General features: G+C 39.5%; 3 protein-coding genes across 11 annotated transcripts; 2 read left to right on the top strand and 1 right to left on the bottom strand.

Annotated features, from left to right (window-relative positions):
• Positions 1–3,737: 3,737 nt before the first annotated feature.
• LOC120518883 (zinc finger and BTB domain-containing protein 18.2-like) lies at positions 3,738–8,686 on the top strand. Of its 5 annotated transcripts, none has more exons than XM_039741888.1 (3): positions 3,738–3,927; positions 5,128–5,329; positions 7,142–8,686. In XM_039741888.1, exons 2-3 carry the CDS (start codon positions 5,327–5,329, stop codon positions 8,633–8,635), a joined length of 1,497 nt encoding a protein of 498 aa, XP_039597822.1. In that variant the 5' UTR covers positions 3,738–3,927; positions 5,128–5,326; the 3' UTR covers positions 8,636–8,686. The 5 variants fall into 5 exon arrangements, with proteins under 5 accessions (XP_039597822.1, XP_039597823.1, XP_039597824.1 ...); XM_039741889.1 differs by having other exon boundaries at positions 5,128–5,159; positions 5,369–8,686; XM_039741890.1 differs by having other exon boundaries at positions 5,128–5,159.
• A 47,166-nt stretch (positions 8,687–55,852) lies between these two features.
• On the top strand, positions 55,853–238,054 carry dpf3 (D4, zinc and double PHD fingers, family 3). Of its 3 annotated transcripts, none has more exons than XM_039741840.1 (10): positions 55,853–55,941; positions 136,572–136,768; positions 144,306–144,413; positions 160,402–160,529; positions 173,068–173,163; positions 190,324–190,396; positions 193,619–193,765; positions 204,646–204,774; positions 209,001–209,625; positions 237,544–238,054. In XM_039741840.1, the coding sequence occupies exons 1-9, from the start codon at positions 55,910–55,912 to the stop codon at positions 209,165–209,167; spliced, it is 1,077 nt and encodes a 358-aa protein (XP_039597774.1). In that variant the 5' UTR covers positions 55,853–55,909; the 3' UTR covers positions 209,168–209,625; positions 237,544–238,054. The 3 variants fall into 3 exon arrangements, with proteins under 3 accessions (XP_039597774.1, XP_039597775.1, XP_039597776.1); XM_039741841.1 differs by having other exon boundaries at positions 136,572–136,732; XM_039741842.1 differs by lacking the exon at positions 209,001–209,625.
• An 8,676-nt stretch (positions 238,055–246,730) lies between these two features.
• Positions 246,731–400,985, bottom strand: rgs6 (regulator of G protein signaling 6). Of its 3 annotated transcripts, none has more exons than XM_039741164.1 (18): positions 400,668–400,985; positions 373,172–373,275; positions 317,784–317,883; positions 312,221–312,271; positions 310,394–310,500; positions 308,555–308,606; positions 299,837–299,901; positions 292,270–292,346; positions 290,916–290,997; positions 287,275–287,349; positions 283,386–283,484; positions 278,100–278,161; positions 276,028–276,138; positions 272,709–272,834; positions 267,992–268,178; positions 266,789–266,878; positions 256,504–256,557; positions 246,731–247,358 (listed from the first exon to the last, which is right to left on the bottom strand). In XM_039741164.1, the coding sequence occupies exons 2-18, from the start codon at positions 373,256–373,258 to the stop codon at positions 247,308–247,310; spliced, it is 1,476 nt and encodes a 491-aa protein (XP_039597098.1). In that variant the 5' UTR covers positions 373,259–373,275; positions 400,668–400,985; the 3' UTR covers positions 246,731–247,307. The 3 variants fall into 3 exon arrangements, with proteins under 3 accessions (XP_039597098.1, XP_039597101.1, XP_039597100.1); XM_039741167.1 differs by lacking the exon at positions 400,668–400,985 and adding an exon at positions 400,431–400,630; XM_039741166.1 differs by lacking the exon at positions 256,504–256,557 and having other exon boundaries at positions 400,668–400,984.
• Between the last annotated feature and the right edge of the window lie 45,459 nt (positions 400,986–446,444).

The following is a 446,444-nucleotide window of genomic DNA, read 5'->3' on the forward strand; positions in this document are numbered from 1 at the left end:
AGTCCACCTGTGGTAAATTCAGTTGATTGGACATGATTTGGAAAGGCACACACCTGTCTATATAAGGTCCCACAGTTGACAGTTCATGTCAGAGCACAAACCAAGCATGAAGTCAAAGGAATTGTCTGTAGACCTCCAAGACAGGATTGTCTCGAGGCACAAATCTGGGGAAGGTTACAGAAAAATCTCTGCTGCTTTGAAGGTCCCAATGAGCACAGTGGCCTCCATCATCCATAAGTAGAAAAAGTTCGAAACCACCAGGACTCTTCCTAGAGCTGGCCGGCCATCTAAACTGAGCGATCAGGGGAGAAGGGCCTTAGTCAGGAAGGTGACCAAGAACCCATGGTCACTCTGTCAGAGCTCCAGAGGTCCTCTGTGGAGAGAGGAGAACCTTCCAGAAGGACAACCATCTCTGCAGCAATCCACCAATCAGGCCTGTATGGTAGAGTGGCCAGACGGAAGCCACTCCTTAGTAAAAGGCACATGGCAGCCCACCTGGAGTTTGCCAAAAGGCACCTGAAGGACTCTCAGACCATGAGAAACAAACTTCTCAGATTGAACTCTTTGGTGTGAATGCCAGGCGTCACGTTTGGAGGAAACCAGGCACCGCTCATTACCAGGCCAATACCATCCCTACAGTGAAGCATGGTGGTGGCAGCTTCATGCTGTGGGGATGATTTTCAGCGGCAGGAACTGGGAGACTAGTCAGGATAAAGGGAAAGATGACTGCAGCAATGTACAGAGACATCCTGGATGAAAACCTGCTCCAGAGCGCTCTTGACCTCAGACTGGGGCAACGGTTCATCTTTCAGCAGGACAACGACCCTAAGAACACAGCCAAGATATCAAAGGAGTGGCTTCAGGACAACTCTGTGAATGTCCTTGAGTGGCCCAGCCAGAGCCCAGACTTGAATCCGATTGAACATCTCTGGAGAGATCTTAAAATGGCTGTGCACCGACGCTTCCCATCCAACCTGATGGAGCTTGAGAGGTGCTGCAAAGAGGAATGAGCGAAACTGGCCAAGGATAGGTGTGCCAAGCTTGTGGCATCATATTCAAAAAGACTTGAGGCTGTAATTGCTGGCAAAGGTGCATCAACAAAGTATTGAGCCAAAGCTGTGAATACTTATGTACATGTGATTTCTCAGTTTTTTATTTTTAATAAATTTGCAAAAACCTCAAGTAAACTTTTTTCACGTTGTCATTATGGGGTGTTGTGTGTAGAAATCTGAGGGAAAAAATGAATTTAATCCATTTTGGAATAAGGCTGTAACATAACAAAATGTGGAAAAAGTGATGCGCTGTGAATACTTTCCGGCTGTATGTGCCATGCTATTTCATGTTTTGAAAATTCAGACAAAATTGTGCCTTAGCAGCCCCTTTAGAAATTACTTACTAAATATCATGTATGTTTATTTACAGTTGATTTGCTGTTGTGTGATGAATCATATACACATTTGATTTTACAATGGCTAATAAACCTGAATGGTAGCAATTGATTTTTCTTTTTTTTTTTTGGTTTAGTATTGTATATGCAATGTCTCCCTCTAGTGGAAGAGGCTCTGGACTTCAAACCTCATTTTTGCTGGTTCAGTTTCAGCTTTCCTTGTTTGACCCTTGTAAATCAATGAAGCTGCCTGTGCTCTGAATGTACTAAAAGCTTGTGGGTGGCATATTGTTTTATGTGCAGCCTCCTACTGTAGGTTACCCCATCACAGCGTGATCTAGCCCTTATATTAACAGTATCATCTCCAGACAGAGGAGCAGCCTCAGCGACAGACTGCTGTCACCGTCCTGCTCCACTCACAGACTGAGGAGATCGTTCCTCCTCCACACTATGCGACACTTCAATTCCACCCGTAAACGTTAATATTATACAAAATTATTATCTGTCTGTTATACCTTCATTGTTATCACTCTTTAATTTAATATTGTTCTTTATCAGTATGCTGCTGCTGGAGTATGTGAATTTCCCCTTGGGATTAATAAAGTATCTATCTATCTATCTATCTATCTATCTATCTATCTATCTATCTATCTATCTATCTATCTATCTATCTATCTATCTATCTATCTATCTTAGGAACAGAGTTGCCCTATATGAGTTTTATGGAAATGTTCTGATCCTATATGAGTTTTATGGAAATGTTCTGATCCTGACGGCATTTCAAGACTAAGAACCCAAAATAATTCCAGCAGGGAATTTGAAAGCTCCTTCTGAATTGCAAACAACGGTGTTTGGAGTTGGGAGTAGGATGGTGGTAGTCTCACCTGGCAGGGACCAAGAGAGGTCATTCAGAATGTAAGCATTTAGCAAGGGCTTGATTGACAGTGGGGAAAGAAGGAAGACCATGGTGTGAAGAAGGTGTTTGTTCTTGTGTGGGATTTTGTACAAGGTGTTTGTGGAGAGTGAGCCAGCCATCTGTAGATCTTACTGTTTGTATCGTAATAAAATAGGCTCTATCAGAAATTTGGGATTTTGGCAGAATGCAAATAAACTCAAGCAAGGTCATGTAATTAAATGTCACTTTACCAGCACAAAATGGGTTTTAATTAAGAAAATAGGGAAAAACACAACCTGCCTTGGATACCCTACTGCTAAGATAGCCTTTCACTGTGCTAGTACCAGCTAGGGCTGATTAACAGCCTTGGTCTGATATAACAGCCATTGGGTTTATTTGAGACCTTTTTGTTTACCACCGTCACCTCTGCTACAATCATACGTCATCCAGACAATCATTAGAAAGTAAAAAATCTAATTAACATATTTGAACATGTAGTATTATGTCCCTCAAAAGACATTTGCCTATTTTAACTTATTTCTTATATACCAAACACATAAAAAAAAAGATGCACCACCCTCAGTTTCCTGCACCAGTCTCCTTAATCATTCCTGCATTTAAGACATGCAGTGTTATCTGTCCAATATCAAAGAAATGTCTGATTTAATGGCACTGTCCCTCAGCTCGAATCCTGTGCTACCACATGACCTTACTTCAGAACTGTCAATTACCAGTATTCCACAGGCATAGTTTATAATAGTTTATAATCTCTTCACCAGTCGAGGACCCATTCGTAAGCAGCAGTGTTGTAGGTAAGGCACAGCCATGCACCACAGAGTTGATAATGCCTTAAACGAAATTGAAATTTTCCTATGTCTGTCACACTTTTTGTTCCTTTATATCTGCTGGCATAAGATCCTATAATCCTTGCAATAATGTGCCAGTTGAGCCTCTCATTTTACTTGATCAGGTTCCTGGCAGCCTTCAGTTGAATGGTATGATTCTCCAACAACTCCCCTACATGAATACAAAAATCCAGAGGAGGGGTTCAGGAAATTAATGAACGGTGTGACCCAAAAACAACAATTACAGTAGTTATCCTGTATGAGCCTGGGACCTCTACCTTAAGTTCTCTTTGCGTATTTGGTTGGGTATTTCTCAGATCTCTACCATCATATTTATTATTCTTCTGTAGTGCATTTGTATCAGTTCTAATCATCAAACATACAAACATTCCATCCCAAATCCCTCAGGGTATTCTGTATATACAATTCTTGAGCATGGTCTATTGCTGAAGCATTTAGCATATTTTAGTATTTATTTTTTTAGATTCCACCCTTTAAGGATGTAACCAGACTAATGAAAGCTACTTGATTAGTAAGAGTGAACAGAAAGAAAGGCGCCGAGGCCATGCCCTGTGACTCCTTACCCCCCTTCTTCCCCTCGCCAACTTACCTTCACTGCCATGGGCACTATCGCGAGACTGCCCGTTGCCACCTGCATAACAAACACAGAGGGCTGGCAAGCTAAAGGACGCACACCCTGATCAATCGAGACTCGGCTGCTTCGTCCACGGGGACCTCTGCCGCTTGCAGGACGTCAAGTCTTCAGCTTTTTTCTTCTGCTCAGTCTTCGCTTATTCCACGTAAGTATGTTACAGCAGTAAAAGACGCGCGGGCGGAACTTCCTTGAAGTTTATCCGGTTTTCTTTCACTGCACTTATTACTAAACAGATTTCCAGCGGATTCATTCCACTTTGCCCGTCCGTTCTTCTTTATGACGGGCCAGTGGGTAAGTTGAAAAGGGCAGCGCACATCCCGGAGACGCCCTACAAAGACCAGTGCCATTTAACAGAGGCGCGTCACTTTTTTAGGGAACCTGTGAGAAGTTGGCAACGATGAGTGACCTAAGGAAAAGAAAAGTGCACTGTTGGCAAGTGTAGTACGTCTGAGAGATGCAGGAGCGAAATGGAGCAAGCTGTGCACATTTATTTTGAAGACCTGCTGTAATTATAGTGGCACTCCCAGGACCTCCTTCAGTTCCAGCACGGTCTTGGTACCAAAAAGGAATGCCAGGGTATCCAATTGGATACCCAAAAGAAAACGTGAACCACTGTTGGATGCAGCAAAAAAAAAAAAGTTTTTACAATTTTTTTGTTAAGCGTTACACTTTTTAAATAGTTTGCAAAATGTTTCTGAATAAACACCGCCTGAGTGTGTGTGAGTTACACGTTCTGCACTGTTTAAGCTTTTAGAACGTTCTGTGGTTCAACCCTGGACAGCAAGCCAGCACTGTGAGTTTATATACCGATCTAATTTTTCACGTATATAGGTAGTCAAATATCAGAAAGGGGTAGACATTGGGTAGCCTTTTAGAGGGACGGGAAAAGTGGATCAGTGTAGGTTGGTTGCTTTTTTGGGCTGCTGGAATGGCAAAGAAAAACAACTTGATTAGTTTTTTATATGTTCGTGAGCACCTCGGGTGCAAGAACAAGGGCTAACCCTGGACAGGTCAACAATTTTCTGAAAGAGAGTGGAGTAAGTAATAATCAGATAAACAAAAAAGGCGCCTGTGTCCACTTGAGGCAATAATGTCCAATTTTATATTTGATTAATCAATATTCGCAAAATTTTCCAAAGTGGCGAAAATCTGGGTATGCGTGGCATAGTGTGCGCTTCCCCGGAAGCTCCGCAGTTTTCTTGTTTTAGATATTATATATTCTAGACATTAAATTGGAATGAGCGAGTCTGAGAATTATTAATCTCTTAATCATATGTGTTAAATTATTTAAAACAATTAGCACCTGTTTAATCAGTTTTCATTTTTCACTGTTGTTATTTCCTAGATATGTGACGGTGTAAACTTTCCCTTTTTAAGGTACGTTGGTGCTGAAGTATATTATTATGCATGGCTAACACTGGGATATATTCTGTTTCTTATGTTTGAGGATGCTCCAATATTATTGTTTAAATTTCTATGATGTGCAGCTGGCACTGATATAATCTCAGGTGTGGAAATCACATCTTCGTTTTTGCCCGCGACTCATGGTGAGAAACCTATCACTTATTCTTTTTTTTTTTTTTAAGGTACTTCCAAATGTGCGTCCTTTTATATAGTACCATCCTAATGCACTTTCCAAACAGAAACACACCAGCAAAGTCTATATGTATAATCTGAGCACAAGCAAGTTAAGTGTTCAGGTTCACACTGAAAATCAGCGATGGAACTGATTCAGCAGCCTCCTTTTACATTTCAATGTCTTGACCAGAATGCTTGACAAGCAAAAATCATTTGTTACCTGAAAAGAATAACAATGCTGAAAAATGTTACAATGTTTCAAAACCTATTTTAACTCTGAGACAGGAATTGTGAATGTAAAAAGTTGAACCAAGAAAGCTAATTCAATATGAAATTCACAAACAGGCTGTGTTAAATATCTGTAATCCTCCAGCTCACAAACCTTGCTTTAATGAATGGTGTGGAGCTGTGTAAAAATGGTATAGTTTCTGCGCAGTTCACCAAAGCAGTGCATCATGTAACCATGAAGTGTCCATCAATCCATGATTTTACTCATTCACTTTCTTTTCCACTTTTTACAAGACAAGGTTGCAATGAGCCAGAGCCTATTGCAATAGCGGTGGTTGCAAGACGGAAACCAAGCCTGGATAAGATGTCAGGCATTTATAAAGGTGTCGCCATTCATCCAAAGCATTTCTGCTTTTTCAATGTATGATTGCAGTAACTCATAGTTTATTCCCATATTGTAGTTCTAATGTGAGCCTGGATGGAATGGCAGCTCATCACACCAGTATTACCATTCATCTATCTTCACATTTTCTTACCCTGCATTTCCTGTAACAGGTTCATGGAAAACCTGTTTTGGCTCTAATGGATGAGAGGCTGGAGGCAGTCCTGGATAGGGTACCAGCCCATAACACATGCCATCATCCATGCTTTCATTCATCCACTTTCTCTTTTTACATTTTTAATACTCAGTTGTACAAAGTCAGAATCTATTTCAGTAGCAGTGGTGGTAAGGTAGGAACCAACCCTAAAAGGGTTGCTAGGACCATTACATGTGTATTTATCCAATTTGCGATTCGTCTTTTTCCATAATATGGTCATGGAGAGCCTGTACCAGGTGTAATGAACATAAGGAGAGAAGCAAAACCAGATAGGACACCAGTCCATTATAAATATGTTACTGTTCATCCATTCTTACATTTATTTAGTCACTTTCTGTTCCTGCTTTTTACTCAATTGAAACAAGTCAGGATCTATCCCGGGGCAGTATTTGTGTGGTATGAACCAATCTGGAAGGAATGCCAGCCATTACACATGAATCTATTCATTTTCTGATCCTGTTTTTTCATAACAGGGTGATGGAGAGCCTATCCTGTTATAAGAGGCTTATACATTTACAGGGAAATTTTTTTTTGTCATAATGGATGAAAGGCAATAACCAAACACTGATGAGGCTTTAGACCATTACACATGTGTTACTGTCCATCCATCCATCAATACATTTTCTGTACCTGTTTTTTCCAGTAAAGTTTCACAGGAAATTTAGGCTTATCCTGGTAGAAAGGCTGGAAAGTGCCCTGCATGGGACACACACGTTTACCCCATTAGACCAGCTTAGAATGGCCAATCCATCTATTGTATATTTTTTAAATATCATCTAAGTGGCCTTTTGAATTTTGACTTAATGAACACAGATGCTCTCCTTTGTCCTATGATGAGTAATCTGTTATGCTCTGTTGATGCTAACTGGCAGCATGTTCCTACTTTACTGTAATTCCTCTTCAGAATAGCTTTCTTTTCTTTGTTTCATATCCGGTTCTTCCTGTTTTGATTAGGTTATGGAGTTCCCAGAGCACAGCCGGCACTTGCTGCGCTGTCTGAGTGAGCAGCGTCACCAGGGTTTCCTGTGCGACTGCACTGTTCTTGTTGGAGATACACGGTTTCAAGCCCATCGGGCAGTTCTGGCCTCTTGCAGCGTCTATTTTCACCTCTTCTACAAAGAACAGCTGGACAAGAGAGACGTTGTTTATCTGAACAGTGACATTGTCACGGCACCAGCTTTTAGCCTGCTACTAGAATTTATGTATGAAGGGAGGTTGGAAGTCCACAATCTCCCCACAGAAGATGTCTTGGCTGCCGCCAGCTACCTGCACATGTATGACATTGTGAAAGTTTGCAAAGGTAAACTGAAGGACAAGGAGATGAATATGTTACGGGATGTCAGTAAGGAAATTGGCCCAAATGGCCACTTGGAGGAGGCTTGCAATTTAGAGTTATATAAGCACCAACAGAAACTGTACTGGAGTTTGCCCTGGCAGCAGCGCCAGTTATATTCTGATGCAAAGAGTCTCAAGTTTGATCTGAGTGGCACAGATTGTGAACGGGCTGCGCAGAGCAGACAGGAGGCTAACGGTCACCCTGGTGCATCGCAGGGCCATGTATGTGTCAATTATGTGTCAGCGGAGGCCAAGTCCTATGGCCGAACAGCTGGAAAAAAAAAAGCTGATGTCGCTGGTTCAATGGGATCGGTGTCCCAGAGGTCCAAGTCCTCCAATCAGGTTGAGTCGGCTCTGGATTTGTCTGTGAAGTCACTGTCAAGCAGCAATTTCCTACTTACCTCCTGTGTCTCAGGACAGCTGGCTGCAGACAACCAGCAGCAGGGCACCAAGTCACTTGTTAAAGAAGAACATGATTTCCTGTCAGAGCAAGAGGACAGTGATCTGATAATCCCTGAAAACCGTCCCTTTGGGGATTTGCCCAGGAAGGCAGTGGTGACAGGGTTCATGGCCCTGCTCAAATGCAGACATGGCTCCTTAAATGTACTTGGGCACCAGCGCGGTGTGTTAACGGAGCCAGGCACAGGGCCAAGCAGTGAAGAGGATGATGATTGGAACCCCTCAGCCATGTCCACCTCAAGTGAGGCACTTTCGCAGATCTATGTTTGCCCCATTTGTAAAAAAGTCTTTTGGCATGCTCAGATGCTGCAGCTTCATCGTGATTCACACTTGAAGGAAACAGAAGAAGCACAACTCAGATTACCTTCAAATGGCACTGTGCCAACGTGCCAGCAATGTGGAAAGACCTTCTCTTGCTTGTACACTCTGAAGCGGCACGAGCGCACCCACTCAGGGGAAAAGCCATACACATGCGGGCAGTGCGGCAAAAGCTTCCAATACTCTCACAACCTCAGCCGCCATGCTGTGGTGCATACGCGGGAGAAGCCACATGCCTGCAAGTGGTGTGAGAGGCGCTTCACTCAGTCAGGGGACCTTTACAGGCACATCCGCAAGTTCCATTGTGGCCTTGTGAAGTCCTTAATGTTGGACTGACTATACTATATATATATATATATATATATATATATATATATATATATATATATATATATATATATATATATATATATATATATATATATATATATAAAATATGTTGTGTGTGTGTGTGTGCAGGAATGGACATAGGGAGGCATTGAGACAAGATGGATCTGTTGTTTTATATATGGCGACAGCACCAGATCATGACAGAGAGAAGCTTAATCAGGGTACCTCTAGGTCTTCATCTCTATTTTTTAAGAAACTCAACAAGAAAAAGCTTATTAAAGCTGCAAATTGAAGTTTAGTCTTATTTTAAATTATGCTTCTCCAAATAAGAACGGTAGAAATCTGAGCAAGGATGTGTTTGTGTTTAGTTGGTATATGATATACTGTATATTTATCAATCACCTTTCTGAAACCACTGTTTCTGCACTACAGAGCCACAAAGCAGGAACAAACCCAAAATGAAGTGCTTGTCTATCACAGGATGCATTCAGTCAAGCAACTTCTGTGCATCTTCAGAACATGAGTAGAAATTAGAATAGTGCCAGGCACAAATGGCAAACATTCAGACTCCATAAAAACCTGCCACAGGGGCACTAGGCAATTGCAAAGGGCAATTTAAGGATCCTTGTCAGGGTTTTTTATAGGACATTCAAACTGACTGTGGAAAAGTTAGCACTCACCTCCAGCCTATGTTGGTCAGGTGTTACCATGTTTGCATGTAATTTAATAAAAAGCTGCCTCCTTATCTAATCCTTGCTTTGCCGAAAGGCTACATTTATCCAGACAGCAAAAAATATACTTTCATTTTTTAAAAGGGTCAATTACCCACATAACATACTGGCTTCACAATAATAATGCCATGGCCTTCAGTTGTATCTCATAGAATATTAATTGAAGTGACATATAGAAACATCAATATCTGTGAATAGTATTCTTACCACATTGCTGCTGAAGAACGGTTCAGTATTTTTGAGGTGCCCCTATACATTCTAAATTGCTTATATTTAAGTGGAATCTTATTTTTTACTTAATAAGGAAAATTGAATGAAATTCAAATTCAAGTATAAGTCCATGCAGAAATGTATTGCTATGTTCAAAAATATTATGCTAATGAGAGGTGAATGTGTGAGAACTACAGAAAGAATCAAGGCAAGAAATATGATGGCTGGGGGAGGCAATAGATTGAAACTGTTTAGTATATAATTAAGATGAACATTGTCATATAAAACACAGTGATAGGAAGACCGTATATGGCTGCAGCCTTTGTGTTCACACAGTGAAAAGGCTGGGTGCTTAGTGTATGTAGTGAAATACAAGCAGACCTAGTAGAACAGTTGCAAAAGTACACTCTTTACTTTGTGTCACTGTATACTTACATGGCCATGATTAGGAGCTGTAGGAATCTAGAAGAGTGCAAGAACTCTGAAAAATAACCAGGGTCTATAATCTAATATAGTATCGCGAGTCCCTTCTGGGGTTTCTTTTTGCCTTGTACATATTGCTGCCAGGATATAGTCGACCAGTTTGTAAACATGTATTGGAATAACGAGTAATCAATTTTCAAGTTTCAAGTTTGAAAAAACGTATCTATCTATCTATCTATCTATCTATCTATCTATCTATCTATCTATCTATCTATCTATCTATCTATCTATCATAGCTCATCTTTTTTTAACTATCTGTTTATTGTGTGCATGGTGGCACCAAAGTTAGCACCGATTTTTCACAGCCTGTCACTGTCTGTATGCAGGTACTCTGGTTTACCTTCCACATCCTACTGATGTGGGTTTGTGATTAATTGACAGCTTTAAATTGGCACAGTATGAGTAAATTTGCTCATGCCTATACGAGTGCCCGATCCAGGGTTGATTCTTGCCTTGTGTCTAATGCTATTGGAGAAGGCTCTGGACCTCTGCAAGCTTAAACTAAAGACGTCAGTTTGAAATGGACAGTGGGAACAAAGCCAGCACCCATTTGTATATATCCATGTGTATCTGTATTGTATGTATTTGAATGTATTTAATATTTTTGTTTTAACAGTATTGTAATGGTGAATGTACATAGTGTTCTGTGGTGTTCTAAGTGTAAGTTTGTTTTATAAGAAAAATAAATTGAATTAAAACATTTACCACTTGATAATCTGTAAATGCTATCTATGTGGCTTGAACTGGTGGCTTTGATCAATAGAGCAATGACACAATCGTCCATTTTGAAGCCTGTCAGCTAGACCTGAAAGCTAAGGCCATATCCCTGCTCCTTTGGGTGTACTTTGAGTGGGCGAGTTAACTGGTCTTGGCTGTGCATTACTTATTGTACTACTGATATATATATGATAGGTACTAAATAATAAAATACATTATACTGAATTCAATCACCAGTTCCTAAACACTATTTCTTACCAGTATTTTGTAGATTTGAAATTACTACCATTACTACTACTACTTCCCTGGTAATTTCATTGTGGTGTGCTAATATCAATATTGTTTAGCAGAGGAGATCTTTGTGTTTTATGTGTACTGTATATTGGACATATGGACTGTATGTTGTACTGAAGTAAAGAACGTCATTTACTAATTTTCCACCAACACACTATTCCAAGCACCCTAGCACAATCATTTCACACCTCTGTGATCAAACAGGGAGTATCACTTCTTCAAAGCTGGCTGTGCCAAAACATCAATAAATATGGGAAATGGGTGACCAAAGTGAACAGCTTTATTTTGTCTTACCATACAAGTGTCTTTAACTTTGTTGAATTGATGCGCCACCATTTTTCTAAGAGAAAATCAATCATCTCATCTTGATGTACATAGCCTCAGGTGCAACTCCAGTTTTTCAGAAAAGTTGTCTCAGATCTGGTCATAGGGTCAGCCATAGTCTTCAAAGCATTAATCAGGCAATTGTGCCCTGTGGTTGGGGTCATTGTCATCTATCGCCACAGGATGAATTCATTTACTTATTGACAGTACCTTGTGTTGTGTTCATATTAGAAATTTATGAGGTTCCAATACCATAGAGAGTTTTTAGGAGTGATTTGAGGTGGTACACTAAGAGATTTTCTAAAGATTAGTCTGGGATATTAGCAATGATCGGAACATAATAGTTATAACGTCTCTTGTAAATTCAAAACCAAAACATAACATAAGTCATACCCAAAATCTTTTTTTTTTGTAAACAGCAAGTGCACTACTTTAGCTAAGTCATTCTTTTAAACTGTCAAAGTTTGGATGCTCCTTGTTGTGTGCAGACATCCATTATAAAGCAGTCACGATGGCATCATGTACATATCACACACCTGGCAATGCATCTTTAGTTTAAGAATGGCCATGTCCAGAAAAATCAACATAAAGTAATAACAATAAAATCAAAAATAAATCATCTGCTTATTCCTAAAACTTTTTGGGAATCAAAACCCATTAGAACACTTGTGTACCTTGTGGGCAACAAACATTAGGGCTTTTGAGGAGTGTGCCATATGTATTTGTTGTCTGTTCAAAATAAGATATAGAATAACTCATACATATATACTATATGGGCAGCACGGTGGCGTAGTGAGTAGCGCTGCTGCCTTGCAGTTAGGAGACCCGGGTTCGCTCCCTGCGTGGAGTTTGCATGTCCTCCCAGTGTCTGCATGGGTTTCCTCCCACAGTTTAAATTGTCCCTAGAGTTTAAATTGTCCCTAGTGTATGCTTGGTGTGTGTGTGTGTGTGCCCTGCAGGGGGCTGTTGCCCTGCCCGGGGTTTGTTTCCTGCTTTGCACCCTGTGTTGGCTGGGATTGGCTCTTGCAGACCCCCATAACCCTGTAGTTAGGATATAGCAGGTTGGATAATGGATGGATGGATGTATATATACTATACAGTATGTCCTTCAACTCACTTAATCCATTTCAGATTGATTTGGTATCCAACGTTCATCAGATAATGAAACATCCTGCTCTTACCATAGTTATCTCATTTCTCATATGATTCAGACTTAACCCGTTTTTACTTGGATTTTAAATCAATGCATTGAGTTCATGGTCAGAGAGTTTCTCCAAATGTCCACTTTGACTTCCCTGGCTGATGATTTTGTTTCTACCAACTTCTATCCCAACATCTCATTATCCACTGTGTCTTGCAAAATGAAAGTGAGAAGTCTTTGCCAATGAAGCTCCATTGTCCAGATTTCTACTTGTAAACAAGAAAACCAACATCACTGCTAATGTGACAGAAGTAATGTAGGTAAAAATAAATAATAAATAGGTATCACCAAGCTGAAGTATCAGGTCTTCCTGTTTGTAATTTAATGATTCTTTGATCAAATCAATTTAATTAAAAAAAAGTTGTTTTAAAAGTTTCAAATACAGTCTTCATTTTTATTCTCAACCATTTATCTTGAAGAACTGTATAAAAAAAACAACAAAGTGACATTGTCATTTTACCATATATATATATATACAGTGAAATGATGACAAATCATCAGGAAAATTGTTGAGCATATCGGAACATTTCTCAAAATTGATGAACATTTTTGTTTTCTATCCCTTGTTTGATGGCTAATTGAAAACTTTTAGGACTATTGTTGCACATCTAAAGACTTATAATTTGTTCAGGTACATTCGTTCTTACTGTACACTTCACAGAGACATACAGCAACACATTTTTTTACGTAGCCTTTAAGGCAAACACCATAGGATTTTTCATGTCTTCATCAAATAAATATTTCTCTACTGTACAATTTTGTTGGGGTTATGAAATGCCGGCACCTGAATGCTATTGCCCTGCTTATTGTTCGACAGTCTCCATTCAACATTTGACAAGTCCACTTTTCACAAACATTTCACAAAATTAAATGCACATAAAGACTTGCATAGAAGCTGATCTTGTTCTGGCTGTTCGGTCACAAGGCACTGACCTTGACTGTCCCACTACGATGTGGCTGCAGCGGACACAGAATGAATGCACTTAATTTAGTCTCCAAACCTTTCAATCAACCCATCCATCCATCCATCCATCCTCTTCCGCTTATCCAAGGTCGGGTCGCGGGGGCAGCAGCTTAAGCAGAGAGGCCCAGACTTCCCTCTCCCCGGCCACTTCTTCCAGCTCTTCCGGGAGAATCCCAAGGCGTTCCCAGGCCAACCGGGAGACATAGTCCCTCCAGCGTGTCCTGGGTCTTCCCAGGGGCCTCCTCCCGGTTGGACGTGCCCGGAACATCTCACCAGAGAGGCGTCCAGGAGGCATCCTGATCAGATGCCGAGCCACCTCATCTGACTCCTCTCGATGCGGAGGAGTGGCGGCTCTACTCTGAGCCCCTCCCGGATGACTGAGCTTCTCACCCTATCTTTAAGGGAAAGCCCAGACACCCTGCGGAGGAAACTCATTTCAGCGATCTCGTTCTTTCGGTCACTACCCATAGCTCATGACCATAGGTGAGGGTAGGAGCGTGATCGACTGGTAAATTGAGAGCTTTGCCTTACGGCTCAGCTCCTTTTTCACCACGACAGACCGATGCAGAGCCCGCATCACTGCGGACGCCGCACCGATCGCCTGTCGATCTCACGCTCCATTCTTCCCTCACTCGTGAACAAGACCCCGAGATACTTGAACTCCTCCACTTGGGACAGGATCTCTCCCCCAACCCTGAGAGGGCACCCCACCCTTTTCCAGCTGAGGACCATGCTCGGATTTGGAGGTGCTGATTCTCATCCCAGCCGCTTCACACTCAGCTGCGAACCGATCCAGAGAGAGCTGAAGATCACGGCCTGATGAAGCAAACAGGACAACATCATCTGCAAAAAGCAGTGTCCCAATCCTGAGTCCACCAAACCGGACCCCTTCAACACCCTGGCTGCGCCTAGAAATTCTGTCCATAAAAGTTATGAACAGAATCGGTGACAAAGGGCAGCCCTGGCGGAGTCCAACTCTCACTGGAAACGGGCTCGACTTACTGCCGGCAATGCGGACCAAGCTCTGACACCGGTTGTACAGAGACCGAACAGCTCTTATCAGGGGCCCAGTACCCCATACTCCCGAGCACCCCCACAGAATTCCCCGAGGGACACGGTCGAATGCCTTTTCCAAGTCCACAAAACACATGTAGACCGGTCGGGCAAACTCCCATGCACCCTCCAGGACTCTGCTAAGGGTGAAGAGCTGGTCCACTGTTCCGCGACCAGGACGGAAACCACACTGTTCCTCCTGAATCCGAGGTTCATATATCCGACGGACCCTCCTCTCCAGAACCCCGAATAGACTTTTCCAGGGAGGCTGAGGAGTGTGATCCCTCTATAGTTGGAACACACCCTCCGGTCCCCCTTTTTAAAGAGGGGGACCACCACCCCGGTCTGCCAATCCAGAGGCACTGTCCCCGATGTCCATGCGATGTTGCAGAGACGTGTCAACCAAGACAGTCCTACAACATCCATGTAGGACTGTCTTTCAATCAACCCTTGCATTTGAAATTTATTTTCAGAAAATTTAAATTTGACATCACTTCTGGTGTGAAAACTAACATTGTATTCATTAAAACAGAAATTCCTGTGGGGTTTCATGATTATAATAAGTTTGCCAAATCTAATCACAGTTGATTTATCTATGATTGTGCCCACAATCAAGAAAATAAGCAAGATTTAAACAGAGCAAAATAAAAATAAAACATTGTTTAAAATGCATTCTTTGAAGAGGAAAATGCCTGAATGTTCATAATCATTAATCTACAGATAATGAATAAAAATATAACAAAAACTGCCTGTCATGATTTATACTACATAGGGGGAAGCTGATGATTCATTCCTGAACTAATTTCTCCATAGGGAGGTCTGATGGCAGTAAAATATGGCTACATTTGAACATTATAAAAGAAAATTACTGGAGGAATTAAGGGAGATTGAAAGTGTATGAGAAGATAACAGAGGTATAGGCCAAGGAAGGCAGAGGTAAGAGGCTTACTGTAAAAGTGATAATCTCTTGTTAAAAATTAGTCATACTTCTTCAATCACAAAGGTGTACATGCCAATTCATTCAATAAATTGACTTCCATCGCCAGGGTTGTATTTTTTGGATAGTACAGTAATATTTATGTTTCATGTAGAGGAATAATTGCCAGGACAAAGACCAGAAAATAAAGCCACCAAGTGTTGTTTAATAATGAGAGGGCGATCAAGAACTACAAGTCAAACCAAACCAAAGTATCAAAATAAAGTAGTAGATCAAAAGTCAAGGTGGAAAATTCCTAATTTATTAATGTCTTAAATCACCTGCTATAATCACAGTAAGGATTTTTTTAAGCCAGAAACTTACATGATATTTTCAACTGGGTTTTATTTATTTTTTTCTTCAGCTTAACTTTTCTTCATTGTTTTCTTCCTGTGTTGGGCTTCGTATCATGGTGAATTAATCTGTTTGGTCGTTTTATGGAAATAATGCTGTTTTAAAGGTCTTAAAAATATTTCCTGTCATGATGCACCACCATTTTCTCGTTTTGGGCATTGTTTTGGAAACTATTGCTGGCCTCAGTGATAATCTTTGAATTCCAGAAATTACTATGCATCATGTCAATATTGTGACAGAATAAGGTCAGCGTTGCTTGCTACTTGGTTGGTCAAAATTCTGGATAATTAGGAGAATGAGTTTTGATTCAGAGATTAAAAAATTATTGTTCTGTTTTTAGACATGATTTAAAAATATGATTTATTTATTTATTTGCTGCTGGGTATTTACATACTTTTGTTTTTGACCTCAGCCTGTTTTTGACAACCATTGTAGTGTTGTCCATATCCTTTACCATTTGTTTCATCCGCTAGCTCCAGCTAGGAAGAGCAGACAAAGTTTGTAATGTGCTCCAAACTTAAGTGGTACAAGGCCATGACGTCATGCATTGCTACTTCTGGAATCAGATCTATAAATGCAAATTCTCCCACCAAGGTTTCTTTATAAATCATGTTTTTTGGCATGGAAAGTTGCTTATACACATTGTGGTCTCTTTTTGTTTGTTAACAAGTTTTCACATATACAACATTTCAGAGAAAGTGGGAAATGTTGACACCCTTGATAAAACAGGGAATTGCAGGGGCTGCATTCAGTTTCTGTATGGTGCTGGTGTACAAGCCAACAATTTTCAGCAGTGCCTGGTTTTCCATGATTGAGACAGAATGAAGCTGCTTTTTTTAATCAGCTGTGATGTCAAGATGAGACTGACAGACATCGTGGCTCGGTGGCCTGGGTTATGTAAATTAAAACCAATACAAATATATGATGGAAAAATCTGTAGTCGGCATGAATCAGTTTCTTTACTCATTTTGGTACCTTTGGAGCATCAGTAGTTTTTCGAAATGGGGAGAAAGGAGCAAGAAAAAAGAATATAGAACAGCTATTCTGAAAATCAAGAACACAAGGTAGGACTTTCATCTTGACTTTTTGTGCTCTGCAATACATTATTACTGCAGCTAATTTAGCCAGCTTCTATGGGTTGTAAAGTGTCAAGGAAACCATTATCTAACATCTGATAATATTTTTCTAGTTAACATCAACTCGCTGCTTCTGAAACTTTGTCAGTTGGTAATATTTTGTTGTTTACCCCTCACAATTCAGTGAAAAGTCAAACAAAATGGCACCTTTTATTGGCTAAGTAAAAAGATTACAATACAGAAAGAACATTGATTACATCTTACCTGAAGAAGGGGCCTGAGTTGCCTTGAAAGCTGGCATATTGTAATCTTTTTAGTTAGCCAATAAAAGGTGTCATTTTGCTGGTCTTCTCACTACATCCACAATGGCTAACACGGTACAACACCATTACAGAAAGAACATTGAAATACTAGAATCAGGTGTACTAAATTAGAATAGTAATCCTGATTGGCAAGAGCATATGGAGTGCCATGTGTGCCAAAATAAAATAAAAGGTAATTATGAAATAAATAATCACATGAAAATATCTAAATAAGTCATTACATTTTGAAAAACTGCAATATAATAGATTGAATGATTAATAGATGATATAAACAGGTTAAAAAAGATCTTTTGAAATAATCAAGTATTTTGAAATGTGCCACGTAGAAAAGTTCCACTATGGAATATAAAAAATACCTTTAAAAGTAGGGTAGTTTTTACATAAAACCTACAAATGTCAAATTAAAAGTACATTATTTAAACTGAATAAAATGCTGATGTAGCTTTTAAGGATGACTAAAAGTATTTGACATGACTATTAGTATATAGTGTTATCAAATACTATGTTCCATTTTACAGTTATTTTATTAGATTTATTTAGGTAGTTCAGTTATAAACAAAATCATTGTCTGCATTTTACTTTGACATTAACAGAAATACGATAAAATTTACTTAAAAACGTAAAAATTAGAATGAGAGACAAAGCCTTGCACTGAAAAATCAATGTCACTGTTTCAGTAGGTCAGCCTCGTTTCTCTGTTTATTCAAACCTTTTAACAAGAAATCCTTAGGCCAGGGAAACATAACATATATTGAAAATTAGTAAAAAGGTAAGCTAATTTAAAAAAATATATATATTTTTTTGGATAAAAGATCCATCCCACCCAAGAGATTAGCAACATCCTTGGATTCATTTATTCTAAGGTAAAGTAGCATTGACAGACAACTTGCTGATGGTGTTGTATGCTATGGCTTACTTGTTGGTAAAATAACTTGCTGAACCCTCGGTGTTTCATATAGCATACATTATGACAACAATCATGTCATTACATGTGCCAGGTGATAGTGGCTACCTGCTCAGACACTGGCTCCCTGACCTCCGCAGTGCGGAGGAGAGAAGCTACAATGCTGCACATGTTCTTGGCGCACTCAATTGCTGCGTGAACCATAAGACTGCGCAAATGTAGGTGACGGTGTCTGGATGCATCAGGAGGGAGGCTGCTGTAATAGCCAACAAAGGTGTACAACATCGTGACTTCATATGTGTGAGGTTAATTAGCATAGTCCAAGTATGGTTTGAGTTCCACCAGGGCGCGTACAGCTACTCTAACCCGACACAGACAAGCAGAGACACAAGTGCAGCACACAACACACTTTTATTTACAGAGGGGAGGTGCTTTCCTTCTCCCCAGAGCACAGCACAGTACAATGCACCAAAGTACAAGTCACAGTCCTTTTCTTTTCTTCCCTCTCTCTATCTTTCCACCTCCTCCTGACCCTGGCGGCCCCCATGGAACACAACAGGCTTTCACCAAACTCCAACTCCCAGCGTGCCCTACGGGACTCTGTGATGCCACAGCCGCCAAGGATGGCTTCCCTCTAGCATCCCAGGGGAGGCAGTGCCTCACAGATGCTCTCTCCCCTGGCTCTTCCATCCAACTGGCATCCTCGCTGGTTAATGGCCATGCATGCCCGTCATACTGCCCCTCCCTCAGCTGAGGCCTGTGGGGCGAAGTGCCTTGTCCCACAAGTGTTGTTCTCCAGGATGAGGACTCAATGTTCTCGGAACCACAGCTCCATCCTGCAACAAAAGGACAAGAAAGGGACGGGAAGACCCTGCGCCAATGCCCTCTCCAGGCATATATTGATACCCTATTAGGACAGCACCTCCACCAGTGGCCCACATGGTGACACTCATAGCAGTGTCGCTCCCCTCCTCATATCTGCACCCTGTGGACATGGAAGCAGTGCAGGAATGAGGTCAGCCTGTCTGTCTGCCCCTGTGGAGAGAAGCCCTCCATCAGACGTGAGCAAATGGGTCTTATTTCTATTCTGGGGTACAGGGACAGTCTGGGACTTCCTATGGCAAGAAGAGGGACCCTTTGCTGTCTGCACTGCTTTAGATTTGTGTGTGACCACCACTGATTTGCTGGGGTGTTGAAGGATAAGGACGCCGGCTCAAATATGCCACTTCAGCTTCTCCTACACCTACACCTGTTGACGGACTTCGAGCTACTCGCCTCCCTTCAGATGTCACATTCGGGGACAATTCACACAAAGTTCCTGTATTTTGTACAGCACAGGATACACCTACCTGTACCGCTGAATCAATCAGGGTGGAGATTCCGACCCCATACCTCTTCAGGTATGCATCAACTGTCTTCATTGGCTCTGCGGCCGTCCTTTCCAGTCCCTCAACAAGGCTCCTTAAATAAGCGAGCACCTGTAACAGAGAATGTACGGGTTGGAGAAGCCTCTTCTGCTCCTGTACATCAAATGCAGTAGTGCATATATCAACTGGAAGAGGACTCACTCTTCACTCTTCCTTCCCTGCCAGCCAAAAGCCAGGTGACATGGACCTCTCCGGCAGACGCTCAATCGAGTCATCTGGAGGGTCAGGGTAGCCCCCAAAAAGGCCTGCCAACTCTGCCTTTTCTATTTCACCAGTGGAGCCTTGGCACATAAATTCCAACTCCTTACCTTCTTTGGGGAGTGTGGTTTGGCTGCTCACCATACCCTCCACTTTCTGCAAAGTCCTGTCTATTGGGCATGGCAACAGGCAGTTCGAAGGCCACCCTCTACTTTGGACTTCCCCCAGGTCATTGGGGCAGGTCCCCCAGCTCTCTCTGGCAAACAGTGGGGCAAGATCACTGTTACGTGACCCTTCCGAGCCTACAGTGTCACTGTCTTCTTCCAGAGTGCTCTTCAGCCAAAGATGGGTGTCAGGACTTTCTCCAGCTAGGGGATAATTGGAAGCAAAAGATGTGAAACATTCACAAGATGCTCTGGTCTTACGTTCAGCACTTATCCCCATCTGGATTCCTTCTCCCAGTGCTTCACTCAGCCGTCTGGCCTCCTTCCCCCGGCGGCTTCCTTGCCTCCAGGGGCACAGTGCGTCTGGCCCCTGTCCATCTTAAGACCCGGCCAGTGCCATCTTCTTTCCATTGTGGGCAGGTGGGTGGTGCTCTCAGTGGTTTCAGTGCGGTCCACTGCGCCGCTGCCTTGTGTGTGTGTGTGTGCGCTCGCGCTGCTGTGTCAGGTTGGCCACAAGAAATGATTTAATACATGCCTCCGGCCTACTGATGGCCAGGAAGTCCCACCTGGGTCACCACTTGTGGAAGCCAGAGGCACGTACGGCCGCCCCCACCCCAGCACAGAGAGGCAGAGACACAAGTGTTGCACAGCAGCACAATACAAATAAGCAAAGCACAACACACAGTCCTTTTCCTTTCTTCTCTTTCTCTCTTTTCTCTGCCTCCACTCCTCTCCCTGCAAGCTTTGTCCATCTCTTCCTGACTCTGCCTCCCTGACTGGAGTGAGGTAGCCCCTTTTATGTTGCCCTAGGGAGTGCTCTGGGTGGCTCATTAGTGTTACCAAGAATCACTTCCAGGTGTGATGGAAGTTCAAGGTACGGCTCTGCAACTCCCCCTGGCGGCCCCCACAGAACCCAACAGGGCTGCACCAAACTCTAGCTCCCAGCATGCCCTGCAGGAATCCATGGTGCTACAGTGAGCCCAGGGGCTGTCTTCTAGCATCCCGGCAAAGGTAGTGCTTTGTAGATACTCTCTACCCCGATGTCCTTCCATCCAGCTGGTTTCCTAGCCAGGTAATGGCTGTGGTTGTTTCACAGGTTGTTGCAGGGAGGCAACCAAGCAGGGTTTGTAGCACATTCACATACTCACATTTACAAGACATCTGTGAGTTATAAAGGGTAAAATGGATATACTGTATATATATATATATATATATATATATATATACTGTATATATATATATATATATATATATATATATATATATATATATATATATATATATATAGTATATAAAATACAGTAATGTGCTAAATATTCAAATGTAATAGTTTACCATAATTTATTTGAATTGATGCATTTTGTTTGTTTTGTAATCTGTGTTTACTACACTTTATTTTAGTAGTGTATACTGTATTCTTGTTGCATTTTATGTTTATGTTTTAGTGGGACAAGTAATAAATAATTATTGATCTGTAATACTGGGGTGTTGTACCATGTTAGCTATTATGGATGTAATAAGATGTCAAGCAAAATGACACCTTTTATTGGTTGACTAACAAGATTACAATATGTAAGCTTTCAAGGCAACTCAGGCCCATTCTTCAGGCAAGATGTTATTGAGCTGCAAGTAAGGGAGATTTGAAAAGATTCAGGGTGTCATCCATAAATCCATCAATTGATTCTACTTGATCCCATTTTAGGGTTTGCAAGGACCTAGAGCGTATCCTTTCAGTTCTGGGTACAGAGAAGAGTAGCTGTGCTTTACTCACAGATAGCCATCTTGCAATATCTCACTAACTTGGAATTAATTGGCGATATTACCAAACTGAGCCTTCTTTAATTTCTCCACGTAACAGAGTTAACTTCCCAGTAGGTTATCCACTAGGTGGCACCAGACATACATTTTTAAAACTTAATGCAGTGCAGTTGCCGCGTTCCAGTTCCAGGTGGGATTTTTGTGAGATGATGGGTGTCATTTTTTCATTTTTAAGTGATTATTATATGCCCATGCTCACCAAGATCAGTCTTTATTGGGGCTGTTGCATATCTTGTTGCTACCAGAAGAAACAATTAGAGATGTCAGTGTCTCTTTTAGTGTGAAAACATAAGGAAACATTCCTTCTGTGATCCATGAGGCAGCAGTGCTAACCCTTATATACCTGATAAATGCTGGGTTTCATAATGTTTTTATCTGGATTCCTGCAAAGACTTATGAGTATGAATATTTTCTTACCTCTGAAAACATAAGAACACTTTACAATATATTGTGTGAATCTCGGGGGCATACACGAACAATCCCCAAAACCAGGTAGACATTACTAAGACCTTGGTAATGAGGCTGTCTTTTATTGTTACAAAATTACATAAGGAGGTAAGGTAACACATCGGGACCAATATCACAACACAATACAATTAAAGAGCAAATCTACAACCACTCTGGGCCTACTGTACACATACAGTAAGGTCCTTGTCAAGTCCTTGTGGGGTGGCTGATCACTTTCCCACCCATTACATTTATAAATGCACCACTTTACCTCTCTCTTCCTTCTCTACTAGCAAACTGGCCTTCCTTTCTCCCTGTTGGGTCAGCCATTGCCTCAACTCCACACTTGCCTCCAAGCTCATCCACTTCCAACTTAGACCCTCAAAAGAAAAGCCATTGTAAGCCAGCCAGGATGTCACTTCCTGTATTGAGCCCCTGTGTCTCTGTTCCTACTTAATGAATTACTGACCAGGGCTCTGTCTTTTAAGCAGAGAATGGAACTCACCTTAAGCATTTGGTCATTTTCTGACTGAGCCCCTCAACTCCAAATGAACAAACTCTTATTTTTCACTGTGTACAACCCACCCATTCTTCGAAAAGGATCTGGAAACTGGGTGCAAGGCAGGAGCCATACCAAGACTCACATTTCCACAAAGCATATGGCAGGTCCCAGAAGTAGTTTGCCCACTTAATGGAGGTGTATCAACTTTACAGATTTTACAAGAAAAAAATGAACAAATAAATAGAAATCTGTTACCATTTAATTCAACATCAATTAATTCTCAATGGTACCTTTCAAAATCTAATACTATTTAATGACCTTTCCATTGACTGTATGACTCACTTAATCCTAATCAAGGTTCAGATGGCTCTGTTTTGACCTGTTGGTAGTGAATGTATGTGTGTAAGTCGGGGTTTCCTGCAGTGGACTGCTGTCTCATTCGGGATTGGCACCCACCTTGCAAGTGTTCAAGTTTTTATTCTTTTATGCACTTTAAGAACATGATCAGTTATTTTACATAACTGGTATAATTGAATCCCACAGGGTCCAATTTTTTAACTACTAAATGTTACACTTATTTTTCCTTTCTTAATACACCCTTAAATCTCAACCACAAGAGGGCAGTACAACTGCACAAAGATTAATAGGCAAAACAAGAAATGAGACAAATGAGAACACACACCAGAATAATATCACAAAAAAGCTACAGATTCAAGATTCAAACTAATAAAAAATGAAAAATGCTCTAGTATAGAGCTTCAAATAACAGTTTATTTCCTAATATCTTAACCCAACAGTTCACTACAAAGATAGAGCAGAAAAAAGGAAGTCGGTCCCATATACTCCTAGAATCATTTACATCCTGCTCATGGCTTTTTCTAATCTTCTGCCCAGTACTTTTCTCACTTTATTTTTCTGTGGTTTCAGTCTATTGGAAAATTTCCTTAGCATACTTTCTGATCCTCTAGGTCTCCTCTGATCTTCCTTTTCATTACTTCCCTTACCAAAACCTTACCCAATAATTCTTTCTTAAGATCTGCCTTTAAATACTTCTCTGATTATTCCTTTTCCATGCTCTTGGTCTCCACAAACACTTGTTAAAGTATTTTACTTCTCTTGCCACATTTCATCCTATGCTGAGCCTTGTGTAATCAGCCTTTACTTATTTTTTGTATTATTATTTTGCCCTTAGGCAGTCACTTTCCTTACAATTTGGTACACTTAATCTCCACTAGTATTTAATTTAGAACCATGTGTCATTTATTAGACTTTCTGTTCACCTTAGTCTCTTCTAATCTGCTGTTAAACACTCTCTCAACTAACCTTATTCTGCTCCTGCTTTCTAATAATCTTCTCTTAATGTACTTCTTTTGCCATGGTTAGTCCTGATCTTTCTTTCTTCTATTCTGCTTTTAAATTCTTCTCATATACTTCTGTTCTTGGTGAAACCGTGGCAAAATACTAACTTCTGCTGATTGATCATCATTTCTTCTAATGTATTTTAGCACTTCCCTTACAAGAGTTTATTCATCTTGTAATCTGTCAGTAAGTACTCTATTTTATTATCATTATTTTGGTTTCCTCTAATTTTTGTTTAATTACTGCACATCAGTAATTATCCTCTTGTTTATGTGGTACTCTTTTTAACCAGTAACTTGCTCTTACGTACTTCTCTTACCAAGGTGTCTACTAACTCTTCTCTCTTCTTATCTTATCCTAAAGATCTATTACTGTAAATATGTATTCTCATGGCCTCTTCTAATCTTTCTTTGAATGCTTCTCCTTCCAGAGTTTCTCCTAATCCTTCTTTCTTTGAATCTATCATTAAATATTTCTCTTATAATATTTACTGCCAGTCCTTTTCTCCTTAAATCTTTCTTAGAGTATTTTTCTTCTCTTATAAGACTTTCTCTTGAATATATTTTCTTCATATCTGCCATTGCATACTTCTCAAATTATACCAATCTTGATTTTCTCATACGTTTCTTAAACTGTTCATGGTTTATCAGATTTTCTGCTACCTTGTACCCTGTGTTGGCTGGGATTGGCTCCAGCAGACCCCCGTGACCCTGTGTTTGGATTCAGCGGGTTGGAAAATGGATGGATGGATGATTTTTTGTTCTATCTTGCCGTAAGCACTTTGCCTGATCTTTCTTGCATGGAATCTGCATTGTTGTACTTTTTCATATGTTTGTCTCTTAAGTTTTTTCTTTATATAATCCACTTCTCTGATCAGATTTTCACATGCTCTTGGTCTACATATTCTGCCTTTAAGTACTACTCTTACCCAACTGATTCCTCTTAGAATGTGCCAGAGTCATTTTCTTTTTACGGTCTAGAATGATGTTTAGAAGCTTTGTGCTTTCACTTACAGCTAACAACTTTCATTCAACTTCTAATATTCCCACTGGAGTCCCTCCATATCTCTGTGTGCTTCTTCACACTTCAGTCTCTTTAGACTTTCCTCTTTCCCCCTCCTCTTTGTCCATTTTATATAATTATACTTTGCTGTCTGCATTTTTCTTCTCTTGGTAAGCTTATTTTTCTCTGTCATGATGGTTGCCTGTATTTCAACTTGCACCTCCTCTTAACCTTCACCTACTTCACCTTCTCTCCCCAAACTGGTTGTTATGGAGAAGAGTGGGTGAATTCTAGTGTGTGGGTTTGGGATATGTAAGACTTGTGATTTGGGGTAGTAAGTATGGTTTAAAAATATTAATTTCATCAAGGGAAGATGGATAATGTTACCTTAAGCAATGAAACTTAAGCAGTATAGTCATTGTGTACTGTTCATGTCCTTTAGTTATGTCAATTGACACTCATCACGAAGCAAAGCCTTTGAGCTTTCAGCTAGCATCCCTTGTGGTACAAGGAAGAATGAACACTTCCTAGTGATAACTATCAACGAAGATTCCCCAGTGGGTCCCTTAAGCAAAATTATCTCCCTGCTCCTCTGATAGATAAATTGGAAAATGGCATAGACAAAGTGTACCTCAGATATAACTTCTGGGCTTCTGAAGCAATTCTCGTCTCATTGTGGTCATGGTCACATGTACAAATGCTTACCATGCTTCATTGCTTGTACATGCAGTGGAGTTAGAAAGTATTCAGATCCAGGCACTTTACTATGTTGTAGATTATACTTTAAATGGATAAATTTGCCATTTTTGCCTTTAAATCTACATTCAATAAGTCATGATGACAAAGCGAAAACATGTCTCGCTATTATAAAAAAAAATCCTGAGACGAGACAAGACTATTTCCAAGAGATTTTTTCAAGTCCCACAAGACAAGATTTTTGCCATGAAATTTTTTCAAGTTCTGCTCTCCTCTCAACTATTTTCAACCACACACGCGGTCCTCTCACCTCTCATTCGTCTGAATGCTTTTGACAGACACAGTTCCTGCTCTCTCAGCTCTTGTACAGTTTTTTACGTTTTGCTCACTTTAAGATCCCAAATAAAAAGGACTTATTATGTCCAAATCTCATTGAAGAATTTCATCCTGAAGGGTTATCAACCGAAGAAATGAGTACACTTGCAATCCTATCAGAATTAACGTGGAAATTGTTGATTGGTTTCACGGCAAAGTGGTTAAATGCGTATCAATAGACTATGCTGAAACAGTTGCTGGTGATTGTGTGGAAGATGAAAACATCAACTTACAATATCCCGAAGAATATCTACAAACGTTAACACCGTTCAATCTTCCACCACCCAAATTACTGTTGAAAGAAGGATGTATCCAAGAAAGGTAATGTAGTACATCTTCTGCGGATAACATTAGACACCATTTGTATTAAAACATTAACAATTTCCTGTTAGAATAGCTTTTGAAAAGACAATTATCAAATCACAAAGACAAACATTCAAAAAAGTTGGTTCATTTATTAGAGAGGAAGAAACAAAATTCACTCACGGGCAGTTATACGTTGCGTTGTCATAATGTAAGTTCAAACACAAAATCATAATTCAATGCGATATTGACTAAAATTTAATTCAAAAAATAGTTTTTACTGAATTTTTACAGTAAAAGTGTAAATTTAAAAAGTATTTGTGTATTAATTTCAAAGCCAAACAGAACAAAATTGTATAATGCAACGAATATCTCTAATGCAACATGAAACATAATTTACTTTCAAATTATTACGTTTTACTATATTTTAATATGGTGTAAAAGACTCAGAACTAGGCAGCAAAAAGGTTTGGGGTTTTCCGGCCCCGTATATTGTCAACAATCCACAATTCAGTAAACAATTCGGGGCAAACAGAGAAAAACAAAACACATTCATCTGCACGACGCCATATTAGGCGCCAGCGCCATTTTATAAAGGAGGAGCCGGAAGTGGAGGAATGCTGGGAAGGAGGCGTGAGGGATGACGGACTGCTGACGAAAGGGAAGACGGTGGAGGAAAGGCGGAAGTGGACGTACTGCGGAAAGGTCCTATGGCGGAGCGCCTTTAGTTCTGGAAAACAAAAGAGAAAGGTTAGTACCCGCCACTCCCTGCCGCGACGTCTTTCAATGTGTTTTAAGCTCCACGCCTTCAATGTGTTTTAAGCTCCATCCGCGTGAATAAGTGACCGTGACCGTGAACTTATAGGGCTGTAAATCCAGAAACCACCTGGTGACCCGCGGTTCAACTCTTTATGAAGGGACATCCACTGCAGCGCAGCGTGATCAGTCACTAGAGTGAATTCAGCGCCCCAACAGGTAGTACCGAGATAAGTCACGCCCACTTAATGGCCAGGGCTTCCTTCTCCACCGCCGCACCGGTCTCCCGTCCAGCAGTTTTCAGCTCAGGTACATCACGGGGTGTTCGACACCATCGATGCTTTGGCTCAACACGGCACCCAGGCCTGTGTCCGAAGCATCGGTCTGGAGGATAAATGGTAACCCAAAATCAGGGGTCCTTAATACAGGTGCCGACGTTAGGGCCTTTTTTAAGTCATTGAATGCGTGTTCCGCCTTGTCGTTCCATACCATATGAAGGGGAGCGCCTTTCTTTGTTAAGTCAGTCAAGGGTGCTGCCCTCTCGGAGAAACGGGGTACAAACCGTCGGTAGTACCCGGCCAGCCCCAAGAAAGCCTGCACCTGTCTCTTGGTACCGGACGGGACCATTCCAGGATGTCTTTGACTTTGGAACATTGGGGTCTCACCTGTCCTCGTCCCACAAGGTAGCCTAAATACTTGGCCTCCTTTAAGCCAAAGAAACACTTACGGGGTTGATACGGAGGCCGGCCTTAGCCAGTGTCGCGAGGACAGCTGAGACCTGCAATAGATGTTCCTCCCAGGTGCCGGAATAGATGACGACGTCATCCAGGTAGGCGGCACTATAGGACTGGTGGGGCTTCAGCACTCTATCCACCAGACGTTGAAAGGTCGCTGGGGCCCCGTGCAGCCCAAATGGGAGGACCTTGTACTGCCAATGTCCGCTAGGGGTGCTAAAGGCCGTTTTCTCTTTCGCGGATGCCGTTAAAGGAATTTGCCAATACCCTTTCGTCATGTCAAGGGTAGTCAAGTATCGGGCCGCACCCAGCCGCTCGAGTAGGTCGTCAATGCGGAGCATCGGGTAGGCATTGAACTTGGAGACCTGGTTTAGACGTCTAAAGTTATTGCAAAACCTCCAGGAGCTGTCCGGCTTGGAAACGAGGACGATAGGACTGGACCAGGGGCTATGACTTTCCTCAATGATGTCCATATCAACATTCGCTGCACCTCCAGTTCCACTTCGGCGCGTTTGCCCGGAGTCTATAGGGCCCTCCCGGACGATTACTCCGGGTCCGTGACTATATCATGCGCAATCAGGGCGGTCCGGCCTGGTGACTCGCTCACCACTTCAGGGATGGTGTGGATGGCCTGGGTTATCTCACGCCGCTGTAAGGGTGTCAGCTCGTTCCCCGAGGTTAAGGGCAGATGTGCCGGCGAATAGAGAGAGGGACCTACGGGTGTCGGGAGACTCTTACCTGTCCTTCCAAGGTTTTAGCAAGTTGACGTGGTAGATCCTCTCGCTCGGTCGACGATTAGGCTGGAGAACCAAATAGTCGACGAGCCCCTTTCTTTCTTTAACCTCGTATGGCCCCTGCCAATGAGCTAGCAGCTTAGAGTGGGAGGTGGGAACGAGCACCATCACTCGATCCCCCGGGCGGAACTCTCGGAGGACGGAGTTGCGGTTGTAACACTGGGCCTGCGCTGCCTGCGCATGAGTCACGTGGTCTTTTAGGATAGGCCTGATTTTAGCGAGCCTGTCGCACAGTTGCGCGACATACTCCAGTATATTGGAGGAGGGAAGGGCCTCTGCCTCCCAGCCCTCTTTTAGTATGTCTAAAAGTCCCCGGGGTTGTCGCCCATACAATAATTCAAAGGGGGAGAAACCCGTAGAGGCCTGGGGCACCTCCTGGTAGGCAAAGAGCACGAGCGGTAGAAGCTGGTCCCAGTTCCTGCCATCGGCACTGACTACCTTGCGAAGCATCTGTTTAAGCGTCTGGTTAAAACGTTCTACCAGCCCGTCTGTTTGAGGGTGGTAGACAGACGTCTTTAGGTGCTTTATCCGGAGTAATTTGGCAACCTCCCTGAACGTATCCGAGGTGAAGGGAGTACCCTCGTCCGTGAGGACTTCTTTGGGGATACCCACTCTTGAAAATATGTTGACTAATTCCCGTGCGATATTTTTTGCATTAGCGGAGCGCAGGGGAACCGCTTCTGGGTATCGGGTTGCATAATCAACCATATGTACTTGTAGCCACGGTTTGAGGGTTCGAGGGGTCCTACTAGGTCGACCCCTATTCTGTCAAATGGAATGTCTATAAGGGAAATAGAGACGAGAGGAGCACGGTCCCTCCTGGGAATCTGGTGAATCTGACACTCCGGGCAGGACTGACAGAAGCGCCGGACCTCCTCGTTGATCCCGGGCCAGTAAAAGCGGAGTTTGATTCTCTCCAGTGTCTTCTTGGCCCCGAGGTGGGCGCCTAGGAGGTGAGCGTGTGCTAGTTCACACACCTCCCGCCGGAAGGTACGCGGCACTAGCAGCAATTTCCGCACCTCACCCTTGTGGGTTGCTACCCAATACAACAGATCATTCTCCAGTACAAAGAAGGGCTCGCTTGGCATGGAACCGTCAGCTTGTGAGCTGCCTGGAAGAACAACCGCATTCCGAGCAAACCGCAGGGAATCGTCATTCCACTGCTCCCTTTTAAACAAGGCAGGCGTGGACCGAAATTGATGGTCCAAATTGCTCATTGGGTCTTGTGAGCGGCTCTGCGGGAGTGTTCCCTGGCTTGTCCCTTCCCCGGCGGATACTTCCGGGTCAGAGTTCGTTGCCCGAGAAACGTCCCCCGACGTGCCTGCGCCATCTTGGCTTGCCCCCGAGCATGGCGTGGAGACCGCGGGAAGGGTGCCTCGTCCCCTCATAGCTAGACCTAGGGAGGCTTTGGGAGCGGTGTTCGTCTTACCGCAGTTTGTTTGCGACCAATCTTGTCCCAAGATTACCGGATAGGGGGGTTCGGGCAATACCGCGACCATCAAATTGGAAACCTGCCCCTTCCATGTAATGAAGCACCGGGTGGAACGGTAAGACTTGGTCTCCCCATGCACACATGTGACTTGTAAATGCTGCGTAAGCCACTGTCGCGGTAATAGTAACGGCAAGCAACAATGGAGATGTTGCTGCCAGAGTCAAACAAAGCCACCACCGAGTGCCCATTCAACAACACCACTCCCGTGTCTGGAGTTGCCAGCGGTTGCGACGGAGTACAGTACCTTTCCTTGGAGGCCCAGGTGCAGTCCATCGGCTCCGTTGCAGTGTTGAGGGGAAAGGTCAGCAGTAGGTAACCGGTCTTCCCGCACTTGTAACAGCGCGGAGAGGCCGGTTTCTCTTTGGGTTTCAGCGGCGCTTCCGCAGCGCGTCGAGAGGGCTCGGGGTGGGCCACCCGTCCCTGTCGGTTCCCACGCGCTTGCCTTTCGGACCCCCGGCTTGGTAGGCCACGAGCTGACGCTCCAGGACTTCCAGGAGTCCTGACATGTCCTTGTATGGGTGGCGCCGGACCTGCTGAGCGAGGGAGCTAGGTAGGGCGTTAACCAGGCCCTCACAGGCCACCTGCTCCACGACCTTCCTGGCTTGGGGACCCTCGGGCCGTAGCCACCGCCCCATTTTTCCCCAAAAGTCGAAGGCCTGCGCTCGGGCTGGCTTCTCTGGGTCAAACTGCCAGGATCTCCATTCAGCCGCCTGCTGGCCCGGCGTTATGCCATAGCGTGCCAGGATCTCCTGTTTCAGGAGGTCATAATTCGCGGTTTCCTCCTCGGGGAGGTCGTAATAAGCACGCTGCATGGGTCCCTTCAGGTAGGGCGCTAGAATGGACGCCCACTTGGACTGCTGCCACTCGTTCCGGGTGGCCGTCCATTCAAAAATGCCGAGGTACGACTCTACATCGTCGGCCTCGGTCATAGGCACCAGAGGCGGGGGGATAGGACGAGGTGGATCAGGTCTTACTCTCCGGGCCTCGGCCAACTGGGATTTTTAATACATTTACAAACCTTTCTGAAAACATGTCTTTACATTGTCATTATAGGTTATTGAGAATAGACTGATGGGCAAAGTTTGTGCATTTATCTTTTAAAAATGAAATCTACCACACAATAAAATGTGCAGTTAATGAAGGAGTCTAAATACTTTTTAAATCCATCATATAGTGAGTGGTAGCTTTGATAGATAACATGGAGCTTCGGGGACACAAGCATTCAGAACTTTCCATAGAACTGACATAATCTCTAATGAAGACTGTTTATTTGTGAATAGTAGATATTTCTTAAAGGAAACATATTTGAGCTGGTTAGGTTATAAATGATAAATCCTAATTAACTGTTAAGTATTTTATGACTTGAAAATATGTTTTTTTAAGGGAAACCTTGAGACTAGTCATTGAGAAAGTTGGTGTGAATAGTATGTGCATGTAACTAGAAAACCAAATTACTAAAGCCAAAATATTCAAACTTCTCAAAAATGAATGAAGGTCATTTTCTGAAGCCCTTCCTTTTTTGACTAATTCTAATTTGTTTTTAAAGCAGGCAATGAAGTCCAGGCTCAGGACTTACAATATGGGATGTGAACATGGTACACATTGCATTGTGGTTGGCTCATGTACTGTAGTAGCAATGAATACTGCTATTAACAACAATATGGCAACATCTGTGAAAATCTATGTACTAAATGGCATCGCCTGCTGAAAAAACACATATTAAAATGGTGACATGATAACATAACAAAGAAATAAAAAAGAGATAAGAAGAAATAACAGTAAAATAACAACAGTGAGTTTTAAAAATAACACAAACCGAATTAGGAAGCTCTCTTGACCAGTAATCAATGAAGAGACTTGGTTCAGCACACAAAGTGAACAAACTCTAATGAATTTGTGGCTTTATTTGCTGTTTCATTTGTAAACCTTCTTGTATCAATTTGGATCACTGTTATGTTGTAATTTTTTGTTGCTATTTTTGTTTACAATTTTCGCTGACATTTTGTTTCTTGCGTGTGCTGTCATTTTGTGGATTTGTGGCAATATTGTTGTTGGCAATTCTTGCCATTCCTATAATGTGATGCCCAGAAAGGATGTGCCATGGTAAAATCACATGGAGTCTTATTCATAAAACTTTCATGGATTCGAGTGTGGAAATATGTGTATGCCAAAAAACTGGAAAATGCATATGCCAAAAAAATCTGACTTATAAAACCAGATGTATGCAGATTTCTATACAATTTACCATTTACAATATAAATCACAGTTATCTTGTAATTGTAATATGCATTTTCCACCCTGAAACAACCATACAGTCATATGAAAAAGTTTGGAAACCCCTCTTAGCCTGCATAATATTTTACTCTTCTTTCAACAAAAAAGATACCAGTGGTATGTCTTTCATTTCCTAGGAACATCCGAGTACTGGGGTGTTTTCTGAACAAAGATTTTTAGTGAAGCAGTATTTAGTTGTATGAAATTAAATCAAATGTGAAAAACTGGCTGTGCAAAATGTGGGTCCTCTTGTAATTTTGCTGATTTGAATGCATGTAACTGCTCAATACTGATTACTTGCAACACCAAATTGGTTGGATTAGCTTGTTAAGCCTTGAACTTCATAGACAGGTGTGTCCAATCATGAGTGGTTAAAAGGTATTTAAGGTGGTCAATTGCAAGTTGTGTGTCCCTTTGACTTTCCTCTGAAGAGAGACAGCATGGGATCCTCAAAGCAACTCTCAAAAGATCTGAAAACAAAGATTGTTCAGTATCATGGTTTAGGGAAGGCTACAAAAGCTATCTCAGAGGTTTAAACTGTCAGTTTCAACTGTAAGGAATGGAATCAGGAAATGGAAGGCCACAGGCACAGTTGCTGTTAAACCCAGCAGGTCTGGCAGGCCAAGAAAAATACAGGAGCAGCATATGCACAGGATTGTGAGAATGGTTACAGACAATCAACAGATCACCTCCAAAGTCCTGCAAGAACATCTTACTGCAGATGGTGTATCTGTACATCGTCCTACAATTCAGCACAATTTGCACAAAGAACATCTGTATGGCAGGGTGATGAGAAAGAAGCCCTTTCTGCACTCACTCCACAAACAGAGTTGCTTGTTGTATGCAAATGCTCATTTAGACGAGCCAGATTCATTTTGGAACAAAGTGCTTTGGACTGATGAGACATAAATTGAGTTATTTGGTCATAACAAAACGTGCGTTGCATTTTGGAAGAAGAACACTCAATTCCAAGAAAGACACCTGCTACCTTCTGTCAAATTTGGTGGAGGTTCCGTCATGCTGTACGGCTGAGTGGCTGGTTCAGGGACTGTGGCCCTTGTTAAAGTCAAGGGTTGGAAGAATTCAACCCATTATCAACAAATTCATCAGGATAATGTTCAAGCATCAGTTACAAATTTGAAGTTATGCAGGAGTTGGATATTCAAACAAGACGATGACCCAAAACAGTTTGAAATCTACAAAGGCATTTATGCAGAGGGAGAAGTACAATGTTCTGGAATGGCCCTCACAGTCCCCTGACTTGAATATCATTGAAAATCTGTGGGATGATTTGAAGCAAGCTGTCCATGCTTGGCAGCCATCAAATTTAACTGAACTGGAGAGATTTTGTATAGAAGAATAGTCAAAAATACCTCCATCCAGAATCCAGACACTCATCAAAGGCTATAGGGGGTGTCTAGAGGCTGTTATATTTATAAAAGGAGGCTCAACTAAGTATTGATATAATATCTTTGTTGGGGTGCCCAGATTTATGAATACTGTCTAATTTTGTTATGATGAATATTTCATATTTTCTGTTAATCCAATAAACTTAATGTCACTGCTGAAATACTACTGTTTCCATAAGGCATGTCATATATTAAAAGGAAGTTGCAACTTTGAATGCTCATCCATCCATCCATCCATTATACAACCTGCTATATCCTAACTACAGGGTCATGGGGGTCTGCTTGAGCCAACACAGGGTGCAAGGCAGGAAACAAACCCTGGGCAGGGTGCCAGCCCACCGCAGTGAAAGCTCAGCCAATGATAAACAAAAATTCAAAGAATTAAGAGGGGTTCCAAAACTTTTTCATATGACTGTTGTCACAAAGATGAGACAAACTCAAGAAAAAGGTTTGGGGCAGCCACCCATATAATCTCGTATTCCGGCTGCAAAGTCGTTCTTTTTATAAAGATACAGCACTGAAGTGCATACAACGAGTCCAAGACAAGACTGAGGGAAAAGGGAAAAGGGGCAGGCTTTTAAAGGGGAAGACAGGAAGTGAGGTCCTAAGGATCGGGCACGTGGTCTTCGATCATTGGATCACACCCGGACGTGACATCAGAGGGGCCGGAGCTGGTAAGGTCTACCTCCATTGGCTCGGTCACGGAAGTGACGTCAAGAGAGCCAGGTGGAATCCCCCGGGAATGGTCTACAGGCAAGAGAGAAAAAGAGTCAGTGCACTCTACCACATCCCGGCATGTCTCCGAACTGTGTTCACTCAAGCCCTTTAGCTGCCTCCCATGCCCACGTGTGTGACACTGTATATGGACTATGTTATCATCCTCCTGCATATGTAATCACAATGCAGCAAACCTACATTGGCTGGTGGAGCAGCCTCCCTCTTGACACATTCAGACACTACCAGTTACATGGGGGTTTGGGGAAAAGCGTAAGGCACCAGCATTTGGGCAGACAGACACTATCACCTGGAAAATGTAATGACATAATTGTTGTTAAAATGAATGGTACACACCATATGAAACACTAAAGGCTCCTTCAGTTACCTTACCACCAAGCCAGCCATCACATCAGCAAGTCGTCTGCCAAAGCTACTTTGCCTCAAAATAAATGACATTTGGGCTGATCTAGACCACCGAGCTGCAATGTTTGTCAGTCTCATCTTGGCATCACAGATGCCTTGTGTGTTATTGGAATGTCACTGCTTAGAGCTAACAAAAGCAGCTTCATTTTCTCCTTTAAAGGTGCCTTTATTACAATATGCATCTATCCATCCATTATCCAACCCGCTATATTCTAACTACAGGGTCACAGGGTATTACAATATGAGTGCAGTAAATTACTCCGATGACCTTAGGAAAACCAGTCACTGCTGCAAATTGCCTTTTTATGTTGGCAAAAATGTGATGTTTTATACATATAAACCCACACCATATGAAAACCATAACTGTTGGTTAATAGCTTCCAGCACAGTAGACATGATGGAGTGAAGCTTGGCTGAGGTATTCCTGACCTGTCAGCCAGTTCCCTGAGAAGTGACAATAGGAACTGATAAAAAACAAAAACAATCTTTAGTGCAAATTTGTAGCATTGGTCCTCTTCAAAGGGAACTAAAATACAGTTTGTACATCATATTCATCACTTTTGACGTGTAATATGTTTTGTTATGTCAATGCACATTAGAATGTTGGCTCTCTGATATGAATTATTGTAAGCGTGAGTCGTCATTTAGCTGGTTTTCCTGCACTTCCCTACGTGATTAAGGGTACCATCACTTCCCAAGCTTCTTTGAAATATGGCATAGGCTTGGGTCAGAGTTTCTGTATATGTCAGTTAAATCTGACACCTTTAGAGTATTTAAGATGGCTGTACACTTGTTCTGGTGCCCAAAATTGTATATAGTGCTTTCCTGGGCTTTCTCAATGTTAGATTTTCATTTAAAGGATGAATGACTGTAGTGGGTTGGCACCCTGCCCAGGATTGGTTCCTGCCTTGTGCCCTGTGTTGGCTGGGATTGGCTCCGGCAGACCCCCGTGACCCTGTGTTCGGATTCAGCGGGTTGGACAATGGATGGATGGATTGATGAATGATATGTGGCCTATGGGCTGTAGTTTGTATTTGGCCTGTGACATGGGTGGAAGTAGCCTGCAAGCTTCAAGTAATATTCTGGCCCATGTGAATTGGTCTTAGCAAAATGATTCTGGAGTTGGCTGGTGTAAATGTAGTAAGTTGAAATGTGGTATCATTAAAAAAAAAATTAAATTACCCAAACCTTTACCATTCAGTTAGGGAGATTATATAGAGCAGACACATACAGAAGATGGTAATGATGTATGGTTTTAGCTTCTTTCTTGCATTATATGCAGGTTTTTAAAGGTATGAGTTTGTGTGTTGCAGTATTTTCAGTGGAATCCCAGAAAGCAGAACTTTGGGAGTGACTCCAGGTCTGTGCACAAATCTTTAATTTACAAAAGTTAAAGAAGACATTAGAAGGAGTAGAGTTTTCTTGTAGAAAAATAGATATGTTATGCACTTTAGCACATGTTTTTGGTGAGGCAAAGAGTAAGATGCATGTAGCAGCAGCAATATCCCAGCCATGCCTTCAGGCAGTTTGTGTGTTTTTCGAATACATCATTGCCGAGTTAGAAGAAGAGCATGGTTACTGTTTTCAAGTGAGCCCATTTCAGTTGTGGTATAGTGCTGTTAATTTCTCTTATTCTCCCATTTCAGTTGTGGTATAGTGCTGTTAATTTCTCTTATTCTCTATTTGTCATACTTTGTGATAATGGTGTCATGCAAATCCTGGTCAGTTTATCAATTTTACATAACCATGTTATGACAGAAATTTGATCTTTGCCAGGCATACTGCTCAGGTTGCCCTCCTTTGTGGTAGATGTGAATCTTGCTTTCAGAGTTTTAGGTGTCACAAGACAGATTTTGTAATTTTTAAATCTCCTTTCGCTGTTAATATGGACAATGTTCCAGATGTCTTGTGGCTAGAAGTACACGAACTGAACCCTAGAGCAACAGTGAATTTAAAGATAAGTTTACCAAAGCTTGATTTCTACAGACTGTACATAACTTAGGACATTTGTAAGGCTTTGCAAGCTTGTTGAGCGCATGGCATCATTATTTGGTAGCACATAACAACTGTGAGCAGGTCTTTTAACAAATGAAAATTCCTACAAGCAAGTACAGAAATCTACTAAAAGATACCAGTTTTTCCAGTTAATTCATTATTGGGACATCCAGCATTGCACTTGGCATTAACAGTTTTTGCTAGCAGTTTTATAGTAAGTTCATAATGGGAACAGTGTCATAACAAAATCACTGTGCTTTAAAATTACTCTCTTACTATTGTTTGAGCTTGAAGACCCCATTCAGCAGCTCTGCCCTAATACAGTATCTTCTCAGTATTATAGATTGATTCCTTGTAATCATCGTGGATTGAAACCCTCACCCAGGCTGTCTTGTTATCATTATAGACTGACGTTCCCCATTCCTGTTTTTGTGCCGTCATCAGATTTAATCATTGCCCTTTACATTCTTGGCATCATCATGTTGAAGCCACACCCCTTACTCTCTGACATCATATGTTTCAGGCACACCCCTTACGGTATCCACATCATCATATATTCAAGCCACCCCCAGTCTTTATATCATATGTTTAAACCACGCCCCTTACTGTCTTGAGATCAGATGTCGTTACCAACATAAGTGACTGAAGCCACACCCCTTGCTATACTGTCAGCATTGTAGACTGAACTGTCTGCTTCCTGCAGTCTTTTCACTTTTGTACATTGATGCACATACTCCCTGCTGCCTTGTCACTCTCCTAGATTGAAGCCTGGCCCCTTGCTGTCTTGTCACCATCATACTTTGAGGATTTACCCCCTGCCGCCTTGTTGCCATTGAAGATTACAATCTCTGAACCCTGCTGGCGTGATATATCTTATTTTATATTATTGCTAAAAGTGCAATCTGATTTCGAAAATAAACAGAGAGTCCGAGTAGACGCATGGAGGTATAGCTCTTATCCACAAGGGACACGATTTTTTCATTAGTAGGTTCAGCAGAGATAGAGTGAAATTAGAAAGACTGGATATGTCAGCTGATATCGCACGTTACGGAACGGTAAAACCTCTACTCTTCTAATAACTGGCACTACTGCGGACATCTTAAATGAAATCGCCACCTAGTAGATAAATAAATTTTACAATGCGGGCGGTACTAACTTTGGAGTCTGAATTACACATTCCATTTAAATCTGAAATGCCGTCATATTGAGTGAGTAAACGTTTTTGCACATAACTGAAAAACATATCTGAAGAAATAATATGCAATTTCGTGAGGAGATTAGATCACAAGGGGACAAGACACGAACCCATCATAATGCGATGCCATTCCGAGACACAAACACTCAAACATGCAGAATTAATTTAGAGCAGAAATAAGACATCCTCGGAATATTAGTATTCAACTGGAGTATATCATTCGAAAACAGTCAAATGTCACCTCCGCATCCTCGGAGGCCGCACTTGTCTTCTAAAAGCATCTTGTGAGCCAAAAGAACGCAGCAACAGCTTCGGAAATGCGTTTGTTATGCTTAATACCGCCTCTGCTATTTGTAAAGATGCATATATATTAGTGTTCAGCAACATTGTTCAGAGTTGATCTTTAAGGCTCACACTAATTAGAAAATCCCACGGTCGCGGCTGGCCGGCTGTCATTACAGCGCAAGGCGATTCATCAACATCGATTCGTCAAAAGTGACCAGGCAAGGATTTGACGGAACAAGGAATCGCTACGGGCAACAAGGGAGAAAGGAAAAGCATCTGGTGCCAAAGTAGCTGCGAGCGACTGTACATTATGACTCAAAGATCTGATTTTGTAATTATTCGTAAAACAGACTAGCTGTTTAAATCTGAGTGAGCCATCCGTGTTAATTTTTACATGCTAACGAGCAATATTTGAAATGCATTAAAATTACAAAAATTTTTGTACGAGTCGGGATGGCACGTCTATGGAACTATGAGTTCATAATCAGATTTTTATTTATAAACTCTTTAGCGACGCGCAAAACTGTCGACCCTTAAGCTTTCCGTGACACTTTATTGTATTTTTGCACTAATGCTAAAACCATAAATAACATCCCAAGTGCGTGGGAGGTTAAATGGCGATCTTATTTTTAATGAGAATTAGCGCGAATGTTTGGAGGATTGTGCTCTGCGATAGACTGACATCTCTAGCAGGATTACTTGTTTTCTGGGACCGACAGATTTCAATCCCCGTGCCCCCATTTAGGCCTATTTCGGACAAAGAAGCCTATCCATTCATCCATCCATTATCCAACCTGCTATATCCTAACTACAGGGTCACGGGGGTCTGCTGGAGCCAATCGCAGCCAACACAGGGCGCAAGGCAGGAAACAAACCCTGGGCAGGGCGCCAGCCCACCGCAGAACGAAGCCTAACGTACACTTATTAGATTCTGTAGTGCTGTCATTTATGTTTCACTATATCGTTTGGCATGTTCTGTCCAAACTATTCTTTTGTGACTGATACAAATACACAAAATAATTTTCTATTTCCAGGAAACATTAAGTAATATTAGTGTACATATACTGGTAAATGAAGTGAATTTGGGGTTGGCTATTTAACGAAACTCTGCGCTGAACCGAGTACTAAATTACCCGGAAAGCTACTCACGGCCACTTTGATTTTTTACTTTTTGCGCACAACACTTTTGGTCTTGGAATCAAGCTAGCGGCTTGTCCCGGACATTTTTAAGACTGTGTATTTTAATTTTTCTTGTGATAGCGTAGCCCATATTTTAATTCCGAATGAATAAAAGACACCATAGATCAGAGGGGAAGACAGTGACGTGAATGTTGCGAATTGCCAATTGCGTTTAATACACTGCTCTACCAGGAATTGGCAGTGGTAGCCTGACAGCAAATCTATGCGGCTCTCAGTTAAGTGTGCTTCGTTTGCGGAATTTGGAGCATGCGTACAAGTCTTCATTGGAAAGCGCCTCCACGCTACGCTGAAGCATATCGTAATGAAGTGGTCAGCGAGCTCCTGCCGATGACGGATAACTCATTCCACTGAGTATTTAACAGTAGCGAGTGATAATAATTGTGGTAATGTTCGTCGTCGTTATTATTATCAAAGAGCCCAAAAGGACAAAGGCACATCAAACAACTATGAAGATGGATGTATATGTAGACATTACACGTACATCATCTTAAGGTTGAGGCGCAACTCAAGAACCATAACTCTCAGGATCACATTTAATTAAGGCTAGCAGATACGACTAGTTTGGAGCTTCTGTTCAAACTCCTCCCAGGCTGTCACCGACACTTGAATCGAACCAAGGTCGCTAACTACTTTGACACCGTGCTGCTTCATTTCTCTCTCCTAACAAAACAGAAACACATTTACTCAGGCGTCTGTTACATCGAACGATGGAGCGAGATTTGTTATTCAATTTTAAAGAATCACTAAAGCAACATAAAGATTGTGTAACAGTCACTAAGTACGACACTATACACTGTACCATGATGACTATATAACGAAACATGCGCGGCAGGCGATTTACTGTCTTTTGCAAAAATGGTAAAGGCTGTCTTTGTGTTGATATAGTGCCTTACACAACAGCCGCCATCACTAGGTAAATTAAAATTCTACGAGGATAATAAGACAGAGTAATTAAGCAGCGGAAAAATGGCTGTCTGAAAATAAGTCACAAAAAATGCTGAAATGCGTAAAGCTCATAGAGTTATGTCATCAAATTAAAGTAAACACATATTGCAGGGACAGAAAAGTGAGGAAAATATAGAACACAATCGAATAGTTTCTTTCTTGTGTGTTGTATCTCATGTTTATTAAATGTCGCAATAGTCTGTTTATTGAATAGTGCTTACTGTAAATATTTCGTTAATTATAGAACTATTAAACCCAAGGTGGCGTAGTGGATCGAAACGCCCGGTGGTGTTTTCACGTTCTCGTTTTGTGTGCCTGCGGTTCTTCCACAGCCTCAAAGGCGAGCAAAGATTAAGCTAACTGCTGGCTACAAATCGGAAGACCAATGAGAACAAAAAATAAACTTCTGTTCCAAGTTGACGTAAGTACGCCTTCTGATATTATACACGTTGTTTAAAGGTGTTCGTACTTTACTGGGTTGAGCGATTCCTCGTAGAACATTTGATCGACAAAGAGCCATTGCGTTCTGGAATGAGTACTTTCCATCTTATTTCAATGCGTTTTTTCGGCTTTAAAAAGTTCCTTGTGAAGAAAACAGTCATTTTCCAACCCGCTACATCCTAACACAGGGTCACGGGGGTCTGCTGGAGCCAGTCCCAGCTAACACAGGGCGCAAGGCTGGAACAAATCCCGGCCAGGGTGCCAGCCCACCGCAGGGCATACACACACACCCTCACACTAGGGACAATTTAGGATCGCCAATGTACCTAACCTGCACGTCTTTTGACGGTGAGAGGAAACCGGAGCAAATCCACGCAGACACAGGGAGAACATGTAAACTCCACGCAGGGAGGACCCGGGAAGCGAACCCAGTTCTCCTAACTGCGAGGCAGTAGCGCTACCCACCGCGCCACCTGTGAAGAAATGATACAACCGATCAAGAAAACCTGAACTTGACGGAGTCATTTGAAAATCATGAACCCAGGCAATTCTTAAACCTCTTAACATCTGTTTATAATTATTTATGGAGCCTGTTACGGATCAAATAAAGATCTTTCTTGGACCTTCATGAAGATGGTTCTTTTAGCATCCTAAATGGTCAACTTATAGCTTCGCTCTGAAGAACCATCGTGAAACCTTCATGTTTAAGTGTATTATGAGTAAGATCCAGGATCCCTTTTCGAAGCCGGCGCACAGACTTTGTCAGTGTGAATTCTGCATGTGTAAACTGTGTTACGTAGGTTGGAGAATATCTGTATAAATATATAATTCAAATAGCATACAATTATTATAAAATAATTATCATATTCATCTACGATTCGGGAGTCTTTTTAACCCGAATAAAATATGTTGGTCACACTTCAATGTATTCGTTATAAACCAACTATTAACAGTTTCTAAATATTTTATTGGCAATATTAAAAAATAATTCAACTTATAAAAGTACTGAACTGTTACTCTATTTTTTTTCATCTTGCAGGTCCTCCAGCTCACAGGGAAACTTGGGAGTTGGTGGTAGGATTGGCACTCCAGCCATCGTAAAAAACATCACACTGTTTCAGATTGGTGCTAAGGTATCGCCCGGTGCATTAGGGTCCCAATCATGGCCAGATTAAGGTGGGTGCTATTGATGCTGCAGCATTAGGCCCATTCCTGAAATAGGCCCAGATGAAAACAGACGAGAATTTTCCGGAAGCTGAACAGTTTTCCTTTGCTATATTAACCTCAAAATAATTCTTAGAATGAAATTTGGAGTCCGACTTTAGGACTAGGTCGTTATTATTATTCATGTTCAATAAAGGCTGACTGGTTGCGTCGCAAACAATTAAGGCTCTTTGGTCGGTCTGAGTGCACATGCACGGTGAGTGTCGAATGCACCAATACCGATAAAAAATACGCCTTTTTTGCGCTGCAGCATCAGGCCCAATTTCGTCTTAATTCGGCCCTGGTCCCAATCCAAGTGGTTCGTCGTCTGGTAGGTATCAGCGTATGCTAGGTACCGGCCTAAAAAGTTGAAAGCGCTTTGAAGCTGTTGAACGGGTGGGGATAACTTTATTGATCCTTTGTTATTCATTATTGATATTACATGTTCTAGGCTGTAATAAAGTGCAACTATAAGATAATAATTAAATTCTATCCAAGAATTCCTAGGGTAACTATGTTTAACTAACAGATGCTGGACAAAATCACACCAAAATGTTAGATCATCTGATTGGGACATGTATGGTCAGCAATTTAACTGAATTTGTATACATTTACTTCCGTGGGGAAGCATTAGCACAGAAGAGTATATGTCTTTTACTTTGGGGCTTGTGAACAATTAAACATCAGGAGAAAGACTGAAAAATAATAATGGGTAAAATGTTAAATGGTAAACGCTAAATTGGTCCCGATGGGGTCTCGTCCTAGCATTGGTTCCATGTGTGGTGCCTGATTCTGCAAACAATTCTCTGTGCGACCCTCAATGAGACGATCAAAAAAATTGAATGGCGGATACTGAGTAGAAACTTGAAAGCAGCGACTGTCTGATACGGTAGAGCGGTGGTAGTGCAGCGTGGCAATGTGAAATCCAACAGGAAGCTAATTAGTGGCCATAACGTCATCAAATCCGCTCATTTCTCACTGTCTTGGCTACCATCACGTTGCACATGAATGACATCTTTCATAACATCAGTCTTTATCTTTTGTTTCATTTATTTTTATAACACTGTACGCTGGGTAGCATAGGTCTTTGATATATACTGCTCAAAAAAATTAAAAGGCACAATTTTTAATGAGAGTATAGCATCAAGTCAGTGAAACTTATGGGATATTAATCTGGTCAGTTAAGTAGCAGAGGGGGTTGTTAATCAGTTTCAGCTGCTGTGGTGTTAATGAAATTAACAACAGATGCACTAGAGGGGCAACAATGAGATGACCCCCAAAACAGGAATGGTTTAACAGGTGGAGGCCATGACATTTTCCCCTCTTCATCTTTTCTGGCTGTTTTTCCACTAGTTTTGCATTTGGCTACAGTCAGTGTCACTACTGATAGCATGAGGCGACACCTGGACCCTACAGAGGTGGCACAGGTAGTCCAACTTCTTCAGGACAGCACATCAATACATGCCATTGCCAGAAGGTTTGCTGTGTCTCCCAGCACAGTCTCAATGGCATCAAGGAGATTTCATGAGACAGGCAGTTACTCTAGGAGAGCTGAACAGGACCTTAGAAGGTCCTTAACCTATCAGCAGGACCAGTATCTGCTCCTTTGGGTAAGGAGGAACAGGATGAGCACTGCCAGAGCCTACAAAATGACCTCCAGCAGGCCACTGGTGTTAATGTCTCTGACCAAACAATCAGAAACAGACTTCATGAGGGTGGCCTTAGTGGGCCTCCTCTAGTGGGCCCTGTGCTCACTGCCTGGCACTGTGGAGCTCAATTGGCATTTGCAATAGAATACCAGAATTGGCAGGTCCACCACTGGCACCCTGTGCTTTTCACAGATGAGAGCAGGTTCACCCTGAGCACATGACAGATGTGAAAGAGTCTGGAGAAGCCGTGGAGAACGTTATGCTGTTTGTAATATTGTTCAACATGACCGGTTTGGTTGGGGGGTCAGTGATGGTCTGGGCAGGCATATCCATGGAGGGACGCACAGACCTCTACAGGCCAGACAACGGCACCTTGACTGCCATTAGGTATTGAGATTAAATCCTTGGACCCCTTGTCAGACCCTATGCTGGTGCAGTGGGCCCTGTGTTCCTCCTGGTGCACAACAATGCCTGGCCTCATGTGATGAGAGTATGCAGGCAGTTCCTGGAGGATCAAGGAATTGATACCATTGACTGGCCCCTATGCTCGCCTGACCTAAATCCAATAGAACACCTCTGGGTGTGACATTATGTTTTGGTCCATCCGACGATGCCAGGTTGCACCTCAGACTGTCCAGGAGCTCAGTGATGCTCTGGTCCAGATCTGGCAGGAGATCCACCAGGACACCATCCATCGGCTCATTAGGAGCAAACTTCTTCCAGCCCCAATCAACCCCCACGCACATCATTTTTGCACTTTGATTTTCAGGATGTCTTTTAATTCAGCCCTCTGTAGGTTGATAATTTTCATTTCCATCAACCAATATGGCATCCTGTCGTTCTTCACACATTACCCAGTCCATATCAGTATAGCTATCCAGCAGGATTTTTTTCCCATTGAGATCTGATGTGTTTTCAATGTGTTTTATTTTTTGAGCAATTTAGTTACTTATTATTTATCTGGTACTTTTATCCAACATTTATGATAAAACTGGTAAAAATTATTTTCTTTTTCCAATTTGAGCTCAGGCAAGAGAAGTGATTTGCTCACGCTGGCACAGTGTTAGTAGCAGGATTTGAACCCGCCACCTCAAGGACTGAAGTCCCTTAACCACTAGCTCAGGAGATCTGTGTTCTAATCATTGCACACATCCAGCTTGGACATTTTCTTTGAGCAATGCAGTTTACTGCCGCATTCAACGCAGGTTCGTTATGATTAGCAGCTCTAAATTTGCCCTTTTAACTCCTCGTGAATGTCGTGTTATTATTTTCACAATTCTTTAACTACATTTATGCCGAGATTTCTGTGGTCGTAATTTATTGCTGACGTTATTTAAGGTATTTAATATGTCTGCATGCAGTAACGTAACCGGTTATGAACAGTTTCCTAAATAATTGTTTTAAAAATTAGCCCTTGATTTGGTTTTATTACTAAGACCCATTCCTGAGGCAACATGGTGGCGCAGTTGTTAGTGCTGTTAATACTTAAGTTTATGTTTACGCCAAAAGATCTCCACCATCCCAAACCTTTCACACGTTTGCTTGGATTTTACAGTATCGTTCTGTTTTCTAAATGAGATCTAAACGCGTGACTCCTCATATATATTTGTACGCACTTTTGAGAGCAGGCCGTCTGCTACTGCAGACGTTTACTGGTTTTTGTCTTAAGCTCCGGCTACCCTAATTTACTTCAGAAAACGAATGGAAGGTCCAGAGTTTTACTAGATGTGGCGGCGTATTTCCAGTTTTAACCTTTTCCTATTGCCCATTCATGATCCCACAACAAACAAGTATCTGAGCGAAACTACTATGAATTACTAGGCGCAGACGCCAATGACTGGGAATCTGCTTCAATCTAACCTGACGTCTGTGGAAGGGAATAAAGTCCATCAGATCGCATCCGAATCGGGAACGGACCCGTAACGTCTGCGCTGCCGGCCAGCTTAATCTTGGGGTGGACAAGAGCTGCAGAATCATGCTGTGCTTACAATGAGTTCGTAGTCAGCAGTCCAAAAGTGAAATGATTAAATGTGAAACCGTTTAAATAGATTGTGAACCACTAACAAAGGAATTCCACTGACCAGGGTTACGATGCAGGATTCTAGTCAAGCTATATAACCCTTATGATTGTTATGCAAAATGACATGCTTTGGTGTTTAATCATTCCACTTGCTGTTGTGTAATATACGATTAAAAAAAATCACTAACAGGAGTGAGAGGTTTGAGGACATGTACGAAAATATGGGGAATAATTGTTAGAAAGGATCTCAATTCTGCCATCTAGTGGCTATTCGTGGAGGCACAACAAAATACATCTACAACTTTTTGTATTTTTCACCAGGGGAAATTGGACTTTTTAAAGAAGCTCTTAAAAGCAAATAAGTAAACAGATAAATTTAATATATATATATATATATATATATATATATATATATATATATATATATATATATATATATATATATATATACATACGTCATACAGTCTGAACACACACGATAAAAGGAAGAAAAATTAAAGAAAGAAAGTCTTATTCGGCAGTCACAGTTCCAGTGAAGCAGTATGCAGGCATATTTTTGTTGGTGTAGCGGGGCTCCATATAGCTATTTATGATCAAAAATAACTTGCCTAATTTCTATTTTCCCCCTATAGCTAGACATAGTTTATATACGGCAGTGTCCAGCACTTGATGGAACACCACTCCCACAAAAGATATACATTCATTTTGGAAGGAATCTTAGGCAAGTTACCTTACGTGAATTAAAGAAACGAAACGTTTCAATGTCCTCAGACTCTGATTAATGGGTTTATTAGAAGGAAAAGCAGCAAGTACAGTCTTAAAAATAAAGGTACCTGGTTCTTCAGACAGATTCCATAGGGGAACGTTTTTGGTCCCAAAAAGAACCATTCATGTGAAGATTTCAGAAAGAATATTTACCTTTTTAGATCCATAGCAGGCAACATAATGAACAGATGATAACAGATTTGTAAAATACCATTGGGTTGATGGTTGTAAAGGATCGAATACATAAAATAACATATACGTTCGGGATTTCTTAACCTGTTAATAACCTATACATCAAGTATTTCTGTTTTCTCTACATATTAGGCACCATTTTAAAGCCCAAAGAACCAACTACAAATGCAAGGAGCCCATTACAGATTTAAATGGTTCTTTGTCAAGCAATGGTTCTACGAGGAGTCCTATTGTCCAGTAAAAAGGAGCTGTAAAGGAACCTTTATTAAGGGTGTTTCGGGTCCCCATTGACTAGACGGGGCATTCTTTCGAACGATTGGGGAAAGGCATTTGTGCAGTCAGATTTGACTTGCTGAGTGATGTTGTTAAAGTTTATACAGTAAGTACTATTAACGACCTTCTCGTCAAACTTTTTGCATCACTTGAGGCGATATATAGTACCACGATATATAGCACCATTGACGGTTAACTTACGATTTACGGAAAACGTGGGAAAAAGGCAATGTAATAAAAATGTCGTTGTCTGATGGGAATGGTCGATCCGACACACATTATTTACATAACATAGAATGGACAACATCAGGTGTTTCACCTTCATCATGTCCAAAAGTCCCTTAATACAAACTGTGTGTGGCGGTCCTACCACGTATGGCATGCACACACCCACAAGTACCGATTTACAATTATTTGTTCACCTAATCTCCGCGTTTTTGGGATCATGGGAGGAAACCCCATGTACACACTGCAACGGTCGGAACAGAGTTCATTTTTTGGGGGTATATGTTATTCCCGCATTGTTGACGGATTGGTTCCACTTTTATGTATGCATGTAAGCCACTATATTCTCCTAACCAGCACAATATACATAATTATTAAAACGGCCTGAGTTGGGGGTTGTTGGACGAAAAAAGCGACTCGCGGGAGCAGTCACACAGTGACAGACAACCGCGTCTACACGCACATTTAGACTCTTAGTTCACACTCCCATGTCAGACGTGTATACACGTTCACAAAAAGTATTTTGCACAGAAACTAGTAAATGAAATACAATTTAATTTATCATGCAATAACATTCCAAGGCACAGCACACTCCCACAGCATCTCACAGTCTCTCGGACACACACATTTTCACGTACACAGACCTATATATACACACACAGTTACTAAGAAATATCCAGAATCAGACTGTCACGCACACTTTCTCAGTGTCATAGGCCTTCTGCTGGCCTCACGCGCGCGCGCACACACACACACACACACACGACAATGTCTGAGGCGCACACAAACCCCTAGGAACGCACACCCAACCCCCCTTCACGCACACACACTCTCCCCCTCTCAGACACACGTACACAGGGCTTCACACCGACTCTGACATCCCTGACAGCTCCGCAGGATCCGATCAATTTATTCTGAAGCGCAGTCGCTTCTCTCATTCCCCCAGAAGGAGCGGCGTGCTCATCCGTGGCTTTTATACGAGTGACAGCGAGACAATGAGAAACGCAAGTGTGCAGACGAGAAAGTCGCAGCTCGCGTTCAATTAGCGGTCAGCAGTCAAGAGCACCCTGCACGTGACGGCCAAACTGGGATTTGGGCATCAGGTCACGTTTCTGCAACGGCTTGCTTAAAAAGCAATAGCGAGCGAACTCGTCTCCAAGAGCGCAGCGTGCGCCCCCGCCGAGTAGCCCGTCAATCTGCCTTTATTGCGTAAGCCTCGTTTTTAGAGAACATCGCACTGCCCTTAATCACAATGCTTGGATGTTGTTGAAAGCACGTTAAGGACACCAATGAGTTCAGCTGTCGTTTTACTCAGCAGAAAGATTAAAACTTTTAATTTTTCAGTCTTTATTTGAAAAGTAAAATCATAAGATTTATTTACTTAGAAGCCAAACTTTCCTACTGTCTGAAATTTAAACTACTGGTTCCGGTCAGTTGTACATTATTTTGTATACTACCACGGGGAACGTCCAACGTAGTGTAAAGTGCTTTATGGTCATATTTACGACGAAAAGGATGTACAGTTGCTACATATCGCAAATTAAGTGATTTATAATCATATTTACGAGGGCTGGCGATATATGAAAGATAATAAGCGTTGATTATGTTATGTGCAAATTTTGGTATCGATTTTTTTAATGCATTTTGTGTTCCATATAAACTGATCTGTGGTCAGATTTATGATGAAAGGCGCTATATTAAAGACTCGCAGCTGCTCCCGAAGACTATGACTTTATTTCTTTGAAGTTTTGTGCTTAACTGTTGCAGATCGCAGGTTAGGTTACGATTTTTGTTGCAACAGTGGCTAATACCCATCTGTTTTCTAAGCCTCCTATATCCAGAGCGGATTCGAGGTAAAGCTGGTGCCTGGCCCTACGAGCATAGTGCGCAAGGCAGGAACAATCCTTGGGCACGGAGCCCGTGCATCGCAATGTGAATGCAACACACACATATTTAGTACTTTAGGGTCAAGCTAACATCGCCAATCCACTTAAACTGCAGGTCTTTGGACTCTGGGAGGAAACCGGAGCACTGAAACCCACACGTATACGGGACAAGAACATGCCAGTTACACGCAGACATGACTCGTGGCTTGAACACCGGCCTCCCTGATGTAAGACGGTTGAACTGCTACTGAGTAATTTCCAGCGGTTATATCTAATGTGCAGAATTCATTTTCATGTTTAGCCAATGCCATTTAAATTTTCGTTCTTCTGCCCGACGGACTGACGATTCGACATCTTGCATTACAGTGTTGCGCCCAGTCATTTTATACGTGAACCTTGCATGTTCTTCCAGTGTTTCCGTTTGGTTTCTTTCGGATACATTGCTTTTCCTCCCACAAATCCTCAGACATGTAGATACATTAACTGGTGAGTGGGTCCAGTGATGGTCTGACACCCCTACCATGGCTGTTTCTTGCTTTGTGCTTAGTGCTGGAAAATTTTGACCTTAGCTTTATACATGGGTTGGCGGAGTGGTTATGTGTGGAGCTTTCAATGGATTGGCACCTTGACCAGGGCTGCTCCTTTTATTTAGCGCTAGTAGGATAGGTTCTGACCCCTACGCGATCCTGAATTTAGATTAAAAATATACCACTTAAAGAGCATGCAATCGAACGTTGTGACTTATAGATTCTTTCCTTTTCGGCTTGGAAATAATAAGAATTTTCCTTTAAAAAGTGTATATATTTATAGTTGAATACGTTACCTGTATAATGCAGTATCAAAGCTTGAGTGGAAGCGCAACATAAAATGAAGGTTTATATTTATTTGTAGCCCTACAGGACCACCACGACTAGCACACAAGAATCGATTCTCGTTTATTTTCACGTATGGGCAACACTCATCTGGAAAAAAGACAAATAAATTAGCACCCCCGATCGCCCCCGCTGGAAAGAAGCGAAGGCGCTGATAAGCGTCTTGTCGTACCCAGCCTAGGGCTGCCAACCCACACGCTTGTTCTTATTTTCTTTCGCTGTCTCCACCGCACACTGTACTCCCTACTGCTTTAGCAGATGACGGTTTGCCCACACCCAGCCAGTTTCGGTCTCCTGGTACCTGCAGTCACAGCTCAGCCTGTATCCCCGGAGGAGCAGAGCGAGATGAGCACTTCTGAAGAATTACTACCGGTGGCAGAACAAAAGAAGAGAGAAAGGCCGAGGCGAACCTTTGTTCTGATCAGCTTACATCATGCTAGCTACTAAATTCCAGCTATAGCTCATTTCGTGGACTCCTCAAGTCTTTTTTATCCTGTTAATGAAAGGCACAAATACACGTCAAAAAGAGTTTCCTCGGTACCGGTAATAAAAATAAAGTAGACAATCGAACCAAACACTCGCTTTAAAACAAAATCCATCCATCCGTCCATCCATTATCCAACCCGCTACATCCAAACTACAGAGTCACGGGGGTCTGCTGGAGCCAATCCCAGCCAACACAGGGCGCAAGGCAGGAAATAAACCCTGGGCAGGGCGCCAGCCCACCGCATTTAAACAAAATAAATATATAAAAATGCAAACGCTTATTTTGATTTGGGCAGCACCAGTAGTTGTCTCAAGTATCCTACATCCTGTGTTCAAATTCACTTCCTATGCGGAGTTCGCATGTTCGTCCCGTACTCACCAAGGTCCAAGTGAGACAAAAAGTAGCAGTTCTTAATCGGCCCAGTCTGAACGTATGACTGATACCCTAACAGGGTGTTATCCCTTTTACACTACCAGGCAGACCCCAGCCCAACCTAAACTGAATTGTGGCAAGTTTTAATTAGATTTTTTACCTACAATCGCTGTAGCGCATGCTCACAACCTCCACTAAAAACAATTATCCCGTTGTCTTCAGACCGCTCGTTTCACTTACTTTGAAGTGCAGGGCGATTTCTAACTGAAGTTTCCTTTAACGTCCTCTAATCGCCCACATATTTTGGTAACACTTCGGGGATTGCAGTATTGCATCAGTCATTACTTACTGCAATGTAACACAAATCAGACAATGTCAAGTTGGGGTTAAGGCTTCAGACTGAGGTTCATATCTTGCTGCTGACACTGTATGGCCCTGAGTAAGTCACTTCACCTGTCTGTGCTCCCACTGTAAAAGCAAAATAAATTATAACCAATTTTACCTCTCAAATGTTGTACCTTGGATAAAAGGTGTCAGCCAAGTAACCCAAGTTTCATTGCATGGTCACTCTTTGACCACCTAAAGGCTAGTGTTTGCTGAATGCACTGGTGCGGGAATGGTTGTCGTCACTTCATGCAGGTGGATGCTACACACTGTTGGTGGTTGAAGCGCTTCCCCACTGTCTATGTGAAGTGCTTTGATTGTCCAGAAAAGCACTATGTAATATCATGTAATTTACCAGCTTAATCCAGCCCAGGGTTGCAGGAGCCTAACCAAGCTAGCATAGGGTGCAAGGCAGGAAGAAACCCTGGACAGGGTACCAGTCCATCACAGGGGGAACACCCACTCACCAGACACCCACTAGGCCCAATTTAGCATCCCCAACTCCTCTAACCTGTATGTCTTTGGACAGCAGGAGACAATCAGAGCACCCAGAGGAAACCCACGCAGACACCTGGAGACCATGCAAACTCCATACAGGGAGCGCCTGGGATGTGAACCCTGGTCTTCTTACTGTGAGGAATCTGCACTACCACTGCACCACCATGATGCCCTGCTATATGTAATTTATTATTCTGTAACAATAGGGTCATAAAAAACATAACCAATGGTAAGATCTTGTTACATATTAAGTAATTCATGGGTTCATTATTGTTAGTCTGTAGCCTTAAGTGTTGCTGGTGCTTCTTAATTCCTATTAATACCATATAATGTGTTCATTAGGGACATATTATATAGCCACAATTGACTAATCCATGTGCTATAGCAGCATTTCTCAACCTTTAAGTATTTGGGATCCAAGTTTTCATAACAGTTTTAATCGCGCCCCCCCTAACATTTTTTTTTTGAAAGAAGCCCACTAATACCAATCTTTTCTTTTTTAATTAATGATATATCATAGATGCATATTTTATTATACCTACTTAACTTTTATTGACATTTATCTAACTCTATAGTAATATCATTTTTCTAGTATCAGAATGTAGTTTTAGTTAATTTGTTTTGGTTTCAATAGATGTATTTTTCATATTCTTGCTTTCTTTTTTTCACATCTTCATGCCCCCCTTTTTGTTACATCGTGCCCCCCATGGGGCCCGCCCCACGGTTTGAGAACCACTGTGCTATAGCAAACCTGTAGATACAGTAACCCTTTAAAAGAGAAGGTGTAAGGGTTTTCTATTAGTTACTTATTGATAGGTAACACAAATTAAGCCTTTGTTAAGGTATTGTTACATAGCTGTAACTGACTAATAAATACATTTTAGGTATCCCCATTCTGAAGTGTTGTTATTGATGCTTTGTGTACCTTATAAAGCAAAACATTCTTTATTGTCTTATTACATAGGCTTTAACTGACTAATAGAGGCACTTGGGGATCTCTTATTCCAAAATGTTAAGTCAAGCAAAATGACACCTTTTATTGGCTAACTAAAAAGATTACAATACGCAAGCTTACGAGGCAACTCAGGCCTTGACCTCTTGCCTGAAGAAGGGGCCTGAGTTGCCTCGAAAGCTTGCATATTGTAATCTTTTTAGTTAGCCAATAAAAGGTTTCATTTTGCTTGACTTCTCACTACATCCATAATGGCTAACATGGTACAACACCCTAGTATTCCAAAGTGTTACTGATATACACAGTGGTTTCTTTAAAGCATCCAGGATTATTAGTTAACCTTAACCTTAACCCCAACGCTTGGCTCCCTCGCTGATCTAAGTAAATCATTTCACATGCTTGGGAGTATGAATAATGTATTTTAATGTACAGTGGAATTAATAAGTCTGAATTTTTGTAATGTTAATTGTATTGCTTGCTATGAAAAGATACTCGGTGTGCAATAAATCTTGGTCGCTTTTGCACAGGACTCATTAATCAAGGCACTATATAAAGTTTAAGCTTCATTTACTCCTTTATAAAGCACTTTATAACTGCCATGGTTTTACATTTTGTTGCGTAAAATAGGGTAGCTCTATAAAGCACCATGTAACACTAAATAAAGTAAAGCTTAATTTCTTTTTGAAATGCTTTGTGACAGTCATCCCTTTTCAAAGCTCTAAAGTAAAGATGCCATTTTTCAAATGGATACTATGTTTGACCACACTCTTAAAAATCCTGGTTCTTCAACGGCACTTCACGATTGTTTACTGTGTTGCATAGTTTCTCATAGAACTATAGCTTGACAAAGCACCATTTTATTCTGGGAAGAAAAAAATCTGAAATCTTTAACATAGTGTATGGCAGGCTAGATAGAAGGACACGAACAGATTAAGAAACCCTGAACTTAGCCATGTGTTATTTCACAAACCTGTTACAATCTAGTCATGGTTATTTACTGTTTGGAGCCTGTCACAGATCTCAATACATAAAGGTTCCTCCTGGAACCTCCACGTGGATCTGTCTTTTAAAAAACAAAAATGGTTCCGCTATGTCATCATTTTGAAGAACCAGCCTGGCACCTTGATTGTTCAGAGTGCAGACTGCTGCTATACAGCACTGTTAAAGTTGAAAAAAAAAATTCATACCTTGCTAGCGATTTTCCTGCTCAGAATGCTTTAGAGACGGCAATATATGCGAAAAAGGATACTATAGAAAATAAATTATGAAATAAAACAGTACATGTCCAAGGTGAGACTCCACCTTGTGCCCAGTGCAGTCGGGAGACATCGACTTTTCATGTCCCAAAACCAGATGGTTAAATAGATGAAAGGGTATAAAATGTTGCATGGCATTTATTTTTCAAACTATACGGAAGATCTTCAGATGATTTAAAGTCAAGTCTAAATATTTTCAACACTATCAGTTGAAACTGAGAGGACAGGCTGTGCTTTGTTTTACTTTCCACATTCAAAGTTCCGATATAAACCAATCCTAATAGGGTTGTAAAGTGATTCCTAACAGTTTTGATATAAACAAGGCACTATATGAGACAGTAGCTTTTTTACGGTCCGTATGACAGCACCGCCACCTACGTTAAACACATATTGTAGAATTCATTATGGAGGTAATGGCTCGCCTATAAAGATGGACGGCGTTTCCAATCCTATTTGTGACTCTGCTGAGGCGCTATATACAGATAGGTTCTTTTTGATAATACTAGCTATATAGGGCACTGTATAAAACAGAGAAAAATACTTTATAGACGATGCAAGGTGTTATATAAATGAAACTTGACAGCTTTCTGTACTACCCTTTGACTGCGCTGGCTATATAAGGGACAATATAAAATTAGGCTTGAAAGCTATTTTTGGCGTGGCGATCACAGAAGGTTATTTTGAAAACGATGTAATTGCTGACTTTATAAGGCACTATATAAAGCACAGCTTCGGAGATTTAAAATCATTTTTGAAAGTACTTATAATCGAAGATACAATAAGATTTAGTAAAGTGCAATTTCACCGTTCACTAAAACGATTATTCTATATTACTTAGACGTTTTCTAACACAGACACACATACGGTAATATATATATATATATATATATATATATATATATATATATATATATATATATATATATATGCAGTATATGATGAAGACTGAATAGATGTAATGTTGTGTGTTTAGCCGTCTTTCCTTTCAGCGTAAATAACATTTAACCCCTTTTCCTATAAATATTTATTATATCTTTTATATACATATATAAGAAATTTTACATGTATTTGAGATTTTATGTGACCTTTACATTGTATGAGATCTGCGTTATTTAGCAGATTGCATAAAAAGTCAAAATATTGTCTAACTCTATACTGAAAGGAGCCACCACTTCAGGCAGGTACATTGTGCTTTTCGAAACATGAATTTTAAAATGTTCAGATGAAGTACAGAAAAAAAAGTTTTGTCTTTTTTTTTTTTATATACTGTTGCTTATTCTTCAAGAACACGGCCAGCAAATTTCGATAAGAGTGAGAACAAGTGTAAAGTTTTTAGAAGTGTGTCAGTGCAACCCTGTACTTTGAGAATGAAATAAATAAATAAAAACCCTCCGCGCCGATTTAATGACTTAATCTCCGTGGCCCTTTAAGAGCTGTACGTCTCCTGCTGTCCAGTTCCACAAAAGGGAGCGACTCTTTCAAAGGCTTTGACAGTTCTGGCTGTACTGCCCGCCCCCTCTCCGCTTTGATCGGCCCGATTGGCTGGAGGTTGGCACTTCCGTTTGCTGATTGGCCTGTCTCCCGGTCGGACCCCTCAGGACTCTAATGCACACACACACACACACACACACACGCACACACACTCACACACACACACTCGCTATATTGGGTTACACTGTAGCAAAATGGCGACTGTCATTCAGAATCCCCTGAAAGCGTAAGTAATCTCTTAAATTATTACTATGATATCGGTTAACTTTTTTTGTTTTGTTTCAACGGGTATATGCTGCTGGGAATGAGCTCTGAAGCTCGGGTGTCTTGGGAGGATTTGCTCACTGATGTTTCCCCCCTAGTTATTTATATCTTGGAATGCATTTGCGATGCATCTTGTGAAACGGAGAGAATATGTGCGATATAGTTGGATCGTTTTGAGTGCTCTAAACGTGATCGGCATCCCCAGGTGCGCACGGAGAAATATTGGCACTGATTTCAGTTCATATTCCAGCTTTGAATAGAAAATGTCAACATGTTTAATTAGTAAAACTAGCGTGAGAAGGAGACGGAAGAATTAAATGCGTTGTTGTTTTAAGAAGCCTTTACAAATCCGTCGAAGTTTGGCTCTTGTCGTAGTTTGGTGGCTCTTGCGCTTATTTGTGAAGCTGTTAACGGTATTCTGTAGTCTGTGGGCTAGAAAGTAGGCGCTGTGCGACTGTGTTATTAACTGTGAGCGCTCCGCAAGTGATTCCTTTCTGTATATTTAGATATTTTAATTATATCTGACCTTTACGTGTCTAAACTATGGGTGCTTTACTGGGAAATTTTATTATCAGCTGCTCAACTGACCCATTAAGGCGATGTTGGGTATGAGAGTAATAATAAAATGCAGCGCATGGAAGTGGAAGTGCACCTGCGCCGGAATTAGTGATAGATGCGGGAACACTTGAAATGTATCGAGCACCTTTGACCCGCATGTGCATTTTCATTTATTTCTTTTTTTTTTCTTAATTTTTCTTAATGCAATCGGACACACAAGCAAAACACATTTGATCTGAGCAGAGTAGCTTTGGGGGGCAGTGTTGGAGTGACACGGACGTTGGAAAAATGCGCATGAATAACTGAACTTTTTTGCACATAATCTGCTCTGCCAACAACTCGCTTTTAATTGGAGTTATGAATTTAACCCTCTGTTTTACATCTAGTCGATTTTCACACAGAGTAGACGTTCCTTTTTACAATGTCAGCGTGGCCATTCTTCTGATTCGTAGGGATGACCCTGAAGGTATTTTGTTATTAGCCGGTTATTCTTCTAACGCGAAATCTTCTTATGGTTTAGTAATGGTGCTAAAAAGGAGCGATCGGCAGCGGTGCTGGATGAAACGGTGCATGAAGGTTTTTTTTTTACCTGTTCGAAACGAGGCAACATCTGCTGTGTCTTCCTTGGGTGTTTGTGACATTCCTTAGATAATTATCCACATTTGAAATTCAGCACCGTGTCTCCCTAATCGGCTCATTTATCCCGGTAGTCAACCGCTCGTTTTTTTCTCCTCACTTTTTCGCCTAAGCGTTTTATTGACTTACTTTTGCATGTATTTTCTGACGCATATGCATAAAGCATCGTGCGTTAAGAGTGCACTTTTATTAAATAAAAAAGACATCTGCCGTTTAAACCTGCGGCGACGGTTTAAACGGACGAGTTGCTTCTTTACACGGTGCCTGGGCATCAGATAACTCGCTGATTTTTATTAGTTGCACTTGGGGTATGATTCGGGAGTCTTTTCGCTTGGTTAATTTACGCAGCCCTGTGAAACTGATGGCTGAAGCGCTTGCGCTGCCAGAGTCCCAGATGCACATTATTTCTCCAGACGGTGCCAATAAAGTGTGCCCTCGACGAACCCTTCAGCCCATGCCAACACATTTTTAATTAGGCACGGTCTCGCCAGCGACTCATAGACTGACTTCATTTATTTTTTAATTACCTGCTTGTTTTATTATATAGCGCCTTTCACAGTGTGTGGGATTTCAAAGCTTTCAGTTTTCGATCAACGTACAGGAATATTTGTTACGCGGCCGTGTGTTGCTCAGTTTTAGTGGGTTTATTATTAACTGTGTAATAACTGATAACAATATTCATGCTGATTAACAGCGGGAAATTTAACTGCCAAAACGTGTATATGCCACAGCGCTTTTTTCACAGCACAAGCCTGAGTGAATGTCCCTTTGACAGTAATCTATGCTTCAAGTTAAACTGTGTGCCACGAATCCCATATCTTTGTGTAGTTAATATAAAAGTATCATCTCTAAATCTACAACTTACCGCGTACGCAATGCTAATGTATTTTTACTACCGATCACATTTAAAACGACTAACCCATAACAAAGATGATAAAAACGTTATACTGCTGTCTTTTATTGCTCCTTAACTCATTATCCGTGGCTAGCGTAGCAGTAAACTGTTGCCTCGCTGGTCTAGCGTGGTCTTCGATTTGATTCTGGTGCTACACCATTTCTGATTAGTTTGCTTACCAAAGCCCTTTGGGTTAGGCTGGTGGGTGAGTTAAACCGACCAAATATGCATACAATGGACTGGTGTCCCGTCCAGTAAGCGTAAGATAAGTTGAGGCCACATTAAATTGGTTTTAAAGTCATTCAGAAATGTTGTTATCCATCACCCAACAGCATATTAAGAACTTGCGTTAACAGGATCAGTTAAGTGCCCACTGGCCCGTTCGAAAATGCACCTTTTCTCGGTTTAAAAAATTGAAGAAACAGCTGAAAGTGGATTTACATAGCAGCCAGTGGCATATTTAAACATAGACTATATCCTTTCTGTGCTGTCCCCCTCGAACCTTCCTGTCTTGACTGCTGATCTATTTGAAGGTCACATTCGACTTTAGTAATAACAGACTTTGATGTCGAGAGTTAAGATCATTTTATCAGACAGATTAACTTAATATAGCTTCTTTCCCGAAGAAGATCATCGCCCCGCAAAAAGGGAGTTAATGTCGACAGAGAGACTTTTTATGTCCCGATCAGAGAGGACAGGGACGGCCTGATATATTATAGCGATCTATTTTAACCACATCGTAGAACAAACGAGGATGAAGAAAACGCTTACGCATGAGTGTCCCTGAACAGCAGATCTGCCCTCGCCTTTAAATCATCCAGCTTGCGACACCGCGTCGGATCAATTGCAGTTGCCTGGAGTTCGTTCCGACTAGGAACCGCCGCCAGGGTTTCATTTGTGTCATATGAGCAGAGCCTCTTTTTGCTCCAACGCCACGGTCACCTTTACTGCCACGGGCACGGGCACTGGGCAAATCACCGGCACTAGAAGCTTTTTCACTAAGGTTTTACACGCGTCTTTTTAGTATGTGCAGTATAAACCCTTTGTCACAACCTGCTGTACTAATTACACGGACATGTAAGAGCCATCTGTATAGACTCCAGGGGGAGCCTTCCCTGGACGGGATGTCATACTGTACATGGACACTAATATTCACCCTTACTCCACTTTGTGGTGAAAAATAATTACTGCAGACCACGCAAATTCAAACTTTTAAACTTATACACACTACACACGTGTTCAGTAAATAAATGTAGCAGAATATTCCCAAAATTGCCTCTTCCAGTTAGGGTTCACAGGGGTCAACAGAGGACACAAGGCAGCAACCTGCCACAGAGAGGACCACAGGCCACTCACAGATATATGCAAACCGTTGCTCCTTGATGGGAGGCCAAGCACACTCACACGTTTACTCCAAAATGAGTGAAAAATATAATATAATATAATATAATATAATATAATATAATATAATATCCTCCCCGTGTCTGCGTAGGTTTCCTCCCACAGTCCAAAGACATGCAGGTTAGGTGCAATGGCGATTCTAAATTGTCCCTAGTCTGTGCTTGGTGTGTGTGTGTGTGTGCCCTGTGGTGGACTGGCGCCCTGCCTGGGGTTTTTTTCCTGCCTTGTGCCCTGTGTTGGCTGGGATTGGCTCCAGCAGACCCCCGTGACACTGTAGTTAGGATATAGCGGGTTGGATAATGGATGGATGGATAATACTATTCCATGTTGTGGAGCCTATTCCAGTGGCACTGGGTGTAAGGTAGGAAACATTCACTGACAAGAGCATCAGTCGAGGAAACTAAATTGTCAATTCAGAGTCTGTGAAATCCAAGAGACTGTGCAGCCCATCTGGCTCATCCCTTTAGCTGATAGGCGAATGGCAGACAGCAGTATCTTCTCCTGTCACTTCTTAAAAGATGGATGAGCCTCTGTTTCTGTCGCACAACCGGGCACTTCGTTCCAGATTTTTTCCACCATCTGTGTAAAGAAGTGAGTCCGTCAGTCTCAACTCATTGCTGACAACATGTGTGAATTTATGGCATGTCCAAAAAGGAAAATTCTCAATTTCAAATGTGATTTATTCAGAAAGAAAACTGGTATATTTAGGAATGAGTACTCCCTGTGGTTCATCCGCAGCTGCTGCTCCCCCACAAATGTTGAAGGTCTCTGCCCTCCCTTATTGCTGCCCCTGCACACTTCACAAGTGCAAATGAATGAAGCTTTAACTTGAGTATGTCAGCATGCCCTTTAGTGGGAACAGAAATAGAATTCTAGTTAAATATCCTTCAAATCGTTAAATGTTTGTGGCACACCAGGTACATTTTCTACTCCTTCTGCAGGACGTCTCTCTCTATGCAGGTTGTGTTGTGGTTTCAGAGCACAAGATCCAAAATAAAAAAACCTGTGTACTTGTCCTAGGGTCTGGCAGGGTGACCAGGTTGGGACAGAAATTCCACAAGCCTCTGAAAACATACAACAAACATTTTGCTGAGTGGATGAAATATTAGGCACTTAACCCTCAACTGAATGCTGGGAAAACAAATCAGAAAAAGTTAAGAATTAGCATGAAACAAACTGACCATGTCCTCACTTTCCTTGATGCAGATTGGTCTGCTACCATAAACTTATGTGCCCAGCGCACATTGGTATGTGACATTCTCACTGCATGGGCTAGAGCGCAAATGAGAACACTACATGTCTACCTTACACACCAGTGCAGTAAAGACACTGTAACACGTAGGCAAATAAACTTTAAAATCTTCACACAAGTTTGGCTTTTGTTGTAGTTTGGTGGCTCTTGTGCTTATTTGTGAAGCTGTTAACGGTATTCTGTAGTCTGTGGGCTAGAAAGCAGGCGCTGTGCGACTGTGTTATTAACTGTGAGCGCTCCGCAAGTGATTCCTTTCTGTATATTTAGATATTTTAATTATATCTGACCTTTACGTGTCTAAACTATGGGTGCTTTACTGGGAAATTTTATTATCAGCTGCTCAACTGACCCATTAAGGCGATGTTGGGTATGAGAGTAATAATAAAATGCAGCGCATGGAAGTGGAAGTGCACCTGCGCCGGAATTAGTGATAGATGCAGGAACACTTGAAATGCATCGAGCACCTTTGACCCGCATGTGCATTTTCATTTATTTCTTTTTTTTTTTCTTAATTTTTCTTAATGCAATCGGACACACAAGCAAAACACATTTGATCCGAGCAGAGTAGCTTTGGGGGGCAGTGTTGGAGTTACACGGACGTTGGAAAAATGCGCATGAATAACTGAACTTTTTTTCCACATAATCTGCTCTGCCAACAACTCGCTTTTAATTGGAGTTATGAATTTAACCCTCTGTTTTACATCTAGTCGATTTTCACACAGAGTAGACGTTCCTTTTCACAATGTCAGCGTGGCCATTCTTCTGATTCATAGGGATGACCCCGTAATGATGGTATTTTGTTATTAACAATTAATTAACAGTTTATAGAATGTTAAGTACTGACATTTTCTGGCAATAAACTAGTATTTAAGTGATGGTATTAACTTGGCGGCGGCACGGTGGCGCAGCGGTAGCGCTGCTGCCTCACAGTTAGGAGACCCGGGTTCGCTTCCCGGGTCCTCCCTGCGTGGAGTTTGCATGTTCTCCCGTGTCTGTGTGGGTTTCCTCCGGGCGCTCCGGTTTCCTCCCACAATCCAAAGACATGCAAGTTAGGTGGATTGGCGATTCTAAATTGGCCCGGGTGTGTGTGTCCTGTGGTGGGTTGGCACCCTGCCAGGGGTTGGTTCCTGCCCTGTGTTGGCTGGGATTGGCTCCTGTGTTTGGATTCAGCGGGTTAGAAAATGGATGGATGGATGGATTAATTTGGCAAAACATATTATGAAAATGGTGTACATGAAATGCACGGTAACAGTTAAAAGTTGATTCTCAGAAAGGTTTTATATTTAAATATCTGACAGTGTATGTTGTTACCATTATTGTGTCTGATCTTAAATGTAGTGGTTTTCCAACCTCTTCCACCGCATTTTAAAGCAAATATAGCCAATAAGAATAATTGTATTATAGTGACTACTTAAATATTTAATTTTCAGTTCATTGCCTGAGGCAGCAAAAATGGTGATAAAACAGGATTCTGTCCACTAGAGGACAAATGCACAATACAACCATAAACACAGTGCCTGCACTACAACACAAAGTCCCAGTCCACATGATGCTGTGTCTCTGGACTGGGTCAACAAACTCTACATTATACTCTTAAAAATATATTTTGCGAATTGGTTCTTTAGAGCAATGTCATAGGGGCCAAATGTTTAAATTAACCATCCATATGATGGTTCCAGAAAGAACATTTATTTATTTAGATTTGCAAGAGGTTCCATAAATATGGATAGTAACAATGGATGATAATACATTTTATGAAATGCCAATGGGTGCATGCTTTTAAAAGGACTCTTGCTGCACACAATAACACAAGCTAAATTCAGATTTTCCAGATGTTGTATTATTCTGCTAGTTAGCTTGCTATACATTAAAATTTCTGTTTTGTCCACATTGTGGAGACCTTTACAAAGCTCAAAGAGACAATTTAATGTGCAAATAACCCTTCCCTGAGTTAACAAGGAACCATATAACCCAGTAAAATACTACTAAAAAACATTTATTTTTAAGAGTGTAGTCACTAGTCAAAATCTACTTTTACATGAGGTGAGCACACAGATCACATGCACAATGCTAACCAGTGAGACTTTTATCCCTCCATCCATTCATCTAACTCAGGCCAGTACAGAGTTGCAGGCAGCTGTCGTGTATTCTGACGGTATGTGGGGCAAGTCAAGAACCAATTCCGGATGGGCTTCCATTATATTATATTATATTATATTATATTATATTATATTATATTATATTATATTATATTATATTATATTCTAAGCCCACTTAATCATGAGCGAAGTCATGGGGGACAGGAGCCCAACACAGCAGCCATAGGGCACAAGGTAGGAACAATCCTCTACACAGATGCCAGTCCGTCGCAGTAGAACACATACAGTATACACATACACTAGGGTTAATTTAGCATTGACAATCCACCTAACCTGCGTGTCTCTGGACTGTGGGAGAAAACAAGAGTATCTGGAGGAAACTCATTCAGACACACGGAGACAATACAAATTCCATGCAACGAGGATCCAGGATGCAAACCCTGGTCTCCTTACTGCAAGGCAGCACAGCTACCAGTGTGCCACCCATATTATATTATATTATATTATATTATATTATATTATATTATATTATATTATATTATATTATATTATATTATATCTTTGGTGGGTTGGCACCCTGCCCAGGATTGGTTCCTGCCTTGTGCCCTGTGTTGGCAGGGATTGGCTCCAGCAGACCCCCGTGACCCTGTATTCGGATTCAGTGGGTTAGAAAATGGATAAATGGATTATATTATATTATATTATCCATCCATTATCCAACCTGCTATATCCAACTACAGGGTCACGGGGTCTGCTGGAGCCAATCCCAGCCAACACAGGGAGCAAGGCAGGAAGCAAACCCCGGGCAGGGCGCCAGCCCACCATATTATATTATATTATATTATATTATATTATATTATATTATATTATATTATGGATTTGCATCTTGTCACCCTTTCAATATAATAAGTGAACTAAATTGAATTTGAAGATGTCACACTGTGAGGAGAATGAGGGACTAGAGACATTTGAGGAGAAAGCAGTCATGCTGTTAGAAAAAATAAATCACAAAATCAGAATACAGTGTGCAGTAAGACTTACTAAGAATAAAAAAGCTCTTCAGATGTTACTTTGGATTTTAATTGAAGAAGTAGAGTTGGAAGTATAGAGATGATTGAAAATAAAATCGCAATATTTATAATAGGTAACGTTTTTACTCCCATTGAACAGTTTACAGAGAAACAACAAAACTGGATGCCTTTTTGGCAGCCTCAATGGCTCCAGAGCTACCAGTTTCTTGCTAAAAATAAATGAATTAATCAATCACAGCTGTTCTAGAGGCAGAAACACAGAACCATTGTCTTGTAAGTATGCTCATGTCTGCTCAATATGTTGGCTTTGCTGTGACTTCTGAGAGATTTTCATATCTGGCATAGACCTACCCTTTGAACCATTCAAGGACTGAGAAATAAAAGAGGCTTAAGTTATGGGTTTGATGAAAACACAAAGCAATCACCTATCAACCATGCACAGGCCCACCTAAACAGGTGAGAAATTCTTATCTGAATGAGAGTGAAGCTACTCTGCTTGCCCCTTACACTCCCAATCTCCTTACCTCCTTTTTCCCTTCAATCTTCAGGTTTAGCTCCAGTGTTTGTCCATTCTTTCTCTTTGTTAGACAGATGCCACCATCTTCCTCCTAACTTTGAGTTGAATTAACTCTTGGAAGAAATCCTAATTTGAAACCCATTCTGGATTTTAGTGTCAGAGTAACCCTTCAAAGCAAAGCGATGTCTCTACATTGATGGTTTAAAGGCGAGAAGTCCACATGACTGTCATCATCAAGTTCTTCCATGAGAACCCTGAATACAATGAGGACGGATCATTTATGTTAGTTAGAATGCCTAGAGGAGGCTGGGTGGTCTCATGGCCTGGAACCCCTGCAGATTTAATTTTTTCTCCAGCCATCTGGAGTTTTTTTTTTTGTTTTTTCTGTCCTCCCTGGCCATCGGACCTTACTTTTATTCTATGTTAATTAGTGTTCTCTCATTTTAATTCTTACTTTGTCTTTTTTTCCTCTTTCATCATCATGTAGAGCACTATGTGCTATATAAATAAATGGTGTTGTTGTTGTTTTTCAAAGTTATAGAGTTGCAAACTGACAGCACCTTTTGGTGGCCACTAGTCTTTCTGAGCCCAGATAATTTGATAGTCTGATTCTGGGCAGCCTATCTTTGCCACCCTGCTTTTGGCCCCAATAAGTTCCAGTTATGGCTTACTTTTAATGTCTTTCAATGTAGGAAACACGACTGGGCTTCTCATGGAGCACCCTAACATGCATTCCAGTCAGCATTGCAGGCCAAGCCTCAAGGATTGGGGTTCAGAGTAAAAGTGTTTTTTTTTAATAAAGCTATGAAACAGTTTTCATTTTATAAAGTTAACAATTTTAAAACTAAATATATTTTGTGGTGATCAGATTTGTAGACATTTGCACGGCTAATTTTTGTTCAAATTTAATTTAGATGTCTTAGGGGGCGTGGGTCACCAGTACCATATTCTGCCTCAGACTTAATTAGTCTGCATATACATCCATCCATCCATTATCCAACCCGCTATATCCTAACTACAGGGTCACGGGGGTCTGCTGGAGCCAATCCCAGCCAACACAGGGCACAAGGCAGGAAACAAACCACGGGTAGGGCACCAGCCCACCACAGGTCTGCATATACATTTGGACATAATTACTATGAAAGTGAGGCCTTGGAAAGCTTTTCCAGTCCTTTCATCCCCTCCACTAAGCCTTTTCTGGTGAAATGTACTTCTCTGTACTCTGAATTCATTCAACCTTTACATTTACACATTCATTTTTAGAAATGGCAAGTGCTTAGTAAGATGCTGCTTTATTACAAGTGGCTTCACATTCCTGACAGTTCTGTTTTAACTGTTAAAGGGTTTCAACTTGGGTGGAGCAAATTTCGAGATCAAGTGCCCTGGCTTCAGATGTGGAATCTGTAGGTTAGATCCCCAAAGTTATGCAGATTAGGTTAATCGTAAATTTAAAACTGGTTCTGTTTTTGTGTTACTTTGATACACTGGTGCCCCATCCAAGGCTGGTGCTCATTGCTGCTGAAAAAGGCTTTGGTTCCCCAAGGTCCTGTATTGGATTAATGAGTTTGAGAATCTTTTGGTATGAATTTTACTGAAGTCTGTGAAATGTTATGTCTTGATGTAGTCCTAGTTTGAAACCTGCACAAGCACACCCCCCAAATCCTCTTTTCACCCCCACCAGCTAGTAGAGTTGCGTTCAGCTATTAGATAACAGTCATGAGGCCGAGGTATCTTGCTAATTATGGATGTCCATTTGCTTATATAGGCCATTAATGAGAACAAAGTGAAGCAGAGCAAGACATTTTTTCCATAACTAACCCATGCAATGTTGGAGCCCTGTAGTTGTCAATCTAGCACACCACTTCTTAGCCTTTGTCTAACTGAATGTGTCAGGAGACTTTACACTTGCCAGGAGCCAGAAGGATGCCATGGTCCTCTATTGACATTTTTGTCTGTAAATATCCATCCATCCATATCCCAATCTGCTTTGTTTGATTAATGGTTGTAGGTAGCATCGGGTGAAGAGTAGGAACAATGTATAAATGGATTGCCTGTGTGTTGAGTTAACAGCCCAAAGCCTAATGTTTCCACCTAAAGGTGTAACAACTGTCTTCAGAAGGAAAGGAAGCAGAGAGTTCTGAAAATGTCATAATTTGTCCCAAATGGAGCGGCCAAATCCACCAAGAAACCCTCCCAAAACTCAATGAATCCAGTTGGTTACTTTTAACAAGTAAATAATGTTAAATAATTAAGTTTAATAAAAGAATGAGCAGCAATAAAGCAATGAAATAAGATAATAAAGGAAACCCTCAAACAATTACAAAGTAGTTAAACACAAGAAAAAAACAAACAGTAATAAACTGAAAGAGTAGTGCTAAAGAAATGAAAAAATATCCAAAGGCAAAATGTAAACCTTACAGAAACAGAATAAAGTTTATGCTTGCCAAGGGACCATCCAAAAGTGATATCCTAGAACCAACTAGATAAATATAAACCAACAGTCATCTGTTTGGGCGAAATTACAAATACAAAACAAAATGTAAATAGGACAATAGTAATGGATCGAAGTTGATGAAAAATGCAAAGAAAACTGTAAACATTGGCAAGGAACTGTCAACTTCTTTCACGTTTATTTTTATGTTTTGCAACATTTGTCATTTTCTATGATAGTGTGAGCGTATAATGAATGTGGTCACATGTATGTGTGACATTAGGATGGCTGTCTTATATAATACTAGCGGTGTTATCTGCAGTTCCCAGGATATTAATTCAAAACATCATTATAGATTTAATGAGGAAAATAATGTATTGTGTTTAGACTAAATATGAACTATGATCTCAATTCTTTATGACATTTGACTCAGGTTTGGGTGGTTTTAGGGTTACAACTGCTTTAAGTGGTTATCATAGTACAGCTTCAGGTATGACACAGAAACAAAGCCAGAATGTTTGTGATGGTGGTCTAATGGTGTGAGTTTATACTTATGACCCCCAATTGCAATAGATAATTCTGGAGACAAAAAAACCCTGTGCCTTCATGGTGAGGAACATTTTTGATTAAAGAAAAAGTTAAGTATAATTTGCAGAGACTGAACTTGGATCATCTGCTTTTAAGGCAAGTATAGTAACTAGTACCTGTCGGCAGTTCTTCTCTGCCAATAGATCACACTGTAGTTTTTCATGTAGGACATCATACGGCCCATATTTTAAGTTGATCTATAGCATGAAAATCTATTCATCTGTTTTTGTGTGATGTCAGAACAAAGATACAAACATCTATACTGTACATTCATACAAACAGATGCCAACTGAGCTTTATTTCTATAGATAACAGCGTGTTCACAATAACTGTTTGCTCTTTGCTAAAAAATATACCTCAGCCTTATTAGATAAGATTTGAAAGCAATTTCTTTTTGTTTTTTTAGTGTTTGATTTTGGGTTTGCTTTTCTTACTCTGCTGAGTTTGTCAAGTCCTCTTTGCTTTAGTTGCTTATATTGAATCTTGCTGTATTTTGACTTCTCATTCAGTCTTGCCCCAGTTAATTCTTTACCTCAGTAAAGTATGAGTTGATGTCTTGCTTTTATAGAACGGTGCTTGTGACAGAAAGTGGACATGTATTTCAGTGTGGAAACCCCCCAACCCAAGAGCTTTACCATTTCTACAAAAAGACAGTAATGGCCACTGCAACCCCTGCTGTAGAAAATGTAAAAAATAGTAGCAATATTACAAAGTAGACAACTGATAGAGCATGTGCTTTTAGAAAGTAAATCAATGACAGTCTTCTATTTGACAAGGTTTATTTATTTTTGTACTGCTCTGTTATGGTCAGAGTGTCCAATGGTGGAATGAATAGGGAAGAAGACCAAGAAATGCAGATGTAATCATCCAGGATTTTTAAAATCTAAGTCTAGAAACAGGCTGAGATCAGAAACCAGACGAGTCAAAATAAATCCTCAAAACCAAAATGAAAGGCCAAAAGTCATGGTCAAAAGTTTAGAAAGTGTTCCAAATAATGCTTAGAAATCCTTAACGCTTAATTAGTGCATATTTTAAGTAGTATTTTTAAAGAATGAATCCAGATGATTTCATTAAATAGGCAGGACATAGAGAAAAATATGTCACGTGACTGGCAATAGGAGTAAAAACCATAAAAAACACGACTGTGGCTGTTATGGTGTAGCCAAGGCCTCATTTTTCGCTTGTTCTTTTTATTTTATCGTTATACGTGTATTATGTATTATTTTGTAATTTATGTTTTAAAACTGTTTTTTTTCTATTATATTTTTCTTTATTATGTACTTTGCATATTTATATGTATAGTATATATTTTTAAACATTTCCATTTAGCTGATATTATTTATTATATTCCTTGTCCTTTGTATGTTGAGTCAAGTGGAATGGGGCCTTCTGACACTGCAGCTTTGGGTCATGTCGCAGATCTTCATAGGTTTGGGGAAACCTAAGTATGTGTGCCACGGCATTGGCATATGCTCATGATGGCTTGACTCTCTCCATCCAGAGGAGCTGATTGAGGTAGTTCTGGTATCTTATACAGATACCTCATGAACGCCTCCCTGTGGAGGTTTTACAGGTACAACCAGCTGGGAGGAGAACCCAAGAAAGACCCAGGGCTCTCAAGGAAGATTATAGAGTTGGTCTGGGAAAGTCTTGTATGAGCTGGCAGGTGGCAAATGTGGTTGGCAAGGATGTATGATCCTCATTGCTAAAACTGTTGCCCCCACGACCCGGGTTCAGATAAACAGTGAAAATTTAATTAATGAATGTTTATCTCTCTCTCTTGTTTTTGAATTTATGGGTTACAATTTTTTTATTGCAATTACCTTTTTGATTTTCTTGTTTTTAGAACTCTGCTTTTACTTTGGATTTTGGTTCTAATTTAATTTTTCAGCTTGCCTTTCTGGCTAATATTTTTAACTTTCTTGTTCTTGGTATGCTTTTCAAAACTTTTTTGCAATATATTCTTTAAATATACTGAAGGAATTATTTTATAGGCCAGAGTCTTTACAGTTCCCCTCTCCCATTATTGTGAGAATTTATCAGTCTCAATTCCTTTGGCCTTGAGGTCAGCTTCTAGTGTTTCAGGCTAAACTGATTTTAAAGTCTTGATGCCTAATTTTTGTACTGAAGACCTTTTTAAGTTTTGTGAGCTGGGAAAAAAAATGACACTGGCTATTCAAAAATTGTTACAAAGTGGCAACAACCACAGAAAAATGCAAAAACTGTACTGCCTGAAGGGGACAGAAGGATTTTTAAAAAAGGACCATAAGAGAAAGTGTAGTCAAAGACTATAATCCTATCTTTGCAAAAACAAAAAGGAAAACAATAAAATCATCATCAAAATTAGAAAGAAATATGTCTTTTTATGCTAGAAAATTCAAAGAAACAATCAGTTAAAGAGTGTGTAGGTTTTTATCTAATTCCAAATAATTCAGAAGTAAAAAGAGTGATCTTTAAATAGTTGTGTCGATGATGTCATCATTACACCATACTGGTAAATTATAAGAAACATTTTCCTGAGTAACAAACGATGCAACATTCACAAAGTAGCAGTGCCCATTGCCCAATTAAACAATTAAATAAGAACTAATTAACTTTTTAATAAAACCTACAGGTAAAAAACAAGCTGCAGAAATTGATCTGAATGGTCTGGAAAATCCTAAAAAGACACCCAGAATGCCACGATTATTTTACAAAATAGCAGAAACAATTTAAGAAAAATCAAATCTAGAATAATGATAAAAAATAACAACAAAAAAAGAATAAACTTAATTTCAAAGAAAATGATAGTGGCGGGCGGCACGGTGGCGCTGCTGCCTCGCAGTTAGGAGACCTGGGTTCGCTTCCCAGGTCCTCCCTTTGTGGAGTTTGCATGTTCTCCCCGTGTCTGCGTGGGTTTCCCGGCGCCGGTTTCCTCCCACAATCCAAAGACATGCAGGTTAGGTGGATTGGCGATTCTAAATTGGCCCTAGTGGGTGTGTTTGTGTGTGTCCTGCGGTGGGTTGGCACCCTGCCCTGGATTGGTTCCTGTGTTGGCTGGAATTGGCTCCAGCGGACCCCCGTGACCCTGTATTCGGATTCAGTGGGTTAGAAAATGGATGGATGGATGGATGATAGTGGCAAAAAGCATTTTCATACCACCAGTGGAACACAGATCTGATTTTAAAACATATGCAAAATAAAAGATAAAATATGTGGTGGCAAAGTAGTATGGCTGTTTTACTGCTGTGAACTCCAGGGGTAAATCCCATACTGATCACAGTGCTATAAATTACAGGTTCCTCCAAAACATTTGCTTTCAAAGTGGATTGGCTGCTTTAAACTGGGCAGGTAAGAGTGATAGTGGGTGTACCCTGCATATTATGCACAATGTTGCTTCGGTAGGCTTACCTCCTGTGGCTACCTGGGTAAGCTTGCCTCCTATAACCCTTTATGTGCTTCAAAATTGGATATATTTGTTTAATTTCTAAACTAGAATGATATTGCTGTGAAAAAAAAAAAGTTTTTCTATGATTTTTAACCCACAAATAGCTTTTTGGTCTCTTGATTTGGTCTATTACCACGAGTGACAAGATTTTAAAAATGTAAACATGAACGTATAAGTACACTAATGGACATAAACGTGCAGCTAGGGTACTGATGCCTAAGTTGACTTTGACATTTTTTTTTTGAATTTTCTTAAGTTGTGGTCATGACTTAATGATGGCAAAATAATTTAATTTTGATCTGTTATATCTCCTGTGGCTACATGAGGATGGATGCTGGGTAGTTTTGGACACATTTTTCAAATTTATTCCAAAGGGAACAACGTGTCATCCCAGGGCTATCACTGTAATCTGTTGTTTCTCTTAATTTATAATAACTGTTTAGGCAATGTGATTAAATTATGTAATGTTACATAACATTCAGAAACCCATTTAATCAATTTCAGGAGTCCATCCTTGAACTTTTAGGCATAAAACAAGAAAAACAAATGACATGAGGATGTCTCTTATGGCCCATCAGAGTGTGTCAATAGCTTTAGCTTTAGCTATGAGTGTCTGATTGCTTTACTTGAGTCTCTTTAGTCATGGTGCATGTACTTGTTTTCAGACTAACCTAGTCCTTTTCAAAAATTCTATTTAGATGTTGAAAACTTTCTACTCCCTCTCGAAAATGAGTGATTGGTTTGGCTGGTGCAGTGTTGTGAGATTTATCATGATGCCAAAAGTAGAAGGCAAAACTTCTTAATTTAAACTTTCTTCTTCCTACTGTTTATGTTAGGTTCCAAGATAGCTTTGAACATCTAGCAATGGGTTGAGAAAATGGATGGATGGATTTTAACATAACTATCTCAAACCTGTTTAATCCACTGGTCAAAAGGCAGTGACCAGACCTGGATGGAGCACCAGTGTGTTAGGGTGCTCATTCACACATTAGAAGTGAGTTAAAATATGCCAAGTAATCTAACCAACATGCCTTCGGGGATATGGGAGTTAAACTCACATTGGGAGAATGTGCAAACTGCATATAGACAATGACTTAACAGGCAGAATTCTAAAACTAGTTTCCACGAGCCATTAGACAGTGGTGTTGATCTCTGTGCCACAGTGTTACCTTACATATACACTGTGGAACCTGAAAAACAGATAAGACATGTGCTACCCTGTTTAATGATGTTTCCTTCTGAACACTAAATACACCAAATTAGTTTAGGTAAGATCAACACAGTTGCATTTCATTCTTTCAATGGTTTTTTCTGACACTGTCTTGCCGCTGATGCACTGTTCATATACTAGAAAGACAGGAACAGCCGGGCAAGGAGGCAGGGTTTGAGTGATATCATAGTACTTTTTTGGTACTTTCAGGATATTCCTGGCTGGAGGTGGACATAAAGCCTGCTGTGTGACTCTAACCTCATTCACTGTGTACTTTTTAGGTTATACCCTGAAAGAGACAGGCATTTGTCTCATGTGTGAGAACATACACATTGAATATAAATACTATAGACTGTCCACAAATCCAAAAGATAGGCACTGGAGACATTAAAGCACCACAGTCCATAGTACCAAATGAAAAGTAGTTTGTTATGCACTCAGATGATAACACTAGTGAAAGACAAAGTGCAAACAAATGATGAAAATAACAGACACCTCTTCCCAGATGGCCTTCCTAAACAGTAGTAAACCATGACTACTCTGTTACCAGTGCTCTCCCACTCACCTTCCCAATACACACTCCTTCTAACCTTTATTCTTATTCCTCTCTCTTGCCCATTGAGCCAGATAACTCACAACTCTAAGCTCAATGGACAAAGGTAAAGAAGGTTTTTTTTTTGAGCTGTGTCCCTGCAGTAAGCACTTCTGGGATTCTGGGTGACATCATCAATCCTTGGTGTTGCATGATCTGAACTTCTCCTAACAACACCTGGTGCTCCTTACCACAGAGGTGCACTAAAATGGACCAGACTGGCTCTGCCCACTACCTCAAACATATCAACAGGATTTCATTTTAAACAGAGGATCTTAAGTGAACGCTTGTTGTTATGTTACTGCCTCCTGTTAACCATTAAGGGTGTCACCACACAGGTTAGTTTTAAAAAGTTCATATATAAATCTATATTGTGGAATACGACCCAGACAGACACAGACAGGTGGACACCGATGGCTGAACACCCAACACATGTTTATTCATTATTTCACAGTGAAAACCCACTTTCACCCCCAAAGCCCAGGCCTCACAATGCCTTTCTCTGTGTAGGTCCGGCTCCTCTCCTCTTCTCTCCTCCAAGCTCTGTCTCTCTCTGCTCCCGACTCCAGCCATCGAGTGGAGGGAGGCTGCCCCTTTAAGCTCACCCGGATGTGCTCCAGGTGCCTCCCGATTAGCTTCCGCTAGCCCTTCCTGGTGTGGCGGAAGTACTGGCTGTGCACCCGGAAGCACTCCGGGTGTCCCTGATCTTCTTCCCCCAAGCACTTCTCGGTGTGGAGGAAGTGCTGAGAGCCAGGGCTCCACAGGCATTGGGGCGCCTCCTGCCGGTGATCACAGGCCCCTATAGGGTTGAGCTTCTAAGCTCTGTTCCCATGATCCCCAAAGCCAGGTGTAAGCCCTCCTCCGGTCCTCCTGGGCGTCCCGGCTGGGTACCATCCCAAGCTGCTTGGCACAATATATAATTTCCATTCAATTTACTGTAAATAAATAAACATCCACTTATGAGCCCAGTGTACTATACAATATTACAGTATGAAGACCGAGAGATGCAGCATAGATGCAAAAGTACTATGTGCTTTATCCGCTATATAAACTATATACTAAATACACAATAATATATGCAGACAATACTATACACTATGCAGTATGTTGTTAGCATTCTGATTACTATTGTCAGTGCTTAGCTTGTTCTCATTAATGAGCTAATGCTAAGATTGAGTTTGGAAAAATTGTAACAGCTAGAAAAATGTCGTTATCCGGTATGGCACTGTTGTGTGGTGGTAACTTATTGCCCACGTTGTTTTCCCTCCACTGAAATAAACATTTGGTATATCATTTAGTATGCTTATGCTATGACAAATGAGTTTTGAGATTTTTCAGGTAAGGAAGACAGAAGCTTTGAGTTAAGGATTTTCTACTCTCTAATCGTGGCACCATGTTGATTAGCACATGTGCTCAAACTGATTCAGCTAAATTCTTTCAATTAACTGGCAAATCACATAGGCAAGGATACCAGTAGAAAGTAAGGGGAAGTGTGAGCAGTGTGTAAGGCAGTACCACAAAGCAATTATTTACTGAAAGAGTTGTGGGAATCTGGAACAAACTACTGAGATATGTAGTTGAAGCAGAAACCTTGACGACCTTTAAGAAGTACCTGGATGAGATACTGGGACAGCTTAGCTATCTACATTGATAGACTCTTTTGCCACATTTCTTATGTTCTTATGCAACTCTCAATTTCACTGCACATGTACATGTGACAATAATGACCGCATAAACCTATAAACATTATATACAAAAAACATTATGTACAGTCTTTAGCTTTTCAGCCCTCTTCAGCTACTAGGCCTCAATGTCAGTCATTAGACAGTGTAGTGTATGTATTTAAAAAGTTTCTGTATTTATATCAGTTTGAAACTTTTCTTGTCTTGGTATCTTGTCCTGAATCGTCAGTATCCGCTGCTTAGAGATGCAGTATGATTTTTAAAAAAATGCTCTGGTTTTCGATTTTACTGATTTCTTTCTAAAGTACCTATATAATGAACTTTCAGGTGAAGAGTTTTGTGAAAAAAAATATTAATGTACTATATTATTATTGGCCTTAAAATGTAAGAAACATTTGAAAATTTAAATGAAGGCTTTGAGGGAACTAAAAATGAGTGACGTTAGGGGTTTTATTATGGTTTGCCAAGTTTAGAAGTTCTGCTTTGATTTATGGCAGACATGGAGCCTGTACATTCTTTGTACAAATGTGGCAAAGGGCAGCCTAGATACGTCTGGCATCTTTCTCACTTTTCTCACTTTTTCAAGTGTACCAAGCTATATCCAAAGTAATGGCAGCTATCTAGAAAACGGTCTTAAAGGGAGCAGCCACTACAGGGCAGCAAGGGTAATTATTTCCATATTGTCCAGTGTGTATGTACAGTATGTAAGATAAGAGTAAGCTTTCAGGAATAAGAGATGTAATACATGCTGGTGCTCCCAGGGGGCAGTGTTAATGGAAGGCATACACATCAATGTTTATACAAATGTTTAGACAAGAAGAAACATGGTGGTAAGAGTAAGATGAAGTGAACTAATTTTTCCAACTCTGAAAATGAAAATCCTGTAAAAGTGACCCTTGAATGAGGTAGTCAGGTGATTTCCTGCTGAAGAAGCTTCTTTTGTGCTATACATTTAACATGGAGCCCCTTTTTCATAATTGTGGTATCTTAGGTTTCATCTTGAGAGACCTTAGGGGCATCAAGACAGCTTCCTTTAGCCCAGAGTTACAGAAAGTTTGGCAATATTGTGTCTAAAATAGCATGGTTTATCAACAAGCATTTTAATTCTGCTAGAGCACTGTTTTTACTTTTGTAGCCTTTTTTATTAATTATCTTATTAATTTTGTATTCATTAATTAATGAAATCTTTCACTGTTGCTCTGTATTCATAAACTGTATTCTCGAGTGCTTGCTGAAGCTCCTTGCTATGGTATCTGCTGTGAAAGATGATATATTCTACACGTATTGATTGATGTATGGATGGCACAGTAGTTAATGCTGTTGTCTTAGAGCTCAAGGCTCCTTGGTTAGACTCCTTAGCTGGTTCAGTGTCTGGGTGCAGTTTTCATTTTCTTCCTATGCCCCTGTTCCACATCAGCTCTCTCCAATTTTCTCACACATAACCCGAACATGTGCAGCTCAGATTAATGGGCACTGTACAGGTGTGTGTGAACAAGGGTGCTGCATAAATAAACTGGCATCTCATCCAGGTATTGTCTGAAATCCAATACTTCTAGTGAAGTGAAGTGAACAAAGCAGGTTCAGAATATGGATAGATAGGCGATCACATTATTGAAGCTTAATTTTCAGTGTTCTGAGCTTCTTGTGTTTAGAAACTGCAACACTTTAGTTGAGATTATCCATTTAGCTCATGGTCAGGCTTTAAATGTGCCTTTACACTTTTGTCTATTTTTGCCCCTTTGTGGCAATCCCCTAATTCCTGATTACTCACCCTCTTGAATTGTCCTATAAACAATGCCAAGAATGTCTTATATCTTTCTGTCCTGAGGCATAATCCTCAAGTCTTGTCAATCCTGATCACCAGTGTGAAGCTGAATGAGTGAAAGTGACGGTCAAGTTCAGGATGGTGATGCAAGAGTGGCAGCAACACTGAAACCTTTCCTGACAGCAAAAGGTTCATTAAACAGCAGTACAAATATCCATCCATCTACAGGCTCAAGTTCATTTCTAACAGGGATGTTGAGGGATTTGAGCCTATCCTGGCAGTACTTCATACAAGGTCATTGTAGGGTACACCGGACTGGTCAAGTTAACCTGTGACCTGTAATCTGCCAGTTTATATGCTAACCTTAGTGACAAAACCCACAGAAAATAAACGCCATATCATTTTTGCACTTGTATTTAACCATTTCTACTGTAAGAAAGAAAAATATGAAATCTTATAATATGCAGCCTGGATTGTCGGTTTATCCTTTTCCAAACTGATCCTCACTTGTTTTCTCTGTAGAGATAGCAAAGCGTGTTCTGCTTGGAGATTCATCCCACACAATGAAAGCACTGTAGGAGATCATTGCTGAGTGTTGTTCCAGCCCTGACAGAGCTTCAACAATCCAAAAAAATTGTGTTTTGTTTAATCCAAAGATACAAAGCAGAGATGATCAGGGGAATAAAACAAAATTCGGAAGCCACAAACAGGGTAAATAAAATGGCCTGACATATCACATTTATTTGACCTTTTCTTTCCTTTACACAGACTCATCTCAATGTTACCACTTCTCCCTCAACCTCTATCTCGCTGCTAGTGAATCTTTGCCTGACTTACCTTCTGACTCTAGACTCATTTATTTACAGTCAAAGCCTTTTAAACCCAATATTGCAATAACATTCAACATTTTAGAGATGCCAGGTCAGGATGCCTGTACCTGCTCCTTTGGCCTCCTACCTAAATGCACCATTTCCATCCTCTGTATTTATTGATCTCTGCAGCATCCTCTCCCCTCTTACTAGAATTTTCAACTGCTTTGCCACATAAGCCTCTGCCTTTCACTCCATCTCTTTCCTTACACCAGCAGCAACCATGCATTTCCATTTGGATAGACCTCCCTACTACATACAACCTGCCCAAACCACATCATCCTCCCTTCCATGACTTTTTCTACAATACGCCTGTCACTGTGATTCTGTGGAACTACTCATTTATTCTTACTTTCTGTGAAAGTGACCCCCAGCAGCCATTTCAATATATCTACGTATTTCTCTTCTGATGAACAAGTCCTACTTCTTCTTTCATTTCTTTATCTGATTCTTTTACAATGGAACCCAAAAGCCTTGTTTTTAATGTAAACGTTCAAACAACAATTGGATGCCTTTTGGAAATCCTGTCCTGAACTGTTAGTGACCCTTGCCAGGCTCACCTGTTGCCATCTGACTTCTTCAGAAGATAGTACTTCCTCACTTTCCATCTCCAGTAGCACCTATATTGAGCCACTATGTTTTGAGAATTCATTTCTGTGTTGCTGTCACCGATGAGAAACCACTCAGGGGCCCATTCATTTTACTACTTTTACACAGAGAGGCTCATCTCTGAGTCAGTAAGGAGCAACTTACACACATGAACTGAAGGGGATTTCTTCCATCCAGTGTGCAAGTGGGCCTCTGACTTCCATTGCACCTACTAGTGTATTATATTATGCAGTGACATGCTCTCACTCTCTCTTTCTCTCTTACAGCCTCTTACAACAGGTACGTTCTGAATTAGTACATTATAACACTCTAGACGAAAACAGGCCATTCAGCCCAACAAAGCTCACCAGTCCTATCCACTTATTTCTTCCAATAAAACATTGAGTCGAGCTTTACAAGTCCCTAATGTCTTACTGTCTACCACACTACTTGGTAGCTTATTCCAAGTGTCTATTGTTCTTTGTGTAAAGAAAAACTTCCTAATGTTTGTGCAAAATTTACCCTTAACAAGTTTCCAACTGTGTCCCCGTGTTCTTGATGAGCTCATTTTAAAATACCAGTCTCGATCCACTGTACTAATTCCCTTCATAATTTTAAACACTTCAATCATGTCACCTCTTAATCTTCTTTTGTTTAAACTGTAAAGGCTCAGCTCCTTTAATCTTTCCTCATAATTCATCCCCTGTAGCTCTAAATCAGCCTAGTCACTCTTCTCTGGACCTTTTCTAGTGCTGCTATGTCCTTTTTGTAGCCTGGAGACCAAAACTGCACGCATGTACTCAAGATGAGGCCTCACCGGTGTGTTATAAAGCCTGAGCAGAACCTCCTTGGACTTGTACTCCACACATCGTGCTATATAACCTAACATTCTGTTAGCCTTCTTAATGGCTTCTGAACACTGTCGGGAAGTCAATAGCTTAGTCCAATATGACTCCTAAATCCTTCTTATAAAGCGTACTCTTGATTTTCAGACGTCCCATTGTGTATTCAAACCTAACATTTTTACTTCCTATGTGTAATACTTTACATTTACTGGCATTAAATTTCATCTGCCCAAGCCTGTATGCTATCCAAGTCCTTCTGTCCATTCATAGTACTTATAACTGATTGTGGTCCTGGTTTATCCTGGACAGGTTTTAGAGGTGCATACTATTAGGCAGTGTATTTTTCTCTCATTTATGTGATATGGCCTACTGTACTAGAAAACCTGTTGTTGCCAAGCGTGCCCGTGGTTCTTTTTTTTACATTGCAAAGGAATTACGTATAGAATTCTCATTCCTGCTTAGCTCATTTATGGAGGTCATGTGATGCTGGTACTTATTCTAGCAGTACTGGGTGTAAAGTGGAAGCCAAGCCTGAAGAGGGTGCCTGTCATGTGCAGTGCTCACTCAGCCAGACAGGGCCAGTTTCTAATCACCAGTTAACATACATGTACTTGGGAATAGGGAGGGCAACCCACACAGACATGAGGAAAATTAAATGTGCATAAACTTTTGTTTTATTTATAATGGTCCAAACTCATTTCTGTTCATTTCCAGTTCATGAAAAACACAGGAAAGCAAATACTGGTGTTTACTTGGAGAGGCCCATGAAGGGGGTAGGATGGCATGAGGAACAAAAGGCATTGCTTGCTCAGAGCTTAAGGCAGATTTAGGGCTTCATTATGAGACTGATGGCAGAGTGAGATTAGGGGAACCACATATACACTATTAATAGTGGTCACTAACCTCCTGTGTTATAAGAATTAGATTAGATTAGATAAACTTTATTAATGCCACCAGCCTAGAGTTCAGGTACCTTTTTAAGTGTACCACCAGAGGGCAGTACAGTATATAAGGTCCCAGGAAATTGTGTGCCCTCGTCTCTTTAATTTGGTATGCTATTTAGAAGGACCAAAAAGTGACAACCTGTACTGGACTCGGGTGTTTAACAATGTCCTCAAATCTTCACATTATTGAGATTGCTTTACTGTGACAGCAGGGGTCACATGGAAGGCGTTGGGATGACTGCTCATTTTATTTTTAGATTCCGCCATTGTGTTATCTCATTTACTTTTGCACTTGTTCCAGACCACTAAAATCTGGCCAGTGCAATGCGTGTTGCACAGAGGTGTAATTATGGCTGGTGCTGTCTACCAACTTATTGGTCATGTGATATCTCAGTCAGAGTAAGAGGGACATGCTCCAGTGAAGTCCAGACAAGATCTCTGAATGTCCCAGCTAATGGGGGAAGGGAACACGGGGGCAGTGGAGTGATTTGAGAATAGCCTGCTGACATTTGGCCAGTGGGTTGGTCTCACCACATTTCAGAGACAGACATGTGTCTGATGTAGCCTGACCCTGAGTGGCAGATAGGATTTTGATCATTCAGTACAACTGCCACTAGGGTAACTTTGTTAATTCTTAATAAGCTGGAGGGCAAGAGAAGATATAGTAGTTCAAAATGGTGGGAGAAATGCTTTGCTTGCTTGATTAAGCCTCTTAAGAAAAGAAACAATGAGAAACTGCTGGCGCTTATTGGCTTTTCCATGTGGGATATTAATCACGATAAAAATAATGATGGTTGCTGCTTGTATGAAGGTAAATGGTCTTGTTTTAACAAATGACTGGGAAGTGCTGGCATCGAGAGCTGGTGATGGCTAGCTGGCCGGCAGGCAGTCCGGCTTCCTGCTGCTTATCTCAGACTTCTGGACTGTGGATCATTCATTGTCCTTGAACACGAGATCTGACTCTCAAGGGCTTTCCAGCCGAGTGTGCGAGTCAGTTTATTAGTGAGCCACATCTGCCGTGACTGCCACCCGAGGAAGCAGAGCTGCCAGCGACGTCATATCGCTGCCCTGCTAAAGGACAGCTTGTGGCCAAGCGCATGTTTTGTTTCGGCTCTGGCCTTAGCAGTACTGCTCTTCATCAAACCCAACAGCAGGGACCATGGTGTGCCAACCTTGGCGCTGTGCTTGAAGCTGAGCACCCCCACTTGGCTAATCTGTTATATGAGACATTGGAGCTAATGGTGGTGTCCCTGAAATACTGACCCTCCCACACTTCATTTCATGTGGTCTGCGGCATTGGCAGCTTACCCAGAAGCGCTCGCTCTCATGCTTGCCGTGTTTTTTCTTCTTGATCCAGGTTTGCACTGCAACATTTCTAGAGCCGAGGGCATTGTATTGCTTGTATTGCCATGGATGGCTCACTGTGAGCTTTGCAGACCTGACACAGGCTCAGTGACATCAGCTGAATTTTTATCATTCTTCATCTGCTGTGACGTGAAATGCTTATACACATGGGATAAGAGCATAAGACAGAGGGCAGAAACAGTAGGCTGCGAACGGTAACAGTGAATAGTTACCAGTCATCTTTGGATAGTAAAGGTTGGCATGATGCAGAATAAATCTTGTTTTATTGTTATTTTATTGATACTACTTTAAACACCAGTACATTTTGACATCTCCTCCCATTTCCAGTCTTAATCCTGTGGTGGCTTGCTGCTGCCTAGATGAAGTGAATTTGGTGTCTTGACTACATTTTCTTTGTCTGTTTTCATGAATTCTCATCTTCTTTGCAGTTCGTGGTGGTTTGTTCAATGTGAAGACACCTTGAAAAACACTGTTGTGTATTCACCATATGTCCATTTTCTTAACCTGCGTATAGATTAGAAGGTTGACTGGTACTGGAGTGTAGCCTGTCAGGATTGCATGGCCTGGAGTATAAACCACAAGGTTGCTGGTTCAACCCACATGTGTGAATTATTCTGTCACCCTTAGCAAATCACGTAACCTGGCAGTGCTCACATCAAAAAAATTGTGCCATTGCTCTGTGCTTTTGTTTTTTTTTACACTGTATGTAAAGCGACCTTGGGATTGTGAAAGGCACTCTATAAATACAACTTATTATTATTATTAAAGCTCACCTCAGAGAGGCACTATATAAAATTCCATCATTTAGTACATATATTTCATTACTCCATTACTGGGTGCACATGTTAGTCGATCAAACTTACAATCAGGATTTATATTTGGCTCTAGGTTCAAGTGTTTCTCGTTTTTAGACCAATGGAAAGTGCTGGAACGCATTTAGGATTTGATCTGTTAACTGAGCAGATTTTTCATTTGACCTTCCTGATTTGAAAACTGTATTAAGGTTTTTCCCTTGTATATTGTGGTGTTACTGCTATTATAGAACCTTAGCTTCTTTAATGATTTTATAGGGGTGGCATGGTGGCGCAGTGGTAGCGCTGCTGCCTCACAGTTAGGAGACCTGAGTTCACTTCCCAGGTCCTCCCTGTGTGGAGTTTCCATGTTCTCCCCATGTCTGCATGGGCTTCTTCCGGGTGCTCCGGTTTTCTCTCAAAGTCCAAAGACATGCAGGTTAAGTGCATTGGTGATTCTAAATTGTCCCTAGTGTGTGCCCTGTAGTGGGCTGGCACCCTGCCTGGGGTTTGTTCCTGCCTTGTGCCCTGTGCTGGCTGGGATTGGCTCCAGCAGACCCCTGTGTTAGGATACAGCGGGTTGGAAAATGACAGACTGTGATCTGTAGATCCATATCTTGGTTCTGCTGGGAATTAAGGATGATACTAACAATTTCAAAGACATAACAGCACCCCATGGCTGCTGTAAATCAGACTATGATTTATAACCTAATATCATTTTTTCTGCCAAGTTGGATACAAGGTTTTTAAATTCTCTACCTCTTATCAAAATAGTACTGGCTTACTTGAAAATTGTTAATTTGGCACATTCATATTCTTCAGTGGTATAGCTCTGGCAGTCATTTATAACATCCCTTTGATGGGATGGTTGAATGATAGAAGACCACCATTCCATTGGTATTTCTTCTTTCTGTCACACTTCCTTCAGTAGAGTGTTTTTTTCAGTACATAGTTCTTGTCCTTCTTTATATTTCGCTCCACTGTAATGATGTCTTCTCTAGGGACCTTGATGCTCTTAAGTTCTTTAATAACTTTCACTACTTCCTCATAGCTTGGTTCTTCCACTAGTATTTCTGGAGCTTCTAACTCTTTTCTGCCTCACTTGTAATGGGCTTCATCACATCCTGGTGACTTTAATTGTTGTTCAAAATACTCTACTCAGGTTTTCAGAATCTCCTCCTTTTTACCACTTTTTGCCATTGTTCTTCTTACAGAGTATTATTCTAGGCCCAAGGTAGTGTACAACCTCTTCAAAGTAGATCACTTTGTCTCTTTATTCTTCTATTCCCTACAAGTGATTAATCCTGTTGAGTTAGGCAACCCAATTCACTGTGGAGGAAAACAACCTCTTTAGAAAACTGAAACAAGAAAAGGGGGTCCTGGCTTAGCCATTTGGGGGCAACCTGAGACCAGGTGTGTTAGGATGGATGGATGGATTACAAGCAGCAGGCCATGCATCAAGGGTTCATGGTGGATGAAACCCATCAGCAGGTCAATGTCAGCAACCATAGGTTGAGATATAAGATTAAGTGTGGCTCTGTAGCTAAATTGAAAGTGGCACATCTAGGGCTAAACCATCCCAAAATAAACCCCTAAAATGATATGGGGTTGGGCACAGAGGTTACTGCCCTACCTAGAAAATGCTATTTATAGGTTTATTGGGTCATTGTTGTCACAGACACAGATTACAGTAAAACTCTTACTTGCATGTGCTAGTTAACATGTGACACGTCTCCACACTTTGCTACCTTAACAAAAACCATGTCTTCCTCATCTGAAATATCTCAGAAAATATTTGTTATTAACAGACAAACAGAATAAGGAAATAATGGATATTTTTGTTATTGACTAATACATAAGCTACAGTGAAATGGAGCACTGAACTGTTGAGGGAATTTTATCAGAAATTGGTCCAAAATATAATTTACAAAAAAAATGACAAGTCCAAATTAATGGTTGAATAGCAGCATCCTTATCAATGGCTTATTTTATAATTGGAATAAAACTTGAAGGGAAATATTAGTAATATCTGGCCATTATACAATGCATCAGTAATGGGTACTGTTTAAGCGGTACCACCTAAATATAGTTCTAGTTGCCATATGTAGCCTAGTTGTAAAATGTAATGAGGTAAATGAAGTGTAATGAGATACATTTTATATATTGCCTTTCATTCAGTCATTAATTTATTTTCAGCAGCGTACTGGGCTATAGGATTATAACAAGGTTGGCGAATTAAGGGTTACTATTTGAACAATCTGCATTTCTCTGAACCATTTGAGTAATTGGAATAATTCAGGCTTTCATGCAATGTAAGGCAGCCTTGCTAATCCCCTGACCAATCCTTCATTTAGTCGATCTTTATTTTATATAGAACCTATAAATCAATATTAATGCTGCATGGACTAAGAAAGTACAGTACATGAGCGTTAAATACAAGTAGCAGGTTGCCCCCTGGTGATATGTATTTGCAGCGCAGCAACATGTTTAAGTGGTTAAGCAGCCCCTACAGAACAGCAGGGGTGGGATTTCTACCCCTGACCTTGAGGTCTCCTCTTCCACTCCCTGGTCAAAAAGCACCTTGCTATCAAAATAGACACCTTGATGAGAATGTTTAAGAGTTCTTTATAATTCATATTCTTTTCTTTAAAAGTTTAGAAATACGGTCTCAGGATTAACATTAATTCCATTAGAAATGTTAAGAAGCAAGACATGGAATGAGGATAACGGATTCCATGAAAAGCAGCAGTGACAGAGTGACCCAGGACGGAGCAGGGCAGCCATGTCCTGCATTTCACATCTGTGCTTAGAATTTCCTGTTGCTTTAATATTCTGTCAGATGCCGCGGCCCAGCAAGAAGTGCACATCTCTTGTCAGCTTGCCTTCCTTACAGGCGCTGTCACTTTAAGCCAAACGCGAGGCAGATTAGCTGCACCCCATGATCTCCAGCCCATCTGCCCAGGGAGACAGTGAAGTGAGAGAGGTGCTGGGCATTAGCATTTCTGCCATCTGTTGTGTACAAGAGGAGTGTTTGCGTTTGCTGACAAAAATACACTTTTAGTCAAAAGTGAGCCACCAAGCCTTTTGGACAGAATGTCAAATCTTGCTGCAAATAAAAAAAAAAAAAACCACAGGCTTCTGCAGGGAGTGCTTTTTAAAAGGCAACCCAGATTGTGAAATGAATGTGAAATGGTGAGCACAGCACCAGAGCTGTCTGCCGTTTAATATGTCTCAGGCTGGGAGAGGCGGGCTTCATCTCTTGCAGGTATTATGGAAGTATGCTGCTGCAACCCTTCCCCGATGTGAAAATTGTCTGTCCACCCCCGTTTAAATTTAAATTGGATCTTTCACTTGCCTCCTTTTTTGAAGGCACGGCTTATGTTCTAGGCTGGTGAGACTCCGGAATTATCCCTGGGGCAATTGAGAATGGCTGCCATATTCACTCAAACAGTGGCTTTGTAGCAATGGCAGGTGAGCTATGTTGCACCTAGCTTGTTGTGATGCCCTGAGTGTTGTGAAGACCGGCCTCGACCACGAACAGACGCCAAGACAGCTATGTCCAAAACACACAGGTCTATTGTGCTTTCTCTACACAGCACAATGCACAAATCACTCACAGTCCTTATTGTTTTCTTCTCCTGCCGCCTCCACTCCTCTCTCGTCAAGCTCCATCACACTACCTCCCAACTCCGGCTCCCGGAATGGAGTGAGGCGGCCCCTTTTATCCAATACCCAGATGTGCTCCAGGTGCTTCCTGACAACCTTCCTGCAGCACTTCCGGGTGTGGCGGAAGTGCTGCAGTCCATGTTGCCTGGAACGTTTCGGCATCCCCAGGCAGTGGCCACGTGCCCCAACAGGGTGGAGCCTCCCAGCTCTGATCTTGTGGCTCCCCTGCACCCTCCACCCCAGTAGCCCTCTCGTATCCCAGAGGAGGTATTGGTGCTCTCCCACATCCCAGCCATCCCAACTGTGCAGCCGTCTATCACAGTATATTAGTGGCACTATATAAATAAGACACATTGGACCAGTATGAAACTACGTTAAATAATTCTGCTGGGTGATATCTATAAATGGTGAGACATAGAAGCCAGGCGGGAAATTTAAACAAATTATCAAGGGACATACTCAAAGTATGGGTGTCTAATGTCCATGACTTCATTTAGCTTTCTGTCCTACAGAATGGTGGCTGCATTGGAGTGTAAGTATCCAGCTTCTGGTCAAGAAGAATAGAGTTGCCACTGCTTTCTACAGCAATCTGATGTTTCAAATGCTACATTTACCCTACTACTTTAAGTTGATATGATTCCTGTTTTTTCTCATTTTTGACACAGATTAAATTTTGGTGTAAACTCCCAAAACCACATGGTGTCCAGTTTTTTGAGACACAGGCTGCTTTTTTATATGGTACTGAATTCTAATGAATTTTTGAATACCTGTGTCCACTCTGAGTTTAAACAGTTCGATTTGATTTTTGTTTAATAATGTGGCATGATTTGTTTGTGTATCCTGTTACCCACTAAAACAATCAAGGTGAATGAGGTGAACATTCAGTGGTGCAACGAGAAAACAATATTTATTGTCAATTCCAGCACTGCACTGCCTCACAGGAACTCAAATGCATAAAACTGTAGAGCAGCACCAGAAAGTCACATTGTGTACACAGCACATACTGTACCTTCCACACAAGCTGAACGCGTATGTAGATGTTCAGGCCACATTTACACAATGTAATGTGAACACCACAGACATCAGATCACATTTCTTCACCAATTTGGCCTTCTACACCTGACAGCGTAAATGTGGCCATATGGATAAAGTCCAGGCCCAGATTTATTGGTTGATTGAAGTAATGCAGAAAGGTGTGGCCACAATTCTACAGATGTAACTCCCAGAAAAGGGCCTTCATAGTACAAATGGAAATCATATAAACTCAGATGAGATCAAAAAGCTTCTTTAGGAATGTGGTCTTGGGTCACTTTGTGGTTCCTGTTGCTGTGAAAGTATGGGATTTTTTGTTAACTTTTTCCACAAAAAAAAAAAACTGAAATGTCACTATTAAACTTACTAAAATGTTTGATTAACCTATGCTGAGGTGTTCTTAGAGGGCTGTCACCGCAGTGCAATGCAAGCAACCACAGGATATGGTGATGCATCCCATTCCGATGACCACTTCAATGGTGAGCATGTATAGCCATCTAGTGCTGACTGTTAGAACGCAAACATAATTTTTATTATATTTTGTCATACTGACCTTTCACGCTGGGTTTACATTTAAGCTCAAACCACTGCAACTACAATTTGGCCTTAGTGTTTATTTTAACAGCTGTCCTTTTTGGTGATGCTCATATCTAAGAATGAAAAGTTACCATGTCGCTAAAATGTACATTTAAAGGGGAAGGACGGCTTTTATTTAAGAAAATACAGAATGGCTAATTAATGTAGCAGAGTACGTACAAACAAAAAATGAACACCAAAAAGCCCCACCTTCACAGTTACTGAGAACGTAACTAGTATTGGGGCAGTTACCCGGTGTTTACACAACTACTTATTTTGTGATTTCCTTTGCCGCCTTCTTCCTCCCTGGGAACTCTTGTTTCTGTGCTTCATTTACTCCATAAACTCTTGCAGTCAACAGCCACAGGGCTCTTCTTCTCCTACAATTCCCTGTTCTTCCTTTTGTAAATGAAAATTCCAGGTCTTTAGGTTTTGTCAGCAAATATACATATTCTTCAATAGTCCCTTCCAGAAATTCCTCAGACAGCTACCTGATTGCACTGGTGGAGCTGCTAACATTGTGTGACAGCTTGGACATCTAGCAAGCACAAAGGTTAGGGAGACTGAGCTGCAAAGCAATTTAGGAACTGAATGTAAAGCTAGTATAAGACTGAAGGTGAAATCCTGAATCAAACCATAACAAAATAATTGCTAAAAAGAAGGAAGATTTCAAAAACACAGAGGACACAAGAAACCAGGGAAGCAGTTATAGAGAAGAACTTGCTAGTCTCCATGTGTCTTTTTAAAACAGGTGAGTGATGTGCCAGTAGAGGCAGTGAGAGAACTGTGATGGTTGTTGCCAAGCAACAGGAGAAGAATTGTGGTCAGGGGCAAAAGGCATCAACACTCCACTGCCCTCCATTAGCTATGGGGGACAGACTTGTCTCCTGTGAGTGCCTTCACTTTGTGCTCCCTAGAATACAAGCCCCATGGCAGTGCCTGTACAAAATGAAAGCAGTGTCCTTAACAGGCCAGATACTAGCACCAGCCTTCCCCATTTTAGCAGAGGCATGACAGCACTGTGGCTAATGCACTGGACTGTAAACCACAACACTGCCAGGTCAATATCTGCCTCCAATTCATTACACGAAGTTGAGCAAGTCAGTCTGCCTGCTCACGTTCCAGCTTATTAGTTGTATATGTACCCAGAAATAATGATCACTACAGAAAGGCACTTTATAAAACGATTGTCACACTATAATGCAATATTTCTCCTGTAGGGATATTCTCAGGTGGAAACTCTTTTATGCAAATCTTCCTGTCCTGCAATAACCATCTTTTCTCTAGGTATGGGTCATTTTGCAAGAAACTCTTTTTTCTGGGTCCAGTAGTGACCAGTGACATTGTACCCAATGTTTCAGAGAGACAGATAGGAGAGTGTTGCAGAATCTTTGTGTATTTCAACTGTTCATACAATATCAAGTCAAGTCAAGTTGGGGAGCATACACTGGTACTGTACGTTGCTGCACCCACTACACGACGAAACAACTCGGGATCCCGGTTGGCAACCCCCCAAGCAGACATGTGGTCCAGTCCCACCCTCTGGAAATGTTACGTGGGTGACCCCTTGGCCTAGTCCAGCCACTCGGGTCCCCAACAACGTGTATCTTATGAGTTAGATCACCCTCGGGGAAACGCGCCACATAGCCGTAGTGCTGTAACTGACACTCCCTTCACAATGCAGGTAATGTGCCTCATTCAGGGCTCCATGAGCAACCGCTTATTCAACACAAAGTCAAACCAATGATACCCAAGGATTTTCCAGAGAGTCACAGTACCAAAGCAGTCCAGTCTTCGTCTCAGGTCACTGGAGAGCGTCCATGTCTGACAATCATATAGCAAGACAGGAAGCACCAGGACTCTAAAGACTTGGACCTTTGTCCTTTTCCATAGATAGTGCTACACATCCCTTTCCAGCGACCTCATGACCCCCATGCTCTCCCAATCTGTCTACTGACTTCACAGGAAAAGTCACCAGAGACATGAATGTCACTGCCGAGGTAAGTAAACCTCTCGATGAGGTCGACACTCTCTCTGCAAACAGACACACTGCTGATGGCTGTGCCCAAGAGGTCATTAAAGGCCTGGATCTTGGTTTTTATCCAGGACACTCGCAAGCCCAGACACTCAGACTCCTCACTCAGTCTCTCGAGCGCCCCGCTCAGAGCCTCCATTGATTCCGTGAAGATCACAGCAATATCCTTGGTCTTTAAATGAAGAAGGGTAATAACCTGCACAGGTATGCTTGTCAGGAGCCAGTAGTATCACCAATGTCCTTACTCTGAGTTCCAGATTGGGGCCTTTCATAATTAATGGTGCTGTGCACTACACTGTTTTTTTTTAACATATAAGAAGGTAGTTGTTTGCATCTTTATTTACTGGCCTACCTTAATGAACACAGGCGTTTCTTCTTTGAACATCTACTGTATGCTGTGGCCTCTAAAGCTGTTTCTAACTACAATCTTACCTTGCTTTGTGAAGCTAATCAGTTTCTAAAAATACATTTGTAAGATGATTTTTCATTACCATTCATGTAAATGGAAAAATGTTAAGTATTTCCTGGCTACAAGAAACTTTCTTTAGGGCTGCACGAACACCATAATACACATGAAAATTGACTAAAGCTGCAGCTATTGATGATGTATTGTTAGTCTTTGTTTTTAAATATATTTTACTTTTAGTTACATTTAAGTTACAACTTTATCCATGGGATTGATTACAATCAAATTTCTATTATTGAACAGAATTGTTTGCTTTACTTAATTAATTACTGGGTGTGACAGGGGTCATCACTGAACCCCAAAGCCTGGAGACAACTGACATGAACACCGTCATAGGTTCAAATGCAATGGTTTTTATATCTCCCAAACACCTTTATAGGTCCTTTAGAAATGTTTTCCACAGCAAAATATACAAAGGGACAGCGAATTCTTGTCTGTCTTCTTCATCCATGATCCTGTTCTTCCACTCAAATGTTGTTCTGTGCTTCCTGATTTCAGCTTTCCAAGGAGAGGCAGAGGGCTCCTTTTTAAGCCATATCCTGGAAATGCTTCCAGTGTTTAAGCAAGGTCCAGAGGAGGTACTTCCAGATTAGGCAGAAGTTTCTACAAAGTAGGAACAGTTCATCCCTATAGCATCCCCACTGGCACCCATGGAATGCACCAGAGCTGTCACCCAGGACTGCAGTTCTTAGCATGCCGTACAGGGCAGGTAAATGGGAGCAGTGACATAGGAGTACTGACCTCTAGCACATTGCGGGGGTATATACTCTGAAAAGGTTAACTTCCTCAGTCCCTCCATGATTCTGGTCTCCCTTTTTGGCAAGGGATCGATTCTTAACCCGATCGGAATGCAGTCCACTCTTGTCCTTCCACTCCAGCATCCTTTCCTGGCAAGGAACCACCTTTCCTCTTGGACAGGATGTTAGATGATCCTGGTTGGCACTTACATTACCTTACATATAAAAAAATCTAATCAAATTTAATTTGTCACATACAGTTTTATACACAGTACAATATGTAATGAAATGCTTAGTTACTAAACTCTAAGACTGTGCATTAAGTGGAATGTAAAAGAACGATTAAAAGTAATACACAACTTCATAAATATCAATAAAGGTAATGAATGTTAAGAATGCAGCAATAAAATGAATTATGTTAAATTGTGAAATATGTAATTAAAGAAATAAAAATAAACTAATAATAAATAACCAATAATGTAAACTTAAATAACTTAATATAATAAATCATTTTATGCAGCTCTAGACACTGTCCTCATTTGAATTGCAGATGGCCGGTGGACAAAAGCTCTTTGTCAGTCTCTCTGGTCTTCAGGTATCTGTAGTGTTTCTCTGACCACAGAGCAGAGAAGAGGCCATTGTTGGAGTGGCTGGTATCTTGGATCATTTTCTTTGCTCTGGTCCAGCATTGCTTGGTATAGAAAGCCTGGAAGTTATACATTCAGCTGACCACACCACTTTCTGCAGAGCCTTGCAGTCTTGCTGCATGCTGTTTTCTAACCAGGCAGTTTCTATTATCAATATGTAGAAGTTTTTTAGTAACTGAGAGGAAATACTACAATACCTGAGGCGTCTGAGGTGGTATAGATGTTTCTGTGCCTTCTTCACTGCTCCTGGGACCAGGTCATATCCCCTGTGATGTGTGTCTGAAACTGTCCAGTCTCTCCACCACACTGCTGTTATTCTGAGGGGGTGGTAATGCCTTTGCTGTTTTCTCCCAACGTTCACAATCATCTCTTTTGTCTTGCTGACATTCAGGAGTAGACTTTTGTCCTGACAGCAGTGTGACAGACTCTGCCTTTCATCTAGATAAGCCAGCACATTTTTGTTACAGATCAGGTCCACCACAGCTATACCATTTGCAATCTTTACAGTGAGTCAAGTAACAATAATATAATATTATAACTGTACTCTTCTAGTATAATGTTAGCAGCAGTAGTAACATTGTCAAGCATACAGAGTGCAATTAAATTCTTACTTGCATGCCTAACCAACATACAACATAGCAGCACTACTATGATGTGGGTCATCAGTGATTGTTACTGTAAGAGTTATGAAACTTCTAGGCCTACTCTTGACTTGATTTGTTACTTTCTGGAGAGGTCTCATCTGCCACTAACACTTTACCGGACAAGTGGGTTTTGAAAATGGATTAGTGGATGAACAGATGAATGGATCAGGCACCAAAAGAGCCTCTATATCTGGTCACTGTTCAAGGAGTGCATGTAGAAGTACTTGGGGGTCCACATTAATGACAGGTTGAACTGGTCTCGGAACTCAAAGGAACTATATAAGAAAGGGCAGAGCAGGCTCTTTCCTTAGGAGATTGCATTCCTTTAATATGGGAAGTGACATCCTTCACATCTTCTATAACTTTGTGATAGCCAGTGTGATTTTGTATGCTGCGGTGTGCTGGGTTGGTAAGATCACTTCAAGATCGGCCCACCAAATCAGCAAACTAATTAAAAGGGCAGACTCAGTTATAGGACACACTCTGGAACCCATGGAGGTCACAGCAAAGAAGAGAATTAAAACAAAACTGAGTGCCATTGTGATCAATGTTGCACATCCTTTCTCTGATACACTAACACTGAGGACTTTAAGCCAACAAATTATTCAGGTAGAATGAAAATAACAATGGACATCATTGGTGCTGGATATAAGTATCTGAAAAAGTAATTGGTGTTGAGACTGGCATTGTGCTCTAAATTGTCATTAAATAGTCAGTAATATAAATTAAAGGTCTTAAGAAAATTAATTAATTCTCCTGAAATAATTTAATAATAATAATAATAATAATAAATAAATTAATAATAAAAGGCAAAAAATGCATTTGTATATTTCAATTGCATTTTTCTTAATATCACAAGGTTGATAATTTCAAGAGTCTATATATGCATTATTTTAAGAAAAAAGGTACAGGTTATTTCCAGGGAAAGGTTGCATGAAGATATTAAACAACATATTTTCATAATTGTTAAATATAAGGAACAAATTGGTCCCTAAATCCCTAAAACATGGTAAGATTGTCTGTGTACATTTCATCTTCAATGAGATGCAAAATGAAGTTCTACTATTAAGCAGTGCAGGGGGAGCTCAGGGGAGCTCAGCTTTTCCTAAACCTGATCCTAACCCTTACTCAAATCCTGATGCAGTCCTTCACTGATAATTGCAGTCTCAGAGACAGAATATTAGAACGCAGTTTAAGAGCTATGTAACCAAAACAAGTAAATAATTAAGGAGCAGAAACTAAGTATGGGAACATGCTGGAGTCAGTTTAAATACATAAAGGCAAAAAGAAACTAAAAAACCAAACCAAGCACGTCAAACAAAATGTCTAGTCAACAATGAACAAAGACAAAAGTCCTAAAACTAACTTGGTAGATCAGCACTGACTAACCATCCATCATCCAACCCGCTATATGTTTTCATGTTTTTTATATAAAGGGTAATTAACTATATGAATATAGTAAATAACCAGTAGAACACCCATCAACAAATATCAGGCCATAAGTCCAGTAAAAGGTAAATTTCTTGGGTTTTTATAATGAGCTTTGGTGATGTGGATATAAACCGCTTCATGCTTTCTGTCTCTCCTGAAAAAAGCACATTTGGACCTATTTGGGACATCTTGCATGTTCATTACCACACACAAGTAAGAATTTCACTGTACTCTGTTCATGTGACAATAATGACCATATAAACCAACTACTTCAGGTGTCTGACTAATGCTCAGTGATTGGCAATGTGCCATCTGCATTTTGTAAGCAATGCTCTTCTGATTTTTCTACCGTTTTATTTGTTTGTTTTTGCTGGTGCAATTCTCTCACTTTAGAGCTTTGTATATTTGAAATGATTGGCCAAGATGTCTTGCGGTACTTGTTTTGAATAACCCTAATCCTCAGGTGCAATAAGGTATTCCTTTGATGTCAGTATTACAGCTGTCCTTTAATTTTTTCCCTTCAGCAACACCTTCCATCTGAAATGAAAAATATGGATAAGTCACGGGTATAATGAAAAAAGTAAATATTGTATATTAATTGAAATGCGTTTGTATATTATTTCTTTATATAAATACATTTCATTTTTGCTTCAAGCCATGCACATTTACTTGCTCTTTGGATTTAGATATTTTATCATATTTAAGTGATATTCAGTCTTATACCGGAGACTTGGCCCACACTGAATTATGGTTTTCAGAAGAAGATCAAAATAATGAATCTGTGAATAGAAGTTAAAGAGAAGCAGCAGACAGTCAAATACGAGAAAAGCAATGGTGCAAGTTGAAGCCTTGACTTAAAAAAAATACATTTTGATTTATGGAAAGGCTTTGGTGTGGTTAGACAGCATATTAATTTTGGGAGTCAAATCTGTGTAGAAGGCAAAAGTGGGCTGAAACAAGGGAATAGCAAGTAACAAATACGGCAATGACTGACCTAGTCATACAACCTAAGTTTCTAACCTGAACCAGAGATTAAACATGACAATTCACTGCACAGCATCAACATATTTTTCCAAACATTTTAGTATTATTGTCGCTTAGTGAGGAAAATACTCTAAATAAATTAGTCATTTTAGCATATCTGTCATTATCAAAACATTTGTCAATAAGTATTCTTGACATGATTTTTTCCTTATTGAACAAAACATTTTGAGATCATCTATGGTCATTAGTGTGGAGCAGGTCTACTGAGGTGACAAGGGCTGAATAGGAATCAGGAATCTATGCCTAATTCATCTTACAGGCTGTTTACTGTGGCTAAGAGATCTTAGTAAGTGTCTAGATACTGTATGTGTATTTGGAATATTGGGAGTCATTTTCACTATTGAAGATAAACTGTTTTTCAACCCTTGGATGGCTCTTTACTCCCCAAATCTGCAGTGGATTCTAGATATTTAGTAATTTACTAGATTTCAGTTCAGATGAGAGATTTCTTCTGAAATAAAAAGGGTTGTGTAATTTTTTTGCATTTTCAGAGTTTTAGTGTGTTTCCATAGCTTAGGCATATTCTTACCCGCTGCTTCCATTAAGGTGAACAAACTTCTCTTTCTTCATAACTGATCAGAGTGATTCCCATGAATGAACTTTACACCTTGCTATCACTTTACTATTCTGAAGGCTGTCAAGATGACTAAATAACCTTAACATTATGCTTAAAAATGTATTAAGCTTTGACATCATGTCTTAAGAAACCATTGGCTTGGCTACAGAGACCCTCCTGTCACCACTAAACTTTCCTCAACTACAACCAATTTTGTCTTATGATGGAATTATTTGGCACTCCTAATAATTGACAGCCACTTCTGTAAGAGTGAAATTCTTCACAATAACGGAACGTGTTTTCTTCAATTTGAAGACAATGAGGTTTCTGCTACTCATAGGGTAATAGCCATAGATGCAAGCTTTCTAGGGAAATAGCAAGTGACTTTCTAAAGTTTTTGCTGAGAAGCCTTCGCAAGAAGAGTCATTTGTTTCTCGGTCAGCCGAGGCTGACTTTGCTAAATTATTTAGCATCTGAAGAGCTAATGAGCCTATAATGAGGTGGAGCAGCAAAGGACGCAGTTTCAGCAGAAGACGACGCATTTCAATCCCCCATCCAAAACAGACCCTGGCAAAGATGAATTCTTTAATGATTCTGCCTGCTGGAATTTTTTTCATTATCTTCTGGGATTTTTGCTTTTAATACAGCTCAAGACTAAGCATTTCTATTTGTATTAAATGCTCTGTGTGCATTTTTTGGACATTGTCTAATTGGTCACCAATTTATTGAACTTGCTTTGTTTATATTGTTATATTAACCTGTTCAGATGTAGCCTTTTTATACCTTAAGGAGTTAGACATAGAACATAATCCTAAGGTTTTTTTTAGCACAGCTCTAGAATATACTGTTTAGTTATCTCCAGCAAAAAATAGAAGAGCTGAGTCCCTGCAGGACTAGAATATCTAAGAATTACTTTAATATCTATGCCAGTGAGACAGTAAAACAGAAATGATCTGGCCTTCCTTAACACTTGATATTAATGTGTGCTTTTGGTGATTCGATCTTTATTGGATAGCAATCACCAAATTAAAAAACAGGTACAAATACAATTGGGATCAAATAATGACCAGATCACTCAGAATACCTTTGGAGGTGGTCAGAAATGGAGAGAAACTATATTTAATATACGTGGAAATGCAAACGTGTTTACTGTGTGCATACAACAATTATTTAAATGGAAGCTGATTTGAATTTTATGTGAGGAACTTGACATTGGATCTCCATTTGGACGTGATGCAGACACTGGAGACACAATTTAATGCCAGGTGTAATTGTAATCTGGGTAAAGTATAGATATATTAGTGCCAGATATTTCACTGTTACCATCAGTTTGTAATGATTTTGTTCATTTGGTTTGACATACTTTTCACATACGACAATGATTATCAGAAGGAGGAGTGGGTAGGATGTTCTGTTTCTTTGTTCTTTGATAGGTGGGTTGAAACAGATTTCTGTCTTGGAATTTCCCAACAGCATAATAGGTTTGTAGGGTTATTATTGTCACATGCACAGCGTACAGTGAAATATATTCTTGAATGTGCTTATCAGCATGCAACATGTCACCTCTGTACTGTACCATGGCTTTAGCAGTTTATTTTTGTTGAAAATTAAAAAAAAAACATATATGTTAATGAATAGGTAGACATTTTCCTTGTCTAGAAAGAAAAATAAGCATCAATACCTGTTCATTGGTTCTGGATAGTTTGTGGGTATAGTCCCACAGATAGCCTGAGTAAACTCCTTTAAAAAATGTCCCAACCACTAGAGCTGTCTCCGCTAAAGCTTGGCCGATTCCATACATATGTTGGCCTTATTCAGGGGTTTAACCAGCATCCCTAAAATCCTGACTTTTTAAATTAGCTTAATGTTTTATTCATTTTTCAGTGTTTGTGTTATATATATATTTCCATGGCCTAAGAATTTCTTGTGATAAGGTTAAAATCAATATAAATACAAGAAATACTGAAGCAGTGGCATTTACAGAATTCTGGTATTATAGCTTTGTCTCTCATTCTAATTTTTAAAACATTATCAAATTAGCATTCATTTCAAAAGCAAAAATGCAGTAATTTTTTTTTATAACTGAACTAAATAAATAAATACATCCTCGTAGATAACAATATTTGATAATATTTAAACATAATAGTTACAAGTAAAGCAGCAGCAGCAACAACAAAACAACTGAACAGTCTTTTAAGTAATTAACAGTAAGTGACAGTTTTTCAAATGACTGGACAAAAGCATTGGTTCTTGTGAATGCAGCTTAATGATAAAGTTTGCAGTCGTGTTTGCCTATAACTTCAGACATTTGATGCCACTTTAGTAAAGGAGAATTGATTAATACTCACATGTGCATCCTGTTACTTTCACTTGTAAAGAGAACACAGCAGACACAAAAGGCACCATCACATTTTGTGCTGTACACTAACCAGGAGCCATATTTTTCTACCATTACGGCCAACAATCTGAGCGCCTAGTTGTATCCATATTCTTGGGAATATATACTTTTTTGTTTGTTTGATATCATTTCTGACCATCTGACATATATTGCACTCTTCGGTTGAAGTCCAGTGGCGCCTTTCTGGTCTGGATTTAAAATCCTAAATCCTTGACCATTTCCTCACTTTCATATGGTTTGGATAGCTGAGGTTGCACACATGAATGCGTGTGCAAATTCTCATTAGTAGAGTTGCCTATATTAGATGAGTTGGTAAGTGCATAGTTTGTGCTAACTGCTAAATATGTAGCGATATCATATATAAGGTGAACTAACTATCAGTAGCTTATTTTAGAACATTACCTGAATAAACCCACCTGACAGTAATTCTGAGTCTGACAACATGATTAAACTTCAAGTTCATATTTTACCTTAATAACAATCACCTGATGCACTTGTTTATTCAATATTCAAAAATACAAATGCAGCAACATTTTTGCAGTATGTAATAAATAGCTGTGATACCCTTCTAAGACAGGTTAAATCTGTTAATCAACGTAGATCTCAGCGTTAATGTTTGCAGTGCACCATGCAATGCATATGTTTCTGTTATAAGTCATTTGGTATGGGGTCTGTAAAAACAGTACATGTTTGTGATGCACCATCTGTTGGAATGAAGTTGGCAACTGGATAGACACAAACAGACACACATATATGTATCCTTTTACTAAGCTCAAATAATAACTTATAATGAACTTGATTGTTCAGTGGTGTCCATGGCATTTTGCCTTTCAATCCATGTGAGTTGCCTATAGTGCAGCTACCCAACCCTTCTCCTATGGAATGCCATTTGTGCCACAATGAAATAAAAAATAAATTATTAAGTAAATAATCACATGCAAAAGTACAGTGATATATGCAAATTTATCATCAACTTTAGAAAAACTGAAATATTATAAATAAAAGATTTATTAAATTGTAAAAAAATGCATGATTAAATAAACATTTCCTAGTTATCACGAAATGTTACATCAACATTTTATTCAATTTCAGTATTATACTTACTTTTAATTTCACTTTTGGAGATTTTGTTTCAAAAATGGGTAACTCAACTGATTCAAAGCAATGACACATTTTTCCAGAATTCCTGTATGCAAAACGGTTTTAATTTATGTATTTAATTTGTTTGTTTAGTATTTTTTAATGAAATTTCCAGGGTGTTGTATAAACGCTATGCGCTTATTATTTTTTGGACCACTAACAGGTCTTGGGTGGGTCAAATGACCTAACTGAAACAATTCCTAGACTCCTGCTATTACAGCTACTGGCACTGTGTGACAAAGAAAGGTGGACCCATCAAGTCTGTGAAAAAGGAATCCGGTGCAGGGGAAAAGAGTGAATATAATTGTGCTAGATGGCTTAGGAGAGAGGCAAGGAAAGTGGCAGTGAAGTGCCAGTTTCACATATAGTGTGTATGTATGTGAATTTCCCCTTAGGATTAATAAAGTATCTATCTATCTATCTATCTATCTATCTATCTATCTATCTATCTATCTATCTTTAGCCCTGTCTGGCAAGGGCATTCCTGAGGAATCTGTGTTTTCACATTAGCCATCCTAATTGAGAAACACTAGTAGAAACGGGGTTCTTAGTTTCATTCATTTTCCCCAAATAATGTAGACTATTTTTTGTGGTGTTATACATTTAGTTTGAGAATTTAACGAAAAAAATGGTTCTTTCCCCTTCATGAATTTCCTGTCTATTGTACAGTTTATCATTTGTTAAGGGCATGGAATCGGTGGCAGATTACCAAATTCCCTTCCTTTTTTCAGGATCAGTGTCATCTGTATCTTCTTCTTCTTTTTCTTCTTTCAGCTGCTCCCAGTTAGTGGTCAGCACAGTGGATCATCCGTCTCCAGCTATCCCCTGTCTTTTACATTATTTTCTGCCACACCAACTGCCTTCATGTCCTCCCTTCCTCTATTCCTTTTCCCTGGCGGGTTCCCGATGTACCCCTCATCTTTCCTCTGCACATACCCAAACCATCTCAATCTAGCCTCTCTCACATGGTCACCAAACAGGATCAGTGTGTAATCTGTATAACAGTCAAATAATAGGCAATAAAGTTTTTTTGCTCTTACTAAAAAAATGCTTCCTTCAGATGAAATGTAAGGCAATAGTAAATACTTTGTTTTTTGTTAGTGTATAGGTTCTCGTGATTCCAATTTAAGCAGTAGATTTTATTTTAATTTGATTCACTTATTTTCAGGTTCCTCATTTCATGCTCACTTGAACAAAGAAGCACGTCTGAATCAAATTACCATGAAGATCCGCCATATCAAAGAGGTGAAACTAAGTGAGCAACAGAGTGTCGTTGATAAAATGTAATCTAGAAATGAGGCTTAATTACTTAGAATGCTTGCTACAAAAATAAGACATAAATTAGGTTGCCCAGTTTAATTTATTTTTTTTTCAAAAACACATATGATATATAGTATGAGGAAAACAAAATCAATAAATTAAATGGCATTGAAGTGTGTTGTGTAATGCATTAGGTATAAACCTTGTTTAAGAAACATTATGGGTAGAGCCTGGGAAGAAACAATACACCTTGGGAGACGACAGAAAAAGAATGAGCTTGGAGGAGCAGCACGTCAGTTAGTGTATTACAAATTTAATTCAGTAAAGGAAAGTTGTAAATGTTTGTTTTCCTAACACAGAAAATTACTCACAACACCTCAAAGTGCACCATGTGAGATGGGTCTTTCCATGAGATACTTTACATTTTTGAAAGTACGGTTTATGTAAGAATGGACTGTACCAGGCTGGCATCCCATCCAGTTGCACATATTGTAAAGTTCACCCAGTACATCAGGGATTGCCTTCTGGTCCCCACAGCCCAGGTTGGGCTAAGTGGTTCAGGAAATGAATGAATGGATAAGTTATTCCAAGATGGCTGTGTTTTGCTCACATGGGAAACCAACTCAATAGTTCCTTTCTAAGGACGGTGGTTTCAGGGACATGATGCAATTGCTCTGTTTCACTTCCCATCATTGCCTCACTTTGTGAACTAGAGTAAGTTACTTATAACGCTTTTCCACTGCATAGTACAGCACAGCACGGTTCAGTACAGCTCACCTTGGTTCGGCTCAGTTCGGCTCGGTTTGCATTTCGACTGCAGTTTAGTACTGCTTTAGAGTGGGCGGGATTATTCATGTGTCGTTATAGTTGCGCCGCCTCTACTGCCGTGACACCGTGGAACTTTTACAACAACACGCAGACAACGACAACACTTTAGCTCGACGACGCGCAAGGGTAAGCATCTAAAAAAAGCACATCACTAGCTAACTTTTATCACTGTTGCAAAGCATAAAATGAACTTAACTGCGAGTGTAACATTAAAATGCTGATTCTGTATATTACAGATCTTCCACATTTTGCAAAAAAGTCGCCGCAACAGACCATCTGTTTGGACATTTAACTGTGCTTCAGAGTGGTGGGATGTGATTGTTCCCGGTTTTACAAACACTCAGTGGCTGGAGAACTTTCGAATGTCTGAAGAAACATTCATCCACTTATGCAAAAAACTGCGTCCAGCGATGGAGAGACGGGGCACAAACTTCCGCGTGTGTGTACCTTTAAAGAAAAGAATAGCCAGTGACGCAGTAATGACGATTTTCTCCGCCAATCAGTGACCAGCAGAGTTTACACGCCACGTTTTGGTAACGGTTTGGCGCGCTTGGAACCTCGGCTGAGGTGGTACGAAAAAAAGGACCAGGTACCAGGTACTGTTCCCAGTGGAAAACCCCCCAAAAGTGACCTGAACTGAACCGTGTCGTGCCGTACTATGCAGTGGAAAAGCGCCATTAATGTACTGGTGTCCACACTACAGAGATATGGAAATAATTATACCATGGCAGTAACTTACTCTGGTGCGGATTTTAATATAAGAAGGCACTATATGAACTCATAGTTACTATGATTTATTCCATGTTATTGCTTTAGTGTGTGTAAAGACACAATATAAAATGAAATTTGCTCAAGTTCAGTATCACTACTGAGTGACTCAGAACAATGTGATTTATCAGCTAGAGCTCACATTGCATAAATATTGAAACAACTGCCCATTTGCAGGGTTCAGTATGGAAGGCAAAGTGGCACGAAAAAAAATTAAAATCACTCCAATTCAGTCCAAACCACTGTGTGACCTTGAGAGTGAGTCACCTAATTTACCAGCACACACACAATGTGAAAGTAATTTTATTGTATCTGTAATCACCATGGCATAGAGGCTACCACAGAAATGTACTATATAGAATCACATGTGCTCAATTCAGTGTCCACCACTGCTTAAGCGTTAATCAGTTTATAAAATCACACTTTCTGATGTTCAATGTGTCACTGTGTCTTCTAAGTGAGTCACACAGGCTACGACTATTCACATTTAAGAAATATGTAAACAGCCATGGTGTTGAGCTGTCTGTGTAGAGACCAAAGGCACCATAGAAAATCACCCTGAATATCTCACTTAATCCAGCCGCGATCACACTCAAGAAATATGGAAGTCGTTATAGTTCACCTATCTTGGTATAGAAGTCAGTTACAGTATATAACATATCAATTCACTTGAAACTCTTGTAGTCACAGTTTAAAATAAAGCTTACTTGTTTTATTCACATTGTGTCACTATAGTATGCCAACCTACATGGCCCCCCTGTTTAGCTATTTCAAAGGAAGCCTGACTTCATTATGTGGATGTCCCGATTTTATAATGATCTCACACAACCACCAATGTGCAGACATGATAGTCTGAGAAACTCTATGATCCTGAAAGTCCTCACCAGAGAGTAGATTCACTACTACTTTGGATCAAGTTGAGTCATTTGAGATGGTCTGTACATATTTTAAATATGCCACCTGGGTGGGCATGTCCTACTTGAATTTAGAGAAACTTGTCCATCAAGTTGAAAACCTTGGAGTAGAAGGAATGGAGGTATTACCTATGTCATAAATGGCTCTGTAAAACCTGGGAATCCTACAGTGGGAACAGGAGACTTCTGGTTGGGGAAAGAAAACCCTGCCCAACCCATTATTGCCACAATCCTTTTCTGGATGGTATGACTTTTCATTGAGCCTGTTATGTTCTCTTTTGGGAGTGTTGCTGATGCTAAAGTAGATTGTCTTTTAATGCTTTATACTCCATGCTGCCATTATAGGTTCCTTTTTCCTATAACTAAATACTGGAAGAGAAGTTTGACAAGGTATACATTAAAAATTAAGTTTTTATATGAAAGTGCCAACGTTTTTGGTGTGCGGCATGCTTGGATAAAAACTTAATTTTCATTATGCTGTCAGCTCAATACACATTTTGCTTTGTATATTTAAAATGTTATTACTTGGATGCATTTGGACAGAATTTGCTTTCGTAACACTTGTTCCCCCACCCCCTTCTTCACCTGTGTGAGTATTGGGTGCCTGCCGCATCATCGGCAGAAACAAAGCAACCCTTTGTGTTCAAGCCTGCTTTCCATTTTTTTTTATCTCGTGTGACATTCCAATCATTGCTGTGCATCTGGACGCAGAGGCAGCCAGGACTTGTCGGTCAGACAGAGTAACGGGACGCCTCTCTTCATTTGCCCTTTTATGACAAATGCAATCAGGCAGAAAGCTTCTCAGAGATTTAGCCACTTGATCAAAGTGCATTATGGGAACTTGGCAGCTTCTTGTGGTGTTCAAGTGCTTGTGTCAGTGTGTGTGTGTGTGTGCTTGTCCTCAACCTGAAGTGCAATTGGTGCATTACTGCTTTATTGATGTACAATATGCAGTACACGTTGATTCATGCTGTTAGCAAGATCAGGTTTGCATTTAATGCCTTCTGTAGCTCCTACTCCACCCTGGATTGAACCCAGAACCTTATATTTACAGCCTGCTGTAGACTGAACACACTTTAGATTTAATCAGGTGTGTTGAAGATCTCTATCCTTGATGGTTAACATCACTGTGCTGATGCCTTTAAATATTCTGTTACAAGTATAAATAACAACAAATTATTTTTCTGGTTAATGTTAACAATGAATGCATTGTCCATTATTATAATGCAGACATGTTTTAGTTTCTTCTGACCGCTGTATATGTTTTCCATTGTTGTTTCTAGCCATTCTGTATTTTCAAATACCCAGATTCTAATTCTGAGGTTAGTTTTTTTATTAACATAGTTAAATTATGTTTTCATCTTTTCATGGATTCCACCATTTTGTGATTTTTGCCACGGTTCAATAAACTTGTAGCCAGAGGGCATGTCTGTCAAAATTCAAAATCTGTGCAATTCACTTTCTGGTAGTGGCAGCTGCTGATAAAAAAATTGGACAGGGGCACAGTTTTTAGGAGGACAAAGTGAAGCAACATTTATCTATTATATAGTGCCTTTCACATTTATCTATTTATTACATACTGCCTTTCATATATAGAGTTCATGTCTATCTAATGATCTATCTATCCTGGTTCTCATCATAGTGTCAATGCACATCTTGACCTGTCCATCACCAGACCCATAGGACAAATCCTGGGTAATAATAATACATTTTATTTATATAGCACCTTTCCCATGCTCAAGGCACTTCACAGAATTTAAGATAAAATGTATTATACCCTTTCCACCATGCTGTCCAGTCTGATGCCAGCTTTCCCATTTCTACAGTGCTCTAAACCTTCAGTTTGTGACATCCACAGTCCCTTTATTCTTCCCGTAACTTGCCTTATAGACATGAAAAGGAACAGATGCACCTGCCACCCAAATATAATGCTACACCTGTCTCTAAATCTCCCGATCCACTGCCAACTTGCCCAGTTCCCCATTCTACAAAAACCCACACCGTGATGTCAGTACGCCACCTCAGTAATCCTTTAATAACACTGCACAACAAAGTTTTTGCTTCTTGAAAACTGTTGGGTGTTTCTTATAGATTTTTGGGTGCTGATCACGAATGTCACATCAAAATTTACCCATCATGTGCCGTTTCAGTTTTGTCATGATTTTTTCTTATATTTGTATCCAAACATTTTCACTCCCGTAAGTGACTTATCAACAACTGTTTGTGCATCAGGCCAGGTTGGAAGCTGTTCTGTGGAAGCTGACATCCTGGGCATGCCTGGGCCGGTCTGAACGAGCTTGATGCTGTCTCAGCATGCTATAAAGATGGCTTGCATACACCAATCCTGCTCATTTGGTTAATATAGATAGTCAGTGTGTATGTGTAGTATCAATATAGTAAAGTATAGTATCTGTAGCAATATAACAGTAAGTAAGCTTGATGCTATAGACGTTTTGGTGTCTTGTCAATGTTGTAACAACTGCGATACATTCTGCAATGTCTGTGGCGAATATACACTTGCATCTCAGAGACGTTGGATGACTGCTCTTGTGAAGAAAACTTATCATCTGTATTTCGGCTGCCGAATTGGTGATCAAGACAAGGAATGGGCGCCTCACATTTGCTGTGCTACATGTGCTGTCAGTCTGAGAGCCTGACTCAGTGGCACTCGAAAGACGATGCCGTTTGCTGTTCCGATGATATGGCGAGAACAGAAAGACCATGTGATGGACTGTGACTTCTGTTTGACTAATGTGTCTGGTTTCTCTGCCAAATACAAGAAGTCAATTGAATATCCTAATCTGACTTCAGCAATAAGACCCGTGCCACATGACGACAGTTTTCCAATTCCAAAACCATGATTGCACAATAAAATTGACCCGGATTTTGAACCGTGCTCATCAGGCAATCCACATCTGATAACACATCCGAATTAAATGATTTGGTCAGCGATTTGGGTCTGTCAAATGCAAAAGCCAAGCTGCTGGTTTCGAGACTGCAGGAATGGTGTTTGCTGTAATTTCAGGTATGAAAATTTCTGTGTTTCAAGGCCGACATCATGATATAACCAAATTTTTTGCACAAGTCGACAGTCTCTGTTTCTTTTGTGATATTGAAGGATTGTTCTCTGCCTTGGGTTGTGATCACAACCTGGAAAAGTGGTGTGTCTTCATTGATTCGTCAGTGTTAAGCCTGAAAACTGTTCTGGTACACAATGGCAACGTTTATCCTTTAGCACCTGTTGGCTATGCAGCACACATGAAAGAAATGTATGAGAATATGGAACTGTTGCTGAAGCACATCCAGGAAAGCAGGTACAACTGGAATATCTGTGGAGATCTTAAAGTTTTTGCTTTGTTACTAGGACTGCAGCTCGGCTGTACAAAGTACTGTTGATTTAATTGTGAATGTGACAGCCGTGCCAAAGAGTTGCACTATTCTCGACAGAACTGGCCACTCCGTAAAAAGTTAATTCCAGGACATAAAAATGTGGCACATGAATTGCTTGTCAACCCAGCAAAGATATTTTTGCCTCCTCTTCACTTAAAACTGGGACTCATAAAGAATTTCATGAAAGCACTGAACAAGGAAGGCAAAGGTTTTCGTTATTTAAGACAGATGTTCCCAAGAATAACTGACACCAACATCAAAGAGGGCATGGCATTTTTGTTGGCCCCCAGATCAGACATGGTATGAATGACAAGCGGTTTGAAGATCTGTTAGTTGGGCCAGAAAAAATTGCCTGGAAAGCCTTCAAAGACGTTGTTGACATTCAACTGGTAGACAAACTTCTCAAAGCATACAAGACAATGAAGTGCAACATGTCACTCAAGATTCATTTCCTCCACTCACACTTGGACTTCTCCGCAAATCTTGGTGCTGTCGGTGATGAACACAGTGAAAGGTTTCACCAGGACATTGCTATGATGGAGAAATGATACCAGGGCAACTGGAATCCGTCAATGCTTGCTGACTACTGTTGGACACTGCAATGTGATGCACCAGACATTGAATACAAAAGACAATCAGGAGCAAAACACTTTTAATTCTGTTGAATTTAATAGCTTATGCAAAACATAAACATGACTAAATATGTTATTGTCTGTAAACATATAAATGTCTATTTCTCAGAGTTCCAACATGACGCAGTAAAACCAAAACCATATTTGTGCATACCCAGCAGGTACCTTTTACAATCAACAAAAACTCAGAAAACAAGACATTTCAAAAAAATTGTTGTGCAATGTAACATGCACTTCCGCCTGTCCTGTAACACATCCATAGCGTAAGTCCAAATCTTATTCTGCCTCTGCTTATAGAGTGCCCAGTCCTTCCATCAATCCACATCATATACTCACTAGACCTCTCATTTTTCTGAAGTCTTGCACATATGTAGTTACATTAATGACAGATGTGAACTGTGAACCATTGATGTGAACTTGAAATAGTGTGTCAACAACTGTCCAACAACATTAGATTCAAATAATATTAATTAGCTGCCAATAAATGTAGGAGTGTATGGGGTGCAGAGAGCTGTGTCACCGGAAAAATCTGAAAGCAACCAATTAAAGGACAGCCTCAGGTCACCTGCTTGACAAAAGATCAAGGATTCACATAGACTGTCATTTGGCCAGGGTCCTTCGCCCAGAAAATACAGATATTCACACAGAAATTAAAATAATTCAAGCTGGAACCAATATTTAATGTATGTTGACCTGCACTGAAACCAGGCATGTTGTGCAAATAAACACATTTATTTCATGATTATTTTGCATTACCTGATTAATTTAAGTAGAGTTTTTAAAATATTTGGAGGGGGAATGGCGCCCCAGAACCCCACATTACAAAACACAACGGGTATCCAAAGATTGTGGATAAACTCCTTCAATACTTACTATGCTATACTATTTTTGTTTAGTGTTTTCTGGTGTAAGAACTTTAGCTTTGTCTGTTGATTCTGATTTTGGATTTTTGTTTGGCCTTGATGATAGTATGTTTTGACCATCTGGTTTTGACACTTGCCTGTTTTACTATGGACACTTTAATGTGTCTGAGAGGTGTTTTTAAGAGGGAAAGAACCAGGAGATGGTAACCTCTGGGCCAGATGTAATCAAAGACAGCCAAAGGTTGCACAGAGAAGTGAAAACTAGGCCAGGCAATCACAAGTCAAAGAGCTGGGCACAAAATATGTGAGTTGTAATAAAGCTAACTATCCACTAAGAGAGCATAATGAAGAACTGTTTATTCACCATGGTATAAGAGACAATAAGCACGCACCCAAACTTTTAGTTCCAGTGATGTGTCAACATCTACACTACAGGCACATGACTTAAAAAAACCAATACAATAACTAAAACCAACTTTGTTAGTTCTTATTTAAAACAAAAATAAGCAAAGGGAATCAATTTCTGGAGCAAAGAAATTGTGAATTCCTCATTCGGCATATTTGTGAGCTTGTACATGATTTACTCAGGCGTGGAGAGGTGGATGTAGCAAGGATGAAACAGAGATAGCTCACTGTGAAATTGAGCCCAATTGGTAACTAGACAATGAGAGGTCTGCTGTAGCTCAACTGGCTAAAACAGTAGCATACTAGCTCTGAGTCCAGTGGCCCAGATTTTAGTCCAGCAGTTCTGAGGAAGGGTGCTAAAATCGACATATGTAGGAACTGCCATCACTGAATGATTACAAGGAGGCATAAAGGACACTCTTGCTGACATATTTTTTTCTAATTATAATATGGATCCCTCTTCATATACCCAAGTAATGAAAAGCAGATTAACCCTTACTACCTAATGTGGCTCAGCCCAACTATCAAGCTGAACAGTGCCTTTAATTCTCATAGCCATGCCTCCAGACTAGATGCATAAGTTGGTCTACCTGACTGAAGTAGAATCTTCTGGATGACTACCATTCTTCTTATTTATACTGTAAGTATGTCGTTATTAATGACACCACAATAAGCTTACATAATATCTCTTACACATTCTTCCCCCACTTTATTCCCCAATTACTGATGAAAGGCATACTACAGCTAACACCATTATAGCCTAGGTGACTTTCCTTAATTATATTTGCTGTCCATTGCAGTAGACATCCAATTTCATATACCAACATAAACAAGTCAGTTTCATTCTTATTCCATATTGTGCCTCATCTTGATCTTGGACTGAATCTTGACCCTCATTCTTAGTTGTACAACAGACTGGATGCACAATGTTGGTTTAACTGGCTAAGAAGAGATCTTCTCTATTGGTGGGGGTCTACTACTGTATCTATATCCAAGGATTTCACAATCAAAACACCACAATCCTGCATGACAACTATGATATACTCTTCCACTACTTAAGTCCCTAATCATTTATGATGGGCATCCAACTGCTGACACCACTGAAGCATTAAAAGTTCTCATACACTATAATTGGTGAAAAGCATCCCACTAATGTACTTATATCATTGTAACCCTACTGATGACCAAATAAGTTGGACAAATGAGTAACCTAACCAGGTACATTAAAGAAAAGCCTTTCTGAAGCCTTTCTACAGGGGCACCAAAACTCCAATCATTGGTGAAGTGCATGCCACCACTGACAGTACTGTAGGCCGCAGCAACTTTTCCCCTACTTGAGTTCCAATAAGCTGGACACATGAGTGACCTAACCAGCTGAGTTAAAGAAGGTTTTCTGAAGCTCGGCTTCAGGTGGACAGTATTGCTCAGTGATAGCCATAGGAATAGTTCTTCTTTAAGTGACCATGCTAGATTTTGTAATTAGTCATTCATTTCCACACCTAGATATTACTAACACCATGACATTTCCGTGTAATATAGTCTGCTATTAAAAGTAATGCTTTTGATAAGGAGTGACAGCCATCTGATTACCTTAAGAAATTATTCCTCTACTTTGTCTTAAAGAATATCCATTTAAAAGTTCTGACATCCTGTCATCACATGTCTCTCTGTATTCTTATGAATTCTGAAATGTGGTTTGACTTGTGGGAAATTAAAGGAGAGTTCAGCTAGATTCTGACCTAAAGTCATTTTGCAGGTTTGCATTTTTCTGGTCTCATGCATATTATGACTAGGTGTTATTTGAAGGTCATTTTAAACCATGAAATTGTAAAGCATATATTAAAAAACACTGTGCACGGACTGTTGTCCTAAGGGGATTGTCGTCATTGCTATGACATACGTATGTCATGGGATATTCCCTAGACCAGTGGTCCCCAACCTTTTTGACACCAAGGGCCACTTTTCTAGAAGCAAACTTTTCAGGGACCCATGGGGGTTTCTGGAGGGTTGGGGTTTGTGGGGGTGATTAAGGGCAGGTTCGTAGGGCAGTTTTATACACAATTTACATGACATTTCTATTATTATTAAGTTATAATTTAGTAATAGAAATTATACATCTTATCATAATGCAGAATCAGTGAGAACCCTGAGCTTGTTTTCCTGCAACCAGACGATCCCATCTGAGGACGATGGAAGACAGTGATACGCGAAGTGTGTTGCTTATGTTCAGTCTACTCCGTAATCTTGTTTTGGTTGCTGTCACTGCAGAAAACGCTGCCTCACAAAGATAGGATGTTAGAAATGGAAGCAGCTTCATTAGCTTCTTTTGCGTTATTTTAATCTTCTCCTGTCTACATGTTATGCTGACGAGAATTTTTCTCAGCATTTCCTTTTGATAATGCACTTTCAGGGTGCGAATGATGCCCAAACCCAATGGCTGAAGCACTGCCGTGCAATTGGGCGGGAGGAATTCAACGTGAACATTATCTGAATGTGGAAGTATGTTGTGGGCAGCACAGTTATCAATCAGAAGTCAAATCATCCTTTTCTTCTTCTTCATATTGTGAGGTTTCTGAACTATTTTGGAATCCCCCACCCAACGGGAACGTCACAATGAAGTGTGTCCCGAAGTGCAATTGCCGCGTCTATGTAAGATTGTTTGTCCGTTACCGCGGCAGGGAAACAGCAGGCTCACAGTGTGTTGTCCCGTTGACAGAGGTCCCAAGAGAGTTCAAAAACCTTTTATTTTCTTGAATGAGTGCCACATTAATAGGAATGTTTCTTGAACGAGCATCACTGAACCACATAAAAATGGCTTTTTTGGCGTCTTCAAATGCAGCAGTTCGCATACGTTTGCAACCCAAGATTTTTCTTCTTTTTTGCATATAACAAAGACATATGCATTACATTTGTCATTCCAACAGGTTGCCCATCACAAACATTAACACTGTCATCGTTTTTTCCTGTCTGCCTTTTCTATAGGAGGGTGACAATGAGCTAAATTCCAATGGATGTTTTTCAAATGTTGACGAGCAATAAGCAAAAGGTATCACTGAAAACCACAGAAAACAATAACAGCAAAAAAACAGTATGAGGAAAGTTTGAAGAAAGAACATTTTTTTACAGTGTTTCTGTTTGGGGATTGTTATGCAAATGTGCACAACTGAGCTGCGACCACAGAACTAACTGCTCTGTGGATGATTCATTCAAGCATTTCAAGATCACTTCGTTGTAATGGAAGTATCTGCTGCTGAATGTACTTCGTAGTAACGAGATTTCTATAGACTCATGTCATATGGGGAAACTGTCAGAAGCATAAAATACTTCGTTGTAATACTCTCTCACCTCGGTCACTCTCCTCTCTCTGCACTGCTGCAAAGCCCCGCCCACCTAGCATTCTGAAAAGTGTCCTCAGTGAAGGGGGCAGCCTTTTTGCTTTAGCCCTTCACCGAGCGAGTCTTCGTTGCCGGCAGTTCTCTTGCGGCCCTGGTGTCAGACGCCTGCAGCCCGGGGGTTGGGGACCCCTGCCCTAGACGACCCAGTGACACCCACAGATCTAAGGTAAAGCTATTTCCTTTTTCTAAACTCTTTCTCTCTTTTAAGGTGCCAGGCACACAGGACCGCTCCAGGCTGTCCACAGTAGTGTCCCAATGTATCTGTACAGCAGGAAATTCAAACTGCTCACCTTCCAAGAAGCAATCTGATTTTCCCAAAGTCTGGTAAACATCCATTAAGTTTTTGTATACAATTTCTCCAAAACCATAGATACCAGTATATTCCATAATCTATTTTAGAATGCCCTGAAAGGGTGGCAGCCACCGTGTTTCTTTAATAACCAAAAATGAGAAATACTGTCACAATCAAATAATTCAGAAGTGAGTCAAGTCTGATCAATCCACTTAAATGAGATACTAAATGTTGAAACATACCCTCACTGAGCAAAATTAGGTACACTATATTAATACATGGTAGGGTCTACTTTTGCTCTTAAACCTGACACAATTCTTCATGGGATGGATTTTACAAAATGTTGTAAATATTCCTTTGAAATTGTGGTCCATGGTGACATGATTGCATCACATGATTTCTGCTGTGCATTCATGCTGTGAATCTCCTATTCTACCACATTCCAAAGGTGTTCTATTGGATTCAGATCCAGAAAGGCTACTGAAGAACACTGAACTCTTTGTTATGTTCATGAAACCAATATGAGATGACTCATACTTTATGTCATGGTGCTGAAAGTTATCATAAGAAGATGGACAAATTGATTGATGGGGTACACATGGTCAGCAGCAATACTCAAATAGGCTGTTACATTCTGGTGATGATTGAGAGGCCAAAGTGTGCTCAAAAACACTCCCTATACCATTACTCCACCACCACCAGTCTGGACTTTTGAGACAAGGCAGGTTGGGTGCATGAATTCATGTTGTTGGCGCCAACTTTTGACCATACCATTTGTGTGCATCAGTAGAAATCAAGATTACTCAGACCAGGTTACGTTTTGTTTTCAGTCAGCTAGATTAATGTAATGTACTCCTCTCAGGACCACCCAAAAAAGAAATGAATCGATTGCAACTAGTGTAGAATGCAGCTGCTAGAATCTTAACTAGGAAAAGAAAATCCAAACACATCTTTCCAGTTTTGATGTCACTACATTACTCGTGCCATTTAGAATTGACTTTAAAATACTAATTATGGTTTACAAAGCCTTAAATAATCTCGCTCCATTGTATATCTCAGAATGTCTTTCACCTTACACTCCAAATTGTACCCTAAAACTTGAAATGAGGGTCTGCTTAGAATTCTAAGAGCTAAACTTAAAAGAAGCGGTGAGGCGGCCTTCTGCTGTTATGCGCCTAAAATCTGGAATAGCTTGCCAATAAGACAGTGGTTCTCAATCTGTTGGGCGGACCCCCTAGGGGGGCACAAAGATGTGAAAAAAAGAAAACAAGAATCGAAAATATGAAAATACATCTATTGAAACCAAAACAAATTACCATAACTTAAACTACATTCTGATACTAGAAAAATAAATATAGAGTTAGATAAATGTCGTTAAAAGTTAAGTAGGTATAATAAAATATACATCTATGATATATCATTAATTAAAAAAGAACAAATTGGTATTAGTGGGCTGCTTTCAAAAAAACGTTAGGGGGGCACGATTAAAACTGTTATGAAAGCTTTAAAGATTGAGAAATGCTGCAATAGGAATTCACTCGGATAATACATTGGTGCACTTTAAAAAACTGCTGAAAACTCATTATTTTAACATGGTTTTCTCATAGCTACATTTTAGTTTAACCCTCATATTCTGTATATGCATTTAATTATCTTTTTTTTTTGTGGCTCCGAAATCCGTTCTAACCCTACTTTCTCTGCTGTTCGTTTTGCGGTTTTCATCACCCGATCAAAGCACCGTGCAGTCCCTACATTGATGGATTGCAGGCCAGAGGTCCACATGACAATCATCATCAAATTCTTCCTTGTGAAGCCTGAAAACCATGAGGACTGATTGCAATCATTTATGTTAGGAAGAATGTCTAGAGGGGGCTGGGTGGTCTCGTGGCCTCGGAACCCCTGCAGATTTTTTTTTTTTTGTTTTTTCTGTCCTCCCTGGCCATCAGACATTACTTTTATTCTGTGACGCACTTTGAGCTACATCATTTATATGAAAATGTACTATATAAATAAATTTTGCTGTTGTTATACACAATTCGGGCGGCACGGTGGCGCAGTGGTAGCGCTGCTGCCTCGCAGTTAGGAGACCCGGGTTCGCTTCCCGGGTCCTCCCTGCGTGGAGTTTGCATGTTCTCCCGTGTCTGCGTGGGTTTCCTCCGGCGCCCGTTTCCTCCCACAGTCCAAAGACATGCAGGTTAGGTGGATTGGCAATTCTAAATTGGCCCTAGTGTGTGCTTGGTGTGTGGGTGTGTTTGTGTGTGTCCTGTGGTGGGTTGGCACCCTGCCCAGGATTGGGCCCTGTGTTGGCTGGGATTGGCTCCAGCAGACCCCCGTGACCCTGTATTCGGATTCAGCGGGTTAGAAAATGGTTGGTTGGTTATACACAATTCCTGATAATGTGAACATATTATGATTGTCCCAACTCACTGATTGTGTTAAGATATTAATAATAATTCTTTGCATTTATATAGCGCTTTTCTCACTACTCAAAGTGCTCAGCAATTGCAGGTTAATGGCCTTGCTCAAGGGCCCAACAGAGCAGAGTCCCTTTTGGCACTTACGGGATTCAAACCGGCAACCTTCCGATTGCCAGTGCAGATCCATAGCCTCAGAGCCACCACTCCACCTAAATGATGAAAAGATGAAATTAATAAAGGCTGTGACTGAAAATTGTAAGTAAAGTCAAGCAGTGTGACACTGGCATAAGTACCATCTGATTTTCTGAATTGCATCACCTCTGGGTTACTCCTTCAGTGAGCTTTTTGCTCTTAGACACACAGACTTTGATTACCTTCCCGGTGTCATTAATCCATCATCACATTATATCACAATGGTGCATTTGAGTAACAGTGCTCTGAGCTTCAGTCTTGTCTCACACTCCTCAGTGTCTGTTGAGCCTTTTAGTTTTTGCATATGCTGTTGTGTTTAGTCACTCTGGTGCTGACCATTGCATTTGCTTTCCGACTATGTACTTTAGATTTTGACATTGCTTGTCTTCTTCTTTAGAATTTCTAGCCTTGTCTTACAGTTTTGACTTTAGATCCACATTCAGTGGCTGTCAGAATCACATCAGCCATCACTTGCTTTCATCTTCTAAAGCACTGCAAAGTCCTCTGTGTTCACAAATGCCTCATCAAAGTACAGTTAGCTAACTGCGCTGAAGAAAAAATGAAGTGCAGTAGGAATGGGGATATGAATGGGCAGCAATGTGATAGTAGCAGGCCAGAACTGGCCAGCAGTATGGTAACTCTTACTGACCAGTCGCATACCATGTATTCTGTTAAAATGGATACAGCACATGGCCAAAGGGCAGTTAATGGTTAATTGTAAAAAATCTATACATGAGATTAGTTATTATTAATGAATTACCGTAACACTGATACAAAGAAAATGTAGACAGTGCTTGAGTAAAAAAGTTATAACCAAATATCAGCTAGCCACTGAGTTAGAATAAAACTGTAATTCATGGTACACAGTGTGGTGTTGGCATCTCACAATGCTTCGCCCATGCCTACGTTTCTGGCTATGTGGAATCTACACACTCTCCCTGTGTCCCCATGGGTTTTTTAAATGTAACCTGATTTGTTCAATATCCTAAATATCGAGAGTTTGGGTAATTCATGCCTTTAAACTGCCCTGGTCTGCCTTTTGTGTAGCTAGCTGTGATCCTATCGCAGAAATATTGAGGCTCAGAAATTGAGTGAATGGGAGGCCTCAGAGCCTGTCAACATGTTTTCTTGCTTCATCTGATGTCAGCTTCTAGTGAGTCTCAGCTGATACTCTTGTTTTCTTGTTTTTGCACTTTCTAACACTCACAGAACAAGTGACTGGTCCTAAACAGCCTTGGTCACTAAAACCAGGTATATCACCCTCTTTCATATTTACACAGCTCTGCTTGTGTTCACGTGATGGCAATGCATGCAGTTAAGCTTTTTTCCCAGTTCATCTTGAAATATTTTTCACATATGATAAGTAGTGGTCTGCAGACGTTTCTATATATAAGGAGGTGTTAGCCTTGTATAATGCCTCTCAAGCTTTTGATGTTCTTGGGAACATGATTGCAACTATTGTGCTTTTTTGAAATCAGCTGCTGGAAAACTCTAATTAAGGGATCTCTTTATTCCCAAACCATCAATTAACACGTTGGTGTGCATTTCTCTAAATCAGGTCGTTACTGAGCTAGAAGGCCAGGGTGCCCTTGTTTCAGAGGAGTGTCTAATTCAACATAGACATTATAGTATAGAAATGTAGCATAGATGATATGCTTGGAGAAAATGCTGTTGTGCAATGGGGTGAGTATTTTCTTTGACTATACTGTTAGATGGTATTTATATAGCACATTTTCATACAAAAAAAATGTAGCTCAAAGTGCTTTACAAAATGAAGAATAGAAAAATAGAAGACACAATAAAAAATAAACATAAGTCAACATTAATCAACATAGAATAAGTAATGTTTGTAAGAAAACCGGTAATCTTGCAAAATACTGTCAACCAATAATAGACCCACAATGTTTAGCTATTTTAAATGGCAAAATTCCTGTACATTACATCCAAAAAACCAGGCTGAACAATGAAAGGTAAATTATAGATAGATAAATCACTATATAATAGATAGGAGGTACAGTTGTAAGACAGGTGCTAGCAGAGAGGCTCAGGATCATATGTGTAGCCTCCTAGTATTTTCAGTGGTGGACAGGTGACCTAGAGTTTTCTTTGCCTTTTAGGAGGAACCAGAATTTCAGCAACACCTTGCGTTACTAGAGAAAATGCTAGCAGGATAGTCTCAAGAGTTTCCTGAGAAGTATTGGCCTTAAAAGAGATACTCAGAATCTAACTCAGAAGTCATTTGTGGTTGTGACTTGAAATGCCCTTCCAATAAAAAGATGGTGTGATACAGAGGGCCTGCAGCTTAGTACCTGGTGGTCAGTTTTTAAATAAATAACTAAAGAAATAGCCGGCTCAATCTCCGTGGGTGTGCGTGCTCGTGGAGTGATTGAGGTGGGGCGCACCTCCATGTGATGGTGTGGTCTGTCTTGATTACTTCGTTAGTTTCCTGCAGTTCGCGATTGTGACGCAGTGTCCATGGGGGTATATAAGGAGGAACCGAAAGAAAGAGGGAATCCTGAAAAGTAAACAAGCCGAATAGTGAGAGAAAAAAACGATCAAGAGGTGAAGGTAGTTTCTAGTTAGGCATTACAGAGAAGTGGAGGCAAGTGGTCAGGGCCCTGTTCAGGAACGAGTGATCGGCATTCTACAAGGGCAAATGGTTCCCCACTGAACAGCTGAGGGGTATTGGGGAACAACAGAGGTCTGTTCCAGAAGGCACAAGTTTATGTGTATTAGGAAGATGGGAGAGGCGCCTTATGGCGTCACAGCAGACCTGAGAAGGATGAGCCAGGGAGATGATGTGATATGTGCTGGGCTGAAAGAGAGGAGAGGAAAAGAGAGAGGATGGAGGTAAAACAGGGTAACAGGCAGGACAGCAGCAGGCAAGAGGATGGATACTGTAGCACAGCAAAGGATGAGGGGTGCATCATGGATGCCTTGTGTTTGGGGATTTTAAAAAGGATTTTGTTTTTACCTTCAATTTTTAAACTATATTTTGAACTATTTATTTGCTTTAAACCTTCACCACAGACACTGGTTTGTTAATATATGGGCTTATTTATTTGTTTATTGGATTATTTATTTATTGAGGGAAGAAGCATTGTACTTTTTGACTGTATTTTAAGGAACACTCCACTTTTACTCCCAGTCATTGCTGATGTTATGTGTCCTTACTTGCTATGGCCCATCTACTTGGTTATGATTATTAATGGGTGCAGGTTCAAGATGTTCCCAAAAACAGTTTCCAGGAGTGTGGCACTAATCTGCTTCATTACAGAGGGGTGAGCTTAGAATTTGAAGGATTGCTATAAGAAAAAAATCACCTGGAATGAAGAAGAGTGGCCAGAAGAAGAATAGAGGGCAGAAATTTGGATTTTTACAGAAGCTCTTTAAATAAATAAATACATAAATAGATAAGTACAGTAAGTAAATAGATAAATATACACACACATTGATCATCAACAAGCACCGGAAATGTTAAAAGAAAACAGCAACAGAAAATCAAAACAAAAAGTTAAAAAATTTGATACATTTAATACACCTACCCCATTCTGGGTTTCATTTATCAGAAATGCACTGGGGTTTCTAGTCTATCCCCATGGTTATCTTCTCTCATCCCTGTCTGTTACTATGATTGAGAGGTGGGGAGCATAAATTAGGGAGCTTAAGCATAATAGTTCAGACCTCTTCAGAACCGCATCTAGATATCTTCTTACTTAGCAATTTTGTTTTTTAAGTTCTTTAAAGTTTTGAGCTTTGTTATCTTCTATGTCATGTTTTTTGGATAAAAAGTTTGCATAATCTTTTGGTTCTTGTTTCAGTTCCATGTAATGACTTCTTCCTGTTTTTTGGCATATTTTTTCTGAATTTAACTTAATCAGAACTTAAAAAAGAACAAGCCATTGAGCATAAAAAGCTCACCAATACTGTTCACTTAATTTCTCTGAAATTACATCAGATGTAGTTTTGAAGGTCCCCAGAGTAGTATTCTCTACCACATTACGTGATCACTTCATTCTCTGTGTGAAGAAAAATCTTCTGATTTTTTACACATTTACCTTTAACTAGTTTTTTGTGTTCTTTTTGTACAGATGTGTATAATTTAACTTGAATAAATCAGATCATCTACATTTTGGCTACTGTCATTAAAACAAGGAGTGTCTCAGAGCAAGAGCTTGTGAAGATGTAGAAGTAAAACTGGATCTCTGCATTGTAAACAGGGATCTCAGCTTCATCATAATCCACAAAAACACCAACCATATGAAGCTTCATGTCATTTAAAATCAACATTTGCAGTGAGCTCTGCTTTACAAAGCAAAATGTATTTTCCTAGCTGGCTTTTACCAGTGAGAAAACTAGGTGCCAATGGGCTATGCTATTCTGTTGTGGCAGTGATAATATATAAACCTGACACCAGTCTTTCACATGGCATTAAAACAAATAAATTAACACAAAAATAAAATAATGTAATATAATAAAATTTTAAAATACTCTAACAGTACATTTTCTCCAGTCTATTTCTATGAATATTATAAAAATGTACATGTTACATCTATCTGTGGCTCTTAATTGACTTGGCGTGAGTGTGTTTGTAAATGAGTCCTATTATATTATATTATATTATATTATATTATATTATATTATATTATATTATATTATATTATATTATATTAGAGGCTGCAGATGTTCTATCAGACAGTTGTGGCGAGTGCTCTCTTCTACACGTTGGTGTGCTGGGGAGGCAGCATAAAGAAGAGGGACGCCTCACACCTGGACAAACTGATGAGGAAGGCAGGCTCTATTGTAGGCATGGAGCTGAACAGTTTGACATTAGTGGTGGAGCGACGGGCGCTGAGCAGGCTCCTGTCAATCATGGAGAATCCACTGCATCCACTGAACAGGATCATCTCCAGACAGAGGAGCAGCTTTATACAAAGTTATTGTCTGTTATACCTGCATTGTTATCACTCTTTAATTTAATATTGTTTTTTATCAGTATGCTGCTGCTGGAGTATGTGAATTAATAAAGTATCTATCTAATCTATCTATCTATCTATCTATCTATCTATCTATCTATCTATCTATCTATCATATAGTGCCCTTCTATCTATCTATCTATCTATCTATCTATCTATCTATCTATCTATCTATCTATCTATCTATCTATCATATATCTATCTATCTATCTATCTATCTATCTATCTATCTATCTATCTATCTATCATATATCTATCTATCTATCTATCTATCTATCTATCTATCTATCTATCTATCTATCTATCTATCTATCTATCTATCTATCTATCTATCTATCTACAGTGCATCCGGAAAGTATTCACAGCGCATCACTTTTTCACATTTTGTTATGTTACAGTCTTATTCCTAAATGGATTAAATTCATTTTTTTCCTCAGAATTCTTCACACAACACCCCATAATGACAACATGAAAAAAGTTTACTTGAGGTTTATGCAAATTTATTAAAAATAAAAAAACTGAGAAATCACACGTACATAAGTATTCACAGCCTTTGCTCAATACGTTGTCGATGCACCTTTGCCCCCAATTACAGCCTTAAGTCTTTTTGAATATGATGCCACAAGCTTGGCACACCTATCCTTGCCAGTTTCACCCATTCATCTTTGCAGCACCTCTCAATAGAGATTTATAGAGGTGATTAAGAGCTGTGTGCATTGTGTGGTGTTCAAGACTTAAATCCTGTGTTTATTTGGGAGAAATAAACGTTTGTCTTCTTATAAAGATGTAGTCTCCGACTGGTGGTGTCCGGGCAAGTATCTATCTATCTATCTATCTATCTATCTATCTATCTATCTATCTATCTATCTATCTATCTATCTATCTATCTATCTATCTATCTATCTTTATATATCTGCATCTATCTATCTATCTATCTATCTATCTATCTATCTATCTATCTATCTATCTATCTATCTATCTATCTATCTATCTATCTATTATAGGCTTGTGTCCATTCCAGCCTGGTCCCTGCCTTGCATCTGATGGTGTTGGGATAGGTTCTGACTCCTAATGTTCATGAAACATTAAGCAAGTTCAGGTAAAGAATGAAAGGTAAGAAAGCAGCAATGATAACCAGCACACTAGCGGCCTACAGTGAAAAGGGCAACTACAATATTTTTTTTAAAGCTGGAATTCTGGTAAATATACATGTGCCTGCCACTGTAATATAATTATGTATAAAGACATGATACAAGCAGTTCTCTTCCTGTTTCTTCCTTTGTTTCCCTCTTGTATCTTTCTTCACTCAGGTGTTACTCAGTTTACTCCCAAGTGTGTTACATTCACCTGACTCCTACTTGTCAGCCCATAATTACCCCTGCATAATATCTGTAAACACACTCCAACAGTGCACGACTCAGTTGAAAACCACAGTATGCATTAAAGCATTTCAAGTGCATAAAAAATAATTCAACTCTGCTCAGTATAACTTCCTACATGCAAATGTAGAAAATAAATTTAATATAAATAAAAGAAGTGTAATCAATTGTATCTATCAAATGTTGTAAGTCGCCTTGCATAAACATGTCAGTCAAATAACAAGTAATACTAACAGTAATAATTAATATATAGGTAGGCATGTCTACAGTATGAAAAGGATGCTCAAACTATGTTTAAAGAAACTCATTTCAAATGGTCTTGAGACATGCCTGGTGTCTATAATAATTTGTAACGACTATAGTTACTTAGCAGTGTGGCTGCTAAGAGCATGTTTGGGCCTTGTAGATCCTATCTAAGCTTTTTTGCAATAAAAGGTGTCATTTTGCTTGACTTTTTTCTGCACATGGCAGGTAAATCAAACTAGATAAGCTATGCTGGATTCTATAGCTTGTATATTTTTATTCTTCTTATATCATATACTATATTGTATATCACACCATTGCCTATGCGTAGCCAGAGATCTGATAATATAATACAAATATCCATTAAGCAAATGTGACCACTGATAAAACATCAGGCAGGTAGGCAAAACAGACAATGTTAAACAAAACACAGTAGGCAGAAGTGATAATCCAAACAGGCAAATAAACATTGTTAAATTAAAACAAGATAATTAGCAATAAATATCATTGTACTTCCTCATAAAGTTCAGACAGACTGTGATCAGGACATGAAAGGACAAAATGAAAGCCAGAAACATCCAGTGGCCAGAAGCCATCAGGATAAGCTAAATCAAAGCACCAAACCACGAGACCCTAACCAAAGCAGAACCCAAAATTTGGTGTCCTTTTAACGTTTAGCCTAACTTACACTGACATTTGATTTTTAGCACAACCCACAATATTGGACACCACGTGTACCACATTATTATCTTAAATGCCTATACAGCAGTGATGGCACTCCATGCCATTTCTGGACATCACGTAATTGCAACAGGAATACGGCACGGGCAGCAACAAAGACACTTGATTACAATATGTTGGTGCCTGCAATATATAAAATACTAGTGACACTGTAATATAAAAAACATTAAAAATGATCATATCATAGAAATTTTTACATCTAAATGTTCATAAATCAAAGAGTACACAAAACCCCAAAACCATAATAGCCATAACTTGTCCCAAAAGCAGCACTGCATTTTGTGCCTCCTTCTTATTTCTCTACTTGTGTCTCTGATGTCACTACAATATACCTAGTGCTTCCTAGCAGAAGAACAAGAGGGAATGTAAAAGGAGACTTGAGAGGCATCTAAGGCAATAATCGAAACTTTATCCTGTCTGAATATGTCCTTCTTGTATTGTTTTTTATTGACCCCAGTTGACCCTTTAATGGGTTTTTTTATCTGACTTTTAGCTTTTACTTTTTTTTTCCTGCCCATCCCTTTCTTGTTACGTCTGCTATCTGCCCTTTTGCATTCATAGATTGTCTTGTCTGCCCTTTGGCTTATCTTCTTTGACACTTGGTGTGTTGATTCTGTATAATATCTGTTATCTGCCTTTTTGTCTTCATCTGTTTATCTGGGAATTGGCACTTTATGTCATCTGCCCTTTAAGTATTACTTCTCTTTTTGGTCTGCCCTTTGTCAGTTGACTTTTGTCTTCCTTTTGTTTTATAATTTCTTGTCTTATCTGCCTTTTGGTTTTGTCTTATTTTGGTTTGGTTTTTTTTTATCACCATCCTTTTGGGCATTGAGTATTTTGTTCTATGTGCTTCTTCAATCCTTGCTGTTTATTCTGGCTTTTCTTTGGGCTTTAGGCCTTACGCATGCATGCCCTTTCAACCTTCACCTTTTACACACATTGATTTTATATCCTGTCTAAAATCGTTGTCTATGTCCACTTTAAATAAAATGTATTAGTATTATTATTATTATGATTGTTACTGTAAACCTTGTTCTTGTGATGTCTTGGACCTATTTATTATTGCACATTAACTGTTTATTGTGTCTGCCCTTTAGCCATTTGTCTGTCTGTCTGATCTTTTCATGATTATTTGCCATGTGCATACCTAAGTTTTCAGCTCTTTGCCCTGTTCACCCTTTGATTGTCCTGACTACCCTTAGGGCATTTGCCCTATATCCTGTGTGCCTTTTTGTGTTAATGCATCCTGTCTGCCCTATTTTGGAATTGGATCTTTTATAATATATTTTAGTTTATAGCCCTGTGTCTTCTCTGCACTTTTGTTTTTAAACTTTCAAAGGGTGTTTGCTTTTGTGTCCTTTTTCCCCTCGGTTGTTCACTGTGCTTTTTAGTAAAATCCACCTTATTTCTTATTTAAAAAACTAACCAATGTACAGTTGTAAACTCAGCTCTTCTTTCAAAGACTGCTGCTAGATGCAATTTTCTGAGAGGCTGCATATCCCATGTTGCCAGCTTGCTGACATTGCCTTGAACTGCACTTGCTGAAATCTCCTGGGAGAGAAGTTGACAATTCCTGCTTGTGTAACTTCAAAGCCTACTATGCCCTGTTGTTCTCTGGGGTGTCTTGCAATCCCAAGAGCTTGCTTAGTAAGCACTGGGCTGAGGAAAACAAAACTCTGTAGTGTATGTCAGACCCCTCCAGACAAATTAAAAAAAAAAACAAGCAACAGGAAAGGGCATTAGCAGTGGACAGAAAATAGAAACCAAGCTTGCCTTGTGGTTGCAGCTTTCGAAGCTGGCGACTGAAACCAGTGGCCCATATAAGTTTAAGAATAGGTTGTACATTATGCATAAAGGAGGTATTATGACAAAATCCCAAAATGGATTTGGATACTTCAATGTGAAGTATGGTTTTTCCATTCTCCATGTGTGTTTTTCTTTTCTTTGCATTTCTTTTTGAAATTCTTTACTGCTACCTGGAACAGTGCTAGTCTCTACATTAAACACTTTGATTCACTAGGGAGATGCCTTTCTACCTCTCTTACTGTCAGAGAAGTACACGTCCTGGTTAACACTTGTATTTTTTACTAGCCGACGCCCGCCGTAGCATACGGTGGTGTAAGAATAGGAACGGAAAACGGTGACAAAGGAATTCCGAAATCAAGAAGAAAGAAATACTTCTTGAAAGACGCAGTTGTGAATAGGTGTTTTTCTGGAGACGACAGATAATGAGTCGAAAGATCTAATCCTAGAAAAAGCCACGTACAACTGACCGTGGCTGAAGACTGGTTGTTGTAGATTAACGCAAATCTTTGCAAACGTAATGCAAGGTGGGATGTTGGGGTTATGTTTGAAGTAAATGACAATGGTAGCATGGAGAATCTCGGAAAGAGCTTGAATTTCAGCTTCACCACCATAAACTCCAGATGTTGCCATGTATTGAGAGTACTCATCACTTGTTGTGATAACTCGACTTATGTTGGAAAGAACAACAGGAAGAACGTCTCCAAATCTGTCCCAATGTGATGCAACAAAATCTACTGTCCTATTTCGTAGTGAGAGTGCATTGCCTTCGTCAACCATTTGTATCAAGAAATAACCCACTGATAGGAACAGAGATGACGTTGTACAAAATCCGTCGACAGAGAAGATGCTGTCGTTCATCTTATAACAAAGGCTTATAACGAAAATAGCAAGGAGCGAAACCAATGCCAATGGTTGAGAGAGTACCTTCCTGTAGCAGTCTACGGAAAAGACTCCCAGGCACACACATGGCCGAAGTGAAAGGTCATGCTGGCAGGCTAGATATAGGGTGGTGACGTGATACCAATCGGGTCATGAGAGAGGAGCAGGGAACACGGTAGTCCGAAGGAGGAATAGGAATCGAGAAAAGCGGTTTGGGGTGTATGGGAGGCCGCAGGCAGCGTGGGGAAGGGTTTGGAAGAAGAGGAATAGGAATCGAGTAATGCCGTGTGGGCTGCATGTTGGGGGACTGGTTTTGAAGAGGAAGCAGGACGAACCAGAAGAGAAATATATATATATATATAAGAGATAACAGTCTTGTGTCTCATCCTAAGGGTTGTTGATACAACCTTAAGATGTTGCAAAGTAAGCCCTGCAAGAAAGAGTTGTCAGGTCAGAAAGTAGAGAATTGACAGTCAAAGTCTTATGCTGTGGGTGCAATACATGTTGGCAGGTCTCAGATAAGAATATGTGGCTTGCATTGTCATGCCTGAGCAGGGTATCGCTGAGGGTGTGAAGTGAGGTTTTCACAGCAACTGAGAAACTGAGTACAATGCTTATCGACCAAGCATATGTAGTATCGCTGTTGGAGAGTCATTTTATTTGTCAACATATCCCTTCTCAAAGTCAGGCTTAATTGACCCCTGTACAGCATGGCAGCCAGGATGTCCAAAGATGAGTTAAGACACTCAGCATTACCAACATAAGGGCTGACAGACTTGGCCAAATAGTCCTTAAATTGGGAGAAGTAGGGAAAAGGGGTTAAATATACCCAGTATTCTGTTAACAGTATTAGAATGACTGATTATAAGGAACAGGAGAGGAGTATAAACAAGAATCTGTCATCAAAACCAAAATGCAAGTAAGAAATTGTAGTTGTAAAACCTAGCCAGAAGTCAAATACCAAGAATACTTTAGAAACCAAGCACACACCAAAGTGTTTTAGAACTTATCCACAATCTTGGACAATGATGCTAGTGTGATGCTGGCTTAAATAGCATTGTGCTAATGATGGAAAATGAAGTAAATTCTGATGAATGTGGCCTAGCAACCATGACCTGTGTCTTATGTAGGACAGATTGGTGTTTACCATTTCACTATGCTTTAGGGTATAAGACTTTGCTAAAAGGCTGACTATCAGCCACTCTTAATTCCAGCTTAAGTGTCAGTTTTTCCCACCGATAAAACCCTCACACTGTTCCAGTGTGGTGCTGAGGTGTCACCTGCTGCACTTGGGTCCCAATCCAGGTGGTTTGTCATGTAGTGGGTGTAACAACTTGCTATCAGCGCATGTTCCCAACCTCACCTCACCTTTTCTCACAAGGCCTCTTTGGAAAGAAGCATATGGGCCTTATCTGATGAACTTGTCAGTCAAAAAGTGACCTCCCAAAGGTGTCTTCTCGATGCACCATTTAAACACAAAGCTGCCATATCTCAATGATGGGCAATGCTGGTGGACAAAACTCTGCACCAATTATCAACTAAAAGGTTGGATTTAAGTGTACCTAAGAAACCAGTGACAACCAGAAGGTGCAACCAAGTCAGAGAAAGAGAACAGTTTCTGAACAAAAAAAAAAAAAGCGTCCTGAACATCGTTCCATGAGAAAGCCAACTCAAAGATTGGAACAAAGCATTACCTACGCCAAACCATGAATATACTTACTTTGGTTATGTGAACTATTCATTTAATCTTAGTAGTTAGATTAAAGCCGGCTAATGTATTATGGTGCTAAGGTCACTGTAACTAAAAAGTAATAACTTATAGGAAGGCTATGTATTTCGCTGTTATAGGTTTCTCTTCCTAAATTAAGTAGGAATGTTTAGAGCAGCATCTCTCTCACACACACAGACTTTGTGTGTGGTGAGGGGGCATAAACCAGCGTAGATTAGCTTTGAATAAATGAATGCCACAATATAGATGCTAGACAATAACTGGCCCAAATAGGGGGTTAAACGTTTGACTGAGCTAATGTAAATGTATGTTTTGTATTGTTTGCTATTGCCCTTCTTCTATATATCTATACTGTATATCCATCTTACTAAAAGAATAGGTCTCTCTGTGTGTCCTACTGGTTGCTATATCTGTCATTCCAAAAGATAGTGCATCAGAAGCAATTTTAGTAATACGATGAAGTACTAATGTTATTCAAATACCTGTAGATGGCACATCACAAACATTTTAACACTGCTTTTATGAATCCCATACCAAATGGCATATAACAGATATTAGTTATTGCTTGATGCAACACTGAGGTGTACGTTCATTACTTAGATTTCAAACAGTCCCAGACTGGTTGCATAGCTCTGTTCTACATATGCATGTATATATCCTTCTTTTATTATCTTATTTTATGAATAAATTGTATTCTCCTCTTTATTGCAATAAGCTTCTCTGGGTTACTTGTTGAAAAATATGACCATGTCCAAACCACAACAGAGAAAGTGATACATATTTAATGTAGACTTTTGCTGATTTATGAATTTTTTCATAAATTGTTTAGATTTCTTCATATTTCTGGAAAGTAACATCAAGACCCCCACACATTCTACACTTACCATCAGTGACTCAAAACAGCAGAATCCATAGAAAAAACAAACTGTTGTCGTAAAACATACAAAGCATAACATTAATAAAAGTAAATATTCCCTTAGAAGTGAATAATAATAAAACTAAACCAAAAATCAGAATTTATAATATCAAAAACTATGAGATAGGTAACTCTGTACTTTAGAAAATACTGTAGTTATCATTGTAGAAATGCATTTTTAATGTTTCTTAAATCGTAATACCCAGCAGCCACAATGTGGCCTTGTGTAAATTGTTGTAACGAGTTATGCCCAAAACCTGTTATGAGATTAGGACAAAGGAAAAATTTTAGTGTATTACTTTCATTTTAAAGAATTCATTTTTGCTGTTATTGTTTTTTGTCGTTTTGTTAGTTATGTAATTGTGGTGCCACTCTAATTTAATTCCTTCCTGAAGTTGTTTTAAGGAAGAAACAGTCCTCATTGCTGGTCACATGACAGCAGCATTGTGCGTGACATCATATTTACATTGGCTGTGTCATATATGTTATCACAGTAATCCCAGTATCAAACGTTCTGGATGTTTAAAAAGCCTTTGAGAAATGTCTTTACAATTTTGAAAGATGAACTGTAAGTTGTTTTTTGACCAGTGAGTTTAACTTGTGTATTGGATTTAGGGCTGAAGTATTTACAATTTTATTGTTGACCATTGTTTGTCTTATCCTTTTGGTGCTTTCATTTCTAAAGTCCTTGCCACAAAATAATTGGCAAACCATTCATTATTGCAGAATTAAGACGTTAAAATAACCAAAAATCACATGCTTTGGTCATTTAGTGCTAGTTACATTTTACGTTTTTATGCTTTGATATTTATGCTTTGCTCGCCCAACCCCTCTTTCCGGGGGTGTGCTTCACGCTCTCCACTTCGCATCTCTGCCGCTCGCATTGTGAAGGGGGTGTGCTGAACCCACGCTAAGAAGATGTGGACGAATCAGCTGCGTGATCTGCATGTTGCACTGCGCGACGATCATTTAAAAGCCTGTACAGCAGCTGTCCTTTTGTCTCACTTCCTTGTCTCCTGGGACGTTAAAGTGTCTCAGAGAAATTGTTTGTAAGTAGGGCGTGACGTGCAAGTAGTCTCGCGGGACTTCAAAGTGTCTCCCCGAGATGATCGTGTCTCGATTCAAAATTATTTTATATAATAGATCATTTTTTATTATTGATATTTTATCTGATGTGTGTGTGTGTGTGTGATAAAACAAATTGAAAAAGCAAAGTCATGTTTTAGTGTTATTGCATGCTTTTCTGTGATTGTGGGCATAAACTACGTACAGCAGGGGTCCCCAACCTGGGTTTCCTGCATCTCTAAGGGGTGCGAGATGGAATTTTGTGGGGTAAGACAAAGAGGAAGCCTGTCTGGCAGTTCGCCAGAACTGAGTGAGGTGCGTTGTTCAACTTTATCATAGTGCAAATAGTGTACTGCAGTGTTCCGTCATTTGCTGGTCATTTATTAGTCGGTGCTCCTGTTCTATGACATGAAAAGAATCAAGTATTATACTTGTAATTGTCAGCTGTAAATGAGCCTCAGAAATGAATGTTCTTGAGTGTTCCTTGCTGTGGATGGAGCATTTATAAAAGCAAATAACCTTTTTTAAGAGAATGGAATTTGGACCTTGCAATGATCGTAGAGAAGGGTTAGGTCTATTATTGATATCTGTGCAAGCCCTGATCATGAAATGTCACAGAATTCAATTCAGTTTGATGTAAATTTTGGCCAGTGTTTTTTTTCTCAAAGGGGTCTGAATTGGATGCAGTACCAGCTTGTTTACACTCAGCCCATCTCTCCTGCTGGTGGTCTTGGCAAAAGCGCATCAGTTTTAACTGTGAGGCGCATCCGTTTTTGATCTGCAGTGCAGGGGTTATTGGGGGACAAAGCTTATCAACTGTGTTTCACTGCTTAGTGGTGTGCCGGCAGCCATTGCTTCACAGGGTCTCCAATCCTCCAAACCCCTTAATCGCTGATCGTGTGTCATTTCTTCACAGCACTTGATGCTTTGTGGGATACCTCAACCTGCAGATCAATGATTGAGTGTCTAAGCTTCACTAGGGAAACATTTGCAAGATTATTAAAATAAAGGTAAATTGCTTAGTTTATATATAAATTTTATGCACTAAGCTGAAAGCTCATTTTTCTGAGTTCAGTTTGTTCATACGCAGTACATTATGCGGTTCAATTGATGGTTCAAAAATGAGAAATTTGATTTTTTCATCTTCAAATGTAATGTTACTTTTCTAGGGGGATGTGAACATAAAACAAACATATTCTAAGGGTGAAAACTTACAGTATACACATTAACAACTATAATCTGATGACACACACACTGAAAATGCTTTATTAACAGCATTGTGGCATCATAGTTAGTTCTGATGCCTCACAGCTCTACAGATATTATTTTAGGATGTAATAATGTTTTTCCATGTTTTTTCAGTTTTTCCCATTTAGTTTGTTTTGTACCTTTATTTTTTGTTAAAAAGTGTTTCAGTGTAGAGTAGTAGTATTATTGTCCAAAATAATATTGTACATAATACTCAAAATACTTGCTGATATGTCTGACCAATAAAGCACATGACACCATTCTCCAATGCTGCTATAAACAAGAATGTATGACTCCATTAATACAAAACACAATTGATAGATAGATAGATAGATAGATAGATAGATAGATAGATAGATAGATAGATAGATACTTTATTAATCCCAAGGGGAAATTCACATAATCCAGCAGCAGTATACTGATACAAAAAACAATATTAAATTAAATAGTAATAAAAATGAAAAATGAAAAAAAAAAATAAAAACAAAAAAGCAGACAATAACGTTGAGTAATGTTGGCATTTACTCCCCCCGGGTGCAATTGAAGAGTCGCATAGTGTGGGGGAGGAACGATCTCCTCAGTCTGACTCTGAAGCTACTCCTCTGTCCAGAGATGACTGTTCAGTGGATGCAGTGGATTCTTCATGATTGACAGGAGTTTGCTTAGTGCCCGTCCCTCTGCCACAGATGTTAAACTGTCCAACTTTACTCCTACAATAGAGCCTGCCTTCTTAACAAGTTTGTCAAGGCGTGAGACGTCTTTCATCTTTATGCTGCCTCCCCAGCACACCACCGCGTAGAAGAGGGTACTTGCAACAACCGTCTGGTAGAACATCTGCAGCATCTTATTGCAGATGTTGAAGGACGCCAACCTTCTAAGAAAGTATAGTCTGCTCTGACCTTTCTTACATAGAGCATCAGTATTGGCAGTCCAGTCCAATTTGTCATCCACCTGCACTCCCAGATATTTATAGGTCTGCACCCTCTGCACACAGTCACCTCTGATGATCACAGGGTCCATGAGGGGCCTGGTCCTCCTAAAATCCACCACCAGTTCCTTGGTCTTGCTGGTGTTCAGGTGTAAGTGGTTTGAGTCGCACCATTTAACAAAGTCTTTGATTAGCTTCCTGTACTCCTCCTCCTGCCCACTCCTGATGCAGCCCACAATAGCAGTGTCATCAGCGAACTTTTGCATGTGGCAGGACTCCGAGTCATATTGGAAGTCTGATGTATATAGATTGAACAGGACCGGAGAAAGTACAGTCCCCTGTGGCGTCCCTGTATTGCTGGACACAGTGTCAGACCTGCAGTTCCCAAGACGCACATACTGAAGTCTGTCTGTAAGATAGTCCACGATCCATGCCACCAGGTGTGAGTCTACTCCCATCTCAGTCAGCTTGTCTCTAAGGAGCAGAGGTTGGATGGTGTTGAAGGCGCTAGAGAAGTCCAAAAACATAATTCTTACAGCACCACTGCCTCTGTCCAAGTGGGAGAGGGATCGGTGTAGCATATAGATGATGGCATCCTCCGCTCCCACCTTCTCATGGTATGCGAACTGCAGAGGGTCGAGGGCGTGACGGACCTGTGGCCTCAGGTGGTGAAGCAGCAGCCGCTCCATGGTCTTCATCACATGTGACGTCAGAGCAACAGGCAGACAACAATTGAGCTTACCCAAACTACTCATTTCCCCACACAATATATCATAAACAATTTAAAAAAAATTGAGCAGCTCCATAAAATACAGTCTAGTTTCAATCAACATCATAAAGACACAAATATTAACAACAGTTATATATTTATACAGAAATGAGAAAATGGGTAGCATTTAGTAGTGACGGGGCCATCAGGCACACCATAGATCACGATTCCATCATATCCTGTCAAAAGGATTACCACTGACTCATCTCACACTGGTCATCTCTTCAGTCAATTGAAGCCAAAACGAACAGAACTAAGCCTAAACAGTTTCTTTCCCAGAACCAGTGATTAAGCCTGTCTTCCTTGCTTATGTGTGTGTTCTTTCATATACTGTATGAATCTGTAGATGTATGTCACACACACTTTCATTTGCACATCTTCAGTGTTCTGCATCTGTTTGTAATGCATGTTGCTTAACTTGTGTTATTTGGATGTGATGTTGTGTTCTGTTTTAAGTAGCTCCAAAGATATCCATCCATCCATTATCCAACCCGCTATATCCTAACTACAAGGTCATGGGGGTCTGCTGGAGCCAATCCCAGCCAACACAGGGCGCAAGGCAGAAAAACAAACCACAGGCAGGGCACCAGCCCACTGCAGGGCGCACACACACTAAGGACAATTTAGGATCGCCAATGCACCTAACCAGCATGTCTTTGGACTGTGGGAGGAAACCGGAATACTTGGAGGAAACCCACACAGACACGGGGAGAACATGCAAACTCAATGCAGGGAGGGCCCGGGAAGCGAACCAAGGTCTCCTAACTGCAAGGCAGCAGCGATACCCACTGCGCCACCGAGCCGCCCACTCCAAAGATACTAGATCTGAAATTTTGCATGATTTATCAACACTGGTTATTTAATGCAAAAAGTTAAGATGTACACCTGAAATTTGTCAATTTAGAAAAAAGGTGGTACTTTTCCTGTAGCACAGTTGCTCCATGGTTTGGGAGTTAAGTGTGGATTTGCACATTTCTGATATTGGAATGGTTCTGTCTCTGTTTAACACTACTTTTTTTGCTTTGTTGATTTTGCAGTGTTTTGAATTTCAGTTACAACTTTGCTTAGTGAAGGAGTAGCTAATTACCTATGTAACAACCTTAAAGAAAAATCATTATCATTATTTTTCTGGTTCACTGAATCATGTAACATGGCTGCAGCTCCTGTTTTAGCCACTGTCTATATGTCTGCTATACCTTTTTCCACTTTGTCATGTGTGTACCGCAGTTTCCTGCCATGATTTTGCATTGGTCGTATGTGAGTCAGTGTACATTAGAACATTAGAACTCATTAGAACACTCTAGACGAGAACAGGCCATTCAGCCCAACAAAGCTCACCAGTCCTATCCACTTGTTTCCTCCAAGAAAACATCAAGTTGAGTTTTGAAAGTCCCTAACGTCTTACTGTCTACCACACTACTTGGTAGCTCATTCTAAGTGTCTATCATTCTTTGTGTAAAGAAAAACTTCCTAATGTTTGTGCGAAATTTACCCTTAACAAGTTTCCAACTGTGTCCCCGTGTTCTTGATGAACTCATTTTAAAATACAAGTCTCGATCCACTGTACTAATTCCCTTCATAATTTTAAACACTTCAATCATGTCACCTCTTAATCTTCTTTTGCTTAAACTGTAAAGGCTCAGCTCTTTTAATCTTTCCTCATAACTCAACCCCTGTAGCCCTGAATCAGCCTAGTCGCTCTTCTCTGGACCTTTTCTAGCGCTGCTATGTCCTTTTTGTAGCCTGGAGACCAAAACTACACACAGTACTCAAGATGAGGCCTCACCAGTGCATTATAAAGGTTGAGCAGAACCTCCTTGGACTTGTACTCCACAGATCGTGCTATATAACCTGACATTCTGTTAGCCTTCTTAATGGCTTCTGAACACTGTTGGGAAGTTGATAGCTTAGAGTCCACTATGACTCCTAAATCCTTCTCATAAGGTGTACTCTCGATTTTCCGACCTCCCATTGTGTATTCAAACCTAACATTTTTACTTCCTATGTGTAATACTTTACATTTACTGACATTAAATTTCATCTGCCACAAATCTGCCCAAGCCTGTATGCTATCCAAGTCCTTCTGTAATGATATAACGGATTCCAAATTATCTGCTCATCTTGGTATTATCTGCAAACTTAACTAGCTTGTTACTTATATTCCTATCTAACTCATTTATATATATTAAAAATAGCAGCGGCCCTAGCACTGACCCCTGTGGAACACCACTCTTAACATCGGCCAGTTCTGATGAGGTTCCTCGCACCATCACCCTCTGCTTCCTGTGTCTGAGCCAATTCTGCACCCATCTAAAAACATCACCCTGAACTCCCACTTCTTTTAACTTGATGCCCAACCTCTCATGTGGCACCTTATCAAATGCTTTCTGAAAGTCCAGATAAATAATATCATAAGCTCCACTTTGATCGTATGCTTTTGTTGCAACCTCATAGAATTCCAACATGTTAGTAAAACACGACCTCCCTCTTCTGAACCCATGCTGACTGTTCAGAATAACTCCTGTCCTTGTTATGTGTTGCTCAATCTTATCCTTAATAATTCCTTCTATTAATTATCCTGTGATGCATGTTAAGCTTACTGGCCTATAGTTGCTTGGATCTGCCCTGTCACCCATTTGATATAATAGGATGATATTTGCCATTTTCCAGTCCTTCGGAATCTCTCCAGTGCTCAGTGACTTCCTAAAAATATGTGTCAAGGGTTTATATCTGTACTCACTAGCCTCCTTAAGAACATGAGGATAAATATTATCTGGGCCTGGTGATTTGTTTGATTTCATCTTATTTAATCTGAGCAGCACTTCTCCCTCTACAATTTCCAAATTCCTCAGTACCTCCTTAGTAGTTGCATTTACCTCTGGGAGGTTATCCACTTGCTCACTTGTAAACACCTTAGAAAAATGTAAGTTTAGGGCATCCGCTATTTCATTGTCTGTATATGTAGTGTAGGTGTGTGTGAGTGAGTAAATCCTGTGCTGGACTAATCCACCATCAATAGTTGGCTCCTGCTTATGCTATATTCTGCCTGAATTAACCCAGGCCTATGGACCCTACTGTTGTGTTACCGCCAGGATTTTTTAGCTGGCTTATAGCTTGTATATTTTTTCTCTTTTATAATTGCTTTTTGTTATCCTTATACTACTATTTTTCACATTTTGATTTTATTTCTGTTAGTTTTGTTATAATTAGTTACTCTAATTCCATGCACTTTGTGGATGGAACCCCACTAGTGTTGGTTCCTCCTTCTGGCTTTTTAAGTCAGCCAGAAAGAGAACCTGGTAGTGGCACATTGAATTTGCATTGGAGCTTGTACTGTATGTATTGATTACTTTCTTTGGATTTACAGTTTTTTTGGTCTTAGATTCTTCAATTATTGTTTTTGGGTTATAGATTGGACTCTGATTACCTTTTAGGCATTTCCTTTGAGCATTTTATTGTATTTTTATTAATTTTCCTAATAATCTCTTAGTTTGTAAATATTACTGCTTCAGTGTTTCTCTCCCTTGTAGAACATTTTTTGTAAAGTTTGCGGCTTTCTTTTGTAAAAATAAACAGAAAAAGTCAGGGTTTTGATGCACCTTGCCACTAACCCCATATAATTTTAGACAAGAAAATGCAAAGAAAACATGTGTATAATTCAAAAAGTGAGTCATCCCGACTTCTGTCTCAGGTAGACTGCCCAAGATGGCAGCTCCTCCAAATTTCAGGAATTGTGGGAGGAAGAGGCAGGTCCAAATGGGCAAAACCCAAAAGTGATGTCAGAGATAGAGCAGTGCCAATCTTCTTTTCTGCAGAGGGAGGAGAAGAGAGACTGTTACCATACAGCACCACCTTCTCTCTTGGTGGAGAATTACCAGCACCTAAGCCTTTAACATGTTCCCTATGGGCATACGCATGACACTTTAAATTTTTGAACTTTACATGCAAGTGACCTGTTAGGCCTGCAATTAGCAGTTTGGGGACTTAGAGCATTTGGGTGGGTCTTGTCTGATCTTTTTGGTGGACTCAAATCACTTTCTTCATGTTCTTGACTCCATGGTGTGACACCTTTACTTTAAGAAATAGGATTGAGAAAGTGAGTGAATGGATGTATAAAATGTTTTTAAAAATGTCTCTGTGCAGTAAAAAGTGTTCATACCTTCTTGTCCTTTGCCATCCCTACATTATCCAAAACTGAAATCTATAATAGATAAAGGTGAGAAATTAATAAATTATTTGTATATTTTATTTGATCTTAAAGGCAAAACATAACCCACATTACCATGCATAATAAATGCATCTGCATAGCTACTCTCGGCACCATCATGTATTTTTGGCATTGCAGTCCTGTCAGTCTTTAAAAAGATTGTCCCATGTTGTCTGCTAATATGTGATGAAATATTAATTAAATTAAAAATCAATACAGATTCATTAGGGAAGCATCATTCTATTTCATTGAAAAAAGATGTGTAGCTTCCTTTGTGAAATATTTACAAGGGGTCAGTAAGAATGATTGTACTTCAGTGGCTTTGATCTCGCCTGTCTGCAAGAATACATATTGGCACTCATCCATGAGATGCCATAGGTCACCTTGGGCTTGATGTGTGGTCGGTAAGGTTTTGATCTCCAAGGGTTACATATGAAATGCTTATTTAGGACAGCGGGAAATCCAAGCTGGCAAACAGATGAAATGATTTTCTTTAGCACCATTCCCGGTTCTGCTTGTTAGGCATCAGAGTTATTTTGGAATAAGCCCTGTTTCCACAAGGGCAGTCTACCAGGCTGTGGGGTGAGAGGGGCAGACGGCAGTCCTGTAGCTACAAGGGTTTGAAAAGTTACCAGGGGGAAGGTGAGAGGAGAATTTGGGAAGTAGCTGCATATGCCTCTGTGGTGAACTGAGCCTTGTGAATTTCTTCTGCTATTGTGCTCTTTCTTTCTCTCTTGTTCATACATGTATGGCAGAAAAGTCGATGAATAATTATTTTCTATAGTCTGTTATTTCTGAGTCCAAGCAGGAATCATACCAACCATATAACTCTTCCCACCACTATATAAAAAATGTTGTACTGCAGATATAAAGGGTGAAAAGAAAACAAGGCTAAACACTTTTAAAATAGATCAGAGCAATGTGCTTTGACAGCCAGGATTACTATTCTCTTTTTTCACATTTGGCTGTCTTGTGTATTTCAGGATTTCTGTTTTGCCATTTGATTGCACAAGGGGTGCTTTCAATCTTTTTTTATAAATGAAAAATGTCCATGATTCTTGTTTCACATCTCCTAGAAAGATAGGATTGGACACAAAAAGACGCTGAGCAGGCGGGTCTCTACTGAGAGCAACAAGCACATCAGTACGTGAGGGAAGCCCATTGTTAGGATTTATTTCCTGTTCAGATTCCATTTTCAAGACTTACTTTTGGCTTATGTCATTGTATATGTGGTCATTTTTTATTGTTATATTTTTTTTACAAACCATTCTAAGACGATTTGAAATCTAAATAATCAATGTAGACCTCAGTGTTAACATTTGCAGTGCATCACCTATTGCGATGTACTTTGTAAAGCATTACTACACATGCTTGTGGTGCTCCACCTGTTGGAATGACAAATGCAATGCATTTTATTACTAGAAATTTTTGTAATGCGCCACCCTTCGGAGTGACAGAGACATACCTACCAGACAGACTCACGGACAATTATCCTTTTATTAAGGCAGATGTTTTCAGGACTTCATTTTGTGGATTTTTGTAGCACAGATGCCACCATGTTGTTGTGCTGCATTTGCTATCCAGTGACAACCAGAAGTCATTATACATTTCATTATCACAGTGTAAAAGGAGGTGAAGTGATAGTCTCCATATTTGGGTTTCTGGATAAGAAATAAAAATCTTCAAGGTGTGTTTAGTTGTTCAGACCGCCTCAGGGCATTAGGATCTTTTGCATTTGTTTTGCCCAATGGAATTTATATTAGTAGTGCAAAGATGAAATGGCAATTATCATAGTCTCATAATCAATTTTCTGTTTACAAGACCTCACTAAAAAGTTTTAAACACATTGGAAAATTTGTACAGTATGACAATACAAGACCAGTTAACTGAAAGCCATTGACTATTTTACGCTTTCCAAGATAATGCTATCCTGAACATGCTTATAAATGTAATATTTCAAATCAATAATGAAAATTAATCTGTAATCGCAAATCAAGGTGAGATTGAATTGGCAGCATGTAATTTATGTCCCACTTAAACTATTTCATTATTAGGCTTTCTCAGTTTAGAATTGGTGTAAATCATTTTTTCAGTTACACCAAAATTATGGCCAATGTATTCCTTAAAATGTATCCAACTAAAATTCCTGATTTAAAAACTTCAGTTTATGTAATTATAAATGGAATCTTCCATTTAGCTGATGTAGAAATGTTTATGTAAATATGACTATTTGACTGATATTAAAAAAGGATTATCCCTGATCACAGTCAAGGATTCTCAGCAACTCCTCAGTTATTCGTTTTTCCATTAGGGATGTCTGAACGTACAAAGCAAAGTGTTTGCTTAAGAGATGACTTAAACCCACATTTTTCAGCATGCCATTAAACAGGTACGCAAAATATTTAAGCCAAGTTAAACAAGTTGGACTCAGCACAAAACTATTTGGAATATTGTCATGAGGTCTATTTTAATTTTCTTTTTTTTTCCTACAGCCTGGGGGACCAATTCTATCAGGAGGCTATTGAGCACTGCCGAAGTTACAATGCTCGTCTTTGTGCCGAACGCAGTGTTCGTCTGCCTTTCCTCGACTCACAGACCGGTGTGGCACAGAACAACTGCTACATCTGGATGGAGAGGCGCCACCGGGGGCCAGGTGAACAGCATTGGGTCCACTTAGGGGTGGGACGGGGTAGGACATTTATATTTTTTTGGATTAACTTAGTTTTTACTCACATTCCTTTTCAAGTTGTGTAGAGACATTAATAAATCTTGTTAAAGTAATAGTAAATAACAATTTGGTTTGTCACATCAGTAATCCAATCATTATTCTACTCATTTTCTTCAGGATGCAGGAGTTATGATGTAAAGAGACAGTTGTAAAAATAAACACAAAGGGCAATGTTTGGTTATGTTTTAAATGGAGTTGCTCTCCAGTTTATTCAATTTATCAAATGTCATTTGTTTTGTTCAGCATTTAATGGTCCAAGCTTTTTACTGACCATTTTCACTTACAAGTGCTAATGGAATGCTATCAATAAAACATTTCATTTATACATAGGTTAAGAGAATGTCGGTTTGACAAATAGTTTCCATGGGCAAAATAAGTAATAAAATGTTACTGACAGAAGAACAGAAGATACTGGAAAAGAGAAACCCTCACTTGAAAACCCACCCAAAAGTTAGAGTGGTTAAGGAGAGGAGGTGGGCCATCTCCATGAAGTACAGTAGGTGTCCCAAAAGAACATCCTTTTGGTTAACAGAATGAAAGAGGTACCACCGTAGGATACCAGTGGGTTTTCCAATATGACCACAGACCAGGGTACACGTCAGGTCGTTAGTTTAATGAAGCAACAGCTGACAGTTTTGCTAATGTTTCAAATGAGATGCCTGTTGTCCCTGAAACACTAACTATCGATAAAAAGGTCATTCATTTTAACAGTTGCCTAAGTTTGTGCAAGATGTAGTCACTCCGGATGTAATTAGGAGGAAATCTATCAAAATGTACCATAGAGAAATGAGCATGTGCGACACCTTTAAAGAGACTGCCATAAAGCTGAACGGAAATCTAAATGAACAGTTCATCATGATGCTCTTAAACAATCCATTGATATTTATAATAAAGTAGTATGCAGTGAGAGACAAAAGTATTTCACAACTGTCATTAATAGTAATGACCCTAGAATACTCTTTCATACAATTAATCAGCTCTTCCTATATTTGAAAAATTCACTCATTTTTTTAATAGTAAAATTACTGATATTTGATTGAATAGGTACAATACCGGATCCTGCATCTTTTGGCCCAGGGGTGTCGAACTCCAGTCCTGGAGGGCCGCAGTGGCTGCAGGTTTTCATCCTAACCATCTTCTTAATTAGTGACCAGTTTTTGATGCTAATTAACTTCTTTAGCCTTAGCTTTAATTAGCTTGACTCAGGCCCCTTAGTTGGTTTTTCCTTAATTAGCAGCCGGACAATAATGAGACATAAAACAAGCAGGACATGACCAGCTCACCCGTATCCATCAAATAAAATCTTAAAATAAAGATGAAAGTCTCAGTAAGGTTGATCCCTCAGGTTACCAAAACATTTTAGGAGTTCTTAGAAAAAACAGAATATCAACAATATTGGAAATGTCTGCTGTGGCAAAAAGAGAGCAGCAACAAGCCATGGAATTGAATAACGGGTTTAATTAAAAGCAAGAATCAGCTTCTTATTAAGGGACTGGTTGGAGTTTGAAGCCCCAATTTAGCTGGTCATATGTTGGCTCGTTTCATGTCTCATTTCTGTTTGGCTGTCATTTAATAAAAAAAAAAGAATCAATTCAGGAGACTTAATCCTTAAAAACAGGGATATTAAAATAGAGGGAAAAGAAGTTAATTAGCAGTGAAAACTGGACACTGATTAGGAAAAAGGGTGAGAATGAAAACCTGCAGCCCTCCAGGCATGGAGTTTGACACCTGTGGCATAGGGAACTCCATCCATCCATCCATCCATCCATTATCCAACCCGCTATATCCTAACTACAGGGTCACGGGGGTCTGCTGGAGCCAATTCCAGCCAACACAGGGTGCAAGGCAGGAAACAAACCCTGGGCAGGGCGCCAGTCCACTGCAGGGCACACACACACACACTAGGGACAATTTAGAATTGCCAATGCACCTAAACTGCATGTCTTTGCACTGTCGGAGGAAACCTGGAGTACCTGGAGGAAACCCACGCAGACACAGGGAGAACATGCAAACTCCACACAGGTAGGAAGCGATCCCGGGTCACCTAACTGCGAGGCAGCAGCGACACCATGCCGCCCCATAGGGAACTCATTCTGCAAAATTAATGAAGCTGAGTTTTATAAAATATTTAATTGTTTAAGTAATTCCATCTGTTTCTGTGATCCCATTCCTACGTCTTTCTATAAAGAAGTTATTGACTATAATTTTAACAGTACTAGATATCACAAACTGCTCATTAGAAACAGGCATTTTTCCAGAAACACTTAAAACAGCAATTGTTAAGCCTAAACTTATGAAACATAACAATTCTGCACTTAGTAACTATAGACCCATTTCCCACTTCTCTTCCATGAGAAAAATTTTAGAAAAAGTGGTTTTTAAACAGATCAATGACTTTCTTTCTAGAAATAATATTTATGAGAGTCTCCAGTCTGGTTTTAAACAAGGGCACATCACTCTTTAAGGATATATTTCTATTCTTATAGTCCTTGACTTAAGTGCTGCTTTTGATACAGTTGATCACAATATACTTTTAAATCATCTTAAGGAATGGATTGGTTTATCTGGGACTGTTTTAAATTGGGTTAGGACATATATTTAAATGGAAAGCAGGATTTTATTAGCTTAGGGGATCCTGTATCAAAAATATATGACATTCATTATGGTGTTCTTTGTGCTGGATCTCCTCCTGTTTTTCCTGTATATGCTGCCATTGGGTAAAATTATTGCAGAGCATGGAGTCACCTTCCATAGCTATACTCAGTTATACATATCTGTAGTTCCAGAAGATCCCAGTGCTGTAAATAAACTGCTGAGTTGTCTATTGAGTATCATGAGTTAACTCTTTCAGGGCAGATGTTGACTTTTGTTAAAAGGAGGGGTTGACGGTGGTACTCAACTGTAAACGGTGACCATACCCACCGTTATGTTATAATTGGATTCTCTTTGCTAGAAAGAAAGTTAGCTTCATTGGTTTGACCGAGTCTCCCTGTACTCGTGTGAGTAGAGAAGGGCAAACAACTGCAAAAATGGCATCGACATCTGTCGAGAGATTGAAGCGAATACATAAAGCAAAATACTCCATGGACAACGTTTTGCGTATTATTACTGAATTGGCCTCTGACTTGTCGGACTCTGATTTTTATACAAGTAATCTAAAACGAACATAAGGTACCACATCAGGTGATCAGTCCCCAGCTGATTGTGGTGATGAACACTGTTGTGTAGCTACATTCGTCTGGGAAGACCTCCATTTATGACAAGAGGTACAAACCAGATTGTGAGGCACTTGGACTGCGACCTCTGCTACCACCCTCAACCCTGTGAAGACAGCCCGGCAGCCAGCCTCCCATGCATTCGTGCCAGCTATCTTGCCGTCCGTGAGTGGCTTGAGCCATTGAAGACTGCGAACTGGTGGCCATGGCACACAGCAACTGATGTTTTGTTTTAATACCTGTGTAAAACCATTGCTTTGTGTGTTTTTCAGAAAACTGAGTTTTTTGGAAAAATAGTCAGCCCTCAAAGAGTTAAATGAAGACAAGAGTGAAATTCTCCTTATTGACAAAGAAATGCAGAGGGAATAGCTTTTAAACAGTCTACAGACGAAAACAGGTTAAAAATCCAGGCATTATTCTTGACTCTGAGCTAACATTTAAACCACACATTAAGAATGTCGTGAAGACTTCTTTCTTCCATCTCAGAAACAAGTAAGACCATTCCTTAACTTGGAAGATGCTAAGAAGCTGACTCGTGCTTTTGTTTTCTCACACCTAGACTATGGTAATGCACTTCTCACAGGACTTTCTACAAAGACAACTGAAAGATGACAACTTGTTCAAAATGCAGAAGCAAGAGTACCTACTCACACTAGAATATCTAAACATATTACCTCTGTTTTAGCGAGACTATACTGGTTACCTGTTTCTTTTAGAATTGATTTTAAAATACTTATAATAGTATTTAAAGCTCTAAATGGACAAGTACCTTCATATATTTCAGAGTGTCCGTTTGAATTTGTCCCAAATAGGTTCTTAAGAGGGGCGGCATGGTGGTGCAGTGGAGACCCAGGTTCACCTCCCGGGTCCTCCCTGCATGGAGCTTGCATGTTCTCCCCGTGTCTGCGTAGGTTTCCTCCGGGCACTCCAGTTTCCTCCAACAGTTCAAAGACATGCAGGTTAGGTGGATTAGCGATTCTAAATTGGCCCTAGTGTGTGGGTGTGTTTGTGTGTTTCCTGCGGTGGGTTGGCACCCTGCCCGGGATTGGTTCCTGCCTTGTGCCCTGTGTTGGCTGGGATTGGGTCCAGCAGACCCCCATGACCCTGTGTTCGGATTCAGTGGGTTGGAAAATGGATGGGTGGAGGTTCTTAAGATCATCAAGTGCTTGCTTGCTAAACATTCCTAAAGTAAAATACAAGAAATATGGAGAAGGAGCTTTCTGTTTTTATGCACAAAAGATCTGAAACAACCTGCCCTTAGATGTTGATCAGGCCTAAAAAGCAGCTGAAAACATACTTTTTTGTGCTTTAGGTTAGCTCTCACTGTATTATAATCATGTATTTTAATTGTCACCTTTGCCTCTCTTTTATCTTAGTATGATGTCTGAATGTTTGATCGTGTTCTTGTTTTATGATTATCCTTATTGATTCCACTTTGTTTTTATTTTGTCTCTATTCTTTTTTTTTTGCACCCTCTGTAAAGCACTTTGAGCTGCATTCAGATGTATGAAATGTGTTATTACATTATTATTATTATTGCTTACTTACTCAGTGTTTGACTTTGACTTAAAGGACACTCTTGTACACATACATTATTTTTTCTTTCATACTATAAATGAGCATTGGAATGATGTTGCCTGCATTAAGTTTTTGTATAAAAGATTTTTGAAAGGATTAACCAAACACTTAGTGTTGAATTAAGAGAAAGAGTTGGTGTGGAAACAAGAGGTGATAAGTGTTGTGCTAAGGAGAAACAGGGAGGTGAAAGACCGAATATGATTGGGTGAAGAGGTGGACCAAGGTAGTGATGGAGGGATAAGGCTCAGGGGGAGAGCAAGGAGGATATGGTTGGAAGTGGTGTCTGATTATAGATAGAGGATGCCAAGCACCACGGCAAGTGGAGGAAAAATATTTGGGGGCGCAACCACGTAACCTTGATAAACCTGTAAAATGGCCTTTAAATCAATGAAGATGATTACGATTTCAAATTAAGTTACGTAACTATATGATGTAGGTCCACCATACAGGGAGAAGCAGTTTACATTCTGTTTTATTAGGTCAGGATTATGTCTTGCCTGTCGTATTAAAAAACACACTGATCAAGTAGTAAATAGCCATCTTGCACAATGTACTGTACTTAAAAGCAGAATAATCTTTTTAAATGGGTCATGCACCCCTAAATGTGTTACTGTATGTTCAAGAATTTTACTAATCTCATTACGTGTATCATACTGTGGTTGTAGTGATTTCATTATGAATATTGATTTTTGGATGTATTCTTTCATTTCTGATTTATTTTGCACAACTATTCTTGATTTTTCAGATCGGTAAAATATTTTACAATTTCTCTCAATTTTGCACTTTATTTTTATTGCAAGCACTGCTGTTTTACTCTCGATTTTGATGATATCTGTCATATTGCATTTGACTGTCATTGGTAAGCAATTGAGCTGCCAGTTCCAAGTTGCTGTTGTGGAACATGGCCCGGACACAGACAGGTAGACATGATTTAATCACCCAACACACCTAATATATACAAATGTGCCACACACAACCCCAAAACTCCCCCAAAGTCCAGGCTTGTACCAAAATGCCTCTTTCTTCAGGCCACCTCCTTTCCTCTCCTCCCGAGCTCCTGATTAACCTCTGCCGGCACTCCCCAGTGTGGCGGAAGTACCGGCCGTGCACCTGGAAGCACTCCGGGTGTCCCTGGTCGTCTTCACCCCAGCACTTCCGGGTGTGGCGGAAGTGCTGAGGACCAGGGTTCTCCAGGCATCAGGGCACCCTCCTGGCGGTGACCAGGGTTGAGCTTCCAAGCTCAGTTCCAGTGGTCCCCAAACCCACCAGGCGGTCGCCCCCTCGTGGTCTGGAGGAGGCGTAATCCCTCCTCTGGCCTTTCCGGGCATCCCGGCTGGGTGCCACCCCCAGCCGCTTGCCACACTGTTTAAAATTCTAAGCTCCAAGACAAGTGGAGTATGGTCACAAGTAAAATTGGTTTCATAATAGTAAGATGTAGCAGAGAGAAGCAGATTGTCAATTAATTAAAAATTAATTTCTGCAAGGTGAATGTTGAGGCCAGGAAAAAGCCAAGTGCTTGGGGTACCATTCTGGCAAAACCCCATTTAATTGCAAGAAGAATAAGAAAAATAATGAAAAATATGTGTTCACAGGCACTATTTGTTAGGGACAATTCCCTTCAATCAGTGCTCTCTTTGGGTGACACTTTCTTTATCTTTTTCTTTTGAGCGTTTGCTATTGTGGTGAGGTCTGAAATGAGACACTACTTTCCAAGTGTGTCTCCCTTTTATATCAGGAAGGACAGGGCTTCTTGGCTTCATTGGCCTCAAGAGGTGGTTTCTTGAGGCTGTGAGGGTAAAAGGAGACAAGACTGCCCCCTCTTGTTCTATGGTGGTACCACATGCCTTGGTGAGCGTGTTTCACACGAGTGACAATGTAAGATTCAATGAAGAAAAATAAGAATACTGTCTGAAAGGCAGGTAAAGAACTCTTTATCAAGCAGAAATGGAATGAACCTTGATAAAATGTGAAAATTTGGAGGCTATCATAGACAGTGCAGTTACAGTTGGAGATGATTGACAATTAAATAAAGAACTTTGTGAATTCCTTATTGTCCCAGTTTAATGTTTATTATCCAAAATTAAATTATTTATATATCTATATACATCTATAATGCAACACCACTCCAAATTAGAGATTTCTTCAGTAGCTGCAAACAAGAATGAAATAAAAATCAATATTCCTGCTCCCCTGCTCATCTTGTTATAGATAGACTGAACAGACTGAATACTAAAAGTCGTCTCCTAGGGGAAAAATTCAGTAACGTTTTATTACTGTCCACTTCATTTAAAAGCATAATTGTAGACATGGAACATTGCAAAGTAAAAAAAAGTCTTGTGACCTCTTCATTTATTTTTTATTTTCTATTGTGTTTAATATAGATAATTAAAATCAAACTATTCTATTTGTGCTATATGTACAGTTTTCAGGGTATAATAAAAATGCGCTGTTTTGTAATTTACTTCATTATCTACAGATAATTCTAGTTCTATTTTCAAAGCTTTGCAATACAACTTTTTGATAACTGATGGTTTCTGAAATGATTGAGGTTTTACATTACAATGTTGTTTTAAATGTTGTTCTCAAAGTGCCAGGCACATTGCTTATTTCTTGTAACAAGGGTTCAATAATAGGATAGCAATACATTAAAAAAAGGTCACATTTTTGTAATGAAAGTCAAACATGATTGTCCCTTCTTAATGTAGGTTTGACCTCTGGACAGATGTACACTTACCCTGCACGGTGCTGGAGAAAAAAGAGGAGACTGCAGCCACCTGGAGACCCTCAGCTCCATCTGTGTGAGTTTAAATTGGGTGAGTTCCTCTCCTCTTAATTTTATTTTATGTATAATTTTAAATAGGAATTCTACTATTAACTTAGTTTGGGATAAGACTTGCAAATTGGGGACAATTTTCAAAGTTATAATATGAATGGGATATATAGAAACAATGGTTCCAAAGAAAGAGCATCCCAAAATCAATCATTTATTTTGTTATCAGAAATTTAAACCTGAAACTGAGGAATCATTTCTTATATTTGTTTAAACTTCTTATGTTCTCTCTGTTAGCCTGTGAACACATTGTGATCTGTATACACTTACACTTGTGGCTGATCTGACTATCTTGATCAGTCCACACTTTGTAGTTAAAAGTGTGTTCTGCCACATTAAATATTTATGTTTACATGTCAGAAATGATACCCTAATATCGAAAACCAAAATATTTGTAGGTACAATTTGGACAACTGTTGTATTGCAATTTTTTTTATACTCTAACTAATTTAACCTGTCTATTGGTTTAAAAAATGCAAATGTTCAGAAATGATAATTCATTGCTGACTTTTATTAATTGGTGATTTCAATTTAATTCATTTTCATAGAGAGCCCTTCTCATTGTCAAACTAAGAGATCTGTACTCAATAACAAAAATGGTTAAAATAAAACTTTAAAGGACTGTGCAATTTGTGAAATACAATTTTTACATCTCTCTATTACAGGGGTGTCGAACTCCAGTCCTGGAGGGCCGCAGTGGCTGCAGGTTTTCATTCTAAACATCTTCTTAATTAGTGACCAGTTTTTGATGCTAATTAACTTCTTTAGCCTTAGCTTTAATTAGCTTGACTCAGGCCCCTCAGTTGTTTTTTCCTTAATTAGCAGCCGGACAATAATGAGACATAAAACAAGCAGGACATGACCAGCTCACCCGTATCCATCAAATAAAATCTTAAAATAAAGATGAAAGTCTCAGTAAGGTTGTAAAGTAAAGTCCCTCAGGTTACCAAAACATTTTAGGAGTTCTTAGAAAAAAACAGAATATCAACAATATTGGAAATGTCTGCTGTGGCAAAAAGAGAGCAGCAACAAGCCATGGAATTGAATAACGGGTTTAATTAAAAGCAAGAATCAGCTTCTCATTAAGGGACTGGTTGGAGTTTGAAGCCCCAATTTAGCTGGTCATCTGTTGGCTCGTTTCATGTCTCATTTCTGTTTGGCTGTCATTTAATGAAAAAAAAAGAATCAATTCAGGAGACGTAATCCTTAAAAACAGGGATATTAAAATAGAGGGAAAAGAAGTTAATTAGCAGTGAAAACTGGACACTGATTAGGAAAAAGGGTTAGAATGAAAACCTGCAGCCCTCCAGGCCTGGAGTTTGACACCTGTGGCATAGGGAACTCCATCCATCCATCCATCCATTATCCAACCCGCTATATCCTAACTACAAGGTCATGGGGGTCTGCTGGAGCCAATCCCAGCCAACACAGGGCGCAAGGCAGGAAACAAACCCTAGGCAGGGCGCCAGTCCACTGTAGGGCGTGCACACACACACACACTAGGGACAATTTAGAATTGCCAGTGCACCTAACCTGCGTGTATTTGCACTATCGGAGGAAACCTGGAGTACCTGGAGGAAACCCACGCAGACACAGGGAGAACATGCAAACTCCACACAGGTAGGAAGCGATCCCGGGTCACCTAACTGCGAGGCAGCAGCGACACCATGCCGCCCCATAGGGAACTCATTCTGCAAAATTAATGAAGCTGAGTTTTGTAAAATATTTAATTGTTTAAGTAATTCCATCTGTTTCTGTGATCCCATTCCTACGTCTTTCTATAAAGAAGTTATTGACTGTATCATTTTAACAGTACTAGATATCACAAACTGCTCATTAGAAACAGGCATTTTTCCAGAAACACTTAAAACAGCAATTGTTAAGCCTAAACTTATGAAACATAACAATTCTGCACTTAGTAACTATAGACCCTTTTCCCACTTCTCTTCTCAATGGATTGGTTTATCTGGGACTGTTTTAAATTGGGTTAGGACATATATTTAAATGGAAAGCAGGATTTTATTAGCTTAGGGGATCCTGTATCAAAAATATATGACATTCATTATGGTGTTCTTTGTGCTGGATCTCCTCCTGTTTTTCCTGTATATGCTGCCATTGGGTAAAATTATTGCAGAGCATGGAGTCACCTTCCATAGCTATACTCAGTTATACATATCTGTAGTTCCAGAAGATCCCAGTGCTGTAAATAAACTGCTGAGTTGTCTATTGAGTATCATGAGTTAACTCTTTCAGGGCAGATGTTGACTTTTTTTAAAAGGAGGGGTTGACGGTGGTACTCAACTGTAAACGGTGACCATACCCACCGTTATGTTATAATTGGATTCTCTTTGCTAGAAAAGCCAAGCAAAATGACACCTTTTATTGGCTAACTAAAAAGATTACAATATGCAAGCTTTCGAGGCAACTCAGGCCCCTTCTTCAGGCAAGATGTAATACAGATTACATCTTGCCTGAAGAAGGGGCCTGAGTTGCCTCGAAAGCTTGCATATTGTAATCTTTTTAGTTAGCCAATAAAAGGTGTCATTTTGCTTGGCTTTTCTCTACATTCATAATGGCTAACACGGTACAACAACCTAGTACTACTTTGCTAGAAAGAAAGTCAGCTTCTCATTAAGGAACTGGTTGGAGTTTGAAGCCCCAATTTAGCTGGTCATATGTTGGCTCGTTTCATGTCTCATTTCTGTTTGGCTGTCATTTAATGAAGGAAAGAATCAATTCAGAAGACTTAATCCTTAAAACAGAGCTATTAAAATAGAGGGAAAAGAAGTTAATTAGCAGTGAAAACTGGACACTGATTAGGAAAAGGGTTAGAAAGAAAACCTGCACCCACTGCGGCCCTCCAGGCCTGGAGTTTGACACCCGTGCTCTATTATAATAAAAATCCTGGGAGGAAGACTAGGGACATGAGACGTGATCTTCTTGGAAGACAATTTGATGTCCCACAAGAGAGACTTTAACGTTACGCGAGACAAGGCAGTGAGACAACATTTAAAACAAATCCACGAAAATCTAACCTAGCAGTTGTTGGAATGCTTTCGGCAGACACGCTTCATGTGCTCCCAGCTCTTAAAACAACTACAAGCGACAAGCAGAACATGCAGCTTGCCAGCAGCAGAAAGCCAGCAGATGATCTGACCGTTTCTCCTTAGCGTGCTTTCAGCCACCCTAACCCCCCTCATACTAAACCCGGCACAAAGCGAGCTGCAAAGACACAAGATGGCAAAAGGACAGCTGCTGTACAGGCTTTGAAATGATGGGGCAGCGAGACAAGCAGAACAGTCAGCTCACCAGCAGCAGAAAGACAGCAGATGATCCGACGGCATCACCTTAGCTTGCATTCAGCCGCACCCCCTTCATAACGCGAGCAGCGTCATACGTCCTGCGAGAAAGAGCTGCAACCCTGTCTGGGGCCAGAAATAAAGGACAAGTATTGTTTTTACAAAAGTTTTAAAGTAAAAGTGAAAATAATGCATATGTAACAATACCCATGAAAATAACAATCTCTTTAAATTGTATATCCGGTAAACCAAACCCAAGGGTGGGCAAGCAAAGCGAGCAGGGGGCAGAGCCCTTGTGTATATACAAGGGTAAATTGAAAAGTAAAGCCAATTTTAACGTTTTATTTAATTTTGAAATTATGCAGTAATTGCAGTGGATAGGAGTTGACAAAATAGAACATGTTTGGGATGGCTTATGGGTAGTTTGAATGTACAACATGCAGCAATCTGTCATTAGTCTAGTTAACATCAAGATCCAATGAACATGGTCACTCTACTGTGGGATTGCACCATTGTTGAACACCACACCATAGGGAGATTTCTTTGGTTTGTTTGTCACATGATTACTCATAAACTACTGGGGCCAGTACCTTGATCTCGGTCTTGATTGAAAGCTTATCACCTTATATATACTGGTATTTTCAAAAAATGTGAATCCTGGCAAACTCAGCAAACTAATCTGTGCTCATAGATTTCTTATATGAAAGTGATACACAAAGTGACATGGAAGAAAGAAAGGCAGCAACATCTGCTGAGTGTCTTACTGGTGGGTAGAAAAGTTTATTGTAATAAGCATGTTACATGTACAATAAAACGGAGACCCAGACCACTAAGAAAAATACTCCAATTCCACCAAATGACTACCAACTGGCGCTTACCTGTTTTCTGGCCATTCAGCGTAGCACTAAGGTGCAGTTCAATGTATGTGCTACTTACATCTACCATCTATTAAGCAGCCCTGCTATCAGTCCTTGAGGATTAACTTGATCAGAGGGGCAGCAAAGCCAAGTACTGCTTCAGGACACTTAGAACAGATGGCTAAGACTTATCTGAGTGATTAATGAGAAATGCGAACAGCATCCTCAGCAGCTATAATGAGTATTTTGAGTGCTATGGGGTCTCCAAAATATTAATACCTGGATCAATGAAGAGTTTGGGGCTATTATTGTATAGCTAAATAACAGGAATTTAAAAAAGACCTGCAACTTGAGATCAAAGGGTATTTGGCATGTACACTTTAGTGCATGTAATAATAATTGGTATGAATTAAGGTGATGTGAGCTAGGATATCAATGACATAGTATGTCAAAAGGAGGTTTAGCGTGAAGCAAATTAGCCTGTTCACAGGCAATTTTGATTGATATTAACTAATATATGGACTTTTGTAAATAGATAAAAATTAATCAACTAATAGATAGATAGATAGATGTTGTTTTCTTCTCCTCCATTGTCAAGTGACCATAGCTCAAGGATAATGGTTATTGGACATACTGCATATCATAAGGTCAGTCAGTCATTCTCCAACCTGCTATATCCTAACACAGGGTCACGGGGGTCTGCTGGAGCCAATTTCAGCCAACAAAGGACGCAAGGCAGGAACAAACCCAGGGCAGGGCACCAGCCCACCGCAGATATTATAAGGTTCCATATCTATATCTTTATGTGTATACAAATATGTGACTCAGAATTTGTGCAGATGAAATTTCATTTTAGTTGTAAATTTGTTACAGCGCTCTGAATCTGCACTCAGCGAAGAGCACAACGCATAAATAATCCGAATTAGATAGATAGAGGGCGGCACGGTGGCGCAGTGGGTAGGGCTGCTGCCTCGCAGTTAGGGGACCTGGGTTTGCTTCCCAGGTCCTCCCTGCGTAGAGTTTGCATGTTCACCCCGTGTCTGTGTGGGTTTCCTCCGGGTGCTTCAGTTTCCTCCCACAGTCCAAAGACATGCAGGTTCGGTGCATTGGCGATCCTAAATTGTCCCTAGTATGTGCTTGGTGTGTGTGTGTGTGTCTGTGCGTGCCCTGTGGTGGGCTGATGCCCTGCCCGGGGTTTGTTTCCTGCCTGTAGTTGGGATATAGCGGGTTGGATAATGGATAGATAGATAGATAGATAGATAGATAGATAGACAGATATGAAAGACTCTGTCTATCTATCTATCTATCTATCTATCTATCTATCTATCTATCTATCTATCTATCTATCTATCTATCTATCTATCTATCTAGAACAAATTACCTTTCATCGTTCAGCCTGATGTAATTGGATAGAATGTGGAGGAATTTTGCAGTGTAAGATAGATAAACCTTAATTCTAGTTAGAATTGGCTGAGGAGAAATGCTTCTTTGCCATTCTATCCTCCTTGCTGTCCTGGACTACAGACCTAGGGTTCTTGTGGATCCAGATTTTCACTTCTTGTCTTTTCCCCTTGCACATAGATTTCCCAGGGGAGAACTGTCTAGTCACTGACAGCTCAATGTCAGAGAACACAGACACAATGGGTTGTGCATTGACAGAGGGCGTTTATTAAAAGATCTTTAATAACTGTTTGTTCTGCTTCTCTTCAGGGTCCATTTCAATTATCATTGTTTGTCATTTATTTGTAACTAATTTAATGAAATTATATGACATACAGTTGAATGGGCTGCTTTTCAGGGGTCGGCTGTGTGGACAAAACTGTGATGAAACCAAAGTTCAGACCATAAAAGAGGCTGTGAGGATAAATGATGCAACAGTTCATGTAATTAAACACATTTAAATGTATGAGCATTTCTGAGGAGCAGAATATCCACTCCATATAGGAAAAATAACACAAACAATAAACTTGTTAAATTATCCCTTCTATTACAGTGTTGCAGTCTCTTGTTGATTACATTTTTTACTCAGCTCAAATTGTGTAGCTTGCTGATAAGTAGTGTTCTCTGTCATCACCACTGCAAATTTTTTGTTGGCTTAGTAAATCCTCCCTTCATCTGTCTGAAGCCTTCAGCCAGAGCTTTGCCTCCTCCTCCTCCTCCTCCTCTGCAGGTGCCGTCTGTGAGGCTGACACTGAGCCTCAAGGCTGCTGCCATTAATAAATAAGTCGGCTCTGAGTGGGATGTGAATATAAATCTACTGATGGTTGGTGTGACTGCAGTACTGTTGTTATCCCTTCCAGAGTGAGACAAATGGGTGCGGTACAGTTTCTTGGTACGGGTAGACAGGCATCATCATGTCTCAGATTCATTGATGCACAGTTTTAGGGTGTATGCTAGGTTATGCTAGATGACTGTGAATAACCATCACAATTGAGAATCCTTATTTGGATCAACTGCTGTCTCCAATTTAATAGGCTTGTCTGTTTCATAAGGTTGGGTCAGTCTGCTTGGAGGCCATGAGACTTTGAAGGCTAAGTTTTTGTAAAAGAATATTCACCTCCAAGAGCATTGGACACATCAGGAATAATGCGACGTGATGTTAAGAACAGCAGCAGTTCAGTGTTATTTTTCCATTAAGAGACGCTTAACAAAATCAATAAGATGTGAAGTAGCAGAATATAAACGGATGAAAGCTCTATAAATTGAATTCTAAATAGAAAGGTGGCCTTATCTTAGGTTCCTAATTTAAATAGGAGGGGAGTGAACCATGCCTTGCCCGGCAGCACATCCCCGGCATTCACATCATCTCTAGCCACACCCTACATATGTCCAGTTTATGTAAGAACTTAGCCCAGTGAAGGTTATATTGTATATTTTGATAATTTGCTCTTTTATTTTTATGTTTTGTTTATTTTTCAGCATTATTAATCTACTTTGTCCTCTGCCTGTACTGACTAAAAAAGGTAGTCAGTTAAAAAATTTTTAAGCAATGGCCAGGTGAAAAGGGCGTGGTCAATTAACAAACAAAGATCAATATCGGAAGTCAGAAAGAGAGTTCACAAAGCCAAAATCGTGACCCAAAAGTCAGAGTCAAAAATTGCAGAGCTAGTTTCTATTGCCAGGATTCACAAAAATAAATTGCAAGTATCACTAGTATTATCCAGTCTCAGATATTGTGGGAAGGCAAATGGTGGCCTTTATATGGTCAAATCAATTACATTAACCGTCATATAATTCTCTTTGCATCATGGGATACATTGCCATAGCAGTGGCCACTTTAACCTCCCAAAATACCAGTGCCCACTGCCAAAGCAAAATAGTGGTGAAATCAACATTAAAAATTATTAACTTTTCAGGGAAGAGTCAAACTGTAAAGTAAAGTGCAACATTGAATTCCTTGGGTCATAAAATCACCAGCAGGATGTCCGTAAGAATTTTACCCCATTAGTAGATAAACAAAAAATGAATAAAAGGTGCCATTTATAATGCTGCCTGTGCATCAATGACATCAGGTCCACCTTATATGTCTCACCTGGGCTCAGCGGTAACACCATCTGACACACTTTCCCTAGCTTTGTGAGCCGATCCAAGCCAGGATCCTACAAGGCTCACCGGCAGCCACACACCCAGGCGGATGGACTTTAGCTCTGGAGAAGATCTTGCTTTCCAGCAGCCCACAATACAAGCCACATCACTCAGGCCAGATTTGTACTCAACTGCTGCAGTGTTTCTGACAACCCACAGACGCCCAAGCAGCATTTCTTTCTCGGATCCAGACCACGGGCATTAAAGTATTATTAGTTTTCTTTAAGTAATGGTGAATTGGTCTAATTGTTTTACAGATATTTACTAGTTTTATCAGATAACTTTATATTTGTAAAGCTGGCAAAGCCAAAAATCATTAAGTTGTTATTGTCAGTTATATTCAGTGGCTTTATTTGTTTTAATGTGCTTTTATAAACATTTTTTTTATAAATTTGTTTTTCTGTAACACCTTGCATGTTTTTATATAAATGTTGCAATTTTTGTTATAAGGTTGTTGCTTGGCTTAATGCTTAGAAATGTGATTATTCAGATTACTTCTGAACACTTGGCATTCAGCTTATTACATTAGTTTGATCGCTTGGTTTTGACTTGTTTTGGTTTCCTGACTTTGATTCTCATCTTTTGCATTGGCTAATAAATATCAGTCAACTTCCTAAGCTCCCAACCCTCTTGCTATGTCCCTTTTCCCTCTATGACTGCTACTTTCTGTGCAGTCATTACATTTTGTCCTCATCTATGGGTTGCATTGGTTAAATTCTATATGTCATCTTCTGTGTTTTTTTTTTTTGTTTTCACCATCTAATCTTCTGGGTGTTGTGCTAAGTAATATAAATCCATCCTTTATTAATTTCATTAGCTTTCTTCGGCCTCTCATGCAAGATTTAGTTCCCCATTCACACAAAGAACATTGTGATAAAATGGGGGATGATCACTGAAGAGGAGGTGAAGATCTTTTTAAGACAGGGCTGAGTTTGATGTTATTGTCAGGCAACTCATACTGCCTGACTGGCAGGTGCAACCTAATCATGGGCCTGTACTAAAGCAGCTCTTTTATTGGCCCTGTCCTTAGACTGCATTTGAGGCTGAGTATGTAAAGTGTGAATAGCCTTTAACTACCAGGTTTATCTGAGGCTGAAGCTAGCAGGTGAGTTGGGACGACATCTAATTTATATCATGATCATTACAAGATATACAGTCATTTTTTGAGTATTATTTTCATGTATTCAATTTATTGTTTTGGATTAAATCACAATGCCATTTTACCTTCCACAGTTTTCATAATTTTTTTGTATCTGGAACGTTGGCACCACCATATTGTTTACAGTTGCTGTACCTTTTGCTCAGCATGTGACTCAAGTTATGCAATGCATGCCATTGTCGTTACAGCGGATAAGAGCTGCATAGCTGGATTCATAATTTTGGGATATTATGAACCTACTTTTTGTTCATGCCTATTTTCAAATTAGGGACACTTCTGGTTAGCTTTGCCCGTGACTCTCGTTTAGATCTTATTGATTATGATTTCGCTCTAAAGTTTTTGGTTTTGATTATCATTTAGTCTTTCTGACTGCCGAGTAGTGAATCCCTGTTTGTCTTTTTGACCACAATTTTACTTTTGGCCTATTGCTTTGTTCATCTGCTGGACATTCCAAAAGGTGTTGCACTACATTCAGACAAGATGCAGCACTTAACAGTACCTCCTCCTGGAAGTGCTGAACAAACTTCAGAATCACCTCATCCTCAGGATGTAGCATAAGAATATAGGAAATTTGATAAACGAGATGAGATCATTCAGTTCTTCAAGCTTGTTTGTTTAGCTAATAGCTAAGCTTCCTCAATATCTCATCCAAATCTTTCTTAAAGGTTGTCAAAATTTCTCCTTAAACTCCAAGTCTCAGTAATTTGCTCCAGATTCCCACAACTCTTTGAGTAAAGGAGTGCTTCCTGGCTTCAGTCCAAAATGCACTTCACCTTAATCTCCACTGAAGACTTAGATTAGGTCCCCACACAGTCTTTTCTGCTTGAGTTTAAACAGGTTTAATTCGAGTCTGTCAGAGTTGTTAAGGCTCTGGGACACTTAAGGCTCTGGGACACATCTTTCTGGTGGTGTGAAACAGGACTCATGAACACATTTTCATAGTGATGGTAGAACAGGATTATAAGAGAATGGCTGTAATGCTTCCTAACTGAACCATAACATGTCACCTTAGAAGCAACTCCTCCAGCGATTGGTGAGAGCAGCTCAGGATTAACTACTCTTCAGAAACCTTTAGAAGAGGGAGATAACTCTAGAAATCCCTGTACATCTACATACTCAATTCTATACACTGTGACTATTGTGGACTTTCCAGCCGAACAAGTCAGACAATCGTGGAGTAAATGTTCCATTTTTTAAAACAAGATCAGATTTATTACAATAAAAATAGATCGGTCCAATGTGTAGTAAAAAGTCTATTGGAATACCCTGGGGTTAACAAAATCCAATTCTCTGTTTGCCAGATCAGTATTTTAGTCTTTTAATCAGCCACTTTGGGCTTTCAGAAAAATGTTTTATAAACCCACTGTGGCTACTTCAAGAAATAATTACTTGCTGTAGGAAATTCTTAGTTTACAGGACTAGAGTCTTGCTTTTCACAAAAGCACCTCGTACTAGGTAGAACTCATTCTCTTCTCCATTTCCTCACTCTCTGCCTGACTTCTCATTTTGTCCAGATTTCAAGGATGCCTTGACCTTTTTGGGCTATTGTTGCTGCCAGGTACCTATGGCATCAATGCTGACGGTGTCCTCCGTAGAAAAGAGAAGCTATCACTGAAGTTAATAGGTTTCTCTTTCCTGTGGTACCAGAGTTTCTCACTTGTTTCCACTTGTGCATCAAAATGAGGGAGCAGGCAGTCATGGCAATGCATTTAGTAAAAGGGTTTCAAAAAGCGATAGCCCAGAATAATACAAAAGCAAAATAATCACTTAAAGTTCCCAGAAGTAGAAACACTTGATACAAAATTATACAACATCTACAGTAGAATCTGTAAGGGAGCTAGACTGTCTTGTGGGTGCAGCATGTTGGTGTCATGATATCCATGGCAAGTCACACTTGCCTGTTTCCTTTTTCTCAAAATTTCATAAGTCTTGAAAGAAAGTTGACATATATCAACCTTTTAGATGGGAATATCCTTGGAATTATGGTCTTTTTAGGGTCAGAAAACCCTCTTGTACTTCTAAAGAATTCTTCTAGGCATATTTGCCCATATGTTCCATGGCTGTCCTAGGCTGTTTATTGCTTGAGCTAGGCAGCAGAATCCTAGAATCTTCTTACTCCTGTTTACCATATTCCTTTCAGCAGTTCTGGAGGCACCCCCTAATGTGATATTCCCTTATGCAACTGCTGATGTACAGTGCCCCTTACTTTAATTCTGGTGGGCTGACTGCATATAAAGGCCATTATTTAATTCTGTACCTTTCCCATGGCATTATGTTTCTACTTCTGCCCCTAAAAAATATGGTCACAGGAACCAGTACATGTCCCAGTGATATCAGAAGCTAGTCCAGAACGAACATCGTATAGGGTGCCCCTCCATTGAAGGACATATTTTTTGACCAATAATATATTGCTACCTTGTCTTCTTCTTCTTCTTTCAGCTGCTTCCGTTAGGGGTCGCCACAGCGGATCATCTTTGTAATTCCAGTTATATTTCTTTTTGCCATTTTTAATTAACTGTATAGTGTGATGGTTGGCATTACGGGCATGAGATACTGCATCCAAGATACTGTCTCAATAGATGGAAAAGACTGCAACAATAATAGGAAATGTCATACTGCGATTAATGTTGGGGTTTCAATTTAAGGTCCACATTTGATGACTAATATGTGCAGATAATGGCTACCCTTTCCATGTTCTTTAAATGTATAAGAATTTCACTGTACTCCTTACATGCACCAATACATTGAATGTTAACTTGAAATAGTCACCAGCAGGCAATGGTATGGGCTATGTGAGGGTTAAGTGTACCAGAACTTTTTATTTATGTGTACATGTTGTGACGTGTGAGTCCCTGTCTTACACCCCAAAACACGAGGCTGAGTCTCAGTACTTTAGCAAAACCAACTTTATTCAGCTTGAAACAGGAACAGCACGGTTATTTATTTTAACAGAATCTACCGCTCTCCTACACACAGACACAGCAACCAGGCAGGGTCGTGGTCATGTTAGTGGCCAAGTAATACTGTTCCCTGCATTTACAATGTTCCTTGCATCACCCATCGATGGCAGGTGGTCATAATGTGACTGCGATCTTTTCGGATTTGTTTTCGCGGCGAGCTGCTCCAGAGCTGGGAGCCTGCAGTTCCCCCAGAATCTGATAGGCTGTCTTTCATAGACACGGTGGTCACACTTTGGGACACTTTTTGCTGTGTTGTCAAATTGGGTGGAGAGCCCCAAGAGAGTTTAGAAACCTTACAATGTTCAAAATCATGTATTGTATTAACAACATTACTTCATTAAGTACCTGTAAGGTTTGTCCCTATAACTGTTTTGCCCAATAATGCTGAAATACATTCTAACCAACCCTTTGCAAAACCCTAGGCAATCTTGTAGTGGAAAAGGTGGACTTAAAAATAATACATGAACAGTCACCAGGAATCCTAGAAGTGAAACTCAGTACATTGGAAGGTGTTACGGTGGTGTCTTGGTGAGACTTTGATAAAATCAGGGCAAGCAGATCAGAAGGTGATGTTATAATAAAAGAAAGATTTATTAAACACCTTCAAAGTTAGCAATCCCAGTGAAGAGAGGGACAGAAATATTTTTGTAGCAATATCCTGTCTGCTTTCAAGGAAGAAAGAAATAACATTGGTTAGCAATCTAGCATTTGATTTTTATCTCCCTCAAGTTTCTTGCAAGAGCTGAAATATTAAAATGTCAACTACAAGGATTCAGTTTACACCATACAAATGGGTACACAACTGGCCTAAACATGCAGTACAAGTGCTTATACTCAGAGGATCCTTCAGGATCTCACAACGATCTGTGGTTTCTTAACTTTTAGTAAACATGTTGCCTCAGTCAAAGGAGGTTGCTGAATTTCACTGAATAGCATATCTGCCCCAGAAACAAGGATTTGGCATTAGTTAACATATAGCTATTCATCCATCCATTATCCACAGGGTCACAGGGATCTGCTGGAGCCAATCCCAGTCAACAGGGCGCAAGGCAGGAAACCGACCCCGGGCAGGGTGCCAGCCCACCGCAGGGCCCGCACACACACACACACACACACACAACACAAGGGACAATGTAGGATCACCAAGGCACCTAACCTGCATGTCTTTGGACTGTGGGAGGAAACTGGAGCACCCGGAGGAAACCCACGCAGACTCTGGGAGAACATGCAAACTCCACGCAGGTATAATTTAGTTTCACATAAATATTTGCTTAAAGTGGAAAACCATTTTGGTTGTTTTTTGTTTAAAGGGTAGTATACAGAGGGGACTGGGCGGTCTCTTTGTCTGGAACCCCTACAGATTTTATTTTTTTTTTCCAGCCTCCAGTTTTTTTTTTGTTTGTTTTTTCTGCCCACCCTGGCCATCGGACCTTACTTATTCTATGTTAATTAATATTGACTTATGTTTATTTTTTATTGTGTCTTCTATTTTTCTATTCTTCATTTTGTAAAGCACTTTGAGCTACATTTTTTTGTATGAAAATGTGCTATATAAATACATGTTGTTGTATATGCAGAAAAGTGAAATGACAGAATTGCATTCCGACGGAGTTGTGTTCCAAAGAATTAAAAAGTCTTCCTCAGTCTTGTTTATTCTTTGCAGATTGTTTAAAGCATTTTTTTTGGTTAGTAGTATGCATTATATAATAATAGATATTGTGACATCTTTGAAAGTCTGGAAGGTGGTATAGTGGAAGAAATGTGCATTACTGTGTGTGCTTTGTGATTTAGTGCATTTATGTGTGTTTTTTATATATATTAACAGAAATAAGTGTATCATTGAAGTCATTTCCTGTCATGTGTAGACATTTTATGTCTATGGTGCCCAGTTTGCCAATTATCATGGCAATCAAGGCGATTGCATTTTTAAGAATGTATCGAGACAGAGCCAATACAACAGCAGGGAATGTGCATACATTTCACCACTTATGGTCACAAAAATGAATTTTTCACCAGTGGTTTATAGAAGTCCACTTATTCAAAGAGCATATGCACAAATTTTCACGCAGGAGCACAGATTAATACTCTGCCTAATCTGTATCAGTGATCTGTATCATTGTCAAGAACTGGAAGTCCCAAAACATGTAATGCCAAAGACACTTCCAAAAAATGCCCACCAAAGGGCGATATTACCATCAAACCTCAGCTTGTAGGAAGGGAAACACCGACTCTTTATATAATAAAAAAGATTTACTCTACACAAAGCACATTCAAAATGATCAACCATACTTTCTTTTCCTCTAAAGGAAAGTTGAAACATCTTGATTAATAGGACTCATTCAGTTCAACTCGAACATAACAGAGAGGCATGATTTCTGGTGCCATTTTCTGGGATTGCCAAGAGGCTGTTAGGTTGGAGAAAAAAATGGGTTTATTATACACCAATCTGCAACAACATTAAATTCACTTACCTAATATTGAGTAGGTCCCCCTCGTGCCACCAAAACAGCTCTGACACAACAAAGCATGGACTCCACACGACGTCTGAAGGTGTTTTGTGGTTTCTGGCACCAAGACATTAGCAACAGATCCTTTTGAGTCCTGTAAGTTGCTTGTTTTTCCAGCACATCCCACAGATACTCAAACAGATTGAGATCTGGGGAATGTGAAGGCCCAGACGCTCTGATCCATTTGTCTAGCCGTCACCATTTGGCCCTTGTCAAAGTTGTTGTGATCCTTATGCTTGCTCATTTTTCTGCTTCCAGCACATTACCTTGGAGAACTGAATGTTCACTTGCTGTGCAGTATATCCCAGCCTTTGACAGTTGCCATTGTAATGAGATGTGTTTTTGTTGCAGAACCTTTTACTGTTTGAACTACTTTGTGTGCATTGTCACCTAATGTCATCCTTATGGGTAATTTTAACATACACTTTGATGCCTCAACTGGTGCACTCACACATGATTTTAATGAAATGCTTAACTGTTTTAATTTAACTAAATATGTGAACTTCTTATCTCATAACAAAGGTCATATTTTTGACTTAGTTTGTTTCTCTGGCATCATACACCGCAATCTTACTTCAACTGAATTACCCATCTTGGATCACAAAATGATTACATTTGATGTTAGCTTACCTCTCCATAAACTAAAGGGTTCAGTGTGTGATTTCATTTCATAATATGAAGCATGTAAACCCAGAGAGCCTTATTAGCAAATACAGCCTGCTTCTCCTTTTACTACCACACCATCAGTGCCAGGGCATTCTCTCATAGTGCCCCTTAACTCTGGAATTACCTTCTCTCTCATATCTGTTAGCTAGACTCAATAACACAATTTAAAACTACCCTCAAAACATATCTCTTCAAACTGGCATACCAATTATGTGTTTATCACTGTGATAGCCAGTTACCTTTGATGTTTGTTAGTACTTTGGTACCTTTATTGCTATTTGGCTTTATTGTCCTATTTGTTTTTATCTTTAATACTGTTGTTTAATTCATTGTAAGGTGACCTTGATTGCTAAGAAATCCATCCATCCATCTATTATCCAACTCGCTATATCCTAACTACAGGGTCACGGGGGTCTGCTGGAGCCAGTCCCAGGCAACACAGGGCGCAAGGCAGGAAACAAACCCCGGACAGGGTGCCAGCCCACTGCATGGCAGTGCTAAGAAATGCACCTATTAATTAAAATGTATTATTATTATTATTATTATTATTATTATTATTATTATTATTATTATTATTATTATCATCCATGTTTTTCTCTTCACCAATCAGTGATCTTAATGTTGTGGCTGATCAGTATAAGTAGTTAATATTTCTTCAGAAGTGGACATCTATCTACTTTCCAAACATACATATTCCTGTACACTGTAGTGTGCTAGAGCTTATTCCAGCAGAGAGGTGCTGAATTTGAATGTTGCGTTTTAGGTGTGCACTGATACATTGCAAGAAAATTCAAGCCATAGGACCACATTTCCAGGATTTTTAACATAGTTTCCACCACCAACAGGGTTTGAATCAGGCTGTCCATGAAAGCTCTGCAGACAGCATACATCTCTTGTTCTTTGTAACACATCATGTTTGTTTTTTTCTCTCTTTTTAGAGGCAGACCTGTTGGAAAGAAAAGATGGATCAGCAAGTGAGGGAACAGCCCTGGAGGCTTTGCTGCGCAGTGATGGCTTGGAGAAAAAAAACATTTCTAAAGATGAAGAAAGTCTTCTAGAGATACAGGTCAGAGTCCCACTGATATTTGACATTGGGGAAGATGCACATGTTGTTAAGAGAATGTTTTTTAAGCCACAAGCTAGAATTTCGATCTCCTGTAAGCATGAACGTTTCCAACCGAATCATACGTATACTGTGAACAGTTGTATTCAACAGGACAAACAGTAGTGTGGAAGAGATCCAAGGCAGTTATTTAAAATCGGAAAAACAAAAGAATTGTTGTTATTGTGAGCTAAGGTCTTGACGTAGAAATTTGTTAAATCAAAGTCAAAACCAGACATTTTTGCTAAATGTATTTTTCTTAATATCCTTAGCACCATGTTTATCCCTGGAAAAAACAAGCTAAAGACTTGAGAATTTTTTTCAACAAGAAAAGATGTTGTTATGTGAAACATGTAAATACCAAAGCATCAGCATGAATACAGTAGGAAAAGTATGCCGATTCAGTGTACGTCCTTTGTGTAATACGTATATTTTAAAACAAACACCAATATACAGTATAGAAGAGTGTGTCTTTGTGCACTTTCTTGCCTGACTCATCACGTTTTGAGCAAAAATAAAACACACATTTGTTTGTGATTCTGTTTCTTTGTTCTTGGTGGGCGGTAATTGATGTAATGATGACCAATCAGGCATTCAGGATTCACACATGTTGTCTGTCCAGTGGTGACCCACTTATTTCAGATAAAGTCAATGTCCTTAGTAGTTCTTTAGAATGCTTTTCTCCACCTTCCACATTAAGTCTTTGTAACTTATAGTTTTGTCAGCGTTATTTTTGTATAGGACAACTGCGTTCCGTAGGCACTTTTTGAGCAGATGCTGAAAATTTTTCTTGTGATATTTCTTCTGTTGTTTGCGCATGACAGTGTAGAATGTCAGTGCTTGATCCACGTGATATACACTGTCCATTGTATTGTTGTAGGCTATTTTTCCTTTTTGCCCCACAGCTACTGCACTACATTGCATCTTCACATGACAGAAGTTACCAGGTATATCATGGTGGTTCGGTCATACAGTGCCATATGCAGCAGTTTTACATTGCAGTTGTAGCGGTCCGGTGCCGCTAAGATTAACACCGTCAAGATGATTTCTTTTTTATAGAGGATCCCAGGGTCTTGGCCTGCCCGCACACACTCACAAACAGAGACAAAATAAAGCACAGTGGGGAATAACAACAATTAAAGAATATAATGAAATTAAATAATATAAATGAAAACCCCTGTACCCCTACGGCGATATTACATTAAACACTAAAACACAAGTCCACACAGCAAGTCCACACTTGATGTAATGAGAGATGACGAGAGTAAATCCAGAGATCTGTATGTTGCTATGTTGTAAAAGAATGAAAAAACACTCCTACCGGTAGACACTGTAAGGGTGAAAATAGATGGATAGTTCAGGAGCGCTCCTATACTTGCAAGAAAGCCGTGAATCCACAATCAGTCCTCAGCACACAGGTAGACAGACGATCCAGACCCGAACAACGATTACAATCCGGGACACCGCAATTAAATATGGCTTAATTAACAGAAGGCAGTCCGACAAGTAAACGACACACAAAATACACTTTTTTCTCCCTTGGACACCTGCCCTCCTTTTAAACCCCTCTGACCACCTTTGACCCCAAAAGCTCCTGCAGGGACTGCTGGGAGATGCAGTTTTAACTCATAGTAGCACCGCTACACAGTAATATTTGTAACATTTCAGGTGAGGTGTAGAAATTGTCTATTGTGAAGCAGTAACCTTGATCAAGAAAAGGGTCCACAAGTAACCTTACAGATGAGGTATTAATACATTATTAACTGTATTTTCCATCCAACTTGTGCCCTTCACTGGTAAAAACTGTCAAGTGACAGATGTACCCTGAGCTTGTTTCGCACAGCATGTAGAACTTGACACCAAATTGTGTTCATTTGAATGTTATGTACTGTATTCACAACTGTCTTCCCTTGTTATCCATGAAACTTTCATCAATACTTATTTCATGATCAGGAACATACACTTTCTGCATATTTTTGATGATCAACCGATGAACATCACAGGATTTGTACAGTTTTGGTGCTAGGTGATTGGCTTCATTATAGTCTTCATTATCAGTGAAGTACAGGTATTTTACAATGAGTAGAAAACAACACTCATTCATTATTTTACCAAAAATGGGTATCTGCAAAATCTGGTTTGTAGACTAGTAACATCCCTGCACTGGTTTACCAACCATACCCTGCAGTATCAGGAGAATGCAAAATATCTGCAAGTTACTGCTCAGCACAATAGTTAGATACTGTATTTTCTATACCAGGTAATCATTAGCAAACAGTCGAAAGTAGTCCAGATAATCATGACCTAAATACAACTTTAACCCCTTGTTGCCTACATTTATTTACAGTTATTTTAAAAAAAGAAATTATTTGTGTTTTTGGTGTCATGTGGATGCTAAATTAAGTGGAGATTGTTAATTTGAATATAACACACAAGCAAACAATAAGCTGGCACGTGTTTTTATCTTAGTACAACTTACCTCAAATTTGGACGATTTCTCGAAATTATCAGCCAAAATCCACGTGCACAGCTACGCCAATACTTCGCTTCTATCAGGCAGATGTAGTTTCCACTATGACTGCTAGACGGCATGACTGGTGCTTCCAAAATGATCCTTGGTATGTATTGAATATGCATTCACTGGTATTGGCGGGATATACATGCCACCTCAGCGCTGCATTCAAGCCAGAAGCAGTTTGATGCAATTTCACGACAATTGTCTATAAGGGGTTAAACAGGAAGCTCTTCATTACATCAGGCGAAAAAGTCTATTTTAAGCACAAATCAGTGCCATGATAACAAAATCATTTCAAGGACTTAAAAAAAACAAATAATTCTTTGAAGAGAAAGTATGGATTTCACAAACGTAGAATTTGTAGCCTGATTCGATCAGGCTCCCAGTCGCTAGTTTCTAATATTTTGATACCCAAGGAATTATAAAACAGCATTTGTTTTTGTTTCCAGTCAGTATAAACGTTGACACAGTGCATTTCCTGGTTATCTGAGATTATAGTTAAGCCAAAGAATTACAGAGTGTGTTTCTTTGTTTGACTTTAATGTACTGATTTTGGACTTTGGCTTTTGTCAAAGCATTTTGATTTCTGTTTTGGCTTAGGTGAAAAATAGGACAGATCTCTGGTTTGTACTTTTGGTCCTGTAACATTTGCACCTGTCTCCTGTTTCTTTCTAGGCAGGATACATTATTCAAAAAATATTTACAATATCCATCCATCCATTTTCTAACCCGCTGAATCCGAATACAGGGTCACGGGGGTCCGCTGGAGCCAATCCCAGCCAACACAGGGCACAAGGCAGGAACCAATCCTGGGCAGGGTGCCAACCCACCGCAGGACACACACAAACACACCCACACACCAAGCACACACTAGGGCCAATTTAGAATCGCCAATCCACCTAACCTGCATGTCTTTGGATTGTGGGAGGAAACCGGAGCGCCCAGAGGAAACCCACGAGACACGGGAGAACATGCAAACTCCACGCAGGGAGGACCCGGGAAGCGAACCCGGGTCTCCTAACTGCGAGGCAGCAGCGCTACCACTGCGCCACCGTGCCGCCCTATTTACAATATCAAGAAGTGAATTCAAAATAAAAAATATGCAAATACAAAATGCTGCCTCAAATAGCCCATCCAAAAGAGAGAACAAATATCAAATCCTAAATCCTGTGCAAATATTAATAAATAAAGCAGAGAATCAGAAAACAAGAACTTACAATGAACAATCCAATAAAGTTTAGCCAAACAACATGATCTGGTAAGCTAATGTCTCAGCACAGGATTGAGGCTTATACAGAGCTAAAGGTAACTCCTTAGCTGCAGCTTCAGGGCACCTTGAAGATTAACCTAAGATTAACATACAGAGACAAGGAAGACCAATCAAAGAATGAATATAAGAAGACAAAACAACACTAATAAACAAAGAAATACAAGCCATACAAGAGATGGGAAAATGAAGTATTAATATGGACAAGGGTTACTTATCTTGAAAAGAAAAAAAACATGCACTTGTGTTAGACTGTTGCTTACAGGGATAGTAAGAGAAACTGTGATGTAAATTTTGGTAGAAGACCTGAACAAAGATGAAGCTATGCCTATTTTGATAGAAAGGCTTAATACTGTGTTTTTAAAGGAGGAAAAGGATCATATCTACGAGGCATATTCAGATTTTGACAGAGTTAATAGGGCAAGTAAAGTTTCAATGGCGGATCATATTATTGATTTTGAACAGAGATTCTGCCACATGCGTAAACGTAACATGGCACTCCCAGATTTTGTGCTAGCTTTTAAGCTGTTAAATACTGCATGTTCAGATACAAATAAAAGGTCGATGGCATTAACGGAATGTACAGAGCTTACTTTTGCTTTGATGACATTATCGCCTAAGAGAATTTTTGGAGGGAAGGCATGTATGGTAACAACGGGCATTGCTGCCACACAAGAAACTGTGTATCTCACCAGTGAAAAACAAAGCAACAGGTTGCATTTGCAAAGTAGCCAGATGAGGTCAGCATTGCCAGGCACTAATCTGATGAACAAATATGGAAGGAGATCAAAATGCATTATTTGTCAGAACACTTACCACTGGGCTAAAGACTGTCCGAATGAAAATGAACAGGTAAATATAACAGAAGGATATGAAAAAACATTGAGCTGTGAAGAATGCGACATTGTGTTGTTTAGAAAGGAAACAAACTCAGGTACTCATATTTTTTTGGTAGAATCTTTAGCATTAACTGTAATTGATACTGCTTGCACACACACAGCCAGTAGTGAGAAATGGTTAAACAATTACATTGTCAACATTGTCATAGCAGTGATATTTCAGTTCTGATATTAATTGTAGTCTTAGTTTTAATTTTATTTTTATAAAATTAATTTTTATTTTCATTTCTTTCTAGTTTTCAATGGAGTCAACAATTTTTATTTTTATTTAGTTCTGTGTTTCAAATTTTATTTTTTATTTTATTTAGTTCTGGTCTTGGTCATAATATTAGTACAATTTTAGTTTTTTTTTTTTCTGTTGCAAAACCACAAATGCTGGCCTACACATATTTCAATGCCAGTTATGTTTCAGTCAACAAAATAAACTCACTGGTCATAATGCCGTTAAACACAGCTTGACTATCAATGATCAAACATGAAGTGGCCTAATGAGCACATTCAGCAAGATCAAATGTTTCAAACCAAGAAACCAGTCTGTACAAGCACGTTACTGTTAAGCTTTAAATAGGCATTTCGAGAGATTTGTTAATGTTGCAACAACCCCTGTTGTACAGATAGCCACACAGTGAAAATATTCGCATGACAAATGCCTGTAATGCAGGTGCACAGACAAGGTCCTCAGCCACTGGCGCCAGCAGACTGTATGTTGACGATTTCTGCTGCCAGTACTGAAGTGCAGTGACGTGCGGTGAGGTTCATGGCTGGTGAGGCGCTGACTTCAGAGACAGAGTTAGGTGAAATAGGTGAACCCAAAAGAGTAGCTTATTCACTATTCAATTGGCAGCATGTAAATTGACTGCTGGTTATGTTTTATATCTCATCAGCATTCTTTACACACACATAGGTAAGGTACATATTTGGCTAAGAAAGAACGATACATTGATAACAGCGGGAGAAAGCGGAGAGAGCGTGCATTTGCTCTGCACCCTCTATGTGTTCTAAATTTCCCGTTGCAATTCCTCAATTCATACTCATTCAATACAAATGAGAGTATAGAACGCTGAACAAAAAACACGACTTTCAATTTTGACCTTAACTGAAATTTTTAGTTGTTTTTAAAAGCTTTTAATTCTGATGCTTTAATCAATTTTAACACAGACTGTTCAACAAAAGGATAACAAGAAAAACAAAAGAGTATTTTATTTAGGGTGAAAATTTTGTTTTTAAATATTGGATTTTTTTTCTTAGTCTGATCCCACTTCTTATAAAATTTACCTTTATTTGTAAATGAAGTCCATGCGCCTCCACTTTCTTGTAAAAGTCCTCCTTATTTTCCTTTAGTTTTAAACGTGTTAATCTTCCATTTTGGCAGTCAATCGGAATAAAAAATAAAAATAAACGGACCGCAGCAGTTTTACTTGACTTTCTGATATCGTCAACTTATTCATGCCTAGAGCCTCTTCGTAGAGGAACAGCAGCAACGAGCACCTGTTGGGCTCACATGTGTCCCCCTTGGTGCGGCTCGGTACTGTCAGCCTCACTTTGTGCCATTTCACTATGGTTTTATGTCTGTTCAGCAAGACTAGATATGTCACACACATTCATTAAAGATATTGGCCAGACTGTGGAAAGTCAGGGTGTATAATAAACGTTTCTGCAAACATTATATTGGCGACATACAGAGAGACAACAACAGGCACACGCCAATCGCATGCATCAACCAAGTGTGTGAGGGAGAGCACAGTCTGAGGTGAGGTGAGGCTCGTTGCTGCCACACCTCACATTTCTCCCCTGTATTTGAACAGGAAATGTGCCAATTCAGCGATTTAGACTATAAATATGATCAAAATTATTGGAATCATACAGTAAACAAATTTATAGCACAGACCAGTGGACAAATTGATTTTATTTTATAATTATTAGTCTTTTCTACTTTTCATGATGGCCCCTGGCCAAACGTCTCTGAAATGCAGTCATTGTGCCAGAGAAGTGCTGCAATTCTACAAGTACTGATCCAGCTGGCCCTGCACTGAAACTCCAAGACTCTTTTGTTCTTCTCACATGCTACATTTGCTTTTATTATCATCTGCGCTGTAATTAAAGTATTTCCACAAATTACTTTCTTGCTTTCTACCTGCAAACATCTGTCCAAAACTCGCTTGAAAGAGCTTTCAAATTAGGACATGGCAAAATTATTCATTCCACCAAACTAGTGAAATTCCTGCAAAGAGTGGATAGTCACAATGCAGTATTGAAACAGAAGTGGTTCCTGCTGATATCCCATTGTTGTTAAGTAAAACACCCTTAAACCTGTGTAGGTTTCATGCTGTATATGTATTGCTCCATTGAGACATACTGTATTAATTCCAGTCCCATATAGTCAAACTGACCATACCCTTCATGACCACTCTAGAAAGCTGATCTAAGATATGAAATGACTGAGACAGAAAAGTTATGTGTACCTGCCCATATAAAATCATTAACATGACACACAAGTATTCCAGTCACAGTACTGTCTTGAGTCAGTTAAAAACTGCAGGATCCATTTTTTCATCTGTCTTCAGCGCGATCTGTGATGCATCTGTGAGACCATACACACATTTTCTGAGACTTAATAGTTTTCCTACACTTTTAGCCTGCGTAGGTGAATTGATATAAATATTCCAAGCCAGTGTCATACCTTTTAGAAAAACACATTTGATGTCCATTGAATGATTTTTCTATTGTATATGATAAATAACAACTAAAAGAAGAAGGAGAGATGTTGGTGAATCAATTTTGAGCCCATTCCTATGTCATTCCTCAAACCCTTTTGGCAGTAGGCATGTTTTAGGTACTATTCCTTTTGAAGACTTTTCTGACCAGCTTTTTCATCCTCCTCAAATACACCACTACTTTTCCAGCAACTTATCTCATCCTGCTTTGCTGACTCAAATAATATATCTTTGATTTGAGACGCATAATTTTCCACACACAAGTCACATAATTGCAGCTGATTAGCTACTGGTTCAACTTGCAGACTATTCACACTTGACATGTCAACAGACCCTTCTGTGTTAGCAATACTGTCAGGATCATAAACTCTAAATGATACCAGTTTCTGTTTTTTCCTGATACTATGCTAGCCCAACCTAATACTTCAGCTGTATGCTGTATGCCAATATCTCTGTCCACATATCTCATAGTTGGCCGCCTTTTTAGACTAACACAATGACTGTGTGTTAACCCATGAGTTTCCTCAACTTCGACATTGGCATCTTCTATGGGAACTGAAGAGTGTAGAGTCTCCTTTTTGGCTTCAGTGTCTTCATTAACTGATATGGTGTTAGATAGATCTCTTTCTTCATCTCTTTCACTGGTGTTAGTATGTTGAATGTCATCTTTATTAATGACTTTACATAGTGTAGAGTGGTGTACCCCAGAAAGAGTACCGCCATGTCTGACAAATATCATAACTCCATCTTGTCCAATGACAACTGCAGGTCCCTTCCATTCTGCACAGTCAACTCTTTTGTAGTGCACTTTGTCTCCTTTCTCAGATGTATCATTTATAGCATTAACCTGTTCAAAGTACTCACTGTATTCTGTCTGAACTTTCGGTTTCAGTAACTGCTCATCTTGAAGCATGCAACACTGAAATATGTTCTCTCACTGAGACACTTTTAGAGGTGGCTTCTAGGACAGGTGATCTATCTATGAGAACAGAAGGAAATTTGGATTTCAGCCAAGCACTAGTTGATATGGGCTGTACCCATAACTATTCTACAATGTATTTTTTTACCATTAGTGCCCAACCCAATGCTGTTTAACAGTCAGATCCAGTATTCTTTCTCACTTTAAGTATAATTTCTGTGAGTATCTGATTATGTCTCTCTAGTAGTCCATTACTCCAGGCACTTTATACTGCTGTGGTCGTTGGTTCAATGTTAAAACTCTCCTCCATATCACTCATGTCATCGTTATTAAATCTCCCACCATTATAACTATTTAGTTTCTTAGGAGCTCCATTTACACTTATCCAAGAATGAATGAATTATTTCACAATTTGCGATGGTCTCTTTGTCTTTGCAGTACTTCCTGCACTGAAATATGTGAAAGTATCAATGATGTGAACATACCATACTCTTGTTTCAAGTTCATGTAAGTCTTTAGCCACAGTTTCACTGTATTCATAGTCTAGCGGCAAACCAACAGCTGGTCTGGGTTTGGGTGTGCCATATTTCAAGAATGTCTCACAATTTTTAACAATTTTCTTAAGTAAGGAAGCACACTCAGCATCGTTGTTTCCTTAGCAATGAAGCAGTTTTTGTAACCTGTTCACTGAAGCATGTCCAAATTGCAGGTGAAGTTTTAACAAGGCCTTATGCTTCTCTTCTGTACTCATGTTTTCTGAGACTGTCCGAATCTCACTTCTGAAATAACCATCAATTTTTTCTTTATCTAAGATGTTCCCACAGTAGTGACCAGAGCTGGTTAATTCCAGGGTCGCTAGCTGATTAAATATCACTGCTTAATCATTGTCCATGTCTCTTCAACCCATTACCATAGAACCTTTTAGAGCCATGAAAAGGAACGATCCCATCAGCACACCTGAACCAGAACAACTAATGTCAAAAATAGTCCAAATTCTCTGGGTTTCCAGACATAGCAGACCTGATGTAATGTTTGATGCTGCACCTTAGCATCCAGCACAAAACATGCTACTGTTCAAACAGTACATGAAGCCAACAAGGTCATTTGCAGAATTTATTCTGCGAAAGTGATCTTGAAGTTTCAACACCTAGGAAGAGAGAAGTTATTGAGATAAGCTGTTTTCAGTGACTTTCTGATGGTAGCACACAAGGAGGACACTTCATTATTTTGACAGTCAAGGAATTATTGTTCTCACCCCTTTCTTTGTAGTTGAAAAGAATTAAAAGAGTAGTATGTAGTACTTTGGCAGAAGAAATCCAGGCAATGCCTGTTGGCATTTATAATGCAGTCTTTCTTCCTACACTTTTTTCAGAGTTTACAAAAAAAAATACTCTTCAGGTTATTTGTGTTACAGACAACTACTCTTGGGTAGAAGCAATTCAATCCACCAAGCCTGTAATAGAGAAAAGACTTTGTCTTGAGTTAAGTGGGATAAAAGAACTTATTCAGGATCAAAACATCCAATGAGTTTTATAGTCACCTACTAAGGAGAAGCTTTCTGACTATCTTTTGTACTTTTTAAAAGTGCTTAAAGAAGTAATATGGCATATTAAGTGACTAGTGTAAGCACTTTGTTGGAGTTTGGAGAGGGTAATTATTAGTTCTACTGTGCATACAAGTTGAAGTTAATGCATATTTTGCAGTTTACTTTTTTTGCTTAAAAAAAGGAAACAGATGAGACTGTTAAGTTAAGTTCTATATCTTATATATGCACTCCTATTTTTACTGCATCCATATTGAGGGCAATATAACCAGGGTTTTTTTGGAGAGCGGGCTTTTGGTTATCTGTGGGTGTGCTTGGGTGCGAATAAAAAAAGTTTGGAGTTAACGTCTAGAATGTCGTATCATTGTTTAGCAAGAGGCAGACCACAAGGACAATTAATTAAAGGTTAGAACAAAGTGTCATGCTTGGGTCACAGAATTGCACAGAAAACTCAGGATATTGTAGAGACAGGAACTTTATTCAAACACTTCAAACAAAACATGTCTCTTTCAGAAGTAAAACGAGCTCAGTATGCAGTTATCTCTCAATTAAAGAATAGACATCAGAGGGGAGCACAATGGGAGCGGGACCATCAACAGGAGCAGAGGATGACCGGGGAAGGAGAGAGAAAAAACAAAGCAATCAGCCAAAAAACTGACCGACAGGTGCTGTTCAGGCCTTTAAGTATGCAGAGTACCATGTGGAAAGCATATCGCGCGACAAAGCAGCCGCAAGTAAGCCCAGCAAATAAAGGAGTAATGTGAAGGTAGTCTGTCAGCGTTTTTAGGAGGGGTGTTTTGAGAAGAGTCCGTGACTTTTAGGGGTGCGTTCAGCCCCCCTGCTCACAAAAGAAATAACAACAAGAACACAGTTATGTCAAAAACCAGAGAAATCAACAATATCTTTTGTTTACACCAGAGTGCAAACCAAAGCAATAGTTAGAAAATACAGTCTTGAAATTGTAGCTTTAATTTGATACCTGATACATTTAGAAAATTGGTTAGAGAAAGAACACTTCCACAGCACCATGCAACATGCCTAACAACGGAAACATAAAATGACTGAACTATTTGCAAAATAAATGTAAATAATTTTCATAGCAACATTGCCATAATGCATAACAAAATGAAACACATATTGTGAATCTGCATGTTAATAATGCAGGAAACTAACCAGGATAACACTGAAAAAAATGCAATTATATAAAAAAAATGTCAAAAGAACTCAATCATAACACTACATAAGGCATGTCCCATAGTATACTTCCATTTTAACTGACTGCTGGGGTTATACTAGGTAGGCAGCACACTACCTACTCATAGAGACTCAGCCAACTCTTGAAAAATGTGCCTACTGCCCTGTGGTGCCACAAGGAATCACTCCACCTTCTCAGTAGTATCCTGCATAATTATAATGAATAACAGTGGGCAGTAGCAGCCCAGTTTCGTCAGCATGGCTTTATGTGTTGCTTTCTGCCAAGACAGTTTAGAACATTAGAAAAGTTGTGACAAGAACAGACATTCTGCCCAACAAGCTCACCCATTCTATATATCTTGATGGTCCAAAATAACAGCAAGTTGAGATTTAAAGGTCCTGCTCTCCACTACACGACATGGTAATTTATTCTATATGTCTATGATTCTTTGCGTGAAGAAAAAATAAACATCTGTTTGAAATCTTCTCTTAACAAGTTTACAACTGAGTCCCTGTGTTTTTTAAAATGAATTGCAGAATTAATTTTAAAGTAACATCTGGGATCTGCTGTACTAATTCCTGTTAAAATGTTAAGCATTTCAATCATGACCACTCTTTTGTTTTATGGGTTGTTCCCTTTTCTGAACAATGTTAGACTACTATCAACCCGACACATGAATTTTCCTTAGACATATTAATAGAGTGGAACTGTTGAAAATAATTAAATGTTATCTGTTCACATAATAATTTATTGGACCTAGTTAATCCAACTTTAGTGTTCCAGGGAGCTGGCTCCTATCCTGGCCAGCACTGGAGGCACACACCCACATTCAGTCACATCATAAAAGTACTTTTCGGATTGCACCAGAAAGTGGATTATCCTGTTATTGTCCATATTATGAAATCCTGATGCCTGTCTTCAAAAGATAACAATCACAAAGTTAAAAGTACTCAGACAGCACCTCCCCAGTGAAAGTGGATTTGGGGCTCCTTCATTAAGTTTGCATGACATGCATATTGTTAATTTTTTTCTGTAAAAAAAAAAGTAAAAGTATTATGCTAAGTCCACATCAACATTTAGAAGGTTTATGTATTGGAGGTGGATGGTTGTGTTTTAAAATCAGTTGAATCAATTCTTTTACTCAGGTACAAGATATACCCCCAAAAATAAGTAAACGTATTTATGTGTAAGCATCTACACTGTATAAATTTTAGTCCTGTAAAAACATCTTACAATCCCTCCAAACGATTTATATTGCTTGTTTTAGCACTTTGATTATGTGGAAACATAAAGAAGAATTCTAATGAAAGTTTGTTCAAGTTGGGAGAAAACACCTTTATACCTTTGCAGCCTGTAGATGCGAACATTAGCATTTTTACTTTTTTTTTTTTGCAGTTCCTCGGTTACATTGCACGTAATATTTTAATGTTTCTCTTTGTTTTCCTTACAGAAAGTTCTAGAATCTGAAGAAAATGGGGAAGGTTACCATGATGATGAAGATTTTGAACTTGAAACACCAAAACGCAAATACAGGGGAAGGGGACGAGTAAGTGCATAATTTGTACATTTTTTTTTTGGTTTATGCAAAAGGTAGAAAGAAACATACATTTTACATTTTGGGTGTATCACTCAGATTTTTTTTTATTGTAGAAAAATAAAATTCTTTGCAGTGAAGTCAAACTTATATAACGAAAAGACAAATATTTCATATGATCAAATGAAAGTTAACAAAACAGAATTGAACCCCTGCCCGCGAGCAAGAGAGGACAGCCAAAAGCATGGACAAAAATAGAAAAAAAAAAAAAACAGAGAAGGGAGACTGTCCTTTTCCCCAACATAAATGCTTCTTCTAAAAAATGTATTAGCTAGATCTTACTATATTTTCAAAACAGTTTTGAACAGATCCAGTTTCAAATAGTATAGAACATGAGTTATCTGATAAATTATAAAAGGTGGACTGTGGTATAAAATATTACAAACAAGTTTTCCTTCTCCACTTTAAACCCATCTGGGAGTACACCAAAAACAGCTATTAGTGGATTAGGAGTGATTGCGACACCAAGGCTGTCTGATAGGCATTTAAAAATTTTTGTCCAAGATGATGTTAATTTGGTACAGGCCCAAAATATGTGGCATAGTGAGGCTGGAGCTTGATCGCAATGTTCACAGGTTAGATCTTACCCTGGAAACATTTTAGAAAATTTTAAATGAGATAGATGTGCTCGATAAAAAAAATTAAGTTGAATAACTGAATGATTTGCACATATGAAACTATAGTGAATTCTCTGCATGGCTACCTTCCCCTCCTTTTCTGAAATGTTGTGTTAGAGATCCTTTTCCCACTGTACTGTGGGATCTTTAGAAGGATGTGACTTTAAAATGGTTTTATGTATTATGAAAATTGTGAGTGTGGGTCCGAACACCATCAGACAAACACCAGCACTTTATAAAACACACGTTTATTTACACAAAACGTCACACAGCAGACAGTGCTCCCAGCACCAATCACCCTTAGCACGGGCCTTTCTCTCAATGTCCGTGGGCCACCTTTCCTCTGCTCACGGGAGCGTTGTCCTGCTCCCGACTCTAGCTCATTGATTGTAGTGAGGTGGCCCCTTTTATTTCCACCCGAATGTGCTCCAGGTGCCTGATGACACTCTTCCGGCAGCACTTCTTGGTGTGGCGGAAGTTTTGCCCTTGCACCCAGAAGCACTCCTGGTGTCGCTGGCGGAAGTGCAGAGCTCCCGGGCATTAGGAGATTTGGGCCCCCCCCCGGCGGAAGCCACGGGCCCCCATGGGTTTGTGCCTCCTTGCTCCATCCCCATGGTCCCCTGCTTATCCAGAGCGGTTGCCCCCTCGCCGCCGGGGGATGTACTGACTGCCTCCCTGTCCTTCCAGGCATCCTGGATGGGTCTGGCCCCCAGCCTCCTGTGACAAATTGCTGTCTGAATCTTCAAGACTGATCAATATGTCTTTTGGAATAGAAATACAGTAGGTGGGAGGTGAGGAAAATTGGCCAGATTTCGTTTAGATTTTTCGTAAGTTTCTAAATTGGAGATAGTGGATTAATTGTGTTGATTGGAAGCTAAATTTGGAGTGTAATTTTTCACAGGATGACATTATTTATATACAAATCTCTAAATGATTTAATCCCATACATTTTCCAAACATTAAAACTGTGTAAGTTTGTAGTGATGCCACACATAAAATATTCTCTAACTTAAAGTGCTTCCTGCATTGGTTCCATATTCTGAGTGAATGAAGGACAATTGGGTTGTTAGTATATTAATAGTGTACAAAGCAGGGAATATAAAGAAGTACTATGAGATTTCATTTCTATTGTAAACCAAGCTGGTGTGTGTATATCTATTTGTGTCAATGTTCAGGATTTTATAACTTGCATATTTGCCGCCCAGTAATAAAATTAAAAATTAGGTAGAACCATGCCACCTTCTGATTTAAATCATTATAGGGTCGCCATTTGGATGTATGGATATTTCAAATTCCAAATAAATAAAGTTATGATTGAATCTAATTTCTTAAAAAAAGATTTGTTAATGTATATGGGGATTTTTTCAAATAGAAACAGAAGCTTAGGGAGGATATTCATCTTCATAGTATTAAATCTCCCTGCTAAAGTAAGATGGAGGGTATCAACATCTATGCATGTGTTGTTTAAGTTTTTCCAAGCAGACAGCAAAATTCTGTTGAAAAAGAGCTTTATATTTACTTGTGATGTTTACCCCAAGGTATTTAAATTGATCTGCAATGATAAAAGGGATGGTGTCCAATTTAATGTTTGCTAGAGAATTCACTGGAATTTGCATGTTCTCTCTGTGTCTGCGTGGGTTTCCTCCAGGTGCTCCAGTTTCCTCCCACAGTCCAAAGACATGCAGCTTAGGAGCATTGGTGATCCTAAATTGTCGTGTCTTGGCTGGGATTGGATCCAGCAGACTGACTGTCTGACTGATTTTATCTCTGTCCATGTTGGTGATTACCGATATTGCATTGCGAATTTCCTGCTTGTGGATTTGTTGAGCTAAGATCTTATTAGCCTTCTCTCTGTTTTCATAGTAGTGTTGTCGTGATTTAAATATGAGTTGTTCTGTTTCTTTTGTTGTCAAGAGGTTGCGTTCTGATTGCAAAGTCTGTCTTTTCCTAAAAATTGCCTCATTTGGAGACCTAGCGTGTTCTTGATGTTTTCTGGTAATTTCACTGATTAACTCAGAGGCCTTCATGGTTTCTGATTTATTTTTGTGGGAGAGATATGAGATAACCTGTCCATTTTAAAAATACCTTCAGAGTTTCCCAGAGTATCATGCAGAAACCTCTGGGGATGCATTTGTCTCTAAAAAAGAATCAATCTGCTTGGATATAAATTCTATACAGTTCTTGTCAGCTAATAACAAGGGGTTAAGATGCCAGCTGCGAGATGAATATGTGGGGCATAATGATTTGAGCTCCATGATCAGAGGAGCATGGTTGGAGATAACAATAACATCATAATGTACTTACAAGATTTGATCATGGGCCAGAAATTGTTATTCATGAAGAAATAATTATTTCTTGAGTAGCAATGATATACTAGTGAGAAGAAGGAATATGCTCTTAAGCATGGTTTTAGAAATCTCCATGGGTCTATGATCAGTTAAAAACTGTGTGATTATTTTTGCATTATTAGATGTTATTGTCCTTGTAATTGAAGACCTATCCAGGTCTGAATTTAAAACACAATTAAAGTCTCTGGCCATTATAATTTTATAAGTATTCAATTTAGGAATGGAGGCAAACATGTTTTAGGTGGAGGCTCATCCACATTGGGTGAGTAGATATTTATCAAAATCACTTTACAATTAAATAAATTACCCATCACCATCATATATCGCCCTTTAGGATCAGATACTACATCTGATACTGCAAATGAAATTGTTATGTACATTAAGATTCCCACACCTCTAGTTTTCTTTGTATAGCTGGGGTGGAATATTTGGCCAGTCCAGTCTCTGTTCATCCAGAACTGATCCTTGCCGATTAAGTGAGTCTCCTGTAAATCTATCTTGGTGTTTAGACCTGTTATATGAGAGAATACTTTATTCCTCTTTAATTCATGATTGAGAAATTTGACATTCCAGCTCACAAAGTTCACTGTTTGGTCATAGAGAGATTGCTTCTGAACTTTTGTTATCATTTTATAGTCTTAAATTAAGGTAGTACATTATTACATATCATAGCTTTAACCTTAAGTTCCAGTACTGCCAGGAGTTGTGGCTATGAAGCCTATTGTTTAGCTGGCACTTAACAATTGTGGGGATAAAAAGGACATATCAGAAATACGTAGCTTTCCCTCCTCCCCCAGAATTTTGCCTCCTGAAGTGAGGCTAGACCACACTTCATGAATGTCCCAGTCCTCTGACATGCCTAGTGACAGACCATATGCAGAAGATATCTAATGTACTGTACTATAAACCTAGTATATACAGGTGCTGGTCATAAAATTAGAATATCATGACAAAGTTGATTTATTTCAGTAATTCCATTCAAAAAGTGAAACTTGTATATTAGATTCATTCATTACACACAGACTGATGTATTTCAAATGTTTATTTCTTTTAATTTTGATGATTATAACTGACAACTAATCAAAGTCCCAAATTCAGTATCTCAGAAAATTAGAGTATCAATTAAGACCAATGCAAAAAAAGGATTTTTAGAAATGTTGGCCAACTGAAAGGTATGAACATGAAAAGTATGAGCATGTACAGCACTCAATATTTAGTTGGGGCTCCTTTGGCCTGGATTACTGCAGCAATGTGGCGTGGCATGGAGTCGATCAGTCTGTGGCACTGCTCAGGTGTTATGAGAGCCCATGTTGCTCTGATAGTGGCCTTCAGCTCTTCTGAATTGTTGGGTCTGGCATATTGCATCTTCCTCTTCACAATACCCCATAGATTTTCTATGGGGTTAAGGTCAGGCGAGTTTGCTGGCCAATCAAGAACAGGGATACCATGGTCCTTAAACCAGGTACTGGTAGCTTTGGCACTGTGTGCAGGTGCCAGGTCCTGTTGGAAAATGAAATCTGCATCTCCATAAAGTTCGTCAGCAGCAGGAAGCATGAAGTGCTCTAAAACTTCCTGGTAGACGGCTGCATTGACCTTGGACCTCAGAAAACACAATGGACCAACACCAGCAGATGACATGGCACCCCAAACCATCACTGACTGTGGAAACTTTACACTGGACCTCAAGCAACGTGGATTCTGTGCCTCTCCTCTCTTCCTCCAGACTCTGGGACCTTGATTTCCAAAGGAAATGCAAAATTTACTTTCATCAGAGAACATAACTCAGAAAAGTCCAGTCATTTTTGTCTTTAGACCAAGCGAGACGCTTCTGACGCTGTCTCTTGTTCAAGAGTAGCTTGACACATGGAATGCGACAGCTGAAACCCATGTCTTGCATACGTCTGTGCGTGGTGGTTCTTGAAGCACTGACTCCAGCTGCAGTCCACTCTTTGTGAATCTCCCCCACAGTTTTGAATGGGTTTTGTTTCACAATCATCTCCAGGGTGCGGTTATCCCTATTGCTTGTACACTTTTTTCTACCACATCTTGTCCTTCCCTTCGCCTCTCTATTAATGTGCTTGGACACAGAGCTCTGTGAACAGCCAGCCTCTTTAGCAATGACCTTTTGTGTCTTGCCCTCCTTGTGCAAGGTGTCAATGGTCGTCTTTTGGACAACTGTCAAGTCAGCAGTCTTCCCCATGATTGTGTAGCCTACAGAACTAGACTGAGAGACCATTTAAAGGCTTTTGCAGGTGTTTTGAGTTAATTAGCTGATTAGAGTGTGGCACCAGGTGTCTTCAATATTGAACCTTTTCACAATATTCTAATTTTCCGAGATACTGAATTTGGGACTTTGATTAGTTGTCAGTTATAATCATCAAAATTAAAAGAAATAAACATTTGCAATACATCAGTCTGTGTGTAATGAATGAATCTAATATACAAGTTTCACTTTTTGAATGGAATTACTGAAATAAATCAACTTTGTCATGATATTCTAATTTTATGACCAGCACCTGTAATCTTGAACAGGCCTGAAAGAATAAACCCAGGGTATGATGTTAAACAATACCCATGGAGAAGCATTTAACGTATGATAGTGCAGTCTTAATACAATAAATCAAGGGTATGATTTTAAACAGTCCCATTTAGGGAGAAAATAAAAGTATACTGATTAGATAGATAGATAGATAGATAGATAGATAGATAGATAGATAGATAGATAGATAGATAGATAGATAGATAGATAGATAGATAGATAGATAGATAGTTTATTAATCCCAAGGGGAAATTCACATGTACATACATACATACTGTGACAGGTGGCCATGGACATTAGCTGGCCGGGACACCAGCTGGATGGAAGGACCTGGGGAGAGAGTATAAGCAGAGCAGTACCTTTCCTGAGACTCCAGAGGGCAGCCCTCCTGGGCTCCTGTGGGACCATGGATTCCCACAGGGCACACTGGAAATTGGAGTTTGGTGCAGTCCTGTTGGGTGCAGGGGGCTTTTATTAAACCTGGGGGTGATTCCAGGTCTAATTAATGAGCCACCTGGAACACTGCCAGTGTTGGCTTAAAAGAAACCACCTCACTCCATTCGGAGAGACAGAGTTGGGTAGAAGAGGGATAAAGCTTGCCAAGAGGAGGAGTGGAGGCGGATGACAAGGAGAGAAGAAGAAGGGACTGTGGTATTTTGATGTTTTTACTGTGCTGCTGAGGCGAGCGAGGGAGAAGCACTTCCCATTTGAATAAACATGTGTTGTGTGGCAAACCTGTGTCTCTGCCTATCTGTGTTGGGGCTGGGACAGCTGGAGTGCCACATACACATATATACATCTGAAAGTATTCACAGCGCATCATTTTTTCCACATTTTGTTATGTCACAGCCTTATTCCAAAATGGATTGAATTCATTTTTTTCCTCAGAATTGTACACACAACACCCCATAATGACAACATGAAAAAATTTTGATTTTGCAAATTTATTACAAATAAAAAAAATGAGAAATCACACGTATATAAGTATTCACAGCCTTTGCCATGAAGCTCAAAATTGAGCTGAGGTGCATCCTGTTTCCTCTGATCATCCTTGAGATGTTTCTGCAGCTTAATTGGAGTCCACCTGTGGTAAATTCAGTTGATTGGACATGATTTGGAAAGGCACACACCTGTCTATATAAGGTCCCACAGTTGACAGTTCATGTCAGAGCACAAACCAAGCATGAAGTCAAAGGAACTGTCTGTAGACCTCCGAGACAGGATTGAAAAAATTCTGCTGCTTTTAAGGTCCCAATGAGCACAGTGGCCTCCATCATCCGTAAGTGGAAGAAGTTCGAAACCACCAGGACTCTTCCTAGAGCTGGCCAGCCATCTAAACTGAGCGATCGGGGGAGAAGGGCCTTAGTCAGGAAGATGACCAAAAACCCGATGGTCAAAATTAAGCAAGAGGCTGTGGCGTACTCCCTTGTCTCCCCTTGAATACAGGTTTTACTGGTCTTTTCCTCCACCCATTGTTGCAACAACAGAACTCTGTGAGCAACAATTGAAATGTTACTGCCATAGTCAAATAAAGCTTCACTTTGACATTAGCCACTCCTGTTTGGGAAAGAGACAGGGGGTTAACGATTTGCATCTGCAGTCCATTTCCTCACTCAGGATCGGTCATGCTGTCACACTGTGTCTGGGCTCCCAACACTTGAAACATTGGGGAAGCACTGGAACTCTTCTTCTTGGGTGTAGAGGCAGGCTCGGAGAGGTGTCTATTGGGGTCTGAAAGGGATAGCCACAACCTGTCAAGCTTGACACTCCGGACGCACAGACCTGTCGATCTGGGATGCTGCCCTATGCCACTCAATAACTTTGATGATGGCCTCCACGTTCTTATACAGCTGCCGCCTGAGCGGCTGGGTGAAGGATTCAGGTAAGCCATTTATTAAAGCGTCACAGGTGAGCTGTTCAACTATTTTCCAGGGCTGTTTATTTCTGGCTTTAACCAGCACCTGGTCTTGCCCCAGATGTTGAACGCCTGCAGGTTTCTCTTCAGGTGATCTGCAGAACAGGAAGAAGACAAGTTAAGGCACTTCGTCAGTCCCTTCCCTTGTTTTCCGACCTTGGTTAAGCCTTTAGCCTGCTTCCTAAGTGCAAGTACAATAGAGTACAATACAATTTATTTTTGTATAGCCCAAAATCACACAAGAAGTGCCGCAATGGGCATTAACAGGCCCTGCCTATTGACAGCCCTCCAGCCTTGACTCCCTAAGAAGACAAGGAAAACTCCCAAAAAAAACCCTTGTAGGGAAAAAATGGAAGAAACCTTTGGAAAGGCAGTTCAAAAAGAGACCCCTTTCCAGGTGGGTTAGGCATGCAGTGGGTGTCAAAAAGAAGGGGGTCAATCCAATACAATACACATAACAGAACAAATTCTCAATACAGTATAAAAATAAATAATTTTACAAGTATGGAGCAGAATTTAACAGTAGATTATATCCCATAATATGATTTGGATTTGTTTATTGTCCTGAAGACCTCAGCCATCAAGCTGCCTCTCTCAATTGGCCATTTCATAGCTGAGTCAGCGTTGGACCAGTCAATCCGATGAAAAGACCCCATTTTTCCCACGATTCCTGCAGTCCTCCATCAGGGATGAATTTACCTTAGGCAGGCAAAACAACTTGGCAGGTGGGCCGTGGCACCAAGTGTCACATTTGAGTACCAAGAAGAGAAACAGAATAGTTGAGGGTTAGTAACAAATTATAACTATCATGTTACTTATGTTTTAGTGTTAATGACTAACAACAGAGATGCAGTCTGTACAGTTAATCAACAGCTCTAGTCAGGATATGCTAAATTGAAGTAGTGAGTCTTCAGCCGGGATTTAAAAGCTGAGACCAAAGGGGCATCTCTTATAGTAGCAGGCAGACCATTCCACAGTTTAGGGGCCTTGTAACTAAAAGCTCGACCTCACACTGTTATTTTATTAATTCTTGGAATCATAAGCAGACTGGCATCTTGAGATCTTAATGTGCGCTCTGGTTTGTAAGTCATGATAAGCTCAGACAAGTAAGCCGGACCTTGGCCATTTAATGCTTTGTATGTTAAAAGGAGTATTTTGAAATCTGCCCTAAACTTAACCAGGAGCCAGTGTAAGGATTTAAGAACTGGAGTTATGTGTTTGTATTTTCTTGTTCTTGTAATAATTCTTGCAGCAGCATTTTGGATTAACTGGAGGCTGTATAAAGAACAGTTTGAACATCCAGTGAACACCGCATTGCAGTAGTCAATCCTACCAGAAATAAATGCATGAATTAATTTCCCAGAATCCTGCTTATTTAGAAAATGCCTTAATTCCCCAACATTTTTAAGATGGAAGAAACATGATTTGGACAACTTTGTAATGCTAGAGTCAAAGATAACTCCTAAATTGTGGGCTGGTTCTGTAAAATTAATGGTGCTTCCAACTGACTTAAATGATGACAAAATATTGTTGTGATCAGCATCATTCCCTCCAACATTTAACATCTCTTATTTGTGTTTAAAGACAAGTAGTTCTCATCCATCCACTCTTTTAATTCACTAACACAACTAGCTGCGTGCAGAAGGAACTCCGAGTCCAGCTCAGGGTGGCGAAGGAGCAGTACAGGAGAAAGCTGGAGCAGAAATTGCAGAATAACAGCATGAAGGAAGTGTGGGATGGGATGAAGATCATCACGGGCTGCAGCTTGAAGCACGGTGCCACCATCGAGAGAGACGTGGAGAGAGCAAACCAAATGAACAACTTCTTTAACAGGTTTGACCACCCTAACCCACGCTCACCTTGGAGTACTTCATCCTCCAACCATCCTTCTGCTGATACCAGCATAGGTGAGACATCCCCACCCACAATTACAGCAGCACAGGTGAGCAGAGAGCTGAGGAGACTTCGTGCCAGCAAAGCAGCGGGTCCAGATGGTGTATCGCCACGACTGCTGAAGACCTGTGCATTGGAACTGGGGAGTCCTCTACAGCGCATCTTCAACCTGAGCCTGGAACAGGGGAGAGTCCCGAGGCTTTGGAAAACATCTTGTATCACCCCAGTCCCAAAGGTATCACGTCCTAGTGAGCTGAATGACTTCCGGCCTGTTGCTCTAACGTCACATGTGATGAAGACCATTGAGCGGCTGCTGCTTCACCACCTGAGGCCACAGGTCCGCCCGCCCTCGACCCTCTGCAGTTCGCATACCAGGAGAAGGTGGGAGCGGAGGATGCCATCATCTATATGCTACACTGATCTCTCTCCCACCTGGACAGAGGCAGTGGTGCTGCAAGAATTATGTTTTTGGACTTCTCTAGTGCCTTCAACACCATCCAACCTCTGCTCCTTAGAGACAAGCTGACTGAGATGGGAGTAGAATCATACCTGGTGGTATGGATCGTGGACTATCTTACAGACAGACCTCAGTATGTGCGTCTTGGGAACTGCAGGTCTGACATTGTGGTCAGCAACACAGGGGCGCCGCAGGGGACTGCACTTTCTCCGGTCCTGTTCAATCTATATACATCAGACTTCCAATATGACTCGGAGTCCTGCCACGTGCAAAAGTTCGCTGATGACACTGCTATTGTGGGCTGCATCAGGAGTGGGCAGGAGGAGGAGTACAGGAAGCTAATCAAAGACTTTGTTAAATGGTGTGACTCAAACCACTTACACCTGAACACCAGCAAAACCAAGGAGCTGGTGGTGGATTTTAGGAGGCCCCGGCCCCTCATGGACCCCGTGATCATCAGAGGTGACTGTGTGCAGAGGGTACAGACCTATAAATACCTGAGAGTGCAGGTGGATGACAAATTGGACTGGACTGCCAATACTGATGCTCTGTGTAAGAAAGGTCAGAGCCAACTATATTTTCTTAGAAGGTTGGCGTCCTTCAACATCTGCAATAAGATGCTGCAGATGTTCTACCAGATGGTTGTGGCAAGTGCCCTCTTCTACGCGGTGGTGTGCTGGGGAGGCAGCATAAAGAAGGACGTCTCACCCCTGGACAAACTTGTTAAGAAGGCAGGCTCTATTGTAGGAATATGTTTGACAGTTTAACATCTGTAGCAGAGCGACGGGCATTAAGCAAACTCCTGTCAATCATGAAGAATCCACTGCATCCACTTAACAGTGTCATCTCCAGGCAGAGGAGTAGCTCCACTAACAAACTGAGGAGATCGTTCCTCCCCCCAGCTATGTGACTCTTCAATTCCACCCGGGGGAGTAAATACTAACATTACTCAAAGTTATTGTCTGCTTTTACATGCATTTTTATTACTCTTTAATATTGTTTTTTGTATCAGTATACTGCTGCTGGATTATGTGAATTTCCCCTTGGGATTAATAAAGTATCTATCTATCTATCTATCTATCTATCTATCTATCTATCTATCTATCTATCTATCTATCTATCTATCTATCTATCTATCTATCTATATTGGAATCGATTTGATAAATAAGAACTTAAACAAGTGAGTCTACAAACATAATTGCAGAGGAGTTTCCTTCATCAGAGGATAGCAGAATGTCATTTACAACCTGCGTTAGTGCCGTTTCTATACTGTGACCAGTGCAGAAACTACTCTGGAATTTCTCAAATAAATTGTAATGCGTAAGGTGTGACTGAAGATGATTGGCGACTACTTTTTCTAGTATTTTAGAGAGAAAGGGTAAATTTCAAATAGGTCTATAATTATTAAGTATCTGTGGATCTAGGTCTGACTTTTAAGTAATGGTTTAATGACTGACACTTTTAGCGCATCAGGTACTGTGCCAAGAAATAATGAACTATTGATAATGTTTAGAATAGGCACTGCAAGAACATCCATTGCACTTTTCACTAGTTTTGGTGGCACTGGATCTAGGGAACAAGTGGTGGGTTTCATTTTAGAAATTAAAGTTAAGACTTCCTGCTCAGTTACAGGATTAAAATTACTAAAGTGCTGAATGCAATGTACGGTAGGGTCTGCTAAGCTAGTATGCAGTTTGTACTTTGATGCTGAGATCTTGTATTTTTAATTTTCTCATTGAAGAAGATCATAAAGTCTGTACTGCTAATATCTGTTGGTATTTTGCACTGTAGATCTGAATTCCCATTTGTTAATTTAGCCACTGTCCTAAACAAGTGTGTGACACTATCTTCAAATGCAGTTAATTTAGCACAGAGCACTTTGCATTCGGATTCTACAGAAGTGGCTTTTTTGTTGATGGCAGATGACAGTTGCTCTGCTTCTTCAATACGAGTCGTAAAAGCTTGCTTAAATTCTTCTAGGTGAACACCAGTAATCTGATTTATTACTCAATTTTGTTCATATTTTCCTGTGTTTTTTAATTAGTTTTTGCTAGATTTTGTTTAGGTTTACGTCAAAGTTATTGCTTAAACATACCTCCTGGTCTTTTGTATCCTGAAACAGCTTGTCTGTTCTGTTGTCTATTCTGTTGTATATACATGCTATATCCTTCTTTATACACTCCTATGTATCCTCTTTTAAATCATTTATTTTTACCTTGAGTGCGATGATCAATACCTTCATATCAGACAACTCGTTTCCATCTTCTTTGTGTACCGAAGGCAGAGTTTCGTATACTGTTGTATTTGATGCTATTGACTCACAAGTTATGTTGGTAGTACAACCCCAATTCCAATGAAGTTGGGACATTGTGTAAAGTGTAAATAAAAACAGAATACAATTATTTGCAAGCCCTTTTCAACCTACTGTATATTCAATTGAATAGACTACGAAGACAAGATATCTAATGTTCAAACTGATAAACTTTATTGTTGTTTTGTAAATCTTCACTCATTTTGAATTTGATGCCTGCAACACGTTCCAATAAAGCTGGGACAGGGGCAGCAAAAGACTGGGAAAGTTGAGGAATGTTCAAAGAACACCTGTTTTGAACATTCCACAGGTGAACAGGTTAATTGGAAACAGGTGTTTGTCATGATTGGGTATAAAGGGAGCATCCCCAAAAGGCTCAGTCGTTCACAAGCAAGGATGGGGCGAGGTTCACCACTTTGTGAACAACTGCTTGGGCAAATAGTCCAGCAGTTTAAGAACAATGTTTCTCAACATACAATTGCAAGGAATCTAGGGATTTCATCATCTACTGTCCATAATATCATAAAAAGATTCAGAGAATCTGGAGAAATCTCTGCACGTAAGCGGCAAGGTCGAATACCAACACTGGATGCCCGTGACCTTTAATCCCTCAGGCAGCACTGCATTAAAAACCAACATCATTCTGTAAAAGATATTACCACGTGGGCTCAGGAATACTTCAGAAAACCATTGTCAGTTAACACAGTTCATCACTACATCTACAAGTGCAAGTTAAAACTCTACCATGCAAAGCAAAAGCCATATACAGTGGAACCTCGGTTCATGACCATAATTCGTTCCAAAACCGATTTGGTTGAGAACAGAAGCAATTTCCCCCATAGGATTGTATGTAAATACAATTAATCCGTTTTTAGTTTTTAAGCACAAACATAGTTAATTATACCATAGAATGTACAGCGTAACAGTAAACTAAATGTAAAAACACTGAATAACACTGAGAAAACCTTGAACAACAGAGAAAACTAACAACTGCAATAGTTCGCAAGAGTTTTAAGCACAGGGAAAAAAATTAACATTTGAAAAAATCCGTAATTTAATGAACCACCAAGAAAAATAACATTGCAACAATGCACGCTACAAACCAATCGCTGGAAACAGAAGTGAAAATAAAATCAAGCCCAGTGCATTCTTTAACTGCTTTCCTACCTTAATGGTCGCGCTCTCTCTCGCTGCCTGTGTGTGTGTTGCGCTCTCTCTCGTGCTGCCTTGTGTGTGCTTGCGCTTACTGTGTGTGTGCATCTGTCTCTCTCTCGCACTGCCTGTGTGTGTGTGTGTGTGGTGCTCTCTCGCTCCCTCTCTCTTGCTCACTGCACAGGAAATGCACAGGGAGAGACTGAACATGTACAAACCGAAAGGGAAACTGGCTTGTTCGTATACCGAGTGTGTGGTCGTGAACCGAGGCAAAAGTTTGGCAAACTTTTTGGTCGTAAACCGAGTTGTACATGTACCGAGACATTCGTGAACCGAGGTTCCATTGTATCAACAACACCCAGAAATGCCGCAGGCTTCTCTGGGCCTGAGCTCATCTGAGATGGACTGACGCAAAGTGGAAAAGCGTGCTGTGTTCTGACGAGTCCACATTTCAAATTGTTTTTGGAAATCATGGACATCGTATCCTCCGGGCCAAAGAGGAAAAGGACCATCCGAATTGTTATCAGCGCAAAGTTCAAAAGCCAGCATATATGATGGTATGGGGGTGTGTTAGTGCCCATGGCATGGGTAGCTTGCACATCTGTGAAGGCACCTTTAATGCTGAAAGGTACATACAGGTTTTGGAGCAACATATGCTGCCATCCAAGCGACGTCTTTTTCAGGGACGTCCCTGCTTATTTCAGCAGGACAATGTGAAGCCACATTCTGCATGTGTTACAACAGCGTGGCTTCGTAGTAAAAGAGTGCGGGTACTAGACTGGCCTGCCTGCAGTCCAGACCTGTCTCCCATTGAAAATGTGTGGCGCATTATGAAGCGCAAAATACGACAACGGAGACCTCGGACTGTTGAGCAACTGAAGTTATACGTCAAGCAAGAATGGGAAAGAATTCCACCTACACAGCTTCAACAATTCGTGTCCTCAGTTCCCAAACGCTTATTGAGTGTTGTTAAAAGTAAAGGTGATATAACACAGTGGTAAACGTGCCCCTGTCCCAGCTTTTTTGGAACGTGTTGCAGGAATCAAATTCAAAATGAGTGAACATTTGCAAAACAACAATAAAGTTTATCAGTTTGAACATTCGATATCTTGTCTTTGTAGTGTATTCAATTGAATATAGGTTGAAAAGGATTTGCAAATCATTGTATTCTGTTTTATTTACGTTTTACACAACGTCCCAACTTCATTGGAATTGGGGTTGTAGTTGATAGCAGGGATAAAGAGGCCATGCTTGGTTCCAATATGCTGTCTGAGATCAGTGAGTGCTCATTGCCCCCCTCACTTGCAGTTTTGCTCCCACATTCACTGTCAGCCAGAGCAGATGCTGCATTGTAAGGTCCCGGATGATCTATTCCTTCACCTGTCTCTCCCACCTCAGTCTATGGCAGGCCATATCGTGAATTCGAGACCGGCTTAGACTTTGCTGAAACTTTAGCTACCTTTTCCTTCGCTTTTTGGTCTCCTGTTCATGTTTTTAATATGCTTGTAATTGATTTCTCTCAGGTTGATTAAATACAAGATATCTTGGATAGATAATGAAAAAGCCAAATAACATTGCTGCCAATGGAGCATCATCTCAGACGTCCATCTCTTGCAACAGACGAGATGAATATTTCATACATCATTCAGAATTTAGTACATTTTATATATCACTAGCCAAAGTACCCCATGTTTCCCGGACATACTGTATTTGTAAAATGGGTTAAGGAAAGAAAGCAAAGATTTCTGTGTTTTTTCTGTCATCCACACTGCCACTCTATCAATGTTTCTGTTCTCTTGAATAGACAATTTGTTCCTTTTGTGTCCAATTGGATTGCAGAATTGTGGTAACTCCTTGCAAGGTTGTAACCATAAATGTTGTCATATCTGACTCATTCTCTTAGACAAAGCAGAAGTAAAGCAGCAACTGTTGGATTTTTTTTTGTGTTGCACAGCACTTCCATTCTTGAACAAGCCTTACCCAACACTCCCCTGCAAAAGTCTATGATACTGCTTTATATAATACAATATATTGAATCAGCAGGTGGCATTTTGTTGGGTTAGTAATGTTAAACTCTGGTCATTTTGTCTGCTAGTTTGACTTATGTCTGTTTGGGTGTTTCGTTTGCCCTAAGTCAGCAGGTGGCACTGGTGTATAAACTGTAGGACACAGAACAAAAAACATTGGGACCACCATGGTCCAAATGTTGGGTTCCAAATTAGTCTACCCTGTCCTTTTGGTCCTAGTCACCAACTATACAAAATTTTGTCTAGACTGGCAAAAGGGTGTAGGATTGTATTGGGTGTTGGGGACATACAGACAGACAGGCAGACACTTTATTTTACATTTATACAGTAGATTTGCAGCTTTAGCATATGGAGTTAAGGAAGTTTGATAATGTCATGTTATGATAAACGTTGATTTTTAGCAGCCTTATACCATGCTGACGCTGCATGATTTTAGCCTCAGTTTTCTAGTTTTCAGTGAGAAGGTACAGTCAAGTACAGAAAATGAATCTCTGATTGTATGCAATAGCAGAACTTCAGTTATTTGCTCTAAGTCTTCTCCGTGCTCCTGTAAATGCGTGATATTAATATATGAAAGCAATCAGATAAGCACCCCAAATAAATTCATATATATGATCTTCACTAGGTCCACCATCCCCATACTACTCAAATAAACCTTTTCAGAAAACTTGACTATATAGTTATGTTCAAAAATAAGCAGAAGTCTGTGTCAGGCTCACCAAGCCCAGTTAACAAAACATTCCACTCATCCCCAACTATATTTTACACTGATAGCGAGACCAGAAATGGAGAAGGAAAAGGTAAAAAAAGAGATGGACATGTGGACAAGCCAACAAACCAAATAGTTAACTTTGGGCTCAGGAGTGCCAGTGGGAGTACAACAATTAAATTTTCTTTCCAAACTTTGATATTTTGTGTTGATTCACTCCTTGTTTTTGCTTTCCTTATATATCAATTAACAAATGTACAGTATTATTTTAAAAACAAATACTTTTGGCACTATTACATCCATGTCTCCACAAGGCAGTAATGTGTTGCAGAATGTAATGTCTAAAGTTTGGTTATGAAGAGATTAAAAATAAAAAGTCATGAATAGTATTCATTAGTGAAAATCCTTTTGAAATTACGGTTCTTTGGCAGGAACATATTGACCTTGTAGCTGTCTGCAAAGCACCATCTAGAGATACTTTCACATTCACAACTGTTCAGGAGTCATTGTTTTTTTCAGGAGTTGTTTTTTCATTAAAATGAATCCCTCTACATGCACTACACCAATGAAATAACTGACTAAAGACCTCCATTCCTTACTTGATTGCAGAGATTGTTATCTCATGCCCACTCTGACAAGGAACCTGACAAAAAATGATAATGTCACTTAGTAATATTCATCAGATTTCCTTGCATATGGTAACACATGAAAAACAGGAGACAAAGAAAAATTGAATGCTTTTGGAATTATAGGTCATAAGTATCAGGCACTGTGGTGGGCTGGCACCCTGCCCGGGGTTTGTTTCCTGCCTTGCACCCTGTGTTGGCTCCAGCAGACTCCCGTGACCCTGTAGTTAGGATATAGCGGGTTAAATAATGGTTGGATGGAAGTATCAGGCAAAAATACTGTGACTGATGCATATAATGAAAAAAGCCCTCAGTGAGAGACCAGGCATCAAGCAAGAACTCCTCCAGAGAGGCCATAGTAAGCATCTCTAATTGTCCCATTCATGGGACACTGCTGAGATCATATACTGTAGATGTTCTCCAGATATGACAACTATGTGTATTTGGACAATGTGAAACATTTGCTATATATAAAAGGCATGATTCAGACCTTAATGATTGTATTTATTTATTTAAAGGGGCGCGGCCCTGGGAGGAGAAGAGCAGATGCATCAACAATGGATGACCAGGAGAAACCCTACGTGTGTGAAAGTAAGTAACTAAAGACCGTTACATCCATCTTAGACGTCAGATGAGAGATTGATACAGGCTTATCTAGATTTGTAAAATACAATAATGGATGAAGTGGGGGTGAGCAGACCAAAAAATATGAATCATATGCATTCGGTGCTGCCTCTTTTAGGAATTCACACCAATAATGAAGTCCATTCAAAGAACTGGGAATTTAAGACACAAGAAACAGCCAGTGGTGGGGCTGTTACTAGCCTCTCTGTGGGCTTAAGTGATATACCGATTTTGGGGCCTTTAATTCCACTTCACCCTTCTTCTCTGTGGATTGGGGGCCCATAACTAAGTGGCACAAAGAGGTCTGTTAACGTTATTAGTAGCCTTACTTATATGGCTGATTTAACTTTGTACAGATTCTAATGCCACATGTTGGCCCACACTTTCTGATTTCTCTAAAAACATATATGTTGACATTTACATTGGATCCCTTCATCCATCCATTTGAAAAACTTCTTTTTTCCAGAAAAGGGTACAAGGCAGTCAGCTATTTTGAGGCAGCATCAGGCACAAAACAATCATGGATGGAATGCCAATCTGTCATAGTGCAAGTGTTTGTAATCTAATGTAAGAGACATGTGGCAGAAAACTCCTTATTTTTGAAACTACCTGCTTATGTAAAACTACCCTCTGTGTATATTTGAACAGATCACTTTGGCATTACCTGAACAGTATATGCCAGGATATGGTACATTAACGAGTGTTTTCTTACTTTTTTCCATTCACTTTATCATCTTTTTTCATAGTTTTCCTTTGTTTTGTATGTGTTTTGATGCTTGTGGCATCTAATAATGACAGAATCAGGAGTACCTGGATTGAGTGTTTGTCAGAACTGCCTTTGTGCCTAATTCCAGTCTTCATTTTGTTTGGTACCTGGTCAGTTATTTCAATTGTGTTCTGCACCAGCAGACATGTGGCCTAATGCTCAGTTAGGAAGCTTGGGTTCTGAAGGTGTTAGGGCTTTAATTGTCATGGTTTTGCTGGGGCACTGTCCTTGACCTTATTTCTAGCTATTTATTTTCTTGTTTTCTGCCTATTGTTGCGTTGTTAAATGTCTTTGTTTGTATTTATTTATTTGTTTTTCCTTTTTTGGTAATAATTTTGTGAATTACTTTAATTTCTCTAACTTTGATTGTTGTTTCACTTGAGCCTGGTCTATTTAAGGGTTTAGTGGGCCACAGGCTAACTGCTGGGGCATTTAGTTTCTCCTTTCTCTGTGACTTCTATTTCTCTATTAGTGGATGATTTAGCTAGACTTAATCCCAGTCTCTAGGTTTAATCTTCACTTTTGAGTCTTTTCCTGGCCTTTTTTATTTTGAGTTTTTGTAATTCTGTGCGTTGGTAATTTGGTGACTTTCTTGTTTATTTATTTCATATATATATATATTTATATAGGGGTGGGCAAAAGTAGGTTTACAGCTGTGAGTACACAAGACATATATATCTTTTAAGTTTTAAGTAATCTGAGCATTTATAACATTTTACCTAAGTGCACTGTGCCATTGCAGTATTCAGCATTCTATTCTCTCTCTCTCTCTTTATATATATATATATATATATATATATATATATATATATATATATATATATATATATATATATATATATATATATATATATATATAAGATTAAGAGGTGACATGATTGAAGTGTTTAAAATTATGAAGGGAATTAGTACAGTGGATCGAGACTTGTATCTTAAAATGAGTTCATCAAGAACACGGGGACACAGTTGGAAACTTGTTAAGGGTAAATTTTGCACAAACATTAGGAAGTTTTTCTTTACACAAAGAACGATAGACACTTGGAATAAGCTACCAAGTAGTGTGGTAGACAGTAAGACGTTAGGGACTTTCAAAACTCGACTTGATGTTTTCTTGAAGGAAACAAGTGGATAGGACTGGCGAGCTTTGTTGGGCTGAATGGCCTGTTCTCGTCTAGAGTGTTCTAATGAAATATACTGTATATACTGTATGTGTATATATATATATATATACACAGTATATATAATGACCACAGAGGGGCGTATGACACCTCAGACACCCAAACACAACAGCCACAGGCACAAGTGTTACAGTAAACAAGACTTTTATTTTTGTCCTTTTTGGGGACACACTTCCAAAAAAGAGTTTCCCACAGCACCAAACACATTCCCAAGCACAATATAACACCCTGCACCCTTGGGTTTCACTTGTCTCTTGTCCTATTTCCTCCGCTCCTCCACTGGCTAGCTTTGTCCCTTTTCCTCCCAACTCTGGCTCCTGGAGTGAAGTGACACAGCTCCTTTTATGCAGCTCCTGGGTGGGCCCCAGGTGGCTCATTAGCCTTATCTGGAATCACTTCCAGGTGTGGTGGAAGCCCAATGTAGGGCTCTGCAGTTCCCTCTGGCAGCCTCCAAGGAGCCCAACAGGGCTGTTACAAACTCCAATTCCCATGAAACCGTGCGGGAATTCGTGGAGCCACAACAACCCAGGGGGACTGCCCTCTAGTGCCTCTGGGGTATGCAGTATCCTGCACACATCTGCTCCCCCAGTCCTTCCAGTATATTGGCCTCCCATCTGTCACAACATACACTAGGTGTGCTACGCATCTAAGACAGATTGAAATCTAAATAATCAACATGCACCTCAGCATTAACATTTGCAGTGCAGCATATATTGGAAAGTATTTTGTAATGCATGTAGTAGGAGCAGAAGGGTGCATGACACATTTGTGGTAATAAAATACATTACTACAATGGTTTGTGATGCACCATCTGCTGGGATGACAAATTCATTACATCTGTCTCTGTTATATACCATTTGGTATAGGCTTCCTTAAAGCAGTTTTCATTTTTGTGAGGCACCTTCTTTTGGAATGACAATGGCCTAGCAACTGAATAGACATGCAAATACATAGACACATAGACACTTATCCTGTATATATACTAAAAAGTGTATAATTGAAACAAATAATACAGTATAGCACAGTTACTAACAGAAAACCAGTCATGCAATCCATAACTGAAACAGATTAAATAATGTGTATTGCAGGAAAGCTTGCATCGAATGTTTAGTGAGATATTGAAATTATGCCAGCATAAGGACATTATTGCATAGGTGTGGAATCCAGAAATAACCCAAGAATGCCTAAAAAATAACTCCAAGATTTGTCACTATATATACTGTATATTTTTTTTTTACCTTGCAGTCTGTGGAAAGCGGTATAAGAACCGCCCTGGTCTCAGCTATCACTATGCTCATTCTCACCTAGAGGAGGAGGAAGAAGAACCAGAGGAAGAGTGGGTCTCAGAGCCAGCTAATTCCCCTCACCTGGCTGACTCTGACAACCATAAATGTACGTACATATTTTTTCCTCTATCTGACAACTAGCAGTTATACTTTGGATCATACTTATTTACGTTACAGCTGCAGAATTCAATCATCTTGTCATTTTGAAAACATTTTTTGACTTTGTTTTCCACTGAGGAAGACTGGCCTGCAGAATTCCTTTGTGCAATGAATAGCTGATTCCTGTAGCAAAGTAAAAATATACAATGGAGAGATGATCAAAGTAAAAACACATAGTATCTAACAACGCTTTCAAAATCTAGCTGTCCCAGTGAAACCGACTACAGAAGGATTGGTTCCTTGATTATCACATGGGTTGGTTTACCAATTTTCCCATTTCACAGTTACTAGAATTCTAAACAAATGGTAGAGAGCAACCTTTAAATCCCAACCAGAGGTACTTGATACCTTTGTATTTCCAAGTCCCATTATGTGATCAAGGGATTAGACACCCTTGGTAGTTCCCAGGATATGTGCCTTTAATTATATCAAGTAGAGCCCCTTCCGTATCACTTAACAGTTCTATGCTGCCACTTATTGGTTAGCAGGAATATTTAATTTCACCCCAGACCTCACTGTGGTGCTTTAATTGTTTTCAAGGCACTTTTTAAACAAGACAAGAAAGCCATCCACTCATGGACCCTTTTTTCCTTTCAGTATGGCCTCAATTTGGACTGCTCCCTGTCTTAACACACTGCCTCTTGAACCTGGCACCACATGGCCACCTATGTACAGTGGACTCAGAAAGTATTCAGACCCTTTCACACTCTTCACACTTTATTGTCTTGTAGATTTAATTTTAAATGGATACGTTTGCCCAGCAATTTATACTTAATAACCCACATTGACAAAGTGAAAAAATATTTTCAGAAAGGTTTGCAAAATTATTAAAAATCAAAAACTGAAATTTCTCATTCATAGAAGTATTCAGACCCTTTGCTGTGGCACTCCAAATTGTGATTAGGTGCATCCTGTTTGCTTTAATTCTCCTTCATTCTCCACCTGAATGACTTGATTGGGAGTCCAACTGAATTGACTGGACATCATTTAGAAAGGTGCACGTGTACCTGTGTATATAAGTTTCTACAATTCACATTGCATGTCAGGACAAAAACCAACTCATAAAGTCCAAGGAACTCTTTGTAGACCTCCAAAGTGAAATTGTGCTAAGGCATAGATCTGTGCAAGACCATAAAACCATTTCTAAAGCTTTGAGTGTTCCCAGAAGCACAGTAGCTACAATCATTGTGAAATGGAAGAAGTCTGGAACAAGCAGGACTCTTTGTAGAGCTTGCTGTCCTGCCAAACTGAATAACAGGCAAGAGAGCCTAGTTCAAGGAAGTGACTGCAAACCCAGTGCTCACTTTAACTGAGCTTCAAAAGACCTCTGAGATGAGAGAATCCATATGACTGCTGACCATCTCAACAGCGCTCCATCAGTCAATGGCAATGTGGAAAAATATAACCTTCTTGGAGTTTGCCAAATGAAGTTTGCAGGACTCTGAGAGCAAGAAGCAAAAAAATCTCTGGTCTGATAAGACAGGAGTTGAACTCTTTTGGCACCATTAGCTGTCTAATACCAACCCTACAATGAAGCATGATGGTAGCAGCATCACACTGTGGGGTGCAGGAACAGAGAGTCAGAATTGAGGGAAGGATGAATGCAGCCAAATACACTGAGGTTGTTGAAGAAAATCTGCTCTGGAGTGCACACCACTTCATCCTGGGATGATAGTTCACCTTTCAGTGCCAATTTATTGGCAAACTGAAAATGTACTTTTTAATAAAGTGTGCATAATGTAAAAAGGTCTGAAAACTTTCTGAATCCATTCTATCTATCTATCTATCTATCTATCTATCTATCTATCTATCTATCTATCTATCTATCTATCTATCTATCTATCTATTAAATGTAGTCTACTTCTTGTCTATCTATGAGCTAAAAATTTACCCACATTTACAGGTTTCTTTTGCTAATAAAACTGTTCTTATCCTCCTGACTTCATTCAAGCATTCTACTTTGAAACCTCCTATTATCAATCCTTATCATATGATTTTCCTGCCAGTGTACTAAAAGAACTCCCCATCCCCCAATTCTTGGCCAACACATTACAGTTTATACTCTATAAAGGGTGTCCCAAAATTCATGCAAGAAGTAATTTTGATAGAGAACACAGGTTTTTAATTAAAAATTGTAAATTTTTAATTGATTCATAAAGTATACAGTATAGGGTTATGTATGGAATAGCATATCGAGTAAATGGCCTCTACGACTTTGCTGGCACATACGCACGCTTTTGTCGAAATTTTCCATGACCGTTTTGCATAAATGTGGCTGAATTTTGTTGATACAGCACTCATTTTCCTCCTTCAAGGCGTGGGTGGTCGTGGGCTTGATGACATAAACCTTAGACTTCAAAAAACCCAAAAGAAAAAAGTCCAACGGCGTTAAATCGCATGATCTGGGCGGCCAATTCTGATCACCAAAACGGGAAATTACACGACCAGGAAATGACTCATGCAGTAATTGAATTGTTTCTCGGGCTGTATGGCATGTGGCACCGTCTTATTGAAACCACATGTCGTCCACATCCATATCTTTCAATTTAGGCACAAAAAGCTGGATTATCATGTCACGATAGCGAGCACCATTAACTGTTATTGCCTGACCAGCCGCATTTTCGAAGAAGAATGGCCCGATGATGCCTCCAGCCCAAAATCCGCACCAAACAGTGACACATTGTGGATGCATTTGTTTCTCAACAATCACTCGTGGATTTTCTGAACCCCAAATGCGACAATTTTGACGATTAATGAAGCCATCAAGATGAAAATGAGCCTAATCGCTGAAAATGATTTTGTTCGAAAAAGTTGAAATTAAATCACTATTTCGACCATATTTTGTACAAAAATTGCGAACTGTAGCTGCCAAACCTTCATTATTTTTAAAATATTGCTCAATAATGAAAACGCATTGTTCTTTCGTGTAGCGCTCCATTTTTAATAACCCTGAACTGTGAGCTGTCACGCTGTCTTTTTTTTTCGTTGGCAACACTTTACCTCACAAATGGCGCCAAATTCAAATCTTGCATGAATTTTGGGACACCCTATATAATGTGTATTGTCATGGTGTGGACCTATCCTCCTCACTGCTTCTGCCTCACTGAAGATTATTTATAATACTTTAATGGAAAAAAAGGTTCAAAATTGTTGGACAAAATGATTGTTTCTCTTGGCATATTAAGGTGCAATGTTCATTTAGAGACAGCAACTGCCTTGGACTGTCACTTTACAACTCTTTGAAGAACACAGCCGATTCAAAAATAAATGGTTAAATAATTTATATGTGTTTGGGTTTCAAGGTAAAGAACATTGAAAAAAGGAACATTTATAAAAAAACTAAATGCAGGTGATGATATTTGTTTTTTGCTTAAGTAACTTGCACTGACTCTGATTTTAATAGGTTTTGTAAGAACTATCAAGTCCTTTTTTTGCTCGGTGATACCAGCTGTTCTTCCTGCCGTCACAGACTTACTGCTCTCAAACTGCTTAAGGTGATCCAGCTGGCACTCTGTAGTCCCGATTCTCATTTCCAAGTTACCAGCTGGAGCCTTGCTGGCCTATTTGCCCATTTTGGTAATTTTGTGTGAAACAGCACCTCTTCTGTTGATGAGGCAGGACCAGAAAGTGCAAGTTGTTAAAGAGTAACACAGAGTTTGGACTAATTCTGTTTTTGTTGAATTTGAAGATGTCTCTTTAGAAGTGCAACAGATACTGTATTGAATTTCTGGTTTTGCATTCCAGTCCATTTTTTAAATCTCCCAGGCCCTTCTGGACTTTTTCAAATCATATAGTTTCCTCCCCAAGGCAGCATTGCAGTAGGCAAACAAATGTTTTCTTTGTGATTGTTAGGTAAGTAACTAAACAGTGAAGAAATCTGAAAATATATAAACAAAAATTAAAGGATTAAAATGTGATCAAAATGTCATCAGATGAGAGAGAACTGTTTTTGAGAACAACAGAAAATTTGATGTTCATCATTTGTGTTCTGAGTAAAATGAATGGAGATTGCATTACTAAAATCTAATTTAAATATATGTGTATATATGTACACACTTAGCAGCCCCAGTATAAGGTCCACCTGCTCATTAACTCATATAGCGTGCTTTTCCAAATAGCCAATCGAGTGGCTGTAACTCAGTATACTAAGCATGCAGACATCGAGAAGACTTTTAGTTGTTGGGCACAGTGTGTTACTTATGTTACTTTAGCTGTTGGCACCAGAAGTGGTAATTCTAGATGGCGTGAGATGTTTATATTCTACAGAGTTTATAGAGAATGAGGTGACATTAAGAAGCTTAAAGTAAGCTGCAGGTTTGTTAATGAAAAAGTCATTGGAAAAATGGCTAGATTCAGTCAAACCAACAGAAAGGCTGCATCATGCTCCAATCACTACCATTACTAACAGTCATGTGTGGATGAGCATATCTGAACACACAGAAGACCACTCTGAGTCCACCTCTGTCAGAGGGCACATGACCACAAAAACTGGATGACTGAAGATTGGGTAAATGTTACCTGGTCTGAAGGATCTTGGTTTCTGCTGTGTCAGAATTGGCATAAACCATATGAGTGCAATGGATTAATTCTACCTTGTGCCCATGATATAGGCAGGTGGTGGTAGTATAATGCTTTTTTGACATTGATACTATCAATCAATTAATTTATGGTGTTGCCCACAAAAAATGCCTAAGTTGCCATGACTGGGGTGAAAACTCAAGACCTTGGAATTAAACAGCAGCTTTGTCTTATGTTTTGCTAAACGAATAGCTCTATTTATCTTGGCTGGCTGACAAGCTTGCTATGTAATCCCAAGTTCCTGTGTTTGTGTCTCATGGAAGACATCAGATGAGAGAAGGAGCAACACACCAAATTAATTCCTTGCCAGTGGAAATTGTGGGTTTATCCAAGATTTCTACATGGAGAGAGCAAGTGTCAGTGGAAGAGTGCATGCTTTACACAGCAGTCTTGTCAGAAGATGATTAAATGGAGTTTTACCTTTACTGAATCAGAAAATATGCTGTTGTTCAATCCCAAGGCCCCTGAGTTCACATTCCAGCACTACCATTGCAAGGGGAATAGCCACTCGGTGTAGGACTGACACCCTGAGCTAATATCCACTTGGTGTAGGACTGACGCTCTGAGCTAATAGCCACTCGGTGTAGGACTGACACCCTGAGCTAATATCCACTTGGTGTAGGACTGACGCCCTGAGCTAATATCCACTTGGTGTAGGACTGACACCCTGAGCTAATAGCCACTTGGTGTAGGACTGACGCCCTGAGCTAATATCCACTCGGTGTAGGACTGACGCCCTGAGCTAATATCCACTCGGTGTAGGACTGACGCCCTGAGCTAATAGCCACTTGGTGTAGGACTGACGCCCTGAGCTAATAGCCACTTGGTGTAGGACTGACACCCTGAACTAATAGCCACTTGGTGTAGGACTGACACCCTGAACTAATAGCCACTTGATGTAGGACTGACACCCTGAGCTAATATCCACTCGGTGTAGGACTGACACCCTGAGCTAATTCCTGAGCAAACACACACACATTAGACATTTTAATACCAACTGAACAGAATAAGAATTTCTCCTGGCCATGTGAATGCCTTTATGGCCACAGTCTGTCCTTTTCCAAGCAGATAATATGCTATGAACAATGTTTCACATCCATTGTATAGTGCCTTACTGTGACTATGACTGCCAATTCAGTAGTTTTCTTTCTTTTTATGTTTTGTTTTTAGACCTTTTGATGTGTTTTATACAATTTTGTGTGTGTATATATATTTATTTATCTAAATATTTTAAGTATTTATTATTTAAATTGCTTCTGTGAAGATTTTCATCATGTCGGAGAAAGAAGACATTCCACATGCCTTCCTGGATGGGCTGCCTCAAATTGGGACCTGAGTGCTGCCATGCAGCGGGCAACACTTTAGCACCATGCCAGTTATGAACCTAGACAGCCATGACCCTTTTGGCTGTCCGATGGTTTTGACTCTTCTGGGTTTGGGGCTCCCGAGAGCAACTCCTGGGTAGAGCAGAAAGGAGTCCTGCCTGTCATCTCAGAGCTGTGAGAAGTTTTATTAAGGTGGCTGGACTGCCAATCCTGCCACCATCCCCCATGATTTCCAAGCAAGTTGGAAGCAGTTTAACATCATACTTAGGACTCCAATTACCTCCAATTATCTGTGAACCACCCAATCCCTCTGAGATTGCACAGGTGGTGAACCAGCTGAGGTGGGGAAAGGCTGCAGGGATCTGTGGTATCCGGGGTGAACTTCTCCAGGCTGTCCTCCTGGCATGGCAAGCAAAATTTGCTTCCATTTGGGAGACTAGGCATCATCCCATATGACTGGAAAACAGGACTTGTCGTCCCTTTTTCGGAAAGGAGAAGGGTGATTGCCTGGATTGTGGCAACTACAGGGGGATAACACTGCTCTCGGTGCCAGGTAAGGTCCTTGCTAAAGTCTTCCTCAATAGGATCTGTGATAACTTACTCACCTACCAGCGACCGGAGCAGTCTGGTTTTACACCTAAGAAGTTTACTATCGACCACATCATAGCACTGAGGGTTCTCGTGGAGCGCAAATGCGAATATCGGCAGAGTTTCTTTGCAGCCTTTGTCGATTTTCACGAAGCGTTCACCTCGGTTGATCGAGCTGCCCTGTGGAACATCCTGAGGGTTCACGGGATCCCCTCGAGGTTGCTGGATATCATGGCCAGCCTATACACTGGTACTGTGAGTGCTGTGCAGAGTAGAGACAGAACCTCTGTGTTTTTCCCAGTTGATTCTGGGCTTTGTCAGAAATGTGTTCTTGTTCCTAGTCTGTTCAATGCTTGCATGGACTGGGTGTTGGGCAAGGTTGTGGATCCCAGTGGCTGTGGGGCATCTGTTGGTGAAGAAAGACTCGATGATCTTGACATTGCTGATGGTGCTGTGATCTTCTTAGAGTCAATGGAGGCTCTGATCGAGGCGCTCGAGAGACTGAGTATCTGGACTTGCGAGTGTCCTGGATAAAAACCAAGAACCAGGCCTTTAATAACCTCTTGGGCACAGCCATCAGCAGTGTGTCTGTCTGTAGAAAGAGTGTCAGCCTTGTTATGAGGTTTACTTACCTCGGCAGTGACATTCATGTCTCTGGTGACTCTTCCCATGAAGTTAACAGACGGATTGGGAGAGCATGGGGGGGTCTTGAGGTCACTGGAAAGGGGTGGGGGATGTTCCTGATATCTATGCAAAAGGATGAAGGTCCAAGTCTTTAGAGTCCTGGTGCTTCCTGTCTTTCTATATGGTTATAAGACATAAATGCTATCCAGTGACCTGAGACAAAGACTGGAGTCCTTTGTTACTGTGTCTCTTTGGAGAATCCTTGCGTGCCGTTGGTTTGACTTTGTTTTGAATGAGTGGTTGCTCATGGAGTCCCGAATGAGGCACATTACTTGCGTTTTGAGGGAACGTCAGTTGCGGCATTACGGCCATTTGGCGCTATTCACCAGGGGCGATCTGGCTTGCAGGATCCTCATTGTTACAGGACCAGCCCAAGGGGATGCCCATGTAACATCTGACTGTGGCAGATAGAGGGTCATTTCCAGAGGGTGGGACAAGCTGTTTCATTGTGTGGTGGGTGCGGCAACACACGGTACCAGAACATGCTCCCAAACCTGACCTGATCTAACCTCTGTGAAAAGCCAAATTTCCCCCTGGAACAAATAAAGTTCCATCTATCATTCTGTAGTGATAGGTGGCCTCGGCTATTTCCCGGCAGGGACACCACCTGGATGGAAGGACCAAAGTAGAAAGCCTCTGTGGGGCACTACCTCCCCTGGGATGCTAGAGGACAGCTCTCCTGGGCGGCTGTGGTACCACGGATTCCCACAGGGCACACCAGGACTTGGAGTTTGGTACAGCCTTTTTGTGTTCTGTAGGTACCACCGGAGGAGCGGCAGAACCATTCAATAGACTTCCACCACAATTAGGAGCGATTCCAGGTAATTCTGATGAACCACCCAGAGTACTTCCAGGTGCTGAATAAAAGGAGCCACCTCACTCCATTCTGGGAGCCAGAGTCAGGAGGAGGTGGACAAAGCTTGCTTGGCTAGGTGTGGAGGTGGCAGAGAAGGAGAGAAAGAAGAAAGAAGGGACTGAGCATTGTATGCTTTATGCTTGTCTGTATTGAGATGGGGAACGAGGGAAAAGCACTGCCTCACATGAAATAAATGTGTGTTACTTTGGACTTGTGCCTCTGTGCTTGTCTGTGTCTGGGTTTGGGGAGCTCCCGGTATTCCACAATTAGCATCCCAGATGGGACTACTGGCCATCTGCTGGCAGGAGACCCTAAATATACTGTATAATTATTGTGGCCCAACCCGACACAGCAGAGTGAGGCACAAACACACTGTAGCACTGCAGTATGTGCCTGTCTTTGCATGTGCACAGCCACGGGTGGAGGCGCTGTCTGGATAGAATCTCCATAGATGCCTGGAGAGGGCATCAACATGGCGCCTCCCCGTCCCCCTTTTGTCTTTGTTTTGCAGGAAGGAACTGTGGTCCAGACAAGATCAACTCCCCATCTGGCAAAACGACAGCCCTTGCTGGACAGTACGCTTTGCCCCACAAGGCTCAGCTGTGGATGGGGCAGTGTGACAGGCGGCCTTGGCCATTACCTGGCCAGGACACCACCTGGATGGAAGCACCAGGGGAGAGAGCATCTGCAGGGCACTACCTCCCTTGGGACGCTGGGCATGTGTTGCTTTGTACTTGTGCCTCTGTGCCTATCTTTGTGCAGATTTGGGGAACTGTATAGCCCCGGTATCCCACACTATCAATCTATGAACAACTTAAGAAAGTTCCTCAAACATAACAATGACTCCAGCTTACTCCAATGGCCTGCACAGTCCAAGGATTTCAATTCAGCTAAGAGCCTTTGACATGAATTGAAAGGCTGGATCTTCTGCAGGAACAGTGTGATACTACTGAGTCAGAATGGAGTAAAATCCTAAAGGAATGTTTCCAGCATGTTATTCAAGCCATGCCTTTTAAGAATCCAGAATGTTTCTGGAAGCAAAATAGGCGAACCTGATAAATTAGACATTTGCTGTATATTTTGTTTATATATTTATTGTGTTCATACTTAAACATAAGATATGCTGTTTGGCATGTCTTGATGTCTAGTTACACAAGACATCACCTTATATCAGGTTTTCCTCCTATTTTTGGCCCTCTAGACCTGAAAACACATTTTCTTAGACCACTTTTGACCATGATTTGTGCAGAAAATTAAACCTATATCATAAAGAGTAAACCAGTTGATGTCTTCAGCAAAAATGAAGTAATGTTGCTCCTTTTCATAGAACTTTAAAAAATGGGGATTGGTAATGTAAGTATGTGGTGTGTATTTTTTGCTGTATGGATTTTAATGCAATTTCAAGGTTGCTGATCATGAATATGATATTATTTTTGATAATTGATTTTTTTACCGATGGTCCTAGCCCTCTAAGAACCATTCCCAGAAGGTTAAACATGACAAATTTTAAACATATAAATCTATGGGGTATTGTTTTAGAATAATTCTTGAACAGTGATTATGAAAATGATGTCATTTTTGATCTTAGATAATTTTGTAGGGTTCTGGCCCTCTATAGACTCAATCAGAGGTTGGAAAATAACAAATTTCTGTTACAATCAACTATATTTAAACATTTAACATTTAAATTAACACACCCATTTTAATATTTCAAATATATAATACACTTATTTATGTTTGTTATGTGCTTCTACCTCATGAAATAAATCATTATATTTCTTATGAACACCCCAAATTAATGCAGCCTATGCTAATTTAGACTTCTTTACTCTTTAGTTGAATCTGGACATTGGACTAAGATTAATACAAAAATTTGGATAGAAGCAATACTACTAATGTAGCATAATAACTAAGTTTTTCCAGCTATCTGCAAAGTCTTGATCTTTGATTTTACTGTGTTATTTTGTAAATCCTGAATTTGGAAACATAAAATGTGAAGGTGAAGCATTGGGTTTCATGTTACCTGTCTCTTGTAAACTGCGATCAGACTCAATGTGATTTTGCTCAGTTCTATGCTGGTTGCAGCCCTGACTGTCTGGCTTGGTGGAAGTAACCTAAGTGTGGGCTCTAGATGATCCTCTCCAAATACATCTGTGTAAATGACTAGCTTATTGATAATTTAATTTCCATGATGAGACAGCAATTATCTGGGGTCTGTTCTATCCACACACTGCTATGCAGTCACCAGCACTGGCATCACCTTCCCAGCTGCTCCTTTGCTTTCTGGGCCGTGTGCCCACTGTGTTTTCTACTCAGCTGCTGTAAGCTGAGAGGTCCGCTCTGTGAGCCTCATTCAAAGCTATTTTGAGAGTCAGGGTGCCTCCATTTCACCATTTTAAGGTAATAATTCACCCTGAGGCAACATTACAGTTAGCATATCCTGGCGGAGATGTACTATACTCCATATGCAGACGACAAAATGTCTAAACCAAGAAAATGTCTGCTTAGCAAAATATCTAGAGGAGAATTAGCCTTACTGGGGGTGCAATAAGTTAGTAACAGCTACTAGAATTATTAACATCAAGGGGTCCTTCATATATTGGTATTATATGTTTCCATAATGCTAATGTAAAGGTGTTCTTCTACTCATGATCTAGTCCAATTCAAAGCAGGATGCCCTGATCCACTTTACTTCACAAAGTTCTTCTAAATGAGCTCACTTAACATTTCACTCTTCCATGTCTTCTCTGAGATGCCATAGTGATGTCTCCATTTATTATTTCTTTTCTACACTAGCTCACAAGGGACCTCATGGGACCATTGTTTCCAACAACTGCTGTAATTTCTGCTTGCGAGACTGTGCCTCAAACAGGAAGATGGGTCATGCAGAAGACTTGGTGCCCTGCCCTGACTGTGGGCGTTCCGGTGAGTCTATTCACTCTTGATAGCTTAACCATTACAAAAATGAAATATATTTTAAATATACACGAATATATTTTACAATATGTTACAGTATGCTTCAGTACATTGCAGTACAGTATACTGAAATGTATTGTAAATTATGACCCTTTTTGCATATTGCTAAATATTTTTCAAAATCTAAAAATACACTTCTTGAAATATTTTTTTAAATAGTAGAAATATGTTTTTTATGCAATATATATTACAGTATATTGTAAATATACTATAAATGATAGCTATAATATCCATCCATCCATTTTCTAACCCGCTGAATCCAAATACAGGGTCACGGGGGTCTGCTGGAGCCAATCCCAGCCAACACAGGGCACAAGGCAGGAACCAATCCTGGGCAGGGTGCCAACCTACCGCAGGACACACACAAACACACCCACACACCAAGCACACACTAGGGCCAATTTAGAATCGCCAATCCACCTAACCTGCATGTCTTTGGACTGTGGGAGGAAACCCACGCAGACATGGGGAGAACATGCAAACTCCACGCAGGGAGGACCCGGGAAGCGAACCCGGGTCTCCTAACTGCGAGGCAGCAGCGCTACCACTGCGCCACCATGCCGCCCTAGCTATAATATATTTTTCAATATATTTTAGAGTATATAGAAATTGTAATATATTTTAATATACGTTTGTCTTTGTTGTATATTAACTTTCCACTGAAAGAAAACCTACTTAAGAACAGATGCTCTAATATTCCACATGCATTTATAGGTAAACTTGTTAGCCTGACAGTACATTTACTCATCTCTATAAACTACTATTGAAGAGATATAAGTTTAACAAATTGCTAACAGTGTAACTTTTTTTTTTAACAATTTTTCTTGGAAAATAAAGAAAAGCATTAAGCTCATCAGTTCATACTTCATTGTGGAATATATCACATCCAACATGTTCTGACACCAATAAATTGTTGGGACGGCTGTGTTTAATACTTTCCATGTAAAAACATAAGCAATGAGTGATTGCGCATAGTATTGAACACAAAATATATTGCTTAATATATTTAAAAATACATTTGTAACAATATATTAAAGAAAATGTATGTTACATTATTTTTAAAATGTAATCCTAAAAATATGCAGTATATTTAAACTTCATACATTTTACATTATATTGCAAGATATGCCCACATGTTTTTCAGGTATATTGCAAAATATTTCATTTTTGTAAGGAAAGGCAAACTATAAAATTTGATTTAGTGGCAACTTCCATATCTTCTTTCTGAACTCACTGTCTTTTCACGAATGGTGGATAATCATTCATAAGTTGATAGATGCCAACCAATTTGAACACTATTTCAACTGAGGGATAATTTTCCCACTTGTTATGCACACCATCTTTATTTTTGATCTGGAATCAGTTTCCAACAATTTATCAAAGAGAATCAGAGGGCTACAAATTGATTTGCATTACCACAATAGCTCAATTTGCAGAAACAACTTGTGTGTATGATTCATGGAAGGATGTGTTTATGGGGATCTCCAAATTTCAACCTGATATTATATTCTAAACTGGAGAAAAAGACTTGAGTAAACAGGTTCATTAATACATTCATGAATGGCTAAGTGAAGAAATGCCCTGAACAAATTGTCCTTATTGATTCATTTCTTTGGATACAGTGTTTTTCAAACCTCAGTAAGCCGTGACAGCTATTCTCTTCATAAAACACCATTCTATATTCAAAACGTTAAATGCACGAAGCCTAGAAATTAACTACTGATACAGACATCAACAAATCCATGAGAAAAGTATAACTGTCTCTGAAATAACTTGAAACTGAGAAACAAAAATGGCAACCATCATTGACTATTCCATATTTTACAAAAATCAGACTTTGCTTTAAAGTTGTGATTCAACAGAATATTTCAAATAATAACACAAATCAAAATGGGATGGACAAAAGTGATCAGACCTTAATATTTTGTTGCACAGCCTTTAGAGTTTCCAATCAGTGCACACAAGCAATTCCTGGAGCTCTCCATGAGACTTCTGTACCTGTCCACAGATTGTTTGGCCCACTCTTCCTGAGCAGACATCTCCAAGTGGGTCAGGTTTGAAAGGGGCTTTCTCCAGACTGCATGTTTCAGTTCTTTTCATAGAGGTCTGATAGGATTCAAATCAGGGCTCATAGAGGACCACTTCAGAATAGTCCAATGTTTTGTTCTTAGCCCTTCTCAGGTGCTTCTAGCTATGTGTGTTGGCTCATTATTCTGTTGGAGGATCCATGACCTATGAATAAGACAAAGCTTTCTGACACTGGGCAGTTCATTTTGCTCCAGAATGTACTGATAGTCTTAAGGTTTCATTGTTCTCTGCACAGACTCGAGCCACACCATGCCAGATACAGCAAAGCAACCCCCAAACATAACTCAGCCTCCTTCATGTTTCACAGTAGGCCTGGTGTTCTTTTCTTTGAAAGCTTCATTTTTTTCGGCTTATGTGACTTGCCAAATAGCTCCAGTTTTGTCTCATCTGGCCAAAAGACATTCTCCCAGAAGCACTGTGGCTTGTCAATAAGCAGATTCCCTCCTGGCTTTTTATTGTTTTCATTCAACAGTGGAGTCCTCTTGGGTCATCTTTCATTGAGCCCACTATTACTCAAAATGCAACAGATGGAGCGATCAGATACTGATGTATTTTGACCTTGTAGTTCAGCTTGTATCTGTTTGGAAGTTGTCCTTGGCTTTTTGTGTGTCATTCTCACTATCCTTGTACCCATTCTGGAGTTGATCTTCCTCTTGTGGCCACATCCATAGAGTTTGACTACAGTCCCATGGACAGTAAACATCTTAATAATAGTTACAGCTGTTGACACAGGAACATCAAGCTCCTTGGAGATGGTATTCTAGCCTTTGCCTTTAACATACTTGTCTATCATTTTCTTTCTTTTCCAAAAGGTTTATAACACTTGAACTATACAACTTTATTCTTTTTCATTTTCCTTTTGAACTATACCACTTTATTCTTTTTTATTCTATATTTGAACTATACCTCTTTATTCTTTTTATTCTCTAATGTTTCTTTAAGCAAAGTCAATATGCTGTTTTAAATTGCAGTCAAAAAGATCTTATCCCGTCAACACCCCAACTAAACTTTATTGTGCTGTTTGAGTTGACTTAGTGCTAGATTTTATTAGTTGATCCAGACATTAGGACACTGGTAAGTTCATGCCACAGTCCTTAAATGGGGAGGTGTAACCATTTGACGTTTTGCAATGCTGTTGGTTCTTAAGGAACCTTAGTAATGAACAACATTACATTGCAAATTGTGAAATAATGCTAAAAATTCATAGCAATGAAAATAACAGCAGAAATAATTCCAAACATTAAATCAAACTAAACAAAAGATCCCCCAAAAAGATCATACCATTAATGAAGATGGCTGACTCAGTCAATGATTATGGGTTTATGGGTCATTATTGTTACGTGTACACAGTGCGGTGAAATAGGTCAGCAGATGGCACTTAATTAAACAATCTGATTTATGGTAACAAAATAAAGTATATGATCATTTAATATACTGCATGAAAATTTACAAGAAAACAGTCTTGTTTCAGTAGTCAAAGAATTAAAGTAAATTTGGAGTTTATTACTATCATATTTGCTCACTCAATGTCTCAACCTTTGCAGTGGAATTCTTTTCTTAGTTAAAAATTAGAAAAAAATTATATTTGCAAAATTAAGATCAAGTGAAAGATGCATCTGTGACATGCCAACCATTTTCAGTGTTACTTTTTTCTTGGATATGTTTAGGTAAGGTACATTGAGATTGAGGATGAAAGATAAAATAAATGTTTAAGAATGAACTCAATCCTCACTGAAGGCCAACCCTTTCACCACTCTTAACTTCTCTGTCTATGTGGAGTGGTCATGTTCCCTGTCTGTGTGGCTTTTCTACCAGAACTGCAGGATTAACTTTGTGAAGCTCAATGGTTTCAATGTTTCACAGTTTCTAATGCCATTTTGTCAATTTTTTTATAAAACAAATGGTGTTCTGTATACACATTTCTTTCTCACCAAACTGCCATAGGTTTCATGTATTTAAACATATGAAAGATGCAGCAAAGTAGAAAGGAAAGACAGACAGATAGCTGAGCCTGTTAGTTGACGTTCTTGTCAACCAAGCTCTGTTAAATTATTTATTATATTAATGATATGTTTTTTATGTGTCAGCTGAACATGGCCACGTTGGGGAGGAGAGGAAGATGGGTGCCTTTGGTGCAGAGGACTTGTTTGGTGCCTCATCAGAGAGTGACACGTCAACTTTTCATGGATTTGACGATGACGATTTTGACGAACCACTGTCGAATGGCAGCATGGAGTCTTCCAGGTGCAGATAGAACTTCTATAAACACAGAAGTCCACTGCTACTTTGATTTTTTTCTTTTTTTTTATGAAAAGCACAATGATACTGGAAAAATGTTATGATTTTTGACTTTTTTATGGACATCTCCTTGAAAATAAAGTGTTTTTTTGTTTACCAAATTATACAAAACTCAAATTGCTGAGAAATATAACTCTTTTTTCAAATGTCTTAATAGAGAAGAAACTGTATTGCATATTTTTGCATCAAATAAAAAGAAAAAGATCAAACCAGAATGGCAGATTTGCTCAGCGTTACCGTTCGTGTCCCATTTGAACAGTGAAAGAGTGGGAGAAGAAAGTATTGCCGGGCATGCTGCTGTTTCCTTCATTATTTGGAAGAAAAGAAACCAGAAATAAACTGTAGTTGTGAACATGTGTGCACAGTGCCGACATCCAAGAGATGGGGAAATAATGAAGAAAGATCGGGAGAAAGGTAGGAATCCCCTTTTGTTTTCTCTCTAAAATCTACAAAGTAGAGTAAGTAGAACAAAGAGAAGCTACTTATATTAATAATAAAAAAAAAAAACCCACAGGACCAGGATACAGTCATCACACTGCATTAACTGGGGCCACAAATCTAGGGTCCGGAGTCTAATTCTTAGTTATTGGAGTATTTTAGAAAAGGGAGGAAGTCTACCCAACTTCTCACACTGACTTATATTGACATTGCAAGTGTATGCTGCTCTCTCACTGTTAAGATCTTGTACAGCTCTGCTCATGTCCTGTGCAGCTTTTAGGCTTGCACCCTAAATCTCACCTGAGATCCCTGCAACTATATATGTATGGTTGTGTGTGTATATATTTTTTTTGTGTTAGCGTTGAAAAAATGCAAAAAAACAAGAAATCATAAGAAGTGTTGGTGTACCAATGGTAACCAATTTGATTGACTGTGATAGGGCAAAAACAAAGTATAGGGCCATAGTTGTCCTTTAAAATTGGTCCCTGTAAGAGGTGCACAATACTTGCAAATTTCACAATATGTATTTTTACTTACACTACATACCATCCTGCTTAGATAAGTGCAGTGTAAGAGGCAACCCATAAAGAAATATATGTATATTACAGCTCTACCCATTCATGAGACTCTCTCTTCCTATATATAGCTATATCTACTGTATATATATATATATATATCTGTATCTACATCTACAGTGGATTTAGAAACTATTCAGATCCTTTCAGTTTTTCTTATTTTGTTATGTTTGAACCCTGTACTAAACTCATTTAAATACATTTTCATAATACAGTATTCAGTAATGAAGAATGACAAAGTGAAAACAGGATATTACATATTTTCGCAAATCTCTCTATTATAAAAAAAAATCCTGGAAAGGAAAAGCAGGGCGACGATACATGATCTTCTCGGAAGTTCTCGGAAGACATTTAAAAGACCCATGAGACGCAAACAATATCAAATACACTCAGTCGTGTAAAGGCACGTAGCACACACAGATCCTGTGCTCTCAGCACATATAAAGCGTATAAGGACAATGCGTTCTAAATGAAACGTCAAGAACTAAGGAAAGAAGAAAGAGCAGCGTGGAGAAAAGAGACCCAAAAGCGCTGGAGAGAAAAAAAGGCAGATAAGAGATTATGAAAGCAGTGGAATTCAAAAGGCTCAAACAAATGATGGTGTGATACACATGCAGAGCAAAGTAAAGAATATGAAAGCAGTAAAATTCGAAAGTATTGTAGCGTCGCAGCCAGGTTGAAGCCTTTTTTGTTTTAAGTGACTGTTAAGTCCGATTGAGGGAGGGCGGAGTACAGCACAGAAGACTGATAGCAGCGCGTCAGCAGCAGAAAGAGAGCAGATGACCTGATGGCACCTCCTTAGTATGCATTCAGCCACCCCCCCTAACAATGCGAGCAGCATTATATGTCCTGAGAAAGAGATTTAACCACGCCCGAGGCTGGAAATAAAGGACAAGTATTGTTTTTACAACGTCACGTCAGACAAGACATTGAGACATCATTTAACACAAGTACCCACGGACATCTAACGTGGCAGTTGTTGGATTGCTGTTGGCAGACACGCTTCATGTGCTCCCAGCTCTTAAAACAATGACAAGAGACAAGCAAAACATGCAGCTAGCCAGCAGCAAGAAGCCTGCAGATGATCATAATGCTTCTCCTTAGCATGCGCTCAGGCAAACTAAAAAACCCCACCCCCTTCACAACGCGAGTGACAGAGATGCGAAGTGGCAAAAGGACAGCTGCTGTACAGGCTTTGAAATAAACGTGCAGCGAGACAAGCAAAACAGGAAACTCGCCAGCATTAGAAAGACAGCAGATGATCCAACGGCATCTCCTTAGCTTGCGTTCAGCCGCCACCCCCTTCACAACCTGAGCAGTGTTATACGTCCTGCGAGAAAGAGATGTAACCACGCCCAGGGCTGGAAATAAATTATTGTTTTTACAAAAGTTTTAAAATAAAAGTGAAAATAATGCATATGTAGCAATTCCCATGAAACCAACAATCTCTTTAAATTGTTTATCCGGTAAACCAAACCCAGGGGTGGGCGAGCAAAGCGAGAAGGGGCAAAGCCCCCAGTTTATTAAAAATTTAAACTGAAATATCACATTGGCATTAGTATTCAGACTCTTAGCTGTGACACTTGAATACCATTCTATTGATCCTTACTGAGATGTTTCTACACTTTGTTCAGAGTACATCTGTGGTCAATTCAGTACAGAGATATCTGTAATGAAAACCTGCTCCAGAGTACTTTGGACCTCAGACTAGGCCAAAAGTTCACCAGGCCAACAGGACAATGGGCCTAAGTACAAAGGAAGGACAACACAGGAGTATCTTTGGGACAACTCTGGGAATATCAAGCCAAAGCCTGGACTTGAACCTAGGTGAACTTCTCTGCAGAGACCAAAAAATAGCTATCCATTGACTCTCTTCATCCAGTCAGCTCCATCCAGAGCTTGAAAGGATCTGCAGAGAAGTATGGCAGAAAATCCAAGTGTGTCAAGCTTGTCACATTAAACCTAAGAAGACTCCAGAGTGTAATCACTGCCAAAGGGGCTCAAACTATATAAATGGTCTGAATACTTGCATCAGATGTGACATTTCAGTTCCTAATTTAAAAGAAATTTTTTCAAAAATTCCTAAATTCCACTTTTCGCTCTGTCATTGTTAGGTATTGAGTGTTAGTTGATGGAGAAAAATGAATTGAAATAATTTTAGAAAAAGGCTACAGCATAACAAAATGTGAAAAAGTGAAGGGGTGTCAATACTTTCTGGATCCATTGTATATATACACTTGATGTAAAAGGCCTCATGATGATTACATATCTAAATCTATCTCTAAACCTAAAATATTCATATTTGTAAAAATAGACTGTAGATGCTGCGGTGGGCTGGCGCCCTGCCCGGGGTTTGTTCCTGCCTTGCGCTCTGTGCTGGCTGGGATTGGCTCCAGCAGACCCCCGTGTCCCTGTGTTAGGATATAGCGGGTTGACTGACTGACTACAGATGTGAAATGCATTACTATACTGAAAAAAATTCATAGACGTTTAGAACCTCAGCATTTTAACTGATGAATTTGAGTGCCATAAGATGTGAACATTTACAGGTAAGAGAGTTGTAGGAAATTGGTTTGGGGGACAAGGCCTAGAAGAGATGAAAAGGATATCAAGTACTAAAGACAGCTATGTGAAAGTGCAGCCATCTGAAGAGAGCAGATAAAAGGTTAGTTGATCATTCAGAGCTGGTGTAATATGTGCAAGTGAGTTTGCCTTTTTCAGTTTCTCTTTGAAAAGCATCTTTTAATCCTCCTGATAGAGCTCAAGCACACAGATCAGGTCTGCTATAATCAAGGGAGGTGTAAAGAGGTAGAGACCTCAATATAGTTCTCTAGTGTGGATGTATAAACCAGCAGGAGATTTTCTCAATCATTTCTCTTTCCATTAACAAAAAAGAATTTTCCCATAATGTCATTCTCCTTATCTTAAAATTCCACTTCATTCTTCTCAATGCCATTGCTTGTTTTGGTCCTCATTTCAGGTAGAAGAAAATTGTGTTGGAAAGCTTACAAGTGTTTGGGTGCCAGGTTTTTCACCTTCACCATGGGCACCATTTCTTTATGCACTCTTACTCTGCATTATATAGGTTCGTTCACATTCTGATATGCCCTTTAATAAAGTAACTTATGTGACTCTGTCATAACGGTCTTAACAGACTTGCAGTTTGGCACTAATGCTCAATTCTTGCTTTTTTAATGGCAGTGTTTTCACCAAATCAACAGAGTCATCAGGAATATCCAGTTGGGATACAGCTATCTCATCATCATAGTTGGATGGATGAAATCTCTTACTTGAGCTTTGTACCTGGCTTGTGTAAGAGATGAAATAGGATGGATAAATGTTCTCAACTAATCATGATGTTGGAGAGTGGTGATGTGTCCCGTGTCGATCAGTATATGCAAGAAAGAATTTCAGTGTACTTAGTACATGACAGTAATGACCTAATAAGCCTATATTATTAATATTTTTTTAGTTGCAGTATCTTGTCTCACTTCATGCTGCCTGTGCTACTTACAGAGTGATGTATGCAGGATGTAAACCAGGAGTGCGTAGTGCCACCATAACCCAGTACAGACAGGCAGAGACACAGGATTTCACCACACAGCACGCGATTTTATCACTCTTCCTTGTGGGAACTGCTCTATTTCACTTCCCACAGTTACAACACCGATCTAAATTACAGTCTAACATTATATATTGTCACGCTTGGGTCACAACCCCACTCCTGGTACCATTTGTCACGTTTAGGTCACAAAATTGCACAGAAACACAGGAGACTGTAGAGACAGGAACTTTATTCAAACACTTCAACCAAACATGTCTCTTTCAGAAGTAAAACGAGCTCCGTATGCAGTTAGTTCTTGTTTAAAAGAATAGACAAACATCATAGGGGAGCACAACATGAGTGGGACCCGCAACAGGAGCAGAGGATGTCTGTGGGAGGAGAGAGAAGCAAAGCAATCAGCCAAAAGGACTTTTAAGTATGCGTACCGCCGCATGAGAAACATATCACACGACAGAGCAGCCACAAGTAACCCCAACAAGTAAGGGAGCAATGTGAAGGTTTTATCAGGAGTGTCTGTGTCTTCTAGGGGTGTGTTCAGCCCCCCTGCTCACAATATATATCCAATATATCCAATATATATACAGTATATATGTGTGTATATATATATATATATATATATATATATATATATATATATATATATATATATATATATATATATATATATATGCACACACTGTACACACGCATTCAAAAAATTGAACTATTGGGAATATTCCTTTATGTATGTAATTTAAGTTGCTTTAACTTTGATGTCAGGCTGAAACAATTAATTTATGTTGAAACAAAGCAATCGAATTACAGTATTACTGTTTTCATTCCTCACTCATTTTATGTTAATTTTACTAAATATTAATACTTTTCTAATCCTCAAAAACATAGTTTTCCCACTTTATCCTATAAACAGTTAAATGAATTCATTTTAACTTAAACGTTTTGTGTACATGACTATACTGTAGTTGAATACAGTGATATTTTTCACCTTTTTTTGGCAACACATTCTAAGGGATCCTCAAACATTTCTGCAGTTGGAAAGAAAATTAAGGACTTTTAGTAAATACATTTTTTCCCAATTTTGTGAATTTTGTGAGTTTGTAGAAGGTTGTAGAGACTTTATTTTGGTACACATTGTCCACTGTACAACAGAAATGCATCTTTTACTTTGTTTCTAAATCAGCAATTTAATAAATGTTAAGATTACATGAAAAATGCAATCAACCAAAATATAACTTGATTACCTTATAGAGCAATAAGCAAATTACTACACACTTAATAAGTTGAACAGTATTAATATGGTTTGAATATTTATTACACAAGATGCAATCCATTTGTATCATTTGTACTGCTGTCTGTAGCAAAGTAAAGACAAAATGTTGTGATGTATCTTTTATGTAAGTCTATTCAATTATATGTATTGGAGTCAGTAATTCCAGTAAAGTAAAACAATGTTGGAGTTGTGTTAGTTACAGTAGTTTAGTTTGTTGAACTACATAACACAGTTCAGTAAATCCAAAAAATCTTTTTTTGAGTATATGAATTCTATGGCCTCCCAAAACTACATAAAACTCCTCTAAAATTCAGACCGGTTGTCAGCCTAAAAGGTGGTCCAACTTATAACTTATCTAAAGAACTTTTTGAAATGCTCAAACATTTAACATATTATTCATAATATTCTATTAAAACTGCCAAGATGACATTACAGTGTCTAAAAATGTGTTCATTGCTGAGAATGAGATCATGGTCTTATTAGATATCATGTCACTGTACACTGTGATTCCAATTCATTTGGCCACAGAAACTCCACAAACAAAGCTAAATAATGACCCCACCATAATGACACGAAAAACGCTGACCACAAATAAAATAATGCACCTACAGTTGTGCTTGAAAGTTTGTGAACCCTTTAGAATTTTCTATATTTCTGTATAAATATGACCTAAAACATCAACAGATTTTCACTCAAGTCCTAAAAGTAGATAAAGAGAAACCAGATAAACAAATGAGACAAAAATATTATACTTGGTCATTTATTTATTGAGGAAAATGATCGAATATTACATATTTGTGAGTGTCTAAAGTATGTGAACCTTTGCTTTCAGTATCTGGTGTGACCCAGCCAATACCACCCCACCCCCACCCCTTTGCAGCAATAACTGCAACTAAACGTTTCGGTAACTTCTGATCATTCCATCACAATGGCTTGGAGGAATTTTATCCCACTCCTCTGTACAGAACAGCTTCAACTCTGGGATGTTGGTGGGTTTCCTCACATTAACTGCTCGCTTCAGGTCCTTCCACAACATTTCGATTGGATTAAGGTCAGGACTTTGACTTGGCCATCCCAAAACATTAACTTTATTCTTCTTTAACCATTCTTTGGTTGAGCGACTTGTGTGCTTAGGGTCGTTGTCTCACGCATTACCCACCTTCTCTTGAGATTCAGTTCATGGACAGATGTCCTGACATTTTCCTTTAGAATTCTATCTGTTTTGTTTTAAATACAGTTTTACATGTTTATGTATGTAAGTGTGGAAGAAATTAAATTAGTAACCCTTATTTTATTATTATTATTATTCTAAAGGAGACTGTTAAACATCATATCCTTGGTTTATTGTTGTTGTTATTATTGTACTATGGTTTACAATGCTTAATCAGGACCATTATTTAACACCATTACCTGGGTTTACTATCTTAACATTTCAAGAATGTTGAAGATTTTCTTTTCTTTTTTTTCTCTTTTTTTGTTTTTTGTTATGCTTATAGTATTTAGACTGTCTCGCAACAGATATCTCAATTTTAACTCACATACACCACTGCTGGGGGCTTGTTTTGTTTTGGACGTGCTCTGTCTCTAGGTATGTCAGAGGACGGACTTTTGAAGCGGGGTTCAGCCTCAAGTGGGGAGGCAAAGTGGGGGGAACTAGGGAGGGGAAGACAGGGAGCAACCTATTTCTAATCTATCTTTTAATCCTTATAAGTAAAATTACCAACGTAACAATAGGAATGCATGGCAAGAACCCTTGGGAAAATTTGGAAATTAAGGTCAAAGCTGTCTCACTTTCAGTTAAGACTACAAAATAACATCAAAATTCAGAATCAATGTCTACAAGACGGACAGTTAATTTTGTGAGCTGGAATGTTAAAGGCCTGAATCACAATTAAAAGCGAAAGAAAGTACTTTCTCACCTAACAAGTCTAAATGCTAAAATAGTGATGGCACCAGCACAGCTGGGAACCTTCGATGCAAGTACACCGAGTGGCTCACGTGAACTGGCGCAGTGCACAGATAAAAGCAACAGTTCCAAAGAGCCGTGAACAAAACCCGAATTACACAATGGAAAGGCAGCAAAAAATATGAAGCGTCTGATAAGCATATTCATAAATGCAGCTACTGTGGAAACAAAGCACACGGTGGAAAAAGTCAATGTCCGCTAAAGGAAGACAGTGTAAAAAAACCCGTGCATGCAGTGTGTCAGGTCTCAGATAAAGAAGAAGACGAGCTGTTTATTGATGCAGTAAGAAACGAATCGATGAATGAAACCTGTCATCTTTACAACGATTGACAAACACGGAATGTAACTTGAACACAACACATCCTACAAATACGAACCTGATTGAAAGAAATAATGATAATCAAATCCTTGATGACAGCAACACTCAGTAACACTCACAAAACAAATACTGTATATTGACAGTCATGTTCGTTATTTTTAAAATGTTCCTTTTCTTTTTCTACCTTTTTAACACACTACTTCTCCGCTCGATAGGTATATATATATGTATATATATATATCCCGCTCTACATACTCGAATAATGGATACTTTATTCGCCATCAATGATTGTTTTGGTAAAGCCATACTCAGTGTATTCATTAGATGAACGGTAAAAAGTAAGAGCGAGGGAGGATGACTCATTGAGGCATGCAGGCTGTAGTCGCGCGTCAACTCTATCTGAATTGCGCGATCACATTTGAAAAAATATATCTTTTCAAGTTCTATTTAGTCCATATGTGTCAAACTCAAGGGCATGCAGGGCCACATCCGACCGGCGTGTAATTATATCCGACCCCGAGATCATTTTATATACTGTATTATTGTTATTAAAGCCCGGTATATGAAGCGCTGGTAACACAATAAACTACAGATCCCATAATGCAGCGCTTCAGCTGCCTTGCTTTAACACTTACCGCTTACTAGAGTTATTGCGCACTGAGTTTGCACGGCGCTTTGGTGACTTTGAAGAACAAAAAAAGTCCGTCTACATGCGTCTTGAAGCTTGTGCATGTTTGGTAGCACATATCTGTGTGAGAAGCTCTTTCCAGTGATAAAGAATAACAAAACAGCACACAGGAGTCGCCTCACTGATGAGCATCTGCAATCCATCCTGAGAATCTCCACAACACAGAACCTCACACCAAACAGAAACGAACTTGTGGCCAAAAAAAGATGCCAGGCGTCCAGCTCTAATATGACATATGAGCAAAGACAACTGAATGATTTGATTTTTTATTGCACGTAAGAGCGGGAGTCAACCGTTTTAACAAACAGCGTATTGCACTGATCACGAAATAGCTGTGTGTGTATATATGTAGATATGTATGTATATGTATATATATGTTTATATATGTGTGTGTGTATATATGTAGATATATATGTATGTATATATGTGTATATGTATAGATATGTATATATATATGTTTATGTGTGTGTGTGTAAATATATATATATATATATATATATATATATATATATATATATATATATGACAACAACACTCATCACTCACAACAGTGACAAAACAATTACATTGACAATCAGGTTACGTTATTTTCAAAATGTTTCCTTTTCTTTTCATTGCTTCTTTAACACACTACTTCTCCGCTGCGAAGCGCGGGTATTTTGCTAGTTTCTGTATAAATATGACCTAAAACATCAACAGATTTTCACTCAAGTCCTAAAAGTAGGTAAAGTGAAAACCAGTTAAACAAATGAGACAAAAATATTATACTTGGTCATTTATTTATTGAGGAAAATGATCGAATATTACATATTTGTGAGTGTCAAAAGTATGTGAACCTTTGCTTTCAGTATCTGCTGTGACCCCCCTTTGCAGCAATAACTGCAACTAAACGTTTCCGGTAATTTCTGATCATTCCATCACAATGGCTTGGAGGAATTTTATCCCATTCCTCCGTACAGAACAGCTTCAACTCTGGGATGTTGGTGGGTTTCCTCACATTAACTGCCCGCTTCAGGTCCTTCCACAACATGTCGATTGGATTAAGGTCAGGACTTTGACTTGGCCATTCCAAAACATTAACTTTATTCTTCTTTAACCTTTCTTTGGTAGAACGACGTGTGTGCTTAGGGTCGTTGTCTTGCTGCCTGACCCACCTTCTCTTGAGATTCAGTTCATGGACAGATGTCCTGACATTTTCCTTTAGAATTCTCTGATATAATTCAGAATTCATTGTTCCATCAATAAAGGCACGCCGTCCTGGCCCAGATGCAGCCAAACATGCCCAAACCATGATACTACCACCACCATGTTTCACAGATGGGATAAGGTTCTTATGCTGGAATGCAGTGTTTTCCTTTCTCCAAACATAACGCTTTTCATTTAAACCAAAAAGTTCTATTTCGGTCTCATCCATCCACAAAACATTCTTCCAATAGCCTTCTGGTTTGTCCACGTGATCTTTAGCAAACTGCAGACGAGCAGCAATGTTTTTTTTTTAGAGAGCAGTGGTTTTCTCCTTGCAACTCTGCCATGCACACCATTGTTGTTCAGTGTTCTCCTGATGGTGGACTCATGAACATGAACATTAGCCAATGTGAGAGAGGCCTTCAGTTGCTTAGAAGTTACCCTGGGGTCCTTTGTGACCTCGTCGACTATTACACACCTTGCTCTTGGAGTGATCTTTGTTGGTTGCCCACTCCTGGGGAGTGAAAATCTGATGATGTTTTAGGTCATATTTACGCAGAAATATAGAAAATTCTAAAGGGTTCACAAACTTTCAAGCACAACTTTAGTTTCACTTTGCCAGAAAACTCACTTTCATTTTAATAAGAAACTAGCAAAATACCCGCGCTTCGCAGCGGAGAAGTAGTGTGTTAAAGAAGCAATGAAAAGAAAAGGAAACATTTTGAAAATAACGTAACCTGATTGTCAATGTAATTGTTTTGTCACTGTTGTGAGTGATGAGTGTTGTTGTCATATATATATATATATATATATATATATATATATATATATATATATATATATATATATTTACACACACACACATAAACATATATATATATACATATCTATACATATACACATATATACATACATATATATCTACATATATACACACACACACATATATATACATATACATACATATCTACATATATACACACACAGCTATTTCGTATCAGTGCAATACGCTGTTTGTTAAAACGGTTGACTCCCGCTCTTACGTGCAATAAAAATCAAATCATTCAGTTGTCTTTGCTCATATGTCATTTTAGAGCTGGACGCCTGGCATCTTTTTTGGCCACAAGTTCGTTTCTGTTTGGTGTGAGGTTCTGTGTTGTGGAGATTCTCAGGATGGATTGCAGGTGCTCATCAGTGAGGCGACTCCTGTGTGCTGTTTTGTTATTCTTTATCACTGAAAGAGCTTCTCACACAGATATGTGCTACCAAACATGCACAAGGTTCGAGCATGTAGACGGACTTTTTGTTCTTCAAAGTCACCAAAGCGCCGTGCAAACTCAGTGCAATAACTCTAGTAAGCGGTAAGTGTTGGCAAGGCAGCTGAAGCGCTGCATTATGGGATCTGTAGTTTATTGTGTTACCAGCGCTTCATATACCCGGCTTTAATAACAATAATACAGTATATAAAATGATCTCGGGGCGGATATAATTACGCCGGTCGGATGTGGCCCGCTGCCCTTGAGTTTGACACATATGGACTAAATAGAACTTGAAAAGATATATTTTTTCAAATGTGATCGCGCAATTCAGATAGAGTTGACGCGCACTACAGCCTGCATGCCTCAATGAGTCATCCTCCCCTCGCTCTTACTTTTTTACCGCTCATCTAATGAATACACTGAGTATGGCTTTACCAAAACAATCATTGATGGCGAATAAAGTATCCATTATTCGAGTATGTAGAGCGGATATATATATATACATATATATATACCCGCGTATCGCAGCGGAGAAGTAGTGTGTTAAAAAAGGTAGAAAAAGAAAAGGGAACATTTTAAAAATAACGTAACATGACTGTCAATATACAGTATTTGTTTTGTGAGTGTTACTGAGTGTTGCTGTCATCAAGGATTTGATTATCATTATTTCTTTCAATCAGGTTCGATTTGTAGGATGTGTTGTGTTCAAGTTACATTCCGTGTTTGTCAATCGCTGTAAAGATGACAGGTTTCATTCATCGATTCGTTTCTTACTGCATCAATAAACAGCTCGCCTTCTTCTTTATCTGAGACCTGACACACTGCATGCACGGGTTTTTTTTACACTGTCTTCCTTTAGCGGGACATTGACTTTTTCCACCGTGTGCTTTGTTTCCACAGTAGCTGCATTTATGAATATGCTTATCAGACGCTTCATATTTTTTGCTGCCTTTTCAATTGTGTAATTCGGTTTTTGTTCAGCGCTCTTTGGAACTGTTGCTTTTTATCTGTGCACTGCGTCAGTTCACGTGAGCCACTCGGTGTACTTGCATCGAAGGTTCCCAGCTGTGCTGGTGCCATCTCGTGCTATGTCCATAGCTTTATTTAATGTTACCTTAGTCCTGGCACTTAAAACTTTCTCTCGCAGTTTCGCTGAGTTTGTGTCAAACACCACCCTGACCATCTCATCTTCCTCTCCATAAGCACAGTCCTTAACCCATGAATATTTACCCGTGGCAGTTTGCTATTGGATTGCCGCTGACGGACGGCCTTATATGGGCAGGCACTAAATTACAAACGCCGCGGCAGCCTGTCTATGAACTTAATTTAAAGTGTAGGTTTACATCGTGCTTTGTTTCCGAGTAGCAGAACTCATGAATATGGTTGTATATGTCACTCGCTCGCTTCTTATTGTTTCGCTGCCTTCTCAATTATATAATGCATGTTTTCTTCAGCGCTTTTTTGAGGTCTTCCTGATTTTCTATGTGCTGCGTGATTACGTGGGAGGCGTGATGATGTCACACGAAACTCCGCCCCCACGGCGTTGAAGCTCATCTCCATTACAGTAAATGGAGAAAAACTGCTTCAAGTTATGACCATTACGCGTAGAATTTCGATATAAAACCTGCCCAACTTTTGTAAGGAAGCTGTAAGGAATGAACCTGCCAAATTTCAGCCTTCCACCCACACGGGAAGTTGGAGAATTAGTGATGAGTCAGTGAGTGAGTCAGTGAGTGAGTCAGTGAGTGAGTGAGGGCTTTGCCTTTTATTAGTATAGATAATACAGACAAAAAAAAAGGCATGCGAAAGAGATCACAATTATCAGGACTCTTAGCAATTTTAAAACGTGGCTCTAACTCACTACACACAGAAACTTTGGATACACTACATTGATGAAGTGACCGGCTGAGTGATTTCCATAACCACATCAACGCAATATTCCCTGTGATCCAGTTTACTATGGGAAAAGAAATAAAACAACGTATCAATTTCTTGGGCATATCTATTGAAAGAGGTAATGATGCCACCCTGATTACAGGTGTTTATCGTAAGAAATGTTATGCAGATAAAATATTCAATTTTTCTAGCAATCACATAAACAGAGCTGTGTTAAGACACTATTCAGAAATACGACCGTGAGTCGCATCTTGTCATGGCATCTTAAAGAAGGTATCACCGGCTGTCTGATCCGCTTGCAATGACAACTGGTACCATAATTATACATACTTTTCCATTCTCGGTCACTATCTGTTTTTGTTTTAAATACAGTTTTACATGTTTATGTATGTAAGTGTGGAAGAAATTAAATTAGTAACCCTTTTTTTATTATTATTGTTATTCTAAAGGAGACTGTTAAACATCATATCCTTGGTTTATTGTTGTTGTTATTATTGCACTAGGGTTTACTATGCTTATTCAGGACCATTATTTGACACCATTCCCTGGGTTTACTATCTTAACATTTCAAGAATGTTGAAGATTTTCTTTTCTTTTTTTTCTCTTTTTTTTGTTTTTTTTGGTATGCTTATAGTATTTAGACTGTATCGGCAACAGATATCTCAGTTTTAATTCACATACACCGCTGCTGGGGGCTTGTTTTGTTTTGTACGTGCTCTGTCTCTAGGTATGTCAGAGGACCAGGACTTTGTGAAGCGGGGTTCAGCCTCAAGTGGGGAGGCAAAGTCACTAGGGAGGGGAAGAAAGAGAGCAAGCTATCTCTAATCTATCTTTTTAATCCTTATAATTATAATTACCAATGTAACAATAGCCTGCATGGCAATAACCCCTGGGAAAATTGGAAATTAAGGTCAAAGCTGTCTCACTTTCAGTTAAGACTACAAAATGACATCAAAAATTCAGAATCAATGTCTACAAGACGGGACAGTTAATTTTGTGAGCTGGAATGTTAAAGGCCTGAATCACGAATTAAAACGAAAGAAAGTACTCTTTCACCTAACAAGTCTAAATGCTAAAATAGTATTTTTACAGGAGACCCACTTATTAAGCAAGGATCAGTTCTGGCTGCAAAAAGGCTGGACTGGCCAAATGTTCCATTCCAGCTTTAAAAAACATACTAGAGGTGTGGGAATTCTCATACATAGAACAGTCTCATTTGTAGTATCAGATGTAGTATCTGATCCTGAAGGGAGATATGTGATTGTTATGGGTAATTTATTTAATTGTAAAGTGATTTTGATAAATGATTATGCACCCAATGTGGATGATGGGGAATTCATCCAAAATGCATTTGTATCCATTCCCAATGTGAACACTCTTAAAATTATAATGGCTGGGGACTTGAATTGTGTTTTAAATCCAGACCTAGATAGGTCTCCTGTCACAGGGGCGATGACATCTAACACTGCAAAGACAATTACACAGTTTGTAACTGACCACAACTTATTAGACCCCTGGAGATTTCTAAACCCAAACTCAAGAACATATTCCTTTTACTCACCAGTGAATCATTGCTACTCAAGAATTGATTATTTCTTTATAGATAATAATTTCTTGCCTACGATTAAATCTTGCAAGTACAACCCTATTGTTATTTCCGGCTATGCCCCTCTGATCTTGGAGCTGAAGCTATTATGTCCCACATACTCATCTCGCAGATGACATCTTAACCCATTTTTATTAGCAGACGAGAACATTACAGAATTTATATCAAAACAAATCAGTTTTTTCTATAGACAAATATATCCTGAGAGGTCTCTGCAGGAATACTCTGGGAAACCCTGAAGGCCTTCTTAAGAGGACAGATTATCTCATATCTTTCCCACAGAAATAAATTGGAAACCAAGCAGGTATCAAAGCTAACCAATGAAATTACTAGAATAGATCAAGAACATGCCAGGTGTCCAAGTGAGGCTCTTCATAGGGAAAGGCAGGCTCTGCATTCAGAACTCAACCTCTTGACAACTAAAGGAACTGAACAACTAATTTTTAAATCAAGATATCATTACTATGAACATGGACAGAAAGCTAATAAGCTCTTAGCTCAACAAATCCACAAGCAAGAAGTTCGCAATGCCAGCAATTACCAACACAAACGGAGACAAAATCATTGACCATAAAAATATAATGCACACATTTAGAGACTACTATAAATCCTTATATTCTACTGATTTTAAAGAAGACAAGACACAATCTAATGCATTTCTGGATGCATTAGAGATACCAAAAATAGATACTCTTAGTGCAGAAATCATTGACACTATCAGAATTATTAGATGCTATAAAGTTACTTCAGAGTGGGAAAGCAGCAGGCCCCGATGACTACCCTTTCGAATTTTATAAGAAATTCTCCACTCAGCTAGCTCCCCTCCTATTAGTAACACTCACAAAAGATAGAGACAATAAAATTCTACCTCAAACTTTTCGTCAAGCATTAATTACCGTCTTTCCTAAACAAAATAAGGGTGTATTACAATGTGCAGTATACAGACCAATTTCACTTCTGAATAACGATGTTAAGATACTCTCCAAAGTCTTAGCTGGAAGGATGGAGAAAGTACTGCCTTCAGTAATATCACAAGATCATACTGGATTTATTAAAGGCAGACACTTAGCGTCCAATCTTCGACGCCTGTTTAATGTAATATAATCACCTGCAAAGTCAAACATCCCAGAGATTTTATTATTCTTGGATGCAGAAAAAGCATTTGATATGATTGAATGGAACTACCTTTTCACCACATTGGGGAAATTTGGGTTTGGCACGAACATTTGTGCATGGATCAAACTACTGTATACTAATCCAGAAGCTTCAGTTTGTATTAACAGCATTAATTCAGACTACTTTAAACTAGAATGTAGTACCAGACAAGGATGCCCCTTGTCACCACTACTTTTTGCAATTGCCATTGAGCCACTGGCAGTTCATTGTTGAAATGCTTATGAGATAAAGGGGATTATCAGAGAACAACTAGAACAGAAAATTTTTCTATATGCAGATGATATGGTATTGTATATATCAGACCCACAAAATACTGTGCCTGCCAGAATTTCAAAAGATCTCTGATCTCAGAATTAATTTGAATAAAAGTGTGCTCTTTCCGGTGAATTCCCAAGCATATAATATTAGATTGCACACCTTCCCTTTTATCATTGCAGATCAGTTTAAATACCTAGGGGTTAACATCACAAGTAAACATAAAGCTCTTTATTAACAAAATTTCGCTGTCTGTATGGAAAAAAATCAAGCAAGACCTGTATAGATGGTCAACCCTTCATCTCACTTTAGCTGGAAGAATTAACATTGTTAAGATGAATATCCTCCCCAAGCTTCTCTTTTTATTTCAAAATATTCTAATATATATCAATAAATCGTTCTTTAAGAAATTAGATTTAACCATAATCACATTTATTTGGAATTCAAAACATCCACGTATCCAAAGAGTGACCATACAAAGGCCAAAGGCAGAAGGTGGCATGGCCCTACCTAACTTTCAATTTTACTACTGGGTAGCAAACATACAACATATAAAAACCTGGACATGGACACAAATAGATGAACATACACAGGCTTGGTCTACAATAGAAATAAAATCCTGCAGTTCCACTTTATATTCCTTGCTTTGCGCCCCAATAAATGCAAATCATCTGCAATATACTAACAACCTAATTGTGCGTCACTCACTCAGAATATGGAACCAGTGTAGGAAGGATTTTAAGATAGAGAATCTTTTATCGGTAGCACCTCTGCACGAGAACCACCTTTTTCAACCCTTGCAAACATATGCAGTTTTTAATGTCTGGAAAACATTTGGGATTAAATCACTTATAGATCTGTACATAGACAATATCTTTGCAACCTAAGAACAATTATATTCTAAATTTAACACATAACATAGCAACACATTTCTTTCACTATCTTCAAATTAGAAACTTTATAAACAGAACCTGCCTAATTTTCTTCACCTCCCACCTCCCTCTATGCTAGAAAAAATATTGATCAGTTTCGAGGACTCAGACAGCATCTCTGTAATGTATAAAACCATTTTACAGCCCCTTCCTTTCAAAGATCCAAGAGGACCATGGGAAAAGGATCTCTCACTCAACATATCAGAAAAGGAGTGGAAGGTGGCAATTCAGAGAATTCATTCGAGTTCCATATGCGCAAAGCATACAATTATTCAACTCAAAATTATATATCGAACACATCTGTCTTGTTTAAAATTGTCAAAAATGTTTCCAGGGTAAAAACCTGCAAACTCTGCAATCAAGTCCTAGCCTCACTGGGTCACATGTTTTGGGCCTGCACCAAATTAACATCATTCTGGACCAAAATATTTAAATGCCTTTTAGACAGCCTTGGTGTCACAATGCCTTCTAACCCACTAACAGCTGTGTTTGGTGTTCTTCCAGATGGTTTTAAAGCGGAGAAGGACAAACAAACTGTGATTGACTTTACTACACTATTGGCACGTAGACTTTTTTTGCTAAACTGGAAGAATCCTAACTCTCCCCTTTTAAGTTATTGGGTAACTGATGTTATATACTATTTGAAATTGGAAAAAATCTAATTCTCATTTAGAGGATCTGTGCAGAAAGTTTTCAAAACCTGGCAGGATCAAATCAATAACAATTTAGAATAAGCTTTTAAAGCACTGAGGAAGCAGATTCTCTCCTTATTCCTTTTTTTCTTTCCTTTTCTTCTCTATTCATCTATATTCAATTATTAATTTATCTATTTACTTATTTTTACTAGGTTTAAGTTTTATTCTGCTGCCCATGCTCCCTTTCTCAGGGGTGGGGTTGATTTGTTTTCAATCCTATTCTTGTAAAATTGATCTATTTGTATGGAATGTTGTGTGATTTCAATAAAATCAATTAAAAAATAATAAAAAAAGAAGAGTTCATAGACATTATAATACCAAGAAGACTAAAAAGAATAAAAGGCGCTATCTTTACCAACTGTTCACATCAAATGGCTACCCAAAGACATTCATCAGACAATGCTTACATAAGAGACGCCAGAGATCCCAGCAAACAACCAATGCCAACCTAATCCACCATCACACCTGGCACACACTTCCTTATCATCACGGGGTATCACAAGGTACAGCACGTATCCTATGTAGATCAGGTATCAAAGTAGCGCACAAGCCTACAAAAACTCTGAGCACAGTCCTTTTTAATGCTAAATGCAAGAAATCAGCAGCAGAGACACAGAACATGGCTTACAGCATAACATGTAATGGCTGTCCAATGGTATACGTGGGGCAAACATCAAAAACACTCGCAACACAAATACAGGAACATCGCAATGCGGTCAGAAGAAAGGACCTATGGTCTGTGATTTACACTCATGCAAGTTCAACCAGACACATATTTAAATGATTCTCAGTACAAGTAAAATTCAAGGCTAATACTAACAGTGCCAGAGAACGGGCTGAAACGTGGCTATCCAATGAAAACACCATTAACAGACATTTGGACACAAACCCTGCATATGCAGGCTTGAAAAGGAGAAAATGCAAATAATAAATACAATTTTTATGACCAACACCCTCCAAACCCCACCTCATCAATTTCATCCCCCCACCACATCCACTTACCCTCCTCTCCTTATTTGCAATATATTGTCTTGGATTCCTGTAAGTCTAATCATGTTTCTCTGATGATGATTCCTGGTAAGAGTCGAAAGTTTAGAAATAAAAAAAAATTTTAAGATACGTGATTCATTTTCTCCCTTTGTGGATTTCTACCTACAGATGTGCAAACAGTGTCACAGACCTTCGCTTCCATATATTTATATTTATACATATATATATTTCAAATTTAATCAGCTCAAATGCAATGACAGTCATAGGTTTAAATTTAAAGTTTGGGTTAACAAAAACTGTAAAACAAATGGGCCTTCTTCAGGGTACAACTAGTATGTTACAACCTATAGATGTCCTGCAGCAATGAAAGTAAATGAAGCCTTGCAAGGTGAAGCAAACAATTGGCACAGGTGTCTCAACTTCTGTTGATTCCTTAAAATCCCTCTGTCTGTCTTAAAGCAGAGTTGGACAATATTCCAGTGATAATGGCAACAAAATGGCAATTAACAAATGAAATGAGACAAACCATTATTACCCTTAGAAGTGTAAGCCTTTCATTTAGAAAAATTGCAAAAAAATCAAAGTGTCAGTGAGTGCAGTGGTGTCCTACACAACCCAAAGGCAACGGCAAACTGGAAGATACTCTGATAGCAAGAGATCTGGCAGACCGAAAGTCACATCCCAATCTGAAGAAAAGTTCCTAAGGGTCACCATCTTGCGTGATAGACACTTCACAGCACAACAGCTTTAACACAGCTTAACAGTGCAGGTCAAAAAAGCAAGTGTCAGTTTCTACTGTGAAGAGGAGGCTTTGCGCTGCAGGTTTGACAGGGTGAGTGGCAGTAAGAAGGCCATTCCTTAACAGACAAAATAGGGCCTTGAAATACTGCCTGTGGACTACTGCAGACTGGAAGAAAGTCTTATGGACTGATGAATCAAAATGTGAAAGCTTTGGTTCATCACACATCGAGTTAATGAAAGGATGGTTTCTCAGTGTGTGACACCAGCTGTCAAACATGGAGGAGGAAGTGTGATGGTCTGGGGTTCTTATGCTGGAAAGCAGAGTTGGTGACTTGCACAGAGTGACTGGCATTAAGAATCAAGTGGTTTGTCACAGCAGTTTTTAGCACATCACAATATGTTCTGGTCTGCATCTAGTAGGTCAGGGGTTCATTTTACAACGAGACAGTGACCCAAAACATACCTCCAGGCTATGTCAGAACTACATTAAAAGAAAAGAACAAGTAGGTACACTTCAAAACATGGACTGACCAGCACAGTCTCACAACTTAAACCCCATTAAGTTAGTTTGGGATGATCTGTACAGAAGGGTGAAAGGAAAGCAACCTAAAAGTTCAACTCATTTGTGGGAGCTTCTGCAGAAGTGTTAGGAAGATGTTTCTGACTAATATTTGATTTTCCACATAAAAAGAATGGCATGTGTGTATGGTTGTTATATCATTTTGTAGACATTGTTTCCTTGACTTATTTTTTATTTACCATTGTTTATTTATTCTATGCCTTGATTTCATTAAAACTTTAAGACATTAAACTGAAAGCATTTCCATAAAAACTGAAAAAGCTTTTGACCAGTAAGGTAATTAAAAGCTCTATTGCCATCTCACCTTAACATCTTGATGCCTTCACTAGGATATCAACTACTTTTCCACTTTTCTTCCTATTCATAGCTTCCTTCACTTCAGCATTGCTGATCCATGGTACTTAGTGATTTACTGTCTCCACTTCATCCAACCTATACTCTCATTTTATGTATTCCTAGGTCCTTCAAAGTACTCTTTCCATTTTTTCTCCCCACTTTCTAGTAAATTTCCATCTGCATCCTTTATCACCCTTACCTGCAGCATGTCCTTCCCTCTGTCTGGCCAATCTGTACAAGTGCTTTTCTACCTTTTTTGTATCAGCTTCTCATATAGCTTGGCATACGCTTTTTCCTTAACCTTCACCATCTCTCTCTTCACTTTTCACCGCATCTCTTTGTACACCAGTCTGCTTTCATCATCTCTCTGATTATTGTTTGTAGCCTGGGCCTCGACTGATACAATATGAACGTTCTATTTCTCATCCACATGTTTGATTTGGCACAGGCTTTATGCCTGATGCCCTTCCTGAAGCCACCCTCCCCAATTTACCTGGTCTTGGGACTGGCACTAAGACCATACTGGATTCTGTGACCCCAGTCACTAAATTAATAAACATGCTAAACGCTTTTTATATTCATTTTTTCTAGATTGTTGTATTTTTCTGGTTTCACAGGTTCAGGTTTATAACCTTAGGGGTTTCATTGAAGGGCTAAGCAGGGTTAGGGATGTTATATACAGGTATGTGACACAATGGCCTGCAACAGATAATCAACAACAGGTGCTAGGACCAGAGATCTGGAACTGCAGGGTGAACCTTAAAGGGCCCTAAGATTACCATTACCTCCCCATCTCACATCCCTTAACCTAGGAAATAGAACTGAATAACTGAATCTAGACAACAGTGCAGTGCTGTGCCATTAGTCTAGTTGAATACAAGGTCAGATGAACATGGTAGCTCCGCTGCGGGATTGCAGCATTGTTGAACAATGCACCATAGTGAGATGTCTTTAGGACAGAGGGAAAGGATGTTGGCTCATGCAGATTAGTAAGCTGTTTGGGTACCCATCTTATGTAAATTTTATGGCACATGCAGACCCATAGCTGATATCCAAGTGTGCAGAAATAGTGGACAACATAGCCTGTCAGTCTTTTCTGATGAAAGCATTTGCCATGTCGATGTGGGCTTGTGTGCACGATGTTGATGGTCCCTCTTTAAACCTTTCTACCCCTTCATAAATTTTTCTTTGAGTCATGCTGTTTTCATTTCCATACTGATCTAACATCCTTTGGTGAATTGCAACAGGTTTCACTCCCTCTGCCCAAAGAAATCTCACTACTGTGTGATATTCAACAAAGGTGCAATCTATTTTCATTTGACCTTAGATTCAACTAGACTAACGGCACAGCCTTACACTGTGCATGTTCAAACTACGCATAAGCCATCACAAACACGCGGTATTGCATGAGTGTCTATTTGTTACCACATCATTTTCAATTTTTTTTACTTTTTGATTTACCCTCATAGACATAAATTTGTACATGATTGCAAATACCTTTCGTTATCTGAATGCCACCCTGCCCTCATGGGACAGAATTGGACAAAGGAAGACTGAATTTTCTTCTGGGTAGTAAAGCCCAAAAACAATTTTTAAATGCATTTTACTGTGAGACATTAGTGTTGCTTCTTAACATCATTCGAGTATTTTCAGAAAGGCATATATTGACACATTATTGCACAAGTGAACAATTGTAGAGTGTGAACCCTTTCTCTTTATCTCAAAATATTGTGAAAGGCACTATATAGGTGCCCAACCCGACACAGACTGGACACGGAGGCACACGTAAAATAAAATCACTATTTATTTTTCTTCACTTGTGAGCGCACATCTTCCTCGTGTCCCACAGGCAGTACACAGTCCCAAGAACAGCGCACACCAAAACCCCAATAAAGATGTAAAATATCATCCACTCCTCCTAGGCAGCTTCATCTTCTCCCTTCCCCTCCTGAGTGGTGGTTGCTGGCTCCTTTTATTAGGCACCCGGAAGTGCTCCAGGTGCTTGATTGCCAACACCCGGCTGCACTTCCGGTATGGCGAAACTACTGCCCACAAGGGCCCAGTGGTTCCCCAGCACCCCCTGGTGGCGCCTGTGCAACCCAACAGGGTTACACCATACTCCAACTCTCATGAAGCCCTCCGGGAGTCTGAGGCACCGCTGCAACCCAGGGAAGCTGCCAACTAGTATCAAGGAGGAGGAATTGGGTCTCCCATGCTTGCTCTCACAGAACATATGCTGCAGGAGCATCCTGGCCAGGCATGGGCCCCAGCCTTCTGCCACAATATGTAACTGTACATTGTGACCAGCTGTTCACTTGTAATGGTTAGTTTTGTACCCTTGTCCTAAACTGTGCCACAGACTGATATTTTCCTCAATTGTTTACCAGTTTTGTAATTCACTTTGGCTAAAGCATCAGCTAAGCAAATAAATGTAAATGTAAATGTTGATGGGGTGAGCTGGAGAATACCCAGAAAAACACACATAAAGTCCCCAAAATTAGGAAGTATATTTGCTAACAAAAATCAAAAGGGATGAACACAATACAAAAAAACAGAAACAGAACAATAATGGTTATGCCCTAAGAGCTTTCATGATGTCTTCTTGGTGAAATGCCCAACTACAATACCCAAGCCCCTTCTTACATTCCAACCTTTCTTTTACTCAGTACCCTGGACTCCCTTTCTTCTTCCTCCTCCTCCTCCTCCTCACCAGGTGAACCCTCTGCCAACTACAAGCTATTCTGACTGATGAGATAGATGTCCTAATGATACTATTCACTATTATGTAACTTCTGACACCTACTAGTAGGCACTTTTGGGCTACATCAGAGACTCATGCAAACACTACAACAACCAATTGCCTCTGTGGGAACATGAACCACTGCAACAAAGAAATGTGATATCTGTAGAAGTACTGCTCATTCATAGTTTATACCAAACCGAGGGCCTATTGACTTTGCATCCTGCCTGACATATGTTCTGGCTTGCAGCTCTTTCTGACCTACAGCTCTACAATATACAGTATACAGCATGCACTTTAATTGCAATAATTATATTTTGCAATATTGTGTATTAATAATGGTGATGAAACAGAGTATAGGAGTTTTTTTCTTGTTGTGAAGAGAATTGTCTGCAACGCTAATATCAGCAAAACCAAGGAAAAGGTTTCTGACTGTTGCCGACTCAAGGAACTTCTATACCTGGCAAACTATTAAGGGAGTGGGCATAGAGGTACTTGGGGACCCACATCAAAGACAGACTAGACTGGTCTCATAACATTGAGGAACTATATAGTGTGATAGATAGCCAGGAACCCTGCCCCGCCGGGATGCCTGGAGGAAGGAGGAACCAGGAAAGCGATGCTTCTTTTCCCTGGGCACTTGGCCGGTCCTTGCTCCCTGGGGGACAGCACTTCCGGGACACCAGGAAGTGCTGACAGACCAGGGATGGTTTATACCCGGAGTGCTTCCGGGTGCAAGAGCAGCACGTCCGCCACACTGGGGAGTGCTGCCGGAAGTACATCGTCAGCCACCTGGAGCACATCCGGGACGAGATAAAAGGGGCCACCTCACTCCAATCAGAGAGCCGGAGTCGGGTGGAAGAAGGACGGAGCTTGCGTGTCAGGAGTGGAGGCAGCCAAGAGAACCAAGGACTGCATATTTGTAAATCTATACTAATAAAAGGCAAAGCCCTCACTGACTGACTGACTGACTGACTGACTCACTCTCTCACTCACTCACTAACTCATCGCTAATTCTCCAACTTCCCGTGTAAGTGGAAGGCTGACATTTGGCAGGCTCATTCCTTACAGCTTACTTACAAAAGTTAGGCAGGTTTCATCTCAAAATTCTACGCGTAATGGTCATAACTGGAACCTACTTTCGACCATATATACGGCCATAGCCTGCTGCTCGGTCACCGTGTGAGGCGGAGTTGCGTTCCGCATCATCACACCTCTCACGTAATTGAGTGCCTACCCATATAAGGTAAATATTCGCAGGTGAAGGACTGTGCTTATGTAAACGAAGATGAGATGGTCTAGTGTTTGGCACAAACTCAGCGAAAGTGCAAGAGAAACTTTTAAGTGCCGAGTCTTAGCTAAACTATACTAATAAAAGGCAAAGCCCTCACTCACTCACTCACTCACTCACTCACTGACTCACTCACTCACTGACTCATCACTAATTCTCCAACTTCCCGTGTGGGTGGAAGGCTGAAATTTGGCAGGTTCATTCCTTACAGCTTCCTTACAAAAGTTGGGCAGGTTTTATATCGAAATTCTACGCGTAATGGTCATAACTGGAAGCAGTTTTTCTCCATTTACTGTAATGGAGATGAGCTTCAACGCCGTGGGGCGGAGTTTCGTGTGACATCATCACGCCTCCCACGTAATCACGCAGTACATAGAAAACCAGGAAGACCTCGAAAAAGCGCTGAAGAAAACATGCATTATATAATTGAGAAGGCAGCGAAACAATAAGAAGCGAGCGAGTGACATATACAACCATATTCATGAGTTCTGCTACTTCGGAAACAAAGCACGATGTAAACCTACACTTTAAATTAAGTTCATAGACAGGCTGCCGCTGGCGTTTGTAATTTAGTGCCTGCCCATATAAGGCCGTCCGTCAGCGGCAATCAATAGCAAACTGCCACGGGTAAATATTCACGGGTGAAGGACTGTGCTTATGGAGAGGAAGATGAGATGGTCAGGGTGGTGTTTGACACAAACTCAGCGAAACTGCGAGAGAAAGTTTTAAGTGCCAGGACTAAGGTAACATTAAATAAAGCTATGGACATAGCACGAGATGGCACCAGCACAGCTGGGAACCTTGATGCAAGTACACGAGTGGCTCACGTGAACTGGCGCAGTGCACAGATAAAAGCAACAGTTCCAAAAGGCTGAACAAAACCGAATTACACAATTGAAAAGGCAGCAAAAAGTATGAAGCGTCTGATAAGCATATTCATAAATGCAGCTACTGTGGAAACAAAGCACACGGTGGAAAAAGTCAATGTCCGCTAAAGGAAGACAGTGTAAAAAACCCGTGCATGCAGTGTGTCAGGTCTCAGATAAAGAAGAAGGCGAGCTGTTTATTGATGCAGTAAGAAGCGAATCGATGAATGAAACCTGTCATCTTTACAGCGATTGACAAACACGGAATGTAACTTGAACACAACACATCCTACAAATACGAACCTGATTGAAAGAAATAATGATAATCAAATCCTTGATGACAGCAACACTCAGTAACACTCACAAAACAAATACTGTATATTGACAGTCATGTTACGTTATTTTTAAAATGTTCCCTTTTCTTTTTCTACCTTTTTAACACACTACTTCTCGCTGCAATCGCGGGTATATATATATGTATATATATATATCCCGATCTACATACTCGAATAATGGATACTTTATTAGCCATCAATGATTGTTTTGGTAAAGCCATACTCAGTGTATTCATTAGATGAACGGTAAAAAGTAAGAGCGAGGGAGGATGACTCATTGAGGCATGCAGGCTGTAGTCTTGCGTCAACTCTATCTGAATTGCGCGATCACATTTGAAAAAAATATATCTTTTCAAGTTCTATTTAGTCCATATGTGTCAAACTCAAGGGCCGCGGGCCACATCCGGCCCGGCGTGTAATTATATCCGCCCGAGATCATTTTATATACTGTATTATTGTTATTAAAGCCGGGTATATGAAGCGCTGGTAACACAATAAACTACAGATCCCATAATGCAGCGCTTCAGCTGCCTTGCCAACACTTACCGCTTACTACAGTTATTGCGCACTGAGTTTGCGGCGCTTTGGTGACTTTGAAGAACAAAAAGTCCGTCTACATGCGGCTCGAACCTTGTGCATGTTTGGTAGCACATATCTGTGTGAGAAGCTCTTCTCAGTGATAAAGACTAACAAAACAGCACACAGGAGTCGCCTCACTGATGAGCACCTGCAATCCATCCTGAGAATCTCCACAACACAGAACCTCACACCAAACAGAAACGAACTTGTGGCCAAAAAAGATGCCAGGCGTCCAGCTCTAAAATGACATATGAGCAAAGACAACTGAATGATTTGATTTGTTATTGCGTAAGGCGGAGTCAACCGTTTTAACAAACAGCGTATTGCACTGATCTGAAATAGCTGTGTGTGTATATATGTAGATATGTATGTATATGTATATATATGTTTATATATGTGTGTGTGTATGTATGTATATATATATATATGTATTTGTGTGTATATATGTGTGTGTATGTATGTATATGTGTGTATATATGTAGATATATATGTATGTATATATGTGTATATGTATAGATATGTATATATATATATATGACAACAACACTCATCACTCACAACAGTGACAAAACAATTACATTGACAATCAGGTTACGTTATTTTCAAAATGTTTCCTTTTCTTTTCATTGCTTCTTTAACACACTACTTCTCCGCTGCGAAGCCCGGGTATTTTGCTAGTATTAAATAAAGCTGTGGACATTGCAAGATCACACAAGAGAGCGGCTCACATGAACTGACTGTGAACGCAGTACGTAGAGAACAAGGAAGAGCTCCAAAGAGCGCTGAACAAAAAACGCATTACGCAATTGAGAAGGCAGCAAAAGAATATGAAGCGAGTGACGTATACAAGCATATTCATAAGTGCAGCTACTGCGGAAACAAAGCACGGTGTAAACCGTAAGTTTAAATTAAGTTTATAGACACGCTGCCGCTGGAGTTTTTAAAATTGCTGGTGAAGAACTGTGCTTAAGCAAACGAAAATGAGATGGTCAGGGATAGAATAGTGTTTGGCACAAACTCAGCAAAAGTGCAACAGAAAATTTGAAGTGCCGGGTCTGAGCTAACATTAAATAATTGCTGGTGACAGACTGTGCTTATGCAAACGAATAGAAAGCAAATGTTACACTATTTTTAAAATGTTTCCTTTTCTTTTTCATAATTTCTTAACACACTTCTTCTCTGCTGCGAAGCGCGGGTATTTTGTTAGTATTGTATATAGTGGATGTTAAATAAACGTGTGTGTGGTGGACACTGTGTTGTCATGTCTGTCTGTGGCCGGGCAATCCTTTACAATAGGAAAAATCAAAGGAGACTATTTTCTTAGAAGACTGTGCTCCTTTAATGTAGGTAGTGACACCCTTTACAAATTCCACAACTATGTGATGGCCAGAGCATATTTCTACACTATGTCTTGCTAGGTGCTGTTGAAAGTTGCTCTTCTCATCACTAGTGGCACAGACAGACAGGGGTGCTGTTGGTAGTACACAGTTGCTGTGCTTTATATCCATACGCTTTCAAAAGAAGAAAATATGTGCCATGGTTTGACTGAAGTGTTTGTGTGGCATGTCAGTGACAATAAAAAACATATCATTGGTGTGTATCTGTAGTGTATGTCAGGTTTTATTAGGAATTATCATACTCGAACAGGACAGCCGGCATGTTGTTGTCATCTCTCAAGACATCCCTTCATTTCTTCAATTAAAAACTGAAACTGATAGGCTAGAGTCCTCAGAGCCTGTGGCAGTGCACACACCTGCTGTACAAACACTCAAGTGGGGAGCAGATGTTTCTTTACTGTGCAATAGTAGATGCAAAAGTTTATTAAAATTTTTCTAAGGGTACATATTCCTCAGGTATTTTAATCAGTTTTGTACCCCTTTCCCTAATAAATAAGTACTACTTCATTTTGCAAGAAATATGTGACATGTAGAGATTTAAAGAAGTAAAACGTTAAGCATGTTGCTTTGTGGGAGTTAGATGGTGCATCACCTAGAAATGCTGCACTGTTGTGCGTGTGCACTCATCTATCTTGTGCTCTCCTTCTCTTCGCAGGATCCAAGCAGCTCTGAGTTCTGAGCCAGCTGGCAGGTGTGGCTCCTTTCTCCTCTCCCCTTTAAACCTGAGGACCTCCTGAAGCCACAGCACGCATGAAGCTGAGCACATGCAATACCAATATCTTGTATGCACTATGTCTGCTCCAGAATGGAAAACCCCCAGTTGAACTGGGCTGCTAATTTCAGGACTTGGTCAGAATTATAATATAATCACAAAAATAACAAATAATAATTAGCATTAATTATGACCTGTGTAACTTTTAATATTTTAGCTATTTAAAATTTATTTTTTGAAATGTGCATCAGCCAGCACGAGAACAGCTTGACGTATCTTTTATTTTGTGATTTTTTTCTTTGAAGTACATTTTATGTAACTTTTTTTTAATAATTATTTTTAAGGAAAAAAGTTCTTATAAAAACTATTTTGTAATGTTCATAAATGACTGTTCAATAGCACTAGACTGTTTCATTGTTCCAGACTGTGAAAGTAAAGATAATTTTTGCCTCCCTCTCAGTAATACAAGTCCAATTTGTGCCCTGTGGTCAATAAAAGAGTCAAGGAACCATTCAAGGGAGTGTCCTGAAGTGAAGGAGTAGCTCCCTGATGCCTGCAGGTGACTAAAAAGTTAAAAAGTTTGAAGGCAGTTTGTTCCTGTTGCCTGTTCTATTTATTTGAATTAAAAATGTCTAATGTAAGGTGCCAATGATGCATATCAAAATATCATTATGGTTTTGTTCATAGCAGGCCCTTCAGCCCAACATATTTTGTCAATTCCATTTCAAACATAGTGTGAATTCAAGATTTAAAAGCCTCCGGCATACTAATTTCAGGTATGTGACTTAGTAACTTGTACAGTTCTCTTTATGAAGAACCATTTAATAAAATGGGTGCAGAATTTAACCTTAACCTCCTTTCACCCTTAAGAGTAGGTTACACTAATCTATGGCCTTTCACCTCCTCTTGCATCTCATGCATAACAAAGATTTACTTTTTAGGTTCACTTTAAACAGAATGGTTAATGTAATAGATGGATAGAATTGTTTTGCAGCATCACTTTCTTAATGGGGCAGGCCAGGGAATGGTCAGTAAGTGAGTAGGGGTCAACTAACCATTCATCAAAACCAAAAAAATATATTTAATTCAAATAAAAAAATAGATTCAAAATCAGATGGTCTTCCTAAATTAGCCTTTGTTTTGTGGTCATTCTGGACCCATTCTTTCATTAGTCCAATTTGAAAAGGCGTAATGATCCAATTGAAAAAAACATTTATTTTAGGGTGGAAGAGATTAAATTCTATATTTCTTAGTGGAACAGGTAAAGGAGTAGTTAGTAAACAAGCAGATACTGTATCTGTTACTGGTGTAGTCAAAACAAGCTTTTGTCAAAATCAAAACTGTAACCATTAATCAATGTAAGAAAAGCAAAATGAGAGGTCCTTAAATTATTGTGTATTTTGAAATGCAAGTCATTCCAATAAGATGGTCTTATGGGTTGGTTGTTTCCTCTAGCTTTCGTAATGGACCCATTGTGATGTCACTTGCCAAGAAACATGTCAATATTTTTGTACTTGCTGAATATATTTCTGCCGTAACGTTTTGCATTCTTTTTTAATTTTTATCATTTTTTATTGATGTTTCCATGTCACTTCTCTGTTTCATGGGCATCAAATTTTTTACTGTTTTGTTGATAGCAATGGTGAGCTGTTGCTACCTTGTGAACACTGGAAATTGTTTTGCATGAAATAAATTATAGGTCAGTATTTAAATTGGTTACATGCTGATAGTCATGTCCAAGTCTTTGGGTAAATAAAATCTTTGCAAAAGAGTTAGTTTATGAATCTTCTGGTAGAAAGATAAGTTGAGTATTTCCCTCGACTTCAAGATTTTTGGTTACATACAGTATTGGGAAACATAAGAAATATCATAAATGAGAGGAGACTTTTCAGTCCATCAAGCTTGTCTTTTTAGCTAATAGCTAAGCTGTCCCACTATGTGATCCTTTTTGAAGGTTTTCAAGGTTTCTGCTCAAATGACAAATCTCTGTAGTTTGTTTCAGATTCCCACCACTTTTTGTGTAAAGAGGTGCTTCCGAGCATCAGTCTTAAATGCACAGTTCCTGGCAGTTCATTTCAAACGTTTTAGGGAGTCAGTGGGTTTATTTGTGTTTTGCTATGCTTTTTCATATTACTGCATATTTTTGACAATTTTGCTCTGTTTTTTGATTTTGCCATTGGATTGTATCTTGGGACTTTTGTGCCAATTCTTTTTTGCCTTGTGTGTTCTACAAAGCTTCATGTACTTACAGGACATTTTTGTGATAATCAAGTCAAGTGAAGTTGGGGAGCATGCACTGGTACAATGCGTTGCCGCACCCACTACACGTCGAAATAGCTTGGGTTCCCAGTTGGCAACCCCCTAGGCAGACACGCGGCCCAGTCCTACTCTCCGGAAATGACCCTCTATCTTCCGCAGCCAGGTGTTACGTGGGCGACCCCTTGGCCTGGTCCAGCCACTTGGGTCCCCAACAATGAAGATCTTATGAACCGGATCACCGTCAGGGAAACGTGCCACATGGCCGTAGTGCCGTAACTGACGCTCCTTCACAATGCAGGTAATGTGCCTCATTCGGGACTCCACGAGCAACCGCTCATTCGACACAAAATCAAACCAACGGTACCCAAGAATTTTCTGGAGAGACATAGTACCAAAGGAGTCCAGTCTTTGTCTCAGGTCACTGGATAGCGTCCATGTCTCACAACCATATAGCAAGACAGGAAGCACCAGGACTCTAGCAACTTGGACCTTCGTCCTTTTGCATAGACAGCGCCACACACCCCTCTCCCGCGACCTCATGACTCCCCATGCTCTCCCAATCCGTCTACTGACTTCACAGGAAGAGTCACCAGAGACATGAATGTCACTCCAAAGGTAAGTAAACCTCTCAACAAGGTCAACACACTCTCTCCGCAAACAGACACACTGCTAATGGCTGTGCCCAAGAGGTCATTAAAGGCCTGGATCTTGGTTTTTATCACAAGCCCAGACACTCAGACTCCTTACTCAGTCTCTCAAGCGCCCCGATCAGAGCCTCCATTGACTCCATGAAGATCACAGCTTCATCAGCAAAGTCAAGATCCGTGAATCTTTCTTCACCAACAGATGCCCCACAGCTGATGTACCCCATGACCTTGCTCAACACCCAGTTCATCCAAGCATTGAACAGAGCAGGAGCAAGAACACACCTCTGACGAACCCCCAGAACCAACTGGGAAAAATGCAGACATCCTGCCTCCATTCTGCACAGCACTCAGAGTACCAGTGTACAGGCCGTTTGTGATAATATTTTTTTTATTTTATAAAGATTCTATATGGCCCATTTTGTAACTAGCCAGGATTTTTGACAGGATTTCCCCTCTAGTGGGCATTTTGGAAGTTGTTTTGTTACTTAAATGCTTTGGAACTCGTAATCATAACAATTGCTGCAAAAGTTTCAAAAAAAGCTTTTTCCAGAACAAGTAAGAACATTTGTCTTTTCTCACATCGATCAGATGTAAGGTTGTGTGCACCACTATCATCTACAGCGGCGTGCTACCATTAGTCTTCAGGTTTGTTGGTTCTCATGGCTGTTACAGTCAACAATATGTCAATATTAATGAAACGTAATGATAAAAACTTATTATAAAAGGACTATAGTAATAATTGCTCAAATTAAATTGAATTAATCTGGGTGTGCTGAAATGTCAGCTGGTAGCATCAAAAACAACTGAAGTGAAAGTATAAAATAAATTACACATCACAGACCCATACATACAGTATGTGATCTTGACAAGCAGACACACTGCTGGATTGCTTGTTCCATGGACAAATCTGCATGAGCACAACATCAGTGAGAAGAGGCTTTATAAATCTGCCATAGTTATCACAGGTTACTGTGGTTTGATTGCCATTGCCTGGAATCACCATATGTAACTATTAATGGGAGACATCATGATTGAAAAATGTTTCTGTTGTAGACTTGCTTCCAACACCAATTTAATGAAAGTTCTTGTGGGAGAAACAATGTATGAGATCAGTAACACAGAGCCCGTAGTTTCCTGTTTGGAGTGGCTAGCTTTCCATCAAAACACACCATGCAACAAAGGCTACATTCACACTGAGACAAGCAACAAAAAAAGTAATTGAATCTGCCAGTGATGCAATGCTTTAGAATAAAAGAAAATGTACAAAGACAGTAAGAACATGGTGTTACCTTTTGTTTCAGCAAAGGAGGAGCAACAGAGGACAACTATAGAGAACATACAAGGTGCAAATTTGTGAATCTAATTACTGAAAATAATGTTAATATATATGTGATAGGCTAAAAAACAAAAAGAACAGCTTGGACAGCAACTGTGAAACACGATAAAGTCATAGGGTATATACAAGAAGAAAATGAATTATGTTTATACTTCACAAAGGAACATAATAAAATGTGGCAGTAGAAAGGGAGTTTGAGACTAAGCCAGAACAATGTGAAAATTTAGGACAAAGAAGAAACTTCCAGTAGGAAGTAAACAGAGGGACAGGAGGAAGCAAGAAAGAACAGATGGGAAAAGGGCAGTATTAATGAAAATAAAAGGTCATGTAACTGATCTGGGAAAAATCCAGTTTTATGAAGAAAGCAGGATGAATAAGCATCACTAAAACTACAGTCATGTGCTTCTGCCACAGCATCAGGGTAATGGAAATTGATTTTGGAGGATTTTCCAAAGCAAGGCAGGTTGTTTCTAATGATCCTACTACAGTTATTTCAGACACTTTTTACAGAATGGGTCTTCTGTTCGAACTTGGTTTTTTTTTTTGTTTGTGTTGGTGGTCCAGAATGTACATTACGACACATTGCATTTGGTTTCTCAAGACAAATATCATGTGCAAAGACCTTAAATCTCACACTTCTTGTGGACATTGAAAATATTAGTCTGAATCTTCTGTGTGTTAAATTTATTTTTGTTTCTTTTGAAAAAAAAGTCACACATTTTGTTTTTTTTAATTAATTTTATTATTGTTTATGTTCTTTACAGTTACTTTGTTGATTTCGTCAACACAACAACTTTTAAATTTTGGTTTTAAGAATTTCAGGTTACTAATTAAACAATCTTGCTATAATATCTAGTTCACTCTTATAGAAAAGTTCACCCAATTGAATGACCCCCGACTTATCACATGGTTACACATTTTGTTTAGTGTGTTCTAATCTCTGACACCTTTTAAAAGACAAAAATAATATTTATTATGAACTGCCTACGTTACCTGTCAAATTTACAAATATTTGATATCCCTTGCTTTACGTGTTCCCTCAGTGTTCTTCATATGCTTTTCCTCAGTGTGTCTCAGCCTCTCTTGTTCGACGCTCCTTCTCTTTATTGCCTGCTTTTCAGCCATTTTGAGGCACCTTGCTTGCCTACTGTCCTTCTGTACACTTTGTGACTACCACCAATAGTAGATGGGCCCCCATTACCTTCTGTGAAAATTTAAATTTTACAAACAAGGGACCATACAAAGTATCAAGCTAGTTTAGTTAACTAAGAGATAAATTGTCTCAGTGGTTCATCTTTTTGTTTTTAAAAAAAGTTTTCAATTTCACAAATAGTTGAAGAACCCCACAAAAATATGGGCTTTCTGGCTTCTATTAGTCTTCATTAGGTAGCTTCAAGTACATGATTCACTATTTAACTGAAATAGTTCTTCTGGGTCAGCTTTGTTGATAACTTTCCTAAGTTTTAATTGAAATCATAGTAATTCTCAGAATTTGTTTCAGGTATGGAAGACAGAGAGTTTGAGGTAAGGTAGGTCTATTTACTAAGTATGGTGCCGGAGAGTGGTGACGTGTTGCATGTTGATTAGCACATGCAAGTAAGAATTTCACTGCACTCTGAACACATGCAGTAGTAATCTATAAATCTATCTTTACACTCTGTAATTTTGAAGATCTGAAACAGGTTTCCATGTTGAGTAATATAGATACTTAATTCTCTTAAGCTGTCAGAGTAGGACATGCTATTCACTCTAAGAGTACTGTAACTGATAAATAATATTTATACATTTTTTAATTAACTCAAAAATATTAAACATCAGACACCAATACAATTTTTCCCAGTGTTTCTGTAAATGTCTACCTGTACAGCTAAGACCATATATTTTTGATTTCTGCATAACATCAGTGAGAATTTAAGAATTTGATTGATCCTGGTACAAAATCTAAGTGGTATTTTGATGCTGAACTTATCTTCATGGGAGATGGGTGATCACTTGATGATTTTTATAATGGAAAGTGTATGAACTTATTCAAAGTCTGTTTCATTACAGAGAGGAGGTCCCTTATCAAGTCTTATTACAGTAAATATAGTCAAATAGGCATGTTACTTCATTGGGATAGCGGCTCCCAAATACATTGTTGGCTGTATTAAAATTAATTTTAGGCTCATAGTTGAAACAGAATTTTGCAAAATGTTTAGGTTTACATCTACAGCATGCATAATTTCACATTACATTAATACATTTCTTGTGCCTATCCATCAGTCATTTGGTAGGAATGCATCAGACATCTGAGTGATTCTTTTACTTTTGTTTTTGAACATCATTTATTTTTCACAATATTTTATCACTGTGGTGGTGACATAATCAAATTGCTGTTTTGCTTTCTGATGGACATAACCATGGCATTCATTGGGGTGGTGTTTGTTGCTTATTTTCTTTGTTGCACATAATCATATTATGTTTTCATTATAAAAGATATTTGTGTGTTAGGTGGACCATCTGCACATTAAGAACAACTCAGTTATGAGAACAACGAAGCAATGAGGGTACTGTTAAGGTTTTGAAGAGTTTGTATTCTAATTAATCGTTTGTGAAGATGATTGAATTCACCTATTACTAACTGCTGCCTGTTCCCAAATGATTCCTTAAAAAGATGTGCGCTTATCTCTGCAACACTTTGATTAAATCCAGTTCGACTGAAATGCTCTTCCAGTCAAATTGATGATATTACCAGTAAATTAGCCCTTTTTCAATGAAGGATGAGATGAAGTATGTCCCAGCAGCCCAAGACACAAAGAAGAATGGCAGTCATTCTCATGGCACATTCTTGCATGTACGTCCACCTTCATTCACACTGAGAGTCACCAGTTTGCCCAGCAAGTGCTTATTTGAAAGTGCAGCACTCGAACATTTATGCCTTTCTTTCCCTTTTATTCCTACTATTTCCTAGTCACTCTCTTTAAACTCCTCTTTAAACTTGTTGATCATAATAGAATCAAGCATACTGTATTATAACGGGTTGTTTGATGACATCATGTGTTCAGTTTCCATCATTAGGTGTTGTTTCCAACAACCAGTGTTGGAACACATTACTTTTAAAGGTAACTTAGTTACATTACTCATTACTTACACAAAAAAATATGTTATATAGTTACTTATTATATGTAACGCCTTACAAATGGTGTGTTACTTTTTCTTCTTTTATATGGAAAACTAGCCAGCATTTGTTATTAAATCCTAAGCGCCAACAGATCACACTGTTTCAACATTTCAATAGCAAATAACTGGATTCAATTTAAACTGATACTTTAATTATACAATAGGCTGTATGTCTGCAACAGGATTGCTCACAGCCTTCTCTTTTTGGAATTACTGTGTGATTGAACCCTGCAAAGGACCTGCATACCACATTTGCTTCTTGCCTTGCCATGACAATCACCAGTTCCCTCTGACCCTAAACTAGTCCCCTCAGCATATGCAGGATTAAAAGTATGCGTATAACTTTTATTCAGTTCTTGTCATTTGATTGCACACTGTGCATGTGCTTAACCTCTTTCTCGCCAGCCATCACCAGACCTCTGGAACACATGCATGCATGATGTTACACCAACAAAAGCAGACAGCGTCTTTGTAAAAAACCACAATACCACAAAATGAAACTTTTTTTTTTTTTTGAGTGGAAGGAATAAGCTCCCATAGTAACGTATGTAATAACGTGTATCTGTTTTTTTAGTAACACTGGCATTGTTGCTTTAATAAAGTAAGTATTGTGTTACACTATTCTTTATTTTAAAAAGTAATGACTATGTAACACACATTACTTTTCACACTTTACCCCCAACTCTGCCTTTAACAATATAGTGGTGCCAATGTAAAAGAATGAACAAGAGAATGTTATGATTTCACAAAAATGAACAACTAACACAACACTAATAAAAATAAAGTCATACAAGAAAATGAAACTGGTTCCTGACGCTCTCTAGGCAGACCACATAAAATTGAATTGTGTTGGTTTCTTGCTATAGGCTGACACTGGAATATTAAATACATTTTTTAGCATTTTATTAAACATGGAAGCAGTTTTCTAGTGTTCTTGTCTTACCCAGCAGTGCCAATAAATATCACAAAAAAGGTAACAAATGTACAATGATGGGCAACATTCCTTTCCCCACATATTCTGTCTTTTCCCGTGTCCTTGCCAAATGGACCATGATGCACAAATCTCATGGCTAGCTAGGCAGCTAGCATAGGTATGGTGGCTGGCACAGATTTAATTGTCTTCAAGCTTGCCGGAGAGGCCAGGCATTGAATTAATGCACATTCTGCACAAAATATACATGTAGCATAGCTCTGTGCTTGAGCTGGTGTTCAGTGTATAAATATTCTAAATTAAACAAGATTCTATGTCTAAACTCTGTAAGAAATTCAAGATTATGCATTTAATTTTGATGTAATCTGCCAGAGTGAAGAAAGAACAATGAATGGCATCAATGAAAGCTAATTTTGCCCACTCAAATCATGCTGCACCTTCATGTAGCACCTTTCACAGGAGCAAGCAGCAGGGTGAAAGTCATGTTCTGCACCTTGAAGAGTAAACCAACAATGAGACTCTGTAAGGCAAGTTCCTTTACCAAGTGCTATGAGTGTCCTTACACATCATGGCTGATGACTGCATGTGCAAGAATCTTTACAAGATTCCTGAGCAATTTTAGAGAATCAGCCTTAAAATGTGAAGTGTGCCCATCAGCTGTGAATGCAAGTTCTTCCTTCCCCTACTTGAGAAAGTCAAGCACTCTAGACATAATAAGGCTAAGCAGCTGTGAGGCAAAAAAGTTTTGTGCATTTCATTTCACTTTTGAGACAGTCAAGTGTCTAACAGAGACAGATGCAGTTGTGTGTATTTTTATTTTTATTTTTGATTGCACTACACTCTTCTGCAGTGCTCAGAACAGTCCTCGAGATCTGTATAAAATGTTTGTTTTAGAAAAACTCCAGCGACACCGGTGTGCCCCTGTGCTTCACCTCACACCTTTTATTTGTTTTCTCTGCAGGTATATAAGAAGCAGTCCATTTGGAAGCATTATGAAACTGCCTAAGAGCAACAGGGGCATTTGTGTCCGTTCAACTTCAAGTTTTACCAGTCACATGCTTTTTTAAATTTTATTTTTAAGTATATTTGGGACTATAAACACTATGATATTTTGCTAGGATTTCAGCTACGTGCAGCTAAAATAGTATTGCGTGGAAAGGGCCGCCTGGGATAAACCTTCTAGTTTGTGGCCCTGTTCCTTAACATTCTCCAGGGATCATATGAAGTCTGTACGGGAGGCCGGCAGATTCAATGCAAACTGGTCCTCTTGCACAAGTTCAGCTCATCCACGGGCCTGGCTTGATGACACGGACTCTCTCTGAAGGGGAACGTTCTAGGCAGGACCTCTCTGTAGACGTGTGGCATGACTGCTTTCTCAGGATGACTGCATCAGTCCTGTCAAGCGCTTGCTTGTCAAGGATTTGCCCTGCAAGAAAAGGAGAAACAGCTGTTAGAACCCAAACCTTCAATCACATATTTATATACAACCTTTTCAAAAATATGAAGGCAGTTTTTATGAGACTTCATACTGTGAGTAAGCTGTGTGGGGTTCTGTTTATACAGATGCATCAAGAGTAACAAAATTTGGTAACAAAACAGCTCACAAAACAATAAACACCTGTCTCTGCTCAGGAATTCATTTAGGGTGATGCCCCCTCTCTTTGGCTTATCCTTCCTGAGATGACATTTTCTGGACTCCAACTTGGGACCTTTGGATTGAAGAACATCACATTCAACCACCAATGGAGGTAAAGGACAACTCCTGTTAGTACAGTAGCAGATCAGGGCCCAAGAGTCTCAGAATAGGAAAAGGGTCCTAACTGACTTACAAATCTCAGAGTGATGCAACTCTGGTCCTACTCTTGGGAGTAGGAGTAGTAGCATTTTATTAATGTTCCTAGTTTAGGAAACTACTCCTGATTTCATCAGTATTTAGATGATCTCATATGCTTTCCTAACTCACTAGGTGCTGCCAGAGGATGACATTCAGGCAGTGATCCCAGAAAAGGCTGAATCTTTTTCAAATGCTGGACAACAATGAACTCCTAAAAAGATATTGACAGAAATGGAATGATATTAATGACAAATCTTACATGTTATACACAGTAATTGACCCATCTACGTGGAGATATAATAATAATACATTTATATAGTGCCTTTCCCATACTTGAGGCACTTAAGCCACATGCTGTCAGCTGTAATGAAAGTGTTGGTAACATTACATAGAAAAAGCAGCTTTGCAATAGCAATGATTTGGGTCTGTCGCAACCAAGCATTTCACAAAATTTGCACCCACTTTGAATGCCCTTAAGTAAAATGCATTTTTATACTTTTTCACCATGAGTCTATGTGAAGTAATGTTAAAGCAAGCTACATATATCCATATGTGAATTTCAAGTGATATCACAGTATCAACACACCAGTGGTTGTGAATATAAACTGTATCGTATAGCCAGCATAATAACCTGAAGATAAGCGTGGCTGGATGGGTGATTGACAGAGAAATGCCACCCCGGTACAGTATGCTGAGCTCTGAAGTCCATGAGCTCCCAGAGGCGTAGCTAGGGTTTTCAACGCCCGGGGACAACTGAAGATTTTACGCCCCCTCCTGTTTGCCAAAATGCAATGGGGAAGGGAAAGAAAATTTTAAAAAATGTATTTAAGAAAACAGTATTTTAATAAAAAAAAGTCATATTTTTTATTTTAAATAGTTTTACATTTTTAAATATTTAAATTTTTTAAAGCACTTTTATGTGTATATTTTCAAGGTTTCGCTAAATTTATAAAGATAGAACAAAGTAAAATAATTAAGACAACAATGGTAGTTTGAAAATATAATTATTTTAAAATATTATTCAAATATAACATTGCAAAAACTTAAACATTACATTGGATATAATAACTTGAAAATGAAGTTAGTATAAAGTAAAAAAAAATAGTTTGATTACATTGGATATAATAACTTGAAAATGAAGTTAGTATAAAGTAAAAAAAAATAGTTTGATGTATAATGCTTTAAATGTAATTATTAACTTCAAAGAGAAATTTTCCTAGCCTTTGCTGCTGCAAATTTATCGATTACTAATCTCAGATCCTGATTATTTTATTGCAATTAAAAAGTCAAATGTTTGTACGTGTTTGTATAATTTAATACTGTAAATAAAAAGTCTCCGAAAATGATAACGGCGCCTCGTGTTCTTTAAAATCTAAATCCGTCATTAGTTTTTGTAAGAGAAAATTCGTTTTCTGCATTTAAAAATGATTTGAAAGAAAGTATATAGCAAATTATAAAGCAAAATAATTATATATTTATAAAAACTGCATTACTTACAATTCATTCATACGAAAATATGATGGGGAAACATCTAGACTTTTGCAGCCATCTACTAGAATACTTCACCACAGCCCAATCAATTTTCTATCAGACACATAAACACAAATCACTTGGCACACAGAAATGGCGTTTGTAACAACTTAGACAATGATACACTAATGGCTCATGTCAGTCGCGCGACCTGTTTAATAACGTCAAAAATGTTTCTGGGTGGGAGTCAAGCATGTTAGAGTAGTGGAGGGGATAAATTATTGTCTGTTGGGTATATAGAACTAATACGTGCTTCGAAATCAGAAAGAGACAAAAAACATAAGAAAAAGGTATTCTCATACTGATGGAGTGATGGACTGAGTATGCAAATGTTTTTTATTAGCTTTTTAGTGCATTTAAGAATGGAAAATATTTCATTCTAAAATTTCGTAACATCAATTTGGCGCCCACTGGGTGCTTTGCCCAGGGACAGATGTCCCTCCTCGTCCCCGCCAGTTATGCCACTGTGAGCCCCTGGAGCACTTTACAGAATTGGGAATGTTCAGGAAGGCAGGTGAAGACTCCTGGGGCATTAGATAAATAGTGTCATGCACAAAGATGGAAAATAATTTGAGACACTGAGCAAATGCGACTTATAGCTGTAGTTAGTTTCAGTAACTTACTTTACGAGGTGTTTCCTGTGTCTATAACAGTAGGAAGATGATTCTTCTGAAAGTACGGCTGTGGCTCATTCACTTTTAAATAAATATGCACATCATTGGGCTTTACTCTCATTCGGTGTGTCTCAGTCTTTCCATTTTCCATTTCATGATGTTGTTGTGAATTGCCAACAATTATATTGTACTACTTTGAATATTATTATCATGATTTTTATTAATGTGATGAAGCTTTAGTGTTAGTATCAGAAAACAACAAAATATCATCATGAGTAAAAGTTTGCGGCAAGGGGTGCCATAAATTTATGAGCATCTGAAAATTATGAGCTGCCTGAAGGCACTGGTGCTTTACAAAGGTTTAATGTATGGTGAGTTCAGCCATAATATATATGCTCGTTTACCTTTTCCCTTTCTATAGTGGTATGTAAAACATTATGTAGATATTACACAAATGAGCTTCTCTTTTGTTTGTGAGGTCCAAAACACTCATATTCCTAATTCTTTGTTGCTGCATTACATGCATTGTACTTCCAGATGAGCATTCTTTGATTGTTATGTGCATAGAGCCCGTCTGTAGGACTAAAGACAAAATAAGAATTGTTAGATTTTGTTGAAATCGGTCTTGGATTAGTTGGAGTGATTTGCTGGTCATATCACGTTATGTGACTGCCTCCATCTTGCTAAGCTTATGCAAGTGAAGGGTACGACTAACAATTGCTTGAAACGTTGTGTTACATGTTACATAGCTTTTACTTACTACTTCAGCTAGCTTTTATTGACTAAGACATGATGGGTTGTTATACTCAGAGGATCAACTGATAAAGGGGTTGGGGGGTCTGAAGCAGCAAACAAAACATCTAGAGGTGAATTGCTGGACTGTAAGCATCACAGGTTTCAAGATGAAAGAGTCAAGAGAACCTGGAAAATTCACATTCCCCAGGCTAAAAAACACAGTGCAATTTAAATAACCTTCGAAGGGGATTGTTAAAAGAAATGTAACAGAGCCAGATAAAGAGATAATTGGCCACAGCTGTTATGAATTTCAGGACTTTAATATTTGGTAAAATCTTTACTGCATTTGTTTTTGCATTTTGAGATGTCTTTTTTTAGTCTTCTTCTTCCTCTTCACCTTTTCCAGCTTCTATGTGGGGTTGAAGTGCTTGATCAACCTTCTTCAAACAGCAGAATCTTTACCATTATTTTGTTTATTTTTCACATTTATGTGTCAATTTTTTACTAGTAACAGCTCCAGGTGTTAGTCAGCATGAACCAGATATAACACAATGGACGTTTTTGACAAAACGTCAAAACTATTTAGATCCAGATGCACTAGACCTCTTTGTGAAAGATTCTATATTCCAAACAAATCATTTGTCATTGTGTTTTTTCTTTGTCTGTTTGGAGTTTAAACTCAACTTTCATTTGACTATGACTAGCTGGCATTTTAGCTTTGGTGTTAGCTGATTTCCTGGTGTCAGACCATTGTCTGTATAATGCTGTGATTCTATTTTGTTTTTAGATTTATAATTCAAAAGATTCTACCATTTTCTTTGGTAGACCAATAACACTTGGCATTTTAGAATCATTTAGTGCCTCGTAAAACTGTCTGGTGAATAAATAAATGAGAAGAAAACTACTTACTCTGATTAAGTTTAATAAAGAAAGACAGTGTGTAATACTATATGTTAACAAAGGCCAATTCAGATTCTAAAGGTTAAACTATAGGTGAATTGTTGGAGTCAAACTTCTAAGTGATGTACATTTGATGCTGCTTAAAAAAGTGGATGAGTGTAGTTGGCAGTAGGCACAATTTAAAAGGAAAAAAGCAAATTAATTCACTTGGAAAGGAGAGTATAAAACAACCTTGTCTGTGCCATCATTGCCTTTAAAATATTTGAAACAATGCATAAGTTGTCAAGGTACATAATGCAGAATTTCCCAAATGACACAAAGGTAAAGTGTACACATGGAGCATGAGTTCATTGTACTGTACTTAAAAGGCTGCTGTTAAAGGAATTATCTGCCAAAAAAGTGTGCTTTTTATGAGTTATATACCCCATGAATGTTTTAGTGATGGATGAGAAAATACTTGTATTTTTTTGGGGCTGTAGTGCAGAATGAAAGTAAAATGTTTATGATTTAATAGAAGCAAATAGCAACCAATGCTGCACAGCGAGAAACAATGTGAAAAAGTACAAGGAAAAAATAAAAATGAAAATAAGAAATGTGTTCCCATAATACTGCAGTTTTGAACTGAAGATCCCCAAATCCCCTTCATTCATTGGTCAGCATTCCTGTCTTTAATTCAGAAGGGCAGTATTATTATTATTTCCTCTTTATGATGTGCACCATAATTTCCAGAAGTATGTATTTTCAAATATTTTAGTAAAAAAAATGCATGTGCTTTGCATGATTTGAACATACGACTGGATAATGGACATGTTGATAATAGGAAACTAGTAATGTGAGATTTTATTTATTTAATTTTTTTTTTCAATGGACATTTTTCACATCTTTTGTCATTGTACAGTATTGGTCACCATGGAATTTACGTGGGGTTTGCCTTTCGGGTTGCTTTGGGGGCCACGGGTCAAGGGCATGGAAGCCTTTCCCTGTAGGGGCCCGTGGTCACCGCCAGGAGGCGCCCCAGTGCCTTGGGGACCTGTTACCCCAGCACTTCCGCCACACCAGAAAGTGCTGGGGGGAAGATTTATGACGGCGCCCGGAGAGCAGCCGGAGGACAGCCGGCACTTCCGCCACGCTAGGGCGTGGCCAGAAGATTGCCGGGAACACCTGGGGCTCATCCGGGTCCTCTATAAAAGGGGCCGTCTCCATTCATTCGAGGCTAGAGTCGGGTGGAAGGAGGACGAGGCAAGAGGAGCTGTGGAGGCGGCCCGAAGACAAGGCATTGTGGCCAGGACTGTGATTGGTTTGGGGTTTGTGCACGTGATTAAGGTCTGTGTGACCATTGGACTGGGTCTTTGTGACCATTGTATTAATTGTAAATAGTGTAAATAAACGTGTGGTGGTTTGAAACAAGATGTCCGCCTGTCTGTGTCCGGGCAAAGTTCACAATATATATATATATATATATATATGTGTATGTATGTATGTATGTATGTATGTGTATATGTATATATATATATATATATATATATATATATATATATATATATATATATGTATGTGTATATATATATATATATATGTATATATATATGTGTGTATGTATATATATATATATGTGTATGTATATATATGTATATATATATATATATATATATATATATATATATATATATATATATAAAATGTTTCCATTCTACATGAAAATTTGAGATTAACAGTTTTTCTTGGCCATCACTACAAGCTACCTGGGGTAAGTAACATTTAAAAAATATTTTGGGTACAGTATTCCTTTAAGAAGAGCAAGACGATAAAGAGCATCACAGTCAGTAGAATAGAAGGAAAAGAAAGAGAAAATTGCTAGAAGGTAATGAAGAGGAAGGAACATATCCAGTTGTAGAAGCTTATGGTTAGATAAACGATTTCTTCAATCAAATCCATAAATTATTACCACCATTTACAACCTTTACAGCGTTGATTTTAAGGCTGAACTGTGGTAGATCAATGCCTGCACTGAGCAAAGCTCACTTACGTTCTAAAACCAGACCAAGATACATTTGTATCATTTACTAATGATGTTGAACAAGTCAAATTTTTCATTAAGCTCAGTTTTAAATATAAGAGAAGGAAATAAATAAAAAGACAGTGGGTGGAATATATTGTATTTACATGGTAGCCCAGCTGTCTCATACATAAAACATCCTGTTTTTAAATCCAGCATTTATATGAAGTTTGCATTTTGTTCCTGCATCTATTTGGATTTTTCTGCAGGTATTCTGTTTTTCTTCACATATCCTCATACAGTATATGTGGATGTTAGCTAATTGGTCATTGCAATCTGTTCCTGCGAGGATGTGTACAGCCATACTGGGCTCTACTGTGATTGGGCTTCTCAACCAGGACTGGTTCCTGCCTTGTCCTCAAAGCTGCTGAGATAGATTGCAGCCCCACTCCCCCAGTACCATGAGTTATATTAAAGAGGTTTGAGAATATTAAGTTATATAACTTTGTATTTACTATATGTACTGGACTGCACTGGATGTCAGCAGTTAAAAAATAATCTGAAATAGGGATACAGATTGTAGTAGTGGTTAACTAGCCAAAATTGTAACCAAGTGATTAAAGAGTAAATAAATAAAGCCAGGGATGTGAGACAGAAAACACTGTAAGAAATGGAGCAACAGGGACAATAACTAGAAATTCATGCAACCAGAACCAAAGACAAAAATTGTAGTCAAAACAAGCAAAATTTGTAACCAGAGAACCTTTTAACAAGCAGTAATAACACTAGGTCTTTTGATAGAATCCATAAACTTAGACAACTTGGAAGTGCATGATACTGACCTATTATACCTTTGACCCAGTGATGTCATACGCCATATACTTCAAATTGAGCTTACCTAGCAATGGCTTAGCAACAATAGACAAAAATTGTCTCAAAATGAAGTTGTGTTTGACAAACACTGTAAAGCATACAATAGTCATTTTTGCAGAATACATCCTGTGACCTTAAAAGATGAATATAGGAAAATGTTTGTTAGTACTGTAGTAAAGGTATGTGTACCATCATTTCAGTGAAAAAGTATGTGTGTGTGTCATATATACATTTGTTTTATATACAGTATATGCCCTTCATATATACAGGATCTATGTATATAGGACATACACATACAGTATGTAGATGTCCATAACCTATGTATATTTCTATTTCCATTTATATTTATGCCAGGAAAGGCTCCAGCTCTCAGCCCCCAGAATTAGATTACATGGTTTGGTATTATTGTGTTATGATATGTTACAAATGTCCACCAGATGGCACCTTTCAGCCCAGTAAGCTATAATCAACGTCCATGAACAAATCTTGCAGAAGAAACAGTCCAGAATATGCAGGAGAAATTTGCTATATTTATGTTTAGTAGGTATACTAATAGTCTGAATATAAAACTATGTAATCAATTGAATGATGAGACTGATATTGATATTAAAATTGTTGCTTACAACATCTAAATGAAAATAACCCAATACAGTTGATCTATCTGGACAGTTTCTGCTGCAGTTTCTGCTGCTAGTGCCTATGTGCTCTCAGAGTCTGAATGGATTTTTCTCCACATCATAAAGGCTCAAACGTTCAGATGCTTAAAGGTTAATTTGTGACTGAAGGTTGTCATAAATTTATATAGTTCCTTCAATGCAATGTACTGACTGTCACAACAGACTTTCTAAAATTAAAGATAAAGGATTATGAGAAGCAATATTCAAATCGGCTCATGCAGTAAAGACAAACAGAGTGGCACTGTGATGTGATCCAGTGTCCTAATTTCAAATCTGTCACCTCTCTGTGTCTGCACAGGAGCTCTGTTTTTCATCCTAAAAACTTGAATAACACAAATTAACATTCTCAAATCTGCTTAATTCAATTAAGGGTTGTGGAGGTGGCCAGGGCCTGTGATGGCATCATTGGGCACAAGGCAGAAAGCAGCTGAAGACAGAACTGAAGTTCATCCCAAGGCCCATTCAGAAACACCCAGACACACACTCATATCTATATTCAGAATCCCACAAGGGCTAGTTTGGAATCACAAATTAAACTAACTGGCACATCTTTCGGGATGTGGTAGGAAAACCTCTATGGACACATGGCGAACATAAAATTTCAACACAAATAATGTCTAAAAAAAGAAACTGTTAAAAATGTCTTGAAATGCATTTGCAATATCTTCCAAATGGCACATTTTTGAGACAAAGAGTAGCTCAATTGAGCTGAAAATAAATTCTCCAGACATGTTGCTTCCAACACCAGGGTTTGAAGGACCACTTGTTTTCCCATCCTCTGATCTGTAATGATTTTTTTATGCTGCTATATCTTTTTTTGCAGAATTTCAGTCCATCACTAACCTGGTGACGTTTGACACCAGCTTTGTTAAGCAAAAAGTAAACTTCAGCAATCTTCAACAAATTTGGGTCCACTTCCGCTTTGTGTGCACAGCGTCATGCACAAAAACACAGCTGCAAACGTGTCCATATGCACAAACTTGCATGCATGTAAACGCAAGCAAGCACATAAACTGCAAGCACATCCGCACGTCATGCACAGCCAAGCACACAAACATATGGACACCTACATGCCTGAAGATACTGACTCATGCACACACACACACACACACACACACACTTCTACATGCTAGGCACACCTTTTTTCTGTTCTGGATTTATATTTATTTTAATTTGATTCCGAACATAATGAAAAAAATACGACTATAGTTCTGTTTTAAATGGACCAAAAAAGTATATCAAAAAGCGGGCAACACAAATCAAGCCCAAGAATAATCTAGACTTCCATGGCTCATAAGACAATGGTGAAGCTGAGCACATGTGCTAAGCAGTAAAATTAGAGGCTGCCCTGCCGTCACTCCACATGGGACCCTGGCTTTAATCAGGAAGGCTCACAAGGAAAGAGTACTCACCACACTGCGGGTGAACTTCTCTAATGATGTACGCCGTCCCTGTTCATTCTCAGGCTTCAGAGAGGTGGAATTAAGGGAGAGACAACAAATGGAGGGTCAAGTTGGTGAGAAGGTCAAGGCGCTGCTAAGTCGACATGAACCGACTTTGCTGTTGATTCAGTCAGCAAGCAGATAAGGCTGAAATTAGGGGATGAGTCAGAAGCTATGGATAGGAGGGAGTCTTATTGGAAAAAGGAAGTGCAGTTCATCAAAGGGGAGATTTGGAATAATATGTTTATTCTACAGTTGCGACAAATGCACATGCACTGAAAATTATTTCATCTAAGAACAATCAATAAAACTAAAAAGAAAAATGAGAATTCAAATAAGCATAATATCTCAAAAGGTAACTGCTGGATTATTAAAAGTTTGTTATTGTTGAAAGGAAATGTATATTATCATTAAGGTTCTGCTTGCTTTATTGCTTTCAAGCATGTCAAAATTTGTTTAGTTTGTCCTTTGAACTTTGTTGAAAGCCTAAAAACTCACTTTCATGCCTGATTATTCTTTTCGAAAATCCCTAGAAAAAAAAAAGAGACCTTAAAGGAACAATACACCCAAAAGAGATTGTGACGTTGTGGGTTCTGGCTCCACACTCCCATTGCTATTGGAAGCACTCGAACCCAACACCGTCGATAATGTAACTGAGTGAGCTAGTCAATGGAGGCAAATGATTCCAGCAAGGGGAAGGTATACAAAAAGTGCAACAGTGCTTTTATTAAAAATTGTCCATCAAAACAAGTGTTCCATAAATAGTGCAGTACTCCAAGTTCTTCAATAAATAAATAAATAATCCATTAAATGAAAACGAGGAGGTTAAAATCAATAGAAAAACAATCCTTTAAAACCAGAGGTTAAAATGATCAGGAAGCAGTCTTAAAAACCATCAAACAAATCCGGTGCTCTTCTGTTAGTGTCACACCTGCTAATCCCGTTTGGGCATCGCAGCAGGCAAGACGCTCTCTGCAGCTGCCCTCCTGAAACACACGCACGAGACTGGAGACCTCCCGATCCCTGGCTTCGGTATGGCACTAATCCCAGTCCCGGAGAACTTGGTTTCCCACAACGGCCAGGTCGCTCACGTTGGGGATTCCCACCACCAAGTCTCCCGACTTCCGCTGCCTTTCCATGGCCTCTCCGCGGCCAGTCGCCTTCCCTGGTCACTCCCGCTACCTGATCGCTCAGCGGGAGCGACATCAACACCAACACGTGGGTGTCGGCCTAACACCCAGCTTCCATGCAGCTGTCCACGAGCGCTCGATCGCGCGCTCACCACACTCACGCACCGTCTGCTTCCTCTCCTGCTCCCGGTAACCTCCGTCCTCTCCTTTCCTTTCCTTTCCTTTCTCTCTCCGATCGTTTCTTTCTCTCCCTCCACACCGACTCGCGCTTCTTTTTAAAACGTGAGGGGCCATTACAGCTGTAGCATTAGCCACGGGAGCAATCACGAATGTGGGCAGTTCCTCACCTGTGCACACGGTGAGAAACGCCCACATCGACGACTGCCCCGCGGCTCGCTACAACAACGCCCCCCCTCACGAAGCCGCCTCGGGTGCGGTGGTTATCTATTTAAAATGAATGGCCTTTTGCTCAACGAGCTGTGGACCCATAACACCACAGAGATATATATATATTTTTAAATGTTACACACCAAAAGAAGCTCACAACCCACAGGGGGTCATGTTTTTGAACTGAACACCTGCATCTGTCCTTGATACATTAGCCAAGTCTTGCCTTCAATTCAAAAGCACAACCTGTGTGAAAGGGCTGCGGGTTGTGGGTTGCTTTCATTTTACTGGAAGAATCAATTTAAAAATACTTTAGCAAAAATGCATGTTTTTTGCATATTTTAAGGGCAGTAAAAGACAAGATGATTTGACATGGATTATTTGACAAAAGTAACATTTTGATATTATTTGCTGTTGTCCAGCATTAGCCATTGTCCACTTCCATTAAAGCATAAACTTTGTTAACTCTGTTCTACATAAAACCATGAGGCTATTTTTTCTCAGCCATCACTACAAACTACATGAGATACCTAACATTTAAAACAAATATGATTTGTGGGTTTGCTTCAAACAAACTGACAATTAGGACATTGTATCTGTCCTAAAAGAACACCTTAGAAGACATGTGTCAGAAGGAAGCTGTCTGGCACCCAACAAAACTAGGAAATCAAAACGCAAAACATTGCACCTTCATTATTTTGTTACAGTAATGAGCTCAACTTCTAGCCTCTTTCATCTTCTCTGGGTCTTATCACAGTATAAATAAATAACAAATATGTCTTAAATATGAAAGAATACAAATGACATGATGGCCATGCATGTTCTTCCTCCGGTTTTTGTTAGTAAATAGTTATGGTGTACCAGCAACTCCCCCAGTCACCATGTTAGTGAACAGAGGTATCTAAGTCACCTGCATTACATGACAAACCAGTTTCTTTGAAGATTAAAATATTCCTTTTTAATAATGTCTTTCAAAATATGGCTGCATTTTGTGTTTTAATACATAAAGTTCCCCACTAACTCGTAAAACTGTACTGAAGTGATGTTGCAAATTACACAGGCAAAATGAAGGTAAGGTTTGCAGGTCAATTTAGGGAACATATAAGATCCATCAGGATGAAGGCCCTCTCCATTCTTAATGTAACACATTTTGGTTCACGCTTTGCCACACAATTTCTTGTTATTTTTAGTTTGAAAGTCATGTTCTTTTTCTATAATTTTATTATAATTTTAATTACGTCACTTCGGCACCAGTTTGTTGGCAGTTTTCCTTCTGGGTGCTCTACACTTTGGAGCATGTTGATTTTGACAGAGTTTTGATGGAAACAAGAATTACCTCCACTAAACAAAAGGAATAGCTCAGAAGCAGTAATAAGCATAAACTGAAGTTGGGGAAGATGCAAAAAGTCTGAAAACCAGTAGGAAATTTGAAATGCAAATACAAAAAATATTCATCAGAAATCTTACACAGAAAACAAAGAAAGAAGTTCACAAACCAAAACCACCCAGAAAAATAACACAATTTCTAGACACACACTTCTCAGTTTAGAGTTCAACCGCCTTGCTGCTAATCCTGAGCCTCTCTCAGCTCGGAATTCTATGTAAAAATGATTAACCCTGAGTGTTGCTCTGGATAAGCGATAATCATCCAATAGCATTCTGCTGCCATCTAGTGGATAAAATAACCTTATGCTGTAAAAGAATCTCATATATATTTCTCTTCTGGTTTGTCCTTCTTCTTCAAAACTGGTCCCCCCCACATGCAACGCACACAGCATTTCTCGATTCCTATTCCTCCTCTTCCAAACCCTTCCCCACGCTGCCTGCAGCCTCCCCTACACCCCCATGCCGCATTTCTCAAATCTTATTCCTCCTTCGGAATACCACGTTCACCGCTTCTCTCTCATGACCCCATTGGTGTCATGTCACCGCTCTATATCTAGCCTGACTGCGTGACCTTTCACTTTGGCCATGTGTGCGTCTGGGAGTCTTTTCCATAGCCTGCTACAGGAAGATACTCTCTTGACCATTGGCATTGGTTTTGCTCCTTGCTATTTTTGTTATACTGCATCGGTTGTTTCCTAAGCCTTTGTTATAAAATGAACAACAGTATCTTCTCTGTCGAGGGGTTTTTGTACAACGTCATCTCTATTCCAGGATTCAGCAACTGCCTGTTCCTATCAGTGGAATATTTCTTGACACAAATCGTCTCCAGCAAAACACCTATTCACAACTGCATCTTTCAAGAAGTATTTCTTTCTTCTTGGTTTCCTATTCTTACACCGCCATATGCTATGGTGGGCGTTGGCTAGTAATGAATATTTCTATATGTTTTGTTACCCAATGGTAACTAATCAATATACCACTGAGTGGGGCCTAGCATTTGGTTAAAAAATATAATGGCATGTAAATGAACAGCTGTAAAGCAAGTTGAAACTGAATTTAGTTTATTCAGTTGAATCAAATATTAGTGGCGACAATGTAAATTAATCATCAGATGTTGACACAGAGAGTGACTGATGGGGCTGTACACCAAAATGCCCTGATATGTCTGGTGAATTTGGTCTATGCTTGGTTCACTGTGGTGCAAGTAGGTTTGTGGCAAAAAGGCAAAATGATTACCATCAAGTGAAAGGAAAAGAGAGATGTTAGCCCCCTAAACACTGTTCGCAATGTGGCAACAGTCATTTGTATCAGCGGAAATATAGAAGTTACTATGCCTTTGTGCTATGGCAGCCTACAATACCAAAATGGACATGTTCATCTTACAGATCAAACACTGACGTTCTACCATCTCATGCACAAGAAAAGTGTGCAAAGAAAATGCATGTACAGTCTATATTGCGACATTAAACTGCATGTTGGTGACCGTCTCAAAACATGTCACGTGATGGATGTGTACTAAATCCATGTCACAATTTGGTATGATTTTGGGTCAAGGGTGTTTATTTCCATTGTTAGGTCCACTTTCAGCATTGCTAGGGGTGAGTCCTCTGAGGATGGGACAGATGTGTAATCAATGTGATGGGATAAAAAGATGGCTATGAGTGCAAACCTTTATCTGTGTTTATCTTTATCTGTAGATCCCAAATCTCTGAAGTATTCAAAGTTTATCTTTGAGCTCTTTTCTCACATGTACTTTTGGTTTTGACCCTCTTATTCTCTCGACCATGGTTATTGTCTCTTGTACTGGGCTTCAGTTTTGTTTCTCTTTATATCCTTTTTTGTTTTGTTTTGTTTTTTTATGTTCATCTCCTGGTTTCTGTTTAAAAGTTTATCAGCAATTTTCCGCATAGCAATCTGCAAAAGTACAGCAGTGGACACTAGGCATACCTTTCCTACCGTGATTATGTTGATGTTTTGGTATCTGTTACACATAATAACATTTTTTCTTGTTGCAATGTTTTTGGCTTGTTTTCCACGGGTAAACATAACGCTAAAGGAGGCTAAATCCCAAAACTAGGGCACCACACATTTCACAGCACCATCTTATATACCGTATCAGTGTTGCAGTAGTATAACACACAACAAAGATGGTTAATAAATAAGAAGGCTGCGAGCCGGCTGCAATTCAACAAAATGATGATGACCAGAAGAAAATCAAATAATTCAAAAGCATTGTGATCACACCATTGTAACAATAATACATATTAATCATATGTATAAAAATAGAAATGGTGTATGTCAAAACTCTGTGCAACAGTGATAATGACACTCTTAAACTAGGTTCACCAAAGTCTACATCACCAGTTGCCCCACTGGGCCTGACCTTTCTTTTGGTTCACCTGTCAAGCAACCCCAACAGCTTTTCTTTTATATGGTTGTTACAAGCTCTACTTTGCAGACGACTCCTTAGTAGCCCCTAATGGGAGCTCACATGATAGGGCATAGAGACATTGAAACCTGCAGACAGCGCTGCTCCATCACTCACACCAATGCACAAACTCATGAAATATTCAGCTTATCTGTTCTATTCACCATTGAGATCTGAAATGTTCCCTGGCTAGATGTTTCCACTATTGTCTGTTACAAAGTTCAAAAAAAGTAAAAATCACTTAACTGTAATAATTATTTGGCAATGAACACATACAGTGGCTGAACTTTAGCACCTCTGTTGAAAGTAACTGACTCCTTTACTATGATCCAGTCAGTCAGTCTTCCACCAAAGCTGTTTGATCTGGAAACTGGGGTCAATGCAAACTGAATAATAATAATACATTTTATTTATATAATGCCTTTGGATCGAGTACTCTGACCTGCAGGGCATTCATTAAGTCTGTAATATTTGCACCTTCAGTCAAAGCCACTTAGTGGACCTCTGCCACATGACATGTTTATATCCTGCTCATTGCATGTGTGATGGTTTTCACTTTTTCCCAGTACAGGTATCTGTGGTAGATTGGCATTCTAGCCACGATATTAGAAAAATTTTGAATTATTATTTTTATCACCATTTAAAGTATTTCCTGGGATAGTCCCACTGCTACTCTTTATATCTGGCCAAGGAAAAGATACCGGGCAGTTTTATGTGGTGTGTGCACATGCAGATGTATTAGGAGATTGTGTTTATGTTAAGGAATTTCTCACTATATGACATGTATTTAAAATGGCTGCTTTCTGTCATTTTATGTGTGTGTATTTGTTTATGTGTAATGTCTGCAGGCTTTTGTGTAGTTGATGTGGGATAACACCAATGGCCAACACAACACACAATGATCACCTTGTCTACTCTCCACAAGTGTTCTTAATTTTATTTGTGTGTATATTTTGTAAGCTATGTGTGTATGGTTTGGCCATGTCAATAATATCTGTTATTTTATTTTGTTTGTCATCTGTCAAGGTCTGTCAGTGTAGATCTGTTCCAGTCTAGTTTATACATGCCATTTTCTAGTATTTCTAATGTGTCAAATAGTTTGTACACTGTAGTGCCAGTTCTTGATGTCTAATGTTTGCCACTTGATTGTGTCTTACATGTCATCAGTCTGCCTGTCTGTGGTTTACAGCCTGATGGGATGTGTTGGATTGTGTCTTGTGGCCATATCTGGCTGTACTCTCTGTAATGTTAGTGTCCCTAATAATCAATTCTCTGTCTTGTGTTTCTAACTTTTGCATAACTATTGTATGGCTGGCATAAGCCCTTCTGTATTGCCAAAGATATCAATACAGCTTAGCCAGCTATTTGACACAGTCGTATCCACACAAGGCTAGTCAAGTTCATGAGGATGTCTACCATTCAATGTTTTAAGTTGTATGCTTGTTATGTCCTCTGTGATGTCACCTGTGGTATGGCGGTTAAGTGGTGTGTAGTATGTGTCTGCATGAACTAATACTTTGTGTATTGGTGATGTATGCTGTTTTTTATGTAAGAGTTTTTCTTAAAGTATTAATCTGTGTGTTGTGTACATTAATTGCATCAATGAGATCACTTCCTCCCTCAGAATGTGGAAGAGTATGTCAATGTATGGCTGGATCCTGCAATGAACTAGCAACTTGTCCTTGGGGTGTTTCCTGCCTGTCACCCACTGCAGCCACACTAGGCCCACTGTGACCCTGAACTGGGTTAAGCTAGCTTCAGAATGATTAACTGACAACTAGAACAAGTCTATTTTTATTTCTATTTTAGTGTGTTAAATTGTAAGAATTCTAACTTCATTGTATTATTATTAGTTATATTATTATTACTATAGCAAGAACAATATTTTAATTAATATATTTTGAGTGCATTATTTTTACTATTATTATTATTATTATTAATGTAATATAATGTACCCAAAGGTCAAGCAAAGAGACAGTTTCACTGTCAAGGATTAACAAGGTATATCAAAATTAAAAATCAAATCATTATGACACCCACTAAGTCTGTTTGGTGGATGCAGGTGATTGAAGCCTGTCCAGCAGAGGATGCAAGACAAGAATCATTACTGTATTAATATTATCATATTATTATTACAGCAGATATAAACTTAGAATAATATAAGCTGAATGTTATTACTTTATTATTAGGAGAGACACAAAATTTTACCAATTATTCTTGTATCTATCTAATGAACTATTATTATTATTATTATTATTATTATTAAAGGGTCTATATGATTTGTCATTTGAGTGACACAAAATTTGAATTATCTCAGTACATTATTATAATTATTAGGGCAGACATACATATTAATTTATTTAATTTAAACATATTATTAAGATAGTCAAAATGTGAATGATCCCATTTAAATGCATTGTTATTAACAAGGCAAGGGGAGTATTTTAAATGATCTTATTAAAGTGAACTAATATTATTAACATTATCATCATCATCTATATGCTTCATCGATCCCTCTCCCACCTGGACAGAGGCAGTGGTGCTGTAAGAATTATGTTTTTGGACTTCTCTAGCGCCTTCAACACCATCCAACCTTTGCTCCTTAGGGATAAGCTGACTGAGATGGGAGTAGATTCACACCTTGTGGCATGGATTGTGGACTATCTTACAGACAGACCTCAATATGTGCGTCTTGGGAACTGCAGGTCTGACATCGTGTGCAGCAATACAGGGGCGCTGCAGGGGACTGTACTTTCTCCGGTCCTGTTCAATCTACATACATCAGACTTCCAATATGACTCGGAGTCCTGCCACGTGCAAAAGTTCGCTGATGACACTGCTATTGTGGGCTGCATCAGCAGTAGGCAGGAGGAGGAGTACAGAAAGTTAATCAAAGACTTTGTTAAATGGTGCGACTCAAACCACTTACACCTTAACACCAGCAAGACCAAGGAGCTGGTGGTGGATTTTAGGAGGCCCAGGCCCCTCATGGACCCTGTGATCATCAGAGGTGACTGTGCAGAGGGTGCAGACCTTTAAATATCTGGGAGTGCAGCTGGATGACAAATTGGACTGGACTGCCAATACTGATACTCTATGTAAGAAAGCTCAGAGCAGAATATACTTTCTGAGAAGGTTGGCATCCTTCAACATCTGCAGTAAGATGCTGCAGATGTTCTACCAGACGGTTGTGGCGAGTGCCCTCTTCTACGGTGGTGTGCTGGGGTGGCAGCATAAAGATGAAAGACGCCTCACGCCTGGACAAACTTGTTAAGAAGGCAGGCTCCATTGTAGGATTAAAGTTGGACAGTTTAACATCTGTGGCAGAGCGACGGGCACTAAGCAAACTCCTGTCAATCATGGAGAATCCACTGCATCCACTTAACAGTGTCATCTCCAGACAGAGGAGTAGCTTCAGAGACAGACTTTTGTCACCGTCCTGCTCCACTGACAGACTGAGGAGATCGTTTCTCCCCACACTATGCGACTCTTCAATTCCACCCGGGGGAGTAAATGCTAACATTAATTTTATTTTAATTCTTTTCATTTTTATTACTATTTAATTTAATATTGTTTTTTGTATCAGTATACTGCTGCTGGATTATGTGAATTTCCCCTTGGGATTAATAAAGTATCTATCTATCTATCTATCTATCTATCTATCTATCTATCTATCTATCTATCTATCTATCTATCTATCTATCTATAACATGTACAATATTTTGCTTATTTAATTTCAATGCATGGTTATTATTACAGAAGCAACAAAACTGTGGCTTTCCTAGGTTAAAAGTAACTATTTTTATTTTTATTACTGGAAAAGACAAAAAAGACAAAAACATTATTAATCTGAGTGTATTATTATAATAATTATTAATGTAGTCACACATGTTAATGATCTAATTTTAAATTATTGTCTTTATTATTATTAGAACAGGAACAAAATTTTATTTAAGTTATATAATTTAAATACCTTATTTTATTATTATTATTATGATTACAATATTTGAATGTACCTAATGTTATAGCACTATTATTATTATTATCATTTCCTTTGGACACAAGGGCACAAAATGTGAGTTATGACTGCACTATAACTATTATTATAGGAATGTTTGAATAATTAAATATGGATGTATTATTATAATTACTGGTATTAATATTATAAATAATAATAATAATCATATATATTTTAATTAGACAAATAGAGGATTTGTGCAATTTTACTTATCTAATTTAAATGTTAGGTTAAACTAATTTAAAAGTATTTATTATTATTATTATTATTATTATCATTATTAAGACAGCAAAAATTTTGATTGATTTCATTTAAATTTACTGATATCATTGTTATAATTATCATGGGAACACAAAATGTGAATTAGTATTATTATTATTATTATTATTATTGTTCAATCAGGGATAACATTTGAATGATCTGTTTTGAATGTCTTCTTCTTATTACTGCTATTATTACAGAAAGGAGGAACCAAGAATGAATGAATGTGAACGGCTCTTTCTGTTTTTTCTTTGATCCCAGTTTCCAGTCGTATAATTCTGTAATTGAGCACTCTAATTCCTGCTGAACAGAGTAGGCCTCAGTCCCTGCCACCTTCATTCACCTTCATTCACCTTCATTCACCGGTTGTCAAATGGCCAGGTAGTGTGTTCGGCTCCTTCTTGATTTCACTGCTTTCATGTTTCTGTTCCACACTCTACTGTTTTTCAAAATTCTTGCATGTGATGACTTTTTCAGCCCTTTCCATCACAGTACTTGCATCAGAACGTGTTACACTGATTACCAGGCAGCCCCCTTCTATTTTGTGTGTATACTGGTAATTTAAGGAAGGGTTAAATCAAACACCTTGGCCTTTATTGAATCTATTGGAGACAAACACACTAGAGGTACTGTAAAAACAATCACCTTCTTTTTTAACAGCAGTAAATCCTGGTAGACATTTGAGCGCAGGAAGCGGGTATAGCTATCACTTTTCATCAGCTTGTAGATGTGCTCCTGCAAGAGAAAGAAAGAATTGTGTTTCTCAGTCCGCAACAAGAGACTGACTCCATTTGCCTCAATGTAAGAGATCTGATTTCTTGTAATTACCATAATGGCCCTGTTACAAATAAAAAGCCAAAAGAATTATACAATTTATATACCAAACATCTTTGACTTTCTTCAGATATTTACTGATATTTCTCCTTTCATTTTCTGACAAACAGTATGATAACAATGTAAGCCATCACTTACAACGGCTGTAACAGTGTTAATAAAACTGTATCCTTTGTACCAGTGTTATCTCTGTATAAAGCTCATAAGAAGTTTTCAAGAAAAGTTTCAGCCACAGAAACTCAAATAATCAACATTACAGCCCTTGATTTGCTGTAAAACAGAGGCTCTTTAATGCTACTAATACCTGGACAAAAATGATCATTGTGTGCAAGGCTCTGTCTCCCTCTGTATTGTTGTGAGTTTTACACCAAATCCTACTGCAGATAAATGATTGGGCTTTTTATTTAGGAATATAATATCCCTGTGATGGAGTGGCATCTTGTTTAGATTTGGTTTCCACCTTCTGCCCAGAGCTGCCAGGTGTCATGATTCATGTTATTAAAATATTTTTTGAAGAATGTAGTACGTTTTTCTCTCATTTACACATATGAAATACACCTTTTCATTGTATCTATGGATTGCATCACCCAATATATTGTGGATAGCACCTGGCAGAGGTTAAAAAATCATTCTGTTGACCGCAGTTCTTGTTTTCCTCCATTTCAAAAGTTCACCTGACCAGTCAACCAGAATTCTGGTTTGCATTTTTGGCCTGCGCCACTCAAAAAATTAAGGATAAATCAATGGCAGGCTCTTTTCTTTTTGTAGGGATTTTCATAAAGGCATCGGCTTTGGCCACCACAACCCTGATTTAGGTTAGGTGGGTTTAAGGATTTGATGCTAAGTTAATTCAGTATTTACTTCTTTTCTTTATCCACGCTGTTCCTTAAGGCCAGGCCAGGTCAGAACTGAGTTAAGAAAGAAGGTATTTGGTGTAACTGAAAACTGGCACATTTTCTTACTCAACATTTCATTTAAAGTGCTGCCTTATCACATTCCGAAGAAGCCACTTACCTGTGCATCCTCAAAGGTATATCTTCCTGGGTCTTTTACATTTTGACTTGTTTTTTCAAATGTATGAGAGTCCAAATTAATAGAACTGGGAGCACCTGGAGCCAAAAACTCTTGCCAGATTTCTAAGACTCGATCTGGGACAGCCTGCAAAGGACGCTGCTTCAAATCTTGTACAGCCAGCCAAAACCTGTTTAAAAATGCAACAAAATCAGATGAATTAAGTATATAAAAAAGTTATAAGGCATCTGAAGGTACCACATTGATGTACCAATTCAGTAAAATTTCAAAGGTCAGCTAGAGCTGAGAAAGTAAGTTTAAGGTAAAATAAGGTTATTTATTATTGGGCTGACGCATCTATCAAGTGCGACTTATAACACCCCAGTAAAGTCCAAAGTTTTAACCACGTAGCCACACTGCCTGCCTGTCATTACATTAAATCATTAAAGCATGTTAGGTTATGGTTTAACCAATCAAAAAACATAAAGAACAATTTTTTACTATAATGTTCTACTTATACACCTAAAAAATAATATTTTAAATACTTTGCATGTAACATTAGCTTTTGCAGATTAGTAAGCTGTTTAGGTATGCATCTTGCACAAACTTTATGGTACTACAAGTCATTCTGCACTTTAGTACATACAGACCCACGACTGATATCCAAATGGGCAGCAACAGCAGATAATGCAATCTCTTCGCTTTCTCTGATGAAGGCATTTATCATGTCGATGTGGGCTTGTGTGAGCGATGTTGATGGTCGACCAGATCAGACTTCAAGAGTTAACTTCTTCTTCCCTCTTTAAAACTTTCTACCTATTCATAAACATTTCCTTGAGTCATGCTGTTTTCACTTCCGTAACATCCTTTGGTGAATCTCAGCAGGTTTACACTCTGTCTGCTTAAAGAAATCTCAGTATGGCGTGTTATTCAACAATGGTGCAATCCCACAGCAGAGCGTCTTTGTTCATTTGACCTTGGTTTCAACTAGACCAGGAGTTTCCAATGTTGGTCCTTGAGGGCCGCAGTGGTTGTAATTTTTCTTTCTAACCCAATTGCTAAATTAGAAACCAGTGATTGCCAATCTCAGGCCTTATTTAATTTTATGGTTTGTTAGTCTGCGATGTTATGTTCTTATATCGTACATTTTTTCCTTTCCAAGAATATAATCCAAATGATTTGAAACCTAAACGGATTATCAGTCTGTCAACGTTTTTCTCTTAAGTGTCTTATTAAACCAAATAGTGCATAATGAATCCATCCATCCATTCATTATCCAACCTGCTATATCCTAACTACAGGGTCATGGGGGTCTGCTGGAGCCAATCCCAGCCAACACAGGGTGCAATGCAGTAAACAAATCCCGGGCAGGGCGCCAGCCCACCACAGATGATAAATCCACACAGGTGTAAATGGAAACAACTTAGATGGAGAACTGCTGGCTCCTTTGTCATTTGCATGTTATTGCTAAGGAGCCATTAAAAACAGTGAAAGTACTGTAGCTGTTTAAGACAAAAATAAGCAATTAAGGGTGGGGGACCTTGACAAGTAAGATCACTAAAATGAATAAATGATGAATCAAAACCCATCGTGAATATGTTGTAATGCATCAGCTTCTATAAGTTGTAGCTACAACTTAACTTTCAGATTTTATTTATTTACTCTTGCACTCTACAGGGGACTCTTCCTAGATATATATATATATACTGGATATATATATATATATATATATATATATATATATATATATATATATATATATACTGGATATATATATATATACTGCTCAAAAAAATTAAAGGAACACTTTTTAATTAGAATATAGCATCAAGTCAATGAAACTTCTGGGCTATTGATCTGGTCAGTTAAGTAGCAGAAAGGGTTGTTAATCAGTTTCAGCTGCTTTGGTGTTAATGATGCACAACAGATGCACCAGAGGGGCAACAATGAGATGACCCCCAAAACAGGAATGGTTTAACAGGTGAAAGCCACTGACATTTTTCCCTCCTCATCTGTTCTGACTGTTTTTTCACTAGTTTTGCATATGGCTATAGTCAGTGTCACTACTGGTAGCATGAGGAGATACCTGGACCCTACAGATGTTGCACAGGTAGTCCAACTTCTCCAGGATAGCACATCAATACGTGCTATTACCAGAAGGTTTGCTGTGTCGCTCAGTACTATCTTAAGGGCATGGAGGAGATTCCAGGAGACAGGCAGTTACTCTAGTTGAGTTGGACAAAGCTATAGAAGGTCCATAATCCATCAGCAGGACCCGTATCTGTACCTTTGGGCAAGGAGGAACAAGATGAGGATTGCCAGAGCCCCACAGAATTACCTCCAGCAGGCCACTGGTGTGAATGTCTCTGACCAAACATTCAGAAACAGACTTCATGAGGGTGGCCTGAGGGCCCGACATCATCTAGTGGGCCCGATGCTAACTGTCTGTCACCGTGGGGCTTGATTGGCATTTGCCATAGAATATCAGAATTGGCAGGTCCACCACTGGTGCCCTGTGTTTTTCACAGATGAAAGCAGGTTCAACCTGAGCACATGTGACAGACATGAAAGGGTCTGGAAAAGCCATGGAGAATGTTATACTGCCTGTAACATCGTTCAGCATGACCGGTTTTGTGGTGTGTCAGTGATGGTCTGGGGAGGCATATCCATGGAGGGAGACACAGATCTCTACAGGCTGACAATGGCACCTTGGCTGCCATTAGGTATTGGAATGAAATCATGGGACCCATTGTCAGACCCTATGCTGGTGCAGTGGGTCCTGGGTTCCTCCTGGTACATAACAATGCCCGGCCTCATGTGGCGAGAGTATGCAGGCAGTTCCTGGAGGATGAAGGAATTGATATCATTGACTGGCCCCCATGCTCCCCTTGACCTAAATCCAATTGACACTGGGACATTATGTTTTTGGTCCAGTCGACCCCGCCAGGTTGCACCTCAGACTGTCCAGGAGCTCAGTGATGCCCTGGTCCAGATCTGGGAGGAGATCCCCCAGGGCACCATCTGTCGTCTCATTAGAAGTGACGTTGTCAGGCATGCATACAAGCATGTGGGGGCCATACAAACTACTGAGTACGATTTTGAGTTGCTGCAATGAAATTTCGGCAAAATGGACTCGCCTGCCGCATCATTTTTTCACTTTGATTTTCAGGGTGTCTTTGAATTCAGCCCTCTGTAGGTTGACAAGTTCCATTTCCATCAAACGATGTGGAATCCTTTCATTCCTAACACATTACCCAGTATCATATCAGTAGAGATATCCAGCATGATTTTTTCCCATTGAGATCTGATGTGTTTTCAAAGTGTTCCTTTAATTTTTTTGAGCAGTTTATATACAGTATATATATATATATATATATATATATATATATATATATATATATATATAGTATATATAATATATTATATATATATATATATATATATATATATATATATATAAGAGCCCACACAAAGACCATGATGCCTGCTAGTTCTGGAAATGCTCCTGCTCTCTTCAGTGAAGAAGTAATTAACCAGGAATAAGATCTGCGCCAATGGCTATACTTCACCCAACAACTTAATTTAAAAAATAAAATAGCCATTCATTTTAAATGTTGTTAGTATTAATCTCAATTATTCAAAAAGGAAGAACATGTTTCAAGTTTAAATTACTAAGTTTACAGTCTGATCTGATTTTCAATGTATCTTAAATATAAAGGTATTCCTATGAATACCTGGCCTCTCAGTGGAACAGTACAAAAAATGATAAATGTGTGCAGTCATCATATGCTCTGGGTGTTGCTGTGATGGTGTGGGTTGGCTCCTTGCTCCCTCTTTATTTTCTTTAGGGAGCCTCTTCAACCCGACACCATCAATAACATAATTGGATAACCATGGCTGATAAGGACAAAACACACATGAAGCAAGGAGAAGGTGCAAAGTGCTCAGTGCTTTTATTAAAAACAAATCAAAATGTTCCAAAAGTGTGAACCCTGCTGCCTTCCCAATCTTCCGCAGTGAGTCATCTAATCTCCCAGTCTCTCCCACTCCTCATTGCAGCTCAGCCGGAGTGACCTTTTCCAACCAATATCCCTCATCCCCCAAGTGTCGGCCACACACTCCTCTTCGGGGCTCACTTCCCAGCTGCCTGATTTCTGTCCCTCGAGCCTACTCTCTTCAGCTCGCTCCTTCCACCTCCTGCCGTCTTCTCTCTTTAACCTCCATTCATTCTCTCCTTGTTTTCCTTTCTCGATTCTCCCCTTCTTGCACTACCCTTTTAAACTGGGGATGTGGCACAGCTGTGGTAAAGAGCAGCTGCCAGCATCAGTTAGGGTCATAGGTTATCCTACACCTGTGCACAACCGTCCGCTCCGATATCACACACGGGAAACGCTCGCCATGCTGTCATGCACAAACACACATACAAAAATGCAAGTGCGGCAATTATTTACTTAAAAATTCCAAACAGCCATGGACCTCACTTTACCACAGTTGGGGTGGCAGATGTAGTACAAACAATCTGAGGGTAGATTTAATGTTTCTCACTTAGTATGTGAGGTCATCACACAAGTAAGGCAGCAAGTTTGGCTTCATCAATATATCAATACCTGTGAAACTCCCCTCTTTTGGGTAGTCATGCCACAGGTGGGCTAATGAGTCTCAACACCATGTTTGCAGTAGTGCTGACTGAACCAAGTAGCATGTCAGAGTCTGTACTTACCTGAGGTTTTCTGAACTGAACTCCGACTCTAGGAACTTGAGAAAGAGGTCTCGTCCCATGGAATCCATAAGAACTTCATTGAAGGAAAAGCTCCACCTCTTCACTCGCTGCTGGCTTGGATCCTTGCTTTACAAAACAGAAGGAAGAAGTGTGAGTTGCAGGGGAACACTTTAGTAGCAAAGAAGAGCTTAAAGAATAAACCTGCATAAAAATGGATAGACAAATGCAGGCTCCCAACTCTTTACATAGTGATGCACTTCTGAAACACTGTGGGGCATCTGAAAACAGAGACGATTTACTATTTGGTATTTAAAACATTTTATAAAGACTGAATTCCTCCAGGTCTATTTTATAAACTTTTACAGTATATGTTAGTCTGTGAATCACAGTACGGAAAAGTTCAAGCACCATCACAGCCCCGCTGGGTAATCTGTAATGAGTCACTTGGCCTTTCAGGAAAATATGGAAAGAGTTGCAGTGTGCCTTAAAAGCACCTTGAGATTATCTTGTTTATGTAAAGGTGCTGCAACATATAAAGTATATTTTGATATTCTAGAGTCTGAGAAAATCAGTCAGTCAATTCATTATAATATTGTAGAGCACCTTTTACAGAGCACCATTACAAAACGCTTTATAAACTGAGTTTTATCTATTAGTTTTAAATCTTAGAAAGTTCACAAGAAGCCTGTGTAATTCATTTATAATGTAAAATAAAAAACTTTATAGACTGCTTTACAATACTTAAAGGACCTGCTTTACACCTTTCAAGAAAAGAGAAGCATCAACAATAAGGGACAAACTTGGTCAGACATACAAATATGAATTTCATTGTACCCTGTTCATGTGACAATAGACTTGAACTCAAACTTAAAATAGTAGAAGGAGGGCTAAATAGTTAACCTTTTCTATTTTTTAATAGTGAAAAGTACTCTGTTACGGGACAATGTCTCCAAGGAATCAGAAGACAAGGAAAGACCGGGAGACAATATTGCAAGACAAGAATCATAGTTAGGGCCAAGCTAGGTAGAAACTGGAAAATTAAAAAGAAACATGAGTGAGCACATCACAGGGGCAAACCAAAAATCAAATTCAAAGTCGGAAAAGTGATCAAAAACCATAATGAAACCTAACACGTTGGCTACTTGTGTGACAAGCTAATTGTTGCTAACGATTATGGAAGATCTTCCAACCAAGGGATAACAAAACATGGAACCACCACCATATTTATAGCTTAACAACTGCTTATGTCACAAATCGCAGTCAAGTGACATGTCTCCTGTATTGCATAAATAAAAGAACATTTTGAAAAACTTTGTGAAAATAGGCAAACAAAAATGGTTAAATACCCCCAAAAATCAGTTTTTCACCTGATATAAAACTACATACTGTTTCATGTGGGGCGGCACTGTGGTGCAGTGGTAGCGCTGCTGCCTCGCAGTTAGGAGACCTAGGTTCGCTTCCCAGGTCCACCCTGCGTGGAGTTTGCATGTTCTCCCTGTGTCTGCGTGGGTTTCCTCCCACAATCCAAAGACATGCAGGTTAGGTGGATTGGCGATTCTAAATTGGCCCGGGTGTGTTTGTGTGTGTCCTGCGGTGGGTTGGCACCCTGCCCAGGATTGGTTCCTGCCTTGTGCCCTGTGTTGGCTGGGATTGGCTCCAGCAGACCCCCGTGACCCTGTATTTGGATTCAGCGGGTTAGAGAATGGATGGATGGATGTTTCATGTGGGAGTTTTTTAAAAAAAATGATAGCATGAAACAATGCATGAGCGGACCAGTGATGTCATTGGCCAAGTATTGAAGTGGAGGAAGAATTCAAAGACCTAAGAATCAATGAGGTAGTTAGGAGTGGGCTGACTATGCACATTACTCTTCATCTTTAATACTTTTGAACTCTGAATATTTGAATGTTCTTTTAGAAATACCACATGTTGTAAAGAGTAAAAAGGGGGTGGCAGATGGATGAAAAGCATGGTAAACATTCATGGAGGGGGTTGAAAATAGCCCAAAATAATGTATTGTTTTTAAAAAATCTGCTGAAAAAATGCACCAAGCAAAAACCAATTGTTTCCTGCAGAAGATTATCAATAATAATGAATAAACCACAGACCTGACAACACAATGGCAGGGCACAATTACACAAACCTGTGACCAATGAGAATGACCCTCATGAAAATGCAAATATTGCAAAGTCCAAGCTGACTCCTTAAGACTAGAGGGAGTTTGATTGATCAGGCAGACTTTTGAAATAAGAATCACAGTCAACCATGTGCTTTAATTGCACATTTGAAATTCTTAACAAAGTGAAACTTTTAATTTGTTCACGATAAAGAGAGAGAAAGAGAGAAAAACAGCAGTCTTTTTATTTAGGTGAAGTGTCAACAAGAGGTTACTGGAGCTAAGCACTCATGAGTGACATGGTGTCTAGTACATGACCAAATTGATGTATGCACTGCTGGCGCTTCTCCTTGGACAGTCTACAATGCTCCAAATAGATTATAAAATGTAAATAAAAGCAATATTTAAAAAAAAAAAACAGATGATGAAAAAATATTCCACTCAATCAAAACATCATCCAAAAACACTGAAGGTCATGAAAATACCAAACCAATTTAGAGTCACCAATTAACCTAACATGCATATCTTTAAGATATGGGAGGATTCTGGAGCTGTGAGGCAGCAGTGGTAGCCACTGAGTCCCTGTACCCTCTTCTCTGCTTCTCAAGTGACATTTAAAAATGAATCTCTTATGTGCAGGTAGGCTTTACACTACAAGACTCGATGTGACTTCTTGTCTTAAAGGATGTCAGATTTTCTGACCGCAATTGTTGAATCCTGTAGCCTTTGAGGGTGTTAAATTATATGACCTGTAATTACAAGGGATGACTGATTACACAATCCCCTCACGATTTTCCATCACTATTCCAAAATCATCTATTGTGTCCAGAAAGCACTGCATGGGTCTAACCTCTTGCAGACGTAAGTGCTAACTCCACTGATTTGATTTTCTTGTTGTAAATCAGGGAGATCTGTAGTGGCTGTTTAGAGCACTTGGAGTGGACCACAATACAAAAAGATGGTAAATGATGGATGCTATGACTGTCTAGCAATTACTGTAATTTCTATTAAGACTTTGTAAAGAAGGGTTACTACTGAAGACTGTCAGTTATGTCGTGTAGAGTGATGTCAGCCTACAACAATTTGTTTTGCTATTCCCTGTGCATCAATAAATATTTTTATTTCTTTTCTAATCTTGTTTAATGATTGGTGGCACATGAGGTTTTGAGCATCTCTATGGGGAACAAATAGTAAAACAGATACCTGGAATCCAGGTCCCAGAATGTGGTGTCGTCAGAAATCCATGGATTGGAGGGTTCGGGTACAGTCACAAAGGGGTCATATTCTAGGAACTGTTCTGTGTAGCTCATCAAACTGTAAAATGTTTTAAACAAAAGAAAACTTTTTTTACAAAGTGCATTGGTTGTTAATGAAAGCACAAGAAAGCAGCACTTTCAACATTTGGAGTCTAACTCTACCTTTAGCTAGATAGATAGACAGATAGATAGATAGATAGATAGATAGATAGATAGATAGATAGATAGATAGATAGATAGATAGATAGATACTTTATTAATCCCAAGGGAAAATTCACATAATGGCGGAAAGGTCACATTCTCATTATACCAACACAAGTTTCAGAGCTAATTTAAAAATGTGAAATAGCTTTCCCCTGAATGTTTATTAACATTATATAATCATTGTGACAATTTACTGGAAAGATTGGTGACTCTTACCAATTGCTTAAAGACCCCTATCCTTAGTTCTTTCCAATCCCTAATTTGCCTATGAACAATTCTCTCACTAGACATAAAATCAAAACCATTTTCACCAAAATGACTATCTGAGTACAATAGAGGCCATTGTAGAGGAAAAAAAAATAGCATTTTCCAACAGCCTCTCCTATTCCAAAATCCAGTGTCTAACGTCTTCTACTCTCTCGATACATATTTCACAAGATTGTATTAGACCAATTTCTCTACTCTGTTTGCTTACTGTAAAATGTTAGCATGGGCTGAGCTCTAAACTTAGACTCTACTTTCATGGGCTGTGATCCCCTGGCTCTTCCGATCTCAGTCTGAGGTATGTTGCAGTCATATGATTGGTAGAGTCATCTGTAAGCAGCACACAAATCAGGGATCAAGTTTGAGGCCACTCTCCATGAGCACTGACTCAAGAGTCACCTCTTTTAACTTCACAATACATTTTGGATATCTGCTGAATTTTTCAGATCTTTTCTGCTCAGGTTTGTCAGTTGTTTCTTTCCCATGTAATCTGTATCTAACATATATTATATAGTGTTTTTCAAATCTATGTATCAATAAAATTGTGCATTCCAAATATATTTATCCTTTATATAGTCCCTTTCAAAAAACCTTTTTATTTAAACATACTGTATGTGGTTATACTTCTGTCTTTACTGGGAACAATTTTAATAGAGAAAACTAGTGAAAGGCAGCTTTTTTACTTGTCTTTTTTTACCAATAACCAGGAAGCTCATGACTCAGAATGAGATCCATAGCACCACTAGAACTTCATCCTATGGGCTGCCCCTTCTAAGACTACCACTGACACAGCCCTGTCTTTTCATTTGACACGATCACTGCTGATAGGAGTACATGTGTTATGTACATGCCACCACTTTACATTTATGCTCTAAAGGCACTAAATTGGTCTTCCCACTGGGGTCCAATCCTTTTCTTATCTATCTATCTATCTATCTATCTATCTATCTATCTATCTATCTATCTATCTATCTATCTATCTATCTATCTATCTATCTATCTATCTATCTATCAAATACGAATAAATAATCAAATCTACTAAATAATTGTAAGCCATAGGTGACTTGCCTTTGCCATTCTGTACCCATCCTTCAACCTCTTTAGATTTTGGCAGTTCATATCCTTTAACGCCTCTAACAGTGTTCAATTACCATAAATGAAACCATTTTTACTACATACTGACAGGTTCATAGGACACAATCCCAGTCTTCCTGGGGTATGCCTTGGCTTTTTCATGCCTCTGTTCCTAAACATACAATTATTAGTAGGCCAGCATCTTTATCCAAAGTGGCCTTTCAACACTTGAGGGATACAATTGGTTCCAGTTTTTTTTCCAATTGGAACACAGGTAAGATAAATGACTTGCTCGTGGTCACACAGTTAGTAGTGGGAATTGAATCCACAACCTCATGGTTTGAAGTCAAAAGCCTTAACCACTAACCACACTGTACATTTAACACTGGCTTTATATTAATCAGAGGTCTTTTCAATTACTAAGCAGCACAGCAGCAAAGTAATAATGAAATGATTGTCAAACACAGAGTGTCTTACCTTTCTGCTACCTTAGACATTTTCATGCAGTGTCTGTCAAGCTGGATGTTTAGGAAAGTGATCTAAAGGTTGAGAGACACAACATATAATTAGTCAAAGAGGAAAATGTGACTGACAAGGACATTATGGTAATGACTGTTCCTTAAATTGGTAGTGTTCAGTGTTTATAGGAAATACTGTAAAACTTTGTCCCTCAGCCTTTTATCGTCTGGGGATGAAACAAATGTCTCATTATTTTTTGTGGCATAGTCTAATTTCAATTAGTAGGAAATAGTCCCAGTCAGCAAAGGTGTAAAAATGCAATCCTTCATTGTGAGGGTTAAATTTCCTATCATTATAATGTTTGTGTGGATTTTGCATGTTCTAATTGTTTCTTCATGGATTTTCTCCTTTTATTTTAGTTTACTTCCTCATCACAAGCACATGCAAGTTATTTCAGCTGATGTCTGAATTAGACAGTATGTATGTATGCATGCTCTGCATTATTCTGACATTTCATCCAGGACTGGATCCTGTCTAGAACCCAGTGTTACTGGAATAAATACTGGTGTCCCATGACGCAAAACTGCAAATCAGATAGTCATTAAACGTATGAACAGAAAGATGAACAAGCTGAATTAGAAAGGCTTACTTCTGCTTAAACTATAATACAATGAAAATGTTACTTGAATGTCTCCCACAGCCTCCCAAACCGGCCATGAGTACAAGTTCAGTGAAAATAATAACATATATATTGTATATAGTGACCACTAGGGGACACTGCAGAGTTCCCAAACCCGAGATGCAACTACACAAACACAGACACAAGTGCAAATAAGGTTGTTTTATTCTTAACAATACCTTAATAGGCTTCCAATTCCTCAGTCCATGATACTGTAGCACAATATACAGTAATATAACCTCTTACCCTTTCCTTCCACACTTCCCAGGTAAGACTCCAATGTCAGGTTGAGGTGAGGTAGCTCCTATTAAACTGGACCCGAAGTACTTCTGCTGCTACAGTATTGAACCAGGGGAGCACTTTTTGGTCATGTGGAAGATCCTCAAAGGGATCCTCAAAGGACGGTCTTCTCACAGCAGTGCCCCCTGACTACCCCTGTTAAACCCAACAGGGCTGCATACCTGAACTACACTTCCCATGTGGCCCTTTGGGTATCCAAACTGGAGGTACACCCTAAAGGACTGCCCATTTGATGTTGACACCTCCAGTCCATTCATTATATTTTCTCCATGACCTGGAAAGTAAAAGGGCACCACCCTGGCCAGACTGCACATCCACCTTGTATTGTCGGTCTATAAAGGCATCCCAGCTGGGTAAGGGACCATAATCCATATCAGTGATGATGTCAGTACATCTAGTATGACCTTTACTATATATAGTTATATTAAATATATACAGTATGTATTATATATATATATATATATATATATATATATATATATATATATATACAGTGGTACCTCGGTATACATCTGCTTTGGAATAAGTCCAACTTGGTATACGTCCTGTTTAGAGGCGAAATATTTTGCTTGGTATATGACCTTTGTTTGGAATACGACTTGTGTGTTAGAACAACACGTGTGGTATACCGGGCACGCGTCTTCAAAAAAAAGGGCCAAGTTTTAACCTGTACAGTAATCCCTCGCTATATCGCGCTTCGACTTTCGCAGCTTCACTCTATCGTGGATTTTATATTAAAGCATAACTAAATATACTGTATAACACGGATTTTTCGCTTCTTCGCGGGTTCTGCGGACAATGTGTCTTTTTTACTTCCTGTACATGCTTCCTCAGTTGGTTTGCCCAGTTGATTTCATACAAGGGATGCTATTGGAGGATGACTGAGAAGCTAACCAATCAGAGCACGCAGTTAAGTTCTCCTGACTGAGAAAGTAACCAATCAGAGCACGCAGTTAAGTTCCTGCGTGCTGAATGCAGTGTTAACGAGGAAGTCTCGTCTCGCTCATTCAGCATCAACGTGTTTCTCTGTGTAAAGAGTTGTGCTCTTTTGTGTTTATCTTTGTGCATAGTCAAGCCCTTCATTATGGCTCCAAAACGATCTGCTACTGCTTCAGGGGCCGTGCCCAAGCGCAAACGGAAGATGTTAACGACTGCCGAAAAGGTAAACGTTTTGGATTTGTTGAAGGCTACGATTCTTTTTATTTAAAAAGTAGGAAAGGAATATAAGATCTATGGCCGCAGTGTCCTTTTAACCAGGGTGCAAAACGAGTTGTAAGTGGATGTAATAAGGCAGTAGTCTGGATGGAATCTGCTTTAGGGATTTGGATTGAAGACTGCCAGAAGAAGAACAACGGCAGTGCTACACAATCGCCTGAAGAGGCTCCTTTGTAAGAGCTGTAACGCTCTCCTTTGTTGTGCAGTAAAATTAAACTCATTGTTATCGGACAAGTCATTTTTATTTATTTCATCTAATTGCTTTTGTATTTATGTATTTTAGTATTAAGCAGTGTTTAAATTATTTTATACAACCCCATCAATGTATAATATGCCAATAACAATAGGATTTTTTTCATGGGAACAAATTAATCATTTTCCCATTATTTCTTATGGGAAAAATTTGTTTGGTATAAGTCCTGTTTGGTATAAGTCCAAGGATCTGGAACGGATTAAGGATGTATACCAAGGTACCATATATATATATATATATATATATATATATATATATATATATATATATATATATATATATATACCTTTTGGGGGTGTACCAGCACCGGGATGCCAGCTAACCCTTGTCCCCTATGACACCATATACAGTATACAAATGAGTCATGTATCTTAAAATAGTTTTTTATTCCTAAGCTTTTGACAACATGCCAGGTGTCATCATCACAGGAAAATGATTATACATTGGAATCAAAGGCAAAATATAGTGGGTGATGGTGGGGGTGAAGTGGGGATTGTAAGGGGGGGGGATTAATAAGGTGGGGTTGGGAAGGTGTTTGTCATAAAGTCTTTTTATTATATGGATGCTATTCTTTTTTTGTGGCCAAAAGCTTAGGAAAAAAACTATTATAACATGTGACTCGTTTCCTCCTTTTGTGGATCTCAAGCTACAAATATGCAGACCGTATCACAGACCTTCACTTCCACATAGGAGACACGCATATTATATGTATGTGGAACCCTCATACAATTAATGTTCCTGAATAGAGAAGAGAGAAAAATGACCATGCTGTATGGCTGAGGTCTTTATTAATAATAATATTAGCCTTCCTAAGGTAGTGTGAGTTTTAAATGTCCTGGACAGATGGCAGCTGTCCTCATCCCCTTATTTTGTGCTTGAGGTCCTGAGCTGAGTAGGTGCTGTAATAGGGTGTTGTGCTGCCAGTGACAACAATCATCCATTACAATGTTTACAGGAGAGTCAAAATGGGAGTCATTCTAGTCATCCTGTTCTACTTTTACACCTTGTTTGAACAAAACCCTTTTGCAATATGTCTGTCAAGTTTTAATTTATTATATCTTTCCTGCCTTTAGTGTGACTCTTTGCAGAAGCAGGCAGCAATAAGTAATTCAATACATTACATAAAATAAATATTTCCATGGAAAATCAAGGCTTCAATACATCCTCTTTCATTCAGTTCATTCCACTTTCAATCCACTGTTCATGGTGACCAAAGGATGAGCAGGTCAAACTGGCACATTTCTTCAGCAACGGCCTCTCTCTAGAACTTCTTTGGGGATTTCAATGTGGTCTCACACAAGATATTATCCCTAGAGCATGTTTTGGGTTTGCTCTGAGTCCTAGCTACCTGTCCAAACCGTCCTAAGTGGCTCCCTCTTTTTTTGATCTGTACAATCAGTAGTTCTACTCTGAAGTCCTCCTGTATTGCTGAGCTCCTTATCCTATCATTGAGAAAGAGCCCAGCAAAGCTGGGCAGGAAGCTTGTTTATTCACAATTGTATTACTTGGTCATTATCCAGATCTCATAAACATATGTGTAGATTGAAATATTCTTCTCCTGAGGGCTTAGTTACTTACACCTTAACACCAGCAAGACCAAGGAGCTGGTGGTGGATTTTAGGAGGCCCAGGCCCCTCATGGACCCCGTGATCATCAGAGGTGACTGTGTGCAGAGGGTGCAGACCTATAAATATCTGGGAGTGGAGCTGGATGACAAATTGGACTGGACTGCCAATACTGATGCTCTGTGTAAGAAAGCAGAGCAGACTATACTTTCTTAGAAGGTTGGCGTCCTTCAACATCTGCAATAAGATGCTGCAGATGTTCTACCAGACGGTTATTGCAAGTGCCCTCTATTTACGCGGTGGTGTGCTGGGGTGGCAGCATAAAGATGAAAGACGCCTCACACCTGGACAAACTTGTTAAAAAGGCAGGCTCTATTGAAGGAATAAAGTTGGACAGTTTAACATCTGTGGCAGAGCAACGGGCATTAAGCAAACTCCTGTCAATCATGAATAATCCACTGCATCCACTGAACAGTGTCATCTCCAGACAGAGGAGTAGCTTCAGTGACAGACTGAGGAGATCGTTCCTTCCCCACATTATGCGACTCTTCAGTTCCATCCGGGAGAGTAAATGCTAACATTACTCAAAGTTATTGTCTGTTTTACATGCATTTTTATTACTCTTTAATTTAATATTGTTTTTTGTATCAGTATACTGCTGCTGGATTATGTGAATTTCCCCTTGGTATTAATAAAGTATCTATCTATCTATCTATCTATCTATCTATCTATCTATCTATCTATCTATCTATCTATCTATCTATCTATCTATCTATCTATCTATCATTTTAGTAACATGGCTGAGCACAGCGTTTACAAATCCTCCACTGCTGCATCAGTTCACCCATTAATCTCATGATCATCTCTACCCTTATTTGTGACACCATGTGGTTCTTGAACTCCTCCAATTGAATCCAATAGCATTTAATTTGACTTGTCATGACATCGCGCAAGACTCTTGTGTCTACCATAAAATACATATCATTAGAGGCAATCAACTAAAGTAATTTGAATTGCACTCAGAATCAGACAGTTTTCTAATTTTAACAAGAGTAGCTCCTGTATCACCAAGAGGAATTTAATAGTTGTCTTGGCTGGCGTCTACTGTTTCCATAGGAGAAAATATAAACTGTTGTTAGAGAAAGGGAGATCTAATATATCCCACTATATGTGAAAACAACATGACCTTCAACAAGAGATGGGTGGATCATCATTCACTGTACATTTTTCATATTTTGTGAGTATCCAACTACTTATTCATCATTGTCTGACTCAACATTCAAAGGTTTTACCTGTTTTCGAACATCGTCTTTGGTTGTCTTCCGAATGGGCTGGGCCGGTGTGTGCACTGGACTGTGAGACTGTGATTCATCTGTCACTCCATACACTGACTATGCACAGAGAGAAAGAGATTAGTTTTATTCTACCCTTTGACAAGAGAAACCACATGAACCCTCTGTTAATTTAACTTAAATAGTAATATAGTATGAGTGTTTCAGAGTAGAAAAAGGAAGGGTGTATGTGAATGAAATTCTGGGTTAAGTAGAGTTGATATAAATGTTTGGTTTTTTTTGTTTTATGACCTGCATTTGAAAGAACAAGAAAGTGTGAAAAATATTCTTTAATAGAATTAGGCTGTGAAACTTGAGGATGAAAAAGCATAGTGACCTTTCTTTGTATGAGAACACAAGACCTTTGACAATCGAGAGGAGAACATTCAGTCCATCAAGCTCCTCGGTTTAGCTGATATCATCTAAACTGTCCACTATCCCATTCAGATACTTCTTAAAAGTTGTCAAGGTTTCTGCTCCAACTAGTTGAATAGTTGAAGTTTGATCCAGATTCTTGCAATTCTTTGTGTGATAAAGAGGCTCCTGGCTTCAGTCTTAAATGTACTTTCCCTAAATTTCCACTGGTGTCCTCAAGTATACAATTTGCAATGTACTCAAAAGAATTCTGTTAGATCTACTTTGTTGATGTCTTTGAGAATTTTGAAGACCTGGATTAGGTTCCCACATGGTCTTTACCATCGAGACTAAACAGGTTTAATTCTGAGGCTGTCAGAGTAAGACATGTCCTTTAGACCTAGGATGTACTTGGCTGATACTTGCTGCCTATCTTCTAATGCTGTTATGTCTTTTTATAACATGGTGATCAGAACTGCACACAGTACTCCAGATGTGGTCTCTGTAGTGCATTTTATAATATAACATAATGTCCCTCGATTTATATTCAACAGATTTTACTGTATAACCTTTCATTTTATTGTCCTTAGTTATCATGTCAGAGTTACAGTAAGCCTGAAATCCTTTTCAGAGTTGCCTCCTGTAGGATAGTGTCTTCCATCTTGTATTTATAACTGATGTTTCTGTCGCACACATGTAAACATTGTACTTTTGTCTGTTAACTGAATTTTCCTGGTATTGGTGCAGTTCTAAAGACTGTCCAAGTGTTTTGGAATTGTTTTTGCTGTCTTCTCAGTATCTGTTAACCCTCCAATTTTAGTATCATCTGTGAATTTCATATTTTTACGTTCAACACTGGAATCTATGTCATTAATATAAATTAGAAAAAAGTAGTGGACCAAGGACCGACCTCTGAAGGACTCCACTGATGACCCTCACCCCACATGGAGCATTCACCTCATATCTTCCAGTTAACCAAACTTAGATCTAATTTATCAAGTTACCTCTCTATATAAATGTAATGAATTATTATTATTATTATCTCTGATGCCAACAGCTTCTGTTTTTAAAATTAATCTTCAGAGTGGGACTGCATTAAAGACTTTTTGAATTTCTATGTTAATCATTTATGCTTTCATCCATCCATCCACTATCCAACCCACTATATCCTAACTACAAGGTCATGGGGGTCTGCTGGAGCCAATCCCAGCCAACACAGGGCGCAAGGCAGGAAACAAACCCCTGGCAGGGCGCCAGCCCACCACACGGCAGACACACACATCAAGCACAATTTAGGAATGCCATTGCACCTAACCTGCATGTCTTTGGACTGTGGGAGGAAACCAGAGCACCCAGAACTTGCAAACTCCATGCAGGGAGGACCCTGAAGTGAACCCAGGTCTCCTTACTGCGAGGCAGCAATGCTACCACTGTGCCACCTTCATTTATGCTTTAACTTCTACCTATTCCAGTTGTGTACTCAAAAAATCTAATAGACTGGTTTGGAATGCTTTTCCTTTCATAAATGTATGCTGGCTTTTATTTAGTGTACTTTTCTTAGTATACTTTTCTAGTTTATCTCTTATTATGTTTTAAATAATTTTATGTTGTAGTCCTTGGCATTGGTCTGTAATTACTAGGATCCATTTTATCTCCCTTCTTGTAGACTGGAGTCACATTTGCAACTTACCAGTCATCAAGTACTTCTCCCTTCTGAAGTGACTGCTCCAATATGCCTAATAGAGGTTAATAAATGAAGCTCTTCATTTCTTTCAGTACAAGTGGTTTAATCGCATCAAGTCTGGATGGATTTATTAGTATTGACAATATTATGGGCACATCTGACTCTTCTATTTTAAAATTTACAAACTCAGAGTTTGATTTTACTTTTGCCTGAGGCATTACATTTGTTTCTTCATTGACAAATACTTGAATTAAATAATTATCTATTTATTCTTTATTTTCTGCTCATTTTGCAAGAATTTCTCCTTGTGCATCTCTTAAATTCTGTTTTACTGTCTTTTTACTAGAGTAATACTCAAAAAATACTTGCTGTTTATTTTGGCTTTACTGCCTTTTCATTTTCTCTTTTGACCTTTTGAATGCTTCATTTGTTCTCTGGATGCAGTGTTTTCTGTTCCTCTATGTCAGAATTATTTGGCTGTTTTTTGATTTTCTTAAGCAGTGACCTTTTCTGTTTTACATTTTATTGTGACCATATTTATCCATTTTGAACAATGTTCTAATCTTTTTGCTTTATTGGTTTTTGGAAGATATTTATTTTAGTCTTGATGAGAATGTCTGTGAACTGACACCACATTTCATTTATAGATCCTGAGTTTTTACTTTCCCATTTTGTGTTTTCTAGCATTCCCATAAAGTCTGCTGGTCACATCTCAGCCAGGGCTGCTCTCCTGACTGGACTTCAAATTCATGTTTTTCGTCTCTTCTGTTCATTTTTGATTCTTTTTATGCTCTTTGTGCGTTTTATTTTTATTTTTGGTTTTGTATATAAGCTGCCTTTGCTATGTTTCATGTGCTGTGTGGATGGCAGGACTTAAAGCAAACTAGGTGAGGAAACAACCATATGCACCTTTTTGGTTTCCACTTTTGTTTTTCTGATAGAGGGATGGTACCAAAGAGAACAGGCAATAATCAAAGACTAGCAGACAAAATCCAGTCTTGGAACACTAGATGACTATCAAAAAACACAAACCAAAGTATTAATAAATAAAGAAGGTTAAGGTCCTATTGCTGAAGTCAACTTGGATTCACCTTTCAGCTTTGTCTAGCACTTGGGGAGGTACCAAAAGACAGACCATAGCAGACATGAGGTCAGGAACAGTCAAAAGAGTCAGAATAACTAAGAGAAGTCAAAAGTAATAATCATCAAAAATCCAATATAAAGAACAAAACAAAAAGTCAAAAAGCAAGAAGCACCTCTCATCATCCTGATTTGCGTTTATCCTAATTAAACTTCAAAAAGCTTTTGCTTTAATTTCTCAGATTTCATACAATAAATACTGTAGATGTCCATGTTACCATGCTGGCATCTTTTAAAGGTAACATGTTTGAGAATGGATGTCATTCTCATAAACAATGTAGCTGTGATAATGAAAAATAAGCACATATACAGTGGATCAATGGCATCACCATAATAACAATAAAAATTAAATAGTACCAGAAAATAAATAAGCATAATAAAAAATGCAAAATAGAATCCCAGAGAGAAAAAACACTCTATCTATTCCTAGCAAAAAGCAATCCTAATTCAGGAGTTACTTGCAGGTCAAAGCCTCAGCTTCAGCTTCACTCTAAAACCATTATCCCAAAGTACTTGTACTTGGCCAGAATCTCTACATGTCTTACTGATATTGCAGTTTGGAAAAAGAAGCACCATCTCCAGCTCAGTCTGGCAGTGACAGACCTTCTTGTTATCCCAGCTTGTCTGAGAGGAAAACAAATCAATGATATCTGGCCATCATTAAACTTGTACCTTCTTGACCATCTGTGGATTCTTCATCCTTCGGCACTTGCGGATGTCCATTTCTGTTGTATTTACACATCCAGGCTGTAAGCAGAACAATGCATTTTGTCAGAACATCAGACAAGATAACTTATCTTTTCTTTAACTTGTACTTTTGGACGTCATCTTATACATATCCTGCGGAATTAAGGCACACTATTAACTCAAATATTAAGATCACAAATAATAAAAATAATGATTTTGCCTATGTAGAAAATGTGAGTAGGCTGTCCATCACATCTTCGGGGTTTGTGAAACACTGGCCAATGCTCCCTATCTATGGCGTCACTTATTGACACTTGACAAGTGGTATGTTAATGCTGGAGATGGAGCTTTGAGGAGCATAACATTTTGGAAAATATTTCATCCAAGATAATCTGGGAACTTTCTATGTCATGGTTAATGCCAACCAACCAACCAGACATCATCTATTTGAACTTGTCTACCATTAAATTTGACTTAATACATACTGTATCTCAGTGCCATCAGGCTATACCGTCAGTCCAAAAGAACAGCATACATTAGAGCACTATCATTAGCCTTAGAATGAGACTTTGGAAAAAAAATGCTGAAGTCACTCTTATCATCATAGGTACTACTGGGAGTATCACTAAATCCATCAGACAATATACTGAAAAGCCCTCACCTAATGTTACCATCTACAAAAACAAGCAGCAATATGCACAGTTAGCAGTGTCCTTGGCATGGTTAGCAGAAATACCAGACATTTTCCTTTGAGCTGGCATGAACAACCTGAAATTCATTTCTACCCAACTCTTTAGCTATGTTCTCTCTCAAGAGGCTTCTTGAGCTGAAATAGTTTTAATACCAACTAAAAAAAGAGTTGTGAAACACAAAGAACTGGAAATAATAATATTAATAAAAACATTGGTTTATGGCGGCTGGCTTCTTTTTTTGTGGTTTGGTAGAGGTATTGTGGCTTGCTCACTTCTCCATTTATTTGATGTGTTTAGTATATCTTGTGCTCTTTTTTACTGTAGATAGCTATAAATCTTTATATTCTTAACAACATGTGTTGTACTCTGATGTTTTCTGTTGGTGACCTGGCTTTTACTTTGTTTTTTTATCTGTTACTTGTCTAACCTGTGCCCTATCTCATACCTCGCCCTCACTACTTTGGTCTCTGTGTAAACCCACCTATTCAGTGACACATCCTTAAACTCTTGCAGTCAGTTCTTACTCACATGCCTCTTGGCTCTGTTGCATCTGCTCCTCAAATATATTTTCATAGGCACTACCCTTTTAAATAGCTCCTCAACTACCTGATCATAGTTCTAACTCTAAAGATAGAATTTTTAGTCAGAGAGCTTGTTAAATTTATCAGATGCAGTTACTTGGTGCCTCAGATTGTGTCAAACTATACAACTAAGAATCATAAGGGGTGACTGACTACTTGATTCTCTCACAACCTTTTATCATGATTCCATGTCATGTCATGGCAGTAGTCAATGTGAACTTCCATAATTAACTTAGTGCGCTTACTAGTTCGTTTAAATTCAAATGCAGTTCCCAATGGGATTAATAACATTTATCTAGACTAATCTAATCTAATCTAATCTAATCTAATCTAATCTAATCTAATCTAATCTAATCTAATCTAATCTAATCTTTCAGCCTATTTGTTCTCATATAAATAGATGTATGTGCTGACTCTAAGGTTCAATGAGACTCTTCTATTTTTGCACAGTCTAAACACTTCTTTGTATTCTTGTAGTCATTTAAGTGTTCTCGATTTGTAAGCATTGCTGTATATGCTGTTTCCCCTCCAATTAAGTGCTCATTCCCTGTCAACTCTCACATACACAATAGTCCACACCCGCAACCACTTTATACTACACTAGGACTTTAGATTGGCACCACATGACCCAGAAGTGCTTAGTATATGTTTCACATAAAAATGATAGTGGGCCTGGGCTTAAACCAGGGGTGGGCAAAGCCAGTCTTGGAGGGCCGCAGTGGCCCCAGGTTTTTGCTCCAACCCAGTTGCTTAATTAGAAAACAATCCTCGTCAATAATTCAATTTCATGGCTTGTTAGTGCTTTAACGCTGCCATATCAGGCCATTCTTGTATCCTAGATTTTATTTCCTTTCTAATGATATCATCGAAATTATATGAAGTCTAAAATGTATGAATAATACTCAATCTTTCACTTTTTTCTCTTCACTTTCTTCCCAAGTATTTAATTAAACCAAATAGTGCACGGTAAATACACACAGGTGTAAATGGAAACAAGCAAAATGAAGAAATGCTGCTTTCTTTTGTCATTTGAATCTTATTGCTAATAAAAAGCCATTAAAAACCAAGAGAACAGTTGTTTAAGACTACAATAAGCAATAAGGGTTCAAACTCCTAATGAGCGAGACAACTAAAATGAAGCAGAAGAGTTACTTGATCAATGAATGCTTTTAGATAGATAGATAGATAGATAGACAGATAGATAGACAGATAGATAGATAGATAGATAGATAGATAGATAGATAGATAGATAGATAGATACTTTATTAATCCCGAGGGGAATAAGGTGCTTCTTATTAAGCAACTGGGTTGGAACAAAAACCTGCAGCTGCTGCGGCCCCTAAGGAATGACAATTCCTTTTGGACAACAAGTTTAGAGCGGGGGGTTTGGGGGGGTAGTAGTAGGCACGGGCTCAACTGACGGATGGAAGAAAGGCCAGAGGTGAGATGAGACTAATCTGAAGGAAGCAGTGGGTAACTAGACTAGTCACACCATGTAGTAGTTAGGCTCCTTCATTTTTAGGTAGACCATGAGGTTTTGGTTTATGTTGTCATACTCTCCTTCGTATAAACCTTTCTTTCCTGTAATAATGTCTTTGTGCATTAATACATCCCTTTTATTTAGTCACATTGGGCTTCTGTGTTGTTCTTTCGGTTTAAGATCTTCTCTTGGGCATTCCCCAAAGTTTTGTAGGAAAATCAAGTATGAACAAATTAACAAATAATCTGACACTATATCCTAAAATGAAATTGATTGGATTGATCAGTTAATTAATCAGGATCAAAACAAATTCATATTTGTTCCCTTAAGTTAGCTGCCATCCTCTCACAAATCAACATTAAAAAACAACCTTTGCTTAAAATCTTGATTGTAATTAAACTCTTCTCCATTACAAATATGCCTGGAAAACTTCACTTCCCAGTGTACACAGACAGAGCTATCCCAAACATAATCTCATTAGAAAACCGTTCAAGTTCCAGCATAGCTTTTTCCGATTATATTCAGTATGATAGAAAGGGAGCTGGCTAGAAGCCCAATGGGACAAGTTTTGTAAGTGGGGAATCCCTTGGAGCAAAGAACTCATCAGCATGACCTAAAAACACCAGTTATAAATTTGACCCCCTTAATATCCTTTAACTTCTTACCCTAAACCACAGATCTGTACCTCTATTTAAAAAGTTGGAAAGTCACACATATTTTCTCTGCAAACTCTTGAAAGAAGAATATTCTAACTACCCCATATCAACAGGAATAGATACAAAAATGTCAAGATCAGCATATAAACTAAGGCATTCTCATTTCTAAACTATTTTTCAATTGCTAGATGGGACCATTATGCCTGTGAACACTTACAACAGGCCGATGTACATCCCAGAATGCTCTTTCTTGGCTATCCAGGATTTTTCTCTCTGTTTTGTCCTTCTTTCTGTCAATCCTGTGCAAAAAGAAATATAAGAATTATTTTTTACTGATTACTTTTAAACAAGAATCTACAGTAGATGTTTAAAAAAATAAAATTCACTGAGCATCCCCTTTATTAGACACACTGGCCCTTCCTTTGATACTAGCTGCTTAATAAGTGACTGCATCAGATATACAGAGAATACTATTTAAGACATTCAATGTCAAGGGTGACTAAACCGGACTATTGATTTAAGTGACTTTGAGCATGGTATCGTAGTGGAGGCCAGGCACATCAACTTAAGTATATCAGCAGCAATCCTAGGATTAGCTAGAATATAGAACATTTGAAAAAGTTGGCCAACACCCAAAACAATTTCAGTAGCTGTCATTTTTATGGTTTTTATGGAAATATTTGAAATATATATATATATATATATATATATATATATATATATATATATATATATATATATATATATATATATATATATATATATATGAAAAGGTCTGACAGAATGACACATAAAGGATTTGTAATGGTGTATACTGGTGGTAGAGCAGCACAACTCAGGAAAGGCAGACCCGAGGATATGATGGGCAAGGTAATTGCTCCCCAGGCGCAGTAAATTGGCATCAATAGAGATGTCTTGTCACTCTCTTCTACTCCAGCTGATGGGTTCATTGATGTGACTTCTTCGAAGGTGATTTGCCTCCAAATCAGGTGTCTCGAGCTGCCTATGTGAATGCTACAAGTGGTCCTACCAGTGTTTGTTTGAGCCACCCAAAGGTCAGGATCCTTTGGTTAATTTACCATATAGGATCATCCACGGAAACTGAGACTAATCCTTTCAGGTAATGTGCCTGGTCCAACAGAAGATACCACTGAGCCGCATGGCCTCAGTGCTGCTGGATGAGCCAGCAGTGTTCCAGAATTTGAATGTTTGGGATCTGGTTCTGCCAGTGATGCCCAGGATCTCCTGGAGGCAGTAGATATGGAACACTTCTAGAATGCAGCTTTGCTTAGAGTAGAGAGTCCAGGACTCGCATCCTTAAAGAAGTATTGATATACAAACCATGCGATTAATCCTATTATTGGTGGCCATTTGGAGATCCTGATTGGAGAAGACACATTTGCGGAGTTGACTGGATGCAGAGTCAGTTCACAATCAGAGGTAGTTCACAATCTCTTCAACAATTGTCCAACCCATACGAATAATGTTATATCTGAAGACATTTGGAATTCTATGTTATACATTTTAATGAATACATAAAGGAAAATGACTTTCCTTCTGCCAATACTCACTTGACCTGCGCCTCTGCCTGCATGAAGATAAATTCCCATTTTCGTGCAAAGGCCCTTTGGAGTCTTGCAAGATTTTCCTACAAATAGATATATAAATAGAGTAATGATAGTAAGCACTGCTCATTCAAATTTTTGAACAAATATAATGCAACAAAAACATTCAGAACGTTAGAAGTTCTTTTGAAAATTATTGTCAGTATTTTAATAAACATCTCAAGTTTGACAAATTGCCTTCACCATGAAAATAATACTGGGAATGGCTGTGGCAATAGAAAACACTCATTACAAAATGTTACAGAACTGATACCATCAAAACAACATTCAGATTTTACACAGATAAAAACAGCAACAAATAAAAATGATTTCTGAGATTACCAAATGTGTTCGCGACACTCCCTCTCATGAAACAAAAATAATTATTTAAGAATTTCAGGTTCCCGATTATCACTCTCTTGATTGCAAGTCTTGCTTTGTGTCCTAACAAAAGCTGAACAACTGACCCCTGCTTATTTTTCTGCCACTTGGAAGCTAAAAGCTGTGATATGTTTCTTTATGGAAATTTGTACTTGTTGGTTCTTGGTTAATGCACAGAAAAAACTCTCAAACGATTTTGCATATAATATTTACAACACAACCATTTCCATATTTTGTGATGGGCCCTTATCCTTTTAGCCATTATGAATTTAGCCTTGTCTGCCTTTCCACATAAGGCGTGCTTCAGGCAACTTAATGAACAATGAGGATGAATACATATGTTTTGTTTTTACATGCTTAGATTTCCAAGTACAATTGTCAAAATTCCATGTTTTTCCACTACACATCAGTTTTCACACAAAAGAATAAATTCATTTAAAGCATCTCAGATATATTAGTATTTTAAAAAGTTGAGCATGGTGTCTAGGAATATAAGGATATATATCCTGCAGAATGGCTACAATATATACCTGCATACTCCCATCTCTAAAGAAAATATTTCATGTTTATTTAGTTGTAATCAACTTTATTATTACTTTTTTTTATATACCATTCTTTGCTTTATTGTTTCAAATGATAAGGTGGCATAAATGCCATGGGACTGAACAAGCATGCAGGACTCTGATTTTCATTGACTGGCGTTTCTTCATATCCCATCTGACAATTCATTTATCCTGATCGTGCACGTAAGTGGCACCATCGATCATTCACTATTTGTTGCTCCAACTTATTGCAGAGTTACTGGATTTCTCCAAATGGTGAATTAGATCTAAATTCAAAATGACCAGAAAATATTCTGGTGGTAGTGGATGCCATTGTGTAGCAGAAAACTTCATGAAGCATAGCAGCATGTGGAACATGGGTTTGAACGAAGAAAAGATAATGATAGATAAAAAAAGCAACCCTAGAAAAAATGTGCCTTAGTATTTCTTAAAGTGTGCTCTTCATTGTGTTCATGTCACTACGTTTTTCTGAGTGTCAGGGGCGTAGCATTGCAGGTTGGTCCCGGCTTTATAAAGCTAATCTATTCCTAAAATCCATTTCGTAAGGTAGATTTTTGTATCATGAACAAATAATCTAATTTTAATTTATAAAGTAAAAAAGATTTAAGAATTCCTTGGCCCCAAAAATGATTCCCATTTTTGTTTAAATAACCCCAATATACATGATAAATAAATAATAACTTTAGTCATCAAACCAACAGTTGATAACACCAGACACAACTGCCAAAGACACAGTCCTGAGTTTAAACAAAGGTTGTGTTACTTTATAGAGTACCTTTGCAGGCTTTGTTTCGTCAGGCCAGTACAGCATAATATTAAACAATAACATATAACCCTTTCCTTTTAATTCATTTCTCCTTCCACTCCACTCTGACAAGTCTTGTCCACCTCCTCCCGAGTCCGACTTCTCAAATGAGGTTTCTTTTATGCTGGACCCATTTGTACTTCCAGTGCCATAGCATTGCTCTCCAGAAGCACTTCCCAGATCAGGCAGGGCCATCATAAAGTAATTGAGACCTCCCTTGGCAGAGCCTCCTGGTGGTTCTTGGGAGCACCCAACAGGGCTGTCCTTTTGGACTACAGCTCCCATGAAACTCTGTTGGAGCCCAAATTGGGGCAATGCCAGCAGAGCAACACCAGCAAGTCCACTGAGGGAATCTTTGTGCCCATGGAGCAGTCTGCTAATTCTTCTTCCTCTGTACTGGCCTTTCTGCCAGGTAAGGTTTTTCCGACCGAGATGCTAATCCACACCTGCCATCAGTCACAGTGCACAATTATTAGGTAACTAAATTACAATCTTTTTCCCTCATTCACTTGTTTATTATGAAGTTTTACAGTAAGTATAACAAATAAGGAACAAAAAATGGCATATAAGAATGAACAAATAACATTTTTAGCCTTTCAAAAATATTTAGTGTCTTTTCTGTTCAATAACTGCCATGAGCCTCTCATTCATTGAGACGATCAGTTTCTTGATCTTTTCGCGATGAGCTTTCACTGAAGCAGCAACCACACTCTCATTACAGCTGTATTTATTCTTACATCTTCATGTTTGAGAAGGGTCCACAAGTTCTCAATAGGATATAAGTCTGGTGAAGAAGGTAGCCAGGTCATTGTTCAGTCATCTTTGAGGTCTTTTCCGGCCAGGCAAGCAGTGGAGTGCATGGATTCATGCAATGAAGCATTGTCCTGGATAAAAATCATGGCTTTTTAGAGTGCTGCTGGTTTCTTTCTCTGCTAATACTTAAAGAAAGTATCTAACTGGTAACAGGTTTAGGAGTTGATTTTAAGTTCATCTTCAACTCCAAAAGGTCCAACTAGCTCATCCTTAATGATACCCACTGGCAGTAGTACCCTTCCTGCTACTGGTGCTCTTTGTCAATTAATGATGCAGCAACGGGTCCACCTGTCTGGTCCGTTAAGAGTTACTCTGTCCATAAAACACCATAACTTGTGAATCCTGTTCAGTGGTGGCCACATTTCAGCCTTCTTTACCTTAGCAATGTCTCTGAACACTTGACACTTTGTGCTTCTGGACACTCCAGGTATGTTGTAGTCAGGGCCAGCTCTAGGCTAAGGCAGGGTAGACACTACCGAAGGGGCACCATAGCTTGGTGAGTACCAAGGCATTTCCTGCACTTTCTGTCTAAAGTCACTATAGGGTGTCACTTGAAAACATATACAAAAATGGCACATTGCGCTCTCACCTGTACAGGCCTTAGGGCGGACTATACCCTTGAGCCTGTATTAATCAGATTACTAGGACAGGTAAAGTTAGACCTCTTATATCATTGCAAGATGCTGGGAAACTAGTTCTCGCTTTTGTTTTCAGTTGACTAGATTACTTTAACGCTCTCCTCTCAGGACCACCCAAAAAGACATAAATCGATTGCAACTCATGCAGAATGCAGCTGCTATAATCGTAACTAGGAAAAGAAAATCCGAGCACATCATCCCAGTTTTGATGTCACTACACTGGTTACCTGTGCCATTTAGAATTGACTTTGAAGTACTTCTTATGGTTTACAAAGCCTTAAATAATCTCACTGTATCTTATATTTAAGAATTTATTACACCTTACATTCCAAATCATAACCTTAGATCTTCAAATGAGTGTCTGCTTAGAATTCCAAGAGCAAAACTTAAAAGAAGTGGTGAGGCGGCCTTCTGCTGTTATGCACCTAAAATCTGGAATAGCCTGCCAATAGGAATTCACCAGGCTAATACAGTGGAGCACTTTAAAACACTGCTGAAAACACATTACTATAACATGGTTTTCTCATAGCTTCATCTTAGTTTAATCCTGATGCTCTGTATATTCAATTAATTATCATTATTATCCATGGTGGCTCCGTAATCCGTACTGACCCCTACTTTCTGTTCTGTTCTTTTCCGGTCTTCTGTGGTGGCGATCTGCGCCACCACCACCTGATCAAAGCACCCTGATGTCCCTACATTGATGGATTAAAGGCCAGAAGTCCACATGACCGTCATCATCAAGTTCTTCCATTGAACCCTGAATACCATGAGGACTGATTGAGGTAGAATGCGTAGAGGGGGCTGGGTGGTCTCGTGGCCTCGGAACCCCTGCAGATGTTTATTTTTTCTGGAGTTTTTTTTTTGTTTTTAGCATTGCCTAATTTTATTTTTTATATATTTTGTCTTTTTTCTCTTTCTTTATCCTGTAAAGAATTTTGAGCTACATCATTTGTATGAAAATGTACTATACAAATAAATGTTGTCGTTCTTGTTGTTGCTGTTCTGTAATGTGATGGAATGGGAGGCTACTGCATGTTTGGTGGCATCCTGTTCATTTCTTCTGAGGTCTATTGCAGTTAATTTGTTGCTTCTCTTCTGCTCTTCATTTTCTGCATCTCTGGTTACAATTCACAAAAAAATATTTAATTGGCCAATGTTTACTTCTCAATAGTTTAGCAATTACAATTTTTCCTCTTTCAGTATCAGCTAAATCTCTTTCTTGACTCTTTTTTTCCTAAGGTAATGAAGTTGCCTAATAATTCTATACATCTTAACATAAGGTGTTAATCACTTTACGCCATACCCTCTCTCATTAAACAATTACATATTACCTGAAAAATGACTGCATCCAGTGAGCATTCAGGTTGAAAAATGTGCATGCAAATAATCATAAGATCAGAATTGTGCCTTGCATAACAATTAAACATGCAATGTATTTGATACTGAATATACTGTACATATTGTATCTTAACTTGTGTAATAATATGTCTTATTTTTATAAAAATTTGTTATTCTGGCTGTATTCTAGGTTGATGGCTCTCACGAGCAACCCTTTAAAGTCACATTTAAAATTTGGTTGTTGTTTTTTTGCATTGTTTCAATTACCTTGACTTTTACTCTTTGCTGGCTATCCAAGTACACTGAACAAGATATTCTTTTTTTAAACCTACTGTCGGAGGTGACTGGGGTGGTGACCCGGTTGGGACGCCTAGGAAGACCAGAAGAGGGCTTATGTCCTCCCCAGACCATGTGGGGGCCACGGGTACAGATCTTTGAAGCTCTACCCTGTAGGGGCCCGTAGTCACTGCCAGGGGCCCCCCTGTGCCTAAAGAGCCCTGGACCCCACTTCCGGGTGGAAAACAAGTAGGGACATCCGGAGTGCTTCCAGGTAGGCAGCCGGCACTTCCGCCACACTGGGGAATGCCGGTGGAAAATTGCCGGAGAGCACCTGCAGCACATCCGGGTGCATATAAAAGGGGCTGCCTCCCTCCATATGATGCCTGGAGTTGGGAGGAGAAGGAGACAAGGTCTGGGAGGAGACGAGGAGGTGGCCTGAAGAGAGAGAAAGGCATTGGTGTTGTGGCCAGGACTTTGGGGGACTTTGGGGGTTTTGAGGTGCACTGACACTTGTAAATATGTTCAATAAACGTTTGTTGGGTGACATCAACGTGTCCGCCTGTCTGTGTCCGGGCTGGCTTCCACACTACCCTCTTTCATCCATCTGTCAAAGCCAATTCTATAATGCAGGAACCAGAGCAGCTTTGGGAGGAAACAAACCCCAGATGGGGCACCAGTCCATCACAGGACACACATAAGGGAAAATGTATACATATCCATACTTTATACTTATATACAATACACAAACTTGAGTAATCACAAAAAAGACCATGCTGATACAAGACCAATATGCACACTCCACACAGTGATCCGGATTTGATAAAGGCTTCACTTTTTACCAAAAAAAAATCAATAAAAAGTATTTTTTGGTAGTCCAGTGTTGTACATTTTCAGTCTAGTTACAATGTGAATTAGTGCGCCTTTTCCTTGCATCCATGCTGGCTTTCTCCTGGCCTTATGGCTTTCCCCAAAATCCTAAAGGTGCCTTCTAAAGTGACTTGGTATGCGTGAGTGTGGGTTTTGAGGGAATGACTTCCCATCTATGGTTGAATTCTTGACAAAAGCTTCCATGGCCACATGATGGACAAAGCAAGTTAAGAAGAAATGATGGAAGTGATCATTTTGATCCTCATTCACAGTGGTGGCAGGCTTTCTTGTTTAATATTATAGTGTTATTGAGTTGTGTTGTTCTGCAAAATTTGCTAAATTTTTGCTTACAGAAAATATGCTGTGTTTACCAGCCGCATGTTTGCCAAATAATTTCCTAGATATTCACCATACAGTCAGATTAAGCAAACATTTTTTGCAAGGGCCTCGGGATACTTTGTGAGGCCAGTGTGACATCACAGACTGTAGCAGCCATGCCCAGAACTTTCACACATGCTTACTGTAAGATCATTGTCAATGTGGTTGTCGCTGGGTCACAGTTACATGAGGGGAAAATAAAAATCCATTTCATCAACTAAGATGCACTGAAACCACCGCTCTTCACTGTCTAGCAAAGCGCTGGACACTGCTGAGCAATATTTTTCCCATGTCTTACCACATTCCTTTCACCAAGGGGAAACCCATCTCTTCCACTTGCAGCTCTTGTTGTATGTGGGTCATCAGTGAACTTGAAAGTTAAAAAAGGGTCCTGAAGCCTTAAAGGTTGAAAAGCAGTGCCAGATTTCCTTCCCATATGCTTTTAAAAAATAAAAACTAGCAGTATTTTCATTTGAGGAGTACATTAGCTGACCATAATGTACTGCAAATGGACATATAAGACTGAAGCCTGTGCGCTGGAAGCATAGCACCACATGGCAAATTATGCTTGGAAATTAACCAAGAGTCCAGCTGTGATCCCAAAGCAAGTCTGAAAGGAACCCTCCCACTACCCCGTGGCTTCAAACATTGAAATGAGCCAGTCCCACATCACCACTTCCTGGCACTGCCAATGTGTGCCCCAAGAATGGAAGTCTGTGAGTGTAATTATCTATATTTTATTTTATTATTGCTAGTCTGTGGCTGTTTGTTGTATTTAATTTGTGGTATTTGTTCAGTCGCCATCTTTTCTTGTTTGAGGTATGGGTGGCACAGTGGTTAGCACTACTGCCAGACTGGTCAGATCACCTATTTGGCAACCTTAATAGGTCTAGCATAGCATAGCATTATACTCCACCTAAAATTAGTTCAGTTCCTCCTTCCTCATTGACTTCAATGCATTTTGCGTTGTTTGTCAAAGTTCACATACCTAACCACATGATTTCAGCGAACTTGCAGCAAAGCAAACTCCATGGGGTTCACTCATCACTATTGTAGAGGTAGCCATCAATATCAGATTATGAATAAGACAAGTGTGCATTGTTTGTGAAAAGAATTAATTAATTACTAATTTGCAAACAAATGCTGGAAATGTCATGTCTTTTAAGAAGAAGGAAAGCAAAATCAAGTGTACTGTTATTAAGACCATTTGGTTAAAATAGTCAATGTTCTGCTGTGGACTAAATGAAAAAAAAAATGACAGAGCAGGCCAGTTGGTGGCTGCACTTGAGCTAACAGATATAGGCAGTACTCAGGTAAGCCATTATTCAAAAGTGTGTAAGGACGTTAAGGGAAGTAGACACCGAAAACCTATTTATGAACACTAAAACTCACAAGCAGCTCAGACAGAATTAGTACATTCAATCAACGGTGAATTGCTCATATGTTTTTTTAATTTGGTGAACACTTACAGCTTCATAATCTGCAAGTTCAAGCCTGGCTTTGTTCTGCATAGTCCGCTTACAGAGATAGATCGCTAGAAAGAAAAAGAAGAGAAAGACAGAAAGACAGTTAGCAATGAACGTCAGAAAAATATGAAATAGTTGGGGTAGGCAAAAGCTCATTAAAACACACGATAGACATTTTGATTCAGTGGCCTAACAACGATGAGTACCAATCAGTCCACATCTGTACTGTGAATAACATTGATGTTTATTGAGATTAGCTTTAATTCTATAAGTAATTCATTAAAGTCTGGAACCATCTAGCATATGTTACTGCTGGGACAGGATCTGCTCTCTCATGATTTAAAAACATTAACTGAATGTGAAAATTAAAAAAGGGCAAAAGTTGTAAATTATGAGGTTTACATTTTTTTCAGCTCTGAATTTGGTTTTAGCTAGAACCTGCCCTAGCTGTAATAGAGGGTTCCTCATCATCCTCATCACCATCATCATCTGTGAGGTCATCATTGTCATGTTTACAGCTTACAGTAAAATGTTTACTTGCATGTGCTAATCAACATGCCACCAGTCTCCTCTGTCTTGTTTATTTAGTATAACTCTCCTACTTTGGAACGTCTGCCTTGCCTATTATATTATATACAGTGAAGTCAGAAAATCCTCAGACCACTTTCCTTTTTGTCACATTTTGCTATGTTGCAGCCTTGTGCTAAAATCATTTAAAGTTATTTTTCTTCCTATCAAACAACACTCAGTACCCAAGAATGACAAAGTGAAAACAGGATTTTAAAAATATTTTGAAATTAATTAAAAATCAAAAAGTGAAATATCACATTGACATGAGTGCTCAGACCCTTTACTCAGTACTTCACTGAAGCTTCTTTGGCAGTGATTCCAACATGGAGTCTCCTTGGGTCTGATGTGACAAGCTTCACCTGGAGTTGGGGATTTTGTGCCATGTTTTTTGTACAGATCCTCTCAGGCTCTGTCTGGTTGTATGGAGCCCAATGGTAGACAGATATTTTCAGTTCTCTCCATGGGTATTCAGTGGGGTTCAAGTTCAGACTGAAGGACATTCCCAGAGTTGTCCCTAAGCTACTCCTACTTTGTCTTTACTTTCAGCTCAGTCTGAGGTCCAGAGTGCTCTGGGGCAGGTTTTCATTAAGGATGTATGTGTACTTTTCTCCATTCAGCTTTCCCGTAATTTTAATTAGTCTCATAATCCCTGCCACTGAAAAAACAACCTCACAGCTTGATGCTGCCACCACCATGCTTCACCATAAGAATGGTATTGCAGAGGCAATGAGCGGTGCCTGGCTTCCTCTAGATATGACATTAATCTTGGTTTCATCAGACTAGAGAATAATTTTTCACAGTCTGAGCATCTTTTAGGTTCAAATGGGCACCCATGCGTCATTTTACTGAGAAGAGGCTTCTGTGTGGCCACTTTACCATAAAGTCCAGATTGGTGGAGTGTTGCAGTGGTGATTGTCCTTCCTGAAATTTCTCCTATTTCCACACAGGTTCCCAGATGCTCAGCCAGAGTGACTATTGGATTCTTGGTCACCTCTCTTAACACATCCCTTCTCCTCTGATTGCTCAGTTTGGCCATGCAGCCAGATCTAGGAAGAGTCATGGCAGTTCCAAACAACTTCCATTTAAGAATTATGGAGGCCACTGTGCTCTTGAGAACCTTCAGTGCTGCAATTTTTTGTAGCCTTCCCCAGATCTGTGCCTCAACAATCCTGTCTCTAAGCTCTGCAGGAAATTCCTTCAACCTTATGGCTTTGTTTTTATTCAGCTTTGCGACTTTCTATAGACGGGTGTATATGTCTTTTCTTATAATGTCCAATTAATTGAATTAACCACAGGTAGACATGAAACAAGCTATTGAAACATCTCAATGATGATCAATGGAATGGGATGCAATTTAGCCAGATTTCAAGTATCATAGAAAAGAGTTTGAATACTTGTGTCAGTATTTCCTTTAAATAACAAAATGTGAAAAAGTGAAGGGTCTGAATACTTTCTGAAGGCACCATACCAATAATTACCATATTTACTCGTGTACCACGCCCCCTCGTGTAAGACGCGCACCCTAATTTTTACAAAGAAAATCGTGAATAAAGTTTTGCCCCGTGTACAACGCGCGTTGTGATTGTTTAGGAAGCGTTTAGAGAGAGTGAGCGCTGTCAAGCAAAAGCGAGAACAAGCGAGCGAGAGAGAGCGCGAGTGCGCAAGCATGCAAGCGAGAGAGAGAGAGTGCGAGTGCACAAGCAAGCAAGTGAGAGAGTGAGCGAGTGAGCCCAAGCAGAAGAAGTAAACATTACAGAATTACATTTCCTTGTGTATGACGCGCACCTGGTTTTCTAATGCTAATTTTTGGGAAAAAATGTGCGCATGGTACACGCGTAAATACGGTAATACAAATGTATATTCTCCATCCAAAGATTAATATCTGAAAACTTTTTTTTCAGTTCTCAGTCATGGGGAGCCATAACCTTCTCCAGGAGTAAACCTAGAACATCTATAAAAAGGGGAAACACGCACTCACATTCCAGCAATTCAGAGGCACCTACCTCCCTGACCAGGGCACCATAAAGGTGTCAAGAGAAGGCCACAGAAGCCAAACATTTCCCACTGTTTCACTGTTTTGGTGAAGATAACAGTTCATTTAAAGAGCACAAACTGTGGATTGTTTTTATAATCAGTAGTAACCTGCTTTAAATCTGCCCATTTTCTATTTTTTTAGCCTGAAACAGTGAATGAGACCTTGAATTACTGGCAATCACCTCCTTATCAAGAACCAGGAGAACATAATGGATTTGTGCTTTACACATGGTAAGTACCTGCTCGCATATACTAGCAGTCCTTAGGTTACAGTGGTCTCAAATTACAGCAATCTGTTAATGCAAACGAGCACATAAAACTTAATCATTTTTACTTAATTTTGATAAATTTTTAACCAGCAACTTTATTTATTACTTATGAACTAAACAAAGCAGTTTTGACACCAATCAAAATTTATTATCCATCACTAAGACCGTCATGTAGCATAACATGTACTTAGTCACCATTTTCAATCATTTTGTGGTTTCATTAGCATGTGTCACAATCACCAGTTAGTGGGGGATATTCTTGCCATCAGTTTGCATCCAAAACATGAATGCAGTGGAAGTAAAAGTGTTGGTGTTGTTAAGAAAGTAATACATCTGGAGGACAAAATGGACAACATAAAACATGCAGACAGTAAAGGCCACATTGAATCATACTTCAGTATAGCAAAGAAATAGGCAGGATCTGCTTTTCCAGTTTTAGGACATACTGTATCATTAACAACATCGTACCACCTGCACTTCAGTACAGGTCATCCACCAGAAGCTAAGCATGTTTGGGCCTTGCCAGTACTTGGATGGAAGACCATATAGGAAAATCTTGGGTTGCTGCTGTAAGAAGTGATGACGAAGCCATCAGGGGGCACATACCCTGTGGTTTGCGTGTGGATCCCAATGCCACAGTGCAATGACGGGGACACTGTGCTGTAAAAATGGTGCCCTCCTTTGAATGAGACATAAAACTGAAGTCTTGGCTATCTGTGGTAATTAAAGATCCCTGGGTATATTTTGAAAAGAGATGGGTTTATCCTGATACCCAATCTAAATTGGTCCTGGCGTGTTCATTCTGGCCCCCTAATCATCCCATGTCTCTCACCCCTTCACCACCTTACAGCTAATGTGTGGTGAGCATAATGGTGCAATAATGGCTGCTGTCACATCATCCAGGTGGGTACTACACATTAGTGGTGGTTGAAATGGTTCCCCTCTGTCTATGTAAAGCATTTTTGAGTTACAAGAAAACTGTTATATAAACATAGTTTATTATTATTATTGCAGTATAATACACTGAATAATATTAAAGCATAAGATCACCATACAGTACATACCTGAGGATCCCTTAAAATATTTTGTGATTTAAAGTACATTATCAATTTCATTGATAAGTTTTGAAAAGTTTTCTGTTAAATAATCAATAAAGTATTATGTATTTTTTGCTGATTTTCCATTAATGGAAATTTTTCAGTGCATTCATAACCTGAGGCCCACCTGTACTAAGAGAGAATATCTGTTGAGTCAAAGGCATAGAATCTGCACAGGAGACAGCAGGTTGTGTATAAGCATATTAATATAATGATATAGTTATCAGATGTAACAGCTGGCATTGCAATGGTGTCATAATATAATCTTCAAAGTGGTTTTATTGATTTCCTGCAACATTTTTTCTGACCTTTTTCTCTACAAACCATCACGTATCAAGGAGACTCAAGGTGTCTTCAAATCCTTGAAACTTAAGACTGACCACTTAATAACTGTATTTAACATTTCATCATAATCCAAAGGACATCTCCTGTATGGGGAGTGTCATGTCACTGGACAGCAAATTTGTATAACTCACTCTGGTCATTGCTTCTAATTTTTAAAAAGCCAGTTGTGAGGATGGCACAAGTCAGACAGAAGAGATTACCAACAAGGAGAGAGAGAAATTCTCACTATATGTGATGAGTCTCTATATTCTACCATGTATAAACTGGGGGTATGCAGTCCACTCTTCCAACAAATCCAGACAATCCTATCCTCCTAATGTCTGCAAAATAAGATCAAATTCTGATTTTAAGGTCCCTTAAGTTCTACTGTCTACCACACTACTTGATAATTTATTCCATGTGTCAGAGCTGTCTGCATGAAGACAAACTTTATTATGTTTGTGTGAAATTTACTCTTAAAAAGATTTTCTTTCTCCCTGTATTGTCGCTAAAGAACTTTAACCTATAAAGAAGTTTAAGTTTAACTTAAATCTGCTATTTAAGCCATTTCCTTTCACAATTTTAAAAAATTAAATCACGTCAAATCTAAGTCAATAGTGTTCAAATTACCTTGTCTGGTATGGAGTAGGGATGCTGAATTGTGCACAAATAATCTACAACCACTTGCAACACAACTGTATTTTACTAAAAGAAATACGTTAGGTTAGCACCAACAAGGGAGGAAGCCTGTCTAGATTTAATGTTATTGATATATAGATTTAAAACAGTTACATTTAATTTTAGTAGAGCAGATTTTAAGAAGATGCAACATAGCCAAAGCAAGATAAAATGGGATAAGCTTACAAGCGTGTAAATAGTTGACAAGGTGTGGGGCACGTTTAAGTGTTCAACATATTATGTAGGATACGTGTATTCTAAAATTTAGAAGCAGTGATAAATTAAGGGAAACAGTGGAAAAAACAGCTGTATGAAGTGCATAAAACTATTAAGTCCATTGCTAACCATAAAACATATTAAAGCATGAGAGCACAGGTTAAAAAAGATGTTAGGAAGGCTAAAAAGGCAGATGGAGAGAAATATTTTCAAAAAAGGTGAAAGATGATCCAAAGAATTTTTTTCAGTAATTCAGTTGTAAAAGAATTGTCATGGATTAGGAGAAGAGAATTAAAGGTGAGCTAAATACAGATCGTGAAACAGCAAACTCTTTGACCTTTTATTTTATTGAGGTTTATAAGTGTGAAGACATCGATAACCATCTAAAATTTAGAGGGACTGCTAACTAGGTGACTGAGTGACTGAAATGTAACAAATTTCCAGGACTAGATAACATTTACCCCTGAGTGCCTAAAGAGGTCAGTGAGTACATATCTAAACTTGGTAAATATTTTTTAGAAAATCTTCGTATACTGAAGAAATTTCTGAAGCCTGGAGACTAGCAAATATCATTCCATTGTATAAAAGGCTTAATGTGTATCACAGCTGGGAAGATTTGTGGAAGATGAAATTCAATGTCAGTAAATCACAGCACTTGAGAAAATCCAAAGAAGAGCGACTAGGGTGATTCATGGGCTGAGAGGTATGAGCAATGAGGAGAGCTTGAAGTTTTCAGTTTAAACGACTAGAGATTAATAGGTGACATGATTGAAGTGTTTAAAATTATGAAAGGAATTAGTACAGTGGTTTCCATTGGTTACTTTAAAATAAATTCTGCATCAAGAACATGGAGAAACGTGTTAAACTTCAGTTTTTGGGGTCATGTAAATCAGGGTGATTCAGGGTTTTTTATTATTCATTGCCAAAGACCAGCACAGGATGAATAACTCCATCAGGGCTGCTGAAACAGAGACGGAAGGTTGTCCTGCGGTTGATCTGTTCTTTCTCACAGAACATACAATTGTAACTTTTCATAAAGTGGCAGTTAAACATGACAGTTAAAATCTCTGTTGAAGGTGGACTATTAAAAATATTGTGTAAAAAGTATACACATTTCTGCACTGAACACTGTTATAGGGTGGAATTTAAGACAGCACCTGCTTGGAGGGAGCTATATAAGTCCCCAAATAAGAAAAGTACAGTCAACCTGCAGTGGAGAATTTTGCAAGGAATTGCCATTACTAATTCCTTTATAAGCATAATTAATCATAAAAATAATGATAAATGTATTTTTATGGGCAAAAAGAAACAATGTTCCTTTTGTTCTTGCAGTGTATTAGACTTGGATTTTGTTCTCCTTTTTAGTGATATATGTAGAAAATTATTGGGAAATTTAACATTATCATATTCATGATATTGTTTAACTTTTTATCAGGTGAGGCAAAATTAGTCACTCTAAAAAGTTGAAATAATAAACATTTTTAAGATGACTGTGCACTTCACAATAATGATGGAATATACTTATTATAAACTGATGAATATATTAGAGGTGTTCAAAAATGTGGAGGGATAAAATTGGCGAAATAGAACTGAAAATTAATGTATGAGTCAATGTTAATTTTTTTTTTTGAAAATAAGAGAGTTGCCAAAGCCATTGAATAGTATTATTATTTTCTATTGTCTTGGATGATACAAAAATATTTGTCCTAAAAAGAGTGGTGTAGCATCATAATAATTTTTAATAATAAGTTTTGATTTGGAAAATTCATGCGCTTGTTTGATATGGTTTATGATGTATTTGAATTGTTGAGTATCTATCTATCTATCTATCTATCTATCTATCTATCTATCTATCTATCTATCTATCTATCTATCATTAATACACACATGTAAAGGTCAGAATTTCCACTGTATCCAAGTTTATTGCGATTCTACAACACTCAGACTTTTCTGTCCTTTTGACTTTGAATTTTTGATAAGTATTTTGGCATGAAAAAGAATGGGTTTTGATTACCAGTTTATGAACTTTAGCTAATCCTACTACTGGTCCTTTCACTAAAAATACCTTACTCGCTTATTAAGATAGTACAAACTAAGCAAACAAGTGAATCCAAAAACCGGCAAGTCGTGTGAACATGATAGCATCCTGTTCCCATCTGTAAGACACCACATGCTATGCCCATACAACTGGCAATGGGCATCTTAACTATAAACAATACAGCCACACCTCTACAATAACACTGCAAAATGGGCATTACTCAAGATAACAAAATGGCTGTATGAAAAGTAATAAAATAAATACTAAATGATAATAAAAATATTCCAAAAACAAAAATTGATTCAATAAAAAAGTAATAATCTTGAAATCAGGCATGTGCTTATGACACAGAGGACTGTTTCCTGTGCAAAGAAAGCCCAGGTACTCCCATAACCATGCTCTTCCATGAGTTTGGATTGCCTCCATTAATGCAGTTATAAGATTACACTGCACAGACTCCACCAAATTTTTAAAGGCTTGTCCTAATGTAAGTATTAGAAGCAATTAAAGATAATCAAGTTGCAAGTGCAATTCAGATCATTCAAACCAATTTTAAACAAGGTGTCTTCTAATTTGCACAACAATAAGGTTGTGTTTGGTGTCATGAAGGCATAATAATAACTTAGCAAATTATTGTCATGGGAAGCCATAGCATATCCCTATTACTTAATTGTATTAAGAAATACAGAACTAATATATCAGTTTATGATAGCAGTATAAGATTTGAAGCTTGACTCTGGCTAGGATTCCAACCCAGGCATGCCGCAGTGTTTTATATGTGTAGCGTCTTATATCAGTTGCAGCAGATGTTGACCACCAGACTGACAATGGTCATCAACAAAAGCTCAAGATGGCAGTACAATAACATTACCAATATTATTAGTTATTATTTGGTCAACACCTTTATCCAAGGAAGGAGACATGACTTGGTCATGGTCACACAGTATCAGCAGCGGGATTTGAACCCACAACTTCAGCGTTCATAATCCAAGCCCTTAACCACTATACAACCAAAAAAAGAAAAACATTCAATGACAATAAATACCAAAGTAGCATGTACAAAATTCTGAAAAATAAAATCTTAATGATAGAAAACAAAGAATCCTGATAGGGTTAGGCATGGAGATCTACTGTAGTTCTATCAAAGCACATGGAAACCCATTTTCTTCATAACTTAAAGCAAGGCAAAACGATCACAGACACTGGCTAAGAAATGAATGAGTAAGGCATATGTTTGAGAAATTGAAAAAATAAACATTAAATACAAATCAAAGCAGGAGTGAACAGTACTGTGAATGCAAGGATGAAGAGTCACTATTTTAATTTGGTGCCATCTTTTCTGGATTAATGTAAAAATGCATTTACATACTGGTCATTCTGCTAATAAAGGCATGATGTCTTTTAATTATTTTGCATTAAAACAAAGTCAGTAATTGTCCCCTTTAAACAAAGTGAATCTTTGCTAAACAGAGCAAAAGCATGAAGGAGCACTTACCATAGTCTGTGTTCTCAGGATCCCAGCAATTTGAAGCCCAAAAATAGGGAGCCTGTGAAGAGATAGACTGAATTTGATACTGGACTACCATAAATGAATATTAGACTAAGTGGTTTGATTTTATATGGAATATTTGAAAAGAAAATACTGTAAAACCATGTCCATATTATGCATGATAAGCAATCTAAATGTTTGTACGAGCTACCATGATTAGTTATATTGTTTATTGATATTACTATTGGATTTGCCTGTTTAATACATTGTAAGAAACTTAATATTTTATAAATTATGTATTCAATTAAATTAATTACATAATCAGCATTGTTCATATTCACAGAAGTCTAAGGCTGTAACGTTACGGATAGCAGCGGATAAACCATGTCTCTTTGGTAAATGAATTGTGCTTTACACTAAACTACTGCCACACTGTCCTCAACAGCTGCACAGTTTACGAAAACAGCTTCTGCCGCGCACTCCCCTCTCATGCCCTTTGATGCTGATTTGGCTTTGGTGTCTTGCAATCCTAATACAGATAATTGGGTTGAAATATGAAGAGGTGTATGAAGAAAGAGCGGAGGTAATGGATTGCCTGTCTACATTTAACCTTTGGGGTTTTCCAGTGAGTGGAATACAAAAACTAATGTCCTATAATAATAATTAATTGTGAAATTCTTCCAAAGGTGGCATGTTGGAGAAGTGCCTTGTTTCCATAGAGTTCTGCGGTCTAAAATTCCACTCCTGGCTCTGTGAATGTCTTTGTTTGGTTTCTCTTGTTATTCTGGTATTTTCTTTGATTTAAGAAACAATCTTAGTGAAATCAAAATGATTTAATATAAATGAGTTTGGGTAAGCGGGCGGGCCCAGTAACAGACTATTTAATCAGCCAGAGATGGTACCCATCTTCCACAGGATGCCACCAAGTTAGGCTTCACAAGTGGATTTAAAAAATGAATGCCACTCAGCACTATGTGTAGGGGTTTCCATCTCTGGTCCTATCAATGAAAGTGAAGGCAAAATAGTTAATTAGCAGAAAAAACTTGTCACTAATTAAAAAAAGGGTTAGAATGAAAACCTGCAGGACCAGAATGGGAGATCCCTGCCTTAGGGTGATTGAAGGAGGTTTGTATCCAGAGACTCTTTGCTGTGTCATTAGCTCATTGTACAGTAAATGTGTTCTTTGGCCACAGTAGCACTCCAGGACTGGAGATGCAGATTGATTTGTCTTTGCTATTAGTTAACTTTTTTGCTCCAACCCCCTTTTTACTTTTCTTTTATGCAATGAATTATTCATTACTTATTTAATTGTTTAGTGGTTACGTCTTCGTTTAATTCATTATTATTTAACTTCTTATTTTTTAATTGAATAAATTGCCATTTTTGAAATAATACATTATTTAAAAAAAACTCAATTTCTGAGGATTTTTCTGCTTTGGCCTTCCACGACGGGTTAAATCATAACAATATGGTGGACATATCAGGAGATGTCATAAACTATTATTTTAACACACTTGAAAATGTGAATCTGTGAGGTGCACCGAGCTTCTCAGATTTCACTTACTGCAACAAGTTTTAATCTCCATTGTCCTTTTCACGCTCCTTGTAGAAAGAATGAAAGCCTCACTGGCATAGATATCTACAGATGTTGCTGGGAATTGGTAAGTGGTATGGTTACTCCATTTTCCTTTTGAAAATATTAAGATGCCATATATTCTATATTTGCAGAAGTAACTAATTCAAAATACATTGCAGTTTGTGACCCCTCCACCCCTAAACTTATTCAACTGACCCTCTCAGTCCCACTGTATCCCAGTGAGGAAGCCAGAGGGTCAGATGGCTGACCTGGAAGCGGTAAAAAGTTCCATCATCCTTCAGCATCAGCACGTGGTCAGATATTGGGAAGAGATAGCCGTGAGCTGCAATGAGGCTACCTAAATGGACTGCTTCACCTGAAATAGCAGAATGAATGTCTGTTAGCACATTGGACATGAGGCAGACATTTTATACCACTGAAAAATAGATAATTGCTGCTTAGCTTGGGTCATTCATTTTTTTAAAAAGTGGAGATGATGAATTCCTTAAGAAAGAATCAAATATGTGACCATAACATAAAATAACAATCTAAAACCTGTTTAACTCAATTCAAGGGTGCAAATCCACCGCAGAATGTGGTCACACATGCAGGGCCAGTTTGTACTTACCAATACCCTATCCTGCACATCTTAGGTGACATGGGGGAAAACTAAAATTTCCAAAACAAAACTCATCTAGACAGAGGAAGAATGTATCAGTTTTACACACACAACATCCAGGCATGTGATCTGAACCCAGGATGCAGGGTCATCTGAATAGTGTTAAGTTCAATCACTTCATGAATACTTTAAGATAAAAAAATTGCAGCACTGGAACATCTATTACATGCTCTTTAGGTGTAATCTTACTGGTGAGAAAGTGTATTGTGGACTTTGTTCCCTTTCCTTCAATGTATTTTCCTGAAGGTAGCATGCATATGTTGTATACTGTGTATATTTGATAAAAAAGGCTAATAAAAGAATATAATAATATTTAAAGGAAGCTTTCTACTTCCAATGTCACCTGCAGCTTTCTGCATAATTTACATAGTGTATGCAGTGGATTCAGAAAGAGCTTCTGCAGACTTTACTGTGTTGTAGATTTCTTTTTAAATTGATACATTTGCTGTTTTTAGCCATCAGTCTACAAACAATGACCCATAATGACAAAGAGAAAACATGTCTTCAGAAACGTTTCAAAATTTCTTAAAAATCAAAACCTGAACCTTCATATAAGTATTAAGACCATTAATTCAGTACTTTGTAGAAGCCCCTTTGGCAGCAATTCCAGCTTTCTGTATAATAGGGTAAGTCCCTACACGCTGTGCACACCAGGATTGGGGCAGTTTATCCCATTCTTTCTGACGGATTCTGTCAAGCTCCATTAGGTTGGATGGGCAGTGTCTGTAAACTGCCACCTTCAGGTCTCTCCACACATGCTCTGTGGGGTATAAATCTGTGGCACTCTTGTATTGAAGCCACTCCAGTGTTGTCTTGGCTGTATGCTTCTGGTCATTGTCACACTGAAAACTAAACCATTGTCTCAGTCTAAAGTGGTGTACACTCTGGAGCAGGTTTTCTTCAAGGACCTATCTGTATTTGACTGCATTCATCCTTAAATTCTATAGACAAGTACATGTGTGCTTTTCTAAACAATGTCCAATCATTTCAGTTTGCCACAGGTGCGCTCCAATCAAGTTTTAGAAACATCTCAGTAGTCTCACCTGAGTTGCTAGGTAACTTGTTTTCTGAGTATGATTCTGCTTTTTGATTATTAAAGTGCATTTCTTTCTTTTGATTCTTTGGCTTCCGTGTCATTGTTTGATTATTGCGCACATACAGCTGTGCAATATTTCAGTCTACTTAGTCCATTGATGTGTAATAGCATTTTTGGCAATATAGACTGTTAGGCAGGAACTAGCCCTGCCTGAGGCACTAATCCAAACAGTGCCAGGTAAGACACTAATCCAGACAAGGCTAGTTAATAGTCACCAATTACTGTAAGCTTTACCTCTTTAATGTATCGGAAAAGAAAATCTGTATAGTTCATTGTACTAATATGTATGCACATGTGCCTCAAATCCCGTTATTTGCTTACCTGGATCTTCAATGTTTAAATTTTTCATCAGCCACTGAATAATCTCTGCACCTAAAAGTGAAGGAAATGGGTAATCATTTACTTTTTGTCACTTTCTGCACAGGGTAACCTCAGATTTCCAGTCAGCTTTACATTTTCCTATCTAGTCATATCCTACTGAAGAACTATGCAGTTCATTTTTATTGAAATTAAACCAAAGTAGTGATCTTCCATTTAGGATGTGAGTGCTGATGGTGACAAACCAAGTTGTTTATTTGGAAACAGTGGACAGGTGAACATGGCTCACCTAAAAGGCTTACTTTATTGGTGTCACGACTATGTAAATCATGCTCTGCTTTTTGTTTTAGTTCTTTGATTACACTTTTACCACATCTTCAGTGATATAACATTTTGTGTTTTTATTACTCATGGGCCCTTTCATTTTGTGAGTTCTGGTCATGATGACTAGGCAACAAGCTGTGCAGCATTTGACATGATGACAGTCATTTAAAGGATGGCTGCACAGTTTTTAACATGTTCTTACTTGGTTGTAAAATTTACGGAAACAATTTTCTTGACCAGTCTTTTGATTTGTAATGTTTTGATGGTATCTGTCTTCCCTTTAGAATCGTTTTTTAAATCATAAAATTGACCTGAATGGACTTTAATAGATCTTGTTTGCTTTGCCCTTTGATGTACAGCAAGCTAAAGTTTTCAAATTTAAGGAACAGTAAAGAGAGGGAAAGTGAGAGAGGAAAAGTCAAAAACCAGCTGGGGTCAAAGAGAACATAACCGAAGATGTCCATTTAGTTATTGACCAGTTTCACAAGGTTAGTTTATATTAATGAACAGAGACACCTTGCATTCTATGTGATCTTTCCTATAGGAAGAAAAGTTGGCATGGAAATGATAGGTAGAATTTATGGAACCCTTTTTCCCCTTCCAGGGGGAAAGTATGGACTGGAACTGGGGTTGAATCTCCCTAAGCTGATGTCATTAAAAACTACACTCTACCAGGTGTGCAAGAGTTGTGTCAAGGACCATTACAATTGGATAAATGAGGATTGCAGAAGCGTCTCTCTCACTCTCTCTCTCGCTGCCATTTTTCCACCTTCAGGATGGTCCATCTCTCAGTTCTCTGTTACATCTGTGCAGGCAGCATTTGGATCAAAGGCCATTACAGTCCATATTGGATCAGAGACGAATCAACATAAAAAGTCATAGAGTCACCTGGTAGCATATTATCAGGTTGTATTATTTTATCAAAACTCATTGTAACCTGCTTATATTTTGGGCATAGTTTGTATAATACATAAACAACCTTGTAACATTCTCTCCTGCCTTTTATGGAGCGCGATATAATTCCCTGGAGTTTCACATGTAAAAGAATTGGGAATATGTTGAACTACAGTTGCAGACAGCTCTGACAGTATGGTAAGAGAATGGGATTTGGGACATTCTGATATGGTCTCTGTAATAAAGAGTTTGAAAGGGTAAATAGGGTCACCTTAGGACCCTACCACAACAAACAGTGAATGTTGCAACTTTGTGTGGTTTTTCATGGCTGATATATGTTGTTTGTGGTTAATTTGCTTGTTGCCAGTCACATAACGAGGAAGTAATGTGATACTTTGTGTCAATACTTCCCCCTATAGAAGACTAGTTGTCCCCAGTGGCTCTGCCCACGTAGTAGTGAAACAGGACAGTGAGGAGGGCCCTGCCTGGCTCCCTACTCCTGACGTCACGCTTCCCTCTCCCCTCGGCCCGCAGCCTCTGTCTCAGATTAGGATGAATATATTGCTCCTGCAAGCGAACTATGATTCTTAACTCAATGAGAGAAGTCGCAAATTAACCGGAATGTTCAAGCAAATTATGGAAAAAAACCTAATCTAAATCCATTAAGTAGTTCTCTTGTTTGTTAGCTAAGCGGAGGTAAGGAACACTCCCCGAGGCTGGTGCGCGAGTGAGGAGGTAAACGAACAGCTGCATGTATCTTGGATTTGCATAAATAAATTGGTACCGCAAGCGAACTTTGATACTTAGCATGATGAGAGAAGTTGCAAAATCAACCGGAATGTTCAAGCAAATTATAGAAAAAAACCTGTTCTAAATTCATTAAGTAGTTCTCTCATGAAAAGTGGACAGACAGACTGACAGACAGGTGTATAATACTAGCCGGAGCCCCGTAGCATACGGCGGTGTAAGAATAGGAACGGAAAACGGTGAGCAAGGAATTCAGAAATCAAGAAGAAATAAATACTTCTTTTAAGATGCAGTTGTGAATAGGTGTTTTGGTGGTGACGACAGATAATGAGTCGAAAGATCTAACCCAAGAAAAAGCCACGTACAACTAACCAAGGCTGAAGACTGGTTGTTAGAATTATTGTGAAGAATAAACAGCATGTGGGTATGAGAAAGGCCGCGCTTCTGAAATTCGATTACGTAAATATAATCAATAACAACCTGAAAAAGATGTTGTTGTAGAATGTCTCTAAGTAATTCCTGCAGCTTAATCCAAAAGATTTGTACTACAATATCAGGTCTGTGCTCCAGTCTTTGGGTATCCGACAGTGCATGTAGAATTTCCGGCCAAGCAGGATTACACGTGAACGTGATAAATAAATGAGGCTGTCCGAATTTAAGTATTGTACTATGGCCATAGCATCCTGCTAGTTTTGTTGCATGTATCTTGGACTTTCTGGAAATGTGGACAGTAATATGATCATTTTGCCTACACGTACATTGTTATGTTCAGCGTTTGCTTGCAGTGCGTCTGACAGTCCTTGTATTGTATCACACAATATCGCACATATTGTATTGTTCCACGCGCAAATCTTGTTGATCTAATCTGAGATAGTTGAGACGCGCGCACTATGTTTTAACATGCGCATCTATGATGTACTGTTGGAATAGTTTGCTGCTGAAGCGCAAAATACTAAATGTATTCCTCATTGCTAATCTGTACGCGTAAAATTGGCATTGAGTAAGCCTTATTTAAATACAAAGAGGACTGTTTCATTTATGTTAGGTAGAATGCCCAAAGGGGACTGGGCGGTCTCATAGTCTGAAATCCCTGCAGATTTTATTTTTTTATCTCTGGCCGTCTGGAGTTTTTTTTTTTTGTTTTTTCTGTCCTCCCTGGCCATCGGACCTTACTCTTATTCTATGTTAATTAATGTTGACTTATTTTATTTTCTTACTGTGTCTTTTATTTTTCTATTCTTCATTATGTAAAACACTTTGAGCTACATTTTTTTGTATGGAAATGTGCTATATAAATAAATGTGGTTGTTGTTGTTATTCACTTGGCGGTTCTTTTATCGGGAACATGTTGTAAATCTTTGTGCCAACCAATGTTTCTGTAAGGGAATAAAAGTGGGTAAACCATAGGATCGCAATTCATATTGAGCGTGGAAATCTATTTACAGGAGTTGCCTATATGGGACAGATGCAAATGTCCCTTTCGGCAGGCGGTTCGCCATCTTCTCCGACGAAAACATTCGTGTGACATGTCGGGGCATTGTATCGTCATAAATCCTGCCTTGGGTTTTCTTTGAAAAGCATTCGTACAGATGCTGTTGGATTGAACTGAGCGATTTCATGCATGTGTTTGTATGATTTAGCAAAGGGTTTGATGGTGCTGAGCATGGAATCTAGCTGGAGAAGTAAATTTTCGCTGCATGGGGTGTTTGCTTCATTTTATAAGTGTACTTCAGAAGCTTGGCAAGAAATACCGTGTCGGCCGCGTGTGGGCGGGACCGGTTTTGAAGAGGAGCCGCCGGCAGCATGGGGAGGGGTTTGGAAAAGGACAAATAGGAATCAAGAAATGCCGTATAGGTTGTGTGTGGGCGGGACCGGTTTTGAGGTGGAAGCAGGACGAACCCGAAAAGAAATATATATGAGATATTTATAGAGATGTAGGCACACGTCTCCCTAGTTTCTGGATTTTCTATAACTAACTCCTGTGCATTTCGTTATTTCAAAATCTTTTAACGAGTCAGGCCTTCTCATTTTCTTAATATTCACCTTTGTTTCTTGTACACATATAGGACTGTGACAATTGGTATTCTTTTGCCTGACTGTATTATGACCCTTGCTTTTTTAACTTCATTCTTTCTCACATCTCCCTGTCCTTGTGAAACTTTAACCTTATTTTTCACCTACCTTACAGTTTCAAAACCTGATTGTTCTGTGAAGATTTGCTTCTTGACCAGCTTCATTTTTTTTCCGATTTTCTTTATAATTTTGATCTCTTGCATGTTTAAAAATGTACATTTTTTTCTTATCTCTTTTAATTGGACTTGCTTCAGTGAATTTAACATTTAACGACCTATTAGATTACCCCTTGAAGTTTCTCACCCCTTCAAATGCTCCACTCCTTGTCATAATCATGGCATAGGATTGTCTGCTCAATCAAGACGCACAGGATATCTTTGCATTATGTACCCATCTAGCAATGGGGTTTTTCAGGACGAAAATTGTTACATGACATAAGATTATCAAAGTCCTGGAATGGCTTAGGAACTTACTAAGGAATTCAGCCTAGACCTGTGGCCTCCCCAATTATTATCTTTAAATCAACTTGAGCATCACTGGGTTAAGATGGAGAAAAGCATCCTGCATTGAAATCCACCACCAGCAACCACAGGACACAATGTAGCTAAAATTATCCAGTTTCACACTGCCATCTACTTAGAACCTTTTTAACTGAGTGTCAAGACACATTCAGTGAGATCTAACGGCAAATGGGGGGCTGTCATGACTATTTGGACATTTTTTTTATTTTGTTAATTTATTTTATTGTATCTTTTTCTTTAACCTCTAAAAATAATTCAGTTAGCGTTTTAGGTGTTTTAGAGGTCACAGAATGGAATGGTCCAGTCTACCTTTTGATTTAGGACTTTTTGAAGCTGTTAATTTTGAAATATGTCTTCCCAAGGCACCATTTTGTTTTCAGTATCGGTGCCATCATTGTTTGCTGTTTGCATAACAAGATTACCAGGATTTTGAAGGGCAAAGCTTCAGAAAGTGTGTGATGTGTCACATAATTGCAAAGTTTTATAAGTCAGCATCATATGCTCCAATACTGTCTGAATTTCTGACTAATTCAAAACCTGAAACTTTAGCATCGTCATTGTTAAAGATCTCCCTGGCTATGAATTGGTGTTTGTTCATTGACTTTGATTTTCATCTTGTGTTTTGTCTTAAGCTAAGTGAAATATTCTCTTTTATGACTCTCTTGCTACATCTCTAGATTTGTGCTTTTATCTCAAATCCTGAACATTGTTTGTTTGAATATTGCCCCCCTTGGCTCATTATTACTGTTAGGTCTTGTCTCCTGATTCTACTCTACTTAATACTGCTGCCACCCTGTGCAGTCATCCCTGAGTCCAGCTTTCCACTATGTGTCAAGTGCCATACATTGCATATTGTATTTTGTACTCCACAGATTTTTGTTTTATGTAATGCTTAGCTTGAGAAAAAGGAATCTTGAAAAATAATTTCATGACCTGTGAAAAATAAATTCAAAACACAATGGTGAAGTTAAATTCCGTAAGTATGCAAAGTTTAGCTGTATTTTCACCTGTGACTACACTGGGAATCTTGGAGAGAAAACTCTTCACTGTGCGGATAGGAACTCCTCCTGTCTTCTCATCCTGTAGGCGGTAAATTATGTCTTCAATCTAAATGGAAAGAAAAGCGGAAGGGTAGCAATCCAATGATAAAATCAATTAACAGTGATGCATGAATACAATTAAACTTTTACCCCTTTTTCTTGTGAAATGTATCCATGCATGTAAACAACACATAATAAAATTAGCATTTCAAATGAGTTCATTTCTGTTATTCCAGTCTTACCTTTCCATTTGATTACATTCATTTATTTAGAAGATACTCTCTTTCAAATTTGCTTGCACATTGTCAGAACACAACATTAATTTGTTTTTTGAATGTTGCTGTTGTTTTTGTGTGATATTAATTTTTATGTCCTTTTGTTATAACATGATGGATGTTTGAAAGAGACTGAGCATTATTACTGCACTCCAGGGCTCAGGTGTTAGGAGTGAATATGAACAAAGCTAATGCCCCGAATCCATTTCTAAACAGATTTTGCCTCTTTCCACTACCTCCACCTTCTCTGAATGACCAGCCAACAACCCCACCTCCCTTCTACATCAACAACTCCTACTGCTTCAGATGGTATGCCAGGGATAAATCCGTCCCTGACAATTAGTATGGGCTGCCCATAACAGGTGACAAAGTGAGGAGACAACAAAGGAGGGTGGAGGGTGGAGGGTGGAGGGTGGAGAACATGCTGAATTGTTTGAGAAGAAGGCAGGCACCTTTTCACACCTAATTATGACAGACCAGCGGCACTTACATCTCACATCATTAAGACCTGTAATTTAAGTAAACCAATAATGAGTTGTGAAGCAGCAAGAAGACAGATATTAAAGGCATTCTTGCACATGTATGCCTGAGGGACCACTTCAGAGTTTGTAAACTTATAATTTCACCATAAGCCAAGGGTTGGCGCTGCATTACAATGGTCCTCCTCTCCTTGCCCCTCCAGATCCAGAAATTGACATTTTGACAGCACAGGACATCAGTTCCAGATCCGGGACCTCTGGACTTGCCCCTTCAGTTTCAGCAACTTGATAACCGGCACCACCACCATCATCTTTCTCAAAGTGTAATGATAGTCTTGTATCTGTGAAGATGCTATGCACAATACATGTTAACTTGTGTTTATTATTTTGCTCTTTAATACATAAGGGTTTGCCTGAGGGTGCCCCAACCCTTTATTTTTGTCCCATGTTTCATTTACAACAGAAAAAGGATCCAAACTGACAGATCAAATATATGTATACTAGACATTAAGCCTGTTACAATAACGAGCGCTAGAACAGTAGTGCATAAACATTAGTAGGAACAGTCTATATTAAATGGCAAGGGACCTTGTATGTGGCTGTAATATGCGTCACTGTATTGTGTGCCTTTAATTTTCTCTCGCAGTAATACTGGTTTGTATTTCCGTAAAATGCCTGTAATTTTGTCTGACAGTAATACAGTGGAACCTCGGTTCACAACCATAATTTGTTCCAAAACTCTGGTTGTAACCCGATTTGGTCATGAACCAAAGTAATTTCCCCCATAGGATTATTTGTAAATACCATTAATCCGTTCCAGACCGTACAAACTGTATGTAAATATATATTTTTTTACGTTTTTAAGCACAAATATAGTTAATTATACCACTGAATGCACAGCGTAATAGTAAACTAAATGTAAAAACATTGAATACCACTAAGAAAACCTTGAACAACAAAGATAACTAACACTGCAAGAGTTCGCGCTATAGCCTTACGACCCGCTCGCTAAAAACACTTTTTTTAAATGACTTTTAAGCACAGGGAAAAAAATGAACATTTGAAAATTTAATAAACAACCAAGAAAAGTAACATTGCAACAATGCATACGCACACCTGTGTGTGTGTGTGCATCCCGTGCGCGCCTGTGTGTGTGCGTCCCGCTCGCGCCAGTGTTTGTGTGTGTGCGTCCCGCACGCGCCTGTGTGTTTGTGTGCGTCCCGTGCACGCCTGTGTGTGTGTGCGTCCCGCGCATGCCTGTGTGTGTGTGCGTGTGTGCGTCCCGTGCGCGCCTGTGTGTGTGTGCGTCCCGCGCACGCCTGTGTGTGTGTGTGTGTCTCTCATGCACCTGTGTGTGTGTGTCTGCACAGGGAATGCACAGGAAGAGACTGAACACGTGCCGTGTGACCCTGCGCATGCGCACTTCACCAGAAGACACACACAGACACCTGGACCGCACACAGGGGTTTTATTAAAGAGGATTAGCAAAATACTCGCGTTTCTCAGCAGAGAAGTAGTGTGTTAAAGAAGTTATGAAAAAGAAAAGGAAACATTTTAAAAATAACGTAACCTGATTGTCAATGTAATTGTTTTGTGACTGTTATAAGAGTTGCTGTTATCAAGGATTTGATTATCATTATTTCTTTCAATCAGGTTTGTATTTGGAGGATATGTTGTGTTCAAGTTACATTCCGTGTTTGTCTAGTCTATCCCTGACCATCTCATCTTTGTTGTCAACTATTGTAAAGATAACAGGTTTCATTCGTCGAAGTGTTCACTACCCAAATCGGTACTCGTGAATCTAAGATATTCAACAGGCATTCCTGGTATTAAGTTGTGGATTTGCCTGCGAATATTTAGTGGCAGCGTGTCTATGAACGTAAAAAAGTTTCTCTCGCACTTTTGCAGAGTTTGTGCCAAACACTATTCTATCCCTGACCATCTCATCTTCGTTTGCATAAGCACAGTCCTTCACCATCAATTTTAACTCCGTTACAAAGTAATCAAAAGTCTCATTTATACCCTGAGTCCTCTCAGTAAACTTGTATCTCGTGAATATCGTATTTGTCTTAGGCACGCCAGCGGCAGCGTGTCTATGAACTTAATTTAAACTTAAGGTTTACACCATGCTTTGTTTCCACAGTAGCTGCACTTATGAATATGCTTGTATGTGTCACTCGCTTCATATTCTTTTGCTGCTTTCTCAATTGTGTAATGCGTTTTTTGTTCAGTGCTCTTTGGAGCTCTTCCTTGTTCTCTGCGTACTGTGTTTACAGTCAGTTCACGTCAGCCGCTTGGAGTACATGCATCGAAGGTTCTCAGCTGTGCTTGTGCTATCTCGTGCGATCTTGTGATGTCCACGGCTTTATTTAATGTTAGCTACTTTCGCTGAGTTTGTGCCAAACACTAGTCTATCCCTGACCATCTCATCTTTGTTTGCATTAGCACAGTCCTTCACCCGCGAATATTTAGTGGCAGCGTGTCTATTGGATTGCTGCTGACGAACGTCCTTATATGGGCAGGCACTCAATTACGTGGGAGGCGTGACGATGAGGGACACAACTCCACCTCTTACGGCGACCGAGCTGCAGGCTATGGCCGTATATATGTACGTAAGTAGGTTCCAGTTATGACCGTTATGCATAGAATTTCGAAATGAAACCTGCGTAACTTTTGTAAGTAAGCTGTAAGGAATGAGCATGCCAAATTTCAGCCTTCTACCTACACGGGAAGTTGGAGAATTAGTGATGAGTGAGTGAGTCAGTCAGTCAGTGAAGGGTTTGCCTTTTATTACTATAGACTAATGGCAAAATGAGAGAAAAAAAGTCAGGTGAAAAAGAGTAGGTGCTAAAATTAAAACCAGAAAAATGTTTTAAATCAAACAAAAACTGTAGTAAGTGCTTTGAAATAGATTTGTTATCTGCAGGTCAGACAAGGTATTGAACTCCTGACAAACCTTTAAACCCATCACTTCATTACTTAAAGTGCCACAACCTCTGAGGACACATGCATCATTTAGACGAAATGTATCAAAGTAATCAACACAATTTAAAGTAAGTAAAGTAAGGCAATTCACAAATACAAATACAGTTATAATTTATGATCCCCAAAGCCCCCAAAATGAATGTCAGATCACCAAAATTGTTCCAGAAAACACAGTACAAATAAAAATAAAATAATAAAAAACAATTCACAAGACCTTTGAGAAGGTTGGTCCTGGACTTTATGACTTCTCTTGTGAAGAAACCCTTGCATCACTTATTCTATTCTTTTCATCACTTATCATTCTCAAGCTCAGCCCTGAGGTGAAGGCGTAGACATTCAGCTACTCACTTGAGCCGTTAATAGTTTGTGTGACCCTAACAGCAAATAAGAGACACAACAAGGGTTCAAGGTGAACAACTGAGTGTCGAGTGTATGTCCCAGTCAGTGGCAGTGGCTGGATGAACCAGTGGCAGTGGGGGACAAAGATAGAAGGACAACAATAGGAAGATGATGATGCCAAACTTGGAACCCACATTCCCAAGCCTGGAGGAAGGTGAGTTAATAATTTGTATATTTATTAATGTTTTTAGCATGTTTTAAAAACTCTATTCTTTTTATGGGGTTGGCTTTTGGACAGGAGGACGCCTGAGTGTGTGAGGGTTTGTGAGGTCCATGTCTCCAACCTTGGCTTCCAGCCTTGTTATGTGAAGAGAGCTTGAGGGATGGGGTGTGGGGGGTGACACTACTTTTAAAGATGGTCACCTCCGTAAAGGTAGGCATTGCTGATAAAGATGGGTTGACGAAGAGCAGCTGATGGGGGCTAATCAGCTAGTTAATATGCACGTGCAATCAGTGTAGTCAGCCCCTCATTAGCTTCACCAGGGATTCCAGAGCAGGAGGATGAGAGAGGTCAGTTTTTGGTGATCGTGGAATGAGATGCTGAGACACCAGTCTGAGTGATCTCTGTGCACCATGGAGTTTCTGTTGTTGATTAAATGCATCTAACCTGCAACAGGATTGTGGAGGTGGGGGAGATGGAAGATCCAGTTAAAACACTGTGATTACCAATTTGAAGTGTCAGTGATGGAGCCAGAAGTGGAAATAGGATGAATGGCATCAGGGCTGCTGATTTTTGAGAGAGCAGCGAAGACGAGTGAGTTTTGCCTGAGTGAGGGGTTGCAGTCAGCAGGACCAATGCAGATTTGACAAATGGATGGAGTAATCAAGGTGAATAATTCATTGCTTGCATTGCCATGTGGTTTCTGCTTATTGGCTGACTGTGAAAAAAGAGGAACAAAAGAACACAGAGATTCTGCTTGGAATTTTTAACAGGTTTAATTATTTATGACATTTCCTTTTTATGCATTGCTATTAATGTTTATTTATTGAATATTTAATGTACATTGGACACTTTTGTAATAAATATGCACTTTGCACTTTTGGATTCAGTGAACCCTTGTTGTTGTCTCTCACTTGCTGCTGGTCTATCTTCGGTACATGAACTGTTAGGGAGTCAAGTGAACAATTGAATGTCAAGTATAACCACAGCATAGTGACCTATGATGGTGAGGCTGTCACTTTTTTTTTTACAGTGTTTAAATTTTGCGAGATTGTGACAGTATTGGAGAGGATCACAATGATCTGATGTCAAATGAGACAGACCAGACACCAGTATCCCATTGATTGATTTTTTTGTGGCCTGAAAGGTGTGTGAATTTGTATGGTATGTTAGCCATTAGCAAAACAGTGACAGATGTTATTAATTTGGCAAGTTAATGTTTACATTATAGAAGTCTTTATACATATAAGAACATTGTGGTATGGCCCCACCAGACATCTTATTTAAAAAATGCCACTGTGTGCAAGCCTAACATTTTGTGTCCTTTTGAAGGAAACCTGTTGATGTCTTATTGAGCAACTCCCTTAGCCTTTGGATCACTAAAGACATGGCCTTTGGTTTAAACAAAAGGTAATAATTGCTGGTATATGGCAACTCATTGCATATTATTACAATATTGGTTGCATTATTATTAGGACCTCTTGCAGGTAAGGCTGGGTTACAAATTAAGAGGTGGAGTGGTGGCTCTGAGGCTAAAGATCTGCGCTGGTATCCCGAAGGTTGCTGGTTTGAATCCCCATCACTGCCAAAAGAGATCCTACTCTGCTGGGCCCTTGAGCAAGACCCTTAACCTGCAATTGCTCCAGTGGCTCTGTACAATGGCTGACCCTGCACACTGACCCCAAGGGATATGTGAAAACAAATCCCTAATACTAGAAATTGTATAAGGCGAACAAAAAAAAAATTGAGTGTTGGTGGGGACTGAATAGAGAACAATTTTTGGTGCTGCAATTGTACAATGTGAGCACTGGCAAAAGACTGGTGGACAAGGGGACAAGTACTTTGAGGGAAAGGGTATTTGGGTAAGAGGCATCTTGGGCATATTTTGGTATCCAGTAGTTTGTGTTCAGTCACTCTGTAGCCTTTCCCTGGGTATGATGCTCTTTTAAAGCCTCTTTAACATCTTGTCAATCTGATTAAAGCTCCCCAAAGGTGTACAGAAATATCTTAACAATGGGATTTTATTTTGCTTTTTCTGTTAGAGTTTATTTGATGCACTCTCTGTGCCAAGGGATAATAGCAGAGTGACGTTTTCAAAGCAGGCCCTTATCGGTCTCTGGATATGATATGTGACTTGTCATGAGGTGAGGGCATGAACTCAGTGTGCTGTGTTCTTCTTCTCCGTTAACTAAATGACTATGTTAGGAAATGTAGAAATGCTACTGATAAGGCAGCAGAGCAGGATTGCCCCCTCCTGGGTGCCATCTTTCTGAGTACTTGTTGAATATGAAACACTTCTCCTTTACACATGGCACTTACGTGTTCTTGCTTTTCAATAGCATTAACACTAACTACACTTCCTTGTACCAAATGTGTTTTTCTTTCTGTTGTTCTGCTCAGAGAGGATTGTGGCAGACATTTGTTCTTGTACCCACCACTTATTGACTCTGGACAAATATTAAAAGAAATCATCATATATAGCCACTTACTTTGTGAACAGAGCCAAGAAAGCACAAGTAAAGGTACAAGCAAGTAAAATGGAAGTGGGTGAGTTATGGCTAGTAGAGTCTGCCTGCAGACCACCTGTGGCAGGCCCCTGTGTGGCTGCTGCTGCTGCTGCTGGAGGTGTGAAGGTCTATATCTGCCTTTACATGCATGCATACATTTATCCACTAAGCCAATGTTTTATTCATGAACCCACTAAATGGCACATTTTAAGATATGCCAGTGCCAAGATTTTCTAGTTTACACCACCATCCATTGGCTCCTGCGGCTACAAAGGGGTCTGTCCACTAGAGTTCTGACCTGTGGTCAAACCCTGGCCTGGCCACTGTGCATATTTGGTGATTCAATCACAGTCTGATAGCACGTAACCACATTTCAAACATGGTGTAATTGCACTTGGGTTCAAATCTCTCAGACCACAGAGGTGGTCAGAAATAAATAACACAAGTAACACAAGTGTAAATGAAATGTGTTTTCTATCCACATATGTCAACTGCAGGAGCTGATTTGCATTTTGCACAGGAAAGGCCATATCAGATTTTTGTACAGGGAGGGTGTTGATATTAGAAACATATTAATGACAGATGTAATGTAATCCAGCTAAATTTTATCTGGTGTAAATGAGACACACAAAAAAGAGTTTAGGTTCCCAACTAAGAAGAATACTTGACTGCCCTGGAACGTCATTTATAAAACTTTGTATGGGTTAAAGTGTAAAAATATGTGAATGCCCAAAAACAGGAAAATGTGTACAACATAAAAAAAGATTTATAAAATCTCTCATACACACATTTATACACAATTTACCTTTTATAAATCACAATTACCTTGTAAATATGTGTATGTGAGTGTGCTCAAACGTCTCCCTGAAGTATCTATATATCGAGCATGCTAATCACGATGCTGCACAACCATCATTGGATCTTAGAGCAGCCTTATATCCCTGACACGCCAAGACCCCATAAGCATCTGGCTGTGCTCTGAGAGCACACTGTTATATGTGCCATTATAGCACCTCTCCTCTGCGCTCTGTGTAAGGTGCCTTCATCTAAGTGGGTAGCCACTATCACCTGACACATGTAATAACGTGATGTCACAATGAATGGTACAGGCCATATGAAACACCGAGGGTTCAGCCAGTTACCTTTCGAACACACCAGCCACCATGTACAGCACCACCACATCTGCCCAAGCTACCTTGCCTCAAAATAAATGAATCATGAGTGTCCCTGGACACTTAGCCACATTGTTTGCCACTCACATCTTAGATGACTTGTGTGTTATTGGAATGTCACTACTTATCGTTAACAAAAGCAGTGCCATTCTCACTAAGTGCCCTTATTGCAATATGAGTGCAGTAAAGTGATCTGATTACGTTAGGAGAACTGGACACTGCTGCAAATTGCCTTGCTGTATGCACGCCCACACCATACAAAAACTGGATGTAGTGCCTCACTAGTTAATGGTTTCCAGCACAGCTGGGATGATGGAGTGAAGCTTACCTGAGATATTCCTGACCTGTCGGCCAGTTCCCTGACAGGAGGTAGCCGATAGAAAATGATGAAAAACCAAAGAAGTTCTTCAGAGCAAATAAGCAGCATTGTTCTTTTGAAAGCGAACTAAAATACAGCCTGCACATCATATTCCTTGTTTTTGAGGTCTCCTATGTTTGTCATGTCAATGTAACGACTCAGTGATATGAATTATTAAACATGCAAGTCACCATTTAGCTGGTTTGGCTTCCCTACTTATTTAAGGGTGTCATCATTTCCCAGTTTCTGTGAAATGTTGTGTATGCATGGGTCAGAGTTGCCGTAAATATACATACATTCCTCCATCAAGTTTTCTTTCATAAATCTCAATGTCTGTGTGGGAAGGTGCATTTTATCTGTGCACAACCTTTATAAATAAGGCTCCTGGCCTTGAAGCAATCAGAGACAAAAATAGTGTGGTGGCAAATGTTGCTTTGTCCTTTAGAAAACAGTCGCAGAAAGATGTTTCAGTTCTCTCAATGGAACTTTGGTCAGATGATGACCTTTTCCTGTGACAAATTCCATTTATTTTTCCTTGGTGGAAGGGGAGGATCTGAACTCAAAACTGACACCATTCTTCTTCTTCCGGCTGGTGTTTCTCCATTCTCTGGAGTAGGGAATGGAAACTGCATGATCAACTGTTCTGTTTTTCTAGCCTCCCTTTGGTGTGCCCTCAAATTAACGTCTGTAACAGATTTACCATGCTTCCAATTTAGTTATTGAATACAATGTGCATACAAGATGAATGTTATTGCCAGGAGTAAAGGAGGCATTTGGTGAATGTGCCATGTTAATGGTCTATGTTTTGAGTTCACTAGAAGTAGAAAGAGTAGTATATGAAAATGTTATTTCATGACTTTCTGATTTCCAGGAATAAATGCCACCTTAATGGGCTGAAGGGAGAAAGGTGTTTTTGTTGCTCTCACAAGCATGAGTGGTACAAAGTGGACAGAAACATTTAATTTCATGTGTTCTCTCATTTTTAAAAGTTCTTTTGTTCTGTTCTCAAGATAAGACGAGTGTCTCTGTTGTGTTCCTGGTGCTTTTATTAAAATATTTTAGTTTAAAGAGGTGATGCCATGAGGATTTACAGAAGTGCTCTGTCTGGGAAGTGCAGGAATATTCTGTCTGTTAAATGTGGAGGAGTACAGGGAGATCTTGACAACTACTGAATGCACTTCTAGGGAGCAAATTGAATAAGGAAAATTACTAATTAAATATTGTAAAAGGGACGCTATATAGCGTCCGACCCAGCACAGACTGAGGCACGTGTAAAACACAAGAGGACTTTTATTTTTCTTCAGATGGAGGGCACGTCTTCCCCGTGAACCCCCCAGCCACAACACAGTCCCAAAGCACTTAAAACCAACAACACAACACAATCCAATCCTTTCTCTGGCACCACATTCCTCCTTGGCAACCTCATCCTATTCCTCCCGATTCTGGCTCCTGAGTGGTGGATGCTGGCCCTTGTTATAGCCCACCCGGAAGTGCTCCAGGTGCTTGATCACCTGTTGCTAATTGCACTTCCGGGCCAGGCTGTAGAGGTGTCCATGTTGGTTCCATGCAGCACCCCCTGGCGGCCACGCCAGATCCCCACAGATCCCCACAGGGTTGTAAAGAACTCCATCTCCCATGGAACTCTGCGGGAAACTGAGGCACCATTGTTAATCAGGGAAGCGTCCCGGGGGAGGTACTGAGGAGCCCATGGCTGCTCCCCTGGAACATATGCAGCAGGGGCATCCCGGCCGGGCATGGGACCCAGCTGCCAGTCACAATATCTTGAATTATCCTCCTGCTGTCACTGTTTATTTTTTCCATTGGGACACAGATTTTCAGACCACAGTGGCGTATGGACTTTCTCCCTCCGCCTTAGTTTCACCACCCTATTCCTCTCTACAATGTAACTTCAGTGCTTTGTTGAGCTCTTTTTGGTAACAAGTAGGCCTAGGTCAGCTAAATTTGTTCTTTCATCAGGAGACCATACAGTAGTTTACATTCTACATTACAGACCATTTTTTTCCCCTCACCACCTCACTTTACTTGATTAGGAATCTAGAAGCATGATGAGAGTAGAAGTTTCAATTGATTAAGCCATTAATGTTATGAGATGTATACTTTAAAAATTCATTACTCTTAGAGTACATTTTTCTAGGCAAAAGTATACAAGAGATTATGGCTTTCGTTATTTCAGGAAGATTTCTCTGCAGTTATTTTTGCATTATAATGTTTCCTGATTAGATTGGTACAAAATGTTTCATTTTCATGTTTTCTGGTTTTGACTACATTTCATCTCCTGGTCCTGTTTTAGCCTTTGGGCAGAATAATTAACGCTTTGAGGGCTAACTGTTTTTTTTTTCTGTTTTGGCTAAAGGCTCAATATTTTATCCAACAAACTCATTTTTCTGAAAAGCACACAAAATAATGGATTCACAGTAAATAAACATAAAATATTTATTTATGACAAATGTCATTGAGTTTCATGTTCCATGAACCTCTACACTATATGAATTCACATAGTTATTACATAGCATAGTCCTGCAAGGTATGCTAATGCTATGGCCACATCTCACTGCTTGCACTGGTGCCACTGTTGCAGGCATCTGTTGCTACATACAACGCAATCTGGTTTATACAGCTTGTCATCATAAATGGCAGTCCTCCCAGGTGAACGTAACCATAGGCACATGAGCTACATAAATGTGTTCATCACTATGATCAGATGGGAAGCAATCAGCTGATGCAAGCATCTCACTCTTATTTTTGATTTCCAGGTCACTTGCATCAAAATCAGAGTCTGATAAGTCAGAGTCCGATTCAGCAATAATACGCAAAACATTGTCAACATGGTATTTTGCTATTCACATTTTCTGCGGTCAATCACCGGATGTTGATGCCATTTTAGACGTTGTTTTACACCACTCAGGCACACGCACAGATTCGAGGTCAAGTCAACAAAGTTAACTTTCCTTCTAGCAAAGAGAGTCAAACTATAATGTAACAGTAAGTTTTGTTGACATTTACAGCTGATTAACATCCTCTACCCATCGCTGTCGACTAGTTGACATCCACCTTCACCCGTAATTGTCTGCATAAGTTAACTCACAGTTCCAAAGTGTTAATGTCCATGGATATGGATGATTTTCAATTTAATTTTCACAATAGAATTGTGAATATGAAAGATGTTTGTGTGTGGGTTTACTCTTGAATGTACCATATTATAGACTAGACTATAGACTGCAAGAGGCTTGCGAGTGTCCTGGGTAAAAACCAAGATCCAGGCCTTTAATGACCTCTTGGGCACAGCCATCAGTGTCGACCTTGTCGAGAGGTTTACTTACCTTGGCAGTGACCTGAGATGAAGGCTGGATTCCTTTGGTACTGTGTCTCTTCAGAAAATCCTTGGGTACCGTTGGTTTGACTTTGTGTCAAATGAGCGGTTGCTCATGGAGTCTCGAATGAGGCGCATTACCTGCATTGTGAGGGAGCATCAGTTACGGCACTACAGCCATGTGGCGCATTTCCCCGATGGTGATCCGGCTTCTAAGATCCTCATTGTTGGGCACCCGAGTGGCTGCACCAGGCCAAGGGGTCGCCCACATAACACCTGGCTGTGGCAGATAGAGTGTCATTTCTGGAGGCCGGGACTGGACCACGTGTCTGCCTGGGGGGTTGCAAAACAGGATCCCGAGTTGTTTCGCCGTGTAGTGGGTGCGGCAATGCACTGTACCAGTGCATGCTCCCCAACTTGACTTGACTTGACTCAGTGCAAGGCTTGTTCCCACCTGGCATGTTAAACTACATGAATAGGCTCTGATTTGTGTTGGTAATCTATACTAATAAAAGGCAAAGCCCTCACTGACTGACTGACTGACTCACTCATCACTCATCAAATACTTGATTTAAAACATTTTTCTGGTTTTAATTTTAGCACCTACTCTTTTTCACCTGACTTTTTTTCTCTCATTTTGCCATTAATCTATAGTAATAAAAGGCAAAGCCTTCACTGACTGACTGACTGACTCACTCATCACTAATTCTCCAACTTCCCGTGTAGGTAGAAGGCTGAAATTTGGCAGACTCATTCCTTACAGCTTACTTACAAAAGTTACGCAGATTTCATTTCGAAATTCTACGCATAACTGGAACCTACTTACGTACATATATACGGCCATAGCCTGCAGCTCGGTCGGCGGAGTTGGAGTTGTGTCCCTCATCGTCACGCCTCCCACGTAATTGAGTGCCTGACCATATAAGGCCGTCTGTCAGCAGTAATCCAATAGACACGCTGCCGCTAAATATTCGCTCATGCAAACGAAGATGCTGCCCCTGGCGTTTGTCATGCCTACGACGAATATGATATTCGCAAAATACATGTTTAATGAGAAGACGCAGAGTATAAACGAGACTTTTGATCACTTTGTAACTAAGTTAAAATTGCTGTTACAGAGTTAAAATTGCTGGTGAAGGACTGTGCTTATGCAAACGACTAGGAAAGCAGGGTGTAAAGCTTAACTTTAAATTAAGTTCATAGACACACTGCCGCTGGCGTTTGTCATACCGAGAGACTGCGTTTGTGGAGGGATGGACAGTTAAGGCGGGTGGAGGAGTCACGTCATCATCTCCCCTCCCATTCACGTCATTTCATTCACTTCATTTTGTTCTGAGCGCAACTCCGCAGCTGACGCGGTCTTGCCTTTCTTTTTCCTTAGTGTTTAGTCCTCTCTCCTTTACCGATTTATATAAAGGAGAGTTGAGATCCGAGAGACTGTGTTTGTGTGTTTGTGGAGGAATTGACAGTTAAGGCGGGTGGGGGAGTCACATCATCATCTCCCCTCCCATTCACCTCATTTCATTCTTCATTTTGCTCTGAGCTGAGCTTTGCAGCTAACTTCGTGACGCTGCCGTAAAATACTCACAGAAAAATCTACAAGTTAATAGACACGCTGTCACTAGAGTTTCTCCACACTCTGAATTTTCCAGGCACTCCTGAGCATTATCTAATTTTGAGGTTTGGGACACCAATAATGTTACTGAAAAACTTACAACCACCGAAACTTTGTAACGGCTCGAGACTTCAGGTCACGTGTCTGCAAAAGAACCCAATTGAGGCAACTATTTTTACTGGCAGTTGCTCAGGGGAGAGAGTTTTTATTCCTTGTATCCCCGTTATACCCTCTGATCTCCCATTTCAATTCAAATGCCTCCAATTTCCAGTAAGGCTCTGCTTCGCAATGACAATTAATAAGTCTCAGGGACAGACCCTACAAAAGGTTGCTTTGATTTGATTTGAGGCAAGATTACTGTTCACATGGCCAACTATACGTTGCATGCTCAAGAGTAAGCTCAGTGCACAGCTTGGTAATATTACAACCGGAGTACTGAACTCACAATGAGGTATACAAAGAGATCTTTAACAAATAATTATTGGTATATTTTCCCTCAGTTTAAAAAGGTTTACTTTTCTTCTTAATAAAAATTTAAAAGCAGTACTTTGCCACTGCGAAGTGCGAGTATTTTGCTAGTGTTACTATAAAATGAATCAAAGCCAAAGACACAAATGTTAATACATTAAAAGGGATGTTAGACTCCCGCGGCCGATAAAAATTGTTCTCTTTTGCTAAATTGTTCAAAATACACTTTTCTGAATAGAATTATTTATAACAAAATATAATTTCTGCACTTTTCATAACACAGTAACTATGAAATAGTCTATAAAATTCAGTACACAAAATACAATTTATAAGCCTTAGATCTGGATTTTCCAACTTAGAGGAAGAGGCAAGTTGGCAACAGCAGCCATTCAACAACAGATTCTCTTGTCTGGTGTTCCTGACAGTTTTCATCTTTGTCGCAGATTCTTCTAGGTCTTATAGTAAATCATTTTTCAGTAGAAGGAAAAGAAGCCTGGCCAGGCTGATAAAAATAGAGTTTCAGAATTCAAGACAATTACAGGTTTATTCATAACTTCACCATCTTCCTCTGCTGTTTTATGCATTAAATCATTTCACTTCGGACAGTCATACTATTCATATTACATCCATCACATTTGTCTAATGTCATAATTGTGTAGCAAATTTTTGTATAGTTTAGTGGTGAATGTTTGGGAGGTGTAATAAAAAGACAAAAGAGATCATTAAGGGTTGGGGCACCAGTGGTGATGCCCTTATAATTGTTACTAAAAATGAAAAAACACAAGGACTTCTTTCCAGACACAAGTCTAAGATGAGACTAAAGAAGGATGGTGGTGGTGATGGTTATGCGGGTGAAGAAGAAGAAGGGACAAACTCAATGGCCATCAGTAGCGGAAGTGATGTTATAAGCCGCTGAGATGTTGGTTTCCACATCTGCAGGGGGAAGAAGAGGAGAAGTGCTATAAGGCAGCACTGACTCTTTACTTATGGTAGAATTAAATGTCAACAAGCCCTGATGTGGTCTCTCAAGCACACATGTGTGACAGAGTCTATGCTGTAAAGAGGGGTTTTGTACTTTAAATATTATTGCTTTGTGCTTTACTACATTCTTGCCATACATATCACCTTAGCTGAAGTCTGACTGTTGGTTTTACTTGTGTGTGTGGGTAAAAGTAAGTTAATTGGGCCACGGTTCTCAAATGAATTGAGTCAAGCACATCATCTGTGGGGATGCTAGGGGTTTGTTACACAACAGTATTCATTTACACAGAATATCTGCATACAGAGAGTGTAGCTTAAAGTGCTTCACAAGAGATAAAAGAAAGAACTTCAAAAACAATGTAATCAGTTTATAATAAATACATAAAATTAATGAAATACATACATGCATATACAATAAAAATTAACAAGTAAGTAATAGAAAAGGAAGAGTTCCTAAAGATGGCTTAAATCATAATTAACTAACACAAGATTTCTGACTATCAGGAATTTGAATACTAATGTATGCACAGATTTGTTTTTGAACATCCCCAGATGTGGTAATCACCTCACGACTTCTGGCCACCACAGGGTACTAGCAAGTCCCCATTGCTATCAACAAAACACTCAAAATGGCCCACTAAACAAATTGGCTGTGCAGAAACAATAACAGAATAATGATAAAACTAAACAAAAGTTCAAAGCCAAAATGAATACCAAAACTAAGTGCAGAAATGCAGGTATCAAATAAGGAAAGAAGAGAATAAGTCTAAAAAACAAAGACACGAATTTAACACAAACTGCCAGTAGAATATTAAGTGGAATTACACCGATTGGGTTTTTATCGGCTGATTTGTTTAATGAATATCAGCCAGTCCAAGTCTGATGTTAGTTCTCTGTTTGCCCATTCTTTGTGCCACGTGGTCTGTTCAGTTGCAACTCATAAGGACTGGGCTGGTATAATTCAGGTTGATGAGCAATTATTTAAACACATTTCAACACCTATGAGCACTTCTTAATTAACAGCTGAACTTTAAAGCGCAATGCTATTCGCAAAAGACTTGTTGCATGTTGCTAGAGATACTGTACATTTTTTTGTATTATTAATATCCACTGAATAGGATTCAGTGTAGTATTTCACTTTATAATCCTGCCTTCATGCAACAATGTACACCAGAAAATGAAATTAAACTGCATAAAAATGACTTAGCTATTAGAAGTGGCTTCAGATAGCTTTCCCTAAACTCAACAAAATGAAAAGGTTTTCCAATTCTGCACATCATCAGACAGGATCACAGCAAGGCACTTATCATGGACTAAGAGTCTCAAAGCACAGAAGTCCCAATAGGTTCCAAATGCACTTCCAAAAATGCCCACTAGAGAGGAATATCACCATGGAACCTCAGGTAGTAATAAGGGCAGCACTGAATCTTCATAAAAAGAAAAGATTTATTCTTCACAAAAAGTATTCCAACCATTGTGAAGCTTTTTTGGTGCAAAAAGACAAAATAGAATCGCATGAAACACAAGGCAATCCGAGCACACAAAGTCCCAATACAGATTGCAAAGATGTAATCAAAATGAATCACAAATAGTACATTCAAGCACAAATAAACTCTCCACTTCCAGGCATGCTTGAAATTAACTACAAGAAAGTGTGGGACACCCTCTGGATTTGTAGGTCAGGGGGCATTTCCTAGTGGGATCCAGACACAAAAACATGGAACATAGCCAAGGCAGATATAAACCAAAGGGACATTAACATAACCAAATTATTTGAAAATTAACAAAAGGACTTAAGACAAAGATTTGAACCACAGCCAAGGAAGAAACCCAGGCAGAAATATAACACAGACATAATCATCTGGAATGGCTCACTTTAGTGTGCTATAATGATGGCACATCACCTAATGAGATGGGGCTCCCATAGCAGAGTGAAAAGAGCCAGGTGGACAGCCAAGAAGTTAATAAGTGTGGTACTTTAAAATTAAATGTGTGAGATTGTGACTTGAAGTGCTGGCCTGGCAATGAAGGCTTTAATGTAAAGAATGAATACAACTTCGTAAAGGGCTGAGGTCAGTGCTCTTCAGGAGAAGAATGCGGTTCGTGCATCTCTCTGGTATTACCTTTGACTATTACTCAACTACAGATGCCTCTTGTAAACACCATAAACATTACCATCAACTAAACAGTCAGTCATCATCTAACCCGCTATATCCTAACACAGGGTCATGGGGGTCTGCTGGAGCCAATCCCAGCCAGCACAGGGCGCAAGGCAGGAACAAATCCTGGGCAGGGCGCCAGCCCTCTGCAGCACACTCGGACACACACACCAAGCACAGTTTAGGATCGCCAATGCACCTAACCTGCATGTCTTTGGATTGTGGGAGGAAACCCACACAGACACGGGGAGAACAAGCAAACTCCACACAGGGAGGACCTGGGAAGCGAACCCAGGTCTCCTTACTGCGAGGCAGCAGCGCTACCACTGCACCACCATGCCACCCATCAACTAGACAGGTACTTTTAAATAAAAAAGAAAAACATAGCTTTACCTATTTGAGAGACAGGACAGGGCAGTGAGATTAGAGTAAATAGCTTCCTGTTGTTTAAATCCAAATATTAAAATACTGGAAAAAGAAGTTAGAACTAGTTTTTGTGAATATGTCTCTTAAAACAAAATATACCATCCATCCATTATCCAACCCGCTATATCCTAACTACAGGGTCATGGGGATCTGCTGGAGCCAATCCCAGACAACACAGGGCGCAAGGCAGGAAACAAACCCCAGGCAGCCCACCGCAACAAAATATACCTTTAAAGAGAATTCAAAGCAAAGAGTACTTGTTTGTTCCTGTAAGAAATACAGAAAAATGATTTGTAGACTAGCAAGAGGCCTGTTGTTTAATGTTGAATTTACACGAGGCACCAGATACAAGGGTATCGTTGGTAACAACACAGCAACTCCTACTACAGTTTAAAGTACCTGGTTGAGAATGTGGCACTTATCTGTGAAGTGAGCTATGGTACCCATTCTGGTAACATTGGGTAGTGAGTATGTGGGTTGCACTTAGTGAGGGGGTACCCACCTGGCATTGGGCTGTAATTAACAAGGGCACAGAACTTCTTTATAAGAAACCTCCACACGAGAGAGAAAGAGACCAGCACAATCAAAGACAGAGCACTTCTGCTAGATGGTGAGGACCCCTAGATGGAAAAAGACCCTGTAATTTGTGATGTCTTCCAAGGATGCTTTATGTCCTATAAGTAATACATCCTGGGAGGATTATTATACTGGTTACCTAAGATGCTGGAGGACAAACATCCAGGCTAGCAGTAGGCAGAAGAGGGCTTACAGCTAGAAAGTTACCCCGAGTCACAAACTGTCTGGTGCTGTGTGACAAAGGATTACCAGGAGTAATCTAGTAATCTGGAAGGAGCACTGTCTTGGTTTATTTGTGGCCAAAGAGGCCATGCCTGTGCTTAGAGGTGACTCTGATATGCGGATGAAAGTTACCTCCGATAAGAGGGAGGAAAAGTCTGAAGTTGAAATGAGAGCAGTGACGAAAGTTCAATGGTGGGTGGAAGAGGGAGGCTAAGAAATGGGAATTTGGTAATCCTTGAGAGGTTAAGAATATGGTGATCTACTACACTAGACAGATGAGGAGCTATCTACAGTATATCTGTTATTATTGCCTTCTGTAGTACCAATTACTACAAATAAAATCAAGACACCATTTTTGATAGTATTGCGCTCTGTTTCACTATTTATAGTATGACAGACAATGCAAGGATGCAAGATGAGAAAGGTCGAGCTGCACAACTCCATGATTGGGTTCCATTGGGAGTGTTCATCATTGTCCACGTGGCACAATGAAACGGATTCAAAGAATAAGACCCAGATGAAGACCACAGGTGCTGAGTGGTGTTATTTTCACCTCGATTTTTCATCCAAGCCTAAATGTTAGGTATAGTGGCTGGGGGGGTTAAAAAAGGTGCTGTCCTGTTTTTATATCTATAAAGATTGCTAGAAATGGCCCCCCTTACAATAGGCACTATTTTTGTAGCTTTATTGTTTGGAACTCATTTGGGAATGTTTTGAATTTAGTTTTTATTTTTCCCGCAACATAAATAACAGGTCACGTGACAGTGATTGCTGCACTTGTGTTGTAACTGGAATTTCTGGTATAAATATGGCCTCAGCACAAGTCGAGATTATCCTTCAGTTAGATAAAAAATCAAAAACAATATTTAGTGCCAGCTAGTTTCTATTTGTAGTAAGCCAAGTGCCAGGTTCATTTCAGTTTCCATTTATTCTTTGCTTTTGACTTTGATTTTTGGTTTGCCAAAGCACTTTGGTTGCTCAATATATTTTTTGATCTGATTTTGACACTGCCTACAAATTTGATTCACATTATTATTTCCTTGTCGTTTCACCATTCATAGTAAACCCAAAGAGTCTGTCTCACCACAGCCCCACTTCCTTCATTATCAATTCCCAGGTACAGGTAGTCCCCAAGTAACGGACATCCGACCTACGACTTACGAATGGGGCCACAGCTGCGACGCATGTGCCTCAGTAACTACCGGTCCATCATCTTTGGCCTGGGGACACTGCAAGCGGTGGCCAGACGGAGCCTGGAGAGGGGAGATTTCAGTGCTCGCGCAGTGTAGTGTCTCTCGGGTGGCTCCTGGTGACAAGCGGTGACCCGTGGTCCATAGTCACTGGGGCCACAGCTATTGCTCGTGTGCAGGACAGAGGCTTGATCGGGTGGTTCGCTGCCTGCCCACCATGGCGCCGCAGCTGCTGCTCCTGACTTAACACAGGCTGGATGGAGCGGATGGGGCGTTTCACTGCCTGCCCACCACACACGGCTGTCCCATACGTTCTCGGTGGGCGGCTGGTGATGCTGCAAGCGGTAAGCCAGTTGTGGCTAAACAGAGGCCATTGAGAGTGAATGGGGTGGTTGGGGGTAGCATTGTAGTGTACCTCAGATGGCTGCCTGTTGAATGGGGATGGTGGTGGGCGATTCACTACTCGCCTTTGGCTGAACCGCGTTTGTTCTTGTTGGGCGGATGCTGCAGGCAGCATACTTTAGTGGAGGTAACTGTGTGGTGGACGGATGGTGATCTGCCCCTTGCTGCTCCCATTCATTCTCAATAGCAAGCCTGCTTGTACTGTTAAGCACATAGCAGGAAGTTGTCTCTTGTCAGTACATTAGACGTGTTGACGACGGGTGCCTTCCTGCTGTGATAGCATGTACAGTGCTGTGCAGAAGAGCTCATCTTAACCTTTTGTCTTCACCTTTCAAGAATGTCTCTGGAACACAAATCTGATGCAAGCGCTGGTGATACAGTAAAGAAGAGAAAAACCATCACCATTGAAAATAAAGTAGAAATAATAAAAAGGTCAGAGAGAGGTGAAACTCCATCATTCATTGGCAGAGCACTTGGTTACAGTCGGTGAACAATAGCATTCATTATAATAATGTCTTACATTACAAATTCAACTTAAGTACAAACCTACAATCCCTATCTCGTACGTAACCTGGGGACTGCCTGTACCTTCCAATGTTGTGCACAGTTTGGAGATGTACACTTGGAGTATTAAACATTTGATATTTCACTGGGAGATGAGGTATTTAAGGAGAGCAAGCAAATCATTGTCACTGGTCAGGAAACAGTCATTTAAACCAGAAAAGGTTGAAGTAACCAAAAGGAAATTAAAAATATTTAGTGTCCAAAAAACAAGTGCAAGATCAAAGCCGAAACTAACAAGAATTGACCCTTACCAAAAAGATAACCAAGTACTAACCGTGAGAGATAATAATAATTCAAAAACTTTGGAAATGCTGCATCACCACCTTACATAGGGATTGAGTGATGATGCCACATTTCACAGTGATAATGATCACATACCTTGTCACTGCTCTTATTGTTATAAACAACATGTCTGCAGAAAATGGAGGCACCCTCAATGAAGACTAATCTAAATTTGTGGTGAAATAACGTCAAACTCATTATTATAAAAATAAATAAATGATCAAAAACATAAATATTTGCATGCCAAATTTATCAAAAATGACTGACAGTGGAAAAAATCAAGTATGGAAACACAAAGGGGCTTCTTTGTCTTTTGTCAGTAAAGTGAACTGGAAGATAGTGAAGGCTCTACCCAGACTGACATTGTGCCATCTCCCTTTCCTCTAGAGAAAGATGCAGACATCTCTCCAGTTCTGAAAGGGTAGGGACCCTATTTCATACAGGAAGGGATCCAGACCTGAGGTCTTTCATGAAAGCATACTCAGTTATCTCCAAAGAGCCAACCAAGTGGGGTCAGTTGAGAAGATGGGGATCAACAGCCTCTTACATGCCTTTGTTTCCCTAATAATCAGGTAAAATTCATACTGGTAACTGGCTCTAGTCTCCTGTAAAGTATGCTAAAAGGATCAATTATACAGTCTCTTTTAATTAGAAGCTATAAAGTCTTTAAAAGCAATGTACTTTGCTATCTATGATTGTATTGAGAGCCCAAACCTCCCCAAACCCACCCTGTTACCCTATGTATATATAAATAGACTTAAAGGTTAATGGACAGCATGAATTCAAATTGCAGAAAATACATCACAGAAGCAATTGGGGCAGTGATATAAATAAATAAGCACAAGTGAATAAATTAACATTGATAAATGAACAGCCTGACAAGGTTTCACGCAGACCTGAACAAAACTGGAATGGCTCCAGAGAGCCTGGGCAAAGGCAGTGCAGGTATAAATGAGCACAGCTGAGTCTTGCAGGCCTTGGCTAATTCAGATGCAGTGGCCTCTGTTACCCTGAGCGTCTGGCAAGAGCTGATAGACAATCTTTGGGGGGGCAGGGACAGCTGAGTGCAAAGTCAAACCCAAAGAACCAAATTATTTCCCTAGTATATAAACACTTTTCACTGAAAAGCTATAGGAGCAGGAGCTACACAGAGACGAAAGGAACAGCAGGTATTGCAGGTGCAAAGGAAGATACTTTACAACATACAAGGCACAGTCTGTTTACCAAAACGGATGGGTTGAATAATTTAGCATAAATAGTAATGTTTATCATAGACGAGAAAAAAGATTGAATGAATAAATAATACAGCTAGGCTTTAGTTAGCCAATTTTAACTCTTTGAACCTGGCAGGCCATTTTTTGGGCCAGGCTAATTGTATAACAGCCCACCTATCTATTGTCATAACCCTGGCCTGAATAATAGCCTGCACAAATCTGTTATGCCATGTTACTGTTATGCTACTCCACGCTCTAAATTTTGCAGTCCACTTCCATAGTGACATATTCTCAAAAGGCCGCTGCACCTCTCTGCCATCACAACTCAGCAGGCTGGCATACTGGGCTTTGCTGTATTAGATCATGCACATAATACACCACTGCCTAACTACACTCTTATGCAAGTCATACTGCTGTATTTTAGCTGCAGGCCATTTTGTTTTTTTCTTGTAGGTTTCTAGGAGGAATTGAAAAGGTTTTTAGTTGCTTGAAACAACCGATGCACAGCGTACACAGAGAAGTACAATCAGGCAAAGAGAGCTTTTTGCCCTTCTGCTCCTTGAGCTCGCCTTAGGTGTGACAGGTGTACTGTCCCTATCAAACTCCCCACCTGCCACTGTCCCTGGAGTGGGTTGCACGGCGCCCAAGGGAGTTCAGGTGCTTGACACAAGAAGCAAGAGTCCTACGGGAAAGTGGAGACGCAGAGCAACTGATTGGAAGAAAAAATCATGTGAAGTGTTCCTGTGCATTGCTTCTAACACTAAAAGCCGTTCTGAAGCATATCACTCAAAGGTATAGTTAGGTCCTTATAATGGATGGTAGAAAATGAGAGACTGTGAAACTGATACAGCTTGTTCTATAATATCAATCTATTGTTATGATATTGTGGTTTATCATAATATTGTCATAAGGTTATACACCCATCCATCCATTATACAACCTGCTGTATCCTAACTACAGGGTCACGGGGTTCTGCTGGAGTCAATCCCAGCCAACACAGGGTGCAAGGCAGGAAACAAACCCTGGGCAGGACGTCAACCCACTGCAGGACACACACACCCACACCCACACACCAAACACACACTAGGGACAATTTAGAATCGCCAATCCACCTAACCTGCATGTCTTTGGACCGTGGGAGGAAACCAGAGCACCCGGAAGAAACCCACGCAGACATGGGGAGAACATGCAAACTCCACGCAGGGAGGACACAGGACACGAACCCAGGTCTCCTAACTGCGAGGCAGCAGCGCTACCCACTGCACCATTATGCCACATTTTAATGTAATACAATTTTACTTTTATAAATCAAAATATTTGGTTTTCAAATTAGAAAACTGCAGTGGAGGCTGGGGTTATGGAGTCAAAATGCTGGTGAGGGCAGGGTTCAAAAGGTTAAAATGCAACAATTGGGAGTGAAATAGAAAGCTTGTCTAAAAAGACAGACGCTTTAATTGCATGCCAGGTGTACTGACTCAGAAAGACATACTTTAGTGAAGAGAATCGGGAGATGAGAAGTAAGTGATGTCATTAGCTAAGTCTAACTGATTTCTTGTCAAGGTCAAAATGATAAGCACAAGCCAAAGGCATTAACATCAAGGGAAGTTTGTTAGCCAGAAGGTTTGTAGCAAGAATTATATACCAACACTTTTTTTATCTTAATACCTCTAACATGCAAGAACCTACCTTTATACTTTCACTTTGATTACATCACATGTCACATATAGGGTGGTCCAGATCTAATTATGCAACTTTTAATGCAATGCAGGAAAACAATACAACACAAAAGAATTGTTCGAAATATCTTGTAATAAACGAAAATGGACTTACATTGAATTAATTCACTGATTTTCCATGTAATGTCCCACCATTCAGTTGGATACAGGCTCGGAGTAACAAACTTAATAAGTTACAGCGTAATGAAAATTGCATAATTAGATCTGGACCACCCTGTATTACTGGAAAATTTTGTGTAGATTGCCATAGCAACCGATAATACTAACATCTTAAAATGGCATCACCTATTAGTAAACAAAATGGTAATGCAGCATAATGGTAAAATTATTCAACTTCTTCAGGAACCCTTCAAGAAAAGCACAAATGCTAAAATTTAATTCTTCAGGTAGAAAAAACAACAACACAATAGATGCCTACTTTACTTAAAACACTTCTGAAAATCCCATAAAATTTTATGGAAAACACCTAATAATAGCACTGGAGTTGAAGTCGTAGTACAGTATGAATCAAAATTTCCTAATTACCTAATATCCCTTCCCTAAATAACTACAAGCCACATGAACATTTTTGATTCACATTTTCAATTGTTAACTGGACATCAGTATTACCCTGCCACCATTTCCAATACACTAACGTAGGAAAGTCACAAGCAACAATGTAGCTTAAACACTTGGCTGACAACAGACACCCTTATTAAGTACAACATGTCACAGAACAGAAGTGTGGCCTTGACAGGAAGCTGGAACTTTGTGCTCTCCCAGGAGGTCCGGAGTAACCAATTGTTTGGTCATGGTAGGGTCCTATTCTTCCCTTTATACTCTTTATTATGTAGACCTTAAAAGAATTCCTCAATCCCCATATTCTTATCAGACTGTCAGGTTCTGTAGTTCAGCACATCCCCCTTTCTTTTACATCTGTAACCCCAAGCAAGTACCAGAACAGCCCAAAGAGTAAGTTACACATTTATTTATGTATTGTAAGTAATGTTTAAATATTCAAATATTACAACTAGTGCCATAAACAAAAGCAAATAGAATGTTGTTTTGTATACCATACAACCTGATGGTGCTAATTGTGCAGTTTTAGGCAGCACATAATGTTGCAGTTACACATGATTCTCTCCTTAGTTCGCTCAATGTCTGCATAGGGCCAAGCAGGCATATGGCCACTGACTGATATTTGGTCTTGTTCGTTGATGGAAAAATGGTAGAAAGACAGCATCTTCATTACCTCTGTCATTATCTTCCTTGGACCAATATGATAAACTGACTCCCTACCTCTTTTCAATCCTGTTTAGGCACAATTGAGTTGTCCCATGACCAATGGGATGAGCCAGCTATCTTCATACCAGTTCTTGTTTGAGCAAGACTCCAATTCCATCCCCAGCTTGACTATCCTTTCAGCCTGTATTCCCCCAGGCTAGCTGACCAATCAGTTTCTGAGATTTTTATCATATCATTACTAGTTTTAACTTTTAGTAATTTTTCTAAGTACATACAGTGCATCCGTAAAGGATTCACAGCGCATCACTTTTTCCACATTTTGTTATGTTACAGCCTTATTCCAAAATGGATTAAATTCATTTTTCTCTTTAGAATTCTACACACAACACCCAATAATGACAACGTGAAAAAAGTTTGCTTGATGTTTTTACAGATTTATTAAAAACTAGCAAAATACCCGCGCTTCGCAGCGGAGAAGTAGTGTGTTAAAGAAGTTATGAAAAAGAAAAGGAAACATTTTAAAAATAACATAACCTGATTGTCAATGATTGTTTTGTGACTGTTATGAGTGTTGCTGTCATCAATGATTTGATTATCATTATTTCTTTCAATCAGGTTCGTATTTGGGGGACGTGTTGTTTTGAAGTTACATTCCGTGTTTGTCAACCATTGTAAAGATAACAGGTTTCATTCATCGAAGTGTTCACTACGCAAATCGCTACTCGTGAATGTAAGATGTTTAACAGGCATTCCCGGTATTAACTTTTGCTAAACGTACCATGGTGTGACGTAAGGGGAGCTGACTGTAAAAAGGCAAGGAGGCGCGTATTTTGAATGAAAAGGGAGAAGACAGCGAAGGAGCAGAAAAGTGAGAAGGAAAACTGTTTAAATTAAGAGCCAGGCAGTAAAGCAAGGAAGACTTCGTAATAAGGACGGTTTGGTGCATGTAGAAGGTGTAACAATAAGACTGTTAAGACTTATGATAATGTTCCCACACGAAAGATTTAGAGAGACGCACTGGGAGAAGTATAATCTGAACCTCTCTACAGTTTTGTTTATTTTCGGGTTGTAATGTTCATCAAATTTACGTATCATCCCAGTGGCGGACCGTGCATTTCACACCTAGGCCTTCAGTAGTGCTCCGTCTGAATCAACCCGCCCCTCAAAAACTAATTTATGGTTATGAAAACCATCTTAATATGCAGAAATACAGTATAAAGAGCCACTGCATCACAGATAGATAACTCCTGTAGCCACAATAAATGCCTTTATTGAATAGACAAACCAGGGGTGAACAAGTTCCTTTCTACTGCAGCCACAGCCGCGACACACATAAAAAACATCAATAATAAAACTCATAAACTTGCAATATTATTTAGGAAAATCGCAACATTTTACTCAACAAAAATTTGGATTATTTGTAAACAAAATCCATCCTCCTCTCTATCCTCAAAAACAGTTCAATTACTCTGTCATACAGATTATCCATGCACTTCAGTTTCATCAAAAAGTCCCTTTCTATCGCCATCGAAGCTAATTCTGAAAGTCGAACCTGCCCTGTCGTATTTCTGGCATAAGTTTTAATTCGCTTTAGGGCTGAAAATGTCCACTCGACAGAAGCAGTGTACACGGGAATGGTCACCGCCAAATATACCAATGTGTACAACTGCCCCATGCTCTCATTCAGATTTTTCTGATGAAGGAAGTCAAGGAGATCAGTAGGAGATTTTCCTGCAAAATCATCCAAGGCATACATCACAGTCAGTTCTGTTTTTAACCGAGACAGATCAAAAACTGCTCCGTGGTTCTTGTGTTAAACTGGAGAAGGCTGCATGCGGGAAATTTTTTGTTGTATTCCTGAAACTTCTGGGGGTCAAGGAGCGTTACAAACATCAGTTTTTCATGGTCTTGAAATCTGGTCTGTGTCTGGCAAATAATATTGTCCAGAATCCTACCATGGAGTTGGCACTAGTGCGCACGAGGATCTTGCACTCGGAGCGCCTGCGGTGTGTTCAGTGGCCTCGTAGAGTTCCTCATATCGGCTTCTATCCAATCAATGGGTCTAAATACGGTGACGTTGCCATACGCCTGCTAGAGGGCCCTACTGACACCAACTCAAAATCTGATTGGTTGAAGCAACAGTTTAATCGACATTTATTCTGTGTTAGAGGGCCTGCAGAACAGATTGTGAAGGCCTCTCTGCCTGGCAGCAAATGATGGCTGAAATGTGATTGGTTAAATGCTTTAATATGAAAATACATGGCTGGAAGCAGCACAACCATCGGAAAAGCTATGAAAGGAAGCGGACAGACTATTTGGAATTATTTAATAATATTCATGGACAAAATATAATTAACATCAGTTTGTGATTCAGATATTTTTTTAGGTCAGCAGAGAAGGCCTTGCAGGCCCTGACGGCCCACCACTCAAGCTCATGGTTAACTCATCAGGTCTTACATCACCGGTCTGCGCCTGACACAATTCTCTGCCGCTCCCTCCAATAAGATAATCTGACCTTAGTGTTTTCCTCTGCCTCCAGCATTGCAAGTTTTGTGTATAATGTGAACTCGTCCTTCTATGTACTCCATGACTTCGCCAGGTCTTTAGCATCGAGGCTTTATACCCTGCGTCTTCTCATTAAACTTGTATCTCGTGAATATCTTGTGCGATATTGCGATGTCCACGGCTTTATTTAATTTTAGCTCAGACCCGGCACTTAAAACTTTCTCTCGCACTTTCGCTGAGGGAGGGTTTCCACAGTAGCTGCACTTATGAATTTGCTAAGCACAGTCCTTCACCCGCAAATATTTACCTTATATGGGCAGGCACTCAATTACGGGGAAGTATGATGATACGAGACGCAACTCCGCCTCATACAACCGAGCTGCAGGCTATGGGTGTATACAGTATATGGACGAAAGTAGGTTTCAGTTATGACCGTTACGCATAGAATTTCAAAATGATACCTCCCTAACTTTTATAAGTAAGCTGTAAGGAATGAGCCTGCCAAATTTCAGCCTTCCACCTACACGGGAAGTTGGAGAATTAGTGATGAGTGAGTGAGTGAGTCAGTCAGTCAGTCAGTGAGGGCTTTGCCTTTTATTAGTATAGATAAAAAAAATTGAGAAATCACATGTACATAAGTATTCACAGCCTTTGCTCAATACTTTGTCGATACACCTTTGGAAGCAATTACAGCCTTAAGTCTTTGAGTGGTGCTTGGTTTCCTCCAAACGTGACGCCTGGCATTCACACCAAAGAGGTCAATCTTTGTCTCATCAGACCAGAGAATTTTTTTTCTCATGTTCTGTGAGTCCTTCAAGTGCCTTTTGGCAAACTCCAGGTGGGCTGCCATTTGCCTTTTACTAAGGAGTGGATTCCGTCTGGCCACTCTACCATACAGGCCTGATTGGTGGATTGCTGCAGAGATGGTTGTCCTTCTGGAAGGTTCTCCTCTCTCCACAGAGGACCTCTGGAGCTCTGACAGAGTGACCTTCAGGTTCTTGGTCACTTCCCTGACTAAGGCCCTTCTCCTCCGATCGCTCAGTTTAGATGGCCGGCCAGCTCTAGGAAGAGTCCTGGTGGTTTCAAACGTCTTCCACTTATGGATGATGGAGGCCACTATGCTCATTGGGACCTTCAAAGCAGCAGACTTTTTTCTGTAACCTTCCCCAGATTTGTGCCTCGAGACAATCCTGTCTCAGAGGTCTACAGACAATTCCTTTGACTTCATGCTTGGTTTGGGCTCTGACATGAACTGTCACTGTGGGACCTTATATAGACAGGTGTGTGCCTTTCCAAATCATGTCCAATCAACTGAATTTACCACAGGTGGACTCCAATTAAACTGCAGAAACATCTCAAGGATGATCAGAGGAAACAGGATGCACCTGAGTTCAATTTGGAGCTTCATGGCAAAGACTGTGAATACTTATGTACATGTGCTTTCTTTTTTATTTTTAATAAATTTGCAAAAATCTCAAGTAAACTTTTTTCACGTTGTCATTATAGGGTGTTGTGTGTAGAATTCTGAGGAAAAAAATTAATTTAATCCATTTTGAAATAAGGCTGTAACAGAACTAAATGTGGAAAAAGTGATGCACTGTGAATACTTTCCGGATGCACTGTATATTTGTCATAAGATTATTACAGCATCCTCATGACACAATGAATCAAGTAAACAAGACAAGGGGCATATTTCAAGGCCTAGTCTTTAAAGTAGGACATACACTGTGATTTTGGCAAGATTTTAAGCCTAATTTGAAATTGCCAACTGATTTTCTGAGTCAGACCTAAATTTCATCTTCATCAGCAGATGTTTTACATGCAGGATGAAAGGAGTTGCAATGCCCAATTGCATCTTATGACTGGGCTGTCATGTCAGAACTTTCAGTTAGCTGATTTGCAGTGTGAACAGTCTTAAATGCCAATTTTCTGATGTTGTCATCCAATTTCCCAAAATTAATTTTGCAGAGACTGTAGTGAGTGTGTGTGTTGCAAAAGTAATAACAATAGACATGGAGACAACAGTATAGTGGCTGGACATTGTACACTAGGTATTGCTGTTGTCATATTAATTTTCCAAATTTCATATAGCAACACACATACAACTAAATGGCCAAAGACAGAAGTATCTTGGGCATCCCACTCTAAAATAGACAGATCATATTGTCTGACCTTTCCAACCACCCTCATGTCTAGTTACCCCTTTCTCTTTGCTTTGCATTTTCAGGGCAAAGTGCAGCAAGAGTCAACAACACAGCTCTTTTCTTTTTTGCTGTCGTGAGAAGCCTGTAGCCAAATAGTTTTTTTGAAAGGGTAAAGCTTTATTGCAAAATGTCAATGGGAAAAACTATCTGTCAGAGCCAGGAACACATAAAGTCTGAGCCCCCGCATCATAGGTTGACTAATTTTCTGAATCGGCTTGAATTTCTCACAATTCGCTCTGACATGACTGGAAGAATTTCTGTCATGTCAGAAATTTCATTCAGCTGTCTTGTACTGTGAGTAGTCTCACAAGACAATTTTTTGATATTGCCATTAAATTTGCTAGAATTCATTTTGCAGCAACTACAGTAAGTGTGCATTGTAAGCATAAAGTCGGAGCACCCATATTGTTGTATGTCAATCAGATCAAACGTGCTCATACAATCTGAGTGTATATATATGATTGGCGATTCTATCGTGCAACGTGAGTAATTGTTTGGTCACAAGTTCTTAAAATCACTCAGTTTATGCCCATTCTAAGGCCCATTGAAGGATCAGGATTTCAGGAGCACCAGATGCTGTTAGATGAAACTCTAGCCTGGCATCCCTGTTACAACTATGGAGTCACCTTCTATAGCGTATTTCTCAGCCACTGAGTCATGGCCTGCTGCCAGTAGGTAACGAGTTGCTATTGCTTATATTGGTAGTAAGTCACAGTGGGTCACTGCTCCAATGATTGCACTTCATTGCCGACCACTCTGACGATCATGCCTGATTCCACCCATCAGTCTTGACGATCATTTCTAATTCACCACTGGGGTCCCCATCCCCTCTTACTGGATCACGAACACTCTTACGTGAAAAAACACTGGGCACTGTGAAATGGGATGTAAAGCTGTCTTTTAGCCTGAGCTGAACTGAATCTGAAGTCAGGAGGTCAGTAAAGGATAAACACTGATATAGTGAGATGAGAAAGACAGAAACAGAAGGTAAAGGGTTTGTTTAAGGGTATATTTAGCAAAGGTGGGTCAGCACTCCAACCTATAGTCAGAGAGTTATCAACAGCATTGGAAGAGCTGTTTAGTTTGTTGTTTCTGTCATTATATTCACATTCATTTGGTTTACCCTTAGAACATTGCTGTCTGAATTTTTTTTTAGAAAGATCTTTATTATAAGTCATTGTTAACAGTTATTTCTTATTAATTTAGGTTGGAGCCATTGATCATTTCCATTCAGTACATAAAACAATTTCAGAAAAATCAGAACACCTATGTTGGAGGCTGAGCTATAAGCAAAAACTGCTTCTTCCAACAGTCTACATACTAATCTACCTGTCTGGTCCTTCTCTATGCACAAGTGCAACTGAAGTTCACATTTACATTGTGTAAACTATGCCTTACCTTTCTTACTGAACAACTAACATGCTACATGTACTGTAGAAATTGAGTGTTCAAGATTTTACAGGATGGGCATAATTTCCAGTGTTTGGTCACTGAAGGGGCTGCTTTCGAAGTTTAGGCTATTGAGCATTGTCCACCATCTTTTCAAAATTAATGACAATGGGAATTTGACAAGGCATGTCAATCCATGTACAGCATTTCACCTTAATGACTTAAAACACCAGCTAAGGTCATGGCTGCACAACATCATTCATTAACACTCATTCTTTTGCTGTAGCTGTAATTTAGATGACGGAGAATACATTTCCTTGTCAGCTCAGCAAAACACATAGAATACAATGAATCTGGGACAGCTCCTAAAAATGATAATTTAGAGACGTGTTAATGGCCACAGAAACGATGTGGCCATTACAGATGATTACATGAAACTGGTGAGCAGGTGAAAAGATTTTTATTTTTGCTGCTCTACTTCTAATTCAACATGGCATCTACATTTTTTATTATTAATGAAAATCAATGATCACAAACTAAACCCTGTGGTTCCTTAGCAGCGTTGCCCTTTGCATCTGCAGAGTTTCAACTCTAACCTGGCAGGGCTGTTTGAAAACGGCAGGAAGCAACACATGGGGAGCTCATGAATTAATCAAAATTCATACCTCATGATTTATTTATTATCCAGGCTACTTAATCTGACTTAACTTTCCTTTTTTTATTTTCCCAAAGTGAGGCTCTTCCCAAATATACAACTCAGCCACCTTTGCACTGCTATCACTGGGGGTCAAAATAAGAACCCTACTGCACCTGCAGACCAATGGTGGTAATTAGGAGCCTGGCGTTGGTAAAGGTGATTTTTAATTTAAAATGTGTCATTCTAAGACATATTGGTATCCACGGGGATTCAGTAAAAGAGACAATAGCAGCACCGTCAGGTCATACTAACTGAGGGTTCAACACACATACATGGTAATAACTCAGACAGGCTGCTGCAGATTTCTTTCAGTATTAACTTCCTACCCTAGGGAGCATTTTAATGTCAGTAATTAATGAAGACAGGGCTGCCTTTCACATTCCACCGTGTAAATGTCATGGGATCAGCAGTACTGTCCAAGGATATTGAGCAAGACTTGATCATCAATATGACATCAAGAATATGGTCACTAATTTTAGGAAAATAAAGACAGAGGTCCAACGCACAAAAATAAATGGTGAGCTAGTAGAATGAGTCACATCATAGAAGTATTTAGGGTGGGTACGATTCCAGTTATGATTCAATTTAAGTGTCTTAGATACAGCTAAAAGATTCCATAAAAGTCTCCATATGTTCTACTTATTTGGTCTGAAAAGCGTTCTTTCTTTTGGCTTAATCTGTGTCTTTGGCAACAAGACAAAATCAAACTCCAGTGCCTGATTAAAGCAGCGAGTCGGGTCATTGGGGTGGAACAAAACTCAGTGCAACAGTTTTATGAGGACCTGGTTTTCAAAACACTCCATCAAACCCTCAACGATTCCACACACCCACTACATTGTAAATTTTAGTTTTATCTCTGCTGCACTAAACAAATTCATACGATGTTGAATAGAAACGTGAGATATAAGAGATCATTTGTACATTTAGCAATTAGGCTATTTAATGACAATCAGTAACCAGAAAACACATTCATCGCTGAGATGGCAGATTCGTAAGCACCAATGTATAGACAGACATAAGGTTATTTAGTTTAGGTATTTGTATATGCATGCATGTTAGTGTTCATATATATGCGGTTTCTTATACTGTATTTTCTCCTTGCTTGTTGTTTTATATTTAGAACCTATATCTATTTAAGTTTATTGTTGATGGATAACCCAAATTGATTTCCCGATATTGAATAATAAAGTTAAAGCTGAGTTAATCTGAGGTTGAGTTGAGTTGAGAAGAGAAGCGACAGCTTGACAAGTACCAGCTTATTCTACATATAGAATATTATTCAAAAATGGGTCCATTATGATGACAATATGTCCAGATTTCCTCATTTTAGTGCAGCCCACTATTGGGGTTAATTGAAAAAGATTTAACAGGGTGTTTTTCTTCTTTTAATTGTGAATAGTTTTTCTATTGTAAATTATAACTATGAAAGTACAAAGATTACAAAAAACATGGCGGAAAATAATGAATCCAGAATTCAACACTTCAAATCACTGCAAAAAGATTTTAAGGCACACACCCATCCCAGCTTTAACCTGGGAAGTACATGAACAGCTTAAAATGTCCAGCCATTAATAAAAAAGAGAAATATAGCCTAACAAAACATGTATTGACACATAGCCGCCCTACCTTTATGTAGAGTAGTCTCAAAAAGCGGGACTTAACATGCTTTGAAGCCCTGAAACAGCCTTCCTCAAGTGATCTATGGCCTTACTGGTCCTAGTTACTGAGTGCTCCAGGTGCATGGACTTGTACAGAGTTTGTTAAGAGAATGTTCTGGAACCACTGTAACAGTATCACTAGCAGTCAGGTAACACATCCGCTCAATTTAAATACAGACTTTGTGTAACTTGAATAAGAAACAGAAAGTATTCAGACTCCTTCACTTTTTCACATTTTGTTATGCTCCAGCCTTCTGCTAAAAATTCATTTTTCCCAACATCAAGCAATGCTCAATACCCCAGATTGACAAAGTGAAAGCAGGATATTTAAGAATTTTTTCCAATTTATTCAAAATAATATTTATACATAGACATATATTGTGAATTTCCCCTTGAGATTATCTATCTATCTATCTATCTATCTATCTATCTATCTATCTATCTATCTATCGGAAAGGTGCCTCACACACGTGACCTTGAAGACTAAAAGCAAAAGTCTGACTGTATATATGTATAACAGGGACACAAATATTCACATCCTTTGCTGTTGCTCTTTATTACTTATCATTGAGATATTTCTATAATTACCACATGTGCTCAATTCAGTTGATTGAACTTGATTAGGAGAGGAACACAACTGCCTGTAGGATGTCCCGCAGCTAAGCAAAAACCAAGCTAATGAGGTCGAAGAAATTGCCTGCAGTGTTTAGAGACAGGATTGTGTTAAGATGCAGATCTGCGGAGGCCTATGAAAAAAGTCCTGCAACACTGAAGGTTCCCAAGAGCACAGTGGCCTCCTTAATTTTTAAATGGACGAAGTCTGGAACAACCAAGACTCTGCCTAGTGCTGGCTGCATGGCCAAACTGAGCAATCGGGGAAGAAGGGCCACAGTAAGACCCTCATGGTTACTCCAAAGAACCTGAATGGAGATGGGAGAAATTTCCAGATGGACAACCACCACTGCAACAGTCCAATAATCTGGGCTTTATGTAAGAATGACCAGGCCAAAGCCTCTCCTTAATAAAAGATACAGTACTTGGAACCCTACTTGAAATTTGCAAAACAACACTTAAATGACCATCAAACTATGAGAAATAAGATACTCTGGTCTGATGAAACCAAAATTGGCATCATGTCTGGAGGAAACCAGGCATTGCTCATCACCTGTACAATATGATGCCAATGGGGAAGCATGGCGGTGGCAGCATTATGCTGACAGGTTGTTTTTCGCAGCAGGAACTGGGGGATCAGACAGGCTTTACAGAAAACTGATTGGACTAAAGTGCAGCGATATCTTTCATAAAAACATCAGACTGAGCCAAAGATTTACCCTCCAGCACAGCAATGACCCTGAGCACAAAGCCGAGAAAACACAGGAATGGTTAAGGGAGAATTCTGGGAATGTTCGTAAGTGTTCCAGTCAGAGCCTGGACTTGAATCGAACATCTCTGGAGAGACCTGAAAACAGCTGTCCACTAACTGCTTCCATCCAACTTGACAGAGCTTGAGAGGAATTGCAGAGAAGAATGTTAGAAAAATCCTCAAATCCTGGTGTGTCAAACCCAAGAAAATTCCAGGCTGCAATCATTGCCAGAGGGGCATCAACAAAGTACTGAGGACAGGGTCTAAATACTTGTGACCAAGTGATATTTCATTTTTTTGTTTTTAATAAATTTGCAAAAATTTCTAAAAAAATGTTTTTGATTTGCCATTCTGGTCTATTGATGGTTGTTTGATGATGGAATAAATGTACAGAAATAATTTTAGCAGAAGACTGCAACATATCGAAATACGATAAAAAGTAAAGGGTTCTGAATACTACTTGAAGACTCTATCTGTTGTGTATCATGCATGGTTGTGTTTCAGCCTATCTGAGAGTACGCTTAAATGTTTAATGCTGCAAACTGTACAAAGTATTCAAACTGCTTAATGCCGCTGTTGTTAACCAGCCAAACAAGTACGGTAGACAGGATACTCTCCGCTCATTTTTCAGACTTCATATATTCCTATGTTTTTATTTTAATACACCATTTTGAAGGTCCTAGGACACCTTAAAACTCTAATAAGCTGCATTACAGAAACTGACCCTTACCACTTTATCAATTAGAACTTATTTATTATTAGTATTTTTATTATTACTTTATTAATGTGGTTGTGGTTTTGTTTTTCTTGTTGATGTTACCATTTTTATTATGAATGTTGGTAACTTGCACATTTTTTTTGTGAACATTTTTTTTGGACTTGTTAATTTTTTTGTGGGGTTTTGAACCACTCAGCATTTAGCTTTCATTTTGTTTCTGACTAATTATTTTATCATTATTATGTTTTAAATTTACTGCACAGGCATTTTTTTTTAACTGGGCACTGCCTTTTAGAGTATTCATTGCCACGACAGAAGTCACACCATGTGACATTATTAGCACAATGACATTTAAATCGGCACCACGTTGTCCAAGTTTGTGGATACAGACACTTGATGCTGTATTAGTTTTAAATTATGCCTTTGGCAGTTCAGTTAGTAACCTTCCATCCTATAATAGGCTATTAACCTGTTCTCATTGAAGTTTGCTGGTGTACTAATCACAGATAAGTTTCAGGTGTCATGAGCAGCATGTCATAATGAACATATAAAATAAGGCATGTGCCAGGGATTGCAAAGTTTGGGATAAAACAGAAGTGTTGTCATTGTTGTAAGCCATGGTCAAAACAAGGCTGTTGTCTATCTTTCATAAACAATTTCAGAATCAAAGATTTGGATGAGACTAAATCAAACCAGAAACCTTTCCAGAATAGCTGTTTGCTTTATTCTTTTATCAATTATGTATCTCTTTCAGAGTCTTTCTGTTTTGTTGTTTAGTGTTTAGATGCTTTGCTTTATGTGTCACCTTCTGTGCAAAGGCAATTGTGGTGACATGATGCATTTCAGAGCTAGGTGTCACGTGTGCATACATCAAATAACTGTGTGCACTGTCATACACAGAGAATGCTAAAAAAACAAAACAAAAAGAAATAAAAATCAATAACACATCCAAGAAAATCTGAATTGGAGTAGGATGTCCTAATTCAGGGTATTCATAAGGAATGAAACAATTTACTTCATGAGGTAAAACAACATTATAAACAAGAAAAGTATTAAAATTTGAGCTTCAGTGTAAATGTTTAAAATCTATATACTGTACTGTATTCTCATTCATGGTAATGGAAAGAAAATCAAAAATAACATCACATTTGTAATCACTGACCTTAAAATAGTCTTAAATGATATCCTACATGCTTATATCTGAAATTTGTCATTTGTAATCTTATAGGAGTGGCTCTTAGAGGGCAGGACCACCAGCTGAAAAAAAATTCAAAATAGCAGACAAATTACACTCAATATGCCTATATAACTGATCCCCATTTTTCAAAGTTTTGTGAAAAGTATTGTTCACCCATCTTTATGAGGTGAACCACTGGGATCAGTTGATGTGGTATACACAACTTCACGTCCTTCTGATCATTTTTGCTGAGTCCATCTGTGAATTCACTTTTTATTATAAGGGCCCTTTGCATTCCATTCAGAAGTCAATTGACGTGGGAAGCACAATTTCAAGTTCTGCTGATTATCTGATCTTTTTTGCTGCAGAAATCAATTGGGTTACTCTTCATCATAAGGGTGTAATTTCCTGCACAAAATATGGTCCAGAAATAGCTTTCACATCTTTTCACATCTATGAGGCCAAAAAGAGGAGGACCCACAAAAAGCTTGACATCTTGCATAACTGAACATCAAGGTGAGTCAAACAGTACATCATATGTGAGAGTTTTCTTGCACCAGTGAGCCAGGAGGCACCGGACAAAAAGAAACTGAAGCGATTTGTCAGCATTCAGAAGGAATTTTTGGGAACACAAAAGCAAAACAGAGAACCTAAGAATTATTTCATCATGTATATAAATAAATGAAATCAGCATAAAATCTAATGAGCTCCATTTCCTCCATTTCTGGAACAGCACCAACCCACATAAATGAAAGTCTGAGTTTTAATTTAGAAAGGCATGAGTTTCTTTAATAGAAATTTATAATAACATTTAAAGTCCAAGCGTTATGCACAGAAAGGGGGTTGTTGTTTTGGAATTGTCTGAAAGAAAGTGAAAGGCCCAAAAAAAACCTGTAAGAATGTTGTGGGAAAAGATTCACACTTCAAGTGAGCTTTGTAACTACAGGCACTGCCAGGGTTATTCAGACACACAATGTGTTGGGATGCAGTCTCTGTACAGTCACAGGACTTCTATTCCATCCAGGACCTAGAAGTAGTTTCCATGGAGCAAAAACAAAAAAAAACTGAAACGGGAATGAAATTGCTGAAGGAACTCTTTGGAATAAAAATTAGAAGAAACTTAAGGCCAGAGCTGAATTTTAAATAAAACAATGGTCATGATGTTACATATCATCAAGTAAACAGTGATTTTTAATTTAATAAAAATAAAAGCAATTCTTCACAAAGTGTTATATCTTGAAATGATGTCATGGTAACAAAGGCACTTTGCAAAACTAAGATTGAGCATGTTACATTTTCAGCATTCAGGGAAGCTGATGCTGTACACTCAATAGCCAGGTAGCCTGCGGTTCACCTGTAGGGTTTCAACTTAAGATGATCACCACACAGTTGGCTGAGTCTTAGGTGCTGTGTGCTCAACAGGCCATAGCAGCATTTAGCAAAAGGCAAAGGGAAACAGAGGCAAAATGTGCAACAGAAATGGCATAGCAGACAGAAAGGCAAGTCTTGGGTGGTTATGTGTGGGAATTGGGTTAACAATAAGCATAAAAGTAGTCAAAATTACAAGATGATTTAAATAGTAAAGTAGGAAGGCGAACATCAAGCCAGAGCCTGAGCCTGTTTAAATTGCAGTGGAAATCAGGAAATTAGATACGCCTCTCCGCACTGTCACTATTCTATAACCTATGCAAAAGTCACGCGGTGACAAGGAGGAACACTATGTTTTTTAAGGTGAATGAGAGAAATTGATGTAAGAGATACAGAAGAAAAAATGTGGTGTCACACGTTACCAAATCAAATCTGCAAAATACAGAAGAGCTCAAAGTCTCACTTTAAGTAAAAAAAAACTCTACAGAACCTGAAAAAAAGCACCTGCTTAAGACAACTAGCTCCTGAAATTAATGGAAAGTAAAACTGAATAATAGAAAAAAGGCATAATCCAGAAGACTAAAGCTACAAAAACACACAAAGCAGAACAATTGGTTATGTGAATCAAGCAGCAATTAAGTCCTTTCTTCTGTAACTACAGAAGTCATGACATTTTACCAGGACAGGCAGCTATTTGCAAGCACTGAAATGTAGAAAGGAAGTATCCTGTGAAAATGGCCAAGAACATTAAAGATATGGTAATGTTTTTGACTTTATCACCCTGAAATTTAAAAATGTAGACATTTGTCTCAATTTTTCCCCATCATCCACATTATAAAAGTGTTTTCAAACAACGAAAACAAAAACTTTTGAGAACGATGACTTGACGTTTCACTGTGAATGGACACAAATGAAGATTTTTGAAAACGCAGACTCTATCACGCTGTAGTTGGCTCATGTTTATTATGTGGCCCTTCCCTGACTGGATCCTGCTCATTACAACTTTCTCATTCCTTGATTGGTCACCCATCTTGGAATAAAAACATTCCAACATGGCAGGTATAAAAGAATTGCTTTCCATGGCGCTTGTGTTGTTTCCCCTTAAGTATCTAATTTGTGTTTTGTGAGATTTTAATTGACAAACTCACACTGCATGACAGAGTCGCCAGTTACACGTGTGCTCACACTGCGCAAGCCAATTTGGTCCGACTGACGTGGCACAACACAGGTGCTCAGACTGTACGTGCGCAACGCACGCTCACTGCAGTCGCTGAACTTTTTTTTTTTTTTAAATTTCAGGAAATTTGATAGCGATATCAAAAAATCATCTTGAGAGACTGCTTACACTACAAGACAGCTGACTGAAATTTCTTTTTTTTTGAAGTATTTGACATTCTTTTATTAATTTTATTACAATCAATACATAGCAATCAAGTTTTTACAAAAAAAAGAATTATGTTAAGAGCAGATCGATCCCCACCCTGAGAGAGAGAGCAAGCCAAAACGTGTAAAATTTAAGGCTTGTAAAATACCTAAATTAATAAATTCTCTGTGCTTTATAAACTTATTTTAAAATATTACTGATTAGATCCTGCCATGTTTTGAAAAATGTCTGTACGGATCCTCTAACTGAGTATTTGATTTTTTCCAATTTTAAATAATATAACACATCAGTTTCCCACTGACTTAAAAGAGGAGAGTTTGGGTTCTTCCAGTTTATCAGAATAAGTCTGCGTGCCAACAGTGTAGTGAATGCAATCACAATTTGTTTGTCTTTCTCCACTTTAAGCCCCTCTGGAAGAACCCCAAACACAGCTGTTAATTGGTTAGGAGGGATTGTGAGTCCAAGGCTGTCTGAGAGGTAATTAAAATTTTTATCCAGAATAATGTTAATTTGGTGCAGGCCCAGAACATGTGACCCAGTGAGGCTGGGGCTTGGTTGCAACGTTCGCAGGTTGGATCATGCCCTGGAAACATTTTGGAGAGTTTTAGTCGAGACAGATGTGCTCGATATATAATTTTGAGTTGTATAATTGTATGCTTTGCGCATATGGAGCTCGAGTGAATTCTCTGCATTGCTACTTTCCACTCCTTTTCTGATATATTAATTGAGAGGTCTTTTCCCAGTGTCCTCTTGGATCTTTGAAAGGAAGGGATTGTAAAATGATTTTATATATTGTAGAGATGGAGTCTAATTCCTTGAAATTGAGCAATATTTTTCCAGCGTGGATGAGGGTGCAAGATGAGGAAAATCTGGAAGGTTCTGTTTAACAAAGTTCCTGATTTGAAGATAGTGAAAGAAATGTGTAGCTGGAATGTTAAATTTGGAATGTAATTGTTCATAGGATGCAAAGACGTTGTCTATATAAAGATCTCTAAGCAAGTTAATTCCAAATTTTTCCAGATATTAAAACTGCATATGTTTGTGAAGGTTGAAAGAGGTGGTTCTCTTGCAGGGTGCCACAGATAGAAGCTTCTCCGTCTTAAAATGCTTTCTACATTGGTTCCAGATTCTAAGTGAGTGGAGCACAATTGGGTTATTAGTGTATTGCCGATAACGTGTGTTTATTGGAGCACAGAGCAGGAATACAAAGAAGTACTGCAGGATTTTACTTCTATTGCGGTCCATGCCTGTGTATGTTCTTCTATTTGTGTCCAGGTTCTTATCGCCTGTATATTTGCTGCCCAGTAATAAAACTGGAAGTTAGGTAGAGCCATGCCGCCTTCTGCCTTTTGTCTTTGTAGGGTCGCTCTTTTGATGCGTGGATGTTTAGAATTCCAAATAAATGAGGTTATTGTTGAATCTAATTGCTTAAAGAACGATTTATTAATGTATATTGGGATGTTTTGAAATAAAAAAAGGAGCTTAGGAAGAATATTCATCTTAACAGTGTTAATTCTTCCAGCTAGTGTGAGATGAAGGGTTGACCATCTATGCAAGTCTTGTTTAATTTTTTCCATGCAGACGACGAAATTTTGTTGATATAGAGCTTTATGTTTACTTGTGATGTTTACCCCGAGGTATTTAAACTGTTCTGCAATGATAAAAGGGTGTCTAATCTAATATTATATGCTTGAGAATTCACTGGAAAGAGTACACTTTTATTCAGATTAATTCTGAGACCAGAGAGCTTTTGAAATTCTGTGAGTGCTGCTAAGACTGCAGGCACAGAATTTTCTGGGTCCGATATATACAGTACCATGTCATCTGCATATAATGAGATTTTCTGTTCCAGTCCTTCTCTGCTAATCCCCTTTATCTGATCAGTATTTCGACAATGTATTGCCAGTGATTCAATGGCAATCGCAAACAGCAGCGGTGACAAAGGGCATCCTTGTCTTGTGCCACGTTCTAGTTTAAAGTAGTCTGAGCAAATGTTATTGATGCAAACTGAAGCTTCTGGGTTAGTATACAGTAATTTAATCCATGCACAAATGTTCGGGCCAAACCCAAACTTCTCCAATATAGTAAAAAGGTATTTCCATTCAATCATGTCGAATGCTTTTTCTGCATCCAATGATAATAATATTTATGGGGTGTTTGATTTAGTTGGTGAGTATATTACATTAAACAGGCGTTGAAGATTTGAAGATAAGTGTCGGCCCCTAATAAATCCAGTTTGGGGAGCACTTTCTCCATCCTTCTAGCTATGATTTTAGAGAGTATTTTAACGTCGTTATTCAGAAGTGAAATTGGTCTGTATGATGCACATTGTAATAAGTCCTTATTTTGTTTTGGAAAGACAGTGATTAGTGCTTGGCGAAAGGTTTGTGGAAGAAATTGGTTATCTCTGGCTTCTGTAAATGAAATTTCTGACATAACCAAACTTTTTCCGATCATGTGACAGCCTAAATGTGAGATGCAATTAGGCACCACAACCACACAAACAAACAACGGCTGATAAAGCTTGTCAGAGGTGGCTGGGGTGGCGACCCAGCCGGGACGCCCAGAAGGACCGGAGGCGACCGCCCTGGCGACCGCCCTGGTTCCTTTGGGGGCCACGGGTACAGAGCTTTGAAGCTCCACCCTGTAGGGGCCCGTGGTCGCCGTCAGGGGGCCCCATGCCTTTGGAGCCCTGGACCGCAGCACTTCCACCACACCAGGAAGTGCTGGAGGGAAGAAGAGCAGGGACACCCGGAGTGCTTACAGGGATGCAGCCGGCACTTCCGCCACACAGGGCGTGTCGGCGGGTGATTGCCGGAACCCACCTGGAGCACATCCGGGTGATAATAAAAGGGGCCGCCTCCCTTCATTCGAGGCGAGAGTCAGGAGCGGAGTGGACTGAGCTGGAAGAAAGGAGGCAAGGAGGTGGCCTGAAGGATGTAAGGCATTGTGTGGCCAGGACTTTGGGGACTTTGGGGTTTTGTGGTGCTCTTTGTGACTTAGTACTGTAAATAAACGTGTTTGTGGGTGAAATGAACGTGTCTGCCTGTCTGTGTCCGGGCCAGTCTCCACAAGCTGTATTTCAAGCTTACCGAGAAAATCAGTTGGTGACTGCAAATTGTGCCAAAATCACACAGTGCATGCCTGGTTTAAGATGTGTATGTTGTGTGCATGTCCTGTGATTATGTCTTATGCTTTTTCGGCATTTTGGTATGGACAAGAATACTACAATGTGAAAAATGAAAGCTTAGTAGTTTAGATGTAGTCTTAGTATATTACTTTTCAGCATGGACACCACCATTTTAGGTGTCCAGTCTTATTGGTAGAGCCCCCTCTTGCTATGTATTATGCATTATATCACCTCTCTAACAGAAATGATAACATACTGACAGCTACATCCAAATTTATGAATAAATCTCAAAGAATTTTCATAATCGCTTGCAAGCTCAAAAGTTTACTTTGAGTAGTTCCCTCGCTTTGCTTGTGTATTTCAGCTGTGTTTTTGGTTTATGTGTTGGGTTGTGTTATTAAAATCTCCTTCAGTTCTGGCCTTGGTTCATTACTGGTTGCTTTTGATTCATCTCCCTGTCATCTCTTAAAATAAAAAATGACTGATTTTGTTCCTTATCGAAGGCAGTAAAACTAGCGAAATCTCCAGAGAAAAGTAAATAATGACTGTTGTGAATAGTCCCTTTACTGTATTCTTTTGGGATTTCATCCACAAAATTAAGGTGCCTTGGATGTAAAAGTAACAAGCAGGAAAAAAATATTTCAGTAATAAGAAATGCTTAAAAATTCAAATATTTTAAGAACCATGAGAAAACTTTGAGTACTTTGAACAAAAGTACTTTTTTAACACCAGAACATAATCTTATCATAAATCAGAAAGTCTTAATTTCACAGCTAATGTTTGAGTTGATGGGCTGCTAGTCCAAGGCACACTGTATGCTCAGTGTAAAAACAAAACAAAAAAAAGCCTGACCTACTACTGCAGGATAAATTGGCACCAAATGATGTCTTTCTGGCAACCCTCTAATGCACATTGTCGGTGGATTTGGGTATCAGATTCTGGCAGCAGAATAAATGGGGAAAAATAATCGAAAGAGGTGTCAGGAACCATGAAATCACAAATTCCACAAGAAAGCAAAATCGATATGATTCAAGCAGGAGGTCAGACAGTTCTGGCAAACAATTAGATGCAAAGATGAGAAACAGAGACATAGCCTGATATACATGAACAAAGATCAAGAAATGTAAAACAAAACAGAAAGACTCAGAACTCCCACCAAAGCATTAGGAGACATCCATCCATTTACTAACCCGCTGAATCTGAACACAGGGTCACGGGCATTAGGAGACAATGCTAAAATATACACACCCTTCTTGTCATAGTACACATTCATTTACAGTTTTAATGTTTAATACTTGTTTGGAAACAATTTGTGATTTTTTTTTTTTCCTGTTTGTTTGTTTACCTAACAAGAATCGTGGGTCACTTGTCCACAGTCGTTTCATCTGTAACATCAGGTATGGCCATGGAGTGAGTCACAATTATCCTTCAGTTGGGTTAAAAAGAAAAACAATAATCTTTAGTGTTAGTTAGCTTCGTTTCTAAGTGGACCAAGTGCAAGGTTCGCTTCTGTTTCAATGTATTCTTTGTCTTTGATTTTCGGTTTGCCCCAGTGCTTTAGGTTCTCAATATATTTCTTGATCTCCTGGTTTTGATCTTGACTGGCACTGACTCCTGGATCCTTTCGTCACGCACAAATAATCCAGAGACTCTGTCACCAGGTAACTCGTCTAAATAAATGTTGCTTAGCCACTTGACCAGATGGGCATGACAAAGGGAAGAAATACTTGGGGAACATTAAATGAAGGGAGTCCAACTGGCATGAGTGACTGCTCTACAGAAGGTATGCCCTAATTTTTAAATGTGCATGTTTGCTCTGTTTTTCTGCGGTTAGTCACTCATTTTTATATCTGTAATTTTAAAGACATTTCCTCGTGCTCCTATTGGAATTTGATTAATTTAGCCCTGAGTGGTAACACTCCCTGTACTGTAGGGGTAGGCAGTACAACTGCATTGCCATAACGCCACGTGCTTGCAGATACTATTAATCTTATGTGCATGCAAAGCAAGCTACACCCACTACCAGCTGTATGAGTTTGCCTTAAGACTTAATCCATCACATCATAAATATTGTATGCCGCTGCGGGCTTCCCTTGTGCTTTGAAGCACCACGCAGCCACCTTCACCATCTGAAGCAACGTGACTGGCAATTTTACATTTTTCTGCTACACATCATGGAAAAACTGCTGTATGTGTCTGATGTAAAATTAATAGAAAATCTAATGCACCCAAATGTCTCTTGTTTCAAATCATGAGCTGCATTGGGATTAATAGACATCTTAATGACTAGTTGGTCATCACACAGAGGTACAATCATAATGGTTATGGCATGAGCATAATGCAGTAAGCCTCAAAAATTGGGCAAACCAATAGATTTTCTTCTAAAGAAGAGCTTTTTCATCTCTCTCCATGTGGGAACAGCTTCTGGGTACAACTTTAAACAGCAGAGTCAGTTTTTTCAGCCTTGCAGCGTCTGCTGAACATTGATTGTAATGTTCATCCACATGAATGTTATGGGGAGTCCTGCAATTTTGGTCTCAAGACAAAAACTGGAATGGACAGTAGGGCATATTCACAATTTACTTTCACCAGACAATTCCTAAAGTTTTTATAAAAACTCAAACATACTGTACATAGTGATCAGGCTGAGATTCAGCTCAGGATGCTGGAAATGTGAGGCACCATTGCTAGTTACTTGACCATTAAACCCAATATCTAACAATATCTGTCCCCGGTATTGAAAGTATGATTACATATTGGTGGCCTTGGAATAAGCTGGTGCCTAAGTAGCTTTAAAGAAATGCTCCAGTCAAAAATAATATTTATTTTTATATGTTAAGGCCTGTTTTTACTAGTGGGTCCACTTTGCCGTAAGAGTCCGCTACGGTGCATGTGACATAGATTTCGTCAGCAGCCCTGGCATGTGGACCTTGTGCCAGTGACCCTGTGCCCTCAAAATTTTGTGACCATGCAGTCCTCTGCGTGTCTGTGTACAGTGATGCGTCTCTATCCACACCTATACAATCGAACATTAAAAGCACAAAGAGTGTCCCAATTCATTCTGAGAAATCACCCAGACTCTGTACAAAGATAAAAACGTGAGCAGGCAGGAATGGAAATATCAGAAGATTGATATGTAAAGGCAAAGAGCAAAGTGAAAAAAGCTGAGGGTTTCAGCTACCACCCAGTGTCCCGCACTGAAATATTGTACAATAAACAGACTAAGGTGCAGATCCTCCGTGCATGACTGTGTTTATAAATGTCTCTGCCAGAGTATAAATGGGCCTTTACTTACTCCATGTAATTTGTGGAGATGGCACAGTAAACATAATAAAGTTTCTGATCAAAATGGACCCAAATGTGACCAACACTGGACAACAGCAAACACTATCAAAAATATCAATGAAAAAATCTGACATTACTCGTGTTGCATAACCCACACATCAAGTTACCCAATTGTATGCTCACAACATGCAAAACACATGTATTTATTGTTAAATAAACCCAGAAAATAGTTAACAAACATGAAACCTTTTTACACAGGGTGGAACTTTTGAATTGAAGACCCATTTCTCACTTTCATTTATTGGTCAAGAAGCCTGTCTTCAATTCTAAGGCATGAAAAGCACATGTGGTGTGCACATTGAGAGCATACAGCTGGATAAGTTGATATGTGAATTATGAAACACAAGTGATGTGAAATTTTTTCATGAATGTTTTTTATATTATTTGGTGTTGTCTGATGTTGATCACCATTGGGTCCCATTCTATCAGAAACTTTGTCATGGCCATTCTTCACAAAGATATGAGATTAAACATTTTTCTCACCCACTGCTACAAACTACATGAGGTACGTAACATATGAAAAAATAATAATTTTTGAATGGAGTATTCCATTAATTCTAGTTCATACTAAAACAGATACATTTAAGACACCTTTTCCATTTTAAACATTTTCCATCCACAATAACTTTATTAGATCATTTTATAATACAGCTATGTGCAGCATAATGTCTGTTTGGGCAACATCCAACCACATATATGCCCATATATAACAGTTCAGAAATCCCAATTGAAGAATGGGATGTAGCGAATGCAACATCTTCCCGCACACTACAAGCATATCTCATGTCTCTTGTATACAATGTGACTGTGCTGCTGGTACTGTACTGTTTTCTTACAAATTAAAAGTTTACTGTACCATACCATGTCTCTAGAGTGTTATATAGTTATCTCTCTGTATTAAGTAAAAACAGGTACACTACAGTATCCCATGAACAGTTGTGCTTGAAAGTTTGTGAACCCTTTAGAATTTTTTATATTTCTGCATAAATATGACCTAAAACATCATCAGATTTTCACTCAAGTCCTAAAAGTAGATAAAGAGAAACCAGTTAAACAAATGAGACAAAAGTATTATACTTGGTCATTTATTTATTAAGGAAAATGATCGAATATTACATATTTGTGAGTGGCAAAAGTATGTGAACCTCCAGGATTAGCAGTTAGTTTGAAGGTGAAATTCGAGTCAGGTGTTTTCAACCAATGTGATGATAATCAGGTGTGAGTAGACACCCTGTGTTATTTAAAGAACAGGGATCTATCAAAGTCAGCTCTTCACAACACATGTTTGTGGAAGTGTATCATGGCACGAACAAAGGAGATTTATGGACCTCACAAAAAGAGTTGTTGATGCTCATCAGGCTGGAAAAGGTTACAACACCATCTCTAAAGAGTTTGGACTCCACCAATCCACAGTCAGACAGATTGTGTACAAATGGAGGAAATTCAAGACCATTGTTACCCTCCCCAGGAGTGGTCGACCAACAAAGATCACTCCAAGAGCAAGAAGTGTAATAGTCGGCGAGGTCACAAAGGACCCCAGTGTAGCTTCTAAGCAACTGAAGGCCTCTCTCACATTGGCTAATGTTCATGAGTCCACCATCAGGAGAACACTGAACAACAATGGTGTGCATGGCAGGGTTGCAAGGAGAAAGCAACTGCTCTCTAAAAAAACACTGCTGCTCATCTGCAGTTTGCTAAAGATCACATGGACAAACCAGAAGGCTATTGGAAGAATGTTTTGTGGACGGATAAGACCAAAATAGAACTTGTTGGTTTAAATGAAAAGCGTTATGTTTGGAGAAAGGAAAACACTGCATTCCAGCATAAGAACCTTATCCCATCTGTGAAACATGGTGGTGGTAGTATCATGGTTTGTGCCTGTTTTGCTTCATCTGGGCCAGGACAGCTTGCCTTCATTGATGGAACAATGAATTCTGAATTATATCCGAGAATTCTAAAGGAAAATGTCAGGACATCTGTCCATGAACTGAATCTCAAGAGAAGGTGGGTCATGCAGCAAGACAACGACCCTAAGCACGCAAGTCGTTCTACCAAAAATGGTTAAAGAAGAATAAAGTTAATGTTTTGGAATGGCCAAGTCAAAGTCCTGACCTTAATCCAATTGAAATGTTGTGGAAGGACCTGAAGCGAGCAGTTAATGTGAGGAAACCCACCAACATCCCAGAGTTGAAGCTGTTCTGTACGGAGGAATGGGCTAAACTTCCTTCAAGCCGGTGTGCAGGAATGATCAAAAGTTACCAGAAGCATTTAGTTGTAGTTATTGCTGCAAAGGGGAGTCACACCAGATACTGAAAGCAAAGGTTCACATACTTTTGCCACTCACAAATATGTAATATTCGATCATTTTCCTTAATAAATAAATGACCAAGTATAATACTTGTGTCTCATTTGTTTAACTGGTTTCTCTTTATCTACTTTTTGGACTTGAGTGAAAATCTGATGATGTTTTAGGTCATATTTATGCCGAAATATAGAAAATTCTAAAGGGTTCACAAACTTTCAAGCACAACTGTATATCTACATTGTCCCTAAAACACAGAATTTGGGAAATAACACAGCACTTAATTAACCAAGGAGTCCAATTAAAAACAGAAGTTGGTTGGAACAAAAACCTGCAGGGACAGTGGGCCCCCAGGACTGAGGATGGGAAACACTGGCCTACACCCTTTTTGAGAGTTTCTTTTTTTTGAATTGGTGGTTATCACAACACTTTTCATATGAAACACCATCACATGCTTATACAGAAGACACCCACAACAATTGCTGGCCGATTTGCTAGTTTCATCCATCTCTCAGGTTTACAGTCGACATTTTCATCACAACTCTGCCATTTTTAGATGTCAGTCTTTCTATCCACTTTAAAGAACTTCATACCACTGTCTATCACAAACCAACTGACTCACACAGTTACTGTACCTCCTCTACAGCTCCTCCATATGTGACACACTAAAAACTCTTCAGCTCAGTAGTGATGAGAGTGACTTCTATAATGAAGTGCTCAGCATGAGGACTTTCTCCATTGATAGAAGATACCTTCTCATGTTGTGGATGGGGCTCTCAATCGAGCCAGGAGTAGACCTTGTAACATCCGCTCTTAAGAGGACCCCCAATAATAAACCTACATCTTGCTGGTCCTCCCATTCCACTCCAACTCTTTGTCTCTCCCAAAGGTCATCAGATCAATATTCCCCATTTTACAGACTCCACAGCAGCTGTTTTTTCCCTAACAGTCTGCTTATTTACCTATTTTTTTTACCTATTTACCTATTTGGTTACCTAACCAAATGAAACTTCTCATCCACAGCTCACTTCACAACAGAGAGGTATATTCCCCACCAGGCACTTTGAACAGTAACAGGTGCTGTGGTGTCACTTGCAAATATGTGACCAATAACACCCTTGTAACTGATACCCATGGTATATTTCACATTAAACAATGGCCCTCTTGCCAGTCTAAAAATCTTATTTGCTGCATTTCTTGTGGACACATCCAGCCATCTGAAGAGGCGAAACACAGAGATGGCTAGCAGACCATTTCAAGGAACACATTTGAGCTGTTAAGATCAAAGACCGCACAAAGCAGATTGTAGAACACTTCACATCTCTTGATCATAGCCTCACTGATGTCTCTGTTTGTGTTCTTTCACAAGTCTTCAAAGACACATTTCAAAGAAAATCAGAAGAAGCTCAGCTCATTCTCAGCCTGAGATCATATATTTCTCTGCGTCTAACTTTTTAATCTCTCCCTTGATCTTCTCTAATGGCTGTGTTTTCTCACCTCCTCTCAACTTTTCTCATTGCATATACCCTGCTTTGTTACATATTTCACCTGGTATATTTGTTACTTGCTTTTTCTTTTTTGGTTGCACACCTTATGAATTCCATCCAGCCAAAAACTTGGGTTTTATTCTATTATCCTAGTCAGCATGGAAAAAAACATTTTCTAGACCAAAAACAAATTTATATACTCATGTACTCCTCTCTTCCAGTTTGTGCTTGGAGCACCAGCACCTTTTCTTAGCATAGTTCCAGTATGCTGTACCCAAAGTGCTCAAGGCTTCATACGGACCTCCTGCCCACTTTGTGATCAAAGGCTAACGGTAATTTGGTTATATATATATCCATCCATGGATGGATGGATGGATGGATATATATATATATATATATATATATATATTGTCAGGGATGCCAGGGGCCATGACCCGGCCGGACGCCAGGAGGGACCGGAAGAGGGTCAGAGCCCTGCCTGGATCACGGGGTTTGCCTTCCGGGTTGCTTTGGGGCCACGGGTCAAGGGCATGGAAGCCCTTCCCTGTAGGGGCCCGTGGTCACCGCCAGGAGGCCCCAATGCCTTGGGACTTGTTTCCCCAGCACTCCCGCCACACCAGGAAGTGCTGGGGAAGACTTTGGAGGATACCGAGAGCTGCCGGGAGAACAGCCGGCACTTCCGCCACGCTGGGGCGTGGCTAGAGGAGGAATGCTGGGAACACCTGGGGCTCATCCGGGTCCTGTATAAAAGGGGCCGTCTCCCTTCATTCGGGGCTGGAGTCGGGTGGAAGGAGGACGAAGCAGTGGAGAGTGGAGGCGGCCCGAAGAAAGGCATTGTGGCCAGGACTTTGGATTTGGGGTTTGTGCACGTAATTAGGGTCTGTGTGACCATTGGACTGGGTCTTTGTGACCGTTATTAGTTGTAAATATTGTATTAAATAAACGTGTGGTGATTTTAAACAACATGTCCGCCTGTCTGTGCCCGGGTGCCGTTCACAATATATATATATATATATATATATATCAGGTGGAGCAGCCATGGACTTTGCAATACCTCACCCTGGGTTGGAGCGGTGCCTCGGTTTCCCATAGGGCTCCATGGGGATTGGAGTTGGGTGCAGCCTTGTTGGGTCCTGCAGGCGCCGCCAGGGGGTGCTGCAGCTGGGACTCCTGAGCCCTTATGGGCAGTGTATTCACCACACCCGGAAGTGCATCTGGAACTCGGCAGTTAACTACCTGGAGCACTTCCAGGTGGAATATAAAAGGAGCCAGCAGCCACCACTCAAGGAGCCAGAGTCAGGAGGAGGGAGACAAAGCTTGACGGAGAGGAGTGGTGGTTAAAGAAGAAGAGTGTGGTGTTTTGTGTGGTGTGCTTTGGGACTGTTTTGTGCCTGTAGGACACAGGGGAGACTTGCCCCACAGGTGAAGAAAAATAATAAGTTCCTTGGTTTTATACATGCCTCTGGCGTGAGTCTGTTTTACTCTGTTTTATCCTGCCCTCTTTCTCTCCAACCACCAAGGGCAGCACACCCACATTCTACTGCTGTACATCTGTCTACTCACCATCCTTCAGATGTCACATCTTGAGGGAATTCGTTCAGAGTTCACTTTTTGATTACGGTACAGTAGACACTCACCTGTGCCGCTGCATCTACCTTAGTGGAAAACCATACTCCAAGCTTCCTTAGGTAGTCCTGCACAGTCTTCAAGGGCGCTTCGGCCGTCCTATCCATACTCTCAATCATCTGTCTCAGGAGATTGACCATCTGCAACAGAGACTGTATGGACTGGGGTAGGCTTTCCAGCTCCTGCACACCCATACCATCATTATTTGTGTCAGCTGGAGGTGGACATGGATCTTGCTCGTCCCTACCCACCGGCCGTGAGCCATTGAACCTGCACCTTTCCTGCGCATGCTCTATAGGGTGCCCTTCTGGCTTGGGAAGGCTCTCTGCCTGGCCAGCCAATCCTGCCTCTACCAATTTACTGGTGGGATTCCAGGACATGTTTCCCAAGCCCTTACCTGCTTCGGTGTAGGTGGTTTAAGCATTCACCACCCCTTCCTCCCTATTTGGAATTTTGTCATTTGGGTAAGGCTCCAAGCAGTTCAAGGGCCACCTGTCACTGCAGACTCTTCCTGGGACTGGACACATGACCCTTCTGAGAGAGCACTGGAGAGAGGTCTTCTTTGTTTGATCCATTCAAGCTCATACTGCCATTGTCATAGTTGGGGACTCTCTTCAACTACCAGTGGACATACATGTAGTCTCCATCTAGGAGGTATGAGCATGTGACAAGCATGTTATACTCCCGGGGAATACCAGCCCTGGGCATGGTACATACCTCCAAATGAACTCAGCTGTCTGGTCTCTTCCAGACAACCCTGATGCTCCCCATGTCGGCTCCTTTGCTGTAGACAATGACATGGACTGGCCTCTTGCTGCCTTCGTGGTCCACCTGGACCTTCTTTTTCCCATTAGGACAGGAGTGGTGATTATGTGCATTGTGTTCAGACTTTGTGTGTGCAGTTGCGCTTGCACCACAAGAAAAAAAAAACACTGTCTGCAGACAGCCAGAAATCCTATTGACTATGCCACCTGTGGCCTGTAGGGGGTGCACCAGCTCCTCAAACCCTGCACAGGCAGATAAAGACACAAGTTCTTTTTCAGCACACAGGCTTATTTACAGATGGAAAACTCTTCCCCAAACTTTTCCCACAGCATAGTACAAAGTATAAATAAGCACCAGTACAAAGCAATTCTTCATCCATCTTTGACTGTCTCCTTCTGCTTCCACTCCTCCTCCAGCAAACTGTGTTACCTTCCTCACAAATCTGGCTCCTTAAGAAGTGGCAGCAGGCTTCTTTTATCCTGCACATGGGAGTAATTCCGGTGGCCCTTTAGCATAGTCCAGAAGCACTTCCAGGTGAGGTGAAACTCAACAAAGTAGGGCTCGCAATCCAAACAGGGCTGTGCAGAGCTCCAATTCCCATGAAGCCATGTAGGAATCCAAGGCACCACAGCAACCCATGGGAGCTGCCATCTAGCACTCCAGGGGAAGTAATGTCCTGTGCCTGTTTTCTCTCTCGGTCCTTCTATTATTGAGGCATTCTCACCTGGTAAGGGCCCTGACTATCCACCACAGCCGCTTATCAATTGGCTTTATATAGCAAGCCAAACACATAGAATTTATATTATGGTAGACACGTAAATGACAAGAAGATATGTGGGTACCAGCAATGGTAGCCAGACAAAGACATTTTTCCCATGTGTAATACATGGCCTGGACAGATATAAGACATTGACTGCTACAGTAACTGGGAGAATTGACACATAGCATAGTGGCATTCAGCAATCTTTCTCAAATGCAGAGGGCAGGTATCTCCATTTAGTGGAATGCATAACCTTAAGTTTCTGTACAACCCACTTACTGGATGACAACGTCAGGCATGGCACCTCCTGATTGCTGGAGGGCTTGGAACCCATCAGTTGCTAGGCATACCTGACCTTTGATTAAATGGAATGACAAGGTGCAAGAGAAAAGCCTGGCTTACCACGAAAGGTTCCATGACTAAGCACAAGAATACATGGAGTTGTGTGATGCCCTTTATATGAAATGGACAGCCTTGCTAGTAATGTGTAGCCTTATGAGTGCCTTGAACAGAGCATGTGGCCACTAGAGGGACCTCTAGGCTGGTGTTTCTGTTAAAGTTGAGACCTAACCCTCATTCCCAATGTGAGGCCAGCAAGACCCAAAGCCCTCTCCAGTTATGGCCACCTTCCTAGCAAAACTAAATGTAGATCTGGGGGTACGAGAATTTCCTGGAGGACAGGAGGTAAGAAGGAGAGAGACACAGGCACCGGAAATAGTACCCAAGACTTCCACACCATTGGTAGCCAGGGGTTCAAAGTTTATGAAACCAGACCCATGGGGACTACAGGATGCTGATTCTTGTTTTCAGTATACTGTATTGTCACCTGTTGTTAATTCTTCCCCTTGCACTTTCATTTCATGTAAGAAAATGTGTGACACATTTTTTGCTTGTCTTGTTTTTATTACACTGTTGGTGACACAAGAACACACACTGGTGCTCACAATATGTAAATGTGTTGGTGAATGTTAATGACTATATATATATGTTTATATAACTATATTTATTGTATATACAGTATGTATGTGCACAGGGACAGTATATGCCTACATATAGTACAGTATATGTATTTACCTATGATTATGTAGATGTAATTGTGTATGCGTGTCTGTGTATATGCACATGTTCTGTATGTGACTATGTGTAGTACATGTATGTGTACATGCGTTTAACTGTAATTATGTGCATATAAATGTATATGTTAACAACACTTTATACACTGTATTCATATGATTACAGTATGCATCTATATATATACATATATATGCACATATTTAAGTACAAGTACAGTAAATGAATATAACTTTGTAGAGAATATGCATGTAACTATGATTATAATAACATGGTGTAGACTATATTTATTTAAATGGCTATGTATCTGTATGGTATACTGTATTTTCATATTCATGTACTGACTGTATATAACTATGTGCAGTATTTGTAACTATAACTATATGCAGATGTAGTTACGAATGGATATGTAAATGTACATGACATGTGTAAATGAACATGAACATAACTATGACTATAGTGAGTATGTTAATGACTATATACACATATATATATGACTATGCATACATATAACTGAAGGAATTAGTCTCACTGACCACAGCAATGTATCGGTTGTTTCTTATCTTTGGTTGAACACTATAAGTGGTCTTGTATCATTCATGGCAGGTTTAAGCAGTTCACCCCATGACATTGATTACTAATCACAATTGTTTTTATCACATAAAGTGGCTTCTTAGTCTTTTTGTAAAATGCTTTATATATACTGTAAGTAGGTTGCAGTCGTTTCCATTTACTGAAACAACATCTGACCACCCACCCACTCCCCCTCATCCCATTGCTGTTCTTTTTCAGCTTACTTCTGCAGCCCAAGGACCAGTCCTGCTAATCAATTTGAGTTTGTCATCAATGAAGTGCCCCCCTCCCACTGCGGACAGTCACTGCACCCAATTCAGAGCTGTGGGAGAGATGTAACAGGTGACAGTCCAAAAAAACCTGACAAATCCACAAAGGCGACTAAAAGCAAACCAGGGTGCCAGGCACGGTCGCCTGCCCCACCAGGGATAACCGGTGTTTTCTTAAACTCACTAATTATTATTATTTTAATGCAAACCGATGCAATCCTTTGGAAAGTAAAACTCAGGAGGAATGTCTGCCATATGCTCGCAGTTCTCACACATTCCACAAAACTTTTAACAACGCATCGCTCAGTAGAGAAAAATGTAAGCCATGATAAAAGCTGCCATCTGGAAGAAGGACTGCGACGGCCAGGGCATAAAGGACCATTGGAAAGCCAAAGAAAGCTTACAAAAGAGACGGAGCTCAGAAGGTTAGCTCGTAACTAGCTGATCTCATCGCACCGTTTGCCTGAAAGACGCGGGGTTCCCAGTTCAAGGGGGGCTTCCAGTGTTTGTAGGGAGAAAGTACCGGGAGGGGGGGGTGTTGTGTTGGGGGTATCTTTGGAGTCCACTAGGCGCACGAAGTGCGCGCACCCCGAAAGGTAACGGGAATGCTTTGTGTTTGAAAATTTAAAGAACATCCCGCGGTCACACAAGACTCTTCCAACTGCCAGCAGAACACTTTTCACACCAGAGCGCATATGCATCGGCACGATGCTGGCATCCCTTGAGGCATCACACTTCTGCTAAAAGAAGCAGAACGAAGTGCGGGGATGCTGAGAGGAGACACAAAGGAAACACAAGCAATAAAATAAAAATAAATAAATAAAACCGCACGACTTTACCTTTCTGAAGACAATCGCGTTAGGCGAGTCGTCCTCGGGGTCCGCAGCGCCCACGGCACCTTCCTCGTCTTTGGCTTCCCGCGCCATGCCTTCCGTCTGCCAACCTGCAGAGGAGTAAAGCCTTTAAGCCATCAATAAAGCCGACTTTCAGCAGCGAAGGCGGGCACAGCGTCGCCCCGTTAATGCCTTCGCAGGATTTACTGCAGTCTAATGAGCACAACCAATGCCCAGAGACTGCTGCTTCTGTGCCTGAAACCCTCATTAGTAGAGCCGTGTGGGCACCGGAGTGCCGGACGGGCGGTCGGGCAGGCAGTTGTCTCCTTTATATAGTGCCTTTCACAATGTCAAGCAGCTCTATTTCTACTCCACAAACAAGTCATTAGTCATTAAACTGCACTTATGATAAAAAAGCTATTTGTCTTCCTATTAATTACATTAATACATTCATCTGTATTAAATAATAAATTAATACATGGGCTTATATAGCACACAGCTTCAGAACATTGGGTTTGAACCCTGAACCAATCGACCCTCATTCCGAGCTTGTACCTGCCTTGCTTTATGACCCTATAATTGGATTAAGCATTCTCAGTGAAAAGTGGCCCAGTGCTTAGCCCCTGAATGTCTATGTGTACAGAGTTTGCACGCTCTCCCTGTGTCACTTTTCTTTCTTTCTTTATTTCATTCTTTCTATCTTTCTTTCTTTCTTTCTTTCTTGTTTGTTGTTTATGCTATGCTTTTTTCCAACATCTGAAAATGTGCCTATTTAGGTTCTTGTACTGGCAAACACACACACATTTGCAGAAGTGGGTCCTCACCTGCTGTACTCTTAAAATACAGGTGCCAGAGTGGTTCTTCAGAGTGATGCCACAATGAAACCATTTTGATTCCCAAAAGAGCTATCCCCATGAAGGCTCCAGAAAGAAACTTTATTTATTTAGATGCATAACAGGCAACACAAAGAGCCATGAATAGATGGTAACAGATCTGTGAAACTGCCAATGGGTTTATGATGTTAACGGAACACTTACTGCTTACAATAACACAGACCATGTTCAGGTTATCTTGACGTCTCATATGCCACTCTGTAGAACAGGCTGAGAAACACATTGAAGATGTTTTGTCCACAGAGTAAAAACCTTTTCAAAGCTCAAAAAAGCCTTCCCTGCATGAAACAGCTCTTTGACAAACAATGGCTCTACTGGTACACATTCCAGTAAAGTGCCATTAAAGAACCAGGATTTTTAGTAGTGTGTAATGAATTGACACCCCATCTAAGCACAGGATTTTTACTGCCTTCACCTGATGCTGCTGGGATAGGCTCCATCCTCCACAACCCAAAAGTTAGATCAAGGCAGGGTTTGTAGTGGTTGGGAATATCACACCACTACTTCTAAAATGTTAATTTAAACATCCTCATGTGCTGTTACTGTACTTATTAAGCCTTGATGATACACTGAGTGCTAGTCATGCACCTAGCAGTTTTAAAATTAGAAACTGTTTTTTTTTTTTTCAACACAGGATACACGTGAAAAAATCTACTTTTCAGTTATTGAGAGACTTTGATAATAGACAATGTGGTGTAGTGATTAAGAAACTGGACCTCAAACATTTTGGATATAAGTTCAAATCCTACTACACTCTTGAAAAGAAAGATGCCAAAGTGGTTCTTAAAAATAATGTCATAAGGAACCAAAAATACTATCCACATGAAGATTCCAGAAATAAATTTTATTTATTTAGATCTGTCACAGATCTGTCATAAACAGCCATAAAGAGATAATATCAAAAGGTTCATGATTTTTAAAAGTTAAGCATACAGGCTAGGTCCAGGTTTTCTTGATCTGCTGTAACCTTCTAGTCTATTATACATTAAAGATTTATGTTTTATTGATATATCAGGAAATTTTTCAAAAACCAAAGATACAATTTAATACACAAAGTAGCTTTCCTGAAATTAAATGGTTTTTTTTTTATTTAAGCAGTGGCTTTAAAAGGAACCACACAACCCAGTAAAGTGCCAGTAAAAAGATAGTGTTTTTAGTAGTGCACTGACAATGTGTGACCATGAGCAAGCCGCTTCACCTGCATGTGCTCAAATTAGAAGAACATAAGAAACTGAACTAATTGTATTTGTCAAAAAATGTTGCAAGTCATCTTGGATAAAGTCATCAGCCTAATAAGTCAAGCCTGAGGACTTCAGATTGGTCAATTTCATATGCAGAATGAGTGGAGTTAACTATATAAACCTGAGATTTATATGCAAATATTCTAGGTGGCTTTGCCCATTTGAAGACGCCATAAAGTCATCTAGCAGACATTGTATTGTTAAGTGCAAACTTCTCGACACAGAAACAAACTTGAAGATGCAATGTTACCACAAACTCCAGAGATTGCTTATCACTCCCCTTCTCTGTTCATCACGATAAAATTCATTTATCGCGGTAGAGTCTGGAACGGATTAACCGCGATAAACGAGGGTTCACTGTATACATACAAATATAAAGTATATATAGAATTTATATATACATATACTTAATAATTATGTATACATTATTAACTTTTTATTTCTGATGCAATCAGAGGGGACCCCCGTCTGGGACTTCTCACACTTGTCAGAGACTAATCCCCTAAGTGTATGAATCAATACACTTAAAATATGCCATTTAGTATGGGATTTATAAAAGCATGGTTAATGTTTGGGATGCGCCATCTGTTAGAGTGACAAATAAAGTGCATTTTATTACTACAGTTGTAGAAGATGCGCAAACTGTTTTAATGACAGAGATGTAGCAACTGGAGACAGAAATACAAATGCATAGACACAAAGACACTTGTCCTATTATTAAGATGGATTAGCTGATTTCTGTTATTTCCGCCAGTTACTCTCTATTGGATGTGTTCAGCATTACCGTTCACAGGGCACCATTGATTGGAATGCATGTAGTAATACAATACATTGCATTTTTCATTTAAAGAGCTGGTGCACCTCAAATATTAATACTGCTTTTATGAATCCCATACCAAATGGCATATAACATAGCTACCAGATACACGCTGACACACACAGACACTTGTTCTTTTATCAAGATGGACTACTGTGATGGTTTGGAAACTAAAAAATCAATATAGACTTCAGTGCAGTGCAGTGCAGTGCTCCATCTATTGGAATGTGTTTTGTAAAGCACGTAGTGATCAAACACATTTGTTTTGTCATTCCAGCAGATGGCACATCAGAAACATTTGTAGTAATAAAATGCAATACCACAAATATTCAACTTGTTGGAATGAAAATTGCAATACATATGTCTCAGTTATATGCCATTTGGAATGGGATTCGTGAAAGCAGTGTTAATGTTTATGATGCGCTAAATGATGGAATAACAAATTCAATATATTTTCTTACTATAAATGTATGTGATTCACTAACTGTATTAATCACAGTAGTATCAAACACACAGATAACAGACACACACAAATACTTGTGCTTTTATTAGCGAGGGTTTAAGTTAACATGTAACCTGATGTTGCAGATACCAGTTAGGTACAGCGGATGGCGTGTAACTCCACAGATCCTTCTATTTTTTTTACCTCCCTTATCTATCTGCTCGAGGTCAGGGGAGCGGGTGAGCATTATTAGGACATCGTCCGACAGAACTACAGTATTCCATTACATTTAACATGAGAGTAGTTTTAGATATTAGCTGGTTAAACACACAACGCAACGTGACTAGTGTTATGGAGATTTCCACTACGGTACAAATGTAAACTATTTTTGAAGCTGTACACTTTCAAATTTGTAATATGCTTTCTTATCGAAATACAGCTACACTTTCTTTCTACAAGATGTATGTAGTACCTTTTATACATATTTTGAGTAATTTTTACTGTATATAATACCTCTTTTCACCTATATCTATCTGTCTATCTGTTAATGCATAGTATACATTTATCCACTAAATCAATGGTTCTCACACTCATTTCTCGGGACCCTCTGGATCTGCAGGTTTTTGTTCCCACCGATGTCGGTTTTTAATGGAATTTTACGATCAATTCAGCAAGCCTTCATTGCCCAGTTTGGGGACCGATGCAAATCTAAGTTTGGTATGGTTTTATGAGAATGTGTCACGCATTTGTATGGGTGACAAGGGAATCGTTGTAGGATATTTTAAACTTGGTTGTTAAAAGTTTCATCGTCTCCGTGGCTTTTATTCTGCTTTTCCAGGTGTTATGGTTAATTAATTTACGAAAGAATGAGATATTGGATCTGGCGCTAAAGCACTTGCAGCTTTTCAGCATTCATTGTCGTTTGCTCAGGTGTCTACTGTGTTATTCGCTGATGGCTTTTATCAGTATACAATTAAGGGAGCAAATTACATGGGAAAAGGCAAATTAATCGGAAAACAACAAGGGAAGGTAAAGTATTTTAAGCTTTAGTGAGAAAGTAAGTGTCCTTACATGGTGGGCTGCTAGCCTTGCTGGACAAAATCAAATTATCTCAGGGAAACAAAAATGATTAAACTTTTTTTTTTTTTTGCTTCGTGAATGTCTCCAAATGTAAAAAAATCACTGGTGTGCGGTTCCGAATAAATAAGAAGGGTGTGAAAAGGGAAAAAAAGACAAATTAAATGAGATCAGTGTATGATTGAAACAAAAACCTGCCGTGACGATGGCGGGGGAACTGGAACGGAGTTTGAGAGCCCCCTGCACTAATCTCATGGTTTAGTATCGGTGACCCACGCAACAGCACGTTTCCAAGGGCGCCCTAGGCAAAGACTGTCGGCTTTCAAGTCCTTGGACGACTAGCTAGAGGGGTCTTCCGCCAGCCTCAATTGATTAAAGGGGCAACACTTGTCATTTCCAAAAGTTATTTGTTTATTTATTGGAACTGGTACAGGCTAAGAGATCATTGACTTTGGCAGGGCTAGCAGTGTATTTTCACATCCTAAACATTTCAGATGTGAGTCTGGAATATGTTTCTTATGAAAAGCAGAGGCATCGTGTATATGAGCTATAGTTGGTGTAATATGATTCTTGCTCTTAATTCACGTCTTTAACGCTTCTTTGCAGTTTGGACAAATAGCTGGTGGCATTGCTTTTAGGTTAATAATTGTGATGAAAGAGTGCCAAAAGGCCGGGTTTAAAGACGTGGAATGAAGAAGTGTGCCATTCTAAACAATCGTTGAGTTATGAAGGCGTTAATGAAAAGACAGAACAGAGCTGTGGCTGCATGAATGCGTGTTATATCGCGAATCAATCTATACGTTGTTTTTAGTTGACTTATTACAGCTTACCACTGACGTTGAAAAGGTATGTTGTTAAGTCACCTTCTCTAAGATAGGAGAGCGCGCAGTGACGGCATTGGGCTTTATGATTGGTTTGTTGAGTTGGGGCTTAACCAATCAGTGTTTTCCGCTGTGCATTTCATTTAATAGCAGTACTCTGTGTTCACGAAGACATTTACCTTCCGTCTTTAAATTTGAAAGTCTTGTGTAATTATATCTAAACTAAGTGTAATTTAAACCGTACGTCTTAAATAACCAGTAAACTCCTGATTCTCTAAAGAATCGCAAATCCAAGAATGGGAATAACTTTCTGTTCCCTCCGATCTTTGGAGGGATGAAAAATCATGGAGGGTGGGGGCGTCCTGGGAAAGTTTTCATTTAATTAAATAAATATATTTGTACTAAAATAACCAATTTATTAAAACTAAAATTGAAAAGTAATTGTTATGTTTTTGTATTTCCGATCGTTGAGCTCTTTCTTTTTGGAGCCGTGACTCCTTTGCTTCTGGTGTTTCAGAAGCGTGTTGTAGGCGCCTTCGTTCATTGTTTTTATTTGTCCGGTCGCGTTTTTGTTTTTCTGTGGCTGTGTCGTTACCTAGAAGTCGTTTGCTGTTAGGAATCATATTTGAACATACTTTTAACACTGAATTACCCTAATGTGATTCAAATAAGCCACACTGACAGCTGCCACACTGACTGCTGGCACAGTGGATTAGAGCACACTGACTGCTGGCACTGTGGAGTGGAGAACACTGACTGCTGGCACTGTCAGTAGTCACTACTACCTCAAGTTTAAATATGTCACCATGGCAACTTGTTGGCGTGCATTCTTTACCTCAAGTTTACTTTACAGGCTGTGCGCGTGTGCTTTCGGCGCCACCAAGTTCCCAGATGGTGACGACGGCGGATTCGCGTGCTGAAGTGACCATGGCGGCGGATCCCGGCTTGGAGATCTACATTAGTAAACAAAGGTTGTAAATGCGATGGTGTGTGCGTTCGCGTTCGGGAGGCGGTTGTATTGTGCACGGCTTGCTTCTGGCCTCTGGCATCCATGCATATATACATCCTTCGTTTAGTAATGTAGATGTTGTGTAAGTGATTTGAGTTTGTAAGTTTAAACCACATGTTGGAAAGTTAGGAGAATTTTAAGTACAGTATTAACAAACTGACTTCATAGCGGGAAATACGCATGTTGTTTTATAGCAGGATTAATTTAAATTAATTTAGTACTGCTGGGTTAATAGTTACTCATGTATACATAAATACAGTTCTCTTTGCATATGTAAGTGGAATATATACTGTATTTTGGATTAATGGACGGTTTTACGTCAAGGTATTTTCTCCCGTATTCATGGAATTCGAAGTATTGCAGGCCTTGTAGTGGACGTATCGTGCTCTTCGGATCATATAGCACATTATTGTTTGGTTGTCTGTATTAGGTAATATTGTTAATTGACTTTATATTGCACCTTCATATTTTGAATCTTTGATAATAATTAATAAATATGTTTAGAGAATTTTTAATCTGATAGGATGTACATTTTGGCGAGATGGCAGTTTTTAACATAGAAATCACTTTCAACTATTCTTGTGAAAAAATAAAAAACGAGAAGGTTGTTTACATTTTGCAAACTCTAACAACAACTTTATCCTTTTTAGGATTACAACAGAAATACAATGATAAAGGTGCAAAATTAGAAAGCTTTTTTCTCTGCAACCTTTTTTTTAGTAATTTGGTTTTACATTTGCAGCCTTCGTTTCCCCTGCCTGTGGCCTTCACACTCTTTTCACACCACTTACAGACAACTTTCCTTGAACTCTGCAGTGTGTGCTGGTGACTTTAAAAAAGTAAACCAACTTCTGTCGGATATCTTGACAGATATTGTTGTTTTTCATTTATATTAGTTTCTACTTTGTTTTTGATATATATGAATATACAGTATCTATATCCTCATATATGATGGATTTGTATTAATGAGTGATGTGTGTTTTATTTATTTATAGTGTATGTATGTGTGTGTGTATATATATATATATATATATATATATATATATATATATATATATATATATAGTGTGGTGTACGGCCAGGGTGCCTCCATGGTGGAACAACCTTTAGATGAGGGAAGGAGCCTTTCCAGAGCATTAATTCCGTCGGAGCGCTAGATGGCATCCCCCCAGGGTTGCGGTGGTGCCTTGGACTCTTGCGAGGCTCCATTAGAACTGGAGTTTGGGGCAGCCTTGTTTGGTTCCATGGGGAGCCCTGGAGTGCAGCTGTTCTGCCACACCTGGTAGTGCTGCCGGACATGGGTCAACGAGCACCTGGAGAACTTCTGGGTGCGTTATAAAAGGAGCCAGCAGACACTACTCGGGGAGCCAGAGTTGGGAGGAGGTGGACAAAGCTTGCCTGGAGGAGTGGAGGAAAGAGAAGACAAGTTTGTTGTGTTGTTCTTGTGGGAAGGCATTTCCCATGAGGACTAAAAGAAAAAAAAAAAAAAATAAAAGCATGGGCTTGTATTTGTTCCTCTGCATGTGTCTCTGTCAGGTTTGGTCAGCGGTATGCCGTCTGGTGGTCCACAATATATATATTACTATGGATAGGAATGTCATGTGAATGTCAAACAAACTTACTCCAGGCCAAGGTCATGGTGGGAGCTGGAGCCTGTTCCAGTAAGCAGAGGGTGCCAGCCTATCACTGGGTGAACACCCATCCCTATATACCAAACACAATAGAGCTGATTTAGCATCAACAATTAACCTAACGTGTGTGTCTTTGGGTGGCAGGAGGAAACCCCTGCAGACATGGTGAGCATGTTTGATTCCTTTGGGAAAACAAAAATAGCCCACAACATGGATGATTTTCACACGTGCTCTTGGCCAGAGTACCAAAGGCAAAGGTGTTATCTGAAACAAATAAAACTATATATTTCAAAAATTAATATTTATTTACTTCATCTGAAGCATATTATAAATTGGTGTTCACACCATGAAGCTAGGAAAATGGTTTGGGCTTTTGGGTTGTGGGCTGCTTTCACAAAAAGAATTTGTTTAATAATATTTTGGCATAAAATGCACACATTTTGCACATTTTGAGTATGACACAGGATGACTTGACGTCGATTATGAGACACGAGTAACAAAAGATTTGTTTCATGGACTTTTTGATATTGCTGTTGTTCACCACTTGCTTCCAATTAAAGAATACAGTTCATCTGCTCTGTTCTTCATCAAACCTGGAGATTAACATTTTTTCTCTGCTATCCATACGAACTATATAAGGTATTTAACATAAAAAATACCATTTTTGATTAGTGTATTCCTTTAAGAATTGACATGATTGCCATTTTCTAAATTGTCCTAAGTGTGTGCTTGGTGTGTGTCTGTGTGTGTGTGTGCCCTGTGGTGGGCTGGTGCCGTGCCCGGGGTTTGTTTTCTGCCTTGCGCCCTGTGTTGGCTGGGATTGGCTCCAGCAGACCTCCATGACCCTGTAGTTAGATTATAGCGGGTTGGATGATGGATGGATGGACGGATGATTAACATTTTCAAAATTATGAAAGGATTTACTACATTGCATCCAGGCAGTTACTTTAAAACGGGACAGAGCTGGAAACTCGTATAAAAAAAAAAAAAAAAAAAAACATCCAAAACATTACACCACTTGAAGGATCATTGTCCTTGCTGCCTGTGTCCTTTAGGGTGTATTTCAAAATATTATTAATTGTTTGTAAAAGCTCTGAACAATGTTAGTCCCTGCATGCACTTTGAAGAGCATGTTTTCGTACATTCAAGCTTCTCTAGCACTGGATTGCTTTTTATTTCAAATGTACAGCATAAAAGAACTAGTAAGACTGCTTTTTGATTTTGGGCAGCAAGTATCTGGAATACTTTCCCATTCAATATACATCAGGATAGTATGTTTGAAAAAAAAAAACTTGCCTATTCAATTTGGCTTTTTCTTTTTTTCTTCCTCGTTTGATGATCTGCTGTTGTCATTAAGTGCAATTGTTCCACAGATTAGTTGCTAATCACTCCTTTTGTGTGTTTTCTGTTTCCAGTGTTCAGCCAAATTACGGAGCAGATTGTGATGCTGGGAGGAAGCTCTACAAGACGTTTTATATTCCTGTTATGAATAAATGTGGACACATGTTTCTATATTTGGGGGGTGCTGTTTTGGCATAGATCCTGCAAGTTTATTTTCTCCATCTTCCTCCTCTGCTGGAGCTTGAATTTTCCTGACCTCCATAGCCATCTTACCATAGTCTTTAGGGTTATGTGGAACACCGGTAGAAATTTTCAGATATCATTTTTAATGTTGTGAATTTGTCTTTCTGACACAGAGTAGCATATACTGGTACATATGTGGAGATAAAAGTCCACACAGGCATCAGTTTGCTATAGCTAAATTAGAATTTATACAAATGGTGTATGACCTAAATGTCCTAAAACTGACAATTTGTTTATTTCAGTGATTCAATTTATATTAAAACATTACAGAAAATGAATTCTATAACAATAATCATGGACAGTGGAAATGGATGGCAGTAGGGCTCCAGCTACTTTTGTTTTGTGAATGTTAAAATTTGTATTTTTCTTTGTAACTTAGCAAGTCGGCCTGTGAGCGGACATTAGGTGAAACTGCACAGGGGTAAGGGGGAGAGCTGTGTTTGTGATGAATTAACTTAAAATGAGGTGTGATGAATGGCACGGTAGGTCAGACGGCTTGGCTTGGACCCAGCAAAGCAAAGAAGGTGGCCAGCTTGGCTCAAAGGCTTGTGAGGACAGCAGTCCCCCTTGAAGAGGATGAGTGGTGTCTTCTGAGGCTAACAGTACAAGTTCCTTTCTAAGAATATTAAATGGCTGCTTTTGTCTGTGCGTCAGTCTTTCCTCCTCTGTATCTCCAGTTGTTACATTATATTTCATATGCTGTATAGCATGATGACAGAACTTTACATAGTTTTACCTTTTGATGGGGAAAAAAACAATCAGTTTTTGAAGGGGTCAGTTCAAACTCATCCCATTAGTACACTTTAAACTGTAGAATGCACAGATATGCATTTTGCAAATGTTTAAACAAATGAGCAACTAAAAATTATTTAGAAATGGAAAAAAATGATGAAAATAAAAGTACTACAAAACCAATGACAATTATCCTGTACTGTCAACAAAAACTAAATATGTGATGTGATGTATATGTCTGCGGTGCAGGGTTGGCGCCCTGCCCGGGATTGGTTCCTGCCTTGCGCCCTGTGTTGGCTGGGATTGGCTCCAGCAGACCCCCGTGACCCTGTGTTCGGATTCAGCGGGTTGGAAAATGGATGGATGGATGATGTATATGTGCAGATATTTTCCACAAAACTATGATAATAATTAAAAGGTAGCCCAGCAAGAACCAAAGAGCAAAATAAGCACAATAAGCTTAGGGCACCAAATGGTAAGGTGCAGCACAGAGTTTTTGTAAAAGTATGTAGAACATAAGTAAGATTAAGCATTATTGTTGATCCATGCATGTTGAAATGCTACATACAGTATATACAAGGCCAGAAAGTCATGGAATAAAAGATGTTTTGTTTGGTACAAATAAGGATATTTCTTCATTAGAATCTTTTTTTAAAAAAAATGGTCTGCTAAGATTGATTTCTGTAGAATGAAGATTTTGAAAACTGAAAAGTATGCTCTTGAGATCACTTCATTTCAGTTGGGTGACAAGTGTGAAAAGCTTTCTTCAGTTGCCTGGGTTGTAGGGCTTGGTTTGATCGCTTTTGATGAGGTGGGATTCAGTCAGTAAAGAAGGACATTTTCTTTGGTTTGTCTTTGTTTAGTTTTTCTTTATGTTTATAATGGGGTTTTGAAAGGCAATCTTAAAGTCTAGTTAGACTTGCTTGTTTTTTGTTCAGTGAGAAACCAGAGGACTTTGGAAGAATAGCTCTTTAATGCGTCCTTTTTATAGTTGGTCTTGTTTTGTTTGTATAGTCTATACAGTTCACATTTTCCAAGGCTCTTTGTCTTAAAAGGCATGTGCAGTATATGTTAATTTCTTGCTCAGTTATCCTTTTTATTAGTTTGCAAAGTACAGATATTTTGGATTTACTTCACTTGATTAAAATGGTCCTAATGAAAAGAAACATTACATTACTGTTAACCTATGAAACTGGGTCAGCAGAAGCACTTGAACAGGATTCAGTTTGAAAAGTACATGCATGTTTATTGTGATATATGCTGTAATTATCATAATTTAATTTTTATCGTCATTTTGGCCATACCACCCACCCCGGCTGTTGTTTAGACTTTTTTTTAATTTCTCATTTCTGCAATTTTACAAAAAGTCCCTAAAAAATTGTTCTTGTTAATTGTTAATGCTCTTGATTTATCAGTTGCTATTGTAAACCACTTTGAGCTACATTTAAACATGAAAGTGTTCTACATACAGTGCATCCGGAAAGTATTCACAGCGCATCACTTTTTGTTATGTTACAGCCTTATTCCAAAATGGATTAAATTCATTATTTTCCTCAGAATTCTACACACAACACCCCATAATGACAACATGAAAAAAGTTTACTTGAGATTTTTGCAAATTTATTAAAAATAAAAAATTTATAAAGGACATGTACATAAGTATTCACAGCCTTTGCCATGAAGCTCCAAATTGAGCTCAGGTGCATCCTGTTTCCCCTGATCATCCTTGAGATGTTTCTGCAGCTTAATTGGAGTCCACCTGTGGTAAATTCAGCTGATTGGACATGATTTGGAAAGGCACACACCTGTCTATATAAGGTCCCACAGTTCACAGTTCATGTCAGAGCACAAACCAAGCATGAAGTCAAAGGAATTGTCTGTAGACCTCCGAGACAGGATTGTCTCGAGGCACAAATCTGGGGAAGGTTACAGAAAAATCTCTGCTGCTTTGAAGGTCCCAATGAGCACAGTGGCCTCCATCATCCGTAAGTGGAAGAAGTTTGAAACCACCAGGACTCTTCCTAGAGCTGGCCGGCCATCTAAACTGAGGGATCGGGGGAGAAGGGCCTTAGTCAGGGAGATGACCAAGAACCTGATGGTCACTCTGTCAGAGCTCCAGAGGTCCTCTGTGGAGAGAAGAGAACCTTCCAGAAGGACAACCATCTCTGTAGCAATCCACCAATCAGGCCTGTATGGTAGAGTGGCCAGACGGAAGCCACTCCTTAGTAAAAGGCACATGGCAGCCCGCCTGGAGTTTGCCAAAAGACACCTGAAGGACTCTCAGACCATGAGAAACAAAATTCTCTGGTCTGATGTGACAAAGATTGAACTCTTTAGTGTGAATGCCAGGCGTCACGTTTGGAGGAAACCAGGCACCGCTCATCACCAGGCCAATACCATCCCTACAGTGAAGCATGGTGGTGGCAGCATCATGCTGTGGGGATGGAACTGGGAGACTAGTCAGGATAAAGGGAAAGATGACTGCAGCAATGTACAGAGACATCCTGGATGAAAACCTGCTCCAGAGCGCTCTTGACGTCAGACTTGGACGACGGTTCATCTTTCAGCAGGACAACGACTCTAAGCACACAGCCAAGATATCAAAGGAGTGGCTTCAGGACAACTCTGTGAATGTCCTTGAGTGGCCCAGCCAGAGCCCAGACTTGAATCCGATCGAACATCTCTGGGGAGATCTTAAAATGGCTGTGCACCGACGCTTCCCATCCAACCTGATGTAGCTTGAGAGGTGCTGCAAAGAGGAATGGGCGAAACTGGCCAAGGATAGGTGTGCCAAGCTTGTGGCATCATATTCAAAAAGACTTGAGGCTGTAATTGCTGCCAAAGGTGCATCGACAAAGTATTGAGCAAAGACTGTGAATAGTTAAGTACATGTGATTTCTCAGTTTTTTTATTTTTAATAAATTTGCAAAAACCTCAAGTAAACTTTTTTCACGTTGTCATTATGGGGTGTTGTGTGTAGAATTCTGAGGAAAAAAATGAATTCAATCCATTTTGGAATAAGGCTGTAACATAACAAAATGTGGAAAAAGTGATGCGCTGTGAATACTTTCCGGATGCGCTGTAAATAAATGTTAGTAAGTGGCTTATGTGGCTACAGTAACAGAATAAACAAAGTCTCTCCAGTGAGGTAGAGAGTAAACTGCAAAACTGACAGATGTGCTTCGTGGATTTTGACAGCCTGCCAGTCGTCTTTAGAGACAAGTTTGAAGTCAGTAATTCAGAATGGCATGACTGGGTTAAAGTGACTATATTGGGAAAGGAGGGGGAAAAAAACCAAATACGACGTGCATTGTGTCTAATTACTACTTACGTTTATCTTGAAATTAGCCATTTATTATGTGGAACATTCAAATAATTTATTGAATGGCAATCCAGTTAATCACATTTGAATGTAATTAATTTAATTTATAATTGTCTGTTATTTAACTAATGTAATTTTTAATGGTGTAGACATTTAATTAATGTCATTTATGATTAGAATTTAATTATGTGGCTTATAGTTATTTTAGTGTAATATAATCATGATAATTTTATAGCTGATTTGTTGTAACTTAAATAATTTAGTTTAATGTGTAACTGTTGGATTACAATTCATTTTGTAATTGTTACAATATAAATATATAGTCATTAACCACATCACACATTTGTCTGCACATAAGCAGCATTAATGAAACATTAACATACATTGTAGTGGCACTCAGACCTGAAGCCGCTGTGCGTGGAAGTTGCTCTGTTTTCTTATGTTCACATCATTTTCTTTGGGTATTGTGGTTACTATTCTGAAGACAGAAAGGCCTTAAATTTTAGATAGCTATCAAAAGCTCTATGTAAGAAATATGAAGGGCACTATATAATAGCTCTATATAAAGATAATACTGCATTGACTCCTGAATTATAAATTTCCTGCAGTGCATAACATAAGCCTTAGTACTCAACAAATTGATGTGGGCACTGTATGCATTGGCACAACAGGTTGCTAGAGGGAGCTGCACTGAAATGGCCCCATGACTGTTTTGTGATTTTAACGGAAGACCAGAAGATGAAAGGTAAGATGGGAACACAACAAGTTATTAACCAGGAAATCGGACCAATTGGACCAATGTCAAGCCAAAACAAACCTCTAATTTGTGGTCAAAATAACGTAGCCATAGAATTGAATACGAGGAAGACTAAGGTTGAAAAAGAAAACGTCAAAGGGAAAATCTGCCAGACCTAAATTTGGAGGAAGTATCCAGAGTAACCTTTATGCTGTTGCACTGCTGACATATCACAGCCACTGACCTGACATATTAAAAATACAGTGGTGTTGAAAAAAGATGCAAATAAGGATGAACTGTATCAAAACAAAAGCAACACAAAAAACTAACATCAGAATTGGACTCTGCATCATAAGAAAACATACTACTTAAATAATCATTTATAAATACACCTTTAAACAGGAGTAAAACATTATAAACAAAACAAAATCACAACGACGACTTTGTAAGACATACCCTGAACTAGGAAGCAACTCTTTGAATGTTTACGTTAAGCCTCAGGCTGAGATAGAAATGGCTTCTACCTGCTAGTGCCTTTCCATCAGGAATTCTGGGTGATTTGGAGAAAAGATTCTTGATGGGGGGGCAGTGTGACCAGAAAACAAAAGAGGATCTATGGGCTACTATTTTGTTTTATTCCTTTTTTTCTAGAGTATTTGAACATTCTGTATATGCAGTAAATATGGCATGTCAGTGACTTTACGAGGTACAATTAGTCCTGTGTGCAACATAAATTTAAATGAGTGCCTATGATTATTTGAAATCCATAGTCATTAATTCATGCATTCATTCTGCCATTTTGATTACCTACAGGGTCAAAGAGTCCACAGCCTAACTTGGCAGCACTGGACCAAAGGCTGGAAATATCCCTGAACAGGACATTGTTGTAAATGCTTGCAGTGGGCCACTTTAGATGCATCAGTTGGCCTGTCTTTGGAGGAATACTAGATAACCTGGAGAAGAGGGTAAATGAGCATGAGAAACACCACACTGCTAGTGAGCGGGTCAATATTTGGATATAAATCCACTGTGCCACCCTTAAAGACTTATTATTAAGGAAATTAGCTCCTTGCCATATTCTTGTTTCTAGTCGTTTTGATTTTATTTATGAACAAAACTTACTTTTACCTTGATTATCCTAAATTAATTTTAGGATTAAAAAAAAGTTGCAGGGCTCTTGATGATTTTTTTTATATACATATATTTATTTTAGCTAATCTATTTATTAGCTAATTAGCTATTGCTAATTTTATATATATATATGATATAGTTCAGCCAGTTCCTGAATTGGCCGGCCGATTTGCATTTTAGCAGTTAGGTGTGGCCAATGTCCGAATTACTAGAAATGACCCGTGTATATGCTACTTTGGCCGGCCAAAATCCGATGCGCTGATGTAAGACTGTCCACTCAAGGTGCGACGATCTGCAGATTCAGAAGTGAGTTTTCCATTCTGCTCGAGAAACTGCTCAAGGCGGGACTTGTTCAGAAAACGGACGCCACTTTAGATGGCCTTCCCCTCACTCAAACGCTAACCTTAACGTCAATAAAATAGGTCCCTGATGTTAAGTCACTATTTTAGGGCTAAAATGATAACAGAAATGTGAAATGTGGAAAAGGAAAAGATTGGACATTGGCCGTTCAATTTACAGCGAAATCGGCCATTTCGTGATTTGGCCGGCCACTTGCCGCTTTGGTCATAACATATATATATATATATAGTAGAGTCTCGCTTATCCAACCTTCGCTTATCCAACATTCTGTATTATCCGACGTCCCACCGCAAAAAAAAATGCATCAATCGCCAACAAGGACTGCAAGCGTGAGCGCAGTCTATTTTTAGTTGCTAAATTCATTTTTTCATTTAAATGTTTCTGTTGTTTTGTTGTAAAACATGATTACAGTGGATTATGTGGCCAGCCCTCTCTGGCGTGTGTGCGTGTGTGTGTGTGTGTGTGCAGGCGTGTGTCTCTCTTGCTCGCGTGTGTATGTGCGCCTGTGTCTCTCGCGTGTGTGTGTGCCTGTGTCTCTGGGTGTATGCGTGCCTCTGTCTCTCTCTCTCTCGCGCGTGTGTGTGTGCGTGCGCGCCTCTGTCTCTCTCTCTCTCTCTCTCTCTCAAGGCTGGGTGTGTGTGCCTCTGTCTCTCTCTCTCTGTGTGTGTGTGTGTGTGCGCTCGTCTCTCTCCTCTCTCTCTCTCGGGTGTATGCCTGTGTCTGTCTCTCTTGCGTACGTGTGTGCGTGCGCCTGCCTGTATTTGTCTCTCTCGCATGTGTGTGTGGGTGCGCCTGTGTCTCTCTTGCGAGCTCGTGTGTGTGCGCCTGTGTGTGTCTCTGTTGCGCGTGTGTCTCTTTCTCACGCGCGCATGTCTCTCTCGCGTGTGTGTGCGCATGTGTCTCTCTCGCACGTGTGTGTGCGTGTGACTCTCTCGGGTGTGTGTGTGTACGTGTCTCTTTCTCGCGTGCGTGTGTGTCTGTCTGTGTCTCTCCCGCGCTCTCTCACTCTTGCTGCACAGGAAATGCACAGAGAGAGACATCGTCATCTTATGTACCAGCGCTCCACAAAATGGTGATGACTGAAAAAAACAAAATAAAATGGACGCTAAGAACACATTCATCCAGCCATCCATTATCTAACCCGCAATGTCCTAACTACAGGGTCACAGGGGGTCTGCTGGAGCCAATCCCAGCCAACACAGGGCACAAGGCAGGAAACAAACCCCAGGCAGGGTGCCAGCCCACCGCAGGGCACACACACACACACACACACCAGGGACAATTTAGAATCACCAATGCACCTAACCTGCATGTCTTTGGATTGTGGGAGGAAACTGGAGGAAACCCACGCAGACAAGGGGAGAACATGCAAACTCCACTGCGCCACTGTGCTGCCCCCACGTTCATAAATAATACAAAGTAATCACACACTTAAATTTTATTTGCATGTGATTAGTTTTTCACAAGGAGTTTTATAGAAGGTAAAAGGCTCCATAATCTTAATTATGTGTGACCACACAGTCCATTAAATGTTTTTGACATCAGAAGTTCGAATAGGACTAAAATTAAAGAGGTCCTACGGTAATAATTACTTTATCCCACCTCCTGGCGTAAATCTAATAATGTCCATATACCTGTAGGTCTTTAGAATTAAGAGGAAAGTAAAAAAATAAGTAAAAAAATTAATCCTGTGTTAAATACATTCATAACAAAACTGTTCCAGATGATTTCCTACATCATTTTTTTTTTAATCTGAAAATTTTTGTAAAATCTAATTTGAATATGAAATATAAAGATTTTGTGCCATTTGTGCTGGTCTGAACACCTCACACGCCACAAGCAGAAATTCCACATATAAAGTATGTACGTGACTCTGCCTAGTTGACAATTGCACCTTAAACTCCTATCCTTTGTGACCACCCTCTCCACATTGGCAAAAATCAGTAACCCCTGTAATGTCATAGGTGCTTAGAAGGTAGCCTGTTAACTTGAGGACGAACCTCTAAACATACATTGGCCACTAAACACTGGGATGTCTAGAGTAATGTTAGGAAGCTTCATAGTGTTTGGCATGTTCCAAGTCCTAATATCGCAGTAATAAGAATAAATTGTTCACACAAGGTTTAGACTTGATTGAAATGTAAATTGAACTACAAACAGCATAAACCTGGTTCATGTTTTATTTCAGTCGTCTTTTTATCAGAAAGTTTCCCTAAAACCACTTGAGGAATTTCCTGACCACCTATTTTCACAAAACAGTCATGGGGCCATTTCAGGGCAGCTCCCTCTAGCAACCTGTTGTGCCAATGCATACAGTGCCCACATCAATTTGTTGAGTACGAAGGCTTATGTTATGCACAATGGAGGAACATTGAGGTAATGTAAACATTTGGTCACTGTTTTGACAGGGAATGTGTTTAAAATTCTCTCAGTGTTAATTCCACATTTTTTTTCCTTTTTATGAATTATGTGCAGTACATTTCTGTATTTACTTTTTTGATTTAAGATTATTTTTGATTATTTGAAAACAATTGATGTCTTGGTGCACCACCAGTATGTTTTTTAATGAGGCCTATTTGTGTATAGTTTCACATGTTTTCATAAAGAACAGAAAAAAAGGTTTATCATATAATTGGTCCAAATGGTGACAAGTGCTGTACAATGGCAAACGATGTGAAAAGCATCCATGGAAAAATCTTCTGTTACTCGTATGGCATAATCCAAGTCAATTATTCTGTTGTATGTGCAAAATGTGCAAAATATATTTTTTTTGGCTAAATTATTTTTAAACGCATACTTCTGTAAAGTCAGCTGACATCATAAACAAGAAGGGCTTTCCCATAATGCTCCATGATCAGCTTCTCCCTCTCATTCATTGGTCAAGAATCCTGTTCTCGGGTCAGAAGTACAGTGTAATGGGAGTGCTAACAGGCTACATGGGCTAAGTAACATATAGTAAAAATATAAATAATATATTATAATAATAATATAATATAAATATAAAAATATAGTAAAATACCAACATACAGCAAAAAGATCATTTTTCTTGGAGTTTTCTTTAAAAACTAATAAAGGAATGACTCAAAATCTGAACAGTTTTCTTTAAACTTCATGTTCATTTGACTGAGGGAAGGGTCCTCATTTTTCTTCAGGATCCCTCGCTAATCATATTCCTTCATTATTCTTGACTAGGGATGTGTATTGGCTAGAATGTTGCGATATGATACGTATCATAATACAGGGATTACGATTTAATATATTGCGATATATTGCAGTTTTTTTTTATTTCATTTTAGGAAAACTGTCATAGTATAAACAACATACCCCCATATGCATAAAATCTGAGTAAAAAAGTTTACTTTTTATGCAATTAGAACAGAGGGATATGCAACTGCGTTTATCAAAGTCCCTGTTACTTCAAAAAATCATAGCATTATTTTTTGTTCATTCTGAGCAAAGGAATTAACATGTGCCTAATTCAGTCAAAAAATGAAAGTGCTTGTACTTTTAGATCCTGCTTTAAAGGTTCACAGTATGCCACAGTATTTCTCAAGTATTTCTCTCTTCTGGATTCAACCATTGGTGGTGATGTTACTAGTCAGCTAGGTTTACTAACGCTACCATTAGCGGCGTGCCCTTATGCTACTTCCTGTCTCAGTTTATGTTGTTAGGCTATCTGAAGATTCATTACAGCACTGCTATCTAGCGTTCAGGGGTTTGAACACAACACAAAATGAAGCACAGTGTGCCATGAATCTTTGCATGTAAATTAGTATTTAAAAATCGATACAATGTTTTGAGAACCTATCAAAACATAATATTGCAATGCTCAAGTGTATCTGTTTTATTTATACGCCTATTCTTTACTGCTCTTCGGATCGACTTTCTGACTTGGTTGCACCTCTGCCACTCAGGATTTAATCCTAACTTGCTTGTGTCATCCCTCCGGATAAATGGATGTATCTTTGTCAGTAATATACCCCCTTGTCAAAACTTTCTTTTTCTGCTAGAATTATTCAAATATTTTCTGGCACAGTAGTGCCTTTTGGAATTCATGCAGCGGGACAAGAAAAGCTAGATGCCCAATTACAGTCAAGAAACAGGAAAATGAAGTGTAAAACGGAGGGATTTCAAGTTAGAATTAGCTGTCTGATTTTATAAAAAGAAATTAAGACATCATTTGCCTTGTCATAGTTCATTGTATCTGCTTCTTTGAGTGTCACATTGGGGACACCCCATCAAACCCAGCAACCACAGATGACCTCCATGAAAGAGATGGCTAATCATTTAACCCTCAGGCACATAGACTCTGTTAACAGGCTAGCAGTAGCTGCACAATTTCAAACGCAGATTCCTTTCCCGTTTTGTTTAAGCGTCATGCTTTATTTTGTATGTTTAGCATTATTGCAAGTCATGGTTGGTATTTTTTTCTGTGTCTTTGTCTCAATATTCCAGGAGCACAACCATTGAAGACTCTCCTCATTTCCTTTCTCTCATTTCATTTGCTATCCTGCTTGTTGGAAATTTGCACAGCCTTGTCGTGCACTCTCATCAGTTACAGCGCGGCCTATTTCTGTCAACATCCTTCACACCGTCGTCGATCTTTTAATAATGCGCACGCGGCAGCACCGCTTCCACACCTCTAATGCAGGTCATTCTTTCTGCAGTTCACCAATCTAGCTCGCTTTTTATCCTATGTTTTTTTTTTTTCTTTTTTTCCTGCATGCTCAATTGACAAATCTGGGACAATGTAAAGATATCATTTTTGTTCTTTAATATTGGACAGCTTAGCTTCATGACCCTCATAATCACACATTTTCGGAATGAGTGTTGTTTTAGGAGCATAAAGGATAAAGAAATATTAGTATTTCAGAAATCCTAAATAACACTGTAGTACGTAAATGAATATTTGCTTTTAATACCAGCCCAATTGCTGAAAGGCATGGGGTGAGACCTGATTGTGCTGTAAATTCTGCATGATATAAACGGGCAGCATAGCTCAGCTATTTTGGGAGCAGCAGGGAGAGAGATGGGTACTCGCAGAGTGCCCCAATACCCCATTGTCCAGAGAAAGTTCAGAAAAATTAGAGATAACACATTTGAGCACGTATTTCTCCAAGGTGAATATCTGTAAACTTCTTTTTCTTTCTTGCTAATGGGACTCTGAGAAATGAAAAGTCATCTGAACTAACCTTTAATATGTTGTACCAGTAAATGACAATTGTATTCTTTTTACAATTCAAAAATAGGTATGAACAGCAAATTACTGCATGTCAATCAAATCAGGTTAATTGGCTTTCCTTCTCACTCCAGTCCATCCAGTCTCTTCAACATTCTAGAAATTTGAAGTTTCCCTTGTGGTAAAACTTAGTTTTTGTTGTGTGTAAAGAACAACAAATTACTGTCTTGTCGATTTTCACACATCAGTTCTCACTTTTGAGCTCATCAGTTATTGCTTTATTGTTTATAACAGCAGTTCATGGTTGACCACTACAGGGCTCATCGCCAGTGTCTGCACTCTGCACGCTTTATTCGTGGTAGTCCACTAGTAATCACCCATCTTTAATATTGGCAGCCCACAAACGATCGCAATGAGGCTGACCACTGATATCAGTGTTCCTGTCTCTTCAGCCCACAAGTGATGGCTACAGGGCTGATCATTGATGTCTGTTTTCCAGTATTTAATAGTACCCATTTATGGATGACAGCTAGGGAACTGGGGTCTGTATTCCAATCTTTATCAATGGGTTGGCCACGGGTAACAGCCAGTGGCATTACTAGCTTTGTATTCTGGGGTTGGTGTTTGGTTAATTAGGGAGGGTAGCTAAATTCTAAATCGGGCAAAACTTTATTTTTACTGATTTATTTATTTTTCATTGTGAGGACATATGAAGACCTGGGTTCGCTTCCCGGGTCCTCCCTGCGTGGAGTTTGCATGTTTGCCCCACGTCTGCGTGGGTTTCCTCCGGGTACTCTGGTTTCCTCCCACAGTCCAAAGACATGCAGGTTAGGTGGATTGGCGATTCTAAATTGTCCCTAGTGTGTGCTTGGTGTTTGGGTGTGTGTGTCCTGCAGTGGGTTGACGCCCTGCCCGGCATTGGCTCCAGCAGACCCCCATGACCCTGTGTTCGGATTCAACGGGTTGGAAAATGGATGGATGGAAGACATATGACCCCTTTGTGTATACAATACCCAATCCCTCCTGACCTGTAGCTATTGTTGACAACTCTAGGGCAGATCACTGATTTTTGTGTTCCCATCTTAAAGTGGTTTCAGCATCATCAGACACTGCTGGCATCTATGCTGGTGCCACAATATGTATGTTGAAGCCGTTGCTGGGATTTGCTCTTTAACTAGACATTTCTAACACCATGTACTGCCCAGGGGCCTCATGTATAACGCAGTGCATAGAACTCGCACTATAACATGGCGTAAGCACAAAAGCCGAAATGTGCTTACGCACAGAAAAATCCAGATGCAGGAATCTGTGCATACTCCAACTTCCACGTTCTTCCGCTACATAAATCCCCATCAGTGTGAAAACTAACGCTCGTGCACGCGCATTATGTAACGCCCCAAATCCTCCCAGAATTACGCCTCTTTGAATATGCAAATCAATATAAATCGCCCTTAAGCGCAGCCTTCTGTGAAAAGACAATGGGAAAAGCACGGGGGAAAATATAAAAATTGCAGCGAATACCAAGTGGAGGCAAAGGAAAAACATACTATTTGTTCAAATAAACCGTGGTATAATCAACAAAAGGAAGTTGATCGAGTAACATAGAGTGTTGGAGAAACTTGAAAGCTCACATTCACAAATCGCACAGTGCTGGAAATAAAAAAGAAGTCACATATCAAAGTCGCTGTGAAAAGCCGAGTTGTAGCCCACTGTCTGAGTGTCATATGAAAGCTTATTAGGGTACAGAGAAAAAAGGCACACGGTGGGGAAAAAGCACGAAATGTCAACTTTAATCTCGAATTTTCCACTTTAATCACATAGTTTATTTTGTCATTTAGTAGAACATTATAAACTTCATCTTAAAATCGTTTAATTAACCAGTTTCTCAAATCACATCGTAATTAAAGTAGCACGTTAAATGCTTTGTTTTGTATTTGATCTTCTATGTGCTCTATGTGTGTGAATCACTACTTGCTTCTTAAACCGGCTCTCTTCCTCCAACTGGACACAGAGTCCATTACATTCGTGATATTACAGCTCTCTGAATAACTAAAATACTGAGATGTATACGTGATATCATTTTCATGATGATAGGAGTTAAAGCACGTTATTAAACATGAGTTTCACTTCGATGAAATAATTTATTGCAGCAGTACCCAGGGGTGGCTCAAGGCTTGTGGTGGCACTGGGCAGAGGAAGAATCAGTGGCTCCTTCGTCCGCCAATGTCAGTATGGTATCTTATGCACGGTGGATGGCCACGTCCGTTGTGGACACTGCATAGCCGCCTCGTGCTCATGACACAAGCATTTAACTTTTGCCAAAATTTGTCGCTGTGTTTTTAGCTGTGTTGTTATTTTCTCTTTCTGTTTTATATTCAATATATATTGGCGTGGCCGCCCTAAGAGTCCTTGCTTTTCTTTCCCCAAGTAACCGATCACCATACAATCAGCTCTGTAATAGACGTTAAGCCATCTGTAAGCTTAGCGCCGATTCTTCAAAACGTTTAAAGAACATTGAAATATCTTCGTAGTACATGTTTAATTATTCTATCCTTAACGACACTCCCAGTGAAGAATATAGATTATTTAAATGAAGTTAAAGTTTTATCTGTATAATTTAACAAACATATTTTGCTGCATTTCACCTTAAAAATGATATCGTCATCATATGTAAATACGCGCTTTATAAAGTGGCTCAGGTTGTGCTATATTATAACTATAGTGCAAGTTTACAATGGGGTGATTGTACTTATAAGTCCTAACAGTTCTACAAGGTGCAATTGATTGAGTGCATTTAAAGTTCTTGGGATTAAACTGTTTCTGAACCGCGAGGTCCGTACAGGAAAGGCTTTAAAACATTTTGCAGTGGCTGAGACAGCGTGTCCTTAAAGCTGTATACCGATAATTCTCTTTCCGATCAGCTGCTGCTGTGATTCACACTCAGATACAGTGATATAAATACTCCGAGTGGTGCAGTGAGAGTAATATGGAAAAAGATGATCCGCTGTGGCAACTGCTAACGGGAGGAGCTGAAAGAAGAAGAAGAAGAAGAGAGTAACAACGCTAAAGCAGTTATGGTATTTAGAATAGTTTGACCATTCTGTGGACCATTATATTGTTACGAGTCAATTACAATCAGATGCATTACACTAATAAACAATATGCGGTTAGTTTCGGTGTATTTATAAAGCCGCGTCATTAAAATAATGAGTAACCACTCAGGAACAGTAGCACTGCTTTGACGCTGGGTGCCGCCAGTCTGCAAAACCGAGCGGAGAACTTGCGTACGACAAGGCATGAGGTACCATGGAAAAGTGCGTGGCTTTACGCCAAGTGTAGGTTTTATACATCGCGATTTGAACGTGGAAAAGTTCTTACGCAACATTTCTGTGCGTACGCACCGTTTATACATGAGGCCCCTGGTGACTTGTACTTTAAACCATTATCTCACAGTAAACTACTCCCTTGTGGTTGAGGCAGGTCATGATATTCCATTCATGCTATGTGGTTATGATAAGTTATGATTCCATTTCAGTATTGTCAGGCATTTCTTGGCAATTGTAACTATTTGTGCGAGTTTCATATATTTATAGTCTTAAATGAGATGAAGTGTAAGAAAGATTGGATGCAAGTTATTATGAATTTCTCCTTTTACTGCATAGGAAACTTTGCTACTCCTATACTAAAGCATTTTTATAGTGGGGCTTGATTCCTTCTTTGCACCCAGCACTTCTAGAATAGGCTAAAACTCCCTGTGACCATTAAGTGGATTCACGTAATGGACAGATGAATAGACAGTTGGCACAATGTTTGTTGTTCTTTCATTCATTTTTCTTTTAGCTCCCAACCACACTAAAATTCAAATGATTCCACTTTCAGCCAAACCCAAGCTGGAAAAGGCAATAATCCAAGTCGTAATGCGTGAGAGATTTAAACAGCAGCGAGGGCCATGATACTCCATTCCCCTGAAAGAAGACCACTGGTCACCTTGGGGTCAGTCTGAACTAACCAGCATTACGTAGCATCACACGTTCAGTAAACAGGAGAGCTAAGAAGATGAGTGAAGATTAGACAATGCAAGAACAAATTATAAGAAAATAAGTGGATTCTGATGCTAAAAAGTGCTTCAAGCAGATAAATGTGTTATTATTACTGAGTGCGAGTGTATTAGTAATTAGAGTACGCTGTGCTGGGCTAATATGTTGAAGTGCATTTCATAAGAATAAACTGAATTGAACAGAATGAATAAACAAGTAAATCAATCAATCAATCAACATATTAGCAGTAAGCAAAAGTGACTGTAGTTTAGATAAAAATAATGAAAAAAGTTAGACAAGGAAAAAATTGTACGTATGAACAAAAAGGCGTAGCATTTGACATCTGGACCGCACTGTTACTTGAATGGTTGGACCATGTGTCAAAAACACATTTTGGCCATTTTTCTTTATTCTGAACAGTAAAGTAGACCACAAGTGAACCAGTCAACAGGATAACTATTATTTGATACAGTGCCTGTCATGTAGCACCCCATGTTGATTAACCTTGTTAGACAGTTCAGTCACTCTCTTCATTTTTCTTTATTTTATACAGGCAGCAGCAGCACCTGGCATTACCCGGGTAAGTAATTTTAAGGCAAAACTATCTAAAGTCAATCAATGGTGTTTCTTAAAGTGGACTCTCCTACTGACAAGTTAGTTTGATTTAATTCATTTCAGATTCCAAATCCAGGAATCCCTAAAACTCGCTGTAGTAAAAATGAAACTTTAGCGTTCCAAAGTAGCTCAGTTTCTCGTCCTGACAAAGTGGGAAACATCTGAAAAATGTTGTTGAGATTGGACCAAGGGTGTGGCATCGTATAAAGAATAAACACAACACAATGAACTTTATACATTAGGTAGACAATTTCTCTCCAGCCATTCAAAGTGGCAGTCATCTGTCTGTCTGTCGATTTTTTTTAAACTGTTTTTCATATTACAGAATTACATGGAGATAGAGCTTACCTCCACAAAATTACATGCCAATCGGAAACCACACACGGATAGGAGTTCAATCTGGGTCTCTATAGCAGTGTGGTTTCTGCATTAACTAGTGTGCCATTAATTAGTTAATTTATTATTTTCTTATGAAGGTCCCTGAAGCCATTGCAATAACCATTATGCTGCCACCTAAGAACAGCAAACGAATGCAGAAACATACAAACAATGATTCACTTGTAAAACTGAACTTGATTCCACATTATATAGCATTTTTTACATGAGTGTTGAGCAGTCAGTCAGTTAGTCAGTCATCCATCTGCTCTACATTTTTAGACCCACTTGTTCCACTGCAACTTTTCAGGAAGCCAAAGCCTGTCATGGAAACTTCTTGGAGGAGTTTTGAACCTAAATATGTGAAGCTGTGCGGGGTAGAGCTAACCGGTGCACAGTATAATACAACACAACTTATTTGTTGTATAGTGCTCTTCACTGGCTGCAGTCGCAGAGCGCTAAGAACAATTCTTAGTTAAAGTACAAATATAGATTATACTAATTACCAGTATACCGCTCATCCATCATAACATAACACAATGTAACATTCTTAGACTTGGTTAACCCAGTCTATCCTGGCAGCATTGGACACAAGGCGGGCGCCCACCCTAGATGAGGTGCCAGTCCATTTCAGAAGTGCATCAGTTAGTTAATGAACTGTTTTATATCGCACCTTTTTTACTCAACATCACTTTGTGATACTGTCCTTTCGGGTGACCCTCACATTTCAGTGTATAGCACCCTTAAATGACTATAAGCTCAGGATGTTCAAGAAGTCCCAACACCATTACATTTTGAGCCCTTTTCCATGTTTTACCAGTCAGTCTTCATCTAATGCAGCACCTTTCATGTGAAGTGTCTGGCGTGCAGGTGAGTTACATGACTTGCTCAGTGATCAAGCCGTAGGGTTTACTCACAAGATAATTCTTAAATGGAAAATAACAATCCATAATGTTTAAAAAAAAAATGAAACTCTGTGCAGTGCAAGGAGAGACTTGCAGACCACAGAATGTCACCTGAGGGAGATTAATTGTGGCAGTGAGTGGAGGCCGCCAATGCATTTTATAAACTCCACATATACAGATAGTGTATTCACTGCTACATTTGCAGTTGGGGGTCTTTTATCTCAGGTGACATGCATTTATAAATGTGCTGTTTGTCCTGAAAATACTGGTAATTAAGAAAATTAAATTAGCTTTTTTTTTTTTTTAAATCTAGAGAATATAGCTCCCCCCACTCCTCCTGAGAAGCCGTGCTTGTTACCTCCCGTCTCACCGTGTATCCTCTTTGCAGGTCCAGGCGCATCTGCTTTCAAGGCACACGGCGTGCAATTTGCAGTGCCACCCGTGGGCAGCGTCCCCGAGAGAACCAACTTTAGAGCAGATGGTTCAGCTCTGGCAAGTCGGAGTGCAGTAAAACCAATTCCACTCGCCGAGGCCCCCTGTGCGATTCTAACAAATGAGACCCATTCTGCGAGAGCTCAAGTGAAGCATCCATTACCTTGGCAACTACAGGAAAGCCGCGCTGTTCCTCTTTAGCTTACTTTCCTTAGCAACAGCAGAAAGGCAGATTCACAGTCAAGGAAAAAAAAAAGATGGAAGAAGTGAGTAAGAGTTTGACAAGAAAGAGTCTCCACCGCTTGCCAGCAGCTCTTTTTGCCTCCCGAGTCCTCTCTGGCTTGGCCTATCAGTGCTGGGAGCTTTAGGGTTTTGTTCCCCCCATTTTAAAAAGCTTGCAGCTGAAGAAGAGCCCAGTGGAGTGCAGGATGTAGCAGGGTCTTCCTAATTAGGCAAGGGTTGGGGGTGAGCAGAGACCGCCAGCTACTGTGAGATTCTCTCTGAAATGCCAGGGGTTTTACCGGGAGCGAGGAATTTATCAGCTAGTGAGTGAGAGAGTGTGACTCGACAGTGAGAGAGAGAGAGAGAGAGAGGCGGGGGCTTTAATGCACTACAGCAGCGCCCACTGAGGAAGAAAACAAGGAATTTCTCATTGCAGTAATACTGTTCAGCTATATGGAACACAGATATAGACTCTGGGTGTGATTGATAATAGATACATGATTTGGGTCCGGCTTTGCAGCCTGCGCTGATGAGTTAGGCTCCATCTTCAGTAATAAATAATAAAACTGGATGTAGTCCATGAGATAGTGGTGAGCATGCTGGACAGTGGTGAGCGCTGCTGCTCCGCAAATACAGAAAACAGACTTGTTCCAAACTGGTAAATGGCTTTGTGGAGTTTGCATTTTCTCCCATTGTCCATGTGGGTTTTGGCTAGGAAAGTTAAAGTGAATTAATTAATTAATTGATTGGCTGATTACCTAATTAATGATATTAAAAAAGTGAGTGGCTGTGCCTTTTCATAGACATGTCTTCTATACAGAATAGGGTCCAACTGCATAAAGTGGGAACAGAAAGTGGAGATTCATGCTCTCCTCCAGCGAGGACCTGAACATTTTATTATAAGCAAGAGGAAGGTTTTTCCTAAAAGGCAGAATGAGAGGTGAGTGGAAATGTAGATGGCCTTTCTAACCGTGTAAGCAAGCTAAGTGGATGAGTGGAAGGACTCTGACCCGTGAACTTCAAGGAAGTGCTGGGGTGCCAGATTGTGTTGCCACATTTAATCCTAAGAAAACGCACACTCAATGGTGCAAAAGGCAAAATAGGTAACAGAAATAAAATGTAGACGGGATCTTTTCTGGGAGATGTGTTCTTGTTGCAGTTCAAGTTCAAATTGAGACAACTATCTCTAGGACTTCTGGTCTTCTGTAGTGATTCAACTGGAAGAGGTGGACCAGGTTGTCCTCACTGGGCATCTTCTTGCTGCTGAAGGTGAAATAAGAGATGGAGTGTCGTTGCTTACCTCAGATAAGCTGGGAAGGTGACCCTCTGACTTGTATGCATGCAGTTAAATGTTTGTAATATATTAGGTTAATATGGCCAAATTTCTATGTAACTAACAGCTGGCTTTTGTTTGGATATTTTTTACGCTAATCACAGCCATTTCTCAATATTACAGTATATCTGATAGGAAGTGTAGATCTTCAGCTTTCAAATGCTGGTGACCTTACACCAAAAACATTCCAGCATGTTTGTTCACTCGGGGCACTGTCTTATTGCACCTCGAATTGCCAAATGTACCGTATATACTCGAGTATAAGCCGACCCAAATATAAGCCGAGGTACCTAATTTTACCTACAAAAACTGGAAAAATGTATTGACTCGAGTATTAGCCTAGGGTGGGAAATGCAGCAGCTACTGGTAAGTTTCAATAATCAAAATAAATACCAAATAAAATTACCGTACATTAATTGAGGCACCAGCTCATTAATTGAGCACACAGCCCGCAATGAGTCTCACACAGGCTGCAGTTCTTCTACTGCCTGCAGACCAAATCAGGTACAGTACCGTACAATCCAGCTTTCTGTCGGGTTGGCGGGGGCAGCGGGACCTGACTCGAATATAAGCTGAGGGTGACGTTTTTCATCACATTTTGGGTGCTGAAAAACTCGGCTTATATTCGAGTATATACGGTAATAAAGTGCACACAATTGCAGAACAGCTTGCCTTGTCTTGTGCAGTAGATGTGTGCACAGAAATTCTAGACGATTCACCTGCCATCATACTCGGACACATTCACCTCTGCAGTCTCTTCACTTAGCCCTGATTTTGACAAATGTGTGAAAATCAGACCAGCCCAGATTATGTAACAAGACAGTAATTCAGTATTAAACACCTATGTGTCGAGTTACTTTTGGTTGAGTATGTGCGTATCTCCTCTATTATGTGCACAGTATTGAAATGTTGAATATGAATTTACTGTTACTTGTTAATATGTGCCATTCAGATGAAATTTGCATCTAGTTTATGTTAAAATTACAGCTAATGAAGAGTCATTGCTGAACAAAAATCAGTTACACTAGGTCCCATGGCCAGAGAGCTTGAGAACCTCTGCTCTAAGGAACAGGGAGCATGATCTTTTCTTGGTATTGTGTGTTGGGTCGTTGGTGAAACTGATAGGATGACTTTTTTGTTTGGTAAACAACCCATCTGCTTTTAACTGATGCCCTGCCTGCACTTTCACATCACTGTATTCCTGAAGAACGAGACTTGGATGAAGGTCGGTTTATCTTTGTCATATTTATCTGTCTTAATTATTCAGAAATTAGTCTTATACATTTTTGTGCACCTTATTTTTTATCTATGCAGTTTGAAATTCTCAATAATGTTTTTTTTTGTTTACATAATTTTCTTTAATGTCTTTTATTTTATCTTGTTTATTTATTATAGCATCCACCATTTTGTGTTTTTTTAAGGCAGTGTGTTTACTGTTCCTGTGGGCAGTTCACCAAATCACGTGATTAGTCGGCAAGGAACTTCTGTTTGTAAATTTCCACTTTCATTTTTCTCTCGTCCATTGGGTATATTATTAGGTCTTCCTTGGTTTCTGATTACTGACTCTTACCCATATTCATTGATGATCATTTCAGTTAGTCCACATAAACCAGGGGTGTTCAACTCCAGTCCTGGTGGGCTGCAGTGGCTGCAGGTTTTGCTGCTAATTGACTCGTGTTGCCTTACTTTTAATTGACGTGACTCAGACCCGTTAGTTGTTTCTGTTTCCTTAATGAGCAGCCAAACAATAATGAGACACAAAACAAGCCCAGCTAACATGAAAATAAAGAAATGTGAAGGTCTTGGTCATGTTGGCCAGCTCAGGTCACCAAAACATCTTGACGGTGGTCTTAGAAATAACAGAAAATCAACAGTCTACTGTGGCAGAATGAGAGCAGCAACAAGTCATGGTATTCAATTATGACTTTAATTAACAGCAAGTATTGGCTCCTCATTAAGAAACTGGTTGGAGTGAAATTGGCTGGAGTTTGACGTTCCCAGTTTAGCTGGTAATCTTTTGGCTCATTTCACCTCTCATTTCTGTTTGGCTGTCATTTAATGAAGAAACAAATCAATTCAAACTGAATCCTTAAAAACAGGGCTATTAAAATGACGGGAAAAGGACTTAATTAGCAGTGAAAACTGGTCACTGATTAGGAAAAAGGTTAGAATGAAAATCTGCAGCCACTGTGGCCCACCAGGACTGGAGTTGGACACCCCTGCCATAAACCCTTCTTTCTTCTAGTCATTTTGTACATTGTGACCACTCGACAGGCACTTCAGACCCTCTAACCATCAGACACAACTATGCAGACACAGCCTTCTGTGAGAAAGTTACTGTTTTGCAGAAAATACCTTAAAGGAGTTCTCATTCTCCTCTTTCTTGTTTGTTGTCCTTCACTCCTCCCCACTCCCCTGGGTGAGATGGAGGGCTCATTTTATCCAACAGCTGCGAGTACTTCCAGTGTGTCAGCACAGAAGTAAAGAAGCAGCTCAAGGCCTTGTGGAACCTCTGTCTGACAAGGGACACTGAACTATAACTCCCATGCAACCCTACAGGTGTCCAAACTGGAGGGTTATCAGAGAGGCACTGCTTTCTAGTGCACTGGTGGAACATTTGATTGTGGGAGGTAGCATCCCTCTGTCCGTCCATTATCCCTGCCTCCATAATAAGGATCTTGTACTGGTCTGAATGTTTCTCCATCCACTTTAACTGTCTGTTATACTGGTAATAAACACAGTCCACCCCAGCCAGAACACCAGAATATTCCTGACAGTGTGGGCAATTAGCCTTCCTGGACATTATCTTTCCTTCTGTGTGCAGAATACTCGTGGGAGTCATTGTATGGTAACCTCAGAGAAAACGACAAGTTTTGCCTCAATACTGTTTGCAGAGTTTATTGCTGTATTAATTTTGATACATAAATAGACCGACAAGCTGTTTTTGGCTAAGTGGCCTATTCTTGTCAAAGTGTCTTTTTTTGGTTCTCAGGTTGTTTATAAGCATCTTGTTTATCAAGTATATGTTTAAAAATAAATGCTAAGGTTGCAGAAAAAGCAGAAGGCTGTAGATGACTGTTCTGCATAGTCTGAATTTCATATGTTACAACTCCCTCGATAGAAAGAATGAAGTGGGTTTTTTTTTTGTTTTTTTTTTTGAGGATTCAGTGCTGTCAGGATGTTTGTTTTTTGACTAATGTCTGGTCTATTCTGTGCTGCCTGTAGTGGAGATTGGCTTCAGAACCTTTTGTGTAAAACTGCTTGACTCATCAGGTAAATTTTAATTGGAAAAGTGTAGGATGTGTGCAGGCGTGATGTAACAACATTTTTTTTTATTTGCTTACACATAGACTCCCTTTACATCTGGCATTAACATGTAACACCATTAGGGCCAGTCTTCAGCAGACACAGAACTCAGACACAATGAAACTTAAACAGTTGAATATCCAGCACTGAAAATGGCTTATAGCAGAGTGCAGTGTTATCAGGAAGGTAGAAAGGCACAGGATTACAGACAGAAGAGAGGTCCTGCTAAGAGATAACCCATGAGTACTTCCAGTGCTCGACTCAATCTCATGGCTCTGGCTAGCCTCAGTCTTTTCAAGGGACAGGCTGTAGAGAAGAACACGGGTACTTAAGATTCAGCCAGGGTTTCCACCCAGGCTGAGGTTCAGATTCTGCTTTTAAGTCTGTTTTCTTTATTTTTAATTCATTTTCTTATGTTACATAGACACTGAATGACCAGAAATTATATGTGTGTATCTTGTCCTATGTACCAAGTGGTTTTGTGGATGGTTTCCCAAGTGGTGGTCCTATAAAGTTCATTCCAAATATGCTTGTGGTGGTAGTGTCTGTCTTGCGATTATTGTTCTTGTGCTTATTGTGTATCATCTGACCTTGCCTCTTGGTTTTGGACTGGGTCTTCACTTTTGGATTGCCTTTTGAAAGCATTGCCTCCTATGCCTTTTGTACTCTTTGTAGCTTATTTTTGTCACAGAGCTTTTTATTTATTTATTCATTTTAATTTATAAAGATTCTTCAATATCCTTTATGTTTCTAGCCAGGGCCTAGTTGGTGTTTTTGAGTTTTTTAGGGACTCTTCAAATTCATATCAACCGGGACAACAGCAATGCTGAAAACCTAGAAAGCCATAATACTGGGGGCTAGTGATGCTCCAATCAATGGGTGAGATTGGCTGATTTTTCACCCCAAATAACTTAATCTCTAAAATCTCAAAAATTGTTTTTTCCAGAACTTGCTTGTTTTACGGTAATTAGTTTGTTAGTGTTCCTTTATGATGGTACTTGAGGAATCGCACATATCATTTTTCTTCCATACGTCTTCTAAGCAGAGAGCTGGCCGTCAAATTTTCAAAGAGAGCAATTTAAGCAAATGGAGTAATAAACTGTGCATGGCCAGGAGTGGCAGTGTAAGAAAAGAGAGATTCAGCTTTATCAGAAACTAGCAGAATACCCGCGCTTCGCACCGGAGAAGTAGTGTGTTAAAGAAGGTACGAAAAAGAAAAGGAAAAAATTTAAAAATAACGTAACATGGTTGTTAATGTAATTGTTTTGTCATTGATATGAGTGTTGTTCTCATATCTATCTATATATATATATATATCTCTATCTATCTATATATATATATATACCCGCGCTTGGCAGCGGAGAAGTAGTGTGTTAAAGAAGGAAAGAGAAAGAAAAGGAAACATTTTGAAAATAACGTAACATGATTGTCAATGTAATTGTTTTGTCACTGTTATGAGTGTCGCTGTGATATATATATATATAGTAAAATACCCGCGCTTCGCAGCGATGTCATGTGTTAAAGAAGTTATGAAAAAGAAAAGGAAACATTTTAAAAATAATGTAACATGATTGTCAAAGTAATTGTTTTGTGTATTTGGCGGCAGCGTCACGAAGTTGTTTTCGGTAGCTGCATCAGAAAATGGACCACGACGTCTGACACGCCTCCTTTTTACTGTTTTCTCACAGCTTGGATTGCTGCTGTCATATATATACACACACACACACACACACACACACACACACACACACATACATACATACATACATATATATACACATACATATCTTCATATCTACATATCTATATACATATCTACATATACATATATATATATATATATATATATATATATACCTATCTATATCATATATACATCACACACACATATACACACACACACACAAATTATATATATGTATGTATGTATGTGTGTGTGTGTGTGTGTGTGTGTATATATATACACATACATATACTTGTGTGTATGTTTGTATGTTTCTATATATGTTTGTATAGCTTTGGTCACTGAGTGCAAGGGAAAAATAAATTATAGTCTATAAGTTATTAAACAGTAAAACATTAACGTTTTAAGAAGTACAGGTACATTGAAATTACATTTTCTATGTGAACGTTCAAATTTGTGCCTCTGGTAATGTGCCTTACCGGCATTTAAAGAAAATTAGTTTTGTGTCCTCTGCAGTGTTAAGAGAGAAAGGCTTTGGTTTGGGATAAAAGGAAAAAAGGTGTAAAGAAAGGAAAGTTGCCTTTTTCTTTTATATAGTATAGAGAGATGTGTTCGCTGACGTTATGATCGCCTTTTGGGACAGTCGCGTGGGTCTTGTGTAGACTGGTGAGACGCCCCGCCATTAATCGGCTGTGATGGCACTGTCAGTCCTCCACTCGTGTGCGTGTCTTCATAATCCGAGCTGACAACCTCATAATCGTATACGTGCAAAAGAAAGTGTGAATCGCCTTAATATTATTTTGCCGTGGTGTAGAAAAGGGGTCCCGTGTTTGCACTTGTCTGGGCTATAGCGCAGGGGGAGGATGAAAAAAATTAAAAGTGCTCACTTTGACTTAAGGCAGAAGCGCAGTCAGCGTCTCAAAGGCCGGCACAGCTATTCACGCGCGCTGGCTGCTCGACTTTTGCTGGGCAGGAGACCCCAGTTTTTGCAGACACGTTCATGATATCAAAAGTCTCAGCACTCTTTGAAGGTCATTCATATATTATATATATAGCAAAATACCCGCGCCTGCAGCGGAGAAGTAGTGTGTTAAAGAAGTAATGAAAAAGAAAAGGAAACATTTTAATAATAACGTAACATGATTGACATTGTCATGAGTGTTGCTGTCATATATATGCCTGCCTAAATAAGTCACCTCGCTTTGCTCTTACTTTTTACCGTTCATTTAATCATGGCTAGTGGCGGAAAAATTATAAAATGGAAGGAGGATGGCTTTATCAAAACAATTATTGATGGCGAATCGATTATTCATAAAGCTTGAATTGGTGATCTGTTTTTCTGTGTTAACCTCATATTTTTCATACTTCTTCTCAAACTAAGGTGGTGCGAGGGTAAAATGAATCGGGATCGCTGATCAATGTAATGGTGTACCAGGAAATCATGCATTGACAAAAGCTCCCTTTGCTTGTAATGCAAAGTGTGATTAAATGCATTATTTTTAACGCTTATGGAGCACATGCATCGAAGCTTCTCAGCTGTGCTTGTGCTAAGAAAAGGAAAGATTTTAAAAATAACGTAACACGATTGTCAATGTAACCTTTTGTAAGTAGTGCCTGGAGGATTCAGTGTGGAGAAACTCTAGAGACAGCGTGTGTATTAACTTGTGGATTTTTCTGTGAGTATTTGGTGGCAGTCTGACGAAGTTGCTTGAAGACGGCGTTAGCCGTGGAGCTCAGCTCAGAGCGAAATGAGATGAATGGGAGGGGAGATGATGACGTGACTCCCCACCCGCCTTAACTGTCAATCCCCACAAACACAGTCTCTCGGAATTTGCATAAGCACACCCCTTCACCTACAATTTTAACTTAGTTACAAAGTGATCAAAACTCTCGTTTATATCCTGCGTCCTCTCATTAAACTTGTATCCCGCATTACCTGTGGGCATGTGAAACGCCAGCGTAGCCTGTCTATGAACTTAATTTAAAGTTTAGGTTTACATCTTGCTTTCTTTCCGAGGTAGCAGCACTCATGAATATGGTAGTATATGTCACTCGCTCGCTTCTTATTGTTTCGCTGCCTTCTCAATTATATAATGCATGTTTTCTTAAGCGCTTTTTGGAGGTCTTCCTGGTTTTCTACGCACTGCGTTGACAGTCAGTTCACGTGATTACGTGAGGCGTGATGTCACACGAAACTCCGCCCCCCACGCCTTTCCAGCTCAACTCCATTACAGTTAATGGAGAAAAATACCTTCCAGTTATGACCATTAGGCGTAGAATTTCGAAATGAAACCTGCCCAACTTTTGTAAGTAAGCTGTAAGGAATGAGCCTGCCAAATTTCAGCCTTCTACCTACACGGGAAGTTGGAGAATTAGTGATGAGTGAGTGAGTGAGTGAGTGAGTGAGTGAGGGCTTTGCCTTTTATTAGTATAGATTAAGAGAATGAGTTCAGACCTTTATATTTTGACCTGTAAATAAAACAGGTACCCCTTGTCAGAGTGTGGGCAGTGAGTGTCCAAGCTTATGTTTAGTATGGAAGCCTGCATTTTAATTAGAAAAAGAATGGATGAAGAAGAATATGTCTTCGCTGCTTAGTAAACAATCGACTTGTTAGCTTAAGAGCCAAATGTGTCACTTTTATGTGTGAATTTGTTAAGCATGTGTTAGCTTTGTATCTTAAACAATAATAATAATAATACATTTTATTTATATTTTAGCAATCTCAAAGTGCTACAGAGTAAAAAATAATAATAATAAAACAAGAAAATCTTTTTATACTTTAACAAAATATCTTTCTAAAAAGATGAGTTTTTAGATTCCGTTTAAAAACATCAGTCGACTGTGGGGCTCTCAGGTAGTCAGGGAGGGCGTTCCACAGTCTCGGCGCCACAGATGAAAAGCCCTATCACCCATACTGCGAAGCTTAGTTCTACGGACTTGGAGAGTGTTAGTGTGTACAGAGCGGAGGGTGCGTGAGGAGGTATGAGGGGTAAGGAGTTCCTGTAAGTAAAGGGGGGCATGTCCATAAATGCACTGATGGGTAAGGAGGGAAACCTTGTACTCTATTCTAAGAGGTACAGGGAGCCAGTGAAGGGTTTTCAAGATAGGAGTGATGTGGCTATGCTTTCGCACCCTCATCAGGATCCTGGCAGCGCAATTCTGAATATACTGGAGTCTCTGAATACTCTTGTCAGGAATCCCAATGAGGAGCGCATTACAGTAATCCAGCCTGGAGGAGCCAAAGGCATGGACGAGCTTCAGAAACACAATTTTTTTTAATTGTGTCTTATAATTATGATAAGAATTTTTTATGTTCTTTTATGGCATGTGTATTTTGGCTAAAATGCTTGCTTTATTAGTTTATAAAATTATGTTTATGTGGATTTTATTTATTTTAGTATTTTTATGGTCATTGAACAATAACCCTACATAATTTAATTTTGTTAATAAAAAATTAACTGCTAATGCCTGTGGTCTGCCTTTTGAATATAAAAATACAATTTTAAAGTACATCACTAGGCTTCGAAATGGCTGGTTTTGCAGGAGCTTAGTAAAAGGGAAAAAAAGAAAATAAAATTTTAAAGGATAAAGAAAACAAATCAGAATCGGACAATTGTAATAACATGAAAACGGTGATCAGAGCAACCCTAACTGGATTACTAGAGGGCAGCAAGCAGAGAATTCCTGTGATGTATGGCCTGTGCAAATTGTCCATCAAGAATGTATTAGCATTTTATTTAGTTACAGTATTTATTTCTTGTAGCATTTATTCTGGTGTTAGTATGACAGAACAAATTTAATATCAAAGATGTCAAAGGGAGGGACAACTGTATGAAAACAAATTGACTTGAAAAATTAACTTATTACTACGGCTTTTGTTTTCACGTTTGGATTCTGGTGCCTTTAACCTCCATTTCAAAGCTCAAGAGCAGTCTAGGCATTTTGTAAAATTTATTAAAATTGATTCACTTTAGAACACAATTTGTTGTGTGAAATTAATATATACTGTATCATGATTGTGAAAAAATAACTTCGAAATCACAGAAATAACAATAAAATGTGAGAAAGGGGGATGATAAAAAAAAAGGTCTAAAATGTGCAAGGGGACAAAAGCCGGAAGTCAAAAATGAAACTCAAAATATATCCCAGTACCAAAATGTTGGCCATACTTCATTGTAGAAACAAAAAAACAACACAAGAGGAAAATCCTAACTGCATAAAGTCTTTTTGAAATACTTACACACACTGCAAAGATTTGCTTAGCTCTTAACATTCAAAGTGAGGTCTTTCTTCCAAAATTAGAAGTGGCCAACATGCCTATTAATCTAGTAGACCCTGCATAATTCTTCTTGTGATATGAATTAAAAAAAATGTTTTACCAGAATAATTAAAACTAGTGGAAAACTTTGCAGCACAGTTATACATACAGTGCTAATGTAACATGTGCTAATCTGTACGTATATGCAGTAGAAATGGGAATATGATATGAAAATGTAAGGCTATATGTGTGTCTTAAAAGAAGTGTCTTGGCGTATGACTTTGCTTGGTGGGTTTCTCCTTTCAAAGCCCATAGATGTGCACGTATATTACAGTGGAGTAGCTTGTGGGGGAAGATGTTCCTAGGATTTGCAGGTGTCAGGATTTGTTGTTGTTTTACATGTATTTGTTTTAATGCAGAATGCAGCTGCTAGAATCCTAACTAGGAAAAGAAAATCCGAGCACATTTCTCCAGTTTTGATGTCACTACACTGGTTACCTGTGTCATTCAGGATTGACTTTAAAATTCTGCTTATGGTTTATAAAGCCTTAAATAATCGCGCTCCATCTTATATATCAGAATGCCTGAAACATTATATTCCAAAACGTAACCTTAGATCTTCAAATGAGTGTCTCCTTATAATTCCAAAAGCTAAACTTACAAGAAGTGGTGAGGCGGCCTTCTGCTGTTATGCACCTAAAATCTGGAATAGCCTGCCAATAGGAATTCTCCAGGCTGATACAGTAGAGCACTTTAAAACACTGCTGAAAACACATTACTTTAACATGGCCTTCTCATAACTTCACTTTAACTTAATCCTGATACTCTGTATGTTCAATTCATCACAATAACTATTCATGGTGGCTCTAAAATCCGTACTGACTCCTACTCTCTTTTCTGTTTCTTTTTCCGGTTTCTTTGTGGTGGTGGCCTGCGCCACCTCCACCTACTCAAAGCTTCATGATGCTCCAACAATGATGGATGGATTAAAAGGCAGAAGTCTAAGTGACCATCATCATCATCAAGTCCTTCCGTGAAAACCCTAAATCCAAAGAGGACTGTTTCATTTATGTTAGGTAGAATGCCCAGAGGGGACTGGTCAGGTGGTCTCATGGCCTGGAATCCCTACAGATTTTTTTTTTTTCTCCAGCTGTCTGTAGTTTTTTTTTTTTTGTTTTTTCTGTCCACCCTGGCCATTGGACATTACTCTTATTCTATGTTAATTAATGTTGACTTATTTTATTTTCTTATTGTGTCTTTTATTTTTCTATTCTTTATTATGTAAAGCACTTTGAGCTACTGTTTGTATGAAAATGTGCTATAGAAATAAATGTTGTTGTTGATATAAAATTGAAGGGGTCCAGGGTTTGGCCCTTTGGGCTTCTGTCCACATGCATATAATGGTGTAACATTGATCAGGGGCTATATTGTATATGGTGGACAAAAGGATAAGGGCCTTACCACTGTTGTCATGTATATAACTGCAGAACAAAATCAGGGACTGAGCACAACCTTACGCCTCTGAAGCCCCAGCCCACCTGCTGATGCCACTGTGCTGCTTCTGGCTGGTCTTGAATCTGAAAAAAACAGTTGTGCCTCCTCTTCTCTCTCACTCCCTTTTTGCTTCTGGAGAAACAACACCTATTAGCAGCCACAGTTTTATAGTGTGCTTCACCATCAAATCTTCCTTGTGCTTTACTGAACTTTCTTCTTCCATTTCATATTTGACCTCATATACTACCTCTTTTAGCCGTTCATCTACCATCCTGGTTTGTGTTGTTGCTCGGCCTGTCATACACTTTTGCTCCCTCCATCATTTGCATAAAACTCGCTCTCAGCACAGCAACGTGCCCTATATCCCAAACCGTAACCTTAGATCTTCAAATGAGTGTCTGCTTCGAATTCCAAGAGCAAAACTTAAAAGAAGTGGTGAGGCGGCCTTCTGCTGCTATGCACCTAAAATCTGGAATAGCCTGCCAATAGGAATTCGCCAGGCTGATACAGTGGAGCACTTTAAAACACTGCTAAAAACACATTACTTTAACATGGCTTTCTCATAACTTCACCTTCATTTAATCCTGATACTCTGTATATTCAATTCATTATAATAACTATTCATGATGGCTCTAAAATCCGTACTGACCCCTACTCTCTTTTCTGTTTCTTTTCCTGGTTTTCTGTGGTGGCGACCTGCGCCACCACCACCTTATCAAAGCACCGTCATGTCCTACATTGATGGATGAAAAGCTGGAAGTCCACATGACCACCATCATCAAGTCCTTCCATGAGACCCCTAAATACAAAGAGGACTGTTTCATTTATGTTAGGTAGAATGCCCAGAGGGGACTGGGTGGTCCCGTGACCTCAGAACCCCTGCAGATTTTATTTTTTCTCTCCAGCCGCCCAGAGTTTTTTTTTTTCTGTCCTCCCTGGCCATCCTATTTTAATTAGTGCTGTCTTATTTTAATTCTTAGTTTGTCTTTTATTTCTCTTTTTTTCATCAGGTAAAGCACTTTGAGCTACATTATTTGTATGAAAATGTTGAAATAAAATGTAGAAATAAATGTTGTTGTTGTTATCATCATAATATTAATATATTGATGAAAATCCATCCATCTATCATCCAACCTGCTATATCCTAACTACAGGGTCACGGGGGAGCCAATCCCAGCCCACCACAGGGCACAAGGCAAGAAAAAACCCTGGGCAGGGTGCCAGCCCACCACAGGGCGCACACACACACCCCAAGGACAATTTACAATCGCCAGTTCACCTAACCAGCATGTCTTTGGACATGAAACCAGAGTACCCGGAGGAAACCCAAGCAGACACAGGGTGAACATGCAAGCTTCACGCAGGGAGGACCCGGGAAGCGAACCTGGGTCTCCTAACTGCAAGGCAGCAGTGCTACCCACTGTGCCACCGCACCCCCATTGATGGAAATGTATTGACAAATGAAAATAATAGGGTCAGCAGATTTTTTTTTCTTTTCCTACTGTTATCAAATTTCAATCAAAGCAGTCAAAGAATTTTTGAGATTTTGGGGTATTTAGTTTTTCTACTGTGGTGTTGGGATTTTAACCCTAAATATTGATTTATCAAAATGCCCTTTCTTTACAGATGTTTACTGGCAAACGGGAAATAGTGAGTGAGGGAATGAGTCAGTCAGCTTTGCATTATATACATAGAGACGTACACATTTTAAATGTATTCTCTGACATTTTTTCTCCAGTACCTAAAAAATGCTGCTTCAAATCAATACTAAAAATAAAAATCCAAACATTAGTGTGTCTTTACTGTTGAATTAGTGAATTTCAAGATAATTATTAATGTTTCCATTTAATAAAATTCTTTTTGGCGGTTTTTGTAGCAACATGCCTTTAAAGTCTAGTTTGTCAGAGTCGCACTCTGTTAAAGATTGTTAACATTTGCTATTGTAAGATTTATATTTGCATCATTAGCTGATTAAAAGTATTTCTAATAAGTAATATTTAACAGAAGAGTTGAAGTAAATCAAATCTCAGATGTCACAGACTCTTAGTGCTTTCATTTTCCAAATCTGTCCTTTTTTCCCCAACTTTAAAGCTTGCTGTGTAGAATCAAACTTGTACGTTTTTCATGAATCCTTTAATTCAGACAGCCTTCGTTTTGATGTTCTCAGGGTTTCTTATGGGAGTGATTGACATTTTGTCAAGGCTTATGTCAGTGTGCAAATTCAGAATTAAAATATTACCTGGGCTGTCAGTAGCCATTACTCAATAAATTTGTAAATATGAGATAGATTTACTGCGGTGGGTTGGCACCCTGCCCAGGATTGGTTCCTGCCTTGTGCCCTGTGTTGGCTGGGATTGGCTCCAGCAGACCCCTGTGACCCTGTGTTCGGATTCAGCGGGTTAGAAAATGGATGGATGGATGAGATAGATTTACGTTCTTCAGTATTCCACCCATATATGTAACGTGTTTTTATATATGGCAATACTATTGAATGTTACTTTGCCTTCAAAAAGTGAATGATACAAATACAGTGCTTACAGATTCATTTTTAGCAATGAAGTGTGCTGTTTTGCTTGTCCTGCTAAATGCTTGCTTCTATGAATGAGTTTTGCTAAACGCAGAGCATGTTGTATTACTTGGTAGATCTGCCTTGTCCTTCAAAGTTTTGAAAAACATAATACATTTTAATTTGGTTTTAACAAAAGGACCAGCTTATGTCATTGGTGGTATAGAAAACCAAATAGCCACTTTGTCTGAGTCTTGCTTTGGTGTTTTCTTGTTTCAGCTATCGTTAGCGCTGCCAGTACTCCCATATCCCACAGTCCTATATGTGTAAGTGAAGATGAATGAAGGTCTTCACTGCTGTGCTGAACTCTGTGTGCCAGTTAAAAAATGGAATGAGGTGCTCATAACTATCAGAGAATGTATGCAAAGCCTCAGTTCATTTACAGTTGGACACTGTATTAGAAGGTGATTCATCTTTTCATCTCTTAATACAATCGTGTTCCATTACAAACAAAACGATTACACCTCATCTCATCGGTAATATGTTTCTGAACCAACTCCATAATGAGATAAAAGTGAAAATATCGAAAGCCTGGATGTGGTTGTCTTGTCTCTCTTTCTTCTTTTTTTTTTTTTAATAATATGACTGATTCCTGCAATTTTGTGTTGAAATTCTCTTGCCTCAAACTCAACACATTAGTACACGTGAGTTCTGCTGTTTTACTTTTTGACATGAATTAATATGGTGCTGTAGGCAGTCCGAAATAATTCATATACATGCAGCGATGCGACCAAACATGAGTATGATACCGACTTTCTTTGTACTACAGATACTGTGAAAAAGTTGGTTATTATGACATCCCTAGTCAGATTCACAGAGCCCAACAGACATTTTATCAATGTTGAAGGAAAGTACTGCAATGTTTGTGGGTTATAAAGGCCTAGGAATGTCCTCTAGCTGCATCATCAGGGGCCTCACCCCCTTAGGCTTAACATAACAACAACATGGCACATAAGTACACATTAACATAATACAATGATACAAAATAATTAAATACCAAGACAAAGCTTATTAAGAAGTAACAAAATTCAGAAAGAAAGCAAACACAAACAACTTACGAAAATACAGTATATTTAAAAGACAAACTAGTACATAAAAAAGGAAATACAGTCAACCCTCATTTATCGCGGTTAATCCGTTTCAGACTGTGCTGCGATAGATAAATTTCCGCGAAGTAGGATTCTTTATTTATAATTTGAATATTTTCGCAGTTAGAGCATAGAAAACCTGTTTATGACCCTCTAAATACAATTTGTAACATTATTAGAGCCCACTAGACATGAAATAACACCCTTTAGTCAAAAGTTTAAACTGTGCTCCATGACAAGACAGAGATGACAGTTCTTTCTCACAATTAAAAGAATGCAAACATATCTTCCTCTTCAAAGAATGCGTGTCAGGAGCAGAGAATGTCAGAGAGAGAGAGAGAAAAGCAAACAATCAAAGATCAATAGGGCTGTTGAGCTTTTAAGTATGCGAGGCACCGCCGGACAAAGCAGCTACAAGGAAGGAGGCAATGTGAAAGTAGTCTTTCGGCATTTTTTAGAGGAGCGTCCGTATCCTCTAGGCCAGTGTGCGAACAGCCCCTCTGCTCACACCCCTCCGTCAGGAACAGAGAATGTCAGAGACAGAGAGAGAGACAGAGAAAAGCAAACAATCAAAAATCAATACGTGCTGTTCTGGCTTTCAATATGCGAAGCACCCTGCGGGAAGTATATCGTATATCACTGAGGAGTTTTATTTAATATGTAATACGTGCTCTGATTGGGTAGCTTCTCAGCCATCTTGCAATAGCGTCCTTTGTATGAAATCAACTGGGCAAAGCAACTGAGGAAGCATGTACCATAAATTAAAAGACCCATTGTCCACTGAAATATGGGAACCAGCGAAAAATCTGTGATATATATTTAGATATGCTTACATTTAGAGTGAAGCCGCGAAAGTCGAAGTGCCATATACCTAAGCCAGCATGAAATCTTGGCTACTACATAACAGAGAGTAGACCGGCATCTCATATTGGTGGAGAGCAAGTATGCAACATGTCACGTGGTCTCCACCTGAGTCGTGACAATTAAAACATGGTTGTGGCTGTGCAGAGGCATTTGAAAATGTTGCAAAGCAATGACAAAGAATTTTTAACCTGTTGAAAAATGATCTTAATCAGGAGGGTCAAAAACTAAAATTCACAACATTAACATAAATGAATGAAAATGAAAAAGAATAACACATGAAAACAAACAGCAGTATAATAAGTCAATGATGCATTGCTGACAGTATATTGTGGGAGACATTAATGGTAGTGGCAAGCAGAAAACTTAAGCAGGAATTGAAAAATGTGCATGGGTTTTGAAAATTCGATTTCTTTCTTTCCTCCTCTTAAAGTTCTGGTCAAGAGTGTGGACAGGGTTGAGTGTCTAAAATGAATAGAAAGAGGGAAACTGCTAAATTGTAAGGTAAAATATTTCCTTTTATCCTGAACATGATATCAATAAAAGGGAATGGCCTCACTGCAGAAGTGACAGATCTGTCTTCATCCTGGAGTTTCTTTCTCGCCCCATACTAAACATTCACACTTGGGGGGATTCCATCTGCACCATTAGAAGTCCGGAAAAATGTGCTTTAGCCTATGAAGACACCACAGAAATGAGTTGAGAGCAAGGGAACTTGGAGGTAATACCATCTACTGCCGAGCTACTGTAAGACACTGAAGATAAGAATCAAGAGAAGACATCAGAGAGCTGTGAATATTTAAAAACTCTCAAGCTGTGCAAGGCTTCCTCTTGCCCAGCACTGACATGTGTAATCCAACATTTCTTAGACTTTCACCAGAAAATGTGCTTGATTGGCAAAATGACTAAAAACTACAGGACCAAAGGTGGAGGCTTCCATTTTAAAGAAACAGAGCCTAGTTGTTGGGGACCATTGATTGGATTTGCAGGTCAAAAGCACAAAGGTGATTTTGTTTTTGTTCTGCAGTAAAACCTCCAATGTGATATGAGAAAACTGTTGCACGTGCGTCAGAGGTTTTGTACTTCTCATAATAGCTGCATTGGAGAAGGGAAGATGAATGGCTGACAACCTGGCTGTATATCGACTCCTGGAAAGTGGGCTTTGATTAATCTTGCGAAGTCCCTGGACTTTGCTCCTGCAGAAACCACAATAAGCCAACATTGTTTCGCTTGTACGCACTTAATGTGTTTACTCTTATGTATCTGTTAGTTCAGCAGAATGTTTTATGAAGGAAAAGGAGAAGTCAGCAGAATAAACAGAAACCTGAAAGCCGTTAAGAATTAACGGCACTGTCCTAATGCACTGTGTGGCTTTGGGAGAATTGATTTGGAGTCGGGCCCAGTAGCTAAGTGACAAACTTGCCGCTATGGCAGAACATGGAAAACCTCAAGCATATTTACACTTGTGTTGTTTCAGCTTTGATGTATCTCCATCTTAATTGGGCCGAGATTCAGATTCGATTTTTGTAATCTCAGGTGAAGGATGTTTAAGACCACATAGCAAGAAAATTTCTTTTCCCTCTTTCAAAAAATGTATTGCATGGGCAGCAAGCCAGAGATGTTCTCTGTGAATGTGACGCAGGAACTCGTCGCTGCAGTCAGCCGAGGAAATTAGTACAAGAAACGGTAACAGTTAAGTGCCTGAAGGAAGAGGTTGCCATTGATGCTATGTGAAGGACTGTGGATGTGACCAGTGAAGTGCACACATTTGGAGATATTCTAACCCTCAGAGCCTTTGATTATGTCATTTAGGAATCCCAGTTTCATACAGATTCATATTGTATGTTTCCCATGTGCTTGTGGGTTTATATGGGTAGCTGACTAGAAATGTATGCATCTTTTGCATGAAACTGGTTAAGGTTATGTAGGAAAACAGGACCTGGACGGGACCTTACTGTTAATGCAATTCATTTCAGCCAATCCTGATGTTTTTTGACATTTGAATGTTCTAAGAAAGCAGTTATAATTGGGTCACTCAGATAGCTGGGAGTGCCTTTTACATACTAAGGTGGCTATTAATCGCACACTTCAATAAACTGCTGGAATATGTTTGAGTACCACCTTCAGGACAGGCTTATAGTTTTTTTACAAATCTCTAATTGTTTAGGCCACAGGGACCCTGAAATGACAAGCAAGTTTAAATCTAAATGTACCTGTGATATTCTACCTTTCATGTACGTTTGTCTTTTGTATGCTGCTTTTCATATCTCTCAGTCTTATATAGTGTCTGCCATATATTTGCCATCAGTGTGTACCTCGTAGATAAAACCCAAAAACTTGTTGGGAGAGTTGTGGAGTCACTTCCTACCCTGTTTTATTAAGGTGCTCTACGGTTTGCAAGTACTGTTAATAGTGCTGGAGTTATTGACACTGTTGCATCTCATCCTTGAGCAGATCGGGAATGGTGACTCTTTTTTGGGATGGTGCTGTTTTTATTTCGGGTTAAAGGGAAAAGGTAGTGTGGAGGCAGAGTGCAGATATGTCCTCCATTTGGTCAGAGTCTTCTTAGCTAAGGGTGTAAGTAAAGGATTGGTGAGCTGATGTGCCCATCCATCTCTTTCCTGTGTCCATTTAATCCCAGACGCTGAAACACAGACTTTACTCATTCATGTGACTCATCTATCTATCTATCTATCTATCTATCTATCTATCTATCTATCTATCTATCTATCTATCTATCTATTGATTATTTTTTTGAGAATTCCCCCTATTCATCCATCTGTTTTGTGAATTGACTTTATTAATTCCTGGGTTTCAGAGATGGCATGTCTGGTGGTTGCACCAGCAGCACTAGGAACCAATTGCAAGGTACAGTGATTGATTATGCTGTGCGTTCATAAAAATGGTGGAAAAACAAATTTCTTTGTTATTAAACTACTGTTTTATTAAGCATATAGGGCTAGCATGCAGTTTTTAATACATGTTTAGTATTTGCAATGCTCCTGAAGAAGATTAGATGAAGTCATTTTTGAATGTTTTAAAGGTAAGCTCTTCATTGTCACCATTTGTCTCTTTTCATTTTTCAGATGCATGCTGACTGGCTTCAAGATGGATTGCAGGTTAGAGTTTTAGAAAACCTACCAAACGTTATCCTGTCATTAGATAGATAGACCTTAGTTTCCAGATGCCTGCTGGCTCATACATCTGGCATCAGTGTCCAGTCTCACTTCTGTGGCATTTGCATTAATAATCCAGTTTATTGAACTTGCTGGGTGGGTTTCTTCTTAATTCACTTTTTTTATTTTATAGTTTTTCATTTTTTCCAGTGCTTCATGTCATGTAATTGTTCATTTACCATGTTTTCCACACTCTATGAATTCTTCACAAATTGCGACTTGGTCTCCATTTTCTCCTCCACCTACTGTAAGTGCCTTGAGATGCAGACAGTGACTGAGTTAGCATATTCTGGACAGTGAGGCCTAAAACACTCATAATGAGAATTTGATAAGGTAGGATTTTAAAAACGTCAGGTCATGTTGTGAGCTGGAAAAACTTTTTACTACGTAAAATACAGAACCATTTTGAGAAATTATTTCAATACACAATTTTTCACATCTAAATATTTACTTTTTTATACATACCATGACTTTGTTTAATCTCTCAAAATTTATATATATATATATATATATATATATATTCAAAGGCGTTTTTCAAAAGGTTTGAAATTTGAGGATAAATGGTTAGAATGGTACAAATCCAATTTCAAATTTCCAATTTCAACTATCGTATCGTATCATTACAATATTAGAACCATTGTGATAGGAGCATGCCGCTCAGTTCAACGGGTTTGTGATTCCTATTCACCTAAGATATTCATCATATTGTTATAACGTTGTTTCATTACTAAGATCTCTGAAAGATCACACAGTCAAAGAAGAGAGGTCAAGAGATTAAAGGACCAAGAAGAACATCCATTATCGTTATCCAAGAAATGAGCGAGTGTCTTAGGCTACGAAGACTAACAGAAAATTAATTGACAAAACTACAGCTACCAAGTCAAATTCGCTACCTTCTATTACTTACCCCTTCCTTACTAGCTCTGAAGAAAGGCATACTTTTTGAAGGCAATCCAATACTTGGGTACTTGGGTGTTGACATCTGATGTAGGTGGAATGTCATCATACACTCTTGTCACATGATCTCCATATTACATGTTCAGCAACAGGCATAACGGGTATCAGCATCAAGGCCATGCAAAGACAGATACAAAATGGTGGTGACCATTTAGAAAACAAAACAGAAAATGGCGTCACCAGAGTAAGAATATATGTAAGTTTAAGTGCACAAAAATTCCAAAAACAAAGAAAGTTAACTTAAAGGTGCCCACAACATATATTCACAATAATATCATATTGGGGTGACACGGTGGCGCAGTGGGTTGTGCTGCTGCCTCGCAGTTAGGTTCACTTCCCAGGTCCTCCCTGCATGGAGTTTGCTGTTCTCCCTGTGTCTGCGTGGGTTTCCTCCCGCAGTCCAAAGATGTGCAGGTTAGGTGCATTGGCGATCCTAAATTGTCCCGTGTGTGTGCCTTGCGCCCTATGTTGGCAGGGATTGGCTCCAGCAGACCCCCATGACCCTGTAGTTAGGATCTAGCAAGTTGGATAATGGATGGATGAATATCATATTGTGTGGCATTGTGGAGCAGTTGGCAGCAATGCTGGCTCTCAACTTCACCCAGAATCATTCATCTAAATTTGAATATGCAGTTCTTTCAAGTTGTAATATTTAATCCTTATTCCTTGGTTAATACGAAAGCCCTAGAGTAATGACTAGTGAAGGGCTATGCAGGCACCACTCATAATCAGTGCCTAAGTATAACTATGGCTGGATTCTCTTTGTGTGTGCACATGTGTTAAGCTTAGGAGTATAAGCAAGAGTAAGACTATCTGTAACAAACTTGGTGAGTTCCACTCACTCCATCATAATAGAGCGAGCATCTTTGTAAGTCAGTTACACCACACAGCGACTCCTCGAATAAAGACAGTCTCTGAATTGGATTAAGTAGGGTTGGTAATATTTTGTAATGTATGTTATTGCTGACTGCACATTTCATATTAGTTGTACTTTTAGATTAATTTGTTCTGTTACGGTTTGCCACATACACTTTCCTGATACACTCCACCGTTCGTGCGCTCAGCTTACTAACGTCATTAGGCCCAGGCCTGATGATTGAGGGCTTGCAGCAATAGAACTGACAGCTCTGACATGGCTAACTGCTTCCACACTTTGACTTTATCTTAAATTTGCTTTATCATCATGTTCGTCATACTTTGTGTAGCCCTCACTTGATTCACCACCTCTGTCTTTCAGTTCAACTGACACTGATGATAACAGAGAGTCATACTTTTCATTTTAATCATTGTTAAATGTATGTCCTTTTTCCATTAAAATTCTCTCTTGTTTATAATACAGGCTTGTTGATTCTTAATCTTCCTGGGTCTGTTAAAAAATTGAGCTGGTATTGACTGATAGATCATCATGTCTTTATGATTATAATGAAAGAAGCTTTCAAACTAAAAACATTTTATCCACTCACAACTTTTACATTGTTGCTGAAATACTGGTTGCATTTATTTTATGGACGATTACAAGTTGTACCTTATTTATGGGTAGGACTAACACTATAGCCTACCACCTACACTGCATACAGGGGCTAAGTTAGAGCCACAATTAGCACTTTGGCCTTTGTTGTAAATGTGTTTTGAGATTCTTCAGGCAATCGGGCAGAAGTTTCAAGTTAAGGCACCTCTACCCACTAATCATGGCACCAGACATTGGTGACATGTTGCATGTACTGTATATTAGTACATACAAGTATGAATTTGACTGTACCAAGGACAGTAATGACCCTCTAAACCGTTTGACCCACATATCTTTGAGATGTGGGTGTAAGAATATGCAATCTCTACTTATACTGGGAATTTTCTGGGGCTGGACACTATATCACACACTGGGGATAAAATAAAGGTGTGCAAAAGACGTCTGAGTTAGGCAACACTAGGTTTATAAAGATTAAAATAGTATTCAAGCTAGTTCTACTCATTAAAATAATACATATTGAAATATATTTAAATGTGAAAATTGCTGCACATCCTCTCTGTGAGACACTAACGCTGGGGACTTTTCAACAAATCATTCAGCAGAAGTGTGCTCCTTTATACCAACAGCAATATGTCTATATAGTGCCTGACTGGTCTGCCAAGTCAGACGTTTTCTTTCTTTTAAGTCATTCTTCAGCACCTAATTATGTATTAAATTATTTAAAGAGCTTCTATATAAAAACTAATTTCCCCTTCGGGACAAATAAAGGTATGTCTGTCTAACTATCTACTGTATCTATCTTTCTATCTGTCCAATGTGTTGCCTTCTATATTTTTGTAAAATGCTGTATACCAGAAAACGTGACAATTTCTTAAAAGTCCACTAGGTGTCACAAAACAACAGGTAGAGAGGGTAAAATACAAAAAAAAATGACATTTCTTGGGCTTAAAAGATAAAGCTGGTGTAAAGTCTGCAGGTGCATTTTTTGAACCTGCTCATTATTGCGCAGGCCATTGGAGGCAAGACAGAATCCAGCCAATCCATCAGAAGACACAGTCCTTCACAGCATTTTAATTTAGAGATACCACTCAAGCTCATCACATTTCTTTCAGATGGTACAAGTGGATCGGATACTGTCAAGTTGCTGTTTCTGGAGCCAGTTCAAAATTGTAGTTTTAGAGAATTGAGTCATTTTCAACCAGTCTTTACCTTATAATGTTATAAAGGAGGGACATGCATAATTTTACTTTGATTAAAAAGGGTTCCTTTGTCTTTCCCTAAAACATTTGCAAAATCCCCTTGAACTGGAAGTGAAATACTCTGTCATGAGCAGGGCTGTGGAGTCGGTACACATGATCTTCGACTCAGATTCCTGAATTTCTGGCACGTCCAACTCTTCTGTTTGTAATTAGACTCATATATTTAATATGTTGATTGAAACCATACAAGATACGGGCCTGCGTGAATCAAGAGGCTACTTTTTAGCACTTTAACCTGTTAAAGTTCTGGTTTAAAGGCTAATATTGTTGTCGTAGCTTACAAATGCTCAGTAACATTAAATGTAAGACTAAACTTACAAAATTTAAAAAGAAGCTAAACTGAAAATTTTAACACATTATATTACAGTTTTGTCCTGGGTATGATGTTAAACTGCTTTCACCCTGCAAATGGTCCTTCAACTTGCAGGGAAAATTTCAGGGTGGGTGGCAGGATTGGCACTCCAACCACTGTAAAAAAAAAAACTTCACGCAACTCCAAAATGAGAGACAGGACTCCTTTTTGCTCTCCACGGGAGTAGCTCTACTGTAGCCACCCATAGGAAGGCTCCTTGCAGTATGAAGGGGATAGGCCTCATCCCGCATGAGTCAAAACCACCAGAGAGTCAATGGGGTTAGGTCTGTTGGGGATCAGAACTGGTGTGGTGCTGAGGCGTTGACCGCTGCATGGCAGTACTCGAGTCCCAATTTGAGGTGGCCTATCCGGGTAGGCGTGTGGAACATTTTGTCTCTCCGGCATGATGATCATCTTCCTCTGCTGTCAGAGGAGGTTTGTAAACTCCGCATTTCAGTGGTGGCACTCTCTGAGGCACGCAGACCTGAGATTGCCCAGATCTCTGTAGGTGGGTACACCGTTTATTGGTCTGGTCGCTCTGATGGCTGTCATATTCAGGGAGTAGCTGTTGCTGTGGTGGATTGGCTCCTCTCAATGGTGTCTGACATCTCTCCTTTCAACGAGTGTATTATAAGACTCAAATTAAGGCATTTTCTGGGTGCCTTGTCTGTTGTCTCGGTGTATGCTCTGACCGTGGTGAGTGATGTCTTGGTGAAGTAGACATTTTATTTGCAACTTCACTCGGTGGTTGATGGGTGCCCTTGAGGTGACACTCTTGTGGTTGTGTGTGATTTCAGTGTGACTACTGGCATGGCAGGGCTGGCTATGAGGATTGTGTTGGTCCCCATGATTCTGGTGAACGTGGTAAAATTGGCTCCATGTTCATTCTGTTTGAAACAGGTCAGGTACTGTGGATTGCTGGATCCTGGTTCCAATGTTCTGAGCTGGATTGTTGGATTTGGTGGTCCAATAATGGTGGTGCGGTGAAAGAAATCACATCCTCGTGGGCAGATGCTAGGGGTTCTCATAAAATTGCAGTATCTACAGAAGTGCCCAGTTTGAGTTCTGACCACAGACTTGTTGTTGCTATTCTGAAGATCCAGCTTGGGTCCAGTAAGCTACCACCTAACTGGAGAATGAGGCAGGACCAGGCCAGACTCCAACATCAGGCTAATAAGTGTGCACACAGTTTGTATGAGGAATGTGCAGACTTGGGTGAAACTGCTGATCCTAAAGTGATGTGGGAGACTTTCTGTGACAAGAGCCTGAAGGTTGCTGAGGGTTGTGTTGATGTTCCCAGTGTTCCCAGAAGGAGGTGTTTCATCTCACTGGGTACACTGGATATCATTCAGAGGAGTTGCAGCAAACGGCTTTATGACAACCTGAAACTGAGAAGGATGGCTGTGTGTACTCTTGCGGGCAGATAAGGAGGCGTTTGTAGAGGAATCTGTGAGCAAGTGGTACACCGTCTATGGTCTAGTGACCCACGTCCTGCTGATAGAGGAATTGAAGCATTACGTACATCTGAATGTGTTCCTCGGAGAGTCACAGTCAGGGCGGGTGATGAAACGGTCCTTACCAATGACGTTGCAATTGTGACCCGCTTGGCTGGCTACTTTGAGCAACTGCTTAAAACTGTTCCTCCAGCTAGGATGTTGGGGTCTCAGTTCTTGAGGCTGATCCTCCAATTAGCAGTGAAACGCCCAGTCTCATGGAGATTGCACAGGTGGTGAACAAGATGAGGGTAGGGAATGCTGCAGGGATCTGTGGTTTCCAGGGTGACCTTCTCCAGTCTGGTGGTAAGGCTGTCCTCCTTGCATTGCAAGTAATCTTTGTTTCCATTTGGGAGATGGGTGATCTCTAGAAAGGGATGTGTGGCACTCCTGACATCTTTGCAAAAGGACAAAGGTCCAAGTGTGACGATGTGGGTTCTGCTCCATGCTTCCATCCGCTGTCCGGGAGTCCTTGAACCCAACACCGTCGATAGTTATAACCGAGATGAGCTAGACAGTGAGGCAATAACAATGGAGCAAGGGGATGGTGTATAAAAGTGCAAAAGTGCTTTTATTAAAAACAGTCAACAATAAATATTTCAGTGATTCAAAAGATGTTCATTAAATAAATAATCCATAAAAGAAATGTGACAAGTGGAGGTTAAAAACAATAGAAACATCTTCTAAAAACCACAAGGTATAATATCACAGGAAGCAATCCTTTCAAACACAAAAAGCTCAGTGTCTTCAGCTACCATGATGGCTCCCCTGCTACTCCCATCTGGGCTGCTCAACGGGAGACTCGCCTACCTGCAGGAACAGCTGCCTTTCACTCAGGTCCGGTAGCCCTCCAATCCTTGGCTACGTCGGGCTCCCAACCAGACCAAGACTTGGGTTATTTCCCCAGTGGCCAAGGCGCTCACACTGGGGCTACGCCAGCCCAAAGCCTCATCGACTCCTGCTCCTATCGACGGCCAAGTTGACTCCTCTACAGGTCACTCCAGCTACTTCATCGCTCAGTTGGAGTGACCGCTACCTTCAGCCCCACTGAATGTTGGCCATACACTCCCCTCGTGGGCTCTCTTCCCAGCTGCCTACTTTCTCCAACTCAAGCCTGCTCTTGCTCGCTTACTCGCTCTTCCATACCGGCGCTCTCTCTCTCTCTCTTACTTCCTGCTTTCTTCAGCAACCTCCGTCTCTTTCTCTCTCTCTTTCCGTTTTGTTCTCTTCCTTTCCATCCGACTCGCGCTTCTATATATTGAGAGGGGCATAGCAGCTGCAGCACATTAGCAGCCTCAGGAACAATCGCGGATGTGGGCAGTCCCTCACTTGTGCACTAGGTGAGAAACGCCCACACCGCAGATCGCCCTGAGATCCGCTACAGCCACCACGCCCCCTCACGGTGATTATTTATTTAAAAACAACTGGCCTTTGCTGAGAGAGAGCTGTGGACCCATAACACCACATCAAGTCTTTAGAGTCCTTCCTGGTGCTTCCCGTTTTGCTATAATGGTGAGAGACATGGATGCTATCCAGTGACCTGAGATAAAGACTGGAATCCTTTGGTACTGTGTGTCTTCCGAGAATCCTTGGGTACTGGTGGTTTGATTTTGTGTTGAATGAGCAGTTGCTCACGGAGTCCCTTTTGAGGTACATTACCAGCATTCTGAAGGAGCATCAGTTACGGCACTATGGCCAATATGATGGGATTCCCCATAGGTGATCTGGCTTGCAGGATCTTCATTACTGAGGACCTGAGCAGCTGGAACAGGACAAGGGGATGTACATTTAACATCTGGCTGCAACAGATAGATGGTCATTTCCAGGGGTTAGGACTGAACCGTGAGTTTGTGTGGGGGGTTAAAAGTCAGGATCCCGAGATGTTTCGTCATGTGGTGGGTGTAGCATCGTGCTGCACCAGTGCATGTTCCCCAGTCTGACCTGACCTGATATTACAAGTTAGATTTATTCAGAGTCAGAGTTGGTACATTTTTACTGACTCCAGCTCAAGTAACTCAATAATTGTTTCACAACTCCAATTTCACAGCCCTGGTTGTCAATTACCTTGCTTAAAAATATTGTTTTAAGTCAATATTGAAAAAGGTAAACTTGGGAATATTGTCCCTGTTTTATGTTGTCATAGCTTTACTGTATACATGTTTGGTTGAAGGTGAATGGATGTCCTCTGTTCTGCCTCAAGAATGCAAAGGGCAGTGAAAAAAAATTTGGGAGGAACAGGTAAGTCAAAATGAGCATGGATCAGAACCAGGAAATCTGAGAAGGCCAAAATGTGAACCAAAAATCAAGAAAACAAGCAAAAGTACTGGCTCTCTAAAACTGTTTTAAAATAGATTGTTGTTGCATCCATAAATGTGGACATGGATGACAGCACACTAGCTTCTTAAAGGGTGGTGGCTTAATAATGTCACATGTGGCATTACCAACCACCACATGGCAGCCACTGGAAAATAATCAACAAACACCAATATGTGTGTATATTGAAGGGGTGTAACTGGTAAAAGACCCAAATGTTTTTCATTTGTTGTTTCAAAGGCAGGTCCTACTTGAGAGAATGACATGGATATACTGCGGGCTGCTCCAGTAGGCGCGTTATACTAATTGTAAGTATGTTTTCATCAGCAGGCAAATGAAAGCTCCTTCCATAACCTCTTTAAGGAACATTCACCTTTAAAGGTACTGGTACTAATAATATGGATGGAGCAACTTGGATAATAGAACTCCTCCCATACCTTACCAAAATTTTCCCTATAACCATTATTTTATGTCAGACAACACATTATGCTCACATATATACTGAAAATAAGTCAGTTCCCTATTATTCTTTCCATTTTTCTTAGTCATAAGCCTACTCCAAAAAAGTCTTGCAAAGTGTGCATAGAATTCAGACTGAAACATGGCATACGGACAAAACTGGAAATGAACTCAGAAAGAAAAAATCCAGATGCATAAAACTGTGTGTACGCCAAGTTCTTTGCATTTCTCCTTTATAAATCCCAATGGATGTGAAGTTATATGCATATGCACGCGCATACAGCCCCACCCTGACTCCTCCTAGAATTTCACATATTTGAATATGCAAATCATTATAAATAGCCCCTGCTGTTCAGTGTTTTCTTAAAAGGCAATGGCAGAAGCGCATGGAAAAAGAAAGGAAAAGGCAAGGAAAGAGTGATATTTGTTGGCTTAAGCAGTGGTACAAGCAGCAAGTAGATGGAGTGATACAGCATGGCAGAGACACTCTAAAGTTCAAGTTCAGAAAGTCGCACAGTGCCCAAAATAAAAATTGGTCAGATATCAAAGTCGATGTGAAAAGGCAAGTGTTTATTCGGTTTCTGACAATATTACAAAAGCTGACTCCCGTGCCGAGGACGTGACTTCAGGTGGTGATGGTGATGCTGTGCCCAGCACATCTTCGAGTGCTGGCTGCAAACACACCTCTGCTTTGGAAACCTCTGGGTGACCATCAGGTTGTGTGCTGACAGATGCTGTTCTGGAGTCACAAAATGCAGAAGTGGATGCTGTGAGAGATGTGACCAGTGAACTAAGGAATATGAGGGCTGTACTGTGTAATCTTGACCACAAATTAATGAATTGGTTAAAAAATAAATGCTGCATCTAATCACCTGTTTATACATTCTGCTAATTACAGTCAAACGAAGTTGCAATGCTGTCCGATTTGGCTGATCATTTGGCGGGTCAGGGTCGGGTTCATCACACCGCATCTCTTCAGGTACAGGCAAGCCATGATTGTGTGCCACATTAGGCAGCATTCTACATGCTTGCACAATGTGACACATTTTCTGTGAACTATAGAGCAGCACACTATTGCATACAGTAAGCAGTTTCATTCTCTGAAGTCACCTTTTTATTGTAGCATCGGCACCGAGCACTACAACGGATAGATTCTCTACTCTTTACATGGCTCTTTGAGGTGACTCGCTATGCTTAAAAGGACTGCTTGGCTTTTGCCCCACTAGCTGGAAAAAGCACCTGCGACTGTGTGGAGTTGCCGTTTATTAGACTCTCCTCCTCCAGCTCATTCTTTTGGTGATTCATACTTGACTGATGTGACTTGTCCAGCGCCATTGCAATAGCAATGTGCGTGCAGTTGACTGCTCTATTTAAATTTGGAAAATTGGACGTTGCTGCAAATTGTGCTTTGATGTTTCAGTTCAACCACAATTAAGGAAATTTTACATATCTGGATGACATCTGGATAATTCCATCCTATACAGCTGGCATGGTACGACTCAGTGAGGTTTGTGAAATATCCAATCTGTCAGTCAGTTCACGTTGAAAAGCTCCTGTGGCCAAGAACCCGAGGGTGGACAGAACTTGCAAAGGAGCAGGTAGAGCACAATTCCTCAAAGTCTGCCTTTGTAAAGCCGGCGACAGCTCCGTGAGGACAGCTCTTGGAAATTGAAATTGACTTAGAGGCCAGTCATCATCATCATCATCTATAAATATGGACTCTCTTCTGATTCTTCCGTTTGTGATGTCTTCTAACAATACTAAAGCAGCTATGGCAACTGGAATAGTTTGGCCATTCCATGCACCATTATATTGTTACAGAACGATTACAATCAAGTGAATTAAATGAAACGATACGCAGTTATTTTCAGAGCATCATTGATGTGAATCTGAGGAAAGGGAGACCACACAGAAACAGTAGCACTGCTTTGATGCCGGGTGCTGCCCGTTTGCTAAACCGAGCAGAAACTTGCATACGCATGAGGTGAGGCTGCCATGACAATGTGCGTGGCTTTATGCCATCTCAAAGACAGTGTATGTGGAAACAAGCAAATGCAACATTTTTATGCATATTCACCCACTATCTTAATCTGCTGTTGTCCTTGAATATACAGAAGTCTGAAAAGTCCTTCATTGTATGGCATCTACAAAGAATATCGGAATGAAGGTGTCATTTTCTAGATGATAGCTTATCTCATATACAAAGGGTTTAACCATCTAGATATTTGTCTCTTTCGCTTTTTGAAATTGTGCTTTGGGAGTCACCAGCAAGTAATCACTCCTCTTGGTTTTGTGTCCTTGCATAGCCAGTCTGGCCGTGGTCTCTGGATCACAAAACAGATGTGACATTTGGAGACTTGGGCTCATTGGGAGGCTGAGTGTTGAGAGGGGCACAGAGAGAGAGAGCCCACTGCCGACTAAGATACCTTACAGTTGGTAGAGGCCAGAAACCCATTTGATTAGTTGAGCAGTTAAGTGAAGTTCTCTTTAGCTCAGCCTGTTAAGCTGACTGTTCATGCCTGGAGTTTGCAAGTAGCCATTCTGTTCGAGTCCTGATGGATTTATTTCCAAAGACAACCAGTTAAAAAAGTTTTTCTTAGTTGGCAGCACATGTCATTTTAAAGAGAGATAATGCCTAAAATGCTGAAGAAAAGAAATTTCAGGTAAAAGTGCCTTTCTGTTTTTTTTTAGTTTTTGTCAGTAACTGGTTGGCCTGATCTTCCAGTCGTTTACCAGTCTCCTTTCTTTTGAACAATACTGCTCCTGTATTTTACTTCATAAGGATTTGTGTGGAAAGTAAAAGTGGGTAGTGTTTGTGCATGGAGCTATCAAGTCAGTTTCTGTTATAATTCCTAAAATGCTGCTTGGGACCCCAAATAAAACTGGTCCGCTTAATGAATACCTAATTCTGACCACCACCAAAGCAGCTATAGTATGTCAGCCTTAAAAAGCTGCCGAGTTCTGCTACATTTGGTGATGTGAGCCAGGACTTCCCAGTCTGAATTTTCTTTGAATCAATTGTAGCATTCTGGTCAGAGATTACAAGACCTAAATGTTTCATTTCTTTGTCAATGGATGATACTGGCCAGGTTTCACCTTGAAATTGTGTTTACCTTGGGCTCCCAGAACCATACTAAAGTTTTCAAGATGTTCCAAGTTTCCAAAAGATACAGTCATCTAGATAAAACAAATGGATGTTCTGCTGAAGGTCAGCCAGTTCCTTATTGCATGAGATGGTGAAAAAATGTACAGTGCACTGCACAGGCCAAAGGATAAACTCCAAAAGAGTGTGTCTGGTTACAAAAAAACAAAGATCCCAATGGCCTAATCCTACCTGTGTGTTTCGAGAGATAGGAGTTGACGTTTGTATTCTGGTTGGGCATTGACACGCATTTCTGGTGCACATTAATGCACAAAGGTTTACACTCTTTCGTGTGATTATTTGGCATGCTGGGCCTGTGTTTAAATTATTAAGTTCTCTAGTGGGAGAAAAAAAATCACAGCTACCATTTTGTATTGTATGCAGACATTTTGTTGACCTGGTATTGCGGGTGTTTCATTATTCTTTTATTATGATGCTTGCTTTTGCGAGTTGCGATAGAAATTTTGACCATTTCAGTGCTAAAGACGCATCAGCAGAAGAGACTCTACCTGGCACGTTTCTCCACACCGCTTGAGTGATTAAAATTTTTAATTGTGATTAATCGCAGACAATCACAGCAATCGCGTTGTTATGTGCAAAATTCAATAATGAACTCAAAAGTAGTGTATTGCGTGTATTTGGTTTGCAAACACTTTAAATAAATGAGGTGCTTTGTAACAGCAGTATTCCCTTTACATAGTAGCAGTTAAATATTTCTTGTAAATCTCATCTTAAACATTAATGTAATCAAATCAAACATAAAACCAAAGGTATTTGCCACTGCCAGGGCATTCACTCTTTATCTAGTTTATTATAGAAAAGCAAGTCACTCTCAGAGTCCAGAGCCACCATCACATTATAACAGGCACCTTCTGAACAACAGCAAGTTAACATTTCTAAATCTGTTTTCTTCTTTATCTGAACAGATACCAGCAGAAACATTTTCTTTTATCGGGGAGCAGCATAAACAGTCGTATGTTCAGTAGCAACCCTTCATGCGGGCTAAAATGTATTACAAAAAAACTCAAGTTTTCTGAAAAGCGCACAAAGCAATGGTTTCTCACATAAATCAACCTAAAACGTCTGTTGCTGCCTGCTGGGCCTGCTGTCGGCGCCTGTTTGCGGCTGCGCGCGGTGGGATGTTGGTATGTTGCTCAACAGCTGGCAGGAATGCACGGTGGGCTGGCTGTCTTTGCAGAGGGAGTGAGACGCAATGTAGTTTGTACCCCCGATCATCTTAAGTGTCTGTCCTTCCAGGCGAACGTTGCCATAGGTGCATCAGCCACACAAACGTGTTCAGCACCGCCATCAGCTGGGGACTGATCAGCCGATGCCAGTACCTCACTTTCATTTTCGATCTACATCTCCAGATCACTTGCATCAAAATCGGAGTCCGATTCAGCCATAATACGAAAAAAGTCATCCATGGATTATTTTGCTTTGAACATTCACTCTGGTATCTCTCCACATGCCATTTTAGAAGCTGTTTGCGCTTCACTTCTCACGCACTTGCAGGGAATCGAGGTCAAATCTACAAAGCTGACTTTCCTTCTAGCAAAAGCTTATCGAAAAGCTCTGTAAGAAGAAGATCACTGATCTTTATCGACCGCTAGCGAGACTGAGGCGTTCAAAATAATAAGAAAAACTGCATTCACGTACAATAAATAATTGTCTCCGTTAATTAATTAATGCGTTAACTTGCCCAGCCCTAATATACGTATATACATACATAAATATGGAAGCAAAGGTCTATACAGCTGGCATGGTACGACTCAGTGAGGTTTGTGAAATATCCAGTCTGTCAGTCAGTTCACGTTGAAAAGCTCCTGTGGCTAAGAACCCGAGGGTGGACAGAACTTGCAAAGGAGCAGGTAGAGCACAATTCCTCAAAGTCTGCCTTTGTAAAGCCGGCGACAGCTCCGTGAGGACAGCTCTTGGAAATTGAAATTGACTTAGAAGCCAGTCATCATCATCATCATCTATAAATATGGACTCTCTTCTGATTCTTCCGTTTGTGATGTCTTCTAACAATACTAAAGCAGCTGTGGCAACTGGAATAGTTTGGCCATTCCATGCACCATTATATTGTTACAGAACGATTACAATCAAGTGAATTAAATTAAACGATACGCAGTTATTTTCAGAGCATCACTGATGTGAATCTGAGGAAAGGGAGACCACACAGAAACAGTAGCACTGCTTTGATGCCGGGTGCTGCCCGTTTGCTAAACCGAGCAGAAACTGGCATACGCGTGAGGTGAGGCTGCCATGACAATGTGCGTGGCTTTATGCCATCTCAAAGACAGTGTATGTGGAAACAAGCAAATGCAACATTTTTATGCATATTCACCCACTATCTTAATCTGCTGTTGTCCTTGAATATACAGAAGTCTGAAAAGTCCTTCATTGTATGGCATCTACAAAGAATATCGGAATGAAGGTGTAACTTTCTAGATGATAGCTTATCTCATATACAAAGGGTTTAACCATCTAGATATTTGTCTCTGTCGCTTTTTGAAATTATGCTTTGGGAGTCACTTTTATTTTCGATCTACATCTCCAGATCACTTGCATCAAAATCGGAGTCCGATTCATAATACGAAAAAAGTCATCCATGGATTATTTTGCTTTGAGCGTTCACTTTGGTATCCCTCCACATGCCATTTTAGAAGCTGTTTGTGACGCTGTTTGCATATTTGTACGTTTGAAATCCACAAAGGGAGAAAATGAATCACGTATCTTAAATTAGTTTTTATTCCTAAGCTTTTGATTCTTACTAGCAATCCTCATGAGAGTAAAATGATTAGATTTACAGGAACCTAAAGTCATATATAGCATATGGCGGGGAGGGGGGCAAATGGGGTGGGTGGGTTTTGATGAGGTGGGTTTCAGAGTGTGTTGGTCATAAAGTTGCATTTATTTTTATTTCCATTTTTTTTTTCAAGCATGCATATATGCAGGGTTTGTGTCCAAATGTCTGTTAATGCTGTTTCCATTGGATAGCCACGTTTCAACCATTTCTCTGGCACTGTTAGTATTAGCCTTGAATTTTACTTGTACTGAGAACCATTTAAATATGTGTCTGGTTGAACTTGCATGAGTGTAAATCACAGACCATAGGTCCTTTCTTCTGACCGCATTGCGATGTTCCTGTATTTGTGTTGCGAGTGTTTTTGATGTTTGCCCCACGTGTACCATTGGACAGCCATTACATGTTATGCTGTAAGCCATGTTCTGTGTCTCTGCTGCTGATTTCTTGCATTTAGCATTAAAAAGGACTGTGCTCAGAGTGTTTGTAGGCTTGTGCGCTACTTTGATGCCTGATCTTGATAGGATACGTGCTGTACCTTGTGATACCCCGTGATGATAAGGAAGTGTGTGCCAGGTGGGATGGTGGGGGGGAGCCAAGCTGGAGTCGATTGTTTGCTGGGGTCTCTGGCATCTCCTATGTTGTCTGATGAATGTCTTTGGGTAGCCATTTGATGTGAACAGTTGGTGAAGATGGCGCCTTTCATTCTTTTTAGTCTTCTTGATATTATAATGTCTATGAACTCTTGTGAATAGTGTCTTAACACAGCTCCGTTTATGTGATGACGGGTGATCGCTAGAAAAGTGTAATCTTTTGTCCATATATCATTCCTTCCTGTAATCAGGGTGGCATTGTTACCTCTTTCAATGGATATGTCCAGGAATTTGATGTTTTGGTTTCTTTCCTTCTCCATAGTGAACTGGATCACAGGGAATATTGCGTTGATTTGGTTATGAATATTATTCAGCTGGTCATTTTTTAATATGACACGTGTCGTCAACATAGCGAATCCAAAGTTTTGGTGCGTACTGAATCAGAGCTACGCTTTAAAATCGCGGCTTTACCAGTTCCGCTCAGAGTCCCGATACTTGTTATCCCATTGGGATGTCTTCTTTATTTTCTAGCATTTCCTATTAGTTTTCTGGCAAAGTGAAACTCGATGCATTATATCGTTCATGGCCAGCTTTGTTCGTTTCGTTATGGTGGGGTTGTTATTTAGCTTCTGTTTGTAGATTCTGTGGCCAGAATCGGAATCATGGCGTACGGTGACAGAATATTAAAAATGATCAGCGAATATCAGGGAAAATGTCGGAATATGGAAGGCAGATTTTTTTTTTTTTATGAATAAAGGAAGATTAACGACAATGCTATCCTGAAAGCAACAAAAAAAATCTCACTCTCTGAAAACTGGTTAGCCAGGGTGTAATGAAAGTCTTAAAAAAGTGTTGAAGTGGCCACCTCACTAATCTTGGCCATACCGTCAGCGGGAGGGTCATTTTGATTGCCATTGATTACATCCATCTTTCCGGTCTTTCCCTTAAGCGCACTTCAGATCGGACATTCCTCCAGATTACTTTCTTCTCCCTGGTTTAACTTTGGCAGTCAGACCTGTCCATGGCTAATGACCGAACAGTTTCAGACAGAGCTGTCCAGATCTCACCCACAAAGGGCGACGCAGTCAATCACTGCCGGGCAGTTCACGGTCCTGTCCCGCAAAAAGCTCCCCTACTTAGATGTGTGGGAACCAAGACGGTGACGAGCAGCACATAAAAATGAACAGACAACGTACAATACAAAGCTAATAAGTTGTTACAATATACTTCTTAGGTGGCAGTGCCACAAATTGCTATCAGACCATTCATGTTCAGAATACAGCTGCTCAGCTGGTGTTCTCTGGTCCTCATTTCACTCCCACTACTCCTCTGCTTCCACCTCTCTACTGGTTTTCTGTTGCTTCAAGGATTCAGCTAGTAACTCTTGTCTTGATTACTGTTCTCTGAATGGTCCACCTCCTCAGTATCTCCCACCTTTGGTTGGTCTCTCCATGTGTCCCTTCAAGAAGTCTACCTTCTGTCCCTGCCAGTCTATTGACTGTCCTTTCTCTTATCAGATGTGCCAAGACTAGACAATGCTCCTTAGTTCTCGCTCCAAAGCTGTGCAATGGCCTCCTCTTGGCTATTTGAACTCCACTCAATGGACTCATGTTTAAGCGTCTTTTGAAAATGCATCTTTTCAATAAATACTTCATCTGTGTAGCGTCTCTCGTGCAGGATAACTGCTGTTGTACAGACAGAGAGAGAGTTCATGATGCTGATTTGTGTCTTAGTCTAGCTGTAGGTTTAATTATGCAGTTCTAGGGCTCCTTTTTGCTCCATTTTTGTATCTTGTTCCCTGCTGCCTTTGATGCTCTACCATCTAATCATTCTTGTATGTGTTATAACTTGCTTTGTAAGTCACCTCGGATAAAGTTGTTTGTTAAATTAATAATGATTTCAAAAGGCGGCACGGTGGCGCAGTGGGTAGCGCTGCTGCCTCGCAGTTAGGAGACCCGGGTTCACTTCCTGGGTCCTCCCTGCATGTTCTCCCCGGGTCTGCGTGGGTTTCCTCCCACAATCCAAAGACATGCAGGTCAGGTGCACTGCTGACCCTAAATGGTCCCTGATGTGGGCTTGTATGTGTCCTGCGGTGGGCTGGCGCCCTGCCCAGGGTTTGTTTCCTGCCCTGTGTTGGCTGGGATTGGCTCCAGCAGACCCCCGTGACCCTGTAGTTAGGATATAGTGGGATTGATGGATTTAAAAAGACAATATAATTTAAAGACATTACAGAAAGCATGGATAATTACAGAGCACTGCAGAAGAAAACCGGCTCATTCATAATAAACGTGTGAAGGAGGCACTAATGTGGCATTTCAAACATCCAAACTGCCCACAATTGAATGGCAAGGAGCCGACACTCGAACTGGGGACACATTCAGGCTTTTTATCTCAAAGGTGAAAGCCCCGTTGCTTCAGTCCTCCTAATCCTAGCTGGGGCTTCGTTGTGAAGTAGAACAGGCCAGACCTCACTACACATGAACATCTGAAGAAGACACCAGAAGAGTACATGTTCAGCTCTGTGGTTTTGCCTGTTTGTTAGGACTGTGTGCCGCTTTGGCATGGCTTGTGATGTGAAGAGAACTGATAACTGGTGCACATTTATCAATGTTTGGAAGTGGTGAATGTTTCTTCATTCCTCCATTAAAACGTCGCTCTATATTTATTTTCACAATTTTTTTTAATTCCTGACGTTTTAGTGCCATTTTTAATGCTGTTTCAGTAACAAATATGTGACCACACTGGGATGTGACACCTTGAGCGAGTAGAGGGGCTTACTGTCATGCCTCAAAGCTGTCGTCAGCAAACAGTGCCTCCTCGTTCTAGATGACACCTTCTTCTGTACCCACACCTTACAATCTGTCTCCAATTAGTCTCTAAATTTAATCAAGCTGTTTATCACTGGATTCTCACATTGTGGTGCTTTTTAACCTCCTGCTTGCTTTTACTTTTGCACCTTTGTTAATATTCAATCCTTATTTCCGTCCTTACCATAATGGCCTCCTGTCTGATTTGCTTCACTGACCTGAATCAACATTAGGATTCAACTGTAAAATCATTTTACAGTAAAGTCACGTTGGCCATCATTTTGAAGAAAAAAAAAAAAACAAACATCCATGCAGTGACAAGTCTATAAACATGGCTGTCCCTGGAGGAAAAAATCCCTTCTGAAAGAGATTGGTGTGGGACAACCAGCTTTGTATTAGAAGAAACAATTTATTGGTTCACTACATTATGAAGTATATAAAAGCCCAGATTAATTTGTCAGTCATGCTGTTGATTTGTTAATTATTGCCAGAGGACAAATTGCATCTAATTTAAAAGATATCATTTTAGTGCCCTGAGGTAGCCACAGAGGCCAACAGGTGGAGAGCTGACAAGCACGCTGAGGTGTGTGCATGAAAGGGCAATGCAGGAGATACGAGCAGTGTAGCTTGATAATGCTAGAAGAATGACAGGCCCACTCTAGGGGTGTTTTGGGGGAATGATATCCAGTATCCACTTCAGGAGGGGCATTCATGGAGCCGAGAGAAAGAGCAAAATAAGTGGCTGTTGAGTGTGTGGAACTCCTAAAGTTTATCATGTAACTTTCCAAAATGCTGTCAACCATAGCTTCAAAATATGAGGATTATTGGTGTGAATGATCGGTGGTGTGCTGGGGAGGCAGCATAAAGAAGAAGGACGCCTCACGCCTGGACAAACTGGTGAGGAAGGCAGGCTCTATTGTAGGTATGGAGCTGAACAGTTTGACATCCGTGGCAGAGTGACGGGCACTGAGCAGGCTCCTGTCAATCATGGAGAATCCACTGCATCCACTGAACAGGATCATCTCCAGACAGAGGAGCAGCTTCAGCGACAGACTGCTGTCACCGTCCTGCTCCACTGACAGACTGAGGAGACCCCCACACTATGCGACTCTTCAATTCCACCCTTTTGGGGGTGGGTGGGCGGTAGGGGGGGGGTTTAAACGTTAACATTTAACAAAGTTATTGTCTGTTATACCTGCCTCACACCCTCCACCATGCGTTTTTTTAACTTGCACTACATTTTAATTTAATTTAATATTGTTCTTTATCAGTATGCTGCTGCTGGAGTATGTGAATTTCCCTTTGGGGATTAATAAAGTATCTATCTGTCTATTTTTCTATCTATTATATAGTGCCTTTCCTTTCTATTTATTATATAGTGCCTTTCCTATCTATCTATCTATCTATCATATAGTGCCTTTCATGTGTTTATCTATCTATCTATTATATAGTGCCTTTCATTTCTATCTATTTATTATATAGTGCCTTTCCTATCTATCTATCTATCTATTACATAGTGCCTTTCCTATCTATCTATCTATCTATTATATAGTGCCTTTCCTATCTATCTATCTATCTATTACATAGTGCCTTTCCTTTCTTATCTATCTATTATATAGTGCCTTTCCTATCTATCTATCCATCTATCTATCTATTATATAGTGCTTTTCATGTGTCTATCTATTATATAGTGCCTTTCCTTTCTATATATCTATTATATAGTGCCTTTCCTTTCTTATCTATCTATTATATAGTGCCTTCATTATCTATCTATCTATCTATCATATAGTGCCTTTCCTTTCTATCTATCTATCTATTATATAGTGCCTTTCCTTTCTACAGAACTGCATTCCATTGTCTGTGTTCAAAAAATGGATGGACTGTTGGTTTAAAGGTCAAATGCTCCACAAAAAAGATGACACTTTGTTATAATCTGCCTGTTCACAGATCTCAGAATAGTCCTCAAAAACAAAAGCAAGATTTTTACCAGAGGTAACTAAGCCTAACTAAGCAGCCTAGCCCAAAACTCAAGATGCTTACTTATGGCCTGCACATGCCCACAAATTGAAGCAAAGGCTTTAAAAGGCTCAATATATTTTCAAAAGGGAGATGCAGAAAAATGTGAAATCTGTGTTCTGAAAAAAAAAAAGTTCCTTTAATATTTAAATGTTTATTGTAAAAATTGATATGCAGAGGAAAGTAAAGACAGGAGTAAGAGAAAAGGGAAAAAAGAGGTTAACCAATAAATAAGATGAGGTATCTTTCAATGAATGACAGGAGTCGTAAGCCAAGAAATCCAAATAATTATTGCAAAAAGCAAATGACTAAAGAAAAATTAAGTGGCAAAGTAACATGGTGGTCCTCAGCTGTAGTGTCAGGTGATCCTGCCTCCTTGGGCTTAACATAAAGAACATGAGGGACATACGAGAAAAGATTAATAAATACATGATAAATGTGATTCAATATTAAACCACAACAAAATACCCATGAAAAGAAAAACATATATTAATGACAAAATATTACATACATAAAAAGAGAACAAACTTGAGGCAAGGATAAAACCCTGGCTACACAGTAAGACCCCTTCAGGTCAGTCAGTCATCGTTCTACTTTCTAAATCAAGTTTCATGCCGACAGTGCGCATTTCTTACTCTAGACTGCCACCCTGTGGCATTAACTATATTACAAGTTTAAGTACAAAAGCTCTTTGTTGGATGGCGACATTGCTACAATTGAAGGCAGCCCTGCATCTTTAACACTTTACAAACTAGGGCCCTTCAGACCAAATATGACCGAATCTGCGTGGCCTCTGTATCTAATGCAGGAATTTCAATATTGATTCCATTTGTTGAAGAAGATCGTATCAGTTTCCACAGAATAAATGGTGACAAGTCCTTTGTGCTATTTATATACAGAAGCACATAGAGCAGCCAAAGCACGCCTGTAAGCGTCAGACCCCCTTCTCCAGTATCTTTGTATGAACTTGGAGCGATGTGTTATGACACCCTGCCACTTGAGCTAATTAAAGATAACGTCACTCTCCCACTTGTGAGTCATTCCACAGCTGGTGTGTGTGGTTATCACAGACAGCTGTCCGACTCTGTCTCAGAATAGCAGCCCGTTGCTAGGGAACCAGACAGGATGACAGTGGCCCTTGCTCCAGGGTTCAGCCGCGCTCTCTCTCTCTCTCTCTCTTCTCTCCAACCCCCCCATTTCTTGGGACAGATCAGTTTTCCCTTCCCCTGTGCTATTCCTATAGTACTTGGCTGTAATTCATCAGCTTACGACCCTGCTGCAGGCCATGCTGTTATCAAACGTCTTTGACAGGAACTGCTGAAACATGATTAGACAAGGCAATCAGCGCCAGACCAGAGGTGTTTCAGGAATGCTAGCAGCTCTTTGTCAAGATGGAAGTGTTAAACTCGTGGATGGCAGACATAACACTGATCACTTGATTGCTACAGTCCAAATTTGGCTATGTGGTTTAAAAAATGTGCGTTTTCCATTTAATAATGTATGGACAACTACACAAATATTCAGATGTCATAACCATCCCTCTGGTTTAGTTTGATATAAACTTTCAGAAAAACTTACCTGTAGTTTCAATACTAGGGCATTCACAAATGAAGTTCAATCAGATAAAATGTGGTAGGACAAGCCTATGATTTGCACAGTTACATATTTGTGCTTAATATCTCTGTGACCAGGGGATGAAAAAGAGTCAGTTACCTCAATCCAACCCTGATCCTGTGTCATTACAGGGGGCTACAAGAGGCTGGCATCAGTGAAGTCATCTGGCCCTAAAAAACCTCATAGGGTGAACCCAGAAATTGCCTGTTAAGGTGTCAGTGTGTCACTTACAGTAATCATCTGGACATGTAAATAAATGGCTGGCACTCATTCCTCAATGATAAACTCTGCCAGTTTTTCCTCATTTACTGTAATGAAAGTAAGTTTAGATTATACTCTAGTTGTTTCCCTCAATATATACATTTTTTCTAGTATACATTGAGTTATTCTGAACTTAGTTTCACGTTTGTGTCCTACTAATAGTTTGTCTGAGGTTCAGGTATTATTTATGTGAATTTCCCCTTGGGATTAATAAAGTATCTATCTATCTATCTTTTATATAGTGCCTTACTTATCTATCTATCTATCTATCTATCTATCATATAGTGCCCTTCACATCTATCTATCTATCTATCTGTTGCCATTTTGGTTAGCTGTTGCTAAGACAATGGGATCAAATCTTAAAAGACTGGTGATTTTTGTGGAAGATTTCCTGTTAAAATGACTTTAGGTTAGTGACTGTTCTGACTTCAAATTCTGGTTAACGTTTGGGGATTTGTTGAAAGTTTGGACGTTTACTTGCTTACGATCTCTTAAAAGTATTTCTGGCTTTGTTTTAATCTTGTGGACCTTCCGACTTGTTTTATTTCCCTGCTAGCTCCATCTGTGGCAGAACAGTAACATCTCTCTCTGCCCATTAGTGAACATGATAAACACCATAATAAAATTAGGAAACGGGGAACAAGATCTTCATGACTTCTTGACTGATGTACCTAAAAAGGTATAGTTGGAGTTGTTACCTGCGTGGTTTGGTCTTCGGTAAGGAATATCAACATTGCTACATCAGCACTTTTCCTACCAGCTATGCCATAGCAGATCTATCTCAGCTATTTTGAAACAATTCCTTTATTTTGGATTTTTTTTAAGTACAACATCCTATAATTAGAATAATGAAGCACCTGTGATGCACAACATAAAGAGTTTTCTATTTGGCTATGCAATAAATATTAGCCCAGTATACGGTGAAAGAGAGCTTTTACCAAATTGTTGGTATTGTTACATTTTTCAGTACATTGCCAATTTCCATACCGAAGATCATTGTGTGTAAATGCATACACAGTATAAAGAAGTCTTTATGTAAAAATATTGAATGCCCTTAAAAGGAGGTTTCTGGAGTCATTATTGTAATGTATAAAGAGTACAGTGAAATGCTTACCTGCATGTGCTATTCGACAAGCAGCAAATCTCCACTCTCTCCAGTTCCACGATTAGTGAATAGAAGAACTTTAACTCAAAACTTCTGCCCTCCTTTCCTGTAAAATCTCTTCACAGTCCAAAAACAAAGCAGCTGCTTATGCCGTATTCTTAAGGTTTTAGTGCTTTGGTGAAAAATAATATGGACCTTCTAGTATACAAAAGCTAATCTTTGGTCATTTATAAAATGAACACTGTACAGTAGAATATCCCTTTCAGGTTGTGGCCAAGTCCGACTATCCTTCATATAACAGGGGAATATTTAGTAGTTAGTTAATATGGGTGCATGCAAACAAATATCTGACCTGATCTCAACCCCAGTGAGAAAGTTGTGCAAGTCAACCAGATATTAATGCATGTGGCAGGACTACTCGGGCAGAGAGCAAAATAATTACTTTCACTGTAAACGTTTTCCTTCTTGAACAAGAGATTGCAATAAAAATATACATAACACTGGTCTGCAAAAAAGAAGAAAAAATGGACTCTGTTGAATACAAATCTGGCAACAGAGTTACTCTATCACATCATGTTTATTGAGAGATAAAGGTTTAAAGTAAATGGGAAAAACACTTTTATAGAAAGAAAGAAAGAAAGAAAGAAAGAAAGAAAGAAAATATTTTTAGACCTAAAAATGATAAATTACATATATAAGTGTTACTTATGAGAAGTAGTCACTTGGTATTTTGTTTCTTATAATCTCTGATGGCATCTCATGATGCAATGACCAACTGATTTCAGTTAACACAGATTCACACCACTTTCCCTTAAAAGTATGACCAAAGTTCTGGTGGACCCTCTTCCCCATGTTCATCAGAATCTGCTCCTTTGCTCTGAGGAAACAATCCATATGACAGGAAATGGAATTTTAAGGACATGCTACAGTAGGTAGGAACAGAGAAGCTCCTCAACGTCTTTCACCTTTGTATTCCCAAGACAATTGTGGCAGATGCTGTCTTGTTTTTTTTTCAATAAATGGAGACCATTAATTCTTTTACCATTCGCTTACTCTTTCTGATCAAGACAATAGATGGATGAACCTAAAGCCCTTGTATATTTCTGTAGAAACCATTTAAACAATAACTTCCTCTCTCTTGGACAATTTAAATTTGCGGCTATTTCGAGAGAATAAGAAACACCAGAGGAGTACGTGAGGATTGTCCAGGATAAGTATAAGGGAATGAGTACTTGGGTTAAAAGTAGTGTTGGGGGTAAACAACAAGACAAGATCCTAGTCAGAGTAGGTCTGCATCAGGGATCTTCTTGATTTCCTTAACCTCTCTGAGCTGGTTATGGATGTGCTGACTTGTGAGATAAAAGACCAGTCAGGCCCCCCGGTACAGGCTTTGTGCTGATGACAATGAGTTGTGTGGCACCAGAGAAAAGTAAGTGGAGAGGAGGCTAGAAGAATGCAGAAGGGCTTTGGAAGATACAGGATTTAAGATAAAAAGGAAGAAGAAAGAATATATGAGGTTTAATGAGGATCAGGATTCAGAATTTAGCCTGCAGGGAGTTGTAATTGAAAGAGTGGAGAAATTTAAATATCTTGGACCACTGGTAGCCCAAGATGGAAATGTGTATATGTAAAAATTGAATGAAGGTATCAGGTGTATTGTTGTAAGACCAGCAGTGATGTATGGAGCTGAGCCATGGGCAGCAAAGGGAGAACAGCAGGAGAAGAAGTTAGATGTGGCAGAAATGAGAATGTTAAGATGGATGTGTGGAGTTACAAAGAAGGGGGCAGAATAAGAAAAGGGACAATCAGAGGTACAACAAAAGTGGGAGAGATGTGTAAAGTACAGGAAAGTAGGTTGAAATGGTGTGGACACGTGATCAGGAGAGACGGTGCATACGTGGGTAAAAGAGCGATGAACATGGAAGTACAGGGGAAGAGAAAGTGAGGGAGGCCAAACAGAGGTGGATGGATAAAGTAAAAGAAGATCTGAAGGAAAAGGGTCTGACTGGGGAGAAGGTGCAGGAGAAGGCTGGTCAAACACATCGACCCCACATAGACATGGGAACAGATGAAGAGAAAAAAGAATACTGATTAAGAACAACATTTGTAGCAAATTTAGGCTGCTTCCACCTCAGCTAACATTAAGGCCGAGGAAGACTGACATTGTCCAGCTCCAAATATACTTCAAATAATATTTTGAGCATTAAAAGACTTGTACCATACACAATCCAAACTTTTAGATTTTAAAAAAATGAGTTATTTTCAAATTTGTGCTTTTCACTGCATCTGATTTCTCACAAAAACAGTTTGTGGTAGAGAAATTACAATTTCAGAAATGTCTTCAGCACACCTAAATCTATGAAGTATACTCATTTCATTGTGCAGGTGGATTTTGCTGCAAACCAGTGGAATTAGTAATATGGTGACATCTGACCCTTGGAAAACAAGGTACCAAAATATATGACATGAAAAACACTTTCTTTTTTTTTTTTTTAAAAGAAACTTTTAATACTGTGTTCACTGCAAATTTAGTCAGTTTCATATTCTCTACATTTTACAAAAAAGGTCATAGAATATGTAAACAGTACTCTGTTAATTATAATTTTCCATGTGCATATAATCTGAACAAGATTTTAAGACGGTTTTGCTTGGAAAGAAAAATAAAAGGCAAGCATTTAAAATGCTTACCCTGTCAGAAGGAAGCTTTACTTCAGTAGGTTATAGTGAAGCCCTCTCGAACCGCAAGGAGACCACTAAACTTTTCCTCAGGTTTTCAAAACTGTAAAAGTGGTTTTACAAACATATCCAATTATGTTGTAGAGAATATCTAATGTGCAAAAGAGAGAACAAATTCAAAAAGAAAAGGTATTCACAATTTTAAAAATATCTTGAAACAAAACGGCAGGCTTCCTTGTACATTTTTGTTTTACATGTAGAGGCGGTAGCCGAATTGCAAGGGACCGGAACCATCACTATAATCACAGAGGCAAAAAAATGAACGCCAGCCTAGAGTAAGTATAGAGAAGAACATGAACACAGTTATCAGAGAAACAACCCATCAGCAAAAAATGAAAAGGAAATGCTAGAACCACTGGTTTTATGGTGCAAAATAGGGGAGACTCTCTTCATTGTTGCTTCCTTCATTTTGTTTAATTTATGTCAAGGCAATGCGCTACATGACATTTATAAATAATATTGTATTCTCTGCTGTTATGCTAATTCTTACTTTGCCTGGCCAGTCTAATTTAAGCTTTGCCAGTTTTACTCTTCTGATAAATCAGCATCTCCAAGAGGTAACAGGTC

This window comes from Polypterus senegalus, chromosome 18, assembly GCF_016835505.1.
Source record: "Polypterus senegalus isolate Bchr_013 chromosome 18, ASM1683550v1, whole genome shotgun sequence".
NCBI classification, from domain to species: domain Eukaryota; kingdom Metazoa; phylum Chordata; class Cladistia; order Polypteriformes; family Polypteridae; genus Polypterus; species Polypterus senegalus.

What these genes read in the sequence shown, in the direction of transcription:
- rgs6 (XM_039741164.1), bottom strand. Translation starts at nt 373,258, where the DNA reads ATGGCGCGGGAAGCCAAAGACGAGGAAGGTGCCGTGGGCGCTGCGGAC. An exon ending in TTTAAACATTGAAGATCCAG is followed by an intron (nt 310,501 to 312,220) that starts GTAAGCAAATAA and finishes CTGCTATTTCAG; the next exon opens with GTGAAGCAGTCCATTTAGGT. An exon ending in AAGACGATGTTCGAAAACAG is followed by an intron (nt 278,162 to 283,385) that starts GTAAAACCTTTG and finishes CTCAACCTTTAG; the next exon opens with ATCACTTTCCTAAACATCCA.
- dpf3 (XM_039741840.1), top strand. Translation starts at nt 55,910, where the DNA reads ATGGCGACTGTCATTCAGAATCCCCTGAAAGC. An exon ending in CCACTTAGGGGTGGGACGGG is followed by an intron (nt 136,769 to 144,305) that starts GTAGGACATTTA and finishes TTCTTAATGTAG; the next exon opens with GTTTGACCTCTGGACAGATG. An exon ending in AAAGTCTTCTAGAGATACAG is followed by an intron (nt 160,530 to 173,067) that starts GTCAGAGTCCCA and finishes TTTTCCTTACAG; the next exon opens with AAAGTTCTAGAATCTGAAGA.